Here is a 576,716-nt window from a genome sequence, read left to right as displayed (position 1 = left end):
TTGGGGATTTAAGCCGTCTCTCTTGAGAGCTTTTTTTGTGGCAGAATCTACCACTCTGTTCCCTGGACCTCCCACTTAACCAGAGAACTTCAAAGAAATCTAATGACAATATTTTCCCACTTTATAAACCCTCAAAATCCAGGTCATCAATTCCATTATCCTTGCGTACGCTGGTTTTGAGACTGAAACTCCTCGCTCGTGCAATTTTTTCTGCTTTATTCCTTTTCACTCTCCATGCTCACACATTATAAACCTTTTCATTATTTCGAAACCCAGAATTCTCTTTCAAATCAATCAAAGTAATCGTGGAGCATTTGGTTCCGACAGCTAGAGTGATTAATGAGAGCATCTGTCCGCGATTGTGTTCCATGATGTACGGTGTCAGACAAAGCAGGAATATTTCTGTGGGGTTCCTTCACATTTTCGGTTTCAGAACTACGCTCCTTTTATAACAGCTCTACACAAAATTTTTATGCAGTATATTTATTCGTTTACTTAGTCTTCAATCATCATTACGAATCCGTCTGTATCTCTTCCATAAAACGCTTCATTGTCCAATCTTTGGTTGACTGTTTTCGCGCTAACTAGTGTTTCGGATGTATTATTTGGCAAACAATGAGCCATAATCCTTCGCCTAATTTGGGAAGCAATATTAATAGTCGAAGGATTAAGTAATTATAATATAAATTTCTGTTATCGCCTCAGCTCTATATGGAAATGATGCCATTTTCAAATTTTAACCAATTTTAGCAAATTTCCGCGGAAGAAATTCTGTGGAAAAGTACAATGTAGTCTAACAGGTAACAGTAGCAACAGTCTCAAACTGGTATTTGGAAAGAACCACGGACATTGGAGGAGTTGATAGTAGTTATATCTATTTTCATTGCTGGAAAACTAATTGAACTCATTTACTATATTCGATTCCTCTTTTCACGACACAATGCGATTTCCAAGCATTCTCATTTCAGTACTGCGATAAGCATAGTGTAAAACAGTCTGATGGGTGAAGTGAATTCTTTCCCGTAAAATGCCCCGAGTGTGGGTATTAGATCTGCGTGTTCGATCTGATGGCGAACGAAGGGGCGGGTGCGCACCCGGTCATTCCCCCGCCTCTCCTGTGGGGGCGGGGGAGAGAGAGAGAGAGGACGAGTGGGTGGGTCTCCTTGTCATTTTGTGGGCACTCCTCCCTCCCTCTCTCCTTCTCCCCGGTTGATCCCCCTTCCCCTCTCTCGCACACTCTTCATCATTCCATCCTCTCTTCCCCCCAGGGTTATTAATCTCGCATCCCCACCTACAACACACCCCCCCATTCGCCCAACAAGGACAACAGATTGGCGTGTTGCCTCGACCATTGGTCCGCCCTATGGTTCAGGGAACCCGATTTCGACTTCAAGAAGGGGAAACGTTTCATTCAGTGGCACTCCTCAATGAACGGCACATTAAGGCCATGCGTATGAAAGTATTCTATGAATTTTCCACCATCGGTATAATTATTTTCGAAATATACTACTGCAGCGTATCGAGCACACAAGAAAAACTTATCGTTTCGCTGTTTCGTGAACATTGCCGTCGACGGAAACAAAAGAAAAACGTTTTCGTGAGCGTTAAGATCGAAAGTAAAAATTACAGTTGCATTTTATTAGTGGGTTCATATCAGACTCAGTACCAATTATGTATCCAATATCGAGCATCCTGATTTCAATGCTCACTTAATTGACTAATGTAAGCATTTTTTAAAAAGACTTTTGTGGACTATCACTCTTTCAGATCATGGGTCGTTGCTGACGATTCCTATCAGGTGTTATTACTACCTACCAAGCTTGCAGGTGATGATGCAATAGGCTTCTGCAGTACTTGTATATTATTTTTTCACTAGCATCTGTTTATTTCAGTCGAACAGTACGCTGTTTAACCCGCGTTGACATAACACTAGATCACGCTTCCATACTTCCGCTTCTCAAAATACACTGGATCAATGTAACGACCTCAAACCTGCGCATGCGTGTTGAGGCAGAATGTTACTTCCACATGCAACAAGGGGTGCTTCTGAAGGTCATTTTGTCTGTAGTCTACAAGCATGTGTGCATTGGTTTTCAGATTACCCTCGTATTTACAGTATAAATATGTAGACAAATAATGGCAGATAAATTGTATTGCATACGTTCTTAGAAAAAGTGATAATTGAAGATTATTAAGGAAGCCAAGTGTTTTTCAAAAATTAGATCATGCAGCTGAGTCAGGGCCTATCATTAGACCGGGGTCTCTTCCGATGTCCTGCTTCTCCTGCTAAACCCGTTAAGGATTGCATTACAAATATCGTACAATCTCTCAATAAGTGTCACACGATCAGATGGGAGTTACTGACTGATATCATGCTGAGGCGTTACCTTCTCTTCCGTGAAAGAGATAGCCATTCAGGATGCAGTGTTCTGTTGTCAATTGTGTGATAGAGGCTTCTTACCTCCGTAAACTCCAGACAGAAGAGGATAGCGCTAATCCGTCCGGTTTAACAGGAAACAATTTATAATTTTCCTTACGTGCGCCAGGATGTATTCCGCTGATTTATAGCTTTTCTTCCAATGAAATCATTAAACCCTGAGTCATGACGTGCGGAAATGTTAACTGCGCCCAGCTCTGCCTCTCCTTTGCCAATAAATCGCTTTTTTCCTTGCCTGCAATCTCTACGTGTCCAGAAATCCACATGAAGAATAATTCAATTTTCTTCTTACGAAGACAGATTGGAGAGGATTGTATCCCCTTGGGGAAATGGATGAGGGTGGAGAAAAGTCAGAGATCAACTGGAGGGCACTGCGGAAATTAGTGGCGATAAGGAAGGATTGTTGCTTGCGTTTCATCTCTGACAGAGCTGTCTATATTAGGCAAGCTTCCGCTGTGTATTTATTACAGAGCGGGCTGAGCTCCACGACGATAATTCCGTGGCGGATGAAAAATAAAACTGCGGCTTAAGTTGCATCAGCCAGCGATCTACGTGTGTATGCACGGATACAAGATTTGAGGATAGAAATATTTTTAAAGGCTAATGGTACCTGATTATTAAGGGTTGAAGATTACTTGTATCTTAGTAATCCAAACAGAAAGGCCGGCTTTAGTACTAAGCTAGACAAGTAGCTCTGATATCTTACGGGATACAAGCCCGGTAGAATAAAAAGCTCTGCTTTACGCTACCTGAGGTATTGTACCCCTTGTCCTTTTCAAGATAAATTCTAAACAGCGCCGCTTAAGAATAATTTTACACGAAAATTGGATTTTTGTTTTTAAGATTTGCAGACTTCCTTCACGTGCGAAAATGATAGTGGTAACGACTCACTTAGTTAGAGTTACACTATCAGTATTTATCAACCCTAAGAGTTGTTCTCTTCTTCCACTCTCTTTCCTTCCTCTTCTCTCCTCAACCTGTCCCTTCGTACAGTCATCTCTCGTCGAATTCATACATGCTTAGTAGTAGTTTATGTGGGAGGTGACCGACAGCTAAGGTCATTTAAACAAATAGGGATGGATGGGAGAGTAAAATGGGAGATAAACCTGGCGTCGGCATTAGCCTACTCTTATTGAAAAGCGCCGAGGTGTCCGCAGTTTAACGTCCCATCCGACGGACGTCTCACTCAAAGTGCTCTCCCTCAAGTAGGGGTTGGATACCACTGAAAAATATTTGCTGTCTCCAGGATTTGAACCCGGGCGTTCTCATTGGGAAGCCTGCACGTTAGCCACCGCACCATTCCGATCCCCATTATACACGCATTTCTCATATTCCGCCTCGCTCCACAGCGGTGGTTCATAGGGTACCACAAAAGCTGAAGGCTCGCCCGTCTAAAATCAATTACTATAGTTGTTGCCCCTTTGGAGAGAGGACGCTTAAGTGCTCCTTAAGTTCCTTTACGCTTTATTTTACGCTAGATAGCGGGGCAATTGACCGAAATTCGGCTAAAAGAGATTCCGGGACAACAACAAGTTAGGGGAATGGAAACGGGATCGGAGAAAAGATATATAAAAGAGGAAGTTGGATGTGGGATTGGAGAAGGGAAGTGGGAAGGGTATGACGGGGGAGGTGAGGGAACAAGGGGGGGGGTGAGGGACGGTCCTTTCGGGGTAATTGGATAAACGCCTTGGTGCGTGCGGAATGGAGACGAGAACAGGAACATCCCTTGTCATTCTCTCCCTTAATTTCCTTCTTCAATGGGCTCGCGAGATGGTAGAAGAAGGAGCAGGACGATGAGAGGATAGGGGGGAATGGGGAACGGGCGAAAACAGGGACGGATTGAGAGAGAACGTGTTCCTTGGTTCCTTGTCATCAACATCATTACTAGATTTCCATTTCCAATCCGCAGCTCCCTGATTATCCTCCGAGGGGCAGCTGTTCAATTCTAAAATGATTGCAATTCAAGTCCAAAAGAAATAGCTTCGTTTCGGGCGAGCAACAGAACGTAGACGCGGTTTTATGCAAACGAGGAAATCCATCAAACGCGCAACTTTTAAAAGGGAAGAGGAGAATTAATAGAAAAATAGACTTGTAATTTCCACTGATATTTTATTAATACGACCTGGGTCTCGACGCATTGGGCCATCTTCAGGTGAATGGCTCAAGAATGAATAGCTCAAGGAGTCGGAATTAGGGTCTTAGTAATAATATTTCATAGTAAACTAAAGTAGAAAATAAAGTTTTTCGCCTATTCCTTTTCCAATGCGGAAAATTCTCACAAAGTAAATCCTGCAACTGTGCGAGTTGTGAAAAGTGTTTCTAAAAATGTTTTTTGAGCGAAAGCATTTTAAGAAAATGTAATAATAAAAACAGCTATGCACGTTAACGTTGTTCATTTAGATTAGGTAAATATGCATACGCGCTTAATCAGGCTATGCATGACTTGAAACCATTTTCAGTTAAACCACCGGTTTTTAAAAATACTTAAACAATAACTTAAGTTGCCTCCTTTGCCATAGAAATAATTAATTTTTCAATTAAATACACACTCCGAGGATCTTTTCAAAATAATTTTAATACTTATTACAAAAACTTGAACGGAAATTAAATAAGAGTAATTTTCATTTGCTTATATTTTATCCTCGCTTATAAATAATTTTGCAAAACATGAGTTAAGCTTTCATGTGCATTTTTATTGCCTTTCTGCCACACTTAAAGCTATAGGGAAGTTCTTATAAAAAATTGAAAAGAGGTTAATCTGTTCTTACGAACGATAATAAGTAGATTACTTCTAGATTAAGTGATATCTATGGTAGAAGAAGTCGAGATGCGTTCTCATGTTGTTTTTTTTTAAATTTTGATCTGCCTGCCATAAATAATACAGAGAAGTCAAGGTAAGGTGCTAGATATATTTAATTGAACTTTTATTGAATAATTAACTCTTAATAATTGTACATGGAAATCCAATTGAAATCAAGTGCAAGACGTTAAGAACTTCTTTGAGAGATAGTTGAGGCCGACAATTTATGGAATTCCACTTTAATTCGTACGGAAGAATGATCAAATCATGTCTTAGGTTATTATACTTTACAATGATGGATAAATTTCCCTTATAAATATAATCAATGTATTGAAACCTTACCAATTAATAGATCACACGTTTCTTTAGGTTCAAAAATGTTTTTGGGATCTATAACGGCCAGAAATTAAGCTCAATGAAGTGATTCAGTCCACTTATGTTTTCATTTGTCGAAAATGAACCGAAACACTATCGTAGAAATAGTATTTTGCAATTAAATTTGGCTGTAGCATACATGAACACTTTGTTTAAAAACCGGAAATACTGAGGAGGCGTAGATTCGTCTTTAAGTTAAAAAACTCATTGTAAAACTTACACTGGCAATCGCAGGTCGTTCGAAATATGTTCTTCTCAGATCAAAAGTGTACCTATCTTGTGATGGTCACGATGGGGGACATGACCCCAGTGTCAAAATATATAGCACTACCAATTGAAACATTGTGAAACACTCAACATGATGGCTTGCTATTCAAACATACTTTAATAAAACATAACTTTTGAATCTTATCAGATCCATCATCTCATCATTTATTTTATTTGAAATCTTCGAAGAGGGAAATCGAAACTGAATAGTAAAATGCGAACCTAAATATTTCTAAAAAAAATGACAGAAATTTCAGGAACTAAAAATTAAAATTCAAGCTGCATAATATTAACATAGGGACAATAAGAAGAGTCGTTGAGGAATGTCATAACATTCTCGTAGAAAAAAAAATAATTAATCGCCAGTCATAAAGGCAAAATACAGAAGAAAATTTTAAACAGAGGTTCAGTATTGTGAATTTTATAATAAAACTCAATTCATCACCTAAACATAAACGGTGATAGCTGATGCATCCGTGGAATATTCCACATATTGGTATGCTCCGATCGTGTCTGGGAATAATCACGTGTTATATTCCTCAGAGGCTTCCTCCTGCTCGTCCCGCATTCATTCATCTGCCTGAATAGTTGTAGTCAGGTTTAGCAAGTAATTCTTTATGTTTCTCACCTGCCTTAATGCCGTCCACATACATATTCTCTTCCCTCTTATTCCTCGCTTACCCAATGATTCACCCTTTGGCCAGAACCTCCAGCATTTTACAACCTGCCGATTTCTCCTCCATCCACTTTTCTGCCTTTTACGAATTTCCCTGAAGTAATCACATCTAAAGTTACCCTATATAAAACGTTTTCGTCACTTTTGATCTCTGCCCAACTTATTTTCTTCATACTACTATATACCTACAGCTCTACATCCTAAGTTCATCCTATTGAACCCATATGCTCGATATTAAGATATTTCAATAATTTTTCTCAAACCTTCTTGCCTTGCCCACGAGTCAGCAATTCTCTCCTCTTTTCCTTTTGCGTCAACCTATTTCTTTTCCTAATGTTAACACTGGCATTACCCCAAATTACTATTACTATTACTTCAAATACTGTTGTAATATGTGAGCTTTTTCCCCATATTTAGTTCTTTTCTTTCTTATTCATTTTTTAACCTAGTTTTTTCGATAATTCGAGAATCTCATTACTTTCATAATCACATGGTTTTTCAGAATCTCATACCCCTCAAATTGCTCTTGTAAAGGACCAAAAATAAATGAAATTTCTTGGATGCATAATTATTTGCTGATCATTCGCACAACTAACCACTTTTATCCCAATCATGAGCTTAAACCCATAATATTTTCTCAGTAGATTAGCTAAAAAACATCCTAAACATGCTCTGTCAAACACCTTTTCTAAATCTCCAAAGCGTAAAAAACATCCTGACAACATTTCACCTTATTTTCTATAATTTATTTCGTGTAAAGGCCTCCAGTGTACCCCTACCTTTATAAGGCCCAAATTATATTTCGCAAAGTCACCCCTTTCACCTCATATGCAAAATGCTAATTACTTCCATTATTAGGTAACATTTTATTAATGATTCTCAGCAATAAATTTGCCATGTGTAATTGAAAAAATGGCCTGAGAAAAAAATTCGTTTAATCAAATTTCTACCTCATGCATTTTTACCTATAAGCCAATAAAATATTGTTATCACGATTTTCTTCAAAGCTCTGCAGTTAAATTTAGGAAATATCATCTATTCCTCCCTGCGACTCTATTGCTCATCTTTATCCCCAGCAGCGCCTTTTCTATCAAGCTATCCAATATTTCTAGGAAAAACCTAACTGGCCTAAAATCTTCCCTATAGATATTGAAGAAGTAGATTAAGTTAAATTATCTCCGGGTGGAGAAAAACTTGAATAAATGCCTGCCCCCAACCGCCCCTTCCCTCTCTTCCTTCCTCAAATGATGAGGCGGAGTCGAAACCGGATTCTCAGGCAATAATGTCCCCTTAATCGGCAGTCATTTGTCACCTGCGAAATAAAACAATGGCCGACGGGGACGAGTGGAAGTTTCGGGGTCGTGTAAGGCGATCCCTCAAAACGAAGAGCCGAGGGGGGGGGGAGGGTGAAGTTCCTTCCTTCAAGGACGACGACAAGAAGGATAGCAAGACAGGAGGAAGGGAATTATTATGAAGGCTCCCGTGGAATGATGTTGGTGACGGCGGGCAGAAAATTGAAGGAGATGACAAATGGGTAACCAGGGAGTTATACACATGGTATTTATTGATTATAGACGAAGCATTTCGGTATCGTTGAGGATGGCTTCCATTGGATTTAGTGAAAAGAAACGGTTGTAATTATTATAATCCTCCATCAAGTGTTCTCTCTTCGATCACAATTAATTTAGCTCATTTTATGTCCATTAAATGAAGAACACAATGTATTTTTCCACTGTTATTCAAGAACAGTGGAAAAATTCACTGTTTTCTTCATTTAATGAACATGAACGTCCACCAAGTAGAGCCAGGCGCAATCGAATACCCATTTTAGGTTTTATATAAACCTACTTATTCAAACACAAAATTAAATTTTACAGCTGTCTATCACGACCGTGTCCAACGACCGCAAACTTGCCATTGGCTATTACCCAGGAATTATTTCTGGTCAACAATTGCAACTTAAAAAAGCAGTGCAATGTGTCAGAACTCAATTAATGCCCAAGAAAGTGATTGACGTGGGGCGTAGGTGCGGGAAGTGCAATGCACAAACTTCCCTCGAAACCTCGCCCATCTGAATGCCTTAAGCACTGCATGTGACTACATGGAGTTGATAATGTCCGGTGAAATGGCCATGGCTAACTCCAGGAATAATTGTAGTTATTGTGGGAAGTGACAGACGAATGAGATCATTTTCATCATCGGGGATAGGTGGGTAATTTTTTAGTGGTAGGATTTTCAGGGGATGGGTGAAGGGTGGAGAGAAATCTGGCGTCGGCATTAGCCATCTCTTAACGAAAGGCGCTTTTTTTAAACATTTTATCTTCCCATCCGACGGACGAAGTGTTACACTTTGAAGTGCTTTCCACATGACTCAAGAAGGAAGGAATTGGATTCCCGAGAAATATTTTGCCGTCCTCAGGATCGAAACTCGAACCCTTGGTATAGGAACCCAGTTAATTAGCCACGACAACAATGGAATCGGCTATGGTCAACTCTATGTAACAGTCATATTTGTCTATAATGTTTATAATGAGCCCTTATATGTTAAATGAAATCCCAAAGAGTATTTTTCAGTTTGCCACCAGGAAAACAGCAAGACGGTTGTTAACCCTAAAACATCTTGGTCCTTCACGGGAAGTAAAATAGACCCAATGGAATCTCAAGAAAGTAGATAAAATGATGGATCATCGCCCTGAACCAACTTTCAGCATCAACTAATAATTCATAGGGTTCATTTTGGCTCCCTTTATTCGTCGCAATATTTTCCTAAGGATCCATTTATATGGTGCGCAGTTCATGATTTTTCCGAGATGAAACAATGAGCCCTAGTAATAAACTTTTAATGAGGCGTGTATATTACATCGAGAGCTAATTTGTGAATAATTTACTCATCTGGAATTAATTAATGGTTGAACTATAAAATTTCACATTACCCGTTAAGTCGTAAAGCGACTGAGCTGTTATGTATGAAAGACCTCTTGGGCATGAAATAAAAGCTGGCGGAATATGAGGACACCTATCTTTAATATGGCCGCAATAATTCATTGACAGTAAATAAAAACAAAAAAATAATTATATAACTGCGTAAAAAACATTCAATCTAAATAAGGAGTAAAATAAACTTGATTACCAAAACAATATTCACTACAAAGATGATTACATATAATAATAATAATATTAATTATAATAATAATAAAACCTTTTCATTGGGACGAGATTGTGAGTAGATAGTCCCTTCTTTTACCTAAACCCTGAATTTAAATATATGTACGCTCAACTAGGCATGCCGTAAATAAATAATAATTTCTTTAAAAATAATCTTTTTCTACAGTTATGATACGTGTATGGGGAAATATATTCCTCAAATATGACTACGTATTGTCAGCCAAAGGGCTACAATACTTACTTACCAATTGCAGAAACAGTGCAATAATTATGGAATGAGAATTAGTCAAGAGAAAACGTAGATAATGAGATTCTGAAGAATTAAGAAAACTAAGACAATCATTAAAATTTGGGAGGCCGCACTATTTTTAATTTTTAAAACAGTTTACCTATCTGGGAAATTATTTGGATGAGGATGGGCGGAGTAGTGAGGACATTGAAAGATAGATCGCGTTAGGTAAAAATAGCGATTAAAAAGATGCCGGAGTTAATCAAAGGCAACTAAAGTAAAGGTGTAAAAAAAAGATTGGTGAAAACTTTGATGTGGAGCGTAGTTTATGCATGGCTCGGAAACTTGATCATTGAGGCAAGAGGAAAAGCGTAGGTTGGAATGTTTCGAGATATGGGTGAGAAAAAGTATAGAAAAATAAAATGGAAAGAAAGGATATCCCACGACGAAATGTTAGAATTGATATGGGGGAGAAAAATGGCTGTTGAGAGAAATTTATGAAGGTAGGAGAAGTGGATCCAGGAGATACTAAGCGACAACGGGATGCTGAAGACGTTAATACAGGTGAGAACTTCGGGAAAGCTAGGGAGAGTGAAGATTAAAAGAGGAATTTTAATGAAGATAAAGAGGGTAGAACTATTCCAGTCCTCAAGAATAAATTGTTGAAATCTAGGGTTTAAATGATATTTTATGTTATGTTTGACATGGTTTACGAGGACATTAACGTGTAGTACCAGGGTTGATCAAAAATCTACCCTAAGCCGGTAGACTGCAAATATAAATGACAACGTAAAACACAGCTCCTAAAAATAGATCGAATTTAAATTTCCGTTGCCCTTAAATATTTCATAAAATTCAATTGAAAAAAATCATTTTTGTTTAAAAATTCAGTTGATTGTTGAAATATTTACTTAAAGTTATCCTTCCTGATTGTCCACTCTTATTTTAAAATTTAATGTCTTTGTTGGTTATCTAAGTATATAGCGTACAGACAAACTTTTTATTTGATTGAGAAACCTTAAAATGTTTCCAAATAAACTGCGGGAGATGCCGCAACAGTAACTTTTAACGGAGTAATCCCAGTCAAGGCGAATGATTTTTACACTCTGAAATTGTTGCCTTAAAATGTTTGCTAAAAATATGAGCTTTCTTTGGTTGGATTAGTAGATATAAGATGTATACCGTTGTTCGGCCAGTTTCGGAATTTTTGCCACTCTAGGTATCGTGCTGAACCAAGAGCTACTCTACTTTTCGGTAGTGCCAAATGTACCCACTATTTGGAAGCCCTTTTCTAATAGTGAGTATTTTGACTGCTAACCTTGTGGTCCCGGTTTGAAAACATGACTGATTACTCTAGATTTTACCAACCAAATACCCAAGTAGCAGAACATTCTGGGTACTAAAACCTTCTGGGAAACCGCAGGTGGCACACGGAAAAGTCTACATTCCTGTACAACATGTTTGCCACACCATAAGTTGTTTTCTTAGCATGAAGTATCCTCTCACCTGTCAAAATCAACCGTTTTGAATACAGTGATTGTGGTGGCTATACTCTAAGACAATTTATTTCTAAAGCTATATCTATTTTATTTTGTATTCCCTCCACACATTTTCCCCTCGCTCTTCCACTTTCACCTAATCGATCGACATAGGAACACGAATACTAACGGTGACCTCGGTCGTGGTGCCCTTCAAATGATCGCAACTGTGTAAATACACCATAAAAAAAAGGATCACTTTCAAGGGGATGGAAGAGGATAGAATTTGAAGCGTCAGAGTGACTTCACCGTTTCGCCGCAGTGGGTATGCCAACCTTTTCACGCCAGGCGTTCAGTCGAAATCTCGCCTTTAATGGTTTTGAGACATATGGGAGCACTCGTCGCTGTAAACGATGTCAATATTGACCGAAAGCTCTCTCTAGATAGACTGTGTTTATCCGTTCAGGGACTACCTGAAAAGCTCGTTTAAAATCAGCAAAGGGGCAACGCTTTTCTCTGCTCGGAACATACGCCCTCTCTCAACTCCTGGCCGCGTTGGACGCACTGGAATAGTTATTTTAACGCAGCCCGAGCCCAACCATTACTGGGTAGGATTAACACTAAACAAGGGGACAGATAAAATTGAATACGTGACTGCTCAGCTAGTTTTGAATACCGAGGAAGAAGTTGATGGATAGAGAGATTTGAGAGTTTCTATTTTTAATATACTTAACTTTACATTACCCTTTATGATATTCGGCACCCTTTACACCGTGGATTTTTTTTCATTCGTACACTTTTGGCGGAGTGCAATTTATTTGATTATATAATGAAATAAATTGCAAATATCCGCGAGTTCAAAATAAAAATTTATCCAAACAAATATCACACCATCTTAACGTTCTTTGGCAAATAACAGAATGCTTGCATTTTTGTAAATTATTTAAAAATTGGATAATTTTAACTATAGACTGATAAAAACTTCATTACAACTGGCGAAGAAGAGTTTAAACATGCAAAAACTCATCCACTTGCTTGGCTTATTTAATTTTTACCTTTTCGCACGCCTCAGGTGGTCCGTGCGTCCCAGGGATTCCGATAATCCACTCTCGGTTGGCTATCAGGTTTCCCTGGGGCCGAATCACCAGATTTCCATAGCATCCATGTCCGTTGCGGATCAGACTTAGGGTAATGTAGAGAACTCTTCATAAACGTGAAACTGAATTATAAAGTACGGTGGACCTTGCAAGCGACGCCATATTCGGCCACATTTTTGTCATAATACATATTTTTTAACCCGACATCTGGGACACAAGTTGATCTCAATTACATTTGACGTACCACATATTATTACAGAATCAGAAACTGGCACGACGCAAATAATATTGATCTAATCTCCGGCCAACTGTAACTTAACGCGTTAAATTGATCGTAATTTTGTATACAGAGAATCCGTTAGGTAAACGTCTACTTTACGTACACTCAATTTTTTCTTTGCATGTTGACCGATTATTTAACTAGAGTACTCAATTTTGGGAGCGCTCGAAAACTCTGAAAGAATACTTTTGTGTCCGCAGGATGCCTGTGACATGTTTCGTGCCTTATCATCCCGCGAGAAAGGCGCCAAACCTTCGCCCATCTCTCCGCCCCCATTCAACCCCTGCTGGGCGCTGAATCAACAGCAACGGCGAGAATTACCTCCGTGGCGATTCCATCGCTTTCCCTCTCGGACCGGAGAACAAACAACCGCTTTCGTGAGAGTTGTGAGGCCAGCGAACGCATGAATACGTGTGCTTCAAACACCTTAACTGCCAAGTTTGCCCCTTCAATATCTCGGCGCTCCTCAGTTTTCACCACGAATGCGAGACATTGTTTGCGATCACGTGAGTTGATACTCGTACTGTTAGCGATGGCAACTCTAGATACCACTTTGAAATTTAATTCGTTTATCGTCATTCGTAATCAGAGTCCTATTTGTTCGCTACATGGGTGATCTGTCTGTCAAAATAATATTTTATGTAGATTCAGTCAAAATATCTCCGCCTTTTTTTATTCATAAATTTGCATCATTACCTTTTGAACTCTCGTCGATATATATTTAATGTTATGGCAATTTAAGATAAAAAATATGAATGTAGCCTGGTATTTGTTTCTCGATTATTTTGTATTATCTGCGGTTTGCGAACCACTTTATCATTGGGAACAATCGGGAATAAACAGTGAATGTACAGAAATGCAGTAGCGGCTCCTTTAAGAGCGGCCGTGAAAATATTAGTAATAATGTTGATGCTCGGAGGCGAGTGAATAATCAGGGTTTCGTGAGGATTGCAAGGAAAACTACTAAGTGAGATGAGGGCCGTGGGGATCATTGGTATAACATCCCATCGGACGTACCACACTGCCCACGAAGTGTCGCACCGGGGTATAAAAATAATCTGATACATCAACTTCATATCCGCCATCTAATTGGAATCGTATCCAGACGCGGGGTGCACGAACAATGGCATGGAAAAACGTTCAATTTTTCAAAATACGGACTCCACACTTGCCGACCTTCCCTCGATGTTATATATCGATGTTTTCTGGATGTTCCTTTCGATGTTCCTCTCCATATTTCTCTCAGTGCTCTCCCTCAATACTCTATCGATACTCTCGATATCATCTCGGTACTCTCCCTCTTTTTCTTTTGATATTAGTGATATTGATAGGCCTTATTTCAACATCTCGATGTTCCCACGTGAGGTTCCTTCTCGATGGTCAATGCTGATGTTTCATCTCGAATATTCCACTCGAACTTCTCTTTCGATGCTCTCTCACGATGTTTCCTCCCGATGTACTCTCGCGATATCCCCACTTGATGTTTAATCTCAAATTTCTCTTTCAATGTAATCTCTCGATACTGTTTCTGAACTCGTCTTCGGGGTTTCAGACTGACTCCAATGCTAGGGTTAGGCGAAATAAATCTCTTTTCCTAATTTCCCGTCCTGCACCATTCATACCGTCGGCGAAACGTGATTTCATCCGTTTCAGCCCGGCAGTTTCATGAAACATAGTGATGAGGCGATTAGAGCGAAGCTCCTTACCAATTCATTATCCTTGCATGCGTGATGCAGAGCACGTCTATACTTGGCAAGACGAATTATGGCTTCTGTTGACTTCGATTCATCGAACTTGGGGTAGATGAGTAAAATGTAGGTGAATATAATCCACAGTAATTGAGTCGTAAATCAAGTTATATTTTAATCCAGAGAAGAATGCTGTTAAAATATGATATTTATAAATGATTTCAAGCATAGGAACGTCGTCATATCAGTAGATCTAGTCCTGAGGTGCAGTTCCGGAAACTTTACCATGCTGAGTTAATGCAGGAGAGATTATCTCCTTGTAATTCAGGGAGTTCACCATAAGTGAATAGCTGAACATATGTCCTTATTCTTTATATGGTGTTGGGTTTTCGCATAAACGTTATCAATTAAGTCATTACATTTTCTCAAATGGAAAAATCACAATTTTTAATGCGAAAATATCCCAGACTTCAAAATTTAATTGCAATAATTTCATGATTCGCTTAATCAATAGTTTTCGCCCAACCGATCCACTTCCTCTTTTTCCTTATTTATTTTATAGTTTTATATCACATAGCACTGCGACGGATCTATAGGTATTTTTTAAAGCCAAACAATATTTCCAAAATATATTTAATTAAACAATTTTAGAGTTCATTATAAAAATACTGACAAAAACAGATGGAGAACAATATTTGATTTAATCCATTCTTCTGCTCGAGAAATATAGTAATTCCCATCTAATGACGGACACGTACTATACCGATAAAGAAAAGTAAACTACTTGATATTTGGTCTCTATGAAGTAATAGGAAAATTTTTCAACTTTTATATTGAGTCTACTTTTTTTCGAAAGTGATATTTGAACGACAAGGCCAGCAAAAAAAACAGGAGGCAATGGAAATGTGGTGAGACGATTAAATGAATTTAATATGTATGAGCAAGGTAACAAATGGAGATGTACCTCGAAGAGTGGGCAAGAAGAGAAGCCTATGAAAAAAACTTTCAAGAAGAAGATAAATATTGATTGGACATATCCTGAGGAACTATAGGTTAATGCTGAGCATAATTGAGGGAAACATCGAGTGGATGGAAAAGAGCAGATAAAGGAAAATGTCGGTGCAGGTAGCTATGAGAAAATGAAGGGCAATGACAGAGTAGAGAATAGTTTGAAAAGCTGATTTAACAAATCCATTAAATCGATGTAACCGATGCCCATAGTTGAAATAGTTGAATACAAATAGTATTTGACGTCTCTCTCCGTAAAATAGGTGTTTGTGTATGCGGTAACCTCCTCGTCCGATGAAAATCTCTGTCCTCCAAGTGAAACTTTAAGGTTAGGAAACAGGAAAAAGTCGCTGAGAGCCAGATCTGGTGAATGCGGTGAGTGATTAGCCAATTCAAAGCGCAATTCATTGAAGTTAGCCATGGCAACCGCCGAAGCGGGTGCGTTGCCTAGTTGGACTGTCAGCTGAAAAAATTTTCTCGTTTTCCTAAGGAAGATATTAGTGTAAAAGCCACCAGGGCTGTGATAACTACATTACAATATAACGACATTGTGTCAATATGTTTTCTTATCCATCAGATCGATACAAATAATTTAAGGCGATCGATATATTGAGGATCAATAATTACAATTGATGTGGCAATAGGGTTGATATGGAGAATTACTTTTTTTGCGGATAAATATGGACGATATTGTCGATATGAACATCTGGTATATATGTCGATATACATTTGCAGAAATTAATGACACATAGTTTCATTATAACACCTCGATTACAATTTAATGCAGTGATTTGATATTTTAAAATCGCCTCTATGAAAACTGGCCTCTATCCAGCTATGGCTTGAATCTGGGTGAGGTGAGAGAGAAGGGAAGAAAGTGGGGAGAGAAGAATATAATTAAATTGACGTGAGGAAGCGAGGAATGGAGTAGTAGGGGTGACGTCGATACCCTTCCATTTGCAAGGAACTGCAGGCAAGAGTAGGGGTGGTGCACGAGGACATTTAGTGGGGAGGAGGAGGACAGCAGAAGGGGGAGTGGCGGTAAGGACAAGGAGAAAATAGCTAATGCCCCTGTCGTTCGCCAACTGCAACTGTACCGCCGTCTTTCCACAGGGCCGATGAAATTGAGATGCTCCCCTTTTGTATGGAGGTAGAATGCCTTCTTTGGCTTTCCTAGTGCTCAATCGGCACGGCCGCTTGATAATGCAGAGAGTTTGAGTGCGACAGGGATGTATACTGACGCCTCTTACTTTCAGGGATTGTATAGATAACAGAAACACAGCAATTCCACAATTAATATTAATTGATGGATATGGTTGTTCTTCTGTAAAGCATCATTAGCCGAAGATACAACGAAAGTCAAGGTATAAATACACTTCAAAAAGAAGGGGTTGGTAGAAGAGTGGGAAGGGTTTGAAGGAGTAACGCGTTTGGGTGAAGGGGGAGGGCGGTTGTTGTGAAGCTATCAGGGGCTTGTGCGCACTGCTTAGTCGATGGAGATGGGTGGGGTAATGGGAAGCATATCCTCCTCGTTGCCCACCTTTGGGCAGAATTAAATACCTTAGACAAGGTCAAATACTTGTGTATTGTATTGATATCAAACTTTCCATGGGGTACGAGCTCGTACTCGAATTGAAAAAAAAATATTCAGGACACCATGTATTAGATTAAAAATCTAGAAATTCTTTTTCTTATATTTACATAAAATTCCTTCATTTGCAAAATCAAGTTACCAACCAAAATAATCCGACAGGTGAATGGCATCAAATAAATCACTTTAACTATTCGTGATAACAACGAATAAATCATTGCTTTGGGACATACGTGAAGCAGGTTTGCGTGCAGAAAACACGCTGTTAGGCATATCAGAGATTTATCTATGGTAGAAAACAGAATTTCCCTCTTTACTTGATGAAAATATCAATGCCAACGCCAATAGTCCGGAAATTAACTGCGTGAAAAGTGCTTTTCCTCCGGGTTGAGCCATCACTTGTTTTCTGATTACTTTCATACTAAGCAACGATATACGGGACCTAATTTTCACATTTATATTGATTTTAATTCATCATATTCCAGCATTCATGTATTTAATCAGCATCTGTTATCAACATAAACAATTAAACAAATATTTTGTCATTTTCGCCTCAAGAATAGAAAGAATAAAATTTTATAGGTCTAGTTAACTTATACACGTAAAAGCCAATGTAAAATAATCATTAAATAACCATAATTGTAATTATGATTCTGGTTTATTCTGCAGGAATAATAGCATTGTTTCTGACGTGACGTTCACGACTACTATTGGCATTTTCTTCATTATCATCACCATGAGAGGTTAACAACACAAGGCTGGGTTTGTAACAATTCCACCAGGTATTCTGATAGATTCACACTTGCCAATTCCCCACAATACCGACGTCTACCAATACTTGGCTATTTTTCAACGTGCAGGACGTTTTATAGAATATCCGGATGTTAGTATTTTAAAATATACTTAATCTTGTGCCTAAAACCAATTACAAAGTAACTAATTCCTAGAACTACGGGAGATACCGAGACAGTTACTTTAAAGAAGCCATTATCTAATGCACAAGGAAGTGCATGCATTTTAAAATATAAAAATCATAAGCCTAGACCGGGACTCGAATCAGGATTTCTCCAATTCTGGGTATGTATTTTAACCATTTAAGCTCTCGAGACGTCTAGGGTAAGAAATTACAAGATATTTTAAATAAGTCAAACAAGCAAAGAAAGATAATTTTTCTCAGTGCCGAAATAATTTCAATATAACCTCAATCCTCACAGATTCTTCAATCTGTTCATCAGTAATATTCATTTTCTGATGTTTATTTTCCCATATCTCTGAGGTACTTATATTAATAATGATAAATGCAATATTTGTAAAAAGTTTTTTTTAAGGCCAGAGGCACAGATGCAAGCGAGTGAGACTGATCTATTGCAACTTGTGCTATCGGATTTGGAAGGGTAAAACAGAAAAACTTAATGCACCAAAAGTCTTCTTTGACAAAAGAAAACCGAAAATCGCCTCCAATCCAAAGCAAATTTTCCACCATTTTCATTTTATAAGGAAAAGTTCCTGTTTTGCTTTGCTTTTTTAAGAAGCCACTGGAATCCGGTGAGCTGGATGTCCCTTCCAGCCGCGCCGCACTCTAACTAAAATGTCATCCTGCACACTGAGACAATGCTGGGGCTCTTGGTCGAGGGAATCTAATCAGCGTTCACTGGAGAAAAAAATGAGTTTGTCACCCTTGGTCCGCCCTACGTGAGTCAGGAAACTTTTTTCCCCTCTCTCGGCAGAGCGCTAACAACAGAGCATAACAACAAACTTGCTTGACTCCTTCGTTCTCGGCTTCGGAAGAAAAGTCTGCTTTGATTCTTTCCCTGCATGCTCATTACTCGAGTTGGCGCCTACTTACAGATAGACAGAGGTGAACCCTATTTACAAGGATATTTAAACCTTTCATAAAAATCAAAGGCTACACAATTAATTTTTTTAGGAGGAATTAATTTATATCCTACGGAAGAAAAATAATCTATTTAGGTTTTACATCTAATTACGCTTTGTACATCATTAACTAAGCGAATGTAAATTATATAAATTCAAAGCATTGTTCACTCGAGTAAGTCTGCACTATAATTTTAACAAGAAACTGTTGTGGAGTTTCTAACTTCTTCCTGACAGTTTACACCCTGAAAAGAATCCAAAACTGCAAACTCGTCTTACTCATTAAACTTTTTTTCAGATATTATTAGAGATCTGACATTCCAATTTTCCAAAATAAGATACTGCTTATATCTTTTATGAGAGCATTAATTTAAGCTGCGTAAAATAACGGAAAATATGGCTATTACCTTTGTAACAGAAAAGTTTGTAAACGTTTATTCATGTTTTCTACTCGAGGGAAGGGCATTAAGAAGTATTCCTTAAATGGGAACTCGTAGATTGTATTTATCTGCATTTGCGTGCCAACGCGTACTCCTAGTGATACAGGGTGCAAGTTAAATCTCGAAGACTGCAACTAAACTTATATATAAATCCGGGAAACAAATACTTTAACAGTATCTGGTAATTGTTTTGCGAGTACGATATATTTCGCATTTTGCTTTTTTCATTTTACATCTATATTTGACTAAAAAGCCTCTATATGATTTTAGAAATTAAAGTTGATATTATTTGATTATATAACATAACCAACCTAATGAAAACCGTAGCAATTTCGTTATTTTTTATGAAATTTGTTAACTTAGAAATTAATGATTTCTCACCAAATATTATCTCACGCCAAACAGCATTTATCAATGGGGCATGAAAAACAGAAATATAAATCTTCTTGCACACAACAAAGGCCCAGAAACTTCATCAGCTGGCGGCATTCCAATCGTTTACAATTTTTACTTCCAGTATGATAATAGAGTGACATGCCCAAGGGACGGCCAGAAGATTGCAGGATTGGGCATTATACTGCAGATAAGGCATAGGTAAGTAGAGTCAAATCAATACAATAGTAATACAATGACTCAGGTGAATACGATTTAGAGGGAGCAAAATAACACAGTACTAGTACTGTTGTACATGTCAAAATCCAGTGATTTAGAAGAGGAAGGATGTAAAAGAAGTATACGAACAACCGAAAGGTATCCTAGGAGCATTAAAAGAGTAGATGAGACAAACCGTGAGGGGAGAGTGGAAACCTGTGGTCGGAGAGGTCCGTGAGAGAAACAGTGAGGCAGACCGGATTTAGGAAAATGAAACGCCGTAGAAGAAAGACTTTCCGAACGAGAAAAACTGTTGAGACAAACGCACCATTTGAGCAATATTTAAGAGAATAGATGCACAAGATGCAGAAAGACATAGAGGAGTAGGTCAAGGTATCAAATTGGATAAACCCTTGTCAAAACGAGATAAAACAACCAAGTTAAGCAATCATTGTAAGAGCTAGTCCGGCGCAGATATATAAAGCGATCACAACCTGGTGGTCATGGAGAGCCAACTGCAATGCAAGAAGATTAAGAAAGTGACACCAGGTGGAACAAAAAAGATACTGGTGGGAAAGCAAGCAATAAAAAATTCACCGCGACCATTGATAGAAATATCGAAGGAATAAATGAACCTAGAACAGAAAGGCCATGGAAAAAATATTACTTCGCGAGAAGTAAATGCTGTTGTGATGCAAATGATGCTGTGGATCAAAAAACTGGGGAATGCATGAATAATATTAGCATCAACTAAAAGAAAATTGAAATCTTTTTGAATGAAAGCTGATGGCGGTTAACGCACAATGAATTAGTTATGACAATAATAGATGAGCAAATTGAAGGCAGGATCTCGCGAGGAAGACCAAAAGACCCACAAGACAAGTACATAGAACAACTTAAGGAGGGCGTAAAGTAGTGAAGCTATCAGGGAGTGAGATAATTAACTCTAAATGGAGAAGAATGGAGGGCTGCAGTACACCAGTGTTAGAATTGATATACTTACATTGGTGATGATTATGATACAAGTACATGCATAACCCGACAATGGGCATTATTGCAAATAATATGCAACTTTAACTTGAGAAATTTGTTCAAAAATAAGATATTACACGAGTTCTATTGGAACATTCACTCCACGCCGATGGAATTTCGTATCAAATCACATTTCTCGAAAAACGTACCGGAACTATTTCTTCTAACTTTTTTGCCATACGAAGGTAATAAAAATCAATTTATTACTCAAGAAACAGAAAGAAAGTGGTAGAGTATATAGAAAAATTAAATTTTACCATTGAAAAGACGCTCAAGTTCCTATATTTTCCATCTAGTATTAATACGCGTACTTTTTTATTTTCTATACATAATATCCCGCAAGTCACGCAAAGAGAGCGTTGGGGGGGGGGGGGGGTGATTGGTAGGTCATCAGCCATAGTTCACGACTATTTGGTAATGCAAGCGCATCAGAGCGGAGTAGGTTCTTTAAAACGCTGTTTTTTCAAACTTAGTTGTGTGTGTGTGTAATCTTTGAAACACTAGTTTCGGAATAACTTAAAAGCCGATGGAAAAATGAGGATGCGTTGTTTTGCAATACCATGAAAATATAATGCAAAATCTATTGTATCAAATTGAAGGAAATTGCAAATGAATGTAGGAATGACTCGTTCTTAAATGCCATACTCTCGCTAACAACAACAGACCAAAGTAAGAGCCATAGAAACAATTCAGTAGATTTTCATAAAATAGGTAGCTATATTTGGCTAAATTATTTCATTTTTTCACTCTTGCAGACATTGAAGGAATAGATTAAAAAGGGTTCGACTCGCATTTTGAGAACCACAACTGAAGTAAATACAAATTAAGTATTAACATTTATTCCCATTGCTAAAATTAATTTAAGCGCTGGGTATGAAAAAAGTCATTCAACAATAGATTTGAGATTTTTTAAAATGTGGATCTGAAGATAGAAAAGGTGAAATGGAGAGAAAGAAAATAAATGAAGAAGTGCTAGGTATGGCGATAGAGGTGAGGATTACTGTCAGAGACCCAAAAGAGGATGTATATGTAAAGCGTTTTGATTGGCGATGGGGTGTTACAAATTGTGATTAAAGAAAGAAATTTAGCCAAGCGAGAAAAGGCTATTAAGCAGGTTGGTCAGAATGAAGGGAGGTAGAAAATATACGAAATCGAAAATGAGTTGATTTTAGTGACTGGTTTTTTTCTTCTTGGTGAGGCTTAGAAACCAGGCGATGTTCAATCTGAGTACGCACACACTTACCTTAAACCGTATTTTGGCATTTTTATCCATCATATATGGTAATGCTACCATTTTCCAGGCCAAAAATCCACGCATAATTCCAGATTTTTTATTTTAGTCTTTGGAAACCTGAGGAACATTTGATGAAAATGCTAGTAGTCCACCTCGTACATTCACATTTTGGGGAGTATTATTTGTCGGCCTTGGATAGCGTCTTCGCTATTACATGCAGATAGAATCACGCTGAGTTCACTGATAATTGAATTGATTAATCCCTATGGCATATGAAGACCTAGTGTTTCTTTCCACTTCTAAAGATACAGGATTTTAATAATACATATGCGAGTATCAGCTGTTTTTCCGCGATTTTACGCGTCAGCTGATGTCAGCCCATTACGATGGCCATACGATATTACTCTAAGGAATCGCCACTAAACCTGTTTGGAACTCCAAGTTTGACAAATGGCTTGACAAAGGTAAAACAACGCCGTGGTCAATAAGGCAGATTGCTATCCTTTGCGGGGCAACCTCTTTACTCTTTGTCTCGGTGCATACATTTATCATCTTTGGTGCATCTGACGTAACTCACACAAACTCGTTTTTTTCATTCTGTTAGAGAAACGGACCGGATGTTGACGGCCAGATTCCACGGTTATGGTAAGGAGAGAGGCATGGGGCAGATGCCAGGGGAAAATATTCAAAACCTCCTCAAAAGATGGAGTTAGTAGAATTTCATATGAAAAATCATATCGTTGCCAACGAATTATTTAATGCGCACCAGTCTTATCCGTTGTTTTGATCTAATATCAATCAGAGATTAATAACGGTATTCTCATTGGCATGGGCATACATGTATTATGACATCTCAATGGTAATGAGGGTGATACATAATTATTAAATCGCACATCGGGGTGCATCTGCAAACCGGTTATAGTATTTTCCCAATTATAACCATGTAAATGGAGCATCCCAAGAGAGAGCCCGCTATGCCTCGTGCAGTTAAGGCCGACTCTGCGCTCGCGTTGCCTCAGGAGAGGACGAAGGGGCATCGCCGTACAGCATCAACTGGCGACAGGACGTCGTCGTCTGGAATTGTGTCTCCTGAGGACCTTCGTCGTGTGTTCGGGAGAGGGGAGTCGGCGCCAGCGTCGGCTTCCCCGATCCCGTGGACGGCGAAACCAAAGGAGACCGCTGGCAACGTACCTGCCACAAAAACAGATCCAGCACCAACGGTGACACAGGATAGCTCCAGCGGCCCTTTTCAGGACCAAACTGGAGTTGACGACCAGCAAGGTCGCAAGACCGCCAAGAGGAAGAAGGAAGCGAGAAAAACGGTGCTGCCGGTTTCCTCGCAACCAACTTCGTCTTCGGCGCTCCCAGGTGATGAGGAGGGAGCTGCCCGAGCCCTGGACTCGGGCGACGGTTTTACCGTCGTCGGCTCAAAGAAAAAGAAGAAGAAGACGTCAACCCCTACGGACGACGCCATCCCGAGGCCTGCTGCCACCGAAGGAGCACCAACGGTGACAAAAAGGAAGACGCCTCCCATTGTGCTGTATGGCGTCACGGACGTCCAGGGGCTCATCGAGCGACTGGAAAAGGAACTCGGGGACGAGTTTGGATTGGAGGTCAGGCGATCTTCCATCCGACTCGTCACCGAGACCATTGAGGGTCACCGAAAGGCGACTGCGGTACTGGATTCCTTGAGGATCCAATACCACACTCAGCCCATCGAGAGAATTCCCGGGGTGAAGCTTTTCATCAAGGGCGTATCTCGGTGGGTCAGCGATGACAAGGTGACTGCGGCCCTTCAGTCACTTGGCTACGTCGTCAGAAGCCTTCGTCGCCTGACGGTCATGGAGGCTGGGAAACCGGTCCCCATTGATCGCCTCGTGGCGAATGTCGTGAGGACGCCGAGAGCAGTGCAGCCAAGGGACATCCGAAAGCTGCACTACTGCTTCGTCACGGTGGAACAGTGCCGTGGGGGAGGTGGCCCGTTGCAGTGCAATAACTGCATGCGCTTCGGGCACATTTCCCTTGCATGTCGCTGCGCCACCAGGTGCCTTCGGTGTGCTGGAGCCCATCGAGTGGAGGAGTGCTCCAGGGGGAGGACTGACGCAGCCATCTGCGCAAACTGCGGAGGTGACCACGCTGCTGTTGCTCGACGCTGTCCTGTGGTGATGGAGGCCTTCCGCCGCCACAAGGAAAACGGCGACGCGAAAAGAAAGGTTGCTCCGGCTGCTGGGAAGCCGGCGAAGAAACCTGTGCCGGCAAGGGCTGCAGCGAAGAAAGTGGAGGGGGGAAAATCCTTCGCCACGATCTTAAAAGGCCCTTCTCAGGACCAAATGGAGATAGACACGGCGACAAACGCCCGGTACCAGATCTCTTCCCCTCCCCCGAGCACAGAGAGGACCGAGGACTTGTCAACCTCGGCCCCGAAAGTCAAAGGGGAAGTCCTTCCGGGGACAATGGAGAAGGAGAGTACGGCAGAGGACCGGGGAACGTCGACGCCAGCAGGCGCCGCCAAGCCTGTGCCCTCTAAGTCTTCCAAAAAGAAGAAGAAGAACTCCCTTCTAGCTCCTGCGGAGAAGAAGGAGGAAGCTGCAGCGGAAAAGCCAGCCAAAACACCGCCGACCGACGCACCCCCGGACCAGGCAAGGACGGCCCTTGTCAGGACCAACGCTCCCCGTGATCCAGAGATTGCTTCCGCGGCTGTCGCTCCCGTCGCCTCCATTGCTCTGCAGGAGGACCAGGAGCTTTGGGTGACGGTTGCGACGATCTCCAAGACTCTGAGGCGGTACATCAGCAGCAAGCAAGGGCTCCTGCTCCTCTCACTCCTGGAGGAACTGGCGAGCGCAAGATCGGTTTCTTCACCCAGTCATGGGTAGAGACCCTCTAGTGCTCGTCCAGTGGAACGCCAACGGCATTCTTCGCCGTCGTGAAGAACTTCGGGCGTTCCTCCAGGACAAGAATGCTGCCGTTGCAGCCATCAATGAGACGCATCTCCGTCCGTCCGACGCATGGAGACTCCCCGGCTGGACCATCTTCAGGTCTGATCGGGAACTTCAGCGCCAGGGTGGTCGAACATCAGGAGGTGCGGCCATCCTCGTCCGGAATAACATTGAACACCGAGCGTGCCGAATGATCACTCATCGGAACGCGGAGGCTGTCTCGGTGGACGTCCGGACGCGGGGAGGATGGCTCCGGATATCTTCCCTATACTTCCCGCCAGGGAAGCCCTGGGACCCGGATCTCATCCTGGACCTACTAGGAAACGGCAGCCCGGCCATCATTCTGGGAGACCTCAACGCCAAGCACCCCACCTGGAATTCAAGGTCTCTCAACACGAGAGGACAAGCCCTCCGCGAGCTTGCAGACGACGAGGGACTAACGGTGATTGGCCCGGCGACGGCGACGCACCAGCTTGGAGACGTCCTTGACATTGCAATCTCACGTGGTGTCCGGACGTCTCTCAGTATGCACTCGTGTGTTGAACTGTCGTCGGATCATAACCCGACCATCCTGCTGCTGGGGACCAGAGTTCCAGTGATTCCAGCCAGATCTCAACTTGACCTTCGTGCCGCGGACTGGAAGACCTTCCGAGGGCTCATCGCTGGTAAGCTGCCGAGGGAACTGACTCCACCAACATCGGAGGAGATGGCAGACCAAATGGTCGGTCATCTCACTGCTACCATCACCGCTGCCATTGAGGCTGCGATTCCTAGAAGGGAGAGGCGCTCGTACTACTTGCGTGTGCCGCTTCCTCCCCCGGTTCGCGGACTCATCACGCGCCGGAATAACATCCGCAGGCGCTGGCAGCGGTACAGGACCGACGACCTTCGGCAGCAGCTACATGCGCTTGACCGGGAAGTCCGCTGCGCCCTCCAGGAAGTCCGCTCGGACAACTGGGAGGCGCACCTACGGGAAGATCTCTTGCGGGAGGATGGCGCGGAGGACATGGAAGAGATCTGGAAGATCTGCAGGAAGCTGCGAGGAAGCCAGCGACTGGACCCCATCGTATTCTGCGGTGATGAGGTGGCGACATCTCCCGGGGCGAAGGCAGAAATGCTTGCAACCTATCTCGAGGGCACCTTCAGTCCTAACCCCGGGAACGCGGATTCGGCGGCCATCGAGGAGGAGATCGCGGTGTCGGAGGAAGCGGTGAATGCTGCCCCTGAAGATGCAAAGGCTGCTCCCCAGTTCCGGAAGGAGGACGTTCTGGGCAAGATACGCTGCTTACGCAAGAGGAAAGCCCCGGGAAATGACGATATACCCAATATCGTCATCCGGGAACTTCCGAATGCAGCGGTGGCGTACCTGACCAGCATCTACAACGGCTGCGTCAGGATTTCCTATTTCCCGACCACTTGGAAGAGAGCGAGGATCATATGTCTCCCGAAGACGTCGAGGACGGAGGTGGGACCCGGAGACTTCCGGCCCATTTCTCTACTCGACGGATTCGGGAAGATGTACGAGAGACTTCTGCTGGAGCCGATAGTAGGTTTCGTCCGAGAGGCTGACATCCTCCCGGATGAGCAGTTCGGCTTCCGCGAGCGGCATTCCACGGTCCATCAGCTGGTGAGAACCACGGACTTCATCACGGACGCCTTCAACAGGAAGATGTCGGTGGCAGGCGCATTTTTCGACGTCAGCAAGGCGTTTGACCGCGTCTGGCACCAGGCACTGCTGTTGAAGATGCGGAGACTCCACTTCCCGACGTGGATCATCGAGGTGATCCGCTCCTACCTAAGAGACAGGACCTTCGTCGTTTCCTGGTCTGACTCGTTCTCTGGGGTGCACCGGATCTCCGCTGGTGTCCCCCAGGGTTCGGTTCTCGGGCCAGTATTATTCAACATCTTCTCCCATGACATTCCCAGGAGTCATGGGAGGCACGAGGTCCTGTCACTATACGCGGACGACGCGGCGCTCCTGTGCAGCTCCCGGCGAATATCTTTCGCCGTGGAGAGGCTGCAGATCGTCGTCGACGAGCTACTTTCGTGGTATCGTCGCTGGCGGTTTGCAGTCAATGCCGGGAAAACGAAGGCAATCGTCTTCCATACCGGCAGAGGAGCGCCGACAGAAGAGGAGCTGTCGGTGAATGGAGTCACCCTTCCGTGGGAATCCGAGGTTCTCTACCTCGGAGTGCTGATGGACCGGAAACTCCTTTGGAACGCCCAAGCGCGACGTGTCCGAGGGAAGGCCTTCGCGGCGCTTAACCGGCTTCGGCCGATTATTCGTCCGGGGGTCCTGAGCTCGGAAACGAAGCGTCGACTGTACCGAGCGTGCGTGTTGCCTGTCATCACGTACGCAGCGCCGGTATGGTCAGGAGTGCCGAAGTCTACCCTCGCTCTCATCCAAGTGGTGCAGAACTCTGCGCTACGGTGCATCTTGGGATGCGGGCGCTACGCCCGCGTGGAAGAGATGCACCAGGACGGGAACATGGAACCTCTGAACGTCCTTCTTCCGGAGCTGTCTCGAAGATTCTTCGAGAGGGCTGCGGATTCAGACGTCGCCACCATCCGACGCCTCGGAGAGATCCAGGTTTCAACGTGGGACCGCTATAAGCGCCCCATTGCGAGCATGGATCGCCAAGATGCCCTCCCAGCGAAGAAGAGGCCCAGGCTTCAGTAGCAGGGATCGCCAGAACGCCGTGACAACGCAGAAGACGACGCCCTGCCTTAGAAGCCTAGGCGGCTGGAAAGGCAACACAGTGGAGCCCCGACCGGAGTAACGGGGGTCCGTCCACGAGAATTAACCATGTAAACATCACCTCTGACGTGTTCGGATGTTATCCTCCGTCGTCTTGATCATATAATAAGGTTTTATGGAATTCCTACAACCGAAAGATTTTTCCAAAAAGTTTTAGGACTGAGTCCATCAAAAGTAAGGCATTGCCTCTCACTAAAAATCCTTATAATTAGCACTATTGTGCATCCACACGTCGCTTTCATCGGGTTTTCAACCCCTAATAAGCCTTCTGAAAGACAAATCTCCGCCCCCTTGCGTTAATTTGCTACAGTGGCTACGTGGAACTCAGATGCGTGCTCTTGCCCTAGCCAGTCCCGGCTGTGGCGTCACCTTCATCATCCCGGGATTCGAATGGAATTTCCATCTCTCCCACCTCCTTCCCTCTTGCCACCGCGTGGCCTCTTCTCCATCGTCCTTCGGGCTTGACCTTCACGCCGTCCTCACCGAGAGGGATTGCGGGGTTCCAAACCAGCGCCCCGAGAGATCTTCCGACGGTACTAGGAGGAGCGCCTGCGTTCATCCTCCTGGGAGTTAGCCTTCCTCGGAGAGTAAGTTGGAGCTGAATGTTCGGGAATTTTCTTTCTTCATGAGCTACGGTGCTCTGTCTGTGAGGGCGCTATTGGCACGGAACAAAGGGAGGGGGATGGGCGACGTCGAAGCACTTCTGTTCCCGATTTTCCCGAAGAAAAGATTTGTAGAGCGTTATCATAAGCAGTTCAAGTGGTATTCATATATTATTCGAGAAAGTTCATGTGGAAATGTGTGGCGAAGAGCATTCCATTTCGAAAAAAATTATCTATGTATATATTTATATAAATATATGTGCATGTATATATGTATGTATACATTATTATTAGGTAATCTACCGGTTAAGGTAGGTTGTTGGATGGAGATAATTAATAATTAAATAATTTGGGACCCCTAGCAAAACACAACATCCTACTCTACATCAGGTCCCTTTTCATCGCAAAGTACTTCCTTCCTCCCTTCATCCCGTCCCACATCCCTATCCCGTTCCTTCCCTTCCCACGTTTGCCTAACATTCTCCCCTCAATTACAGTCTTCAACATCCCGCTGCCGGTCAAAACTCCCTTCATCCACTTTTCCTGCCTCCATAGGATTTCTCCCAACAAACCCCTATCTTCGCCCACCAAACCAAGTACGAGGGTCATCCGGAAAGTAGTACCCGTTCGTGAAATAAAGACACAAAAGTAAATACTAACAAACATAAAAAATTTTATTTGAAAGAGGATACTTTAAACTACTTCTCAACATAATCTCCAAGCAAATTAAGGCATTTGTCATAACGTGTGACAAGTTTCTGTATTCCTGCTGCATAGTCCTTCGCCGCCAGCTCATTGAGATACGCGAGGGACCCATCTTGCACAAATTTTTGCATAATGCAGATGGTGTTTAACAATTTCATGAACAATTGTTCGAGAAACATTGGGAAAATGCTCACAGATGTCATCAATTGTGACGCGCCGATCGTTCCTCACGAATTCGTCAACTGAGCTCACCAGTTGGTCTGTAATGACAGACGGTCTCTCCGAATGCTCATCGTCGTGTGTGTTCCCCCTCCCCATGTTGAAGTTGCGACACCACCGCCGAACAGACGACTCGTCCATTACCTTGTCTCCATACACCTCCTTTAATTGGCGATGAATATCACATGGGCGAACGTTTCTTGCATTGAGGAATTTAATCACTGCCCTCACTTAACAACTGGCGGCGTTCTCAATTTTTTTAAACATTGTAAACAATCACAGAAACAACACAGGCAATGCTAGCGTCACGCAACTTGGCTCAGAGAAGGCAGACAAGCCACTGAAGCTATCTGACCTCGTCCAGCGGCTACTCGCGTCGTCAGCACTTCATGCGGCACGAACGGGTACTACTTTCCGGATGACCCTCGTACTTCCTCGTTTGTTTTCTTCTCTGTCCATTTCACCTTCTCCATTCTTCTCCACACCCACATTTCAAAAGCCTCCAATCTGCGTCTATCCTCCTGCTCCAATGACTATGTTTCCTCGCCGTACATAGCTACGCACCAATAACAAAGTTCTTACGAGTCTTTTCTTAATATCCTTACTCAACGTCCCTGTCATCAACTTCCTATTCCATGTGCAAGCCTCTTTGCCTAGCGCACATTGGTCCACAACACTACCGAGATACGTAAACTGTTCTACCTGCTCTAGTTTTTGCCCTCCTATTTTAATCTTTAGCTTAGCCTTTTTATTTCTAGAAAATCGCATAACCTTTGTTTTATTTGTATTGATTCTCATCCCATACCTTTCGCTTCACATTTCCAATTCACTAAGCAATGCCTGCAACCCCTTGGCTGACTGACAAACTAAAGATTGGTCATCAGCAAACCTAACTGATTTTACGAATTCCCCGCCCACTTTCATTCCTACCTCGAGTTCTTACCATGCCTCTTTGATCATTTCCTCTGCATAAAGGTTGAACAGCAACGGTGATAATGGGCAACCCTGCCTTACACCCCTTCCTAGCACTGCCCATCCTGACTCCCGTTTCCCACCCGCACCTGAGCAGTCTGTAGACATGTACAGGTTGCGGATTAGCCTCCTTTTCCTCCAATCTATTCCTATTTTCTGCAATATACTCATTAGTTTTCCCAATTCACTCTATCGAACGCTTTTCCGAAATCTACGAAACAGGCAAATACCTCCTGGTTGTATTCTATATTTCTCTCGATTAATAATCTCATTACTGCGATGGCATCTATATACTATATAAATTTTTCGGGTGCTAGATCTTCCTGGGAAGCCATAACCGGCACAGGGAAAGGAACTGGCCCCCCTACGCTGATGTGTGAATTTCACCCGCCGTCAGGTTTAGTGCTGGGTGAACGATGCTATCACCTACCAAACCGACTTTCGAGTTCATTAGTGTTTATGGTTTATATATATATATATATATATATATATATATATATATATATATATATATATATATATATATGTGTGTGTGTGTGTGTGTGTATTTGTATATATATATATATATATAAATCGATGATGGAGAAGCACTCACGAGAACAATATAACATTTGGACGGCACCATACTCACATTTCCAGAATTTTAAATTTTCTGAAATGTGAGTATCCTTTTACGAGTTCTCTACATATATTTTGGCGTTCTATAAATAGTCATAACAGGGCTCTAGGAAAACTAGAGGCCAAGTCCGAAAACAATGATGTACATGTAAAAATAATAAGACATAGCTAGAGAAGAGTTGAAGCTCTCCTGTTCGAAACATACAGTGGGCCCATCTTTTGCTGAAATCGCTTCCATTCAAAGGAATGAGTACACGAGCGAGATGTCTCCAATAGGGAGCAAGAAGGCAAACGAAACGCACACTGTAGTAATAACCCCTGGGGAAGGAGTGGAGGAAGAAACAAGTGACGACACGAAGATGAAGGTACTAAAAATATTAAACCCCAAAAAACATGGTATTAAAATCAAAGGAATCACCAGGACGAAGAACAAAGCTATGAAAATTGAGCCCGAAAACGAAGATATCGAAGAGAAACTGAATAATTGCAAAAGATTTGCCGATAATAACCTACTGGTAAGGAAACCAGTTAAGGTTCTCCCTAGAATGGCATTATATGCGGTTAAATCAAGCGTAACACCCGAGGATCTTGAGGAAGCTTTGAGGAACCAAAATGACCTATCTGCAGGTAGCCACGTGAAAGCATTGTTTAAATTTTGGAAAAGAGATGGACAAACAGCAAACTGGGTGATCGAGGTAGACCCCTAGCATTAGCAGAAAGAAGTTGTTAAATAGAGAAAGGGCTTTCATTGAGTTTAGCTCAAATAGAGTGAAGGACTTTATTGTAGCAACGAGGTGCTTCAAGTGCCAAAAGTTCGGGCACACTGCCAAAAAGTGCTATGCAGACCAGGATGTTTGTGACCATTGCTCCGAAAACCATGATTCCAGGAAAGGCGATTCTGTAGAAAAAGCACCCTGCTGTATGAATTGCAAGAAAGCAGACATAAAAAATTGTAGCCACAAAGCCAATGACAAGAAATGCCCTTGTCTAAAGAAGGCACTAGAACGTATCATAGAGCTGATCGATTATGGGGACTAAAAACCACATTATAAAAATAGGGCAAATCAACCTTCAACGGGCAAAGTTTAATACTAATGAATTAAGAAAAATAGTAATGGATCTTGGGCTAGATATTATATAGACGCAGAAACCATATGTGTACAGCAACAGTCATGAAAGAAAATGGAAAATCCCGGGATTCAGAGTGCAAACGCGCATTACACCAGCTAATGCCAAAGAAAAATTTTTTGCAAGCATCATGGTCTTCAACAAAAATTATGATTTCTTGAGTTTTGAGCACTGCACAACAAATCACTTCGCAGCTGCAGAAATTCGGGCTGATAGGAAACCATTGATATTGATTTCCGGATATATGCCAACATCGGAGGACATCCAAGAATGCATCACAGAATTAAAGGGACTGATACAAAAATTCAAAAATAAAAGGATACCAGTCGCAATTGACTCTAACGCAAAGAGCGAAGTATGGTGTAGTAAGGAAACCAATAACCGAGGCAGGGCATTTGAGGACTTAATAGCTTCCGAGGATCTGTATATAATAAACGAACCGCGGCAACCGTGCAAGTTTATTTCGACAATAGGCTGCTCAAATATAGACCTAACCATCAGTAACTCAGCATTAATACGAGACGTGTACAGATGGGAGATTCATGCTGAACTATCCATCAGCGATCACAGATTAGTCACATACCAGATTGGCACCACTACAGACAATGAACGCTGTCATCAAAGAAGATTTAATATCGGTGCAGCAAACTTGAGAAAATTTATGGAGACATTATCAAAGAACACTTGGTACAAATGTGAATTGTTGCCATGGGATCCAAGCAATAACAACATCGATGCTCCAGTTAGATCACTTACGGAGGCGTTGCAAGGTTCCACTCAGGCCTCGATCCCTCTGACCAGAACACGACGAAACGTAACAGTGTGGTGGAATGAGAAACTTCATAAGCTTAAGATAAATTGTAGAAACCTACGGAGAACTTACCAGAAAAGCATTAATCACGAAGAACGTACCATCAACAAAAGAAGATACTTTGAGGCAAAGGAGAAATTTGAACAACAAGTGCAAAAAAGCAAGGAAAAAAGCTGGGAGAAATTCTCGAGGTCAAACATTGAGGAAAACCCCTGGGGGGTTAAGGTATAAAATCGCGAGGGGAAAATTTAAAATCCTACCAACATACTCAGCTAAGACCAACGCCAGAGGGGAGCTTCTATTCCTGGACGAAACCATTTCCAACATCATCAACACGCTAGTACCAGATGACACAGCAGAAAATGAAACTGAAGAGCAAAAAGTAATTAGGCGTGAGGCTCACCTCTCTCGTCTGCAAAGTATGGAGATAGATATCACCGATGAGTAAGTTAAAACCGCGATTAAAGAGATGAAAATGAAAAAGGCCCCAGGTTTAATGGCATAAACGCTGAATTGATCAAAGCAGCCGAGCCGGTTATCCTCAAATATTTAACTAGATTGCTACAGGACTGTTGCAGAAACAAGTACTTCCCTGCGGCATGGAAAAAGGGTGTCCTATGCACCATCTTGAAATCCAAGGAAAAATACCCCTCTGATGCTAAGGCATGCAGACCCATAACACTACTACCCGAAATGGGGAAAATGTTCGAAAGAATCATCAAAATGAAAATTGAAGAAGCAGTTGGTGAGGAGGATCTACTCCACATAAGCCAATTTGGAAGAGGCGGATCCACCGCAGCCGCGGCAAAAAAACTGCTGCAAGAAATCAAAAATCGTAAATATAAGTATAAGGTGGCCCTTATTCATAGATTACGACGCAGCATTCGATTCATTATGGTGGCCCCATTGCATAAACCAGCTCAAAGGTTATAAAATCCCGGGACCAATAGTAGAACTTATTAAAAACTATTTCTTGAATAGAACCACCAAAATACAACTAAATAATTTGGAAGTTGAGAAGAACATTGAAAAAGGGGCAACACAGGGATCCATACTCGGTCCTTTTCTTCGAAACATCTCCATGAACGATTTACTGAATCAGCCCCTTCCTGGAAACTCCAGATGGAAAACCTACGCTGATGACGTTGTGATCACAATGCCTACAAAATCCAGGAGAGAAATAGAAAAACTCGCAAAAGAATGTTGCCATTTGGTGGAGTCATGGAGTACGAAAGTGAAATTAAAAATTTCTGTGAATAAGACTAAGTACGTCGTATTCGGGAAAAAATTGTCACGAAACCCAATTATAAAAATCTATGGTCAAAACATCAAAAGATCCTCCACATTCAGATACCTGAGCATTAAATTCGACGAGAGACTAACATTCCATGAGCACGCAAATTACGCAGCAGGCAAGGTCAATAAATTATTTTACTGCTTAAGAAGGCTGTGCAGAAACAGATTTGGCATCACCACAAATAGCTTAAGAACTATATACAACGGAGTCACCATCCCAATATTGGCATACGGCTGTGAGGTGTGGGGCGAGAGACTCAATTACAGCAGAATCCGGAGAAAACTGGAAGAGGCTCAAAGATCTTGCCTAATTGCAATATCCGGGAGCTACAATACGGTCTGTAATGAAGCTCTACAAATAATAACTGGGATACAGCCGATAACGTTCTCAATAGAGGAAAGAAGAAACAAGGCACGGATGAAGCAGATGGAAGGGGCTACTCTAGGAGATGTAGCTTTGTCTCCAACTGAGAAATGGAGCAGGAACAGGAATTTTATAAGAGCGTATTTCCTGGATATGTGGGAACGGGAATGGAAAACCTTAGAAAAGGGGAAAACAACCAGAAAATTTTTATCTAGCGTGAAGGAAAGAATGAAGATCAACTTTAAAACTTTCAAAGGTATTACGCAAATTTTAACGGGCCACGGGGAGTTTAGATCATACCTCAAGAAAGTAGGGAAAAAAAGGAGGGGACGTGTGAATGTAAGAGTCCTTGATTGCCCAATTCATGCCAAAGAAAGCCGCGAACTGGAATCTATCCTCGGATATTTGCATAACGTCCAAAAAATATGGGAATATCTACACGAGGGACCGATTAGGAAAATATTGGAAAGATTTATCAACAAGAGATAAAGTAAGAACGGGGAGAGTAACGGAAAGGAATAGCATGTAACTCATATTTTGTATTTTGTAAAATTAACGAAATTGTATTGGGGGTTTAAATATAAGGCACCCCAAAAAAACTGAAATTGAAACAATAAATTGCCCGATCCTGCTCGAACGGGCCCAATTATTATTATTGTGCCGTCCAAATGTTATGTACATATATGGTATGCTTGATTCGGTCCTAATTCTGCATCTAAATTGTGGTAGAATTATGACAGCAACCTTAAGTACATGCAACACACATTACACATGAGTATTGTAAAATTGCCTATCGGTATTGTGACAGGGGCTATCCGTCCCATAGCCCCGAATGATTTACATGATTAATATTGATACGAGGGCGTACACCATGCATAAAGAAAGCTATAGAACAAATTTAGTTTGCATGCATTGAGATACAATATTTCGGCACCATAACGTGTGATTTCCACGACTAACTCCTTTCTTTTTCAAGTTCAACCGCAGATTTCGGTTTGGAAAATCTAATATTTGCACAAGCTTGTTCCCTTACCACAGACTACTAATATAATGTGACTTAATGGTAGGTATATGACCTAAGTAGATATTTTATTCAATATGATAAGTTCAATATGTATGAATTTATTGTATCGATGTAGCAGCGTCGATAAAATTCGTCGATGAAATCATTGAGTCAATTGAGGGCATGACGATTTGGACAGCGCGTTCGAAGGCATGGACGATCTACAAGGTGTCATTCACAGAGAAACGAAAAGCATCTACATGACAACATTGGAGGCAATTTTTATTTGGCACATTAAGAATTCTTACGAAGGCTTATCAATGTCCCAAGGAATTGTTTTCCATTGAAACAAGATGTTATGAGAGGGTAGAGAAGAGATAGACGACGAGGAACGCCCTGGCGGGCCGTCAACAACGCAGTACGACGAAAATGTGCAGAAAGTAAGAGGCATGCTCTATTTCGATCGACGCGTGTCAGAATATTAGCAGAAGAGAGACATCTTTTGAAAACAACTGTGTATTGCATTCCTACAGAAAAAAGCTGAAAATATAAACTGTGTATAAAATTTACGAGATAAAGTGGCAGGAAATTAGATATATTTCAGATGTTGCTACAATGGTTCAAAATTTTATGAATACATTCCTTGAGCGTTAACACTCTTTCACCTCCGGATTTTCTACGACTCAAAGGCACCCTTGTAAGCAGATTCCGGAAGGTCATTTAGAGGGCGCGTGTAAGCTTTTTGAACGGCACGTAGGGTCCCTAGGTGGCGCCTTTTGAGGGGAGATTTCACTTTTGGGAATATAAAATAGTCTCCTGGTGCCAATTTGAGACTGTAAGGTCTTTGCAAGCAGAAACTCGACTCTGTTTTTGGTCGTCTGTCAAGGGCTTCGGAACGAGTTGAGCGCAGATCTTTCGCATCGCCAAATTTTCAGCAATAATGGTGTGCACTGTTATCTTGTCAATGCCAATACGATCTTTAATCATGCCCAAACTTAGCCGACGGTCTGAATTCAGCACTTCACACACCCGTTATCGTCAGTTCCTTCACACTCTCTCGGCCATCTTTGAAGAGCTTGAGCCACTTAAAAAGTGCAAATAGTGACATTTTTTAATCCTTAAACACTTAGCAAATCATGCTCAAGGTATTCATACCCAATTTCTCCAGTCCAACAAAAAATTTAATGCCGCTGTTCAGTCGTTTGCTGCATTTTGTACTTGTACCGAGTCCCTCGGCAGGGGCCCACTAAACACACGATATAGCCTGAAAGCTCGCAGGTGATTGGCGCTTGGTGCGTGTTGAAGGTGACACCCTCCAACACCGAGCCTGTACGGTGCGAATGCGCTGCGACGTCAAGAAAAAATTGTTCTCAATACCTTTTATAAAATCCTTGTAGTTTCATTGTATACGAAATATCTTAAGTTAAAAAACTATTATAACCAATTTTCTTGGATTAAGGCGGCCGAAATTGCGCAGAATGTTCTGCAATTTATCCGGAAAGTCCCCACTTTAAATTCCTGGTAATGCCTTTCATCTACATGTAAGTAAATATATGTTGTGCGGAATAGAATGGTTTGAGGCGTCACTTTGTGAAAGTGATTCATATCGGACAAGAAAATGTTTTGTTCTTCCACATATATTGATACACAAATATAAGTGGAAGAACTAAGTATTTTCTTTTTCGACAAGTTGTGCTTTTTTTTGAACACTTGAATAACTTGAGATGCTAAATAATGGCTAGAGGGAGAAACCAATAGCTCCACTCAACCTAAATTGTGAAATAAAATGTCTAATATTGCAAATAGGCTCATATTTTACCCATCAAAATCAATCATCTGGTAAATTAATGATGGATAAATAGAATGGAATGAAAAAGTTAAATAAGATAAACTACAAGAATGAACATAATATGTTATGCCTTGGGTGGAGGAATAACACACGCAGGAAGGATTCGAACACAAGCCTTACCATCGGATAAATTGGAGAAAAGTTTACTCCATCATTTTTGTCTAGAGTAAATCGGGACATATTCCCATAAAACATTAAGTTTGAAAAAAATATACTTAATTTTGTTTTTTATAAATTGAATATCAATTCGGCACGTAAAATACTTAGAATAAATTCGATGTTTAAAGAACTCTAAGAAAAGTTTAAGTCTTTCTGCCATGATCAATCACATAAAAATAATACAATTGCAAACTACTTCAAGTTGAAGATTAGGTTATGGTCTGAAATATCGCAAGTGTTCCAAACATCGGACAGCTTCTTGGTTGAGCCATAAGTAAAAACATATGCAAAATATGATTCCACCAGATTCAAATTCCACCTTAATATTCAAACGTAAATTCCTCTAAATAAGCGCTAAATATGGTGTATTTCCTTAAACCCCAGATTTATAACATCCATGTATATGACCTTTCTATATAGATTCAGAATCATCAAGAAATCGCAAACGAGTACTCCCACTTTCAGTTATTCGTCTATTTTATGGGAGGGACATATAATCAAACAGCTGTATGTAAAACTGGATAAATGATTGACACTTCTGTTGAGAGCTAAGCCGACACTCCCTCTGGCTCACCAAAATTTTTAATAATCCAGCTTCACCATTTTAACAAATTATCTTTCACTGAAATTTGAATAGAAATAAAAATGTAGTAGAGCTTTGTTTATTGCTGATTTACATTGTTTTGTTGCGATGGCTGAATATTTTAACAACTTTTACTCAAATGTTTAACAGATTTGAAAAAATATTTGCGAAAGATCAATTGGCGCTTAGTAAATAAAGGAAAAAAATAGTGATGAAAAAATTGCCACTGTTAAAAGTCAACCTATAGGAAATTGACGGTCTGACATTTACGTAAAAAGAAAATATTACAGCGTTTGTGTATACTGTCCTAAAACAGAAATATAAATACCGGGAAATACACAAAGACCTACTAAAATGCATATTACAACACGTAGTACGTAGGGCGAATCACATAAACCTGTCTGCAGTAGTGATATTGTGGAAATGGAGGGATAAATCACCCTTAAAGTTAGTCTAGTACACCTCTCATGGAATTTTTGTTCTCTGGCATCACATCAAGAATTATTCTTAAATGACAATATGAAAAAATTCTGGTTCGCTTCCTCACCCTATATATCTTTCCAGACTTTTGCAATGAAACCTCCAAATGTTTCACTCTGACAGATAAACACGTAGAACTAATAAATATATCTGGACACATGTCAAAATATGATAAAGTCCCCTTTAAAAACTGCAATTCCCTGTACCTCATTATACTCCAATATTCCACACATTCTTAAACACGATCTTGTTTCCGATGAAGAAAAATATTCGATTAATCTTTCTTTCCATTTTTAAATTTTCTCCCGAGCGAATTCATGCTAGAAACCTTATCTCCACTTCCGCAATTCTGGACCCTTCTTTCTAGACTTTCTCTTCTGTTCCATTTTCGACTACTCTCTTCGTCTCTTCCAATTCGTAGTTTACTTACGTACTTTACTTAGTTTACTGAGACCTACCTCACGAGTCGCTTGACCTTTCATCCCATGTTATCCGTATCCTTCACCACCTTATAATCCTAACGAGTTTAGGTAAACATTTGATCCAACCCCTATTACCAAAATGTACTAATTTATAAAGGATATTCTTTGTATCTACTCTTAAAATAACATACGCTACTACCCACACCAAAATCCTATTCTTACGTAATGTAAGTGCATATTAAAACTTATTTTATATCCACAACCTTCAGTATAACAGCTCGAACCCATGCTGAGCGCACTATATAAATGCTAATCCTGATCGTTAGATCCCAAATTTTTCTCCGTTCGCTCAATAGAGATTTCCATTTCATTTCCTTTTCCAAAATCTTCAGTTACTTCCGTCACTTAATATTTCAAAGGCGGTAAATAGCCTATTTACATTATAATCTTTGACCCTTAAAATTCTTTTTTGGCATCCCAAACAGATTTATTGAATCAGCGATCAAAGATTTCACACCAAAAGTTCTCAACGCTACATTCTGCATCACTAAACCTAAAAGACCTCTAATGTCACAATCTACGCACCAAAGGGATTAAAATATGAAATATTCAAACATAAAATAGGACCGTTCTGTTAAAATAAAAACTTTTTGGTGAAATTACCCTTGGAATTAATGAATGTGGGAAAAAGAAGACTGAAGATTTAAAAGCTACTGTCAAAAGACGATCGAAATGACTAAATATTAATATATTTTCTTTATTTCTATCCAGACATATAATGCAACCATATTATATAGAATATTAGCTAAATGCAAACGGTGACCTTTAACGTCCGGTCTTATTAAATTGAAAACAGGAGGAAGCTCCCAGAGCGTAAATAATTGGCGCACTCGTGTTCAAGCATGGTGGGAAGCTCTAGCTAGAGTGATTTTCCAGGAAATTAATTCTGTACCAGGAAATTAATCCCGCAGAATACAACTTGATGGATGTTGTAAGTTTATTTTCTTGCGTATGATCCTTGACTTGCGTGGAATTGACTGCTGGCGCGGGAATAATTTCCGGAAATTCGCTCAACAAAATCTCCCCACTCTTCATTGATCACAATCAATACAAGAAGATAATGTGTGAATAAGAAGAATGAATATTAATAGAAGCCTTTATACGAGAGAAAAATAAAACATAATAAACTAAGTCTCGCCAACAACAAAGCCAGTGCTTCGCTTCGATATCAATGCATAGGTCTGCAATTTGGCAATTAAGTAAACTTTTTATCAGAATGGGCTAAACACATTAGCACGAAAACATCCTGGAAACACATAAACCTGCACCACATCTTCTCTTAGTCTGCATTCCCCAATCCTAGATGTTCAAATTTAACCTTGATAACTGTAAGCCGAAGCACGAGGAAGTGCATGTCAATGCATGAAATCCAAAGAACATATTAGGAACTCAAATAAAATGATCAATACATGGATACTTTAAAAAATATTTATATTAATGATCATTAAATCGTTGGTAAATGTAGAATAGTTCTGGGTTAGGAAGTCATCAAATATTGCTTTAGTTATGGGAATCACCACAGTCAAGAAATTTCAGTTATAACACTTGAAAAATGAAATGTATCATATAACTGATTTATATTTATTAAAACATGCCAACTAAAAGTGTCCACATATATCCTGTGCAATACACCACTTAATTCGGTTTCTATTTTGTTTTTTTATGCAAGTAAACCACATTACCTCTGGCAAGAAAAGAAAAAAGTATTTCTTTATATGCTCGAATGTTGACCTCCTCCTTTTGTTTATTCTTATATTCATAAAGGTATTTGTCCATTCCTCTGACTTATTACCTTTAAAACGAAATTACATTCCAACAATGCCTTTTCTCTTTCTTGTACTTATTATATAACGTCCAAACTGAGGTCATCTTTTGCTCTCTTCTTTACATAGTCCATTTGTTTTGTTGATTAATGAATTATGATAGTTGCGCTTAATTTAAATAGCAAAAACAGAGTAAACAAAACATTACCATGAGCCATAATATATAATTAATATATATAATTAAGTCCCTTTTGCTCCTCAAACAAGATTTAAGAAAAAAATTATACTATATCTCACCATGAAAATATTAATATTTTTCAAATTATCACTTTAAAAAAACATTAATCAAAAGTATAAAATATATTATACACTATATACTTTTCACAATATTATTTTAGTTTATTAATGTTGTTTATATTGTAACTTAATTGTTTCAATAATATTTTAAGTAACAATACTTGCACTGTATGTTGAACTGTGTGGATTAATCGAGCGGTAACCTTCCAAATAGGAGACATAATTTTGCTTATGATATTTTTTGCCATTTCGACTACTTACACTGGAATTTCGTTGAGACGCATCGCGATGCAGGATAATTGCAGTTTTCAATGCGATATTTGGGAAATCATTACGACAAATAATATTTTTTAATGGTAGTTCTGTTAACCGTGCCTTGGAGGGCAATTGGTACCATGGTGGAGAAAACAGAAAGATAATTATTGACAGAAGAAAGATTGATTCATAGTCATTAAGAGAAATTAATACAAAGTTCAAGATCCACGTTGAAACTTAAACAGTTACAAGAAATTTCAATGTTTTTATTGGCATTAGGTATTCATCAAATGTTTGGAAGAGGATTTATTACTTTTACTATGAAACCTTATGTTAACAACAGAAGATTACTTTTTTACAGCCCAAGTGTTGGGAAAGCTGGATTTTGGATTTGCAACACCCTTAAGATGGATTTGTACGCCATGTTTCAATGAGAATAAAAATACCCACCCATTAGTGGATTATACGATTTTTGGTGAAAATCATTTCATTTATAAGTAGTGTATCAATTAGAGCAAAGATAACTGCTAGGGTCGGTAAGAAAGAGGATTGAAGAAATTCATATAGCACTGCAAAAATAATAGAAATAATATTGAGCAATCAGATGGTATTCCAGGGGAGTACCAATTGCCAAGAATTTACTCGACTTGTCTATTTATGGCAGTGGGCAACAACTCCTTGGTCAAACACCCATCCGGTAATTCATAGTGTGGTGCTTAAAGCCATTGGATTGGAGGAGGAAGTCAGGAACTTTTTCATTATTAAAGTATAAGACATTTGAATGCCATAAGTTTTACTTCTCCTTCCTCTTGATATCGTTGCCAGGTATATTGCGTATTTCTTACACATCGAAATTCCTCACCGCCCAAAATCTTGTGGTGCTTCTGAATAAAACCCACAGAATCTTCCCAGCAAACTTGCTGGTAAGATTGTTACTGTGGGCTTTATTCACCTACACCCCCAGCGAAAGGATAAAAGCACTTAGGGTTGGCAGTAGTATCATAAAAGGGAGAAGTCAGCTAAACTGTATTATAGGAGTGTGTGAACCTGGAAATAACGTTGTCGCAATATTTTTTTATATCTTTTATACAAGTATAGGGAATATTGTACGGGAAGCCTAAATGAGCAACGTCATAGGTGACATTGGACTTATTACATTTTATTTATCATCATTAAATGCAATCATATTCCATCAATCATGTACCTTGACATTGAAACTGAAAGACAGATAATGCTCTTACACGTTTATATCTAAAATCGTCATTTCTCTGGCAGGAAAACGCCATTAAATTCCACGGAATAATGGAGAAAGAGTTTAATAAGCCCCATATTTCCCCAGTTTTGAATTCAGAGAGTGTAATTTATACCCTGGTTGATTAAATAGGAAATCGAAAATAAACTTTATAGATTTTTTAAATAACTATGATGGTTCCAAAGAAATTGCGGGAGATGCCGCAACAGTAACTTTTAACGGAGTCATCCACTAATGTGCATTAACTATGATGGTGATGATATTAACCTGAAATTTGAATAACGATAAGCATTAAAGTTGAAATATCCTTATTTCTATCACCGAATATTAAATAAATACCAATTTAGTATTTTCCATTTATTTCACGGGTTGTAACAAAACTTTCAATCGATGTAACGTTCTGTATTAATTACTTTTAAAGTAATTCATAAATGATAGAATAATCTGCGCATTTTAAATATTTACTGGTTGAAGCAAGAATACAAGAATACGAGTAATAGTAATATGTGTAATGATGCTTCAATCTCGTCGGCAATCGGGGAACCCTGAGCCGATCGGCGCCGCAGCCTCCGACTAAGTCAACGCCGGGGCACACCTCTTCCAGAAAACAAACGTTATGCGTCAAAATATTTGAAGAGTTTCTTCTGAGCTCTTTTATTTTATACGTTATGCGGAATAAATTCGAAATAAATTGAAATAAATTTCCAATTCCGCTCTAAAAACTTAAATAGCACTTAAAAAAGGTAAATATTTATTGAAACTCTGAATACACTGAATGGCTGGAATAGGTTTAACCTCTTACATTATGATTCTTAAGACAAACAATCTCGTATAATTATGGTAAAACGAAAGTTGTGAGATACAAAATCAGAGTGTAAGCACTGTAGCGGAGAAGTTTCGGCCAATATACCAAAGGAAGGAAAAATATAAAATAATACAGCTTTTAAATCTATCGAAATGTTTAACATTGCCTCATGAACGCCTTGGGTGTGCATGGGAGGGCTTTTAAAAGACGTGAGGTGGGAAGATTCATGCCTCACTCAGAAGCAACTCTGGCGCACAAGCCGTCACTCTCGGAGGGTGAGGAGTGGGGTGGGGAATTCGGGCAGCGCGTCCCACGTGATTGTATGTCACCTCGTCTCACAACAAACAGAGATGGGATGACGATATCCCACGCCCTCGAGTAAAAACCCTTCCGCCACCCTCCAGTCTCCTACCTCTCCTCCTCCACGCCGCTGCCGCCAAATACGATCTCAGCAGGAGCGTGATGTCCGAACTTTTGAAGGAGACGTATCGAACTTCATCGGAAACAGCCTCATTAGGTGAGAGTGTCATTGATGTGCCCAGTTTGAAAACTTTTGACGAATTCATTCATGCGCTATCATCTTCATGTTATGCAGGGGAGCGCTGAAAATATAATGAAAATGCAGTCGCTGTGCTTTTACTTTAAAAAAGACAGGATAAGTGGATACAGGAGGTAATGAGACGCTAAATATTGAAATAAAGGGGAAAATATTGGGAAAGTGAGTAAGGTAGTGGAAGAAAGATAATAAGTATTTTAGATGGAATTAAGGGAAGTGGAAAATATACATAGCTAAAGTAAACGTTATTGTAATACATAGTATTTGGTTTGAGAATATTTTGTTTCCTAGAATTTATGGAATACAAGTACAGAAATGAGTACTACTAGGGTCCATCAAAAACATAACACAACCTGGTAGGCTAAGTGGATAACTTATGTTTCTAATGAAACTAGGTTTCATTTAAAATTTCCAAAGTGATATCCGTAAAGAGTGTCACTATCGTCTTTAGTTCTTCATTGATTTCTTTTACATAAAATACAGAACCTGAAAACCAAATAAATAGGATCTAGGCGCAGAACAAGATTGACTGCCTCTTTTGTCTTTTCACCGTAAAACAATACTAATACTTCACTTTCAAAAGTAGGAGGTGAATCTTCGGAGATGTACGTTTGAACGTATGAACCTATAATTTTGTCTCCAAAGTTCAGAAAAACGTTTATACTGATATTGTGCACGACACATTAATTTCTTTCAGGAAGAACTTGGTTTTATTCCTTATCAGCTATTGATTTCATAAATTAGGCCACAAAAATTGATTAAAACGTGAGAAATTGCATCTTATTAGCTTTTTAGTATGCTCTAATTCCGTCACGCTATGGTCGATTTCACTCAATTAAAAATTATACAACATCTATAGACATTAGAATGAGGTATTAATTATTTCCAAATATGTGATGAAATATGGCTAGTAAACCATGTATTGATGATGAGCTGACAAATTCGTTGCGTATAACAAACACATCTTTGAGGAAAGAATCATACCACAAACATTAACCAAAGTGTCCACAGTAGGATTGGCTTTAATCCCGCTGTTTTCGAGGCTGCCAGCCATTAACACCGATGAAAGTCAGCCGGCCTATTTGAAACAAACACATTCAATCCAGCCTATTAAAAGGAAACATGCCTGGGGCAATATGAACATTTAGGCTCTCGGACTGGATTAATCCAGAATTAGTAATAAATATTAGCCTAGCAAAACATTTCAGATGAACAAATAACTTGTTCATTAATTAAAGTATAAGATCTTCTCAAGCCTCAGTAAGTCATTGTCATCAAGCCCTCTAGAACGATCCATATATGAGGAAGTAAATAATGAGCTATCATAGTCTTCAGATTAATCTGACGCAGAAAAATCAGTCTGACTAAAATATCCCCAATCAATCGATCTCTTTCTCGTCTTTATCTTCCCAACAGTCTCTTTTATTTCCCTTATTCCACTCCAAGCTGACATATCATAAATCTCCACTGTACGTTTATCTTCTCTACTCAAAGAACAACTATCGTAGCCATTCATAAGTTTCATGTGTACATTTTAACTTATCGCTTATCTACGCTTTACTTGTGGTCACTACAGTAAATTCGTTCCAAATTGATTTATTGATAATTTTTACCTCCCCAACCCAATTAATCCTGATACACGCACTACCACGCCCAATTTTGTTTAAATATAATAATTTTTCACTTAATTATTCATACATTCCTTTTGTGTCCCGACCTAAAACTGCCAAATATAATCAGTTAACATCGGTTAATGTGGAAAAAACAACAATTTAGGGAAAAACTGACCCTATCATATTTACCACTCGGTAAGGTGACTAATGCTTACATAAGAGTATACTCGTAGTCAACTTCAATGAAAAAGTTAGATTTCTCTTCACAACTCTCCTACACTCCACCACAGACTCATTCGCGATAACTGTGATTTGCGTTTTATAAGAAACCAAAGAAATAAAATAGAATACTTCTTTTTTTTACTATCAAATGTATAATTATTATAATACAAACATACTCATAGAACTAACTAGAAATAATTTTTGTGTTTTCGTTTAAAAAAATCATTCCATAGATGAGTTTGGTTTACACCATACAGTCTCGGTTCTATTGAATGGCTTGATTGCCAAAAATGTCGTAATCCGCAACAGGAAGGGGGCTTCTCGATGACTTTACCCTGGACGATCTATAAACCGCGAGGAGATATTGATAGGTTCGTGGCGCTCGGTAAAGGGTTAATTGATTGCGTTTCCACGTGTACGCGTGGCAAAATTATTCCCTCGACTCCCACTTTCTCCACAGGATGCATCTTCCTGACAATGTTCCCGAAGCCGTGACTTCCTCCTCCGGTAATCCCGTTCACCCTCGTCCGCAAATAATTCCTGAGGAAACCGCAGCGTCCACCTCCTGTGCCAGCCTCTCTCTCTCCCTCCTTCACAAGCCCTTTCCGTTGTTCCCTCTCACGCGGCCGATCGTCGCCACCGCAGCCGATCGATTACTGTCAAGCGTGATTGGAATTGACGGTGAGATGGCCTCTCCACACACACTCCTCCGCAACTCACCCCTCTCCTTCCGGGAAGACACGAGCCGTATCCATAGAGACGAGAGAGAGAATCAACAAGTGATGGTAACAAACACAATCGTGTGTCTATTTTTGAAGTATCATATTTATACATGCGGAGTATCCACCGTTCTCGTCTTTGTTTTATTTGTCCACGGTAGTTCTTTCAGGGTCTACCGCCATCTAACTCCGTACCTTAACCTTCCCTACGTTGGTGGACTGTTTCCCTAGATGTAGTTATTAAGCATCTTATGAATTACCCATAAAAGTTTCCCGAGGTCAATTGTACCATGCTAAAAAAATGGACACGGCATTTTAAATGAAGACAAAAAGCGATTAATTTGCAAGGAACACGCGTGAAAAAACCGAGTAATTTTTTACGGAGAAAATAAATGAAATAATCCTTGAGAAAGATGAGAAAAAGATTTTATTCATGCAAGACCAAAAATTGTGCCCAGCACTAATCGCAAACTCAAAATTCGCATCAGAACGACATGCCTTATCCGCCGTACCGTAATGTATCTTGCCAGAAATTTTGACCCAAGTAAAAACCGAATTATGTAAGTGCTTACAACTAAAATTTTATTTCATTTTATTATTAATATTTCATGTAATATAAAACAACATGAATCATTTTCCAAAAAAAGTGATAGACGGAAACAATAGACCAATACTTAATCAAATTTAATAAAGCTGAAAAGTTGGAGCTTTTTTCCTCGTTTTAAGTTCTTATCAAAAGTTTTATGTAGGAAATATAATATTACGCTCTTATGGAAATAAAACAATATTATATGGTAATCAAGTGGCTACAGCGCTGTTTCTTACTTTGTACTATTCAATTCTGCGTGACATGTCTTGTTGTACTGGACGCCTGTAGTATAAATGGTTGTGGTTCATTTTTATTCCCTATTTAGTATAAAAAATTAATAATTCATTGGGTGATTAACCATTGTTTTGAATTAAGCCTTCCTCCAGCAGTTATAGAAATTTGCAAGTTATTTGATAGATTTTCACTAAATATTTTTTCCTTTCGCCTTCGTCTACCATATCCTCCCTTATCACCTACCCTTCCCACCTGGTGCTTTACACCCTCTGCCACGCACGTTTTTGGTATTTATGTCCATGTTACTAACAGGCCCTGGTTCGATTCCTGGGGACGCCTGTGGGAATCTTCAGCTTCAAATGACCTATGTGATTTTTTCTGGTACCAGATATTCCTGGGAACTTAGATGCGGCACATGGAAAGGAAAGGCCGCCCTGATTTTTACAGGCCTAGCATTAGGTGAGCTCGCCTCGTCTTACAGACCGATTTCCGGACTGACAACTACGGTTGGTGTTTATATTAAATATTACGTTCTTTTCTTCGTGTCTTCTGCCTGGCTTCATGATGCCTAGAAAGATTACTCTCTTCCTCCCTCTAATCCGCTTGCCCAACGTTATCCCTGCTATCACGGCCTTCAACACACTATTACCTTTCAATATTTCCTCGAGTTTACTTAGTCTACACTTTTTGGATTTCCCCCTGCAACTGAGTGTTTTTACCCAACATATTTATCACTTCAACAGTTTTCTTCCTCTATGTTCCACTTATTTTCTTCATCATCTTCCACACCCACATCCCTAGGCTTATCCTAATAATGCGAAGGGAATCTAACCGTCTCAGTACCCATCGAAACCTCTAATTTACCTAAATATTTAGAGAATCCCGCCATCCTCTCTGCATACTTATCCATAGCAAAATTCCCTCACGACTCGCCTACTGCGCTGCCCCAGAAACCCAGATCTCTTCCGAACATTAGCTCAACTATTTTTGCAGAATTCCGACATGTTTTTTCTGTCGCCACTCTGCCAACTTTGCATTCGTGAGGGAGGTTGTATGGATCGATTCGCCGAGCATAGGGCACACCTATACCAACAAGAGCCCACGTGAGCTAAATCGCAATGAAGATTTCCCGCGAATGACGACGGGAAGAACTGTTTCTCGGAATGGCTCAGTACGCTGCAACGTGACTTCGACGTGCCAACGGACTCGTTCAGAGACAACCTAAACGGCTCGAGATATCATCGCACTTAAACGAAAGCGCGTGTGACGTGACGTCCGGCGAGATCGTGCTTTGTATTCTCTCAGGGGTGCTAAGCGCGTAAACATCGACAGGCATCCCGTGAACGCGTCCCTTTAGTGGAAGTTAATGAAAGAGGAAATGCGCGATTTGAATTCAAAAAATTTTCCGCGCCGACTTTAGTAATCGTCAAAGAAAATGAATGATTTGGGTTTTCTCTCCTCGATTTAGAATATCAAATATTCCTGTCTCGGGAATAGACGTTACTTTAATCCACCAGAACGTCACCAGAAGGCAATTAAGAGTTATTTTTTATGTGGAAACGTTTTATGGCGAATGTGAAGAAGATAAGAAGCATACATAGAGACATTGTTTCATGATTTAGGAATGCAAATTTTTTTGTTCCTCCAAAAGACTTTCTATGACACTGAAGACCTTAGCTATGAAACTGAAGGAATTATAATGGCCCCAGACCACAAAGATAAAATAAGGGAGATAGATTCCAGTACAGATAGGTACAAATACTCATTTTTTCCCCGAACAATCAGAAATCATTATAGTAAGAAACCGAAGTCAACTTAGAAATATTAAAAACATTGAATTTACAAGTCGAAACAAAATTAAACATCGCAAAGATGTTAGGTATTCTTTCAGGTGCATGCGTATGTAAGTTGTAGTTTGAGTGTTTGCATGTGTGTGGGGTGTAAGTGTTCTTGCATGAATGTATGCCATGTTTTTTTTGTGGATATATGAATTTGTGGTTTTTGCCTGCGGTTTTTTTTATTTTCTAAATTATGGATGGTGTCCTAACACCCACCGCCACTCGCCCTCGCGGCGGCTTGCGGGGTATTAAGTAGATGTAGAAATTTAAAATCTAAATGTTTAATTTTTATAAAAATTGCGGGGCATGTAATCGAGCAATTTCAAAGCATATGACATACATATCGGCAATGCAAAAAAAAATTATCCACGTCTCTGTTAAAAATACGGACAAACGTAGATACATTTTTTTGTTTGAGTTTATATTTATGTCGTATTTGCGTTGAAAATCAAATCTGAGAGCAATATAAAATATAGCAGTGGTCAAAGCAATAACTGAAGATCACGGAAACAGAAACATTTCTGGCATTTCAATGGAATTCCAGAACATGATTACATTTGTAAGTTTTGAGTTTTTTCAGAAAAGCCTGGAGTTGAAAGATTCTCGGGCTTTCGTATTTTGTTATTTGGCGAGAAAAATGAACTTCGACCGAAGAAGGAAAATAATTAGTTGGTAAAATACTCAAGCATAAGTACATACTCTAAGATGTAAAATCGGTCGACTCCGATCCCTACTTGAGGTGCTTTGAGGAGAGTGCTGTAAGTGAGTACGCCGTCCGTCGGATGGCACGTTAAACTGCGGCGGACCTCTCGGTGTCTTTCGATAAGAGTAGGCTAATACCGCCGCCGGGTTTCTCACCTCCTTTCCCATCTATCCCTCATTGCACAAGTGAATTCAATTGTCGGTCGCTTCCCCTAAAGCTACTACTACTACGACAAAATCAGTTGACTTCGATGGCAGTCGGGCTGGCATCCACGACTACTAATCTAGATGTCGAGGGTTTGATTCTTGCTCAAGGTGGCCTTCCTTCCTGGAAGATTTTGGATGTTTCTTTTGCCCTTGCTATTTTATTCCGTTCAATATTCCGAAACGAAGGCCATCTTTGAGGATTTCCCATTTATTTTTTAGCACGAGAGCCAACTGCTTGCGACAAACAAGCACGGAAGTAAGAAAGGAATTCGTTAAAAGAAAAATCTGGAGCACGACTCTCTGTGGAAGACGGACGTGGGATAATACCCACCGCAGGAAAGAGAAGGAAAACAATCGAATGGTCGTATTAATGTCATTATGATGGAATGGAAGAACCGAGTGAAATTCGTATACGTATATTATGCGTATACAGTATTGTGCACTTGCCTGAAATCTCAAGTGGCATTATTAAGTTGTTTTACGTCAATACTACATTGATGATTGTTGAAATTTTGAAAGGTCGACACGCCCACCTTTTCCGAAAACAGGATTCCAATCCAAGCGAGAAAGTTCCGAAATGCCTCCCACGGTGCCACACACGCCTCGTAAATCCGGCGATATAAACAAAAACATTCCAGCAACTGAGCCGAACGCATCCTCGGTAAATATTTTTCCCCAGATTCCGTCGCGACTCGACTCGATCAACTTCACCCGTTCCCGCATCTGGAATTTGGAATGCGATTCACTTTATCTTGATCAGATTCTCATGAATTTATAACGGTTTTGGAAACAGGGTGCAGTAGAAGAGAGGGATGAAAAAAAAGTGGTGGCCAAAGCCGTCAATATGGACCCTATTGGATGGATAAAAAATTTAAAAAATAATTTAAAATATGATATGACACCGGATATGTTGGTTGAGTGTGTTTAGTTCAGTGCGTGCAGGTCTACAGGTGGACAATATTATATTTAAGAAAAATTTTCTGCCCCTATTAGTCGCCTCCTTTACGGTGGACCTACGCTTTCCATAGCAAACAAGGACCTGGGGCAGGATCATAGTTTCTTTAGTTTTGAATTATCGTAGGAGATGTTTATGTTAGTAACGGGAATTTGTCATTTATAAAGATTTATTTGTTATTCTTTATCAATTTTATCCCCTTTGAAGTGGCGCCAATTGGATATTATACAATTATGCCAACGCTTTTTCAGTCCTCGAAATACTTCTGGAACTATCTTTGGTATAGCTTTTAGCTCTATCAGCGATACGTTTTTAATCTCATCTATGCTTGTAAAACGATGGCCCTTTAAGGGTAATTTTATTTAAGGCAACAGAAAACAGTCACATGGTGCAATATCTGGCAAATATGGAGGTAAGGACATCATTACAGTGTTGCTTTTGGCCAAAAATTCACGAACAAGCCGTTCAGTGAGGCGATGAAGCCTCATCGTGGTACAAAAGCTATTAACTGTTTCATCAGGGGCGTTTTTTTATATTGCTCCACGTAAACGACGTTGAACTTGTAAGCAGCTCCCATAATCCTTCGACCTTGTGGCAAGACTCATGGCGTACGAAGTAGTACGAGAAATTACAAAATTCCCGTTACTTTTTTAACAAATTTCGCATATGCTATGATTCACCAGCTTTTTATTGGTAACTTGATTGACGATCACGCCGCTTGCAGCCCGGCTCAAATGGTTTGTGGAAATCATGCCATGTGTCACAAATAATAGAGGTAGAATGTGCATTAGCAAACAAAAATGATGCTAAGTCAAGCGCGTTATGAAAATCGATAATCTGGCGACTTTTTACTCGATGAGATAAGAACGTAACGTGCCACTTGGAACGTTTGCGAAACAAAGAATGTAGGCGGTACATCATAAAAGTATCAAGCAAATACATTTAACGTAGATAAACAGTTTAACCCTTAGGAATAAGGAGGTGATCTGAGTGACCGACTTTGAATTTGACGTTTGGTTAACGGTTACTTCTGACACAAATTGGATCAGTGTGCTTAGCAATCTTAAAACTATTTTTACTTGCAAGTTAAAATAAAATATAGCAAGCGTTAAAAATTTTGGTTTTTTCCCGGCGAAGTTTTGAGTAAAATGGTAGAGATTAGGCCAAATCTTATCATAACACGCATCCTTTGAAAAATAAAAAAAGCCGCTGGAAAACAATCAAGAGTAATTTTTTCCCTGGATATGTTTCTTGGCTATTGTAAAAAAAATAGTAAGCTTCCAATAGAGTTCCATGCAGCGGGATTAATGCTCTATGCAGTAAGAATACAAATATTTTTGTTCCTCCGAAAGGTAAAATCTAAATGTTAAATTTTTTCAATAACTTTGGGGCATGCAATCGAGCGATTTCAAAGCATTTGGCATGGCCTATTCTAATAAAAATAATTATAAACGCATATTTTGAAAAATACGGACATATGCAGATACATATTTTGTATGAGTTTATATTTATGTGGTCTTCACCCTATCAATCAAATCTAAGAACAACATGAAATATAGCGTTGGTCAAAGCAGTATTTAAAGAAGCACTCAAAATTTATTTAAAAAATTTCATCAACTCTAACGGAAATTCAGAGGTATAAATTGAGGCAAGCTTAAACAATGAAATTGTACAGAGAAAACTACTATTTATGGAAATTCAATTGAAGTTTATCAGAATGAAATGCTATTCTCTTCTTACTGTTCTAAAATTTTTAATTTAACTAATATTTTATATTGACCTTATTTAATTGTATGAATTTGTGATACATAATTGCGAATATACTTTCCTAATGCATAAACTAATATCGCAAAGTCATCACATCATGCATCTGTTAAATAGTGTAAAGTAAAAACATTGGAGATTAGCTACCTACCAATGGTACCACTCGTGTATTCATTAAATATATAAATTTAGACGCTCAAATTAATTCACATATTTCTTCAAAATAAAATGCGGCAATATTACTTTGTCAACTCAAGGATTGGTAAAATATAAGAACAGATATGATTGCATTTCACACGCCTTGAAATTATTTTTATCACGGAATGAGATTTCTCTGCGTCAGTGTCAACGCAATTCAAATTATTTATTAAAAATATACCGAATATGATTAATTGGTTCACTGAATGTTTTAACTTTGGAATTAATTTAAGATTTTAGTTTAGATCTCATATTTTATTCTCAGGATCACCAATGAGAGGATGGAGGGCAGAGAAAATTACTATTTAGGGAATGATCAGTTTGGGTCAGAATGGGAAGGTGGAAGCATGTTGCCATCGATTTGCGTCTTCTTGCGTGAATTTAAAGTCTTCCGCGAAGTTTTGATGGAACCCCCCCAACTTAATCAGTAAAATACAGTATGTAATATACAAAAAACTAAGTATTTCTGACCTGGGTTTCGATTAATGCATTACCATTTTGGTCATTTTTTATGATTTCAAAAATACCTGTACATGTATATTATTCAAGTAGTAATATTTAGGGCAGGCGACCGACAGCTGAGGTCATTTGCGCCATAGGGGATGGACAGGAAAGGATGAAGGGTGGAGAGAAACCCGGCGTCGGCATTAGCCTACTCCTTACGAAAGGCGCCAAGGGGTCAACAGCTTAACGTCCCATCCGCTGGACGGCGTACTCACTCAAAGTATCCTCCACAAAGCACCTCAAGTAGGGATTGAGATACCTCTGAAAATATTCAACACTGCCGGGATTTGAACCCGCGCCCTCAGAGTGGGAAGCCAGTACGTTAGCCCCCGCACCATCTCGATCCCCATATTATTCAATAATGGGGAAATAATTATTTTTGTGCATGCGTTACACATTTTTTACTACATGCTTGTTGCGAATTTCGCTCACGCGCTTGTTTGACTGATCTGGGGCACAAACGAGAGAGGCTTGCTGAGGGCCGATTCAACTGACCCCTAACAGGTTCAGATGAAGAAGGAAGCATCTACCCCTTCTCCTGGACTGGGTGGGAGGAGCAGCCAGAGGGCGTAATCGGATGTGTGGTGGGATTCGAGAAGTTATTGCGGTCGGCGAGAGGCGGCCACCTCGTGGAATTTCTCGGATAGTGGTAGGGCGGAAGCACGCGGTAGGGGGTTTAAGAAAAGTAATTTGGTTGGAACCGTAACGAATGGTGAGGTTTTAGCATCATCACTCTCGAGCACCCCCCATAAAGCAGATTGTTGGAATGTATTTAGGTAAATAATGCTCCAACATCCAATCATGCTACCGCACTCGTAACCGTAAGAAAAAACGATCTCCTAACATTCTCTTGAGTTTTTTTTTAATAGGCACGCTTCCTTTACCTGTTTGCCATTGAGTTTTTCTACATCGCTACGTAATTTACCTTAACATTATTTTTACTCAAGCATTACTCACATGAAATTAGAATGTCTTTTCCAGAATAAATTCTTATCGCATTACTGAGGGAAATCCGAAAACGGCAGAGGAAGTGGTTGGAGGGAATATTGAAAGGTAGAGGAATGTTGAGACCCATCATAGAAAGGAGGACGCTGGGTAAGCGGGTCCAAGGAAGGAAAAGATTAGGGCCTACATAGCATCAAAGTATGCGGAATTAACGAAAACATCAGGTAAGAAATAATGGAGAGCAAAGAAAGAGGAAATTCTCGAAATACTCTGAAGCAAATAGTCAATAGATACCTTTCGAACACTGCCTTGAAATAATTGAATAACTTCAATTGATCTAGGGGTCATTCGATCATAATGAAATCCTGTTGTCCATAATGTCTTATTTTCTTAGTTTCCTTTAATTTTCCTCGTCCGATTTAGTATATTAGAATGAAATAGCATTCTTACAGCCTATTTATATTCTCATTGCACCATACTCAAATGATTGGGAAAAAGAATCAGGGGAAACATTTGCTTCCATTTCAAAAATTAGAAAGGAAGTGCATACTTTCCGGCAAACTTTCTTCTAACCTTCATTTTACTTTTACTTAATTTACGTTTCTACTGGAACAGACTCCCAGTCATAAATTTGATTCAGGGTGAATTAGAGAGACTAGTGACTTAAAACTTTTAAAAAATCTCTAACTGAAAAAAGCAATTCTCTATGAAATAAAATTTTTTTATTCACCTTACATCACGTTACTGGGCTCTGAAGTCTTCAATTCTATATTGTTTGGGTTTCAATTCAACCACGTCACGCCTGAATCTTCTCATCTTATTCAAGGTACTAGGGCGCGCTAAGAGGATTTCCCCGGACTGGCATCCAGGCACTTCCAGCCCATGCTGACTCCTTTCTCCATTAAGTATTAGCAGAAGGAATTAGAGGGAAAGGGGTGAGAGAATTCAGCGAAAGGGTATTGACGGAAAGCGAGGGAGAGGGCGAGAGAGAGAGAGAGAGTACGGGAGGTGTTCAGCTCACGGGGACTACGAGAAAGTCTTAGAAGCAGTACAAACCACAACTCTACCGAGCGGTCGAATGACCCCTTGGCCTCGCAGGAGCTGAAGGGGAGGAGATATGTATTCCTCGGTGGGAAATTCCGGCTCGACCTGGGTTGAGAGATTGACCCTGCAGAGAAGCACCTCTTGATTTCCCCCGCCGAGACAAATAATGTCATCGGCTGACGCATTCCACGAGCAATGGGCATCTAGCTAGCTTTGCAAACGGCCACCAGTCTTCTCTTGTTAAAACTCCGTTCTATATTCTCCCGGAAGTAAAGCTACAAGAGAAGTAATCAAACAAAAGTAACAATTATATAAATATGTACCTACATCCTGAAATAAGTGCCACCATAATGAATTTGAATACGATAAATCTGTTTTTTATATTTAAACGTTTTTACTTATTATATGAATATATTATTTGACTAGTGGTATTAAGGATGATATCAAGTCACAATAATCAACCTGAAGTTTGATCTGATATTTGAGGACGTCTTATACTACGCATGAACGTATGAAATGCACACTTTGAGGGTAAGGGAGCCAGGTCCTCTCTCTCTCTCTGTCCGGCCTGCTGTTTCCCAGGAAGAACTGGTTCTCAAAAATCACAAATCTAGGAAACAGATTGAGATGCTCATAGGCAAGGTCAATATACCGAGGCTTTATCAGTAGGGCATCTTCTTGACCATTGTCGAATACTTCACAGACTAGACACATGAATTAAGGAGTTACAATATTGCCTGATGTCAGCATTCTCTTTCCATGATGTAAATACCCTTACCCTATTACTTTAAATTGCTCTCTTTTACCCTGATTCGTACGGTAGGTGTCAATTAACCCCTCCTTTTCTTTCTAATTTGGTTCTATTTCTGTATTAACTCCAGCGCAGAGAGAGTTTTAATTTCTTCCATTATTGTACTGACACAAATATTATGAATATGCTCATCAAAGTTGAGATTCCACATGGATTGAATATACGACATCATTACATCCAAGAAATTGCGTATCTCAGCATCGTGAAAAGAAGAGAAAATCTTCATCATCTGCTAAAGGCACAGCCTTATCGTTGCAACCATTTGTCTCTCCCCATTGCCGTTCTTTTCAGTTCATTGCATGCTGTTACTCTCGCAGTACTTTTCATAGAAACTATAAATTTCTTTCTTGGCCTTCCTCTTCCTTTTTTTTCTATTATTTTCCCCTGTATTATGTTTTCCAGGAAGTGGATATGTCTGATAACATGTCCAGCAAATTTAATTTTCCCTTTCTTCAACTCCTTAGTTAAATTCCTTTCCTCTTTAATTTACCTCAGTACTTATACGTTGCATTTCTTGTCCGTCCATCTTGTTCTAGTCATTCTTCTCCAAATCCGCATTTACTTTGCTTTCAACAGAGCTCTTTTCTAATGTCTAAGTTTCGCATCCATATAATAATGTACTCCAAACAAATGTTTTTGCAAGATATTTTCTAATTTCATGCGTTTGTTTCCTAAAATATGTTCTTTATTTTCGTATGCCTCCGTCACCAAGGCTATTCTTCTTTTCACTGCAGGAGTGCATCTGTTGTCTCGCGTAATTACACTACCAAGATAGTACTCTTCTACTCGGCTTAACATTGATTCCCCTATCATTAAATTTAAGAGAACCCTGACCTGTTCATTGTTGCCTTTCGGTCATTTTTAAGCAACCTTCTCTGACTCAGGGACGACCCTCGTCTTTAAATTGTGTTCCTACTCTTTAATAACAGCCTATCTTCCTTGGTTAATACCGCAAGGCTTATCGTTTGAAAAGGCGAGCGCGTATAGCATATAGCTGCAATTAATTCCGTCATGAGGAATAATAACACCTTTGCGACGAGATTAAGCGGAAAGGCTGTGGGAAGGAGGAGAGAGTGTTTGCCCTTATCTTGGCTAAGCGCGATGGTCGTGCCGCGGCAACGTGTCCCTCCCCCACCGCCGATCAGGGTCGATAGGATTTTTAAGGTTGACCTCTAAACGGGAGACCTCCGAGGGCTAATACGACTCCAAAAATTCCCCTCTCTCCTCATCTTGGAAAATCTAACATTTTGAACAATCATCCTAAAGAACCATGCGTACATCGCACAAAAATACAGAGAGAGACATACATATTCTGAACAGGGATGAAGGGGGAAAAAATGTACCGAAATATTTCAGATAATATCGATACGAGAAGGTGAAGGTTAATGGACGAGATGCTGCCAGGTGGTAAGGTTTTCACGGCATGAACAGAAAGAAGAATGTTTGGTAGGTGAGCGTGAGAGGGTGAGAGAAAAATGGGAGGAATTTTGAACGACATGGAGTGGGGTAGGTGTGAAGAAATGAAGACAAAAATATTACAGAGACAAAGCAAAGGATCCACCAGCGCCGTCTTCAGTGGGTTGTCTGATAGTTCCGAGCAGAAGACCACTCCGATTTCGAATGCTTCTTGGAGACCGTCAAAAACCTAATTTCAGTAATGACGAACGATTATCATGACCTGAACTAAAGAATTGAGGCCCTTTGATCATTAACTTATTTTGTACCTGCTGGCTTTAATCTACGGATGTATAAATCGGGGTTTTTAAACGGTTATGGGAGGAAGTGTTACGTAAGTCATGACATATCATGTGAAAATGAGGTTAATTAGTAGCTGAGGATGAGAGAAAGAACTGTGATCACTTAAGGAGAGCATTTTTATTCCTGAAAAATTTGAAATGTCCTAATAAACCATCCTTAGGGGCTAGATGGTAGAAGAGACTCCATAGTCTCACTCTCGCCCCCAAATAAACACGACTATATATCTACCTATTTATCTTGTGCCTTTGTCCTGTGAATGCAGAAGTAATTGTAATTTTCATGTCAAATCAACGTGTGTGCGATCTCTTTAGGAGGTGTTTGGAAATGAGTAATCTCCGTAATCCGCACCACCTCGTGCTCCATAATCATTATCCTGAAATGTCTCCTGACTTCTCCAGGTAATACGTTATGCATCTAACACAATTCACTGACCATAGTTGTTAGCGGAAGTTTAACTAATTTTGTAAAACAGGCTGCACAAAGTTTGGATTGTGCAAAATGAGTCTTTTGTGATTTCTCTTGAAACTGTCACGCTAATTTGAAGAGAAAACTCCCCAGAGAAGTTTCCAAAGATCTCAGATTAGTTATAAAGCTTCAGTTTACACTTTCAAAACTTTGTCCGGTCTAATTGCCGGGACTGGAGCTAAAACTGAGCCTCCAATTACATGAAGCACTTGTCGGATAGCTAATTTAGAGAAAAATAATTGATAGGACTACCCTTTGGAAATATTACGCCACTTCCACCAATACACGGTTTGCATACATCACAGACATGAATTTTTCATTTTGAGATCTCCCATGCTGGAAAACAAAGTCTGAAGATTGCACAGGAGAGTAAAATAAGGAATTGTCTGGCAATAAAATGCTTTTTATTGAATTGATATCTTTTAACTGTCATCACATTCATACAATACCTTCACAAATAAAGCGTCCGAAACTCCTATCCGACTATAAAAAAGTAAATACTAAGTTTATGACTTATTCTTCTGGTATATTATGATGATTCGGTGAGTCAAAACGAGCAGCCATTTAAGTTTTTCTAAACGGGAAAGTTAACTAATTTTAATCGAATGAGAACGTAGTCCACCAAGCCTGAATCTGTGAACTGAAAAAGGAGACTGCTGATGGTATGTCGACGAAGGCAGAAAAATTGAACAGATCAGTTATTGCGAGGCAGTGGGACGTTAAATAACACACCATTTCATCTCGACTGCAAATACAAGGGGAAATTCTGTCGAAGTTATTTATGACTTGAACGTATCATCATGTAACAGGATTCGATTCTGTTGGATTCAGAGGCTTCCAGAAAAAGGGATTTTTCAAGCTTAAGTAGCTGATGCCGATCATTTTCGTGCTAACTGCACAATATCATGGAATGCCATGTATATACTTACCTATGAATAAAGACTATAATAAAGTATTGATTGGTGAAACGCGGAAAATATGATGGAATGTAAATAGGAGAAACACGTAGAGCAGATTGTAATGGAGAAATTGTACAAATCTACGGAAATATTAGCAATAATTTCTAGAATGTAGATATTAACCAGGGCATTGGGTGTGCAATTTCAACCCGGTATCATCTAATCTTCCGTGCATTTAAATTGTCTTTGTTTGACCACAGAGTTGCGAAAAAATCATGGAAACCTTTTGCACTTTAAAGTTGAAAATCTGAGGGCCTTGGCCAAATGTTCCAACCACTCTCTTTAAACGCCAGATTTGAACGCCACCTAGTTGTCTAACCTACATTTTTGACCCCGTTAATCTTTGAAATTTATGATCATCCTTTGAAAAAAACCGCTTAGAAACCACCACTTGAAATTTTTACTTCCACGGGAGGATATATGGGCTACAGGTACATCTCCCGAAGGGAGAAACCTATACTTGAGGCTGGAAAAAACATTTTCTTCTTTATTTTCTGTTCTATTCTTTTCGCAAATGAAACCATAATCCCAGACAAGTTGTGTAATTCAATCCAAAGAAAAAAATCGGTTCCAGCAGATGGAACTATATAAATTGACTACACGAGTGACATCTTCTTAGTAAACGAAGAGCTTGTGTCTTTATAACCGATAAAATTTAAAAAGAACAAAACCAAAAAGTAACGTTTTCATTGTGATCAAAGAAGAATCTCTTTAATGTGAATATGCTGCAGTGCAATGAGCGTTTTGAACACGGAGAAGAGATTTTTTAAGTCTGACATGATAATTAAAGAGAGAGGAGATCAAGAAATAATATAAAGGGTCTAGGATGTGTATTACCAAAATACGGAACCGAGAATTGCATATGCATTTCCGCTAATAAACATAAATATAAGAAATATTACTCAACACTACAAAGACAATCAAGGAAGTTAAAATCATAAAATATGAAGGCATTGACAATGGAAAGCATACATGGAATGAATGAAGAATTTCGCACGCAGAATAACACGGGACAAGAATTACACGTTGTGCTTTTCTCGATATTTCTTAAAATATCTCTCCCATATTCGTATTTGACTATTTCAATGTACCTTTCTGCGAATAGTGACACTTTGAACTTTTCTATTGGTCTGAAAAATATATAATTCAGAGGCTATGGTCATTTCTCTAGCATCGAGTTTTTTTTGGGAAAGAAAATCCCTGGCGTCTAGTAAGACCGCATTCATGAGAATGATTTACTGAGAATATGAATGGATTTTGCGTGTTTGTGATATGAAACGCGATGAAAGGATGCGGTGAATCCTTCGGTGAAAATCCTGAATATGCCTAGTATCGACCGGAAGTCTACACTGCATGCCAAACGAGGTCCCTTACCATAAGGGACGTGCGCCTTAGGGAACCGTTCTCTCCCTTTGTGATAATTGAGCAGCAAAAAGGATTTTGTTGTCCCATACCAGAAGAACACTTGTCGAGAAACCCTCTCACAAAACAAATTAATTCTCCTCTTGGTTTGACTAAAATGAATCGATATGTAGGGAGGTTTGAGGGAGATTTGCCGGAGATATATTCTATCAAGAGAGGGATAAACCGGAGGTTTCCATTTTACGACACTCGTTGGAAGACATCCCCGTTAAAAATCCAAATGAGAATAATTTTAGTCTTAGGAAAGACACTCATCTATATATTCGATGCCTTCAGGGTAAATTTTATCGAAAATCATTACCACTGAATTAAAGATAACAATGTACCTTTCCACTGAATTATACTCGGTACAACCAGTTTCGATACATCAGCGTCATCCTCAGGTACCTTGGCAACTGAGGATAACGGTATATTACATTGGTATTTTTACTTCAGAGACATTCATCCATGATAACTCGTCTTCCCACTCTTCCTACGAAAGGCTAAGTCAGAGTAATGGTAAATCTTTTCGGTTCAATTTTTACACCATAAACTGAATGGCATCATAACTGAATTCGTGAAGTACGAGGTCATTTTGAACACCATCCAATGGAGCATTTTCAGGTAGAACGCTTTCAAACTTAGAAGAGGCAATATTCAGTAGAAAGAAACTAGATCACTTTAATAAAGTACCAGTTAATCGAAATATATATATATATATATATATATATATATATATATATATATATATATATATATATATATATCTTCAAAAACGAAAAAGGACACTCATGAATATGTTTGACATTCCGACGGGCGGGCAGTCATCTTCACAATCTTTAGACGATAGCCTGCCCGTCGAAATTTCGAACACATTTATTTTGCCTTATTTAACCAGTAAAGAAAATTTGAGGTAATGTATATGTGAAACTACCGAAGAACAATGAAAGTTAAATGGGTAATAAAAGAAGAAATACTTCGAAAAGTAAATGAAGAAAGAGTTTCACTAAAAGAAGAGAATTTAATTGGGGACTTCCTGAGATACGATAGCTTACTGGCAACCATAACTGAGGGAAACACGGAGGGGATGATTTACGGACAAGGAAGTACGATAAATACGTAGGGAATGAAAATTTTGGTGCAAGGAGCTACGAGGCAATGGAGCATTTAGCGGGAAACAGGATGGTTTTGGTAAGTACCTTAAACCAGTCCTCGGATTGATAACTCACTATAGCGATAAAACTCTTGTAGATACAAAACTCGGCAACGAAATCGTTTTAGTTTCATGCGTGTCGGCATTATTATTGGCCAAAGCAATTTTGGTTTATGGCACCATGTCTTTCATTATTTGTTCATCCACAATTTTGCAGCATTCGTCTATTTTTTTAGATGGGCTTTAATCAACCGATCATTCAGCATGTCATTCCGGAGGGCTGGTTTAGCTTCATATGATCAGCTACATACTTCATGCATGGAAATATTTTCTCACCTGCATGACTCGTATTTTCTTCCTGATCTCATTTTAAAATGTATAACCCATGAGGTTAATTGCCCACATCTCAGCAGCCGACATTTCCGGAAGGGTACCATTGTCCCTTTGATTTTACAGGTTCCCGCACTACTGAAGTGGGCTGTTAATCTTTCTGATAGCCGGAATTAAATCACGACGATAAAAATTCCTCGTTTAGCACTGGTTTTATGTATTATACGTCCGCATGTACCAAAAATTCCCCATTCTATGTGCTTTAAAGTAAATGAGTAATGCATTCTGTTCCGTCCACATCGATTTAATTTTATTTCTCTCAAGTCCGATTTCCTTTTAAATCAAAGAATAATGTGCAGCAAAAAAAATTGCTTGTTTTTCTTATATGGAAGATATTTTTCAGGAATGGCTCTTCGATCATTACTTCAAATAAATTGTATTGAATGTGTAGATATGTGTAGGCATCACATTAATCCATGTGACTTCACGATCCTTCCATTAATTTATTATATAGGCATAAACCGCCGAACACAAGTGTATGCGGCGTTTGAAAGTTACCCGCATGCTTTGTAACGTTGGCTGGTGTGCAGATTTACACTTAACTAACGAACGCGCAAGTAATCATCACTTAAAACGTATGCTCTTAGGGAACTAATTAAACTGCGATATTAAGGGACTTTAGGGGTTGAGTTGAGAACGCACAAAATTGATACGCCCACCAAGCCCTTGACTTTGATGCATAGCTCTTTGAGTTCGCGAGATGAGGTACATTCATTATTCAGGCCAAGCATTGAGCAACATGGAGCAAAGTAAGTAAAATTTAAGACAACATCCGCCTCCTCTAGGTGCCATGCAATTCCTTCATGCATGCCCCTGAGAATTGAGTGGCAAGCGTGAAATGGATTAAGGGTGGACGTGCACATGCTGTCCTCGTTGTTCAGATAAAGACAGAAGATACACAGCACAGATTTGGAGTTCGCGTTTCCTGACAATGGTTGATATTTTCAATGTTCATCCTTGCCCCGTTTTGGAAATTCGGATACAAGCGACGAGTGACGAGAATCCCGGAAAAATCGAGTAACTGGACTTGATTGGTCACTTTCCCAAACATACTCCACGCTAAATAATCACAATAATAAAATTTATTCGCACAAAGCTCTACATCTCAGATATAAGTTAAGTCATTAAGCATGCAAACACTAAAATTGACAGTCATAGGAAGTACTCTTACAAATACACATGGAAATCTGGTTTCATTGTGCCACAAATTCCCGTACACCGTAGAAACATTTACTGAGTAGTAAGACCATTATTTTACTGTTAAAAACAGAAAAGCTCATGGGATTTTTAGGTCTGTACGATATACAATTTAAAACCTATAATCATAGGATCCATTGAAATATTTTTCATAAGGACGTGTGGAGCATGCATGTCCCTTTGCTGACTGCTACCAAAACTTAGTATTCTGGAATTTTATAAAACTATTCCTGCAGTTTTAGCTTCACATGTATCAAAATAGTCATTCTGGACACACAAGCACAGGTAAAATAAACATTATTTTTCAAATGGAGGATATGAGCTCGAGATTCATGAGCATTCAACCAAAAAACGTTATTTTGAATTTTAAATATAATCGCAGCTTGGAGTTTGATCCAATGGTTAGTAAGCTAGATATCAAAGCGACAGGACATTTATATATACAGATATAAACTTTCTGGCGGGATAAGAGAGAGAGTTGAAAGAGGATACATTAGAAGTATGTACAACCCAGTAATGATGTAAATTCATATAAACACCGAATAATATAGTGAAGTCAACCGGAGAAATATTTTTCTCATCAAACTCATGAAAAACGTGTTATTGAATTTGATGGGTGTTTTATATTGTATTTCTGATATAGATTAGTCTACATTTAGGTTCAGATAATTCTCCTGAGACCATTCTCATCATTGCTAATCAGCAAAGGTGGCCAGATTCAGTACCCATAAGTTACCATTGGGAGGAGTCGCAAGAATAGATTTCATATCAAAAGCGTACGAAACAGGCTTGCGACCCCGTTGCATCAGAACGAAATTAGAAATATCGAGTTGAATGTTGATGTTTAACAGTTCAATGTGCTCATTGAGAGTTAAAAGATAGAAGATGCTGAAGAGTGCGAACTTAACGGTTGAAACCCATACGATCAACATACTGCAATCAAACTGTTATGAAACTGTTATCAAATTGTACGCATAGACTGATAAAAAAACTTCATCAGGAAAAATAATCGAAAACACAGCCTAATTTCCACACTGTTATGGTCACCACGGTTCCGTCGTCAAATTGAACGTGTTCAATTTGGATAAGCAGGATATTAAGGCTTTACATGCACAAAACACCGAGTTAAGAGAGAAAATGGGCGGATTAAATAATAGAAACGATGCAGGGTGGTTTATAGAATGGTGGGAAGGTAAAGTCAGGAGAGATACGACCGTGATTTGTGTATAAACTGTAAAAATGAATAATACTTAAATGACTCTCGTAAAAAAACTCTTTTCATTCAAATAAACGAAATAAGTTTTATACGATTAAAAAAATATTTTTTAATTCCCCAGGTAGATGTTTTTTTATAAAAGAATTGTTTATTTGGAAGTAACTTAGAGTCGTAAACATTTTTTTCAATAATTGCATTCCGTTATTTTCTATAGTTTTACCAATTTATTTAGAAATCTCTGATCAATCACTGTTCTAACGTTTCCGAGACATGTATGCTTGGGAAAAGTGACATAGTATTGAGGGAGACAATATTTCCTATTTACTTTCAAGTCAGTTCTTTTTCAAATTTTTGGTGATGTAGACATAAACTATCGTTATTTCAGGATGATCAAAGCGGAAGGAAATTTTCCCATGAATGGGTTAGGTTCATTCAACATGCATTTAGTTTTACCGTCCATTAGTTTACGGTAGCATTGCATTGTTTCGTCAATCAATGGGGCAGATGAATTTAGGGGTCTTTTCGCACCTAGTCATCGCTATCTGATTTAAGGTCCCTAAAACATAACTTCTTGCAATTTTCTCAATCCTATAGCACTTCCAATGCATTATTACTATAAAGATACGCGTATTGACGAGGAGAGGTTTAAGAAAATGAAGCAGGTGCGTAAATGAGCATCATTTAAGCATAGACGCACCTGTGCCAGCACGTAACCAGAATCTTTATCAACGCTGAAGCACCGTCGCTTGAGTAAGCACATATATGGTACATCTACCTACATTCTTAAACCTAATGCGAGGCCAGGGGGATTCTACTTTCCTTCCGGAGGGAACTAGGGAGTGCTCCTTGAAAATTTTATTTGCCTAGGGTCAGCATTTCTCATTCCTAACGGGATGGAAAGGAGAGGAAAAAGCGGAATCTGCCCATATTATATTAGGAGGCAAAATAAATCGTGAAAATTTATTTTTCTGGCGGAATTTCCCTCGGGAATGCGAAAAAAACTATGAAGTTCTATAAAATGGTCCATGGAGGCTTATATACTCCCTTTAACAAAACGCACCAATTTGCTCCTTCGCTTACTAAGGAGAGATTCCGAAAACAGAATTAATAGTTACGGCAAACATATTCTGAGTATCGTTCTTCCGTGATCACAAAATCTCAAATCACATTATTCATTTATCTTACTTATTCTGTCATTTAAATTCATCCCTAATCGTGCCAGAAGGATTTGGTTGGCTGATCTTAGGCTAAACCTCCTCCTCCTTAGATTATGCTAGTGATCGGTGTTTGAAAAATATGACACTCTTTGAAATGAGTGGATGACTTGAATGAACGGTTTCACAAGTAGAGAAAAGGAACACATTCAGAAGCTTTCTCTCCGGCCATGGGGTCGGTGGTGCTGCCAAGTGTCTAAAGGAAATGGTGGTTATGTTGATAAGTAACAGCAGTTTCACCTTCTAATGTAAGTGTTGTTATAATCGGTAATATACAGGTTCAAGTTGATTTTCGATGGACTCAAGCTACCAAACAGTCACAACCTATTATCCAATCCTATCCTAGTCGACACTCACAACCTATTATCCAACAGACAACACGGATTCAGAAAGGTGAAATCATGTGAAACTTAGTTGGGATTGTTTATACACGACGTTCTACGATTGGGGGAAAGAAACAAACAAGTTGATGCGATATTCTTGGATTTCATAAAGACCTTTGATAAAGTCCCACACGCTAAATTGAACACGAGTTTCAATGGCATGGAATAAACGACGAAGTAATAGACTGGATTCGGAACTTCCTTACTGACCGCAAACAAAGGGTTGGCAAACAAAGGGTTGGCAAACAAAGGGTTGGCAAACAAAGGGTTGGCAAACAAAGGATGGCTCAAGCTCTAATTACGTGAAAGTAACATCATACCAACAGGATAGCGTCATAGAACCACTACTATTTCTTATATAAATTAAATACAGATGTTACTTGTATATCACCACTAAAATAAAAAGCAGCATAAGACGATTTGACGACGAAACTAATCTGCAGGGAAATAGCGAATGATGCAGATCGTGAGCCACAAAAAAACTGACTCAAACAATATTCAAAAACGATGTGAAGAATGGGGGCTTGAATTTAATACGAAAAAATGTACCGTCATTCTTGAACAGTAGAAAACACAATCGAACTTTTCTAACTTACCCACTCGGAAGTGTTTGGATGAGCGTTGAGGACGAAGTAAAATACCTGGGGGTCACCATTGCATCGGGTCTTTCTTGGGGAAAACAAATACGCACGATTTGTGGAGGGGCGCGAAAAAAAGCTTGCATTCGTCAAAATTATAGTCGGGAGGAGTAGCGACGAAAAAGTCAAGGAAACGTACTATTTATCTTCAGTAAGGCCTCGCATTGATTATGCGGCGAGGGTTTGGGATCCAATTCAGAAAACATTAATCACGGAATTGAATATGGTACAGAGAAAGCCTTACAAGTTCGAGAAAACTCGTACCAAAGGGCGCAAAGCGTCACACATTTAATACAGAATCTGGGGTGGGAACTTTTAGATATGCGAAGACTCAGGGCTAGATTAAACTTATTACAAAGATATAAAATGTGTGGTTTTGCATCCGACGTTGGAGATATAATCAGGCTCCCTAATAACATTTGGCAGGGCCGACAATTATCACAAAATTAGAGAGTTAAGATTGTCAAACTGAAAGATTCAAGTATTGGTTTTTCCCGCGCACTATTTATGACAACAAAAAAATGGGGAAGGAAGGAAGAAAATAATAGGTGCGCGATGTCAAAAATAAAGTTACGCAATATGAAATACTCACAAAACACTCTCCAAGTCTGGCATACCAACGCCCCCCACCTTGCACCCTGTGCTAGGTGGGTGTAGATGAATTTTGATAAAGTCTCTTGTATTTCTAAATTGTCCGTCCGGAACGTATACTTTACTAACGGGTAAGAAGTGTCTGAATTGCATGTATGCCCCTGCCCTTTTTTAATGTCTTTTCTTGCCCTCTTTGTGTTGGCAAAATAAGGGAATAGTTGTTGTGTAGGAATAGTTGCCAACCGATGTAATACTCCTGAGTATGTAGGCAAGTTACATGGCTGGTATTCGGTGGCCCACTTTCCACGCGGTTTTTGGTGGATTGTGGGGTGCCAGGTTCATGAAAAAATAGGGGAAATATATGTATAATTGCTGGTGACTTACCAGCCCCTGCCACATACCCCTGCGATGCCTTGCGAGGTATTATCTAGATGTAGATGTGGAACAGTACAGCGACAATTTCCTTACCTCTCCCAACAAAACACAACCCAAAATCCAACACTATATTAATCCCCTTTTCAATTCCGCATACTTCCTTTTTCCCCTCATTCATTCCAACATCCCTATCCTATTCCTACCCCTTCCGGGATTTCCTAACGTTCTCGCCTTTATCTTTAGTCTTCAACACCTAATTACCTGATGTAATTAGAAATACAACAATGTCAAAGTGTAATAATTCGCCTTGACCGAGATTCGAACCCGGATTCCTCGATGCCCGGCCGAATGCTTTAGTCAGTTAAGCAACCGAGGCATCCTCTTACACACCGATGGTTTGGGGGATTGATAAGGAACAAGAAGGTGTGACAACATACTCTACTCGTACATACAATGCCACCGGTATTCTTACTCTTGTGCACCACAGTACACAAGGTTAAAAGCCAACGTTTTAAGCACAAAGGTGTTTACCTAAGGCATCAATCAAACTGTTAGCTTAAATTCGTAAAAATCATCCGCAAATATTTTTTACACTTTGAAACTTTTGCATTTTAATGCATATTAGCGGATGACTCCGTTATTAGTTACTGTCGTGGCATTGCCCGACGTTCTTTGAATCTGGTAATATTTGTTTATCAAAAAATAAGAGATCTTAGGCCTTTTGCGCAACACCTTGATATTTAATGAGTTTCAAAGGTTCTTTGATCATTTTTCAGAGTAGCCCCACTTTTTTAATAATATAGGGACTCCCTGGATACGTCCATAATAGTCGGTTGGTTTCGTTTTTTCATTTTATATCCTTAAATTTATCTATTTAAAAGCCTTGTCCTCTGAGACCGTTCAATACGTCTTACTATGAAATTTGAACGAGTTATATTTTAAAGGCTGATTGTTCGTTTGTTTCCAGCCAAAATCTACCTATAAGTGTAGATTACCTTTAATAATAATAGTCTTTAAAAGTAACGAATCTTTAGTTTGATTACTTTCCGTTTGTCCTTAGAGTTGAATGGCGACTATACAATGTCAGCTTTCAGTAAATTTGACGCTACCAAATCGTGGATGATAGAAATAAGCCATTATTTATCTTTTTTTACCATTAGTTTGTCACTAATAAAATAAAGTTGATAAGAAGCGGAATTCCAGTCAAAGCAAAATAAATATCAATTTGCATGCATAATTCATGTGTCGAGAGAGATTCCCTTATTCGAACGAGATCGAAATTTAAAATAACACAGCTTTAGGAAGTTTCTTTTTTGAAAAAATATGGAGAGGATGACTAAACAGATATCTTTCCATTCCAGGATTGCAAAATTTGAGTCACACGAATATGACTACATTTTTTTTTCTAAACATATTGAGAAAACTCAATTTTAGTCTATACAATTCGATGACATCATTCCTAACAATTATCTGGTATTGGTTTGAATCAGAAATTAGAACTGGGTTGGTTCGCAATTAATGCGCCATTATATAGATGGGGCAATTTACAGTGACGATTTACACTACTAAGGTTAATTAAAAATTATAAAAAGGAATGATTAAAAATAAAAAATCATTACTTTGAGGTGCTTGGGGCACTGTCTGAGATTATAGGACTAACTATTTTAATGCAATTCGAAAACCTTATTCTCTCAACCAGCAATGATTTGCTATACGTACATGACACCGAGATATTCTTCAGAATTTGAAAGCTGATTCAAAGTTAAATAAAATCGAGGGGAAAAATCACAATTCTGATATGTTGAGAGTTGCAAATAAATAAAGATGGATTAAAACGAATTAATACGGAGTGTATACCAATCAAGTGGAGGTTTAGTGTACTTCTTGGGAGAAAGGTCGGTACACAAATTTCTAAGGGAAAACAGAATGATATTATTAATACAACGCAACATTTTCAGAGTGTACAAATCATTCGCCTTGACCGGGATTCGGACCCGGATCCCTCGATGCCCAGCCGAGTGTTTTAGCCAGTAAAGCTATCAAAGGGATGTTTTCATTTAAAAGAAAATGAGAATTGAAATGATGAGGATTAATAATAGTTTGACACTGCAACGGGAATATCTTGTCCGAAAGCAATAACTACTGATTTTACTAATTCTTGGTAATTGGGAAAGGATTCGCTCAATAATTTTTCTAACCCAGAACTATGTGACCGTTTTCACCCTCCTATGCATAATAAACAAATTTACGTTATACATGAAATTTTCTTGTTTATATATGACAATTATCCCTATGAATGAATATTTCTTCCACATGATTACTTGAAATTTGATAAAAATATTCTTCACTTTCTTTCAAAACAAAATATCTTCGCAAGAAATAAAACTACTAGGTCAATTACCGTGGTTTAGCCTGTAGCTGCGCAATTAAGTCCCAGTCCAAGGGGCAACATCACGTCAAGTCAATTCGGTATTCAAGTGGATGACGTAGATTGAGGAATGAGGACCAGCGGAGATGGACTCACGTCTCCTTAGATAAGATAATAGACACCGCCGTGTAAACGCGTCACTTTGTCTCCCCTCCTCAATAAAAGATATAAACTTAACAAAGAGATGAGGCACTTTGTCTTTCTCCTCTTCTCTCTCTCTCTTTATCTCTCTGCCCACTTAACTCCTCGCTGGACCAAAGAGTCTTTTAAGGACTGAAAGATTTTATTAAGACGGAGAGAGATTCTGTAGTCAATTTAATTGCGAGAGAGCCACATTGGGAGTAAGGAAGTAAGGAGTAATTTACAATACTGATCCAAGATTTTTATCTATTTCGAATGGTACTCTCAAGGTCACTTTTCAAAAGGCATCTACTTCATATTACCCGCTACTTCGACGAAAAAGCATTCAAGCTAAAGGAAATTTTCTCCAAATAGAAAGAATCCGAGAATGTCTTGCCGCTATAAAAAAGTAAGGGTCACTGGTTAAGAACCCTATCCTGAAAGTTATAGGCTTCCTATGAAGAATTTACGCCATAGATACTTCTGGTAAAAATGTTAGTTTCTTACATAGAAGATACACAATACTAGAGCGATCATTGGTTTTTCAATAGCTTAGGGAAATATAACCTAAGATTAGCTGTATTATATAGTAACACCAATCTATTCTATTTTCTAGGGTTCTACATCTTCATATACATAGTACCCCGCGAGCCGCCGCAAGGGCGTGTAGCGGGGGGTGTGAGGTCACCACCCGCAAATAGGAATACAACCACATGCAAAATCAACACATACATGCAAAACTATGCCCACAGTGGCATATACATTCATACAAAAATCCTTTCATTATGTGCTAAGAGCATTACGTTGCATGATTTCTGAACCAAGTTAGTAAAACTTTGAAAAATGATCGCAGAGTCAAATACTTCATTTCCAGTGCCGTCAAAAATAATAGCTCATTTATAAACCTTCAAATTATTAGTCATAGTAAAAATTGATGACATAGGTATTACAATTATAATCATTCAGGAAATTTAACGTTCGTTCTTGAGATAAAATCCGACCGCTACTCCTCGACGAAAGTAGTAGATAGATTCCCCCATTCGATACCCCTCATAGCAGCCAGCTACCACGTTACGTGGAACTGCAGCAGTCACTTCAGCTCCATCCAAGATTAAATCGAAGGATGTCAGACGAAGTGGAATGATGATAGGTGGGTTGCGAGGGGTGAAGGAAGAGGACCATTATTCTTTGGAAGGGCGACTGTGACTGTGGTGGATGTGGGGGCCGAATTCCCTCGGGGTCAGGGGGGAAGATGTTCTGGGGAATGGAAGTCTGTGCCCAATGGATGGGTGGAAGGAATTGCGTGGAAGAGATCGAGTGGGTCGGAGTGTGCGAGTCGGAGAGAGAACGGAGCGAAATGCTCCGAAACCTTTTGCAGATCCTCCCCCTCGCGAAAACATCCGGTCCAGATTCGCGTAAAAGACCAACGTCATGGCTTGTTGATATCTCCCTCTCGTCCAACCTCACTCCCACACTCATCTATCATTCAGAAAACCCACGCAGTGACTCGACGGGACGAATCGGAGAAAATTGATTGTGAAAACTAACCTCTCTCATATGTGATGGTCCGTCACCCATTCCAAATACGCTAAGGTGAAATGAAGTGAAGGATTAATAAGCACAGCACCACCCTTCACTGCTGGGATGGAAATATTAGTATCTTAAAGGAGAACATTTTAGTAACTTGTTTTCTAATTTTTCTTCATTCCTTTAATCCCAATTTCTTGTACGTCTCTTACTGGCGCTTCCGAGTTAATATTGAGTCGAAGAGATCATCGTTTTACCATCGTACTACAATCCAAGTTTCTCCAACAATTTAGCGCTTTTTTTCCATCAACGAGTTGAAACCTGTTTTCATCTCCAGTTTTACCTATTGACTTGCTCACATGCATCATTTTAATATCCATAACTCATTATCAACAGAAGGCCCTTTCTGATACTTTCATTTTTTCGGAATCCGAATTAATTTTTCTATCGTTTCGATTTTTTCTGCTATCCTACTTTCTCTTCACGTGAACATTTTGAAAGCATGTTAACATGCTCAGACTCAAGTTTTGTCATTTTTAAATACTGTGAGAGTTTGAAAATTCTCATTTTCAATTTGCTATGTCGGTTTCATTTGTAAAAATTATTCAAAGGCCCACGCGTGTAAATACTTTGCTAAGAGGACAATTGCCGAATAGAAACATATCATGCAAGGGCACATCTAGAATGAAAAATTAATCCATAGTGGTAAAGTAGTGAAAGACGTCAATGTTAATATGGTTTTAGTTAAGAAATAGAAAAAAATTGACATAAAATACCCAGAGGAAGATTCGATTTCTTCTACAAAAGGTAGTGCCTTTCCTCTTCCAATGTATATACTATATTTTTCCAACTAGCTATAAAATGCCATGGGTCTAATAAAGAAAAGATAGTAACAACGTTTCACTAGATAATTTTTATAGTACGACCAGATTTATACTTATCTAGTGGAAAAGAGTTACTATATTTTCTTTATCATGTTCAAATCCAACCACATCACGCCTGAAACTACTCAATACTTGGGTCTGTTACATCTTCCAATAAAAAGGAAACATTGTCGATCCCTATGCAGCATAGCATCATCATTTCTTATTGGAAGGTTTTATATTCGCTGAATTCGTTTTCATCTCCCGTTTAATATCATCATTTAGCGGAATGGTCATCGTAAACATTTATATTCTTCAGTTAACTCTTTCACCGGTATGGACGATAATAATGTCAAAAAGTCAGTAGGTCAATGATTACTTTCCCTGTTTTCCAATTCTATGGTGATTTTATTGCGCTAAAAACTAATAAAATAAAATAGTACGACCGAGTACTATTTTTTCCCCTGAGAACAGCTACTTTTTTATTCTAAAAGCAACGCTTTCCGGGCGAGTCCGCGAGGAGCCTTGCGACAAGCCCAGGGATGAAATAATATTTTATATTCCCTCCATTCCCACCCGCTCTTTCCATCCTATTCTCTCCAGCCCGGATATTTTAAATTCATCGTCTCTTCCCTGCTCTTCCCCCATATTCCCCGTACAACTGCCCCCTCGAGAGAGAAAGTGAGAGAATGGGAGAAAAGAACAGCGATGGCGACAAAAAAGGCGGAGAAGAGTTTATATTCAAACGAATTCCCGCAGCGTGTAATATTTGATCCATCCGGTACGAGATGTCGCTCGTGTGATCATGTGTCCTCCAGGATCCCAAATTAATTCATCCGGATAAAATGTTAATAAGGAGATATTTGTGCAAAGTAAGTTCTAACCCATCCCATCTAACCCATCGGTAGAATAAAAGGAAAAATTTTTGTTTACCCGAGGTTTGACTGGTTAGCCTTAGATGTTCCTTTCAGCAGACCAATCCGTTAGGTTTCCTCCCCACACCACTATTTACATAAAGTTTTACTCCATGGAAATTTTAAAACTTCCGTTTAATATAAAAAAAGCACAAAGCACCATCCGTCATTGTAACGTTTTGATATATATATCTCCAGGATACTCCTTCCGTGTAATAAATTATGGGTTTTTGTGATTGAATATATTAAAGGGGAAATATGCAGATGAAATGGGTACAGGGAAGAGGTTAAATTTCGCAGAAGTTTGACAACACATTTTTATATATCCCCCATAATTGGCTGGTGGTAGGAGAGATTGTAAAAAATGAGAAATCAAACACTGCGATAAGTGAAAAAATGAAACTCGTTACTACTATTCGATTTATTTAAGTCTATGACGAAAAGATACACGCGCGAATATTGATACGGATTAAAATTTACACCTCCCTATTGCTTTGTTGTGAAACCATTATGTACTTTATTTCAGGCTTAGGGAAAATCTTAAGAGTGTCAAAATAAATCTTAGATAAAAATCTAAACTAAACTGCCTTGACAATTTATTGATACTCAAGCTAATATATACGTGACGTGTCATTATTAAAATAATCGTAAGCAAAGCTGTCACCGAAAAAGGCGGCGGATAAAATCCATTGACTCTTCATGTACATATTTTCTAGTTGGGATTTTAAATTAATAATCGGTTCGTTTTCATGCATGCATTGAGGCATCTTAGGCGAACGCGAAGCACCTCACCATCAGGGAAACTGTGTCCAGCATTGGTGAGTGCCAGAAATTTGCTTCGAAACTAGCATTTTTCCTCCTATTCTGCCAAATTGGCTGGCCGACTAATTAAATGAAACAGCCTTCTCCCGAGCCCTCTGTATTTTACCAACGCCGCTGATTTAACTTAGCGATGTCTTTAACTTTTAAATGCGCAACTTCCTGTTTTGTCTTGCTCAATTGTATGGTCATTTCCTCTCATGCAGACCCTATCCCGGAGAATTCACAGAAAAGAAATGCTTTGAAATCTAGTTAGAATTAAAAATTCAACTTCGTACAGAATTATGAAAGAGATGAACTATTTCTTTATTTATTCGAATGAATTGACCTCATTCGTCATGAGTAAAAATGAGCGTGCTATGGCGACTCAATTTTAGTCTAATTTTTAGGCTTCGTGTTCGCGAAAGCCATGGAAAGTGTGGTTAATCCAAGAGAGGGAAAACTTCAAGCTCGTTTGAAGAAATGTTTCCAAATTATTAATGGTCTTTTTGAAAATACCTATACATAGTTTCCTTCAGTTCCAATTGTAAATATAACCTTTTAACCTCCTTTTTATCAACGGAATGGGCTGAAACAGAGATATAACTCTGGAATTGAGTATCCCAAAAATTTTAATTGCCCCAATTTTAGTCCAGCAAAGGAAGTTAACTTCTCCGTGCATGACTTGAATCACGAAATAGACGAAGATAATTCAAAGAGAACCTAGGGCGGTTCATTCACTGTTTAGTGGTGGGACATCGGTCGCTCCTCTTCCCAACGGGTTTTTTTTCTTTGCCCTTGGGGCAGAGAGAACGCCTGGATGTTCCATGCATGCGGCAAATTCTTTTGCTGGCCTGGATTCAACCTCCTCATTTGCTAGCACTCTCTCTACGCCTCTCTCGTCTTCACTTCTACCTTGCGCTTGCTCGGAGCGAGCTCCTGGAAGTGTCTGGGTACCCGCCTCCATTTACGTAATTGAATCAGTAAGGACCTTCATTCAGCCTATCCCATTAACCAGTGTACTATCTAGTGATGGAAAATCTCCCTACGTATTTGAAGGTTTTCTTACGTGAGCATCATTTGAACCTTTCGGTAATTAGATATATGGATCCCGCCGTGAAAATTTTTAAGTATTGCAAATAAAAAATAGTATTTTTTCCATATTTAATACTTTACCCAAACTATCCAAGGAAAAGAGTTATTTACTCTGTGGAAATACAAAGCGAAAGGACCTCATGGTATCCTAAGAAAACTACAGCTCTCATGTAACTCTCATCTTGATATTTAAGCGTAAAATACCCGGAATAACATCCGCGATAAAACAAAAATTAGGTATCACAGCAACCATTTCCCAAATACTATGAGTTCGGTCACTAAATTTAACGATACACACAGATAGTCCATGGTGGTACTGAAAAACTGTAATTCAGCTAAATTAATTAGCAACCAAGCAATTTCAACAACTTTACTGCGGTAATAAGGTAGCAATAATTTATATTTAACTTGAAAACTACGCGGTAAAGACGAAATCGATTGCTTGCTGTGGTACCGCACAAATTAAATCAATTGTCCACAATCTATCTGATTACAATTAATCAAGTAACACCTGAGTCAACAACATATGAAAAGAATAACATAGCGCGCATATATCTACGGACGTTCAAGCAAATTTTTCCCTGCTAAGTCGGCGGGACCTTCATCTTTTCCTGCCTCTCGAATCGTAAGCAATAATAACAGACCTCCCTGCTCCCTTGGACCATCTCCCCTCGGGCTACTCGCGAATTATAACGGACGTCGCGAATCAAGAAGCTCGATGAAGGGCCTGCTGCTCTTTTCAGCTCGTTGAAAGCTGAAACTGTGGTCGAATGAAACCCGTCAGTCTTAAGTGGACCAGAGCACGCAGAAGGCGACCACGATACAATACCCAGCGTGAGACACGCACCGGCCGACCGAGTGAAGGGAAAGGGAGGCAGAAGAGGCGGACTTCGGACACTTTTGTGAACCAATTACGGCGGAGGCTTGGCGGGGAGGAAGTGGGAGAGAGGGTCCACTACAATGAGGGAGAGAGTGAATCAATCCGGGGCACGCACCGAAGACAGCCACCTCTTGAGGAGGGTTCCCGGAAGAGACTCCCTCTCGTCGTGAGCCACACCAGCTGCGGCTGGAGAGCGGAGGACAGCCGCATTCAGAAGTGAGGACACCCGGCGTGAAGCCTGGTTCACTCTTTCAGAAACGAAACGACGCGCATGCTGTTTAATCATTTGCTTTCCGAACAGCTAGCTGCCGCCTCTCCGCATAGGGTGCTCCTTCCGAAGATGACACTATTGCCCAGCTAGTAACCCTGGTGGACAGAATTACGGCCTGCTACGCCAAAGTTCAGGATTTTGAATCGGGCCTAGAGCATGGTTAATGCATGAAAAGATCCTTTGGCACTAACTAAATTCGCTCTTGCGAAATATACATTTTTTATTTGATTCTCGCACTGCGGTGACCAGATATCGGACCTTTATCTTGCAAACACGTCCTTCAAAATAAGTCCAAGAATATCGATGTTGGTATCTCTATTTTTGTCTGCAGGTTTTTACTATTTTTTAACTGACTAAGAAGTTGTATTTACTTGTCTTAAATGCTCGAGTAAGTTTATAACAACTTGTAATAATAATTTAATAATATTAACGGCAATAATATTCAAGCCTTCCGAAAATACGCCATGATTACCCAGTATATTTGATAAAGCATTATATGAAAGCCTTGTAGTAGTCAGTACCAATGTTAAAACAACAGAGCAATTGGATTAGAAAACAGCGCATGGCATACAATATTAGAGGTGTTGGCGGTAAAAGCAAACTAGAGAAGTGGATATTAGTACACTCTACAACTACGAGAGCTACTAATGTTATTGCTACAAAACCATGGAGCCTTTCATATTTTATTCCATATTTGACGCTGGAAGCGATCGTTAATGATGCATTGGATAACTGAATTAGAAAACGAAGAAGTCCATATTTGAGATGGGAAGGAAGAGGGAATGTGGAATACTGCACACTGATTGGTATCTCATCCAGACGCAGTGAATTTATTAGAAACAAAGGAGAATGAAAAATAAAAGGTGAGGGTAACCACGGGACAAGCTTAAGAAAAAAGTGCAAGCCCGTAAGATAGATGGTTATGATGGCTACCTCCCTCACGTTAGGGTGAGTACTCGGTAGCCTCCGAGGGCAAATACGCTTGGCGTGAGCGTCTTCGGCAATCCGAGTGGAGCAGAGCGCGCACCATTCCTGATTGCGGTTGAATCCCCACCAAATGGGAGGCTCATTTGGAGGCGGGTTGGGTTTCCAGGTAAACAATTACTGCAAGAGATGCGTCTGGTCACGTCCTGAATAAAAGATTAAAGAGATTCTAAGAGCTCTTAGTACGGGAAGGAACAATGCTAGGATCGGTCCCAGAGGAGAAAAAAGTACTTTGAATATATATCGGAGGCCTCTTAGGAGAGTGCTCCGAGGTAGACAGCGATAGCCTTTTGATAGACATTCCCGGCGCTAAAGTTCTAATGACATCGTTGCTCTCCCCAAATGACTCACTTATCGTGGTTAACCAGTCTATTCTTGGAGGCAGGATTTCAACTATTGGATCATAGATTAACCCCTTGGGTACAACATCTGCGAGGTCAAACATGCTAGCCTATTTAGGAAATGCTATTTGTGCGCGTCGAGAAATACTTACCTAAGTCGAGTAACATTACTTTGGCGACCTTTTTTCGGGACAATTAGGGAAAACAGACTTGCTGACGTATTGGGGCCACGTTTTAAGCATGATTACCAAGTATCAATCCTACTCATAATGCTACTTATTCATGCTCACATTTACGGGATAGTATTGTACTTAAGTCTCTAATATGAGGAATCTAATAAAAATTGCGCTTTTCAGATAAAGGACAATGCCACCTTCATCACTGCAAGCGAGTCAATCGATATGGGTTGAACCCCAGGCTCAAAGTTTTATCGCTTAAGGAAATAAACCGCCATGAAGCATTCGGTTTTTATGTCGAGGCATTTAGTCCAAAATTCTATACTATATTCAATAATAAAAACATCAAAGTTTTGGCATGATTAGTATATATCCCGAAGGGTATATTGTCCAAATACCACTTCATAATATGGGGCATTCATCTGACTAGAAAAATGGGCTAAATTTGTATGGAATTCAACATAAACAAAGACACAAAATACAATACAACATTAGACCTTCAACCCGGGATTTTTAATTCAATCTTAAAGAGACGCAATGAGTAATACCAAGATTTAAGTGGAATTATTCTGATAAATTCAGAATCTCAAGAAAAATCACTCATTTCAACCCTACATAAAGTTTTCTTAGGTCTTCCACCGGGTCAGGGGTTCCAAATTGACCGACATTTCGATGCCCAACTCGTGCCAAAACGACCAAACGTCGGCCAATATGGAACCCCTGACCCGGTGGAAGACCCGAGAAAACTTTATGAAGCAAATACGCCGGGAAAGCATCAGATCTTACTAATTTCAACCCTCGTTTTTTCTCGAGTTGAATGCTACGTGTTGATTGGTCGGCGCAGGCGTTACTCTGCCGCCAACGGTACCGGAATTTGGAGGGACAATAAGATAACAGAAATAGCCCAACAGTTAACTAATTCCAAAGAAACTGCGGGAGATGCCGCAACAGTAACTTTTAACGGAGTCATCCGCTAATGTGCATTTCAATGCAACAATTTCAGAGCGTAAAAATCATTCGCCTTGACTGGGACTCGAACCCAGATCCCTCAATATCCGGTCGAGTGCTTTAGCCACTTAAGCTACCGAGGCGTCCTCTTAAACTCTGAAATTTTGGGGCTTTTAAAGGAACTAAATGTTATGACGAAATACCGTACATACAATGTCACATGCATTCGTAGTCGTGCGCGAGGCGCCACTGTCCACGAGGTTAAAGCCAACTTTAAACACGTATGGTGTTTTCCCTTTGACAAATTCCAAAGAAACTGCGGGAGATGCCGCAACAGTAACTTTTAACGGAGTCATCCGCTAATGTGCATTTCAATGCAACAATTTCAGAGCGTAAAAATCATTCGCCTTGACTGGGACTCGAACCCAGATCCCTCAATATCCGGTCGAGTGCTTTAGCCACTTAAGCTACCGAGGCGTCCTCTTAAACTCTGAAATTTTGGGGCTTTTAAAGGAACTAGATGTTATGACGAAATACCGTACATACAATGTCACATGCATTCGTAGTCGTGCGCGAGGCGCCACTGTCCACGAGGTTAAAGCCAACTTTAAACACGTATGGTGTTTTCCCTTTGACAAATTCCAAAGAAACTGCGGGAGATGCCGCAACAGTAACTTTTAACGGAGTCATCCGCAAATTGTTGCATTGAAATGCACATTAGCGGATGACTCCGTTAAAAGTTACTGTTGCGGCATCTCCCGCAGTTTCTTTGGAATTTGTCAAAGGGAAAACACCATACGTGTTTAAAGTTGGCTTTAACCTCGTGGACAGTGGCGCCTCGCGCACGACTACGAATGCATGTGACATTGTATGTACGGTATTTCGTCATAACATCTAGTTCCTTTAAAAGCCCCAAAATTTCAGAGTTTAAGAGGACGCCTCGGTAGCTTAAGTGGCTAAAGCACTCGACCGGATATTGAGGGATCTGGGTTCGAGTCCCAGTCAAGGCGAATGATTTTTACGCTCTGAAATTGTTGCATTGAAATGCACATTAGCGGATGACTCCGTTAAAAGTTACTGTTGCGGCATCTCCCGCAGTTTCTTTGGAATTTGTCAAAGGGAAAACACCATACGTGTTTAAAGTTGGCTTTAACCTCGTGGACAGTGGCGCCTCGCGCACGACTACGAATGCATGTGACATTGTATGCACGGTATTTCGTCATAACATCTAGTTCCTTTAAAAGCCCCAAAATTTCAGAGTTTAAGAGGACGCCTCGGTAGCTTAAGTGGCTAAAGCACTCGACCGGATATTGAGGGATCTGGGTTCGAGTCCCAGTCAAGGCGAATGATTTTTACGCTCTGAAATTGTTGCATTGAAATGCACATTAGCGGATGACTCCGTTAAAAGTTACTGTTGCGGCATCTCCCGCAGTTTCTTTGGAATTTGTCAAAGGGAAAACACCATACGTGTTTAAAGTTGGCTTTAACCTCGTGGACAGTGGCGCCTCGCGCACGACTACGAATGCATGTGACATTGTATGCACGGTATTTCGTCATAACATCTAGTTCCTTTAAAAGCCCCAAAATTTCAGAGTTTAAGAGGACGCCTCGGTAGCTTAAGTGGCTAAAGCACTCGACCGGATATTGAGGGATCTGGGTTCGAGTCCCAGTCAAGGCGAATGATTTTTACGCTCTGAAATTGTTGCAACAGTTAACTACCTAGCGTGAGGATAATTTGCCCTTACGAGATATCCCTAATCTTAAGGCGAGCAAAATTCACTCATTCAGGCTGAATGGGGTATATTTCATTACCCTTCCCTGCCTGCGACTTTACATCAAGTTTCGTATTCCTGAAAACCACTCACTAACTCAAAACCTGGCCTTCATCACTCAAAGGCATCATCCGAAAATGAGCCAAGGACTCTTCATCAGGCTTTTAAACGGTCTACCCAAGAAGATACTACGTCACCGAAGAATCTTATAGCATATATTTGTTTCGGCAGCATGTGATGAATTGGCTGGAAATATTATAAAATTAAGAGCCTCGCAAGAAAGTCCAAAAATCACGAGTGCATAGAATTGCATGACATATAAGGCAAGGCTATTGCGGCGTACCAAAGAATGAGCACTATTAGCGAAAAAAATGAGAGATAAAGTCAGCCAGATTTCGGATATTAGGATTAATGGATTAAATGAAACATCAATAAAAATTAATTTTTAATTGCTTTACCTGTGTGCTATTCAGCATCACGTTAGGTAGAGAGCAAAGCTCAAATTTTGGAAACCACGCGCTCTAAGTTCGTCTGAGGTCAACAAACATTTTCCCCATTCATATCTCACGAAAATGGGTCTAACCCTCCCACGTCCGAGGTCATCCTGAGCAAAAGCATAACACTGCCAAAAGAAGTCAAAGGCGTCCTTCCATCGTGGGTGGCCGAGTAGAGAGCGGATACACCCCCAACCGTGCGAAATAAACGAATGAATGCATGGTGGAAAAATGAGACCCGGCGGCATTCCGACGTAATATTCATTACAATGCGTGAGGGCCTCCTCCTTAACAGCTGTGGCGAAAGGATGACTTGGCAATGAAGCAATTATCATTCCCATCACGCCCGGCGTAGGGCGGAGAATTGATTGTAAAAAGAGAAGATTGATGAGCGTTCGAACCTTCGACGGCGTCTCTTTGAAGGCGCACTTCCGAAAGCCGGCGATTCCGATCCATAGCTGGGCACACACACTTGGCGGAGAACGACATCGATGAATCAGAACACCGGACATAGCGTTGAACGGTACGACCTTGCGGTCAACAAAGCCCAAGCTTGTTGATCCAACAGCTCAAAAATCTTCGATCGGGAAGTGAAAAATGTTCCTAAAGAACAGGTGCGCTCGAAGAGAAAGACGTTCCTTAAACCGGGGCGGAAAGGAGAGCTTTAAAGTTTAACGCCAGCGAAAATGCGAACACAAAATCGGTCGCTTAGTGAATTCTAATGGTCGATAATGGTTGAAAGTCAGTAACTCAATGAAATTCTAAGCTCGAATAATCGACCCAATCTTCATAATACTACGCGTTGTGACGCGACGTGCAATGCTAGTAGGACAGAATGCGTTCGTGGAATCTCGTGAGAAATGTTATAAACTATATATCTGTAGTTCACTGGAATATTCTTGACAAATGAATGAAGATGTGACTAAAGGGTAGACGTTGTAGGCATAAGTACTTTTACGTTAAGCCGCTATCTTCTTAATATATTCTTCGTCATTTTAAGGGGATATCATGAAAGTATTTTCCCATTAAATAAATCTACCAAGTTTGCCCAGAGCAATTCACCTTGAATACTAAACACAGTTAAATATCTGTAAAAATCATAATTAAAGCCCTTCTGAACGATACACGATGGTATTTGACTGTCTGCTCCCTTGACGTGAGAATACAAAAACAATATGGCGTTCTTTCCATCGCTGCGCGTGGATTAAAAAAATGCCTTATCTAAAGAATTACGCGGCCTCTGAGATAATTTTAAATATGTTGGAATGGTGAATATAATTAGTACAAGATATGAATGGTATTCAATGCAATAAGAGGATTCGAATGGTTAAAATCAATTACGGTTTGACTCTATTTTGAAATCGAAAATCGCCGAATCACAACCACAATCTCTAAGTGCTATCCAAAGACACCTTGGAGGGGAGTTTATTCTAGCCAAACATTTGTCACAAACAAGGATTGGTAATTGGGATACTGGGCAAAAAACTGTTGCCTTAATCGATGGATCAAAACGATTGTCACAATAAACCAATAAACGCTGGGGAACTTTTAAGAAAACGTGCAATGCGAACTTCTAGAAATACTTTAGTCTATGATGTCTGATCTAATTCACTGCTCCAGTATAAGGATTGAAATTTAGTAATGCCTCTGAGAGTGATATTTATATCCATTAATACATAATCATGGCTTCGGAAATGCATTCATAGATTGCACCACATTACAAAATATACTACATAATCTGTCAAGTTAATGTAAGATGAAAATATCCCTCCCGCAATTTCAACCACCAAAGTAAAACAGAACAATGGTGCTAACACGACCGAATGGTAATGAAATAATCCAGACATTTTTCCATTTGATTCATACCCTATCTTTCTGCCCTCTCTCTCGACCAGCCATGACGCATCCCATCCCTTCTCCGTATTCTTGCTCCTTCCAAGCATGGCGCCAGAAATGCATTGTCCCACGCTCTTTTGGTGAATTAAATACTTAATTACACCGGTATAAACCACAATAATCAACCCTATGGTTGGTTTCATAGGTGAGGTGTAGCTCACCCAATAACAAGCTTAACAATGTGTGAAACTTACACATTCATGGTGGAGGGGTATAGTTTCTTTTCCTGTGCCACCTGTAGCTTTCCAGGAAGATCTGACACCAGAAAGTCACACAGATTTGTTTAAGACGAGGTTTCATTTAGAATCAAACCCTGGTTCCGCGTTAAAGCTCAGTTCTCTTACCAATGAGCTATCACGCCACCTAATACCACCAATATCTAGAATATGCTTTACATTCCTAATATCCAATAAATGACCGATTTTTTTTAAATACCCAAATGAATAGATATGTAAATAGCATTTTTCTTTAAAAAGTAGGTTATTTCTTGATTTAAAGAGCTTACGGAAGGCGAGAACATAATAAAATGATCTTTTGAAGTTATTATCTATAACGACTGTGTCTTGAAACCACTCTACAGGGTTGATTACATAAGATTTTAAATTGCCTCTTCCAGGCCAAATCGAGGAGATACCCATATAATTAGATCGACACGCAGTGTCCTGTAAAACTTGATTTAACGAATTGATTACGGAGTGTCGAAACATACCCGTCGAACGAAATTGACGGCTGTTCGTGTTTAGTGCTGTAGAGGTACTCATGTAGTTCTCACCTGAGACAAATCGAGCTTACATTTATTATGATGAATTTTAAATAACGTTTCACATTTGTTAAAAGAATATTTTGAGTCTTCTTCTAGTCGTGTCTCATGAAGATTAAATTTGTGTTTCACCTCATTCCATATAAAGTCTAAAGTTCATATTAAAAAACTGGATGCACAGGCTTTTTCTATCCGTCAACCGTTATTTTTTTGCTTATTTCAACGATTTCATGTTCTCACCGACAGCAGTCTTGGTCCGGACGTTCCTGGAATAGGCCATGGGGTGGAGGATGGCCCAGTAGCGGTCCACGGAAACGGCGACCAGGCAGAAGATGGAGATGGTGCACAGCACCACGAGGAGACATACCGCCAAGAGGCAAGCGTAAAGACCGCTTGGGAGGCCAACGGAAGCCAGCACGGCCACCGGAATGCCCAAGAGTCCCACCTGGACGAAAAAAAGAGATAATTATTTAGATAAAAAAATTAGACAAATTATTATTAAATATTTTATTTAAAATATTTAATAATAATAGTATATTATTAATAATAGAATATTTATTATATTAATAAATTATTATTAAACAAAATTAGATCACCATCTTCGAGCAAAATACATTTTTAAAATTATTGAAATCATCATATGTAAGAAGACAATAATAATGGCTTAGGGCAAAAATAATAAGTATACATTAGCATGGTGTTATTACCAATTCAAAATTGTTCATTTCACAAATGCGTCAGCCTGAAATTATTACCGGCAAAATAGCCCCGATTCGATGACCAGTTGACTCTTCCAATGATAGTTAGCAGCAGCTAGAAAGAGTGAGACTTGAGTTTTAGCTAACATACCAAAGACTAATATGTACGTCAAATAAACTAATTATGCTACCTTAGCAAGATGCATAAGTAATTATTGAAGCCTGACGCTAATCCGTAATTCATCTCTTGGAAAAATTAATGCCAAGTTCTCCACTCCTACATTTATTGAAAAACAATCGCTTGAATAATCAAAACATTTTTCAAATATCAACATTTATTCATCAGCAGTAAAACAGATTTTAGCAAACAAAATTTCAACCATAAACAGAACTGAACACTGAAATGTTTTACCATACTCGCTCACTACTGAAAGACAAAGTTCAATTTCTAAAATGGATAGCAATGCGAAGACCGAAGAGAGTAATGGAATGCCTACGTGTATTTATCAGGCACATCGTACCTTTATCACCACTGAGTCCCCATTTTCATTTATGGATCACTGATCTATTTTTGCATTGATGTCTGACTGTACGATCAAACGATAAAAAAGGGAAAGAAACCAAGTAGGATGGACATGCATCTACCTTATTAGAAAAATGGCACTTCTTCTTGCTTCGCTCTGGCTTTTTTATCGACAAAGTTTATGAAGTGTACATATCCTAATATTATTAGTGATGCTTGCTGCACCTGATGGCCTTGAACACTTCATCTCTGGGAGTGCTGCCAACTCTCAACAGTGAGGGCACAGGAAAGAACTTCAGTGAACTCTGCTTATGACAAAAAAAATTGAAATTTTTTTTAAACCTCGTTGCAAACCCCCAACAAAGTTTTGAAAATACTTATCGATATTTTTGTAGCAAATAAAAGTAAATTATCGTAATTTGAAGAATAATTCAATTTGCTGAAATATTATTCGCGTTAAAGTATGAGGTGATAAATATATTCCCCCCTCCATCTTACTTAATACCCACAGAATCAAATGATTTTAATAATTTTAACCTACACAGTAATTATTAATAGAAATGGCTGGGAAACGGAAAAGCTGTGAAAACTACGCGGAAATTGTCTGCGTGATTCATAAGCAGATTCTCTCTTTTTATCACTCGAGCAGTGCTGGGCATGCACATTTCTGGTGTTATTATTTTAACATCTCAAATCCTCAATGTACTGAATATTGGAGCGAAAAGAAATAACGCTCACACGACAAAGAAATGTGAACACGTCTGAGTTTTTATAATGCCATTGCTTAAATGCAGAGAAAAAATGAAAAACCACAAGCATCATTTCTGAAACTGAATCATTTTCATCAACTGAAACTTATTAATATGATAGGGTAAAATAAATAATTTATAATTAGGGTAAATAATTTAATTGCCATTTGATTCGAAGAAATGACGAGAACAGAAATTTAAAACAGGAATCTATGAGATACACATGCATTCATCATTGCAGCCAATTTTTTCCCCTTTTCTATGGTATTACAACCTACATGGCCAGGTGATTGATCATAAAATCACCGTACATCGGTTTATAATCAGGCGAGGAACATTAAGAAATAACAATGACCCATATTCCGATGTGATTAAAGGCTTGCAGAATGTCAGTATTTGTGAAATTGTTAGTCGTGTTTTTAATTTATGATAGGTTCTAACTATATCAGTGTTACGAAATGTTATATCACTCCTGTCCTTAGTGTGCGCATGCGTACCCAAATTGAATTGCCTATGGACGTGTTCACCTTTAACTCATATTTTTGTCAGCGTAGAAATGACACTAATCATTACCTTCGCGACGAGATCTGAAACGTATCAAATGTCAGGTGTCCTTTGCTGATTGATGATGGGCATCCTTTCCTTAATCCAGCATCGATATTTGAGAGGGGAGGAGGTCGAAATAAAAAAAAATCACTTGTCAGCATCAAATAAAATTGAAGACGCCATCTTCAAATGTCCATATTCTCTTGTCTTATTACCCTACCTGTTTCTAAATGCCATGTACAAGTACATCTACATGTACTTGTAGTACACGTACTGTGTAGCTTTTCCACCCTAGAAAGCGATTACAGAGGAGTCAATTTCAAAATATGATACGAGACATTATAAGATACTTAACTTACAGACACTTTCCGCTTAATGAGCCTGCTATTTCTTTAACCCACCCACCTCTCAATGTTCCCGTGCTCTTTGTTTCATCTTTCGTTTGAAGGGCCACACACAGTTCAGAATTTTCTAGTTCTCCCTTCTCCTTAATATTAAATTACCCTTTGAAATACAAGGGCGTAAGTCTTAATTATATACGATGTCTCATTTCCATGTCTCCCTTTGCCGCGGGGATTATTCATCATCGTTCACACTCAAAGGCTATTTTTTCTATCCATCCCAAGGGTACGTCTGGACATCCCGGTGCTCGCAAAGACCATTCCCTCGTGATCCCATTCCAACCCTGCGAACTCGAAACATCACGTATTTAAAGCAATGTCACACGCGATAAACACAGGTACTGAAACCGAGGTGAGGGTTTTCTCAAGAGTTAAACTATCCCCATACAGGAGTTAATAAATTTTAGATATTCAAAAGAGAACGATAACGTTTGAATTCCGTTCCAAAACAATTATTAACTTAACAGGCAATCTACGTTTATCATCTGAGCAGACTAATCCCCTTGATACATGAAGAAGCAAGGCAAGACAGACTGGTAGATAGGTACAAGATACCAGAGTTTCAATGCAACAATTCCAGAGCGTAAAAATCATTCACCTTGACCGGGATTCAAACCCGATACCAGAGTTTGTTTGCTACTCCGAGAGAATTATTAATGGTCCCAAATAACTTTGGTAGCCATGGATATAATGAGAGAAATAAGAAAAACAAGACACTTTCAATGACAGATAACAAGCACTCGTTTTTCCCTATTGAAAAATGGAGTATCTTTAAGAGTGTTGGCAGAAGCGGCGTAGCGAAAGGATTGAGAGAAAGAGAGGGCGTGTGAAAGAATTAACGTGGACGATCGAAGAATCTTTGGCAAAAGGTGAGGAGAACGGAGAGGAGATCTTGAGAAGAATCAACCGTTGAGATGTTACCTGTTTACAGATTTACACCATAAGCCTAAACAAACTACAGTTTGAGCACAAAATTGACAAAACGTGCTTTTCAGAATCCCCTTAACTCTCCCGTCCGCACGAGAAAATATCGAATTAGTAGGAAATTCCTGCACGTGACGCTTGATGCAAATTTGAAAAAAAATTACACTTTATCCATGGTGCTTACGATGACATTCAAATGAAATGCGCATTAATTTGCATTTGATTACCCTGAGCAAAAGGAGCGGTCGAGCGATTAAAAAAAATGTTTTTATGACCGAAGTCCTATCAACGTCCACCAACATGTAAGTATCTCAGTCAAAATTTCAGCATTAATTCATTTTTTATAAAAACTAAGCTGCAGTCTTTCAGCATAACATAGTCTTAAATATGAAATAAAGAAAACACCATTCCTTTCCAATTCGTGAAATCAACCAAACGGCGAATTGCTTGACCCCAATAATCATGTTCGGATCTGTTAAAAATGAATAAGTTTGAAATGAAATGAAAAAGTAACTTTAATAAAGTTACTAAGTTTGCATATAATTTCACAATTTCCATATGGTATCTTTTGCGATGAATTTAGATCATAACATTGGGTAAAGATGGTAAGGACCACGTGAGTCATCGATTAAGTTTCCGTATTTCGAAAGCTCCTTACCCATTTTTAAGGCTGATCGGTTTTCACTGTAACTTTACTAAAAAGTCGTGGTATAAAAAAATAATGTGTACACAAGATCAAATTTTTTTCTGTGGCTTCTTACTGTTGATCGATGGTGAAGAGCATTTGAATATTCGAATGCCCATTATTGTCATTCTAATCTTCTCTAAGGGCAATATTTTAGCATAGGACGATCGAGTCGGGGGTGGGGGGGGCGCCCGCTACCTGCAATGTTGGGTCGCCTTCCTTACCTTTCACAGTCTCCTTGGGGAGGAGAGCGTTTTGTGTTGCATATTCATGTGATGGTGGAGTTTCGCCTTCTTGCTTGTCATGTTCTGGCTTGCGCGTTGTTGGATGGCTTTCGTGCTGCATCCTGGGGTGCAGTTGTTTGTTGGTTTATGGTATATGTGTTTGCATGAGTGTTGGATGAAGGGATATTTACATGAGTGTGTGCGCCGCTGTGGGTGTAGTTTTCCATGTTGTTGATTTTGCATGTGGTATTGTTCCTATTGACGGGTGGTGACCTAACACCCCCCACCACACGCCCTTGCGGCGGCTTGCGGGGTATTACGTAGATGTAGATTTAGATTGGTCAGATATTTTTATTTATTCGTGGGTACCTAATTAGTTCGCTTATTGTATACGATTGAGTAAACGGTTTAGTAAATGTGACCATAAAATTATCGAAGGATTGGTGCGACGAATATTTGAAATCAGAGTCGTATTTAAGAGTTGTGGTATTCCAGCGACTAAAGGGCTCTGCTAATGGCAAGATGCTCTGGGTTCAATGCCGGACATCTCTGATCACCCTTAGCTTCAACCAAGCCGTGGGATTTTTTCGGGTACCAAATCTCCCTGGAAATCCACAGGTGGCAACGGGAAATGAAGTGACCCGCCTAACCTGAGGTGCGAATTAGAAACTCCGTTGGGCTTAGTACTCGAAGAGCTCTACTCTCACCTAACAAACCGGCCTTCGGCTTGATAAATATGGCGGTGGGAATTTGCATTTTAAACAGTTCAACGGACTGAGGACAAGGGCTTAAAGATGACTAAAAAATAGGATCTTTAAGGTCTTCCGAAGAATTTGGGCCCATACTTCGAAGAATACAGATATACACTTGCTCTGCGGGCAGAGAAAACGTTGTTGGGCACTAAGACTAAGGCACAATCATGCTGACAGAAAGAAGGTAGTACTTTTTAAATTAATCAGAGGAATAAGTAAGAGGATTCAATCTTAGGAATAATCGACACAATTTGAATTGGATGGAAGAGAGAAGAAAGATTTGTGAGGTAGGGACAGACTGCGGAAGGACACGATGGCAAATTATCACTATCAAAAGATTGATCATAACAAATCATCAAATTAATTCCTTGGTTCTTTCTTTCCAAATATACAGAACTTCTTTTAATCAAGAGTTTTAGTAGGTTCTTTATTTTACTAAAACTGTAAAGCTATATTGAGGTACCTTGAAATTCAATCTCAAAGGGGATCGAGATGGTGCGGGCTTCCCACTGGCTTCCCACCCAAAGGGCCCTGGTTCATATCCCGGTGGTGTTGAATATTTTTCAAAGTTATCTCGATCCCTACTTGAGGTGCTTTGTGGAGAGCACTTTGAGTGAGTACGCCGTCCGTCGGATGGGACGTTAAGCTGCGGACCCCTATGCGCCTTTCGTAAAGAGTAGGCTAATGCCGACGCCGGATTTCTCTCCACCCTTCATCCTTTCCTGTCCATCCATCCCCTATGGCGCAAATGACCTCAGCTGTCGGTCGCCTCCCCAAAATACTACTACTACTACTCAAATATTTTTTTTATATTCATGTTCTTTTTTAAATGTATTATCTGAGTTATGCTTTTTCTAGTTATTGATTATTTCATTAACTAATATTCCATGCAACAAAAAATACTAGTATTATTAAAATAATTTATACGAAGGAGCTTGCATGTTTGAATATAACTTTACAGATTTGGACCTATTCTTTCGTTTTGTTTTCTTAAGTTACATATTAGTACTTAATCTTCATTCATCGCTTATGCTTTACGCACTTTCATACTTGCGTTTTGTTCAGATTATTTCGTAACTATAAAGGATGCTTCGAAATATTTGTTTTAAACCTTTTTCTTGATAAAATTTGAAAGGTTACTTTCCTTACGATGGAGCATTTTCACGATCTGGTCAAAGGTCAATGGCTATTGGTCGAAGCTTGACTGGAGAGTGCTAAAAAAACTACGAAAATTGCCTCGACAGCAAATTTAACGAAGTCACTCGCTGTTTTGCATCGAAATGTGAGCATTTCGGAGCAAAAAAAGTCATTCATCTTGATAGGAATTCGAACTCGGATCCCCTCGATTATCGGCCATGCGGTTTTTCTAGTTAAGCTACCGCAGCATCCCCTTGCGCCACACGAATTTCTTATAATCGACATTGACATCGACATTAATACCCCGAAATCCACTAAAAAGATGTGTGGCAGGGGGTGCAAGCACCAGGCGTTAAGGATACGTGACAAGGGTGGATATGGGAGAGGAAGTGAAAAAGGGGAAAATATTCAGTAAAAAAACTATAAAATAACGTGCAAATTTGTACGTATACATGCTGGAAGATTTAACTCACAGCAAGAGGTAATTCGCCCAATAAATTAGTCATTTGTAATGCAAAAAAAGCAAATAAAAATAAACCACATCCATTTATACAACAGACCTCCACCACACAAGACAGTTCACGTTGAATTGAAAAGTAAGAAGGGAACAATCTACCGATGTGGTAATTACTAGTCCAGCAGAATTATGCTGCTGATAATTTATTTCAAATGGATAAATGCATCGATTCTTTTGACGCTTGATAAGGATTAAGCGATAAAAAATAAAATTCAATTTTCACTTGTTCCATTGTGATACATTAAATTGCTCGGAAAAATACTATAAAATTTAACATTTTGTTTTTCTTTAATTCGAATAGCCCAGTACTACTGGTAAAATATTATCAACAAATGAACGCTTTTCTATTATCTAGTTCATTTTTAACTCTTACCATTGGTATCGAAACAAAATCGCTGGGGAATCATCGCAGTGAGTCGTTCGGGATCGTTCTCACGTGCTGGGAAACTCACGCGCCAAAGCGGTAAAGTTACCCTGACCTCAATGACCGCAGGGTGGACTCGAGGGCACACGGAAATAAAGGGGAAGGGGATATGATTACTATATGCCACCATCTGAAGCATACAGTTTGGCTGAGACAGAGTGGGAGAGCGCATGTCGATGCGGACGAATGCTACTGGTGACAGAAGGGTGGAGTAAGAAGAAGCAGAAGAGGGGAGTGAGAGAGTGGGCATATAGAGCGAGAATTGACCCTAGATGGGGTGGCAGTTGTGAATGGTTCATCTTAGGGGAAGCGGATCAAGCAGGGGTGAAAAGAGAGAGAGAGAGACGGGAGGGGTGGAGGGGTGGTGGGACAGGTAAGGGTTTAACTAGGTCAGGGCGGTAGATCGGTCGCCTAGGGGAAGGGTCAATTGCGACGATTGGTAAAGGTAAATAAAAGAGGGCAACGTGAATCGAAAGGACTGTAAGAGGGGTTGGAAAAGGCAGCAGCGGAAGCGACAACGAGACTCCTGAGCGACGGTGTGGTGCAGAAGGAAAACATTAGGATTGGGAATACTTATTTTCTGTGGCGCGGTAGGATAAGGAAATAAGATAATAGTTCATGTTTTCACTTATCCAGTTCTAACTGATTCCATAAGAACTCTAATTTTTTCAGGGCGTAAATGCAGGATTTCGCGAATACAAGTTCCAATTTGTCATGTAAGCTTTAAAAAGTGTAAATACAAAATGAACGTACCTAAGGCCGTGAAAACGAAATAGCCGAGACCATAAACAGGATTGGCACTAGGTTCAAACCTAGTGCCAATCAAGTTTATGGTCTCGGCTAATTCTTTTTACTTTAAAACGTGGTTCTGACCTTCCCACAGAAATGAGTGGTGACTCATTTCCTTCCTTGGACGCAAGGAGGGATCTCTCACGGATTGAGAGACATTTTGAGAATTCCCCGACCCTTCTAAATAAAGAATATCTAATGAAAGTATTTAAAGTTCATTTTGCAACATTTTAATTCATAAGAATCTCAAATGACGTTTTCAGTCTAGGAAATAAATGGCTTCCTATAGTAGAAATATGTTGAACAGAGAAATGAAGGTGCTGAACTATGTAGGGCAAGGATGAAACAATTTGGTTTTTTATAGACAGTACAGTGAACAATTTTTAATGCAATAGGATGAGCGTGGGCCAAAGACTTTTAATATTTGGGCACGGAGAATGGAGGAAGTAATTTGGAAAGAGACGGAAACCGAAGCCAAGGTTTTCAATATGGTGGGTGATGAAAGGAACTTGATCGAGGAAATCCAAAAAGATGCAGAAAACTTGGATGGAGGGTGTATTGACAGTTAGTAGGTCGTTAAAGGGCGTGATGGAAGGGAAAATGTTCGGTAAACTGAGCAGAGGAAAGGAACGAGTAGGCTTTCAAGATAGCATGACAGCAAGTTAAGTTAACGAAGGAATGAAGAAAGAAATAGTGCAGGGAAAGTAAGAAATTCTCTTGAGGGTAATTGTCGTTATGAACCATAAAATAAATTAAAAGAGGAACTTTCATGAGCGAACTACATACAAACAACCACGAGGGCGTAATTTAAAGAGTTCTTGGTGAACAGCCATGAATATAATTATTACAGATTATTACCAAAAGTTTTTTATCATATGGATCCGTAGATTTTATTTTCTCTTATTTCGAATGATGGCTATTGTTTATATATCCCGTTGTTATGTATTGCGCAAAGTAAAAAGAATGCCTGCATAAACGTATGCTTGACAGTCACAATTCCTTACCTCATCGGGCGGTCTTGCGTAGCAATGTAATTCCATAAAACTGCGGAAGGTGTCGCGACAGTAACTCTTAACGGAGTTATCCGCTAAATTTATATCACAATACAACGATTTCAGAGTGTAAAAATCATCCCGGCCAAGGCATATGATTTTCGCTCTGTGAAATTGTTGCACTGTAATACCAATATAATAAAAACCACAAAATCATAAACAAAGTAATCAACCCGAAGGTCGGTTTCGTAGGTGTCCGTCGAGTTCACCCATTAGTAAGCCCAATGGCGTGTAAAATTCACATATCAGGGTTTGGGGGCCTGTTCCTTTCGCTATGCCGTCTATGTTTTACCAGAAAGAACTGATATCCGAAGCTTCACACAGCGCGGGTGAAGCCGACACTGTGAAGATCAGAGACCCTTGCTCGAGCCCTCTGGTCAGTAGTCCATCGCTCTACCCTTGGACTATCTCGTCCCCTACCAATGTTAGACTGGAATAAAAAATAAAATTCCTCTTATTACGCTAAACTAACAATAGTCATAATTATGTTGCAGTTTAAGCCGTGTATTTAATTCTCATCCTACCAGTGGTTTCCATTTCAGACATTGCAGTAATTACGCAACTCTCTCTACTCGTTGACTACAATTTTTAACAGAAGAAAAACCCAAGATATTTCTTGCGTCTAGATCAATTCAGAAATTAGAGCCTCACGAAATTAAGGAGCATATTAACTCTTGAGAAATAGCAACTCACCCTATTTTTTCCCTGTACTATTTTGCCATCATTTCACTCCATGAACCCAAGTTGATTAAAAATATCCCGAACGTGATTTCCTCATGTCGGTTCCCAAGTTAGCGTGACACGCAATTATTTTAAGGCACGATACAAAGTTGCACCATGAGAATTTTTGCCGTAATAGATATGGAAAAGATATCGTGCCACCCCATACAGCCAACCTACCTGGCCTGGTGTACGAAATAGGGATGTGGATACGGGGAGAGGAGCAAAGAGGGTGGTGTGGAAGGGATTAAGGGGGTTAGGAGTGACAGAGGGGCGAGCGAGGGAGTGAGGGTGTGGGGTGACCGTCCCTGGGGGTGTAGGGTGGGAGGCGGGGTCGGAAGCAACACGAGTCAAGTGAGATAGAGTCGACGGGAGCGCTAATGAATGACTCTCGGCCGCTTCAAGTGATGGCAACAAATGATCCCTCCCGACGCGTTATTTTTTTTCTCGGCCCCAATATCGCCTCGGCACCCGAGCAAGTTAGTCAGCCACTCCCTGAAAGTTCTTCACCTCCCTGCGGCGCTCCACGAGCTACCCCGCGGGCGACCGCCGCATTTTTTTCTGGAAGTCCACTTACCGCACGAGAACTGCGATCGATTCCGTCAAAAAGTTCGACACGGGCAGGGATATGCGATTGCACTGACAGTACACAGTACCGATTTCTTCTAAAGGAGAGGTTACGTTCATCCTGAATGGCCATTTCGATATCCGTCACGTGCTTTTTGTACTTATTTCTACTCATTCTGCAAATTTGCTCAGTTCAGCAGAAGCGGAGCTTACTTGTTTCGTGCAGTTCCTTAATGTATATGCCATGGAGAGTCATAAATCATCACACTTTATGGTTTTCACTGAACTTAAGTCGCTGAAAAAAATTTGAAACTTACGCCCAAGGACTATAAAAATAGATCATAATTATGATGTCCACAGTTATTGCAACGATTAAGAGCATTTTTTTGAAATTTTGAAAAATATTTAAGCGTACAAAATCTAAATTTAATTTCAACCTACGCGGTGACATCCCGAGAATGGAGAGTATTTCATCTAAATTTAATTTCTTTCCTAATAAATGCCCAATTTCTGTCCTTCGTTATTTAATATGCCTTGCTTTATTCAATTTTAGCTTATTGTTTAATCATTTGTGGAGGTTCTTATATTATTATTACAAACGTGTACTTAGTCTTCAAAAAATAATTGTTAGAGCAATAATTTTCAATCAGAGATATAAGCTATCTTACCATTATTTCTGGAGCTAAGACCGTTACCTACAATATATTTGCATGTTTGCATATATATATATATATACACATATATTTGATGAAGTGTTCTCAGGTCTTCCTCCGGGTCAGGGGTTCCATATTGGCCGACGCTTCGATGCTCGACTCTTGCATCATCCACAGGGTAGGTGTATATATATATATATATATATATATATATATATATATATATATATATATATATATATATATATATTCGGGGTCACGGTAATCCGGGGGGTAGAGCGTTGGACTACTGATCGGAGGGGCCCGGGTTCAATTCCCGGGCAAGGCACTCTGGGCACCTGCAGCTCCACCCAAGCTACGTGATTTTTCGGGTGACAGATCTTCCTGGGAAACCATAACCGGCACAGGGAAAGGAACTGGCCCCCCTACCCTGATGTGTGAATTTCACACGCCGTATAGGGTTTAGTACTGGGTGATCTCTACCGTCACCTACTAAACCGACCTTCGGGTTAAATTACTGAGTTTATGGTTCACATTGGCCCTAGGTCTTTCTCTATATTTTATTAAAGTGCATACACGCCCTTTACTCTCTTTTCACTACTCTCCTTTCCTTCTGAAAAATAATACGAAAAAAGAGTGAAGTTCAATTACCTAATCTCCTTTTACTATATTAAGTTGATCTATTTTTATAAGAGTCCAAAATATTTAATTGGTTTCCAGAAGACGTCATAAGGATAAATGCTTTTTTATATTTATTGGCTTGGTTACGTCGAATCTCAGAGGTGGTAGTCATGAAATCTACGCCATGGAAGAATGAACAAAGTTGGGATATAAACAAACTACACTGCATAGAATTTCCATCAGTGATGGCATATCATTGTTGTTTAATTTTACGTGTATCGGCAGAGATTTTAGTGTGCTTGTTCATCTAATCCCCGATGACTGGAGGAAGGCTTATGTAATACCAAATTTTAAGGGTGGGACCAATAGCAGTGTAGAGAACTATCGCCCCATTAGCCTAACGTCTGTAGCCTGTAAACTAATGGAGAAGAAGGTCGCAAAATATCTACGTGACCACTGGGAGGATAAGGACTGGCTATTTAAATACCAACATGGCTTTCGCAAAGGGTACTCATGCGAAACCCAACTACTTGGACTCTGCCAGGATATATCAGACTGCTTAGACAAAGGTAAAGAAATAGATGCAGTTATACTCGACTTCTCAAAAGCCTTCGACAGGGTTCCCCATGACAGATTGTTAGTAAAAATTTGAAAACTAAATATTGATAAAAGAGTACTACTATGGACGAAGGCCTTCCTACAAGATAGAACCCAGCAGGTTCGTGTTGGACACAAAATTTCAGAAGAAACCCGCGTCACATCCGGAGTACCTCAGGGTAGCGTGCTTGGTCCTCCTCTGTTTCTTTGTTACGTGAATGACCTTGCTGAATGTGTCAATTCCAAAGTACGATTGTTCGCTGATGACTGTATACTCTATAGGGAAATCAGCAGCAGCAGTGATCGCGACGTTCTGCAGGGTGACATAGATAACGTGACTAATTGGATCAAAATCAACAAAATGGAGATAAACATTGCAAAAACTATCCATATCTCATTCTCCAAAAGGAAGGCAGGTGAGGGAAGGGTATATAAAATAATAGGAGAAACGATAGTAACAAAAGATAATTGTAAATATCTAGGGGTACACCTAAGTAAAGACTTAGGGTAGGGACTTCACAAAGATTATGTGTTAGGCAAGGCCTTTAAATCGCTTCACTGGGTCATGCGGAGCCTCAAAGGAAGCACTAAATCAACTAAAGAATTGGCCTACAAAACAATTGTAAGGCCTATTGTCGAATATGCGACCACAGTATGGGATCCCTTTGAAATAGGGCATGTGAAAAAATTAGAAGCAGTGCAAAGGAAGGCTGCCAGGTACGTTTTAGGGCGACATAGGCAGACTGACAGTGTAAGCGACATGCTAGGTTCACTAGGATGGGGGTCACTAAAGAACAGACGGAAGGTGAATAGACTGTGTGCCATTTTGAAAATATTGAAAGCTGACGGAGGCTGGAAAGAACTGAACGAGAGTGTAAATAAGCCATGTTATCTCGGCAGGAATGATCACCCGCTTAAAATCAAATACATGCCCCAAAAGACAAACACCGCCAAGTTTTCGTTCCTTAATATGGGAATCAAAGAGTGGAACCAGCTGCCTGATGAACTCTTTAAGCCCTTACCCAAAAGCATTAAGTCATTTAGGCGTGAATGTAAAAGGTATACATGATGGGATTGTTCAATGCAATACGGCAGAAGGTGTATGGCTGTATCACAACATATTGTTTTTTCTTATTTTGTAAGTCTACTATATGACTAAATGACACTATGATATGTTTTAAGACTGACTACTGCATAGTTTATAGCTCTTGTTATATCATGTCATTGCCACCCGGCTTATCGCCTAACAGCAATGTATCCTAAATAAATAAATAAATCTAATTCCTAGGTACGAAATCTTATGTGCGACGATATGCCTTGCCGCTTTTTAGGCGGCTTTTTTTTCAGAGGTCGCCTAATTGGGCTTATAATCTGTGTCACATTTATTATTTCCTGTTACTTCCTGGAACACCAATCTAGTGTCGTTATATTTGCCCTTTTTTCTTATTTATATGGTTTAGGATTATAATACATTATTTGGTCTTTTATGTTCGTCATATCGACCAATTTTATTAATTTTAGTGTATATCATAGCGCTATTTGTAATTTCTGTTAAATAAAGTAATTTTTACTCTTTCTCAGTAAAACGTCAAACAGTTTTTCTGTGTTTATTTTTTGATATATTTTCTCATTTTTTTCCCATGGAAGAAGTGGAAAAGCTAGTCTTAGTGTCTTCCTTTCGGTACTATTTAGTTTATCATTCAGGGATCTATTTACTAGCCCCAGCCACGCAGGTTTTACGCATGTTAATACTGGTCTTACAACTGTTGAGTATGTCAATACTTTTATTTCTTGAGGGGTGGCGTTTTTCCTGAGAATTGGTGCCAATTGACATCTTAATAGGGCCGCCTTATCTCAGATCTGTTTTATATGTTTTTTTGAAATTCAGTCTATCGTCTTTGACTACTCCTAAATATGTTATGCTGCTCCTCCATTCAATTGGCTGTTGTTTTATCCTGATGCATTCGCAAGTTCTCGTTATTTTTGGATGGGTGAATAATATGGCTTTGGTTTTGTATGTGTTTATGTGAATTCTTCATTTCTTATACCATTTTATTATTTCATCCCATGCCTCTTGCGCTCTCTCTTTTACCGAGTAAATGTTTTTCCCTTTAACAAGGATTGCGGCATGGTCCGCGTAGAGGGCAATTATACTTCGCCAGTCGTTACTGTTTATTGGAAAGTCTGCTGTGTGTGTGTGTGTGTATATATATATATATATATATATAATATATATATATATATATATATATATATATATATAAAAGAAGTGGGCCAAGTATGGACCCTTGTGGGACGCCAACTTTGGCAATTGCACTGCTGCTTTTTTCATCTCCCCATTTTACCTCGAATGTTCCACCGTCTAAGTAAGACTTCGTTCACTTAATTGCCCAACTAGGGAATTACCATTTCTCCATCTTGTATATTAGGCCCCCATGCCAGACCGTTCTTGCGGAATTACGTCAAGTTCTGCGTGTCGCCTGATATGCGGTGCAACTATCCTTTCTAAAAGCTTACCCAGGCTAGAGAGGAGGGATATTGGTCTCAGATTTTCCTCTTTTATTTTTTTCCCCCTTTTTTGGGGATACATTTAATCAATGCCTCCTTCCATTTTTTGGATAATATCCCACGGAGATTGACACGTTAAAAACGTTAACTAAATATTCACCGGCCGCTTCCGGAAGTCTTTTTAATAACTTCTGATGAATAATATGTAAGTTGATTGATTTGCACAATATAAGGAATCTGCACGTAATCACACACATCTCTGGTGGTCGGAGGGAAAGAGAAAGATAGGGAGTTTAGAGTTAAGAGCTCACTTCACTCGATGCCGCGTAAAATTCACGCATTCATGGTATTAGTAGTAGTAGTATTTAGGGGAGGCGACCGACAGCTGAGGTCATTTGCGCCATAGGGGATGGACAGAAAAGGATGAAGGATGGAGAGAAACCCGGCGTCGGCATTAGCCTACTCTTTACGAAAGGCGCCAAGGGGTCCGCAGCTTAATGTCCCATCCGACGGACGGCGTACTCACTCAAAGTGCCCTCCACAAAGCACCTCAAGTAGGGATCGAGATACCTCTGAAATATATTCAACACCGCCGGGATTTGAACCCAGGCTCTCTCTGGGTGGGAAGCCAGTACGTTAGCCCCCACACCATCTCGATCCCCACATTCATGGTTTATTCGTTTCTGTGTACCATCTACAACTTCCTGAAAACCAAAAAAAAACAACCGTCTTGGGTGAAGGCTGAGGATTTCCAGAATCATCCGGTATTGAATACGGGCCTTCTGGTCAGTAGCTAGATGCTCCACTGCCAGACGACCACCCCCTGTTATTTTTTTATAAAAACAAGTATGAACGCTAAAAAAAACTAGGCTCTTAATTAAGGCCTATTTTTTTTATTCCGAATTATCAATTATTTCGAGTCAAAAGAATTATTTCCAATGGAATGAGAGGACGAGATTTCTTTCCGCCCACAAGAAGCAAAATGGAGGAAATCCTGACGTCAAATGTGTAAGAGAAAGCTTCGTGCGTCTCTTTGAGAACACCGCTTCGGGTTAGCGGAAATCGAACGTTTGAAATAAGGATACTATGCAAATGAGGTAAATTCAAGGAAATGACGAAGTAAATTTGTTTAAAAATATTCTCAGACTCTAATGGATTACGGAGGTCACTTCTTCGAAAATTTCGAGTTTTCCGATTCCTCGCACTCTCAGAGACCAATATTGCTGACGTGAATTTACAACTTCGTCCAGATTTTGTTATTTATTTTATTATATATTCCAGTTTTCTCTGTGCATTTCATTTTAGCAGTTATTATTAACAATTTTCCTTCAAACAAATATAATCCCCACAATCATCCTAATGCAGTAGAAAGGACCATCTCCCAAGCAGCATATTTCGTACCGTATTTTAGCGCAAAATAACATAATTAGAAACATTAAAAATGTATTTATTGTTGATCAATTTTCTTCAATGACAATTTTTCTGTATTTTCCTTTAAAATGCAATTTTTATGGTGGTGTATTGGGTAAACTTCGGTTTAAAGAAAAAAATAAAGCAACAAATCTTAAATAAACCTATTCTCTGAAGCTCAAGGTGTTCGCATTACCCAGCGAAATAGCTACCTAAGTGCAAAGAAGAAAACGATTGGACATTGCTTCCTTTGCTCGGAAAAAATCTTTTTCACTCGAAACCAGCGGAGGGAAACATTAAAAGCAGAATAGTAGGTTTGAAATAGGACTGCGCTATACTTTTTTAAAAATAATTTCCACCATTTTTCCCTGTTATTAATCCTTTCTGCTAGGCCTCGCGGTTAAGATGTCATGCCTTCAAAGCAAACATTTGTACCACACAAACGCTAGTGAAAGAGAATGCAAGTAAACCACAGTGCTTTCTTTATTTCAGAGTCACAAAAACTATTGCTCGAAATTGAAATCACTCGACCCTTTAATTTATAATGGCTTAAAATTTTGATTTCAGACGTAGTAATGAGATAAGGGAAGGATTCACAGTTTTAAAGGATTCAGTATATGAAAACACAAATTCGAACTTCAGTAAAACTAGAACGTTGAATTCATAAAAAAATTAGCTAAAATTCCGATACGATTAATATAAGATGAACTCAGTTTCAATATTTGATGAAAAACTCTTCTCTTGACCACAGTACTAAATTTTGGGTTCCAAATTCAGAGAAATCCAGAGATTTTCGATTGAAAGGTTTATCCCCAGGAACACAAAAGTAAAAAGTCCATGTTAAAAAACGTTGAAAAATGTTATCTTTAAGGAAAATATTGTAAATGTATGTTCAATGCTATAGATACAATAAAAAGGAGGTAAAGTTGAACTGTTTAGGGATATTGCGCATATTTTTTGATGGGACACCACCATTATGTGCCATGGGGATGTACCAAACTTTACATGAGACAAAGCCGTAAATCAACTTGTATTATTGCACGGTGGCTAGTAAATATAATTAAAGAATCATTGGAAGTGTCATATGTATTGAATAGAATGGAATAATTCAAGACTTATCAATAGTGGCCTTAAATTCAGAATGTGCTCTAACGTTCAAAGAAGATATAATAAGTTTGTGAAACTAATTCCCATAGATGAAGATTTAGAGTGATGCACTAGGCTAATCATGCATAATAAAATATTTAATGGAGTCCACTTAGCCTCGAAGTAAATCAGTAAGAGTAATACTCTTTGAGGTAGACAATCGTTTCAAATCTTATGCCGAGGAGGAAAAGAATGAACGTTAGGAAGAAGTAGCGTAACGGCATAACGGCGTAACTTTTTAAAGCAAATGATAGAAAATAAGGTGCCATTAGCTGCGTTAAAGGTTATGAAAGGAATTAGGGATAAAATACTAAAAAAGAGGAAAACTGATGAGATGCTGGTAGAAATGGTAGCGAGAAAGAGGCGCGTCAAAAAACTCTTGGCATTTAAGGCAGCTTGGTATAAAAGAGGTGGGGCGGAAAATATAAAGTGGCATAAAAGTATACAGGAATAATGCGAGGCAGAAGAATATGAAACTCAAAAATATAAATTATTAATACTCTCTCCATTTTTCCTGAACTTTCTTATGCCCCGTATATGATTTTGGAACACTATCACAACCAAACACAATTTGATACAGACCCTGAAATATTCACTTCCCCTTGCAATTAGTACCTGATTCGAGCATCCGTAATCGAATGTTTTTGAATAACTGTGAAAACGGGTTAAGAAGCGAATGCGTACCGGTACTGACTCGTAACTGGTCGTAATACCATGAATGAAATATCAAAAAGAACCGACGTGCAATACGACTGATTTCTACGTATGTAAGCCTTCGTTGACTCAGCTACAACGGTTGCAACCCAGAAACTAGCTCAAGAAATATTTGAGAATCAAATAAAATGTAAACGATTGAGACTTTATGTAGTTGTTAACGATTTTGGCTGAATATTAATTTTGGCTAAATGGAAATATTATTTCTTGGGAGATTTTCAAGTTCAAGTGGAGATGGTACGCTTCCATCCCATTCAAGGGTATCTTGTTTCGAAAAAAAAAAGAATATATGTGGGCTAATGTTAATTTTTGTTTGCCTATTGCTGAATATTGACGCTTATTGTAATCCTTCCAAAAAATAATAAATTTCTGTATTAATTACATAAGCAACAAATGCATAAACTTTGCACTTCACTTGTTTCAACGATTCAGTCGAGCTCACTTTGAATGTAGAATTGCATAGCGTTACTGCGGTCGTGAAACAACGAATGGTTCAAATGCCATTATCATGAAACTATTAACTGCCACAACCTTAGAGAGTGGGGCCGGGGGAATGTCTCGCAAACCCTTAGCGCGTGGGTGATTGTGACTCACTAGGGATTTCCATAAACCCGGGTGGAGGAGTGTTTTTGAATATTTTCTGTCATTATTTATTCAAAACCTCCTTTTTCTCACATTATCTGTACCCCCCATACCACAAGTATTGGCGTAACACTTTTTACTCTAAATTGTACTTTAGTGGATCCAAAAAAACCTCTGAGTATGGGTCATACTCATATGAGATCAAAAAGATACGTATAACCTTTTCTGTAAAGAAAGCTGAAAATCATGTCGAACTTGAAAGAAAAATCGCACTAATTTAGGGTAAGAAACTTACTATTGCAACTACTAGAATAGATAATTTCATACATTTTGGGGGCAGCAGGCATTCAAACCTAGTGCTGGACATATGTTGAATTTTATCGAAGCTAAAATTATTCCCTAAGGAAGGGTCATGACGCTCATGGCACCGGTTCTTGGATCCGCGAATGTAAGGATAATGACGGCACTTAATCGTCACGGGTATGGCAAGAGTGTAAAATTCTACCCTCCAAGTAGACTTAAATACGAGTCACCTCCGATATGCAAACACCGCTTGAGAACAATATGGATCGAGGGCATAAGATGAGGAAATTTGATCATGAAGCCGACCACCCACGTTCAATTGTGGGAATGGATAAATCCCGGGGATCAAAATCGCTTCTGAGAGCGCAACAGCCATGTTTTTTTTGGGCTTCCTATCTTTAAATAATAGAAGGAATCCTCTCCACCGGTTGGTCCCAAAGAAATCGAACCGCCGACGCAGTGACATTTCTCCCACAGTCTTTTCGGGGTTCAAGAGATTTTCTTCCGCGACAAGACCCGATCGATGCTTCCCTGGAGACGACTCTTGGCCGAATTTCGAAGGGAATTTACGAGTTTCCTCCTACGGATGAAGAGGAGATCCAAATCCAGACTGAAATTGAATGCAATATTCACGAGGGAGAGGGAGGAGAATAAGAGAGAATCATGCGAATGCATTCACAGCCCGTCAGATTGATGCCGGCCATCATCAAATTCGTCATCCCAAAGGCGGTCTTTAACTTCTTCTAATCACAAGACCGAGGAGAAGGTTTAGTTTTTCGGCTAAAATCTCCCTCGAAAATTCTCCTAATATCCCCATAAAAATTCTTCTTCCCTCGATTTTCTAAATTCTGGTTTAGCATGTATGGATTTAATCTAGCAGTTTCTTTTGATTTCATTTCCTTAAATGGCTTTTCTATCTCAGTGAAATATTCCTGGTTCTAAACTATCCCTAATGGGATTTATTACAAACTCACTGGCCCATTATTTTTACCATAAAGTTGTGTACGTATGCATGTATTCTTTACCTCTGGGTATTCTATTCACCTCATCATAACCTCTTCTTCTTCTATTTATATTTAACCCATCTAGAGCTTGGAAGGAGCTCATCCAATATCAAGCGCAGAATGCAATTTATATGCTTATGAAAATGTGAATATTTAAACTAACAATGGATTTTAAGATCTCAAATAAAATTATTTCATCATCATTGGTATTTCAATCTTAGGATTAGTTTACTTAAGATCTCCTTTAATCTCTATTCAGGGTTAAGTCCCTCATCCCCACTGAGAGCTTTTGTGTTTAGCGTTCATCTTAATTTGTCTAACGCACTAGTCTCTTGGGTTTCACACCAAAATACCTTGCATGTTATGAAATTGCCAATAGAATAGGCAATATGTCTTATAAAGAGCCACATTATCAGTGTGAAGTTATTAATCAGAAAGATAAATCGCTAGTTGTCTCACTTGTATTTATACATAATTCGCCGTAGTGCATCACATATAGATAGATAGATATTCGTCTTTATTTTGAGGCGAGATTGAGACTCTGGAGTCTCTTCTACCACCTAACCTCTATATACTCATTGTTAATAAGAATATAAAATAAATATGTAAAAAATGAAACATTGAATGTAAAAATAGAGACAGGGAATAGCCGAGCAATTACAGGCCTATTTCACTCATATCCCCAGGGAAGTGTCATTGGACCTCTTCTATTCCTTATTTACGTCAACGAAATTAACTCCGTAGTTAAAAGTAAAATACATTTATTTGCCGATGACGCATCGTTTTACCGAGATATGCGTAGTCCCGAGGTCCGACTAGCTTCTGTAGAAGATTGTAGGAGTGTTGATTTAAGATTCCATTTTTCCATCAAACGATAAGGTATCAGATTAATGTTGTCCGGCTGCGCTAGGGGGAAATGTAGTTTGCATCAGACGTCAGGTGCGTAATCATCTCCTGCCTCACACCCTCGCGGTAGCTTGCAATGAAATATCAATGTCTATACATAAGCTCTAATGGTGCAAACAGAATTACCTTTCTCACATCCGAACAGTCCCTACAATGTTTTGCATAGCGCTCCGATTTTTCCATGACCCCGTAAACTCTTCGTATCCTCGCACTGTTCTTCCACTATGTTTTCTCTCTCTCCTATTACTTTCTTGCCTTAGCTTATTGTCTCTTTGTACTGTCTTCCCCCCAATTCTACGCTCTCGTTCTTCCACTTTTTCTTAGTTTCCTAATCATTTTTCTCTGTATCTTTGCTATTATTTCGTCTATTTCTTTCTTTTATTAGTATGAGATATTCCCACCGTCCATCTTAATCCACCCCTATTCTCCTTTCCCTCTCCTTCCCTTTATTATTGCACGGGAATTTGTCAAATGCCTCCTGATACTCCTTTATTTGCTTCATCTATGTCTTCTACTCTTAATTTTTGTATGCATCTTTCATTTTTCAGTTAGTCAAACTAAACATTACGCTCCATGAACTCTTCCCATAAGTGCAAGACAACAAAAACAAGTTAAGAATGAATGAAAAACTTGCTGAGCGCTTTTTATTCTTCTGGAATCCGAGTCATTTTGCAATCACAACCTTCGCACCAGATTCCTCCAATATTACTCCAAAACGCCCCCTTGACGAACGTCCTTTTAAAAAACTCTCGACCCACCATCTCCTCCTTCCAGAGGAAACGGAATTATTCAATAGAGAGAGAAATAGAGAAATGACGAGGAGTCAGTCAGAGAGGGGTAGAATTCCAAAGAAATCTGAACCCTCGGGGGAATGGACTCAGTAAAAAATGAATTCATTTGAAAAAACGCTAGATAAAAGAAGGTGGGAACAGAAAGAAATTAAATTGTGAGATATTCAGCCATTTCTGATTGAACGGTTATGAGATAAGGAGATGGGCGTGGCGGGGAGGGTGCTTGGTCCGTTGGGTTAATTTTTGATTGTGAAAGGGGAGAGCGGTGCTTGCTGGAGTGATTGCCACTTTCCATCCCTTCTCAGGGCAATGTAATCCATCTCCGGCGACACACGTCAGAAGGGGATCATATTTTTTCTCGAAATTTCACGCGTCATCTCCCTCTCTTGATACCATTCCATCCCTTCCTCTTCTCTCTTAAGAAATACGGTAGGTGTTGATCTTCCAGGGTTGACGGAGGCCGAAGTTAGGCGAAACTAAAAGGTGGCCTTTCATCTCTAACAAGGGTTTGCCACAAGAAGCGGGGCTGGCGGGTAGACGGGACTTGGCAATTATAACCAGGGACGCTTGGCTGCTAAGGTTTTGCGATAAGTTTCCGATTCAATTTAAAATCAAATTAAGGAGTAAAATATCATCTTTACCCAAACAAAGAACATATTTTAGAAAATTACCAGACGTCAGTTGCAGTATATTGCAATTTTCGCTCCAAAAAAGAGAATTCTTAAAGATCGTCTTTAACATCTATACCATTAACAATAATTATTTTTTAAATTTTGACTGCAGTATACGTGAAAAACTTCACAGCGAGAGTGGATAATAACGTAATTAAAATAAAATCACGATGGTATGTCCATATTTCAATTACCTCGCTTAATTCAAGCTCTATTTTTGCGGTGAGAAATTTATGGCATCGTAATTTCTTAATAAAGAATAATATGATTGATAAAAATCAATTATGTAAATGGGCTACAAGGTAATTAATCTATTCGGCTGAAACGATTTGATTGAATTTAGAAATTAATGCCGCTTAAAATTTCCGAATGAATACGTTTATCAGTCCGATGGTGAAATAAAACGAGCAATCCTTTTCCTGCCAAGTATAATTTCCACAAAGAGATGTCTCTGGCGATTTGGGAGTGGAGAGTAATTTGAAATGGGTGTACGTTAAGGGGAAGAGAAGGGGATGTGCATGGGGAGTGAGGGGGAGAGAGAGAGGAGTAGGAGGAAAAGGAAGACATGGGTGAGTAGGGAGGGGAAGAGGTGGAGAGTAGGAAGAGAGGAAGAGGAGATAAATTGGGGTGATGTCGGCCGACCTTGGCCCGTCGTGGACAGAGATGGGCGTGGAGAGAGAGTCCGAGAGAATTCCCAATACCCGACCCCTCCCATATTATATTAAATATAAAAGAAGCACTGGGTGCGAAGATATGGAAATACGAAATGTTTTCCCACGAGAACATAGCGGACGAGACTAGAGTATTAACGATCCTACGAACACTATCGTAGATTAAACGTTACAGTGTAATTTCACAAATGTGGAAGTAAATGCCCGGGTTCATAATTTCTCGAGTGAGTAGCGTCATTAAGGTAATGATGAGACATAACCTGCAAATCATTTCCGTTGCTTGAGGATGTGAAGTATATAGTAGGTACCTGGGACTGCTAAATGAAGCATCAATGCGACTAAATGCGACTATCTAAATGAAATTATTGACTTTGTAATTCCACTCACTTCATTTAGACCTAAATAAATTTAGTTCTAAATGAAGTCAATAATTTCGTTTCATTTCAATATGTTATGTAAATTCCATTAAGTTACGCCGGAGACGACAAATTGTAAACGTAAATCAACAATTTTCATGAAGTTAACATAAATATACAATTTGTACCTCACTTTTGGTTACAACTTATTTATAAATGTACAGCGAGATAGAACCGCTACTTATTTATATCTGTCACGTAAATGGCATCAAATCGTTGATTTTTCCTACTTAGGTATTTTTGTTACGAAATCTATTTGAATATTTATCTGCAGATCAATTACACTAGCTGATATATTGTAAATCTATTATTACTTAAGCCTACCACTTAATTCATCTGCAATGTCTTTTGAAATGATTTACATAATTTTTCAATTTGAAACAAAGCAGCGGTATTTGATCTGGCAATTCAGCTGAACGCTAGGAAACCATTTATTTCCACAAATTTGGAGGTTGAAGTTGAAAAAAACAGGTAAAAGGCGTCCAATAACGATTTAAACATTTACAAAAGATGACCTTTAACTATGTTAAAGTCTATGCGCATACATTTATGAGAGTTCAACCTTTTAGCATAGCAGGCAACTTCCTGGGCAACTTCCTTCCATAGAAATCTCATCCTTAAGTCTCAGTCACAGGTATACGTAAACAGAGGTTTCTCCGTCACGTACCTTCAAATAAGATTTGTAGCATAAAATGTTATCATCATTGCTATTCAGCTTATTTAATGTGGCTTTATGATGGTCTTCAAAAGCCGTTGCGAGTTGAGTTTTGCGTGCAATTTCTCATCACTTAAACGGCCGCGTCACTACCATTAGACACTTTTGCAGCCGCCTCACTAAGAAAAAGGACTCCTATATTTTGTCTTGCTCCTAATCTTCGATCGATTAGGAATTTGCGACCTTACCAGACGCAATTATCATTGCCCATTCCACTTTACCTCTGGGGATTATCGGAACTCCCAAAGCATCCCACCCCGCCGAACGGGATTGCTAACGAAACGGGTTACATTTCCCTATTTATATTGTTTAATTCCATAATTCAGTCAGTTTCCTTTTAATCACTCATCGGAATTCGAATGTATGTACACTGAGAATGATCCAAATGAGGTTAAATGGGGATGCGGGAATGCTAACCCCACCGCACCTCCAGGACCCTCCCGCTGTATTTGAAGGGACCCTTCGGGACCCTGTAGATCTGTATTGGAGGGGAAAATCGTAGAGATTTCTTGTAGGATATAAAAATAAATGAGAGAACTAAATAAAATGCCATTCAATCCTGCATTGCGACAGCGGATGCTCCTGCGGTATCCATGTGTGGAATGCCGTGGCCCTGAGAATCCTCCGCCCGTTTCCCGAGGACGACACCTTAGCACTGAGTGGTCGCTCCCTCATCCGGCGGGTTAGGACTGTCTGTCTGATAAGACGGCATTGAAATCAGGCGCTTACCTTAGACTCGAAAGAAAATAATATGTTTTATTATATTCAAAATTTAAATTGATACTAAAAAATTATACCTCCTTGCCCCACGTATTTATTTTCTCCCTCGTGGAAAAATATTAGAGGAAATGAAATTGATTATTTGCTAATGATTAATATTTTTTTAAATTACAATTTATGACATTTCACTACTGCTAATCCCATTACTATTTTCATGCAAAAATGAATTCATTAACGGAATAGGTTTCGTTACAGAGTGAAAAAAATCTTCAGCTCTGATGATCATTTCGTTTCGCGCATACGGGGCTCGTTATAGAGTAAAACCATCAGGTTTTTGTCCTGATGATGTTGCTATGTAACAAAACTGATTCGTGTATTAAATAGATCTTTACATGAAAACGCAAATATTTACTTTATCTTATTATAATTGGGACTAAATTTCACAAAATAGGGCCAGAAAGATATTTAAAATATTTGTTGATAAATATTTTAAATACATAAATGTATTACATTTAAAGATAATGAGCCATGCAATGGTCAAGTCTATTGTAAAAAAATCGTCATTTACCTTTAAAATACGCACAACAATTCACCCTATCCACCTATTTTCCTAATCTCGGATTAAAAAAACTCTTCTTACGCCTACACATTGATTACGGATGTTTTCAAATACGAATTTCAGAAGGATTACATTTTTTTCCAGTATCCTTCGCCTGTGAAAAAAGTTGGTATCAACTTTGACTATGTTCTTGGTTTCTCAAAAGCAAATATCCACTATGGATTTTTTCTAGACCTTATCCATCGCTTAAATACTTATCGCCAATTTATCATCTAAAATTATGATATGCTGGTGTATTTAAATTAATCTTAATTTCTAATCTTTGTCTATTACGCCCTTTTGTCCTATAAGATATGGTGAGACTAGTCCTCTCCTAGCACAAAGCAGTAGTCGGCGGCAAATCCTAATTCGTTCTCCTCAACGATCTCATCGTAACGGCCATCAACGAGTTTTGAACTCCGGCTGCAGCGAATATGGATGCGGGGTATACCAAAAAGTGGGTAAAATAACAATATCTGCTGGGTCACCTGAAGCAAATTTAAACCGACCACTCCAATAAGCTTGCCGTGCAAATGGAAGCTGGCTTGGTGGTTTTAAATCGCCACCGACAGGGAAAATCAAACGATTTCTGGCTGCAATACGCTGGTCGAAGGCCGTGACCCCGCCTGTTTGTCCCGCGCGACCTCAGTGCAAGGGGTTATTTAACTGGCGGTATGGTATGGCATTTGGTCACCTTAATGTATCTATCAGGATGATATAATAATACTTGACCGGGATTTCAGAGGATAACAAAGTTTAACTTTAAGGAATTAACAAAGAGTAAGACTTGGAGGAGTGATAACAAGTGTAATTCATTATCATTATGAATAAATTCCCCAACGATAACTATAGTTACTACCCAACCTATGTGGATGTGATTTTACAAAGTTTAAATTCACCTTGGGTACGATATTGGTAAATACTTCTCGTTGAATTTAAGGAAAGATACCGCAGAAAAATTTTGGTTTCACAAAAGTGCTTGACACAACTTACGCATAAATACTCAAGGATCATTCCGAAAATTTCATTTATATTTACAGCGTGTGTGGAACATAGTAAATTATTATATACTGAAACGGTAAATTACCCATTAATAGTATGCAATATGAATCCTTAGTGAATAAATACTTATCAACTTTCCTCAAATAGCTTTCACGGCGTTTGCTCTATGGGCATGCGAATTTATAACCAGGTTCTAGGCTTTAAAATATTTTTTTAAATTTAGTCTTTACCTAGAAACATCTCTCACTATTTTTTGCCATTCATCTTTAAGCTTCCATATTTTTCTACTCTTGGCACACTTGCACGTTATTTCATACCAGTCCTAATATTCCGGTAACTATTATGAAAAACGACTATTTCAGTGATAAATCAAAAAGAAAAAGGTTTAAAAAATCAAAATATCAAACTAAGAAATATGAAGAGGTACATAATACCAGCATGTTAAAACCAAGAGAGTTGTAGGAAATTAAGTATGCTTGCCCAAATTTGATTTCACGACCTTAGAGATGATCTGAATAATCTGAAATTTCGTTTGAAATCAAAAGAGGGATTGAGGAAAGTTCGTTGAGAAACACCTACGTAACTTTAACATGCTACATTTTATGATGCTTAAAAAGGCACCAAATGAATAAAGTCAGAATAGCTTAGCAGGACCTATGATGATCAAACAATTTGATACATGACGGTTCCTTTTTAATTCTGATGTCCTTTTTCACGTGATTTTTATTTTGCAATGTAAAATGATTCCGTCAATTCGAAATTTTAACTTTGGAATTTGTGAAGATAAAATATATATAATGTATGTGGTGTTAGCACTAGTGGACAAAAATAAAAACACAGAAACATTAAAAAAAGAAAAGAAACGTATTCCTTGAGTTCCTTCCCTCCCCTTCCTTAAGAAAGGTGGCTTTCCATCGCAAATTCGAAAACGCGTGAGTTTCTTTTCTTTTTTACGTGTTTCTGTGTTTTTATTTTTGTTCGCTAGTGCTAACAGCATATACATTATTATTCACATCCGTGATTCTTTCAAATTAGTTGTATATATATGTAAACTTTATATATATATATATATATATACTCATATATACAGAAACATATATAAGGAAAAGGGATAGGAACACGTATAAAGGACGAACACAATAGAGGTGGGGAAGGCGGAATCGAACGGATCACAAGAGTAAAAATATTTCCTCAACCGGGACTCGAACACCGGATCTTTCCACTTGCCGGGCGGATGCTCTTAACCACTTGAGCTATCGAGGATATGTAATTTACCCTGAGATCCGTGGGTCTTATATGTCGCCAAGCGCCCCGATTCTTTAGCCACTAACCACTGTCCTTTCCTCTTGTGTATTGTCTATTTCTCCTTTGGTGGGTGAAACAGCCCCCTGACGCCATCTCTTGGCTAAAGAATCGGGGCGCTTGGCGACATATAAGACCCACGGATCTCAGGGTAAATTACATATCCTCGATAGCTCAAGTGGTTAAGAGCATCCGCCCGGCAAGTGGAAAGATCCGGTGTTCGAGTCCCGGTTGAGGAAATATTTTTACTCTTGTGATCCGTTCGATTCCGCCTTCCCCACCTCTATTGTGTTCGTCCTTTATACGTGTTCCTATCCCTTTTCCTTATATATGTTTCTGTATATATGAGTATTTATTCGCCGTTTGGCGGGATTTCTTGTTTGAATGTGTATTTGGCCAATGTGGCTCATCTCTTTCTTCTGGCTATGCGTGCCACGAAACGCACTGTTCTTTTCCTGTATGATGTTGTATGAATTCTAACCACTGTCCTTTCCTCTTGTGTATTGTCTATTTCTCCTTTGGTGGGTGAAACAGCCCCCTGACGCCATCTCTTGGCTAAAGAATCGGGGCGCTTGGCGACATATAAGACCCACGGATCTCAGGGTAAATTACATATCCTCGATAGCTCAAGTGGTTAAGAGCATCCGCCCGGCAAGTGGAAAGATCCGGTGTTCGAGTCCCGGTTGAGGAAATATTTTTACTCTTGTGATCCGTTCGATTCCGCCTTCCCCACCTCTATTGTGTTCGTCCTTTATACGTGTTCCTATCCCTTTTCCTTATATATGTTTCTGTATATATGAGTATTTATTCGCCGTTTGGCGGGATTTCTTGTTTGAATGTATATATATATATATATATATATATATATATATATATATATATATATATATATATATATACACACACATATATATATATATATATATATATATATATATATATATATATATGCATATAAATCCAAATTAATTACTTGAATGAGTGGCTGACCAGTAATCTTTACGCCTAAAAGATTGAGTGAACCAACCCTGCTTCCACTTTTCTCGGACCTCTCCAAAATTTAATTTAATTTTTATTAGTACCACGAGTTTCCGAGAGATACTGGCTTGCTTAACGCACGAGAGCCAAGGTTGCCTCTCTTGGCGGGCCACATCGAATCACAGGCGTATGCCAGAGTGCTGCATCAAACCATTTTAGGAAATCTTTTGATTAAAATAGTAGGAGTGACCGCATGGTTTCAATCTCTCCCAATGCCCTCCCCCTTCTTCTCCCATACCACCATTACGTCCCCATAACTGATGACAACTATTCTTAAACAGCACTGATGACCTGCGAAGTGGCTGGTTCTCCACAAAAACACATCACCACTGTTACTCCACGGCTTTATGGAAATGTAACAGAGTTCCAAAATTCACGAAATCCTGAAAATCAGAACGATGTACAAGGGCGCGCAAAGCTTAGTTGGGAGCAATAAACTTTAATGATCATAAAAGCGTCAGTCCGCTACCCTAGTTACCAAAACTGTAGCATTCACTGATTCCTACGTGATGATTTATGCGGAGAAGAATTCCACACCTAGGTTTTCATGTAGCCGCCTAAAACACTGCGATAAATGAGTCAATGTTTGTGCTTCGTTGACACAATTTTCTAGCAATTAGAGTTTTTGCCCAAAACTAGACTCTATTCTTGGAAAAAAGAGTAGCAGTTCAAATCCCTCCATAATAATGCTTTAGCAGAAGATAAAATGACTTCAAAAATGATTAACGAAATACATGTACCTTAAACGATTTAATATACAAAAAAATGATGCAAGAATTGAATATATCGGTCATGAATACTTACTCATACTTTTCATCGTGTTCATAATTGACTATAAAAAAAACTGGTGTCGGTTTGAAAAAATTATTTCTCTAATATGAGTGTACTGATTTTGGTTAAGAAAGAAAGATGGTCGAATATTTCTTTTGGGTCCCCCCACAGTCTTTAAATGTAGAATGCGAAGGAAATCAGGAAATTGAAGGAGGAAGTGATCGAAGAGTATAATCATTGGTAAACTTAGTAAGTGAATGATGTTTGACTCCGCTTGAGGAAAATTGATTGCATTAAAGTAAAACCAAAGGATAACGATTGATTAGCCCTCATCGCCTTGTGGGGAATACGGTAATGATTATTAATCAATAATAAACAATATATAAACTGAACTATCACAAGAAAAACCTGGAATGAAATGGAAATGTAAATGACGTCAGAATTCTATGTCAATAGTTGAGTAGAAGCCGAAAGGAAAGGGAACTTCGATCCACCCACAAATAAAGCATTGGAATATCGTTTAAAGTATTACATTGCTACAGATTTCCAACAATTTGAAATTCACAACAATATAATACAAAAAATATAGAGGAACATGATATTCCTGAAAGATTAAACTATTAATTTTACATCTTTTTCTTATACCAGAGGGATTTTTAAATTAAAACATCAAGAGATGACTCTGGAATGTAATCCAAAAAAGGAATGCCTTAAGCTCTGCATGAAGGAGAACTTGCAATATTAAATAAAGCGAAATAAGAAGGCCAGCCCACCACTCATTGAGAGTGGCTACACTTAGGCAAAAAAATCACGCAAAATACAAAACAATTATAAACACGAATGCGGAAAAACCCTTTGGGTAAGTATTTATGGGCTGGATTTGAGTGCAGTCATTCTCATCTAATACAAAAACATTGTATTAGGGTGTGCATTAACAGAAACGATAAAAAATTAGTCTCAACAGACTGTAGAAAAAATAATAATTTTCAAAAAAGGGATATCGAATGCCACAAACAAAATTACAATATGAAGTACTCTGCATTGTCGGGTTTCACCGCGTCGTTGTTTGATTCAGACAACAGTTTCGCCGAAGTTGCATTCTTTATTTGTGCCAGCGGAAAAGAAATATCTCCTAAAAGCATTGCAGCAAAATGGCTATCGGAACGACATGGTCCTTAAAAGGACCGCCAGGGAAGAAAGGCGAAGACGGGATTGGGACAAGTCCATCAAGCAGACGGAACCGGACCCAAACGCATACGCTACTATTCCCTACGTATCCGGAACATCCGAGAAGATAGCCAGAGTCCTAAAAGAACATGACGTGGTGACAAGATTTAACTGCACCAAGAAAATAGCCGACGCTCTCCCTGGACCGAAAGACTTATATGAAGGGGTATACCAAGTACCCTGTTCATGTGGGAAAGCCTACATCGGGGAAACATGCCGCTCATTGAAAGTTCGGATAAAGGAACACCTCCGGGCAACCACAAAAATGCAATTTCACCTGTCGGCCATTTCAGAACACCAATGGAGTGAACCCGGTCACGAGATTTCATTCCAAAAAGCAAACATCATAGCCAAGGAGAGTAGATACTCCAGCATTGCTGAGGATATTCAACGGCATGGTGACCATGGGTTACTATCCCAAAAAATGGAGAAGAATGACCATCGTCATGCTACCGAAAGCGGGAAAGGACCACAAGAAGGCAGACAATTATAGACCCATAAGCCTAACAAGTAACCTAGGCAAGTGGTTTGAGCGGATCCTAGTGAGAAGAATGACCACCTCCTTCGAAAGCAAGGGTATCCTGCCGCAGCACCAGCACGGTTTCCGCCCTGGAAGGTCCACCATCGATCCCCTTGCACTTCTTACCACGGAAGCTTCGGAGGCAATTAACCAGAGGAAGCACGTGGCGGCCCTCTTTCTGGATATAGAAAGGGCCTTTGACCACGTCTGGCACAGAGGGCTTTTGTACAAGCTATCGCAGATGCCAGGGATCTCGCCATCCCTGATCCAACTGATCAACTCTTTTCTTTCAGATCGAATTGCCAGGGTCAAAGTTGGCCAATCTACTTCCACCCCGTTCCACCCAACAGCTGGTGTGCCCCAAGGCACTGTATTGTCTCCCCTGCTCTTCTCGGCATACTGCTGGGACATGCCATCGGATACGGCACAACGGCGAACAATCACCACAGCTCAATATGCAGACGACACCGCTATCTGGACGACAGCCGGAAACCAAGGAAGGGCGGTGGCCTGCTTGCAAAAACAGGCCAGGCTTCTAGAAGATTGGTTCCAAAAATGGAGATTGAGACCGAACCCAAACAAGTCCACCTTTCTCATTTTCAAAAGTTACCAGGACCACAGGATGCGCGGGCTGCCACAACCCTCAATTGAGCTTTGGCAGCACCGGATCCAACCATCTGTTTCTGTAAAATATCTAGGGGTCACCCTAGATAAACATCTAACATTTAACACACACATACAAGACGTGTGGGCGAGATGCAGCCGTCGAAGTGGCCTCTTGCGGGCGGTTCGGGCAAGGGGTAAAGGGGTCTCAATCGAGTGTGGCTTGATCCTGTACAGGGCCTTTATACGCCCTGTCATGGAGTACGCCGCACTCGCGATCTTACCTTATAATAACAGCCTCAACGTCTGGGCCGCCCTGGAGAGGAGGATACTGAGGCAGCTGCACCTTCTGCCACCCATGTCTCCCAGCTCAGAAATCCACAAAATAGCTAATACTGAACCTCTCCTTCACAGGTTATGCCGCCTTCGGGCACGGACTGCAAACAGAATGGCCATGTACAATCCTGACCTACTGGAAGACATTCTGCAGTGCACCCCTTCTGTGCTATGGAAACGCCCCATACAGAAACTTCTCTCGCCAGCATGCATCATCCGACAGCAACTTCGTCTGTACTACCCGGAGGCAGAACTTCCACCTCAACGGAGACTCCTGCCGGTTCCGGTTACGCTACGCCCCAGCGAAGACTACCCCCTCTTCGAGAAGAAGACTCGAAGAAAGAAAAAGAACAAAGATGTGGACCCTCAAGCTCTTTCACAACAAGTGCCAGTGATATGATACGTGCATCTAAAACTAAGACTATAAGACAATTATTGTTATACTTTGTTATTGTCATTAGACAATTATTGTTATTGTTGTTCACACTTCTTCTTGTAATCTGTCCTTCTGGCGGCCTGCGGAGGGTTTTTCGGGTTTCCCCTTCGCCTCGGGCGAATGCCAGGCCTATGCTACCCCGAAGAAAAGAGTTCCGGATTTTGTGTTTTTTTCTTTTCTGCAACCGCTGATCAAAGACATTTTCCCTAGCGGTTCTAGTCCCTGAAGAGGCATGTGCCTATAACAGGGCTTCCTTGTTAGTTGTACTGTTACCTATATTATCTGTTATATTATTGTTATTACTGATTATTGTTACTGTTTTGTACAACTACTTGGATAAATAAACAACTTTTGAACTTGAACTTGAACCGAGTCCCTCATCTTCGACCTGAAGACGCCGAATGCAACTTCGGCGAAACTGTTGTCTGAATCAAACAACGACGCGGTGAAACCCGACAATGCAGAGTACTTCAAACCACCGCCGCGAAAACCTACGCAGCTAAAACTACAATATATTTAAATAGGAAAAGGATAAGAATACAATGGGTTGCAGACAAGATGATTAGAAATATGGTCGATAAAAGGAAATGGGGTTAATACTATGAAATGGAAGGAAATTAACACAAAAGTGGGTAGAAGGAAGTAGAAAGAGTTGTACATTAAACTCGGGCGGGAAACTAACAAAGCGAAGAAGTGTGGTGCACGATTCAGTGGAAGACTATAGAAACTTTGCAAAGGAAGGTTGAAATCCATGCGCTGAGCAGGGTTAAAGCACGGTAAACAGGAAAACTCTAAACAAAATTTAAGAACGGCAGAAAAATTACTAATTACACCAGTAAAGATTAGAGACAAATGGAAAGATAGCATGGAAGATCTATATGGTAAAGTTATTAGGCCAGCAAGTTTAGACCTCCGAGATATATGTAGAGAATATGACGTAAATGACGATAGCTAAGGGTCAGGCATACTTGTCTGCTAGATAAAAAGTTCATAATGGGAATCGATATCTCATAAAGCCGTGTGGATAGATAAAATTCCCACGGAACTACTCAAAGGTTTAGCAGAACGTGGGAGGTAGATTTTCTATGAACTAATACGTAGCATTAACGAGGGAGGAATTCGACCGGAAGACTTTGTGATACGAGTATTAATTCCATTCCAAAAAAGGTAAAGACTACCTTATGTGAAGACTATGGAACAATAAGTGTGATTTTTTGTATAGCCAGAGTGGTATTTAGGATCTTAAACGAAAGGACGAAGAGGTGGGAAAATGATTCCTTAGGGAATTATCAGTTTGGGCACAGGAAGGGGAGACCTGCGATTCCATAGTAGTAATGAGGCAGAGAGACTATTATAGAGAGAGCTATAGAATGCAATCAGGATGTATTGGTTTGTTTCGTAGATTTTGAGAAGGCGTTCCATAAAGTTAATTGGGTAGTATTAATGAATTTATTGCAGAAAAAATAAGTAGATTAGATAGAACCGCGACTATCCGCAATCCGTACCTGTCTGAGATTGCTCAGTTTCGAGTGGCGGATTGATATTCTAGATGGGTAATGTTAGAAAGAGGGTTAAGACAGTGTTAGAAATAGAAATGTCCACTATCTCCTATATTTGTCAAAGCATATAGAGGATATGTCAATAAAAGATGGAAAGAACTGAAGTATGGAATGAAAATCGATAGATAATTCATTATGTGAGTTAGACCTGCAGATGAACGAGACAGAGTCTTTTGATGAGAAGTAGGATTTTGAAGACTGATTTTGGGGAGAACGTTTAGCAACCGAGGAAGGGGTAGGAAATTGTTACATAGGTTGAACATAATTAATGGTGGAAGCATGCAGAATCGAAGATGGGCAATTGTAGCGTCAAATGTCATGTGCATGTCATGTGCTTTATTAGGAGAGGCAAAAAATCAATTATAGTATCTATATCCGGTCTGTGACCATTCAAAACTCACCTTAAACGGTAGAATCCAGATGGTAGAATCCCAAATAAGACCAGGTTATTTAAAAGATGATTTATGGAACTAACTGAGCATGCTGAAGCAAATTTAAATTCAGAAATACCATGGTATCATTTTACATTAAACCCCTTTAGATCAGAAATAACTAATTAAATTGCAACTAACACAGCTACATACGAAAAATATTTAAGCAAATAACACTTTTTTGGACAAGCTTCCATTCAACCATCCATCCATTTAATCCATAATTCAACACCCGAGTTGATTCAATTAATGGGTAACCGAGATTAGAAATTCTTTAAAATTATTCCCACAAATGATGAACTTTTCCGATACACGTACTTCATTTAAATAGGTAACGTATCCATATCAGTCTGAATATAATTTTCCGCAACAAAATATAGTATTTAAGGAAAAATTTAAGTATGCACACAAATAGATAGATGAGATGAATTGCAAACATTTGAAGCGAAAACAGATTTACACTTAAATTCCTCTTCATATTTTTTTCAAATAAAATAAAATCTATATTGTGAGCATTACTCTTCCCTTTATCCTCCCTTTATATTCATATTTAATCACTTTCAAACAGAACATAGCAGAATTATTTCAAAATATGTGCTTTAATAAATTCCTTAAATTTTATAAAATAGTTATTGGTCTATTCAATCATTTTAACCACTGATAATATTTATCCGTCAAATGATCAGTAACATTCATATTAGCGGTACACCAAAGGGAGGTGGGAGGTTCAAAACTCATACTGCGTCATTTCAATTCAGAGGTGGATCGTAAAAAAACAGTCGATCATGACTCCCAAGTTCAATTGAAATCATTACCATAAAAAAGAACCATAATTGTTGGTGTATAGTGAATGAGCGATAATATTTATGATTTATCGCATTTTACATTAGTAAAGCACAGTAATAACTTTCATTGTTATTGCAGCATTTCATGAAATAATACCACTTTAACGGTCCTGTTGAATACAATTCAAATTCGTTTTTTTCCAGATATTTCATGATTAAGTAAAATAATAACGACATGTACATGACAGGAAAAGATGATACGTGCTATAAGAATTTATCTGATTTTTGGGAGTTTGGTGGGGAGTAGTGAAAACTTTTATTGGTATGTGTTCATAGAGGTTTGTGAGGTAGAAACTTCGGTTCATATTCTTTCTTCTCCCTCACGTGGTGACTCCGAGTGATAAAACGCATTATTCTTTCCTTTAACACCTACTTTAAGAGCTCAAGTGGAATCTCTTTCCCGAGAGAACTAAAGAAGAAAATCGCATGATTAACAGGACCAGATTGAGAGTAACTACGAGAGACTATTCTTGTGAAGAGCTAGAGAATATTTTTAATAACCCACTTCGCTACGGCCAGAAATAAAATTTTTCGGAAAAGCGATTTTACTGGTTGTTGTATTGCTGTGATATCATTGACTGCGTTGCTTTACTCGGTGTACCCGTTGCTTGGGCTGATTTAATTCGTATTCAGTTATTTTTCCCTGTTACTATAGGTGTTGTCATCGATATTTTCACCGTCCCCGTTTGTGACGGCTCGTGATTACTCACAGAATAGGAGAATATACGGCACCTCACTTGGACAAAAAAATTGCCACCTCATCCACCAGAATTGTTGTCACTGCACCCATTTGCGTCAAATCGATAGTTTTGCAGCAAAAGTATGAATTGGTGAGTCAGCGAAACTTTTTTTTTCTTGCCGTCCCGCACTGTACCTGCAAAGCTGATGGATAAATGTGACGTGTCCTCGCTGAGGGATCAAGCTGGCGTCCTTCGAAATCGTCCAACCGATTGGCCTCCTCCCTCCAATCAATAAGGTGTGGATCCGTCATCCATCGCGGATGTCACTTGACGAGGAACGAATAGAGAGCAAACGACCAACAGAAACCATATTGGGCTTACACGGCTCTCTGCACACAACACACGAGTAAATGCGGCACGAAAAGCCATGGATCGAAAATGATCGAATGGTCCGCTTTGATGTCTATAGCGAGGCCACGGTTGAACACCCTCTAACAAATTCGAGTGCCGCGCTAGATCACACCAATGAACTTTATGAAGGATGCACACTCTCGCGTACTAATTGATGGTCTTCTTTATATCACGTGGGAACGGAAACTATCAAAAGTCAAATTTTGTATATTCTTAATTAAATGAAGGTACATAAACAGAATTTGTATGCTATCGGGGAGGAATTCTCGCGAAAACAGCCTCTACCCGATTGTGGCATACATATTCCAGAGAGTTTGGTTTATAGAAAGACGCATAGCCTAGGTTTAGTTTGTGAATGTACAAGAGAACCACCAGGATTTGAGACCGGCACCATAGGAAACTAGGCGAACCCTTTTCGCACTAGATTATCACGCTATTTTGATATGTTGGAAAGAAAACAAAATTTTAGAAAAAAATCTACAGAATGTATAAATACATTGGACGATATAACCCGGTGGAGGACCTGAGAGGAATTTACGCATATAAATACAATATTAAAATACTATCAGCATTAACATGGTATTCTGCAAGCCACCGATTGGGTGAATGGAATGGGATGATAAAGCCATACACCATTGTAATATGTTACTAGTGCGTTGGTGACTAAAGGAGAAGTCATTTAATTCAAGGGGTGGAAATAATTATATTAACAGCTGTAAAGATACAATAAAAGCACGACGAGGAGCAAACCTTTTGCCATTTTTTTCTACAATAATGTGGACATGAAGGTTTGCTTCAGCCCTGTAATCATAAAATCCGTTTATCTTGCCTAATTTCTGAATTTAAGGCGCGCATTGCACGAGATGCGAGTGTGCGGTTGCAAAAGACTTTAAGATTTTCCTCATACCTCCCCTCAGCTCCCTTCTGGCCGTAGCTCAGCGTTTCTCCGGGCTTCTTCCCCCGACCCCCACCTTTCATCCCTTCCGAGAGGAGAAACGAGCTGTCACTCAACGCCTAGTGTTTGTTGACGTGTTGGAGAGGCGAAAGGGAACACGAGAAGTGTGTTATAGAGTTGCCGATGTCCTCCGGGGAAATGACCGAAAGACATAATCTGCAGGCACACGCATCGCGATTAAATAAATGAAAGTGTAAGGGAAGCAAACAAGTAAGACAGTCAACCTTGAAAAAATACATTGCATTATTACATAGAGCCTTAAGCAAAAGAATTTTTCTTCAACGGGATTACGCGTATAACGTGGTCAGTGAATTCCTATTTAAGAAATAGTCTCGTAACTTGAAGGCGGTTACAGCTAAGTTGGCGATTTGAAATCTCTTCCGATATCTTTTGCATGTATTTTATATTTTTTGTGGAGGGGATCAATTTTAATACTTTTCTTCTATTCAATAAATAGATAAATAATAAAGACATATATATAAATAATGAAGATAAATATATATATTTATTATAAATATATATATTTATCTGTATATAATATAATATATATATATATATAATATAATATATATTATATTATAAATATAAATATACTTTAGATAAATTCTGCGCATATTTTTAGTAGTGGTTCGGCTGCGCAGTGGTTCGGCTGGACATTTACGAAAAAGATTTCCTTGGCGTGAAAGGGAAAGATGTAAGCTCATGAAACAAACTACAAAATGCAGGGATGTAGACACAGTTTTGTTATTTTCATTCGCTCAAGAGAACACGAGGGAACCGCCAAGGGAACACGAGGAGCGTGCCTTAATTAATCGTTATGTCACTAAAGCAACTTCTTTTGCTTAAAGTTTCACGGCGGTCTAAGAAACGGGCTGTCAATGCGATGCGCATTTGTCAACATGGTCGGGGGGGTGTGCTCACTGTGGTATTTTTTTACTCAAGAGAATTGTAACAATCTGTTATACATATACACAATGCCGTAAAATCAGGGTCTTATTCGTAAGCTTGCTCATCTCAACACTAATCGCAAACTTCACCTGCATAGCTTCCAAATCGAACTAAAACTTGAAACAATGCGAAACTGGCAAATGAACCGAAACACATTGGATTCCATTTAAATCGGGCAAGTTGCATTGAAGTTATGAAGCCTTGGAAATATCAACTACGCGGTATCTTTTATCTATCTCAACTGCATTTAGCGTTTGCTCTTCCTCCCCCTCCCCACGCAACCGCCCCCAAAGTTTGCCAATGCAACAAAGGTTGGCATAAACGTCGCATCTCAAAGGCAAGGGGCTCGCAAGGGAAGCAGATCCTTCTTTCTCTCGTCCCCCTTGAAAAGGTAAACTCCTCTCACTCCCCCTACTCTCACAAGTGCGAGCGCTGAAAGGGATGAGGGAGTCAACTCGTCTTATCTTGTGACTTGCAGTGAGGGCACACAATTCGAACCCGGCCGACCGTCTGGGGGGGGGGGGAATTAAAATTAATGAATCACCGTTGAGCCCCCGTGAACAAACAGAACCCACGCGAAAGCCAATCTACGGAGTGAGTCCAGGCCCCTTGAATCACACCTACTCAGTCCCCCTGGGACTCGGGAAAGAAACAAAGCACAGCATTTCAGGAGAAATAAATCCCCCATCAACATCGCCCCTTCCAGCACGTCTGGGAGAAAAGGCGTAAATACGCGGCAAAGGAACTGGTATTGACTCTGATATCACATTTTTCCGGAGTGCAATCCTATGTAATTCGTTTCCACTGAAATAAACGTCATACTAAGATTATCCTGTAGGCGTTTGCTGCTTCCAGTGCTTACTACGGAGCGTGTATCGTTTCATCCGGCCAAAATTATTCCAAGTTACGTTTGGCTGAATCATTGAACACCTAAAAGATTGGTTGAGAATAAAAAAATATTCAATATTACATCTACATGCATCTACATTACGGCTAGTCTCCAACAGCATACGAAATCTATTTAGCAAAGGCGATTTTTAAGGTGCTGAATGACCGTGGGTGTCGATGCAATACAAAGAGTGACACTAATACTTACGATCATCACTCACACTTTAAAATCCTCTGAATGAAAAATATAAAAGATAAAACGAAAGATTTATTTTGGAAGTAACTAATTTTAAGTAAATTGAGAAAATATATCTTTCCCCCTCGAAAGATGCAATGGTGAACGGCGTAGCAAGGTGGAAATCCTTCAAAATGAGTAGGAAAGAAAATATCTTGCTCTTGCACGCAATGCAAAATTGTTTTTTGACCGGTTACGATATAGAGTATCGACCAAGATAATATAAATCCGATCGTGCCTGACGAGATGATAATACTCTGTACCGATACTTGAAACTGGTTGCAAATAAATTTATATTGTGTGGAATAGAAAACTATATTCTTTCCCACTATTCCTCGGAATAATTATGTCGAAATACCTTAATTCCCATCTTGACCGCGGGGGTCCTCAATTTGTTCACGTCGTCCATGGGAATGGCTTGGGTACTGATGAATGGAGACATTGTCTGTTCTTGATTTGCTATTACGCCAAAAATAACGAAAAAAGACGATTGAGATACCAATCCGGCCACACATTTCGCGGTAAAGAGCCTCGATTAAAGACCTGAACGTCGACGATCAGAGAGCTCTTCATCCTATTAACCCTCGCTCATTAATTAACCGCAGTCAAGGACACGGATCTAACCGCCATCAACGGGAGAGCTGGGACATTGCAGTGGATTTAGGCGAAACGAGAAGATTAGTGAGGGGGGAGGGAGCCACGAGGAGGGGATGTGTGGGTGGATTTCCTCGGGAACCAACGGAGGACTGCTCGAGGGGACGGGATTCAATCCCGGGAAGAGGGCGGAGGTCACCGCACCGATGCCCTCCATCTCTCCGTAGCGATGCCCTCCGAGGGAGAATCCCGCGTGGGTTGCAATAAAAGGAGGCGAATTGTCCCTTCCCACGCGGCCGGACACGAGCTCAAACGTGACGACCAGGACCGCGTGCTACCAAAGTCAATACGCCCCCTGATGAACGAAAGGAAATCCGGCAAAATTATCCTTCCCGCCTCCGGACTCGGACTGTCTCTCTAATCTCGCGGCCTCCTCCACGACGGCGTAACCTAATTGTAATGCGATTTCCAGAACTGAAACTTTAGGGTCCAAACGCCGTTCTGTTTAGGCACGTGCATAGAAAGTTTTCATGACCACTGCCCACCAAACGGTATGTTTGATCTTTGGCCAGTGGATTTCATGCAATCCCCACGTAGGATACATCACATCATCCCTCGAAGCTTTAAAAATGGTAGGTCTTAAGCTAAACTACATTCGCTTCTTGTTACTTCTAAAACTTCCAGCACTTTGGCATTTTCCATTGCAGATCTCGTTTAGAGTCCTGTTTTTCTTCTATTCTCACCAGACAGTTGAGATTAGTGAATTCACGGTCCTCGGAATAGTAAATAGAAATCCTTTGTTGTCAATTTTATTATTTCTGACATATGGCATTCAAAAATAAAGGGAAGAAATGCCCCAACCTTAAGAGCAAGTCTAGCCAGTCATCCTGACGATACCTAAAGATCAAAAAATTGCATAGGAATTTCCGCAACCGCACTTTTATTTGGAAGCCGTCTCGCTGCATTCTCATGTTTCTTGCGTCAAAGTTATGGTGCGCACAATGCATAGTGGATCATTGAGGAATAAAATGTTATTATATTCGCGGCAAAACTAGCATTATTTTAGCTCCCTGATGGATGCATTTTTGATCAAATGGAAAGCATATCTCTATTTTGTAGTCCGTCATTCATTCAAGGCACTCTTTTTAAAGGCAGATTATGAACGATTCTTAGACTGCCATATACATATCACAATATTCGTAACTTCTGTAAGAATTCATACCGTACAAAAAGCATATACTCTCTTCCTACGTCTAACCCGCTTATCCAGTATCATCTCTTCTATTGCGGTCTTGGACTTCCCACCGCCTTTCAATCTTCCCCACACCCAATTTCTGAATTTTTTCGGGTTTACCCTAGCATCTTCCTATCTTCGCTCAATATATTTAAAAACTCAGCGTTTGTGTTCCTATCGGTAAAATTTATTTTCTCCATTTTATATTAAATATACACCACCCTTTAATGAATTTTCATTCCACAAAAAATATCGCTTTCCTGAAGGAAATATTGAGTTTAAAGCATATTTACTGCAAGTGGAAATGAATCTTAGGGAAAGAAGGAAAATTCTGGTAATCTTTCAACTATTTAAATTATTGAATTGGAGATAGAATGTCTCCGAAAAGAATTGAAGAAGAGTTTTTGTATTTTTAGGTGTCAGATTGTCTTATTAGACGACGCTAAGGAATGTAGGCGTGTTAAGTTTGTGTCCATTCCAAACTTAACTTAAAGAGTAGACTTCCAAAAAATAATTATTTTATCAAATGTGCAAGTCAAAAAATGACGTTTATAGCATGGAAAATGTTTCACGAGATGACATTTCTTGCCTAACACAGGCTAAAATCCGTTGTCTTAAGGATAAAATGAACGAATCTTCAGTTAATTTTCCTACGCATCAAATATACGGTTGCAAAGTAAGAAAAATGTCCGAACATAATCCCCTGTAGCTCATATCTTAAGCAACATTGACCCCCTGCATTTCCCAAGGCATTCATTCCCACTTTTCATTCATATTTCGCGCACATATATACCATTCATTCACATTTCGTGCACCCAATTCCGAATAGGGTTACGCAATAGTCGTTATATTGAAGCATTTTAACGGTTTTTTCATCCCTACGTAATAAAAAATAAAAACTCGCTCATTGATATATTGATTTTATACCATGGCATAACCGACTGCAAACATAGCAGTTCGTTTCTTTCTCAAAATAAAACCCCAGACAAGCCTAAGACATTATATGGCCAACCATAAAAATAGCGCTTCCAAAACTCACCAAATATATTTGCTGTCCCCTTATTTTAAACATTGTAAGTTTCCCGATCAATTCACAACTGATATTTAACAAAAATTAGCAATTTTCATTTAATTTTTTTATTAAGTCCATAGGAAATAGTTGAACTTAGTTCACGAAGTGATAGAACAGACTACTGAGAGCTAATATTTAATTCTAATGACTAGACAATAAATACTGTTTCCCTTACAGAAAATGATCAAATCAGTATGGTTATGGGGATTAAACCTTATCCCGAATTTAAAATACCCCAGTTCACGAAGATGCATGCGTTTCATTGAGATTTGTTTCATGATTGGTCACAAAAAAACCACTGTGTTCGATCCGGCAACTTAGCAGTACGAAAAATACATGGATATCTTAATCTAAATTGATTGTTTACAATATGAAATTGTTATTCCGATGTGATTTTTTTATAAACGCCATGAATTCAATTGATCCCTTTGCCGGAAAATGTTGGCAACATTGTACACCAGTAGATTAACTGAGTCGTCCTTTCTCACTCTGACCTTCTCCTTCCCACCCATCTTCTTCCCCACGCACATTTGCCGTTCGTTTTTTTCTGCCCATCTGTCGATGGAGGCAAGAACACAACGCTCGTGGAAACTTTTGCAGACATTCCAGGCATACTGGAGCAGCAAAGGACGCATGATCTTAGAAGAAGATTAGAAGTTAGAAGTGAGGAAGAAAATCCTCCGGGCGCATTACGATATCTTACATATTCTCTCACGTAACTTAATTACTAAGATAGCAATGTCTTTGCTGGCAAATGACTGATGTTTTACGCGAAAAATGTTTGCGATCCTGTTCAATTCCTTACCTCCATGCATATGTCCACAGTGACCTATAACATAGCATTGGTATTAAAAACACAAGATGTTTTTAATCTCAGTTTTTATTTTAATTAATTTAAGCGTTACAACGTTTGTGATAGTTGGTTCTAACTGTGGAGTACCCTTCAGAAAAAAAGAAAAGTAGAACCGGCAATTCTTATGAAGGAAACACCCTGCAGCCAAATCTATAGGACAAATACTTAGTGCCTCTTTATCGTACTGAACGTAATTTTTTAACTCAACTTCAAAGGGGACACCTGATTCAGATTTAGTGAACTGAATGCAAAAATATTAAAAATTATTTGATAGAAAAAAATAATATACACCGGGTTGTATTCAGAGTGTGTAACGGCTAAAGCCCTGGACTCTTATTAGATTCGAAATTTATTTTCAAAAACCAAGGATTTATCCGATAGGAGGTTGGGATTGTACGACACATTATAAAAATATTTGGCTAGAAATAAGAACCATCAAATTTCACTGAAACTCCAAAATATCTGCAATTTTCGACAAAGTTCCTTCCCCTTTGATTTTTAACTAATTAGCTAGATTTTTAGAATTTCTCATTTCAATAAACATCACTATAATAGAATACGGCAATATTTAGCACTACGGCTTTCGGAATAGTATAAAATGATTTGTGGTAAATAAAGCTAATGAAAGTATGTTCAACTACAACTAGATGAAGATACTCCTGAAAAAGTGGAAGCTGCCCAACTTGGGAATTGGAGAAACAAGACAGAGACAGTTGAGAAACGAGTGAGAAGAAGGGAGATTTCATGAGGGATAAGATTGCTAGTATGCCTAAATTGATAACATTTTCTTGGCATTAGATATAGAGCGTTTAATGGAAAACTGATGACAGAAATTGACCAGGATGTAAAGAGAACGCAGCAAGAGCTACATACTCGGCAAGAGTTCAATTTCCCTCACCGAATAGATATTTAACAAATGTTTTTGGCCGAACAAGATTTTCTAGTTTTTTACTTCTATATTTCGAGTTATATTCCATTTCTCATCTGGAACTTGATGCCGTATCTCAACAAAACTCTTCGTTTGACCCTGCATCCTCATCGCCTCTACCGCATCCCCGTCATCAATTGTCCGCTGGTCTGAGCTTTATTTCGATCGAGTTCACTCGTATTAAGGAAAGTATTTCATCACGTCCCGCTGTCGAATCTCCTGAGTCCAACCGGAGGACACCAAAATCGGATTCGAGCCAGATGCCCGGACGCTGTGGCTGCGGCGATGAGTACTCGACACCCAACTCCCCCCTTTGCTCTTAAGGGGTGGTGTGGAAACTTTTGGCCTCGATGATGACCTCCTCCCAACACCCTCCCCCCCCCAATCGTCGACGGGGGAAAACTTTCGGTCGGTCTCCTTCCCGTCGCGGTTCCTCCAACAACGCAAGGTGACGCCAAAGGGGAAAAACTTTTCGGGAAATGAAAAAGGTCACGTACCAAAGAGGAAGGGGTGAAAGGGAGGACGAGTAGAGAAGGTAAAGGGGGGGGGGTGGCAGCGAAAGAAAGGGAGGGGAAGGGTTTGGGCCCTAGGGACGTATTTTAACCGCAAGAGTGAAGCACCCGTCCTCGCAAGGGCCCGTGCATCACCCTCGAGCATCCGTCATGTGGTTTCACGGAAAAATAATTTTTTTTGGTAATCTTTACGTAATAATGGCCCTCGAGCCAACCATGAAGCAAGTTTCGTCATATGAGAAGACGCCAAAAAAATGTGAGCCTTAGAAATCCTCCTCCCCGATACAAAGATGTATGACGCACCTCTTCAAATTTAAAGCAATTGATTTAATGTGAATTGCAAGGTGTTCTTAATTGCCAATTTTTTTGGTAATCTACTGGTTAAGGTAGGTTTTTATGGACACAACTACGGAACAAATATCTTGGTTCTCCTAGCAAAACACAACTCAACACCCAATTCTACAACAAGCCCCTCTTCATTTCTGTATACTTCCTTCCTCCCTTCATTCCGACCAACATCCATATCCTGCCCCTTCCTCCCTTAACTAACATTCCCCCTTCTATTACACTCTTCAACATTCCACTGCCAATCAATATGCTTTTCATCCATATATCCTGTCTCCTTATGATTTCTCCCAGTAATTCCCTCTCCCCACCCACCACACTCCGCACCTCCTCATTTGTTTTCGTTTCTGTTCTCTTCACCATCTCCACACCCACATTTCAAAAGCTCAATTTTCATCTGTAAAAACATAACTGTATTTTGGAATAACTGATTTGTAAAATTAGAATAACAAGGATCTGTGGAAGATTTTTCCTGGTTTTCTGGTAATATCAAAGTCAAAATTCATGAATCGATTTCCAAAACAAATGCACAGCGTACTGCAAGAGAATAAATAAACAAGCTTTAAAGTCCATATGAAATCTGAATTGTCAAACCAACATTGCGTTATCCACAATGCGATGAAAAGGACTCGCATTGCCCTTTATTAGGAATGTGCACGATAACTGCCTTTATCAAAGGCAATTGGAATTACCATTCTAAATTTTCATGGCAGATATTTCGTTTTTTCGATAAACCAGCGAACTTTGAACCTACTTGATAATACTTAAAGAGATATGCCACTAAAATGTAATAAAGTCACTTTCCTTATTGAAATCAATATAATAAGGATTGGCAAATATATAGCGAAGATATAAGTCAACGATAATCGAGTTGCTTGGTTATTTTTGGCAGGGTCGCTACGGGGGCTGAGAATTACCACGCATTATTTGAAGCATTCAAAACCAAATTATATAAATTTCCAAAAATTTGATCCATGATATGGTTTGAAAGAACATTATTTTATGATTATATTGATAAATACCTGGAGAATATATTCTATGCGAGGAAACGGACCCCACCGTAATATATTTTGTGAAATCAACGAAGGTTTTCTTCAACCTTAAAAATAAAATTTCACAATTTTAAGCCGGAAACCTTTGATTTATTTGCTTTGATATATATTATATATATATATATATATATATATATATATATATATATATATATATATATATATATATATATATATATATGCTTACGTAGACGTAACACGGAAGTGCCGAATAGTACAATACACAGTAACACACAATATAGAAACAAAAAAAAAGAACACTCACACGTATTTTCTTGATATTTCGACGGAAACAATCCGTCTTCCTCTGAAGATATAGAAGTAATCATTATCAAGTAATCACATTACTTCTATATCTTCAGAGGAAGACGGATTGTTTCCGTCGAAATATCAAGAAAATACGTGTGTGTTCTTTTTTTTTGTTTCTATATTGTGTGTTACTGTGTATTGTACTATATATATATATATATATATATATATATATATATATATATATATATATATATATATATATATATCCATACATATTATGTAAATGTGTATATATATATATATATTATATTATATGTGCCTATATATATATTATTTTGTATATGTATATTAATTTATTTATATCTTCGAAAAGGAACGCTCTTCAGAAATGACAAAAGTACATGTGTACGTCAATTTTGAATTTCCGCGGGTTACTTATATTTAACTTTCGATTTTTTCGATAGAGCAAAACGTCTGACTGATGTAAATAAAAGCTCCATCCTCATGACCCTCATTTGAACATAAGCCTGAAGGCAGCCAAGGAAGCTCAAAATTGGCAAAAATTGTTGTGTGCGGAAATACGAAGAGACATGCCTTTGATTTGTGAAAAATCTTTTAGATGGAATATTGTTTGGAAGGGTATGATTCATATTTTGGTAAACATTTTTTGCCGTTACAAGAAACAAAAATGCAAAATGTATACGCTGAGTTATAATACCTCAAGAGCATAAATTTACGCAATAGTTATCAATAATAACTGGTTTAGCGGCCGCAAACGGCATACAATGTCATCACCCTGTTGCAATCGAAAGGAAAAGACAACAAAAGAAAAACAACCTATCCATTAATCTGTGTACCAGCCAACTTCATCACTATGGGAAAATTTACGAAATTTCAAAGAATTAGATAAAAAAACTCCTTCCACACTGATTAAGATCCACCGAAATATTTACATTAAAGTGATTATTTCTCTTTTGGGCGTTTTCCGCATTATTACATTGGGTGTGTCGCATTTTTTGGTGATGAGAGCAGACAGCAAAATTGCAAGTCATAGGTAATTATTTCCTAAAGTTAATTCAGAGCGATTTTCTTGGAAAAAAAACATCGTCTTTCCTCGTTTCTTCGATGGGACGCGCGTGAGGTCGGTATTTCAGTCGTGAACCACGGCATTACCGCGTGCCCCGAAGTAAGCGACGTGGAACTGTCGCCTGATGGGGAGGGATGTCGTTAGAGAGGCACAGGGCTAAGAGGGAGATGAGCTCGAAAGGGAATGTTGAGCTACCCTTTGCCGCGTAAAGAGATTCGCGGCGGGGAAGGAAATGGGGGGGAAGGAAATGGGGGGGAAGGGGGTTGGGAGAGAGATGGACGCGAAGGCGCAATTTCCGACGAACGCCCTCGCCACGCACGGAGGCCGACGCAGAGGAGTGGAGAGCGATCGCGGGCGGGGAGACGGGGGCGAATCCAATTCAATTAGCTGGAGAGAAAGACATACACCATCGCGAGCGGGAAACGGGACGGACACAATGCCCCCCCGACATTAGAAGAAGCAATAAAAGGCGTGCGTCCATGCATGAGGCGGGTTTAATGTCATCGCTGCAGTGGGGCTTGCAGCGCAATACCCACCACCTCCCTCCAAACAGACGACGGAGCGCTGATGACACTCAGGTCTTGGGCAAATTATAAGAGAGCGGCGTCGGATGATAATCACGAATCGATGAAAGGAATGGAAACTGCAGGTTAAAGAAAGGCGAGTATGATAAAGGGCTCATCCCATAACGAATTCGGCACGCATATTCCATCGCATGAAATATTTCATCTTCTCTCTAAAAGACTAAAACAATATTCCCTGGAGCAATTAACAGGATAATAAATTACGAAAATATTTTGGCCTCATGATCATAGTTTTTGTAAATGGCAATGTTTGGTGTACAAGAAGAGCATATAATCACCCAGAGTCCTCCATTGTGTAATTTAAAATCCATCGGCATTCATCGTCAATTTATTGAGACAAGCAGCGATGGTGTAATGGAATTGAATTATGTGCATTCGTGGGTGCGACCGTTGAAATAAGGCCGAATGTCGCGTGACAAACACAAGTCTTGGCCACGGACCAGCCCGTTTTTCCAGCGGGCTACACATACCACATCAAAAGCGTTCTCAGCGACCATGGAACCATATCGTCGACGTCGTAAAAATGTATACGTGCCACTTCAGGGAGTGTGAGTTAAGCAGTGCCAGAAGTTTCAACTTCCTGATATTAGTAGTTTGTCGGAACAAATAGGAGACTTTAGAAGAAAGAAACCTCGTAGAATACAATGCGAATACTAATGCGCTTCTTGGATTTTGTGAGGGTGTTCGACCGAGTGGACAATATTGATGGAAACAACACAGAATATATGAGTAGACTGGAGGATTAGGAGCCTTATTTGAAGCATGTATATCAATAAGAAGGCACAGGAAGCAAGGGGAAAATTGGGATGACTAGTTCGCAGTGCGTGATATAGTACGCAGTGTGATAGGTTTGCTCTTTTTCGCTGATACTTTTAAACATGCGAGCAGAGGAAATGTTAGGGGTAGCATGGAAATAGCTGGAACCGGAAATGAAAAAGGGTGGGTGGTGAGGTGGTAAGGTCAGCTGGTGAATTCTATGGTTTTCGGCTCAATATAAACCCGCCGTTTTTAATAAAATTCAAATTGGTATTTTTTTATTTTTCACAAAGCCAGTTAGGTTTGCAGTTGATCAAAGAATAATGAGTCAGACAGCCAAGGAATTTTACGATCGTAGTTATTGTTAGCGCTTTACGGGAGCAGCGTTAGAGGATGGGTATAATTAATCATAATAAGACGAAAAAATGAGATCCTCAAAAAGTATAAAATCTAAGCTAACCAATAAAGTATTCAGGAAAAAATAGAGGATATGAAGTAATTCATATATTTTGGCGGTATTTTAGAGAAAAATGGGCAAAGTAATGAGTGCATAAGGAGAAAAATTGCGTTAGTGAAAGGATCGTTTACTAGCGGAGAATCACTAACAATTAGGTGAGTGAAGATGTAAATGAAAGTTTAATAAGGACCTGAAATACGGTGTTAAGCGCTTTATGGATAAAAAAAAGCTGGTCTTTGAGGAAAGAGGATAAGCGTAGATTGATGGTTTCTGAGGCGTGGGTGCAGAGAACATTGGAGAAAATAGGTTGGTCATAAAAGATAAACTCTGAAGTTTTAAAGACAGTGGACAAAGGAAAGAATAAGATAGAAGAAGTTCATTGAAATTGAAAAATTATGTGCTGGGCATAGAATCATGTCAGTGAAATGGAAGAGCATGATGGAAGGGAAAATAATGGTGGGTAGGCAGGTTAGAAGCAGGAGGGCTTTTTAGACGACATGAAGACAAGCAGAAGTTACGGATAACTGAAGAAGGAAATAACGTAGTATTCTAAAAGAAAGTTCTCATAGAAATGTAGAAGATTTAGAAGTTTAAGGGACCGTTCAAAACCTGTTTTAATACTAGTAGCATTGATTTGAATTGACAAACAAGCCGGTTGATTCGCGTCTTTAACGCTCGATTTGATAAGCCGAATCTCGCAGGTCAATTTTCATGCATGGGTTTTGCCATAACTGTGAAAATCTCCACTCATCGGGGAAACCAAGTTACCAGCAAAAACAGACCAAGAGCAGTATGGTGCTCTTAATATGACGAGCGCAAAAAAGTACAGAAAGGGCGTGTGTTATTCTGTTGAACTAAATTTAGAGAGAAAATGTACATAACAGTTATGATCGAAGCTCGATCTAGTGCTGAATTGAAGAGCTAACTATCGATTATGTAGTAATGTGTGTTTAAGCCGATAAGGCCTTAGGCATTGACGACACTATTAATGGAATAAAAAGATCTTTCACAAAATATATTTTATTATGTGTTATTATTTAAATTCCCCGGTTTCTTGGCGTTTAAACTCTTTAAACTGAAAATTTTTTAAAATTATTATATCTATGTTTGCACAAATTCGACCCTTCATATGCAAGTTACCTAAGAAAAAGGTAATAAGGTAATAACAGATGTTATTACCTTTTTTTTGTAAATATCATGGGTCACTCGGACTACTAAGAGACCTGCATTTCAAATTTTCCATTTTTTACTTCTGCGTAACCGAATGGTCTTGTTAAACTTTAAGATTAATATTTTTATTAAATTCCTGGTTATTTGGCGTCTACATTTACGTATTTAGGGCCTAAGGTACATCAATTGTGAAAGCTTTTGCAATTGAAACACCACAATAGTTTCCAAAAATATGAGCCTTTGAGATATTACTACCACGCTTGTTTGGTTTTAGCATTGTGGAATTCGTTAATATTTTTTCCATGCGAAATATTAACTTTGTATTTTTTCAAACTGGTAGATAACCGTTTGGAAATGTTGAAAGTTTGTTTCGTAAAAGTAAAAAAAATATACTAAGTTGCTTTTATTATTGATAATTTGTTATTTCCTGGCAGTCATGCCTGATTAAATTGTATTGAAGAATATCTACAGATTAATGGACACTCGCCCTAGTTTCATGTTTTCCAGAATGACTCGGTTCGTTCATTTCATTGTTTACTCCGATAAAAGGAATATGATGGCTGTTTTCAGATGATTTCCATCAATTGCTAAAAATCCACTTTAACGTACTATGAGTTGCTTGCATTCCTCCACCCAGGATATTTTTTTTTAATGTTTACGGGTAAATTAATCCCCACGAGTTCATATAACCGAATTGCATAGTCATAATTACCAACAATATTTGACGCTAAAGGCATTTCTGACAAAAATAAAAGAGAAAGAGACATTTCCATTACATCAATTTCATAAGATGTTTCATGACAAGTAAACACTCGTCTCTCACAACGCGGCAGTTTGCATTAAATCTAATAGACAGCTATAGTGTTACGACGATTATTAGGAGTTTATTTCGCAAAACTACAGTTATACTATTGCTATCTGTTCGAATTACTTGCGTCGGTACTCGAGGAGTAAACGAATATATACACAGTGAGTAAATGTGATAAAAAGAAACGTTTTTGTCAAATTTACAGGTTGATTCCAAAATATAACAAATAAGAGAGGTTACGCATTTTGTCAATTCCAGCCATGCTATCGCAATTGGGCTCTATTGATCGCAATCAAGTAATCGCGATACCGAATTCGGGAAATCAATACCACCAGATGCTATATACTTCGTATGTAATACAGCGAGAAGCGATGTACGTATAAATCTTGAATGCTGGAATAAGCCCAAAAATATAATGAGAAGGAAATTGGATGAGAACAGTTGGATGCGTTTTAATTCCGTATCACGATATTCAATAAACCTCTCGTCAGTTTCTCCGCTTGGCGCAACTTCCCGTGCTGTTAATTATTATTGAAAAATTAAAGGACATGAATCCACAAACACATCTAATCATTTAACATACGCTACGCTTTGAAAATGAGTGTTATATTTATAAATAAACTGTAATTACAGTGCAAAGCAGGGTAATGCAATGGGTATGAATCCATTTAAAAAAGTGTTATTTTGGTTAAAAAAAATGATACTCTTTGGTTTTTCCATGAGAACAAATTTACATTTCCAGTCCGGATGGAACTTACGAAGCCGAACTGCGCGGACCTCTTGCGAAGTTTAAAAATCAGCGTCATGTGTTCAAAACATATCTCCCACCGGGTTAAGGAAGGAGTAAAAACTAAAAATTGATTTTGAGACGTTCTACAACTATATATATTTCAAATCAATGACATTTTATCAATGAACATTTTAATTATTTCACATGGGGTGACTCCGTTTTAATTGGTTTTCCGCAGAATTCTTTCAAGGATTCTGACATATTGATTTACCCTGCCAACGGCCATTTCTTTTTCGATGAAATCGTTCATTTCTTCGAATTGAATCAGCATTCTTATAACTTTTCATTTAAGGATGAAATATTCTATGAAAAGCACAAGGAAAATGATTACCAAGTGGTTTATCGATTGCCTATTCAATTAAAGTTTCTATTTAGAACCTTTTATACATATTACTGGAGGAAAATTCACTCATTTTCAGGAAATTCGATCGAATATCAGGTATCTAGATACCTGTGAGAAAGGGTCTTCCACCTGGCCAGTTCCTCCATCGATGACGCCAACGTTTCGGAAAACGACCCTGGATAAATAAACACCAGAGTTTAACAATCGTAGAATTAAAGGAAATATTTGTAACTATTCATTGCATCGAAGGACTGCATCCAAATTAATAGAAGGGAAATGGACTGCCAGTCAGTCGAATACGAGAAATAATTTTTCCCTGGCACAAATCGTGACGACAATTTGGACATCATCACGTCTAACTGTTCCATTTAGTCCCTTATATAAAATTATACCTGGTACTATAAATCACCAACTACCCTAATGCATGATAAACCACCTCTCCCTGCCACACTCCCTCGTAGCAGCTTTCTGGGTATTATTGGCTTGAGTATAGGTGAATGTATAATTAACCTTATTTCTGGTAATGAGTATTCCAACTCAGTAATGGCTTTTCTCTAATCTCGGAAGACGGTATTTTCTCAATCCTTTGGAATTTATTTCTTCCGTTTTATAAATATTTACATTTATTTGCAAGACACTATTTCCATACTTCGTCTATAGCCTAGAGGTTGCAGTCAACAAAGACTACATTCCCTTGGCTGACTGTAAGATTTCAAAAATTCTCGGTAATCTTTGCAATTGGTACCGCATAAATGTTGCTCATTAAATAATATATATCTATGATAACCCTACAAACGATAAAAACAGGCACAAATATTGTCCTATAAGTTGAATTATTTCTTCAATAAACTCTTTCTTTAGGCACAGCATAAATACTATTTTTGATATCTTTCTTCCAAAAAATAATAAAATACATGAGTCAAAATAGAACAATTTCAGACGTTTTACATTATCTCATGTATCCTTTGTTTTATTTAACAACCCATCCACAAATATAAAAGAATTTTCTCACGACAGCTATTAAAATATCCCTTCATGAAGCAATCGTGGTTACAAATTAAATATTTTCGGGTATACGTTAATACTTCGTCATTGAGAGAGAAAAACATATTTCATACTAGCTGTACATCATCGTTGTGTTTGAAATATCAGCAATTTCTTGACGCTATTTTTACCGCTTTTTGATTAAAAACTGTACAGTAAGGACAAAATCCGATAATATTAATTATGAACAGAAAGTGAATGAGAACTCATTAATAAAAGGACCCATTTTATCACCATGACTCCAAACCAAATTTGCTTTTGCAGCATAACCCTCACAAATCCTGATTACTGTGAAAATCAGAGTATATTTTCGTGAGAGTGTGGGTGATCCATAACTAAGTAATTAGGGAGTTAGAATGAGCTTTGCACCTTCCGCCGTGTCAAAAGGGTATTTAGTTAAGCTCTCCAAGGATGGTTATCGAAACCTGACATTTTGCATGAAAATGACAAATATACCTTCAATGAGAAGCTAAAATGTTTATCAATCAGGGTTGGAAACGTACAGTTATCTTAAATAACGCGTGCTTTTTGAGTAGTGCTGAAAATACAGCAATCAGTTCAGTTAAATTGTCATTCAGTTAATGGGCAAAAAAATTATCGACTTTTAAGCGTTGGGTTTATCGATTAAGGGAGAACAGCAAAGTGGACATAACCAAAAAGGTAGATGGATAAGTACCGATTGCCGGTAAATTAAAAGCTAGTGCATACGTAATGGATAGGGTGAATTTAGCTATTAAGGATAAAGGAGTTTCATTTGAGAGGAGTTTCATTCCCCCAGGCGTACGGGGATCGTATTTATATTTGCTGGATAAAGAAAGTTGTTCAGTTAAAATTGACAAAACACATTAATCTTGAAAATCACCGGCTTTTATAATGCCACCTTTGATGAAATTTGAGTTTTTATTAGTATTCCTATTGTCAGTTTTCGGTCCGGAGATGGATGTTACCGATAAGCTTCTAACTCCGCCTCAAGTTCTCACAACCCATGCCTACCTACTCATATCTTCTCTCATTTATCTTCATATGTCTCCTGTTCAATTTGCTATAGATGCCACTTCAATTTTTTATTGTTAGAAAAAATTTAGCGCGGCTGTTGTGGTTGAGAAGTCGACGGTTTTTTGGCTATTTTCAAAGATACTTCTTTTATATTCTTTTCACGTATCACACCTCCTAGCAAAAGGTGAAAACATTGCATGTTTGTCAAAAGAGACCCCAGGGTCTTGCGAACGATGTTTCTGAAAATAAATAACATTTTCGGCAGCATTTAGAGTAAAATAATATTCGAAGCAGCCATGAAAGAGGCTTTTGTATCAAATTCACCTTAACACCATAATAATTTGCAAATTTAAATACTGCCTGAACCGGCGTGAGACGTTATTTAATGCTAGTAGTAGTGGTAGTTATAGGGTGGCGACCGACAGCTGAGGTCAATGACACCATAAGGGATGGATAGGAAAAGAGGAAGGGTAGAGAGAAACCTGGCGTTAGCATTAGCCTACTCTTAAAGAAAGGCGCCAAAGGGTCCGCAGCTTAACGTCCCATCCGACGGACGGCGTACTCACTCAAAGTGCCCTCCTCAAAGCACCTCAAGTAGAAATCGGGATACCACTGAAAAATAACCGCCATTCCCCGGATTCGAACCCGGGTTCTCTGGGTAAGAAGCCAATACTATTTTGATGCTTTCAGATAAGTGATCGTTTACGAAGAGTCTCACATAACAGAGGAAGGAAGAAGAGGATCAAGGAGGAGAGACATTGCGTCGATAGGAGAGAAAGGATCCATGGCTTTATTTTTTTCTTCAACCTGGATTGGATGTGAAAACACTGTCCCCTCTTCGGACACATTGGCCCAGGGATAAATAGTCGTAGGCTTACTTTGGTTATTATAAAATTGAAGAAGAAACACAAAGAATGTTATAGAAAAAACAATCTAGGATTGTGAAAGTTTCAAGTTGAAATTTTCAAGAGTTATGGGCCAATTTTAATTAAAAAAGGATAAGAAATGAGGAGCAGAGCGCCCAAGCATGTTTCATGATAGTTTCTTTGTGAAACAATACCCAATGAGAAGAAATCCTGCCAACTTACTTCAGGGCTGACGATATACGATAGAAATAAATGACGGACATCATTGCGTCCCACAGTTCACCGACAATGTATCACGGCCCATTAATTACGGAGCAAACTTTTTCGGATGGAATAACTTTGATTTAATCTCCACAAGACTGTAACCACCATTCTTTGGATAACTTCGCCAAAATTTTAGAAAATGTCCTTTACAGTACCTACCGTTTAAACAAATCTTTTATTTTGAATTTTTAAACGCCAATGGCAATGAGAAAAACATCGAATGTGCACGTTTCAAGGAAATAAGACCTCAATCATGCATTCATCTCGCTTCAATGCTATCAATGGTCGCCATATCGCGCCACGGGAAATGGGAACACTATAAAGGTTGGTATCCCATTAACTCCCATCGAAAACGGACAGTCATAAAAAAAGGTTTAGAGCACAAACATTTGTGCATATAGAAAGATACTCGTGAACAATTGCTAATAATAATGTTCAATATCGATTTGATATTAACTTCATAGCGTCTCTGGCATGTAGAAAATGTTATCGATCAGGTGTGTTGAACGTTAAGTACGGTGAGATTCGTACGTTAAATTGGCCTCGGCTGTGATAACAGTGTGTAATAAACCCACTTGTGCTTCTAACATAATTACCAAGTGAGAATTTGAATGCAGCTGAAAATTCTCTAATAACATGTTTAAATAGATTCCACGACGAGGAAAGCCAGTAATTTAGCCACTCTAACAATATGATATTTTTCTATTTATGTAAATTTCGTAGTTAATTTTAAAATATCCATTGCGTTTATTTTCCTTTGATACATTTTAACTTTGAGAGCAGTGTTCACCGAGGAAAAGCGAATGGAAGGAAATATTCTTTTTGAAAGTAACTATTTATTTTAAAAACACTAAACATTTGCGTGCCAAGAGTTTAATAAAATTTCGTCAAGAAACATTGGTTTAAATATTACTCGTAGTATGTTGTAATGGAAACTGTTCCCTTCATGAGAAATTTCTGACACTTTTTCATGAATAAAAAAAGCAATTCCTACTGGCATCGAAAAAGATATTTAGGTCACCTTCTTTGAGGAATCGGAAAAAATTAAAATCCTCCTTCGCGATCCTCTTCGAAAACAGGCAATTCATAACACGCCAGGCAATTTCTCTCGATCCGGATCTAAGCGTGTGTAGCCGATAGAGTTGAGAGAACCCCATTTGCCCTTTGCTCTTCCTCAACCATTCTGCGGTCTGACTTGATGGATTGCACCCCATCCGGAGGTCGCGCCATTCGGTGCTAAAGAGGACGAACCGCCACGAACACCACAGGCATATTTAACGAAGAGGCGGCGCTTAGGTGTTGATAGAAAACTCGGCTGCGTCCTGTGAACGTATTCGTGTGAACGGAGGAGGAGAGAGGGAGGGATAGAGCGAGAAAAATAAAAGACGAGCAGAACTCGCAGGATCAGCGATTGTGGAAGGAGGTAGAGAGATCGATTTCGTTAAATTACGCCTTTCGGGGCGCGCCCTTCTCTTGTTTCTTTTCCTCTCTCTCTCTCCTGGGGGAAGCGAGCTTTCCTCTCCGTCCCATTCATCGCCAATCCATCGCCCAACCCTCAGCACGTCCATCTTAAGGTCACGGAACACGCTCGCAGCGCGGAATCACTAACTCGACCGACGCGCATCCGATGAAGCGTAAACCAAACGCTTTTCGGGAGCACGTCAAGGGGTGGACTGGGAGGAGCAGCCTCCCACCTCCAAAGCTCCCCTGGCCCGCGGAATTTGCGGTCTCCAGAATCCAAATGTGGGAAAGGTTTTTGACATGATAAGGTCAAATTTAAAATTTGTGAGCAGGATTATGGAATGTATGGCGCACGTCTATTGGATACATGAAAAACTTTCATAATTTTGTCATTTAAGAGGATGTTGAAGTGTGAGTGATAATCATTAAATGTTAGTGTTATTCCAATGGTGCATCCATATCCAAGATTATTTAGTACCTTGAAATAATAAAAAAAAAACATTTCAGAGGTCTGCTATGCAGCTTACCATTAAAATTCTTTGAAAATCATAATGATACATTTTCCGTTAAGCTAAAATAAAAATAATTGTAAATTGAAAGCAAAGGGAGTGGCATACTAAATTGATATAAAATAAATCCGTGTAAAATGGTCGCGGATGCTACATGTTCATATTGGTAGTTATTGAAGGACCTATTCTCATTCGGAAACATTTACACATTTACTTACGCATGCTAGTTCAGCTTTATCCAAAAACTTAAAATTAAGTCAACCCTATCCGGATTATCGTCCAGCATTTCACTTCGGTCGCCTCTGCTGATGCACCAAATAAGTTCTATCATTCTATCAACATAATACTTTGCAAAATATCGATAGGATGTGGGGCAGGGGGTGATTACATACCCAGCACCTATTTCTATTTTTTTCCTTTTCATATTTCCTGTATTCTTTGGATTTCTCCCAGCAATCCTCTCTCACCATGCCCAGAACTTCATTAAATGATTAATTATTTATGTTTGAGGAAGGAAAAGTGGTCTTCAAAAGACTCATATTTATAATACAATATGTCTAAGTCTAATCCCTCAAATGTCTAGTCTAATACATTCAATGTTATTAACCCGGTATTTGTTAACTAGACAAGAGTGTGAACATTCTCGTGTATCATGATAAATATACGAAAATAATAGACATCAAGGCGTCCTTTAAAATACTTCAATGTCATTTAAATAAATATTGTTCAATAATTATTAACAGTAAAAGTTCACACACAACATAATGCACATTAAACGTACTATGAGAGATATCACTGATGACATTAGTATTTGATTGCAACCTTGAGTCAAGTGTCCATTGAAAGCAAACCATTTCATGTCGACACTGCATAAGAAATAACGATCGGTTATCTGGGATTTGTCCTTTTTAAAGTAAATTTGCCGTAGTCGTAATAAAATAAAATCCGATAAATATTCTACTACCTTTAAATAAACTATTCTTAAAATTTTATCTGAAATTTAAAACGTTAAAAAAATTACTGTTGATTCTAACTTAAATAAACATTTTGTAGAAATTACTTTTTAAAATCTCGTCCCATGCTTCTATGGCTTTGCATATGTATATGGTATTAAATTTAAGTGAAGGTACAGCAAAATTTTAAATGTATCTTAACTCCAAAGTGTTACTTCAATTGAAAGGAATAAAATACAATACGACACTGTGGCGACTACCGTAATTGATGTAGTAACACCGGAAAGAAATATCGTAAACCCTCCGACTTAAAATAGGCTCGAAAAATAATTCGAGTTTCCAAATGGATCCTTTCTTTTCGTTCTATAACACTCCTGATTGCTCTGTGGGTGAAAAATGACGCTTTTATTTCTTTATCAAAGTATGAGAAGACTAGCTTTGGTCCATGACAAAACTTTAACCCTCATTACCACAACACCGCTCAGTTTCTCTTTCGCTTCAATGATATCAGTTCCACTTTAAATTTTTCCGCAGATCGGCATTCATTTCGTTTGCTCTTTAAATTGACGCCAGATGCAAAAACAAACTATTGATATTCCCTATACAACCCCGTGAATCAACTGCTAAAACTTATCGGAATGGAAGGCCAGATGGAATAAGGACGCCAATATATTCGGCCTGCGTCGCACCTCCACAAGCGAAAGGCAAAGGATTGAAAGGATTATGGGTCCGTAGTTACGCTGTGATTGAGATCTTGAATGACCTCCTATACCCATCAAGCTGTTTAGATCCATATCGGTACCCGGGTTATAAAATAGCCCACTAATACTTATCTACGGCCTAGACAATCAAGAGTGAGAAGATTATAGAACTATCAATTGCTTAAGATGAATCCTTTGGTTCTGATACCTCTCATGTACTAGCAAGTAAAAACATGTATTCCATTGTTTATGAATGCCAATTGAAGTGCTTTGATTCAAATAAATTTTTAATTAAGTCCCTACGATTGAAAAAATTGGACAAACAAATAATGCGACACATTGAAATGTGCAAACTGGGAAATACCAATTTCATTTTTCCTTCATTCTTCATGCACAAAACTCCAAGAATTTTAAGACCACTACAGTTTGAAAAATAATGGGTTACGGACACAACAATGAAATCTTAAAAAACAAAAGTGTCATTTAACGAATAAATCTGTCAATTAAGTATTTCTATGGCAGGAAAGAATATTGTAGGAAGCGAAAACAACTAAGGGGAATGAACTTAGATTTGCACGTGAATCACAGATACGATAGAGTTATCGAAAAAAAACGTTTTTCCACCATATTATAGTGTTTTTTTATAAAAATGAATCCCAGCCATTGACCAGAGGGTCCCCACTTCAGGACCTGATTATGCCTATGGATATTAATCATGTAATAAAAACTTGTGGGATTAATTGAGTGCCGGGACTTTCTCTGAAACTGCACACAAAACAAGAAAAGAACTATGCCAAATTCATGATCCTTAACTTATTACCTGAAGATTTCTAGACATAGCTATCAAAAAAACCCTTAGGACTAAAGGCTGTGGTACGTTTTAGAGGATGGAATAGTGAGTAAATTATATGCGGAGAAATGTACGCATTAGAGTACTCCAGTGGCACACTTGGGGCTATGGAAAGTCATTAATCGAGATAAGAGACATCGCAAGACGACGATGGAACCTCTCAAGAAACCGAATTAGTAGGTCATACGAGTGTGGCTCTTGCTAGAGGTCATTCCTTCAAAACTTACACATTTTTACTAGAAGTAGTAGCCAATTGCTCTTCGTATATGAAAATTCAAAGTATTCTATCATGATAAATCATAAATAAAATAAAAATGTTAGATTAGATAAAGCCAAAATATTAAATGTTAGATAAAGCCAAAAATAAGGGTCAAGGTTTAATAAAGGAATGAAGCAAGGGGATAAGAAGGTATTCCGAAAGAAAAAAGCACCCTTGATATAATTAAAAGTTGACGGATAAAATGTCTTCTAAAAAAGATAACAAAATTAAATGCCAGTTCTGTGGTTGCAAAATGCAACCAAAACATAAGGAAATGGAAGAGGATTTGAGGTCAAAGTAATATGCTGTATTAGAGTTACCGTCGTTAGCTCTACGGAAGTCAGCATAGGAAAAATAATAAAAAATGGAAACGAAAAGGTGAAATGCTAGACAATTTAACGTCAAAGGATGATGTTGAATAATTTTTCAAGTGCTTAAGGACGAGGAAAGAACATTGGGATAAAATATCGGTCTTTTAATTGCGACTGTATCTATTAAGTTTGGTCACTTACATGGATTGCGACGAGGGCTATGACAGGTCTAAAAATCTAACAATAGATTATTGGTAAAAAAAACCGGTACGGAAATTAAGGCCAATAAGTCAATAGGAACAAATATTTATCCTATAGAGGTCCTCAGTTATGTAGGATAAAATGGAAGTAGTTTCTTTGAAATATGTTATTGCATTTATCAGAAAGCAAGTCGACCGAAAGACTTGGTAGGCCAATTTTGAGCGAAAATGCACGATGCGCAGATAATGGAACCACAGTTTATTGCACATACGCAATGCGTCAAACATCATGAAGTGAAATAACGGTTAAAGTGAACACGTAAGTGAAACCCATTTTAGGCATAGAAAGAGGGAAACACAATATCATAGAGGCAGGGAGAATATTAAAATGAGTAAATGTGGGAAATAGAACCTTTGTTCACTTCGTGGATTCAGAGATGGCGTTCAACAGAAAATTGTCCTCCAGGTTCATGAAGTTATTTCAGAATATAGGTGGAGACAGAAGGGATAGGAGTCTTGTCCTGTATGCCTCAAACTTCAGAAGTGAGGTATCAGATACAGGAGAGTTGGTAAAATCAGTGGTAGGCTGGAAAGGGACATGGGGTTCTCCTCTAGAGTAGAAAAAGCGATGATTAGGTTAGATTTACGGATGATGAACCTTGATTAATTCAATCCGCCAAGAGATTGCAGCTATTGTAAAGCTCATAACAGGGTCATTGAGATATTTATTCGGTGCTGCTAAACCAGAGGATAGTGAAAATAATAAGGATCTTTAAGAAATAGGTGAAATAGTCGTTAATGTGATAGGGTACATATAAGTGAGAACGGGACAGTTGTGTAGGAAAAAGAAACGAAATCAAAGAGTGAAATATTGATGGACGAAATTATAATAAAGACTCGGAAGATCAGTAAGTAGAGACTGCGGAAAAAATTGGTAAAAATTTTAATACAAGGAGTAGAGTTAATGAACTCGACCTTTAAAGAAGGGAGATGAGCAAAGACAAGAGGATTTTAAAAAGTCATAATGGGAAAAGAAGTCTTTTGCAAAACTTGCTGCCAATAAATCGAAGTAGGCTGAAAAGTAGAGGAGGTTTTGAGCAGTAGCGGGATGTGAAAGGCTGTGATAGGAGGGGTCAAGGTACTTAAGGGGGAAAGGGGCACTAAAAAAAGGGATTTTGGATGCCATGAAGGAGGATGAGTTATAAGAGGAATTGAAGAAGGAATCAATATACATACATGGCTAAACAATTTTAAGTACCACGGTGTCAATTAAATTTATACAATTTTACTCGTAGTATATGTAATATGCACCAAAATGTACGCGAGGGTATTTTTGAAATCTAATGATAATTTAAGATTTCAAAAACGGTAATTCATAAAAGTAATCTCTTCACATTATTGAATGGAAGTGACTCTTGCAGTAAACTTGAAACATGACTGTGTAAGGATGAATGTAGATTGAATGTGATGGGTATAGGTTACCTAGAGATATTTATGATAAAAATAGGAGAGATAGGATAAGATATGAATATTTTAAGAAAAAATAATGGTTGAAAGCAACTGTGATAGAAAAGTAAGAAGTCTGCCCCGGTGGTTCGGTCATTTTGAGAAAAATGAAAGACAGTCGAATCACTGAAGAAATATTCTAAGGTAAAATGAATGATTTGTCAGGAAGGAGCAGATCGGGAAATTCATGTGAATGTGGTCGAGAAGTCTCCTGTGACGAAGCATATTCCCACTGTCTCAAGAACAGATGATCATTTAATGAACACAAGATCACTTACGAATGGGACAGAGGTGAAAGAATTGTAGGAGCAATGAGTAGTATGGAATGAGTGCATTTGCCTCCATTCACGTTCGCACAATCCAGCCTGCAAATTGCTGGGTTGTGTGTATGTTTCTTGTTAAGTAGGTTAATTACAGGAGAAATAAATTCATTTAAATTTCTATTGAACCGATGGCAGGAATCTCAAGGGTTACTTCCTTATAGCGAAATTTTGATTAAAAATAAGTAGAATTATATTAGAGGCAAAAGAATATGAAAAAATATGGGAAAAAATTAAATACTTCGGTGTCAAACGTACCTCCGTACTATACACGCTACGCTCACACTCAAATCGGAAGAATATGAGTATACGTCTTAGAGGAAATTGGCATCATTTGGACCGGTTATAGAATAATGTGTCGATAAAATAAAGGAATAATGGTTGGAATAAAAACATGGCAACATAGGATAGCTGGACAACTAGCTACTGTTCCTCGATAGTAACACTTACCCAATGGTTCATTTTTTGATAGGTTCCCCAAGGAAAAGCACACACATTTATGTTCAACTCCAAATTAACTGTCGTTTCTTTTTAAGTTCTTTCATTCAATGTGAACAGGAATTTAACTTAACGCCTCCTCCTAAGTTACAATCGGTCGAGGGCACAATGAAACAAATAGAACACTCAAAAAATGTATTCATACTTCATGTATTTGCAACGGACAATCAAGAAATGTTATTTCGAAACAGACACGGCTATTCGCGAAGCAATGATCCAGCTCAATCGCTCTATCATGGTATTGGCCGTAAACTCCACTCACGACCGCGAAAGAAAATAAACGATCAATGGCATGGAAAAGTCGACCTCAACCCCTCCCCCCTCCTCCCGACGTGCCTTCAAATGGATCGATAAAACGATTGATGATGGACCGTAGCGCCGTGGTGCATCACTGGGTGATGCCCCCATCCCTTGCCGTCCTGCCCCTCGCATTGGTCGACCGCGACAGGGACCTGATAGCCCCAAAGGAGAAGGGGGACTTTACTCTCTCTCTCCCCACCCCTCTCACCTTCCTCTGGGGACGGACGGACGTGCGGACGGCTGAGGAGGGAGGGAGAGGCGGAGTGGGGAGGAGCAGAGGGAACGAGGCCCCCACTCCCTGTCGCCCATTCATCCTCGTCGCCGTAATCATCGCCGCCCTTTGCGAGTGCGTGCAGGTGCGAACGTGATAAGAATCCGCAAGTTAGCTGATTCAATGCTTCTGTCCTCCTAATATATATAAAGAAGCCCCGAGTGTGCTCTAGCTTTTGTGCTCCTATGGTTGAGCTCATCTAAGACTACAGAGTACCCCCCAAACCGTCGCAAGGGGGTGCTGCGGAGAAATACTGGGTCACAAGCCATTTCTGAATTCATTTAAACATTTATATTAATGTAATTATTATCATTGGTATTAGTTTTGGTTTATTCATTTAAGTTAGGTTTTGGATGGAGACCGACAACGCAATGGGGTAAGCACACATTTATTTGCCTCTCCTAGCAAGACAACATGATATCCCACCCTACAATAGAACCTTCCCCAACCCGTTTACTTCTATCCTCCCTTTATTATGTCCAAAATGCCTGCCCCATTGTTTCTACTCATTCCTTGCTTGACTAATGGCCTCCCCCTTCACAACCTTCAATTTTCTATCCCCTATATAAATGCTCTACATCCACATTTCCTGTCTCCTTATGATTTCTCCCAGCAATCCACTCTCCTCCCCCACCATACCTACCACCACTTTCCCGACTGTTTTCCTTTCTGCCCACTCCACCTATTCCATCCTTTTCCTCACCCACATTTCAAAAGCCTCCCACCTACCCTAGTGTCCTGCTGCAACGACTAACCACACAGATAAATGCCAAATGCCTATTTACATCACTGCATAATAGCAAAAGCAAACTCGGGTGTTCTGTGCCTTTTTAAAAGACGTCTTGTTTGGATTAATCGTTACTTTATGGGTTTCCATCCTAATACTTCCCTCAAACTCGTCATAGTTATTTGCTTTCCTTAGCAATGATTGACAATTCTACTTCATTTTCTGTGGCAGTTTCTCATTCCTTAATGGAATTTTGCTCTCATAGATCCGCAGTACTTGCCGTATAATCCGAATGTGGTCAGACTAGAGCGGAGACTCTCTTTTACTTATTAATGACATTTCCCCACCCCCTCCCGTATAATGAGACCGAATTCCTTTAATACTGAGCCATATATGGTATTCCCCCGATGCATTTTCCATGTGAAAATTTTAATTTAAATGTAAAACTCAAGTATTTGACCTTTCCTGAGTTCTTGAATTCGGGACCGTCTGTTTTATACTTCCTATATCACTCTTGTTTCATTCCAAAACTTGAGTTCTGTATGTTTTGGGTTTACTTCTAACCCTCATCCCAGATAAGATAAGTATTTTACTGCGATATGAGGACGACATACCTCGCTATACTTCTAGATGAGTATGACGAGCTGACAAAGATACTGGCCTTTATGTAGCAGATTATGAATGACAAGAATTTCAAGATAAATACGATTTAAATTAAGTTGTTGAGACACCAGAACGAAGGAGAAATTTTCCCTATTTAGGCAGTGAGATCTCTGGCGATAAAATATTTTAGGAGGCAGAAGGAATGGTGAAGAAGGCTTTTAAAACTTATTCCTAAACAATTACGCGTACTTTTACGCAGTTAATGGTACTAGTCTAGAAGCATTCCGTTAAAGCTCGCACACACAGTTCACTTTTACGATGACGTGACAAATTACAACGCCAGTGACATGAAGATGAGAAACGATGTGAACGAGGTACTACTAAATAAAAGTAATGGGTAGATTAGCAAATAAACAAATATTTAGGAGTCATGAGTTAAGAGATGATTATCCAATGTAAGGGAGAAACAAGAAGACGGAAGCTAGCTTGAAATGTTAGTTGAAACTACAGATCTAGACGGATGACCTGTGAAGTGACGGACTTAGGCAAAAATCATTATAAAGATGTGAAAAGTTTGTCAGGATACCTTTGGGAACTATCACAAAGCAATTCTCAGATTGACATTCCCAGATATGATGATGCAGAAGTTTCCCAGGAAAATATTCTAATTTGTATTATTACTTCTTTGCCACAATTGAATTTTCTAAAAGTCTACAATACTTCACAGATAATTTATACCTACATAATAAGTTAAGAAGTGTTGCACGAACATTACATAGCTTTCAGAGGTATCTCGATCCCTCCTTGAGTTGCTTTGTGGAGGGCACTTTGAGTGAGTACGCCGTCCGTCGGATGGGACGTTAAGCTGCGGACCCCTTGGCGCCTTTCGTAAAGAGTAGGCTAATGCCGACGCCAGGTTTCTCTCCACTCTTCATCTTTTCCTGTCCATCCCCTATGGCGCAAATGACCTCAGCTGTCGGTCGCCTCCCCTAAATACTACTACTACTACATTACGTAGCCCCGGTTGGTCGAGCAGAACGATATTTTTGGCACGGCTACGTGACCAAGTTATCCGGAAAATAGATACTCTACATGCACAGACCTCCTGGCAGTATGGGTGGAGAATCCATTCAGCTTCAATAGATGAGACAGGGAGAAAATGTTTCTACTGTTTTCCTTTTTTTATATTTATCTTGACTACAAAACGTTTGGACCAATCCTCCCGGTAGTGGAACACCGCATACGAGTTACGTCCGGCAAAGCTCCACTTAGGAGGTCTACGACATTTCAAGGAAGCCTCTATCAGTAAACGGAAGCTAACTGATAAGACTAGAGGGACTAACAGTCCAAGTTAATAGCCATTTAAATCTTCTGGATATCGTGGTTAAGCCCAGACTTACATGGCGTGAAGAAGTTGACATAACAGCGGCACGCATCCTACGGGAATTCCCTGCAATTACAAGGACACGCAGTGACTTCCTGGTGATGCCCCTTCTAGAGCCTAAGGTGAAAAAATTAGTCTCATAAGAAAAATAAATACTCTTTACAAATTGAACAATGGTAATCGAATGGGCCAAACAGCTGGCTACTAATCCCAACACCGGGTTGCCCTCCTACAATCCCATGAAGGGCGAGACGCTTGCGAGCGCTTCCCTTCTGATTACACCATAATTGTCATGAAGACATTCGTGCACAGATATGATCTTGGCGACCTCAAAAGTAAAATAAAGCGAAAAGTGAGTGCTCTGGGCTGCTTAAATTTCCATAACTTCATCAATTGGCTTAAAATGCCACAAATGCTCCAAATGGAGAATGTTAGGAAAACGAAGGAAGGGCAGTCACATGATAGGGATGTAAGACGGGTTGAAGGGTGGAAAGAAGTACACAGAGAAGTAGAAAGGCTTGATGTAGAGTAGATTGTTGGATTGTGATTTGTTAGGACTCACAAAATATTTAATTGGCAGTTTTGTCCATCCAAAACCTACCTTAACCGGTAGATTACCTTGCAAGTAAGTAAATGTGTATATACCTGAGTGTGTGTAATATATATATATATGCTTTCGTAGACGTAACACAGAAGTGCCGAATAGTACAATACACAGTAACACACAATATAGAAACACAAAAAAAGAAGAACACTCACACGTTATTTCTTGATATTTCGACGGAAACAATCCGTCTTCCTCTGAAGATATAGAAGTATATCTTCAGAGGAAGACGGATTGTTTCCGTCGAAATATCAAGAAATAACGTGTGAGTGTTCTTCTTTTTTTGTGTTTCTATATTGTGTGTTACTGTGTATTGTACTATTGTACTATATATATATATATATATATATATATATATATATATATATTATTATGTAATCTACCGGTTAAGGTAGGTTTTTGGATAAACACAGCAACTAAATAAATATTTTGTGCCTCCTAACATAACACTAAATCCAGTATCCTACTATACATCAGGTCCCTCTTCAGCTCTGAGTACTTTCTTCCTCCCTTCATCCCGTCCAACATCCCTATCCTGTTCCTTCCCTTTCCTCGCTTGCCCAACATTCTCCCCTCAATTACAGTCTTCAACATCCCGCTGCCGGTCAAATCCCCCTTCAGCCACTTTTCCTGCCTCCATAGGATTGCTCCCAACAAACCCCTCTCTTCGCCCACCATACCAAGTACTTCCTCGTTTGTTTTCTTCTCAGTCCATTTCACCTTCTCCATCCTTCTCCACACCCACATTTCAAAACCTCCAATCTACGTCTATCCTCCTGTTTCAATGACCACGTTTCCGCACCGTACATAGCTACGCTCTATATCAAAGTTTTTACGAGTCTTTTCTTAACAGCCTTACTCAACGTCCCCGTCATCAACTCCCTCCTCCTTGTGAAAGCCTCTTTGTCTAGCGCAATTCTTCTTCTTAGGTGCCTACTACTTTGACCGTGTTGGTCCAAAACACTACCGAGATACGTAAACTGTTCTACCTGCTCTAGTTTTTGCCCTCCTATTTTAATTTGTAGCTAAGCCTTTTTCTTTCTAGAGAATCGCATAACCTTTGTTTTATTAATATTGATTCTCATCCCATACCTGTCGCACTGAATTTCCAATTCACTAAGCAATGCTTGCAACCCCTTGGCTGACTGACAAACTAAAGCTTGGTCATCAGCAAACCTAACTGATTTTAGGAATTCCCGGCCCACTTTCATTCCAACCTCCAGTTCTTCCCATGCCTCTTTGATCATTTCCTCTGCATACAGGTTGAACAGCAACGGTGATAATGGGCAACCCTGCCTTACACCCCTTCCTAACACTGCCCATCTTGACTCCCCGTTTCCCAATCGTACCTGAGCAGTCTGAGACATGTACAGGTTGCGGATTAGCCTCCTTTTCTCCAATCTATTCCTATTTTCTGCAATATACTCATTAGTTTTTCCCAATTCACTATATCAAACGCTTTTTCGAAATCTACGAAACAGGCAAATACCTCCTGGTTGTGTTCTATATTCCTCTCGATTAATAATCTCATTACTGCAATGGCATCACGCGTACCTCTCCCATCCCTTAAGTAATCATTTGCCCAACTCTCTAACCTTTTGTTTATGATCCTGAGATCCAGGTATGTATATGTATATGTGTATATATGTGTGTGTGTGTGTGTATATATATATATATATATATATATATATATATATATATATATATATATATATATATATATATACATTCAAACACGAAATCCCGCCAAACGGCGAATAAATACTCATATATACAGAAACATATATAAGGAAAAGGGATAGGAACACGTATAAAGGACGAACACAATAGAGGTGGGGAAGGCGGAATCGAACGGATCACAAGAGTAAAAATATTTCCTCAACCGGGACTCGAACACCGGATCTTTCCACTTGCCGGGCGGATGCTCTTAACCACTTGAATATATATATATATATATATATATATATATATATATATATATATATATATATATATATTCACACACACACGTATATTCGAAAAGGAACGCTCTTCAGTGAAGACACAAATATATAAAAACTTTCATTGAAACATATATACACAGAAACACAAAGAAAGGACACACATTTTGTTGGCGTTTCGATGGTTTGACCGCGGAGAGGCTTGGTTCGGGTGGATGAGTGGGGAAAACGTAAGGGACGAATAGGAAATGGATAAGTGATTAAGAGGGGATGTGCAGGTGTTTATTGGATAGTTTCAGTGGCCTGAGATCAGGCAGTGAGGTTTAAATGACTGGAGCACTAAGATATGCGCTACCTCGCTGGTTCCCAACTCTATACTTCTTGAGGATTCATGAAGGATTTCAACCACCGACACAGAAAAGCAGTCATCAAAAGATTGGTCTTCGGATTGTAGAGGAGTGTGTTGGGTTGAAGGTATGAGGATTTTATTATTCAATAGACGAAACACCAACTTAGATATGTGAGGGTCCTTTCGCTGTAATTCTGTAAAAGAAAGTTTTACCAAAGTTTAAATGTATTTATATATACATATATGTACATAACAGTAAAAACAATATAATCTATATACTAACGCAGCCATTCCCGTTTTAGGGAAAAGTTCCTCGTCAGAACCAGTAAGAAATCATTGGTCACGTTTGAGTGTTCTTGAATGTTTATTTGAAAATGTATAAAATGATATATTATTTAGGCTTTTGTTGCTGCGTAGGACATTTCAGAATAAAGGGCTCGTTAAAATTTGTTTGACTTGTAGTTAAATCTTACCTTTAATGTACAGATTATCTATGAAACAAAGGAGGTCTTGTTTTGCCTTCTTTAACCCCCAGGGTTATACCAGATTATATATATATATATATATATATATATATATATATATATATATATATTGGACGCAAAACACGCCGTCTTACGTGTACTTCAGAAATATTACGGAGTGCTGAGAAGCAGACTCTGTCAAAACCCATCCGCATCTCACTCGGCAGTAATTGTATCCAAAAATGTTTTCGTATTCCATGGGTTTCAATTGCATCTACAAAAAAATTAAATGCAAGCAATGACATTCATGCACTTGGGGAAATTTTTCAGAGAAAAGAAAATCAAATCCTCGCACAATAGAGATGTCAATGCAAGCAAGCGATAGTGATATGCGTATATCACGAAGTGCATAATCTGCCCCTTCTGACATTTGAAGCAGTCGGGTTTCTTTGGCCATTCCAGGTCCCAACCTCAAGGGCAAAACTTACAGCTGTCAGCATCAAGATTGAAAAAGCGCAACGAATAGTCTCATGAGGTTTTTCATGCTTTCGCATCCATGAGAAGTACGAGTCAATGAATTGTGTCCTTCGTGGGGCCGCTCTCAAGGTTACCAGTTAGGCAATGGCCATACTCTCCAGTTATATTAGATTATACAGATGATGAGAGCAGTCGAAATATGTACGAAATATATGTGACCATTATCTTGCTTTCTCCAAATTTTTCATCTATTTTTCAAGCACGCAACACAGAGTAACAAGTAAATTATATAGTATCAACTGGACAATTTTTTATGATTATAGCGTAATGTATGAAAAACCAGGACATACTATTATTATTACGTAAAATCAATACTACTGTAAGCCATTAGTAATTTATGCACACTTGCTGCAAATTTGCATGATATATCTGTACTTTACTGGCATTAGTCTTTTGCATCAAAATATTTTCATTGAATTACGTTAAAAAAAAGTGCAATGAATCACTAAAGCCGTTTCCGAAAGGCCTCTCACAGATTTATTAACGTAAGTTGAAGTCTACCGGCTACGCTCAAGGTTTTGATGGACCCTGGGACGACCCGTTACTGTACACCTAAGCCCTAACTAAAATGACACGTTCTTTCCCTTTGAATATGACTCCAAATAGTAACAATTCAGCATCCCTACCGCTCGCTAATTAACTTCATAATTCCATTATAACTGTTTCTCATTTCATGGACACGAACGAAAAAATAAAGGCACATCATGGATTAGTACCTGTTTTATTGCTGAGGATATATGATATTTCATTTTCGATTAGGATTTAGGGACGGAATGAAAGGAGGAAGAAAATAAGAGGAACTAAAGAAAAGCTTATATTAGTGTGGGGTGCCAGATCTCTTGTTAACCGAAGTTTAGAAATATAACAGTACCTATTCTTGCAATCCATCCAAAACCTACCTTAAACGGTGGATCACCAGGTAGGAATACCCTGAACGGAATTTGAAACTATACAAAAGAGGAGGTTCATTATGGAATCATGAACATGGATTATGTGTTGGCGAAAAAGAATTAAAAAGATCCGTATGTTCAACGTACCTATTCTTTTTGCACGTCTCTTGTCATTTCTGCTTATTACTCACAAATTCATTCATGTCCCTTTTTAGAGATAATCAGGATTTTTTCCCAAAAACATTCCTCTCGTCAATTCTAACTTCGATGAGCTTCCGCCTAGAAATTGATTAAACTTTTTTTTATTATTAGTTCATCGTGTAAGGTAGGACTTGATGGACGAAAACTGGACACAGCTAAATTTTTAAGTGTCGATCAACACGACACGTGACATCCTACAATATAATAACTCTGGTTCAAGAATTCTAATAATATTTGCTCTTTCTCCGATAAGATAAATGTACACTTAGTCTAAACACTTCTAAAATTATATATTTGGCTAAAAAGACTCAACACAACACCCGAAATTACAATAAACTATTTTTCAATTCCACGTACTTTCTACCTCCCTCACTTGTCATCCAACATACCTATTATTTCCTTACCTCTATCTCGTCAGCCTATCGCTATCGCTTCAGTCTGTCTTTAAAATTCCATCACCGACCGAATCTGTGAGTATCCTATTTTTGTGTCCTTTGAATCTCACCCAACAACCCTCTCTCCTCCCGCACTATGCCTTGCAATTCTTTGTTCATTTTCCTTTACACTCATTTTACTTTATCCGTTCCTCTTAATAGCCACATAATCTCAAAAGCCTTCAATTGACGTCTATCGTCTCATTTCAAAGATTAAGTTTTCGCACCTTAAAAAACTATGCTCCTCATTAAAATGTTCACTAATTTAGTCGAATGTACCAACATTTCCTATTATTATTACCAACCATTACCAGCATCAATTAGTTTCAAGGGAAACGTCTCATACAAAAGCTGTTAATAAGCATGATGAATCCGTCCACTGGCGTGTCTAAAAAAAGGAAAAAGGTATGCCAACACCTATTCCGTCTACTTTTCATTCTTTCCAACTTCCCCTATTTCCTCCGCGGTTTCGAAAATTAACTGTCAGACGTGCCAAACCGCCGCATATCCTCGCCGTGGAGGTTTTCCTGTTTGTACGGACTCGAAATCCCTCCAAAGCTTTGAAGAGCGGAAAAAAGAAAGAAAACGCTTCCGGAGACGAAATTCGTCCCCGGCGGAGGCAGCTGGGAAAACACCAAGGTCGGCGACTGAAGTAAACAGAAAGTACCGCGGTCGATTGCGTAAAGCCGGCCGCGAATTGCACTCGTCCTCCCGAGGTATTTAGCTGCACGGAGGAACGTCAAAAATCCTCTCGACCCCTCCTCCTCCCCCCCCAACCCGGGGAGCAAAATCCCCTCCAGGTCGACCGGCAAAACCCAAACAAATCGTTCGAGAGAGGACGTTATACGCGTAGCTCTGCAGTGAGGTCACATTCTCGACCCACAGAACTTAGGATTGAACTATAACGATTCACACGAACATTTAACCTACGCCCCCGTAAAATGGGACCTTATGTCGACATGCAGATGCGATAAATTACTGCTGTGCAGCTGTCCCGAAATTAAATTATTAATTTAACGAACAAACTCGAGGATCTGGTTGGAACTGTAGCTAGCGTGCTGACTTCCCACCCAGAGGTCAAAGTTCGAATCCCGGAGGCGGTAAATATTTTCAGTGGTATCCCGATCCCTCCTTGAGGTGCTTTGTGGAGGGCACTTTGAGTGAGTACGACGTCCGTCGGATGGGACGTTAAACTGCGGACCCCTTGGCGCCTTTCGTAAAGAGTAGGCTAATGCCGACGCCGAATTTCTCTCCACCCTTCATCCTTGGTCATCCCTAATGGTGCAAATGACATCAGCTGTCGGTCGCCTCAACTAAAACTACTACTACGAACAAACTCGTTGGAGTATATTTTGCTTTCCAGTTTATGTATTAAAGACTGGACTATTCCGACAACAGTATGCTGCAGTGGACATTTTATTGGCTACCCACACCGATAACCCAGGTTCGAATTCCGGCGGTAGTGGAATTTTTCAGTGATATCCCGATCACTATAGGTACTTGGAGTTCCATGCGGAGAGCACTTCAAGTGGTATACGCTTTCAGTCGGATGGGACGTCAAATTGCGTGAATCCATTTCATAGTAGTAGCTTTTTTTAGGGGAGGCGACCGGTAACTGAGGTCATCTGTGCCATAGGGGATGGACAGGAAAGGATGAAGGGTGGAGAGCAACCCGACGTCGGCATTAGCCTACTCTTTACGAAAGGCGCCAAGGGGTCCGCAGCTTAACGTCCCATCCGACGGACGGCGTACTCACTTAAAGTGCCCTCCACAAAGCACCTCAAGGAGGGATCGAGATACCTCTGAAAAATATTCAACACCGACGGGATTTAAACCCGCGCCCTCTGGGTGGGAAGCCAGTACGTAAGCCCCCGATCCATCTCGATCCCCCCCATTTCGTCTTTTGTTATAGGATAATATAGGATAATGCCCGCACTGTGACTCTTGCATACTAACATTTCTAAAGTGATACATGGAGAGAAATGATTCAGCTTCAGTGCATTAATGAAATAATATCCGGCAAAGACCCTGTCGGCAAAAAATGTTCCTTTTGAGTTGTCGAATTTTACCGCTATCTTACTGCGCATAATCCGTACCCCGATGTAAGTGCAGCGAAGCCTGTCTAAAACAGAATATGCCTATGGTGGAACACTTCTGAAGTGTAGGAATCGTTTAATCTAAATATGATTCTTTCTTTTCAAACATAACCCTTTGAATAACGAAAACTTTAAAACGCTTACCAAGGGTATTCAATTTAGCTAGTGTTGCAGTTCAATCCTATTAAGACTGAATCAAAATTTCAATAATTTTTTTCATCCGAGCTTGTAGTTAACGTTAACGAGAAATATCGTTTTATGATCGTAAATTACGATTGTAAAACCCTTTCCATTGAGAAAAAGTGTTAGCCTAGTAGCTCTTGGGAAACATTTCATACTGGTAATGTTTGATGAAGTAACAACGCTGCAATATCCACATAAAGTATTATTTTCCACGACCGTGGTTCCTTGCACCTGACCTGAAGATGTTGTCTTGCAACGAAATCATGGTCGCCGAAAGTAAAGCTAAATGTGGAAATTACACTGTTGTTATTTCATCAAAAGGTCCCTTTAAAGTGCTTATTTTTCTCTACTTTGATGTTTGGAATATACACTTACTTAATTCAAATGAATTCAGTCACGCCTTCCATTTTTTAATTGCCCCAAGAACGTCCATTCCCCTGCTTCAATCTGCCTAAGATGGAAAACATGCAAATCGCTGAAAAACCACGTGCTCCCCTGCGATTCCGCCGCTGCTGGATTTTTACTGCATATTCTCCCTCGACCTTTTCGTCACACTGCCCAGAGATATTTGAGTCCATAGTATCCCAATCGTCATCACGTATGCTGTGGTTCAAGTGCAGCGGCTCTTGGGCTCTCATCCACTGCGGTGTACAATAATCTGCGCAGGTATATCGCCTAAGCACCCCATACCTCCACTAAGCATGGCCTAAAATTTAACTCTAGAGAGTTTGAAGTTTTGCAAAAAAGCGTAACCACCTCGTTCACTCCCTTGAACAGCCAATACAAGCTCGTAGCTTGCATAAAAACCAGATATCTCATTATCTACGTACTGTTTCTGTTTTAATTGACAAGCGAGGGAATTTTGATGAAATTTGAACTGTCTGTATGGGATGGGATAGTAACTGAGTATATACGAGAGGTAAGGAATGAGAATTAACCACCAGAAAACTAAATTAGTGAGATTCTCGAAAATTTGGAACACTTAGTTAAAAATTGAAGTAGTTGGGAATATACTGGAAAAGGAGGAACAGTTCATCTTTTTGGGCAGTATTTAAGATGAAAAGGGAATATACTAGTAGTGTGGAGATTAGAAGAACAATTGGGTTAGCTAAAAAGGTGTTTTCGAGAAGAGAATTGATGCTGGGTTAACTGAGAAAAGATATGAAAAATAGATTAGCAAGCAATAAAGTCGGAGAAAAGTGCTTTCTGGATCTGAGACCTCAGCATTCCAATCTATCATTCAATATTTAGCATATTTATATGCGGCAAGAAAACTTGGTCGTTGGAAAAAGACGATTGCGTATATTGAAGGCTTTTGAGATAACGCGGTTGCAAACACTAACGGAAAAAGTAAAATGGACGGAAACTAAAACGAATGAAGAATTAAAGGCAGGAGTGGGGAGGAGAGAGATCTGTTGGGAGAAATACAAAGGAGGCAGGAAAGGTGGATGAAGAGCATTTTCAATGGCGACGAGATGCTGAAGACTGACAGATGGGAGGACGCAAGACCTCGTACAAGCGAGGTAGGTGTAGGAATAGGATAGATATGTTGGACGAAATGAAGGGGCGTAGGAATTATCCTGAATTGAAAAGGAGTTTTAAGTGGCTAGGAGTGTCCGGTTGCGTCTTATTAGACGAGGCTGTGAAATGTAGTGATGTTCAGTTTGCGTCTATCCAAAACCTAAAATAAAACGATACTACTACTACGACGACTAACATCTACCAGTCATTAAGTACGATCCGTGACAGCAAGTCCTCGTATTCTATGCAATAAAAATAACAAGACCAGATTCAAAAAATGATGTAAGGCACACGGATAAGATGCTCTCTATCCTTGTTTGATACCTATTTGTATTAATAAACATAGTGTGAATGCACCCCATTAACCCACCTAGCCTATGGCTTGCAGACTATCACGTAGACGGACGTAGATATCAAAGTGAGCCCATGCATAAATCAGTGAGCAGCAGATAAAACCAATTTATATCTCAATTTTGATTTTCATAACATGCCCTAAACAAACGGTGAATTGTTCATTTTCCCGCTTCACTCCTTAAATGTCTCTCCATCAGCTCGCCATATGAACTCACTCCACCCAGTGAAACTGTCATCATAATCATGAAGCAAGCGTGTCATTTCATGAAGACGTACTTAGGAAACGTGGTAGAGGCGTACGAAATGATTTTGGGAAACAGTTTTCAGTTGTCTGTTTAGAGATAAATTAATCCCCTCCTCCCCAGAGGCACGTACAGGGGGGCAGGGTAACGAAGGACTTCCGTCGTGACAATTTCTCAACGGAACAATACGGGACCGGCGGCGTAAATTTGGGAGCAGGGCCTTGAATGGAACCGACTTCCTTTGAGTCTTCCTGCGCCAGCTTGTGGGCAACAGCTCTGAAAAAAATAAGCCCATTCACTCTCCATGCAATCAGCTCTAGATTGAGAGATAGGAGACGCACACCAACGAATGCCAAATCATACTAGGCGGAAAAGAAAAAGTCACCTTTCGCCTCCATACCACTCATTTCACCACAGTCCTAATCACTTAAGGACCAATATAAGGTTTTGAATGAAATATGATTGAAAGTGTGAACTGTGTAGTGTGATGTGAACAGAGTGCTGGACCACTGCCCTGAGGACCCGAGTTCGATTTCGGATGACGACTCTAGACGTCATCCGGAATCTCCCAGCTTCGGCCAAACTGTGGTTTTTACAATATCTGATCTTGCCGGAAGACCAGAGATGGAAAAAGGAATGGGTCTTGTCCCAGCACCTTTAATTTAGATTCCCAACGCCTTTGGGCTAAGTTTTAAAATTATTTTGCCTCTATCCTCATTCATCAAATTAACTTCGGATTGATTACTTTGGTGATTTTTAAGTGTAAACTTTGATCGGATATAGATTCATCAGTAATATTCAATTATTCTTAAAATAATTTAGGGATACTATCAACGGAAAAATACATTTTAAGTGATTTTTTTCATCTGCAGTCACCATCAAAAGAGATAGAGGGGACAAAAAATTAAGGAAGCGGGTTTGGGTACAGTAGGTAGAGAACAAGAAGGTCTCTTATTATTTCCATCAGAAAAATTAAGGACTCTTACAAAGAAAATATTTATTGGTGAAATCGTGAAAATATACATGTATTTTGCTAATACCTAACTTGGATATCCGATAGACACTGGATCATCCATTGATTTGCTTTGGGGTGAGTCTCCACCGAAACTTTTTTTATTGGCTAGTACGTGTAATTCCATTTATTGGAATTTTCCGATGCACATTTTTACAGCAAAAAAATATACCAATCAGATTTTTTTACTATTTTTACTGACTTGATGTGCATGTATAAAATAATTAAGTTTGCCCTGAAGTTAATTCGGAGGATAACGTGACGTGCGGGTAATCATCAAGAGGCGTGGATAAAGAAATAAGCGCCAACAAAATCTAACTAAAAATAATTACTTTCAGTTCAACGATAATGCGTTATTACTCTAACTTTTTTAAAAAAAGCTGTAAAAAATAGAGAAAATGTACCAATTATAAGTGATACATTAATTAAGTTTCATTCACCCCATTACCGAACCACCAATGAAAATGTTTCACAGATTTTCAAACTAATCTGTTTAATTTTTTTTTGTGTGTATTTTTAGGGGCAGAAAATGGTCCAAATTTTCCACGCTTGTGAAGTACTAACGAGCAAAGTTGATGGTGGCATTCAAAGAGCATGCAACGAGATTAAAGTGACTAAATTGTATCAGTTGGTGAATTGCAAATATGCATATTTTCACTCGAATCGAGGCCAGAAGTCATCAATGCACAAAGCAAATTTTCAAATCCCGTTTACTTCTTGCAATGCATATTTTCCCATATTTCACTCAAGACAGTTACTTTGGAAATATAGCCTTTGGCATCCGCAGCGATCGAGATCAACTAGACTCCGGTCTTGGATAAAATTTTCAATGGCGTTGAGACTAATTCAAAACATGCAGTCAAGGCACGAAGATCAGATGAAATCAGCTCAAAGGGAACTAGATGTCTATTTTTTTTGGAAATCGACAGAACTTTTCTCGCCTCAAAAGACTAGAAATAAACGTCTTCGTTTGAAAATAAAAAAAACGGTTGATTGAACCGGAAGTAGAAGGCAGTGACGCGAACTACTGTAAACTCCGATGAAATTCCAAAACTCGTCGAGGACGTCCCACCTCAATTGAAACAAAGTAATTTACTAAGAGGAATAATCTAAGCTCGTGTGCTTTTAGATTCTTAAAGATATATTTTTCCGTAGTCATAGACATTTTTAGGCGACTTAAACTTAGTAATAAGGAGCCAAAAGGAAAACTGATAGAACTTGAACCAGGATATTGAGGAAATCGCATTTGTGAAAAATCGCTGCTTCCGGTTAATTTCCTAGAACCAGATGAACGCCGCATGGTGTCGTGTAATGAGCGGAAGAGACGGTGTTAATTAAAGTAAAAGGAAGAAAGAATACGTCACACCAAAAGTGGTCATCTCCTTCAAAACACACTGCGAATATTTTCTTTTCGTATCGTATGCGCATGAGATCATAGCGACAAATTTGATCGCAATACCCCTAACGTTATAAGGAACTTTCATGCTTATAAAAGGAAATTGAGTGGCACGACATCAACCATTGGCTACTATTTGCACGCGTTATCAATTGCACACGGAGGTTGAGTGGGAAATAATGGCAACCAGGTTCTTCACCTTTTCGCCAACCGAGAAAATTCTTCGATTCGTTTCGCAAGAGGAAAACTACATGTATTGCAACTTCAGTGTCGCTGATTGCCGTGTAGTCCAATCCTAATCATCATTCAGGTGCAATGAGTCAGAAATATAAAAAATGATAACTCCGAAAGGTACACTTTTCTGAAGAGTGATACGAGCATTCTCGATCATTAGTTTCCCAAAACATTCCAACAGTTTTTGATTGATCGACAAGGTCGTCGTCATCATACCTAGTATCAATACAAAGATTGGTTTGAAAAAGTTACCCATCCAATTCTTATACATACTATATCTCATAATATTTTTACAACTGCATGCATTTACAATAAAACAACTGCTCTTCTCTTAGACATCTGTCGTGGTTACATGTAGGATATAGTGGAATACTAATCTAGAACAGCGATTATGGAAGTATACAAAAGGTTACTCCTCCGCAATTTATTGAATGGAAGTGGCATTGTTTTTGTTAGGATGAGCATTAATATAGATAAATACTGTGAGCATGAGATGACTGGAGCTTAGTGTTTTTGGTAAATACATGAGAAATAAGAGTGAGGAATGAGTTTGGTCATATGGAGAAAATGGATGAGGGCTGAATAATTAAGTAGATATATGTCGGAGAGGAGCAGATTGGTTTGAGAGAGAGATTGAGGGTAAGATCGAGGAAGTCATGGGTGTATGTGGTCGAAAAAACCCGCAATACGAGGAATACGAGCAATAAGAAAAAAAGCATGCACGTTAGAATTTATGAATGTGACAGAGACGAAAGAAATATTTATATAAAGGTACAAAGCCAAAGGTTCCTGAAATGACAGCGTTTAATTCTAACCGGTAGTTTTTGCACTCGTATTTCCCACGAAATCCTTTTCTCCAAATTACAAGAACAATTTAGAAAGGCAAGGTGCATTCAGGATTAATTCCTGCCAAAAGAAAACAGCGCAACGACCACTCTGACTACGAAACGGAGCAAATTCGACAAATTGATCCTGATTGAGGTGGGCAATTGTAGGACGTGCCGGGAAAATTTCCAACATTCTTGAAAATCCAGCAGTGCTCCCAGGAGGGAAAGCGTCTGGAATTTTTCATTTACTCCCAAGAAGATAACACAATTAGGTGTCTCCAGTGACTGCTAATTTTGACGATTCAACAGTTTTTTTACCTGGAACAGTTCAGGAGCAATAGGACTATAAGTAATATTATAGCTTGAATGAACAATAAGATTCTTTGCCTACGGTGCCTCATTATGGTTAAGGGGGGTATGGATTAAGGAATTTCCTCATAAGGAATAAACAGAAAACTTACTCAAAAAACTTCTGGAATTCCACTTCTTCATGACATTATTATACAGCCTGGTTTCCATCAAACTATGTTACATTCAGGTGATCGTTTCATAAAGTTTTTTAAGAAAGGTTTTCTACTGAGAAAATAAGATTTACTAAGGAGAAAATTTGATGTTTGGCTAAGCCATTTTTCCCATCACGTAAAATAAACAAGATAAACCATATTTAATTCTTACATGTAACTTTAACCATGAATTTACAGATGTACGCGATGTAAACAAGTAAGATTTTTTGTAAAAATTTAACCTTTGAGTAACAACTTCGGGCTGCATCCTATAATTATTACTAAAACTGCTTATTTTTATAGTGTGATTTAGTTGCATCGAGTGCGTGAAGTTTTTCTTTTGCCCCTTTGCTGCAACTAACTCATTTTCAGGTTCTTATTCATCAAGTAAGCAAATATGTAAAGAAAATTAGATTAGTTTTTGTACGGCTCCGAAACCTGGTCGTTGAAGCAAGAGGATAAGCGTTGATGGGAGGATTTAGATATACGGAAAGGAAAACAAACGATATGGTTCTGGGCAAGGTAGAGGGAGAGAAACGACCATTGGGAGACATTTTAAGAGGGCAGTGCAGCAGCAGTGGAGGCAGGAGATACTGAGGGACAACGGAATGCTGAATAAAGTAATAGAGAGAAGAATACTGGGAAATGGAGGTAGATGGAGGAAAAAGATAGGCATTTTGGATGGAATTAAGGGAGGTTGAAAGCATGCAGAGCTAAATAATGAGTTATTGCAGTACGTAGTATGGTTTTTCACGATATGTTGGGTTATATTATTCGTGGCTTGGGAGTACAGTAGTGCTCAGTCAAAAAACTACCCTAAATCGGTGCACTACTGATCATAAATAAATTCATTACGTAATGGATTAAAGATTTCTCGCCAAATGCTCTTTTTAACTTATATTTTTTTGACTATTCAATCACCTTCCACACAAGTATTGCTAACCTTTCTGCACGGTGTGCGCAGTTTTCTCGAATGCTATTACGTGAAATGTGGTAGTGATAAAACACCTCGGAGTGTGCGCATATTAAAGCGAAGGGAGTGAAACGAGGAAAAAAAGCAGAGTGAAATTCGTCATCCGCCCTGATTCCCCTTGATAAGGTACACATAATGGAAGAGGGCAAATGCGCACCTAATGAAAATTGGGCGACGATCTGCTAAGAACTTATTCAATGTGACATCAAAACGAAGAACTCTTCGGACCGTACAGTAATTTGTTTCCAAACCTATTTTTTAATTCATTATTGATATTTAAACTATAGCGCAGAAATTAGCTGGGTTATCTCTAATGAATAAATATCAAATAATCATATCAAAAATGTCATCAAATAAAAAATAATCAAAATGAAAGACATTAAAATCAATGAAATTAACGTCCGGTGAAACATTCTAGATATTCTTCTAAGAAAAGTTGAGAGCCGAGCATAGTTTTGTCGCATAAAATTTATTTTTCAAAAGTCTAGGTTTCATTGTAGATCAGTAGCAGCCCGAAAAATTACTATTATAATGAGTAAGACATTCTCCGTTTTTCCACCAATTTCCAGCCTTACCAATTATTATAATGATGTAGCTCCTCACGGTAGAGCTGGGAACAGAGCCTGTTATCCAAATGATGATCTTGATCTTCAGCAAAAACTAGGTCGCAAGAAAAATAATAAATTTCATGCGGAAGGACTAAGTTAAGTAATGATTTCACTTGACAGACTTGCGACTAAATTTCAAGCTTGATCCCAGAAAATCTTTCCGTTGCTTATTTTCTTTTCATCTCACTTACCCCATGAATTTCTTTCCCCACGCAGAACCGATTTCGGCGTTTAAGGTGTCTCTGTCAGTCCGACCTTGACCCTTTTCGAATAGCCCGCATAGTCAAAGCCATTTCAGATCCGTCGGACGTCATTTCCGAAAGGGGGAGGGAACAACAGGAGGAAGAAAGCAGATGTGGTCTTGACCCGTTTTCTCTTTCATCCGAATAAGGCCGAAAGTTTGGAAACCTTTACAGAATCACGGGTAGACCATCATCCGACCACGATGTCCGTGGTGATTTGACAAATGTATGTGAGACCAAAAATAACCTTTATTCCAGCATCCTGGAAGTAAAATGGACGAGGGAGCTTCGCTTTAGATATAAAAAAGGGAAAGGCTGTTTCACACCACAAATAACGGCGTAGTAATTGGATTGGTGCGGTGGCTTGAATGAGGCCGGCGATTCTGACAGAAATATTAAGCCTTTTAAGTTTCAAGCGAAAATATTTCTACTGCTGCCTGATTTTTCGTATCATAACCTTCGGCTTTAGAAACAAAATAGAGCTTACAATGGGAATTTTCGACAGCAACGTGAATTATATCACTAAGTTCATATTCACAGTTTTGTACGACAGCGAACTACTACGCCGCTGAACCAGGGTTTGGATCCCTTTAGCTCTTATAAGAATGCCGCGATTATGAAATGACATTTGGCAACATAATACACTTTGGCTACTTTGCGACAGTAGATAGTAGTTAAATTATGAAGCATAACTTACATCTTAAGCATAATATAGCTTACAAAATTACACCATGTCTTTTAAACTTCTGATTGAGCACATGACTCTGTGCACATTGATATTTTTATAACTAAAGCGTAAAAAATAAAAGGAAATGTCATCAAAATTAGACTAGTTTAGTTATCATCAACAGTAAAATTAATAAAGCTACGGTTATCATCCCTAGATCGAGAAATGTTCTCATTTATCATCTATCTACTGACCCATCGGTGTCCGTGTCTTTTCAAAACACTTCAAGTAGGACATCTTCATTGACATTGCCCTCATCATCGGATAGGAATCTAAACTGTGCTGAACCTTGACCCCTTTTCTAACGATGCTTTCCTTTATCCCTCCTCGTCTCTGCTGCCCAATAATCGTCACACGCACACATCCTTAATCAACCATGCAATATCCCAATGGACTTAAAGTGCCGTTAACACTCATGCGACATACTGTATATTAAATTTAGCATCGAGGGAAAATAATTGAAAACGCATACTTTTCAGCCACAGAAAAGAGTACCAAAAATCAATGTTAGAGAGTACGTATGCATGGTGAAGAATTTGACGAAGTATACGAGACGGCATTACGAAGGAATAAAGGAAGTAGGTACTACAGGAAGTAGCCATTGAGTTAAAATCAAGATCACTATCGGCGAGGTTAATTTTTTCTACAATGCTGAGATGGACTAGATTTTCTATTTTGTGAACAATATCATGCATGTCTTCCGACGTTACATGATAAGGTAAGGTAAGCGACATAATCGGTTTTAGCTAGCAGCCTACTTACTACAGGCATATGTATGTGTCGACTAGAAAGGTATATTGCTTGATGATCGGTGTAAATTGCACTGAAAAAATGCTTCATATACGAGGGTCATCCGGAAAGTAGTACCCGTTCGTGCCGCATGAAGTGCTGACGACGCGAGTAGCCGCTGGACGAGGTCAGATAGCTTCAGTGGCTTGTCTGCCTTCTCTGAGCCAAGTTGCGTGACGCTAGCATTGCCTGTGTTGTTTCTGTGATTGTTTACAATGTTTAAAAAAATTGAGAACGCCGCCAGTTGTGAAGTGAGGGCAGTGATTAAATTCCTCAATGCAAGAAACGTTCGCCCATGTGATATTCATCGCCAATTAAAGGAGGTGTATGGAGACAATGTAATGGACGAGTCGTCTGTTCGGCGGTGGTGTCGCAACTTCAACATGGGGAGGGGGAACACACACGACGATGAGCGTTCGGAGAGACCGTCTGTCATTACAGACCAACTGGTGAGCTCAGTTGACGAATTCGTGAGGAACGATCGGCGCGTCACAATTGATGACATCTGTGAGCATTTTCCCAATGTTTCTCGAACAATTGTTCATGAAATTGTTAAACACCATCTGCATTATGCAAAAATTTGTGCAAGATGGGTCCCTCGCGTATCTCAATGAGCTGGCGGCGAAGGACTATGCAGCAGGAATACAGAAACTTGTCACACGTTATGACAAATGCCTTAATTTGCTTGGAGATTATGTTGAGAAGTAGTTTAAAGTATCCTCTTTCAAATAAAATTTTTTATGTTTGTTAATATTTACTTTTGTGTCTTTATTTCACGAACGGGTACTACTTTCCGGATGACCCTCGTATAATCTTGTATGCTCACGCATTAAGTCAGCTACACAAAGCCCTTACGACATGACTTAGAAAATGCGCTCATTTGGAATTATCCGTTTGATCCTTAACACGCAATAATGCACTATTCCACTGTTAAAAGTGAAATTATAAATAATTATTTGCCACGGATTGAACACGTTCGCCTTCCAGAACATCTCACCTGAATTCACGCAACTAAAAGTATCCCATATATTTTTAATTCTTCATTGCCTATACATCCCATGTACATGCAAAGGTTACGACGTCGATGGAGCACCGAATGCAAGCAGTGTCGGGATCGGAGGTGGTGCAGGGCACACGAGTGCCCTCAGCAATCGCGATCCAAAGACGACCCCGAATAAGGCGCCCTTAATCTCTGCGCGCACGAGGAAATTTATTGCTCCAAGCCTTGGGTCTGAAATCGCTCCATGCTTGAAGATGGCATTCGATAGCCGCCCTCTATGCATGACACTAGACTACACATACGCATACATACAAAGCCTGATCTAACTCAAAGTAAACAACTGTCACTTGCGTCATAAAATGTTAACCATAGCTGAGCATATCAGGATGCACAAAATGGAAATTTTGCTGTGCTAGACGGTAGTTGCACATGACGCATAAGTCATTAGAAGGGTGCTAAATTAATGCGGGAACGAATTCCACTTTAATAGTAACATAAATCTCCCAGATAAAAAATGTCCTTCTCTAAATCGCCTAAATGCCAAGGAATGAATATAGGTACCCAGATGTATGAAAAATAAAACGAGTTCCAATTATGACCGAGGCAGGTCAATCTCTAACGATTCCATGGTGTGTCATGAGGTGGCATTCGATATCCTTGAAATGCAAGGACTAAAGAGATCGCACTCCCGGTTAGCTAAAACAACTAAAGAGAAATATTAAGTGTTTTTCTTTGCATGCATTAATATCTTTTAACTTATGGATCCATCCCTGGCGAATTATTATTGACGGTTACGAAGATAAATTGAAATTACTCCAGAGGATAGCTGTAGATAACTTCCTGTCAACCATCAGGCAGTAAGATTGAAGGTAAACTTGGAAAGACATTTGACTTGTATACATGACAGTGGAATTGTAAAATAAATGGCCTTCAGCCCATTAGTGTTGCAGAGAAGGAAAAAGCAAAGTAGGAATGAGATACAGTTGCGAAAAATGCTTTTAAGGAATAAAAGGTTACCAGAATAGATACTGTCGGGAAGATTAAATAACGGTGTCGTTGACCAGAATATGGAAGATTGCATTGCAAATTCTTAATGCGAGAATAGCGCGAACAAACTAAAGGAAATTCGATAGTCTCATGTATTATTATACGGCATTAAAGAGAAATTTAATTCTAATAGAACATAATTTGAACTTACGGAGTAGAACAAGCGCGAGAACATCGCACGGAAGTGGGCAGCTACGAAGTACTCGTATACCGTCTACGATGATTGAGAAAAGAACCGGCAGGATTGATTAATAAAAGCCTTTCACTTCGGAGAAAAACATATTAATTTCATTCACCTTACGTTTCCAAAGCGTGTTATCCGATTTCGAGGCGGCGTTCGAGAGGGTAAATCGAAAGTTACGAGCTCGCTAATCTAGAAAGTGACGTCACGTTACGAAGCAATAGAGTGAGCACCCTGTCCGTCTGATGGGACGTTAAACTGCGGACCTCTTGGCCCCTTTAGTTAAGAGTAGGCAAATTCCGACACCGGGTTTCCCTCCACCCTTCCTCCTTTCCTGTCCATCCCTAATGGCGCAAATGACCTCAGCTGTCGGTCGCCTTCCCTAAACACTACTACTATTTTCTCCATACATATATCCGTGTTAATGTATCCGCCAGTTGGCGGGTTTTCGGGTTAAAATTTTTGTGTATATTATGATGAGAGTTGTCCAGATGTAGCGAGGGAAGAGCTATACCTGCCACAAAATATAAGACAGGAAAGTTATAAATAGAGCCAGAAAAGATTTAGGGACGGTGGCTTCATGGCAAAGATGAGACCAACTAGTTCAGAACTAAAAAGTGAAGTTGACGTAGACGGCGATAGCCTAGATCCAGGAATACAAGATAGCGTGACAGAAAAAGCGCTAATGAAGATGAAGTCGAGCAAAGCAGTAGGGATAGATTATATTCCCGCAGATTTACCAACAAAGAGTTTGGTGAAAATTGACGAAAGGGATCTATTGAATTCATATTCAATATTTATGAACAAGGGTTTTGCCAGAATATTTTCCTCAGTCTTTGTTGATCCCCACCCCGAAAACGTGTGAAGCAACTGTATGTGAGGACTATAGGACGAAAAGTTTAATTTTACATGCAGCAAAGGAAGTTCTTAGAATCATATGTCACGTAAAATTAAGTAAAAAAAGGTTATAAAATAGTGAAAACAACTTAGTAGTTTAGAAAGGGAAGATGTACGCGTGACGCCATTTCAGTGATGAGAACACTGGTAGACAGGAACATTGAAGATAATCACCATGTTATAGCTCACCATTCGGCCGCGTATAGCGAGCAACGTTAATGGAAAAGTGCGGAATATATAAATGGACCGGAGGGTCTGGAGATTTATTCGAAACCTATAATTGAATCAAACTTCAAGGTAGCAGAGGTAGAATGAAAATCAGCAATGACTGTCGAGAGAGTGAGACAGGGTTGACCTTTATCACCAACACTATTCAAAATATATAAAGAGATGTTAAGGGTAGCCTGGGAAGGGCATGAGCTGGGAATAAACGCTGGTGGTAAGATGATCATGTCAGGTTCACAGATGATCAAACAACAGAAAGTCAAGACCGCCAAGGGATTGCAGTTATCATTAAAATGTTTTACTGAATCAATGCGTGAGATTAGGGACGAAGTTTAAACGCAAGAAAACAAAAGAAATGCAGATTCCCGAGAAGTAGAAATGATAAATTTAACATTACAGTAGTGGGGAATAAACTAAAGCCAGTAAGTCAGTGCATTCATTTGTGTTATATTTAAGAGGAAAAGGCGGGGGGAAACATAGTATTAGGATTGTTTGAAGAAGAATTGTGATAGCCAAAGAGGCTTTCGCAAAAAGAAGAGAAGTTTTGACGGGTACTTATGAATATAAGAATGAAAAAAGATAAGTAAGCATTAAAGTCGGAGCGTAGCGCTTCCGGGTCTGAGATGCGGTCATTGAAGCATGAGGATGAACGTAGATGAGGGGATTTTAAGAATGGGTGGGGCGGAGAATGACGAAGATGAATTGGACAGAGCGGAACACAAATGCTGAGTTTCTGCACGTGAAGAACGAAGATGGGAAGTAGATGAGGGGGAATTAGATAAGTGTGCAGAGGAAATGGCAGCGTAAGGTTTAACACATTAATAGAAAGAGAGCGTTGGGAAGGTGCGTAGAGGAAGGAGTGTATACGTCTTGAACGGCGCGAAAGCAGGGAAGCATTGTTTCCTTCTTAATTTCTTCATTCCGAAGAAATGAAAAAGAAAATAATTTAGATTAAGCAAAACCAAGTTCTCGCGATGCATAAAAGTACATGATCGTTGGGCACCGTCCAAACTTGCCGTTGAATAGTTATATTCCAAATAAATGAATGATTAAAAATTATAAATTAATTCATGTTAGTATATATAAAATTATATTGTATAAATATATGGATGTTTATTCATTTATACAATCTTATTCGTGCATATATATTTATTAACTATTAATGGCATTAAACCCTATTAGTTAGGTTTTGGATGGGCACACTGAATAACGCTACAATAATAACCTTCACAAAAGAAACAGCTAGAAATTCAACACCAAAATAAACACCTCCTCAATACATTTATTTGCCTCTTTAAACGAAACAGCCTCCAATCCAACACTTGAATAAACTCCCTTAATGTCTGCTGCCTTCCACCCTTCATTCCGTTCAACATGCCTACCCTATTCTCATCCCTCCCTTGTCTGCCAAATGTTCTTCCCTCCTCAATTAGGCTTTAATATTACATCGCCAATCCCATCGCCAAATGCCTGGAATTCACCTTTCCTACCACTTTTGGATTTCTCTCAACAATGCCTCACCTCCCCCACTGTGATCTTCACTTTTCGGTTTGTTATACATACTCGTATATACTAGTATAGTATAACGCTGGGGGTGCGGATGACAATCGGGGCAGCTCAGGAAGCATTAGTATAGGACAGCTTTAAAGATCACAGAACAGTCACCCTCCAATGTATCCTTTCCCCATCTATTATCGCCCCCATAACCCTCCCTCCGTATTAACATGGTTTTGACAAAAGGTAGTAGGGCTGAGTCGATTAAAAAACATTAATTGCCAGAATTGATGCATTCACTCAAAAGTCATCGAAATAGCACCCGTTGGGCGTCCACACACCCGTGTCAGCGGGTTTTTCCATACCTCGTATGCCCTAAGGAAGGCGGCGCCCAGAATGCTGCCAAGCTCCATCGTCAAGGTCTGTTGTAACGCGTCCACCGAGCCTTGGTGACATCCTTTCCGCACGGATTTGAGGGCGAGAAGAGGGAGAAGTCTGGCGGGGCTAAATTGTCTAAAATATTTGGATTCTCTCTCACACGCTCAAGCAGCTCTAGGCATATCCGCGTGCGAGTTTCCTTTTGTTCGTCCGAGAGCAGTCGCGGCACCAACTTCGCACACATCTTTCTCATGCCCATGTTTTCGCTCACAAGTCGATGGACATCACTTTTAGAGTCGTGAAGAGGGAGTAGAACTTGAGTATCCGTGAGCAGCTGGACCAGTTTAGGTATACGGGGCGGTTATATTCTTAGTAATTTGGACTAAGAAAGGAACTTCAAGAGAAAAAGAAGAATTCACAATTGAGAGATGGGGACCAATATAAAAAAATATTAACAAAAGCTTTTATGTTGAGAGTAGTAACCTCATGGCTCTGAAACCTAGACTTCAAGAAAAGGTATGAGAAACTTCTGAGATAAAAGGTTTCCTCGTCTCCTTGTAGGAGGAGGGAGAAAATGCAATTGGACATAGAAGAAGACAAACGAAGACGTGTTGGTTATAGAAAAGAGGATTTCTTTTTGGAAAATGGAATAAGACAGAAGAATTTGGATGGAAGAGGTAATGTGAGGTAATGGTAGTAATGGTAGAGGTAATGGTAGAGGTAATCAACACGGATTCAGGAAAACCCGCTCCTGCGAAACCCAATTAGGATTATTTACACATGATTTACTTTTATCTGGTGAGAGAGGTAGGCAAGTGGATGCCTTTTTCTTAGATTTTCAGAAGGCATTTGATAAGGTCCCACATGGTAAACTCATTCATAAATTAAAGGTCGCTGGTATAAACAAGGGCGCCATAAGTTGGGTTAAAGATTTTCTTTCAGAGCGGGAACAGAGGGTAGTCCTTGATGGCGCTAGTTCCGACAGCGTTCGAGTCACGTCGGGGGTACCTCAGGGAAGTGTGATCGGGCCGTTGCTTTTCTTGATTTCTGTTTACGATTTAAACCGCGAAGTGAAAAGTAAAATTAGGATGTTCGCGGATGACACGGTGATCTATCGGGAGATATCTGGGGATGAGGATCGTTTTATTCTAGAGCAGGATTTAGATTGCATTACTAAATGGTGTTCTAACTGGGGATTGACTCTAAATTATAATAAATGTTCAGTGGTAAATTTCTTTAAAAGATCAACGGGATTTGCTTACAAATTAGCTGGAGGTGACCTAGCAGTAGTTGATACGGTAAAATACCTAGGTGTCACATTCACAAAAGACTTAACTTGGGGGACTCACATACGTAAAGTCTGAGGTCAAGCATATAAAAAATTGGGATTTATTAGACGCATTGTCGGCAAAAGTGACTCGAAGGTCAAGGAACGTTGTTACCACGCTCTTGTAAGGCCTCATTTAGAATACGCATGCAGCGTGTGGGATCCGAGTGAAAAAGGTCTCATTCGGGAAATTGAGAAGGTTCAACGCCGGGCAGCCCGTTTTGTAAAAAATTCCTACGATAAAACGCAAAGCGTCACCGAAATGCTCATGGATTTGGGGTGGGAATCATTGGCTGAGAGACGATTCAATGCAAGATTGAAATTATTAAATAAATTCAGATCCGCATGTTTCAGCACCGAGGTCTCGCAAATTATTCGTACTCCTACATACATTGGTCGCTTGGATCATGCATATAAAATTCGGGAAATAGATGCCAGAACTAGCAGACTCAAGGACTCCTTCTTCCCACGGACAATACGGGATAGCAACTGCAGGGTTATAGATAGCAAAAATTCCACTTGCCACCCTCAGCGTCTAAAAAATAATTAGTTGTATTTAAAGGCATGCTCTTCCACTAACCTTATGTGTTTTGCTGTGATAACCCATTCTTTCCGAATGACATCATTCGTGTTCTGTTCATCTGTTTTAAGTTTCCCTTTCAATCCCTCGTCCCTCTCCGCGAGGGCAAATTCCTGCTACCTGCAACGTTGGGTCGCATTCCCTGCCTTTTAGAGACTCTGTGGGGGTAGAGTGTTTCGTGGTGCATTTTTATGTGGTCTTTCAATTTCTTGCTTGTTGTGTCCTGGCTTCCGTGTTGTAGGATGGCTTTCGTGCTGCATCATGGGGTGCAGTTTTTTAGTTGTTTTGCGGTATATGTGTTTGCATGAGTATTGGATGAAGGGATTTTTGCATGAGTATGTGCGCTGCTGTGGGTGTAATTTTCCGTGTTTTGTTTTTTTTTGCATGTGGTATTTTTCCTTTTTACGGTTGGTGACCTAACACCCCCCGCCACACGCCCTTGCGGCGGCTTGCGGGGTATTATGTAGATGTAGTAGATGTAGAATGGTATGTTGAAGGGTTTGATAGAGGAAGAGATAGAAGGAAGAATGTAATAAAGTGAGAAATGGTAAGAAAATAGGGAATCTGGTCGGAATTAATGGGAGTGGAAAATATTCAAGACTGAAGGAGACAAGACAGGACGAACGGATTTTATATTTGGCGAATATGCTTTAAAGATCTTTGGTGATAAGCATTGGCTTCCAGGGATACGTCCAAAACCCTTCATATATTCTATCGGCTATAAATAATAGTTGGATTTATTAATTGCTCAGTGGATTCGCTCTGGAGAGACGAAAATATTTATTCTGGAGCTTACATTCACATTAATAGAAATCAATCGAGATTAACGCTAAAAAATAAGTAATAAAATAGCCCTGCATTACATTGGTAAGCAGTATTAAAGCACTTAGGGTAGAAGGGAAAATATTACCGAACCGATCGATGTAAGGAAACATTTACCACTCGCACGATTCGCGAGACCACATCAGTAGAAAACTGAGTGTTAGACAATTTTAACATCCCTAATACATTTGGAACACCAATCACCAATCACGCTAACGACCAAACCCCCACACGCCCTTGTGGCAGATTGCATGGTAACATGTAGCAATCAAAAAAACAAGGAAACTTGTGAACGGAGAAGCAATTCAATAGAATAGTGTTTGCTTACCAGCAGGTCTGCTGCAGCAAGGGACACGATGTAATAGTTGGTCCTTCGCCTCAGCCGCCTCTCCCGTCGGAACGCGGCGAGCACCAGACCATTCCCGGCCACGGCCGCGATGGCCACCAGAACCTCGCACGTGGCATACGGAACGTTCAGCTGGTAGACGGTATCCGGGTTTGAATCCAGGAGAGCGTCCGGGAAGTCAGCAAACGTGGGGTATGGTAGAGAGGAGACGTTTGGCGAGGGGAGGGCGGTAGCCGGAGAGAGTAGCCAGGGGACTTCACCCACGGCCGTGGGCCCCGATGGAGAGGGCCCCGGCATCGCCCGAAAGGCGAGGGGTCTCCCTCGCCTTTCTTTCACCCTCGACCAAGTCAAGGAGGGACCGCCTTCCTCTTACTTCCAATGGGGCGAAAAGGGGGAAGAAGAGCGTGTCCCCTTGCCTCCCCGAAACGGAGTGGCCCCCTCGGAAAGCGAAGGTGCTTGCCTGGCCTCGGGGGCCCACAATGGGGACCGATAGAGACTTCAACGGCCGCCGATTTCACGCGGTCGCTCGGGAAAAAAGCGGCCGACGCTTGAAGCCCCTTCCCTTCTCGGAAGACCCTTTCAAACGGCGCACAATACCACAGTATCGATGCTAATCCCGTTCCTTGGGTGATTACCAAAGCCTACGGCGCTGCAAAGAGGGCGGAGGCCTTTCGAGGTAAACACAATTCCCAAATAACTGAAACATGTATATACAGACCACGGAGAAAAAGAAAGTAGTGGTTTGTGTTTATTTATCTATTTATTTACATACAAACGAAAAACGGAGGTAGGTTTTAGGCATTAAGTATTCAGTTTATTCATTTACAGTCAGGGTGAATCACCATAATTATGTAGGTAAAGGTACTCCAATCAATCGATCCATGGCACCTGTGGATTCTTCCACATAAGCAGACTCGCGCATTGGGTTTGCGGTAAGTGTGCCGCTGTCAATAGTCTGGCCTCTTTTGGTCTCTGTATTGAGTATTATCTCGTGTTGAAGTCCAATACTGAAAGTTAAAGCTCCGAGGCTGAAGTACCTACGCGTTGCCAGATATTTCATTAACCAAATGACTTCCCATTATTTGGACGTCAAATTGGAACACAAATGGAGATTCGGAAAGTGTTGAGCGGTTAAGGCACCTTAGTCGATATTCCAACTGAGAGTACCAATTACGAAATTAGAAACACTCGAGCACAAGATTTTTGTGGAAGAAGTGTACCCAGTTCACTCTATTGATGCACTAAGATTCACCCTCTCGAATCGAGCCCAGTCGCAGTGCCGATATGCACGTGAAACAGCGAAGGTGGATTCAAGTGGGCGTATTGCTACAAAGGGAAAGAAACAAAACAAATAGCCGAACGCGTAGGAAAACCCTGACCAGCTGACTCGATGCTAAACACAGTACACTTTGAATAAGAAACAACTTTAAGAACTTATACACGTCCGCGCGTTAAAGGTCTTTTCTCCTCGATTTTCCTTCATCCGCACGCGACGCACTATTCATCCAATCTGCAATGGCGATGGCGGAGGGGAGAAGCCGTAAAGGGGCTTGCATGGGCTAGAGTTCGTAGTGAGAGGTGTGGTTGACTTCCTCCTCTTTTTTTCTAACCCCTTTCCCTCCGCGAAAATCCGTCAAAAAGTGCGATCGAATGGTCACAGTACCCTTTTGTCCTTGGAATATAACACGGGCTGTTTTACGGAAGAGGGACGAGGGGAGTTTGGGATGGTGAAGTAAACAGTCTTTGGTTCCTGCTGGAGGATTTTCCTCCCGGTTTTGAAGGCGTCTGCCGCCGCTTGAGGCACACCCGATTTCGAGGGAGGTGAGGCCGCATGAATGATGAGGCAGACCGGGAGGGAAGTATTTAACTTTCGGGGAAATTAATAGCAGGATCCCCAATGAGAAACGCGGCCCACACGCACGTCCGGGCGAGTACTGAAAGACTCCTCTCCTGTCTCTTCGTCCGCTGGCGAACTAACTCCGTCCTCAGTGCGTTCAAGCCCGTCGTTCGCGGTCGACTCCTTCCCGCGAGCAGCAAGCCGCTTCTCTAGGCCGACGCGCTTCGTCGTCGAGGTCGCGACGCGTCGTCCACTCACTCTTAGGGGAAGCTCCCGCAGATACGCGTGTGAGTGAATGAGGGGGGGCAAGGGATGGCACACTCACTCTCTCACACACACACACGCACACTGCAACTGCCACCCGCCCCTCCGCGTCTCCCCATCCCCACCGTCATCCGGCGAACCCGCACTCATGCGCAGTGGGTGACGGGACAGGCATTCCTCCCAGGCGGGAGGTGGTGGGGGGACGCTCTTCCCCTTACTACACGCTACCCTTTTGCTTTCCCTCCTATTGTGTCCGCTCTCCCACCCGCCACTATTAGTCCACAGCTCCATGGGCTGGCTGACTACCCATGCCTTCATAATAAATACCTTATTTACTGTGCTGAATACATGGGGTATTTTTATGTGTTCGTCTTGCGAGATATTGATGAGTTACTTTTCGCAGAATAATAATGTTATTAAACAGAACAGCAAATATTTGGGATCATGAGAAAAAGAATTTAATTAAGGTTTGGAGAAAATCCGCCAGATTTGTTAAAAATTGTTACGAGAAGGGAGTACGGGTACGTTGGAGGAATCGCGTTGTGAACCCCTTGACTTAATGAGCAGGGAGGACCTAAGAATTTAAAAACAAATAGGGCACACCTGAGTTTTCTTGCGACACCGATCCGTTATAATGACAGGGAATTATTATGGAATTAAATAGGCAGATTCGACCTTCGAGTTAGAAGAGGAGGGATAGACAACATCATCGAGAGACAGTATTTGTTCTTCTCTCTCCCGGTAGGCAATCATCACAAAATCTTGCCCAAACACCCGAGTATATTCATTAGTAGTAGTATTTAGGGGAGGCGACTGACAGCTGAGTTCATTGGCGCCAAAGAGGATGGACAGGAATGGATGAAGGGTGGAGAGAAACCAGTAGTAGTAATAGTTTTTAGGGGAGGCGAAAAATATTCAACACCGCCAGGATTTGAACCCGCGCCCTCTGGGTGGATAGCCAGTGCGTTAGCTCCCGAACCATCTCGATCTCCCGAGTATATTAATTTGCCTACCGATGTTTAATGATTTAGTCAAATTCGCCAATCATTGCGTGATATAAATAAGTATGAATGTTTTCGATTTGTTGTTTACATGAGCATATATACGAACGATTCTTATGAATGTAAAAAGTTAGGAAAAATGGAAGGGTTTCTTCTATCTAAATACTGCCGGGTCAGAACAAAGCTGAACTCATGCTGCTCCATCTATTCATTGTTTCCGGAACACTTTCCGCGATTGCGTGCGGTGCCGCAAGTGCGTGCTGCGATTTAAATTTTGCGAGCCAAATGGTTATCAGTTGCCCAAATTCATCGGCAGTTGTGTCTAGTTCATGGCCCTGCAGTAATGATTGAAGGAAAGGTTAGATAATGGTGTCGAGACTTAGCCGCACTAATGTGCATGATGAAGAGCGGATTGACTGGCCAACCAGTATCCAGACCGATGAAATCGTTCAACAAGTGGCCCAAGAACTGCCATCTGATCGACGATTGACGATTACAGCTCCGGCTGATAAATTACCTCTTTCTGAACGCACCATTATTTACATGATCTCACGAAAAGCTCAGATATCACAAATTGTGTGTAAGGTGGGTGTGAGAATGCTTCCCGACCAACACAAAGAGCAAATAATGTCTAGTGAACGAGATGACTTGACCTTGCACCTTGGCTATTTCCTCTTGGTTGGGTGGACAATAGTTCGAAGACGAGGAACTCAAAACCGTCGGTAACTGGTTCCATTCCCAGGCAGCGAAATTTTATGCCGAGGGAATAGTGAATTAGGTTGGCAGGAAACTAAAACAGTCAATAAATATTTTTCTAGATAATATATTGTTTTTGTCCAAACCGACCAAAATAAAGGGGTTCGAGATGGTGCGGGGGCTAACTTACTGGCTTCTCACCCAGAGGGATCGGGTTCAAATCCCGGCGGTGTTGAATATTTTTCAGTGGTATCTCGATCCCTACTTGATTTGCTTTATGGAGAGCACATTGATTGAGTACGCCGTCCGAGGGATGGGACGTTAGCCTGTGGACCCCTTGGCGCCTTTCGTAAAGAGTAGGCTAATGCCGACGCCGGGTTTCTCTCCACCCTTCATCCTTTCCTGTCCATCCCCTATGGCGCAAATGACCTCAGCTGTCGGTCGCCTCCTCTAAATACTACTATTACTACCCCGACCAAAATAAAAAAATGACGCTAATTCGTAAATACATCGAAGAATTCATATGCATGCATGTATGTATGGCTGGTGTCCGCCCTTACGGTAGCTTGAAGCACTGTGTGTGTGTATAGATATATATATATATATATATATATATATATATATATATATATAGAAAAGGATGTATTGTACACGGGCCATAGTTTAGACATATTATGCCGATAATAAGAATATGGTGACGCATCTAAATATAAAAAGTTATGTAATTTTCAACATTTACAATGCTATGCACATGAGGATCAGTTAACATGCAGAAAAAAATTTGTCCTGATTTTTCTGTTATTTCTTAGCAATAATTATCACTTAAAAACGATACCCCCTCGTATGTTTTACCAAACGCTATATGGTTCAAGAATACTCACGTAATCTGTAATGGAGAAGCTTCTTCATCATCGCTGACGCTCTACGGTATCTTGACTGATCTGACAGGTCTACCGGATAAATTAGAATTCCAGCTAATGGTAGGCCATGGATCACACGGGTTATTTACGCATGAAGCACTTCGAATAATTTTTACCTCATTAATATTTTATTTTGAGAACAGAAGCATGTCCATAGGGAGCGCGCGTTTAGTTCTAAAATAACTGATACCATAATAGATTTTTTTACTTCAGTAGCTGAGTTTCGACTAAAAAAACACTCTACTGATAGTTTCAGATACACAAAAAAGTAGGGCGCTCCTCTTTGGAGGAAACAATTAAGTACAGTAGAATCTGCAATCGAATAAGCTCTTCGTTCAATACGACTATCACTAAATTGCGAATGTGCTGATAACAACAATAGCAATAAGGAAAAATTACTTGAATTAAGCTAAAAAGGAAAAAACTGACATAAATCCTTGATCTAACAACGCACTGATGGTATCATGTAAGAATTCAGCCTAACCCATTCTTGCGACCTGGGTTCGATTCCCGGGCAACGCATCATATTTTATTGCGTCAAAGAATACGAACTCGTAAAAGATGTTTTGAAATAATATGGTGACTGGTACACTTTTACGCTTTATTCTAACGAAATTGGATATTTTGAGGTTGACATATTTTAGAAATACTCGAGAGGAGCAAACAAAAATACCTGCAAATAAATTATATAAACTGAAACCTTAAACATATCACTATGGTATGTATTTTGAGTATTCTTCAAGGGGATCAGGGAATTTCGTTGATGAAAATGACGACGTTCGTGGATGGGTATGACATTTTAACTTAAATCTGGAGTTCGTAATGAATAAGATATTTGGAATAGCCTAGTGTGTCGATCATCACCGAGGAAATCTTGAAGTTTAAGACTGCAGCATCTCCTAACCTAGTAGAATGTAAAAATTCCTTATCAAACACCTTTGTATAAAATGTTATGAACAGAAAGTATTTGCTTATCAATTATTCTGTACATGTTCAGAATTCCCAAAATACCATCGGAATAAGACATTATGTGCAATATAAATATCATACATATTTTGCCTTAAGAGAAATAATTGTGTCGCTGAAGTCAATTTCAATCAGATTTACGTTTTGGCTCACTATCAATGCGTACAACTGAGCACAATATGCTCTTCATCGGTCGTTAGTATGTCAAGAATAAAAGGAAAAATTGCATCCATAAAGATTTTAAATATTTGTTTAATACTATGCACTGCTGGTGTAGTGGTATCATACTAGATTCCCATTCGTGTGACCCGGGTTCGATTCCCGGGCAGTGCAGTTATTTTATTTTTCTCTTCATTGCAAATTCAAATCAATCTCTCATTCCTAACACCTGCAGAGGAGCGACAGCCCGATTAAATTCAAATATACGCATAGAAGGTTAAGGAGAGGAGAAACACCAAACGAAAACGTCGCTGAAGAAGATGATTTGTTTGACTTTTAATACGTGAAGGAAGGGTGGTTATGGAGTGGAAAACTAGTGGATATTACGCCAATTCTCATATTTTTGGCCTACTTCCTACAACTAATCGTCTTGTTACTGTCGATTTTCTCAAGGCTAGGAGATCTCTTAACGAAAATAGGATGTGGAAAATTCCAAACGCAACAATTTAGTGGTGGGATAAGTCAAAAGAATTCCATGTGAATTAATGGAACGGAATCGCCAGGAAATGCGCAATTTTCATACACACACGAATTAAATGGTTGGGTACAAATTTAGAAACCGTGTATTCAACTCCCAGTTTCTCTGAATCAGATCCTAATTTAGTACAAATGAAGGTAACATTGGATTCAAGAGTATAAAACAAGGAAGGCAGTGAAAGAAATCAAAGGCCATTTCGTAGCATTGGTGAGGGAGGAATTGGCCAGAAGATTTCGACAGATTGGTGTTTTTTTCAATTCCAAAAAGGGGAAGTCGGCAATATATGAGATCTAAAGAACAATACGAGGTTATAAACTAGAGCTGGCGAAACAGTTTCTTGGAAGTTTTTTGGACAAAAATAGCCAAAGAAGTAGGTACATAAGAAGAATAATTGCGTTATATAAGGGCCCTTTCACAAGGAGGAGGAAATTTATGACAGCAACGTCGATTAAGAAGGTTAAGAAACAGCTCGTGAAAACTTTGATTTTGGGCGGCGCGGAAATTGTGGCATTGAAACAATATGATGGGTATAGCTTGGAGACTTTTTAAATTTAGATGTGGAGAAGGATGGAAAGGGGGAAGCGGACAGAAGGGAAAACAGTCGATGGAGTCCTAGGTATTGAGGGGGAGGAGAAAGGATTGCTGGGAGAAATCAGGAGACGCGAAAGGTGCCGATCATTTTGCTTAGTGATGGGATGTTAAAGACTGAGATAGAGATGGGAACGTAATGCAAACGAGGAAGGCGTAGGAATAATATAGGCATTGAAATGAAGGAAAAAAGTATGCTGCATTGAATAATAGCTATTGCGGTGTCTGATGTCAGGTCATGTTTTCTTAGAAGAGATAAAGAAATGTATTGCAGTATCGATGTTCAGTTTGTCTCCATTCAAAACCTACCTTAAACATTAGTATGTCAATAATAACTTTTAAAAACTATCTGGACACTATAATAATAATATAATCTATACTTAATATTATAATGATAATATAATCTATACTTTTTTATTATGGTATTGATGATTATGTAAGTTAACAAGGAAACGCGAGATTGCTTTGCGCAAAAAACGCCATCACCCAGCCCTGCAAGGAATGTCATTTCACTTATCTCGTCTTCTTAGCGAGTCTAACGTTTTCTACTATTTCCCTCCCTCTCTCTCTCTCTCTCTCTCTTGCTGGAGGGGGAAGGGGCAGAAGGACAAGTGGCATAATTTTCCTTTCCAAGCGGGAGCGCTGCCAAGTTTTCAGAGATAATTTGTCAACCAACTTGGAATGCATACATATTCATCATTCCATGCCATATCCCTCCCGAGGATGCGCTAGACTAACACATCTTTGATTTGCGAGCACTGAAAAAGAAAAACTCCGCAACGCTAGCACATTTCGTATAGGTTGACACTCATACGAAATCTTAGATTGGATTTAAGTCCTAAATTGTATCACGGTCACGTATTTATGCCCGTTTTAACTCATATTTCACAACGAGAAACCCATCGATTATTATCTAATATACGGCCTCCTTTTAAGCTGGCGATTGAACTTCCTACTTATAGACTGGAGGAATAAAAGCACAACGCCTGCGGCGTTGATAACCTACTTACCTGTATAACTCAGTGTATAGCTATAACTCAGTGCTTTTCATTAATTATCAACTGGCATGCCTCTGATTCTTCATAAGAACATACTTAAGTGACTATCGAACTGGAAGTAACATGATTAGCAGTTAATTGAGGGAAAACAGTTTCTAATAATCTTAAGTGTGCCCTCTTCAGTATTTACAAAAATACTTGGACAACAATGCTGTTCAGAAACCAGTGTCGAAGAGGATAAATTTAATGAAATTTTCGAGCCGTAGAAGTTTACCAATGCATTGCGAATGGAACATAAACACACCAAGAAGAATAAAACTTTCTTAACCATACTCCTTCACCCCCTGCCACAAGCACTCATGGTGGTTTGCAGATTAAGGTGTTGATATGGAAAATCTATGAAAATAATGTGTCCAAGAAGTCAGAATGCTTCCTAATGGTGTCTGGTTCTTATCTTTTCTCTCTTGTTCAGCTCACCGAAGTTTTTCATTCAAATCAAAAATCGTGTGATAATCTCGAAATAACCCCTGAGCGCATATTCATGTCCAGCGAGACGAAAGAAGTAGACGGGCGGGAAGGTGCCGCCTCCTCTCGTCAAATCTCAAGCGGGTCGGACCACGCTAACGGGTCCCTCGCCCGCTCACATATCTCTCTCCGAATGTGCCCCCGACGGGTGACCATCGTCTCAAATAGCTTAATGGGAGGGAATGAATTGATTTTTCAGCACGGCCTCCGTGACCTTAACGCTAGCGTTAGAACATCTTAGCGTAACGTGTCGGAGCCTTCTTTTTTTATCTCCCCTTCACCCTCCCACGTCTCACCGCCACTCTGCAGATCCTTCGCTAACTTTAAAATGCAAGCGTCAAGTCGTGAGGGTCATTTACAGCCTCTCTCCCTCTAGATCACGCGCGAAACTTACTGACGCCCTTCTTGACAGTGGGAGAAAAATTCGATCCGTAAGGCTTCCAAAGTGAGAGAATGAGATTTGAACGATCCTGGAATAAGTCACTCATGAGTGGTTGTAGTTAGCGGACGTCCAGCTTTTCCCAGGCATGCCCTCTTTTTCAGAACGTCGGGCGAATTTTGCCCTATACTTAATTCAAAAGATGTGGTAATCATACATCATTCGAAGTATTCTAGGTTTTGAGCGGTCCCCAATGGCTCTTATCTTCTGCTTATCATGAAAAATTCCTCTTGTTTGCCCAACATTATTTACTTCTTCGGTTCTTCTTAAATTCTGACTTCCTTCATGTTACCTTCAAAGCCTATTCTATTCATTCCTCCACATTGTTTATAGTTAATAACGTTATTTCTACCTGCTACCACGGCCTTCAACATCCCACTGCCTTTTAATGTTTCCTCCACCCATATTTTCTGCTATTTTCGGATTACCCCAGTAGATTCCTCTCTTCTCCCTCCATATGTTAAATTTCATAATTTATATTACATTACACACATTACATTCACAAAAGACTTAACTTGAGGGACTCACATACGTAAAGTCTGCGGTCAAGTATATTAAAAAATGGGATGTATTAGATGCATTGTCGGCAAAAGTGACTCGAAGGTCAAGGAACGTTGTTACCACGCTCTTGTAAGGCCTCATTTAGAATACGCATGCAGCGTGTGGGATCCGAGTGAAAAAGGCCTCATTCGGGAAATTGAGAAGGTTCAACGCCGGGCAGCCCGTTTTGTAAAAAATTCTTACGATAAAACGCAAAGCGTCGCCGAAATGCTCATGGATTTTGGGTGGGAATCTTTGGAAGAGAGACGATTCAATGCAAGATTGAAATTATTAAATAAATTCAGATCCGCATGTTTCAGCACCGAGGTCTCGCAAATTATTCGTACTCCTACATACATTGGTCGCTTGGATCATGCATATAAAATTCGGGAAATAGATGCCAGAACTAGCAGACTCAAGGACTCCTTCTTCCCACGGACAATACGGGATAGCAACTGCAGGGTTATAGATAGCAAAAATTCCACTTGCCACCCTCAGCGTCTAAAAATAATTAGTTCTACTTAAATCCATACTCTTTCACTAAAAAAAATGTTTTGTTTTCATAACCCATTCTTTCCGAATTACCTCATTCGTGTTCTGTTCGTCTGTTTTTAAGTCTCCCTCTCAATTTCCTCGTCCCTCTCCGCGGGGGAAATTCCTGCTACCTGCAACGTTAGGTCGCATTCCCTGCCTTTTACAGACTCTTCGGGGGGTAGAGTGTTTTGTGGTGCATGTTCATGTGGTAGTGATGTTTCACATTGTTGCTTGTTGTGTCCTGGCTTGCGTTTTGTAGGATGGCTTTCGTGTTGCATCCTGGGGTGCAGTTTTTAGTTGTTTTGCGGTATATGTGTTTGCATGAGTATTGGATGAAGGGATTTTTGCATGAGTGTGTGCGCTGCTGTGAGTGTAATTTTCCGTGTTTTTTTTGCATGTAGTATTTTTCCTTTTTACGGTTGGTGACCTAACACCCCCCACCACACGCCCTTGCGGCGGCTTGCGGGGTATTATGTAGATGTAGATGTATGTAGGAGTACGAATAATTTGCCAGACCTCGGTGCTGAAACATGCGGATCTGAATTTAATTAATAATTACAATCTTACATGAAACCGTCTCTCTTACAATGATTCCCACCCCAAATCCATGAGCATTTCGGTGACGCTTTGCGTTTTATCGTAAGAATGTTTTACAAAACGGGCTGCCCGGCGTCAATGCGTCTAATAAATCCCAATTTTTTATATGTTTGACCGCAGACTTTACGTATGTGAGTCCCCCAAGTTAAGTCTTTTGTGAATGTAACACCTAGGTATTTTACCGTATCAACTACTGCTAGGTCACCCCCAGCTAATTTGTAAGCAAATCCCGTTGATCTTTTAAAGAAATTTACCACCGAGCATTTATTAAAATTTAGTGTCGGTCCCCAATTAGAACACCATTTAGTAATGCAATCTAAATCCTGCGCTAGAATAAAACGATCCTCATCCCCAGTTATCTCCCGATAGATCACCGTGTCATCCGCGAACATCCTAATTTTACTTTTCACTTCGCGGTTCAAATCGTTAACAAAAATCAAGAAAAGTAACTGCCCGATTACACTTCCCTGAGGTACCCCCGACGTGACTTCAACGCTGTCGGAACTAGCGCCATCAAGTAATGCAAGTTTTTTCGCAAAATTAACTTATTCTACTTGCCATCAAATTTATTTGTAAAATTTTCTTTCGACAACGAAAATCATCTTCTAATATCCCCATTAATATATCCATTTTCCTTTAAATGTAAACCACTTCCCAAATACATTATCTAAATTGTACTTTTATTACCACGAAATTTCTCGAATCATGACGGTGACCTACCTCTTGGGTGACAGAGAAGTTTCCTTTTTCCAAGCATTACATAAAATAATACGCATATTCTTGGAAAATTGTTTCAACTAAGATTGTATGAATTCACGCACATTGGTGCATACTAACATCCAACAGTGCAGAGATTCGTCGTGAAAATGGTAGTCAACCTCACCAAACGAGGGTCAGGTACGCTAGCACCATGAAAACACAGGCATTTTAACAGTGTTCTTGGGAGATTTAGCATTGACTCCCTGCTAAGTCAAATCTTTTTTAATGGCGAATCTACGGAAATCCTTTGGCCATTCAATATTTTTTGCGTTTCTTGCTGTTTAGTAATAAGTATGGCAAAATAAAAACTTTGTTGCAATTTTCCACAATTAAAACTTTATTTCGACCATGGTTTCGCTACACTGTATCATCATCAGCTGAGGAAAAGTACAAGGGGAAGGAATATATATACCAAGCTACAAGGAGGGGTGGTAGGGGAAGAAAGAGCGTGGGGGAAGGGGGGGGTTCGCCATGAAGAGAAAGGCAGGAAAAACCAATGGAACCCCAGAAGTGCGGGCAGCGCACTCTTCGAGGGGGAGGAGGGGGGGGGAAATGTGTCGTCATAAAGGGCACTAAGGGAAGTTAAGTAATGGACAAAAGTGGGGAGGGGCAAGAGAGGAACTGAATGTCATTAAGGAGTTCTGTCTTCCGGTTTCTCCGTCGGATAATTTCTAAATTCTCGAGAGCGTCCAATTTCTTGCTTTTATGGAATTTGTGCAAAGGTTTAAATTCAAAGTCAGGGGAATGGTTCTTCTCCAAGAGGTGGGTCGCAAGGATGGATGTGGTGTTGCCTAACGTATAACATTTCCGATGTTCCTTGATGCGTGTGGCGAAATTTCGACCAGTCACAATTTCGCCACACGCATCAAGGAACATCGGAAATGTTATACGTTAGACAACACCACATCCATCCTTGCGACCCACCTCTTGGAGAAGAACCATTCCCCTGACTTTGAATTTAAACCTTTGCACAAATTCCATAAAAGCAAGAAATTGGACGCTCTCGAGAATTTAGAAATTATCCGACGGAGAAACCGGAAGACAGAACTCCTTAATGACATTCAGTTCCTCTCTTGCCCCTCCCCACTTTTGTCCATTACTTAACTTCCCTTAGTGCCCTTTATGACGACACCTTTCCCCCCCCCTCCTCCCCCTCGAAGAGTGCGCTGCCCGCACTTCTGGGGTTCCATTGGTTTTTCCTGCCTTTCTCTTCATGGCGAACCCCCCCCCTTCCCCCCCGCTATTTCTTCCCCTACCACCCCTCCTTGTAGCTTGGTATACATATTCCTTCCCCTTGTACTTTTCCTCACCTGATGATGATACAGTGTATCGAAATCATGGTCGAAATAAAGTTTTAATTGTGGAAAATTGCAACAAAGTTTTTATTATGTCTCGATTCCACAACATCACGCCTGACTCTTCACTTTTCGTAATAAGTATGGCTATTATGTATTTGTGTTTTCAAATGTGTGAGAATTTCATTCAATGGAAAGGCATGTGTAACGACGGACTATGTAAATGTGTATACTCATCCTATACGTCGAATATGCACTAATTCCGACTGAAAGCCCAAAAAAGAGATCTATGGGGAGACGTGGATAGTTTTAAATCTGCATCTACACTATTCTTCGCAAGGGCGTGTGGTGGGAAGTTGTAGGGCGCTAGGCATACATGCTTAACTATTAGTTCATACATGCTTGTTATCAAAGCGTACCGTATAAAGGGAGAACGAGTACTGGAATCTGTCGGTGGCAGTCTCTATTTCTCTTATTATATCCTGGTGGTCGAATCTACCAATGTAAATTGACGCTATAATGATTCCCCCAAGGTCTCAAGAAATCTCAAGGTTCTGTACCTTTGTGATTCTGCTTTTTCTGCTGTGTTTGTGAATCAAAGGTCTCCTAGTCTAATTCGTCAACCATTCTCATCACCCTTACTCTCTTCTCCTAACAAATCTAGCGGATTATTTTCTGGGGAACTTTTTCAGCACCTCAAATGTTTTCACTAATCGATTCGAATTACCTGCCGCTCATTCCGCATGTGGTCTAACTAGAGTGAAGTAACCCTTCATTCTCTCCCATCAGTGAGGCTACAGAATAAATTCAATATAAATGTGTCCAAATTGAAATTAATCGAATAAACCCTACAGGGTCAGGCTTTACCCCGTGGAAGTTTTTACATCCATCAAATAGAAGTGAGGACGTACTTTTCCACAGAATTCATTTGGTTTGCCACAACTCGTTTCACCATGATACGGCATCATCAGGTACGAATGAGTGCTAACATTATTATTATATAAATCTCTTTGCAATTAGGCAATTGTCCTGGTGGCAACGGTCAAGTCTGGTCAACGGTCACTCTTACAATCCACATACATATATACACAAGAAGAATAGATACGAGTATGAGACAAAATGCTCTCGCATACAATGACACTTTGAGATTACCAACCGCACGCACCTTTACCATCCCTTTAAGGGCTAGGGTTCATGCCACGATAAGATACATGTGATGTCTACGTAGAAATAAATGTGATGGGTGGGAGTAAGTTGGAGCTCAAACGGAATTGGTTATTTCGTGGGAAACGGTGACCTTCATTATTATTAAGTAGTCTACCTTTAAGGTAGGTTTTGGATGACCCAACTACCAAATAAATATTTTGTGACTCCTAACAAAACACAATCCAGGAACCTACTCTACATCAAGTCCTTCTTCGTAGGAAGTAAAATTGTAGTAATTCAGTGGGAGGGAAAACCAAGGGCAAATCAAATGCATTCTGTGGAAAAATACGTTCTCTTCCTTATTTGATGGAAGTAGACGCGTTTGAGTACGAAGTAGAATACGAAGAACGATTTCATAGTGAGTGAGACAGGCGAAATAATTTAACCAGAGGATGATTTTGTGCATCGTGAAGAATATTTGCGAAAGGTGCTAGGACATACGAAGAGGTTAAAATGCGTGTGACGGACGGCAGAAAGGTTTTCAGTCGTATGTGGACTATATGAGGAATGAATGTTTGTGTAAGGTATCATAAAGGCAATATAGGTTTAGAAATGCACTCCTCTCCAAATAATTCTAAAGGTGTGAAATTTGAATATGCGAGGATGAGCATAATCATCTTCATTACATGCGATGCATATGGGTTACTTAAAGAGTGCTTGTAATAAAAATGCCATAAATAGGGTAAATACCCCCAAATCCCCATTTGAAGCTCTTTTTAGTGGACCCACTGCGAGTACACTTTATGACGAATTGTGTTCTTTGAGTGAAAATCAGAATTACCAAACCGTAAGGCAGAACAAACCATATGCTACCGTCAAAGTCCAAATAATAGACTATTAAACGAAATTATTCCAACCCAGAGTTATGGCAAAACAATTACATTCATACATGCATTTAATGTGTCGCATTCTGATTTCATCGGACTTTGCATTCCGATTTTATCACGGCCATAAAATCCATAGTTGAACGCGTTCGCAATGATTTTGTTGATTTTTTCAACGCAGCGATTCAGGTTCATTAAAAATTATTATTAAAGAGTTCAAATATATAGTATTGCAAATACAAATACGATGAAAGAAGACACTTTGCTTTTCCACATGAAGTATTTTAACTAAGACCTAGGTTTCGTTGCAGTATAGCATCTTCAGGCAAAATTAGAAGTCAGTTTCATTTCTAATGTTACCTGAAGATGTTACGCTGTAACGAAACCTAGGTCGTAATAAAAATGCTCCATGTGGAAAAGCAAAGTGCTTTTTTTCTACTTGAAGGATTTCCACCATGTTACGCCTGAAACTGTGTTAAATATAAATACATAAAATTATTTAAATGTTCATTAATAACTAAAAATATGATCAAAATAAAAAATAAAGCATAAATAAATACAAATACATCGTTTGGCGACGAACTGATAACATCGATTAAGTGTACATTTTCCGCTTTCCTCATCTTCCATTCCTGAAATTGCATTGATGGAGGAGTAATTTTAAAAAAATTCCCGTGGTTGAATAAATGTTAAGCCAGGCTCTGAGCACCAGTCATTAGGTGGAGGTGAAACTGCCGCGTTGCAAGGAGGGAAGAGAGCGTGAAAGGAAGAGAGTCATGTTTCAAAAAACATTCGCATGCTTATTTGAGAGAGGTAGCCCACGTGCCTACACGCAACTATGATGCTTGCCGAAGAAAGAACGCCGGTCATTCAAAGAGATGGCATAGGACTTATGATATCAGATACGAACGGCAGAAGTGAAGTTGGTCCTAAAATCATCCTGCACTCGACGCTCAACCTCAACTTTTTTTCTCTTCGCCCTTGAAACATAGACATAGAATAACTTCGTATTTCAACGAGATGCAGGATGAATATACTGATCTTTATTATTGCGAAATTCATGCGAGACTAACGACCAGATATTACCAAATCACATTTTACATTGTGAACAGAAATTTCACTGTACCTGTATGTATTAAAAATTAGCAACAACAGTGGTTACCTACGTTCAGATGACGATAAATTAATGACTGCACAAATAGCCTATAAAAAGTGAATGCATACAGGGTATGGGGCTTAAAACTGGACAAGCACACGTTTCCTCGAATGAGATTTCCTCACCGGGTAAGCGTAACCTTCCGCAGACTTCTCCGAAGCATTATACTTGTACTTAGCCACAATATCGTAAACAGTTGATCTGGGATACGAGAAGAATCGAGCTATTTCGAAATGTAACGCCCAGCGCGAATACTCTCGAAAACAGCGGCTCTTCGACTGTACTCCCCACTTGTACGTAACATCTCGGCTATTTTGAGGTTATGACTGTTTACTAGATGCCTATAGCTTTCAAGAATGCCAATCTTGACCTCCAGTGGAACCACGATATGGCGGGAAGTTCAAATGTAAATCCAGATTTAAGCGCCGCACCCTATGTACAAAAATTACGCTCGATTCTGATTTTCCATGAAACTTACGGAAACAAGTTAGGGATCCAAAATTTTGACTAATGCTCGCTTCCCAAATTATATGGACCATAATTGCTTTTGCGATATAATATGAAGCCTAGTTTTCTCTATCTTCAGCTTCAAAGAGATAATTCCACTGAAATGATATTTTTGCAAAAATTTGCGATTTGTACAAATAATAAATGAAAACTACTTAATCCTATATTTTCAACAGGCATAGTTAGAATAGACTAAAAACAGAATTTGTCATGCGTTTGTATAAAATCTGAAAAAGAATGAGTACAAAACCACATGCAACTTTGATGTGAAAAATGCAGTATTACAAGATGAGTGCTAAAAAAATAAAAAAGAAGGAAGTATTAATTAAATAGAAAAATAAAAAAAAAGAATCAAATGATAAGGAAATTAGGAATTTGCCAAAAAATTGACCAAACTTTGGGATAATGTTCTTTTAAGGATGAAAAAATATTATGCACATGTGGGTTTGGATATAGTTACTTACCAAAATAATGAGGTGATTATTTTGCTTGGATCGATAGAGAACTACTCTATATCCAAGTAAATTTAGTCACTCTTGCTGAGGCATCCTAACTGAGATGTACACAGGAAATTAATTGTTGTTAAGATGTCAATCAAATCTTTATGTCTAAAAAAATTTGTTCTTTGCATAAAAGTTTCAAGTGTATAAATACTTCAAGACCAAAAAAGCATATTGGGGGGAAATAATAGTTTGGGAAAAAAGGAAAAGATATAAGTAAACAATAAATGTAATTCATACTAGTTATGAACATGAACTCGGCCACATGAATTAGCCATACATTTCATTTGGTTGGCAAATCATTTTTTGCTCTTTCTCATGTAAATTTCTTACTGTTTAAGCATTAACAGTGGCAGGGATGGATTTATTCGGGCACACTAATCGATTACTAAGGTTATTTAATGCCTCTTACAACTCGATACTTCCATAAGGAAGCTATGAAACTGGAAGCAGAGCATATTATCATTACTGATATAACATTAAAGCTAAGTGGTGACTTATAACTGTAAATATTTATTTATTCAAAGATTATATCAAACAGGTTTTTCATACATTTTCATGGAGTATAATTCCTGCTAATTTTATTTATAATGATGTCGACACAGTGAAATTTATGCCAACAACCTTGAAGTTGAAATAGCTTTCTAGTTGTTTCCTCATCACCTTGTCAGTCTAATATTTGATCTGTGAGAACATCTGTACATATCTCATAATACAAAAATTATTAATTATAAAAATTTTTCTACTTTCAAAATTATTGTACATTCTTCTCCATCCACCTGAGATGTAGTCTTATTTTCAATTTCTGTAATATATATTATCAGCCTTGAATAAGAAAGAAAATTACTACTGCAAGGAGGGGTATTGATCTTACTGACCAAAAAGTCTCAACCAATAAGAGACATGATGTTGGGATAATTTTGCAAGGAATTCAGAGTTGGCAGAATAAGTGGTTTGAGAGAAGATTACTGAGAGGAAACATTCTGTTGCAGACAGTGATTGAGGGGAGAATGTTGGGAATGTAAGGTACAAAGAGGAAAAGAATAGACTTTTTGGCTTAAACAAATGGTGATAGAAAGTATACAGAGCTGAAAAATGAGATATATATATCTATCATGGGGTTAAGGGATATTTTGTGTCATGTTGGTCAGTGCTCAGGAGCACAGTAGTGCATTGTCAAGATCCAGCAGAAGTCTACCCTAACCATGTAGATTACTGTTAATTAAATTGTTGATAGGTGTTAAACATGAAAATTCCATCTGCACAACTTGAATAATTTTTTGGCACATGTGTCATTGCTATTAATGATGCCTATGACATTAAGCAGAAGCTGAAGCTAGATTCATATTTAAAAGTACTATATTTCAAAAGAGCCATTGCTCACGTATTAAGTAGGGAATAGGGATTTTAGTAATAAGCATTTGCTTCACAGAGGCAAAACAAATATACTCAAGTGTAATTTCTAGTATCTCTGATCCATGCAACTTATCCAATATTAATTAAATAAGGAAGGTTACTTGCAGTATTCATGTTTAAGCATGAAAATCTGACAAATATCATAAGGGTCCTTGTGAATTTCTGTCAGTGTGATTCAAGGTTTTTCTTTGCCTTATATTGACCTCCCTCTGAACCTTAAGTGGTTTTATAGAAAAACTGGATATCCTACTATGTAATGTAACTGACTATCACCCAAGGTCTCCATTAGAGACTTCAATTGCAACATATCCATCGATAATAAAGGCCAAAAAGATGAGTTGTCTCTATTAGCCTCCTGTAACATTAAATCCTTGGTAAACACTACCACAAGAGTTATTGCTAAATCTAAAACTGTAATGGACGATAACTGCTCATATAAAGTAAATACTGTTATTTTTCAACCAGTATGAAGACTATGCAATTTTGTCAATTTTAAATGTGAATGAGGATACTAAACCTTCAAATATTCCGACTATATTTAAGAGGCCATGGAGTAGTTTAAATGTTAGCCATATGCAATATCTGCAGAGCCAAGAGAACTGGAAGTCATTGAAAGAAGATAACTCCCTGAATGTTAATTTTGACCAGCTCAATAGTTTTTTCCTATTGCAATTTAGTCAGCCATCCCCCTAGAATCATATAAACACCATAAACCCATGAAATAATGCTGGGTTAATCCATAAATCAGACACATCTAAGGTATTAAGAACTATGTCTTTTAAAAACAATGTCCCCCAAAGATAATGTATTAAATCATGAATATTTCACTTTAAAAAATCAGTACCCAAACATTATTAAGATATTTAAGAAAGATTTAATGATAAGCTAATCAAAAATACAATGAGGTGTAGTGACCAGCCATTTTCAGTGCTGATAATAGGAAACCAGTAGATCTAATAAATCTGGTTAATGAATTTAATAGCTACTTTTTACAGATCTGCCAGTAATTAATACATATATCTGTACCTTGTGAAAGCAGTACCTCCTCTGCTGTAAATTAAAAGTAAAATTTCCTCATGCCATGCTGTATATGCTAGACCTTAGTTCATACATTTCCAAGGTAGGTAAGACAACATCATTTGATAAAAATTGTATCTCAGTAAAATTAATTCATCATCGTTGTAGTCTTTCAACTCCTGTAATATCTCTTATAAATCAGAGTCTCAGAGTTAGTGTTTATCCTGATGCCCTCAAAGTGTTGCAGATTATGTATATCAAGCTACCGGCACAAAGGTGAGAGAAACAAAGAAGAAAATTATCAACCAATATCAATTATCCCACAACTAGGAAAAATATATGATTATGAGTCCTGCAAAGAATTGACTTCCTTGATGTTAATAACCTGCTATCTGCAAAGAAATTTGGCGTTTCTATAGCAAGGTGCACTGAGCAGGCAATCTTCAATGAATTGTTTAATGACATATTGTGCCATATGACATAATGTCGGAGCAAAAAGTAATGGGAGTATTTTTTTCCAAAAGCATTTGATATGGTTGAACATGTAAAAATTTTATCAAAATGTCATTTAATGTGAATTAAAAGTCTAGCTTAGGCTGAGATTGTACCTTAAAAGTTGGAAATAATGTTAGCCATCCAGAAAAATGGGAATATATTCATTTCTTCACCACTAAGTGTTGTTAAAAGCATTTCGAAAGGATCATGGTCGGGACAAATTCTCTTCTAAATACATGCACATTAATGATCTCCCGATTAAATTGCAGGTACACCCTCACAATAACTGTGCCATATTAATGAGTGTGATGTTGTACAATAATCATTACAAGATGTCACTGCATCGGATGAATCTATTATTCAAGACATGGACATATTGTGTAACAGAAATAGTCTAATCCTTAACAATACAAAAATGCATCTTATCATATTCTCTGCAAGAAATTGTACACTTGATTTAATTCCTTCCTATTTTATGGAAAATAACTGCAATATTGTAAAGACATATTTTTGGGCTAACATTTTGACAAAAAACTAAAATAGGATATGCGCATCGCTCACATCTATAAAAATAAAACTCAGTGTAATATCTTCTTTCTATTATCAAACTGTGTTAGTATAAATATTTCACAACAACTATGCTACAGGCTACCTTTTTCAAATATAGGCCATGTTAAGTTTCTTATGCCATAACTGAGGAGTGGTCGTTCCAGTGGGTAGAGGATTAGACCACTGACCGGAGACCCTAGGTTCAATTCCTGGGAATACCTCTCTAAACACCCTCATCTTCACTCAAGTTGTATGATTTTTTGGGTACCAGATCTTTCTAGAGAAACTAAAGGTGGCACATAGAAGGGAGCCATAATATGATAATTTTACAGGCCATTGGGGTTAGTACAAGATGAGCCCTACCCTCACCTAACAAACCAACAGTGGGTTGATATTTGCCTTTGAGTTTTTCCTTATGGTATTACAATTTAAGGAGGTGGATCCACAAACAAGTTGGACAAAACATTTGTCAGCCAAAAGAAAATGGTTAAGTCTATGCAAAATAAACCTTGTAGAGCACATTGCAGACCACTTTTAAAAGTCTTGCAATATTAATTACCCCTGTGTGCGTATTTATAATTCAGTAATATTTGTCTTTTTCCTTCAAATAATACATGTTTATGAGACCAGGAAATGCATAGTATCAGCTAATATGACAATGATATTCACAGGACCTCACTCAATGTGCATCAAATCACATTATTAGTTAACTAAATGTTCACTCTCTCACTAATTTAAAAAAAAAGTTTTAATGTACATGAATAATCAATGTTATTAGACTGTTCTCTACTTCATCAATTCATGTTAATGCTTAATTATATATTTTCAATTTGAATTTCCTGCCATATCATAGTTCCACTGGCGGTCGCGATTGGCGTTTTTGAAAGCTATAGTTATCTAGTAAACAGTCATAACCTCAAAAAGGCTGAGATGTTACATACAGGTGTGGAGTACCATCGAGGAGCCACTATTATCAAAAGCATTTCTGCTGGGGGTTCACCTAGTTAAATAGTTCGATTCATGGGGTAGCCCAGATCAACTGTTTATAATATTGTGGCTAAGTATAATGCTTCGGAGAAGTCTGGGGAAGGTTTCGCTAACCCAGCAAGGGTTTGGCTAATCAATGCCAGAGGTCAAAACTCAAAAAGACATAGGTGTCATCCTTGACTCTTAACTTTTCTTTTGCAAGCATATCAAAAGTATTTCCTTTTCGGCTGTCACTAGTGGGTTCAACTTTTCAAAATGAGGAAGTATTTAATTCTTCTGCTCTCCACACTTTTTTATCTATTTCTTCCTCTACAATTTGCCACCATCATTTACATTCCCGCAACTTTCCTAAAGAATTTATCAGGTCTTCCCTTGGCATGTCCACCTTTACTAATCTTCATACTATGAATAATATGAAGATTATTCATAAAAGTCACCATCATGGTACTTATTAATCATCTGAACCACTCTTCCCTCATCACGTATCTGTTTGCATGACACAGTTGAATAATCTCTTTCATTTTATCACCTCTCAATAACAAAATGTACGTTAATATTAATACTTAATTCAACCTATGAAGCAATGATGAACCGCTTTCCTGACTTGGACCCATTTTAAACACATCATGCTATCCATTCCCTTCTGGGAATTAATGAATAAAAGAAGAGAAATTTTAGAAAAAGTGACTGAAAGGCAGAAAATCTCAGGGTTTTCATGACCAGACATAATAATTAGGGGACCGAGACGGTGCGGTGCCTATCGTACTGGCTTCTCACCCAGAGGGCCCGGGTTCAAATCCCGGCCGTATTGAATATTTTTCAGTGGTATCTCGATCCCTACTTGATTTGCTTCATGGAGAGCACTTTGAGGGAGTGCGCCGTCCGACGGATGGGACGTTAGCCTGCGGACCCCTTGGCGCCTTTCTTAAAGAGTAGGCTAATGCCGACGCCGGGTTTCTCTCCACCCTTCATCTTTTCCTGTCCATCCTCCATGGCGCAAATTTTTTCATTTATTTATTTATTCAGTATCAGTCCGAAAACAGCACATTTTGGCCTTTACTTCGAACTATTAACAACGATAACAATGGTCACATTTACAAACACCCAAGCCCTAGGTGGAGGAAAACTCACCCAGGCGGGAATCGAACCCGCGACCCTTGGAATGGCAGACGACGACGTTACCCCGCCGCCACCGGGGTCGGCATGACCTCAGCTGTCGGTCGCCTCACCTAAATATTACTACTAATTATACTACATTATAATTAGGGTAAACTGAATTCAATTTTCTTTAAAGAAAAAAGCAGAACTACTCTAATTTAAATTGGAGTAGTTCTGCTTTTGATGATGCTTATAAAAATAAATGATATCACTATTTAAATTTTATATTTTTAATGACTAGTTGTTTCAGGTGTGTAAATTCATTGCACACCTTCAATCTGTGGTAAGTAACCAGTACAGGTTACGACGGCACGCCGTCGTCACCTGGAGAACGCCACCACTAGGAAGGCAATATGTCGTCAGGCGTTGGCTCACACCCTCCTGGTCTGCCCTCTCCCGCAATGGGACTATCTCACGTCTGACGTTACTGCTGCCTGTCACTAGAATCCCCTCCTCGCCACTCTGACGGTTCCTTATGGGTGATGTTCTCACAGGGGCGGAGGTAGGGGTTGCAGATACGGCTGGGCTATCCTCCGATACGTAACTGCTGGAGACAGGGATGAGGTTTGCCTTCTTATCTCCCCTCCATTGCCGTAGGGTTAACTTTTCCCCACTGTTGCGTGAGACAATCTTCCAATCCTCCTGTTTCCGGAATGGCACCTCTCCCCATCAAAGGATCGGACTCCGGGCGGCCTCTCGATCACCCCGCCGCATGTTGCATTCGGACGAATCCGTGAGGCCCCATTGGCATGGCAAGTTTTCGCAACCCCACCCAGAGTCAGGCCCTTCTGCGGAAGAGCAACCTTCCCGTCAACCTTAGACCGAAGCTCAATCACGATACCCTCCAACGAAGCGATACGGGCTCTTAGAGCCACGCTCTAGGGAGTAAGTTTATTCAATGAAAGTTATAAATTAAATAAATAAAAAAATTCTTTAGGATTAACGAAGGCTACTTTATCGCGGAAATAGATGTCACTGACCTGCTCAACTAACAAAAAACAAGTCCACTACCAATTTTAGATAATCATTCAAGAACCCCCCCCCCTTTCCCACGACATGTGACTAATTATGGCTTGCCTGTTGAATTAAGGATGCTTTTAAATTGATATTGACAACATCTGCAACAATATTAAATTAGTAAAGCACTGCTCTGAGATTTTATTTTCGATCGGCAATAACCCAAGCCTTTAATACGAGGGTCATCCGGAAAGTAGTACCCGTTCGTGCCGCATGAAGTGCTGACGACGCGAGTAGCCGCTGGACGAGGTCAGATAGCTTCAGTGGCTTGTCTGCCTTCTCTGAGCCAAGTTGCGTGACGCTAGCATTGCCTGTGTTGTTTCTGTGATTGTTTACAATGTTTAAAAAAATTGAGAACGCCGCCAGTTGTGAAGTGAGGGCAGTGATTAAATTCCTCAATGCAAGAAACGTTCGCCCATGTGATATTCATCGCCAATTAAAGGAGGTGTATGGAGACAATGTAATGGACGAGTCGTCTGTTCGGCGGTGGTGTCGCAACTTCAACATGGGGAGGGGGAACACACACGACGATGAGCGTTCGGAGAGACCGTCTGTCATTACAGACCAACTGGTGAGCTCAGTTGACGAATTCGTGAGGAACGATCGGCGCGTCACAATTGATGACATCTGTGAGCATTTTCCCAATGTTTCTCGAACAATTGTTCATGAAATTGTTAAACACCATCTGCATTATGCAAAAATTTGTGCAAGATGGGTCCCTCGCAAGCTTACAGATGAGCACAAAACCAAGCGTATGGCTGCAGCACTGACGTTTTTGGGACGTTATTCTGATGAAGGAGACTCTTTCTTGACTCGCATAATTACTGGTGACGAAACATGGGTTTGTTATGCATCACCTGAGAGTAAACGACAGTCAATGGAGTGGCATCATGCTCATTCACCAAACAAACCAAAAAAATTCAAGACAGTTCTGTCCACCAGGAAACTCATGGCAACCATTTTCTGGGATCGACGAGGTGTATTGCTTATTGATTTTATGGCCCGTGGAGACACTATTAATGCCAATGCGTATTGTGAAACATTAAAGAAATTACGGCGGGCAATACAAAATCGGCGGCGAGGTCTATTGTCTACTGGTGTCATTCTCGTTCATGACAATGCCAGGCCTCATGCAGCTGGGATAACACAAAAACTTTTGCAGCAATTCAAATGGGAAACTTTCGACCATCCACCGTATAGCCCGGACTTGGCCCCTTCAGATTTTCATCTCTTTACAAAGCTTAAAGACTTTTTGGCAGGAAAAAGATTTGACAGCGATGAAGAACTTAAAGAAGGAGTGACCCTGTATCTCAATGAGCTGGCGGCGAAGGACTATGCAGCAGGAATACAGAAACTTGTCACACGTTATGACAAATGCCTTAATTTGCTTGGAGATTATGTTGAGAAGTAGTTTAAAGTATCCTCTTTCAAATAAAATTTTTTATGTTTGTTAATATTTACTTTTGTGTCTTTATTTCACGAACGGGTACTACTTTCCGGATGACCCTCGTACTTCTCTATTTATGTTCCGTATATGTCATAATGAGTCAAACAAATGAGTAATGCAGAGGCTTTGACGTTTAAATTTAGGGCTACTGCGGTTATTTCAAAGGTTTTTATTTATCTTTTCTGCCAGTATTCTTCCTTTTCGAGTATTAGCTTCAGTAGATGGGAATCAGATTAGACATAATATTCTCTGGAACATTCTTTAATTCAGCCTGCTGCTATTCCTTTCTTGTCAATCCAGTCAATGAGTCTCAATTCTATTTCCTTACCCGTCTACCTTGCCTTTCCTTTTTGAGTCGGTCACTGCACTTCATAACTATATTATGGTGAGTCCGCATCCGCTCTCGGGAACCTGTGCAAATTGATCACGCTGTTCCTAAATCTTTGTTGAACCACAAAATGATAAAAATGATATCTTTCAGAGTAACCCAGAATTTTTCATGTATACTTACGTCTTTTGGGGTGGCTAAACTAAGTTTTGCTGATAGATAACCTCTGTCTCACTCAGAATTCAATTGCTTTCTCCCCGCGGTCATTCCACCTACCTAAACCGTAATAGCCTACCTCATAACCATCTTTACCTTCGCCTGCTCTTGCATCCTAATCCCCCATCACTATAAAATGCTTCCCTCCAGGAACATCCACGATTACATCCTCTAACTGATCGTATCAACTTCTCCCTCCTTATGATTCCTTGGTGACATGCATACTTGAACAATGACCGAGTTCGTCGGTTCTGCTTTTAAGTTACCAGGGTAAAATTCTATCCGTTGCTTGCTCTTTGTTGACTATGATCCTACCTACTTTTTCATTCAATATTTTGGCAACCCCTCGTCAGCTCTCGTCCCCTCCGGTGTTAATTACTCTATCACTATTACTCCAATAATCCCCGCTATCCTTCCATCTCACCTCGAAAATGCGTAGTCATAAATCACAAAAATGGAATGCGTAGACTCGAATAAATGCCTAGGCATTACGCTCACTCATGACCTCTCCTCGATGAAACGCAAATGGGGAATATGTGGACTATCTAACAAAAAGTTGGATTAATTAGAATGTGCTGCAGGTATATGGGATCTTCACGAAGTTGGATTAATTGCCAAATTGGATCGCCTGCAGCGTAGAAGAGCTAGATACGTAAAATGTTGTTACGATAAACTTACGGGGATCGAGATGGTGCGGGGGCTAACGTACTGGCTTCCCACCCTGAGGGCGCGGGTTCAAATCCCGGCGGTGTTGAATATTTTCAGAGGTATCTCGATCCCTACTTGAGGTGCTTTGTGGAGAGCACTTTGAGTGAGTACGCCGTCCGTCGGATGGGACGTTAAACTGCGGACCTCTTGGCGCCTTTCGTAAATAGTAGGCTAATGCCGACGCCGGGTTTCTCTCCACCCTTCATCCTTTCCTATCCATCCCCTATGGCGCAAATGACCTTAGCTGTCGGTCGCCTCCCCTCAAAACTACTACTACCGATAAACTTACTAGCGTATCCAACCTATTAGAGCAGCTAGGCTGGAAATCACTCACGGAGCAAAGGTTAAATTATAGATAAAATCTCTTGCATAAATTGGAAGGAGGTCTCTTTGGCAGTGATGTATAAATGTATTCTTACCCTCACCGGAATGCGGTAGGAGAGATCAATTGTAGAATAGACGGATTGAAGATTTAATTTTTTCCACGAACGGTAAGGGATCAGAATAACATTGCCCGACCGCAGTGCCATTTCTGAATATTACTCCCTGGTCCGTACCAGATTTCCAAAACCGGGTTGGGAAACAGAGAGCTAACCCTCCGGGATCCCTTTCCCTCACTTGCGGGCCTCCAGGCGCAGGCCGGATGGTATGGCCTTACGCAGACAGTACATCCATTAGACTATTTGGCAGTATCCCTTTCTTTCTTAATAGGGGATAGTTTTCGGGTTGTCTCCCCGCCTTTTTAGTCGCCTCCTACGACAGGCAGGGATACTGCGGGAGAATTCTCAATCCCCTTACCCGCATAAGGGTATGGGGGCTGAGACCAACCAAAGAGATGATAGAGTCACCGCGAAAGAGGAATTGAATGCTACCCAAGGATATCCCAGTGCACTGCACAGTCCGTCGGATGGCACGCAGATGACTCATCGCACTTCCGAGGCGGGATTGGCAATGCTGCTTCACCTGCGCCACAACCCTCCCTCCCCCTCTCCTCTGACCCTCCATCCAACCCACCCTCCCCGTTATGTGCAAGTTGCCCTTTCCCTTATGAAATGAAATCAAAGAAAACTAAGGGAATATTCAGGTTCATACTGCCTACAGAGGAATAGTAGTTGCCAACAAATTTAATTTACCGAGATCCTGATGAAATTTTCCTTACAACAATTTTTCGCCAATTTAATTGGAACTTGCAAATTATTTTCTGGGCTAACAATGAGACCCAAGTGTGGGTTTACTTAATGGTCATACGACGGCTCGTTTAATGACGCAAGCGCATTTATGGAGGGGTACGCAAATGCATTGTCGGCTGGTGGTCTTTGAAGCAGCTGTACGTAAACTCGGCACTCAAGCTTTCGGCGAGGAAGGGAGCAGCGGTTAACTGCAGGACTCCAGTTCGCTCCAGTGCAAAGCCCTGCCAAGATACGCGAAATGCGTACTTTCGAAATTGAAAGGGGCCAACGATTCCCTCCTTTTCCATCGTCCCAATTCGATTTCACTCGCTTGTGCGAAGCCTCCCCCATACCCTCCACCGCCCTCCCCCCAAAGTCCCCCCCGCCTTCCCCCAAAGTCCGCCCTTACTTGCCGGCCGGCATTTGGTCTCGCCAGTCCGCTTTTAGAGCCGGGATGAGGCAGGCGATCGAAGCGGATGGCCTCATCGCCATCCCCGGAGTTCGTGGAGCCCACGAGGGCATATGGTCGAGCTACTCGGGAGAAGACCAAGCAGTCGAAATCACGGGAAGCTCTGTGCCCTTGGTGAGTGGCGATTTCGTACAAGCCCACGTGCAAACATACAGTGGTAGATTAGGCTTCTTCGTAAACGTGTTCTGTGCATCAAATTTCCTATTGCCTATTTCGATTATCTAGATCTTAGGGCAACTTTCCATAATTGACGGTTGCATATTGGTACGTATGTAGTCTGCCTACAAAAATTATTTTGAAATGTGCTTTCTCTTGCAGGCACACTTAGCAAAGGGTTGACGGTTAAGCTGATCTTCAGCGGGGCTCAATTGCCGTTGGTTATTGGCGTCTGGGAATGGTGTGGTTGGAAACGTACTGGCTTCCACTCCGAAGGTCTTAGTTTAAATCCTAGAGGTAAAAGGCATTTTCAGTGGTGTCTCAATCCCTAGGATGAAGCTGCTTCGTGGACATCACTTTGAGTACACCGTCCGTCGTTTGTGACGTAAAACTGCAGACTCCATGGCGCCTTTCGTTAAGGGTGGAGTACTGCCGAAGTCTGGTTTCCGTCCTCCCTTCCTCCTTTCTCATCCACACCAAATGGCCCTAATGACCTTGGATTTTGGACATCTCCTAAAATGACAAATATTGTCGAGCCTCGGCAATACTGAGGTTGCAATCACGACCGCGGTAGCTTCCAATTCTTGTGTGCCCATACATTGAAATTTCGATTTGCGACGTATAATTCTTCGTCATTGTAGATGATCCACCAATTTATACTATGGTCTACCCCAGGCTTTGTATGGTATTCGAAATTGGGAAGGGCTTAACATTCGAACGCTTGTCAAGTGGATAAAAATTCAACCTGAATTTCGTAGTTCATTCCTACGTACGAGACTGTGGGACCATAATTACTATCGCACTCGCCATCCAAGCACGGAGGCTGTGCGCAAAGTTTTCTACAACCAAATAGGCCCTTATTTTTAAGAAATTTAAATTTTCCTACAATTTTTCCTGTCAAATATATACTTGCCATAAGTCTTGACCATTAATAATATCCATATCTTTCATCCAAATAGCAATCTTCACTCATATTCAACTAGAAATCATATGATATATGTGATTGTATTGCTTGTCTTTGCATTTCTGGGTTTTCCATCCCTGTTGGTTGTCCTTTGGTGATGACAGTTTTGCTAGCCATCCTGACTGCATCTTCAGGTCGAAGGTATTTTGCAAAGCTTTCTTGTCCAAGACCACGAAATATCAACATGGTCGATGGATATCCATTAAACAGAATGTGGAAAAGGGCTACCCAATCAGAGTGCAGTACTTGACTACCAGCCCTAAATGAAAACTGTCATCAGTAAAAGACAACCATTTAATCAATTGGGCAGGATAGTTTCTAAAAATACTTTAGTTTCACTTTGTAGGAAATACTTTGGGCATGGGCCACCTCTCACTTGGCCACAATGAGGAGACTTCATAAAATCCCCTTCCTGTCCCAGGCGGGCATCATAGTCTCCCATTACACTTGCTCACTCTCTGCCACTTCCCACGCCCGCACCTTCCAGCTCTTCATTCCCTGCATTCCTCCATTTTGCCTTTTTGCCTACTTCACTTTCTTGTGTTCCTGGTAGCCTTCCTTCTCTGGACTGGGGCATCAGTGGAGCCCTCTGGAGGCATTCTATTCATACCTGTGGAGGGAGGACAAGGAGTAAATGTTGGAGTGAAGGTTGATTTAGCCGTTCCAGTGGGTCAATGGAATTACTGGATGTGTGCTCCACATATTCCAGGAGGGCTTGAATGAGTTTCACCATCTCTTGCCATAGATATATATCTTAGTAATTGATCCGAAGGAATATTGTGAAAGACGACTGATTGTACAGCTCGCGATGAACTCTTAGCCAGAGTGAAACTCTAGAATCCAGTGAATGGGAACATTCGAATCCTATCTCTTTCCTATGATATAGATTTCCTCAATTTATGAATACCACATAATATTTCTATTAAATTTCAGATTTCTCCAAATATATCGACCAGGATTTTTTTCCGGGGACCACGTAATAGTATGTAAAATTTTAATTTTCTAGACTACTATGTCGCATCATTCCATTAGGAATATTAATGTAACACTTATATCAAATGTTTGGAGCAAGATACTTGGCAAGGAAAGATCCAGGCAGATAAGTTGCTCATTCGTATCTCTTTTCATGTACTTAAGTTAAAATTTATTGTAAGTGAAGATAATTACTCATAGTCAGTTATCTATGTTGTTAAAAACTGATGCCATATAGTTATGATCTGGTAAAAAATTTGTAAATTATAACAATCATTACATAATATTAATTTTTTTAGAAAATGTTCGTCTTCTTAGTTATGAGCCAAACAACATGACTTCAGCGAAGGAGATCAGGTTGGTGTGTTAGCTACTGTATTGGCCTCCAATGATTAAGGCCTGGGTTCGAATCACAGTGGTGGAATAACTTTTCTAGATATCCTGATCCCTACTTCGATGCCATATGCTATAATGGAGTAGTCAATCCATCAAATGGAGCATTTAATTGTGCGACCTCTTGGCGTCTTTGCTTTTAGTAAGACTAGTTCTGACAACTGTGTCTGCTCCCCATTCCCATTCCCAGATTGATGTCCTAGGGTATTTATTCAAGCACAAAGGAGAATATTCATGAACTTCTACCCCTAGTATTAGTCATGGAGATGAACCTACCCTGTGATACTTATGTTTGCTTTTCTCAAACGATCAATGAGGCTTCAAATAAAATATTTCTATCAGGTCTGAGATGTATCACATCCAGTTTGCCCATCTGTGCAATTTAGTTTTTTTTCACCAGAACTCTTGTCAGCCCAAATATATGTACTATGTGATAGCTTGTGCCATAGTTTGTACCATTCCACCATCCTTTTATTACTGTGTACAGAGTATTTTCACATTATTATGCCATCTTCAGCTACATGTGAGTACTTGTGAACAAATGTGCCTTGTACTACAGGAATACAAATATAGATTCAAGCACAAAATATAACTGGGAGAAGTGCAGTACTTCATTGTGATTTTTATATGTATTTGGTAGTCATCTTGTAAAGATTTTCTGGAAATAATATTAATGAACAAATCATCATTTATTATTACATTATTATCATGCAAATAAGTTTACGAAAAAAATCAATTTTCTCTGCAAGTAAATCAATCAAATCATGAAATGAAATATTTCAGATATTTCCATCAGGACTGAGATGCATGACATCGTGTTCCTATCTGTTCAAGTTATGCAGCTTCTTTTTTACCAGAACTCGGTCAGCTCAAATGTAAGTGATGGCTTGCGCCATGGTTTGTACCATTCCACCATCCTTTTATTACTATGTACATAGTATTTTCACATTATTATGCCATCTTCAGGTACATGTGAGCACATGTGAACAAATGTGCCTACTACAACAGGAATGCAAACATAGATTCACACAAAAAATGTAACTGGGAGAAGTGCAGTACTCCATTATACTTGTGTAAGTATTTGGTAGTCATCTTGGGAAAGTTTTTGTGGGAATAATTTTAACGAACAAATCATAGACTGTGAGTAAATCAAAATTAAACGAATTGACATAATGCTACATTTCATAGTGACTTAATTGAAAATAGTGTTACTGACAATGTAAACAGAATGTAGTTGTTTCCTAAATTACTTTCAAATAGGTATTGTACAATTAAGAGGAAAAAATTCAAAACTCTCTAATCATACCATCATATCAATCTGCATTGGAAAATCTTACTTTTCTTACTTAAATTAGTCTTATTTGTATCTTAACCAAATTCATTTAATCATCTGCCATCCAGTTCTGATGTGATGCACAGAATAAGTAAAAGCAATAATAGTTCAACCACCCAGATCCACAAATAGGAGATTTTTAACCAAATTTTCCTAGTTTGGTAACTTATTGTTGAATTTTTTTTTGTTGCATTAACCCTAAAACTGTTCATGTGATTGATGATTATTTTTTTAATCACAAACCCCCAATGCTGCCACCTCTCCCATTTTACATTTCTAAATTTGTACTTCCTATCTAGAAATAAGCTTGATGGACCTCAACTCTTACCCGAATCCTAGAATGGACTCCACTCTGGAAGAAACTGTTGCTTGATGTCTGCAACATCTCCTATTAATCATCAGCATAACTCTGGTGTCACCATTTGGGTGCTCTCAACTGAAAGAAGACACGCTATGATGCGTGCTTGACCACATGTGGTCTGCTGAGGCAGAGGAGGAGAGAGAGAAGAGAGCAAGATTCAGACTGCAAGTAGTGACGTAAGCTTTTTAAATCTTTATACATTTCATCCCTTCCGTGAACTTTTGGAGAAATTGACTTAAAGACCTTTGCAGTGCTTCTACAAGAAATGAGCATTGTATGTAGTTAGTGGCATGTTTCAAACCAAAGAGGACTATTTGTTATTCAATAAATTGAATCAATTTCATTTTATTATTCAAAGTTTGATTGAGTTTTCTTTTTCTTTCTCAAATGAATCTTCCTATCGAAGAAAAACTTTTCCAAATCAATCTCATATTTCCCTTTAACTGGTTGGATGTGAGTCATCTAATGTGCTTTGTGAAATGAAGCTTTCTTTGAACCTTGGTATAATTTTAAATTAGAACCCAGGTATGGTACTGTCTTTGTCATTTAATTTATTTTCAAAATCACAATGAACCTTATGTTGATTGTGGGATTGTGGTTAAAATGTTTTCTCTCCAATGAGTTAAAGGATGGTTGGGGCACTTGTTCTAAGGAATAAAGGACCTGGTTAGGGTGAGATATTTTTTGAAAAAGGTTAAAATAATCTGAGTACATATTACATCCAATGGCCTTCATGGACCCATAGTAATGATGTGAAGATTGTCTCTGGTTTTCCTTAGTTCTGGCCTTTTGAATTTTCACTTCCATGAGCTGATGGGCATCCTCTGTCAATATTCTTATTTGTATGATTTTTGTGGCTTCCATGATGAGTTCAAGTTAGTGAACTCTGAATAGCCATTAATTTTGCCTCTCCAAATTACATGTTGAGCAAAGGCCACTCTGTGCATATTATGCAATCACTAACAAAGAGAATTGCTTATTTTTTCAATGTCTCTTTGGTGTTATTGCAAGTGACAGTTGAATTCTGTATTAATGGGCAATGTAAGACTTGCTACATTAACTTTTCACCTTGCGAATGCCTCCTGGGATGTTTTTAATAATAAAATTCTTTGGATCAATTGAAAAACTGCTTTCAGACCAGGTAGACCAAAGCAGGGGATAACCAAGGACAACTAATTCATCATTTCCCAGACATTGCCTAACCCTATGTTACTGCAATTAACAACTGGAACTCATGTTACCTTAACAAAATTTGTTGTCTCAGGCGCAGCTTTATGGAATTTACATAACACATTGAAATGAAATGAAATAATTTTCTTTGTAATTCCACACACTTTATTTAAAGAAAACACGATCCAGGTTTCCACATTGAACGTCATTATCAGGTGGTCCTCATAGAAGCAAACTTGGTATATATACCTTCCGATCAAAGGAGAGGGGTTGGTCAGAGGAAGAGGTTAGAGGGGTACAAAGGTTACAGTGTAGCTGGGAAGAAGAGTTAAATCTTTTTGACTTGGAAGAGTGGTAGGTCTAGGAGTGGGAGGGGTACAAAATTTCATTGGCAAGTTCATCTTTGCAACAGACACATTTCAAAATTTCTAACTGCTCCAAAGCATTGAGCCTTTGGCCTTTATTTTCAAAATGAATAATTGTCACAAATTCACTTTTGTGGTCACTTTCGATGAGGTGCTTTGCAAAGAGGGATGTTATTTTCTTATTTTTTACACGTTTGATGTTCTTTAATTCTTTCTTTAAATGTACTTCATTACGTTCTGAGCACTTTAACTCATGCACTCCACTCCTCTCGTTTTTGGGGACTTTGTCTTTAGTGTGAGAGATCAGGTTCTTAAGGCATGAACCACTGCAAAAGGCACATTTAATTTTTTCTTTAAGAAAACTTTTAATTACTTCTTGAGAAATAGTCCCTAGATATAGTATTCTTCGCCATTTGGTAGTGGGATCTTTTAAATGTTTGGTGTTGTAAATGTGGCTTAAGGCTATTTTTGTAAGTTTATTCCAGTAAAGTTTATTAATTAGATCTTCTGAATAACCAGTTTACTGCTAACGTTTTAATTACATTAAGTTCCTTTTTTACATTGAATTTTGACATAGGGATGGCGGTTAAACGGTGGACAATTGCATGAAATGCCGAAAGCTTTTGGGTGAAGCAATGCCTTGAAGAGGAATTAATTGGTCTGTATACATTTTCTTCCTAAAAATGGAATTGTAACCAGTCTTTGTCTTTACAAATGGATAGGTCGAGGAAATTCAGGGAACCTTTTTCCTCTTTTTCACACGTGAATTGTACATTAGAATTGATAAAATTCAGATGTGCTAGAAACTGATCTTAGTTGCCTATCAGAACCTGTCCACACACACAACACACATCTGTAGTCTACATATCTAAGTCAACAAAATACATTATTAATAAGAGGTGAGCTGAGGAGAAAAAAACTTTTTCAAAATTGTCCATATGAATATTGGCAAGGAGTGGGGACAAGGACGAACCCATGGCTAAACCATTGAGTTGTTTGAAATATGTACCATTAATATATTCTCGTCATATTTTCCGAGAAATTCGGTTCACCTGCTGCAGAATTTCACTGAAAGGTAATCTATTATGAACAAGATGTTTTGTCTTTCAAGTGATTTTTCCTGGAACTGCATGTCTGCATTGAAAGCAATGATTAATTATAGCTTGCTTGTATTGAAATTTCACTGATATTAACAAACTCCACTCTTATTGACATATATGCAGACTTGCCTGGAGTGAAAATTATTATACTTATCTGAGTTTAGAGAATTATTCAATCTTACTTATCCAAAGGGATCATTGAGTTGCAAATCAGTTAGGTATTTATACCTTAATACTCAGGTTCTCATGGACCCATGGATTGCGACTCCAAATGGGGCTTTGAAGGGTTTTATTTGGGATTGCCAGCTGAAATACACTAAAAATAATGATTGTTAAGCAATTTGGATTTCAATCTGCATCATGGTTTGAATAATATCATACTTTAAAACATTCGATCAAACCCATTTAGACAATCTCAATTGCAAATTTTCTGTCACTTCTGAGAGGGAAAAGATTACTTTGTTACTCCTAACAATACTCGCCTGGGATATATCCAACAAAAGTGTTGTTAAATGTTTTAGCACTGAAGTGTTGTTTTATTTTAGTAGCTTAGGGACTGAGGGGCATGACCCGAGTTACTTTAGTATAAGGCTGAAAAGGAGGTTGGAGCCTTATTATGGGACTTTGGAGGGACCAAATGGGATGCTGTTGGCAGGGCACCTTCTCTCTGCCACCAGTAATTTTGCTCCATTCCTTCCATTTTTCCCTTCTATTGCATTTCCTGTCTTTTCTAAGCCCTTCATCACCACAATTCGAGAGAACATTGGTGATAGACAGTGGGTTGGTGCTGTTTGGTGGCACATCAATTGGAGTACTGCAAAGAATATGATCTTGTTATTTTCATAGCAACTCTTTGGCAGAGAAAGTTTTGACTATAGATTTCTAATATCCTTGTTGGGATTTATGAAGATAATTTCTCTGGACAACCTTGTGATCCTAAATACTGGTGAATTCCCACTAGGTATGTAGATTTACCCCTATTTGATGTAATCCAATCTTTAATATGAAACATGTAAATAAAGATTTTTTCCATCTAATTGAGTAGCAATGACATGTTTTAATAAATATTCAACAGGCAGCCATTAATTTTTTAACTGCCAGAAACCAGCTGAACCAATAGATCAAATGAACGGAAAGGTAGGTATGCGTTCGTGGTTGAAAATATGAACTTAAGCTGATGAAATCGTGATTCAGTATTAAATTTTTCAAGCTGGAAAAATAGTAAACAAACACAAATGAGTTTATTGCAATAAAATAACTGTAGTGAAGAATTTGTAATTGTGTCCCATCAAAATGATCCTTTAAGACCCATGAAACCCAAAGAGCCTTGATCACTTGCTCATATGTAGATGGCTTACTTTCATTTTATCTTTATTTCAAATTTTTCTTCCAATTAACAGTTGCCAGGTATAAAGGTTAATTTCTTCATTACTTCAAAAGGCTTTTTATCTTCTCTTTTTTCCACCTTAGTTTCTCGAAGTCCAAATTGTTAATCTTCAAACTTGATAATTGAATCAGAATGGGGAGAAGCAATGAAATATGTAGCATTGATTACATTTTGAAGTAATCTAGCATTATCCACTCCTAATTTGTCATTTTTCGTTTTGGCAAACAAGTTCCAAAAAATTCCCATTAAATTACAGTGAAAATACTTCCATTGAAAGAAGATACTATCTAGTTCTGAAATTGTCAAGGTAAATCTGGTCCAATAAATTATTGTTCATTAACAGTTTTGACCAAGTTGCCCCCTTCATAATCCTTGTTTTGATGTCAGATTCCACACAAATCAAACCTAATGATCGATTATAATCTTTTTATTAAATTCCTTGGTATCTTATTTTCATTTGATTGCTACATTTTATGGTTCTTTAACATAGGTCTAATAATAAGAATTATTTTATTAATATACCGGTAAAGGTAGGTTTGTGATGAAAACAAGCTACCAAACAGTACAGTACCAACTTTCTTGCCACACCTCTCATAACTAATCAACATTCAATACTACAATTCTTCATATTATCAATACCTCCATATTCCATTGTCTAATATGCCTCTACTATTACTAACCTTCCTCGCCTAACATTCTCCCCTTTATTACAATTTTCAGCACATTATTGCTAATCAAAAAGGTCTGCAACCACCTTTCCTGCCAGATTATTCCCAGCAATCCCATCTCTCTCATGATTCACAGTACTTCCTAGTTAGTGGGCTAATAATATGCAGTTGGAAAATTCATTAAATCTAATATTCATTATGCCTTTCCATCTAAGAAAATGAATTTTTATTAGGTTTTTCATATGAATCTCATTGATAGGTAAACATGAATAATTTAAAACTGACATACTATGCGACATGCATAATAGTTTGTAAAGTTAATTTCCTGCTTCAATTGGAAGCATACATAGTAATTTTTCCACGTCATGGTGTAAGAGAGTAAAATTTCCATCAACATTCCATGAAGACAAAATTTTTGGTGAACATTTAAAAAAACAATTTGAAAGCAAATTGGTTGAAAGCCAATGAAACTTGATTGGAGATGAGGTTATATTATCCTGAAACATCGGGGACATGCATTTTGCCAAACCCAAAAATTCTTCGGAAACAGTTTTCTTTACTCCTTCGTTAAAGATGAAATTAAGACTTATTTAGTTTGACACCTATGTATTCTATAATTTTGAAATTAATAAAGGTTTCGAATATATTCTTGCATTAATGATTCTTATGAATTATTAAAATGTTAACGACCTTGACAGCAGTAATAAAGAGCTTGTGAGAGTGGCAATCAGTGCAGTGAATAGAATGGCAGAAGTGGATTGCACCATTGACACCATGATGAGATCAAGTTCTTGAGGAATTTTTGGAAAATGCTATTGTTAACTAACATTTACGGCTTTCTGGATCAAACTTAACTCTTCCATATTTCACATCTGGCCGATTTCATTGAAATAAAAAACTACAAATATTACTGAAAAGAACTAGGAGGAGATAAAACCAGTTAGGGTTACTGCCCCATTTTTAATTTGAGCAATATATAATATTTAATTCCCTAATATTTAAATACATTACGAAGTAATCGCAAGGGTGGGTCATATATTAATCGTGCCCCAAGTTCGAACGAATCTCATGAAGCATGCAATGGGATCCCACAATGTATTGCAAATATTAATATTGCAAATCCCACAATGAATTTTATATGACCTTGTAACAATTGAATTTCGAAATTACATATAGGTGTGTCTAGTGGGAAAAGGATGTACTAGGATGTGTTGGTATTTCAGGAGGTTTTTGGCGTCTCTAGTGGGAAAAGGATGTATTAGGATGTGCAGGTATCTGTGGAGGTTTCAACTACTGAAGGCATGCGCCATCTGTTGGCTGGATCCTCAACCAATCCGTTAATTAATTTTTTTTTCATTAATTTTCAGTAATGTGTCACCAGAGATTTTGACGGTAGGTTCAGGATGCCGCAGGAGATCAGGAAAACAATTAAATATTGAATATTTTTGTGAGAAGGGCTGCCATTTTTTCCGGCGCCCCGCCGCCCGGCCGGAAAAAATGGCAGCCCTTCTCACAAAAATATTCAATATTTAATTGTTTTCCCGATCTCCTGCGGCATCCTGAACCTACCGTCAAAATCTCTGGTGACAATTTTGTGCATATTAGTGAATCGAAAATATTTTGCAAAAAAAAAAATTTCGGCTCCAAAAGTAAACCGAAGAAGCATGTCCGATAGTCTTGTCTCCGCATTCCGCCTCTTATCCCCCGGGCTACCGGGTTTCTTGTTAATCGTGTGTTCGGAACTATATTATCTTCTGCAAAACTACGGACTTAGCCATTTTTTTCGCAAAATCGACTCGATGAAATCAGCAAGGCTCTCCCCTGCCGAATCCGAGGCATCTGCCTGCCTCGACGCCTCTCTCGTCGGGCGAGCGGCTCTGGACTTAGAATATTTTTCGCTGGGTGGACTCGGGACTTGAAAATATTTTTTTCGGGGAGGCTTAGCACCTCACCTTGGGCCTCACGGTAATTCGAGACGGCTCGTGAGCGGTTGGCCGTCGATGGAGCACCTCTTTTTTGAAGAGTGAGCCGGTTGTTGGAAAACATTCGATACCATACTTTTTCGCTTGTGATAGACCAATTAACTCTATTAATGGACTTCGTTCAGTTCGGTGCATGACGTAGTTTCTGACCCTGTGCGAAAATGTAGCGCATATGTTTATCGTGTTCACGAGTTACACCTTAAAAACGGAAGAAGAATTGTTCTGAGTGCACGCAAAGTTATTATGCAGGATAGGATAAAATTACTTTAGAATAATTCGACAACATTTTAGGCTACCAACCGTACGGATTAAGGCATATTTTCATATTTAACATATGCTACACATAATGCATATTTGTTTATATAAAGTAAAGCTTCTAAACTTTTTCATGCTGATAGTTAATTGAAATACCACCCATTTCACGCTTTTTTGGCTTTATAACAATGAATTCGATAATGTTTCAAATTGACATTTCCAGGAAATACCGATATTCCATTCGAGTTAAACTATATAACCATTTATAATTTTGCTTAAATTCATGATAAAATTGAATAACCCACATTTCCATATGACAGAGGTTGTAAATTAATTTAGACTACCATTTTTTTTGGAGATTATTAGAATGTAGTCCTACCCAGTTGTTTGTACTGTAGGAACACAAAATCGACATTTTCATTAAGTTTTAACCTCATTAAAAAGATTTGTTCGTTTAATTCCAGTATTTCTATTTTTTAATTGTTAAGCAGCTTAGTAAGGCAAAATTAGTCATTCAAAAGTTACACAAAGAGAAAGATATAAAAATTAGACAACATTCATTATTGTTTCTTTCATTTTTATTACTCTTACATTAGTTGAGATACATCTGTATTATAAATTGTATCAGTGTTCAAACAAATCGTAACAAAAACATTTTACTGAAATTCCCTCATGGCCACTGTCCACAAAGTTTGCAGTGCTGGAGTAGTAGTCTATTCAGAGACATTCATCATTTAAGGCTGACAACCATATGAAGTGCACTCAAATGCTGATGGCTCTGTCCATCTTGGCACCAGCAATTACATCTTTGTTCCTTCTTTCCTTCGGTGAGAAAAGCTTGATCAACCTTGATTCCCATGGCTCCTCCTCTGCTCTCCTATCATAAGCATCCAATGGAAGACCTGAAGGAAACAATTGAAATAGGATTATAAATTTGAAGTTAATGTGTTTTTTTTTAACTACTTTTGGATGTTTTAAGCAAAAATGTAAATACTTGTGTGTTCAAAAGGGCTAAAGAAATATTTACTGGTTTAAAATTGAAAGAATGGTTCCCTTTAAAAATAAAAAAATTGAAACTTTCACTTGAAATTATACATATAACCACATTTAAATATCAGAGATTTTGAGTTTTAAATAAAATGGAAATGAATTTTATACAAATGGTACTTAAGTGGAACAGATTCACTTCATCCATAGCAATTTATTGAATTCACAACTGCTGCTACTTCACTCCATTTCAACATTTTATTAATTCATCTAGAAGACTAATGAATGGGTAGAACACCATTAAATGAATATATCTGTGATAAACAATGGTTATGGATAGCTCAATGAAATGAATAACTTCGGCTCATCACTCATGAATAACATTTAGGGAATTTTAACCTAAAATCCATTAATATGTTTGTGTATGTTGCTTAAATGAATATTTTAAAAGCATTCATATTTAAAAGATTTCAAAATGTGTTTAAATATTGTCATATTAATGAGGAAATTATAAGATTAAGTTAAAATAGCAATGTAATCTTTTCTTCCAAGAAAAGTGAGATGAGGTACAATGGAACATGGAACAACATATTTTACTGAATCAAATATTTTTATTTAATATAAAATCACCTCTGCTAATAATTAAGTTAACAATATGTTTTTACACACTTATTGATAAATTCAAAACATTTCTGAAGGAGCTCTAGCCACTGCTTCACCTCCCCATCCAACCTCAAAACAAGTATCTCTCAACCACATGAACAGTTCAGGGGTCAAGGCAACTAAGAAAAAATTCCACAACTAGTTATGGAATTATAAAATTTTGGCTTAAAAATCTCCCCATTTGTGGATCTGTGTGAATGAACTATTGTTACTTTTACTGTACATGACATCAGAACTGGATAGAAAAATGAAATTGGTCAAGGTAAAAAAAAAGAAAATTAAGTAAGAAAAAAAGATTGTTATAGTAGGTATGACTAGAACGTTTTGAATTTTTTTCTCCAAATTGTTCAGTACCAATATAACAGTAATTTACAATTAAAACTTTTTAATTCTAGAAACAACTACATGCTGACTACATTGCTTGCCATACTATTTTCAATTACTATGAAATGAAACTATGAAAATTCATTAAATTTTGATGTACTCGCAGAGAAAATTGACTGAATAGTAGACTTATTATCATGATAATAATTTAATGATAAAAGATGATTTGTGCATAAAAATTATTTCCACAAAATTTTTCCCAAGATGACTACCAAATACATAAATAAGCACAAAAAGTACTGCACTTCTCCCAGTTATATTTTGTGCTTGAATGTATTCGTATTCCTGTTATACTAGGCACATTTATTCAAATGTACTCATGTACCTGAAGTTGGCATAATAATGTGAAAATGCTTTGTACACTAGCTACCACACCAACCCGATCTCCTTTGCTGAAGTCATGTTATTTGGCTAGTAACTAAGAATGCAAAACTTTTCTAAAAAATTTTATATTATTTAATGATTGTTATAAGTTACAAATTTTTTACCAGATGATAACTATGTTGCATAAAGTTTTTAACAACATATATAACTGACTATGAGTAATTATCTTCACTTACAATAAATTTTAACTTAAGTACATGAAAAGAGATACGAATGAGCAACTTATCTGCCTGGATCTTTCCTTGCCAAGTATCTTGCTCCAAACATTTGATATAAGTGTTACATTAATATTCCTAATGGAATGATGCGACATAGTAGTCTAGAAAATTAAAATTTTACATACTATTACGTGGTCCCCGGAAAAAAATCCTGGTCGATATATTTGGAGAAATCTGAAATTTAATAGAAATATTATGTGGTATTCATAAATTGAGGAAATCTATATCATAGGAAAGAGATATGATTCGAATGTTCCCATTCACTGGATTCTAGAGTTTCACTCTGGCTAAGAGTTCATCGCGAGCTGTACAATCAGTCGTCTTTCAAAATATTCCTTCGGATCAATTACTAAGATATATATCTATGGCAAGAGATGGTGAAACTCATTCAAGCCCTCCTGGAATATGTGGAGCACACATCCAGTAATTCCATTGACCCACTGGAACGGCTAAATCAACCTTCACTCCAACATTCACTCCTTGTCCTCCCTCCACAGGTATGAATAGAATGCTTCCAGAGGGCTCCACTGATGCCCCAGTCCAGAGAAGGAAGGCTACCAGGAACACAAGAAAGTGAAGTAGGCAAAAAGGCAAAATGGAGGAATGCAGGGAATGAAGAGCTGGAAGGTGCGGGCGTGGGAAGTGGCAGAGAGTGAGCAAGTGTAATGGGAGACTAAGATGCCCGCCTGGGACAGGAAGGGGATTTTATGAAGTCTCCTCATTGTGGCCAAGTGAGAGGTGGCCCATGCCCAAAGTATTTCCTACAAATTGAAACTAAAGTATTTTTAGAAACTATCCTGCCCAATTGATTAAATGGTTGTCTTTTACTGATGACAGTTTTCATTTAGGGCTGGTAGTCAAGTACTGCACTCTGATTAGATAGCCCTTTTCCACATAATGTTTAATGGATATCCATTGACCATGTTGATATTTTGTGGTCTTGAACTAGAAAGCTCTGCAAAATACCATCGACCCAAAGATGCAGTCAGGGTGGCTAGCAAAACTGTCATCACCAAAAGACAACCAACAGGGATGAGGAACCCGGAAATGCAAAGACAAGCATTACAATTATTATATTACAATCATATGTACCATATGATTTCTAGTTGAATATGAGTGAAGATTGCTATTTGCATGAAAGATATGGATATTATGGATGATAAAGACATATGGCAAGCATATATTACACAGAAGGAATGGTAAGAAAATTTAAATTTTTTGAATAAGGGCCTATATGGTTGTAGAAAACTTTGTATAACCTGCAAACAGATGATCCCCAGAACTCTATTCCATACGAGTCCTCTAGAGAAAAAAGTAAAATGATCCACTAGTTTTAATACTTCCAGAGACTTATGCAGGATCCAAATAGTGTGCATCAAAGTATGCAGTTCAGAACATTATTAACATCAACATTCCAAGCACCAGTTTATTAAACATGCGGACCTAAAACCTTGGTATTGAATGTGCAAATAATTTTTTCTTGTTGAGATTGAAATCAATATTCTCTTGCAATATTGCATGATTATATGCAAGGACCTTTGTCTTTTCGCAAAACTGGTAGATAAGTATGCTGAGACTTTAATAGTTACACCTGGAATGAAAATGTTAAAAATTTACTTAGTTGAGTAATCTTAAGTGGAATAAATTATTTTTCTGTTGACATTTTGTCAACATTCATTTTATAAGAAGGAACTAGGCAAAAATTGGCATATTAATAATTAATCCATCTCGCAAAAGGTGATTCTTATCGAAATAACTTCAATACAAAGAAAAGATGAAAGAATGATAAGAGCAACTTTAACATGACACTTTCACATAATTTATAATAGTGTACATTTTCATTAGTTTTCATAATGATGTATTCATCTTGTACAGATATTGATCAAGCTCTTGACACAAAATTTACTAAATTACTGGGGAAAAATACTTTTGTTACATTAAGGTGTGGAATTAAAGCTAATTCTGAATTTACATAAATTATTTTAATTTGGTTTAACTTAACTCTTTTAAAAATATATTACACACAAACTAAGTAGGGGGTGTGGTTGTCCAATTGGTAGTGTGTTGGTTTATTGCCCTGGGGACCTGGATCTGATTCCGAGTGATGCCTCTGAGACCCTCTGCCCTTCATCCATGCTGAGGGAATTTTCAGGTAACAAATCTTCCTGGGAAACCACAAAGTGGCCCCAGAAAAGGAACTGGCCCCCATTATTACCCTGTTGATTAGTGAATGTCAAATAAAATTCAGCTTATTACTAGGCAAGGTACATCAAAGCAAACCTGCAAGTTTATAAATGTTGAATAAAATGAAAATAACATCCCAGCCAGTATAAGATTAGTATGTACTATGGTTTCATCAAAATCCATAATACTTCAAATCAAATTAGAAAACAATTTGAAAAACCTAAACCAGCCAAATGATTAAACAAGAGTAACCACAGTGATCAGCACAAAGTTTGATTTTTATAAATATGAGAGTGCAGCTCACCTCACAAAGGCCCAAAGTGTGTGGGATTAAAAAGTTTGACAATACCTCACACCTAGTTGCAAAGATGTTTTTGGGCATCATACCAAAATGAAGGAATGGAGATGAAGCAGTTCATTTCCTTGGGATGCCTCTGGTTGCATGTTGATTACCCTAAGAATAATAGAATTACAGTGGAACTGGGAATTTTCCAAAGTCACCAAGAATCAGGCCTGCCCTTCAGAGTTAACTGAATTATCTAATCCCTTGGCTACCACACCTCCCAGAAGAAATCATTGCATAGTAAATTTCCATCATAACATTGTGTTAATTTAATGATGAAATTCGAAAAAATGACTTTTTTCAATAAAGAATAACATATGAGCCATCCTGCATCATTGGGATGATTACAAATTGGGCTTCTTTGGTTACTTTTTGGATTGTTTTTCCAAAAATGTGATGATTTCAACATGGGCTGACAGAAAAAGCACACTTCTACATGACCCCACACTACAATACACACTTCTGTTCCACATTCATTCTACCTCCCTTCATTCCACCAAACATCTCTAGTATATTCCCCCAGTCACCTGTCTTGACTAATGTTCTCCCTTTTAATATACACATTATCAGGCTCGATTGTGTGGAAACTTATTTTTGAATGAAGGGAGAATGATGTATTTCCCAAAAACCTCAAATTTCCTGCATCTAATTTCATCACAAAGGCATCATCTTAAGGTACCCAAGGATTACTTATGAATTCACATTGAAACTAGTTGACGCAAATGTAAAGTTTTGTGGAAAATGCAGAGTAACCTTTCATTCTCAGGTCTTTTACAGTATCAATGTTGACACCATTTCTACTTGCTAAGGCAAAATGTAAATAATTATTCTTCGTGCTTATAATACTTGGGAAGCAAGTGAAAATAGTAGGCAAATAATCTCAGTAGAGCCAGAGCAACCTTGGGTTATTAGATTTTACCCATATTTTCTCCTCTCGACATGAGTTGGACATTTTTTCAGGCGATTTTCATGCAATAGACCTGAAATGAAATGACAAGGGAAGCTTAGCAGGTTTCAGCCCAGGAATGACCTCATTTGAAGCGTATCTGTAGAGAAAGGAATTTCAAAATATTCTTTTAAGGCTGACAAATTTAAGGGATTGGTGGCTAATTTCACCGAGCCCCAACGCGCCAGGATGACTCCTAAAAAGGATTCCTGGAAAATACACATAATTATGTACATATCAATCGTTCGAAAACTCTACGATAGATTTGAGTGCACAGCCTCCGTGCTTGGATGCCGAGCGCGATAGTAATTATGGTCCCACCGTCTCGTACGTAGGAATGAACTACGAAATTCAGGTTGAATTTTTATCCACTTGACAAGCGTTCAAATCTTAAGCCCCTACCAATTTCGAATACCATGCCATGCCTGGGGTAGACCATATTATAAATTGTGGGGCGTCTACAATGACGAATAATTAGACGTCAAAAATCGAAATTTCAATGTGTGTGCACACAAGAATTGGAAGCTACTGCAGTCATGATTGCAACCTCATTATTGCCGGGGATCGACAATATTTGTAATTTAGGGGAGGTGCCCGATAGCCGAGGTCATTGGCGCCATTAGGGGTGGATGAGAAAGGAGGAATGGAGGAGGAAAACCTGACTTCGGCAGTACTCCACTCTTAACGAAAGGCGCCGAGGGGTCCGCAGTTTTACGTCCCAAACGACGGACGGTGTACTCACTCAAAGTGCTCTCCACAAAACACCATCCTAGAAATCGAGACACCACTGGAAAATACCTGCCACCTCTAGGATTTAAACTAGGGCCTTCACAGTGGGAAGCCAGTACGTTACACACCGCAACATCCCGATCCCAGATTAATACATTACCAGATGCTAATAGCCAACGACAATCGAGTCCCACTGAAGATCTGCTTTACCGCATACTTCAACTCATTGCTCAGTGTATGCATATACGGATACCAGCAAAAGAAATCACATATCGAAATAATTTTTGTAGGCCGACTACATACGTACCAACATGCAGCCGTAAATTTTGGAAAGTTGCCCTAAGATCTAGATAATCGAAACCTGGCAATAGGAAACTTGATGCACAGAACACGTTTACGAAGAAGCCTAATCTACCACTGTATGTTTGCACGTGGGCTTGTACGAAATCGCCACTCACCAATGGTACAGAGCTTCCCGTGATTTCGACTGCTTGGTCTTCTCCCGAGTAGCTCGACCATATGCCCTCGTGGGCTCCACGAACTCCGGGGATGGCGATGATGCCATCCGCTTCGATCGCCTGCCTCATCCCGGCTCTAAAAGCGAACTGGCGAGACCAAATGCCGGCCGGCAAGTAAGGGGAGGACTTTGGGGCGAGGGTGGGGGAGTCTATGGGGGAGGCTTCGCACAAGAGAGAGTGAAATCGAACTGGGACGATGGAAAAGGAGGGAATCGTTAGCCCCTTTCAATTCCGAAAGTGCGCATTTCGCGTATCTTGACAGGGCTTTGCACTGGAGCGCTGCTCCCTTCCTCGCCGAAAGCTTGAGTGCCGAGTTTACGTACAGCTGCTTCAAAGACCACCAGCCTACAATGCATTGCGTGCCCCTCCAGAAATGCGCTTGCGTCATTAAACGAGCCGTCGTATGACCATTAAGTAAACCCACACTTGGGTCTCATTGTTAGCCCAGAAAATAATTTGCAAGTTCCAATTAAATTGGCGAAAAATTGTTGTAAGGAAAATTTCATCAGGATCTCGGTAAATTAAATTTGTTGGCAACTACTATTCCTCAGTAGGCAGTATGAACCTGAATATTCCTTTAGTTTTCTTTGATTTCATTGCATAAGGGAAAGGGCAACTTGCACATAACGGGGAGGGTGGGTTGGATGGAGGGTCAGAGGAGAGGGGGAGGGTTGAGGCACAGGTGAAGCAGCATTGCCAATCCCGCCTCGGAAGTGCGATGAGTCATCGGCGTGCCATCCGACGGACTGTGCAGTGTACTAGGATATCCTTAGGTGGCATTCAATTCCTCTTTCGCGGTGACTCTTCTTCATCATGAAGAAGTGTCGCGGTGAATCATCTCTTTGGTTGGTCTCAGTCCCCCTACCCTTATGCGGGTAAAGGGATTGAGAATTCTCCCGCAGTATCCCTGCCTGTCGTAGGAGGCGACTAAAGAGGCGGGGAGACTACCCGAAAACTAGCCCCTAGTAAGAAAGGGATACTGCCGAATAGTCTAATGGATGTACTGTCTGCGTAAGGCCATACCATCCGGCCTGCGCCTGGAGTCCCGCAAGTGAGGGAAAGGGATCCCGGAGGGTTAGCTTTCTGTTTCCCAACCCGGTTTTGGAAATCTGGTATGGACCAGGGAGTAATATTCCTCTTCGGCCCTAGATTTTGTAAAAACGGGTGTCCGAGGACTATCCACTCCCAGTCAATTGGCATTCCTCATGTTAATATATTTTGAAAGAACATTGGAAGTGGGACCTCTTTCTTCCGAAATTCTTTCACTTGGTCCTCGAAAGTCATCACTTCAAAAACCGAGCATAACGTTTCTGAACATTCCAATATATGGTACGAACGGGATGACAAAAATCGTGCTTTGCCCATTACAATGCAATCGAAGTCAGAATTCCCAGTGTATTATACAAGTACAAATGAGAGCATACTGTTCTGAATGTGAGAGCGTAGAGACCATTATGCTCTCACATGCCCTTTGCCCAATTATTTCATTTAATCTGTTTAATAGTGTTAAGGTACCCACCTCTCGAATATCCCTACAGGTTTATCACCTTTTATAATATTGAGAAGGTCTACATTTATCCTGCGGTGGAGGGAATACTTTGTTTATCATTAAAGTCGTGATTTTTTACCTAAGAGGCACCCAGCCATCTTGAAGGCTGTCGGCGCATACTTTGCAGCCTGTGAGCAAGAATTACGTAAGCCTTAATGCTAGTATTGACGAAGTAATGGCACCGCGGTCGGGCAATGTTATTCTGATCCCTTATCGTTCGTGGAAATAATTACATCTCCAATCCATCCATTCTACAATTGATCTCTCCTACCGTATTCCGATGGGGGTAATAATAAATTTCTACATCACTGCTTAAGAGATCTCCATCCAATTTATGCAAAAGATTTGATCTATAATTTAACCTTTGCTCCGTGAGTGATTTCCAGCCTAGCTGCTCTAATAGGTTGGATACGCTACTAAGTTTATCTTAAGAACGTTTTACATATCTAGCTCTTCTACGCTGCAGGCGATCCAATTTGGCAATTAATCCAACTTTGTGAGGATCCCATATACATGCAGCACATTCTAATAAATCCAACTTTTTTGTTAGATAGTCCACGTATTCCCCATATGTGTTTCACCTAGGAGAGGTCATGAGTGAGCGTAACGCCTAGGCATTTAATCGAGTCTACGCATTCCATTTTTGTGATTTATGACTACACATTTTCGAGGTGAGATGGAAGGATAGCAGGGATTATTGGAGTAATATTGATAGAGTAATTAACACCAGAGGGGACGAGAGCTGACAAGGGGTTGCCAAAATATTGAATGAAAAAGTAGGTAGGATCATAGTCAACAAAGAGCAATCAACGGATAGAATTTTACCCAGGTAAATCAAAAGAAGAAACAACGAACTCCGTTATTGTTCAGGTATGCATGTCACCAAGCAATCATAAGAAGGGAGACGTCGATAGGGTATACGATCTGTTAGAGGATATAATCGCGGATGTTCCTGGAGGGAAGCATTTTATAGTGATGGGGGATCAGGATGCAACAGTGGGCGAAGGAAAGGATGGTTATGAGGTAGGATTTTACGGTTTAGGTAGGTGGAATGACTGCGGGGAGAAAGCAATTGAATTCTGAGTGAGACAGGGGTTAGTCATCAGCAAAACTTAGTTAGACACCCCAAAAGACGCAAGTATACATGGTAGATGCTGGGTTACTCTTAAAGGTATCAGTCAGATCATTTTGTGGTTCGACAAAGATTTAGGAACAGCGTGATCAATTTGCACTGGTTCCCGAGAGCGGATGTGGACTCATCACAATATACCTGTAGTTGTTATAAAGTGCAGTGACCGACTCAAAAAGAAAAGGCAAGGTAGGTGGGTCAGGAAATGGAATTGAGACACATTAACTGGATTGACAAGAAAGGAATATCAGCATGCTGAATTAAAGAATGTTCTAGAGAATATTATATCTAATCTGATGCCCGTCTACTGAAGCTAATACTCGAAAAGGAAGAATAGTGACAGAAAAGATAAATAAAAATCTTTGAAATAACCCCAGTAGCACTACATTTAAACTTCAAAGCCTCTGCATTACTCATTTGTTTGACTCATTATGACATAAACGGAACATAAAAAGAGAACGATTAAAGGTTTGGGTTATTGTTGATCGGAAATAAAATCTCAGAGCAGCACATTAATAATTTAAAATTCATGCAGATGTTGTCGATATCAATTTAGAAGTATCTTTAATTCAACAGGGTAGCCATCATTAGTCACCCGTTGTCGGAAGGGGGGATACTTGAAAGATTATCTTAAATAGGTAATGGACTTGTTTTTTGTTAGCTAAGCAGGTCAGTGACATCAACTTGTGCATTAAAGTGCCTTCGTTAAGCCTAAAGAAATTTTTTGTAATTAATTTATAACTTTCATTCTTTTAACCTACCCCCTAGTGCATTTAACGGTTAAGGAACCCTCTCAACAGTTTTGGTGTTCATTACACGTCTGAGGCCATCATCTAATCAGTGAATTTGCTGATGTAACTTAACTCTAACTAACTTTACCAAAACTCCGATAGTTCACCACAAACACTCAGCCAAATTTTAAGAAAAAAATGCTCTAGTTTAGAAGATATTGTTGAGTACTCTCTGATTTTTGGTGTGAATGGACGACGCTGGTGACAAATAGTGGGCCTTGGATCATAAACTAGGCCATTCGCATGGGTAAGCAAATGCCTGCAGGTCTTGTGAATAGTGTTTATGTCAATTTGCAAGAAAAAAATGTTCTAGTTTAGGAGATATGGCCTCAAAAGGTTTTCCTTTCCCTATATTAGACGACTTACCGCTTGGGCTAACTTAAGTTTAGTTATCCTTCTAGGGCCGTACATCATATGCTACGTCATTAATGTCAGCGTTGCCATTGGTAGTGATTACAGGGGGTATTTCTGAGTATATTATGTCCAATATAGTGAGATAAATGTAATAGTTTAGGAGATTTACTTTGTGCAAAAACGTGCATGTTGGTATGAATGAAAAATTCATAGCATCCTCGGTCGTTAAGTAGTCGTGGGCTAGCTCCCCGTGAGTTAAGTACATTTCATTATCATTACGTAATTTTTTTGTGGGCTCAACATTATTTGGGTGATGCTTCATATACGATGCCACAGAGAATTTTAGTTTCCATCTCTTTCCCCATTGCGGAATGAACCCACCAGGATTACGAATTAAATTTGTTTGTAGAAAGAAACGTATTAAAATAATTATTTTATTAATTATGATACATACCTGATTCTTTTTTCCTAGACAACTGTCGAGATACAACTGTTTTTGCCGACTCTTCATAGTGTTGCGAAAATGCGACACAGAATTATCATAATATAAATTTGTAACGTAGGTAACAACCGCCATAGTAGGGTGATGCTTCTTAATTTGCGATGTAGCAGTTTCCCGTGCTTTCAGCATTTCTCTGATTGAGCTAAATGATTGTTGCTTTGCTGTAACCTCCTCCCCAGACAAACTCTTCTCCACAACTTCTACCTGTGAAACACAATGCAACTCCATAAGCTCTTCGGTAGTCAGCTCCTCCACAAGCTAATCGATATTATTGTTATCCACCTCGAGTCCCTGGAACTAGGCCAAGGACAAAATCTCATCGACAAAGTCCCAATATCTGCTATCTCAAATCCCTTACAGTCAATTTCGTCAATACTCTCCAGCTAATTTTCAATCATGCTGAAATGATATTTCCTAATCACTTTCACATTGAGATTGTTCCTTTCAGTCCCCTCATCACAATGCTCGAAGTGCTTCAGTGTACAGCTTCTTAAAGTTAGAAATAACCTACTGGTCCATAGGCTGGAGTAATGGAGTGGCTTAGATGGTTTCTGGCTCAACTTAGTGGAAGTTCATGTTCATTGAATGAAGAACACAATGTGTTTTTCCACAGCTCTCTCTTTTGGTAGTACTAGTTCCAACGCTTCGGCATCATCATCATGCATCTTAAGATGAGCCTAAGCGTTGAAACTAGTAGTACCAAAATAAAGAACAGTGGAAAAATACATTGTGTTCTTCATTTAATAATAATGGCAAGGTGTTGGGGGGAAGATACTAGACATTGATGAATTTAAATTCCTCAAGGTCGGGAAGGGCAGGAAGATGATCAAGAGCATTGTCCATAAAAAGTAAGAAGGCTCATGGAGTTTCTGAATGGTGGACAAACATGGATTTAATATTCAAATCACCACTTGCATTGGCACAAAATAACAGCGTGAGAGTGTCTTTCATTGGCTTGTTGCTGGAAATGCATTCCCTTCTGCGGAAATATAAATTTGTTTCAGCATCTTTTTCCAGAAGAGACCCATCTGTTCACAATTAGAAACCTGTTGCACCAGGTAACCCTCAGAATCTATGAGCTATTTGAGGTCGCTGATGAAGTCCTCCACGGCCTTTGAGTCGAAGCTCACTGCTTCACCACGACTCCCAATGCTGTAAATACCGGTTCTTCTCTTAAACTTCTCAAACCACCCATGGTATCCCTTAAATACTTCCTTTTTGTCCTTGGATGATCCTGGCATTTTCTTAATGAGGTCAGAAAAACTCTTTCACCTTACCACAAATCATGTTCTCATTAATAGCATCGTCTTGAAATTGTTTATCCATATGATAAGCAACCTTTCAATATCATTCTGAATACATAACCATTGCTTAGATATTCTTGTCACAACCTTTGAAGCATCCTTCCCCTTTATTTCTTCCTTGTTCTTCAGGATATTACAAATCTTTGATGTCAACTGATTGTATGCGCATCATAGATCAGCTATGGTGACACCTCGTTCTTGTTTTCAATGATTTCACTTTTCATTTCATCCGTTACTTTCATTCTCTTTAGATTGTCTCCTAGCTGCTTTTTCTTTGGGGACATTTAAAAACTATTCCTAAAATATTATTACACTGTACACAAAAAGTCACAAGTAGCATGCCTGAACACAAGTTTGGACAAATCTGCTATCACTACCAACACTTCAATGCTAGTGGCACTTAAGCTAAACAAGCGTAATAGTCAGTGCAATCACTCCAGGAATCCACCTCTTCTCATCACTCAGTATGTGAAATGCTGCCCACTAAGCGAGTCATTCTTTGGCACAATATTTTTACTTGTTATGCAAATCACTCGCTATCTTAGGTGCTCGTTAAACACAGTTCCATGGTATCATGTGAATACTTCATTTTTCCACATTTGGTAAAAATTTCAATGTCCTTCAATGTCAACAGACAACTTATTGGATTTACGTAGTGACACTCACAAACTGAGGCTTCTCCTAGCTTGTCTCAATTGTTACATACAATTTTAAGGCTATTAAATTATGAATCTGGGACCATATTGCATATGGTCAGTAGAATAACAGGTTTAAAACATGAGCCATAGATCACAGGAAGATTAAACAGAACAATGGCAAATGATCATTGGTAGCTATACAAAATAAATGGTCACTTTAACATCAATCTTATGTGACTTTTTCAAAGAAATACACACAAATATGAACAATTCCTTAGAAGTTCTTAAAAAAGCTATTCATGCTCATGTCTGATATAGCAGAATCTCATTTTCAAGAGTTCAAGTTTTCAGTGATTTTTCACAATTTATTTTGTAGTCCAACCAAATATCCATATCAACGTGATATTTAGTTAAAGCAATAGGGTTTTACAGCCCTCAATGCCACATAACTCTAAAATTGTGTATTCCATTCAGCCAGAGGTAAAAAGGGTAGACAACTAAAACTATTCCACCTGCTCACTGAAAAAAAATTATCAAGGAAATAAATAAGGGATAGTATAAAAAGAAATACCAAAGTTACAATCTATTGTTTAATGAACCATGAATTTCAAATTAATATGAAGAAGTCTTGTTTCCAACGCATTATTATGTACATCCAATATTTCACAATGAAACCATCTGATACATAAATTACTTCACCTTAAGAGTAGGAGTGCAATGAGTTTCATTATGACTTCCGTTACACAATATACATCAATGCTTTTGCTAGGTTGCCATCAATGAGATGACATCAAGTGAGCATCAAAGACATGGCCACAGGTTCCAGCTCAAGCAAAAAAAAACACCCTGCCTTGCATTCAACATATGCACAGAATGTCACAACTACACTAACGTAACAAAAAATGGGAACTGGATCTAAACATTTAAATTATCACCGTCTTTAATAACTATTCAACACTTGCAATCTTACGCTCATCCTCAACACTTACAAAGAACATCGAATCAACATTCACTCTCTTACTACCTACCTATCATTCAACCACCTACCTAAATTATGCCTAATTATTCTAGATATATGTACACCAACAGTGCAGGTATGATTTAAGTGAGTGGTGGCAATGGAGCTAGATTAAAGTAATGAGACATGTCAGGGGTTGCATTAATTAAGCTTGATTTCCAGTAATTATTGAATATGATTGCAATTTAGGATCACAAGAAGTTTTACAATTACTAAATGTGAAACATTTCACACAACTGCATTCTAAGCCATCAAGTTTTAGGTGTTAGCACAGGAGAAATTTCCAGCATTAAATCCAATATACACGTATTTGTTGTGCATTGGAGTTAAAACACTGCAGTCATAAGCGCTGAAAAAGGGATGAAAAAACTCAAATGACAATGATTTGCACGTGCTCAAACATAAATGGAGTACTTAAATACAAATACATTTATTAGGGAGTATGTTTTCATCAGTAATAATAGGGATCACAGCTTCATTTAGTGACAGGAAACATTGGTAAAATTTTCTTGGTCTCCCTTTCATCCTCAACCAATGGCAAGAAAAGATTGAAGACCAATCCCACCAACATATTTTTATTTCAGATGTGCAGGTTAACTGACACAATGCAAACAATGAGCTGAAACACCTTGCTTGCTTTCTGATCTCATTAAATGCAATGCATGAAGGCTAAGTATTCGCTTATATCACTTAGCTGGCCACCAGGAAACTCTGGGCACATCAGACATCAGATGATTTGTCAATTCATTAAGGTTTCACATAAAATCTTCACATGTCAACATACTTTAGCAGAGAGACCCCCAAACTTCTCGTGCCCATCTCCTTGTCATTTATCCAAATGGAGTTTCACTCGGTGCATCACGTTCACTGCGACGCATCTGTTACCTAATATTATTTCTACAGTAAACCAGTGTCAAAAATTTGTCGACAAGTTTCTCACTCCAAATGAAATAAATATGCTGCTCATTTCTCCAAGATTTGCATTATCAGGTTATTTTTTTTTTTAAGCGTAATTAAAAACCTGCACACAGGAAATCAAACTTGTAACATAATATTGGATATTTCGATGGTTTTGAGTCATTAAAAAAAAAAATTATTACTTTTCAGAAGTAATTTAAATAAAAGCTAAAAAAAAAATTAGATCAAAAAATAAGAACAAGTTTTCAGTCTCTCCAAAGTTTCCTTAGTCCCACTAATTCTTCTAACTTATTGCCTGAGCTGTTCCATTCACTGTCTTTGAGGTGAGAACGTCATTCTCATATACCATCACAGTTTCTTTCCCATTCTCAAAGACCCTGGGGAAAAAGAAAAAAAAGAAAGTTTTAGAACACTAAAGGAGCAGAAGAGAAAATTCATTTACACTGTTTATACACAACTCTCATTACTCAATACAATTAATATTTATATCCTACAAGAACCCAAGACATGCCTAAGTATATAAAAGCAGGTTTATTAAGTAAAATGAGGACGCAGATCCATAACCATAGCATCCTCCCATGACATATCTTGATTGCAACTTTTATTCAAGAATGTTTGTTGGTAGAAATGATAGAATTTCACAGCTTAAAAAGACTTTGCCTTGGGATGGAGTCAAACCCACCAGGGATTTGTTTACTTTGTCAGGAAAATTTGTAATTATGTGACACATTGTATTATTTTAGAGTAGTTTTTTTAATGATTCCATGGGGATAGTGAAACGTCTAATAGTGAACAGGCAATACACTTCCCTCTTTGCAAATGTTTTCTACTGATCAAAGGATGAAAGAAACTATGTTTCTCTAGTCTACATGAAATTCATCACTGGTTCAATGGGGACACATTTTTTTTATTTTTATTGAATTGTTATATCTCAATTTTATTGCACATCAACCAAAGTAATTTGAAATGTAGAAAGAAAACACTACACCTAGATGAATGACTGGTACATACTTCATGGCTACTTTCTCATTAAAAAATATACTAATAAAATGAGGTAAAAACCCATTATTATGAAACTCCTTTGAATGAAACTTTGTTCTTGCAAAGCTAAGTCATTCGTTCCAGAGAAAATGGTATCCCGAATGCATGGCATGTGTTTAGTTCTATGAAATACAAAAATTACAAGCAGTAGTTGAAACCCTAAATGAGTAGAAAATTTTCAACAATTCCGGCTTTCAAGCTCCTTCAAAAACTCCTTTTGCAATCGCAATTGGAAGATTGGCTACCCTTGCAAATACATGGGCTTAAAAAAAGTACTCCTGAATTGCCAAGATATTGTCAAGGGTTATTAATGAAGAGTGCTGTACGTGCTAAAATATGCCATGCTTTTCAGTAGTTTTGTCTGTAGTTGGACATTGACTGCTATCTCAAATACATTACAGAGATTCTCTTCAAACAACGAACTAAGAGCTGGAGAAGACATACTTTGCAGGCCTTAAGGAATCTAACTTTCGAGATGCAATCAAGACATTGGGACATCATTGGACCAAGTGCATTACTGTACAGGGACACTACATTGAAAAATAAAAATGTTTCACTGAGGTAAGTTATTTATTTCTATTCAATTTCGAGTACTTTTCAAATAATGGCCATAAAACTCAGAAAAAATGTAAAGAAAATTAAAATGTATTCATCACAAACATTATACTCCTGTAAGGCAATTCGTGATTGAAAAAAAAAATAATTGAAAAGTCTACCCACAAAGTTTACGCAGATTATGCAGAGACATTGGCATATCATTAGCTTATGTTTTATATATGTATTTGTCCAGTGATAATTGCACATCTTTTTTTACTTTACAGCATGTGAAGAAATTACTTGTGGTCCAGGTCCCTTAGTAAAATGCTCACGAGTTTGTCTAGCATCTCAAAACCCACAAGTACTTTCTCTATAATATGAAAGTATTTTATCATTTTTGGTTTGAAATCATCTTTATTTCTCAAGCGCTTTGCATCAAATTATAACAATTCAACAAAATAATTTATTTTGACACGCAGCTTTCATTTCCACATGCTCATTGATTACATTACGCTCTTATTCACTCCATATCTCATACCTTAGTTTTCATCACTGATCCTGATGCTAAATGAATTCAATAGGCAAGTTGGGATAATTGCATTATTTGTAAGGGATCAACAAACTGAAGCAATATAAGAAGAAATGAATAATCCTTAAAGGAGACTGCTGAAAATTAACATCATTCATCTCAAAAAATGAAGTACTTTCATTTTGCAGTCTCCTAACCACCCTTACATATGTTTGGCTTACATACATATACATATGTATACAGAATGGATAATTTAAACTTTGTGTCATTTCATCAAACAAACTGTCACATTTCCTTTGAATTTATTTATACTTATATAATTTGAAATGCCAATTTTATAGGATACAGATTATCTGGAATATTATAGTAACATTTGCTTCTCATCAAAAATAGAATTTAAGTAAATGTATCAACATTTTAGGAAGAAAAATTTAATTTATTAATGCAATTTACCTTTCCATGTTTTCTGAATTCTTTAACATTTCTCAGATATTGGTTATTGAATTCCTATGCAGACAAATTATTTGGTGCTCAAGAAAATCCCAATTACTATTAGAGTAGACTTTTAGTGAAATAAAGCCTGGTTAAAATTGGACAAGATATAACCCACTAATAACATTTTGGCAAGGAGTGTGAAACTGGAATACAAAATGGTTCATATCAATAGGAGGAGGAATCACTGAGCACCATCACAGTATCTTAAAGCTTTATTTCCCATAACCCTTGACAGAAAAGTAGCCCACATTCTGCAGTACTTTTTATATTTCTGTGTATTACTTTTAATTTTTTGCTAACAGCATTCAAAATTTTGATTGTAACTTGATTTCAGCTGCTTATGCCTCCACTACCTCCAGCCATGCACGCAAAAGAGAACTCACTTTTTGGTCATAATTTTCTTCCCTCCGACGAAGCGAGTGGAGGTGGAAGTCCTCTTGACGGCACCGCTGGCTGAGGGTCGCCCGCCTGGAGTAGAGAATCCCGAGTGGTACGACGAGAAAGATGTGAATGACCCGTTGGTGGCAAACAAATCGTCAATGGCACCAAAACCAAAGCCAAACGAGTTGAGGAAGGGAGACATCAGACTATTCTGAGGATGTGAATAACGATTGTTGGCACCACCACCTCTCCTACCTGTGGAAACAAAATGAAGAAATGTACATTTTTCTCAAAGACATATTGGTGAAAAATATTTTTATACTAAAATCCCCTAATTTTCTCTTTGCCCTGTGTACAGAAGGACTTTTCTCCCTTCTTCTAACTATAATTCAAAGTCTAATACCGCAAGTCTCAATAAAAATAATTGCAGAGAATAATTATAACATTAACAGATGTGCATGTGAAATTTTAAGGGAAGCAGGTTAAAACTCTGACCAGAGTGACCAGACCAGGAGTACAGAATGCAGCTCCGGGGCAAATGATTCTCAATCAATTATGGCCAGCCAAAAGCCTGGCCTGACAACACTTAATGATTAAATAAATGAGAACACATCAGACAATGATGACTTATAAGAATTTTTATTCGCCAAGGTTTCAGTAAAAATTGTCTCTAGGGCAATATCAGATAATTTAACTAGGATACCTTTCCCACTTGAAAAAGAAATTCAAATTTCAACTGTCTTCTACTTATTCAACGACTGCTGTAGGATCATATTCTAGCAAAAAATATGTGCTTCACATTTAATGCCCTAATAAAATCATTCCTGAAGTGATTCACTTACCTGTCTGAAAGAGATCAGGGAACCCCATGTCCGATCCAAAGAATTCCCTAAACACATCTTCTGGGTCGCGGAATGTGAACCCGGGGAATGCCCCGCCAAAGATGTCATTGGGGTCGTCAGAGAATAAGTCATGGTGGTGCCTGCCACCAGGGCGCCTGCCCGCTCCGACTCCAGCCAGACCCTCCTTTCCATACTGGTCATATACTTTGCGCTTCTTTTCTGTGGAGGGATGAGAGGAAGAGATGGGGCAAACATGAGAAGTGTATAATGGCATTAAATTTCATCAACAGGGAAAGAAGGGAGGTCCCGTCTAATGAATTTTAACTAAACTTTTGAAAAATTACTTTAAAATGTCTCTATATTTCAGAAAAAAACATTTATCAGATCTACTAACTTGAACACATAATGAATGAACATATTAAAATGAACATTTAATAATATAACATTATTTTCAAGGGTCAGAAATGAATTTTTTTTCTCCACATTAGCCAACAAAGCCTCCAAACAATTTTATCCAAATATCGTAAACAGTGAGATAAAAATAGTTTTTGACATGATATGGAATGCCAGCAAAATAAAATGAGTCAAGCCCTCAAGCTTTTGTTTGTAATTTTAGTAGCGTAGGTATTAAGAAGGGCCATTAAACACCTAGATTTATAAAAAGCACATTAATGAAGGACAAGGTTCGACCATGAAGTTTCCACCACAATGCTCGAACAAGGGATGGGAAATCAAAACAAAACCATGCAGAATTATCATAATGTTAAAGAGAAACTCAACCACATGAAAAATTAACCACACCAGAACTTTTAAAGCTAATTTCTGTTGAAAGTAAACCATTATTAGAAAAAAACATTTCACTTATAAAAGAAAAACAGCAATGCAGATTTGGGTTAATCCGAAAAATATTCACTATTTTCAGTGGAATACAGAAAGTATGTAAAGGGTATCACACTCATCATGCTGGGAATAGGCTGTGATGTTATGGAACTGCCATTCAACTCTCCAATATTTGAAAGAGGAAATAGTACATGGCAATTTAAATAAATTAAAAAAATATATATAACCAGTTGTCACAAAACTATTTTCATTCTGGCAATATGTCTACGCAATATACGGAAAGATACATCACTGCCAACTCCTAACATGTCAAGGGCATGAGAAAGCTAGGCAAATTTAAGAGAGATTGCCAGCTTGAAAACCTCAAGCCTACCCAACAACTGCTTGCTGCCTTCTCGGTGGCCTAAAAATCTTACAATAAACATATTCATACAGGCATTCCATTTCATTTTACTGTAAACCAGTCGAAATCCAAAGCTTAAAAGGAATTCCCATGCAACCTTTATGTGATTGTTGAGAGGCCAAGTTTATAATGATTTCTTTCAACAAAAATTCTTAACAATTAGGAGCTTATGAGAGGCAAAAAAATGTGTTTAATGGCAATCCAAACAAGAAAAAAAATTTGTGAGTTCTTTTCAATGCAGATCTTGACTTCAGCCCAATTCCCCCTCGTCCATTTTCACGGCAGCAAAAACAAATAACTACTGTAAAGCAAGAGTGAGAAACACGAGGAATGATTAGTTGGGAGCAGCAGTGAGCAACGGGGGATGGGGCAAGCAGTTCCAGTCAGTTGGTCACACACCCTTTGCACAGAGGGTGCTGCGAGAGGGATTGTGTGGGGAGAGATCCTCAGAAGAGAGGCAGGCGGGGAGAGGAGTGAGGGATGTCAACAGTAAATCCTCCATTTAATGCCATGTCTCATTTGTGCATCATTACAAGTGAATGTATTGATTCTTACAATTCATCAGTTATTCTTCAGCTAACTTTTATGCATGGAAAGTGAAATATAATCACCCTTTCAGTACCATAAGTTTTTCCCCTTTAGAGAACACCACCACAAGAATCGCATGTTCTTGTTTTAGAAAACAGACAGAAAACCATTTGGCAGATTATTTTTTATGATAAAAATATAAGAATTCATTTAAATGCATTAAGAAATTTGGCAATATAGATCCTGTATTCTTTGTGTCAGTACTTTTTCATTTTATCCGCCCTTGCATTGATTAATTTGAATATTACATTGTTGGAACTTTGGAAATCCATACCAAAGAGAATTATATATCACTGTTTGGCACTAAAAGCATTATGGAAATTAGGCTAAAACGATATGATATTAAAAAGATGTCAGTCTGAAAGAATGATAACACCATTTTGAACCGATTCTGCAGTATTACTCCATTTAGTAACAGGGAAGCAGGATGGCATAAACAAGGATTTACTGTTAATTTTTCCCTGGAGGAAAACCTGAAGTCATGGATGAATGAGGAGGGGAAGGTGTGTGGACTGTTAGGGGAATGGGAATGTGTCAGGGTTCTCTATGGGTCTATACCAAAGAAGCGGTGAAAGGGAGACTCGAAGAAAAAACTGCGGAATGAAGGAAATCCACGGGGAGAACGTCCCCCAGAGCCTGATCCAGTGCTGAATCCACTTCCAAATGTGCCACCTCCCCGAAGACGCTGATCGTATATGCGCCGCTTGGATTCTGTGGGCGTTGGTTCCAGGGTTTTCGAGAGTGGGGGGTGAGAAGGGGGAAGGAAGGGATATTGCAATTTATAAACAACATATTCATACAACACAATAACGGACACTGCAATGTGAGACATGGGTCCTGCAGAGTGTATCTTTATTCTTTTTCATTTCAGGTCAATGGGCCTAGTTCAATTTTTTCTACTTCCAAATCTAAAGATTCTACAATCACAGAAATGAGGGATGTTGGTTATGCAGTGTTCACGTCACCATTTTTTCATCATGAGGGAACTTTACTTAGCAATCACATGGTTGAGATATTATCTAATGTTGGCTGAAACGAATAAACTATACAGCCAAAGTTACAATTCACAGCAGATATTTTCTAACTACTGTTGCAGCAGCACGGATAGAACTTTTTGGAGGCAATATGGCAAAGGAGTACCTAGTAACCCGCCAGCTAAGAGCTGATTTGACAGTGTCTGAAATTACATTATTAAGCCAAAGCAAGAAAAAAAGGTTTACAAAATGTGAGTATATGTCATTAATTGTTGTCCATTTATTGACAGCCACACAAACATATTCTGGAGAGTAAGCATTACTGGCAGATAAACTCATTTGCTATTTCACCACCCAAATCATTCAAAACTCTCGTCATGACTGCAGTCAGTAAAATAAAATAAAAATGTTTACCATCTGTGAAATATTATAAGAGACAAGACTTCAGCATATAACTTTAAAATGAATGTGCCACTTAAACTAAAGCAAATCAATAATGGTGGAGCGATTCTTACCATCTGAAAGAACTTCATAAGCTTCAGAGATTTCTTTAAACCTCTTGTTGGCTTCATCTTGGTTATCTGGATTCTTGTCTGGATGCCATTTCAAAGCTAATTTCCTGTAACTGAAAGCAAGAACATAATTTGCTTCAGACACATTATCAAGGTACATAACAACCCTCAATAAAAAATATACACAACTAATAAAACTACATTCCTTCAAGTGAAAACCTTAGATAACTTCGGCACATAAGCATAACACACCCTATTCACTCAGACTTGGCAATGGACCTGAGGAATTCAAAATTATTGCACCAATTGATCATATTCAATAATTATTTCTTGAAAATTTTACAGACATTTGTAAAATTTCACATTTCCCAGGCTTCACTCATATTACACCATCATCAGGTCAAAGTATACAGAAATATTGTCATTTAATTGTCATTTAGGCCCGTGAAATATGGGCCAACATTAGGGGACAACAAATTTAATATAATGACATAATATAAACTTAACATAATTACAAATGAGGTTCATTTTCATCTTATACAACATATAATGAATGCATTCACAGGATATATCAGACAGGGCAACTAGAACCAGGTGTGAGAACCGAAGAATTAAAATTAAAAATTTAATAAAAGGATATTGGAAACATATCACTGCCTTGATTAGGTGAATCTAAAACACTTTTAAGAATTCCCCAAGTCACTTGCCTAGAATTACTATAAATAACTACCATAATATGAACTTCAAAACAGTACCAAGTAAAGTGCCTCTTTAAGCTAGGATGCCTTGGATACTTAATATTTTTACATAAGACAAGGGCTTGCTGAACGCTATGAACAACACAACATCCCAAAGAATTCAGCACCATCAGTGAGAATGTTATAATTTCGAGCAAAAATTCTTCAATACTAATGGGATGTTTGCCATATCTTAACCTATGTGACACAGTACAAACGGAATAGCGTCAATAGGTAACTTACGCTTTCTTTATTTCGGCCGTAGAAACCCCACGAGGAACTTCTAGAACTTTGTAGTAGTCGAGGACCACAGTTGTGGCTGAACCGCTTCCTCCTCGGCTTCCCCTGGACCGGTGACCACTCCCGTCCATTTTCACTTGAAACTAACCTATTTGCAATAGCTTCCGCTCCAACTTAAACCACGAAATCAATGATCGTGAACCCTGAAAAGAATGAGTACAATATTTAGTGATACAGCATAGCCGCGGGTAATTAAAACAAAATCACAAAAGCTATATCTTAGTAGAATTATAAGTAGGGCTTCCGGTGTTATCTCAAGCATGACTTGGAGAAAACTTAAAACAGTAAGTTATATTTTTATTCCACAAAAATATTTGCACAAAACGAACACACTATCGGTCATTATGTATATAGAGAGGCAAGTCATAATTCTATATATTCAAATGCATATCGACTGAGAAATTCCAACGATCCATTCTTACAATTAGATTTTGTTTACAAAAAGAAAAGTCACGAAATATACACCTACACTTGCTGTAAAATTTGCTGACTCAGAAACCAAATTTAAAGCTCTATATGATGTTAATTGTAATAAATACTGCAAGGCTGTTTTCCCTTGATCTTCAAACTAAGTACTAAACAAAATAAATTCCAGCTGTAATTTAGTCATGCACGTCCTAAACTACCATAAGACGATCGGCCCGCCATCTACACAAAAAACGTTGCTAACGAAAAGCATTACGGTGACTAGAGCAGACGAACTGAACATTTTTATAATAAACCATAGAGAAGAGAATAATTTTATGCTAATTTGCTATTTTAAACGAAAAATTGATGTTTACACGATAACTATCTAGAACACCATCTGGTACAGCCCCACAGTCCTATTTTCATTACATGAAGAGGGAAACGACGATTGCATTGTAGCCTTCTTTAGCGTATTTCCAGGCAATCGAGTAATTTACAGAGTAATACGAAGTCCTGAATTAATTCCATAACTTGACGGAGTTGGACAACAGTTCTTGGTTGGCACCCAGATTCCTCAAATATTCGTGCCTTATCTTTATTCACGGCCAATAAATACAGATATTATATAAGAATTGAATTGAAAGCTATATCAAGTCAATCCTAAATTAACGACAGCGCAGGTCTCAAAATACGAGCATGTCAATGCTTGGTATTTTAAGCAGTACCTTTCCAACGTCAAAAACGAAAATTTGCCTTTCCAAGGTGGAGAAAACAAGCCGGCTGGTAAAAAAATTGTGGGGTCACAAGCTACTTCATTGACCCAAAGGTCAATACCATCCAAGGCGAGGGCGTTTTCTCCATGAAATGTCCCGCAAAACAAAATAATGACTGATACAGGCATATACACTTCGATGTTACCTGTATACTTCGATATTAAAATAGTATGCCGTAAAAGGATAGTAGCAAGGTGTCGCTGGGGGTTTTGTTTGAAATGAATCGAAACAATTCCTGAAAGGGACAGTAGCAAATATAGAGAACCTCTATGGGTGCGGAAGGCATCATCATATTTAAAGAAATGTCATTTTAAAACTTTTTTTCCAAGGAATAAGGCTGAAAATAATAAGAAATTTGAAACTAATCGCACTCACTTTGAGACAGAAACACATCATACGGCAGACATTACGAGGTATTCGGCATATAAGTAATATTTATTTTGAACTATATTAAAGTCCAAAAATGTTCTCCAAGAGAGTGCATGGTCCCCCCTCCATTATATTCGCCCTTGGCGAGAAAAACCGTGGAGTTAAGACAGTAGTAGTAAGAGTTAAGACCCGTTCAAGCATGGCATTGCCATAGGCTCTCACACAGGCAGTCGAACGATTCGTGCAATTGTACCCAACGACTTCAAGTTACTTAATATCTTAATAGAGATTGTTTCCAATGCTTAAAAACCCATTCCTTCAGGAGATGGTCACATAAAACTCTCTGGTAAGGACTACGCACAAAACTCTCCCCTGCGACCAATCAGGTCCTGTCTGCTCTCCAGGGCATCGTCTCCCATCCGAGGAGACGCGTCACTTTCATGAAAAATTGAACAACCAAGCTTACCGACGCTCAGATGGCTACGGCGGATGACTCGCTTTAATTTTTTTCTCTTGCGGTAAACGGAGTGGTGGAAAGCCTTTCTCTGTGGGAGGTGGATAATTTACAGCCTTTTGTTCCTTCTTTTCGGAGTCGGCTTTCGGGGAGGGAAAGGGCGAATCCAGAGAGGGAGAGAGAAAACCACGGAGCATTCGAGAGGAATCTTCCGTCTTCCAGCGCGAAAATGGGGGAGAGATCACGATAACCACGGAGTGAGAGGGTGGGTGATTCAGTAGAGGCGCTAAATATGGATTTAAACGGAGGTGGGAGGGTTGGAGAGTTTATTGTTCCCCGTCCCCCTGACCGTCACAAACAGACGCACGAGGCCTGCGTGCATCCGTTAAGAAGGGGGCGCCCACGCTATTGTCCAACCACGCATCAAGTACTGGACAAAGTATGCAGTACGTGCGCGGACGCGAGCTGTATAAGATCGCTAGAATCACGGAGTTGATTCGGCTTGGAATGAAGAGGGCGGCCCATCAATTTGGGATTACGATCGGGAAAGGGTTCCAGGCGAAGGAGGGCAGATCGCTTCACAGATTTTAACCGCAACGCCCCGACGCGCCACTATTGCACCGGCAATTCCGCTTCTTGATTAGGCATTGGTGAATTCAAAAAGATAAAAATAAAAGGGGTTGGAATTGGTGGAAAATTTGAATTGCTCGCGACTACCGTGGGTTGTCAAAATTTGTTGGCTAAACAACTGTTAAAATATCCAGGCTGGCCATTAATCAAGAATATTCGAGCGGTGAAATTTTGAAAGCCTGGATTAATACCTACACCGATAATTAATTCGAAGATCATCAGCTATATAATGAGAACAAACATGATAAAACAATCTGTTTTCAACCACGTCTTCCCTACAGCTCATAACAAATGGAGCTAACTGACAAATCTACAACTACTGGAAAATCAAATTAGTTCAGCATTAATCATTACTACGCATTCTCATTGTCATTCATGGTAGAGTGCTATATTCAGTTGGTGGGCAATTTTTCCAGTCGGAGAAATAAATTTAAACTTGAAATATTTCAACACAAAAGATAAGGAATAACTGATCGAAGCACTTTTCCACTTGATAAAATCTTTTGAATTACGACCGGGTTTCGATGTATTACATCATTATCAGGTCTACATCGAAATATCGCAGGTAATACATCGAAACCCGGTCGTAAAATAAAAGATTTTATCAAGTGGAAAAATGCTTCGATCAGTTATTCATTATGTTCGACTTCCACCACATCACGCCTGAAGCTACTCAATGTGTACAAAAGATAAGGGATCAGAATAACGTTGTCCAACCGTGCTAGAGGGAAAAATTATTTTGTGACCAAAATAGTTTGGCTTGTATCCACCCCCTGCTACTCACCCTAGCGGTGGCTACCAAGCTTACCATAAATGCATGTAAACCTGACGTCTGATGAACAATAAAAGCAAATAAAGGTAAATTCGAAGAGTATATTTAGTTGCTGCCATTCTAGCATATGGTAATTTACGAGTGTATCTCCTTTAAATATGGTAAGCAGATGAAAAGCATTCACAACATATCGATAACAAAGGATATCCGGTTCTGCTTACTCTTAAATAATACGCAATTACTACTAATTGAATCATCCAACCTTTTTACTGCCGAGTTGCAATCCGGTAGCCGAGAATGGTTAAACTAGTATAATTTCTCATGCAACAATGCGCATCGCAAATCAATGGTACATACAATTAACCGGAGACGCCATGCATGTTAGGCCAAAGGAGGATTCCGAGTGGAGACATCCATTAGCTACAAATGTTGGAGCGAAAAAACTCTCTCCAGCCAATCATTCATATCTACGGGAAGGCAAAACCTACCAAAATATCTTCGAACAAGCATCAAAATGTTGCGACCAGATGTTCGGGTAATATTTCCCCGAACACCCGATACGTGGTGGTTTTTCTCCAATGAGGGATAACACGCCTCCGAAGAACTGACGTCAATAGGCTGCGGAAAACCTCGTGCAGAGACAAGGGCTGAGCATGAGGACATGCATGGGAGTAAACATTGCACGCGCCATGAGCATGACAGCACCGTGGCGTGACAGAAGACGGGTCTAACCTACTCTCAGCATAGTGCAGCTCCAAGGCAAGTCGCGAAAATCATCATCGCAGCTCAAAATGGGTAAATGATTTCGCCATGATATAAATGCTTACGGATATTCACAAACAACGATACTTATTTATCAAAAATTCAAAACCGTAGGATAGATTATACTTTAAGCAATAACAACAATCCTATTCTCCAAGCGGACCTATTTATTCGAGAATTTCCTGAAGACTTGCGGACTGCGAATGATTGAGGCGTTTTAAAAACACAATGTCAAGTAGAGAGAATGGTTGAGAGACCGGCCGGATGAAAAAGAAAAGAGCAAATGGTTTATCAGGAAGGGATAAAGTACAAAGGACATGGCTGTTTGGAGTGACGGAGACTTTGAAGACAAAGAATATTAGAAGTCAGAGCAGAAGAAACAAAAGATGAAAAATATTAGGGGTGATAACTCCAGCGGCAAAAGGAATGATATCAGTTATGATTATAAGATATCAAATCAATATCTAGGACGAATGCCAAGATGGAATTTCAGAAAGCGTTACGAGAATCCAAATGGAAAAGATAATAGAAAAATTTGAAAGTGGTTGTACGTCAGAGGGTCAGGGAAATAAGACAACAGTTAATTCGATAAACGATAAAGGTAAAAACGATAAAGGCAAAAGAGTAACCAGCAGTTTAGAAAGGGCTAACTTATTAAATCCCTTCTTTCAAAACGTCTTCACCAATGTATCACCGAATGTCTCCGATAGCCTACCAAATATTTCCGTCCACCAATTCCCAAAATTAATATATCATAAAATGGAATAGAGCGTTTGCTGAAAAATATTAAGCCTAACGATTCCTCTGGACTGGATCTAACACCAACAAGTATATTTCAGGAATTAGAGTCGGAAATTTAACCGTGATTATAGTAGTAGTAGTTTTGAGGGGAGGCGACCGACAGCTGAGGTCATTTGCGCCATAGGGGATGGATAGGAAAGGATAAAGGGTGGAGAGAAACCCGGCGTCGGCATTAGCCTACTCTTAACGAAAGGCGCCAAGGGGTCCGCAGCTTAACGTCCCATCCGACGGACGGCGTACTCACTCAAAGTGCCCTCCACAAAGCACCTCAAGCAGGGATCGAGATACCTCTGAAAAATATTCAACACCGCCGGGATTTGAACCCGGGCCCTCTGGGTGGGAAGCCAGTACGCTAGCCCCCGCACCATCTCGATCCCCGACCGTGATTATTAATCATATTTTAAAAATGGCTATTAGATCACAAGGTTCCCAGTGATCGGAAAACGGCTAATGTAACACTAATATTTAAAAAAAAAAAAAAAAAAAAAAAAACGGAGACAAGGAAGAAACAAGCAATTGCAGACTCTTTCCCTCACGTCTATTTCATGCAAGGTCATAGAACATATATTTTCTAGTTCGATCGCGAGATACCTCGATATTCGGGAGTGATTGATGGAAAATCAGCACGGTTTCCGAAAGGATAGATCCTGCGAGAAACAACTGGCGCTTAGTGTTCATGATATCATTATTTCGGGAGAGAGCAATATTCCAGTGGACGCAGTTTTTCTGGATTTTAAGACAGCTTTAGACAAAGTACCTTATAGTTAACTACTCACAAAGCTAGAAGCATATGGGTTGGATAAAAGACTTTTTGAATGGTCGGGTTGTACCAAGAGTTATCATAGGCGGAGTTAGCTGAAGTTCAGTGGAAATCACTCCAGGTGCTCTCCAGGAAAGAGTTATCGGAATTCTTTTATTCCTACTTTACGTAAACGACATTGACTCAGTAGTGACAACTAAGATATAATAATTTGCCGACGATGCAGTGGTTTACAGAGATATTTGTAATCCAAAGAACACAGAAGATTTATCAGATGACCTAAATGGCATGCAACGTGGGCGCGACACTTGGTAATTAGAACTTGAACGTAAAAAAATGCCCAGATTTAGCATTGTCGTTGAAAATGCATTATTACCTCCATCGTACTAACGTAAGCGAGTTTATGTCAATGAAATTACAGAGATTAGGTACAGAACAGATACATTTAAGATTTAATTTTTTCCACTAACGATAGCGATCAGATTAACAATGTCCGACCGCGGCAGGGGGGGAAATGCTCGGCTCAAAATTAGCCTGACATGTATTCACCCCCTGGATTAAATGCTTAGGCGTAACCCTCACTCACGACCTCTCCTGGGTGAAATATATACGGGGAATATGTGGACAAGCTAACAAAAATTAGGATTTATTGCAGGAGTACCGGGTAAATGTGATGAAAAGGTTAAAGAGAAATGTATTATTTCGCTGTTAAGGCCTCATTTAGAATATGCAGCTAGTACATGGGATCCTTATGAAGTTAAATTGATTGTCGAATTGGATCGCGTGCAGAGTGAGGAGCTAGATTTGCAAAATGTCGTTTATACAATCTCAGTAGCGTAACCAAAATATTAGATGAGCTAGGCTAGGAATCACTCACGTAGCGAAGGTTTAATTACAGATTAAATGTCTTGCATAAATTAGAAGAATGCCTCTCAGGCAATGATGTTAAAAATGAATTAGTACCCACTTAGTACTACGGTAGGAGATACAGGTAAAATGTATTGCTCCCCGTAAAATGAGGGAGATTAAGGGTAGAACAGACAGATTGAAGATGTCATTTTTTCCACAAACGATAGGGGATCTTAATAACATTGTCCGACCGCGGTCGTGTTCGGGTAACAATTATTCTAGTGTGTATTCACCACCTGCTACATACCCTAGCGGTGGCTTGCAGGTTAAATAAATAAACAAAATATATAATAAATTGCAGCAGGCAAACCTACCCTTCCGTAATCAAAATTGTGGTTAAAGCATGACAAATCTTATCGCCGTTGCAGTTCCAGAAGTTCTTTCGCTCAATAAATGGTTAGTAGAAAACGGTTTATTCTGAAAGGGTGTCAAAAAATCATCAATACTTCAGTTTCAATCGACCATGCGTCTCAGAGTGCAGCTATAAAAAGATAAATGGCTAGGTCCAAGGGTGAAAAACGCAACGCGGAGTTCTTTTTACCGTTGGACTATGGCTGGGATTTAAGGATTCATGTAATGAACACGCATTTTAACGATATGGCCTCCTCTCTTGTGGCTGAATATTACATATAAGCCCGGAGGCAATGAAAATTTAAAAGCGCCCTAAGTCGAAGGTGGGAATCAAAGCGCGTTCCTTCAACGAGAAAGGACAAGGACCTCGAACGCAGCCATTATTGTGCTTCGGAGCGGAAAGAAAAGAAAACTTAATTACACTTAATAAGTAGGCGGATTTTCAGCGACTAGTTTGATCGGACTTCGGTATCATGGCAGAAAATGAGAGGTAATTAAATCGACCGGCAAAAGATGAAGCGAGAATCAGAATCGACGGCGAAAATAGAATATCCTGTCACCAGGGAAAACAAAAAACAGGATCCCCATCCCAATAAACTCGTTTCCCTTAGCAACGAGATTTAAGTGTTTTTGGAAGCGTTCCGAAAATTATCTTGAGCTAGGAACCTCCCGTTTAAGCCATTTGGGTTATTGGAGATTCGACCGAAGCACCACGGCCGTACGAGATTATCATGCGATAGGCTATGAAATAGGAAAATTGGTTTAATTGAAAGAGATTCATCATGATGGGGGCTGTTGTTTCTTAAGTACGATGAGCATATAACAATTAAAATAAATTGTATAAAATGTTTTACTATCTGGTGGTCTGCCTTTATTTTATTTAAGGTTTGGATGAACAAAAACTTACCTTACATCGCTTTCCCTCGACTAACAAGATATTCTAACACCCTTTAACTATGAAGAACCCTTCTTCAATTTCACATTCATACTACATCTTTTTATTCCCTCCAACATGCATATCCTTGTCCTTCCCCTACCTCGCTTGTCTAACGTTATTCCATCTATCACAGTCTTAGACATCCAATCGACAATATACATACATGTACATATATATATATATATATGTATATATATATATATATATATATATATATATATATATATATATATATATATATATATATATATATAATTATATATATAAAGTCGGGTGACGGTAGTCCAGTGGGTAGAGCGTTGGACTGACCGGAGGGTCCCGACGAGGTAGGTTTTTGGATGGACACAACTACCAAACAAATATTTTATTACTCCTAACAAAACACAAAATCCATCAACCTACTCTATATCAGGTCCCTCTTCATCTCTGAGTACTTTCTTCTTCCCTTCATCCCGTCCAACATCCCTATCCTATTCCTTCCCTTTCCTCTTTTGCCCAACATCCTACCCTCTATCACAGTCTTCAACATCCCACAGCCGGTCAACACCCACTTCATCCACTTTTCCTGCCTCCATAGGATTGCTCCCAACGAACCCCTCTCTTCGCCCACCATACCAAGTAATTCCTCATTTGTTTTCTTCTCTGTCCATTTCACCTTATCCATTCTTCTCCAAACCCACATTTCAAAAGCCTCCAATCTACGTCTATCCTCCTGCTTCAATGACCACGTTTCCGCGCCGTACATAGCTACGCTCCATACCAAAGTTTTTACGAGTCTTTTCTTAACATCCTTACTCAAAGTCCCTGTCACCAACTCCCTCCTCCTTGTGAAAGCCTGTTTGCCTAGCGCAATTCTTCTCCTTACGTCCCTACTACTTTGACCGTGTTGGTCCAAAACACTACCGAGATACGTAAACTGTTCTACCTGCTTTAGTTTTTACCCTCCTATTTTAATGTTAAGCTTGGCTTTTTCTTTCTAGAAAATCGCATAACCTTTGTTATATATATATATATATATATATATATAGATATATATATATATATATCCCTCCCCGGACTACAACCTTGACGTGGTGGAAGGGCTTGTGCGTTCCGATGACCCCTAGAGCTGTACTGGCGGGAGTAATAAAAATTGCTCCTGGTAGGGTCACCCATGCCAGATAGGTCGAAGGTTAGGAGCCAGACGAAAGGTAGTCCACGCAGCGTCTGTTCCTCAGTGAGGCGGCTGCAATGGCGTCTGACCCCAGTGGGGCGGCCAGTAAGTGATGGTGTCACGTTAAAAACACTATTGAGGAAGGCAACGGGAAACCACCTCAATTATCATTCCCAAGAACAATGTGATGGACAATAGAGATATTTTGAGTCCTGGCAACCACGGGGCTCGGCCCAATCGGCCGTGTGTCGTGCCCGGCAGCGGGGGAGGCAAGGCTTCCGCGGTCGTCATCCCACGAAACCCTTGCAAGGGAAAACCAGCAGCAGCAGGACAGAAGACGCAGGAGAAGAAGACCAAATTAGTTAGAATAGGAACGTGGAATGTTAGGACAATGATGAGGACGGGGAAATTGGAGAATGTTAAGCGAGAGATGGAAAGGGGAAATATAGATATTTTAGGTCTATGCGAGGTGAGATGGAAAGATAGCGGGGATTACTGGAGTGATAAGTATAGAATAATATACAGCGGTGGGGACGAGAGCCAACGAGGGGTCGCCATAGTATTAAATGAAGAGGTAGGAAGAAGCGTAGTCAACATAGAGCAGGTAACGGATAGAATACTACTAGTGGAGATAAAAGCAGAACTGACGAACTTAGTTATTATCCAGGTATACATGCCACCGAGCAACCATAAGGAAGAAGAGGTCGATAGGATATACGATCAGTTAGAGGACATGATTGCATGTGTTCCTGCAGGGAAACATTTGATAGTGATGGGGGATTGGAATGCGACAGTAGGCGAAGGAAGAGATGGTGATGAGGTGGGGGACTACGGTTTAGGCACGAGGAATGACCGCGGGGAGAAAGCAGTTGAGTTCTGCAGGAGACAGGGGTTAGTTATCACCAACACTTGGTTCAGACACCACAAAAGACGCAGGTATACATGGAAAATGCCAGGTGACTCGGGAAGATATCAGCTAGATTATATCCTGGTTAGACACAGGTTTAGGAACAGTGTGATAAATTCCCACAGCTTCCCGGGAGCGGATGCGGACTCAGACCACAATTTAGTTGTTATGAAATGTTGCGTACGTTTTAAAAAGATAAGGCAGGGGCGGCGAGTTAGAAAATGGAATGTAGAAGCATTAAATGGGTTGAAAAGAAAGGAATACAAACAGGCGGTAGAGAAAATCATGGAGGACGGTAAAGAGCTAAGTACTATTGAAGAAAAATGGGAATGTATCAAAAAAGGGTTGTCTAAAGCGGCAAAAGACACTATTGGAACCGTTAACGCTAAAAGGACTCGTAAACCATGGATCACGGATGAGATGATTACAAAAATGGATGAGCGGCGAAAATGGAAGAATATAAATACAGAATTAGGCAAAATGAAGTACAAAGAATTGAACAATAAATTGAGGCGGGCAACAAATAAAGCAAAGGAAGCATGGTGGAAGACGCAGTGCGAGAATATGGAAAGTCTGCAGAGGAAGGGGGAAATCGGTGCGCTTTACAGCATAGTTAAATCTTTATCGGGAAGTAAGAAAGGGAGATCAACGATAGCAGTTAGAGATAAGGCCGGTAAGGTAATAGTTGACGCAGGAAAGATCCAAGAGAGATGGAAGGAATATGTAGAAGACCTGTATAGTAAAGAGCTTAGACCAACAAAGTTAGACATTGAAAAGGAACATGACGTAGAGGAAGATAGCTTAGGTCCAGGCATACTAGACAATGAGATAGAAAGGGCATTAAGGGAGATGAAACTAAATAAGGCCGTGGGGGTAGATAACATTCCCGTGGAACTTTTGAAATGCTTGGGAAAATGTGGGAGGAAGAGGCTATATGGGCTGATCCGTAGTATTTATGAGGAGGGAATCTGGCCGGAAGACTTTGTGAGATCAGTTTTAGTTCCTATTCCGAAAAAGGTAAAGGCCACGTCATGTGAGGACTATAGGACAATTAGTTTGATATCCCACGCAGCTAAGGTTGTTCTCAGGATCATAAACAAAAGGATAGAGAGTAGGGCAAATGATTACTTAGGGGATGATCAGTTTGGGTTTAGGAAGGGGAGAGGTACGCGTGATGCCATTGCAGTAATGAGATTATTAATCGAGAGGAATATAGAACACAACCAGGAGGTATTTGCCTGTTTCGTAGATTTCGAAAAAGCGTTTGATAGAGTAAATTGGGAAAAACTAATGAGTATATTGCAGAAAATAGGAATAGATTGGAGGGAAAGGAGGCTAATCCGCAATCTGTACATGTCTCAGACTGCCCAGGTGAGGGTGGGAAACGGGGAGTCAGGATGGGCAGTGTTAGGAAGGGGTGTAAGGCAGGGTTGCCCATTATCACCGTTGCTGTTCAACCTGTACGCAGAAGAAATGATCAAAGAGGCATGGGAAGAACTCGAGGTAGGAATGAAAGTGGGCGGGGAAGTCGTAAAATCAGTTAGGTTTGCTGATGACCAAGCTTTAGTTTGTCAGTCAGGCAAGGGGCTGCAAGCATTGCTTAGTGAATTGGAAATTCAGTGCGACAGGTATGGGATGAGAATCAATATTAATAAAACAAAGGTTATGCGATTTTCTAGAAAGAAAAAGGCCAAGCTTAACATTAAAATAGGAGGGCAAAAGCTAGAGCAGGTAGAACAGTTTACGTATCTCGGTAGTGTTTTGGACCAACACGGTCAAAGTAGTAGGGACGTAAGGAGAAGAATTGCGCTAGGCAAAGAGGCTTTCACAAGGAGGAGGGAGTTGATGACAGGGACTTTGAGTAAGGATGTTAAGAAAAGACTCGTAAAAACTTTGATATGGAGCGTAGCTATGTACGGAGCGGAAACGTGGTCATTGAAGCAGGAGGATAGACGTAGATTGGAGGCTTTTGAAATGTGGGTGTGGAGAAGAATGGAGAAGGTGAAATGGACAGAGAAGAAAACAAATGAGGAAGTACTTGGTATGGTGGGCGAAGAGAGGGGTTTGTTGGGAGCAATCCTATGGAGGCAGGAAAAGTGGATGAAGGGGGTGTTGACCGGCAGTGGGATGTTGAAGACTGTGATAGAGGGTAGAATGTTGGGCAAAAGAGGAAAGGGAAGGAACAGGATAGGGTTGTTGGACGGGATGAAGGGAGGAAGGAAGTATTCAGAGATGAAGAGGGACCTGATATAGAGTAGGATGATTGATTTTTTGTTTTGTTAGGAGTAATAAAATATTTGTTTGGTAGTTGTGTCAGTCCAAAAACCTACCTTAACCGGTAGATTACTTAAAAAAAAATATATATATATATATAATGTATAACACTTAGCACTAGTGGACACAGACAAAAACACAGAAACACACAAAAAAAGAGACTCACTATTTTTCGAATTTTCGGTGGTCGTTGCCACCTTTATCAAGGAGGAGAGGGACAGAACTGAAGGGAATACGAGGGCTGGAGCGATGGATGGAAGGGGAAGGTGGGGAGGGAATTCCGAAGGGACGGGTTTGGAGGGGCAGCGTTAGAAGGGTGGGGAAAATGTAGAAGGTGATGGGGGTGGAAGGGGGATGAAAATATAATTAGAACAGGGTAATTAGTGCCTAATATTGATTCCTGGCCAGTTCCAGGACTCCAAAAGCCAGATGAAGGATTGCTCTAGTGTTTTCAGTTTCAGAGGAGGATCAGAGGGTGGGAGGGATGCTATGATTGATACACTATAGCATTTATCAAAGGGAGTGTTGTGTTCGGAGGCGTGTTTGGGGATAGGGAGCATGTCAATGAAGGAAGAGTTTTTGCATGAGGCTCGGTGGTTGTTGATTCTGATATTGAGGGGTGTGGTGGTTTGCCCAATATAATAGGCAGGGCAAAGTGCCAACTTTGCCCTGCCTATTATATTGGGCAAACCACCACACCCCTCAATATCAGAATCAACAACCACCGAGCCTCATGCAAAAACTCTTCCTTCATTGACATGCTCCCTATCCCCAAACACGCCTCCGAACACAACACTCCCTTTGATAAATGCTATAGTGTATCAATCATAGCATCCCTCCCACCCTCTGATCCTCCTCTGAAACTGAAAACACTAGAGCAATCCTTCATCTGGCTTTTGGAGTCCTGGAACTGGCCAGGAATCAATATTAGGCACTAATTACCCTGTTCTAATTATATTTTCATCCCCCTTCCACCCCCATCACCTTCTACATTTTCCCCACCCTTCTAACGCTGCCCCTCCAAACCCGTCCCTTCGGAATTCCCTCCCCACCTTCCCCTTCCATCCATCGCTCCAGCCCTCGTATTCCCTTCAGTTCTGTCCCTCTCCTCCTTGATAAAGGTGGCAACGACCACCGAAAATTCGAAAAATAGTGAGTCTCTTTTTTTGTGTGTTTCTGTGTTTTTGTCTGTGTCCACTAGTGCTAAGTGTTATACATTATTATTCACGTCCGTGAGTCTTTCAAAAAGTGTTATATATATATATATATATATATATATATATATATATATATATATATATATATATATATGCATTACTTCTATATCTTCAGAGGAAGACGGATTGTTTCCGTCGAAATATCAAGAAATAACGTGTGAGTGTTCTTCTTTTTTTGTGTTTCTATATTGTGTGTTACTGTGTATTGTACTATTCGGCACTTCCGTGTTACGTCTACGAAAGCATATATATATATATACACACACACACACACACACAAACATAAGTGTGTATGTTTATACATTAACACATAAAAGCAGACATGTAAGGTCAGGGACCCACTCGACTGACGATAAAAGGTTTCGCCCGGATACATCAGGGTGACGCACGCGCTGGGGATGACCAAAAAGAGAGGAGACGGCGGCATGGATGGACCCGCGGAGATGCGCATGAATTAGAGAGGGGGATGAGGAGAAGAGGTGTTGTGTACGCGGCGGGAGGAGAATAAATTGACAGGCTCCGATTGGAGTAAACTTTGAAAAGAGGAAATTTATAGACGAACGAAATTAAAAAAAACGAAAACAAATCCCTTCCCGCAAATATGGGAGCGTGGACAGTTAAGAGAGGAGGAAAAAAATTGCAGAATGGAGGGGAGAGATGGGACGATCACTCTCCCGGGCCTGGGTGGGAGGACACCTGGGGGGGGGAGTGGGAGTGGAGCGTGGGAGGGTGCGAGAGACCGAAAGGGCGGGAGACTGGTCGAGCCGGCCGTGGATGACGAAGACACGCACTACCAGTGGAGGATGCCCACCTGTGGATCCAAGAGGGAGAGGTTCTGTGGATCTTGAACGTTGGATCCGGGTTTTCAAAACTGTTCCAATGGCCCGCGTCAGCGAAATAGTGTGCCCATTGTCGGAAATGTCCCAAAATTCTCGCAAAATCTACGTGATGTTTTCCCTTTTCAGTTTATAACGCGTGGTTTTTGGCGTTACTTGACGGAAGCGATTCAATGCATAGGTAGCGAAATATTTTCTATGGAAAATGGTGCAGGTGGTTTGGGAATACTAAGTGTTTTCGTTTAGCCGTTTTAACATTTTGTTTTAGATGGATTCAGATGCATATAACAAAACATTTGACGAGAATATCCTCGTATATGCTATTAATTGGCAGGTCTTCGGAGAGCTGTGACATGCATTTCGTCAATGCAAACGATTTTACAGTTTAAGAGGAAACTTCCAGAATTTTCACAATCGGCACTTGAAATATGCAGTCTATACATATTTCGCAACAGGGAAAGGATCTGTCCCCCCTGTGTGAATTTCACACGCCGCATGGGTTTTGTATTGGACGAACTCTACCATCATCCATTCTTCCATCTACCAAACCGACCTTTCGGTTGATTACTGTGTTTCTGGCTCATATATATTTCGCAAACGTTCTTCAAATGCTATCGCTTTTCTTCGAAATCAAAATACACCCTATAAAATTATCCCACATATCACCAGCTCATCAAAATAACGTGCACTTATTCCTTAGAATATCTTTCAACGAAAATATGAGGCGAAATTATTACCTGTGATTAAATCGAATGCACTGCGTGAACGATAGCAATATCATGATGGAGCAATGTTTTTCGTTTTTTTCCGTTTTTTTTCACTACATTTTACGCTGTACTAAACGTTCTGCATCTCCACATCAAAACTATACCTAGTGAAAAATAACTCGATATGATCACATTCGGGGGTATTAAATATCAACATTCACCGTATTTTTATACATTGGATAAAGCATATTAATCGTAGGCTATAGCTGAAATAACTTAACACAATTAACATTAACAACGAAAGAGGCCCTGAATATACATCTATCGCTAGCATTTCATTCTGGGGATATAAAAGCTTGCACAACTGCGAATGATTCGCTAATACTTCTCCTATTGTTATATACACCATTTATTACCCTACAGTATGCATATATCCCTGGACCCGCCGTTTTTCGCCCTTTCTATTTTTGCTAAATTTCGGCTCTCGTATTCTATAAATATTAGATTGCTATGTCTTCTATTTTTTCCCATAAGGTTTTTATTAAACTTAAGATTGCCAAAAATAATCTACTTCATTTTGTGATGAAATTATAGATACATATATAACTAGTGGTGACGTTGAGCTTAAAGCTTTATCATCATAAATAAGTGTCAATGGGCATTACTGTATAAAACTGATATCGGGCATACTAGTTTTTTCTTAACTACAATGTTTCCCTTAATATGTGTCTATTTAAGTCGATTGAAATGAGTGAACTTCTGTTGATTACTTGGCCTCGATTAATTACTTTAAAGATAGTTTTTTAACTCAATAATTAGGAACTGATGCCCTAATGTTGCATAAAACATTAAATCGTTATCATGGAGCGGTGTCTTGAATCCCATAAATGAAGATATCAGGGAAGTGATGACACATTACGAAAGCCGAGAGTACCACTCTTCAGGAAAACATGTCAAAGGTCGAAAAAAAGGTAATTTAGCAAGACTGACCTAATACACATGCCTATGGAATATGCTTGATGATAAGGCACAAAAAACCCACAATAATCTGCCACAAACATCCGGTTCTCAATTGATGACATTAGTGGATCAATGAATATTTTTATGGACGTGGTTCTTGATCCCTGATTTTTATTCTCACCCCTTGGCGTGCGTCACGTAATTGATATCTGTTTTAAGTATCGGAGCACGATGTTGCAAACTTTTCTATCTTCTGACTTACGGGCGATATCCTACAAGGGTCGCTCACGAATTTACGGTAATGGACTAACTCTTTCCATGCGCCACCTACGGTTCCCTTAAGATTTCTGAATCTCCGCAAAACAAAGCTTGGGTTTACTCACAATCAGACGTTCCAAAGCTAGGGTACGTATTTCAGACCCGGGACCGATGCTCTACGCACTATTCTACGCACTACGCATCCGGTAAATGCAATGGTATTATAAATACTCTTTGGGTCTCGCGAAAGATTTCTTGATTTCTACCATGTGGTGGTTAACCGAGAAGATGGTGCTAATATACTGCGAAAACGGAAAAAATTACCAGTCAAAATGTCATGAGCATAATTTAAAACTAATGAAGAATAAAGACGGCATTGCCCACTCATTTATTTAAAACAAACTGCCTAGGCGGCGTAATCATCATTAGGCGCACAGCTCACATAAAGCCTAACACTGGGTATGAACATTAAGCTCATGAGCAGTCCTCCGGGTCGAAGAGTCAATCTCATTTATAAGGATGGCGGTTATTACGAGATATAGGATGTTGCAAGCGATGAAACAAGAGTTGCTTGGATAGTATGCACGTCCTAAGGAATATAGTACAGATAAAACGATAGCCGTAGAGCAGAGCTCCTCAAGGGCATAACAAGCATATCCGTACGCCAGATGAACGAGCGGAAACTGAACTATAACACCAAGGAATAAGATCTATCATTGTATTTCCTCTCCATAGAATGTCGCATTCCCTGACTCCTACTTCCTTCCTTGTCTATTTCCACATTCTTGGCGATAGCACACACTCTTGATGGAGACCCACATTGATTTTGGTATGAAATTCATAACTTGTGTAAGTCATTATAATTTTCATCACCTCTGAACAAGTTTATATCTGGCAGTGTGTGCGAGTTAGAGAGAGGGAGAGAAAGCGTAAAATGTAAGCCGAATTAGCCGAATGTACCATGAACAACGAGACGACTGGAAGTTAACATTCGGGCGAGCCAATAGTTGTTTTAATTCGCTTGTTTCCCTTCAGATAAGGGGCGTCCAACAAGCGGTCCGCATACGACCCAGGAAGGCCATGAATGAGATCCAAAAAGTTTTAAACCAACCTTACTAAAAAAACAAATTTTGTCTTCCACATGTTCAACAGCTATTTCCGCGGAAGAAGTACGCAAAAATTAAAGTTGTAACCATAATAACTGATGAGAATCTTGAAAACCCACTATAAATTTCAACTACTTCCACCGAACAAGATGGCGGAGTGATGAGAGTTTCTCGAATGAGTCTCAAATAGCCCATTGCTTTTATGCTGCTCCCTTGCCTTTTTTATTTTTATAGTAAGTATATTTCGGCTAAACAATGAGATTTTTTTATTTAGGTAGGCATATTCTCTTAATCGTAATCGCAAATATACTCGTACACCACAATCAGATATGGTATCAACATTTCACATAAAAAATTTACTTTTCACGATTCCACTTATGTCACAGCCGATATTACGAAAATTATCCACGGACCCTCTCTCGCTCATTTTCTATTGTTAATGCTTGGATTTTGAGTATGGTCAAAGGGCAATTCTTCTTCGGCCAAAGTGGTCCAGGAAATCCATTAGTTAGGGGAAACCCCTCGGCTTTAGATGGACCACATGCCTAGGCAAGAAATGTGGCCGTGGACTCGGGAGGGAGGGTGGGGGTGATCGAGAGTGAAACGCGGTCGTATGCATTCCTCCTTCTCCTGTATTCCACATTCCCCCTGACGTCACAAGGACATGGGCGGCACCGGTGGCGGAATGACTCACGGTGACCAAGGGGGGGGGCAGAGATTGAAAGGCGATTGAGGATGAGGGGGTGAGGGGTTCGAGATCGGGAGAGAGGGAAAATTGGAGGGGAGGCGAGGCGTGTGGGAGGAAGGATTCTCTAAAGGAGCGAGGGGGGGGACGGGTTAAGTGATCAGGGGGTGGGTGGGTGTAAACGGTGGAGGAAAGGAAAAAGAAAGACCCAGCAGGCGAGAGGAGAAAGGATCGAGCACACCGCACGTTTCACACCACTCGGCGTCCAACACCTTGGAACGGAACGCCTCTTGACGTTCCGTTCCGTCGTTTCGCATAGACCTCCCTATTACGCTATGACGCATTGACCCACTGTGGATTGGAGAGAGGTGAGAATTATCCTCCCATCCCATTCAAACTATCTGAGGATTTTGAACTTGGTCGGCGACTAAATTGCTTTCACGAACGCAGCTTTAATTTAAAAGGCTAGGGAAGTAATTCGACCAAAAATAAAGCTCACTCCACTGAGACCACAAGCCATTTCTTTAGTTTCAAAGAAAAATGTAGACGTTGTATTTAACAGTCACGATTCGCATTCGTGATAGAATTTTCACTCTCACTTGGTAGACTACCGTTTAAAACAGGTTTTGGATGGAGACAAACTAAATATACTTCATTTCTTAATCTCCCATGATAAGACATAATCGGACATTTCATACTACAATAAACCATTCTTCAATTTTGCACACTTCCTTCCTCTTTCCATTTCGTCAAACTTGTTCGTCCTTTTCCTCCGTCGCTGGCCCAACGTTCCTCCCCTCTTTAACAGCCCTCAACATCCCATCCCCAATTAAAATGCTCCGAATTCACCTTACCTGACTCCTTTGGGTTTCTCCCGACAATCCCCTCCTCTGCTCCACCGTGCCTCCGCGTCGACTACTCTCCCCTTTCGTATCAACATTTATACTCATTTAAAATAAACTGATCATGTTTTAACTCGCAACTACTCCCGCTGACGTAATACTGCAGTCAAATCGATGACACTTGTACCAAATTACATGACAAATACAAATTAAGCTGAAAATACGTCTATTATTATTAGGTAGTCCACCGTTTTAGATAGGCGTTGGATGGATGCAAACTCAACACCGACACACATCTTATTGTTTGTGACAAAACCAGCGCCATCTGTTTCCTCTTCGAACAAAGTTTGGAAAGCGAGAAGTTATAGAATGACTTCTATCGCCAGAAAATCATTTGGGTTTTGAAAATTTTCTTTGGCTAATAATTCTACCTCTTTTGTTACAAAACTTGCTGATGATTTTACAAGATTAATCATTACTCCATCTCTGAACGACACTAGCAATGCTAGACATAAAAATGGTAATCATGTTTCAAGAAAGACGCATTATCTGCGCTGTAATCTTAATCCAACATCGATGAAAATTTACGGAATAATAGTCTTCTGGTCTGGACGTGATGTAGTGCAAGGAAACCACGTCACCGCAAATTATTATTTTTTCCACACTATACACGCGTTTATCAGGAAGGGAGGTGAAATTAATACTATTTTGTTGATACGATCAATTGACTCGATGAATTTTTTTTTTCATTTTCATCGCTCCCTCTTCCCCTCCCCCTCCGGCCCCCTTTTTCGAAATCACTTCCGTGCTGCGGAGGCGGAAATGCCGGAAGTTTCAAAACCGATTGAAGATGAGGACGTGGAAGCGTGGACAGAGGGAAATCGAAACCTCCGCCTCGCGCGGATAAATAGGCCACAGCGTCCTATTTCTTCTATGAGGATTGATATTTCCGCGCCCAATTATGGCAGCTGTCGGCGAGGGGGGGACAGAGAATGAAGGGAGATAGAAAGGAAGGGGGGAGGAGGGGTTGTGGGCGAAGTGACGAATGGGGTTGCAGTGACTCGGGGAGGTAGAATGGGCAGGATGAGAAAAGGAGAGACATGTCGGGAATGACTGCCCTTGAATGTGACATTCTAAGTCATTGAAGGGGACAAGGTCGATCGAGACAGCAGCCTGTAATATTCCTCCCTCATATAAAACCTTTTCGAAAAAAAACGAACCTTTTCATCTGTCCACCATCCGGAGGCCGATGGTTAGAGCTTGACTACGCGATGTTCTAGGGATGTATATTCTTTTCATTGACATTAGCTGATTCAATTTAAAATTCATCACATAATTTTCAGTGGTACGTTTATAATACCCAGGAGAACACAGTAAGGAGAGAGCAAATTGAGAGAAGGGGACATATGAGAGACAAGGATTAAAGCGAAGCCGAGGCTGACTTGATTATCTAAAATAATGTCAACACTCGGCTCATTAGAACAAGAGATCCGTTTGTGGGTGCTACGCGGGCTGCTACCACTTGCTCGTCGGGAGACGACTCTCGGCAAACATCATTGAGGGACGATGATAGTGGAAGAACAGATGTGGAAGGATGGGCGGCAGCATCATTGGCAAACCCATTTTGAAAAGACTCGTGAGAAAAAAAGAAAACATCCCTCCCCGGCAGTCACCGCAGAAGGGATGACCTCCGCAGGCGATTCAACTGCGCAGTTGAACATCGAAAAATAAATACAACAATCAAGCAGCGGTGGGGAAACTTTCAAATAGGTTGACTTGGGAAATAAATCGAAACACGCGGATCGTACGTCGGCCCCTTGATGCGACTGGTACGTATTGACGAGGATGACGGGTGAATTAAAAGTGACGCATTTTCTTAGGGTGATTTAGGTACACTGAGCAGAATGAGAGCAGGAAAATAGGTAACAACACGAAGCAAAACCTGAGGGCTCAATTATTTCATATTATTTGTCACTTTCACCTTATCACTCGTTGATTCAGCAATTAGGAATTGGTTTTTCACGGTTCATGAAAAATATTAAGCAATGGCGAGTACTTCTATAATATTTTTATACAACATTTACGCCTTTTGCTTTATACCTTTCTTCCTCAAACCCTGAAAAACTTTCTATTTCAGTTGTTTTATTTTACTTCTTCTCTTTCCACCACTAATCCGGATACTCAACGACATTCCTTACATAACAAACTTTTAACAGCATAGAAACTCTTGCAATATTCCCTCCGTTCAAGTTTCTCTGTCTCCTTCAGGATTTCCTCGACAACTTGTTCTATTCCTCTTACTAGAGACTCTACTACTTATTTGGTTGTCTTCTCATTTCTTCATTCTCTTCATCCGTCGTCGTACCCTTCATCCTCCACATAACATCTCTCAACTCATTATAATGCCTCAAAGACGAAATCTTAGAACCACTAAACGCTATTCTCCACATCAGAGGCACCTATGATATTTTATTTGGGCATATTCACGAAGAATTTCTGTCATTTCTGTCTTTTCTTCACTCCTTTGCTAGGACAATGTTTCTTCTAAATAATATTTTACCCATTTTCGACGAAAACCAGCTTTAATTAAGCATGCGCGTTCCTTTTTAAACATGGTTTATGGATAAATTTCAATTATCTAATAATGGATTATAATAGATTGAATATCGAACGCATATTAATGGTACATTGGTATAATTTCCTTGAGTGAATAGCAAATAATAAAATGTTTAACAAAACGAGCACATATTCATTCATCTGCTTAATAAATAATAAAGTTTAATAAAGTTCAACCTATCATTGTAAAATTACTGCTTTCAGCACATAATAATCGCCATATTAAAAAGGAAATGTGTAATATGAGCAAAAATTAAGTATTTCAAAGTGGCTCGCCTGATTGAATAAAATACGAAGCGATTGGAATGTGGGAAAGGAAAATCGATACCACCAGTTCTTTACTCCCCCAAAAAATCCATGCACTTTGAGGGCGATCTTACGGAAAGGGGATTTTAATTTCCGTCGAACAGTTACTTCACCGACAAATTTTCAACGACTCATTTTCGTTAGTCCGAATGTGAGACGGAGTAGCCCTCACAAATGATACAGATGAAATATTCCTCCAATTATTGTTCTATACATAAATACAATATTAAAATGAAAATAAAAGAATTTCACCCTTACATACTTACTCTTATCTACATGATCTTGTGTACTCTAAGAATATTTCCACCTGCAATTTCCTGCAGTCTCATTTCTTCAATTAAATCATGCCATCTCCCTATGCAAACCGTCTCCTAGGATATCTCTCACGCGCCTACCGAATATAATCGCCAACATTTTGTTTGCAATATTATTATTGTTTTGATGGGTATTCTACCGCTTGAGGTAGGTTGGGGATGGACATCGACAGAAGAACGCTAAAACAATATAGTTCTTTGCCCCTCCTGACAAAACAGAACCTGACATCCGAAACTATAATAAACCCTTATTCAATTCCACATACTTCCTACCTCCCTCCATTTCGTCCAACATCACTATCCTTTTCCTACCTCTTCCTCGCCTGTCTTAAGTCCTCACTTCTACCATTGTCTTAAGCATTCTATCGCCAAATGAGAATGCTCTGCATCCATTTTTCCTGTCTTATTTGGACTTATCCCAACAGCCCTCTCTTCTCTCCCACAATGCCTAGTACTCTTGTTTTCCTTTCCGTCCATTTCATCTTTTCCATTATTCTCCTCACCCACATCTAAAAAGCCTCCAATCCATTCTTGTCCTCTTTGATTCAACGATCATATTTCCTTACCGTATGACACCACGCTCCGTATCGAAGTTTTCTCAGGGCTTTTCGTAACATCCTTACTCAACGTCCCTGTCATCAATTCCCTTCTTCTCGTCTTATGACCCTACTACTTCGTCAACTTTGCCCCCAGAACACTTCTGAGATAGGTGAATTCCTCCACCTGCTCTAGTTTATGACCTATTTTAATGTTTAACTAAGCTATTCCTCATTAACCGCGTAAGGTTTGTTTTGTGTACAAAGATTCTCATCCCATACCTATCACATTGATCCTATAATGCACTCAGGATTGCTTGTAATCTCTTGGCTGACTGACAAACTAAATACCTGTATATATCATCCGCAAACCTCACTTTATTAATTCCCCACCGACTTATATTCGTACGTTTACATTATAGCTCTAATAATTTCAATACGAGTTTGTGGAACGTTTGTTGGTAGTCTCCGACGCATAAATTCTGTGGATCTTGCAAAAACAAACTGCTAACTAGTAACCTCCAAGAACACCATCTCCACAAACGGTCAATTGTTGGCGCTGCTCCTTCCATCGATCATAATAGACTCCTTGACGTAATGAAGACGCGGACTTCAGAGCTACTGCCTGTTTCTGTCATGTCAAAAAACGTTGATCGTAATCCCGGCCAGACCGGTGGTTGGCGGAGAGGCCGGTCAACCCTGAAGATCGCGGATTTGAATCTCAAGTGAAAGGTTTGGGTGCTGGATCATACTGATGTTTTTTTCTGAATTTCGCCGAAGAAGCAAACAAGAATCGCTCAGTTTTTTAAGCGTGCAAACAAACCGAATGTTGTATTTTATCAGCAATTCTATCACCAAAGCAATAGGCGAGTCCAAATGCACATGATTGCAAACTATATGAATTCAGAGTGAGAGTAGAGATTCCTGCGCACCAAAAGAGAATTTGCATGGTTCCCATCGCGTACGAGATACGAATGTTTGCGTAGCGTTTTTTATGTGTATAATCGGGCAAGAAACCATCCGACAAAAGTTTGGATCAAAATGTGAATTAACTTTGAGAGACCCATTTCGGATCACCAACAAAAGCTATTCCGCTCATTATCTGATGATGGAATTCAATTTAAATTATTACAACAATAGTTTTTTTTCCTAAATTTAGAGAAAAACGGTTGGAATGGGAAGGGTTATGAAAGCGACTTCGTTTATTTATCCCTTAAAAACCGTTCGAATCAACGGAAAGTGAATCAAATTCAATTCGAGGGCGAAATTGCTGCATTGTAACGAACATTTAGTTATTTACTCCGTTAAAAGTTACTGTCGCGGCATCTCCCGCAATTTCTCGCAATTTGAGAAGTATCTCATTAGCATGTGTATAAGTGATGCCATGTAATTATAGAGTGTCACTCAAATCCAGACATATTCTCGGCCCGAGGTGCTGACAAGCGTCGAAGAAACACCTCATAATGCTCGAGAAGGAATATACCTCCCAACTACACTACACCCGCCGTTCCCCAAGGGGACATGCACAGTGAACGACAGAGGAAGAAGAGTAAAAACAAGAAAAAAATGTCTTATTGAAGATATAAATATAAACGGAAACGGGAGTTTAGGGAGCTCATTGTTTCTTTTTTTAAATAGCTTGCAAACACGTAAGTGCCAAAAAATAGCGTCGCGGTATTTTAAAAGAGTCGCCAACATAGAAACTAGTATTCACAAATTCTCTGAGAGGACTCCAAAAATAGATAAGTCGCGATGGATGCAAGGTCAGAGTTTAAAATGGTTGACGGGAAGGGGTTGAAATGTGTTCACAATGTAAGCGGACTAAGGATGCTCTGCGGATTACAAGGAGCGAGCGAGGTTTAGATTAGAAGCGGAGAGATGGTTCAACACTTCAAAGAGCTTACAAAGGTGAGAAAAAGACGGAACTGAAGGGAAAGTACAACGGTTATAGAACAAATCGTAGCTCGGTCATGGGTACAACAGAATGAGAAACTTATCCGTGATCGTGTACAACCATTTGAGCAAACCGTGTCAGGAAGCAGAACACACGTAACCGCTAATCATAGAATTTTTGTAGGCCTTCGTCTCTTCACGTCCCTTCGTTCTAAACATCCGCCATGGATACGTTAAAATAAAATAATTAAAAATATAAACGAGGCATTCTGGTAGACAGCTCGACAACACCTTTCGTCCAAAAACTCGATTCCTATCTTGAGTGTGCGTTTTGCGAGCTCGATAGAGTTCCAGACCCATAGTACTCGTAAACCACATTATTCGTTATGTCGATAGGACACAAGAGGTCATATGACACATGGAGGACAAATAAGGGTATAAATAGGCTTTATAAATAGTACTAATTTTAATTTCCATAATAAGCGTTCGTATGAATACGCTCGTAACTTGAAGAGCCGACACGACAGACACACCTACCATTTTGTTTTTGAAAAACGAATGAATGAATAAAGACGCCAAGTATGCCGGTGTCGTAAATACATCTGTGATAGGTATGCCGATCAATGTCATCGAATAGACTTCCATCCCATAGGTAGCAAAGAGATTCAGACTGAACGCGGCGGCGACCTTCAAGTGCCGGGCGAATGTCCGGTCTCGCTCATTGCCGTCCCATCCATTGCCCACATTTGTACCTAGCGAGGGAGTTTAGTTGGCAGCGGAAATTTTCATCTCTGTCCGATTACAATCTCTATTTATGAGGAGAACCTTCAAGTGCGGTAAATCGCCAGCTGAAGGAAACGCAAATAGCCCGGCCACTTCACTGTCTCCTTCGAGGGAGACAATGTACTTCACCGGATGTAGCGATTCGAACACCTCCCGGGATAATGTGAAGCCGTTACGTGGCGTCGTGACACTCGATACATCATATTTTTTTAGTGTGCAAAAAATCGACCCTCACATTAATCAACATGCGAATGTAAGCGGAGATTTTCAACGGAATGCAAAAAATGTAGGTTAATCAAATAACCTCAAGTCAATTAATTCGAGATACTGGGAAAATTTCATGAATGTATCTATTTCCATGTAAAACTATACATTTGAAGTTTTTATAACGGGAATTTCCAAACTAAATTCCCATAATGTAACCTTCAAAAAGTACGCACAAGATTAGCTTCCATGGACGATTCTCGTAAACAGTAAAAAAATAATTTTTCATGCATGAAGGAAAACCCCAGTTTAAAAAAAAGAATATTTAATAAATTATTTTCATGCAATGCCAGAAATATACCTACACACGTATATGCCTCCCCAGGTTATCTAAGGAGATATATGTATGTATATGTTATAAGTCTTAATGCTCTTCTCGTGGTCAAGCGGAAAATGGCGGCTTGACTCGAATACGCTCTGCGATTGTCAATGCATTCTTCATTTCGTAGTAAAAACGATCCATTGATTATTAGCTGCCATATAACTATTGCGAATTTTACACAGTTTAAATAACCCATAAGGCATATGTTTTAAGGGTAATTACATGAGTTCATAAAATAATATCATGATTAAATAAATAATAATATCATGCAAATGATTTTTTTCGAGCAATACACATTCATTCCTTCCCAAACAATAAGAGGCTTCCTTTGCAAAAGCAAGTCAATTTATATGATATTTCATCAATTTTAACGTATTTTATTAATCGCATTACAGGAATACAGGTAAGGAGTTACATTACGAATGCAATATCATTTTCACACTCACACATATTATGGAAGAGAATTTATATTCCCATGGCCCCGCGTAGCCAAGTCCAAACCACACCTTAACCTTATGTCGCGCTTATAATAACGATAAAGATTACGCGCGTGTTATGGAGATTCGTACACACGCCCCAGGCATGCCTCCGTAAGTGCACCGATGTCTCCTTCACCGTCGCAAGCTCCGCACGCTGGCGGATGACATACACCTCCAAGCACTTACGCGCGAAAAAGACATACGAGTAATAAACAAAATACGAGGGTCATCCGGAAAGTAGTACCCGTTCGTGCCGCATGAAGTGCTGACGACGCGAGTAGCCGCTGGACGAGGTCAGATAGCTTCAGTGGCTTGTCTGCCTTCTCTGAGCCAAGTTGCGTGACGCTAGCATTGCCTGTGTTGTTTCTGTGATTGTTTACAATGTTTAAAAAAATTGAGAACGCCGCCAGTTGTGAAGTGAGGGCAGTGATTAAATTCCTCAATGCAAGAAACGTTCGCCCATGTGATATTCATCGCCAATTAAAGGAGGTGTATGGAGACAATGTAATGGACGAGTCGTCTGTTCGGCGGTGGTGTCGCAACTTCAACATGGGGAGGGGGAACACACACGACGATGAGCGTTCGGAGAGACCGTCTGTCATTACAGACCAACTGGTGAGCTCAGTTGACGAATTCGTGAGGAACGATCGGCGCGTCACAATTGATGACATCTGTGAGCATTTTCCCAATGTTTCTCGAACAATTGTTCATGAAATTGTTAAACACCATCTGCATTATGCAAAAATTTGTGCAAGATGGGTCCCTCGCGTATCTCAATGAGCTGGCGGCGAAGGACTATGCAGCAGGAATACAGAAACTTGTCACACGTTATGACAAATGCCTTAATTTGCTTGGAGATTATGTTGAGAAGTAGTTTAAAGTATCCTCTTTCAAATAAAATTTTTTATGTTTGTTAATATTTACTTTTGTGTCTTTATTTCACGAACGGGTACTACTTTCCGGATGACCCTCGTAAATTTGTCGGCCTTAAAATCTATCCATGAGAAGTCGGAACTCCAGCACGGCGTGCAACCGCTGCATACCCACATAGCTTCAGACTGTCCGTGGTACCCTAAAGAAGAGCACCACGAACATTTCACTCGAGATGAGATAGCCAAACTAGTGAAATCCTTTCAATTTTATACGCTCGAATGGCAATCGCCACGTACAACGCTAGAAAGGAGGACTGATGATGAACGCCGAGTCATGTTCTCTCCCAACATTCTTCCTCCTGAGGTAATAACCGTAGCTTCACACACGGGAACATCGTGATCAATTTCCCCACATTTACCTTGTAGCAATAATCCCTGCACTCGTGCGTACGTTGCTTTAACAGTGGGAGATATTCACCTGATATCGACGAGTCAAGGGAATTCTCATACTTATCGTGGCTCTCACGTGAATTTACGTGAACTTAACGTGAATTTGCCAACTTTTTTTGCTCGCATCCTGTATATCTACAATAATTAATATATTGGTTATATATTTCGTCTGCAGATCATTACGGATATTGATTTATGACATTCGAGATATGATACACTCGGACGTTAGGGCTCAAATTGTCAGTTCCACTCATGACATATAATATTCATTTGACGTTAACAGGCCTGACATAGCTATAAATATTAACCGTCAAATTTTATTTACAAGTGATAAAATAAAATATAAATCCGGGTACAATTTTCCTTATTTAATTTTTAATTGCTCAACTTGTGCGAAAAACGACGCCATTTTCGGCCGGTAGTGAAATATTGCACAAGTGCAACTCTTCCACATGCAGTACCTGCAAAACCAAATCTGGTTGAGGCATCAATATAGACAGGATAAATCAATCTATTTAATCATCAGTTATTATTAACATCATTAATATATTTACTGATTAAATTTAACGTTTCCTGGGTGATAATATAGGGGCCAACTAGAGCCTACGTTAAAAGCCCCAATTTATGGAAGAATTAGCCAAAAAGGATGAAATTGAAGCCCATTTTTCAATATCTCAGTCGATAAAACGTATTTCAGGGAACCCTTACGATTGAAATTTTCAGAATCGGATATGTTAGCGACCCTGAGTTTAGAGCAAACTAAGTGACAACACAGAAATACAGGGGGGGTCGAACATAAATGATGTGGAAACGCGTGGGACACATTTTGTCAGGCTCTTAAAAAAATTTTTCCTAAGGTCCCCGCAAACAAAAGCTCGGCGGACGAGGTCAGCAAGGATGAGAGTGGGAGACCACTTACCCCTCAAAACAAACATTTTGCCTACGAACGGCGGTCTACGCACGGTCAGCCGGCGACCAGGGCTTGGCAGATTTTCCCAGTCCATGAAATACACCTGGCATGTCCCCAGTCCTGTTAGCCATCCTTGTATTTTTGCATTCAAATCTTGACGTACGCAAAATGTCGTCACATCCTCGATTTGCCTCGCCGTTATTTTGAGTTTCTCCATGTACTACTCCTGAGCACACCGCTTTCCACACAGCTTTCACAATATCGAGCAAAACAAACAGGAGGGAATATTTCTACCTACTCCATTTGTTCCTCAAGTGAAGTCACTGCCCAAGCGGAACATAAGGTGCGTGGCTGGGAGGGCATTACGCGAACCAAGCGAGTAGTGCACCCCACACATTGTCCTCGCGTGGATCGTCCACTTCATGAGTGCATTTGCCCATCTGAAAGCGCATGTTCTACTCGACCACAAATTTGCGTCGGCCTCCGCTTCGGCCAACTCGACTTACTTAACCGAATTGATTTAATTACAAAAAAAAACTCCAGACGGAATTTTACAGCCAAAAAGGCAGTTCCGACTTTTGAGGTGGTATAAGCAGTAACGCATTGCGCTGCTAATAGCGAAGGATATTTGGTTGCCTATCTCATATTGGATCTAACTGAACGAGCCCCGAATAAAAATAGCTTTTGTGAAACTTTTTGCTGGAAGATGTAGCAGTGAAATAGTGAAGGATAATGCTATTTCTTGCATTCCAAACCATACGCTGAATATGCTGCGAGAGTTTGGAAGTCATCCCAAAAAACAATGATACGATATGATGCTAGTACTCGTACATGGGATACTCATGAAGTTGGATTGATCACCTAATTGAATTGCGAGATGCTTAGAGGAGCTACATATGTAGATAATGTTGTTATGATGAAATGAGTCGCGTATCAAGATTATTAAAGGAACCAGGATGGGAATCACTCTCGGAGTGAAGGCTAAACAAGAGATTAAATGTTTGGCAAAATTGGAAGGAAGTCAATTTAGGGATGATGCTGGGAATTATTAGATCAATCGTATTACGGTAGAGGATTCATGGCAATAAAGATAGGGAGATTCGATGTTCAACAGGTATAAGTATTTAAGACGCCATTTTTTCGCAGAAAACAACAAGGGATCAAAAAAGATATCAGCTCATCTCTTTAATCTAGAGAAACATTTCACACCGGTATACCTTCGTGCATGTACCTGCAGTCATCACTATATATATTATATTTGAATTATTATGTTCACACACAAAAACACGCACACACACACAAACATATAAACTTGGACAACAACAACCATGCTGGTCCAAAACACTTCCGAGACACATAAACTGCTCTACCTGCTCTATTTTTTCCCCTCCTATTTTAATGTTTAGCTTAGCCTTTTTCTTTCGTAAAAATCGCATAACATTTGTTTTATATATATTGATTCTCATCCCGTATCTATCGCACTGAATTTTCAATTCACTCATAAATGATTGCAAACCCTTGGCTGACTGACAAACTAAAGCTTGGTCATCAGCAAACCTAACTGATTTTACGAATTCCCCGCCCACTTTCATTCCTACCTCTAGTTCTTCCCATGCCTCTTTAATCATTTCCTCTGCATACAGGTTGAACAGCAACGGTGATAATGGGCAACCCTGCCTTACACCTCTTCCTAACACTGCCCAACCGGACTCCCCGTTCCCCACTCGCACCTGAGCAGTCTGAAACATATACAGGTTGCTGACTAGCCTCCAGTTCCTGAAATCTATTCCTAGTTTCTACAGTATATTCATTAGTTCATCAACTCTATCAAACGTCTTTTGGAAATCTACAAAACAGGCAAAACCGTCCTAATTGTACATGGTGTGATGAAAAAAAGGGAGGACTGATTTTATAACTTGTTTATTTCGACAACTCAATCAAACTTGTCGCCCTCAGAGTACATGCCTTGGCTGACGACACACCTTTGCCAACATTTCTTCCAGCTCTCGAAGCCTGCGTGGTAAGCCGCCTAGGGATCCTCTTCAGGTCCGCCGTACAATTAGTTTTAATGTTCGCAATAGAGTCAAATCGGCGCCCTTTCAAGGGTGATTTTAACTTTGGAAAAAAATGTCTGATGGAGCCACGTCTGGAGAGTAGGCTGCGGGATCACGGAAGTTCCTGTTTTGATGAAGAACTGTCGCGATCAGCGCCGTGTGAGCCAGCGCGTTACCTATCAAAATGTCTGCCCAAATTGTCTGACAGGATCTAAAACTAATGTTCACTTCCACGGCTACCTCCCAAACAATTTAAAGGCAATTTGCCCGCACCAAATCGTTCACCAATTTGACATGGCTGGGGTCTATCGAAGTGGAAGACCACGAATCTTCATCGGTCGAGGTTCTGCCCGATTTAAAAAGACTACCACTCAAAACACTGGCTTCGACTTTGAGCTTCATTAATAAAGTCTTGCTGAATCATTCCAAATATCTCCGGAGCACTTTTGCCAAGTTTGAAACAAAATTTCACTCACACACGCTGTTCCTCTACCTCCTTCATTGCTGCCGTTGCACGCGGCGACGAACAGGTTAAGACACGCACCGCTGCTGCTTCGAAATGATTCGGCGTAAAAACAAACGCAACATCTCTCGTTTTAGCCGTCAAATGTGTCGCTAGATGGCGCACTGTGTCTCGTTTCGATCCGTTGAACGGTTTGCGCAGAATAAAATTAGTCAGGTATTTTTTTTATCACACTTATTGTATCACACATTTAGTGATCTCATTACTGCAACGGCATCCCGCGTGCCTCTCCCCTTCCTCAACTCAAGCTGATCATCCCCTAATCATTTACCTCGCTCTCCAATCTTTTGTTGATGATCCTGAGAACCATTTTAGCTGCATGGGAAATCGCACTTATTGTTCTGTAGTCCTCACATGATGTAACCTTCATCTTTTTCGGAAGAGGAACTAACACTGATCTCACAGTATTACGGCTAGATTCCTTCATCATAGATGCTACGAATCAGTCCATTTAGTCCCTTCCTACCACATTTTCCTAAACCTTTTAGTAGTATATATAAATTGTGTGCATATAGGTCCGTGGTTCAAGTCGACGAGTTCACGCAGAGGTTCAGAATCACTATCCAAGAGAGCAACACTCTGGGACATCTACCCCCCCTTGTACACGCGCTCACACCACAAAACCTCCCTCCCTCCGGCGAGGCGGCCGAGTGCACCGCCTTATTCAGCGTCGCGGCACGGGACAGGACTCGTGGCACCGTCCTTGTACACGCGTGCACGTCCACTCGTCCGACGCACGGGAATGGCAAAAGTCTCGGGATGCGGGGGTTAACACGAGCGCACCGCGAGCAAAACACCGAAAGGGGAAACATGTGACGCGCGAGGACGCGAGTTCATCGATAAATTTGGTTCAACTGTGAACTGAGGAATGCGGTTAGGAATTCTATGGGTTAGGAACGCCTATAATCAAACTGCCGAATATGGAGCACTTACTCATCGAGGCGAATCCAAACTCTTAAACCTTCTAAGCATATTCGTGAAGAAAAAGAAAAAAAGAGAGGGATAGTGATGAAAAAAATACGTTGGTCTGTCCCATTGGGACATTTTATTCGATGTAGAAAACACGATTTTAGAAAACAGTCCGGAAGTAATCATATTTTGATTGGATAGTTTCGCTTCCGAAAGTTTATGATATTATATCTTGGAGGAAAAACCGATCCCTAAGGTTCACTTTTGATGGTGCGTGTATAACCACATTGCCTGGGATATGCCGATGAAGATTTTATATTGATTTTTACTATCAAGGGTTTCACGCGAAAATTTTTTTTAACAACCGGTCTAATTAAGATTCATTTCCGACTAGTTTTAGCAAAACATTCCCAGTGACCTATTCGTAGTTTGCGAGTTCCGCCGAGCTAAGGAGTGCGGTGATCACTTTTCCGGATGCGCACTTTGAAGAACTTTGGCGGTTAGTTTTAGGAATTAAAACCACCCTTCCAAAAGGCCTGCACAATTCGTGGGAAAATAAAGACTGAAATAACATCGAACAGTGCTGGATTGTTACTTTTCGATTCAATTTTGATTCGATTTAAACAACAGCTAATCCCCGTTGAGTAATCAAATTCGCCAATAACAATTGTGAAGTTACCCAAGTTGTTTGCCATAAACTTTTATAAAAAATTTAGGCAATCTACGAGGAAATTTCTTTATTGGAAGACGCCTGCGGTCACTTATGCATTACATGGTACCCTGCAAGCCACCGCTAGGGTGAATGACAGGGGATGAGTACACACCAGACTACTTTTGACCCGAATATTGCTACCCCTACCGCGTTCGGACAATGTACGAGTAATTCTGTTCCCTTATCGTTCGTGGAAAAAATGGCATCTTAAATCTATCTGTTCTACACTTAATCTCTCTACTTCATTGACATGATCTCTCTTACCGAGTACGATGGGGGCAATAATATATTTTCAACATCATTGCTAAAGAGACATTCTTCTAATTTACGCAAGAGATTTTATCTGTGATTTAACCTTCGCTCCGTGAATGATTCCCAGCCTAGCTGTTCTAATATTTAGGATACGCAACTAGGTTTATCATAACAGCGTTTTACAAATCTACCTCCTCCACGCTGCACACGAATCAATTTGGCAATCAATCCAACTTCATGAGGATCCCATATACTATCAGTGCATGCCAAATGAGGCCTAACGAGCGAAAGATAACATTCATCCTTAGCCTTTTCATCACATTTACCCAGTACTCTTCAAATAAATCGTCATTTCTGTTATCTTGTTCACATATTCCCCGTATATGTTTCATTCAGGAAAGTTCGTGAGTAAGAGTGACGCCTCAGTATTTAACCGAGTCTACACTTTCTCTTTCAGTATTCCTGATGCAGTAATGGAATTATTTGCACTGATTATTTTTTATTGGTACCAAGTCTTTTCGTTGACCCAGATCCACCAGATTCAGTACGTTACCTATTATTTATTGTCCATTTTGCAGTTTCACTACCTTACCGGATCACGCGATTTTAGTTAACGAACAGCGATTTTAGTGAATTATCACTACAGACAACTGATATATTACACTATAAACCTTATCTCCATTGCATGACGTGAAAATTCGGAAATCTTGAATCTTTGCCAAGGGTATAGGATGTGTTCCATCTATATATTAATGTATTTATTATAAAAAATTCTAATAAAATGGTTCTTTTTATTCCTTTCTTCAAACTTAAAATGGTCTCATTCTAACGATTAAAACCACTCACCTAGACTTTCAAAAATAAACCCAAATATCTCTGCTTATTCTCAAGATTTAGAAAAACGGCTCACCCTATTCTTACAGTGTGCGCTGAGGCGAAAGTAAAACGAGTCTCCAAGCTAGGATTTCAACACTAGCACTTGATTCAAATCGTGCACACAAATCGCACCAAAAACACCAGAAATCCACCTAGTGAACGAAAATTATCAGACGAAGAGACTTGGAAGTCCTTGAATTTTGATTAAAAAACTGTGTATGTAATTCAAGGTATAAAGATACAGATACAAAATTGCCGGAAAACGATCAGTTAATTCACAGCCAACTTCGTACATAGGGTTAAGAGTAAAAACATAGGCAGTACCGTACAGTCACAGTATGTAACATCATGTTAAATATATAATACAGTAATACCGCGATCGTCAAAATTATATCAAAGTAATCTTGTTAAAAATAATTAGTGACGCAAGAAACATCCGTCACCCATATTTCCGTCGAATAAAATAATTGATATCGATTTCTGAGACGTGTCTACATGGTAATGAATTTCACTGACGTTTAGGAGCTCCTCGAATTGAAGATTTGTTATCCGTGAGCGAAAGCGAGCATACAGAGACAATTATTAAACAAATTGATCGGAAAAAATTAGGGGTCCCCATGCTGTTTCGGCAACGTTTCGGATATGAAAAGTTATGCCACTGCATCCGGGAGAGTGTATATTTCGGTTTATATTAATTGAACTCGGGATATATTGGCTGCAGCGCGACTCATTCACGCAAATCTGTGCCCTTTCGAACAATATGAAGTGCCCGAGATTAAAGTCGCAATCGTATATAATTGTATACGCCATTTTAATCTGCCGCTGCCCCTTAACTTATGGTTTGATTTTACTTAACTTTATTTTTTCCTCGACAGATTCCACCATTATGGCGTTGTAATAATTTCCCACCCCACACTTAGTTTTTTTTGTACCACTCGCAATTCTCTCCAGCGATTAACAAGAGAGACACGAGTGTATAGGGGATTAATAGACCACCAAATATTTACGTCGCTATATCGCGAGGAAGGCGGAAACCACTAACTACATCATCACTCTTCGTTAATGTCCACAATTCAGTGAAACAACGCTTGAACAGAAGTTTGGTCTTTAAAGAAAATTAGCCTAGTGCAAGCCTCTGCGCGCCCAGGGGAGTGTGAATTTAAATTCGAGACACGTTCTACTTCCCATTAATTTTGTGACCGGGCTAACATAAAATATGTTCCAATAACTCAATTAATTTAAGGAATAACAACTTCTAACGCCCCACAGCGTCACGCTCAACGGATCCACAAATACTGAATACTCGTATTTCATCTAGATGATAGATAACAATTTAAAGAAATTTCCCGATTGATAATATTTTTACTAAAATTTGAGCAATACGATACTGAAAAAGTAGATATATGTACGTACGTATGTATATACATATATATATATATATATATATATATATATATATATATATATATATATATATATATATATATAAATACGTGTATATGCCCCTTAACTTATGGGAGAATATATATATATATATATATAATTATTTATATATTTATTTATCTATTATGGTTTATATATATATATATATATATATATATATATATATATATATATATATATACAAACCATAAACACAGTTATCAACCCGAAGGTTGGTTTGGTAGGTGATGGTAGGGTTCACCCTGTACTGAGCCCAACGGCGTGTGAAATTCACACATCAGGGTAGGCGGGGCAGTTCCTTTCCCAGTGCCGGTTATGGTTTCCCAGGAAAATCTGGTCCACGAAAAATCACATAGAATGGTAGGAGCTGCAGGTGCCCAGAGAGGCTTGCCCGGGAGTGGAACCCGGGCCCTACGGTCAGTAGTCCAACGCTCTACCCCCTGGACTACCGCGGCCTGCGTATAGTATATATCTAAGGAATATTGAACCGTGTGGCCTCATCAATACCGCCAGCAGAGCAGCTAGCAAGGGAGGTCGGCCAACAACTATTATCGCTTGCGTCACGAATAATAGTTTTTATAAGAGAGGATTTTTTTTCGGAACAGAGAATGAGTTAAACAGAAACATGGGGTAAGCTATAGGCTACTTTTGACAAAAGGCGCCGAGGGCGTCACAAAATTTCGACCCATGCGATGGACGGAGTACTGGCACACGAAGTACCTTCTCCGCAAAGTGACTAAGAAAAAATTAGGAAACCACTGAATAGAAATCGACCTTAAATTCGACCTCGAGACTTCAAGATGGCAAACTGGTACTTCTATCCAGACACCAACCCCGTACCCGGACGGGATTCTACGGGGGAAAAGGGTGAAAATGATGAGAGTGAAAAATTATCAATTCGGCGTGGCGACTCCTGCGCGTGATTAATCTAAATGTGTCTTGATCCTGTTCCTCCTGTCCCGAAGGAGGGCATGATCCAGTGGAGGAGGGAGCTATTAACTCTTAAGTGGCGTCGACTTTGACGCCTTCCTGACATCCGTTGTCCACTTCGAAGTGGGACTTCGACCCTTCTCCCCACTTGCCTTGGCCAAACGAGTCACTCGAGTGTAACGAATGACCTCCTCCGCGGCTGTCAGGAAACATTTTCGAAAAGAATGAATCCCGACTCGAATGGTCTCCCTGAGTGAGATAATGGCCTCGCCTGCTCCCTCGGACACTGCCGCGAGACATTAGCTACAAGGGAGGCAAAAAAATAATGGAATTCTCCCTCACTTAGGGAAGTTTCCGGATATTAAATATCCCGTCGGGAAGTTTGCCGGAATTGCTTACCCGAATGGCTTGGTAAATAATTGCCGCTAATGTGGGGCAACCATGAATTAACAAGCATCATCACGCAGAACACCACCTTCGCGGTGGCTTCTTAATCCTAATGACGCTCAGTGAAATTACACAGAACGTCACGGGATCAAATAAACGTACATACTGATGTTCGTAGAACTTAAGGGTGAAAATTCCTAGTAATCGAATTCATCCAAATTGCAACGACTCCGACGATCAGAAGCAACGACCCTAGACTCATTTCGGTGAGAGAGAATAATTTTATCGGATTTCGACCGTATGTAACGCTACACCTGTGGCACAATCCTTTTAACGGGAAGAGTAAGCAACACGCGGGAATAAAAACTTGCAATTTATATCCTTCTTAATACCCGCCTACACTCCCCAGTTCATCCCTTCGACCCACACTGTTTCAACAAGGGGCGAAATGGATTTAATTACTCGTGAAATTTCAAGGATTGGTATCATTTTAATATTACTGCATTCACTCTTCGACCATTTATTTGTTCCCACCTATAGTACTTTCATGAGACTACAACCCTAGAGGTTCCCTCGAGGCATTTATTTTTCTCAGCGTTACCACCGAAACCGTTTTTCATCGAGTCTTACTCGATGGAGAAATCTGCGGGATTCCATATCTTGCTCTTTGTGCTTGGAGTGAAACTTATTATATTTACATTCATTGTCTATTTCCGGCCTTCGACAATAAATCTTACAATTATTGCTATAATTACTCCACAAGGTTCGGACAGTGTGCGAGGTAAGGGATAACAGGTCAAGAACTATCACTGCAACTGGCAATTATTAGCGCTGAGGCAAAATCAAAAGGTAATTAATAAAATTGTATTATGCAATTAGCGATAAATATAGCTATTAACTTTGCTGTCGGGTAGTTCAAATTGTCATACGTAATCTTTTATACTGTGGTGCTCATAATTTGTGGGCGGGAAAAAGGATCCTCAGATCGCTCTGTTCTGCAGTCAATTTCTCGCAGTGGTCTTGACTACAAGGTAGCGTTAAAACCAGCCCACGTACTTTATACCCACCGATCTCCCGTCTACTCACTCTAGGATGGAATCAAAAAGAGAGGAAGAATGCAAAAAGTGAAGACCCGTCTCGTATCCAACCGGCCATAGAAAAGACCGCGTGTCCCACCGAATGTTTCAGACTTTAAAAATATAACTCTCCCCTTTCCCTTTGTCGGTTGGGTTCGGCCCACGTGCTTACATGCCCCTGGGAGAGTATCGCGGATTTCCTCATCGTCTTCCCCTCTCTCGGCATTCCGCATGAAAGGGAAGAAGACCAGCTTTGAATCTTTTGGGATCCTCCGACCCCCAACTTGACCACCCACGCCCAAGAGAGCGGGTCGACCGCGCGAGATTGCGTGGGGCAACGAAATTTCTTCCCACGCTCAAGACGAAAGCCAATGTTGAACGACCCATAGAAGCAATATAGTAGCCTCTTGACACGAAAGCTGGGATCAGCATACCCTTAACTTAGCGAAAATCCATCTCCAAGGGAATGTGATAAAATTCTATTATCAAATGGCGAAACATACGAATTTATCTTTCAGCGCAACGGAAAAATCAACAAATATATTTCATACATAAATATATATATATATATATATATATATATATATATATATATATATATATATATATACTGGGACATTACTGGGACATCAAAATAACGAAGAGGAATAATTCTTAAAAACGCTAAAGGAAATGGACGAATCACCGAGGTGAAGCATTCAAATATATCTTTTAAACGTGAATTTGAAACTTGGAACCCTTCCGCACAGGGTAATTTCATTCTTTGAGCAATCCCAGATCATCTCAAATTGAACATGCATAGCAAATAAAACGTTTCCATCTCGTCCGACTTCAGAGAAATATAAGAGTATAAGACACAAACAGATGGGGAAAACGACGAGCCATGTGGCAATTCGCAAAGCACGAAAATATCCAAGAATACAATGAAGGATGGAAGATGGAAACAGCGCATCGTATTTATACGCTAATAATATAATATTTACGCGTCGTATTAATACTTTTGTAACCAAGGTTTATCTCTATTTTGGCTAACTTAGTAGGGGAAAGTCTGAAGAATCAATGGTTGAAATAAAATTTCTCTAACCTTTTGTTTACATTTTGCCCTCTTCTGTCCTTTCATCCGCTCTATTGGAATCGACATATCCAACAACGGTCATTTACCCTAACAATGCGCGCTATACATAACTCTGCGCAACAATGTGATTCGTCGATCCACTTAAAAAGAAGCTGAAAGGGTTTATTTAATTAGCATCGCCATAATAAGTCGTCAAATGACGTGAGACCGTAACTTTTGTTTGCCAAAGGGGTACGGTTTAACGAGAGGGAAAGTTCCGTTCGGGAATTGAAAGGTCTGTCACGCTCGAAGGGTCACGTTAAAACCGTTAGAGGGATTATTCCTTTGTAAAATGTGTTCCTCGTTCATCAAGCTCATGTTCCGGAATGGAGGAGACGACCACGCCCCTGAATCCCACCCCTCCTCGCCCCTAAGAAGCCCGCCCCCCGCCACTCCAATCGGAAGGGGCGAGACAGGGGTCCGAAAAGTCATTCGTAGAGATGCATTTTGAATACAGAACGGCAAAGAAAGGTGGGCGGTGATCTTTCCAGTGCAATCAAGCGGCAGGACCTTTTTGTTTGAATCTCTGTTCGCTCATATCAAAGGCTCACAAACGGTCTATAGAAGGAAGAGCTTCTACACTTCGAATTACTTCACTTTCGACCAATGAAATAGATATTACCAGTAACAACCCTCAACGTTAAGGATACAACGAGATTATTACGACCCAGTCAAGCCATGATTATGGACGTTGTCAAATTATTTACCTCTAAATTGATTGAAGGAATATTCGCCGATGTTAGAAAAAAATGAATAACAAAACGTATGACACTATTCAAAGAGATTTTTGCAAATTTAACCGAAAAATTACCGTATTAACGAGAATATATTCGGCACTAGTAAATCAATGCGTATTAAAATAACTAATTAGATCGAAATCAGGGAAAAGATACATTCCACATTAAAATTTGCTTCGTTTTCACTCATTTTGGAGGTCACAGATTGTCATGTGTTGATTTCATTTCAGTTTAAGGGAATACAAAAACGCTACAGGAAAATTTTAATCGGTAGGCACGGTTCAGTCTCATTTGCTAACATCTTCAATCCGAAATTGGGTGGAGCAAAAAATGGTCCATGCCGTATCATTATTACTTCGAAGTTAACCGCTTGGGTAGATTTTGGATGGATTCAAACTTATCACCCCTACATTTCATTATCACACCTAACAAATCACCCCCCGACATTTCCGCTTTAATAAATCCCTCTTCATCTCTGTATACTTCCTTCCTCCTTCCATCCCGTCCAACATTCCAATCCTATCCCCCCTCCTTATTCGTTCTCAACATTCTCCCCTCCATAACGGTCTTCAACATCCAACTGCCAATCAAAGTGCTTTGCATCCATTTCTCCTGACTCCTTATGATTTCTCCCAACAATTCCCTCTGCTTCCCATCATGCTTAGCCTTTCCTCATTTGTTTTCCTTTCCGTACATTTTACATTTTCGATCCTTCTCCACAACCAAATTCCAAAAGCCACCAATCTACACCTATCTTCTACTATCATTGACCAAGTTTCCGCGCCGCACAAAGTCACGGTCAATATCAAAATAATATCGTAAGTCGGCAATAATTATCAACCATCCACATTTTTTTTACTTGAAACTATAAGCATAAACAATATTTCGCAACCACTGCCAAAATGTTAACGGAATAACAAGCCCCAAGGATTCATTAACCGGTCAGCTCTGTTTACAGGACAAATAGGCGATCACAAAAAATGTATACCTGCGCCTGGAGACCAATTTGCGTGGCCGCGGCCAGGACCTCGGAAATTCGTGTTCGTGCGTCAACACGAGGAAACGAAATTCCATCTAGGTCGCCTTCCCGACTCCAAATTGGAAGTTTTGTTTGTCGGGAGAGGAAGCCGGAGGAAAATGATGGGAGCGAGCAAAGGGTGGGAGGGGGAAGCGATGACGGCGATCCTTTCGCAATCAACGTGGGGAGTGACGTGATTCAGCGGGAAAGGGGTTTCTCTGCACTCGAGGGCACCTCACAGGCAAAATGGGCGGTAGGGGATGGGCACCCAACGCCACCCGGGCACCGGCGCTCGGATGGAAGGACGAACCCTCTCCGTGAATTGACTTGTGAAGAGGGGCGGTGCTGTCGGGTGATGAGAGACTCCCATTGTTACCTCCCCGCGAGGAAGAGGGGTGAAAAGGGGTAGGGAAAGAGAGAAAGGGAGGGGAGTTGCGTGGGAGAAAAGGTGAGTGAGGGGTGGATGGGGGGAGGGGGAAGGACGCGTTGTCAGCGAATGTAATGAAGGCGATCCGCAGCCCTTTTTCCACGAGCGTCGAGGTTTTTCTGTGATAAATTGTGTCGTATGCACACACTTTATGCATGGGAGTTCACCCTTGGCATGGTTCAGACTGAACCTTTGTTTGTCCTGGAACAAGACTTTTCGGTCCTTCGTTGCGTTGTGATTTTATATCGTCGAGTTCAACGATAAGCAAAACCTTATATGGATAAAATTATTGTATTATTTAGTATTAATCAGAAATCAGCTTTTTTGGCTTTGAGATCAGACTCTAAATACATGCATGCATGCAAGTGGAAGAAAACCAAATCCGGGGAATCGAACCCGCGACCTCTGGTTTCGCAGGCTGAGACCGTACCCCTCCGCCATCGAGGCCACGAAAAATTTCTTTTTACATTTTTCAACCAAATTTTCGACTTAATGCTGTCCACTTCTAAAAAAACGAAACCTAGGTGAGGATATCTAAGGACTTTTCGTTCGCTGAACTGAGTTTGCTGCATACTTAAGAACAAGTACGAAAAGGTGACGCCTAAAAGTAAACAAAGCCTTAAAATCGCATTGACTTTCGAACGGAGCTTGCTTCAACTAAACGTTTGTCCTGAAAATAAACGTAAACAGGAATACTCATTGAAACAGTTAACACCTGCAATGCATCGGCTTGTGCTCACATCAATTTCAATGATGTACTGATTACCAGAACTATAGTACATCGACAATCGTGAGTTTTAGCTAGAGGTTATTAGAATATATGAACAATATTCTTTTTTCTTACATACACTATTTCCCTCCTCACTTGCTTCCAATTACCAATCAAAACGATTCAAGCCTTAATTACCACTACGCAATAATAACACTTAATTCGCTCGTGCCTCAAGTGAAACCTCACTGCATTGGGCAAGCGAACGAATGGAAAATTCAGTGGAATCATTGATTATTAATGAAAATTTTCGAGAAGTTTTTTTGACAGAATATGGAAAAGTTAAGCTACCAATGCGAATGATGTCCTTCGAGTTACAACATTTCTTCGTGAAAGAATAATCCAGAATTCATAATTCTCGTTTGTATTCCCTACAATTGTCCTTCCTATTCCTTGTCTTCGTTTGAAATCGGATACTATATATATATATATATATATATATATATATATATATATATATATATATATATATATATATATATATATAAACAATTCATGCGAATTGTTTACTTGACATTGCTCTCCGCATTTTTACTTGGATTGCCTTGGGCAAAATAATTATTTTTCAAACCAGGGAATCATTAATAATTATAGATATAATAAAAACAAGTGCTTTTGGGGAAATTCTCATGAAACTTACATTTTTCTATGTCGCAATCAGGCATTAGATTTCAATATTCCTAGAGCAGAAAGAGGCTGGTAAAGAGTTCGAAGACAAGGGAGTCGGAGCGTGCCATTGACATATTAAGGGAGAAATCATAGTCGAAAAAGGTTTAAAAGAACCTCGACGTTCATGCTGAAATGAAAACGAAGCCCCGTTCGAGATGAAGACAATTCTATTCAAAAACATATAACCACTAGATATCTTTTTGGATAACGTATTACTAAAATATTGTACCAATCTAGGAATTTATATATAAAAATAATATTATTATAAATATTATAATATATATTATAAATAATATACACTTTTGTCATAGGAGCATATCAACATGTAACATATCAACGATGAGAAAAGAGACAAACGATAAAATACGAGGGTCATCCGGAAAGTAGTACCCGTTCGTGCCGCATGAAGTGCTGACGACGCGAGTAGCCGCTGGACGAGGTCAGATAGCTTCAGTGGCTTGTCTGCCTTCTCTGAGCCAAGTTGCGTGACGCTAGCATTGCCTGTGTTGTTTCTGTGATTGTTTACAATGTTTAAAAAAATTGAGAACGCCGCCAGTTGTGAAGTGAGGGCAGTGATTAAATTCCTCAATGCAAGAAACGTTCGCCCATGTGATATTCATCGCCAATTAAAGGAGGTGTATGGAGACAATGTAATGGACGAGTCGTCTGTTCGGCGGTGGTGTCGCAACTTCAACATGGGGAGGGGGAACACACACGACGATGAGCGTTCGGGGAGACCGTCTGTCATTACAGACCAACTGGTGAGCTCAGTTGACGAATTCGTGAGGAACGATCGGCGCGTCACAATTGATGACATCTGTGAGCATTTTCCCAATGTTTCTCGAACAATTGTTCATGAAATTGTTAAACACCATCTGCATTATGCAAAAATTTGTGCAAGATGGGTCCCTCGCGTATCTCAATGAGCTGGCGGCGAAGGACTATGCAGCAGGAATACAGAAACTTGTCACACGTTATGACAAATGCCTTAATTTGCTTGGAGATTATGTTGAGAAGTAGTTTAAAGTATCCTCTTTCAAATAAAATTTTTTATGTTTGTTAATATTTACTTTTGTCTTTATTTCACGAACGGGTACTACTTTCCGGATGACCCTCGTAAAATCAAAACTCACAAGACTGAATGAACGGGGTAGATACTTTCAAAATGTATTCCTACAATTTTATGTCAATTGCCTGCTTTAAGAGCTCCCGCCGAGAGAAATAGATAACTTGTTCAGCAATCGTGAAACAAAGAGGCCAACATTTTGTTCAAGACAGAGAATGAAAATTACTCTTCATGAATATCAAGGGAGCCCTTCATAATGTCTCAGATAATGCATTTCTTTGTTAAAAAATGTTTTAAGTAAACTTAGGAAAATAATGCCTCCAGTTTTGTAGGAATAATTCAAAATTAAAAATATAATATACAGCTTAATTCCAAAGAAACTGCGGGAGATGCCGCAACAGTAACTTTTAACGGAGTCATCCGCTAATGTGCATTTCAATGCAACAATTTCAGAGCGTAAAAATCATTCGCCTTGACTGGGACTCGAACCCAGATCCCTCAATATCCGGTCGAGTGCTTTAGCCACTTAAGCTACCGAGGCGTCCTTTTAAACTCTGAAATTTTGGGGCTTTTAAAGGAACTAGATGTTATGACGAAATACCGTACATACAATGTCACATGTATTCGTAGTCGTGCGCGAGGCGCCACTGTCCACGAGGTTAAAGCCAACTTTAAACACGTATGGTGTTTTCCCTTTGACAAATTCCAAAGAAACTGCGGGAGATGCCGCAACAGTAACTTTTAACGGAGTCATCCGCTAATGTGCATTTCAATGCAACAATTTCAGAGCGTAAAAATCATTCGCCTTGACTGGGACTCGAACCCAGATCCCTCAATATCCGGTCGAGTGCTTTAGCCACTTAAGCTACCGAGGCGTCCTTTTAAACTCTGAAATTTTGGGGCTTTTAAAGGAACTAGATGTTATGACGAAATACCGTACATACAATGTCACATGTATTCGTAGTCGTGCGCGAGGCGCCACTGTCCACGAGGTTAAAGCCAACTTTAAACACGTATGGTGTTTTCCCTTTGACAAATTCCAAAGAAACTGCGGGAGATGCCGCAACAGTAACTTTTAACGGAGTCATCCGCTAATGTGCATTTCAATGCAACAATTTCAGAGCGTAAAAATCATTCGCCTTGACTGGGACTCGAACCCAGATCCCTCAATATCCGGTCGAGTGCTTTAGCCACTTAAGCTACCGAGGCGTCCTTTTAAACTCTGAAATTTTGGGGCTTTTAAAGGAACTAGATGTTATGACGAAATACCGTACATACAATGTCACATGTATTTGAGGGATCTGGGTTCGAGTCCCAGTCAAGGCGAATGATTTTTACGCTCTGAAATTGTTGCATTGAAATGCACATTAGCGGATGACTCCGTTAAAAGTTACTGTTGCGGCATCTCCCGCAGTTTCTTTGGAATTTGTCAAAGGGAAAACACCATACGTGTTTAAAGTTGGCTTTAACCTCGTGGACAGTGGCGCCTCGCGCACGACTACGAATACATGTGACATTGTATGTACGGTATTTCGTCATAACATCTAGTTCCTTTAAAAGCCCCAAAATTTCAGAGTTTAAAAGGACGCCTCGGTAGCTTAAGTGGCTAAAGCACTCGACCGGATATTGAGGGATCTGGGTTCGAGTCCCAGTCAAGGCGAATGATTTTTACGCTCTGAAATTGTTGCATTGAAATGCACATTAGCGGATGACTCCGTTAAAAGTTACTGTTGCGGCATCTCCCGCAGTTTCTTTGGAATTTGTCAAAGGGAAAACACCATACGTGTTTAAAGTTGGCTTTAACCTCGTGGACAGTGGCGCCTCGCGCACGACTACGAATACATGTGACATTGTATGTACGGTATTTCGTCATAACATCTAGTTCCTTTAAAAGCCCCAAAATTTCAGAGTTTAAAAGGACGCCTCGGTAGCTTAAGTGGCTAAAGCACTCGACCGGATATTGAGGGATCTGGGTTCGAGTCCCAGTCAAGGCGAATGATTTTTACGCTCTGAAATTGTTGCATTGAAATGCACATTAGCGGATGACTCCGTTAAAAGTTACTGTTGCGGCATCTCCCGCAGTTTCTTTGGAATTTGTCAAAGGGAAAACACCATACGTGTTTAAAGTTGGCTTTAACCTCGTGGACAGTGGCGCCTCGCGCACGACTACGAATACATGTGACATTGTATGTACGGTATTTCGTCATAACATCTAGTTCCTTTAAAAGCCCCAAAATTTCAGAGTTTAAAAGGACGCCTCGGTAGCTTAAGTGGCTAAAGCACTCGACCGGATATTGAGGGATCTGGGTTCGAGTCCCAGTCAAGGCGAATGATTTTTACGCTCTGAAATTGTTGCATTGGAATAATATACAGCTGTTTACCAGATATTCAAGATTGGTTCCGGAATAAGATATAATCAACGACCACCGACACTCTTTTCCCACCGGAAAACAACCAATCGAGACAAAAGGGCGTAGGAAAATCATGAATAAAAATCTGGAAATTTAAAACCCTGATGTTTTAGTGTGATTTTTATCCCCTGACTAATCCCAACCTAACACTCTTATCTTTCACTTATTAATTTTATTATCTTGAGAGAAATTTTGGAATCCCCCGGATTAATACACGAATATACTATTCTTGTATTGTCCAATTCATTACGGTAATTTGAATGACATTTTTAAAGAATTCTAGGATGATTTTGATATCGGTCTGACACCTACTCATATTTCATTTTTGCCGCTCTCTAATTGACGACGAGCCTTGTAGAAACCATACCATCATCGACGCAAGGATCGATTAGAAAGGTTCTTCGACTCACATCGCGCCCACAAGGGGCGGCTGGCTAGGCACGGGGAGGCATTTGTCCGATGTGGGCGGGACGAGGTTCGAGGGCAGTCCCGTCCCCGAGGAGGGCATGGTCCTCCAATCAGAGTCAGTGACCGGAGGGCGTGAATCACGACTCCTTCGTCGGGGCAGAAACACTCCCTCTGAGGGAACGAGGCCCCTCCACCCTCCTTCCCTCTCTATCTTCCCTCATCCTCCAATACAATCTAATAGGGCCGCAACCGCTCCTTCCCTCCCCCTAAACACCGCGGCGGCGGCGGCCCACCTTGAACTTCGACGCATCTCCTTAAAGGCGAGACGTTCGACTCGCGGAAGTGAGTCGGGCGACTGGCTCGTCGTCGCCGGTAATCAATTCCTTTTTACGCCTAAATTCGACGCGGGGGCAATAATGAGGGTGCAGGGATGAAGGGTGAGTGGGAGCGGGTAGATTCGCATTGCGGGGGGTGGGGTGAACTCAAAGAGGGAGGGGATTGTGGGGGGGTTGGGGAAGAAAGTGCATGATGAAGGAGGGTACAAGACGATGAGCAGTAACGGAGAAATATTGCATAAAAAAGTCAATGCAGCGAGAATTACATGTACCATACCGAATGATCTCTTAACACCTGGGACTCGCATAGAATATACTTCACATTAAGTAATACAATTAATTGTCGCATTGTTGAGTTGGACAACGAATTAACTAGGAAACAAAACGTTATTACAAATAACCAACATTGTTTTCTGTCGCTGCATATGGAGACCGTTTTCCACTTAAAATTTAATTTGGCGATTAATACAAGTACGTGATGGAATTATTGTGTGGTTGATAAAAATATTAATTATAATTTCAACAGCCTATGCAAATGACATTGCTAATGTGGAGAATTTCACAAAAACTACTTGCGAAATCAGTGCTTTTGCTGAACTGGCATAAGTAGAGTTAAATGAGGTCCCTATTTTGATGGTCATGCCTATGCAAAAATTCAGCCAATCGATATTTACTCGGAGACCCTGGTGGAACGAGTTTATTCTTTTTTTCATTTTATCTTTTATCAGGAACACTTTAGTGGCAAATTTTAGGCAAAGAAAATCACAAATCAAAGGGAATCTGACCTACTATAATGGCCTTTCTCCTCAAAATTCGTGACCTGAAGAAATTTAAATCAAAGAAAAAAGCTCTGATAATGTATCTAGAAATCTATCAAAACCAATTTTTAAAAAGTTACTTCCCATGTAATTTAAATATTCGCACGCTTATTGATAGTTATTTTCTGATGGACGATTCGCAAAATACCTATAAATCGACTGGTCAATAGGACGGGAACAACCGACAGCTGATGTGGCTAGCACCAACATGAACACGTGGATGATTAGGGATGGAATTGGATGCCCGGGGGAGGAGGAAGTAGATGGGGACAGGAGGGTGGGAATACATATAGACAGAAATCCGGCGCCGGCATTATCCCAATGTCAAGGAAAGACGCCAAGGATTCACAAAATTATAACGTCCCATCCGACGGACGGCGTATTGCACACAAACTGCATTCTACACTACATCCGAATAGGACACGGTACCAAGGAAAAAATTTTCGTTCATGCAGGGTTTTATAACCCGTGCTTTCGGTATCGGATTGTCACTAAGCAATTGTCCCAAATATCTTCCTTATCCTATTGCAGTTCTCCACATTCTCGTACTTTCCAACGATGGCTGCGTTCCGAAATTACAGCCGGAGCCACCACCCACCTTCCCCTCCGGATTGCTGGAAAATATCGAGGAGGCGCGGAGGAGGGGGGCATGTGATTGGAGGGGGTGGAGTAGTGGGACGAGAGTCTGGAAGAGGTAGGCGGAAGTGGACTCATAAAAAGGGTGAAAGGGAGAGGGGAGTTTTTGTTTGCGTGGGACTCTACGCCCTCGCGTTCCGTCGCTCGATTGGGACAGGTGTGAATGGACGGGGGGAAGGGGAGAGGGATGGTTTGGAACGGGACGAGGAGTGTGCGTGGAGTGCGTGGTTGTCTTGGAGACAGGATCGAGCCAAGCCGTGCGCCCCCCCCCCTACGTCACTCATCATCGCCCGGTGTGGTGCTCGTAAATGGAAATGTGTCGATCGAAATAAACACCTCGTCAGAATGGTGCGACGGGTTGCAGCCGGGTCTTGCGATTTCCTTTCACTTTTTCCTGTCATTTTTGCATCGAAAGAAGTTAAGTACCGCGCAAATATCGCAATAAAGGGCGTTTGCAAGGAGAAGAGGAAAACTAAGTGTAGATATTCTGAGGTAAGATAGTTCACTAAATACCATAATTGAAGGGATCATGGACGGGAATAATTACAGAGGAACGTGAAGTATGAACTACGAGAAGCGGTTGATGGGAAGTGTCGGTGCAAGGAGCTGCGAAGGAATGGATAGATTGGCAGGGAACAGGATTTAGATTGGGGAGGTGCTTCAAACCAATTCTCGGATTGATAACCCGCGGTGATTATGATCGCAATATGAGAACTGGAGGAGTTCAGTCCCTTCTCTAACTGAAACGGGCCTTTCTTTGTGTTGAGATAAAACCGAAGAGACTTTCATCGACTCAACTAAATTCAAGTGCGTCCAATCAATGTCTATTTCAGGCAGGGAAATTATTTTTCCGGCATTATTAGCTTTTCGTGAATCGTATAATTCATCAAACTCGTGGGCCCTTTCATTGATAAAGAATAGGAAAATATCTGCTTTCTTGGAATACACAAATGCTTATTAAAATATAAAAATTACTGAAGAATGCTTTTTCTGTGTCCCTAATGTCTTTGAAAGAACCCATTGTTATATTTTGAATTTACGTAAGTTACTGTCGTTAAAGAAACATGAAAACATCAGAATGAGCAGCCTTTATTTTAAAAAACGGCACTGTTGACTCACTGGAAAAAGAAGATTTGAATTTGAATAGACACTTAAGTAAGATGATTTATTTTGTTTCCCTGGAAGACAGCGGAAATATAATGACATGTAAGCATTATCTATGAGTCAACTGGAAGAAAGGTTGCTAATATTTTTAAGTCCTGGCGGTTATGGTGAAGTGACTGCGCCCGTTTATGTACTTCCGACAACTTTCCGCAAGCTTTTCCTTCTCAACTCAAGCAGTGGGTGTTAAGTGAACAAATTCAATTTTTTTAAATGTATGTGTTTACCGCTGCTGTTGAAAATAATTATCCTAAACGGATTGTGGCGGAAACATGTTTGTAGACCAATTTTTGACACTTGAAAATGAAAAAATGTGAAGATTTTAAAAAGATGCGTGGAAAACAAAATTTCAAATTTAGATAACTCACACCTATGGCCAGAGCTCTCAATTGTTGCATGGCTAACAGCTCTTAACAAAGCACTTCCTTCCAATTACTAGAAAAGCAATGAAATATTACTTCAACACTGAGGAAAAAAATTATTCTTTCGTTGATAAATACTATTTCTTCAAAGTTTTGCACGCTATGAGTCTTTAAAGGGGGAGGGATAAAAAAAGCTGCACGAATTTTCCCTCCTGCATCCCTGCTTAGCAAACTCTCACAATAATTTTTTGACCACGAAAATTTGAAAAATGCACCAAAGTAAACCTATTATAAGAGAAAATCCTCAAAAATCCTTTTTATTCATTCTGAAAATTTGGCCAAATGATCTCCCAAGGACACTTACTAGACTGCCAAAACCAGATAACTGAACTCTTGCGGGAAGCAACTCCGTGATTTAAAACAAATCTTATATTCTACGCTTTCGTCGAAACTATGAAGTACCCAAGTGTTGAAAAGAAACGCACATGTTTTGACTGGAAATTAATACAACTGCAAGCATAAAAATTACCATTCCACCAAAATAAAACCGGCATTCATCAATAAATAAATTGATCTCGAATGATAATAAAATATGATCCGCTGATTACGATTCAGTACGCATGCTAGCCGGCCTTCGGTATCGAATCTCCCGAGGGAGGGTACCGACCGGACGCCGGCACGGGAACAAAGGGACGCACGGGGCGCCAAGGAGAGAGAGGGCGTGGGCACTAGAGGCTCTAACTTCAAAGGTGAAACGAGGATTCCGGAATCCGAAATGCCTACGGTAAACAGGGCATAAATCCGCCTCCAGTTGATACGGAGGCTGGAGCGAGGCAGCACACACTCACACACACAAGCGCGTAACACGACCGCCTCGAAGGACGCGAGAGATGGGAGACGAAAGAAAAGAATTAAAAAAAGTCCGGAAGGGGAGATAGAAGAACTGCCCACTCGTCCGGGAGTATTTTAACGGAACATCACCCGATTCGGGTACAATGCAAGGAGGTGTGTTCACGCAGGGGGGGGGGGGAGGGTAACAGGGTGGAGGAAGTCGTGCTTCGTCACTAGAGGGGAGAAGGAAGGGGGGGGGGTTGGTTTCGCTTGTTTACCGATCGACGTGGGGAAAACGGAGTGAAAAATAATCCGCACGCGAGTTCAAAAGGATTGCACGGAACAATCAGAGACTGTTCTGGTTTACGACCCCCCGATCAAGCGGATTAAGAATGAAAAAAAGGCTATAAAAGCCCTTCAATTCAGTGAGTAAAAGGCGAGACAAAGAGACTGCCAAATATCCCGCGGCGTTGAAAACTTCAACAGTAAAGAGGTTAAAAGTCCGTTATAACCCTTAATCAAATGCATACAGATTAACAATGTATTAACATTTTCAACGCAGAGATGAAATAAAAAATTTCATTTGTATTTATAATAAAAATAAAATTAGTACACCTTGAGTGCATGGATGAACCATGCATGGTCACCTAGATTAATTAACAAAAGAACGGAAATAACCTAAAAATGATGATGTTCCGAAAATAACAGTGATATCCCTTTCCTGCCTGGCAACACACCATTAATTTAATTGCGACCTTTTCCGTTAGTTTTATTTGGATATCTAAGCAATAAATAATTAATGTTCTCACTTCCTCCGAACACAAAAGTTACGTCGTTTTTAATGATGCTCCGAATACCAGATGAGATAATTATGTAAACAGTTTCCTTCGTTGGGGTTTTCACCAGGTACGCGTTTTCGCCTGGTATGCCTCTCGCGGATGAGATATTTAATGAACATCAATGGACACTTCAACGTTTATAGAGTACAAAAATGATGCTCTATGATATATCAACGTCGAAAACATATTGAAATATTTTATCGCGGATTCGACTCAAAAAGGCCACAGTTGGAGAAGAATTTTCTGCAACTAAATATATGGTTCAATAAGGTCTTAGGCAAATTTCGAAGAAACAGAAGATCTCAGTAATTGCATTAACTCTTTAAAAAAACTTTCATTAGCGCTTGCTACAGGGAATTCCCAGGAGTCGCTTCGACGCCGGCTTAGGGCGGAAACAAATGTAGTAAAATCGCGTAAGGGCATTTCCATAGGCTCCAAGAGGTTCTCTGTGTTAACGTTGGATGGCTGCAGGCTACTATGTACATTTGGAACAATCTTAGAGGTGACCAAATTCTGGTTTCACGGCGTATGGCTAAAACCAGCTTAATTAGGTCGTAGCATAATGTAATACCATTTTTCCCCAACGCCATTGGTTTCGAATACTTCAAGACATGATTACCGTTAGGTGTGTTTGAGCACACGACTCTAACTATACTCTTTTCGGGCAGAGAGGAAAATACTATCACTATGTAGATTATCGATGCCACCATGATAACCCGTGAGGCAAAAGAATCGCGAAAAATCTAACGAAATCCCGGCCATCCTTAATTCGAGGAAGAATTAATTCATTTCTCAGGTAATGAAAATCCAGAGGATCTTATGTTGGTTAGCCCGAGTGCCTAAGCATCCCTTTAACTTCCCGGCCGCCGCCCACACGACACGGAGGGAGAGCGGCCGCCCGTCGCTCTAAAACAATCAAAGAGGGTCCGAGAGGGCGGAGAGCGAAGTGAAGGCGAGGGAATGTGGGGGCGCCCACGAGGCCTTGACGCCGTCCGTGGAGAACGTGCCGTGTCTGGAGAAGCCAAACTCTCCCGGATGCAACAGCAAACTCCCTCTCAATTTCACCACAATCTTGAAATTTTCCTTCTCCTGGCTCGAGTCTCATTTCTTTCACTCTCACTCGCAAGACTATCGGGTTCTTCATCGTAAGTAGCCCAGCGATTATAGGGTGGCTCACGAGTCACCTGACTTAAGTAAGCAGACATGGCACTCACCTAACCTGAGGGCGATGGACGAGACTACTGGCGAAACGTCCGGCAGATTACAGTAATTTAACTCGTGGAATACTCGGAATACTAGGTAAAATAACCCATAATATGAACAATCCAGATCATAACTTTCACACCCCTTAATGCTACCAAATCAATGTATTTCTTCGTCTTTCTCGCATTTCCAATATTATATCAGTCCCTGCAATGCACTACTGACCATGATATCAATCGATCCCTACTTGATAGGCTTTGTGGAGAGCACCTAAAATAAGTACGCCGGATGGGGCGTTAAGCTGTGGACCCCTTGGCGCCTTTCGTTGAGAGTAGGTTAATGCCGACGCCGGGTTTCTGTCCACCCACCCTAAAACTACAACTACGACATCGATTTAAGGTGTGTATTTTTCCCACGAACGATAACGTATTATAATAATTGTATTCGACCTCGACAGGGGGGAAACGGTCGCTATCATTTTTCATCGGAAGCAGCCTAGTGCGTTGTCATTATCTCGTCTAGCTTTAGTAGCCGTCCATCTCGGTACTAATATCACCTCTCGTATGGGTAAAGAAGTACACATGAATTAGATATTTTAGTACATGTAATCTTAGTTATCATGCTTTACTTTCTTTGAATTGTTTTACTTTTAAATAAAAACTTAATTTTTGATGTTGCATACATGTCACCCTCTGCCACACGCCCCAACGGCAGCTTGCTGAGTGCCGTTTGGAAAATGATATATCTGCTACACAAAATTTTATTTCTACCTTCGAATTTTCAAAATCTTCTCTCCGCCCAGTTCCATCTCTTCTTCCTTCGTTATACGTACGTAGCTTCTTCTGGAAATTCTTCTGGTTTCTCGTTAATTGCGCCTTCTTATTCCGTCGAATTTCGCTTCACATTAATTCCGACAAGAATTTATTGTTTATCAAGACCATAGTACTACAGGAGGGATAAATGTTTTCCGATCAATTTACCTGTTTCCATCTTCTTAATCAAAGATTTAATTGCCTATTTGCGCCTTCTCAGTGATAAGAAATACAAGAGTCACAGTTAATTTATATCGTACTTAGGTTTTACAGATTTTTCCCGGAAATAACCTGGGCTTTGCTGCACATGGAGTGAAAGTTTCTGAGACTTAACTCTACAGAAAATAGCAATCCCAGTGTAGGTGGACGAGTGGGTGGGTGGGTGGGTTGGAGAGGGGTGAAAGAATGTGGGAGCAGATAGGGTGGGTCACTACCCGGTAAAAACCTAAGGTTCACAGGCATGCTGTCCTTCAGGCACGGGAGACTTGGAATACCACAGACAGCCAATCAGATACCGGTAAAAGTTACCCACAAAACTATAGGTAATTACGTAGGTAGTTTCAGGCGTAGAACCGTAATGTAATCAAGCCCGCCTCGCGCGAAATGGTCCAAACGTCAACATGGCGGTCGCGCGCGTTCGTGACTGAACATACCACTGGTGAAGAAGCCGACAAGGAACTTCTTCACAGGAAAGGCTTTGCTCGAAAACGCGAAAAGCGCGTGAGGACGAATTGTTCTTATTTGTGCCGTGTGGAAGTCTCTGGCGATGGAATTATCACGAAAACTTCCACGGGGCGGGAGTACTTGCAGTGAGCGACCGCCATGTTACGGGGATCTCGAAAATATTTCGCATGTCTAATATATATAAATAAAAAAAAAAATATATATATATATACATATTTTTTATACACACACACACACACACACACATATATATATATATATATATATATATATATATATATATATATATATATATATTCAGAATACGCGTTTGTATGCTAGCCTAGAGTTTATCTCCGGCGCAGAGTTAACTCTCGCGTAAATAACCAAAGGTCGTGTGTGCACCTACACTTCTTTCTTTTGTTTCCGTGTGTGCCACTACACGTAAGCTCCGTCCCCACGTTTGGTGCCAAATTTTATAGCGGCCATTGGAGAATATATCCCATTTTAGTTTCTTATTTGCCAAGGTCGCCAAACCTCGCCAATTCTTTTGTTAAGCCGTTTTCATTTTTTTTCCTCCGAGCGGTGACCCGCACGTGGCTGTCTTCGACGCACGCCGAGGCTCTTTGATGTTGCTCGAACATAGAACTTTCCAACCGCAAAATCCGTGCATCCTACGCACGAGCGCCCCCGAAACGCGTCTACGTACGTACGTGATCACATCTCAAGTGAGTGGTGGGCGTCGCGCACTTGGGAGGAGCAGGAGAGGGGGAATTCTTTACGTTCCCTTTCAAGGGAACAGAGAGGAGGAGATCACACTCCTTCGACGAGACGAAAACGTTCGATGTTCTATTTTTCATTTTTTTAAATTTTATTTTTCCAACGAAAGACGACAAGCCATGGGAGGGAAGGGCTTATAAGGTCCCCCCATAAATGGGACGACTCGATTACGCTGACAATGACCTCGCCAACACACTCTTTAAGAAGCCCCTTCCGTTCCGGCGAGAGACCATGGTTACCGTTTGGATATAATTTACGGGTGTACTTGATGATGTCAAACGGAGGAAATTTCGATTTACATTTAAAATGCTCTTCTGGAAACTGGGCTTTGCGGCAATAAACAATGATCACATGAATCGTCCCTTCTTTCCAGCATGGGATCGGCGAGACGTGGGCATCATTAATGAGCCCAAGGTCATGTTCCGGAGTTCACTCTTCAGAAGAATCCACTTTATTTTCCTACCAAAAGAATTGTGGACACAGAAAGAAGTGGATAGGAACGAAGTAAATAAATAAAGTTGTAAGTGTGTGTGTGCGTATATATATATAGAAATATATATATATAGAAATATATATATATAGAAATATATATATATAGAAATATATATATATAGAAATATATATATATATATATATATATATATATATATATATATATATATATATATATATATATTGGGTCGCGGTAGTCCAGTGGGTAGAGCGTTGGACTACTGACCGGAGGGTCCCGGGTTCGATTCCCTGGCAAGGCACTCTGGCCACCTGCAACTCCATCCAAGCTAAAGTGATTTTTCGGGTACCAGGTCTTCCTGGGAAACCATAACCGGCAGAGGGAAAGGAACTGGCCCCCCTACCCTGATGTGCGAATTTTCACACGCCATATAGGGCTTAGTACTAGGTGATCTCTATATCATCATCACCTACTAAACCGACCTTCGGGTTGATTACTGTGTTAATAGTTTATATGTATATATATATGTATATATATATACATATAATAAACATATATATACATATACGTATATATATATGTTTATATGTATATATATATGTATATATATATATATGTATATATATATGTATATATATATGTATATATATATATGTATATATATATGTATATATATATGTATATATATATATGTATATATATATATATATATATATATATATATATATGTATAAAGACGTTAAACGTCAGAGGGGGTCACCTCCTGAAATCAATCCACTAATGCCTGTTGTGTTCCTAAGTCCTTTCTTTTAACGAACGAACTATTGGGCGGACATGTCGTCATCATCTCGGGGATCATGAGAAACGAAGAACGGACACCAAGAGCCCGTGAACAGCGCTGTCGACTGTAGCTCTAGCATTCTCCAAAACAAATCCAGCATGGTGAAGGAAAAGAGATTGGATATTTATAAATAAAGACGAACCTAAATTAAGACTATACATACCGACGTGCCCATGAATTTCGCTGACAAATTTAAAGTTCAAGTTTTATTCTGTTTTCACTAAGCTTAAGTGAATAGCGTCGGAAATATTATTTTAGGATTTACCACAGGTAAGTTAGTTGCAATAACGATGCTTTTCATTAACAATAACTATTATCGTCTCCAAGTTTACGTCAATTATGACTCTGAAATTATTTGAATTTGTATCAAAGCTGCGCTCCTAATTTAAAAAAATAAATAAAAGAAGTCCTAGTGGCGAAGTTTAAGGCTCGTCTTCAAGAATACTCTTGTAAATGAACGGGTAGGAAAAAGAGTAGCGAACACTTTAGAATACGGCCTTATAACTTAAGAAACTACGATGTTTTACAACTAAGAAAAGGGCTCTCCCGGCATTTCGTTGATCGAAAATCACTTAGATTTCGAAGAACGAAATAATCTCCTGCCAAAAGACAATATCTTCCGTTTAATGCACCAGCAATTATTGCCGGCGAAACTTTGACGGTGCATGACAATACCCCCAATGAAACTAAATGGGCCGATCGAAGTTCAGCTCTCGGATCGGAGTCGGTCGATACATTTGTGCGACGCTATCAACAATCACATCAATAAGTGATGGATGACAAAACGCTGATCCAAGCCAGTAGATGGGGGCCGCGCACGACTCACACGAATCCTTCTGGATCGTAAAGTGGAGAGAACTCCACCCACTCCTTGTTCAGCTCCTTTTTCTTTATGCTTGGCGCTCAACGGCGGACACCAAAATTTAACGCCTAGAACAACTGCCGGTCGCGCGTGGCGCTGCGAGTGGACGACAGACCCTTTCCTTGTGCCCACAGAAGCGTGGAACGCTAACTGGTGGAAGGCTTCGCGCTAACGGCGGCCGCAATTATAACGTGGAAAACCGTGAGTCATTAGTTCTGGGGTGTGGAAAAGACCATGGACCCAGGGAAAGAAGGAAAGGGTGCCCAAAGTTCAACGACAGGACTGATTGGGTTAGCTGGATTGACCACAGTGCGCTGTGACAGTCATTTCGGCACCTCCCCTTCCCCATACCTCGGACAGAGAAATCTCTTGTCTTGAAAAAGTCTTGGTAAGGCAATGTATCCTTCCCCAAACTTGTACCTAAACCTCACTGCCGTACCCCAAACAAATGAAAAAACCACACAATATTTATTAGTAGTGTTACCAAAATATTTGGATGTGTCTACAACATTAACCATTTACCATTACAATTAAATATGCAAACAAATAATTCAATGTATTATGGTCACAATTGTGGGTTGTCAATCTGAGGATTGCATTATAGCAGATTTATAAACTGTCCTGTTACTCCCCCAATCTATTCCTTCCCACACAGATCCTTAAATAGACATTTGTTCTCCTAGATTATTCGAGGACTTCCTCTATAATTCCTCCCCTTTTTTACTTCAACTTTGAACTTGAGTAAACTTTCGTGACTCCGCTTTCCATGCGTCTTAAATGTCCTCCGAGCTTCTCCCATCCAACATTCCCTATTTGCCCACTCTTCGAAGCCTTCTTCATTAGTTACCCCATCTAGCCATTTGTTTTTCGTAATTCTTCTGTAGCACCACATTTCCATCTCCTTCAATCTAAATAAAATCTGTTCCTATCGTCCAAGTGTCACATCCGTGGAAAACTATAGACTCCATAATTATGTACCCACGAATCGCGTGCTTATGACAATTCTTCTCTTCCGAACGCCTACTACATTGGAAACTCCGAAATGGAATGTGTAGACTCAGTTAAATATCTAAGCGTTACCCTCACTCACGATCTCTCCTGGTTGAAACATATACGTGGGATATGTGGCCAAGCTAACAAAAAATTAGGATTTATTAGAAGAGTACAAGGTAAAAGTGATGAAAATGTCAAAGAGAAATGTTATCTGTCGTTGGTTAGGCCTCATTTAGAATATGCTGCAAGCGTATGGGATCCTCACGAAGCTGGATTGATTGCCGAATTGAATGGCGTGTAGAGGAGCTAGATTTGTAAAACGTTGTTGTGGTAAACTTAGTAGCATATTCAAAATATAGGAGGAGCTAGGGTGAAAATCACTCACGGAGAAGAGGTTAAATTACAGACTAAATCTCTTGCATAAATTAGAAGAATGTCTCTCTGGCAATAATGTTGAAAATGTATTATTACACCCATCGTACTACGGCCGGAGAGATCATGTTAATAAAATTAGAGAGATTAAGTGTAGAACATATAGATTTAAGATATGATTTTTTCCACAAACGATAGGGGATCATAATAAATTTGTTCGACCGCGGTAGAATCATGTTCGGGTAAAATTATTCTTGTGTGTATTCATACCCTAGCGGTGGCTTGCAGGATATATAAATAAACAAATAAAATAATCCTACTTACTGTGAATGGTTGTTTTTCTGACAGAAAGCCTTATTCGCCATACATTTTCTACATGCTACAACCCTCTTTCGACTACCGTGGTAGGTGTAATTCCTGCTGTTCTTAAAAAGGACTAAGATTACGCATAAAAGTCGCGGTACATAAAAAATGATGTTTATTCCATCATATTTATAGCCTGTTTGAAAGGTAAATTCCATCCAAAAATTCCAACGAACGGCCGAATACTTAAGGGTCGACCTCCACGACGGACACAATTCCGCCTCTTTATGTTCAACCTCAGCCGCACACCCCGTTATTTTCGCACCTAGTCTGGAGGGACGGTTCGAAGCCTTCGCCCCCAGCGCCCGTTTTTTCGAACAATAATTTATGACTGGAGAAAATTCCGAAACCATAACTACGTGGACACATTCCTTCCGTGGATGTGGGGGCAAACTTCAGTTTCGGGCGTAGGGGAAACTTCAGCATTGGGAGAGGAATTTTTGTGTGCACATTGGCGTTCTAGAAGGGAGAAGAAAGCGTTTCGTGAGGGGAAAAGGTCAAGGGCAGGATAAATGAGAGCAAATAAGTTTTATTGAGAAGGGGTCAGGTAGAATAAGAAATTGGGATGCTATTTCTCAACTCAAGTCTCCTCCTGCATCAGTTGTGTACGCCATTACTTTTTTCCCCTGACTTCTTTCAATTAACTTCCCTCTTTTCTATGGGATGGTTCTCTATATATCATCTTCATTACCATCTGGCCGAAGGTCTGTCAACTTGAAGGAAAATATCATTATAAACATATCCTCCACGTAAGTTTTTCTTAGATCCCCTAACTTGGATCCTTACAAAGTTGCGACAGTGAGTACTATTTTGGATCAATCTAAGGAAAGAGCGTTCGACTTTCCTTGGCATTCAACGCTTTTTTTCCAATATAAGCAGTAGCTGTCCCTGCTTTCATGGCGGTGACAGCGACGTAGTAGAGATATACTGAGTGCGAATATGTCGAGGTTGCTAGCCTTGCAATTTTTCTAAAGTAAAAAGGCAGCTCCAGATCGCTTTAATTTTATCCATTTTGGATTCCCACATCATCCTCCCCCTCCCATGCCCAGATTGGCGAAATGACGAGAAACCTGCCTGCAGCTTCTTTATTTACAAATGGCCTCACAGGTGTTTTATGGCACGTGGGAAGCACAGTTACAACATAAGAGGAGAAATATCCCATTTGCATTAATATCTGCGCAGGCCGTTCCCGGAGACCCACGCGCGGGAGTGTAGGTGTTGTGACCGGATCTTGGGTCAACCCATAGGAGGGAGGCTGCCCAAACTGAATTCACGGAATGGGAATGGCGGCCCCAGAATTCACATCGGGCAAACACGAACGGTCGAGCAAGGTCGTTCCTGCGTCCATCAATTATTAATGGGCGTTGAACGACCGAGCATGTCTAGGATTCCACGAATAGGTAACTAATATTGACCACATTGAATTGTCAGTATATTAAAGAATTATCACTCGCTCATGTGTAAAATATTATCTCAATCAATCAATCAGGGTCAATTAAGCATAAAATCTCGGTTCTCAATGCTCGATGTAGACCTGTGTATCCCGGGATTAGTCCGCTGAGGCCATTTCATATCCCCTCATATCATTCCATCGTCAGGATCCGAGGTTTGCCGAGATGCTAGAAATCAATCCGAGGTTTCATTTGTAGCATCCCTCCAATCTACATGTTGTCCCCTGCCAATCCTTTCATTCGGTTCTACTAAATAAAAAACTATTTTCATTGAAGGACAATTATTTCCATTTACAATATTTAGACAAAAATTTGTAATACACGTGAAACAGAAATGACGCTTAGTTTTTAGCAACATATTTTTTATCTATTAGAGGTTCCAATATGTGATACCCGGTGACTTGTTTGGACCACCTTTTGGTCTACTTATTACCCATATTACATCTTGATCCGTAAAGTTAGTAAATTTCAAAATGAATTTATTATCTCAGGGTTATAATATAGCATAAGTAACTGAAAACTTGAAAACACTTTAATTATCTTTGAGAATTGAGGAAATGTTTTGTTCTTTTAAAGAGATAACTTAGTGATTACAAAGAATAACAAAATGTAAACCATTACAAGTATGTTAGAGTACAATGCTGTGAAGTTCATTCGTGTTGGCGGCACGTTTGAGTGCAAAAACTGAGCGGTATGTTTCAGTGTTTGAGTAACTACAACATATATCATTCAAGAATAACCATCCGCGGATTGCTTTGGCGCATATTCCAATGAACATGCTTTCCCTTCTCATTCCAATATTTTGACCAACTTTTCATTCCCTTGCTGTTCTCTACGTTTCCTATTTCTACCTACCTGTTCTTTGCAGCCAATGCCTGGGCATTCTTATAAATCTTCCTTGCACGTTTCCTTCATCAATGAATGAAACTTCAGTAAACTATCATGCCTCAGGTTTCCCCCTATTTCTCTATCCCTTCCTTACCTTCTTTAGTTACCCTCCGAGGGTGCCACTCTACGACTATGCCCATCTAGTTGCCACGCTAAGAAGTTCTATGTCCTCAAATTTAGAATCCGACATAATCTTTGTCGTCAAAGCACTTCTCAAACGTAATTGCCAATATTAAAAACTTAAGCGTTCAAGAATTTCCATCACTTGGGCGACGACGACGGTGAAGGAGCCCACAACTGATCGCTAAAGACTATTATGAACTAATAGGGAACCCTACCAAGTCACCTGAAAACCTAGGGTGGGGCATTGGAGGCAGAAGATTACTTTGGTGCGAGATGTAACCTAACCAAGAGGCACAGATATTCAAACCAGTAACAATGAAACCGTACGTAATCGTGTCGCATGACGAAACCACAATCATCTTTCTATGGTGTCCTAATCCACGCATCTACTCTTAGGGTATAATGTTGACGAAGACGAAAAGAATGAGAGACGTCAAAGGACGACAAGGGGAATGAAAATACTTCTTGAGAGGACAAATCAAGAGAAATTTAAGAAAGAGTGAGTTGCGTGGAGATCGGGAGGAGTTGCTGTCATGACTATCTTCGGATTTATAACTAATGATGATGATGAAAAATGCTGTGCCTTGGAATAGCACGGATTGATCCAAAGGAAAAATCCCCATCAATATGAATGAATACCTGTACATAGTAAGAATTAAGACACTTTCAGAAAGTGTTCAAATATTAAAGTCGGGCCCCAGTGGTTATCATGCCTTTAATAATTAAGACGAATAAGACGAAAAGGTGAAGTACACAATCATAGTTGCAATGAATGAAAAGCAGCTATATTGGTACTGCCATGTAAGCCGAATGAACGAGAACAAAACATCACTAAGGGAACAGGTAGCCAGGAAGAGGAGATGACGTCCAAAGAAGGAATGGGAGAACAACAGGGGAAGAAAAATGGCAAGAGGAAGATTACGTGCCAGAGAATGTGCGTAGCGCCGTACCCAAAGCCAAAAGTACTCGCATATCCAGAACAACATTTGAGTTTGGATCACGTTTTGGTGTGAAAATACTGGCCAATTGATGGATTGCAAAAGGATGGTAATACTTCATCAATTCCATTCAGTGCCTTCATTTACATCCTGCTTCTTTGGAGGAAATGGTGAATGACTCCGATGACCGCCGATATCATGAGGCGGCAGTCTCAATCCGCACTTAGCGACGATTTGACCCAATCAGATCAGCAGCTCAAGCACGGGTCAACTCCAAGGTCTCCCGTTCAGATTCCGTGTCGGCTAGATTATGATTGGTCTTTATCGAATGCTACTTACGAATACTATGCCTCTCACATCCGAAACTCAGCACTATAACTAGCATAAACCACTTGCTTTGCACAAGTCCGTAATTTGCCATCGAACGACAAGACCCACATCATCTTCACGAGACTTAATTAAGTAATGATTTTATCTTTTTGGGTCGTCGGTTTGTCTGTGGGATAAATTTTCTTAGACCAAATCCGAATTGAACTATTCCGTTACACACTGTTCTAATGCCGCATACGTTTCCGACTCCTACACAATAAATCTCTTTTATAAATTATAACGAGGTTTCTTCAGCGATGACGCCGAAAATGGACCTCCGTAGGAAAGATCATGCAAGTGAGACCAAAAAGAAGAATTTCAGAACCTAAAACGACGCCTTCGCGAACCTTTTAAGTGTAATTTTTCCCGAGAACAATACGAGACCACGGCAAACGACAGGGAAAGTGGAGAACAAAACATGATTTAAAAAAATTCACGTAGGCTAGTATATGTGTACAGAAATTGTTTTATTTAACCCTTATTTTATTGCTCTTCTTATTACTCGCTGTTTGTCTCACATGCGCAGAGAAGTACCTGTATTTTTCACTTAGTACTTCAGGTAGCTGCAGTTATTATCACCTCCATTAATGGAAATGCTTTACATATGCATTGATAACTATTAATTTAGCAAAATTTATCCTCCAAGTCACGGGTCTGAGTGCATTCAAGCTATGGCACAATTTTAGTAGTGTTTCAGGGTACCACGTGGAAACACTGCATGCAGATTGCGGTTCGGAGAGCATTAATTGATTATAATATACCAGGTTACTTTGAATTTGAAAAAATAACTGTCGATCTCGACGAGATTCCCTCACTTAGTGTCAAAATGCACGAACATGTTGCAATATTGCTCGCACGCACACCCGGCACGCCTTCGTCGAGCGTGACGCGGAGCCAGCCGCTCGAGCGTCGTGCAGGAGACGGGGCAGCGGAGGAGAGGGGTCGTCTCCCGCCTCGGAGCACGGGAAAGCACGCGTGACGTGGGTTTCGCGCGAGGACTGTTGCGGGCACGGGTGGGGGGGGGAGGGGAGAGAAGACAAAAGTGGGCGTGGGATATGGGCATGTGCGGATGGGGGCGGTTGGGGGGGGGAGAGGTTGGAGGGAGAGTCGAGAGGGCAAGAGAGAGAGAGAGAGAGAGAGAAAGAAACTCCACACCCACCCACTCTCTCCGTAAAGGGAGAAGGGGGTTTGCAGGGGGGAGGGGAGTGAGGACAACCCATGTAAGGGGTGTAGGGAGGGGGGGCACGCCCACGCATTGGCGATCCGGGAGATCGCCCTCGACCGGCGAGAAAGCAAGCACGGTCCCCACTGCTCCTGCCGCCGCCCACCCGTCGGCACACACTGGGATTCGAACCGGATCGAAGCGAGAGAAACGCTCTCCGTCACGGGGAGATTGAAACACGCCCTCCGTCCTTCCCTCTAACAATCCGCGATCACGACAAAATAAGACATATGGATTTGGCGAGTACATTGCTTCTCCACTCACGGTGTTCTTTTCTATGACGAATGATAAGGACAGCACTACAATTTGACGGTAACATATAGCATCTCTAGGGCCGGTTAAAAGTTTTCCTTTTTGCCTATGCTAATCCAAATGAATGAATAATATCAAATTCCATCTCTACCTCGGAGTTAATTCTTAAAAAATTAAGTTATTAAGACCTCTTTTCTTCAAGGGTGGAATTATTCCTCACGCGTCCCACTAAGGACTGCTGACGACGATGTGACTGCTACGACGACCACATTCAAGTGGACCAAGAAAAATATCTGGATGTGAACGACGTTTTATCACTTTTTCGTGAATTGATTGTGTAAAAAATAAGAGAATTTTATCTCTTTTATCCGTATTATGGTCCGAGTCTCACACCAGCAACTCAATTCTGCCAAATTTGAATGAGAAAAATGGAACGCTGATCCACGGAAATTCATCCGTTTTAAAATTTCCTCACGGGTTTTAATAGCAATAATAACAATCCACTTAAGTATGCATTAATACGTATATATAAATATATTTATACATATAAATATAATTATATATATATATATATATATATATATATATATATATATATATATATATATATATATATATATATATATATATATATATATATATATATGTTTCTGTATATATGAGTATTTATTCGCCGTTTGGCGGGATTTCGTGTTTGAATGTATATATATATATATATATATATATATATATATATATATATATATATATATATATATATATATAAAATTTAGAAAAATAATTCTTGAAAAAAATAATTTGATTTCGATGATAATTACATTTTATGTATATTTACGTTAATTAATACGCAACCTCTATTTTTCAATCATAAATTACATCAAATTTAAGATCATATTATTTAAAAATTGATCACGACTGATATTTATAAAATAATTGAGCTCAAAAAGCAACGAATACATCACATTCATTAAAATTTACATTGAATGGATGGTGTTTCCCTACTTCACCCCTGCTGTCACACACTACAAGGACGTCTGACTGGACACCACATCGATAGCTCGTCACTTTCTCTTCGGCCTGTTCCAACTAACAATAAGACGCACCGAAGGAACACATGATGGTTTCGATACCATTACAAGTGCACTGAGATTCAATGAAAAAAACGACGGAGCTTATAACACCGTCTGTACTACACATAGAATGCGATGTGAAAATCAAGCCATAGACCGGATGAACGATTGCAAAATTTTCGTTCCTTATTGCGTGCAGCTTTGTAAAGTTTTTTTATTTCTTACAATAAGTCGAGTTCTCAAAGTTCATTTCAATGTATTCTACCTATTCTAAGGCAGATTTTGGACGATCCCTGACTATTTACTTCCAAGTATCGTGGGAACATTCTCCTTCTTAGTCCTTCATTATTTCTTTCTTCACATCTTCGTGCTTTCTTCACAACTTCTGCGTGTTTTCATGCTGTCTAAAAACCCTACTCTCTTCCATCCGCCACTCTTACCCAATGTTCTCCTTCAAACACGGCCTTCATCATACCAACACCTTGCAACATTTCCTCCTTCCACTTTTTCGGATTTCCTTCAGTAACTTCCTCTCTTCACCCATCCTGTTCGAAACCTCAGCATTTGTCTTTCTCCCAGGTCAACTTTGCCACAAACCATTGGCCTAAAAAACATCTCGCCTAAATTGCACCTCACGACAATCAACACAGTCTTTAAGTGACGTCACGCTCAAAGCGCCAAATGAGGGCGTGTTTAAGAAAAACGATGGTTTGGGCAACCTTAGTTTTCCCGGAACCTTGATCCCGAATGGCCCAACAGTTTGAGTACATCATCGTCATGAGGTGAAGCTCCTTATTTTCAAGATGAACGAATTCCACATTGACAAGCCCGTAACGAGATCACACAAAAATTCTTTTGGGGGAAAACTGCGAATAACGATGTTCCGCGCATACGTTCCACGCCTTTCGACTCCGACACGGAATGATGACTCAACCAGGACTACCTCTAGGACCAGTTTTTGGCGTGAAATACGGCTGACCTCGACGGGCGCCGTGGAATGGGAACGAAAAATTCTTAAAGAATCACAGAGGCATAATCCAATACCTGCCATTTTAACCTCCTCTAGCTCACATCCTCGGATACAGATTGTAGTTTTAAGTCGAGGAACGTCTGAAATGAATTTGGCAACGAGCCCTGAGAGGTGTCTCACGTTTAAAGGGGACCCTCCCTCCCCGTAATGATAAATTTCATTTCCTCGTCGTTAAGTTTCAACAAAATGTTACAAAATAAAAGGAGACGGACCATTGAGTCCTGGGATGAACACGTATCATAATCGCTTCTGCCGCAATAACATTATTATCCAACCATTTCCTTCGGAGGAACATCCTCGCAAGTAGTTAAGAGCTACCTGGGCAACTTCCTGCTTCGTCGAAGGGGCTCGCCGAAGGATTCCAGAACCGAGACGCTATTTTCATGCGCTGTCGCTAATTTCCTAACTTGTTATCACTCGAAGAAACTCTTAAAAAGAACTAGAATAGACATCTTGTTTCTCCAAGGTCATGCAGCGCGGGAGACAAATACTATACTGCTCGGGCAAAAGCTCCTAAAAGACAAATAAAAGGAGTCGATGTCGAGTTTTGGCTCACCCACAAAATGAGAAATTTAGGGATGACACTGAAATATTAAACAAACTAAAAAGTCATTTTCAACGTAGATAAGAACTAACTCATTCGCATGACAGCACGATTCGTGCGAAATCACGATGACAAAGCAAATAGCATGGTTTCTTTCGACAATCTGGAGTGGTACACATCCGAATGACTGAATAACGACATTATTATAATTACAGCAAAAGTATTGACGGAATATGTGCAGTCGAATTAAATGTACTTCGAGAGTAACGATCCGAATCTATATCTCTAGAGTAACATATCGAAAGTGAACTCAATAAACAGTGCTTTCACGTTCGTGGAACCAGGATTTTCACGGCAAACCACAGGTAAGAAGGTCGAAGAAAAAATATCCGAGGTTTAATTCCAAAGGTCAAGCTGTTGAAAAAATCTGAAGATTTAATTTTTAATTTAAAATATAATTTTATTTCACTCACGCTTTCCTATATTTTCCTGCGATCATATACCAGTGATTATACACTTCATTTCATCACGCATGCATTCAAAATACTCGAGCAATTCCGCTTCTTTTCTGCTAATGTATTCTTAAAATAGGTTATATTCAGACAATTAGATTCGTTCATAAGACAATGGTTTTTTAAATATTTTGTTTTACAGAATTATAATTTTAAAATTTTATTCTATAATCTTAGGTGAGACGTTTTACAGTTTAAACATGGATCTTTGCGAGAATTTTGTACTAAATTTTCAAGACCTACTTTGGAATCTGAGTATTTGCGCCACGCATGCCAAATATTAACTTAACTTCGAAAGATTTTCGGTCCTTTATAGAAGTAGGATGTGTATGCCGGACTATAAAGGACTGTGGCATTGATTTTTGAGTTTATCTTTTTATCCTTTACTCTCAAAGAGCAGTTATTTTTTTCTCGGTGGGACTTGTATCGGGGCATCATATGTACTGTCTATTCTAATTTATAAACTCGACTTGGTTTTCTGTAATGCACTCGTATTTTCTCCATTAGATCCTTGAGCCGTACACGGTTCGTTACCAGCACTCTTTGATTGACCTCTTCGACGTGCTCAGATAAATTTGTGAATTAACCTTCAAGCCGTAGCATGGGCGCATGGCAGGGGGGTTCAAGGCACCAGTTATCACATTTTCTTACATCAAAGACGAAAGTATGGAGTGGGAAGAGAGAGAGGTGAAGGATTTTGGACGTAGATACATACCTTTACGTTCGTTGACACACCCACACGAATAGTCGAACACCGAAATTTTCAAACATGGACGCACCTGCGAATGAAGTAAGAAAATATAAATTAGTGATTTTGCGAAGATATTTGTAAAAACAAAGGAAACAAGTTTATGGCTAAATCATTTTCAACAAAGGAATCATAAACGATACACATTTTGCAATAATCCCTTACCTTCTGAACTAATTGTGATATGTACATTCCCTTCGGAGAAATTTTCTCCGAATGGAGTCACTCCTTTGAATATAAAATTCACAAATGATTTTAGATTCAATTTTGCCTCAGATTAAGACACAAAAGTTACTCCTTTTCCGTCTCATAATTATTAAAGCTTCTTTCCTGAGTGAAAATATATTCTCCAAAATATGGCATGCATATATAGTTTTCAAGAGCCGTTCAGAGACTTGTCTATTTTTATAAATATATGCGTAAATATAATTTGTCAAATGAAAAAAATTGAATTGAATCGCTTTCCTCACGCTAATTTTCTTATTTTAATTTTTTTTAATTTCAGGTCACTGACCGTGGCGCGATCATCGTTATTAAGTCACAAATTATGGGTTTAGGAAATGGACCAAGGCGACAAAATCGAATCAAAAGTTCGCCTACCATTGGAGAGGGAAGACATCATCTCGATCTAATTTAGTAATATGTCTCTAGAAATGAGCACACTGAAGATAGACGAGGCAGCTCTTTTGCCCGTGCACCTGGGATTTCCCCAGGGGCCCAGAAAATCTGCCGCTTGGTTATTAGGGTTGTCTTAAGGCCTCCATCGAAGAGAATGGAAATGATACATACGACTAAATTACTATACCACGCCATAATTATTTAGCTTTCGTCTCTGGATCACTGTATTTTTAATGGTCCCAGGAACGAAGCACAACTACACTCCAAATCCCTGCCTAACCCGACACAAAGTACCATAAACCATTTTTCAGCTCCTCATGCTTCCTGCTTACGATGCAGTCAACATTCTCTGTCTTAATTACCCAGCATTCTCCTAAGCAAAGTCGCCAACGCCCCATTGCCTCCCAAAATCTCCTACATCCACTTTTCCTGCCTTCTAAGAATTTCTGCCACCAACATTCTCTCTTCTCCAACCATGACTGTGCAGGACTTCACCGCTCATCTCCCTTTCCGTCGATTTGACTTTTTCCATCCCTCTCAGAACACAAATCCCAAGAGCCACCAATCTACGCCAGCTCTCCTGCCATTAGAGACTCTCAAAGGAAAACGCATCGATGTGGCGATTAAACCGCAACCTTCCACGCCCACTGATGACAACTGGGAGGAAGAGGGCCAATTGCCACGAACAGATGAAACGATGTACGCAGGTCTTCCCTCATTCGACCCTCGAATAACGGCGGATCCAATCAACACTGAAGAGCACGTCTTCTTTCTTCCGATGGAAGGCGAGCGGGAGAGAATGCGGCGGACATAGGAGTGGGTAGAGAATTAATTAGATGAAATGATGTCGCACGGCGACGAATTGCGCCCACGAACTGTGCCGGCCGAAAGAGACCATCCCGCTGACGTGTTCCCAACGAACGGGTAGTGACGATGCACGAAGAACGAATGAAACTTTTTAAAATATGAAATGAATGTGCGGGGCCGCTTTGAATAAAATGGCATTCATCACACATGCTGAGCACCGCACAACGTGATGCGAAAGCATAACTAAAGGAGGGCCGTTTATTTCTCACCAACGGGGCCAATTGTATAATGCGCAGCAAACGCCCATTTGATGACGGTTTAATTAAGAAAGCAGATGAAGTTCAAAGGACATTCCTGCTTGATTGGTCGGAGACAATTGTGATAGCAAAATAGTTGCCACCGTAAGCAGTACGAAAACTAGCTTCTCAGATCTGGAAGAAGTCGATATAGTGCGTACAACCTTCAGAGTATAATCAGGACAACGAAACCTTTGATATAAGAGGGCGAGATTGGATATATTATATCAAAGTCCGAAAATCTAAGGTTTGAATCCCTTTGCATATGCGAATGACCTGTTACGTCACACTAAATGCGCTTTGGCGAAAATTTTAAGGGTATTTATTTCGATACTTCTCGATCTTTTCGTTTCGTGGGAATAGGTATTAATTAATTGATGACAAGTTCCCCTCTTCACGGTTCGAGGAGTGGCTGAGTGTTCGCGGTAGAAATGTAGACAGTAGACGCCATTTCACTTGACCCATTTCAACGGTAAGTTCCTTAACAGACAAACGACCTGAACTTCTCCAGCTCTCAGAAAAAATCATGATATGTGGATCTTCCCACACGTTTCAACGCAATTCTCGATTGGCACGTAACGTTTTTCATACTAATGGGTCTTTCGCCCCAGTTATGAATCCTTCGTAATTAGAATTCACAATTTTTTTCGGATTACTGGCTTACGTGGGGAAAGAAGTGACTTCCGTCATCGAGGAGATTTATGAGAATTTATTTCAAATGCAAATATTTTTGCGTAACGAAGGCTAGCATTTTGCACAGGGTACGGAAAATTCACCCTCCGTGGGCTAAAACACTTTCTACAAGCATTCTACAGCAATGCACGAAACGGAAATTCACCTAAGAAAGTAATCACTTGTTCGCTCCTTTTTTCCACACGGTGCGCAGTAATTCCCGACGTTACACTTTCAAAATCCAAACTTGAACCAATGGGAAATCGCTCGACAGCCGCACCGAGGTTTTATTAATGGTGGATAACCAAAACGGGGAGTACGCCTGCTTGCGAGTAGAAAGCTGTTCCGATGGTGTGCACGCATACACCATCTGGCCAGGAGAGCAGCAGGACGAGAGAGAATGTGACCTGTCGTCGAGGTAGGGACCATGCGAGAGACCCTTGGCGAACAGTCGGGAAGAATGAAACGGAATGCACACCCTGTTTATGGTTAAGTCCCCCAGGTTTTTCTTCGCATCGTCTCAGCCCGTCCCTAGCTGCCGCAGCGGATGAAAGATACGTACACATTAAAACACACAATTTATCCCATCTCTCACAGATATATCCCACAGCTCTCAGAAGCATTGAATCATTTCCATTGTCCAGCCAGTGCGTCCAACTAGGTGTGATACTCGGCGTTTTTCCGGAATGATAGGGCCGGTTACCCGTATTTCTGAAAGCCTTTTCCCAAAGGGTGAATAAACTTCTCATTCCACATATAATCGTGCATCGCAGCTTTATCCCCAAACAAGGGCGTCAACAGAAGATTGAGGGGCACATCATTCATGAAGCCAGCTCGTCTTTTCCTCAGCATGCCGTACCAAATAAATTAAATACCATAATTACACGTGTATTTTTGCCAACACGTAACTTAAACATTCCCAACCTTAGATGATGAATAATGGAAAGCATTGCATGATTGCGCAATTGACTCACTCCCGACATTAACTTTGCAAATAAAACAGGAAATAACCAGCCTATGCGTAGGTAATCCCGCATCATTGAATATCTTGTCACGACGCCTCAAATATCTCTAGCGGAGCTTTTACGCATGGAATCTATACTCCGATATTTGCGTATTTTTGAGCGTCACAAAGATATCCGTCATAGGCAGAGAAACATTAGCCAATCAGAAGAACAGCTAAATACACCATTTCAAAAGTAAGGGACAGCGTTATGACTGTTTGATTTGAATTCCAGTAAAATCAAACTTTAAAAGTCAACAATCCTGGATTTTTGAGTTAACTGACCTAATTTTTTTCCTCTCGGAGCACTCGTGGACTCTTTTTTCTTCGTTATTCACCAGTCATGGTTTCTCCACGAGTTCTCAGAATAAAGGCGACAAAACGAGGCTAAGGGAGGAGACCCCCGCCCAATATGCAGTATGGAATACTTTTACCTCCTCTGTTCTACTTGTACCTGTTCCCTCCTTTAACGGAACCGACAACTGTTTTAGCTGCCCTCATCCCCATTAACACTGCTCCGTCGATTGCTACAAATGAAGATCGAAATAAGTACTTCGTCATCAGTTCTTAGCGAGATCCGGTGATAGGTTTCATTACCGTCGCTTCATTCACTCCGCTCCCTCCCCCCCTGTACCGTCGTGGCCTCCTGCAGTCTTCTTGGATCATTCTCGATCACGTCTTCTGAGAAGTGCTATGTGCATTATTCCATTCTTTTCCTCATATTTTTAGTTTTTTTTCTACCTTTCCTCCTGCATCTGCTTTCTCTTATGTTCCTCGGGAGAAGGCTGCATGATCATGCATCTCTCATTCCTACCGGTGGATTCCTTAAGACTTAATTCCTCACGCATTCACTCCCCGCCCCCCTTATTCCTTCTCGGATCCTCTTCATTAGAGTGATTGGCTTCGTCCAATCCTAACCTTCAACCTCCTTCAACGCGTTTCCATCACTTTTTCAATATCCTCTATCGCCCCTGTCGCTGTTGGCTGCCCACGCCTCGCCCCCACTCGCGAATAGTGGTTTGAAAGCACGATTCTCGGGCTCTCGGTGTTTCATTTTATTTTAAGTCGTGTCCGTACTCTCCCTACTTTGATTCTCCTCTTCCTATACTATGCATTAAAAAGCGGAGTCGATAAAATTGCGATAGAAAAATTATCCACACCTTTTGAACATTTCGATTCAGCTGAGATTATTGTGACAAAATTTCGAAACAGAGACTATATGAATGAAACATTATGATGGTGAAATTGAACTTTGAAAATGCCTTATTATCCGAGAGGAAGGGTACGATAATCAGCAATCTTGTTTGCGATATAACTATTCCGCTTGCGAATTCAACATTTCAGAACTGTAAAATCAACAATGCGCAATGATGACCTCAATGTTTCGACATCTGCCACTGGTTGATTTTTTCGGTGCTAAGATATTGGCATTCATATTTTATGGGCAAATTATTATCTTGGATAACATTTGGGGCCGGGAATCAACTGCCCATCGAAGGTTCGATCTATCCTAAAGGAGGATTCGATTTGAGAAATGATTTTCGGGAAGAATGTCGATCGAACTGGACCGAACGCCAAGTTTCCCTACCCATCCCATCCATCCTGGGTCTCGTACTCTTCCTCCCTTTTTCTTCCATAAGTGCTTCATCCCACGTGTCTGTCTAGTCACCCATAAGGATTTCCAGGGCTGTACGAGGATGGGAACGCCTTCTAGTCTATTCTGAAGGACCAGTATTGAAATGTGAGTAGCATCATCGCACTATGAAATGCGCATCGTGCACCATGAAATTTTGGTGTGGAGCACGGAACTGTTATAACACCTCCGTGTGTTTAAAACTGCGCCATTTTTAGTTTGTCGACAACAGTGATTTTAAACCTATTGTGCGACGACCACTCATTCCCCAGTAAACGCTTCGACAACAAAAGTCAGGAGTTATCCTTTGGACAAATTTCGAAACTACTTACCATAGAATTCTACAAGAAGGTCAATCAATCGGGAGTTAAAAAAAAGCCGATATGGTAAAATTAACAGTTAACTCCACATTGCTAACACACTCCAAAATATCGGTGGAGATGAGTGATCATCATTACGTCGAGAATCATATTAATTTTATCATGCATTCCTCCTCCCTTCCCCGTAGCTCCTAAAAGATTTTTCGGGTGTATTTTAAACGCCGTTTTGAGAACTCGCCCCCGACTGGCGCCAATGTCGATGGTGCACATCCGCCCATCCTCTCCTCTCGATGGGGACGTGAGAGACGTCGTGGGATACACACCGTCCCGCCGACGACACCTGCAGTGATTTACCTCGCCTCCTCCCCGTCCTCTCCCTCCACCTATCTCCCCTTCTCCCATCGAGAAGAGCCCCCGTCTGTCGTCTCGGAGTCGCGTCTTCGTCCCACCCACGACCCGCCCACCTTAGTGAGACTACTCTCCCTCTTCACACCCACTTACTACTCCTCTCCCACTCTTTCCTACCTATCTCTCTCTCTCGAGGGAAAGAGAGAGGCGCAGGTACACCACCACTACCCTCCCACCATCCACGCACTATGGCGGCAATGCGCATGGGAAAGCGGGGAGGTGGGGGGAAGGAGGAAAGAGAGGTGGGGACCGGGATATGGAGGGAGTGGGGAGGAGGTTGAGACTTGAGTCTTGGATCACCCTCTATATTTAAAACGCCGCGCATTCACCCACTCTCTTTCGCCCTCTCCCCCTCCGCCCCTCCCCCCCTGGGGAACCGACACCACCGCACCGACAAGGATGGCCCCGCAGCGCCGTGCCGTGTCGGGTGGATGCGGCACCACCACCGCGACGGCTGGAGGTGAGTTTCTTTCCGATGACCCGTGGAAAATCGCTTATGTCTATGGAGCGTTTGTGAGGTTCTCCATCCTTGCGTCGCATAGAAGTTACCGGCTACTGTTTTTGGTTATTCATTGTGGACGCCCCAGTCAAGAGGTGGAGTCGCCAGCCGCAGCCGTGTGCGCTGAGCCATTTGGAGGGGTCAAACCCACCAATGGCAGCGGTCAATTTAGAGACAACTAACGACGGTTGTTGGGTGTGCGGTATTGCATGCGTTGCTTAGGCGTAAAAGTAAATGTTAAGATTGTTAATTTCATAAATTGATGTAATTAAAATTAATAATTTACAAATATTTATTTTTTTATTCTAATCGCTTGCTATTTTTTTTCATGCATGTTACAACTCATGGCAGTTTTGCGGTGGAGACTGAAGTAGTATTTAGCTGCTATTCTAAGACTTTAGGACTTTTTCATGACTGAAAGACATGGGAAAGGTCCACAAACGATAATTTCCTCAAGTAAGGAATGCGTTGCTGTAAAAAAAATACAAGGATTCTGTTGGCTGATAGCCTGGCCCGGAAGTTAATGACTTTTTCATGAAAAATAAACGAATGAATTAAAAAAAAATAAATGTTTTCCTAAAATATCACATGTGGCATTGAATTTATTTCAAGTCAGACAAAAAATATATTAGCAAAGTGGTGGGAGTTAGTTTGAGAAAAGAAACCAATTCCTGAAGTGACAAAATGCATTATGGAAACAATCACTAATCGGAGAAGTAGACACAAATACTTATTACGTATATTGTGCGCAAAGATTTACGCGAAACTTCCACTGGTGTCCAACGCATTGTGAGTCCTGCTCCAGAGGCTACGATGGGTACAATTTCGACTGAAATTCGGGCATGGGTTACCAAAATATAATCTCTACTCTCAGAAATCCTTGGTTCGATATGACATTGGGGTGCAAGTTTAGATTCAAAAGAATTTACAGACAATTTGCACCCATCAATAACTTTCAACTGCCCCTATTTTTTTACTACAACTCAGTAAAACCACTCGTTAGGGTTCATGTTGACGCAGAAGGAAGTTGATACCATAGCAGTGTCCGCACTGACGTGGAGAGATAATTTAAATGCTACGTGGTAACAGTGATAGCTGGGGGAAGTCTACGGTAGCTTAATGTTCTCACCAGTGTCAATCTTGTACGTTCGTGAGAGGAATAATTTTTTGTTGGGCTCAAAAATGAACTTTAACTCAAACAATAATACCATAAAAAATTGCAATCACTGAACCAATAATTGAACAGGTACTCCGAAAATATTTGCCTTCCTTTCTCATTCTCTCCCTGTATTTTTTTCTCCTACGATTATTTCACCCTTTTCGAGGATTAGCTTCGGAAGATGATGGCCGGGAGGTGGATGAGAACGCTTACACTCATGATTGATGGATTGCCCGCATGGCACTTCCCCCACTTTTTGTTAAGGCGAAGAGGGGTGAGTTCCCTCCCCGGAGTGCGTGAACGGAAGACCTGAGACAATTTTGCCCATTTTTACGGCTGCATCGCGTGCCGGACGAATCAGCTTTTTATCTCACCAGCACCGGGAGAGAGACAGCGAGGAACACATGCTCCTCCGAGGGGATCTCAACGCAGCGAACAGAAAAAGGTCTCGCTCCTCCCACTTCAATTCCATGGTTTTCAGAAAATGAAAACGGAACGGAGCGAACTTTATCGTGCCCCTGGGCAGTTCCCCTGCAGCAAGGTGAAAAAAGAAAACAAATCCAATTTGACGTCGAGGAGACCATAATACAAACACTTATCGGAGATGAAAACATGAAATGAAAATTAGTACCATTGACCCTTATGGTACACAAAAATACGATGGTGTCCGATGGAAATGTCTGAACGCCGGCAAACATTACATGAGGGCGAGAGATGAAATGATTGTAGACACAAATAATCGTGTTGCGCAACCCGAAATTTCAACTAAGAGTACAAACTAACACAAATAATCGAACCAAACGTGGGGGATCGAGATGGTGCGGGGGCTAGCGTACTAGCTTCCCACCCAGAAGGCCCGGGTTCAAATCCCGGCGGTGTTGAATATTTTTCAGAGGTATCCCTACTTGAGGTGCTTTGTGGAGGGCACTTTGAGTGAATACGCCGTCCGTCGGATGGGACGTTAAGCTGCGGACCCCTTGGCGCCTTTCGTTAAGAGTAGGCTAATGCCGACGCCGGGTTTCTCCCCACCCTTTATCCTTTCCTATCCATCCCCTAAGGCGCAAATGACCTCAGCTGTCGGTCGCCTCCCCTCAAAACTACTACTACTACTCGAACCAAACGTTGGTTTGACAAGCGGAGGAAGAGAGATCACCTCTTGCCCTATGTGGTGTGAAATTCACACGGCAGAGTATGAGCGGGAGGGTCGGTTCTTTTCCCTGAGCCACCAGGGAAACTTGGGACCCAAATCTCACAGTTTCGGTTCAACTCCGTGTTCAGAGGTGGTGCCACCAGAATTTGAACTCGAGCCATTCAAATCAGCAGTCAATTAAATGTAAAATTCTCTAAATAAATTCAAAACGAGACAGAACTGGTTTCCGTTTCGTCCTACGTCCACAGAAAATGCCTTTCGTACTCCAAACTGAAAATATAATCAAATTAGTAATCATGAGAAGAAAAACATAATTGCGAGCGTACACACTCAGGCAATGAATTAGACTTGCTAATATACTCCGCAATGGAAGGGGGAAAATGAGGGACCTGGAAAGGGGTTGGGACGATACGGATGATGGCCACCACACTCCTTCCCTCTCACCCGCATCATCCCTTTCCCTTTCGATCCTTCCCACGACCTGACCTGGTGCGTGCCTATGAGCGAGGGATACTTCCAGCCCGCAGCATCCTGAATTGGTCGGGATTATGCAGGCACCACCAGTTTCAAACGGCTTCCCCCGGGTGGCAATCGTAATGCAAGGAATTAATGAAGTTCTCACCAGTTCAAACTGTTTCTTAAACACCATTATGTGTTAATGTTTATCACAAAAGCGAATCTTTACGGAGAGAGTTAACTTTTTTCCGGCGATTAAAATTTATTTAGTGCGCTCTTGCTGAAAAATTAAAGAAAAACTCATATTTTTTTGAAAGAGACAAAGCTCATTATATTAAAATATTAAAAAACCCATTGAGCTTAATGCTACGAAATAATTGACTTTTTATTTCGAATTTGTTTATGCCAATTGTATATTACGAAACAAATGGGAAAAATATCTGATATTTCTTTTATGATGAAAGACTTCAAATTTTCTCACGGGATAGGGTAAGCAAATATCCGACAAAAGACTTCCACGATAACAAACAAAAAAACCCGATTAGAATATCAATCAAGATTGAAAATATTTTCGGATTAGCATGAATATCAAAATGGATGCAGTATTAATTCGGATATAGGAAGCGTGATGTGCAACGAGGAGACATACCATTCAATACACAAGGGTGTAATTAAGTAAGGGGAACGGATGAATTTGTTGATGGCGATAAAGACTTTAAATGAAGTCGTCTTGTCCGTGGTGTAATATATATGATTAAAACCCCACATGTAAACAGATGCGTAAACATTTGCAAGAGTCTGTTTTATCCACGCCATACGTTATCCACTTGTGACGCCACCACACCTCAATCACTATCCGTTCATATTTTAGATTTAAAAATAAATATATACATTTATTCGCGCAAATGAAAAAAAAACAAATCCGATATTTTATAGCCATTGCAGCGAGATCACAAATTTGATTTCTGCCAACTACGTGGGGATTTATAAAGTGTGGTAAAACCTGTTTTTGTTGGAGTCACTTTCGAGAGCTCCACTCGTTTTTTCACACATAATAAACTGCATTTTACTCGACTAATGGATGCAAAAATAATGCAACATGCAATATCGTGCAATGAAACCCAGAATTTTAAAATGCGACGCAATTAATTTAGGCGACAGCAGACTGAAGTACGATCCCTTATTTATTCTTTGTACAGCATAAATAGAACATTACATGGCATTTGTGTCTTTCTCACCTTGAATGATTACTGTCTTCTCGGTTTTAAGGCTCGATGTATCATTTTCACACATATTGCAGTATTTGTGGGACATGAGCAATTTTTTAGGACACCTAACTTACAGAGCAGTAGCCCGACATACCTTTAAGAACAGGAGAAGAAAAGAATGATGAAAAACTTAGAGAAAATGTTCCCAAATTTCAAATTTTGTGATTAGATTACTAAGCAAAATTTTTCAGAGTCATTGGTGAGTTCAGCGGCACGGCCAGTCATAAATCAACAGCAGGATATCATGCAAAAAGGGAAGACAATTTGACCGCCAATATTTCTAGAGACCCCTAATAGCTCGTTCGCAAATACAACCATTCCACCCTTTGTGGGATAAGAACTTGTAGAGAGTAGCTCTCAAAGAGATAAATCGGTTATAGAATTACACGAGACACGCGATTCTAAAAAGGTTGTCGACCCGCTGGAGGAAATCGAAAAAAAGAGAACGACCTTTTCTCGTATAAAGTATTTATTCGGGGAACGAGGGTGGGATGGTTCTGATATCATACACATTTTATAAAACATAGGTTTTATAGTTTCCCCTTTGGCAGTTTTTAATAGCTTTAGGGCCCATTAAAGTTTCTTAAAGGAGTGCCTAAAATGCTACCGTGATTTTTCCGGCGGAAGCTCTTTATGAAAACCATGATTTAGAGGGCTTGAGCAAAATTTCTATGCAAAATATGGCCGTACGCCGTTAAAATACGCTATTATCAAGATATATATCTACAGCTAAAAACGATATTTTCCCTCGAGTGTTATGCTACTTAATATGTATTGAAGAACATACTATTTTACCAAATTTTCTGATTCTATAGGGTTACTTTCACCGATGGGGATTTTTTTCGTCGGCAGATAGGGCGACGTCCACATTATGCAACGAAAAAGAGAAATCTGGTCGAATGCCGTAATTCTATGTTTGCGGATATTAAACGTACCACATGTTAATGGCTATGTTACACGACCATAAATAATCATGCAAGACTTTGGCCTCAATATCGCCCAAATGAAGAACTCTATCTATCAACTATATTAAATACACATACAAGACCAATTTCGGGAAAAACCGAGGTACACTGTGCTCACCCTCCTCCTTTAAGAATATTTCTACCATTTATGTGTAAGTGAGGGAGGAGTATCACCACTTAAAAATTCTATCGTATAAGTGGGTTTTACTTATTTAAAAGCCATTTCAACATCCCAATATGACCACTATGGAAAATACTCGAGTCACACCCGAAATTGCGCGAAGTAAGCACGGTATAAAATACCAGAAATCGCACCAACGTCGGCCAAACTCCCCCTGGGGTGGGACATCAGCCTCGGCGGATGCGCAGAGAATGAGTTATGACACCGAGGCATATTATGCCACGTTAAAGGATGGGGAAGATAAGGAGAGACGTGGAACTCTTTCACTCTCTATCTGCAACATCCGGGAGAACAACCCCACACCAGAATACGACAACCCGTTTGTCGCACAACCCGAATGTCACGGGTCTGAATATTTTATCACAGCAGGAGAAAAAGTGGCATTGGAAAAAAGAACCGACATGAATTATGGGCGTGTACACTGGATATCGGGGATAGAAAATATAAAAAAACCCTTACTTCATTCCTTCCGAGAGGAAGGAATGAAGTAAGGGTTTTTTCGTGTTCTTGATAACTGACTGTCGACGGTCGTCGCGAAGAGAATTTGGCAATGGAAGGGAATCGGCTCGAATTTTTGACAACCACAACTATTCCGAAAAATATAAGGTTGAAAATTATCCTGATAAAGTAAACGTTCTTTAACGAGGAATATATTTCTGCTCAGAATTTCTCTTGCGTATAATTTATGAAAACTCTTATAGAGTTTCGTTTTTATTGAAAGTTCCCTCCACCTTAAGAAGCCAACTGGAACGTCGGCGAAACGTTATAAAAATATAATAGTAAACCCAATTTCGCAGAAACCTTTACAAAAAATTACTTCAACAATCTTTTAATGAGACACCGTGCCATTTTATACATTACCGTCAATAAATAGTTCCTGTGACATGCAACGTCTAAACTTTATCAACGAATTTCAGGTTGGCATTAATGCAAGCACTGCGTTCATCGTCTGTCTCAATAGATGAAGTTATAAAATACCATAAACACAGCAATTAACCCGAGGGTCGGTTTGGTAGGTAATGGCACAGTTCACCCAATACTAAGCCCAATGGCGCGTGAAATTCACACAACGGAGAAGGGGAGAAAGAGCCTTCACCTGTGCCGCTTATAGTTTCCTAGTACAGTCTGGTACCCGAAAAATCCCACAGCTCGGGCGAAGCAGAAGGCGCCCAGAGAGGGGGGTGCCTTGGAAAAAGTTATATCGCATCGTAAACTCAAAAATATTTTATTGCTAACAAAGGATGGCTAACTGAAAAAATATCAACTGAGCATTTTGAAAATGAATGAAATTCGACAGGATGATGTTACTGAAGTTCTTTTTGTTACATAGTGTTCCCATTTTAGTTCCACCCACGCTCGCTATAATAACTACCACATCACCCACACCTCAGACATAACAGGAAAAGGAATTAGAGCGTAATATAGAAAATTAAAAGTAATTCGAAGTGCAATTCAAATATATATCATTATATATAAATTTGGCACGAAATTCCCCTCGTGAGCAGTCTTATGTACAGAGAGAAAATAAAACTGCTAAATCATCTACTTAAAACAGAAAGGTTGATTATTTTGAATTAAATAAAAAACATTTTTTCCGAGAACACACACTTATGAAACTAGCAATTCATTTTCCGGACGTGAACATGAATAACGATTTTTCTATGAAACGAATGAATCATATAAAAATTCTAAAGAACTAGTGGAGTGAGGTAAGTCACCGTTAGTATAACTTAGCAATACAGTAACTCCGCTAATAATTACCGTCACGCGTCCTCTCTCAGCCAATTAATAAGCAAGCCTTCACTCAGCATCAAAGAAAAAGTTTTAATATGCGATGCAGTGTGCTGTTTAAAAGATACGAAGGACACGCATTCCACGCTTAATATGAAAGATTTCCGCTCCCTCAAATGGATTTGGTGTCGTTTCAGTCGGTAAAAACCATTCGTTTGGTCCCGTACTGAACTTCGTAACGAAAATCTATTCAAATGAACTTTATCGGCGACACACTTTTACGATTGCATTAATAATATTGGAACGTTTAAAAGAACAATTGTGGCAGCAATTTGAAAAATGAATGATATATTTCGAATTCATATGCACATAAATAAATATATACATACGTATATATATATATATATATATATATATATATAAGAATATGTATATATATATATATATATATATAGATATATATATATACTCACACATTTAAACACGAAAACTCGCCACATGGCGAACACATATTCGTTCACTATAAGGAAAAGGGATAGGACCACCCACACATATAGTATATATTATTTGTTTCCGTTTCATTCTACAAGAGCTGGCGTCAGACAGATTTCACTCTGCAGTATAGACAACTGTTATAGGTGGGAGGCATCTAATGATGCACCTTAAGTCAGCCATTTGAGGAGGATGCATCTAAGTCAGGAAGAGAAACACACGTACAAGGGGAATATTAGTTAAAGATATGACAGTTCCCTCCCTAAGCTCCCTTGGCACCCATCCACAAGTGACACGCACGTAATTTTCTTCCTCTTTGAAGATTCTCAGAGAAATGGTAGCGTGGGAAGTGAACTTGTTCATATCTGGAAACGTGCAGATATTGCAAAGGGTTTAATGATTTAAATGTGCGGGAGAACTCCTCTCTGAAGAAATATTTGCGAAAACTCGGGACTCGGCTTATTCCAACGGGACCGTTGCGTGTTATGATTTTAATCCTTAATTAAGACGACCGGACTCAACCTAATGGGGGAGCTCACGTACGGAAGCATTGGACGAGCAAGAGTTCGAGGAAGAGAAAGAACTTTTGCAACTCTTTCAATGAGAGGCCAACACTGTCGTAAGAGAACGCCCCAAATCGTAAATTTCCATAAATTATTTCAATGGAGAAGAACGCGGGAAGGACCAGTATTCTTGTTACCATTTGTTGAATCTACGGAATACCCCGCAAGGACGTAATGCGAAAATTGTTGGGAAAACAACCTTTCATTAAAGAATATTAATACATGTACATACAGATACATAATTAACATACTAGTTCATGTTAGTTTGGAATTAGGAGCACCGTAGTGTGTAGCTCCAGGATCAATTAAAAAAACCTACCCTAAGCCGGTAGCCTATTATTAATTAATTGAAAAAACACGTATAAAAATTAAATACATTCACACCTACCTGCAATGATTAATGCGCTCTAGTAAATTTACAATTTTTATTTTTGAATCTAGAATGTACCCGTGATTACGCCTGATTTTGTTATGCGTCAGTAGAGTGCACTTAAAATTACAAGTCCTGAAGGATTGATTAAAATGACATTTATGTCCTATTACGGTGGAAACTCCTTCAATACACGTAGATCTAGCTTTCCATCAAACAACAAAGTCCGCCCATTCGACGTCCTTCAAAGCCCACTTTCGGCGCTCCTTCAGAGAGGAGGGTCGAGGGAAGGATATCTCTTTCGAGCCGAGAGCGGCAATTTGCTCGTGAATATTCCACAACGAAGCATGTGCATGCGGAAAATGGACATTTCGCGTAGTGCGTTTCGCTGTCATTTCCCTCGCCGATGAAATCGACAGCACTTTCGCACGGATTCAACCGGATGAGAGGGGGGAGGATGATTGGTGGGGGGAGGGGAAGGGAGTATCGGCTGCGAAATGCGGGAGGTGGGCACTTCCCAAGGCCACGAGGTTCGCGAACTTTATCTTTTCGTATTTGTATATTTTTTGCGAACTGCTCGAGTGTGTATGCAGAGGGGAGGGTGAGGAATACCCTGGGGGAATGGGGCTGACTTAAATGATGAGCGGATGAGAAAAAGAGAAGATTAGTCGAGCGAGGAACATTCGCTCTCGTTTAGAAGAGGGGGAGCTCTTTTGAAGAAGTGATCCCTCCTCGAACGGATCGCGAGAGAATCCTTAAAAAAATTCGTGTTCACCGAAGTGGTCTTCAGACTCAACCATCGTGACCTTCGAACCATGATGGTTGGGTTGATATACGATACCTTGTCATTCACCTGGGATTCGTTTCTCAAATTTGCAAGTAACTCACTAATATCCGTAGTTTACTAGTTCAGGACGTCCTCATGAGAATATATTGTCCCAGCGCTAATCGCGTATACTTCTCTGAGTAGACGTGGTCTATAATTCTTAATGTAATCTTATAACCGTACTCAGATAACTTGTAAACTAATATGCAGCTCTGAGAAATGAATGCTGACCTCCTCAACGACTTAAATCACGCATTAATAATAATGGGGGGCTATTTCCTTTCCCCGTACTCATAAAATCAAGCAAACTTGAGTTTGGTTGGGGGTTTCCAGAGGCATTATTCGGATTTGAAACTGAGGCATTACCCGAGCACTTTAATCCACAAGGCCACCGCGCTATAAAAATTTAGATAAGTATCTCTGAACAACACGGCCGTAGTGAGGGAAGGAAGTTTCTATGGCGACGGAGGATGTGGTCTCCATGACGACGGACACGCCTGACGTGGCGGCGCGGGAAATCGCAATGGAAAAAGGTAACGGAGCATTGAAGCGCGGTGAGTTTACACTTTTTAGAAGTTCACTTTCAGGAGTCAATACTGTAAGGAAAAAAAATGATGGGAAACCGGTCGAGGGATGTCGATTTTGATTGATACTCAAGCAAAAAATAAAACAATGACAATGAATTCATCAAACGCCTAAGAAGCAAATCATTGTTTGTGACACCATACAGGTAGGAAGAAATGACTGTTTTTCTGTTCTTTTTGCAACGAAATTAGATAACTTACCGCCACAGTTAAAAACCCGAGAACTCGGCGTGGGAAGGAAGAACACTTAAAGACACTCCTGACTCCCTCCTTTCCTGGCTAACCCCCAGAGTTCGTATTCCGCGTCGGATCGGCCGACGACATTGAAAATGAAAACGGATTTTGTTTCCAGCCGACGAAATATTTTTCAGCCATGCTTTTAAGGCAATCCACTCAATTCCAGGAAATAAAAGAACCTTTCTACACATAAACCACTTGGTCGTCAATTATTTCTGGATTTAACACTTGATTTCGTTCGGTCAGCGATAATTCATTAATGGAAAGGTTGGAGGAATTAGTTTCGTTTAATTTATTCCTCCCACAACAATTGGGATTCACAATTGGGGATCGAAAAAACGTTTATGTGACTGCGGCTTAAATTTATTCATTCAACTAACTTCCGGGTTCAACTAACTATAACTAAAAGCGAAATAGAGTTTATATTTTCAGATAGATAGTAAACCAAAATGAAAGAGTCCGGCGAATTAATTTTGGTTTCGGCTTCAGATCACAAAATGACGTTTCCTAGGCAACCTATATAGTAGCGGTTTAGGCTCAGGAGCAAAATCCGTGGCGGACTGTAGGATCAATGCAGCAAGGCGGTAATTCTAACTGTTACGGTTGATGAAAAGATAAATAAGGTGAACTTTAAGAAAAGAGAGCGCCGAGGAGTATGGAGCGAAATGTCACGAGCCGTAATTGGAAATCAAAACCATTCGACCCATGATAAACTTTCCGTCTTCGCTAATCTCCTTTCTCTTCCGCCGCTGCGTATCAACAATAGCGAATGAAATGAGAGCCATATCAGAAACAGAATCCGTCCGTTTCCCTGAATTTCACATCAAGGAGGGAAATTAGACAGTTTAATAGCCTAATAGGTCGAGGCTACTGACTAGAACCCAGAGTGATTCCTTTAAATTATCCAAACGATTTGATTACATCGTTTTTAGAACGTGGTTAACTGAATGATTGCTAATAGACATGAACTTCCCCAATTATCCTGAATATGTGAACAGCACATTACCCTAGGGTCCTTTAAGAAACCTTTATCTGTTAATGAACCACATAAAAAATATTATCTGAGCTGGCGGGTATTAGAAAAATTGCGGTAAATATGCAAATTACGTTGATCGCTTGAATTATGGACGGGTGTCAGCGCTAAAACTTCCATCACACCCGAGATGAGACCGAAACGATATCATGTCTTTCGATTCGGTTAACGACCCTATTATCTACATATGTACCTCTCTCCAAGTGTCCCCAGGCATGCAGATGATGGTCGTACTCCCCGGTCAAGGCGGCGGCTCACGGTTAGGGACACCGACCGCTTGTGCGGTGCGACGATCGTCGAATACGAGTGAGTCGCTCGGGAGAGACGCCCCGAGCACTGCGGATTGCGAAGAGGAAGTTGGGGCGGGAAATAGTAGCGTTGTTAAAGGGGAGAAAAACCATGGAGCGACAAACGAGGAAGTCGCTCAGTTCGGAGAAGGAAGCTAGGGGGGATGGGTGGAGGGAGGTGAATGATGGGTTGGGGGGGAGTAGGGAGAAACCCTAAAATCGCGGTCGTAAAACGATAGTGGACCCCAAAAAAAAAGGGTCCTCACAGTTACAAGGGAAGGACGAACCAAAAAAAAATCTTGCTGCAAACACCGGCCACATGTCGCGTAAACAAATGCAGAAGGCAATATGCGCTTCAGGAATTACGCACCAAAATAAAACGGCCTCCCTCAGCATATGAAATAAGGCAAAATGAGCATCAACGGAGACTATCACTCAGGTAATCAAATATCAATGAATTCATTCGGTCTACCATTTTTTGATTGCAATTTCATCTCTTCTAATGTTGACTAAACATGTAAATCAGAAATTTAATACATTAAATGTCAAGTAACAGACTTCCAGTGATCGTCGGACGACATAATAGAACATTTTCGCAATATCTACTCGTATTTTGATCCGCATCTGTGGAAATTTCCCTTCTTTATCTTATCTAACCCACCAAACCCCTAATTTCCCGACGGCTTTCGGTCTATCTAACCATAAGATTCCATACTTTCTGAAAATGAAAGTGCATTTATGAAATAGTTCCACCTCACCTAGCACCCGACACGCTTTCTAACCTTTCTTCATCGGTCGCCACACGACCTCCGTAATCATATTGTTTTTGTTTCTACCTCAGCTTGAGTCACCCAACGATTTACGTTTTCATTTTATTTCCCCATTGGTGAACTCGAGCGACTACACGTAATACTAGGGAATTCTCAATCCCTCCATACGATGTCCCTGAAAGTAAATAATCGATTCTAGTTGTTGTTGTCAGCAAATTAATGCACATTCACCTTACACGTTGACCAAGAAATAATCGGCAATAAGCACAACATGCAAGAAACATAGAATCTACCATTGTGACCGAGAGGGCGACCGAGTCGTTTCTGGTGACTAAGTGTCATATTCCGTTTACGAAAATATCGGTTTCAGAGCATACTTAATGAAATCCGACGAATGGTCGGGTCTTCGATAAAATTGTAAGGATTGAGTCAGGATTAGAATGACATGATTGAAGGATAATAAATATATTGGGTCTAAAGATTAAATTGCAACAAATGGAATTCAGCATGGCCCTCCCAGAACAAGCTCTGTATTTATGGATGACGTATACTTCAGGGATTTAAAAACAATATATATATATATATATATATATATATACATATGTAAATATATATGTACGTGTATATATTATATATATATATATATATATATATATATATATATATATATATATATATATAATACAAATAGAATAGAATAGCAACATTCAAAAGGACGAGGCCTTGAAGAAGGCCTCTGAGAGGGCCGAAAGCTCGAACAATTTACCGTTTGAGTGTCCTTTTAAATGTTGCTATTCTATTTGTGTTATATTGTGTCAGCCCATTATTGTGCCGCTCCTGTGAGTTTTTCCGTACAATCGTTATATATATATATATAAATAAAAGTATATATATATATATATATATATATATATATATATATATATATATATATATATATATATATACTTTTTTATGCGTGAGTGTGTGTATATATATCTAATCCCAAAAACAGAAGATTTTTAAATTGGCATTTCTTGATAGGGGTCCCCAGTCCACATAAAGCCACCAATTATGTTATTTCGTTTTCATATCTCCTAAGAGGTTTCAGGCAGTATAGTACGGAACTTTTCATCGGTGCATTTGGTTTAAAACGAAAACACATAATTAATAGTTTGAATAACGACTGTAATTCCATATTTACTGCTGCAGTTCTTCAAAGGAACCCGTATCTCACATGCGTAATTGCTTAAGTGTTCTAAACGGTAAACACTGTAATTGGATTCGTCATCACTTCGTTCGTGCTTGGGATTGCTCTCAACAGGACCTACAAATCCCATGGCCTCGGGTCGTAGCGTGTTTTCAAATGAAACTCCATATAATCAACAAAAACACACAGGCGTTAAATTTACGTCATTAGACACTATTAGAGCCTCTCATATTTGTTCAACAAGAGGAAATTGCCATTATTTTTATCGGCAATAGAAAGGTTTCATGGAGACTTCAGAAACTAATTGGTATGCGAGTTCTGATAATGCGTTATTTAAAAATATCTTACGTGATTATTTTAATGGGAAGTCAGTACCAGTAAAAATGTTTTTATTTCTTCACTAACCATAAATAATTACGTTAAATTGAAATTTTTTATATGTTTTCAGGAAATATTTTACCATATTTTTAAACAACTTATTTCTTAATTATGTGAAAAATTCAAACGTACCCTTCTTATGATAAATATGCTCAGTTTATTTGAAACTCTTTAACTGATTTTGTTAATGTTTCCTCTTGTAGCGATCCCATCGAACCTCACCCTTTTGCAATGATCAGACCCAAGTAGCTCCACGAATGACCAACCATCGTCTCCTCTAATGCTATGTTTTCTACAACGTTTGTAATAGTGTTTAAAAATCTCAAGCTGTTTAATATTTCGTATGTATGTTATTGCGGAATATTTTTACTACTCGCAGGATAGTCTTTGAAAATGATTGCATTACGCTTATCCCAATAAAAATAATATCTCATTAATTACTCTATTTTCCTCCGGTGAACCCTGGGTTAAACTTCCCATCTGTAATGCGCCTAAGTATGAGAGAGAAGTGATGACCTCCACAGTAAATTTAACCGCTATTTAATTGATCTTCAAAGACAAAATGAGTTTGTCGACTCCTCTTTTCCCATCACCAAGCAATCAACCCTAATGACGTCGATTCACAGAAATTTAAGAGGCTATGAGTTCAATGGTTCGAACGCCAAATGCGGCAGACCTCAAGGTAACAACACCCCCTTCTTGGAACAGATGGCTCACTCCTAGTCCCAGAGGCATTTTATAGCTCCCCGAAATTCTCCGTACTCTTTTGAATGATCACAGGAGATACACTGACATGTTAATTGGCACGTGGAGTTACAATAGCCTGCTCCTAAAAGGCCAGTGAGACGAGATAAATGCTTGCTTAGTGAGTAAGGGTTGTTTTCAAACGCACATCACAGAAAACAACACAAAAACTATAACATATATGGTTAACTTTCAGCTCTCTTTTTATCAATCGATAATGAGATACGTCACAGACAAATTATGGAAGTCTTTGATTGGTCCTTTAATTTTTTAAAATAAGGTGGTCGGATGACTCCGCATTCAGAATTCGTGAACAAATTATTTGTTTAATCAGGAAAATAACAAACAATGAGACTTTGTGCATCCAGGGCGACGCAGTCGCCGCTAATTCTATTAAAAATTCAAAGAATCTATTCGCTAGCTCCTAGATTGACATATGTTGCTTATTATTTACAACAATTTAAATGCTGAGAAATTTAGAGGTGAATTTGGCTTAATTTGATGGCATAAATGCTGAAAATCCTAAACGAAACATGCACCGACATGCAACAATGTTTTTGTTTTTAAATAAAGAAAATCTACAAGATTTGTATTAGAATCCTCTTCTCGCCTGAAAATAACGTTTTCGTTGTCTTTTTGCTCTCTCAAATCACCATGACGACGAGATTGAGTTTCGGAATACTTAATATTCGTTACGAAAAGTACGCCTTCTTTCCATGAAATAATATACCATCTGAACCATGCCTAATGGTGTTGCGTGGCGGGGGACTCTGGTGTCATGAAGTTCTACCATCCAGAAAATCGTACCAAGTGCACCTTTAGAGACTGGGTAGTCCAAGGACAGCAAAAGCCAGGATTTGAACCCAAGGCCCTCCGGTCGGTGACCGAAAACTATACACTGAGCCCTCAGCAGCCCTTTGGATCTGCAAAGGTCCTTGAAATGTCAAAATTCATGTTCTTTTGTGACTTATGAGTATATCGAGGGACCGGCGTTGAGAGACATACGTCGGGGATAAGGGGTAATCGGTGCTGGAACTTATACGATCCTCCAAAAAGGACCTCAAAATATAAAGTGACATTTATGGTGCTGGTCATAAGCAATTAGAAATAAGTTTTGAGTGGTTCCTGAAAACGATTCACATATCTTCTTGGAATTCAATGGCACTCACTCAAAATGCAGACAACTGACGAGCTTTGACTTCCTTCACTTCTCTCTCACACCCACTATACCAATTCAATAAATATAAAAATTGCCTTCCACTGAAATCAGTTTTTTCCAGGCGTGTCCCAATTTTCGCCAGTCGGACTCCCCAATGATCCCTGTTCCAACAAATCCCTTCCCGATGCAATTCCCTCACCGATAGACGTCCTTCCCATGACCTCTTCTCCCCACGCAGCACTTCAACCTCCCTCTTATAGCGCCACCTCTCTACTATTGACTAATCTATCCACTTCGTTCCTTTTCCTCACCCAGTCCTGTTAGATTGTTATGCCAATAAAATTACATTACTACCCTTATTGATTGACTTTATTTATGGAACCCAATGTGAAGGCCTAAATTTCTGTTTTTGATGAGTCAAAAAATAAATTCTTATTACTCTCTACCCTCATTTACTATTTCCAAAAATCCTATTCTGTTCCTCCCTCTTGTTCACCTACCCAAAATTACCCCCTGCCTCTGTCTTCAACATCCCACGCTCTCCCATCTATCGCCTGCATCCACTTTATGACTTTCTCTGAATTCCAAACAACTGTCTCTCTTTTCCTCCGGCCATATCTAACACGTCTTCTTCAAATTCCAGTTTATTTTCCCCATGTCCACACTTTAAAAGTCTCCATCTCCGCTCATCCCCTTCTCTCATTGATGGGGCCTCGGAAACACACAACGCTCCCCATATACGGAAATCATTACTTCAAACCTCCACTTAAGAATACGGGCAATATGCTTATTCATCCCTTCTTCAAATGCGCTCACAGCTAGGGTCATTTTCATCCAAAATACTGCCCAAATACAGGATCTGTCCTTGCGACTCTTAATTTAAGTCATCCTGCTTAGATGCTTAACTTCGTCCCCATACTCCTTAGTGGGAATCTCATTGTTTTCGTTTTGTTATTACATATATCCGCCCATGCATCTCCCACTAATGCTGCAATGTACTCCACGCGCTCAATACCTCGTCTGAATTGCTACATAAACTTGATCTATGTAACCCTGGCATGAGCAACCAATCATTACCTTTTTCACAAACGACCTTCACATACCTTCTCTTACCATTTCCTCCCTTTATTAGTCAAAAAGTACGGCAAATAATGGAAACGCTGTGTTTTTTTCTGCCAGAAACGGCCTACGTAAACCGAACGATTCCGTATAAAAAACCATGCTACAATAGGAATGGTTGGTAGGTCAACAATAATTATCAACCCTGTATCGTAACATTTCCATATAGATCCTGTCCACATTAAACTCAGATGTGGGGTGCAGAATGAACGAGAGTCATATGAGGCCATTGGCTACCTAACCAGTGGGTCGCATTCTGTTATACGCAAAAATGGTGCCAAAGGTTGGATAAGTGGGAGATTCCACGGACGAAGGCCGAGAGATTCATTGAGGCTTGAGGAGGAACCCGATGTTTGCGCCTTGTCGGACGAGCGAAAACGGAAGAGCTCTCAACGATTGCTACTACTGTCCTACTCTTCGAGGAGAGGGCGCTAATTAAAGGTAATGGAGAGAGTTCAAGGGAGAGTCACAGGAAATGGCATGAAAAGAATAAACATTTGGTGGCATATTGGAAAACCAAGAAGGTTGTGTTTGAAACCGGAGGAAATAATTCCTGTTAGTTTGCTGAGGAGACGTGAGTTACGAACGATTTGAGATTATAAAAAAGTTAACCGCTGGAAACAAGGTCTCATAGTCTTTCAGATTGATTTTTCCTCACCGGGTATACTGTTGCCACTTATTAATTTAATTTCTATTCACCTGTACACTGGGTTGTCTATTCGGTTTATACAAAACCTCCCAGGAACTCTCGACATTGGAAGAGAAAAAGAATGTCTAAAATTCTTATACAAGCATTAGAGATGCAATGGAGTTATTTCAAAGAAAACAGTGTGATTTTTGAGTAATGGACACAGGAGATTACAACATTTAGTTGAAATAAGTTGCATGGTTTGTAGATATAATGGTAGATTTCGACCAACACATTAGTTTTGAATACTTTGGTCAATAATCTCAGACGATGCAGATATGCCTTACCATTATGTTTCGACGAAATTCATTACACATAGTAACCGTATACAAATACAGAGGGCATATGTATAGTGGGTGAATATATAAAATGGGTATATGTTTAATGGGTATATATGTATACAGAGTAAATGTGCATAGTGGGTATATGTCGTTCTCTACACACATTTTTACTAAAACAATAAACAGGAAACTCGATGAAAAAGCCATACACTCCACATACTGTCTACTCATTCGATGGCCTGCTTCGTTATCTGTAACATGTTCTCTTCTTGAGTGGAAAGGCTAGGATGCGGATTGAGTTATACCTTCGTTTCAAGTAGTAAAATGCATACGACGTCGGAATATAAGTGTGAAAGGTTTTATGAAAGTAGGACAGAGTGGAGAGCTAAACATTTTGAGAGTGAGATAGAAAGGGAAGATGCAGATCACCTTCGTGACCGAAAAAATTAATAATTATATTCATCCCACATGTCAACCCACCCACGGAACTAAGGGCCGGGACAAACCGTTCGGCTTCATCGGGGAATTCAGAGCGCAATCGCCAGAAATGCCGGGGCGGGAACTGCGTGGGAACACCCAACCGGTGATACCACCTCTGCGGTGAAAGGATTGATCCACAAAGTAAAAAGTGTGTACACGTGCTCAATACTGTACTCTCGCCGGGAAAAAAATAACAACACGCGGACCCCCATCGACCCAGTTAGATCGAGAATGTCGCGACGAGACTTCGCAAAAATAAGGTGGAGAGGTAGAATGATCATCACGCCCATTCTCGGAAAAGCAAGCGGTTGATGTCGATTTTTTAAGTGTCTCTGAAAGCATTGATAACCAACCTCATAAATGTAGATGGTCTAGCGACCTTCTTAAGTGAAACAGTTACTTAAATTGTAGGCGGGACTAAGCCCTTAACCAATATACTCGACGTCCCATTAAGTTGACCTTTGAATAGAAAACAGCATTATTTTGAAACAGTAAAATGGATTTTGCAATGAAATAAAAAAAATGCTTAACACGTTTGACTGTCGATGATTGTTCACGGAGAGTATTTTGCAAGTTTATTCAGCCTGTTCACGATAAAAAAAAGAAACGAACGGTGACTCAGCAGCGTGCCTAGATTATCAGATCAGAGAGAATAGGTTGGGAATCGCTCACGGAACGAAGGATAACTTACGGAATAAATACTTTGCATATATTGGAAGCAGGTCTCTTGACCGATGATGTTGAAAAAGGACTATCTACCCCACCGCGCTATGGTAGGGGAGATCATAAAAGTAAGATAAGAAAGATCAAGTGAAGAATCCAAATATCCAAGGCTTCAATTTTTCCTGAAAAGATAAAGGATCAGAGTAACTGCAAAAAGCCGCGCTACGAGAGGAAAAGCATTGTTTTTCATTCCAAGTAACTAATGTTTTCATTATTTCATCTAGCACTCACTGTGTTGTCCTTATAGCTACTAGAGAATCGTCTCTACTTTGACCACAGGGGTATGGCTGTAATTAACATAATTTCTTTTTGCAGGAATTATTTTTCGTTTTTATTGCAAAATAGCACTCTAAAAAAAGCTTGATATTTGAAGTTTCACGTCTGGTGTTGAATCAACCCCTGCAACACACCACCTGGGGTGGCTAGTGGTGTACCATGTCGATGCAGAAGAAGTAAGAAGGAATGAGTTTCAATACCCTGAAGCAAACAAGATTTCTGTTAGGGAGGGTGAATTAGACGTCGACAACGACATAGGTGATGGGTGTTAAGAAGGTTCCAACTCACGTCGGTAATCTACCTCTAGCCTGTGATGAAATTTCCACCCTGAGCGCCGTGTGCCACGGACAGCTGGTGTCGCTCATCTGAGCAAACTTTTGAAATGCCATGAGCAGACGGTGAGGGTGCAGAGAGATCGGGAGGGACTTCTCCTTCCCCACAACCCACACCCCACAACTCCAAACACGCACTCGGAACAGTCGAGAGTAGAGATGGGCACTCGCGATTCGATTCTCTGGGAAATCGACTATTTTCAAACGAAATTGAATTGATTACAACAGATTCATCCGATCTCTACGAAACCGATTCAATAAGGGTGCATTAAGGGTTCAAAGGATTCATTAAGCACACAAGCTTAATAATAATAAGACGCTTCTCCCGAGAGGGGGAAAATATACATGTACTCGTATACACATAAGATGTATACCCTACTTTCAGACAAGAAGGACTTTCACGGCGGAGTTAAAATTTTCACAGATTGTTCAGATCGTGTGCAAACTAAAAACAAAAAAAATTGAAAATTCCACGCATGTGTCCCGAGTTCAACGCCAGAAGAGTAAATGCATGGAGCGTAAATGAACACAAACATTCTGGAGATTGAGTAAAACCATCTCGACGGGATCGGTTGCGCGTGATATTAATCGATCTTATGGTACAATCTTCTGGGTAGATCGATTCAAGCATACGACCTCGACCGATCCCACGGAATCGAATCTTTGCCATGAATCGCCCTCGCAAGTCGGGAGTGCCAAACCAACGTTCACGCCCCTTCTCTCCACGAGGCCCAAAAAACTTCCCACGCTCCCCTCCACTCGTCCCGAGTCCATTTCTCGGCCGAAGCCCATCAAGGTTCTGGGGAAATAATTTTGGAAGCGGGGAAACGAGGGGTGGTAGGGTAGAGGGAGGAGGAGGGATATATGCAGGGTGTTTCCTAACAACACCGGCAAACTTCAAGGACGTGTTCGGGAGATCGGGCCGAGTCGGAAATGTCCTGAGATCTATTCTCGTCGGTCGTACCGGTTATAAGCATTAAGACGGTACGTGTATGACTGTTACATCGACTACGTTACTCACCTGCATCGCACGGGGTTTAAAGTTCGCATCTCTGGAGAATGGTGGTATTTGACCACAGACCGTCTTCAACACATACGCAAGAAGGTGCAACACCTGCCGCAAACATGAATTGCATCTTTCCCAAAGAGACAGGAGTACTAAGTACATTAAACTGATCAGTAAAAAAAACGATTTAATTTACGTAACAAATATTGTTTGTGGATGTAAAAGCCTTCCAATTAGAATAATAATGCGACTTAATGGCCATGTCCCGAAGAAACGTTTCGACTTCAGCCGATATCCCACACGTTTCCTTTACGGACTCAGCAATGATCACAGTTATCAACCTCAACGTCTGTTTGATAGGTAAAAGTAGAACTCTGGTAGTACTGAGCCGCGTATGAAATTCATACTCAGGGTAGGACCAGTTCCTTTCCCTGTACTGCTTATGGTTTACCAGGAAGATCTGGAATCCGAAAATTCACACAGCTTGGGTGGAGCTTATGATGCCCGGGAATCAAACCCGGGCCGTCAAGTCAGTAGTCCCACGCTCTACCCCTGGACTAAAGCGTTAATTTTTTTGTCTTAACGGTCAAATATATCATATGACAAAAGAAACAGAATTTGGACCGAAAATAGAGGCAGTATGAGAATGGTATCATAAAGAGTCCATCACTGCACGGCGAAATGCCAATATTCTATTCCTTGGTCACTTTTCAGATGAGATTCGAAGAGGGAAGGTACATAAAGTGACCACAGACATCGAGTACACTCACTATTCTTACCGATTATTAGCCATGAGAAACTAATGTCGTCTACCCTTCCTACACTCCATAAACTCCTATTAAAATCTCTCCTTTTCCTCCGAGGTGGTGCAAAAAACTTAGCAACTCGATAAGGAATCTTCATGACGGCTAAAAACACAAACTGCAAAGGGAATATTGAAATGAATTTAAAAAATTAAGGTGTGGAAAGGAAAAAAATTCCAGATAACACTGGCAGATTGAACCATCATGATCATATAAGAAAACAAACACCACCTCCAAAAAATTCAAGTACTTGTTCTTTCCTCGCACAATACAAAATCATAATAAAACTAAATACAAGCACCCCCACCTTTTTCACTCAAAAGTTAAAATTTAAAGCTTCTCTCGAACACAAAATTTATCACATGATATAGATAAGCATGAGTAAAATGCCAGTGCACTTATGTTTATGTATACGTTCATTTTTATGGAAAGTTCATAGTTCGGCACAAGTGTATAGGAATTAGGTTCGTGCAATGGCTTGCATACTGGCTTTCAGCCCCGGGAACCCGATTTTAAATCCAGGCGGAGACAGTATTTTTCAGACGTTTCCCGATCCCTTAACGGTTAACTTGTGGAGAGCATTTCAAGTAGATACGCGTACGCCGTCCGTCGAATGGAAAGTTTAGCTGTTGACCCTTTAGCGTTTGGCGTTTAAGGGTACACTTATGCCGACACTCGGTACCACTCCATTCGTCCCGCATTCCTTTTATACTCTGCCTCCACAAAATTGCACGCCTATCCCTAATGGCTCAAACGACCTTAGCTGCGGATCGACACCCCTAATAACTAAAACTTATGCATAAAGGGATGGTTCCCCAGCCATACGCTCTTGCTTACGGCATACGGCTTGTGTTGACGCAGAAGAATGGAGAGGGAGGAATGAGAGTGTCTGAGATGGAAAGAGAGATGGTGGGGGGAGATTTTCGACGAGGGGGCGGGGGAAGGTAATGGCGAAATTATGAGAAAGGGAGGTGGGGCGCCCACGGGCGAGAAAGGAGCGAGAAGGAGGGGAATTGGGGAAAAGGTGGGCGGATTCGAGGCGGGATGGTTTTTGAGATAGGGAGCCAGAAATAGACGCGCGCGAAATGGAGTTTAAGTCCCCGGGAGGGGTTACGGGGCGTTCGAACTCGACCGTTTGGTACCCAACACCCTGTGACAAGAGACCAGTCCACATAACAATTTCAATGGCGCACCAGGCTATCGCGGGATTTAACAAGCTAGACGAGCACAATTAAAATAAAATAATAAATGTGCTTAAATGAGAACGGCAATAAAGACTATAAAAATATTCGATGAAGGCAAATGTGCAATAATATTTTGGCTATTTAATCAAACAGCGACAGCAGTAGGAATTAGGTAGATGTGCTAATATTTTTAAGACACATTATTAAGGGTAGACATGCACACATGCTTGAGATTCGGGCAGAATCGAAAACGAATCCTGTGTGATTGTCACATTAATGAGACGTGCGTGATTGAAAAAGTATTCAAGTCAACGAAAATATAAGAGTGATACAAATAAATTTGCAATAAAAATCCATTAAACATTTAACAAAACGGGTATTATTATAATTCAATCAACAATAATTTCACGTTTTCAACTAAAAAAATTGGTCATGAGCTCGCACACTGCCACGGGAATGATCATTTCGCATTATTACTTAATTTTCATCAAAGACAAAAAACACTGATGGACAAAATAATGCATTCTCCGTGGATGTCATTCGAAGTAAAAACCTTTAGATTAGACGGGAAGAGAACTCACCCCAGAGAGCCTGTGGCCATCGATAATGACTCTCAGCAGTGCAGCTCGGCTCACTTACTATACTGCCGGTTAGTTTTCATACACGCATTAATTACTATTCAGTTCTATGTTATTATATACCACTCTCTAATTGCCCATGCACCACTACAAAGCTCTCAAATTCATCCTCATCCATTTCAATTTTTCTGCTATTGCCTATCGAAAGTTTGTTTTCTTTCCCTTTAATTTCATTGATTTCACCGATATCCACGGGCTCACAGGCATCTTCAAAGATGGTAAGAGCAGGCGACTGAGTGTTGACGAAATAATTAGTATCTAATAACAGCAACACGTACTGTGATAATCAACATTAAGATAAATACAGGCATCTAAGAAGGTGAGGGAAGTCAAAAAAAAGTATCAGATAGAATATCCCATTAGGTTAGGTCGAGTGACGAGGGAAGCTGTGGCAATCCATTGTGAAGTCACTCCTTCCTCTTCAATCCTCCACGACACTGGGCCAGGCTAACATCGTTCAACGTCCAAATTTATCTTGTTTACAGCTTCGTCGTCACAACAGCGAACAATTTCCACGTAAATAATTTTGGAATTTTCGGAACGATGGCAACAATATACAACCGATAATGTTCACACTTGTTTCCCATTTAATTCCCACTCATTTAATTGAGATTTTCATAAAAGTATGCAAATAAAATATTCGCATATATCTCAACAGCAAAATGCCTGACGCCTTATAGGTTGCATTTAATTAACGAAATCCACACAAGGGGTTAAAATGACCACACGGATACGGAGGTAAGTAAATGCCGCCGAACTTTTATCTTCTTGTGCCATGTCTAGAGCACGGTACAGTTTAATAAGTAACTACTTGAAAATGCCGATTTAACAAGGGAAGGTATTGCTAAGTTAATTACAGTGATTATAAAAGACAAGTAGTATTTATTTTAAATTTTATAATATATTTATGTGTGCGAATAAATATATACATATACATAAATACATACACATTATTTTATATGTATATATCTATAATTACCTATATATATATATATATATATATATATATATATATATATATATATATATATATATATATATATATATATCAATATATCATTATTGTGCCGCTCGTGTGAGTTTTTCCGTACCATCGTTACATATATTATATATATATACATATATATATATATATATATATATATATATATATATATATATATATATATATATATTACACATTTTCTGCGTACTGATATAGACTACATTAATCGAAAAGGTAGAAATGGTAACGGCAAGGAATCAATCGAAATATGAAAAAAGAATGACTACCTATCATAATAATTCATAAATTTATTTTTCCCGTGCTTATGCATACATACAATATACCTAGAGGGAAACATGCAGAGACCTCGTAAATACGATTATAATTGCAGTAAATGTTAGTTGATGCCTGAATTTTGGAAACTCAATAAGAAATGACACTGGGAAATATATTTATATCTGTAATTATCAACGAGTTCGCTGAAGAAATATTTGCCAACTCCTACACATAAATAACAAAAGAAGACAATTTTTTTCCAAGTAAATACCGGTTTCTCCGTCGATCAGCCCGTTTTAATCTGGCCATAATAATTGTGAAATTACGTAAAATACAAAAATGTGTCGTGGCTAATTTTAGAAGATAATTTAATCCCACCACCGAATAAATATCTTTCAATAAGAAAATAACTAAATTCTGTGCAAAGGCGTGGTTCTTACGTCGTTGGTTTTAATTCATATGAGTTAACATTTGGAAAATCTTGAGAAAGCCCAAGAGACTGACATTTTATTCCACAGAACCTACTTCCTGAAGATCTAAAAACAGAAGTTTGGTATAAAAAATGCCTTCCGTCAAAGCCCAAGAAAAAAATAGCCACCACACACAACTTACAAAGTTATCAATTCAAAGGATAAGGGAAAGAGAGAGAAAGTTTAGATAGTGAAGTCCGCTATCACAATAAATCTGGGGGAGAGATATACCGCGTAAGCGAACCCGAACGAGCAGCGGACTTTCAACCCTTTCCGCCGCATGAGAAAAAAGATTTCTGCTTACTCATGCGTGCGCGTAAAGGACTCCCAATTAAAAAGATCCTATCTACGTACGCAATTAGCTACGCGACATTAACGAGTAAAAAAGGGGAACTCAAAATTTAAATTGGATGGACATTCTAAACATCAGTGCCCGTGGTGAGCTTGCCAAAATTCTTACTTTTTCGTATTGCTCCAAGATGTGCGATGATCACCCGCAATAATGGCCAATGCCAGAACCCGGGGAAACTTATTCAAAACCAGAGGTTTTGGTATGACCTTTACTCTAATGAAAGCCACGAAGAATCAAATTATGTCACCAAGACTGAGAGGTGCGGTAGTCCAGTCGGTGGTTCCACTACTGTCACGAAATCAAATTCGGGCGACACCTCTGGGTACCATCAGTTTCCCTCAAGGTATGTGATTTTTCTTATGCCACACTTCCCGAGTGACCGCAGGCATCGCAGGGAAAGGAAATATTCTAATGTTTGAATGTGTGAATTGCCCTCAATATCGGGAGAATATTATTATTAAGCAATCCATTGGTTATACATTATTATCTCCCAAATTACACGAACCTTCGGGTCGATTACGAGTTTGTTTGTACATTTTATCGCCAATTTATTATTATTCTAACGCTTAAGGTAGGTTTTGAATAGGACAAAGGCTAAACATCCCTACATTTTCAAACCTCGCCTAACAGGACAAAACCTGACATCCAACATTACAATAAACCCTTCTTCAATTCCCCATAGTCTGCCTCCCTTCCTTTCCGTCCATCGTATTACTCTTTTCCTCTCCCTACATAGTTTGTCAGTATTTCTCCCCTTAATCACGGTCTTCAGCACTCCTTCGCCAATCAAAATGCTCTGTATCCATCTTCCCTGCCACCTTTCGATTCCTCCCAACAATCTTCTCTCCTTTCGTGCTTAGTGCTACATTGAATTCCCTTTCCGTCCACTGCACCTTTTCCATCCATCCCCACATCTACATCTCCAAAGCCTCCAATAATGCCTACCGTCTTGGTTCAACGACTGTTTCCGCACCGTACAAAACAATACTCCACATCAAAGCTTTTGCTCATCTCTTCTCAACATCCTTTATCAACATCCATGCCCTCCTCCTTGGAAGCTTCCTTGTCTTACGCTATTATTCCAAGGATGCCCCTACTACTTTGATCAACATGATCCAAGACACATCGAAGATTGGCAACTTGTTCCACCTGATCTTATTGTTTCCCTCCTATTTTAAAGTTTAGCTTAGCCTTCCTCCTCCTGGATAATCTCATAAAACTTGGATTCAATTCTATTGATTTTCATCCCATACCTATCACATTAATTTTTAATGCGTTCATCAATGATTGCAACAATTTGGCTGACTGATTTATTAAGTTTGAATATCCACACACTACGACTATTATCACCAAAATTACTAACAGTCCGAAAAAAATCTCACAAGCGTGGGAAACCAGAAATGCATACTGCCGCAGCGATCTCCCTCCAAGCGAGAAGGGCTACACTCTAATGCAGTAGGTATCATGATTGACATAAACCACTGTTGGCCTCGACAAAACACTTTATATCATGGATGTGTCTTTTTGAAGATAATCCCTCAATCTATTCGCATGTGAGGGTATATTTTGTATGTAATTGTAGTTGGATTTATGTACCAAATAAAAGTTGATCCAGTCGACTTATACTAACGCTATTGTTTTTACAACTGAACTCCTTTATCTTTATTTACGATGCCCCCAACATTTCACCTTTACAATTTTTCTTGTAATGTACCCCTGCTCTCCGATTTCTGGTACACTTGCTTCCGAAGATTGCTCCAGATCTGCAATGGTCAATACGGGAAAATCACACATTTATTTATACAGTATAATGCAACATTTTTGTTTACAATTTATTAGATGAGGTTACCGTAAAACGACTCCAAAGGCATTGTTCAAACGTGGTTTTCCCTCGCTCAGTTGGATCTCAAGGTCGCACATGGCCAAGCGGCGGTTTGACAGGGTCTTGTGACTGAAGCGAACCGGTCCCATTATTTTTAAAATCTACTTAAGTTGCAGTGCAATGCTATTTTATATCTGGTCCAACCATTGGCATCGATGATGTATCATCCGTAAATGGACACCTAGGGCTCATCTGAGATTCTGTGATCTGAAATTTCGCAACTTTCGTTTCCTTTTTTTTTCTAAGACACTTGGACGAAGCACATGAGCAAGGCTTACATGCGCGGAACGTGAATCAACGCGTGGAAGATGGGAAAGGCTTGCGATGGAGGGGGGAGCAAAAGGGCAAGGGGTGGATGACGATGATGAAGAGGTTAAATTTGAAGTGAAGAAACCACTTTGCTGCAGGTCAAAGTCCTACTGGAGCACGAGTGATGAAATTAACAAATTTGACCACGAGTCCGAATAATACAATCTGAAAATATAATCCAAAATTCAACAAGTGCAACATTTTGACCAAGATGGCGTATTTACATAAATCCAATGCACCAAGATTGAGGCAAAGAACAGAGATGTGGTAAAATTCATGGAAACATCAAACATGCAAACTGATGCATAAAATACTAGGATATGTGTCCACATTCACACAAACATAATATTCACATACATATGCTCACGTGTTTGAACGCCCATTTAATTTGCAAGGTACATTAAAACGTGCATATTAATAAATTTCCTTGGTAGTCACAATGTGGAATATTTTATTTAAAAAAGTGTTGAGAGTTGTCAGGCCCTTAATTTCTGGCGGCAATTGATTCCGTAAGTTAGTAGGCGTGACAATGAAGAATATGGGTCCAGCAATTATACAATGTGTGTGTCACTTCTAGTATGAATAGTCCTATTAGATATATGTATACGAAGAAGAAAAGTTACGGCCAGAATTGACGTGCAAATTTGTTTTGTATCAAACACCCCTCTGCTCTTCCGGCTTCTCGCGAGGGGATTCTCCCTTCGCGTCGACACACTTTGGGCTAGGCATTGGAGAGCTGGAATCCCTCCAGGACCCGGAGCGATTTCTGATTGACTCCGCCATTTCCAGGCCAAACAGGAAGTGAATATGCCACGCTGTTGAAATGAACACCTGGCATGAGCAATTGCATTGAATATTGGGTAAACTTATATTTGAATCCATTTCCACTCAGAACTTATAATTCAACAGCTCGGTTTCAACATAACATCATCATGGTGAAGTGCAAAGTTTACGCTGAAACAGGGTTGATAAATAAAATTTTGATGGAAATTGATGAAAATTTAATTTTTCCCAAAATTCCTATCTCTCCTAAGTTAAGGCCCTAAGTTTTTCGATATTAATTGCAATGTAATTTACCATTTCATGCACGAGCTACATTTATCTGGCATTCACCTGCTAGTGTTTGGCGAAACAGAACAAGTTTAGGTGAGCACACCAGTCTGCATGAAATTATTTACTTTTCACGAATGAAACGGAGAGACCATGGAGAGCCATGTCCGTCATGCTTCGAGTTTCCGTGTCAACAGTGGGTGAATGGAACCCGCGTAGTGACATACGGTTTTGCCTGAAAACAGAGAGCTTGGCCCAACGACCATTCTCTCACCAACTCAACGCCCCCCCCCCCCCTTCATCAGAGACAGTGGGCAGACCTCGTCATCCAGGAGGAGTGCTGCCATCTGATGAGAGGGCAGCCTCCCCACAGCGTAAATGAATTACGCGTGGGAAGAAGCAAAGGATGAGGAACGGAGATATACAATGGACCCCACACGATCCTCCGCGGGAACCACGACGCGCGTCTCCGAAAGAAAGAGGAGAGGACGTAATACCCTGAATATTAGGAATTTGAACCTAAATTATATGCCGGACCATGGAAGGACACGCCTCGGCTACGTCAGAAGTCACTCAACACCACCAAACTCAATCTTTGGAGCGGACATACCTATTGGGAACATTAGTGCGCGCAATGCTTAGCAATGAAAGTTAATCGCCAGATGTCTCTCTCGCTCTCACATTATGTGTGTGCTGCTCACGCGAAAGTATTCCAACGACGTTAATCAACTCAACGGTTGATTATTTTCATAGATTAAGTTGGATATAATGTCAAACTATGACTTAAGGCCTGCGAAAGTCCCAATTATGGGGCAACAGGAGAGAATTTTTTCCGCAGCCCATTTTTTTCGACGAAGTTCTAATAGCCAGAAAATAGGACTGTTGGGATTGTATTAATGATAAATAATAATAATGGGCCTCGAGTAGAAACAGAGAGCAAAAAGTCCTTCACTAGAACCGTAATTTATCTTTGGAACAAACAGTTTCCCAGCGGTCTCATCCAAAGACACCCATTATTACACGACAAACATCGGTGGTTCATATATCTTTCGAACAACTCTAGAAGTCTCTAAATTTATGTCATGTTTTTTTCTATTTTTTACCAAAGGAACCCTCAATATACCAAGCAAAAATTATTCTTTTAACTTGTTTTAACCAAGTCCCTCATTCCATTGTAAGTTTATTCCTCGCTATATATGGAGCTGACACAATACACTTCCCTATCAAAAATCACCAAATAAATTACAATTACAAAACTTATAATGCATGTTGTTTTGTAATAAGTATACATGTTTTGCTGCGAGAACCATGCAATCGAATAATCTCTGTCACGATTTTATTCTCTGGAGAAACTCCCCCAACACATTTTATGATCATTAAGTGACATTTGGCGATGAGGAAATTTATTCGATGATTTATTTGTAAAAAAAAATAAGTGAAGATACATAAAATGATTATAAATAACTGAAACCATCAAAATTGCCTATACATTTAATTATTTTTTCAATAATATATCTTAATAAATGTTTACTGTCGAAATAACTTTTCTAGGCAACTGCCTAAGTTTTAAGGAATGTAAATATAAAAAAATTAATTGAGTATTACGAGGGTCATCCGGAAAGTAGTACCCGTTCGTGCCGCATGAAGTGCTGACGACGCGAGTAGCCGCTGGACGAGGTCAGATAGCTTCAGTGGCTTGTCTGCCTTCTCTGAGCCAAGTTGCGTGACGCTAGAATTGCCTGTGTTGTTTCTGTGATTGTTTACAATGTTTAAAAAAATTGAGAACGCCGCCAGTTGTGAAGTGAGGGCAGTGATTAAATTCCTCAATGCAAGAAACGTTCGCCCATGTGATATTCATCGCCAATTAAAGGAGGTGTATGGAGACAATGTAATGGACGAGTCGTCTGTTCGGCGGTGGTGTCGCAACTTCAACATGGGGAGGGGGAACACACACGACGATGAGCGTTCGGAGAGACCGTCTGTCATTACAGACCAACTGGTGAGCTCAGTTGACGAATTCGTGAGGAACGATCGGCGCGTCACAATTGATGACATCTGTGAGCATTTTCCCAATGTTTCTCGAACAATTGTTCATGAAATTGTTAAACACCATCTGCATTATGCAAAAATTTGTGCAAGATGGGTCCCTCGCGTATCTCAATGAGCTGGCGGCGAAGGACTATGCAGCAGGAATACAGAAACTTGTCACACGTTATGACAAATGCCTTAATTTGCTTGGAGATTATGTTGAGAAGTAGTTTAAAGTATCCTCTTTCAAATAAAATTTTTTATGTTTGTTAATATTTACTTTTGTGTCTTTATTTCACGAACGGGTACTACTTTCCGGATGACCCTCGTATTATTGAGTACTCAAGAAATGAGTTATGTGATACATATAATCCGTGTAAACGTGCGTTTATGTATACTTAAATTAATAAATAAATAAATATACATGAATCAGAGAGTTGCTATAGCATAAGTATGTTAAGCGTTAGTTACTCTAAATGTACTTGTATCTAAGTGATTACCAAAGCATAAAGAGAGATCCTCATCGCAAATATTAAGTGGCATCATTCTCGGAACGATAAAATTTCACCGAAATCGCTTTTAATTACACACCATTTTTTCTAAAAATTTGAAATTCATAGGGCCATACAGAATTACGAGTATTTACGGCGGTCAGCTCACCATGAACGCGGCTTATCGATATGGGATCGCGAACATTTCTCGGGATAAGTGGTCATTTACGTCTTGCGGACCACCCAATTTTTTACAGTACCTTCATCCATTTTCAACTTTCAGCATTTTATGAAGCGAGTACTTTTTAAATGCATAAAATTTATGGCATTTAAAAACACGGAATACGAACCTCGTGTTCAGTGTTCTTGATATTATGATAATTCAGAAATCCATGAGGCACTACACATATAGTATTGGTAAGGAATTTTAGGTATTAAAATTAAGGCGCCGTAATCTTTCAAACGAAAAAATACGGGAGAAATTGATAAAATGGAAAATACTATAAACATAGGTCAAAACTCATAGGCATGCGCTAATAATATCTTATTAAAGAAAAAGGATTGATCTGGAAACGGGCATTGAACCTGGATCCCCATAAGGGAGCGCCTGCCAGCTTCACTACCGAGTCATGGCCTATACTACGGAAATCCGCATAGTGGGTTGAGCAAATAATGCATCGCCGATCTCTTTTACAATACAAATAAATAAACAAATACTTAAGCCACCTTCGAGAAGATCAAAGTAATGATTTCCCACAAATGAGCATATCGTGCTTCACCAACCAAGTTCAAAGGAGAGGAACGGTATCCGGCATGAGCTTGTTCCCATAAATCTCAGAGCAGAGGGTCGCTGGAGTTAGGGGTCCCGTTGGTGGTGTAACTGGCTAGCCTGCCCGCGGCCAGGTTCAAAGCAAAGATCAGGGTTCAAATTACCATGGTCAAACCCAAAGAGCCTTTCTATTCTTGGGTCTCTGAATTTCCTCGCATTAAGTTCCGCAACAGATTGAGCGCTGAACAGTTAGCGACTTTAATATAAAACTGGTCACGGGAAAGAGTTACTGAATAATCGCATAAATAAGCATTAAATACTAGTGAGAAGCCATCCCAACGCTAGAAAATTCACACCAGACAACTATCCCTTTGATTCACACTTTATAATTTCATGCAAATGTCATAAATACCGAACCGATTTTTGAATGATTACTTCGAAACTTTTAATACAAAAGAGTATTTCAAAATTGTACAATTTAATTTCCTTATATGTGAAACTTCATGTTTTTGAGGGGCCTTGAAGTTAAGACCGATCGTTAAACTAGATTTTTTCCCGGAGTTATCTTCAAGAGAGTAACATGTAAAGAGAAAGTCAGGCATTTAGCCGTTTAAACTCCCTCTCGATTTTCACAAGAAGAAGATGTCTCCCAGAATGATTTACGTGCATTTATAAGTATAAGTTGATAAATATATTTATTACACACGAAATTTAAAGTAATATGATAGACAGTACATAAAAATAGCATGGAATCTTAATGATTTTAATGACTGCAAATCTATCGATTGCTTTCCGCGCAAAATTATTATTTCATTATACAAAACTAATTCGAAAAAATATCAGCTCGATTTCCATGATTGCTTCACTACAGTATATGTAAACGAGAGGGTCAACGTGATAAACAATGCCAATCACCTTAAAGTTATAACCACCAGTTCAAATTCGTCCTTTGTTACCGCGTTACCATATACGTCTCGTACTTATATAAGTGACTTGATGACTGGTCAAACATATCATTTTCTTAGATTCCCTGAGGACCCTACCCCCGATGGCTAAAAATCTACAATAAATTGCCCTCGCTCTAATTCCCCCTAGTTTTAAATAGACTATGCGTGACGTAAAACAAATAAGACCAGAATAAGGATGAGGAACTAAGTTTATTCGAATTTGGCGCCAATCAGGACAACTCTTGCAAAGAAAAAATGAAGACTAAGTATAAATTTTCCGTGATGTAAAACAAAGAAATATTTCGGAACAATGAAAATTATTCGGGATCATTTCATCTCACGTGCTGAAATAAATTCAGGAAAAAAATCCAGAAGATAGACCCGCAGTATACAACACTCACATTGAGCGTGATTAAAAAAAAGTTGCCACATAAACTGTTCAGTTATAATTATCCGCGCTAAAAATTTTTTCCAGTCTGAAAACTTCCGTTCCCGGACGTCCTGTAAATTAGTTTTCTCTTTTTTTATTTGGGGTCCCATCAAGTAAAAGCCGTCACGGTAGCGAAGTCACGGGAGGGAACATGCGTACTGGATATTAATGCTCTCCCCGATTTGGATCCGTCGCCTACTCGCCCAGGACATCACCTTGGCTACCGTTCGCCCGCCCACCCCAGGGGGATGAATTCTACCGTCCGCCTCATTGACAGCTACAAATGGCGGGAAGGCCCATTCCCTCCGTTAAAGGGCCGCAGGGGAGAGCGACCGACCGATCGCCTTCCCTCTCCTTCACCCTGCTGGAGTTGGAGAGGTGGAGAGAAAGGATGGTCGGAGAGGGACAAGGAGACAGCTGGGGTGAGGGAAAGGAATGTTTTCAAAGCCAGGGTTGCTACTGATTTTCTTATTCCCATTTCTGGTTTTCCCAAAGAAATCGCCATCTTTTCCCCGATATTTCTCTTGAGTTCATAATAATAACAATAATATTTTATTGATGCTATGACTTGGTAGATCAAGTTATATCTGAACGGTCATATCTTTTGCACCATTGAAATAAAAACAAGCCTCTAAGATTTCTTCAGCAGACTATAAAAGCATTTTTCATTTAGTAAATTCCAAAGCTCTACCTTAAAAGTGGAAAACCTGAACATTATTTTTTTTATTTCCGCAGGCAAATGGTTCAAGAATTCGGATCCTGCATAACTTGGCAGTCACGGAGCCTGATTAGCCACTTTTCGTGAATCATGCACATCTACATCTTACACCACAAGCCTCCGCTAGAGAGTGTGCAGGGGGCGCTAAATCGGCCGTTGTAGAGTACTACCTTGATCAAAAATTTCCCGGAATTTATTCAGAAAATTAAAAATACAAGTTTATTCATCTAAATCTATATTGTCCCCTTCAAAGTAATCCCCATCGACTGCAACACACTTATGCCAGCGCTTGATCCAATCCTCGAAACATTTTTTATATTCGGTGTTCGGTATGTCCATCAGTGCTTCCTGCGATTTTTCCATTACTTCCTCTCGGCTGCTAAAACGCGTTCCCCGTAATGGTTTTTTAACTCGATTGAACAGAAAGAAGTCACAGGGAGCCAAATCAGGTGAATTCGGTGGCTGTTGGATGGTATTTGTTGCATTTTTCGTCAAAAAATTACGAATAATGATAGCACTGTGCGACGGTGCGTTATCATGGTGCAAAATCCACGAGTTTTCTGCCCACATTTCTGGTCTCTTTCGGCGAATTGCTTCACGCAAACGTCTCATAACGCCCAAATAATACTCTTTGTTTACTGTCTGGCCTTCTGGCAAAAATTCATGATGCACTACACCGTTGTAATCCATGAAAACCGTCAGCATTGCCTTCTTTTTTGACTGAAAACGACGTGGTTTTTTTGGTCTCGGCTCATTTGGTGAACGCCATTCACTTGCCTGATGTCTGGATTGCGTGTCGTACTCATAAACCCACGTCTCGTCTCCAGTAATGATCCTTTTGATGAATGTGGGATCGGATTCAGCCTCGCAAATCATGTCTTTTGCGACGTCAACACGGTCTCTTTTTTGCATGAAATTGAGGTCTTTTGCTGCTACACGACGGAAACCCAAATCATTAACCACAATGTCTTGGGCGGATCCATAGGCAATGTTCAAGTCCTCCGCTATTTCTCTGATGGTTAATTTGCGGTTATTGACCAACATTTCTTTTACTTTATCAATTTTTTCACCGACTTTCGATGTCGATGGTCTGCCACTGCGTTCATCATCTTCGATTGACTCACGACCACTTCTGAACCGCTCGTGCCACTGGTAAACGACCGTTTTTTTTAGAGAATCGTTGCCGAAACACTTTTCCAACATTTCCAACGTCCGTGCGCCACTAAATCCGTTTTTTACGCAAAATTTAATACAAGTTCGTTGTTGCAAATTTAAATCCATTTCTGAAATTGTAAAAAATCGCCAACACACACAGAGATAGATGTACTCTTGGCTACGTAACTTTTGCAAATGTCAAGTTATGACACTAAGATTTAAAGGGAATATCAACAACAGATGTACCAATTTAACAAAAAAAACAGAACTCAAATCGGAACGATGGGAGCGCCACACGGTGGTTATTCCGGGAACTTTTTGATCAAGGTAGTATTTGAACGACTGATGATTAATGGCGTTCGCGACGCTCGTATTACCTTACATTGGGTCTCCTTTAGTCGTGGTCGTGCATTGCGCAAAGGAAGAATGATTCATTCATATCGATTGGTTCGGCAGTCAATTTTTCTCGTAACTTCTCTCTGTGATTGAGAATACTAATCTTTCACAGCGGTAAAAGTATTCCCTAAGTGCCTACCTAAAACTTAAATGAATTTGATTCACGATCATCTTTCATCGCGGCACATCTAACAAATATCACCGCAATCGGTCCTCATCTATAATTCTGTCTTGTGCCATAGTCTGTCCACGCGGTGGCTCATGTCAAATGCGAGTTGATCTTACAACTAAAAGGATCATGGCTGTTCCTATCGGGGATTTTCGATTCTCATATCGTCTTCCCGACTCTTCTCAGCCCTCTATCGACTTTTTCTGAGCTTTTGAGGAGAATGAGCACTTCCCGACTTTTTCTCGATTTTCCGACAGACTGAACATTCTGGAAAGGATACTTCGTTGAGAAAAAACTTTCAAATTATTTCATCGAGGATCCCATTATATTCGCTTATCCGGTTAAATTCGATCGGGTGGAACAACGTCGACTGCAATAACTAAAATAAAAATATAGATACACGTTTCGGGAATGCTTGATTTCCATTATGAAGAAATTAACATTAAACTCTTAACTGATACGAGTTGACACAGCAAGGTTTCGAAGAATATTTGTCCGATCTGATAATCGACTCGCCGAACAAAAGTATTCTTTGCATACAAAGTGCGCCTGTCCAAAACTAGAAGTCCGTCAGCCAAGAATTGACCTAATACGTACGTTTGATCTGAAACGGGCAGCCAAATTGGGCATTACATCGACTTATTAACGAGGCAAGACGAAAATAAAAATTTAAGGTATTTGAGGTCAAAGAAACTCAGTCAGGAGGGACTCGAAACAGTGACCACTGAATTAGCGTAACACCTTCGCCACGTAGGCAGGCAATGAGGAGGACACAAAGGAAACAAATGACTTCCAGGCAAAGATCTACTAGGTTTACACGAGAAACCTTAAGGAGCACGCTCAAATCCCATATCTACGGCGAAGAAAACCAACCTTTCCGGCTTAATCCCGTTGTCTGTATGCAAGATTAATTTCTAATCCGGCCAATTTCCCTCGGAGAAAAATCCATTCCTGCCCGCCGCGGCATCAACGGCAAGGCGCCAAATTTAAGACAACTATCACATTCATAGTGCTAGTTTTATATAGGTCATGGGGGGAGGGGAGCTTAAGAGGAAGGGTGTGGAAGAAGGGGCGGAGGGAGAAGGGATATAGCGATCGAAGAGTGGAGCGACTAAAACAACAAGGGGGAAGAAGTGGTGTAGGAGATAGCCGCCTATATTTGTTGGGTCGAGATTTAACTCCTTCAGACCCCCCCCCTTTCCATCGCATCCCTCGAAAAAGAATGAGGAAGGGAGTTGCGGTCGGCGGGTTTACGTGCCGGTATGGCACAAGTGCGATTAGTGGCGAGCGGGAAGTGGGAGGTGGAAGCACAAATAGCCATAAACACCGTTGGGTTCTAGTATCTAACGGTCAATTTTATGGGAGTTACATCACCAAATTCCATCCCTTCGAACTGTTCCAGGGACTTAGTATTGCACACAGCTTTTTACACGTAAAACGAAATAAATATGTAATGACTTTGGTGAGAAATGTCTCAAATATTTTCAATTGGCAATGAATTTAAATGCCTAGTAGTGATAAATGTTCCTTCATGGGTGCGGACATCATAAACATCAGAACGATCACCACACTTTGATTCAAGAATCCCCCCAAATTCGTTCACATCCATCCATCCATCCATGCCACGCGTATAATAAGTGGAAATTGGCGTATTAAATCGTGACTTTAATTAGAAAAATACACAGAAGTGTTAAACTAGCATATGATTCAAATGGATTTAGTCGTTGTTCTCGCTAATTTGTATCCATGTGAGGCAAAGTTCACCACCTGTGTCATCTCTTCGAAGGGAGAATTAGGCTTACATATACGTGTAATGATTGAGGACACAATGTCATACCCTAATAATGTATCAACAAAATTTTTTGTGGCAATTAATTACTCTGCTTCGACGAAAATTTATAAGCACGATAAATTCATTTCACCTAGATTTCGTAACACAGAAAACACAAAATAATGTTTACCCACATATTGTTACGCCGGAGTTAGCTTTCCGGCCATTTATTATGAAACAGAGATGTTCAGTTAAAAATTAATCCGGAGATATGACATTTGAAATACTGGCAATTTTAACATAAAATATAGTAACTGAATCCATTTTGTGGTAATTATAATTATTTTTAAGGAGTTACAAAATGAGAATATACGCGGACGGAATATTAAAACAATATTATGAACTACTTCTCTATAAAAGAAGAATGAAAACCTCAGGTTCAAATTTACTTAACCCTTTAATTTCTTAGATTTCAAAAGGTTCACCTCATGGTATGGGACACGATCAATTTTACATATTGTATCATGAATCTCTTTCCTCAGATGATCATCTCATTCTCTAAAGGGTGTGAGATCAAATAAAGACCACCCCCCTGTAATTGCTATTATCGCAATTTGTCAAGGTCGAAAGACAAAATGCACTTCAAAACTAGTGCGGCCAGATTTGACAAAAAGTGGTTGATAGAACACGAGGTGTCAGTAGTACTATCAAAAATTGGACGAGATAATTTACAGAGAAATTGTAGAACATCCGAGTCTACACCTTACAAACATTTACAAGGGATATCAGATGTTGATCGACATCAATTTATTAAAAACATCAAGCTGGCCTAGGGTTGGCCACAAGCGATAAATAAAGGAAAGATTCTACAATTGATATATACCACAGTTCATTCATTCCCCTCATCCGCGGGTGGAAAAAAAAGGATTAAAATTCGATCACTACCATTTACTCTTCTATGAACAGTGGTAAATTTTCTCTCTATGAAGTGCTACACAGCTCATAGCCGCAAGCAGACGAAATATCGCAGCATGAACAATTCACGGTAAACACCTTTCTAAACGGACTGCCTCATATGTTTTCTTTACAAATTCCGAACTTCCCAGCGTACTTATTCAAAATTCAACGCAGACATAGGAGATAAACAGCCATAGAATGTGCCAAGGAGACCGACCACATTCGAAAAGATGAAAAAATGGGGTGGGATGATATTCTGGACTGAAGATCGGAGAGTCAATTTTGGGCGAGGGGAGAATTCGAGAGAGGGGGAAAGGAGAGGCATGGCGGAGAGGGATCGGGAGAGACAGGAAGCGGTCGGTGAGTGATTGGGAGTGCGAATATCTCTCGGAGCCGATGAAAAGGAAGGAGAGTGGGAAGGATACGGGGATGCGGCCAGAGAGACGGGAGGGAAGACGAGGGGGGCGGGCACGGCGTTTCTCCGACACGCTGGCTCGCGTTACCCGACTCTCCCCATTCCCGCCTGACTCCTCCCCGTTACCCCCCTCCCCCACCACCCAACATACAGGAGGAGGTCCTTGACTCGCCACACGCGCTCCGAGGACGACAGACGTTTTCCTCTTTTTGTCAAACAAATTATCGCTGAGAGCGACAGGGACGCTGAGAGGTACATATCGAATTGACAGCGGAAGGTGGCGGCACGCGATCCATTCGGGAGGCGTTCAGACAGTCGAGGGTCAACCACGCCGCATCCGCAAGTGACGGGGGACGTTGAAACCTTCCATGGGTTATACACATCATACTGATATGAAAATATGATATACTTAAAGAAGCTAGGGCTCGAGAGAGGGTTTGTAGGGAAAATAAACGAAAATGTAAGAATGAGGTGCGACTCCACTTTAGTTAGGCCTCGTCTGGAATAAGAGTGCATGCTATTTGTGACCCATGGGAGAAAATGTTTACCAAAAAATTGCAAAATGTTAAGAGAAAATCAAACACAGTTAAAAAAATGCAATGAGGATACATTCGAATATCGAATGACTGCAGCCTTCAAATCTTACCTGCCCTATTCTACTCTTTTACGATTTGACAGTACTTTCGGCCTTACATCCCGCCGCTTACTTGGCCTCAAGACGCTTCAATCAGGGTCGGCTGGGTAGTTCAATTTCTCCCTTTTAGTTTTAGGCTTTCGGAAAACAATGCGAACTTATATCACCTTAACCATGGGACGTGGAAGTCTAGTGTGTCAAGAAGTACGACAGACGTAATTGTTCACTACCTAGTGTGAAAGAAGTTTTTGGTAACTACCAGCATTTCATGTCAATGGGAGTCGAAGGGATGCCTGAACAAGGTAATGCGAGGGAGAATTCTGGGAAAGCAAGACAGAGGGAGGGAATGAGTAATCATTTTGAATGGAAAAAAGGGAGATTATGCCAAGATTAAGGACGAATTATTGTAATATGACGTTCTAGGAAACGTGTACATTGATTCAAGCTAATTATGACTTAGGAGTGCAGTAGTAGCCTAGTGCCAGGGTCTATAAAATACCTACTCTCCGCCGGTAGAGTACGACTGCTAATAAATACCTTTCATGTAATGTGCATAACCTCAAATTTCTCATACTAAACACCCACAGTGTGGGTGCAACCCCTACCACAAACCCCGCCGGTCACTTGCAGGGAATGATGTAAATCATTGCTTCAGTTTTGCCCCGTACCTTTCACCCTTTTCCTTACTGGTAATATGGTCTAATTTTACGACGGAACCATAGAGAGCCACACTCCACACACGAATGCGTACATGCTTCATTTCTTTACTCGTAAACGTATCTATCTTCCCCACCTATCCCCTCCGGTGTAAATGATTCTGCATCTTCCGCTGTCCTCAGCCTGATGCCCTCTGTGATTCCGCCGTTCTTGTACTGTTCTTCCCCTGAAGTGCGTGAAAGATTCCACTTTTGAATAAAAGTGCACACGAGCCAAATCGCACGAGGGCGGAAGGGCGCAGCTTCTAATTTCCATTTTCGCACTCAAAAGAACACCGAGGCAAAATGCTCACCAGAACGAAAGCGCTTGAAGGAAGAGTGGGCAAGTAAGAAAGGAAGGCTGAAAAAATTAACTCGAAATAAATGCTCAGTGAGACGAAAACTACCCGCACTTGACACATTTAGCGAAACCGGGAACGCGAAATGAGGTCGTTTAAGTACCATTAAGCAAAAAGAAGTATTCACAATCTCATTTAAACGCGAAACGAATTGGGACTGTAAATCAAGAAATTAAAAGCACTCAAAGTTGCATTTACGTCTCTCACTCCCAACTCCGGATCCTCGGCCGCACGAATTTCCCACACCACTCGTTCTGAGTGGTGTGGGAAAGCCCATTCCCGGGATTTTGACGTGAGAGACGAATGTTTTTTTAATTCCCCCTTTCAGAGAATTAGTTGGATGAATGCGGTCGAAAAATCTGAGCAAACGATTGAATGAATTTTTCCTTGGAAACCAAAAAATGTATTCCAACTGACTAACTGTCAGACGGAATTGAAATATTTCCTTAATTGAATTCCGTGGATCAACAAAATTCAAAAGTTTAAATAGATCAACCGTTCCATTGCACGCTTCTCTTAATATTCATGGAAAGGGTTGGCTGGTTTTGAGCTCGATGGAGCGAAAAAGTGATTAATTTCAGAGCAATCATTCATTAACTAGAAGGAAATTTATAAACTTACACATTCAGGAATCCCTGGCCTTATCCAAGCAGCCAATTACTCAGACGTATCTGGAAATAAAATGAAAAATATTACTTTAAAGCACAATGATAAAAGTTAAAACAGTATTATTACATATCTATACGACATGGCTTTCTGCCATTGAATTTAGAAACAATCAATGAATCAAAGCAATTTATCCAATAGTGCAGAAGGATACAAAATGGAGAAGTTAATACAATAGGTTTAAAGCCAATGTGCACGTATGAAGATGTTTATAAAGACCCAAAAACTTCCTCGTCAAAAAAAATTACGTGAATCACCGAAATCTCTCCACAAATACAACAAAAACACGAAACATTAATATTATAACTCTTCTGTAAAGCATATTCTTCAAGAAACTTGTGTCGTAAAGAAATCTTCCATGGCGAGCGCGAATTCTCGGGCCCAAAATGGAGAAATCTTGATGACAAATGTCGCTGCCGCGCATCTACAGAGGCATAACTAACAAGAGGATGTTAAGACGAGTCTCTAGGTCTAGCTAATGGATAAACGAAAAGACAGATGAAAAGGAGAGAAACCGCATAAGTGTTGGGTCTAGAATGAAAAATATGAATAAAGAGTCCCTCAGTTCGCATCCATTTTTCAAGTTGCTCCGGACCAAAGCGCTCCAACAAAAACTTTCAGTCAAGACTTCATCGCATCACATTTGGCAAATTAGCCATTCATATGCATTAGGCACATGGCCCAATGGTGACGTAGCCAGTCAAGTAATCTCCCACTGACTGTTTCCAGATGTTCCCCTCGTGTTAAAAGTTCCTTTCTCTCTGCTTCGAAAACGCCCGCGAATAGGGGAACACTTAATTCAAACTTCATATTCTTCAATTCCAATCGGCTGACTCTTAACTTTTGACTCGCACTGTATATAGAACGAACCTGATATGATATTATGACTTGGGGAAGTCGTTCACAGATAAGGACAGAATCCACTATCGGAAAACGTCCAGATCTCCATGGTAATCGAGCTATCGAACCAAGTTATGTTTTCCAATAGCCTCTCAAGTACTTTCCCATGAACATATTGTATTCGGAGCGTCATAAATGGGCGGATGTCTGGGGAAGATGACGCACGCACGACTCCAGGAAATCCCATCAACGATAAAGGTTTTGGCCTCATATCCGAACGCTTCGTAAATATCGGACCGTTTCCACGGTGAAGTATAGGCGCAAAACAAAGTTTTCAAAGAGCAAACAGGGGAAACTCATACGGAGAAGAGAAGGGAATACTCCAGATAATTCTAAGAAAACTAGCCAAGCAAATATGTTGGGAGAATTCTCTCCACCCCTCGTCACTATGTTTTTCACAAAATGGGGAGAGAGTTATCTCAGTGGATATGGCGCAGGGTTACCGAACGGAGGTCCAAGAATCGGTTCCGGGTAACGCCCCCGGGCACCTTCGCATTCAGCATCAAGCACCCTGTCAAGTGATTTCCCATTGACTGTTTCCAGATACTCATCCGTATTAAAAGTTTCTTCCTATGCTCTTCGGAAACGCCGGGGAATTGGGAACACTTAAATTCAAATCAGAACAGAGTTCTTGCATACCGGATATTTCTGGGTAGTATCAGGCGGCGCAAGAAAAGAGCCCGCTCCTCCTTTACAGTAACCCCCCTTGACTTGCGGGGTTTTCACACAGAATTGGGCCTACTGACAGGTGAGCTCAACCCTAACGTATTAGAACAACCTTCAGAGGGATTAATATTTTTAGTGTAAAATGGACTCGTCACACCCTCTTTCCAGGTAATTATATTTTTTTAGTGACTTCGTGAGTTAAGATTAACTAACATACATGTTTTTTAAAAATGCTGGAAACATCTAAAAAAACAGAGGAATTTGGAATACAATCCGGATGTGTTTGTTTTGGAGATTTCAAGAATACAGGTACGTTTAGCAGAGTGGCTTGGGTAGAAATAATGAATTTATGTATAGCCGAAAATAGGAGTAGATTGGCGAAAAGAGGAGATGTCATACAGCCAGTAACGTTTGCAAATAATCAAGGTTTAGTTTGCCTCTCAGCCAAGGGGTTGCAAGCATTTCTGAACGCATTGGAAAATAAATATTATACGAAAAAATAGCTATGGGTTGAGATTCAATGTAAACAAAATAAAGGCGATGTAATTTTCCAGAAAGGTGGAAGCTAAGGTATACATTTAAAAATGCGTTAATAAACTAGAGCAGGTGGAACACCTAACATGCCTATCTTGGAAGTATTCTGGACCAAAATGTTCACAGTAGTAGGGACATAAGAAGTAGAATTTCGCTATGCAAAGACGTTTTCACAAGGAGGGAATTGATAACAGAGAACAAAAGTAAGGGATGTTAAAAAATGGTTCGTCAAAACTTTTATATGGAGCGTGGTTTTGTACGGCGCGGAAACGTGGTAGTTGAAGTAATACAATATTTGTTGATTGGAGTCTTTTGAAATGTGGGAGTGAATAAGGATGGAAAAGGTGAAATGGACAGAAAGGAAAACAAATGAGGAAGCACTACGCATGGTGTAGGCGGAAGAGGGTTTGTTGGGAGAAATCATAAGGAGAAAGGAAAGATGGATGCTGAGTGTTATGATTAGCGTTGGGATGCTGAAGACTATTAGAGGAAGGAACGTTAGACAGGCGAGGAAGAGGTAATGTTAGGCATGTTGAGGGAGGAAGGAAGTATGCGGAATTGAAGAGGGGCTAATTGTAATGCCGAATGTGAGGTTTTGTTAGAAGAGTCAAGGAAATGCAACGTAGTTTATGGAAAACCTACCTTAAACGGTAAAATGAAAATTTTAATTATCTATAAAATAACTATCGTCAAAGTTCAATATCATTAATAAAAATGGTAATTTCACTAGTTCAAAGAGAGAAAAATTATTAGTACTTAAATGTTTTTGCTGTTGTTTGTTTGAAGTTTTTTCATGGAGTCAAAATTTTCTTGAGGACCACCGGTTGGTGAACGCTGGCCTAGATGACTCGCAAACGTGAAATGATTCCTTAGTTATTGCGGTGGAGCCCTGGGGGAAATATTTCGGTCCACCATACATTAGGGACCCACGAGAATGGGCATGCATACCTAATATTCGGCAGGGAGTCATCAGAAAATTTTGAACAGACCGACATCCACCATTGCTCTGTAAAATTGCAGTATCCTCATGGATACCGTCCTTCGACTTCGGGTGGGTGGAGAGGGGGTAATCGTCCCATTAAAAATAAAACAATTTTCACAAATGGAGGAGACACCAAAGAGATGATAATCTTTCTCTCTCTCTCTCTCTCTCTTGCTCGTCCTCTCTCGCAAAAAAACGAAGGCGAATAACAGAGACCGCTCCAAACCCGAGCCGAGTTACGGGGGGGAAAGTTAATAAAACAGAAAAAATCTGGAGGAGATTTCATCTAAAAAAGGAGCTAATGGGTTGCTTCGTTGCTTCCCACTCTTTAAGATGACTACGAGGAAAGCGATGAGTTGACGGAAGAATGGGGTGGAGGATGAGATTGAGTAATCGCCACCGTCCGGAAATAATCCCTCCTCCGCCAACCCGTTTCGGGACCACGGAGTGCCGAAATGAAAACGTTGTTTGCGGCAAACGATTACTCTCTCGCTTATTCTACTTGTTACTCATTACCATCTCAATTAATATGCCCACGTAAATATACCAAGGATGATAATGCTAGAGGTGCGATGCCGAAAATGAAAAACTAACCAATTTACGCACGACGGGCAGATAAGGGAAAACTGATTATGCGGAAATGCTCCACGTATCCTTAAAAAAATGTAAACGCAACGAATGACTCAAAGAGGTAGATGAACATTAAGGCCACTCAGCATCCAAGAACCGGATTGAAATATAAAATTTCCACTGGGGATAGTCACTGATCACAGTCCTCGATCATCCCAACCACACGAAATTGGGAGTGAATTTAAAATTTCCATTGGCGAGTATACTAAAGGTTCTTCGATCAAGGGGCATAGCAATTATAACAATTTTATCATCCGGAATGAGGCCTACGAAATTATACGACTTCAATACGAGGAAATATGCATATTCAGGCATAACAATGCAACCAAATACCTCAATTCAAAATAAGAATAAAGCGGCGGCAGAGCGGTTTTATGTCAGGTCTTGTAGGAGAACTCCCAATCCGAGAACAAGCACTCTTAAATTTTCACACCACAGTGCCACTCTGGGCCACTGAAAAGCAATTCGCGCATCTAAAATATCAATAGTGATAGACCTTCTTTCAAATCTACTGCAGACGTTTGAAAGGGAGAAAGTACAAATGGATCTCAAGATGTTTATCTTAAGATTAGATTCTATGCTCACTTTATTTATCCGCCAAGGCAAAAAAGCATTCAAAATGGAAACATGTCAGATGATATTTCAAGCATGATAACATCATTTAATCATGTAAATCTCTTCGCGTAACCCCACCACCTTCAAAGGAACTCCCTCCCCATTGTGAACTGAATAAGAGTCAACAGAAGAAGAGGCTGTCTTTCGTGGGGACAGTGACCTGTTTTTAATTTGAATGGGAGATCGAAAACAACACACAAATGTATGCATAAAAAAAAGGCCGGAGACACTCGGCCAGAATAACAGTCCGTGGCCCGGTTGCTCGGGAGCGGAGGGAGGTTTGGACGCGTCGTGAAAAGGAATAGGTCGCCGGGTTAAACAAGGAGTCGAGGGGGGGGGGTTGTGTGTGGAGGGCAGGGGTTTCCGAGAGAACAGATCAGATAGAGCGGAGAGAAAACGGGAGAGGAGGTTGCGAAAATATGTCCTCCCCCTACTCTTCGCGAGCCAATGCCACCGTCCTCAAGAGCGGATTCCGACGCCTTACTTAACAACCCGCCCTTCTAAAAAGGGAATGGATGGGGAAAAAGGGACGGAGCAGTTGGTCCGTGAGGAAACGGGGTGGCATGGGCGAGGGAGGGGAAGCTGGTGGACCGAGTTCGATGTAGTGAGACACAAGAATTCTTTAGGGAAATTCCTTCCTTTTCCTCATTATGCATGTGTACTCATACATGTTATTTTACACGCCTTTCCCATTGGGACGATAACTGCAAAAAAAAACCGATTTTCAGTAAAGGGACAAATTTCAATCACAATTTATTCCGTATGGTCCAATCCGTTCTCCTCGTGTTACAACCATTTGTTTTGTAAAGCGCTCTGCTCGCGAGACTTCATAACACTTCTCTTCTCAAATTCGACCGAATTCATGTTTATCCGCGTATCTGTCCCTCGCAACGGACTTCTCTCTCTTGCAATTTTCCTCTTGATTAACTGGAAAATTGCAAGAGTAGTCATCTATGCTCGAATTCTGTATTTCCTAAATATAATATGATTTCCCCATTACTATTGAATCACATTACCTTATTATTGAACAGACGGCGGAAATATTGACTGGATTAGGCTTGGTTTGATGTTTGCTGGAAACCACCCGCTAAAAAATGTCAACTTCGAAATATTTGCTAGAGTTTATTTTACTCTACCTTATTCGTAAGATTAAAAAAATGTTTGTTTCGAATCCAAGTTTCTCCCAATTTCGTTTCCTTCTTTTAGATGCTGGTTTTAGAGCTGTTCTCCCCTGACTAAATTCTCCGTTGATTAAGGTTACAATTTCTCCCAGAGGTATTTATGGCAACAATGTTAACTCCTATTTCAGTTAAACAAGACGGCTTGATTTAGAAATGGAACTCTCTATACATGTGTTCTAATTTGTTTTACTACCCCCATAAATTTCGAAATCCTTCTTTCCTCTCATACTCCGTGATAAACAATAGGCAATATCACACACGAAAATCAGTAGGGACTTCATAAAACCTCTTAAAAGGGGGGGATCTATTTTCATCTGCCAAAGTCATGTTAAATTTTCAAAAAAATATCACAAATTTAGGGTCTTAATGGTACCATGCAATAGACAATCTGGCAACAGCGGATATGCAAACGGCGCGTCAGTCATACGAAAAATATTCATTTTTAATTTAATTGAAGACAAAAACATTCCCCAAGAAGAAGCCATGCCCCAACCCCTCGAATCCGCCGTCAACGAAAACTCATATTTCCCGAAAATAAAACTCCACGGAACACAAATTACAATAATTTAAAATAGATGACCTAAAATCGCCATCGTGACGGCTATCAGGGTAAAGGGTGTGGCAGCATTATTTGCTGATTTGAATTGGAAAATCATTAAAAATCAGCAAGTTATGCTGCCGCACCCTGTTTGCTGTCGATATATGTAAATGTATGGACACATCTATTTTGTATCATAATGTTGGAGTGATATTTGAAATAATGTGAAAGTGAAATAAATGATGATGATGATGAAGGTCCCTAAAGCTTTCCCACTTCAAAGAATTTTCCTCCAACCTGAAAAACCTTACCCATCGGGTCACGGTCAAAGCAAACGATGTAAACGCCAAGTGCGAGTATAAATATCTCCCACTTTGACGTCTTTCACACCCGACGTAATGCGTTTGTCTTCGACTCTTTTGAAAGTCAAAATGTTAGGGGGCATGTGAATCGACCCAAGGACCCGTCCGTCGCCTGGGACGGTACCACGAGGGAAAAGTTGGAACGGACCGAATCACTGAAGAAGGTCCTTCTCGCGGACGAAAGGCAACACGCGGCGTTGTGAAAGAGGAGCGGAAAGGAGACCGAAGGCACAACATTTATTTCGGGAACAAAGCGGCTGTCCACCGCGGGAGAAGGAAAATATTTGTGCAATGAAGAAGAAAGAATTGGAACGAGACGTAAAATATAAAACAGATGGAATCAAATTAAGTCACTCAGTAAAAGTCCAATACTTGGGTGCAACACTTGTGTCATTTTATTGGATTCAATTTGGATTCACCGAGAACACACACAACAGAAAAATATGCGGGTAAGCCTTCCAAGAAACGAATTTTCATTAGGAGGGTTGTATGAATATGTAACGAAAAAATTAGAGATAGGTGTTACTCCGCTAGAGTTAGGCACAATTGGGAATACGCGTCATGTATTTAGGATCCATGGGAGAAAACATTAATTACGGTATTGGAAAAGGTTCAGAGAAAATCCATCATATTTGTTAAAGATCCCTACGAGAAGGAAGTAAGCGCGGTGGGTATGTTGGAGGGATTAGATTAAGAAGCCCTTGATCCACGAAGAGAGCGGACAATATTAAGACTTCTAGTAAAATACAGGACAGCCGAGTTTTCTTGCGACACCGAGAGAATTCTTATGGCACGATATTGTATTGCCTGATTTGACCACAGATATAAAACACACGGTACATAATCACAACAAAATTGACCCCAAAAACCCGAATGTTTTCATTTGAGCAAAAGAATTTAATGATTTCGTAAAAGTGCGTATACATGGGTGGTCTGAAAAGTTTCTAAATCAGAAAATTTCAGAAAAAATGTCTTGTATCTTTGTTAGGTCGGAAACTTTTCAGACCACTTTCCCTTGTCTGAAAAGTTTCTAAATCAGAAAATTTCAGAAAAAATGTCTTGTATCTTTGTTAGGTCGGAAACTTTTCAGACCACCCTCGCATGTGTACATGTTAACGTTTCCATGGGATTTTAAAAAGAGTTCAAGTACACCATTCTTACTAAACGTACCATGGAACACTTCTTCGGTTGATGAGTAGATCAAAATTAAAATTTGCAGATGCAGCCAATTTATTAAAGGATCGCAAATTTGATCAAGCAACAAATTAATTTTTTCGAGGTCAACACATCTAAAAAAAACTTCTGGTAGCAGGATATTACATTGTCTTTATTGTAACGACACACCAAATCATTACTGCAACATGTTTATCAGTGCGTAAAATATTTAAAATAATGCATACTACTCAAAATGCATAATGTTAAGTACCTGAAAAATAATAGCACAACATCGTGCGGGTGTTTTTAAGAGCTCCCTATATGAGTAACTGAAGAAAACACATCCTTCATTTATCTTCGGGTCAGAGTTTTAATCTCGCCATTTAGTCTGTAATGCTGCGGAGATGAAAACCTTAATCTAAAAGCCCTCTCAACACTCACTCAGCTTTTCTTAATAGATATAAAGGTCTCTTGATCTTAATTGACTTGATGATTTCTGAATTTCAAGCTTATTCGTTTCCGTATAGCGTTTATGGGATTGGCCCCAACAATCAAAACCTTGAATTCGGGAAAACGTCCAGGAAACGCACCAAAAACTATACCCTTATTTTTTTTATGAAGGAAAGAGCCATCCATCCGAATTCTCGCACTTGGCAACCGTGTGCACGTATATCTTACGTGACGGGACACCTGTTGTCAACCTTGCCCTCCCGACTGGGAGAGGCTGGGCACGTTTTGGCTCCAGAGTCTCTCCCCTCAAGGCTTCGCTCTCGCCCAAATCACACCCTGCTGACACTTCCCCGGTCTAAACTTCTCTAGGACAATGCCACATGGATGATGGCCTCCAGGACCGCTATGCCACCTCCCTTGAGCCTCGGGACGGGGAATTTATTTCAGGATAAAATTATTTATATAAACGAGCAGAAAGCGCCACTGCTGTTGAGACGGGAGCCACTGGGAACACGCAGTTTAAAGGTACGACTTAAGCCACTTCATCAACACAAATCAAATGAGTTGATCACCGAAACAGAAAGAACAATTTTCTCCCGTAGTCTACTAGTATAGGCAGGGTGGGACCACAGCGAGAACAGATCGCTATTAGAAAACATTTTTCCCTCGCACGATTCGTGACTGACAACACCACGTGCGGTAATTCGCACCGCCCGAAAATAAAACGGAACACAAATTACGAATTAAATTAACGCCTAACGGCTGGTGATCTAGCACCCCGCTGCCATACGCCCTACAGATGACTTGTACTGTAAGATGTAGATGTAGGATTTGTTGTGAGTTATTTTAGCACTAAATTATTTCCTAACATCATCACATGGGACAAAAAAATAACTCGGGAACCCCACTTAAAAAGCCAGTAGTTGAGTACATTCATGAAACATGCACGAATCGGCCAACATCGCCCCATAATAACACTTGCATGTATAACTTAAACACAAAAGATGGCTTCCGCTCGTCCTTCAAGTTACCCAATCACGTGGGAGTGTTTCGTTCAAGCTGAACAATAAACAGAGCTAAAACATGGATATATTAGGGGAAACTATATAAGTACTATATAAGGGAAACTATATAAGTAAGTATATACAATACTTGTATTCCCTGATCCACCAACGGAAAGAGAAGGGCTTCATAATTTGTTGAACCTAATAAACGTACGCCAATGCTTTGTTCGATATAAAATCTCGGTAACGACTTTTGTCTCAGGTATGCTCTAAGTTCGGTCCTTGCATTAAATATAAGCTGCTCTTTCAATTACAACGTCCTTATACCCGTCCCATTCCGATCAGAAAATCGCAAGAATCCGAAGGGTAAAATACTTGGGATGAAACGTCTCTAAAATTCCCCCCTTCTAACCTCCATTTGTTTTATTCGAATGTTTACCATTTTAAAAGCGCCGATTGAAACAAAGGCAAAAATTCTTTCTTTATCCTTCGCGCTTCCAAACATCCTTGATGGAGAATCTAAAAAACCATTCGGACGGAGGGCAAAGATCCTCTCAGTCGGTTGATAAGGGATTGTACTGGGGAGAGAATGTCAGGGGATTTACTTTCGGAATATGATTGGGAAAATGAGAATCGTTACTTTTTCTTAATATTCATCGTGCGATGATTACATTGAAAAAAAAAACAGATGAAATTAAGAATAAAAATGACATGACGAGCCCAAACCATGGTCGATACATGAGATGGTGTAAATATTAACTAGCGTGGGTTTCATGAAGAATACTTTACCCCCTTTGTGCCTCAAGATAAACTTCGGAGATCACCAAATTGTAACAGAAGCAAGTCCTGGTCATCGGGTCAGCATGGAGAGGGGAGATGGTTCGTGGAAAGGCAAAAAGGAGGGTGGTGTGTATGAGAGTCCAGGGGGGATCGCGGCGGCGGTGGGGGAACATGTGAGCATGGATGCAGGGCAAAAGGAGGCGGGCGGGTACAACGGCCTTTCCTTCCGGGGGTGCGGAACACACTCCGCTATTTTTTACCACCCTACCACACCCACCCGCTGGGCTTCTTTTCCCTCTCGACAGAAGTGTGAAAACGAGAGGGAGAGAGAGAGAATGGAAGGGAGTTATAAAGGCCGTCTTAAAATATCCATGAAGGAAGTGTGCTTTGGGGAGGCGAGAGCAGGGTCGGTGGAGAGGGGGGGGGGTAAATGACTCCTGACATGCTTACACACACAAGACCCCAGGTCCGACGTTTGTTCCCCTGAGGGGGCGTGGGGCCAAACCCTAAAAGCTGCGTCCCTTCCGCCAGACAAGGGAGGGACGGAGGGTTCGGAATGGAGGCTGTGAGGGGGGGGCACGTAAACACTAGAATGCAAGAGACGACGGCGAAGAGAAACGGAACGGAGAGTTGCCTTCGAAAACACGAGAGCATAGACCCTCGAATCAACCCCTGACACTCGCAATTTCTCTATTTACTTTCCCACGTTCTCACACGAACCCAATTTCTGAATGATGTTTGCAATCCAGATATTTCCTCATCAAGATATTTGATCCCTGATTTTCAATCCAAACCAAAATAATGAGACAGAGGGTAGGCTTTTTAGATGATGATAGGGAGCTCACCTAATACGAAGTCTCAAGTGTTGAACAAAATTCATAAACATACGTGTACAGGGAAGGGGTGAAGCAGTTCTTTTCCCATTTCCACATTCAATAGAAAGCTACTCTACTCCTCGTATGTTCGCCTCAATGCGAGGTCCCTTGGATAATGGGTTCTGGTTCCTCAGCCCCGATCTGGGGTGTTCTGTATCGCAGAATAGTTTTTTTCTATCTCTAGTCTGGAAAACAGGTGGAGAGAAGGCCTACTTGGAAGACGAGGTCGCTACGATTATACGGCCGAAACCAGAAGCGTCGAAAAGACTAGGCCCAAACTAGAACCATTATATATTACGTAAATTTTCTTACAACTCGTCAAATGGATCCAAGTTTCTTCAAGGGGGCTCCAAAAATCTTCCAAACTTGTTCGCTCCATGATAAGTTTTGTTGCGAGAGTACGCGAAGTCACCTCATTTTTTTCCCTAACGAACAATCGCAATCACTTCATTTCTTTATAGTAAAAGGTTTCTAGAACGGCAAGGAACTATAATTGACACGACACAAAGGGGAAATTACAATAAGCGTATCAGAGAGTAAAATTTGTCAAAATATTAATGAATTGACGGGAGTGACTGTTCGGAGGTCAATTAGTTCGTTCGATCACTCGCTAATAGTTACACTTTCGTTAAATTGCGTTTCACTGATCTGACCCCTAATCAATTTCTGACGCTCTCTGTTAAAACAAAACGAAAGTTTGAATTTATCTTCAAGATATCGAAAAATCTGAACGATATTATGGGCCTTAAGAAAACGGTAAGTGGAAGATAGAAATGGGGAATACTGTTATCAATTTCTTAACCTTAAGAAGTCGAGTGCTAATTTTTTTAAATGGAAGGGATTTTATCGATTTTCGTGGAAACGCTATGATTGGTAAACACATTTCTTTCATTCCGTATTGTTCCCTTTGGACGGCACGACGTTCGGGAACGAAGTCACTGTCACGAGGCGATGAAAACTTATCCGAGCTTATTGCGAAAGGAGGAGTCATCGGCGCGAAGATTGCGACATAAGTAAGCTGCTATTAAGGAGCCTGCATCTGTACTCGAAAGGGTAAAGCGAATAAAAAGCGCGCCGCTGTCCTCGGGTTATCTCCCTGACATTTAAAAACCAAACGGCCATCTCAGTAAACGTATTTAAAAAAACAGGGACAGCATCTTTGCATGTTTCGCACTTCATGTTATTCCCCATTGGCCAGGCATGAAAACCTTCAATTGTTACACCAAGGACGTGAGAATTATTGCTTAAATAAAAAAGAGAAAGAGAGAGAGAAAGGGGAGATCCGCTCCATTTTTATTCCTTTAAATACTCGCAAGCAAAACAAACTGTAATGTTGCATTATACGATGGATTTAACATAAAAGTGAACTTTAGTTTTGAGGTACGCGGTTTAGTATTGCAAGGTGACCGGAAAATGTGGCATGACCCAATTACCGCGATGCGAATCCAAATCAAAACGACACGACGCCTTTAAAAACCAATGAAATATCCGAGCCGGAATCCATAAGTACGGAGTGGTAGCTTCTCAGACATAAATAAAGGTCAAAGCCTGTAAAGAAGTAACCTTCACTAAATATAGTAAATATATTCACTCAATCCATTAAAGTGGAAATGGGATGTTTCGGTTTTTGAAGAGAAATGCGATTGCATAAGAATATTTATACCGAAAAAACCATGTGTAAAAATGGGTCGAGGCAAGGAATTTTTCCAATGCTTAAGAATTGGTATTATATATATATATATATATATATATATATATATATATATACACATATATATATGCTTCCAATAATTCATTATGTATTCGACACACATGATTAAAACAAAATTTGCACATTTTACTTCTCACACCTATTAAATGAGACGAAATAAATACATAAATAAATGTTTTTTATATAATGCCAATATATATATATATATATATAATTATATATATATATATATATATATATATATGTAATATATGTATGTATACGTACATATATACATATACATTTTCACATTTATATATAAACCATATGTTTACGGTTTATATATATATATATAAACATATTTCCTTATTTATACATACATGTGGGTCTCGGTAGTTCAAGGGTAGTTGGATTACTGATCGGAGGGTCTGGGTTCGATTCTGGGGGAAGCCTCTCTGGGCACCTGTGTGCCCAGAGAGGCTTCCCCCAAGTAAGGTATGTGATTTTTCGGGTACCAGATCTTCCTAGAGAAGGAACTGGCCCCCCTACCCTGATGTGTGCTTTTCACACGCCGTCGGGCTTAGTACTGGGTGAACTCTACCATCACCTACCAAACCAGCCTTCGGGTTGACTACTGTGTTTATCGATACATACTATATATCCATACTGTATATCCAAACACGAAAATTCATTCAAACGAATAGAGATTTAAGGAAAAGGGAATGGAAGACAAACATATAAAAGACGAACATAGGAATGGTGGGGAGTGGGGAAGGTGAAGTATCTGTGTTCATCTTTTATATTTGTTCCTATCCCCTTGTATATTCATATATGCTACTGTTTTTAAACCACTAGAATCATACTGTACGTTTTCATGGCACATGAAAGTTTAGTTTTGAATTATGATCAGGTAGAAAAGTCTCTCAAAACAGTTACGAGCGCTCATTAATAGGGAAGCGGGAGTTAAATAATGGGTCTGCAGCACATCAAAAGTTTATAAATAAAAAAATTCGCCATCAAGGGCACTCCAAAATAGCGTCGGGCCTTTAACGTGGGGAAAATTTATATTTTTTTCTCAAGCAACTCCGAAAGTACTAATCGTTCTTCCACTCAGTAAGACCTAAACCATTACCAGTTTGATGATCTACTTCGCTCCGCCATTACAGCAGCTCACCATTTCCGTGAAGGAGAAAAATATCAACGAAGTGAGGGGAACAACCGAGGACAAAATACTGTGTAAGAAACAAAGAGAGACGGAAACGGGGACTTTACCAAGCGGTTAGCTACGGGGGAGCGAAAAAGGATGAAGAAATGCCAGCGAATTTTCCGACGCAGAAAAAAACAGCTCCAAATTTAAACCACCGGCTAAGAACCAATTTCCCGGTATCAAACTGCAATTTCTTTCGAATTAGAGACCCGAGGAGGAAGTCTGGAAGCGGATATATTACGGAGACTTGAAATGGGGTTGTTATAGGGAAAAATGGGGGTTGGTGGAGGAATCCCGCCAACATCTCGGGTCCCCTATGGAAGCGGCACGAGGAAGGATGCGGATACAAACAAAATACTGTCGCGCTGCGAGCAGAGGAGAGGCGATGACAAAAACGGGACCACGGGAGAGGGTGGGGTTGTGCGACGATGATGAGGCGGCAGGGACGTCTCCCAGCGGTGGATGGGGGGAGGAAAGGGGAGCAGGGGGAGGTTTCGGACACTGGAGAGAGGGTGGACTTGGAAAGGGATGAGGAGGGAGAGATGGAGACGGAAGGACTTGGCAGAAGCAGGAAATACATACACTCCCTTAAATTTCGCAGCTGACTCATTCTCTTTCAGAATCAAGACACGATCGTTTATTTGAATTTTATAACGGATAGGCAGTACTTTTTCTGGCTGGGTCGTTAGATTTAACATTACCGAAATGATGAGGAATATACCCCACCAAAGATAATATAATGAACGATCAAAAAGAGTGTCAATAGAATGTTAAGTGCGATATCGTATTCACTTCGAATCTCCAATCTTAGTCGGTACTCAACAAGAGCACGTCCATCCCCATGGGCTGTAAAGGCTTCCGTCTAGAAACATTTGAATTGCATGAACGCTTCCCGCCGTGTAGAACCCTAGTAACACGTTACATCGAATGGTCCTCAGCAAAAAAATCTGGTTATGAGTTATCACCACACATCCAAAAAGTCGAAGGCATGGTCATTCTCGAGAGATGTTTCTTGGTACACACGAGCCACGCAGGTGGGATACCCAAAGCAACATCCCAGAATTTTTAATGATGAATTTCATTACAACACGATGAGAATTTGGAATGGCTTTTACTTGCACCTTCAAAATCCTCTGATTTTTTTCGTCGCCCCTGATTCATTTGACATGAATTTTCTAACATAATATTTTCAACCAATATTTTTTATTATACGTAATCATTAAAAATATTAAATGAAGGGCGAGGAATAAAAATATATCTCATTTCGCAGAAGTTTATGCTGTCACTGTTGAGCCTAATCAATTTAAAATGTATTTTTTTAAGGTAAGATAATTTAGCAAGCCATTATTTAAAAATTTGATATCGTCTTTCATCCTTGAATTTCTCAGTTGTATAAATAATAATAAGTGGAATTAATGTATCAAATATGCCATAGTTTTTTGAAAGTTCTTGTTAGCCTGTACCTCGGAAAAAGAATTTTATCCGTGGAAATGATGACAAGAAATAAATTTTAACGAAATGAAAAAGAAGAAAATTTTAACGATATCAAAAAGAAATTCCAAAGAAAATTCTCAAATTTTAGCGGTTAAAATCGTTGGAGGCGAGGGCAAGCGAAAAATAAAACGATAAAGGAGGATTCCGACCTACTGAGCTATAAAAAAACATATTCGCCTAAAAGACACACGTCGTCGAATCGACCCAGGCCAGTGTCTCAATCCGTCTCCTTTAACTTGCGAGCGTTTGGGAGGATGAGCGCCATAAATTTATTCCGGATTGCTGATTCCTAAAACCAGGCCAACCGTTTGAATAGCTTCGAACAAACCAGTTAATGTTTTACTGGACGTCCCAACAAATAACGCCACAGCGAGAATAGCTCCAAAGTTACGATTACCCTCACCATTATCTACAAATTAAGCATCAAATGGCCACAGAAACCCCACGGGACAAAACATGTGGATAGACGAAAAAATTCACTGCTTAGGCTCTTAAAAATATATTAAAGATTCGCGAGTCCAGTTTATTATGCATTCGGATATAGGTCACCTACTAGGAGCAAAAAATAATGAAGCGGGCGAATAAAATAATAAAATTTAAGCCACCCACACATATTTTTGGCTTATTTTTCAGTTCATACAGTGACCTGTTTTTCGCTCGACTTAGCGAGTCCACTTCTCGGACAGGCGGCGGTTGGCAAAGGAGAAGGAAAGAAAGGAGAATGAAAATGGAGGAAAGGAAAAGAAGGAGAAAAACGAGAGGTAAGAATAGTGCAGAAAGAGAGTCTAAGCGAAAACTGTGTATCCTATAAGTGGTAATAACAGTAATACCCATCCTCCATTTCTGTCTCAGTAAATCACATTCAAGTCACAGGCGGGTGGTGGAGGCGATGTAAACGATAATGGGAACTTTATTCAAATAGGGTTTTCCGAATTTTCCCCACCCTTCTCTCCGAGTCCAAATGGCTGTGATAATAGTTATCCACCTCCAGGGATCGATTTTGGGGTCAAGGCAAATAAATCCTACTGACCAACAGTCAATTAGGCGATAAACATCCCGCCGAAAGACATGTGTCCTGATAACCCTCTTTCTCGGGAGGTTTGGGCTCGAAAGAGGTCAAATGGTTACTTAAAAATAAACGCTGTTTTAGTATAAACATATCTGTACGTATGCTGGAATTGCTGTCACCATCGAGAAAACATTTTATTCTAGCATTTAATCAAATTCGGACTTTTGACTCAGAAAAATATACGGGGACCGAGGGCCAATCCTGAGATCTTGAATTCGAGCGCAAAATCGGTTGTTGGTTCGCTAATGCGGAGGGTCTTGGCCCACTGTCCATTTCTTATCCTTTTGAATGGATTTTAAAATGATTTTACGTCCTTCAACCCTAGTTTGGGAATCACAAGCGACGTAACGTCTGAAGCAGCGTAAACCTTCTTCAATGAAAAGAGACTATGATATTGATACTTTTTATGCCATTAGGGTATTTCAACGTACCGGTCCAGCTCAGAGCTGGTTTTGCCATTCCCAGCTGTAGTTGGCACCGATGCCGTGATCCCTGAGGTGTGATATTTATATGATTTATGATGTGATATTCATATAATTTATATGACATTATGTTTTATGTCCCCAAGTTGGCGGCAATCTCCTCGAATTTTACATATTCTTTTGTTGAGTATAAAACTTATCTCAGATAATATAAATTGAATCAAAACTAATTTTTCGCTCCGTCCTTCTCATTAACGAATGGAATTAAAGATATCATGCCAGGCCAAAAATAAACTGCTAAGATGAATGGATATTGTTGGTATATGAAGATTTGATGGGATTGAGAGACTGGCATGGAGAAGGATAGTTTGAAGAGTTGCTAAATATCAATCCTCGGATTTGGTAACCCTCCATGATTGAATTATACACACACACGACATATATGACGTAAGGGCATGTTTATGCGTACGCTTTATCTACACATATGCATACATATATATAATATACATTATACGTTACATAATTAACAAACGTACGCTTACGGGGAAATTCCGAACAGCAAATACATTTCTTTTAAATTCTTTTATACGCAATAGAAGTCTGTTATGAAAAAATAATAAACAGCTCATACGATAAGGTTAGATGATGGACGAGTTAACTCAGTCTGGGCAATAACAATATGCTGATCAACGGTTCTTTGTCAAGCTGAAATTCATGTGGTCACAACGTATGTATTCCCATCTATTGTTTTTCCTTGCAGCGAATCATGGCTATCAGTTATCGAGCGACTAAATAAAGAACCGAGGAAAGACTAAATTCCCACTGTTTTATCATTTAAAAAATACATGCATTCGCGGAAACCCGCGTTGTAAACAAAGACAGAAAACAGGCACACCAATCTCCCCATATGACACTGATGACATTGTTCCCTTGCGACTCTTGTCGCTCTAGAGGAAGCCCGCTGGTTTTCGTTTTGTTATGGTTCAGGAACGTGCGAGGACTGGCCAGTCGCTTCAACATAAGGAATCGTTCCATTCTCACGGTGAAGAGATCCAAGCGCCCCTTTTTCCCCCGCAGCGCGGTTTCCTAGATGTCCTACGAATCCTCGGCGTAAATTACTTTTCGTTGTGAAGCGCTCTGGATGCAAAGAGCGGAGACGTCCATTTAAACTTTCCATGAATAAATGAATTCATAAATAAATAAGCACGAATTACCCCCGGGTGACATGACCCGGGAGGTTTCCACTGTACAGGGGAAAAGTCCGACAAATGCGAGGCGGCAGCCGCAGTAAAAAAAAATGACTAATGCCGCGAGAAGAAATGACATAACGGTTCTCCGGTGAATGAAAGTGGGAGTTCATAGTTGGGAGGAAGGGGTGAAGGGAGAGAGATTGGGAGAGATGCGTACAATGGAGAAGGAGAGAAGAATCTGTGTGGGGAAGAATGCATGAGGGAGGTTGGGCGATATAATGGTGGGCAGCCACCTCCTTATCGAGAGAAGAAGGGGATCCGGGACACAAAAAACCGCGACGACAAAGGAAAAACGAGTGCCAATCCCACTCGGGTCGGAAGAAGAGGGAACGGAGTTTTTTGAAGATCCCAGATGGGCTCGATTCGGACAAAGGGAAAGATATCCCAAATATCGGAGACGAAAGGACACAGCATTAACAGTTGTGGCGAATTCTTTCCTGATTCTCTCCCGTTCTTCTTCCCTTGCCCCACTACCTCCGCCTCTGCTCCCCTCGCGATTATTTCCCACTACAAAGATTGTGTGGTTTCTCATCACCACCACCCCCCCATTCCCCCTCGCCAATTGGGGGTCGGAGTCTCTTTTGAGTCTTTTTTCTCGCTCATTCTGAAGATGTATCGCGCTGGCCCGAGTTCTGAACGCGTAGGAACGAGTCCGTCGCTACGATGTTCTTTTTTTCCCTGGAACTCCTTAACATCCGCGTTCGCGAATTTCTCGACCGGCTGCACGAATGCTCGCTCCTTTTGTGAGATGAGAAGATGGGTCACTCGATGGTAAACGGAAAAGGAAATTATTGAAATGAGGAAGAAGGCAATCTGTGCACATTTCTCTACAGTATGTATACGGTAGGCACTCGCAATACTCACTCCCCTTCGGCACTTGAATAAACCCTATATTCGTACTCAATTTAATATTGCGAGCGAAGTAAGGTGCCTTGCAGATGTATTTGACGTGAACTGAGAAACTGAAATCATTCACCAGCTAACAACGAAGTCAACAGCAATGAGGCCAATGCCAAACTAACCGATTTATTCATTTATCTTTCGATCCGAAGATTGATTAATAGATTCCAAACGCACGTTCCTCCCCATCCAATGGAATTCTCTTCAAACGTGATGGTTTCTTAGTCTTACATACTTCTTAATTTGGTCTTTCCTCTCGCTCCTTGTAGGTTTTCGTTCCTATGAAGAGGAAATAGGTCACGTTGGGCACACGCGGCAAGTTTTTTGGATCCCTGAGACACTATTAGACAAATGGAAAGGTTGAGTACATCCGAGTTTTCTTAGGACACTGAGTGAGTTATTATGGTACCAAATTACATTGATAGATTTGACCATCAAGATAGAATTAACTAACAGAGACAGCCACTGCCACAGGCAGATTCAAATATTCTTTCTTAACTCGCACGATATGCAATCGTAATAAAATTAAACCCAGAACCAGAATATACATACTCAAAGAAAAACGATTAACTTTTAGCCAATAATTACTTGATGAATATAGGCATGTTTATTAATGAACAAATATTCGTTAGCGTATGGCCATAGTCCCTGCCACACGTCCTTTCGGCGAAGTGAGCCGTGTTGTGTAGGCGTAGAAATTCTTTGTGTTGAGGTTCCCTCATGCCTCGATTCCTTCTCGTCCGAGCGGTGTCCCATGTGGCATTTCCCATTCCAATCTTCTCCACACTCCGCTTCTCAACTTACTCGTCAATTTGATCTTCGGCACGTCCACCTACATCACCGGATTTTGAAGGCTCACCGTTTTACTCCGCTCTACTTTCTCCAATGGTCCATGCTCCTGTTCCGTGGAGCCACACTCAACACAACTGTTTTGACGTAGGCACTTGTTTATAACGATCTTCTTTGAGAACAGTAGCCGGCTTTCCATCATAAATGCCCTCTTATCTCAAGCTATTCTCTGTGCTTAGCGTCCATAAACTAACCAATAAAAATACGCTAAAAATAGTCCAAAATCAAACGCCTTCTCGCCCCATGGTGTGAGAAGAAAAAAGAAGTTTTAACCCGAAAACCTGAATATAGAGAAAGGGACACGGGGGAAGATTTTAGGGGGTTGGATAGCGCCGTGACGAAGGTGAACAATCGTCCCCTGTCCTGGATCGGATGTTACGACGCCAAAAGGTTATTTGCAAGGCGGTCATTTGGCCGACGCCTTGTAATTTTGGACGAAGCACAATGGGTGACGAGTTCCCACGGCGCCTTCCTAAAAATACCCCCGGGTCCTCCTTCCTCTCTCCAATGCAGGAACGCTTATGAAAGGAGGATGATCTCGGGCGAAAGGCGAGGGAGAATAGAAGCAGGATCCTTCCGACACCCTCATTTCATCTGCCTCGTCAGCCGTCTCGCCTCCTATCCGGTGAATCACTGGAAGGGATCTGGGATGCTAAGGTGAGAGGAGAACGGTCGCTCGCGCATGCATTTCACGACCGCACGATACTTCAACGCGATGGTGAGATACTTCAAAAACCGTCGCCTATCTATGGCAGTGTGTACACTAAAGCGAGGTTAAAAAACTACCGCGTGATCCCTGTTTTTTCAGATTAAAAAGAAGTTATCGCACATTTTATAGAATGGCGTTCCAACGGGCAACGCCGTATACCTTCAAGAGAGAGTGGTTGAAGAAAGAAGCCGATATGTAAGCTTGGACATGCCATGAGAGCCGAGAACGTCTCCACCAACCGCCACGTCGTTTATCATTGATTATTATGTTCGGTTCGCAATTCGCACAATAAGCCTAGATAAACCTAAGCAAGAAGATCATAGGAATTCAAGTTTAGAGACAATTATTTTCCACTTCTTGCACGAGACTATATATGCAACACTGCCCCTCTTGGCAGTGAGGACAATCTACGGTATAATGGGTTCGAGACGATACATATTTTGGAATAAGCCAAATTTGAAACATATACACGATAAGTGCAATATTCCCCGCACTTTCATCGCATACTTTCTTGGCAATTTGAATTTTTCCATAATCCTCGCTTTTCCCGATTGGTTGACAAGCCCTCAGTGGTATGCATGTATCGAAACCTTGATCGGTCGAATGACAGATATCTGGATTTTAGAATACGGTCTACCAATGAAATAGTTGCGAATGATCTCCGCGACGGAAAACTTTTTTGATTCGTTCAGAAAATATTATCACACTGTAGTTTTTTAACGTATTGAGAAAAAATTTACCACAACGTTATAGTGCCGAATAATGGCAATACTAATTTTGCACTGCTACTCCGTATCTCAGTTTCGGCTGGCAGTTGAAAATCAATTGTTAGCCGGTATCAGTATTTTTAGCCTTACGTCATTTATCACTTTCCACAACGAGGCTACACAATACACCTTGGATATCCCTAGCATTGATATTTGCATAAAACCTATCGGAAATTCTTTATTGGAAATAAATCCCGACCAGGAAATGCTACGAGGAAACAAGATTGTGTTTCCATGGAAACAGTGCCTTCATCCTTACCGATTTATACCTTTCTAAGCACATTCACGAGAAGCATTTGTTCATGCGACCCCGGAACCTCCGTGGCCACACTGCCATCCACACGGTGTGGATGCAAAGAGATTTCGTAATGATTCGTTGGAGGGAATCATTAATCGCAGAAATGCACGCGTACTTGATAATTGCGATGTCACAAGAATGCATTCGCCCCATGAATCACATCCTCAATGAGAGCGAAACTTGAACTCGCCAAGAAATCAAATTACCGAGGAATGTTTCAAACGCGTGATATTTGTCGAAACCTGTCGCATCGACCGAAGAAACTATTTAAACGACGACCTTCGGAATTATCATCGGCCGCTAAAAAAATGCTTTCCTTCGAAGAAACTGGAAATATTTACGAGAGGATCAATGCACGAGGTCAGCTGCATAATGATAACTAATATATATCTCTTTAAAGGCATAACTGTCGGGAGGAAATCGGAAACAAAAATGGCACCAGGAATAATGGTCCGCTTGCAGCCGGAGAGCTAAGCGGTCGAAGAGTCATCGAAGAGTCACGAGGATTTTCATACGAACGATTTATGCGCCGATCGTGAATCAATGATCTGGTTACGGTTCTGTGATATAAACCTGTTTGAAGGCACTTGTTACGAAACGAAATTATCAGCTGTCTCCGAAGAATAGTGGGCATAGAACACAACGGAAAATGAAGGGATACCAAATAAAATAAAGTCGACGTCGAATGTAGTACCTAAATTGCCTCATTCATTTGATATAAGGGATTTGGAATTTTGAGAATCGACTTGGGATAAGAATAAAAGTGAGTTACAAAAAAACCGCAAGGGCGTTTGGTGGGGGGTATTACGGTACCAGACATACATGCACAAATATATGCTCATACATGATAAATTCAAATAGACCTTATCAGCTGCTCGTCTCGCTTGCTTGGAGAAGTATTTTTTTACTCAGTTACCGTTAAGTACGTAAGCTTTTATAAACATTATTTCAGCAATTAAATTTCCACATTAACTCATTTCCAAAATATCAAATGGAGCAACGTACTTGGACACACGTTTGCAAAAGAATAGATATTACGCGGAAGAGTAGATTATTCCTTTCAACATTACGGATTTACACAACTTCAAAGAAGTGAAACGATTTAGAGTGTTTTAAGTTTAAAACATCCATCAGTGATTACTGTCTTCCGTAGTATTCAAAACTACTATCTTTCGATGTTACGTGCCTAACTTGGAATCACACATGCAACATACCCTAGCGGTGGCTTTTAGCTTACCATTTGTACATATGTCGGACTTGTATGATATTGCGAAAGGGTGTCAACAGAGACAGTTCAAACGCTATTTTCAGCGAAATTCTAGACGGCAGTAAATTCAAGCATTTTCAAAACACTTTGTAACGGTTGATTTTATGAGAATTACCATTCGAGTAATGTGAAATATCATAACCCCCATTTTTTCAAGCGTACACAAAAACATTTCAACTCTCGTAATTCTGCAAGGAAATGAACAAGCAAGATGCTCAATCCATTCTAAAAATGCCTTTCAAAATAAGTACCCTCATCGTCAAAGTGTATTTCAAGTAGATGTGTGTATACCATCTGATAGAATCTACTCATGTCCACAGAACTCGTCAAGAGCGTGTGCATATTGAACGCCGCAGTTGGGTTGAGGAATAGGGAGGAGGTCGAGGATGGGAACACTAAAACGAACGAGAATAAAAAACATAATTTACGAAATAAAAACGCGCCACGTGGAATTAGCTTGGCTGGAATATATTTGACGTCTCCAAAAGACCTCACGGAACATAAACACCGCCTACCAAAAGAGAGAAACTTTTAAAAGCAATTATGCACGAATTCCCTACCGAATCCATAAAGTCGCCGACAGTGAAAAAGGTAGGGTAGATTTCAGCTGGTAATATCGCGGAGGAAAGTATATTTTTCAACTACTCGTGGAGACATTACTTAACGACCAGTCGGAGATTATAATTATCTGAGCTCAAGACCGGATCTGACTCCGTAGTGCTGGTAACAACCGTATTTCGACAATAATTTTTAGGACGCAGTCGTCTTACTGACCAGTCTGATAAATGTCACCATATCTAATAATTGCCGGCATGTCATTAACGATGGCTATTAAATGAGGTTACCTCTTTGACCACCAAAATAGGTAATGTGCCTCGAAATGAAGTTCAGGTTAACCGGTGGTATTCTAAGAAATGGCCATTCCGTTTTAATGATTTTGCCGCACTAAGATTCTCGAGAGAAAAATAATAAAGAAAAAATGAGAAAAGGCTAGATATAGACAGAGACCAAATATTCATACCCACTCAGTTTCAGATTAATACCCATGTTTTTAAAGCGTAATCAAGAGAATGAAAAACACGTCGCAAAGGTCGAGTAGGAGCGATGGATAAAATATTCGTCTTTCTTATGAGGTGAGAATGAGACTATGGAGTCTCTTCTACCACCTAGCCCCTATGGACAGATGTGTCCTATTAAGCGATTTTTTCCATGGAATCTCCAAACACAACACCCTTCATCCACCTACCTGAACTAGGATTACCGCTCGCCACTCAAGTTGTGGAAAATTCGACTTAGGAAATATGTAATCGAAGAAATTTCGATACGCAGGGCTCTCGCTGAGAGCGAAAAAGCGAAAGAAAGCGCAAAGAGTTAACATTCGGTTATTTATTCGGTTCTTCCGGTTGGTTAAATTCAGTGCATTCTTTCGGTTTTTGTTTACGTCAAAAAATGCTATCTTCTGGGGGCCACAGCAGCAATGGAGGATGCATCACACCTGTGTGTGATTTCAACGCGAAGCCATGCTACTCTTTTCAGTTGAGTTTTCGCGCAAAAGTACGGCGGATTCGCCCTCTCGGGTCCACGGTTTCACCCCCCCAAACCCCACCAGCCCCGCTCCCCATGCTGAAACATGCCATCAGTCCAATCTCTTTCTCCCCTACCTCCCCCCCCTTCCCCGCAGACATATCGCAATTACGCCCGCGCTTCCTTCCGCCGGCCTGAAGGGGAGTGTGGGGAGTGCGAGGGGGAGAGACGTCCGTTTCCCAACTCACTTTTCCCACGCCACAATTGCCACTGCGCCTTTGCATTTTCGGACGTTTTCGTGCCTTCGCCGGGGTATTCTTAGAATCGACGCTTCCAATTCATTTATAGACGCGCGCGGAAAAAAATACACAAGAGTATACAAGGGTTTCCGACTCCCAAGAGCCCCTCCCATTTCGGTAACGGAGGTTATCATCCATCATAATTTTCTTATCCTCCACCTCCTCTTCCTATTCCCCTCCCTCCACCTTCACTGCTTCTTCGGTAATTTTCTGTCCAGGACTTTTTTTTTGAGAAAAACGATGAAGACTTCTTTGGTTATTTTGTTTTCGGAAGTTCACCCGTTCTAAATCGTATGGGCAAAGTTGTTCGCACTCGGCATTGCTCAAATCAGACGTATTCTAATAAGCAGCAGCTTGTTTTTTTGTAAATTTCGTCTAGTTTAATGAAAGTAGTAGCTGTTCCTGCTGATAACTGATTAGGCAGTTAATATGAAAATTCTTAGGCGTGCATCAATGGATAAAGTTACTCCTGCATGTTGATCTACGCACAGACTTTTTTTTTAATGTAGTTAAGCCTTAATCTGGGATGTGGGCCACAAGTCTGACTAAACTAAACTGTCCCTTAAAACTTCTCCTGTGGTTTGTTCAATTTTCCGAGGTAATTGCTTGGCCAAAAATGCCTTCACCAGTCGCTAGCTTTATATTATGACTACTTCTTCAAAACATTACTCAAAAATTTTGCATTACCGTGGCTTGCATATAAAACTCCGTTTCATGCTAAAAAGATATACTACATAAAATGCCATTAGTCGTCCGAAATATGTCATTTTAATATTCGCATGTAATTTTGCGTACATAAAACGCTAAATATTTCACTATTCAAGGGAAAAAAGAAATAACAACACGAAACGAAAAATGAAGTGGGTGGGGATAATTTATAAGAAACTTCTTCAAATCCTCAGGAAAAGTGGGAGAACACTCACGAATATAAACGCCCATGAAGCCCCGGTGCATTGCTAAAAATGAGGGGGAGGTAAGCATGAAATAACAAATACTGTTGGAAAATAGGTTACTAACCTATAAGTAGGTAGACGGAGAATGTAATATGGGAAAATGGGATGGAGCGTAGGGAAGTGGCAGAGAGGAAGAGGCAGGAGAAAGATTGAGAGGACTATAATGGGAAATCGTATTAAAACAAATAAAAATAAGAAAGGGATTCCTTATCTTTCCCAAACACTTCAGGCCGAAAGGGCCAGTTAGGGGCCATCAAAGACCATTTCCGGGCTCGTCGAAATAAGTGCATCAGGGAGGGCAAAAGGGGAGAGGAAGGAAAACTCGAGCACCGGGCCACTTCCCCACGCCCGAACGCATTAATTGGTTCGGAGGGCCTCCGATGGGGTCCGTCGGTCCGGGGCAAATAATCTACCCCCGAGCACATCTCCCCCACTAATTATTAGAAACGGCAACTTCCTTGCAGAAATGGGCTCTGATGGGGGTAAGAAACGTCTTCCTCGGCAAACGAGGATGATTATTGAGAAAATTGGGAGAGTATCAAAAACGGGACATTGGATCGGAGTGGTTAGAATATAAATACTTTCAACTGAGTCTATGGCGTGAGACCACATCAATTGTTACATTAGAAGTCAATCAAGCACGCTGGCGAAGATGGTTAATTGATTGAATTTCGATCCGCTACATGCAATTAACAAAATTAGTCTCTTATTTGGAAAATGTACAATGATATTAATAATACAAAAGATGGCATTTAATTGTCAAAATTATAAACTAATTGAAAAAAAAACAACTAATCAATTCAGGTGGGACCTCGCGATTTCCAAGCAGTGTAGTCAATAACGATTCTTGGGACATTTCAGCCCATTTTCAATTTTGTTTACTCACCTGTTCGTGCTTCAAATTTGTAGGAAGAGAATTTCAACGCTTAAATGTAAGGGAGGACAAAGAGAATGAGCTGTAGCGTCTTCCAAAATGCTCTTTCCTCCCAGCCAAAAAAATGAAATCTTGAATGAAAATGTACGTGCACTCCCGGGTTTGAAGAGCGTTCTTCATAAGCACCAACGCCATATTTTAAGATATTCAGTTCATTTGGAATTTAAGATGAGCAGGACCTTTTTGAATTCGCAATTTTCATTTAGCTGTCTAAGCGACCTCAATCATTCAAAACGCCTTGTCGTAAAATATAGATTTAACAGCTTACACAACATGATTAGGGGCAAAATGACGATATCAGAAGACGAAATGACAAATGAAAACATGCATAAGAACTATAACCAAGACAAGCACCGACTTGGAGCGAAGGGTATGATTCAAAGATTCCTCTTGATTCATTACTAACTACAAAGCCTGAACTGGTATTTCGCGATTAACTGGGCTCTATCCATAATCGCTTACCAGGCCAACTTATGGAAATATACCTATAGTAACAAAGGCAGAGTACCTCTTGATCCTCGCATCTCTCGGAATAGCAGGATATCCTTTTCGCAGTATGCATTCAGCTCTTTCAATTTTAAGCTCTTCAGAGAGTATAAGGAGAGGAAGGAAAGTGGAGAGAGACAATTGGGTTTGAATAAGCACACACTCGACGATGAGGGAAAATGAAATCCTGCGTCCGGCAATCCTGCCACCCTCACTCGATTTTTCCTAGCTGGGTAATTAAAGGAAGCTACCGTACCTACCATCTATGCTCAGTCTCGATCGTCAGAGTAACGAAGCCAAAAGGTCCAAAAGAGATTGATTGCTTTAGTTTGCAACAACCCAATGCAATTCCCTAACTACGTCTCAATCATTATCAGCACTGTTCTTTTTCCATCGACGTCTTCTGAACTAAGTGTTGATGCAGTCCCACCCTTGACCTTCCTCTTATTTCTAGCTATGTCTAAGTTCCATTCTCGGAATTTATCCAGTGGATTCCTCTCTTTTTCTTGTCGGCGCCTTCCACGGGCTTCCACCCCACTACGGAATTGTTCATTACTCACTTTGCCTGCACATTTTGTTCATCGTTACCCCTTTTCCACCATTTCCAACGCAACAAAACGGATAAGTGCGCATAATCAATCTCTTCCGGCGATTTATTCCCATTCACCACTATAATTTCCGAATCTCTCGCAAAGTTATTCAGCGTGAAACTTTCAGCTTGCACGCGGAGTTCAACTCCGGCAGATAGCAGCTCCCACGGCAGCTCAATGCACTTTACTGATAGCGGGCTTCTTCTCCTTGATGGATGATTTCTGACACCACTCGCTCCCGTTCGGATAATGCAGGCAATCAGAGAATAAGAAGGGAAAGGATCCAAGTTTGAGTTCAAAACTCAGCATTAAAATCAAAGCTGATTCACTTGGGATCATTATTGGGATCCACTGCTTCGTGTCTAACTCAAAAGACTATATAATAGCGAGCACTTTTTATGCGACAAAACAATCCTATAGCCAATATACCAAAAATAAATTTTATTATACCTAAGAAAAAAATCACCGGGAATGTATCTATTTGTGTGTGGCCTTCAACATCCCCAAGAGTGAAGTTTTTCGATGTTTATTGGAAACTATATAAAAATAAATAATAAGCGTATCTATACATATATGTATAAAATATCTTATTTTTGCCACTCCTTTTCCCAGACATTTTTACAACCAATTACTTAAGCCAACATACTAGCGAGAAAGAGTATCTATATCAAAAATTAGTTTTAAAATTCAATTAATGTAACTGAAACCCTCCTCGACTCAGTTGACGGCGTATCGCAGCGCGATGTGCACAATATTTAAACATCCGGTCAAAGGTAATCGCAGGCACCGAATTCTGGGGGCGCCACGTTACAAACGCTCGCGTGGGCTTTGCAATGGCCATCTCGCGGCGAAGCTCCGAAAATCGCCAAGGTAAAAAGAAGAAGCCCTCCGTACCCCCTGCGTTTATAGTTAGATAGTTTCAATTTCACACGATTGCAGGGGCTTACTCTGTGATTGCGGAGCGAGGAGGGATGGGGACGAAAAGGGAGGGGAACGGGCTAACCGTCGGGGCAGAGCGGCACAGCGGGCGATAGGCGGCCGGGTCTATTTCCAGCAAGAGACCGTTCTATCTTTAGGGCGCTTATAAGGGCTCCAAACGTTGTTTGGGGGGAATGGAGGGAGCAGGAAGAGGGGCGGCGGGGCTTAAAGAAGGGGGCGGAAGGAACTGACTAAGAGAGAGCGAGAGATAAAGGAAGCTGGGACATTATAGGATCTTACGACTGACTCCGCGAGCGTTAAAACGTTCGAACTAACAGGACCCTAAGATTGTGTGTACCGAGAGAGGAGTGATAAGAAAGAAAAACTGAAATTTTCTCCACGACCCCAGGTCATTAAAAACGTCTCATGATGTGTTAATCACTGCATCAGACCATTATCGAAATTTAAGTATCATTTGATAAAACGCAATAAAACTTCGTGAATTTCCTACGTAGGTATATAACATTATATGTTCGTGACAAAGATTTCGTCATCCAGTGTCACTGTCGGGTATCAGAAGTGTTTTATTATTATTACGAGTAGTCTACCGGTCAAAGGAGTTTTTTTCTATTTATGCAGAGACTAAGCACTGCTGCTCTTTCTAAGCCTCGCCCAACACGATTCTAAATGCTCTAACTCCGTGCTTTATAATAAACCATTCTTTAAGTGCACATAATCCCTACCTTCCTTCATTCCTCTCAACAGCCCTATTCTTTTCCTTTATCTACCTCACCACTTAACATTCTCCCCAATCTATTGGAATCTTCGACATTCCTTCGTCACTCAAAATATCCTGCACCCATTTCCTTGCTTTTTTTTAGAATTTCTCCCAAGTGCACTAACTTATCCTCCATCATGCCTATTACTTCTTCATTTGTTTTTCTTTCCGCGCATTTTATTTTTTCCATTCTTCTCCTCGTTTACATCTCAAAATCTTTCAATCTAAGCATCTCTTTTTGCATTAGATATCAAGTTTCCGAGTTGCAAAAAACTAAGCACCCACCATACTGACATTTTCAACAGGCTCTTATTTACAACTTTATTTCCGGAGTCATCAACTCTTTCTTCGGTAAAAAAAAACTTATTTACCCAGCACATTCACTCCATCAACGTTTTTCAAACTTTACTCACTTTCTTCCCAAACACTTCCTAAATAAGAGAACTATTGTCCATAATATAGTTCACCCCCCCCCCTAAACTTTATGTTTACCTTAGCCTTCTTATTATTGAAACCTCTTTACCTTCTCTTTTCATTTAATTTCATTCCATACCAATCACACTGATTCCGCAATATCCCCAGCAATGATTGCAACGAAAAGGGCGTATATTTACATTCAGTGGATCGAGAAGCTTAAGTAGGATGGAGGTGAATCGGAGAATGATTTAATACGCTCAAGAATGATCAAGGAAAAGCTTTCTCTGGGATATGGTCCATTTGTGGTCCGTTTTTCGCCAGGGGGTGGTTTAATATAATAATATCGATGTTACGATTGACGCCACGACCTTTCGAGATATTCTGAAAATGACGCAATTGATTTTTACAATGAAATTTCGAGGATACGACAGAGGAATTTCTACTTTCAAAGAAAATATATATCTTTAATAAAGCGTTGATAAAATTATCAGCAATCTCTTTGATTCAATGTCGATTATTACATTTCGTCTCGGCAGCAAGAATTCAAAACGTAGGAAACATCTGAAAGAGGGAAAATGTTTCACCGTTTCTAAAATGCCAACTTACGTGACACCCCCGACTCTGACCCGATACCGATATCGACAGTAATCACACAGATACCGATATCAACATGCTAACGCCAAATAATCTCGAAGTCCAGTGGAGGCCATAAGGAAGAGATAAGAGAAGCTGAGTTCGGATCGTCTGGCGGTGTATGCCAAAGCAGAAGATGAATGAGGGATGGTTAAGAGAAGCTCCCTGCTCCCAATTCTCCGAGCCTACAAGTGTGAACGGGTCATACTGGAGGCAGGGAAGGGCGAGGTTGAGTGATTTGAGAATTACAAAGAAGGAATAAAAAAAACAGAAGAACACAAATTACCTCCTGGCTAGTCCCTTATTATTTGCCAAGCTATTCGAAATTCTATCTCAATTCTTCACCGAACGAAATTAATGTCAATAAATTGCTCATGGTATTACGGTTATGGTTTGGTCTCGTGATAGCAGTGGTTAACAGGGGAGGCGACCAACAGCTGTGGTCATTAATGCCATAAGTTCGCCTAATTGGCAGGCAATTTCCTAGAAGTAAAATTTTCATGGAATGGGGGTAGGGTGAAGGGAAACCCGGCGTCGTCATTAGCCTACTCTTTAATGACGGACATTAGGGAGTCACACATTTTTTTCACAAAATCTAACGGATGGCTTAATCGATTTGAAATGCTCTCCACCCATGGCAACCAAATAGGGATCGAAGCACCTTAGAAAACATTCCACCACCGGGAATCAAACTCGGGCCCTCAGGGTGGGAAGTCAGTACACGGAACACATCACCAACCCGATCTGCCTCACCTCAAAGTTACTTCCGGTCCTGGTTCACTCATTAGCTCTTTAATTAATCGTTATGAAGGCGTAAAAATATACTAATCCCATCAATATGGCCATTCTGATGGTACTTAGAAACGAGTCGTCAAGAAACCTCAGCTTATCATTGGCTACTATTCGTTATGTCGATCAAGGGGGTGGGGTGACACTGCAACCTTGTTCATAACAACTTTACACTAAACTAGCTGCTTTACGTTGCACTCGATCTGGTTCCAAAATTAACCCTGACTCATGATTATTCCATACACCCGCAACATATTCTTGGTGGGGCCGTAAATACAACAAATGAAACCTCTGACAAAAATTGACAGCAGGTCTGTAATATGACGATGCGAAAAATGTACTACAGTCCCCGTCCTACTGCGGGAGAGACCATGAAAACAGAATTGAAGAGATAAAATGCCCAGTAGAGAGATTTGAAATATCCTTTTTCTCGCGAACGATAACGAATGGCATGAAATATTGCATTCATGGTCATATGGCATTAAACATTGTTTTCCATATTTTATGCCATATAGCCTAGCTTTTAACCATTATTTTGTTCAGTTAATAATTCTTTATAACTCTCACCAGCAGCTCGCCTGGACGAAAACTTAGCACAGCAATACCTTTAAGATGTGGGTGTACTCATTTCTATCATTTAAATTATTTTAAAGCTCCATTATTAATTAACTCGGGAGAACAATTTTGACTTGAGACGGAGCACGCCTGGTATAGAATCACCCCCTACCACTCACCCTAACAGTGGCTTGCAGCGTACAATGTCGGTGTAGATGTAAAGAAGCGAAGATGCCTGAGACCCCGTTACACAGAGTAGAATTCCTTAGGCTTTAAGACGCATGAACCTCAAACGTGGATACGGTAAACTCTTTAAGGCCGACGGTTAATGACAACACTCAAAGGGGAACGCGGAATGCCTGGTTCTTTTATGACCGAGATGATGTTCTACTAAGAAAATTAGGACCCCATCTGCGGCAGCAAAAGACGCGTTTAAGAAAATAAGGGATCTAAAGAACTGACGATTAGACCTTTGGCCACACGGTTGAAAGTCAAAAAAACGATACATAACCGTAACAGAATCGGAAGTAACCACTCCTGCTTTCTTAATTCGATGAACAAAATTTAAAACTTTGCCCTAACACACCCAATATTGCATGATGTAGTAAATAATGTGGGTGAATGCGTGTGTCCATGTATGAGTAACAAAAATATTAAAAAGTTACGCATGTGTGCTTATTAATGCTTAAAAGCATGGTGCCACAACATTATCACCCAAAAGCTCTTGTGAGGTATTTTGTAGACGTAGAAAATAACACTTAGTAATGTCTTGATGAGTCATCCGTGACTGCGAAGTTGGGAACTTCGTGCAATATATTAAGGGATTTTTTTTACTCCTAAAGGAATGCTGGGGATCAAATTGGAGACGGGTTGAAAATGGGAGCGTAAAAATTTCGGGAGAAGAGTAAATATCTGGATGTTATTCAGGTGGGAAGGGGTGGGCGATATATGAATTTGACAAAATTAGCGAGGAGGGCCACGCGAGGGATTTTCCACACATTTCCGGATCCGAATTCTCCGATTATATCTGATTTCGGCCCTCTCCTGATTTGTTTTGAATCTCAGCAGAGGCGCGGATAGTATAAAATGGTCGAATTCCTCCGGGTCCACAGTCGCTTACTCAAAATATCAATGACACATTGGGCAAGCGACTAAATCGTTCTCCAGGATTGAGGAAAGAGTAGAGGGCCAATGAAAACTTTATCGGCAGGTCCATCATTCCCTTCCTCATTCCTTTCACAGCCGTCGAGGGAAACATATCTTCGGGCCATACAAACACCGGTATTCATTTCCTAGTTAATGGTATGATTATACAACCGAGGACGTCTAGAAAGTTTTGAGATTATCATAATAACAACATGATTTGATGCATGATTTTTAACCGTATAAAGCATTGCTAGTAGCATTTGAATTCATTTAACTTAAAAAATATAAAAATCAACAGTGGTACGCCGTATGATTAATTACAAAACATCCATTCTTAATGTAATAAGCTCTTATGGAGCCGTGAGTAGGTATTTAAAGAACTCTGGAAAGGTTGTTCGTTTCTTTGCTGGACCGCTGAGAGACGACAAATTCCGAATCTGGACCCATTCCACCGAAAATAGCCTCGCAACCCTCCTGCTTTATGGCGAAATTCCGTTATGGTAAGCCGACTACTGAAACGACGGCCGGTCATAAGCGGGCGTGATCCCGATGGAATGACGACTCGCAAATATTTCCCTTGGATTAAATCACCAACTACCCCTTCCATCCGCGTCCCTTAACTTTAATCCATCCCAATCGATGTGACAGGAAAGTAACAGAGAGGGAGGGAGGGAGAGAGACACGATTGGGGAGGGGAGAATGGGGGGGGGGTGATTTAAAAATACTTCCTGGAATCATCATCATCGCCACCATCTCGATCATCGTCTCCGTCTGTCCTTTGAATGGCGTGCGCGAGGAGGCGCTGCTGGCGCTCGTGGCGCAATCGTAAGACGTTGCCCCGTCTCGTCCGAAGGGGGGGGGCGGAGGGGGGGACCGAGTACAAAAAATAAACACGGGAGATAATAATAATCTTGGCCGCTGAATGTATCATAACGAGTGCGTGCCCCTCTGGACGATGCTGGGGACTCTCCCGCGTAGAGAGAGAGAGAGAGAAGGAAGGGACACAGGAATGGACACCTAGGAGAAATCTCTTTCTCTCCTCCTCCACTCTACTCTCCATAATACCCCCGGTGATATCTCCAAGGCCGCCCGAAGATTCCCAGCGAAGGGGATTCTCCTTCCGTGGCGTTGCCAGAAGAGTCTTTGATTGTAGGTACCGTGAGGGAAAAACGTTTGGCCAGCGTCTCAGGGAAGAGTTCTCAGGATGAAATGAATCAGTATTTAACCGCCCCTCAAGCTAATGGTCGACTTCAAAGGTAAAATCTGGTTACACCCGATTGTTTCTGGTCATTGTTATTCTTTTATCACTATAAAAATTTTGAGCTCGCCGGCGATGCCTACTCTAAAAAAATAGATTTTCACGTTTTGTTCGTGTGGGGACAACCCATTCCAAGGTGGATGTTTGCTCAAATACGAGTAATAATAACCCATCACACTAGCCTTTTTACCTTCGAAGAATTATTCACACTTCAGTAAGCCACTCCTCATCACACGTACCATGCCAAGACACGTCGTACTTGTTCTCATCACGGTGAAATATTAACTAATATTCGCCTAAATCTTCATCGTTCTCCAATTTATTTATCATTAACCTTAATTAACTCGTTATTATCATGGCCATCTGTCGTCCACTTCAGATGGGTACCCAAATAAATCTGTTTCTTCGTTTTTTCCCTACGGAATGCATTTAGGGGTAGGGCGCCTCTTCTACTACGGTTTGGTCTTCGTTATTTTTCACCTGACCATAGTTTTCCCCTGGTTTTACGTCCGTCCTTTACATCTTCACATTAATACTCTTGTCTAGGATACTAGATATTATCGATTTACATAAAAGGTTCAAATGGCCAGGGACTATTTAGTCAAAATGATGTTGATTCGTGCAATCAGGAGTGAATTGTGAAGTAAAATCCGATTCCTCCGGTCAAGTTCAAGGCATCTCTCTTCCTTCCCCTAAAAGAGCAGACACAAAGGTACATAGAAAATGGCTTAGCTTAGAGAAAGAATCAGTGAAAACCAAAACAGAGTATGAATAGTGAGGCGTGAATATTCTAGATGTTATGAAGGAGGACACGTCTTCGCGAAGGAATCTCGGAATACGTCCAGCCCCGTCAGCGACTCGAAGGCGGGCAGTCATAGGTGAGGGCGAAGATGACCGCGAACCAATGAAGAAGGCGAAATACGTGTATTTAAAAGTATGGCGATCAGTCGCTCCCTGTGTAACACCGACGGTCTCCCACGAAGATGGATGTAGAAACCGCACCGCTTTTATTTTAGTCGGAGTTCCCTTTCCCCCTCTCTTAAAATATGAATTCTCTGCAGGAGTAGAATTCCCCTCAAATAACAAAATACACTCCTTGAAAATACGTAATCAAGTTTTAATTGAGAATGCCTAGGAAAAATTTGACATGATTCCAATTCATATTAAGGATAGAATTGAATACGTGAAACCTCGTGCTTTAAGGATAACACGGAGAGTAATCGGTACTAGTTCCTGGAATCGAACTGGAATACCTCGGAACAGAAACTGCCATTGACGGTAAATAGAACACGTCACTAATTACTCGTATATAAGTAAACATGTACAGGAACTTCCTCAATACGTAATTACTAACTCATCAATAGATTTAAGCACTCAGATTAAAGAGCATGGCCGCATGAGTCTGCATAGGAATAAACTCTTCCAGGTTAGCATTCAGGAAGTACTCGTCCGAATCCTTCTAAATTTGAACCTCCCGAGTGCACCTTTACAAATCGTTTTGGACGTCACTCAATAATATTTCTCTTGGCCTCAAACCATGAAGTTTTTTAATAAACAATAATGACGCCTACCGCTTAAGAATACACCAAAAAGCATTGCGGACGCACACTGCAAATCCCCGAGAGGATGACGATTTCCACACGTGGAGGGCGTTATGAAAGCGGAGGGTGAGGGGGGGACAGGAGAGGGAGGTGGGCATAGGAGGGGAGGAGGTGAGACTTGGAGATGAAGAGGTGGAGAAAGGCGTGTTACGACATGAGGATTATAATTCCACCCGCGGAACAGGAAACAAAAGGGTTGAGCGATGCCTGGAGGGGGGTGGGGGAGGGAGCGAGGTCCAGGAGGATGAATATGATTATTATTATTATTTCCATGGGAACGAGCCCGACGGGGGAGCGGGTAAGAGGGAAGAAGATTTTTAAAAAGAAATTGAGGTACGTCTTTAAGCGCTCGGGAACAGAATCTTCCCGCGTGCGACTAAGGCAGAGTGGAACTATTGTGACCGATGAGGAAATTGAGGAAAAAGAGTATAAATGGGCAATTTTTTGGCAGAGAAAGTTCCAATTTTAAATTAAGTTTCAATCTCTGGTTATTATTTCTCATCTAAACTGAAGAATATTAAATTATTTCCCAGGGCGCCAGACGCTATGGCGGGTTAACGGGTCTTTCACTCTGTAAGGTAATAAAGTCGGACTACGACAAGTACGGTTAGATCAAGATGCACGGTGTAACTCTTATATTTTAACACTAAACAAAGTTATATCATGAAGATACGGTGAGTATTTAGTTCAGATTATGTACAAGATAAGCAACCTACAGAGTTAAGTGGAAAAAGAAGAATGCGAATAAGACCAATTGTAGATAGAATAATGGACGTGGACAGTAAGAGAAGTTTTGAGGAGTTAAGCAGGTATGGGAGGAGAGAATTAACATACACCCTCATTCGCAGACTAATTTTTACGATTTCTGGGGTATTGACTGTAAAAATAAGACTAATTTTATATGGACAAATAGTTTGATCAGCAATATTTTCACATGTATGTGTGAGAATATTCAAATGATCACATTTTTTCGTGCATTTAGTCTACGTGGAACCTTTACCACTATGGTGTGTGGCAGGGGATGATTACACATCAAGCATGGAACATCAAATATTAAGTTTTTATAAAATGTTAGTTACGATAATTATATATATATATATATATATATATATATATATATATATAATGAGGGAGGAATGTCGAAGAAATAAAAAAGCCAGTTGAACCATTGGAACGGCAGATTTAAATTCCTAGTCGACTTAATTTTTCCAATTCATCTTCGTTTATGATGCTTACCCTTCTTCAACGACCAAATTTTGTAATCATGCAGTAACGTTTGATGTTGTAAATATTGTGAATCATTGTCAACTGACCTTAACCTAGTTAAAGGTCACGAGTAACTCCGCCCAGTCTCAGAGTTACAATTGCATCATTAACTAGATTGTTTCCGAATTTCCTACAATAGGAAGCATAAATTATTATGAATGATGCCACTTTTACAAAAAAAGGCAGAGAAGATATTGTATTATTTCACGGGGCTAATGTTACACAGCGAGAAAATTTGTATCTATTAAATTCCACTTATCACAGACTGAAGCAAAAATTTGAGCGCAATATTTCATTAACTTTTTCCTCCAAAGCGCAGCTATTTGGTTCACAGTAAATGAGGCGATGGTGGAAAAAAAGAGATGATACGTTTCAGACAAATAAAATCTGGATTCATCAAGTCAAAATGTGAAGATACAAAAATGTCCCGTGATTAAAAGATTGCAATATGTCATGTTATCAGAAGAATAATAGAGCCGAGTGCTCCGTAGGTACACATAACGCATTAATGTAGGAATTTCAATCCTTCCGAGAAAGCATCGTGATATCCTTTCCCAGGAAATAAATTTCAGATTAGCAACCCGACAGGCAGATGAGGCACCGATAATTTTTCGAACATAACAAAATTGAAAGGTCGTTGCAAAATCCGGGAATATGACAGAGTAAAACTCGTGATTTCCTAGGAATAGGAGATGCTGTGTAGCCATCAGTTTGGCGCAGAGGCCCCATAAAAACAAAAATCACAAGGCTCGAATCTCAAAGACTGGTTTTTTTATTCGAGCATTAACCTACATTTAGAAATCATTTTAGTTTTTTTTCGTGAGGATCCATTCTATATAATTCATAATAAATGATATGGAGGAGCTTAACCTGTTGAAGGGATGCTTTCGTGAGGTCATTACTCACATCTAAGTAATGGTCTTCAAAGTGTGATTATATCAAAATATAATTATTTTTTTCAAAAATGAGGCCCATTTTGTGTATTTACGTCGCAGCTTAACCTTTATGAGGAATGATGAATTAGTCCGAGGGCAGACACGATAAAGAATAGGACCCATCACTATTAATACTAGTTCGGATGATATTCTATTACCATTTCAGCCTTCCAATCACCCAGTCTAAAGGGAAGGATGCGGCAAAAAGACAACACTGCACATAAGAGAAAACGGAAAAGGGCTTCAAAACAAATAAACCTATCTAGTTCAAGTACAGCGGAAGCTCTAAAGAGATTAAGTACGAAAACAAGTCAGCAGATCGCTACCGAATGATATTTTTTCCCTTTCTTTTTGGCAAAACACGAAATTCACGAAATCCGGGTTGCGTCATGAGCAAAAAAATTATAAGAGAACACTTAATGAGCATTTGATTCACGGCAAACGAGAGAGAGAGGAAAAAAATTATATGCGAAAAAATAGGGCGCCATGTTCACCGTGTCGGGAACCGCGTCACGCGCGCGACGAAAGAAACAAAACAAGGCGAGGGGCGCGAAAAGGACTAAGACGTTAGGAGGACAAATCGGGAGGGGCGAGAGGGATTCCGGACTCCATTTGCTAAGATGATGACAAGGTTGAAGGGAAGAATGAAAGGCGTCAACAAAAAGGTGAAGGCGGAATTAAGGAGACGACGGAGGAGAGACAGCGCGTGCGCTGATCCCAAGTGGGACGGCAGAAACAATGCCCCCGTTACCAAGGCATCAGGGTGGCGTGGAGGGAGAATGCGGGGAAGGGGGCGGTGAGAGAGAGATGAGAGGGTTGTCCAGGAGGCTTTAACGCCCGATTGTTGCGGTCCGGCCACTAAAAACACAGCCCATTGTCCACTGTCAGCAGCGATGGGGGCCGTCAAAAGCGCATTAGGGTTGAAGGGGTGGGTGGTGGATGAGAGAACGGCCGGCCCTTCAAATTTGTCGGGAAACGCTCCGGTCCGGGCGCATGCAGAGTGTGGTGGAGGGGAGTAAGGGGGGGGGAGGAATGAATAAAGATGACTACTGCGGTCGACGCATTTTTCTGTTCTCGTCTCGTTCATTTTCCCGAGGCTGGACGAGGGCGTGTCGGAAGGACGGGGGTAGTTCACTGTAATTCAAAGAGCTCAAGGGCAAGAGTGATGACCGGGACACAAATGAGAGACCCATAAACAACACGCACTGCGCTCATTCGGGACAAGTCACGCACCTGGACTGGACCAACACGATGATACGTTAGTCAAAGGGACCGTACCTATGTACGTATTCCTTTTGAACGCAAGGTACCTTCAGGGAACGCTCGCATTCACTGAGTCAAACAATATGCATGAATTAAGCATTATTTTAAAACAATTGCCCATTGGTGAACCGTGTATTTGCAGGTCACTGTACAAATTAACTTTCTGGGAGATTTCTCAAAAGTAACTAAAAAACGCTCGCATTTGCATGTCATTCAAACACTCACTGTGGAGAAGGCTCACAGGACAGCATTTTGAGCGCTAACGCAAACTAGGAGTAAACTGATAATTCATTGGAATGGTTACAAAGTGGAATATTTACGTTATATTATTGATCTGTAAACCCCCTCCAAGCGTCAAGCAGGGATATTAAACTAAAATAATCGTTAGAAGAACTTGAAATATTGAAATCACAAGTTTCTAACTTTGCCACCACGACTGAATCTTTAAAATAGCGGCGCGAAAAATCTCCCCGTTTAAAAAATCGACCGTGAATTGGCAAGGTGAAACGGACACCACTATGTCATCCCAAAAACCCGATTCCACAATTCATAGCGTTCTGAGAGCCTTGCGGATTTGTTTTCGTGGCTGAAAAGCTAAGATCACAAAGGAGCGGATCGGATTGATGACTAGGGAAATGATGGACCAAGGCATTTCCGGGAAGAAAGGTTTTACTATTGCATTCTGTAAGCTTTTTACTGATAATCATTGGCGGCGACTCTTTTCCTCCTTCTTCTTCGCTTTCTCATCATTATCGCTTCTATGACAGTCTTCCGCATCCAATTGCCCCCAGTATCTCCCGCATCCACTTGCCCTGTCTTCGCCGAATGTCACCCAATAATCCCTCAGAATCACTGATCTTATAAGGCAACAACTGTCCACAATTTTCTGTGAAGAGATTATCACTGCTTGTTTCCGTAAGACGAAAATAACTTAACTTTGTGGATAGATAACTTAACTTTATGGATAAGGTAACTTTATGAATAGATATTAATAAATCATCAATAAAACATGATATATTAATTATTTGAAATTGACTTCACTGCATGGTCAATCGAATTTGCTCTCATTATTTGAAAGAGAAATAAATAAAATACTAAAGAATTAAAAACTAATAAAAGTACTAAATTCAATACTTATGTCCTCAAAAATTATTTAAATGGCAGATGAAGCTTAAGGAGGCCACAAAGGAACGAACACTGTCAGAGCCTATTTTGACCAAATATAATTCATAGGTGCAGATTATATAGGTGAATTGTCTACAACTTCAAATTCCCCTACCAGTGATAATTGGGCGTTAAAATGCCAATGCGTAGTATAATTTTTTTAAGAAACCCTACAAAACTGCAGCAAAAATTTATTTTCAATGAATACGTTTGCCGGGTAGTATTCAAGCCAATTTCTTGTTAAAGCCACCTAAAGATTTTATTCGGCTAAGTAAAGTCTCCAGCAAGTCGGTGAACTATCTCTCACCCATTCCGTACTCAAACATTTAACCACACACATCAACTTTTCTTCTTAAGAGGCATGGCGATAACGAGGACATTTCCGGGGGAGTTTTTCATGCTACACGTGACCGGTTTGAAGATATGGAATTATCATTGCTTCGGGAATTCTTTGGAAGAATGCATCGTGGCCTGGGGGAGGAGAGAACATTTCAGCGAGAAGAGGGGAGGGAGCACATAAGGGGGGATAGGAAAAACGGGAGGGCAACGAGATAACACGTCGCCAGACACACGGAAGATCGGCGGTGGCCGATGGAAAAACTAGACGGCTGTTGCAGCGGGAAACATTTTGTGAGGCGAAGTTTACATCCATAAATTAAGGAAAAGGAAACTATGATAAAAATCCTGACGGAGAAAGCAAAACGACGTTCACGAAAATTAAAAAGACTATCTCCTCGCGAGCACCAAAGTAAATCTACGGTCAAGGAACCCATAAGTGAATGCGCGCGTCATTCGCATTTGGCAAGAAGTTAATTACACTTAGGTGTACGAGTGAGTATCTCAAACTGCAGAACTTTATGTAAACCCAACTAATGAGAGGATTAAGTCAGTGTTTTTCTTCAGACTAGTGGTTCTACCCTCGGGAGGGTAGTCAAGATCTATCTTATGCCCTAGATTTTAAATTCTGGGGTCTTCGGTTCGAAAATACATTTCGCCAACACAGAATATACATATGTATACTACCTTGATCAAAAATTTCCCGGAATTTATTCAGAAAATTAAAAATACAAGTTTACTATATTCATCTAAATCTATATTGTCCCCTTCAAAGTAATCCCCATCGACTGCAACACACTTATGCCAGCGCTTGATCCAATCCTCGAAACATTTTTTATATTCGGTTTTCGGTATGTCCATCAGTGCTTCCTGCGATTTTTCCATTACTTCCTCTCGGCTGCTAAAACGCGTTCCCCGTAATGGTTTTTTAACTCGATTGAACAGAAAGAAGTCACAGGGAGCCAAATCAGGTGAATTCGGTGGCTGTTGGATGGTATTTGTTGCATTTTTCGTCAAAAAATTACGAATAATGATAGCACTGTGCGACGGTGCGTTATCATGGTGCAAAATCCACGAGTTTTCTGCCCACATTTCTGGTCTCTTTCGGCGAATTGCTTCACGCAAACGTCTCATAACGCCCAAATAATACTCTTTGTTTACTGTCTGGCCTTCTGGCAAAAATTCATGATGCACTACACCGTTGTAATCCATGAAAACCGTCAGCATTGCCTTCTTTTTTGACTGAAAACGACGTGGTTTTTTTGGTCTCGGCTCATTTGGTGAACGCCATTCACTTGCCTGATGTCTGGATTGCGTGTCGTACTCATAAACCCACGTCTCGTCTCCAGTAATGATCCTTTTGATGAATGTGGGATCGGATTCAGCCTCGCAAATCATGTCTTTTGCGACGTCAACACGGTCTCTTTTTTGCATGAAATTGAGGTCTTTTGGCATGCTACACGACGGAAACCCAAATCATTAACCACAATGTCTTGGGCGGATCCATAGGCAATGTTCAAGTCCTCCGCTATTTCTCTGATGGTTAATTTGCGGTTATTGACCAACATTTCTTTTACTTTATCAATTTTTTCACCGACTTTCGATGTCGATGGTCTGCCACTGCGTTCATCATCTTCGATTGACTCACGACCACTTCTGAACCGCTCGTGCCACTGGTAAACGACCGTTTTTTTTAGAGAATCGTTGCCGAAACACTTTTCCAACATTTCCAACGTCCCTGCGCCACTAAATCCGTTTTTTACGCAAAATTTAATACAAGTTCGTTGTTGCAAATTTAAATCCATTTCTGAAATTGTAAAAAATCGCCAACACACACAGAGATAGATGTACTCTTGGCTACGTAACTTTTGCAAATGTCAAGTTATGACACTAAGATTTAAAGGGAATATCAACAACAGATGTACCAATTTAACAAAAAACAGAACTCAAATCGGAACGATGGGAGCGCCACACGGTGGTTATTCCGGGAACTTTTTGATCAAGGTAGTATTCGCTACTTGTGCAGGACGGATACGGTCGCAAACAATACGTGAACACATTCGCGGAAATCGCAATTATCTGGGAGTACAAGTAAATACCGTGCACGATAGTGTCACTGTTTAGAATTGCTTCCACTAAAAGGCAAAGTAACGGCTGCATTTCATGCTATAACTACATAATGTTCCACCATAAAAAATAATCTATTTCCGTACCAAGTAGCAAGCTTGGTCATTTCAACGGTTTTTGTCATTTCTGCCATAAATGCAGGGGCAGAGAAAGTGGGCGGAGGAAATATTGAAAGGTAGTGGGATGTTGAAGGCAGTGCTGGAAGGGAGAATGTTGGGTATACTGATTAAATAATACGATTTTTAGACAAAATTAAGGCAGGTGGAAGTTACGAAGAAATGAAGGATATAACGTTTTGCATAAACAAGAGGCGGTTCTCGTGATGAATAAAACTGAATAGTCCATAGGGATCATTCAAGACCTTGAATGGATAAATTACGTCGAATGATTCATAGATGCAGTGCATTATTTTGTCTGACATTCTCTGCTCACAGAAAAAGAGATACTTGAAAGTATCTAGCACAAATTATAGCATCAGATTTTACGCTTACCTGTCCCTGGTTCTTCCTCAGGAAAGTTTCCTGACTTATGTAAAAAAATTCTTTTCTGAGAGAATAATTAAAAGTTGCTGGTAAAGTTCGGATTGTGGCCGTTTGCTTGATAATATTTTTAAAAAGATTAAAACTAAATTTAGAGTACGGTCCCAGCGCTATCAGAAGCACGAAAAACAGGACGATAGCAAAGCATGAACCAGTCGCTCGCCCACTTCAGTTGGCAGTGGATTCTTTGAATGAAATGTAATAGCAAGGGCCTCGACATTGGCCATTTTATAAAAATTGCGTCAATGCAAAACAGAAAATGGATAACGGGATCTTTTAAAATGCAGGAATTCTCGATAATTTCAAGTTTAGAGCATCCTTCTCTGCTTGTTAATAATTAACAGCTAAATATTTTGAACGCATCTCATCTAGTATTTAGCCGAGTTTACTACACTTACCCAATAACTTGAAAAACAGTCGACATACCCAACGGCGCTCAGAATTTGAGGGATAAAACAGGCGAATAACTAATGTTTCAAGCTGTGAGATCGAAAGAGCGATTGGAGTTAAACCATTTAAGAAAGACACTTCCCGTTGATGTACACGCCATTTATTGTATCTGATTTCCTCAACTAAAAGTCTAATTTAATCCTTAAGTAGTTTTAATATGTCATATTTATAGCAGGAGGAATTTCTATTCTCTTGCGAAACAAGAGCGGAAATTGGTTTTGCATAACTGCAGTTGTCTACAACACAATAGAATCTATAATCACGGTATCATGACGCAATCCATAAAAGAAAATATTACTGGTCCAACCTCCAAAGACCAAAAAAATACGATTCCGTGTCAGCATCGTAATTATCAACATCAAAACTCAATTACCAAGTGAGGAAATATTTGTCAGTGTGCGAATGAATTAGAGAGTCACTGAAAATTTGTCGTTGTTGACACAACGGTCAGCCATTGAAAATTTTAACATTGATACCAAATGTTTAACCCATAAAATGATGAAAGCATGAGGTTGTTTACATACCTATGCAACGTTGTTTGATCCCAAACTTTCACATTCACGAGCACTTCTCCGTAAAAGTCTTTAAATCACTAGTCTGTCATCTAACTTCCCTCAAGAAAGAGGAAAAATTCTAAAATCTCAGAGGAAACACTCACATTCATCCACTTCTACATGATACACCGCAAGCCTACACAAGGCAGGTGTGTGGCGGTGGGTGTTAGGTCACCAGCCATGCATGCGTAATCCCAATCATTACACCTAGTATACACAAATATTAGTTTTATCATGCACTGAAACGAAGTTAATCACACGAAAGAAGGAATCACACTTGCATGAAACCAAATTCAATAACAAGATGCGTGTATTCAAATCATGAGGGAGAACTGTTAAAATGATGGGTCTATTAAATTAAAAAATATGCAGGACATCAACAAAATATATGTATACAATGCCAATTCTAATTACATCCTACTCGATTGCTGCGAAATCTATTTGGATCTCTAATGGTACGAGGAAAAAACATTTTAAATCAATGCCTTTTACTATTTATCTCCGTGATTTTACGTTTCATTGATTCTTTCCGCGTCCAAAAGACAGAACATGGCCTTCCCAACTGTAAAGGTTAAGAAATGTTTAGTTCCCTGATCTATTCTGCATTCTATCCGAGGTCGCTTATTAAATAATAGTCCGCATCACATAAGAACAAAAGGATGAGAAATCAATTCACATCACTCCACTTCCAACAAACGGCGAGGTGATTCTTCACTCTCACTGCAAGTCTTTCCTTTGATATTTATTAGACAGCGGTAATTTGGGCCCGAGATAAATTACTCTCGACGGCGGAGAAGTCAAATTTCTTAGCGAAGGCGAAAACTTGACTCGAAATCTAACATTCACAGGGTTCCAATAATTATGGAATGCAATCCAAAGGCTTACAGAGCTTAAAGTACCTTTCGGACGTTTGAATGTGTCACCATTGTAATTAGTATCAAAGACGGGGAAACACATTGAATGACCGCTGAAGTTATTTTGGCGAAGGAGAATGAATAATCCGTAAAGAAGGCAAGTTCCATCTTTTCTTCATACATGGTACCCTGCAAGCCACCGCTAAGGTGTGTGGCAGGGGTTGATTTCACACCAGGCATGCAACATCAAGCTTGGCTTGATCGCTACATAAATACGCGAAATGATTCAAATGATTGAAATTGTGTTAGCAACAGCTATAAGCACTGCGGCATATGAGTACAAAATACTTCTCTACGCATACGAGACGATCAGCTAGGAACTGGAAGTAACTATCTCTCACATAAACGCATGCAGTAACGCTCTTCTTCGAGTTTGGGGACAGTAGTTGTCGGATGCGTCAATCTACCGGGAAACATCAACGCACGACGGAGTTGCCATTTCTCAAGAGCCGGAGATAGGAATACCTGCCCACTCTAGCGGGGGGACTGTTTCGGAACTGAAAATCTGTCCACAACTTGTCGAGGAAAACACGTCCGCCGAGAAAAAAGTGGGACGGTTCTCTTTCTCATCTGGTGAAACCGCTATAAACTAATCAGCTAGTAGGTAAGGAATGAGTAAGGAGAGAAATGAGGATTCGACGAGGGTGGGAGGAGAAAGGAGGGAGACGCATGAAGCTAGGCCATGGGGATCCCTCCTTATGCTATGAAATTGAGGCTACTGAAATAATTCGAAACTTAGAACACCATGAAGCTTAAGCCTGGGCCATAGGCCTTTGATGGAAACTTTTCCTTTATTTTATTTTCCTTCACTCAGTGAGCATGGATCTATCCAAACTAGCCTTCACAACCGGTTTGGGAAACATATCATTATGTGGGTTAATGCCACCGGCGATAGACTAGACTTGGATAAAGAAATTAAAAAAAATTCACGCTCACGGAATGAAAAATAGTCGCCGAGGAGGAGGAATTCTTCAAACTAATCGCACGGATGCCATTCTTGAATCAGTAAAGAAGACCCTTCGGAGCTAATGGAACTGCTTTGAAGAAGAGAGGACTCGGGTAGCAAAGAGCGCGGAAATTGTGGCTTTGACAAATATCGATAAGCACACGGTGCTAATTTGGACTTATTTACTATGCGGAGCTGGCACTCTTTTTTAGGGAGCATATGGGACACTTGGGGCCGCCCGTCAGGGTCACAGTAGCACTCGGTCGTCGACCCTAGATATGCCAATCTCGTGATACGGGGAAAGAAGTTTCTCAGGTGGTTCAGCAAAATTAAAGCGGACAGGAGTTCACCGTCTTTAAAATTCAAGCACACTCCTCAGCCGTTATGTATTTGAATTTTTGCATTTTCATGAATGCACTATATGGTTATTGTCTTTAAAATTTATACAATACATTAACTAATGCAAGCTTTAATTTAGAATATCTTCTCAGGGCGGTTTTTTAAAATTTTAGACAACCATTAAAGAAGGAAATTTCTGGGTGCTTTCATCATAGTTTAACCAACATACCAATTTGTTACTTTCATGCACGGAGGACCAACCGGATACAACGGCATGCCGTGATATTTTTGAGGTGTAGTAAAAAATTCCGCATTACCTGAAAAATAGAAAAACAGATTCAATACTTGTCAACGGAAGGAAATTCATCTTAGAAATATCAGGTTGTTGTTGAAACATTAATATCATAGATGTTTTCTTTGTTCTGATCATCCTTTGCCAAAACGGTAATCTATGATTTTATTCGCCAATTGCATTAATTGATTTCAACCTTCGGCCTTTTTAATGTGCGCATGAGGTCCATGAAGAGTCATAAATTGTTTGAGGGACAGCTTTATCCTCCGTTACGTTGACGGAAAACATTCGAGATTTCAAAACCATGAATGTACGAATGACTAGCAAAACCGCACACACATATGATTGTTCATATGGAGCATTGGCGTTTGGTACATCAGTCACTGTACTTTCTTGTGCTCTATGGAACGACCCTTATTAACAATATCAAAACCATAAAATGGATGAACATCAACAAAAAGTCCCTAATATTATTTTTAAGAGTAGATTAATCCTATTAAATGTGTAGTTTTTGCGGGTAAATGAAATAATCGGGCATTTATCAAGGTATTAAATTCTATCAACATACTTATTAAACCAAAAAAAAATATTTTCTTTTTTTATCCTCACCTATACTGTATTCTATTAAGATTAATCAAATGATTTACTGTGAATATGCCCTAAGGGGAATGCACTCTCACTGAAATTTTCTTCTCTACCATTATTAGCTAAATCGATTTTTATTGAAACACAGGTATCACACACTACAGGTCTCTGCCCAGATAAGCATGGAAAATTATGGTAGTAAGCCACCAGTAAAAAGGAGAACCCACAAAAAATAAAGATAAATGATACTATACATCAAACGGAAAAGTCAAACCATACCAGTTAATTATTTTCAATTCTAGAAGGCAATAACGCAACGCGAACCATGGTTTTGTTTTATCTCCCTGCTAATATGGTTTCGCATTACTTGCAGGGGAAAATATTTCTTTTACATCTATTTCCTCGACGAGAATTCCCACAACGGCTGTGGGAATAGGAGGTGCAACGCGCTCCCGAGCTACCACTTCCGAAATACTCTTCAATTTCCTCTTAATTCTCCTCATTTAGGGGTCACGAACGTACAACATTAAATCTCGTAATACTTCAAGTCTTGAAACGTGATTACTAGACGGAAGTCTTCTTACAATTAGATCCATGAATCCGAAATTAGGGAAAAATTATTTCCCCTTTTTGAACGGGCTGTAACAAGCTGGAAATGGTTATATATGAGATAAAGTAAAATTAGGCATGACGCCCGTTGATTCCTTAGCCAAAAGAACTGATCTCGAACCAAAATATATTCAAAAGACACAGGCCTTTCGATTATCATCAACGATAACAAATGCCATATATCGGATATCTACTTAGCGAGATATAATCCTCCAAATTTGGGGATTTTTTATCATTTTCCCTTGATTCTGTAGCGTTTGTCCTCAGTTTTCAAGCACTTCCAATGCCTTTAGTTTCACACCTCACATGCATCATAGTACCCAGAAAGCGAGGCTCGTGATTTTGCTCTACATAGCAATTCCTTTGAAGAGAAAATAAATTTATTTTCTCTTTAAATTTTTATTAAGGATGTTTAACCATCTAAATTAAAATACATGAACGATAACAGGTTTATGATACGGGCAAGTGAAAATTCCTCGAATCCTTAGTAAGTGGAGTCAACCCTCAGAAATGTATCATCGTAATTGGGGGAAATCACGCACGATAACTTTCAACGGAAGACAAACTTCTGCCGAACTCATCAGCGAGGTTCCAAACGGTCCGCGTGCGACACGGTCACAAATGAAATTCGTCACCGCTGAGACCTTAACCGCGACACTTGAGGAGTTTCCAAAACGGATTACAGTTCACGTCATCAACCTAGGTCCAATGGAAATCCTTTCACCATCGACAACAACTCCGTCGTCACCAGTAGTTGCTTAGCGACGCCGTTCGAATATTCTGTCACCACTAACACCGATATCACTCCCAACTGGGCGCTAACATCTTTATATCGCACCACCTCCTGCTCGAGCGCTCCATTAACCGTGTTCCACGTGGATTTCATCATCTGGCTTCTTATATAGACAGAGCTCTACTATCATCACGGGAGGCGATGCGTTTTAACAGGTTTTCCCAGCTTCTTAACGTGATTATTCCGTTCCATCGCAGGTCAGGTGAGTGGACACGTCACGCATTTTAAAAAGGGAAACGTTTTCCCCGGAGAAGTGACTGGAGAAGCTGGCTCATTATCAAGCGTGTCGAAACACGAGAGCGATCGCGTTGCGAAAGCTCGGTCGGCCCGTTACGGGTCGCGTTCCATTCACGCGCGCTAAATGCGCGCGTGCCCAATGACGCCGAGGAAGAAAGAGCACAGTTCCCCATGGCGGTGAAGCGACTTCCAACGTGCGATATTCAACCTTCGATCACTACACAGTCGCGTATTACTGTCGATCAATCGCGGAACTGTCGTGAGCCTCACAGCGAGCGGCATTGGACTTCCTTTTTGAAGATATTTTACAGTGAATTTTTCTCTGAACATAGGCATCTCAGATATGCAGCGAAGTTTTGAAAAATGAAGAAAATAGGTTGTCACTTATGACAAGAGGTAGATCATGGGTAAACAAATACTAGAAATCTCTTAAAAACTGAGGAATTAAAAAAATGTTAATAACTGAGTTACGAATTTCCATATGAAAGAATTACACACAGTGACGTGCATTTGATTTCAATTAGAAATTTTTTTCAAATATATGATCTGAAACATTGGATTGCTTTCACACTACAAGAAAAATATTACCTTTTTTTGGACTTTATGTATATCTGATTGTGGAAGCAAGCCTTAACGCTGAGAACAATGCACGTGATTATACATAATTTGCGTTACATTACTTAGTATTTGTATCTTTTTTACAAATCGTTGTTTGGTAGCATGATCTTGGACCTGCCCTTATCAGTTCTTCGATGCTGGAGATAGATCCTCACACTGATTTGTTGTGTGCATTGTCCCCTTTCGAACTCTTTGGGGGCACGCAGATTAGAATTCTTCCGCAGGAGACAAATTCCGATTGAAAAAAATTCGGCGACGCCTTGCGCCCCTTGACCTTTCTCGAGAAGAGAGAAAGACACAACACGACCTCGGAATAGGTCCCGGGCGATCGGGTGACTCGATCCGAACGGAGACGAGGGATCCAGGAGGAGGCACTATTTGGGCCGCGGTGATTCACGCCGAGACGGGGGGAGTGGGGGAGACCGCTTGTGTGTTTCCGAGCCCTCGCGTTCATGTGCTCCACGGATCTCCACGAGAGAGAGAGGGAGAAAGAGACTTTAGAGTGTCCCCGTGGCAAACGAACTGCTTAGGTGCGCTCGACCGACGGGGAAAGGATGAGGAGCAGAGAGGGGTTAGAAGAGCAGGTGCTGCCGTGACAAACTCCGACCAACCCACCCTCACGGTGCTGATGGAGTTGATTGCCACAGCCCCGCAGGCTAGGGTGACTAACAGACGAAAATAAACAAAAAAACCGAATCCAACAGAGCGACGACATGAGCCGTAAACGAGTTCACTGACCCCAAACAAAAACATTTCCCTGAGAGTTCTGACCTCCCGCCCCCACCACACCTCCCTCAAACAGAATACGGACGCTTACCCACCACAATGTGATATTAACATGACCGTCACATTGATTTAATGGCAATATTCATTGTTGAAATCGAAAATTTTCCCAATGCTCGCACGTTTTATACTTATTAATGTATGTGTGATGCAATGTGGTTTCACCTCAAGGTGATATTTTGACAAGATTTATCTTCGGAATCGATGAGTTTTGAGAACATTATCGGTTTATACTGAAAGAAAATTTATTTCAAAATTGTTGATTTCATTATATTACACCGATCATTCGTTTTCCAACGGTTAAACATGAAACGAAGGCCTATTAATTATCACCCCGTTCTTTAAAATTTCAGCAGAATTGAATGATTTGCTCTCACTACATTTAATGAGTCTAGAGGCAGGACAGCTGGATAAAATCTATTACTGAAGGAGTTATAAAATTTCGTAGAGAGAGGTGTAGCGACACAAAAATTCCCGCACTCCGCACAAGAAATAAGGGTTCTTGGCTCTAGTATCCACTTAGAAATGAAAAATGAAAAGCCATGTCGGAGAATTCAGGAAAGCATTAGTTCCGAGACATTGAATAATTAACGACTAAAGAAGAAGAAGATATATTTATCCACTGTTCATGATCCTCAAGTTCGCAGATAATAAACAATACGTAAAATTGACAACTTAGGTAAATTGCAGAGGACTTTTCCACGCTAAAACATACAAGATGTACATCTCATGATGGCGCAAAGAAACGAACGGGTTTATTACTCCCAGATGTTAATGGAACATTTGACGTTTTATTTATTTAAGTTTTCATATGATAAATAACGGGTGGTCGGATCTACTCGGTTGGTAGCACACTGATAGCACAGGCTGATGAAACCTCGAGTTTTAATCCCGAAACGTTCGTATTTTTCAGTAATATTTATTTTCTGTCTTCCACTTACGGAGCTCAGTCCATCGTCCATTGGAAGGGGACGTCGAACTTTCTGGCCAATGACTACAATAACAGCAGAGATAAAAACGTAACTCAAGCCATAAAAAAATACACTTTCAATAAATTTGGAGAGATTATCCTATCATGGAGATAAAACAGGAATATCTCCTCTGATAAAAATAACTGGGTTCAGTTTTGAGAAAGAAGGTACATAATTAGGTATAAAGCTTAAAGATGACTTTATTATTTCAGAACTTGCTTTCTAACAAAAAAGAGATGAGCTAAAACTGCTGAGTTTCAGTTCTCATAAAATATGTGAAAAATATTCAGCAGTGCCCTGAAAAATGTTCAGCAGTGAAAGACCACGTTGCAGTGAAAATAAACTCTAACCAAAATTCTCACATCCTCGGAAACGCAGAAGGAAAATTATGATTACCAACCCAAAGGTTAATTTAATAGGTGTGGGTGAAGTTCATTTCGTAATAAGCCCTAGGAAAGTGGAAATCGCACATCATATTTGTTCCTTTCACAGTGCCATCTACGTTTCTCATGAAGTCTGGCACCTGAATGATCACACACTTCGGGTGTGTCCTAAGTTCCCAGAAGCGTCCCTCAGGATCAAACCTTGAACCCTACGATCAGCAATTGAACGCTATCCTCACAAGACCATCAGCAAGACAAATTATCCAAGACTAATTCCACCATACTTCAAGAAAATGGGCCTCAGTCTCCAATCTCACAGAATCACGTCAGCCTTTATGGTGATGGGTATCAGATTTCATCCAATTGTTAGCTAGAGAAGGGAAGCTAATATCTCTCTGGAAGGGATGGGCGAACGAATGAGAAAGTCGGTGATAGAACTACCACATGTTTCCGCCCTCGGAGATCAGCATAGCAGATAAAAAGCGTCGAGTATCATTTGAATAATTACAGCGCTCGGAGGCGGTCGGTATGGGCGAATCCCATTGGAAGCATGTCCCCTATTTTAATGGCTGTGAATCTCCCACGCGTTCAAGTGTTTCCGTGAACCAATGCCGACACTGCGAAAGGTCGTGTAAAAAAAAACAAAATGCGACTTCCGACTCTCCCACACAATCGAGAGTGTGAGCGATCATTCGGAGCAGCGGCGCGAAAACTCCAGCCGACCGCGCCCCAGTTTTTTCCGAACGTTTTTTCCTTCCAATTAAGGTCACGGGTACCCCCAAATTACGCACTGGGCGTTCCTCCTTATACCCGCTGTGCCGTCCGACACCACACTCCCTCAAGAGGAGCGACCCCTGCGCACCCTCTCCGTTTTCGCTAGTCAGGGGCCCCTCAAGAATCCGTAATGGGGACTCATATCTTCTGAAAGTGTCAAGGAAACCAGGCCTTTCGACGAAATGAACAAATAAGAAAATTACATTCCCATGTCGGGGAGACGTAGCCTTAGAATTGTAAATGATCTTCTGCGACACTCGAGACAGTTCTCAGACAGACGAATATTAAAAATACCTTCCCGTGAAACAATTATAGATACAGACAGTGGCTTAATTCATTAATGCAAAACAGTCATTACATAAAATCGCATTAAATTACCTAAATTCATCCAAAAACGTAGGTAAATGGTCCTCTACGACGGAGTTATGTTTTCACTCGGCATAATATTCCTTCCTGAGCCGGGAAAAAAATTCAAATTTTGCCAAATGCATCAATTTTTATTTTATTTATTGGGCAGCAGGTAGCAGGCAGCTTTAAGCCCGAGGCATGAAAATGAATGGGGATTCCTCCGTTCAATACTAAATTAGAAAAACTTGATTGAACAATTATTCGATCTCTTATTACATCAAGAAATTCGGTTGTAGGCCAAAGAGTTTCCGTACTTCATAACAAAGTTCCTCCGCGGCTCACTGCTGGGCGGTGAGCAGTGGTTTCAGGGGAATGCATGCATAGGGGCAGAAATAATGAGAGGAAAGGCAGCGAGACGGGCAGGATCGGAAGGCATTATTACGGAGGGGCATGCCCCTCTCGGTAGGGCCCTTGCGAGACGACCGACGAAAGAGGTCACATCCTAAGGGCCATTTAGGTTCCCAGCTACCCAGGACGCAAACTACAGGTGAATATTTCCACATGAAAAATAAGCAAATTTCCTGAATTTGCAAACATCAGCCCCTATTCTGCTCCGCCATCTGCATCATATGGTATTTCTCCCATGAAATTATGAACTTATTTTAAATGAACTCATCCTCACAGAAGATATGAAGATTTCCTCAAAATTCGGAAAAATTTAAGGATGAGTAGGCTAGTATTGTCTGCAGTGGTTGATTCAGAAAACGTTCTGATAAATGAAATACATGTATTATGTTGTCTTTTTGTGCTGATAGTATTGGTGCAGATTTTTGATTCAAGTATGCTAGAGTAAGGTATGCATCTCGTTAACTCTCCAAAATATTTATTTTATCGGAAAGAAAATTGTGAGAATAATGAAAATAATATCAAACAGTCTTAAATATTTCATCCACAACAATATCTGGAAGGTAAAGAGACAACTCCTAAAAACAGCTATAAAAATAATTATAGAACCGAAGACTGGTTTTAAAGTAATATTCGGTGCCCATCATAGGTTTTTTCCATTATTGGTAGATTTAAAAATATCCCCGATGAATATTACCCATCTCTTTTTCTTAGCAGTGTTTTCCGAAGCCTACTCTCTTCACTCAATCTTATCTTAACTTCACATTTTCGATAGCCACTGAATCCTTCAACCAAATATGGATCCGTTTCCACATGGAAAGAAGCCGAAGAAAATTAGCTCGGATGGGTCCTGTGGAAATGAAGCGGGGTCCTCTTGAATGTTCTTACAGGAAGTCACCGGCATCAAACCTTTACATATTCAAACGGAAAGGGAGGAGGGGGAGAGAGACAGGATGAAAGCGTACCGCACGACCAATGCCCACTTTCTAGGCTCCTCTGCGGATGACCTCTATTGGGCCGAGGGCGCGGAGATTGGTCGGCCTTAACGCAATCCCTGAATGCTCTGAGTTACGGACCGAAGGTAATTTCCTTCTGCCACCGAATTAAAAACCATTAGATTCAAACAAGTAGCCACAAAAACCCCGTATCATTTTACTGAGGACACCTTCTTGGGACGACCTACATTGGTTGTACAATAAAAGTATTAATACATCTATCTTTCGATCTAGCCCTTTATTTCAATACTGAGCATTCTTTAATACTCTCTTCTTCTCTAGGAATACAAGATTCCAAATACTATGGAATTAAGTGAGACTAAGTAACCTACCATAATCAAAAATAATTCTTTTTAAATCCGATAAATTGTCACATATTTGATGAAGATGTCTTTCGGAAGCTTTCAATTACGCATATGAGTATTTCCTAAATGTGACGCGTCACTAGTGACTTCAATTTGATATCGCAATCACTGATTCAAATCAACTGCCCGTGAATGGACGAAAACAAACAGAACGGTTGGACCCGGTTAAATAAGCACTGTCAATCATGATGTCTGTCACATCACTAAAAAGAGAATCTAATTGGGAAGAGAAGGCGGGGACTATGGAAGGTGAATGGGGAGAGGAAGACTGCATCCGGGGGTTAATACACAGGGAGAAAAAGAGCCATCTTCCAGAGTGTAGAAGAGAGAGACCTCTCCTTCACCACTATTGCGCGAGTCAACGCCTTGGAAAACTACTGCGTCACATCGTGGTGGACGACTTCAGTTGGAAATACTAGTATCTAAAACTCAATTCACACGAAAGGAATAAATCTCCGCAAGAATGTTTTGAATCAAAATAGGATCTGCATAAGATTTTTTTCGGCGAGCATCCTAAAGGGTTTGAGACGATTGGTCGAAGGTTAGGTTTTTCGGTGGCTATCTTTCGCAGCTTTGGCCATCTCAGCCCGACCCCACACACCGCCTCATCCTTTCACGGTGGTCATGGTGATGATGAGGAAACGTTGAAAATACGGGAGCGAATCACGCGGAAATTCCATCGAGGCCACGACGACGGGCGGGTGACGCTGGAAATTCCTACAGGCCTTACCCTCCTTCCCTCCCGGCCCCGTCGGGAGAGCGCCGAGGACGGATCTGCAAACAGCGAGACGCACCGGTGAAAAGGAGGAAGACGACCCGACGCTCACGTCAAAACAACCTCCGCTGCGAGAAGCAGCGGCCCTCTTCGCGAATCTTCTCGTCCCCTTCTCGAACAAAATCGAGCGCGTATGTTACGTCACCGTCGTGGATCAGGACACCGAGATTTCGATTGTTCTGCAGCATCCCGCACGCAATTCATACCACGCCATGGACACGACGACTTTCCGGGGACACGAAAACCGTCGAAGGCGCTCTATTTATTATTTTTCGTTTACAACCCTTTATCTCTTACTAAACCAGAGTACCCCGGAGGGTGTCGACTAGACAATTTTAGCGGCGGTTGAAACAACCAGTGAGAAAATATCCCACCCAGAGAAAATAACTTGGGCCAACAACCATGGAGTGTTTGCATTTTTAAGAAAACGCTAAACGAATTTCTGTTGCATTTCTTCCGCGGTGAACAGAATCGAAGACGAAAGGAAATACAGAACGAAGTTTATCCCGCCCCCAACAGCTGTCGAGCAGAAATAATTAGAATGCAAATATTAATGGTGGCGACAATTTATTTAGATTATTAAAAGAGATCGTTGAATTGCATCACGATTAAGTTTTCATTTGAACTTTTTAAGTGCCTTCCCTATAAAATAATCGCTCTTTGCCAGTGCGTTATCATTTAACAGGCTTCGCATACGAGTATAGCAACGACCCCTGCCAGACCTCCAAGCGACGGCTTGCGGAAAAGTGTTTAACTGCTTTTTATTTATATATTAAATAAGGACTCACTTTTGGTTTCAATTCAATATCCATGTATTAGTTGTGTACCAATATTGTATTCAACAAAGAAACCATCGTAAGCTATTTCCTATTATCAAAAGACAAATATCGCAAGGGTAAATATTAGCAGATTGATCGCGATTAACCCAATAAATTTATTAATCTGCCCCTTTTGAGTAGCACGTTAGAATTTTCTCTCATGGCAGAATTTGTTACTTAATGACTTTCTGCTCTCCCTTAAATATTCGCAAGAATTATTACACCAAGAGAATGAATAATGTAGCTGTGTTGGCGAACCTTGTTCCGACCGAACTAACTGAAGGAAGAATCGGGACGCAACCCGTTCGCGTAACTTCGGAGACTTCCGGTATTGTGAAATTCCTCCCTGAATAAATCGCAGGGCGACCACTTTCACAGCCTTGCATGAGACCGTCGACATTAGTGAGTGTTCGAAGAAGTCGTTGGTATCTAGGCGAAGGCGTGATTCAAGTTCTGCGTATGAGAGAAGGGTGGCTACCACGCCTGTCGATAACGCGAGTCCTCGTGACAGCTCGCTCGACCCCGCGTCACATCTCCCGTCACGGCGTGCGTCACATATTGTCCGGGTGGACCAGAGAGTTTGTTTACGCGCCAGCCATCCGTGAAATAATGTTCGAGATTACGCAGCAGCACTTCGTCGCCGAGTACGCTGACCGACGAGGATGACAATATTGCATCATGAAAATTATCGTCAAAATTTTGCAGCTATATGACCTTCTCAGACGCAATAATGGCCCTGCATGTATCAAGGGAAAGATTAAAAGAAAAATTGCACGGTCAATATAAACTACCAGAAAGTAAAAAAACGAGAAAACTAATCTTTAAATTTAAATGGTTTTGCGATTGAAAAAATAACAAATTACGTCATGAACAATATATGAGCTTACTACTGTCTGCGTTATTATCCCTGGAACAGTAACGCTATTTTATTCACCCTATTCTGGTAAGGATGGGTGACAATTTTCAAAAATTCGCATATCCCACCCATTATGATTATGAGAGTCCGATGGGGGCTCATTTTTTTCGTTTTTTAATGTAGACTCACGGGACAGATTGATTGACGTGAATTATGGAAAGGTCCCGAGTCTCAAACGTAAGCCGTTTTCGTTTTGCACGAGATTTCATCCCCCTCTAGGATGTTTTTTTTCACCCCCGTTACCGTTCTAGGATTATAAATCGTCATTTTATCCTTAATATATCAATCATCAACAAAATGTTACATTTGAAATACGCTTCTTCAGAATTAAAATAAATAAATTATCGACGAAATCGGATCAGACCGGGCTCGTGGGATAAATCGCAATACTACAAGTTAAATCTTCGAAAAAGAAAGGCGCATATTTCCACATGAAATATGCGCCTTTCCTTCGAAAGTTAAAAGCACTTCCGACTTAGAGGCCTTTTTTTCGAATTTAACGGAATATTTTTTCTCCGGTGCCACTGAAGTAAGGGATGCAATGCCCCCTTTAAGAAACATCACAAAGTAAGTCTGATATACATCTTTAAAAGATGTATATCGATTAAATTAAGCATCTAACCGTTGAGAGCATGCTCCATGAAAATTTAAGAAACTCCGGTTGCTGTCTCCAGCACGCAACATATGAACGTGTATGCAATCACCGAAATTCCGTGGAAAATTCACGGTTGAATTTCTCTACATTTTCCGTGTCTTCGACGCGTGCTTAGACATTGTTGACAACAGCTTCGCTGTTTGGAACACTAGCGAAACTGCCGCAACGTACGCGGTGAAGATCCGAAAAACGGAGAGAAATTCTACTGATAAACGCCACGCACACCTAACAACCAAAAAAATTCACTATTCTCGGCAACGATGCAGAAAACATAAAGTACATACCAAATGTTCAGGAAAGTGACACCACAACAACTCGATTCACCACCCAGGCACCATGAACCACACCAGCGCGAAGACAAGATCGATTCCTGTGAACAATTTGTGTGCGTCGACATTCAACTAGAACGAGGCACCGAATGAATTTCTCTCAAGCAAATGGCGCACCATGTAAAGCAAACAAAGACCCCTATCGGAATGAATGTCGTTAAGCGACCGAAATGATTCACGAAATATTTCAACCTCGGGCGTTGCGTCAGCATTTCCCATCAGAGGGAAACGAACATATTTACGTAGTACGTGATGATCCGCTTATTCCAAATCGGAGACAAAATGACGTAGCGAGTTAGTGGCACTAGGGCTGAGAAACGTTTCACGAACCTTTTGATGAAAAATTCAAGTCGTTCCCTAAAATGTTCTTTCTAATCCCCTTGGTGATAATATGCCGAACGTGTTAGAGGCAGGGACGTGGTGGTTTCCACCCGAAGGTAGTACAAAAACCTGTCCTCAAATCATGAGGCATAGGAAGAAAATGATCCAACGACAGCATTTGGAATTCAAAAAACAGGCAATGGTGGAACTGCCACTGGGGTAAACTGTACACAGTGCCTACAAATTGATTTTATCCAAACACAAACCGGAGAAAATTTTTGTAAAAAAAATTGTCAGCTCTGGGGAAGATTCCGGCATTGATAAGTTTGCGAATTTATAATACTCACAAAATTAATAATGAGAATGTAAATTGTTTTCATCAATTAACGTAAACATGCGAAAGACAATTTCAGCTGTAGTGACGTAAAAATATAATGGCATGCTCCGGCGAGTTAATTCGTGCCACGTTTTCCAAACGCCTCTTTTTCCGATATTCAATCTTCAAGTTCATAAATCAGCAGTCGCATAATTTCTCTCTTAAAAAAACCTTCATGTTGTTGTTTCCCAACGTAGGAAGCGTCAGTCCTTTTTTTCACTAGCGTAAATACATCCTCCGAGTACATGAAAGACGAATTATGCACGCCAATTACTCGAGTATACTATACGTTTCTTAAGTGTCAGTCAAAGAGCTCGACACTAATGGGGCAATCCTTACAAATCTTTAAACCAGCACATCAATTCTTCTTCCTTCTTCCTCGTCGGCAAAAAATAAATGACGGATCAGTCGCTCGCCGAAGACTGAGCCTCGAGAAAAACGATTAAGCCAAATGCTTCCACAGATTCATCGTCATCCCGAAAGGAAAGTGAGTAAACATCGAATATATATGTATCCTTCAGATGGCTTTGCACAGGACGGTCCTCTATCCTCCCTCCGCCTCGATCGATCATACGACCGGAAAAGGGGAATGGGCCTCATACTGTATCCTGAGGGACCCCTTTTCCCTCTGGGAGGAAGGAGACGAGACAGCCCGAACAGATGGTGACTCCGGAGGGAAAACGCTACTTCTTAACAACCACCGGACCGTAATAGGAGGAAATTCGAGGACTCTCAAATGAGGACTCACAACGAAAACATTCCCACGGTTTACGATCTTCGATATGAATGAGAACTACGGACACTTCAAAAAGCAAGAGAGGAAACAACGTGGATTCCGAAAGCTTTATGCCGAAGACGGCTGATTAATTGAAGGTGGTCGCATCGAAAAGTGAGAAGGCACACATAAAAGAGGATAAAGAAGGAGAATTCACTCCGGCAAACTATTGCGTGAATACGAAGTGAATCAAAAATGAAATGGATACACTTTTAGATGAAATGAACCCTTGGAAAGTGCAATCGGAAGGAAACAGAAAAAAACACAACGCATGATCGAGGAGGAAGAGAAATATTTAGAGAAAAAGCGAAGTACGTGAGGAAAATAACTCACGAGTGATTAAAATTAATTGGGCAATTAAGGGTGCAGTGCAGCACTTTAACCAGTCTTCGGGTTAAAAAGTAATGGCGACGGTGGGAATGAAAGAATGAAGCACACGCAAATCTTCCGAATGCTAAGTAATGAACAATAACAGACACTGTGAGAGGTGAGGTTATCGGAGTGAATGTTCTGACACCTGCTTCTCCAAGAAAAAGTCAGTCGGGAGGGCGGGTGGTGATTAAACGAGACAGGTGCATGGGAAAAGCCTCCGAAGGAAGGATTGGGGGGAGGACTCATCGCCCGACCGGAAAGGGCGGAGGAAGGAAAAAAACATCGCTCTAAAGCGAGACTGTAGAGGCCCATCGGTCGACCTTTTGAAACCGCAGCAGGGTATATGACGCAGCAGGGACCACCGAAAAGGCCCGAAACTCGGAGCAAACAAGCACGCTATTTGGAGGATAGTTGTTAAAGCAATAAATATCATAAATCCTCAATGACGTGTTGAAGAGGAATACGATTACGGTGGAAGGCTTACACATGGGTACCGCGGCGAGAGGTATGACGAATTTTTATGGCACCGTTATTACACCGATGGTCTCGTATAAAATGAGCCGACAGTGATCGACAAAGATTCAGTGCTTCACGAAATGAATGTGTTGTAAAAGACAGCGGACCATGTTTTCCATTTGATGGATATAGAGCAATGGAGGGCTTCGGAACGAGAAAAACTATCGTAGATTTCATCATTAGGATTAGAAACACTGAAAACATCCACCAATTCCAGATTTAAAGTCTATTCATTTTCCCCAATTCCACCCAATGAGCAAGGAGACTTGGCGACAGTAATAAAAGCAGATGCGGGTAATAATGGATGAAATAAATCGCCATAAAACTTACTTACACCAAGTATAATGGGTACCACCCAGAAGAATGAACAATAAACATATTTAATAACGCGCCCCCATATCAGTAAAATTATCAAATAGCACACAGGCCTATTGCATTACACCTAATATATGATTTTTAAAACGATATTTTCTATATTATCTTTTTCTATCATTTTGCGATGACCGCATTGAATTGCTTACCTCACAACACCGAAATAATAGCACACTCTTATACCTTCGAAGTACGTGTTCGATATTAGTTTATAACTTCTTCTTTTGTGATATAGTTTTTGGTTTTTTACTTTCTCACTTATTTTTATGTATTCAATTGATAAATAAAAATAATCCGTTTCATCTTTCAGCATCTCATTTCTTTCCCAGGCAACTACCAATGCGACGATTAACGCTCTTGAGAAAACTAAACGTTCAGGCTAATACACTTGTACACTGTAATCGTAATGTTCAACAGGGTGTCATTCACCGACATGAATTTATCGCCTTATCTGGGACTACGAGTAGCTCTTAACAATTTGTTTCATCGTCCAACGGAAAACTTAGAGTATACCATATATAAACGATTAACTTTAAATTATGCATAATTACACCTATGTTACGAATAGTAAACAGATATATGTACGATATATTCCTATTTAAGCGAGTATTTTTTTCCTTTAAGAAAGTTACAGAACTTTCATTAATAACTGCAACATGCTATTACAAAACCTATATTTTCTTTAGTGAATGCCATATGCTATGAATTTTAAAATATAATATGCTGGAATGCCCAGGTTAAATACAAATTAAGATCCTAAGCATAAGAAATTACCATTTGAATAATGACAGATTTGTTGGGTCCAAAACTACACGGGTGGATGGGAATGTCTTATACAATAGTAAACCTGCATTTCCACTTCTTACGTAATAACTTCGTTTTTTTTGGCAGTAGTACACCGGGTGTCGGTAATTTTTCACAAACCATTTTCCCAAGTCTTATCTTTAGAGCCTTCCTTACGGTATCTATCATCAAATCTCACATCTTTGTAAAAGCTTCTTTACATAACGTAATTCTTCTTTAGATGTCCTGAGTACATTGAATTTAATGCAATTTGGTCATTTAAGTGAAAGTGTGCAAAGGCACAACAGATACTTACACTTGATACCTGTGTATAAGTTTACTTAAATCATAAATTGCGATGGAATACCAAGGAGTTTCGAAAAATCTTGATTTTTATCAAACCACTTTGGCCATCTCCTAAAACACTTCCCAAATAGGTGAACTGATTGACGGCGTAGAACCTTGTACACAAATAATGGCCTTAAGGTTGAGCAAACGTAGTAGAAAGATAGAGGGATCAAAATTCCAAAGTCGAGGAAAGGAACGTCAAAAAATAAAAGTTAGTTTGAAGGAGTATTAGTGGATGAGAGAGAAAAACCGAGAAGATGGAAAGAAGGGACAGCGACGTCTCATGCTTCTCGAGAACAGTCCTTTCCTTACCGCCCATCCCATTCCAACTACGGCCAACGAGGAGTCGGGGGGAGTGGCAGCAAGCGAGAGGCCGAGGTTGGGGACCCAACCCTCTCTGGTGCTCTTCCCCCGGAAACGCTGCCGCACCATGGTTCTGAGAAACGAAGCTTGTTTAGGGCGAAACTATGAGAATAATGCGAAGGGCTTGGGAGTCCAATTAACTCGTGCTGTGCCCCAACGCCTATTTCTAGGACAGACTGAAAAAATAAACCAATTCCGAATCAACCAACCACGTTAAGTACCAGGGTTGGTTCAGGGTAGAGCTCACCACCAAATAATTCTCATGGGGAGTATATAATTCAAGGAGATATAGGTGGGCTAACAATTTCTTGCCAATCGGAGAATCACAAAGCTTCAATCCCAGAGAGGGAAAAACTGTAAACTTATCCGGCATCTGAACCAGAAACCCATTGATCAGTAGCCGAACGCTCAGCCTGGGGGTGAGCGTTCGGCTACTGATCCTGGGGATGTAGTAGAACAAGTAAATATCACTGCGCCAGAATTTAAGGCACTCGACGGGATGATAAGGCTACAGATTACTAAATCGTTTGGGTTTCCCCTGGTAACAATGATAATAAATCATCACTTAAAATGATAATAACACTTGGAGATACTTCCAAGACCGTTCGAGTATTTCGTAAAGTGTTATGAACTTTAATGGATTATATCCGCACGTGTAAATATTGCCCCACAATGCAGCTATGCATCATAGGGGAATTCTTATGAGAACGAAATCAAAGGACCGAGGATCCATGTAATTAATTCACCATTGGTTAGGTTATCAATTTCAGACAATATTGGAATGAGATGCTCTAGCGAAAATATTAAATCGACCCGACCCATGCCTCCTCCTAAAGCGTCCGTAACTTAATCTACATATTATTCATTTAAACTTGGGAGCCAAAAAGTTGAGGGAAATCACGAGAGTGAGATTTTGGAGAAGAAATTATTGATAAATGAATTAATCCATTGTAACCCGAAGTGTACTTTCACAAAACAGATATATTTCACTTCTCATACAATCAAATTCAACACGATCGAATACCAAATAAAAAGAAGAATGATTCTCCTAGCATTTCCTCGCAAGATCCGTCTTTTTAAGGGATACAATCTGGTGAAATATGATATCTGCATTCAACAAGAGATTTTCAACTTGGACAGATTCCGCGACGCTCGGATTCCACCTTTCTAGGTTTTTACTTCATACAACAGCCACCAAAGACAAGTTAACGCTTATGTGATTTCTATAGAACATTCTCAGCCTGAGTAAAAACTTAAAAAAAGTTCGAATATCTTGCGTTACATGCTCAAAGCATCCACGGGAGAACGATGCCTGGTGAGTGCGAGTAGGAGAATTTAAGGCCGTCTTATTTCTATCGAGATACCCGCCTGCCACTTATATAAAGACGCATTTCCCTGCCCCCTTTGGCGACGGCGACTGTCGTGAACGAAATGAGAATAAAATAAGAAATATTTTGTTTCCGATTCGATCTGTGGGAGTGCCTATACTGGAGGTCAGTGACCAAATGCAGTGGAGGGGATTTAAGTGGAGAAAATCCGTTTTCGCTTTTCGGATAGTGGAAAATAAATCGAGATTTGATTTTCCCACAAGGCGAACGGTGAATTTTTTTTTTAAAGGTTTGAAGAATTTCGAAAAAAAGAACGAGAGGGCATTAAAATACTCATTTTCATAATTTGAATTCCGAGTTCCCTTTTGTAGCTCAAGGCATTCGTTCTCCCAAATTTATCACGCTAATTTAAGAAATGCTGCTTCTAATTATATTAGCCAAGCGAAAAATATAGACTTAGGTACGGAAGAGCTCATGGAACTTTACATGATGGCCGCGTTGTTCGCAAACTTTAATAGCTCCAAAGAGAAATTAAATGCACAAAGAGCATCACGAAATAATTAAATCTGTATTAACTAATATCGAAACATTAAACATCAAATTTAACACAGGAGTTAATGAATTGATGTTTTGCTTTGAGCATGGGAAATTTTAGCGAAATGACTCAGCTCTTAGTTACAGCAGGAGTCTTAGAAGGTTCAAGAGTATGCACGACTTTTCACGTTTTAATTACCCTGTTAGCCCTTTCAAATTGCACGACTGATTTTTGAATTTCACTTATAATTCCAACCAAAAAGGAGGAGATAGTCGAATTTAAAATCCAAAACTGAGCTGGATTATTTCACCTTCATATATTCATCACATAAACTGATGAACGTTGAGGATATCTAAATAATCAACACACTGGAGATTTATTTGTTTTCGAAGTATCGCATAAGTGATATTTTTATGATTTCATCCTTCATCAAAACAGAACTACCCCGAATTTACATACATTAGCGGCTACGAGCAACCTACAAGCCAGCAATATGGGCATTACTTTAAAATACTTGAGCATGGGCGCGCGATTTCGTTCCAGTAGCCATTGAAATTACACAAGCGCATTAACAGTCAAAATGTAGAGTTGCTACCTTGTTGAAAACGTGTTTCTACCACATTCCTCCTAACCAAGTGTGCCGATTTTCGCTGCTTTCACACGCCTTTGAAGTGCGATAATAATACTTGATATAACTGACAAAATAATTACTGCCTTAAAGGTATACGCCCCTACACCATTCGGTGACAGAAAAACAAATTTGAAAAAGGATAATTTTTTAGGCACTTCATTTCATCTTAAACCAAAAACTACGATTTCCGCATCTACAGACTTCAAGAAAACCGGCGAAGGAGAGATAAAAACCTTGATATTGGCTGTTTTTTCAACGAATGAACTTGGAAAACTTGAAAGGAAAAATTCGGGGGAGAAGATTTTAAAAACGCAAAAAATTATGAAGACATCGGCGATGAAAATGAGGGAGGGAGCAGTAGGAAAATAAATTGTAAGCGGGGAAGGAAGGAGTTGAAAATATGGTCGGAATAAGAAATGGGGTCTTCACTCGAAGGGAGAAGGGCATTTTGAGGAGGAGTAAGAGGGCGGGGTGTTGAGGAAAGGAGGGGATGGTGGATGCAAAACACGCGGGGGTGTGACGCAAGAGGATTGGGGGGGGAGGGTAAGTCATTACACAGATCTCCATGAGGAGAGAACACAACACAGCAACGGGGGCGAGACCAAAATAATGCGAGATGAACGACGCTTAAAGAGTGCGCGTTGCCACATCAAAAAGGGGACGGCCGCGAAACAAGTGCCGAACGGAAAAGAAAAAAGCGTATAAAAGATTCTTGCACTCCCTTCCCCCAACACTCCGTTCCGAGCACGCCTTTCCCAAACACGCAAAACGGCCGACTACCCGCTACTTAACACTTGAAAGAGCTTCCGTGGCAACAATCAGCCTGGTTGGATTCGTTCGTCTGCTTACATTGGCCTGAGCAACTGATCACCTAGAAGAAGAGAAGAATTATCAATGCGCATGCGTCCGTGCCTAGTCTCTGTAAACCAGGGGCCCTTCCAAGCACTTATCTCCAACCAAAACACCGAAGGTATTTAAAAACGTTCTGACTATCAAAATTATTAGAGGAATTAGGCCGGGAATAACTCATGGAGCGAAGGTTAAATTACAGATTAAATCTCTTGCATTAATTGGAAGGATAACTCTGTAGTAATTGTTGAAAATGTGTCTTCAGAATCATCGTATTACGGTAGGCGAGATCAAATTAATAACATTAGAGAGATTGAGTGTAGAACAGGTAGATTTAGGTCATTTTTTCTACGATCGATAAGGGAACAAAATGACGTGGTTCGACCTTGCGAAGGGGGGAAAGTATTTTGGGTTAAAATTAGTGTGTTGCGTGATCACCCCCTGCCACACACCCTGTGGCTAGGAGGGCACGGAAAAACTAAACTAGAGCTAACTATTGCAGACGCATATTACGGACATGAAACAGTACGAGATTTATGATTACTCTCCTTTTGAATGGATAACATCTTATTACTGTCCTAAATTTTCAGTCACTATGAAAAGATGAAGGTGCATTCACTTAAATTCAGGAGTGTTAATTGGATGCTATATTATTGGGCGTTCAAACGCTATCAGTTAATTTAGCATGCAGGCTCATCTAGAACAAAATACTTGGGACGAGTATATCATCGTAACTTTAAAAGGATACAAAGATACGTGGAAATATTCTCTACAAATTTATCCCGTTGGCGCTCGCCCCAAACGCAATAAATTCGGACGCTCTCGTTTTAAACGCCGCAAGCCGACGTCGTTAGCGCGCCAGCGTGTGTCTTGTGTGTGTGTGTCTGAGTGCGTGCATGTGTGTGCGGTTTTACGTGTTGCCTTGGCATCCCCAAGCGACTGCCGGTGAAAGAAGAGAGTCGTATAAATCGCAAATCGTTCCGTGCTTTCTTCCCCCTCACCCCCGTATCCTCTAGGCTTTGATTGATTTACGTGTCCTTTCGACCACCCCCTACCCTCGGCCAAAATGTCAAACTGCCTACACGGGATCCACGCCCATAGTACGCACATCCAACACCATGGCGACGATGAAACTGGGTCCTGTGTATTCCGAGGGGATACGGGATTCCGCACCCTTCAATGTGCCCATCAATCGGAAAATAATCCCGAGATATTTAACGTTTATAGGACACGCGGGAAAAAACTTGGCCGGACCTAAGAAAATCTAATTAACAAGGGCTTCGCCGTTAGTGCAGCATAACCTCGCCAAAACTAGCTGAGGTGGGGGCAAATTTTACTCGGAGTATTGAGATCTTGTGTCCGTCCCCAAAGACATAATATTTAGGATTAAAAATCCCTCAATAGTGGTCCACTAACGTTCCCGTGGCTCGTTTTAAATACCGAAATGATGAAATAGACAATATCAGTTAAGATTAAAACTAATGTAGACAAATTTAAGCCCCTTATTAAGCACAAAACTGATCTGCACGTAAAAAATAATTGACAAAAATGCTCAATGAATCACAGCTCATTTCCTTTGCCGCAATTCCAGTTACAGAGAGATCTAAGGAAATCTTAAGTACTTCGAAAACTCTTACACTGCAAGGGGTATGCGTATCACCCTTGATCCCTCTACGCCGTGCCCTGCAACACTCTCAGGAGGCTAGGGGTGCTAGGTCACTACACTTCGGTAACTCAAGAAATAACAGAATTCGGGTTTAGTAGGTTCATCGGCCGTGGAGTTTTTCTCTGCTTTTATTGTGATGCCAATTCGATCGAGGAAAGAAAGAGCTTCACAATATATTGGCGCAGCAGTCTATTTCCTTTATTTTATCGCGATTGTCCAATCTGACGATAGAATGAGAGACCTAAATGATTTCCTCGGAGCCATTAAGTTGAATCGAATGCCCTAAAACAGCTTAAAGCCTTAGCCCCGCCCTCTCCATTCGTGCTTCAAGAGACCTCTCTTCCTGTTTCTCCATTAACTGCGATACGCTCACTTTCCTATTGTAACATTTCTTCACAAACTTAAATACCTTTTTTTTGCACCTTTTCTATCTCCATAATCAAATCCTCCAAAGGCTCCCACATGATTTGCTCGTATTCCGTGTGGCCTCTATTAGCAAAGAAACACCTATCCCTCACTTTCTCCTTACATTTTTCTATAATACGCTGAATTAATCCATGTTTCTTTTAGATGGTTCCACAAGTCTTCCTAACCTGCTCGCTCCAATATAAGTTTATGGTGAGGTTGAATTTCAAGTATCTTGAATTTGCCAAATATTGCATTTCCCAAATCTTTCCTATTTCTTTTTTCCTAAATTGGCATTATTGAATATTATTTTAAGTTTAAACCCTGGAGCCTATGTGGTCCCAGATTCAAGTTCCTGTTGATGCCTTTGGAAAACCCCATGTAATAATCCAAGCAGTCCGATTGCCAGCACACTAAAGCTATATGGGAAACCGCATTGTGGCCCAGGAAAAGAAACGGGACCCCATTATATTAATGTGTAAATTTCTCTACTCAAGATTCACATAGGGATTAGCTCTCTCTCATCTATGAAAACCTATCTTCGGAGAGGATAAATGCGGACGGATGGATAATCTCCGTGTGAATTTCAAATCGTTGAATATCGAGGGCCTACCTGAAATCCTTATCATCTTCAAAATAAAAATAAAAGCCGTCGCCTTGAGCTGACCTCTTGGCTGGCGTAATGACCTCCAAATTACAACGCATGATGACTGGGGTAAACAAGCGCCGCCGTCTTCAATCATCTAGTGATCCAGATGGAGCCACAGATTTCGAGATTTAGATTACGAGTCTAGGGCCCTTTTGAATCAATTGCTTATTTACATTACATGCTTCCCTCTAAACCACCACCAGGGAAGGGTCAGTGGCAGAGGGTGACTTCACAAGAGGCATGCAACATCAACGTTAATTGTGGCTTAGTCGGTTTTATAATTCAAATTTAACGCTAAATAATTCGAATAATGGAAATAATTCTATACTATGTTCCATCTAAGCGTTAAATACTTCTCTACACGCGAGATGAGCAGCTAGTAAGAATAACAATCAAATAAGGGAATGAGAATATCGCGTCTCGACTAAAATTCCCGAACGAATGGACCGGCGCAGTGCTGTCAATCCCACCCGAAGCCTCCGCCTCGCCCTCGCCAGTTGATGCAACGGGCGCCCCGCGAAAAACACGGGAGTCAGTGACGTCAATGCAGGTACCAAAATAAGGTCCTCGCAGCCAGAAAGTGTGAATGAGTGATGGAGTCCGGTCGCCGAGCACTTGATCCTCTGGATACACCGCCACCGCGGTGCAGCAGCGAGCCAAGGGAGAAAGAGGGAGGGGGAGATGAAACAATGCCGGGGACGAGTGGAGCCAGCGCCGGGGAATAAGAATGGGTCACCGCCAAGCTGAATGCCACCTCAGTACATTTTCCTTGCGTGCTGCCTTTAAGTCTCGCCATTAACGCAGCATTTTTGTTTCGCTCAGCACACGGGCGCCCAAATGTTTGCGGTGCAGGCGGAGGATACGTACGTGCGATATGCCCACGTTTACTTCGAAAGAAAAAGCAATGATTTCGCCCGAGCCTACCGTCTCATTTTCTTGCTTCGTATTTTCTTCGAGAGCGCCCCAATACCCGCTGCCAGAGCTAAGCGGATTTGGTAATCGAGAGGAACTAAGTTTGGATCGGGTGGAGAAATAATGAGTATGCCACGGCAGAAATGCCGTAATAATAATTTGACTATTGAGACTTCCATTCGTAATCAAGTATCAAGAAGATATGTGGGTTGTAGCTCAGCGGTAGAGCGGCTACAGATGGAGAGGTCCCGGTTCAAATCCGGGTGTCTCATTTCCATTTGTAATTAATTTTTCTATAAGGTCTAGTATTAAAATTGAAAAATGACAACCACCTCATTTTATCGATAGAATCTTTCAGAATAAGTTGTCACTAACTCAAACCGTTTCACACATGAAAGTGCAACGATAGATACCAACAATGTGTTTCCTGGAAACCAATTGCTTTCAAATGGGATCAAAATTCGAGAGGATCAACAGTATGATTCAATGGGCTGCGGAAAAAATAATTGTTTTCCACATGAGGAAGAGAAACATTCGTCAAGCCAGTTTCTTTCGCAAACAGGAGTTAAACATACGTCTATGAAGCAGAAAATGAAGTTCGACAAATGTAAAATGCTTTTTGTCTGGTAAGCAGGGCTTCGACATTGATTGCATATCTGCAGCAGCCCAAAACCATGCAAGCCGCAGCATGCGGGTAGCGGGGGTAGATCGGCAACCGACTAGTTATGTTCAAATAGGAATACGCGTATAAAAGCGGGTATATCTACGTTTGAAATTTGGATATTTAAAGACAAATATAGCAATGAAATCCCTTTCACAGATATCATTTTACACACATCGCGGATAGCGGTAGACGATAAGGAAATTCCTTCAGGTATACTTCGTAATCAGTTATTTTCACTAGAATGATAATGATTAACATTCGCTGAAAATATACTACAATTTTTATTATAAAATAGTACTATAGAATTGCAGGGCGGGCTGTTTTCAACTTACCCTGCGACGGGTGAATGGCGGGCGAAGGAGAATGGCGGTTGTGATATCGAGGTAAGCACGGGTGGCAATACCTTAAACGACTGGATCACCTATAATTCCACGACTCAACAATGCAACAAACAACTTGGGTCTGGAGGAGGTTTTCCAAAGTCCTAGGTCCGAACTGAACTGGACCTTTCGGTCAATAGCCCGAGTATTCTACGTACTAGGCTACCAGGCTAGGCTAGGATTGCCCGGTAACGGTTAAAAGAAAGCAGACAAGGAACTGGAAAAAATGGAAGCGCTATCATTTCCCATCTCAGGAGACGGTCCACCCTGTTCGTCCCGAGACAATGAAAGGACGTCGTTCGTGTGGGTGGTCCGCCTTTCGATAAGAGAAGGCGAGAAGAGGAGAGTGCACACACATCTCGCCTAGTCCGTTACTCCCTTATCTCCGAAACACATTTCCGAGTCGTAAAAGATGTCCGTTACGCGGATGTCCGAGCCCAACTGGGAATTTGACCTCACGCGACGAAAGTGTCATTAAAACGAGGAAAAGTGTGTGATATTATAATGCACATCTCATAACAATCACCCACGCAGCGGCCAGTAGGGCAATACAAGAATGCAGATAAATTCATGGATCAGGTGATTTTTTCCCGTTCCGGGTTTTGCTTCATCTATCAAACCACGTGTTTTAGATACGCATGACATTTTATGTAACCACAATGAACGGAGACCACTTTAGTAAGGGGTTAAACAGAGATGGGCACAAAAATAATTAAAAAAAAACATTTGACAACCGTGTATATGCGGGGTACACCATTCTCTCTTACAAATATGTTTGTTTTCCTGAACTTGCCATATTGGATTTGATTGAAACATAAGAGAAACGATCTCGATGACCGAACCTGAAGCGCGGTTCCTGAAACATTTCAACTTGGATTTTCGATAATCACCGTTAATGTTTACGAAATACCGTTCCAACAACGCGGCATCTTAGTCAGCCGGAGAATAAATGGCGATAAGGAAACACAGGAACAAATAGCATCTATGAAGCGAGGAAATAGACAGCGAAGCGTACTATATTGGCACTACATTGCCTCCAGAGCGCATTTCAATCGTAAATCGTGTTCACTGCCCATGGGCCGTCAAAAAGCAAAGGAATTTAGAAAAACTAACCTAAAAAGGGTGCTCCATATGCTCATGTGATTCGAACATTGGTGATAATCGTAAAAATCAAGTTGGTGACAAGATATTGATCTTATACACGTACCCAAGAGATACATTCCTCCACTAATAAATGTTTAAAATCGTCTCCATCACCTAAAATATTCATTTCGTCCTGTTTCCGAACGTTTTACCATTATTTAAATAGTTGGCTCAACTTAAACATCTCATCAGTACTTCGGCAGAGTTGAAGAAACATAACACGAGTATATTAGCGAATTTGAAGTTCTTGCTCCACACACTTGTCAAATCGTCGAGCCCATTGTTGAGCTCGTCCAATTACGAAATTAAATCAATAATTCCGATTTATTCCAGGAGCAATATCACCAAATCGGACGTCATGATTGATACATTATCTGCACCTTGATTTCTGATGTCTTTCATTTTGTATAAAACTAACACACCTTTTAGATGAAAAATTACCCCGGTTTTATTCAAGCACGCATGTCAGTTAGGGATTACGAGTACAGTAGAGTGTAGCGTCAGGGTTCTTTAAAAACCTATCCTAGGCTGGTAGACTACTGATAATAATAGTCATAGTCAAATTAATGATGAAGGCTCTACGACCCTGCTGAATTGAAAAGAAAGAGAAGCAATTCCGTAGCAATAGTTACGACCAAGGTATATCTTTGCTTTTAACCATTTGTTTAGTCTTACTTTATGTACTCTCCAGGTGTTCTTAGTGACGCCTGTCCCCAACGGTGCCCTATGATTCATTCAAGACTCATCTTATCAAGTTCACCAAGGCCACAAACTACTAAAATTTACTTAAAACCCTTGATCGAGGCGGGATTCGATCTGGGAATCTATGGGTTATCAGGCGGGCGCGTGAACCGTTTAAACAACCCATACAGATTGAGTCAATTTGCAATTATCGTCAACCTTAAAAGAATCTTTCTCAATTTTTCTCCCTTTGGAGCTAAAAGACACCATTCGAAGCAATTTCACTACATACGGCACATCATGGAGATGAGTATTCGAGAGCGCAAGTGATGAGCAGTGCGAGAGGGAATTAAAAAAAATAGGCAGCCAACTCTCTGACGCGAAACACCATTATTATTAAACGCCCCACTCCCATCACAGCCTCCTTTTAAGTGGAACACAAGACGCATCCACTCCAGGAGACTTTCCATTTTAGCAAGCGGGGAGAAGCGAACACTTAGAAGCCGAAATGAACTCCCCCTCAGCACCCTGACAACTCCCCTCCATCCGAAAGGCGATGACGGAGAGAGAGAGAAAATCGGAAAAAATGCGCGAAATGCCGAATAGTTGGAAAGAGGGAGGCTTCATTTCGTCCATAGGACTCTCGTATCCCTTTCCGCGCCTTCCGAGCTCATCTTGAATAGCGGGCCGCATGACGTCGCTAGGGGGAGGGGTAGGGGGGGTCAAGGATATCGCTCACAGGCAACAAGGATTTGTGCACGTCCATGGCTCTTAGAGAAAATTATGAAGAAGAATGAAAATCGCCTGATGGACGACTGGTTGAGGAACGATAGTAAGAAGTGTTTCATGAAGAATGAATATTCAATACAGTATAGAAGTACGAAAGGTGCTAGGATGGTTTTGCCGCGTTGAGTGAGTGGATTAAAGTCGAACTGGCAGAACAGAAGATATGAGAGTAAATGGTGAGCAAGGAAGGAGAGAGTAATCGGTGAATATAATGGAAGAGACATCAAAGAAACAATTTATAAAGGTCAGAGACGAAAGAAGAATCCAAGAGAAGAGTAGTATGGAAGAATTCAGGGTCCTTTTAGCTTAATGAATAAATACATATGGTTTTCACTTTTCCAATATACTTTAATTGCAGTCTTCAAAAAAGTATCGAAGTTGCTATTTATCAACATAATTCGATGCTTCAATAAAGTATGGAAGTTAGTATCGACGTTACTAAGTAATTTTCAGGTACATACAAACATCTACGTCCACTCAATACTCCGCATGCCGATACCATTCCGAGTGGTAGATGATGCTAGGGCACTAGCCATACATGCAGAATTATTAGTTTCTACGTTCACTTGAATGCACCACAGCTAATATGCAAGGACACATGAGCATATTCGCACATAGATATCCGCGCCGCGAGAAGACTCAGGTGTCGTGGGCCTTTCTAAAAGTCTTGCCTGCTCTCGTCGTCAATTATGAGGCCCCTGACCTGTTTCTACCAAGCTGCCTGTCAAACTCTCTTCTCGTAAAATTTTTGCAAACCTAGCGGATGTTTTCTGAAACTTCACAAATTCCTTCGTTGACGTTTTATCCCATGGATCACAGATGATTGTCGCATACTTCAAATATGGCCCACCCAAATCATAGTAGCACCTCTCTCTTACTTTTTCAACACAATTTTCCATTGCACGTCTAATAAAACCTACATAGTTTCTTCAAGGCTGACCCGGAGATTCTTCTGCATATGCACATTTCAGCAGTCGACTACATTTAGGAAGCTATGCTGAATGGGGGAGGTGAGGGAACTGTTAGGGCGGAGGGGAAAAAAGGGGGGAGGAATGAGTAGTGAGGAAAAAGGAGCGAAGGTTTTTGGGAAAGGAATCTTGATTTCTAATTAAAAAGGGCGGGGCGAGGGAAGGATTTATGGGTGCGTAGACAGTTATGGTCATTTTACGAACGCATATTTGTACGAGATGTACTTGAAGATTGCGTAATAACTTCGGAACTGGTCATACGATGTAATATAGGTATGGCAGAAAAATACAAACCTAAGTTATTTATTCATAATTGATTTCCACAAAATAGAGGCTTCCACAGTATCCGAGGCTCTTTTTACTTCGCTCGCCCCGAAAGGAAATGCCAATAATGGTAAGTACTTATATCTGTACGTACCTACATACGTATATGACACGAAATCATTTACAACAGACCTAAGTTCATGAGGATTCCTCCGTGAGGAATGGAGGAGGAAGAAAAAAACAATTCAACCACACCAACGGAGAAGCCACGAGGCCTTGCGGGAAGTGATTTAAGAAGATAAGTTTATTTACCGGACACTCTTCATCCTCCTGTCCCCAATGAAAGATTAACCGCGACAGATTGGCTCATGAGAACAGGCGGGTCCTGATACGCACCCGTCTCGTAGATTAATTGTTAGGGTCCTTCCATTTCCCTTCACAGATTTCCCCCTGGTACGTGAAGCTTGTGGATGAAAGCCAATCATTTGAGTCTAATTCTGTAATACAAGTAATAAATTTATCGCCGCGTTACACTGGTAAGACGAGATCTCAGCGTGTGGGGAAGAAGGGAAATCGATTTTCAAACATATCGATATGAAGATTAATTTTTCTCTCTCACAGCTCGTGATTACAGCAGTGGGAAACATAATAGCGATATAATTTGAACTTCCCGAAGGTGACCAGATATGTACATCTGCACAACACCCCGCAAGCCAAGGCAAAGTACTCAAGCGGAGGCATGCAGGCATGGGCAGGGGGCATTTGGGGCACCGAACATACTTGCACAAATATTATTTCATGCTTAAATTTGAATATGTATTAGCTCATATAAAAAATACTATTATTACACATGCACGCCAAAATACATCATTCAATAATTGACTAAACCATTACATGTTTGATTTTAAATAAATATATTCGGATGCTTGGGTTCGGTTTTGCTCTGTTTGCGTATCGTGAGAGGTAAGAACGTGTATTTGAATCTATTAGTGATGGTATCTACCTCTCTTATATTATTCCGGTGTTCGAATCTACAGGGTTCGTCCGGAAAATAAGTGTACTGATTTTTTCCCGCCGCTCCAGGGGCGCCCAGAACCGCTCTGACGGGCTGCGATTGGAGGGGGGTATGTTGGCAAGCGACGCTGAAAAAGGCAGTTGGCTCTGAGCTGTGGTGTAGTGAGGAGCTCTGTTAACGCGAACCTCCACGCTTCGACCCACGTCACGGAACGCGATGCCGAAGTTTTTGGAGCAGCGTTATTCCATCAAATTTGCGGTAAAGCTTGGGAAATCGTCTACCGAAACTGTCGGTATGATTAACCAGGCTTACGGGGAGTCAGCCATGTCCAGAAACATGATCTTTCGGTGGCACAAGATGTTCGTGGAGGGCAGAGAAGAGGTCGACGACGAGTCTTCGAGAGGTTCCCGATGATGCCTTCGCGGGAGCGTTCCAGGAATGGGAACGCCGCTGGAACAAGTGTATCGACTCACAAGGGTCCTATTTTGAGGAATATTAGCTTAAGATATGTAAAAGTGTAATAATTTTTTTTTCCTGAGCTCAGTACACTTATTTTCCGGACGAACCCTGTACTAATACAATTTAGTGCCGCAATAAGTCCCCCGGTATCGTAAGATAACAAGAGTGTCCAGTATCTTTCTTTAAGTCTTAAGCCTTCCTCATTCGTCAGTCAATACGCTCACAATCTAATGCCTTCAAGTGACCTGTCACACTAACTCTCTTCTTCTGGTGACAATTTTTAGAACATCTGACGGGACGAAAACGGACATCACCTGCCAAACGTGGTGACTCTATGGGCAATGATTTAGATGTAGTAGCTAGGGGAATAAATTATTCGGCTTCGCTGCCACGAGTATTTTAATTTAATTCAAGGGAGTCAATCTGTAGTGCATGAAAGAGGGGGAGAGATCACGTCATCTCCGGGTTCCCCTCCTAAGGGGATTCAAAGGAGATGGGGGAAGGGGAAGTGCCGGAGGCGTGGTCCAACAAGCAGTAACATTTAAACTAAACAACGACCGCCGCCGTACTGCGTCGCAAAGCATAGTCCGACGGACCACCCTCATAGATCACTGGTCACCCCCCATCCCTCCTTCCGTCCTTCCCCCTCCCCGCCCCCACGACCCTCTTCCCCTCTCCTCACCGCAAAAGACTCCCTCATTCTCGCTCCTTCTTGCGTTATTTTTTTTCCTTCTTCTAACGAATGGTTTCCTGTTCCGCACGAGTAACCCGTGCACGTTTCCCAGTCACGAAGGCGATTGCAATTCGGGGAATGTTTTTGGGGGACTCGGGTCGGGAATATTTGGGAACGAAGTCAAGAACGACGTCAAGGACGGTGGTGGGTCGTCTCGAGCAAAACATTTGAAAAATGAAGGTCTCTTCTTCGAACATCAACAGATGTGTGGGATTGAGGAGTGATTTAAGGGAGCCGACATAATTTTTCGTATTAGTATTTCTGCCTATAAAGTGGTGAGCATACGGTTAATACATTTAGTTATTTTAATACGGTTAGTACTTTATTTTGTCGAGTGAGTCCGGGGAAATGCTGACGCAACATACTTGTATTAAATATAAACTGCCATATTTCACGATTAATTTTGCCATGGATTATCTCATACTAAAATTGAGTGAGGTTGAATGAAGAGTTCACGTGAAAATAGAACACGTTGATGAGACGTGTAATTACTGTCATAGTAAATATGGACAAAACTTCATTAATTCGAACGAATTACAGGGTGCGGCAACATAACTTCCATTTTTATAAAGCAAAACCCCTGTAAAAAAGGAAGTTATGTTGCCACACCCGGTATTATCTTATACTTTTAGTGTAAATCGCAGCCATCGGACGCTACTTATTAACGGAAGGTACAACAAAGTAGAAGTTTATTCGAAGTTTATACCACGATAAAATTCAAAGAAAATATACATTTTTTAACAAAAAACTCTTATTATATGATTTAATTTGGCTACATTACTGCATTATTTGGCGAGTTTTCTTCGTGGATGTGATATAAAAAGTAAAACATTGCCATCCAGAGGACTGCTTACATACCTGTAGATCCTCAGACCTTCCTTTAAATTTCCATCTCGAAGTACACCCACACAATACGTATTAAGGAAACCAGGCATGAATATATAGATATAAGTTCATAAATTCCTTTTAATATATATATATATATATATATATATATATATATATATATATATATATATATATATATATATATATTGTTTCCCATATGCAATATCACTCGTGCATACACGCACATGCCCAAATACTAATTGCAATAATTGGGGTTCGAGTAAAAAAATTCAATTTATGTTTTTTTAAGTAAATACATTCGATTGCGCAAACGTACATTTTAATACCCGCGGGCATAGCTTTAGGTTTAAGTTATTTTTTTTACTGACCCCTTAAAAGGACCTTCCGACAATCCGAAGGTAAACGTGACACCCACAGAAATCAGATTCCTTCTAACGACTCGCGGGCGAGGAAATTCCTGAGCCATGCACGCTAATCCCCCGCGATTAACAAAAGCACTTAATAGCATAGGCAGGTTCGAATACAGACAGACAATTACTCTTCGTTACTAGATTAAAATTCAAGGAATTTCATTCCTGAATATACGCCAAAAATATAACATGAGGAATTTTGACATTCGCACCCGATCGAAGTGCAGAAAGATTATTACAGTTCCATTAGGGATAATCAATGAATGACACAAAATGAAGTAGAGCGACGTTCGAGAAAATATTCCCTAAACTCAGACCTACTGCTCTTAATTTTACTTCTTCTACATAGGACCAGCGGTAAGGTGTTTAGCATGGTGTGATTCAACACCAGGCATGCAAATACAACAAAGGAAGTCTTGCTAAAATGCTGGTTACTAATAAATATGAGAAATATTACAAATAATGAAGATAATTTCAACTACTGGTACATGCACCACAGCATCTAAATGTGAAATACTTTTAGAAGTATGCGAGACGAGTTGCTATTAACAGGAAGAACAATACAGTGTTAGATAAACACCCTTTTCATTAAAATAATAGAATGCTTTTCTCAAATCTGAAATATATAAATTCTTTCATCATGCTTAGCAGTATTTTTCGTACAACCACCACTTTCCGGCGTATTCAGGCCTATCCGGACACCCTTCTGAGTGTGTCGTGAGATTAGGGACAGGCAAAATGAAAGAAGTCGTGCAGTTTCATACCCCAGTGCTCATCCGTCTAAACGCAAGAACTCCTTTTACCCACTCCCCTCCTCCTCCCGCCCATCGTCGGTGGGAAACAAATGAGTGAGCGGACCGGGGAGGTTTAGAATGGGGTGGGAGTGTGGCAGGTGTGCCGGAGACGGTGGCGGGGGCGAGGGGGGGGGGGAGGGGGGCGGAGAAGGAGAGCAACTTGAAAGACGGGAAGCAGTGCCATTTTTCGTTTCACGAATTTTCTACTCCTTCTAGTCAGTCGGTTAGTCATGAAAGATAATATGCTTTTCGGGTTTATAACGGGAAATGCAGAGGTCCAGAACCAAAAGGTTCTCCACAGCAGCTGAGGAGGCGTAATAACTCATTTTCTGCAAACCCAGGCTGATTTTCTCGGCTCCCATCAACGTGAGTTCTCGAGTCTTCATTGAGACGTCGTCCATCATGAGAAACCGGAGTTCAAACATTATTGTATTACTTTCCTGCCTACCTTAATAGATCACGAGTTTCAATTTTTTAAAGTTTATTTCAAAATTTTCTTTGACCTCCCGTTGGTTTACATGATATTCAATGCGTGTTAAGCACCTAAGTTTTGTCATGCCGCAGAAGCGTGGTGTGTTCAAATTAATTTTGTAAGACATTATCGGTGAATTCCTTCAATAATAATAAGAATACGAGTATAATCAACAGATTCAGGTGAGATGTAGGACAAATTCATCATGAGAAAAACAATAAGCATGCCTTTCAACCAAATCTCGTGTATTAGGGTTCGTTTTACGCAATCGTGGAACTTTGGACAAAATATTCTTGCTCTCGCGAGTCTTTGGCATTAAGGAATAAATAATGGCAATCCCAAAGAAAATGGCAGAAAATTAAGTAAACAATATCTATTGGGTAGGATTAACCAGAACAAAGGCATTTGGCGGAAGGAGACTATGAAGAAATATGAGATAGCATGTTCAATTTAAAAGAAAAGAAGAAATCTTATGGGGACGAGAGATGGAAACTTGGGCATCTCCAGTCGACGAACTATAATTCAGATAGAATTGCAGCAATAAAAAATAAGATATCGTTTCAAATTTGCGACGAAAACTTCTCTTAGAGTTAATAGTGAAATCACTGATTATAGAAACACTGTTGAGTTCCACTAAACGACAAAATTTAAAATTTCCATTCGTCTTACTATTCATCCTACAAAAACAAATATACGGCAAAAGGAAGTGAAAGAAGCATATAAGTAATTACTTGTGCCGATGGATTCCTTCTCACTTTGGACATCATGTAAAAAATGAAGAAGGGAAAGAAGGGTCCTTCCGAAAACGAGAATGAGACGAGGGAAACAAAAGACCTTGAGGAGCGAAGGATGACAAAAATCCAATATTACGTCGGCACTGAAGAGGCTTCGACGTTATTTTTACAGTGAGTTAGAAAAACGAGGCTTTTGCAAAACTTTCCCCACTCCGTAAACGTTCTCCCGAAGAAAGGCACCACTAAGAGCAAAAGAGAGAAATTTTTCCTCTCTCTTCAATAAATTAATACGTAATTCGATCAGCACCCATTTACACCGTGCATGAACGATTTCACGATTGAGAAAACGACGAGATCGGCATCGCATTACATGAATAATAACTTGAAAACGTGTTTAATATCGGGGCACGATCGCGTGAAAACGGCATCCCAAACTCGATTCGAAGGTGAACTAAATTAAAGTAGAGCAAAAAGAAACAACTAATAAACGCGGTATGTAAATAATTTATGAGTTCACTCGGGAAAACTACGGTTTGGGATTACGAAACTCTTGAAAACAAAATTATTCCGGTGAAGAATTTTTTTCGTCGACAAGTCGGTGCGTAGATTTCCTACGACTAAAAAGCAGCAATAGGCTCACAAGACGGTCGGTCGTTCATGCATCATTCATCCGCTCTCTCATGAGTACGACTGTGTTTTCTTACCCTGGCTGGCACTTATCTATAAAACTGACACAACCATTTACCTCGGGGAGCTTTAATCATCTCGCCTCATAAATAATCGAGACAGAATTTGAATACATACCTCGACAAATGACGTAGAAAGGACAGTAAAAGTCGAAAGAAGGTCACATCGCATCAAACAATACAGCACAACAACTCCGAACTCACCTGAAAAGATAGAAGAGAAAACGTTCAATACGTGGTGCCATTTCACACTCAAATTAACAAAAAAAATCAAGTATAAATTATGTATGGACTAAATTTAGGTACTAATATTCAAAATATTATCATAATAACCTTTCCCTCTTGCCATTGTATCCTGACTAAAATTTTAACTCAAGGAACATAATGTGATTTTAAAAGATATGGAGGAAAAAAGGGACGCGAATTCTTTAAGTCATTAATAATTACTGGAAAATAGGTCAAACGTCCGAATGGCACGCACTGGCGGATAAAATATTCCACCGTAAAGAAAAGCACCACTCTTAGAAACGCTCCGTGAAAAAAAAACACAAAATGCCAAAAAGAACATTCCCTGCACGTTTCTCAGAGATTTAAGTGGATATTTTTTCCCGTCTCCTCACCATTCAAATACCCTTCCTTCCCCTCATTCCATACTCTTTCCACCTGGTGCTTGCACACCATGCCACACACCTTTTTGGTGATCTTGCGGTTTTTTTAGGTGTAAACTATATTCCTCGCAATGCAGGTTCGAACTGTGACGCAGTGATTCCCCGTCAGCCAAGCTGATAACGATGCGCTGAATGAATACTGCGTTCAAAACTTATGTCACGTCCGGAGGAAACGTAAAAAAACAAAGATATATCGGTGATTTATTACGGTTAATTCGATAACGTGTAATTTATTAGACAGCATTAGGTTAGGAGAAGGACGAAATTTAAGAAGTATCCCAATAAATTAAATTAAATTTAACATTTATGTTTGAAGGAGACCCATCACGTAATATTAACTATCGAACAACACAAGAATCCACTGTTTCTATGAGGGATGCGAACCCGAGACCTTTGGTTGAACAAGTCGGGTGCCTGCTATAGACTCGTCCGTCCGTCCAGGTAATTTTACATAGCGAGGAGTCAAATTGGCTCCCAACCGAAAATAGCTGCCATTGGTTTTTCCCAATGACCCAGATGCGGATATAATTCCATGAAAATTACGGAGCGGGGGCGGAAGTAAGGGTCAAATACTTCTGACCCTTGGAGACCATCGTATCCCTTCCCGCTCTTGTGGCGGACCGATGTGGCTCTTATTACGCTTTCCGCAAAGAACCATGTCAAGACGGCCCACACCAGAAAATGACTGTGGGAGCGAGGTGAGATGGGCTTATGTTTTTTGAGAAGACGGAAAGGACGAGCGATGGGATGGGAAAAGATTGAAAAAATGCTCTCGCGTGAGGCAAGTGTGCGTCACCCACAACAGGCTACGGTAAACCCTTTGACCAAGTCCAAAAAAAATGGGATACGACATATCCACTCTGATGAAGATAATCCCATCGACTCGAAAGTTCCTCGACGATCGATACACGTACAGATCGAATTTCACAAACCCTGGTGCGGGCGAAAGGGAAAGGCCAAACCCTAACTGACCATTCGACGGGTCGGACGCGACCCCAAACGTCACTTCTCCACTCAGTAAACATAAAGCTGATAATGATTAAAAAATCAGTGGTTGAGGGGAATGAGACAAGGAGACGGAAAAAGCAAGAGAGCGGTGGAGTTGACATTCGTGGAATTATGAGAAACAAGACGAAAAGGAACGAGGAAAGTAAGGAAGAAGGGAAAATAACAAACTAATCACTCATGGAGAATTGGGTTGCATGAAGGATTGTAGATGAAAGCAGTTAAAATGAATAGAACCTCAAAAACCGAGGTATAGATCAAACGAGTGGACAAAGGAGTGGGTTGCGTAGATTTTTACGGGAGGATATATATACGAAAATATATAAAGCGGACAGTCGACTTAAGCTTCGGAAGAATTGGGAGCATAATTTTTCCCTCTACAAGACCATTACGAGCATCACCAGTCCACGAATTCATACATTATATATCAAGATAGATTATGACCGCTAAATGAGAACCACCATCTCACATGCTTTTCCTTTGCATAATTAATAACGAACGCGAATCTAAACAGACTTTAACAGAACTGTGTGGATTTCACGTGGTTGTTGACACGACGGAAATTTGAACAAAATATTATAAAATGTTAAACGAGATTCACAGTTAAACTTAATGAGAGAAACAAAGGAGAAACAGGAGTGGCTTCACGACGCACTTAGAATGAAATATATTCAGAAGAAGCGTTTAAACGTTAGCTCATTTAATGTGCGCAAGACAGTAGAATACATATTTAACAAACAGATGAATCAAAAGATATTAAGAAAAAGTAGAGCGTTACGACATTTCCAAAAGTTTTAGTACATTTGGTATTTGCGCGTATGCCGATGGGTACGCATTATTGTGATAGGGGAAATAAGGCGGCGGTAATAACAAGAAAAATAGCGAGGGCTAATGCGTAGTAAGGGCCGAGGGCTGTGCAGGGGTCGAAATAAAAAAAATGGGGGGAGAGAGTGGGTTTGGGAAGAAAATGGGACGTGGTGATTCGAAGCCAGCGGAGCGTGGAAGAAGGGTTGGAAAGGAAGAAGGGTGGGCATACGGATAAGAACGGATATTTTTTTACATAAAGACGAGAGTAAGGCCTGACAGATGGGAGTGGGAGGGGATGGATGGGGTAAGGGAGGAAGAGGGAGGCCTATGGAAATGGGAAAAATGGTTGACTGAATGGGGAGCGGCGAAGGGTAGGAATAAACTTACGGTCAGGGCCCAGAGTAAAAAGGAAGATGGACGATAAAAATCATTCAAGAAAAGCCGAGAACGCCGACTTGGAAGTTTCATTCTCCGTTTGGCGTCCTGGGGAAACGTTATCCCTTGAGGCCATACGCTGACGTCTAGTTGGAAGAGAGAACTGGGAAGGTGATCCAAGGATCTTATGGCAATCGTTTGAAAGCTTACCGCACCGCCACGTGAATGTTTTACAGATGAAACAAGCAGATATGAAGGGGAGAAAGTTTAATCACACGAAGGAGACGGCGTTACCCAAGCCACCTTTCCAAGAGAATGTATTACTCTCCTTCTTTACGGAAGCGTGAAGTTCCAGTGCCTACCTCAAGACAAAAACTACTTGAAGGCTTACAGCTTTGACCAGCTTGTTAATCCAGTTGGTCAGGGTACGTTTCAGATTACATACCTACCTCCACTGAGCGGGAGATTGGAGATTGTTTCGAGTAACGTGGACGGTACAGAATTTCGCGATCGAGAGGAGCCATTTCAATACAAGAAAGACAATAATATGTTATAGTGCATTTACGAGGCCTTATGGATACCTCACTTTTGTGGATAACTCGGGGAATTTGTCACAGGCGCCACCATTATCAGGTTATTATTTAGTTCAGATCAAGCAGACATCCTACGTTATCTGCAACCTACGTCGCACGCATTAAATTCCAAGCCGTTCCATCATTTCTGTTTATCTTCAGCTATTTGCCAACGGATCATCAAAACCTGGAGGAAACATACAATTCTGAATGTTTTATCGCTTTCATGTTTTCACCTAGGCGTTTTACAGGTCGATTCTTCATATAAATGTACAAGTAAATGTAGTTTCGCTATAATTTTAAACTTTCAATTATGTTTATCACTAAGAAAAAAAAGATGTTGAGTCAGTTCTATTTGATCATCAAAGGAACAAGCATTAGTTTCTGCTTCTCAATAATGACATGTTCTCTGGACTAACTATTCACGTGGCTGGACAGTGTCCGTTCGAGAATCGGTCCATAGTTTTCGATAATTTACGGAGTACTCCCTATTGATGGCATACGGCCCTTTGCTGAAAGTGGTAAAATGATCAACATCCTAATGAATGTTTCGGCGGCCGAAAGCTATGTAAAAGTCAACAAGCTTCGTAAAAAGTTAGCTCAAATTGTGTTCCGAGGGGCCACATCATAATTTTGAAACTCGCTATTTTCCAAACTTATTCGGCACCAACTCAATCACTGTCATCGCTGCAAGGCTTAAGAAGACTACTGAAAATATGGAACGGAATGTTTAAAAGTAAAAATACGCCCGGAACAAATGAAAAAGACATAAATGTACAAACGATTTGCTGATCCCATTGAAATTCCCCAGGATAAGGAAGGCATTCTGTTATCAGTCAGGAAACTGGCCGTTTCGATTATCTTCAAGTAAAAGAAACCATATTTTTCTTATATTCAAGAAGATTTTCCTAGCCTAGCAACTGTGGTATCTCGTGGGTTAACTGACCATTTTTGAAGGTAATTTAAAAAACGTCATTCATAAATATTTTAGAAGAATGTTTCATCACACAAAGTGTGATTTCTAACGCAATTTTTAAGATTAGGGCGTAATAACAGAGTAAACTAGCGCTGGATATATTAATCAATTGTACATTAATTCCGTAAATATTAATTCACAATTGCATTCAAACGTTTCCGCACTGTTGTTGTGCTTTCTCTTGGAAAAAATCACCGAACATGTTCCCAAAATGATTTTTCATTAACGTTTCGCGGCTTTTTAAGCACCTAATGCTTTTACCACGAACCGCGAGGCCTTTCTGCCTTGAAAATAGGATTTCGCTACCGCAGCGAATGTAGGAGAGGGGCTTCGACAAGGTGTTTTCCCAGCCCCACCCCTCCCAGTGTTCCATATCTGAATATTCCTTTGGCCAATCCCGGCGTGCTACCTTCTCCACGTTTCCGCCACACGACCGCAACCTTGGAGCGGGGCAATCACCACGCGTTTCGAAATGCGCACGACAAGAGACGAACGGCGCGAGCAATCTCTTCCCTTCGACTACAACCGACTAACCGGGAATCACTCAGGGTCGAATTTGGAGTCCATTCGACAAAACATCACCGGGGAGACTCGAAAACACGGCCCCGCGAAATCCCTCAACACTGTATCGCCGAAAGACAAGGTCACTAACAAAGAAGTTCTTCTCTTCTGTGCTCGGCATTTCCATCGCACGACTGTGACACACGTATGGCATCCAACGATTTTATGTGGTGGTCATCATCCAATTTATTCGACGACCCCTCGACCCTTAGTGATTCCTATCCTTTTCTTCAGACCTCTCGTAACGGGAAAAGAGAGCCTTTCCTCACGCAAGTCGATGGTAATAAGAATGGAAGACGAGAAATGAAAAAAATAGAAAAGTTCGACCAAAAACAAAAGGTTAAAAACAGATACCTCGACGCGCCATGGTCTAATGCTGTGGATGTAAAACTGCTGCGAATGCCGAGATAGTCAAGAAAGAATTTCCGCTGATATCGCTAATGATACGTCCGTCACAAAAAACAAAGTTGGCATGAAAATAAGCACAACTAGGACGGTTCAATTATTCTAACACTGAGTTGAAATGGACCTTCCTCTTAAGATGGATTTTGAACGATCTCAAACAGCTTGCCTCAGAGAATATTGATCCGAATATGCCCTGTAGTTGCACCTGTTTGAAGTTTTACACTCCTATCATTTTCTGTCACTCATTTAAAAGTTATTAAGCAACGAATATGCAGGAGCTCAATAATTAGAAAGACAAAAAAGCATACCGTTAAGTTAATTTTCTTTGTAGAGTGACAGATGTTAAATGGCCGAAGATCTCCGAAATTAATGCGAAAACGAATGAAGAATATACAAATAGAAATTTAACTCAAGACGCGCCAAAATATCTCGGTGGTCGTATACGCTCACGGACGAGGATGCATTCGAAAACAGATTCTATAAGTCACTCACTATCTTCTACATTTCGAAGTACTTAACAAACAAAATTAAAATCTAAACCATGTTGCATCTAGCACAGAAAATCTAAAAGCTTTTTCTTATTCAAATGCAAGAAAGACTCTTAAATTACTACCAGACACTTGATTCCTGAAGTACTGTTGACCGTTGGCGTAGCATTATGTATTCCTATTTTGTGCTTTCTTTATACTCGTACACCTCCACTGAGGTTTTCCTAATTAGATACTTCACTAACTAAACATGTTGCTGAGCATGATCTATGCAAATACCGATGTTGCTAAAACGATGTTCAACTTTCGCGGAAAAAATTATTCTATCATGGAGAAAAATTCTCATAAAATGCGATGATGTTAATAATGATCATGTCAGGATAATAAAGGGAGTCAGCTCCTTACCCCGGACCACCATTTGATTTCTCACGAAGTTCTAGTAATCATAAAATTGCACCAAATGGATTTCATACGGTTTGCCCTGAGGCGTCACCCAGGATTTGAAACAGAGACAATTTGGTCAGTTGCCGAATGCTTTACTCAAACCACTTGTAAAACGTATTGAAGGGGGAATAATCTGAATAAACAAGTCGAGGGGAAGACATTTCCCATTGGTTGGACCGCTTATTTATTATACCTCTCATTATTCAACCAACTCAGACATATTTAACATATAAATTAAACTAAATAAATAAAGTAGCCTCCACCAATGCAAGACGTATTTAAATTACATTTTTAGTACGCAGACAAAACTTCAGAAATCCATCACTGAAAAATCTTCCATTTCATCGAATGGCGATTGATGCAAACTCTATCTAAAGACATTCTACGGAGCTTACATTTTGTATAAAAAAAGACAATATCGAGTAAAATGAGCATTAAAATTGTAAAAACAGAAGGGAAAATACACGGTAGGGGATTCAAAGAACTGCTGGGCTATTCACCAGCAACAGGAAATACTAAAAGGCCGAATGGGGCAACATCACCGAAATATCTCACGGGTGTTTACCGACAAAAGGTTTTGACTACTATTTTCCGATTTCCAGCCCCTCATTGTCTCGGTACAAAAAACATTGTCCTGGACTTCACGCAGCACTGACATTAATGTCTATTTATGCGCACCTCTGCCAGCGACCAACCTGACCCCAGCGAAAGAGAACTCAAAAAAGGGATAAGGTTCCGAACGATCTTTAGACCGAAACGATTACGCAATACCAATTTATACAATATGTGCGTGCGTATGCGTGGGTGTGTGTATATATAAGTATGATGTGTGTATATATATGTATATATATATATATATGTATATATATATGTATATATATATATATATATATATGTGTATATATATATATATATATATATATATATATATATATATATATATATATATATATTATTCATTCAAATGGATATAAATTTAAGGCTAAGGGATAGGAACAGGTATAAAACAAAACACAGGATAGATGGGGAAGGCGACATCGAGCTGAGCACAAGGGCAAAAATATTTCCTTGACCGTGTTCCTATCCCCTTTCGTTATATCTATATCCATGTGAATGAATATTTGTTCGCCATTTGGCGAGTTTTTCGTTTTTGAACTTATACATTGATAATAATAATAATAATAAACATGTTCAAACAATATTATGTTTTTTATATGTATATACGTATACATACGGGTGTATATATATGTATGTATATAAATATGTATATATTAGTTATATATACATATATAACTAATAGTAATGAACATGTATATTATTATTATCAATTGATAAAGTTTATCGTTAATTTCATTAGCAATAATTTCTTAGTTACTATTGGCTTGGGGATTAACAACTCCTTTAAAACTTACCAACCAATAGGCCACATTTCTTTCTTAAATACACCGAGGGCCCACTTTCATAATTACTCATTACATCCAATCGCTGGTTAAAGTTTGGCGTCTGACTGACGAGACGCAAGGTGAAGGTAAGGTAGGTGAAGGTAACCAGGGGTCCGATTTTATGTACTCATAAAATTCAATCTGCTATCATCTTCTCGTTGACGTACTAACCGTGGTTATACAGTCTTTAAGCATTTTAACGGTCGGTTTGGACTTAGCCATACATTTTTAAACCGTTTCTTTTCTTTAACTTTAGTTAAAATTAGAGTTAAGTTAAACAATACATTATAAAACCGGGCATAAGTACTCCGTGTCTATCCAGCCTATAGAATTTGAATGTTATTTCATCATCTGAGTTTGCTAACAGTGTCATCATGAATGAGCAATGTGTGATTGAACTTGCATCAAGAATATCTTAATTATTCCAAATAGGCTTTCGTTTACGTAACACGATCAGATTCGAAACACTTACTTTGAAACACACATTAACAGAGGGGCCGAAAGGAAATCCCAAAAAAAAAGTCGAGAATTTGAACAGAAATCCTTCGTTTATCAGCCGAGATTTGAATTGATAGAACAGTAAAAATAAGAAGCGAGAGTTGTTTTTGCCTAGACCCGGGATCTCACCCAATATATTTGGAATTTGGAGCATTCCCATTTGACTTCGATGGCTTCCCCCTAATTTCATATCAAAGGGGCTGAGTGCGGATGAGATGCCTCTTCCACGAGTCAGTAACTACAGTCCTTTCATCGGAAGCCAAGACTTTTGTTTTGAAAGGTGCTTTCCCAATGCCGTCCTAAGGAATAGACCTCGAGATGTTTAGAAACGGATTTTGAAAAACGTAAATAGTGGATTCTTCAGAGCATGGTCGAAGTCCTCCCTCCTTGCCAAGCCGTTTTAAATAGAAAAATGGTCTCCTTCTGAGGTCGCCATTTTATAATGACAATCATCTGTAACTCAAAATTAAAAGAACAAGTCGGTTGGCCATGACCGACGATAGGAATCCTTGGTATTGGCGCTGATTTTGTGGGCAAACTCACTCATTGGGAGTCAACAATATCTCTTTCCGGTCACTGGAGACCCAGTGCTTGGTTGAGGTCACGGCTAATTCAGCGCCCTGAAGAATGAGAAGTTGCTTCGTTTCGTGAAGCGGAAATCAACGACTTGGCTCTCAGTGACTCTCCCTTCCCGAGTCACGAATGTCCGAACGACCGCGTGACGTTGAGGTGCGACGAACTTAGGGGAAGGGAAATTTGACTGCCGATAAGAGCGGTTTATTGAAACATTATTCCATAGCACAACGGTCCCGAATTCAGAAAAATAAAACTGTATGCAATACCAATAATAATAACAGGTTGCCTTACACAATTATTATGTTATTTTATGATAAACAACACTAATGCATCATGGCTGGTAGACTACAGTGTGACCATGCCCCCCCTGAACTTGAAAAAAATAAGAAATTTAAGAGATCTGGCTTTAAAAATAGGCCCTCCACTTATATTTAGAGTCCTCTTTGTAGAGCGTGCATCCTCCAGGACAAGATTTCTGTCTTCGTACATGACTGATGACCTGACATGGCCCAACACAAGCCGCCGTGGGAGCCTGCAGGGGAAGAAGTAGATGGCGTCTAAGAGGTGCTCCCAGACTGGTACGGTTTCGAACAAGAGACGCTTAACTAGAAGAGCCTACCGCAGGAACTTATTCAAGTACGGCCAAACGAGGACGCTTGTATTTACTCCTCATCAGTGATTTAGAAACATTACAAAATAGTAGTACATCAGAGTGTGTGCGTGTGTCCCCAGTACTGTTGAGAAAGACGTATGCAATAAGCGCTAGATGGAGGAGGAGGCCATGGAGAGAGTGAGAGAGAAGGGTTCATCTTCGGCTGAACGTCCGAGTGCACGGAGGGATTGGAGTCACGACACTACAAAGCGATCCAGGCCTGTTTTGTTTTCATTTATTTCCGAGTCCACGCACACACCCCACCCCTTCACCCACCGGCGTCCCATTGTTGTGGGATTCGAGCGAGGGGGTGTGGAGGGCAATCACGAAGGGCAACGGCCAAGGGAAGCTGTTTGGGTGCCGGGGAAAAAGAGGGCGGATGAGTCGACGGGGTCACTAGGGAGGGGGCGAGAGAAAAGGAGACTCCCAGTGCCGTCGTGTGCGTAGGGGCGTCTTCCCTCGGGGAGAGTAGGCGAGTGTGAGTGTCTCTGGGAGAGAGGAAGGGTGGCGAGGCGTGTTGCGGGGAAGGGAAAATAGAAAATTGGGAGTAGGGGATGGTGGGAAGGGAGGGGCGAATGGAGGGCGCGCCCATCGGGGGAGTCGAGGCGTGACCGTCGACGGGCACGACCCGCTAGGGAGGACTCCCGTGCCCACGTCCCGCCCCCGCACCCGACCCCACGCCCGTTCCGGCGTCTACATCAAAGTGGTACCCTTCAAGGCCCGACCGCTAGGGTGTGCGCCGAGATATCATGTGGAAACTGGGGAACTACATTACTAACACCAACTGGCTGATAAACTTTAAGAGCCTTTACCCATACACCTAAAATAATTCGGAAGAAAGTTTAAGCATGAATGTGATAAATTAACGTTTTGAGTGTCTCGGAAATCCAATTGTAGAAAGTGAATTCGAGAACAAAACTTGATACTTCTTCAACTAATATTACTATTTGTCTAATTGTATTTAAGTAATAAAGGTTTTAATGGTTTAAAATTATGCAAGAGGTTTAATTTATAAATCTTACCAACTTGCTGCTTTATAGTTATTTCATGCTATTAATTATTTCTTGCCATCTTCACCCGACTTATTTCACAGTCGCAATGCAACTCAATAAATAAGTAAAATGCAAAATATGGAAATAACTTTTACAAACAGCTTTACATGCACTGTACAGTATCTATCCATTCAGCATCACGCTGGGTATTATTAAGTGTGGGATCGCATCTAAACATGCGGTGTAGCAGGAGTACAGAAAGCACCTGTTAATTTTGGGAATGTCACACTTGTTAATCAAACGCTTATTGTTAATAAAAATCGCCTAGCAAAAAGCGTGTATTTTTAATAAGCATACTATTGGAAATCTATTAATTTGTTAAGGTTAAATTAACCTTTAATATTATTTTAATCTCGAATAGATAAAGAAAAACAAACGAAGGAGTTATAGGAATGGCCGGAAGGGCAAAAGGATGTTGGGAGGAATTCAAAAAAAGGTATGTAAAAATGGACACAGGGCATAGTGATAACGGAAAATTGAAAAATGATGGAGGGGAGAATATTGGGTAAGCAAGGCATAGTCGGGAATAGGATAGCCATGCTGGACTGAGAAGTATGTGCGGTCGAAGGATGGTTCATCAGAAACGCTCGAGTATTTACGTAGTGCTAGGAAAGGCGTGTAAGAGTGCTTTCGGCCCGGGAAATGTAGAATAACTCCAAATGACCCCTCAAGAAAAAATTCTATGAATCCTATTGCGTTGTCGTTAATTTACTTAACCCTTATTCATATTTTTTCATGCTACTAGCAGTTCGTCTCGCATGGCTGGAGAAGTATTTTAGATACCGCAGGCAATGTAAAGTTTGCTCAAATTATCCAGAATATTTATGGGTAACCAACAATTTAACAACAATTGACTTTGCTGTCGCATGCCTAAAGTGTAATCAACAGCTGACAAACTCTCTAGTGGTGGCTCGCAGGGTACTAAATAAAATTTTAAAAATACGGTCATTTTATCAAATACTGGTGGAAACAATTACTGGTCGCAGCTCAACAGCGTCACGTGACTGACATACATTTCAAAACCTCTCCCTCGGGTTCAATTTATTCATCCATTGCAAGCAATTAACCCTATTTCTGTTACAACCCTGCATGGCAACTTGTAGATAAATACGCCGTCATTGGCGAATTTATTTGTCTCATATTGACCACTTACGTTAAAAAAACCAATGAGGACTCGCATAACAATTAGAATACCCGATGACTCTATTTATAGAAATTTACTGACTGGATAAGCATCCACAAAGCTATTTGTCTTTAACAAAGCTATGAAGTCTGACGGAAGAGTACCTTAAAAAGGTGGCCCTTCAGAATTTTACGACTTGACTAAGATCAAGTTAGATCGACAAAACCTAAACGTACAGAGTAAACGAACGTCACGCGTAAAAAACCTTTCTGACTTTACCGAGAAGATGGGAGCTGCAGGGAACGCCGCTTGAATAGAGGCACGTGTAACGGCCACACATCCATCTCGGAGCTGCTGTTGCATCAATACGGCTATGGGCGATGCAGTGCAAGGAGGAAAAGAGACCAACATATCTCGATCCGCACCGATTTTTACTCGCGAAGTACTGCATGCGAGCCAAAAGAAACGGATAAGGAAAATAGATATAAAAGGAAATGGATATGAAAATATAGATATTATTTCTAATCATTGCCTTAAACCATTTCTTTCAAGATATGTTCAAGATTTTTCACTCATAGATTTATTAAGCGGAATCTACAACGTGCCAACTACCCAAAACATCGGGGAAGATCTACATATACTGACAAGTAGAGTCAACGGAAACCTGTGTGCGGACTGTGTTTACGACACGGTTCCTTTTTCATCTTCGAACACCTTTAAATTACATTGAAGACGTTGAAATGAGTGAAACCCGAATTCGCTTCTAAGTCATGCACCGAGGAAGAAATAAGAAATGGGGAAGGAACATCTTCGAAGTAAGATCAAGTCCAGGGGAAGAGAAACGGAGAGTAAAGAAGCGAAATCAGGACCCCGCAACGTCCCACCATCTCAACAGCCCTGTTTCACTCAGCGAAGCTCGCAACCTTGTCCGCATTCAGGCCTCGCATTAATTACAGATAACGGAGCGTGGGAATTAAGTGAAGAGGGTACACACGCACCGGTTCGAGGCGCCTTTATCACTCCACACTCGGGCGGAATCGAAATAAAAAGTCCTTCTTCCTCTCTCTCTCTTACTTTTTTTCTAAACCCGTGGGATCGAGAGAGGTGAAGGGGTGGAAGTGAGCAGGGGCAGCTCACCCCGGCAAGTGGAGGAGGGGGCGCTGGTCTGATGGGATGGATTGAGAGAGAGAGGGAGGGAGTCGTTGTCCACGAAGGAGAAATATCGAGGAGGGGTGTGAGTATGGGGGAGGGTGGGGGAGTAGGGGAGAAGGGGGATCTGGGCTGAGAGCAGGAGCAGGCCGTAAAGCGCGCCATCACATCACTCCTCTCGGTCAATTCTTTCCTTTTGCAGGCTTGGCCTCCCCCAAGGACACTCGAGGAGCGGCCTTCTCTAGATCCAAGACACGAGGCAGGAGTGAGACGGGGAGAATTAAGATCAACACAATGAGAACTGTGAAAGTCTCACTTTCAGTAGTTTATAGAGTTGGCTATCACTGCAGGAAAAGGTAGGGCGCTGACTACGATAATCAACTAGTAAATGAAGTTCTGATATCTCATCTCGTACGCATGGATACCTAAAATTCACCGCTAATGTATATGATAATAGGTTATTTCAAAACGGGCATTCACCATCAATATGGAATTTTTCGTAAGTGTTAACTGCTAATGAAAGAGTTTAAAAAAATTATGAAATTAATTTTTTTCAGTTGCTCCCATGGACTAAGATATGTACGCTTAAAATACCCTCTAAGCATGAGAGAATAGTTTTAGTAAGGAGAACAATAAAATAAGACTTGGATAAAATTACAACCAACCACAGGGGTTCTTGGCATAAAAATGTAATTTCCACACCAAAGACACTCGAAGTTTTTCTGATATCTTATCTTCCGTGGGAAAATGACATTTTAATCCTGTAGTTTCTACATTTAATCTCCCTAATCTTATTTTCATCATCTCTTCTCAAACATCACGATGTGGGTACTAATGCATCGCAAATGAGTCGCGCTTTCAATTTATGCAAGAGATTTAATCTGTTATTTCAACCTTCACCTTGGCCTTTAATCGGTAATTCCATGATTGCGGGAGTGATTCCGCGGCTAATTCCTCTAAATATCTAGATATGCTACTAACGAGAACTTTATCTACACATCGCTGACAAATCTTGCTCCTTTGAGCTGCATTTAATTCGGCAATCAATTAGACTTTATTAGGAATCCATGTATTAGAAGCATATTCTATTTGAGGGTAAATAGGAGTGAATAGGGTGGTTTCAAGGAGTGAGGGAGAGATTATGAGCCATGGAATATCAAAAGAATGATGGCGGTGGACCTTGGAAGGGAGGAAGAGGAAAGATATTCATTCAAGAGGAGACTGAAGAAAAAGTCGAGCAAGTGGATTTTTGGGACATAAAGACGCAGGGAAAACCTCAACATGCTCGCCTTGAGCCTCAGAAAACATTGAGGCACGAAAAAAAATGATCAGAAGAGGTACACTCAAAGTTCCGGAATGAACTCCTAAGATAACATAAAAAAAACCTTTCGGGAGTATTAGCCAAATGGTTAAGAATGCCACTGTCCTTGATATAGAGTCGGTCTCCGATTCCAGTTAATTTCTTTTGGCGGAACAACGACAGTATCAGGCAGTCCAATAAATTTGCATATACACCGCTTTCGATATTCTCAAAAAATGTGCCCCGCACGTATATCTAAAATAATTCAAATGACGTTGACCATGATATCTAAAATACATACCTTACGGTAGCTAATTGAGATATACTTGTACATCTCTAGGCATAAGAGGGTAGCTGTTAGTTAGAAAGTCAATAAACTAAGGCTAGTTGAAATAATAACAACGTAAGTACTACGCTATAAATAATGAAAAAAGAGAAATACCCATTTTATCCCTATCGCAATCGCTCACAGTTATCCTGATTCCTTAATACTTGTGGGAAAAACGACATCTTAAATCCATCTGTTCTACACTTGGCCTAAGTAATTTTACTAACATGATCCCTCCAACCGTAGTACGACAGCGCTAAGAAAACATGTCCAACATTCTACCTATCTACATGGTACCCTGCATGTAACCGCTAGGGTGTGTGGAAAGGGTATACACCCTTAAAATATACACATCAGACATGCAAAATAAAAAATTAAGAATTTATTAATTTTTATTGACAACATATCGCTAACGAGTTCTGATTCTTTTTGCTGAATTTTAATGCCAATGCCAAGAGGGAATTTTGTAAAGCATTCAGCGAATTCAAAAGGAAAAAAATTAGTGGATAACTTGAAAGAGAATCCAAAAGCATTTTGGTCGTAAGTCAGAGAGGTTCAGTGAAAATATAGAGGTTGCAGTTTCTCGCATTTTTTCGACTGTGATTCGAAGATAAAAGAATACATCGTACCGTCCATACTTTCGGAGGCAGGCGGAATCGAATCCGGGACTCTTTTCCCCGACCGATTCACCACCGCTTCGCTGCGCAGGCGGCATTTCCTTTCTCTTCCCGTCAAAGGATCTTTTTGAGCGAGATTAGAGCTCGGCAGACTTTTCAAGGGTTCGGACATCAAAAGAAAGTGTGTCGCGTCTTCTGGTGAGAGGCTGCCAAATCGCCTTGGCACCTGAACTCCCAACCAAAACAACCGCTCGTGAAAGAAAGAACGAAAACTGTCACAATCCCCGACAACCTCAACCCGCCTCCGGGGGGTGCTCCCGAGATCCTGGCGCGTAATCGGATGCTGCACCAGGGGATCTCAGGAAAAAAATGAAACGGGTCGAATCATCCTCTACACCCTCGTCATCGTCGTTAAAAATACAAAGGGAACCAAAAGTGATGTTTCAGCCCGAGGTTGCGTATTAAGGCGACCCGACGTGAGGGGGTGATTCGAGGGAGGATGATTTCATTTCCTATGCTTATTCGACTACGCATCACGCTCTTTGCACTGTTTACGGGAACGGGGCGGTGTGGCCAATGAGATCACATCCGAGACTGGGAGAGGAGAGAAGGGATTGCGGCCTCCGCGCACGATCCCGAGGTCAGTCGACTCATACACCGCCTTCGTTATTAAATAAAGTATGGAAAGGAGGATGCTGACCAAGTTAACAAGTGCTCATTTGCCGGAAAATCCAAGGTAAGGATTTTCAGAATCCAAGGTCAGGTAATCCATTTTTTTTTAACTAAAACGAGGTCTTTCAATTCAATTGCTATTCATTGCACAGCTCCGTAAACCGAAAATGAAATGTTACAATCCATTGAAAACTTGAAGCTTCAATATAGCACCGGGCAAACCCCGTTAAAGGCGGTTGCCTCTTCGGGGCGTGCCTCAGTCGTTCTGACGCATTATCAAATTTACGAGGCTCGGCCCTTGGGAAAAATGTATGCGATGAAGCTGGCGCTGTTATTATTTTATTTTTATTCCAGAATTCTATCCGCCAATATTGAGGGGGAAATCCGGCTACGTCCCACAATGAACGTTGAAGGACGTTAATTTGATGCTGTAGCCGGGTTTATTTGCAACACTTTTAACGCATTTCGTAATACTATTAACCAACAAAAGTATATATACAAGTATTTACGTACGAAAAATAGTAAATACGGAAAGTTTAAAACAGCTATACACCATTAAGTTCTGACGTGTGTTTTTATTTCGTCGTCGAGACGAAATATTTTCACACAGTCGTATATTCAACAGATTCCATGAAATAAACGAATTAATTTCCTTAAAGTAAGATATTCTTTACACCGACAACTGGACGGACTAGAAGAGGAAATAAATCTGGCAGCGAAATTACGCTTTTGCTATAAGAGTCCCAATAAAGCTTTGATCATTAGGTATATCACTCGTGCGCGAAAATATGACAAAGAAAGGCTTTTGACGCTGTAATAACGAGCTCATAAAAGCAAATTTTTTCTACTATCCGAGAGGCCTTGACAGTGACTGTAAAATTAGGAAGAAATCAATGCTTTCCTTCAGATCCAACCTCCAAAGAATGATGATCTTTTTTTTCAATTAACTTTCTGGCAAGCAGTCCTCAATTGCATCTCAAAGGATCCTCAAATGACTAGCTCTCCCCCACGTCCCTCATAGAAAGGCACCGAAAGAAGGGAGGGGGGTCCACGGGCGGGGACAGGAATAGGGTGGGAGTGAAGAAGGAAGGGCGGGAGAGTGTTTCCCTTGAGGGAAGAGATGTGAATTCAAAAACCCCGAAGGAGACGAGAGGAGGAGGGGTGATGGGGAGGGGGGAGAGAGGGAGCGGTTTCCTGAGCGGGGGAGGGAGAGGGACGTAATAATGGGAGTGGGTGGGAGACCGGGGGACCAAAAAGAGACACACTGAAGGAAGGGCAGGTATAAGGCCAAGGGCAAGCGACAGCGGAAGCGTGACGGGGACATTGACGAGAAAAGACACTTCGGCCCGAGTCACCGCTCTCCTGTCTCCTCCCCTTCCACCGGGGCGTCGTTGGTCGGGGCCCCACTAAAACTCCCGAAGACGAGGCGAAAGAGGAAGGGGAGGGAGGCTCTCTCCCAATCATTGTTTCTGCAACAGTGACTCGCCGTGCTCACGGGCGATCGATGACGACGATGGAGGGGCAAGATCCGCTTCATTATCGCCGGCGTATTCTTTTCCGAGGCGGAAAAGACCCCTTCCCACCCACCGGGTCACGAGAGACCTGTAAAGCTCGAAGACGAAGTTGGGCAGGAAAGGAATTTTTAATGCATCCGCCCGTATGAAACAAACTGTGCGTCACTCTGTGAATAAATGTAAAGAGAAGTATGATACAATGGACGATGAACATGCCGGTACTTGACGACAGCCGACATAGGACACCCATGACCTTTTAAACTGATATTTGAGTTGAATTGCTTTCAAGAAGATAAAGTTTTAACATCCTTCGGGGAGCGAAAAATTCACGGTATCAAACACCATCCATATTAATTACTGATTCGGAAATGATCTTTGGAAAATGGTGGAGGAGCCCAAAGAAACGACATGCCTCTTGGGTATCGGGAACGAATAGGGTTTTACCCTTGTAACCCCAACTAAACCAATGCATGTCTTGTGCGATTAAGGATTGCCGCAGCACCATTTCAACCTGCGATTCTAGCACAGAGAACGATAACCACATGCAAATAAATGGGAAGGGCGTTTACGTTTAATATTTAGCTCGAAAGCGTCGATGAACTGTACTTTGACGGACGGAATAAACTATAGATGCACACCCAGATAGCAGCCACCAAGAAATTAGCGGAGCAAACCGATAGGTCCAGGAAGCGTAGAAATGGTCGATATTTCAGGAGAAAATAATAAGTAAGACATGAAGCAGATAAACGAGAATCTTGGGGAATGTTTTTTCACCGAAATTAGGATTTTAAAAAACAACAAGAATTAAAAGGTGGCAAAGTGTGTGTTGATGAATGAGAGAGAGTTAAGTGGGATGGAAAATTAAGAACCGATGACACGCAACGCACCCAAAACTTTTCGCTTCTCCTCCTCTCTGACACAAACACAAAATAGGTGAAGACACCAAGGAGCGCAGAAGAGATGAGAGGAAAAGCCGCGGTCAAATAAATCATCAAAAATTGAGAATAATTCCCAGCCATCAGCATTTCCTGGTACTAATTATATTTCATTGCGTTATTATTTTAAATCAGTTTTTAAGGATAGACCATTACCAGTGTGTTTATTGTATAAGTAAAAGTATCTCCATTACGTCTTATTTGAAATGGAAATGTTTAACAACACATCTGCAGCGGGTAAGGACTAGGTCATGTCTTTTATGAGTTACCTGCATCGCCATTAGAATTAAATACAAATATTTTAAATTGACTCTGTCTCGAAGGATATGGTATCTTTCCGGCGTATGAAGTACACTAAGTCTTCTCAAATTTTCCACCAGTCAGCTACAACGTCGGGAGGAATGGCAGCCTTCAAATCGTTAGCAGCGATATACTTGGAACTGGTGTGATTTGGAAAATAATACATTGTCTATGCCCCGCTTGTATTTATTTTCTGCTCGTTTTCTAAGCAGCATTACAGTACAATCAAACAGTAAACATTTTCAGTGGTTTATACAATAAACTTAACTTATGTTCAATGAAAACCACTTCGCGTAAAATATTGTCATTAGACAATTTACACGTATTTCAGGGAAAGATTGTAGGGTTTTGCCATAGGTTAGATCCAAATGGTAATCAGTGAGACATTTAAGCATTTAAACGAGAGTTTAAAGAGTACATACTTTGGATTTCAGAAGCACTGGCTGGCATTATGAAAATATGTATTTTTTGTAAATTTCAACAGGGTTGGGTCAGAAGTTAAGAACTTAAAACAATAAATTCACAAACATACTATGACGTGTAAATATATATATATATATATATATATATATATATATATATATATATATATATATATATATATATATGTATATGTATATATATATATATATATATAAATGTATGCACTGGTATTTGATTCTCTTGTAACTATTCCCGGGTCAGTAAACACGTTGCGCTTTTTTTACTCTTCTTAAAACACCGATACTCTTTTAAACACCACGCATTCCAGGAATGGACTCCCACTAACCCTTTCCGAGACGACTCCACCGGTAGTAAAAAATCCACGCCGTCTGACGTTAAGTATGACGAGGGTGGGAGAGGAGACCATGGAAAGGGATAAGGGTATATATTTTAAAAGTCGAGTGACGGATGCAAGGGTAGGACGAACTCCCGCGCTGCAAAGGGGGGACCTGAGGAATCCTAGACGCCATGTGTGTCCTCTCCCCAGGAAAGGAGAGCGAGAGGAATAAATATAAACCATTTAAAGACTCCCGGCCCGACGCGTAGCTGCCGATGCAGGAACGAAGAGGGCAGAGCAGATGGGGCATTCCGGGGGACGGCGCTCTTCCAACGTTTATTGCTTCCTCGTCGGAAAGCAACGTCACGAAAAAAAGAATAATGTAAAAAATTGACTCATTCTGCGGTAAAAAAAATAACCCCGATATTTCTTCAGAAAGTACACATTTTGTCAATTTTCTCAACGGTGTCTGTTCGCGTGCGAGTGCGCAACACCCCGTATGCCGTCGCAAGGGCGTGTGGCGGTGGGTGTTGGAAAAAACAGTTTTCAATGCATAAATATTCGGTAACACACATGCACACCAACGCACATGCGCTACATATACGCACAAACACACGTGAGCACACACACACACACACCGGCGCATATGTATGTATGAAACGGCATTTAACGAATGTAGGCAAGAGGAGATTATGAAAACCTGTCTCAGTTATTACGAGAGTAGAGACTAAACCTATCCGAAGCACGAAGAAAACAAATTGCGCTTCAAGTACAATCTTAGGGTGATAAGTGCGACACAAATGTCACAAAAAAACCTCTGTTAATCAATTCACCCAAAATTTGTCCGCAAAAGCCAAAAATATCGCCCGACGCGAACTGGTAACAATAGTTAGGGGTGCGAACCCCCGTAAAGTCAAGTGATTTTTTGACATCGGATTTCCACAATGCAGAGTATGTATGTGGTATTTCCCCTCATTTTTCTATGATAAGTTATCGTTGAACGTTACGGCACAATGAATGGCAGTGAGCGCAGTTTGCTGCAGTCGTGCGTTTGCAGTCCTTCACCTCGCAGTGAATGAAGTCATCCGTCTTCCATTACGATCTGCGGACATCCTCAAAGTTTGATCAACTTACAATCGAAAACAGACGAACATACAGTTACTTAACGTTACTTTTATTGGTATTTATTTGGAAAGCCTTGTTGACTCATCGTCTGATTCGATAACGACCGAAGATGGCAAGATTGTTGTTTCAAATCAATGAAAGCGTTTAAATGTCAGTGATCTACGCCGAAAACATATGTAGCCAGTCTTGACATCAAATATAGGTAATATCATTCTCGCACATTTTCGCACACAAAAATAAGGGAAAGAAGGATATCGTTCTTTCATTGCGGTAATGAGATTAGGCACGAAATTCCAACGATTTCAATTTGAAATTTCTTTGTCAAAACATAGTGACCAAACAGTATTTTTTCAGTATTAAAAAATTGGGAAGTGTGGCCAATTATGTACGTTTCATTCAGATTAAGTGATCGAGAATACCCGAAATAAGAGTCATCCACTTAAATCTCAAAAACATGCGATCGCCCAAAAGTTGGCGTCCTTTTAATCTGCACGACTTTGTCGGGAGAAAAGCGAGAGTAAGGTTTCGCGGACGGAAGGGCTAAATATGGATAATATCGGCGCGCCTGGGTTCGAAGGACGAGGAGGCGATTATGACGACGCAAATGGCGGGTGCCACTGTGGCGATTGAGAAGGGTGGAAGGGGAAGGAGGCTGGAAAGAGGACACAGAGCCTCCTAGTTAAAGAGCTCTTCTGAATGGGTAAACATTGAAAGTGTTTCCACGTTTTCCCTCCAATTATGCTCCATGTTCATTTTCACGGGAAAAAAATCACCTGTAACGGAAATTGAATTCGCGGACCTTTTGCCTTCCGTAACAGCGTCTGTAACCGCCACACTTATAACGACGCGACTCATCGAGTGCAAACAATTGCCTCGATACCAACTCCACCCATAACGGAAGGAAAAGTTTAATACCTAGTTTCGTATGAACTGCAGCCGCATTACCATAGAATTTAGATGTCTTCACAGAATGGGGGTTTTAAGCTTTCGTCCAGGGGGGTGGTAGGGGGCGAGCGAAATGTCCTTCATACACTCTGGCCGGATGTCTTTCCCTAGATTCAATGAATCACAGATATCACGGCGAATAAATAACAAAAATGCTTTTATTTTGCAGGACGACACAGGGAGCGAATTACGACCCTATTTCCTACCCTAACTCCCAACTAAACGGGGTTCGTCAAAAAAAAAGGATTTCCTTTAAATTGTCCCAATACTTTACAAATGAGTCGACTACCCCTTATTCTGAGTGCAAAAATTCCTTTATTTTTCTTACCCCAGATAAATTCCACAAAAACAGGTTGCTGAAAACATAGTAACTCCTACAGAGCCATCTTTGCGATTGGAAGCTTTTGCAAAAACATGATTTGATCAGATCTCCATGATTAGCGAAATAACATTATTCTATGAAGTACAGGGCTATTTATAGTAATGATGTCGCATGCGACCGAGAAAAAATCCAATTTCAGTTCTTTGTGAAAAAACCTTCATTGCGGATATATTTCATCACAGAATGAGTAAGTGAAAAAAGTCTGAAGTGAAACCTCTTTCCATTAGCTTATTGAACCCCTTTATTATCTATAGGTCTCCCATTGTTAACGCGTGAGTGTGAATAGAGAAAAAAATATAAGTCGGGGTCATAGTATGACCCATAACTTTTCACTGAGGTGAAGACATGCATGAGGACGTGTCCAATGGCAATAAAAGCAAGGAAGTTGAGCCCAAGGAGAGAGGGAAGAAGAGGAAACTGGTGAGCTGTGGCAGGTGAGGTTGGGTTTCTTCGGAAGAGGGGATTATAGGAGGATTTTTCGAAGGTCACCCCACTCAAGGGGAGGACGAGGGCTTGGCGCCATCGCTGGGACATTGAAAGAGAGGTCATGGGAGGTCACAGGCGGGGGACAGATGGCAACGGTGAAGGTGAGGGAGAATTATTGGAATGGGTGCCGTGGGAATTGATCCCTATCTCTAATTCCGACAAAAATTCAATGCTCTAGGTCAGTGGTAGAGAAAAAGTGTAGTTGGCTGCAATTCTCATGTTGGAAAACCCATGTAGATTAAAATATATGTATTCTCGTACGTCGAATACCGATGCACCATAAAACTAAGAATATCGATCGCCAATCGATAATGACTTCTTCCATTCAAGAATGTAAAGGCTCGCCCTTCCGGAAAAACTTCAACAATACTATAGTTAAACTTGAGGGTAATTTAACGCGATACTTGTTTAGTTTCAAATGACGTCTTTGAGATATTCCTTCCTACGCCCAAGGATATCGATTTTCATAATCCTAGCAATACCTGAATTCTAATAATACCCGTATCATCTACCAAATTATTATAAACTTAAAAAATAAAATGAAAAGGAGTAACCAATAATATACGATAAAAGTTATCCTAAATAAATAACAGGGATAAATGCTTTTTAAATTCCCAGAAAGTTACTGTTTGCATTACTGAAAAGTTTTTGATTCATTATCCGCACAATTGATAAGATAATATTTTGAAATTCAATTCTCAAAAAAGAAGCAACAGCTCACTTCTCGGAACAACAATTTTGCCCCGAGAGAAAAATATTACGTAAGTCTTGCGGGGATAAATACCTTTTTATAAAAAAACTTGAATGTGAGCAGAGAAGAATGGGGGGTTTTACAATGGTTGGAAGCCAGAAGGTGTAACCTAGACCCCAAAGGAGGAAAATAAATTCCCTTCACATGAAATCTAGAATGTATACACAACTCATAATTAAAACTGGTGAAAAAACAAGTGACATTGAATACAAATGTTAGGCTTGTTAAATCAAGGAGACGAGAATTTACATGAAGACTGGACCTTGGCGCACTTAGTACACCATTTCTTTGTTGGTGTGATTAAAGCAGAGATATGTTTCTGAAGGTGTTAGAGCTTATCAGATCGGTTTGCTTGGGAGTTTTTAGTTCGCATGTGAATAAATACAGCATATTTTAAGCAGCATACACAACGCGACCTAATATTTTTATGTTAGCATTGAAGGAAATGGGTCACACGATGTAGAACAGACGGGTCTCTCACGCGCCTTGTAAAATATCTTCCGATTTTAAGGAAGCGTGAGGGAGAGTGGAATGGAGGGAAAATGGGAAAACAATTCACCGTGGAGCTGTGAGGCCGAACGAGGGGGCGATTACGGGTGCGGAGGAAGGAGGCGATGAGAAAGGGAGCGATTGACGGCGATGGTGTCAAGAAGACGAGCGAGATTGAAGGCGAGCATTTAAGGCGGATTCGGGGGCGATTTGAAAAAAAAACAAAAATTGGGGGAAAGAAAAGCGATATTTATTATCTGCTGTAAAAGGCCTTTCACTTGTTCTTCACTTCTCGGGGGGATGGAGGGGGAGAGCCCATTAAAAAGATGGAGACAGGGGAGTGGGTAGGAAGACCTCAGTCGCTCAGTTTCGCTTTCCTCGGGAAATCAACCTCCAACGCACAGGGCGTGACCGCATACACATGCTCTAAGACCGGTTTCTTCTTCAATTCCTCTTATTTTCGAGCGGTTGACGCCACAAAAGGAAGAGTGATTTCAAAGAGGTTCGTTTACCAAAATATCGATTGTTTTCTACGTCACCAAGCCTACACATCGCAGCAAAATATCCTTTAGGTTCGCAGTAAGGCATTATTATTACTATGTAATATTTACAGCAGGTAATTCACTCCACTTCATATGCCCTATAGTGTATACAGACTTCAAAGAAATCCGAGAATATCTTTAAATTAAATCTAAGTTGTTAATCCAGTTTGAGACATACGACATTGAAGTGATATTTTTCTTCTTACTGAAATACTTGTACGGCACTTTCGCAGAGCAATACCTTGTACATGAACCCAATTGGAAGGTCCACTTTTCCGTATATCACACCGATTCTAATAAGAGTTCAACATCGATTATGTCCTGGTTCGATATTTGGATGCAGTTGCGGCCGCCCTACTCAACGTGAGTTTCTGTCACTGGCGCCCAAGTGACTACTACGATATAATCTTTCCAATCGTCCAAGTAAACGTCATAAACCGCATGATATATCTGGTTTCGATTCAATAATAATCGATTGGTATGTGCCACTTAAAAGCGAACCTGGAGATTTAAGACACTGATCGATGGAATATTTCTAAGAGAGGAACATTGCTTCTTCTACACCTCGAACAAGGCGAGAACTAAATTCTCGTGAGTATATATGCCGACAAACACACGTAAGAAAGAAAAAAAACAACCGGGAGAGAATTTTAACACGGGTCAGGAAGTCCCACGGTTCACTTTCCACTGCTCACGCGGCACAAAAGGCCCTTCCCTCCCTCCCTTCACTTCTCTCCATCTTTCCAATTCCACCTTACATAACGCCTCGTGGCCATTCTTAATCAATACATCAACGACACTCTCTATCTCTCTCTCCTCTCCAAAAGTATCCTAATCTGCGTCACAGCATTGCATAATGCGATGAGGGACGTTACGGGTGGATGATGTTGGTCAATGAAATCAAATTGGCTATTCCCAGCCACGGCGAGCCCTCAATGTGCTCTGCGTTACTCTTTTATGCCAGAGAAGACGAGCAATCGGAAGTTGACATATAGTATAGCGTGTGGAAACGAAAAATCTTAAGCCGTGAGACGAAGAGAATGCGTCAGACGACAAGAGAAAGGTTTACCCATTTCAATTCAAGATGGTCTCTCATGAATTCAAAAAGAATGAAAGCAAGTCACTAAAGTTTAATGAATAATAAGGTTTCGTGAGTTCACTATCTCTTGCTGTCAAGGGCGATGGGTTCACATAAATATTTACACTGTTATCGGTAATCTACGGGTAAAGGTAGGTTTTGGATGGACACGAGCTAGCAAACGGCACAGCGAAAATTTCATTGCCTCTCTTAACGAAACAAAACCCAAAACCTTTCACTACAATAAGCCCCTCTTCAACTCCGGCTACTTTCTTCCTCCATTGATTCCGTCCAACATCCCTATCCTATTCCTAACCCTTCCTCGCTTGCCTAACATTCTCCCCTCTATCACAGTCTTCAGCTGCCAATCAGTATGTTTCGCATCCATCTTTACTGTCTCCTTTGCATTACTCTCGATAATCCCCTCTCCTCCCCCACCCTACCTACCACTTCCTCATTCGTTATCCTTTCTATCTGTTTCGCATGTTCCATCCTTCTGCACACCCACATTTAAAAAGCCTTCATTCTATTCCTATCATCCTGCTTCAAAGACTACGTTTCGGCGCCGTACAAAACTACGCTCCGTATCAAGTTTTAAACAAGCCTTTTCTTAACATCCTTAAAAAAAACCTCTCGAAGTCTCAAAAAGCATTTGAAGAGAAAATGAAATAAGATTTTAAAGAACCGAAAGGAAACACTTTAATAGCCTGTTCCGAAGGAGGATTTGGCAAATGAGGACGCGTTCCATCGAAATTAAAAGCGAGGAGAAGCGATTCAAATCGGTGCCCATTACTTAAACCATCAGGGCGCCCAAAATCGGTGAAATATCCGGAAATCCGGGGGAAAATTTTCGCCGTCATTAGGAGGAGAGATCGGTGCGGAGAGAAGCATTTACATCAGCGCAACAAAAGCCATTCCAGGTTGTGAATGGCCGCATCGTCAGAGCGTAATTAAGTCCACTGCATCCAAGTGCTTTGCCGAGGATAATATGGAGGAGAAAGAGCTACAATAAATTTCACTTGTCTCGAGTGGCGCATTAAAACTGCTAACTGCGTCCTAACAGAGCTTTCCACTGTAATGGGATGGTTATTCGAAATGATAAGTAGTCGAATTGTGGTTTTGGATAGTTGCATTGATAAAATTAGAATTTTAAAGATATTCGTCCGTCATCATCAAGAGTATATATCAGTTGCCCCAAACTTTGTTCATATGTTTTTGAAACTAATTCCTATTGTTTGGCATTATAGAAAATATTCCTTCATGTCTTCGTTTCCTAAATATTATCAATTGAGAATGACCAATTTAGAATGGAATCTTGGTAAATGGATATTTTTAAAAGATATATAGTTCATCTGATAAAGTTTACATATCTACCGTAATAACATAGAAAATAACGACACACATTAGTATTGAAAATATGATAAATTATTCAAAGGCCATCGATGTAGTTTATGTAATAAAAGGCAAATATTCTTCGAGTAGTTCAAACTTAGTGGCACTGTTATCGCCATAGCAACTGGCAGCCTAGCTCAAAGCAGCTAACCGCATCGTAAACTGACTTTTGACTTCATTGTAAATGAATATACAAATATATAACGAACATTTGTGCATATAAAAAGTAGAAATACAGTAAAAAATCACGCCGAAGATGGTATTTTACACGATAATAACTGCCGTCATGATGTTCAGTTTTTGGTTCCATATAGGCCTGGTGCTTCATGCTAATGACACCAAGTCCGCCATCATCACTAACCCACACTCTGGCATCGGAGGACGAATGCTCGTCCAGTTGCACCACAGACCCTTCCCCGAATAAAATGAATCCTCCCCGTGAATTAGGATTCCAATTTATGAATGCGTCCCAAGCAATTTAGAAAATGAGCCGGACATCCGTCTCGCCTACCTCTTCGGAACATTCGGAAAGGATCCAAAACCGAGTGGGGGCTGATAACTGCCACGAGAACGGAAAGGGTGTGGTTGGGGAGGATTGATAAAATAGGAAGATGGGGGGGAAGGGGTTGAGTGAGGCAGGATGGAGGGTGTGAAACAGCCCGGAATTAACTGCGGGACGTCTGGAGAGGGATGCGATTGGGCGAAGGGGGAAGGGATTTTGCCTGCAATCCCACATCCACGAAACAAATCAATATTTTTGCGTCCCTTGTAACTCTAACGACTTAGCTACTAAAACATGGAACAGTAGGAGTTCCTTTACCAGCCTACAGTACAGCTCTACGGTAGGAGAGATCATGAAAGTAATACCATAGATATAAAACGTAAAGCCGACACGTTTAAAATGTCATTTTCCCCACGGGATAGTGATAGCCGAAGATTACGGTCAATAAACAATTTTTTGGGCTAAATGGCCTAGTTTGCATTCTTTATTTAATAATTCACTTTAAATTAAATATTTTTTCGCAAAACCTTAAGAGCAGTTTTTCTCGCATTCGTGAATAAATATCTTAAACTTAGTCACACCATAATTGAAGCTGCGGTAGAAGTTATTTTTATCATTTGAAAATATTTTACTCACCCATTAACTTTCATTTAAATCTGAATTTGTTAGCCTAGAGTGGAATCACCTCATACTACGCATGATATCGATGGCTTATAGAGTAACATTTAGGCGTGGATGTACAAACATTTAAAAAAAGTTCTAGTGTAAACGACAGGTTGAAGTGAACATGATGTTCACTTCAATCCATTCATCCTTGGATAAGAAAATCCATTTCCACAATACTGTAAAAAGTAAATACAACGAAGCTCATTTCTTGAAATCTTAGCACTCTTTCCTCTTTCTTTTTATCATCCACTTAAGAATTTCAATATGATGACTTCTTCCGACACACACGCATTTCATGCCTCCGCTTTGTGCCATATTTACAGCTCTCACCATGCTTCTTATTTCAGTGCCACCATCATACAAGAGTGAATGAGCTGCAGAAATCCAGTAACCGCAACGAGAAGAATTACTCATAAGATCTTACAGAGATTAGCTTTCAAATAAATGTCCATTCCATGAGAAGGCACTTCTCTCGATTGCCGAATCAAGTTTTTGAAATGAATCACAAAACGATACAATCCTCCAAAAATGCCAATAAAATTAGACAGATTAAGTATAGAATAGATTTAATGCATTTTTTTCCACGAACGATAAGGGATCAGAATTACATTGTCCATCCCCTGCAACACACCCTAGCGGTGGCTTTGCACAGAGTACTAAAATACAATAAGCAGGGTGCCCTTCACGGAATATAGTAAGAGTATCTCGTATTCCGGATGACTTTCTTTTAAGAAATAAGTAATAATCGATTGCTCTTCCTAATTCACGACAAGACTTTCTACCGCAAGGATTTTGTCTCGATTCTCATCCGGGAAATTACCGATGTCTCTCCATTCGTTTAAAACTCATCACAATTCTTTTCCACCGCATACACAAACAGTGGCGGGATGGAAGAGGGGAGCGATCCGAAAAAGTCATCTCTGCGTGTGGATCGTCTCCACCAGCCCTCTTTTTCTATCTCGGTGATTGCACATTCTCCTTCAGCGGGTGAGATACTTAGAATGACCACATTGCTCCTATCAGTGCCATCTCTTGGGTCGACGAGATAGTTCAGACACCTGCCTCGTAAAATCTCCACTTGAATTCCAACGAAGAGAAAGATCTCCCGCTGGGAAGTGTTTGTGTAGGGCATGCAGCCAATTTGAATAATATCCGCATTCTCCGAGTCGTGAGGCGCCTTGCTAATCTTTTTTTTCGGCCCTCGATTATTACCCTCGTTTGAGTCAATAAACACGGTTATCAACCCGAAGATTGGTTAGATAGGTGAGGGTAAAAGTCACCTAGTACTAACCCTAGCAGCAAGTGTTATTCACAAATCAGGGTAGGGGGGACGGTTCCTTTCCCTGTGCTGCACTACTAGGTCGTACTTTTTACTCAAATTAACAGGCAAATGGCCTTACTGCTGCACGTAAAACTCCGAATAATTTCTCGTCAACAAAAATTACACCACGATATAACATTAATAATATGAATATTTTCTAGCCCGGGCAGTGTCTCCGTGTCGACAATATAGTAACACGCTCGACATATGTGTTTTCTGCAGTGCAATGTTTTTTTTACACCTGAATGAAATTTTAGTGCGTCTAGTGCTCGGGGGAAAGAGAGAATATCGAAAATATATGGCGCCGACTCTTTTATTTCATATAGTTCAACAGATGCTGGGTGAATTACAGGTTTATATATGCATATAATAGGAGAAGCTTATAAGCCTCCAACGACCAGAACCTGCACCGCAGTTTGGGACTAATTAAAGATCAAAACTGGGGCGATCGGAGCAGTCGTGGTTGCGCCCTAATGGCGCCACAGTGCTTCAGTACGCTTTTATCATGTGCTCCTAATAAACGAAGCCAATACCTGAGAGGAAACGGAGAACTGGACAGGAGAGGAAGACGGGAAAGGAGAAGTGAGTGGGAAATGAGAAAGGTGGAAAGGAGAAGGGAATAGGAAAACGAGGAGGTAGGCCGACACGGGTCCAGCCAAGGGCGCTTTCGTCCCTTTGCGTGCGTCACCACAGACGTCACGACCGATCGGAATAGCACCACCTGCTGGGACGGCGCCAAGGGCCCTCCTTCCCGTCCCCCTCTCCTTCCCATCCGCCCATTCCCCCACCCCTACCCTCCCAATTGCCACATCTGTGAATATTCCCCGCAGTTTTGTGCATTCCTTATCGTTCGCGCATTATATAACAAAGCAGTGCATTCGGGAATATTCATGCATCAGGGAATGCTATGCGTCCTGGTAAGGTGCATACCCAATGCCAGGACTGCATCGCACTTGGAAGCGGGTTAATTTAATAAATTAAGAGAGAGCTGTTCGAGCACTTTACTCGCTCCGTCCATCGCTCGGTTTGAGATCTCGTTAGGCATTCGTCTTCGACGTTAATTTTTCCAAAAATAATTGAATAATAAAATTAATTTGTTGATTTATTCGCGCGGGCTGACTCGGGAGCTTAGTCGTCGTTTAGGCTCCCCGGTCTAAATTAAGCCCGCCCCCTCCAATAAAAGCCGCGCGTCTCCGTCAACTGCCCACACCCGAGAGTAAATCCCAGGGGGAGAGAGAGCCGCCAACAAACCGAAATGCGCCCGAAACATGGGGAGGGATGGGAAGGAGATCGGCGCGGTGGGGGGGGGGGCAGAAGGTGAGCCGACCACGAGGCATCGCACCGCTCTAGACGGTCGAAAGTCAAAAGCCGGAAGTCTTCCTCGGTCACCCCCTCCTTCCAACCTTGAGGGAGTGCCACAAGGGGAAGGAGGGTGTTGGGATCAGGACAAGGTCCAATCCTGGGGTGGAACTTCCTCGTGGACCCAGCCCTTCGACGGCGCCGGGTCCTCTTCGTCACGTTTTGCCCATATTTGTCTTGGTTCCCTCTCGCAAGGACGCAAGTCTTCTCCAAGGAGAATTGAAAGCGAAGGGAATCGGAAGTGTAGCATGGCTTTCAGGCCATAGGAATACGGCAGCCGAATGAAGCTATTAATCGACATCGCATCGGGTACGTTGCGCGGCCTCCGGTCGACGATAGATGGACCAGATTAAATCATTACAAAAAAATAACTGAATCAAGATAATCCATATTTACAAAAAGAGGTAGTCCAATGAATAGAAGGAGTTGGGTTAGAGACCAAAGGGTCTGGGTCGGAAGACACTGGGCGCCCTCAGCTTAACTTAAGCTGTGTGATTATTCGGGGGTACTAGGGATCTAAAGGTGGCTCATAGAAAAGAATTTGGGCCCCTTATTACTAAGGTTAATGAGTGTATTTCATACGCCGTTGGTGGCAGTGTTAGGCTAGCACTCAAACCAACCTTCGGGTTGATTACAGTGTTGGCCATATTTATAAAACATTTAGTTAGTCACCAGCACCGAAGGATTGCCATCTATGGGGGTATCCTTGACAACAGACAACACCAGGCGCTAATTATGGAAAATATGGGAGCACGTAGTCATAGGATTAAGTAATACATTTTCACGATTGGCAATAGGCTAGTTTTCATCTGACATAAGTAACAGCGAAAAATATTGCCACTGACAAGTGCCCAATATTAATTCAATGATCTAATCTTAAGATTTTCCATAAAACTTTAGATAAAACATCAGTCAACTAATTGATGTCACAAAACTACTAAAAGGCAATAGTCACAGAGAACGACAGTAGTTCCCCAAAATCTTCGGATAAAAATGTGAAAATATATGGTAATCTACTGTAGCAGCAACAATAGAAAACATTATTTATTTTGACGACCGCGATAATGCGAATCTACAAATTTCAAATCAATTGCAGCCCATGGAGAGATGGTAATAGTGCTTTCTAGTACTTGGTCTGCCTATAAACTGCCGGCGCAGAGTGCCAGAGACATTTGGCCTTTTAAAATTTCTTGAACTGACTGAAAATAATTTAGTGAAATTATGAGAAATAAATTAAAATGACAAGCAATTTAACATTTAACCTTCATCACAAACCAGAGCTTCCCTTTGGGAATTATTTGGGCTCGTTGCCAGAGATATGTCTTGGAAGAAATAACGTTTCCCTTCAAGCCTCGCGCGAGAACCGCATTGCCATGTGGTTATGTCCTACCTTCACCTTCTTTTGTAACATAAAAGTGTTCTTCATTACCATTCAGGGATTCCTTAATACTGTTTCGCATTAAATTATTTACTTCTTAGCCGTTTCCAGACAAAACTAGATAACTATCGGTTTCGTTTCCAAGATTTGGGAGTAGGCAAGCCTCAAGTATTAAATAGTTACAAATATTTGTGCGTTTTCTGAGTCATTTTCACTAACGTTTATTGTGCAAGAAGGCATTTTTATCATTTTCTTTTCCCAACAATATTAATGCTTAAAAAATTGGAACTCTGGGAATAATATGTACGCATATTGTAACGCAATTCATTTATTTGTTAGGTTCCTGAACTCAGGTTTGCCAGAAAATGACGGAGCCAATTAGAATTGACCCTTTATCGACAACGACAATAGATACGGTTTCCGAGGAACATCAGAGAGAATTTTTTGATTGTTGGAAGGACCACCCCTCTCGGATCATGTGAAACGAAATAATCCACTTGTTTTCCAAAAGCGAGACGACACTCAATCCACGGAAGGAGAAGAATATATCTATATTTTTTTCGCCCAGCCCGGTCGCAAGAGTAACCAGCTGCTTTCACGCACAGTCCCTTCCTCACACACACATATTCAAGAGGATGACGTCATTAACTGCCGTAAATTCACTGGCCATACCGTCACCCTTACATTCCGGAACCGAAAAAAATAACGACGGGATGGTTAAGCAGAAGCGACGGGGTAAGAGCAAGAAAAGACTCCCACACGGATCCCTTTCTCTCTCGTTTCCGTCTCCGAAGAGTTGACCGAGCCTTTGCGTCGATCCAAATAAAAGATCCAGTTAATTTTTTTAATTTTTATGAAGATTGATGACAAAAAGGATTGAAGGGAATTATAGAGAAGTGCCAGAAGAATTTACGAAGATGAAACCATAAACCCCGTCACTGAGATAAAGAATCACTCGTCGTCAATAAGTTAAAGTCGAAACCACTATCTTTTAACTCAATTCATGTCCGAAATATGAAGGTCGTAAGTGTTGTAAAAGAAATGTCCGCCGATTAATTCATTTATTGTCCGTGAAATGTACGACCTTGCTCATCTTTTCTATCACTTAACTTGGCAAGCAATGAAAAATATTACACATGATATGTTCAGTAAGAGGGGTGAACCATCACTGAGCACAATTTCTACTTTTTAAATGCATTTTTTTTAACATTTACGCCGTTTTCACGGAAAGTCCCTTGATGAAGTAATTCCTGATAAGATTTTCTGGATGCAGCATATTCGCAGAATTCAGTAACTCAATTAAGAATCGGAGAGATCACATTGGCAAGAGAAAGGTGCCCAAGGGTGAGGGAATCTATTATGATCGAATTCTGGGGGCATAATTGCTACTACCAACCGATCTTTAATTCACTAAAAAAACCAATTAAATTACTAATGACAGTGATTCTATCGAATATACTGGCTCCTCCTGAAATTAAAAACACCGCAAAAAAAGCTACCCTATCTCTTTCCGTTATTTCGAAACATTTCAAATTAATGGTGGATAAATCATATAATTAAGCTTCTTAAGAAATAAGATATACTACTCGTACATCATAATTGAACAAACTTTAATTTACCGAATTAATTCGATCTCCGGTCTGGCACCAAAAAATACGTCTTATAAATCTTTGCTGCAATAGTAATCATCACGCAACTACGCATAATTTATCATTCGAAATCGAGGAATTTCGACAATGAAAACCTGCAGTTAGGATTTTTTCTTTACCAGAAACATATCGATAAGTATGACGAAGGAAATATCAGTTTATGAACGAACAGCACTGAGCTTAATCTCCGACCTATTGCCGCGGTTAGCCTGTGTTTTACACTCGACTTGTTTCTTCGGCCGCGTAAGATTGAAAACAACAACCGCAAATCTCGAGTTGACTCATTGCTAAATTGAGAACCCCCACCAAAATGCAACAGTTAGTCTCTATGCATTAGCTTTATCAGAGGGATGGAGAGTCAGAGAAAGAGGCAAACTTTCTTTTCCCGGATAGTTCTATTTCTAAATGCACATCTAATGGTCTCGCAATCTCACGAAAACCACTGTAAACCCTCATCAGAAAGAAAATATGAAACGTTTCCATATAGTCCATTGTTGGACATCACCTCGATCTCAAACACTGAATTAAAAGGTTACTTCAAAACCAAATAGTCTTAAGCGGTTACGTACTCGAGCTTAACCAAATACCAAACAAAACCTTTCGCAGTTAAAGGCACATTTTTAATGAATTAGGAACGCAGGTTCTCGTCGAGTCGCTATGATGTTTGCATTTTGGTACCTGCTGCGTATTGAGTAGAATATGAAAATTATGAATATACTATCTCTGCCGGAAACCATTCATTATGACATGTGTACATTTTTACAGTAGGCAATATGGGAAAGAAAGATAAAAGCAAATTGGGTATAAATTAAACTCTTCACAAAAGATAGCTACCTGAAGTCTCTTTCATTGGGCCAAATTGGCTAACAAGGGAGTGACCAACAAACTACAGGTCAGAGTATATATTTTTATAATAATAATTTTTCCTCCTAATTTTATACCTAATTAAACGACTCCTTAGACATTATCCCTAACTTTGTAAGACCTGATGGTTCATTCGAGTAACACTAATGTCCTCTTGACTGGATATAAATTTACCTGTCGCAATGAAATATCACCGTTCAACCACGCCAGCGGAAACCGATTTTCAAGGGTCACGACTGCAAAGTTTTTATTTAATGATTGGATACTTTCTGCGCCTAATCCATTGGTTGACTTTTCAAAGGCTATCACATCACCACAGATTTGGGAACTATCGGTTGTCCACACAGAAAACAAATACGAGGTGTCAAGAATTGAATTAATTGGATTGAATTGATTCACGATTCGCACGAAAAACTACATATTCGGTTTCCAAGGAGGGATTGCCGACATAGAAGATCGCTGTCGCTACAGATCACGATGGGTAAGCCTCAAAACCGAAATCAAGACATCACCTCTTTGAGACGGCCGCTGTGCCACAGCAAGTGCTTGCGTGTATACGCTATTGACATTGAAGATTTCGTCGTACATGCCCGCCCTTCATCGCACTCGTAGACTTTTTCTCTAAAAAGGCCGGAAAGAAAAAAAATGTAAAGAAGCCCTTAGCATTCGTTTCACCTATCTATTGGACGGCGACGAGAAGAATGCCCTCACTCTTGACAAGATTAAAAGCTTCGCTTCGAAATTCGGTTGACGGCAGATAAATTTACTCCACCGAAACGAATCCAGTCCAGGCGGCCGAAACTCGTGGCACCCTCCCATCCCTCAGGGGGGTTTGTTGGGTGATGGGATTCGGAGGAGACACTGCAACCCGGAGGGGGGTGGGCGCGGAGGGGGGGTGCGTCGGATATATCGCTTTGGCAACGGAGTGCACTTCTCCGTAGGGGAGGCCACTCACGCGTCAAATATTTTCACCGAGATCCAGGGGGAGGGGGAGGGAGGGAGGGAAGGGAGAAAGGGAGAGAGATATGGCCGTGACCCAAAAAATATCGAAATGCTGTATAAACACACACACAAACACACACCGAGCTATTCCTTGGCCAACGGAACGAGAGGGAGGATGAGTAATTATCGCCTGCGCCGAGGAGAGAGAAGGGAAGAGAGATGGATGGATTTAAGGGGGATTATCTTGCGAGGGTAAACTTAAATAACCTCCGAATTTTCGGGATCAGCTGCAGAGTGCGATATATCTTTTTGATCGCCAACTGAGGGCCTAGACAGCGCACTGGTTTTTAACAGCACAAGCCCCTTCAAACAATTGGCAATGAGAAAATACAGTATTTCCCTAAGAAAAAATATCGAACGAGAAAAATAATCACAGAATGCAAACTGAACATCGACTTTCGTTTCTCTCCATATCGACGAATACACTCGGCTTATTGGAAACAGCGACAAAATGATGCACATATAGTATAAATCAAGACATGAATTCCATGGTCAAGAGTTAACTGCCATATTCGAATTGAATAATGCTATTACTGCCATTTGTATCGATGAAATAATTATGCACAAAAGAGCACTAATGAGAGCAGTGAATTAATTCATTAAAAAAAGTGATTTTTTCATTTGGAGCATTACATACTCGTACGTCACGTTAAATGGGCCACCGCATAGACGTGCACGCGTACTTACGCGCATACACACACAAGGTGGATAATGACGAATACGGTATGCGTGAAGACGACAATGCAAACAATGCCAGGATGGCACCACATTCCTTCAATGTCTTAAGCAAACAATGGGGGGAGAGCCCTTCTGGAGGTCTGTCTCGATCGCCGAGGAGGAGGAATTGAACCACGGGTTGGACTGAGGAAATACGGGTCAGGGACGCGCGCGCGCGGATGTGCAAATACCGCGGAAGGATGTCGGCCGGGAAGCAGCGGAACGAAGAGCACGGACGGCGCGCGGCGCCTGCTCTGTCACGCGGAGATAATCCGGCTGAATCAGAGCAACAAAGCTCGGGGAGCGAAATTCGGCCCGCGGGGAGGACCTACGGTAAACGGCATCCAATTCCTGGGAAGGAAGACGCGTTTCGCAAGGTCATCAGGTAATAACTTCAACGAACGAGAATGGCCCGAGAACGTCACGAGCCATTGCGAGAGTCGAGCATCGAAATTTACATCACTGCATAATGGTAACCTCGAACGAAGTGGATATGAAAACTTCAAGCTTCGGATTGCCTCCCGCCAACTAGGAGAGACGACAGAGAGAAGTTATTAGGGAAACCAAAGAACCAATCGCCGCGCGGAATCATCTTTTTCCCTCGCCTTCCCTTCGATCGTCTTCTTCCCCCGATTCGGGGGCACAACAGTAGGAAAGACACATTACGACACATCAATCTAATAATTACTATAGTGACTGGTTATCTAATACCCCCTGCAACACGCGCTCGAGGCAGTTTGCAGGGCATCGTGTAAATGCAGGTCCAGTCTAGTGGTAGTGCTATCAGGGGTGACGCGGTTTAGAAGCAAACGCGACCTATCTAAAGGTCACATATAGGGGGCTGGTGCATGTATGGTCACCTGAGAATGCATGCTGATATTGATACGCATTGATGACAAAATTGAACCCCAGCATCCGAATATGTTTACTTACAGCAAAATATTTAATAATTTAGTCAATTAGTGCATGGTGTATGCAGGCGTGGCTGTTTGTAAATGATCGATTGTATATGAGCTAAAATGTATTCAAATACACGTAAGAACTAAAATTTCTGCCTTATACATATGTCTGGTGCCCTACACCCCCGCCACACATAATTGCGTAGGCTTGTGGGGTACGTGGTAGGTATTATTCTGCAAGGATTATTAACTAATTTTTGGTGATTTGGAAGCATTTCAAAGTAATGCCAAGGAGAACTGCTCTCCTATTAACATTGAATTCGTCAGTAAGCTGATCATACATTAAGAACTGGAGACGCCGAATCTCAGGTTATTTCTGCAAACCCTCTTTAAGTATTGGAATCCATTCATCTTTCGGAACAGCCGAAGGTGAGGTGTGAAATAAAAATCGAATGTCCTAGTTTAATAATCTTCGTAGTACCACCACCCGTTCCTTTCACGATATTGATAAAACTGCAGGAACGATACGGTAAGAAGTTGGAACTTACTCGTTGAGAAACGAACTGACTCCAGACTGCTTAAAGCATGGAAAAAGAAAATTGGGCCGGAAAACATCGATTGAGACATAAAAAAGAGGCTTCCCTTTGAGTAAGAGTAGAATGTAAGCGATTACGACGGAATAAACAAATTGTGAAGAAAAATATGAGATGAATGGATGGCTGTAGCCAACCAGAACTTTTAAAATTCAATGATAATGATGCTTTCTTAAACTTTTACCCTGGGAAATAAATATGGAAAGGAAAAAAAAGTAACGAAATTTTATATTCCCGGCGTAAAAAATTCTGTGGATGTCAACAACGCCCTCACTCAACAACTTTGAAGGCCAGAGCTTTAATAGGATGGTGAGCAAACTGAAAATGACATAGATCTGGGGCAAACAATTTGAAGCATTCCAAATCCGTCGAAAGATTCGCTACCATAGAGTATACACATTATGTCCCATATCATTTCGAAGGAGAAAAACACTAGCCCACAGACAGCTTTTTTTACCGCAAGAAAATGATGGGCATTAGAGAACTAAAATTTAATTGGATTTCCAAGCAACGGAATTAAAAGTTGTAAGCATAAAAATCGAGATATAAATGCTTATTTTAATTGATGAACAATATATTATTTAGATATATCCCGCGCACCCTTGAAATAACAGGTTCAGAACAAGTCACCCCCATCCAACGCAAAAGGAGTGGAACAGGTTCGCTTAAATTAATCTAACCAGCTTCCAATAATTCAGTATGCATCCGACACAAATAATAAAAACAAAATTTGCACATTTTACTTCTCACACCTTATAAAATGAGACAAAATAAATAAATAAATAAATTAATCAATAAATAAATAAATAAATAAATAAATATATATATATATATATATATATATATATATATATATATATATATATATATACTACCTTGATCAAAAATTTCCCGGAATTTATTCAGAAAATTAAAAATACAAGTTTATTCATCTAAATCTATATTGTCCCCTTCAAAGTAATCCCCATCGACTGCAACACACTTATGCCAGCGCTTGATCCAATCCTCGAAACATTTTTTATATTCGGTTTTCGGTATGTCCATCAGTGCTTCCTGCGATTTTTCCATTACTTCCTCTCGGCTGCTAAAACGCGTTCCCCGTAATGGTTTTTTAACTCGATTGAACAGAAAGAAGTCACAGGGAGCCAAATCAGGTGAATTCGGTGGCTGTTGGATGGTATTTGTTGCATTTTTCGTCAAAAAATTACGAATAATGATAGCACTGTGCGACGGTGCGTTATCATGGTGCAAAATCCACGAGTTTTCTGCCCACATTTCTGGTCTCTTTCGGCGAATTGCTTCACGCAAACGTCTCATAACGCCCAAATAATACTCTTTGTTTACTGTCTGGCCTTCTGGCAAAAATTCATGATGTACTACACCGTTGTAATCCATGAAAACCGTCAGCATTGCCTTCTTTTTTGACTGAAAACGACGTGGTTTTTTTGGTCTCGGCTCATTTGGTGAACGCCATTCACTTGCCTGATGTCTGGATTGCGTGTCGTACTCATAAACCCACGTCTCGTCTCCAGTAATGATCCTTTTGATGAATGTGGGATCGGATTCAGCCTCGCAAATCATGTCTTTTGCGACGTCAACACGGTCTCTTTTTTGCATGAAATTGAGGTCTTTTGGCACCAACTTTGCTGCTACACGACGGAAACCCAAATCATTAACCACAATGTCTTGGGCGGATCCATAGGCAATGTTCAAGTCCTCCGCTATTTCTCTGATGGTTAATTTGCGGTTATTGACCAACATTTCTTTTACTTTATCAATTTTTTCACCGACTTTCGATGTCGATGGTCTGCCACTGCGTTCATCATCTTCGATTGACTCACGACCACTTCTGAACCGCTCGTGCCACTGGTAAACGACCGTTTTTTTTAGAGAATCGTTGCCGAAACACTTTTCCAACATTTCCAACGTCCGTGCGCCACTAAATCCGTTTTTTACGCAAAATTTAATACAAGTTCGTTGTTGCAAATTTAAATCCATTTCTGCAATTGTAAAAAATCGCCAACACACACAGAGATAGATGTACTCTTGGCTACGTAACTTTTGCAAATGTCAAGTTATGACACTAAGATTTAAAGGGAATATCAACAACAGATGTACCAATTTAACAAAAAAAACAGAACTCAAATCGGAACGATGGGAGCGCCACACGGTGGTTATTCCGGGAACTTTTTGATCAAGGTAGTATATATATATATATATATATATATATATATAATTTTGTCGAAGTAACACGAAAGTGTTGAATAAAAAACTTGGACAGGAACGAACAATATAAGAACAAATAAAGAGAACACTCACAAGTTATTTCTTTTTTTCGGGCGGATTTCTTCTGAGGAATACGGGGCTTAACTCCGTAAAGTATTATATATTTATATTTATCAAGTTTCAACAGACTATTATGCATTCAAAATTCGATGCATTAATCGAATATTTCCGATTTTTCCTACGTCCCCCGAAGACTGGGACGATTTATCTTCACCTAGAGTTAACTCCATTTCTATTTCTATCTCGATTAGGAGACGAAATCTGATAGCCTCAAGTCCTAACGACGCACGTGATATTGTTGCCAAAACATTAATTCATGATGATAGTCTGAAGAGGACGTGTTCTAAAAAAAATAAAGACATTCTGGAAGTTTTGGCAATAAAAGTGCTTCACATCTACAGCTGAAATAGAACGGTGGGCGCGAAGGGAGAACGGATGGATAGAAAATTAACGAGACTGACAAGGAAGACCTGCCGTAGCTTAGTATGTACTCCGACATTGGGACACTGAAAAGAGGGTCCGAGGTTAAAAAGGTACCGGTGGAAAACCACGTCAAATAACCTTCAAATAATCCAGAAACCGGAACTTCTTGGGTACAACTGCAAGCAGCACAAGTGCCCGTCCATTATTGCCGTGAGCGTCCAAAATTAACGCTGCGAAAGGTTTCAGCGCGAGGTCTACAATCCCAATCATGCCGACCTTCGGACCCAAAGGGCTGGATGGTTGACGAAGAAAGTAAAGGTTCCTCCCGGCGGCGTGAGCAATTCGAAGATCAAACGAGAGAGAATGGAGCAGGAGAGGGTGGGAGGGTAAATGGAAGGGGAACCGAATAAGAGTGAGGCAACAAACCAAATAAACCCTCCCACCCGGTCACCTGCATGCTCGTCTCCTCCCCCGCCTCTTCGCAGAGGAGACAGAGAGAGGGAGTTGAGGATGGTGTGGGTTAAATTTTCGGGGGCCCCCAGGGAGTTCTATTTCGGGGGAGGCGGCAATGACTCCCCCTCCCTTCCGACGTCACGATGCTCTCCCGCTCCGGTGAATGCGCGGCTTAAGGGTCCGTATCGCTGCGTTGGGGGGTATCGTATCCGAACTTCGATCTAAGTTTGAAGGGAAGGTTACTCTTCTAGCGTAGGATATGTTTTGGGTGGAATCATGAAAACTCGCAGCGCCAACGGATCTGCACGGATTCGTCCGAATGCAACAAGCGGAAGAGCGATTGAGAAGGTGACCGGTGTCCGGTCTCGCAACGAGCAAGAGGCGCCAATCCGTAACTCAAAGATGGGAGGGATGTCTCACACAGCAATGGTAGGAGTAAACGCTGCGGCGAGAGATGGGAAATGAGAAGGCAAACCTCATCCCCGTCTCCAACAGACATTAGGTGGTATCAAAATATAGCCCTCTGGTATCTGGGGCCCCTTCTCACGCTCCTGTGACAGCACAACCGGGAAGAAACCGTCAAAGGGGAAAGGGGGGAATTGCGGAAAGAGGCTGACTACGAGGTTGTGAGGCCAGCTCCTGACGACCAGGTGCATTCCGAGTGGTGGCGCTTTCCAGGTGACGAAGGTGGTTGGAGAGGTGGTTGCGGGCACTAAGTGCTCCGGGCTGCCATTCATGGCTCAATTTAGGCGTCAACGATGTCATGGACCACGGATCCCAGGAGATTCTGCAATCTTTCAGGGAATTGAACTCTAAAGTGGAGCGGGAGGGTGGCGTCGAGGGGGTTGAGGTGAAACTCGCGAGTTGTAGCCTTGTCCCGAGGATTGGTCGTAGATCTGTGTTTTCAAATCCAGGGTAAGGCATTAATCAGAGACTCATTTCCGAAAGGATATCGGGGCATCTTTCGTTGAAATTCAACCGGAAATCCGATCTGTAGGAACCCTTTGCACCGCTCTGGTGTTCCTACAAGTCTGAGGCCGCTGGTTGCGTAACGGGGAAGATATTCGCGCACTGTAGGTATTTTTTAGATTGGAGTGTAGGTCAACGTGTAGGTCAAATTGGGGGCCCCAAAGTCCCCATTACTACATAAATAAACTTTAAATGAGGGGAGAGTCGGTGTTAGATATTAATACAACAGGTCATTTAATGTTAATCATATTGTTTGGAAAATTTTAAAAAGGGATTCGATAATAATAATAAAATTATCCTAGCAAAATAATCAAGCCATCGTAATTTCTTTATTTTCAATGTAGTCTCCTCATTGAAAGCACAGGCGCATATATAATTATTGGAGATGAAAGCTGGTCATCCACTGGAATTACCGACAGAGAATTTTACCAAAACCCTTTCCGTTTACAGGAAGGACAGAGAAAACAGAATCGGGGGCGGTTCCTTTATCACAGTTGAGAATGATTGCGGCAGCACGGCTTAGATAATTCCAGATAATGGTTTGGTGTTCAATTAAAATATCTAAATCCAAAATAACCTATATATGCGCATTTTACAGACCAACATTCGACAGAATTAATGTAATACTAGAACTAGACAAGAAAATCGGAAGTTTCTCTTTCCAAAACAATGAACAAGACATAATAAGGGGGTATTTCAACACCGCATGTGTAGATTGAAGTTCATACGCATGTTTTCAAAACAAGGGATAAAGACAGAGATATCTGCCAGTCGCTATTACATTCTATTACGTTCAACTCCATGAATCACCTTGTTACTTCACCAGTTAGGGGGAAAACATTTTTGATCAGTCAGCAATGGATTTACGCGAGAAGGTTTTGAATATAGAATATATTTAAAAAATTAGCGGCCACAGATCAGAAAAGGCCAAGATTTCTCTTCATGGGTTAAGTTCTCTCTTAAGAGTTAAGAAGCTTAAAATATTCATATACTTGTTTAAGAACGGGCAAATAATGACTTAAAAGCCTACAGAGTTCGTTTGTAAAATTAAAAAAAGACAGTAAACACCGAAATACTGAGGATACGTGGAATCACTTCCCTGGCATCACGTGATTGGTAGTCAACAAGTTCAAGCCAACTACATTTATAAAAGATAACACAGAGACTAAATGATTCAAACGCGGAAGTTAGAAAATCGTTTCGACATCAAAGGCTACGTTACGCTAAAATGAAAAATTTAAGGAAAGATATCTTCAGTGACGAACTGAATGAGATAATTTAAAAACATACAAACCTAGGACGAATGCCAAGAAGGAATTTCGAGGAGCGCTAAGTGAATATAAAAAGAAATGATTAACTGAAAAATTGAAAGAGAATCCGAAAGCATTTTGGTCGTATGTCAGAGAGTTTCAGGGAAATAGTCTGTAGTTAATTCACTCCACAAAGATAAAGGGTAGAAATCTGTTTGGAAAAGGCCGATTTATTAAATCCCTTCTTTCTAAGCGTTTTCACCAATTTATCCCCGCATGTCCCCGATAACCTGCCGAATAATTTTCGCTAAATGATGCCGAAAACAGACATTTCAAATAATGGAATGCCAATTTTTCTGAAAAACATTAACCATTACAAATGTCGTGCAAAAACCTTGGGAATCACTCACGGAGTGAAGTTAAATAACAGATTCAATTTTTTGCATAAATTGGAAGGAAGTCTCTTAAGCAATGAAGTAGAAAATCTATTATAGCCCAATCGTAAAACGGTAAGATATATCATTCCAATTAAGTTGAAGAAATAAAGTGTAGAATACAGAGATTTACGATGAGATGCCAATACTCCCATGAACAAAAAGGGATCAGAATAACTCAAAATCAGACCACTTTGGGTGGGGAATTTTTCCATATTTTATTTCCAGTAGCCCAGTATGTTTTCATTGTTTCATCTAGCCGTGTGAGGCCCCTTGAGCAAGTCGACAAAAGGGTGAGATGGTGTCCAAAAATACAACTCCTTCGAAATACACCCACCCGTGAACGCTCATAACCACTTGAGTAACAACGAAAGGTTTACACAATTTAGATGATAAGAGTATAATGTTGGTATAAATGGGAATATAAATTTTATGAACATGTTGATTTAATTAGCCTACATAATTTGTCTATCTTCAGACGTCGAAATGGTGACGACGCGTATCAATTCATTTATAACTGAACATTAAGACTTTCAGGTAAATTATCGCACGAATAATTGTGCATGCACATGATTACTATTAGGTTGCATTAACATTATTTTATCATGCACAACACTTGTTGAAATATCTCGATTGTTTATTTTGAATTACTGATTGGAAATTCCTGAAGTATCGTTATCATTGGTATCACTGCATACATATATCGCCCGTCTCGCACGTAACCCAGAAATATTTCACGGAGAAATCCTTGATGTGGAGCACACTTTTTTGTATGGACTTCAGCCAATCCTAAAATTAACCAGAATTCGGAAACAGCATATATTTGGACGGGGTTCATGGTTTCAGGGACGATGACATCTCTTGGCTTTAAGCTTAGCGGTGGCTTGCAGGATACCATGCATGTAGTATGTATGGCTGTACTCGTATTTGAGCTAAACAGAGAGATTTGAATTATGAATTTCAAAAAATATCAATCGGTGAATGCATAAGCAAGAAGAAAACTAGACACGAATCAACAACTTCAAATAAATATTAATATCCAAATTCAAAACATATCGATTAAATCTTGATGCCAGATAATTATCATTTTCCTGGCGAAGCATCGCAGTCGAAGGTTGATGCATTAAAATGCCATTAGTGGAGTAGTATCGGGTGTTATTTCTGATTTGCATAACACATTCAAATTACTACTACCAAAATAGATAAGCCTACTAGCGAAGCGAATTAAGAGGGAGAGCAAAGTATAGGAATATTATTTTAATATTTAATATACTCAAATTATCTGAGAGAAGCAGGAAAATTTTCTATGTGGATTTTTTGAAGTTGGATAATGCGTAATCATGAAGCTTAACCGGTAATGAGACCCTGAAAAGAATCATCAGAAGCATTCTTCAAACATGTCAGAGTTTCACTTGAATGAAAGATTTCAAAGGGCTTAAGGATAACTAGCAAACGAACAGAAAGAACAAAAGTAGCCTTTTTGGAGTGGAAGGCTCGACTGTTAATGAAAATTGTTTATTTTAAAGGTCAAAGGCTCCCTCTGAAAAAAAATCAAAAAGGGCTTTCTTAAAGATTTCTGCGGAGGGCAGAATAATATGTGAAGGAAATAAAAATTCAATATGAAGGAATTAATTCATATTCAAATACGTTTTCTGAAGTCGCTATTTCACTTCATTTGCCAAGACGAGGGCTAGAAGTCCTTTGGAAGTTACTTACTTGTGTTTACAATCGAAACGGATTTACAGTCTAAGCCTGAATATTGATCAGAGATTACATTGAAATTTCACATACTTTCATCATAAATAAAACAATAAAGTAAGGATATCCTGGAACCTCTCGTGGTGAGGAAACAACTTGCTAATGTCGGATATCTGCACAACATCCTCGGCTCCAATTCGGAGGTTCTTAGAAAAAAATGTAGTGTGACTATACTAGAGACCACAGATAATTTCAATTTTTAAACACAGGAGAATTTGTTCCATTATATAATTTGAAATAATTAAATCAACGAAAGAATTTTTTTTTAAATTGAAAAAAAACTTAGAAAAGAGATGAGAGGCAGCAATTAGGAAGAAATAACCGATTTAAGGCGAGCATTCCTTTACCCTACCAGCAGATTCTTACAGCATGATCGTGGACAAGTAATTACGTGACGAAAAAATACAGGCTTTTATGGACATAGACTAAGGTGAAAACGTCACAATATTTCTGAGGATGCGGTCAAGAGTCATAACTACAGCGACAAATAATAATTGTTATAGACGGTTTTTGTCTGGGACCCATAAAAGCGATCAATTTGACGGAGAACTGAGATAGGACCAAATCGTTTCCTAGAAGGTGGTTAAGCGCGTATTTCTCGCTGGAATGGAGGCACGTCACATCGGGCAATAGCACCATATACTTCGCTCCGCCATTATTTCACCAGCAACGATGATGGCAGCGGGGCAGAGAGCAGTAAAAATACCATCCGCGCTTCCACAAAAAGATACACGTATCGCTTCCGAGGTTGCATTTATGGTGCTTCCACAGTACTCATTTTCGACGAAAAAAATGTCAACGCTCGAGTTAAAAACATAAACATAATAGCCGCATCTTTAAAGAATGTAATTAAAAATCAAATTCAATTAAAAACCACACCATACATGAATAATTTCAAAATAGTCCTCATATTTCAACACACAGTTTCTTAATAAATTTTTACGAAGGAATTCCATTTCTTTTGACATGCATCACTAAAATCTTCCAAACATGCCGCCATATTTTGTAGTCGCTGGCTATTCCAAAAAGTAATAAAATGTTTTTCGCATGAAGGCAAACTTTAAATTTATGCAATTACGAGAAATGGGTACACGATAATGGGTGGTGAATAAGGTAATGATTTGATTACCCAAAAAGGTAATTGGCTGGCTGTACTTAACTGCACGTGGTAATTTCACCGCTAATTTTCATTAACCTTGATGGAAATGTGTAAATCAACTCTTTTCCCTCAGGTTGAAGGAGGTCACTTATGAATACTCGAAAAAAATTGCAAATATTACGTAACGAATGCTGTTTTTTCAGTCGTGCTCATACTATTGTTTCCTCGTATAGTGAGTGAGATACTCCACCTTTAGAAAATGCGAATGTTTTTCTTAGGTGTTTTTTAATCACGGGCATCTATTCGGTTTCTCCATAGTATTGCGGTAATAGGGGCACTATCTTTCGTGGCAAGAGGAAATTGTAAAATCGACCTTGAAAGATTTTTTTTTTTAACTTTGACTACGCCCAATATTATCTATTACTCCACGGAAAATTTTTACAGCTCCAAGTTCTAGGTAGGAAAATAAATTATTTCCCGACCCATTCTTTTCCCATAAAACACGTCAATTTGCCCTATCCACTTGACAAAAGGGCCGTGAAGTGTTCACACATATGGACTCTACCCACACCTCTCGCGCTACATCAATCTTCTGATATTTCGGGGCTCCTTTAAAGTCACCCCCTAACTATGTGAAAAAAAAACCAAAGCTATGATAGTTTCTATGAACAGGACAGGACCCCCTTAACATTAAATGATAGGGGAATCAAGGATAAGCCAAGTAGAAGAGTTCTACTACATTAGGAGAGTATCTACAAGAGACAACAGATGTACCTCTGCAATCAAAAGAAGGATGGCCTTGGCTAAGCAGGCATTTGGAAATAAAAAGGAAAGAATTAAGAAACAAAATCATGAAATTTGAAATTAGAAAAGACTTTGCGAAAACGTTTAATTTGAATACATTATTCTATGGATGTGAAACTTGGACTTTGGGAAAGATGGAAAAGGCTCGGTTGGAAGCAATGTAAATGTCGATTTGGAGAAGGATAACAAGAACAAAATGGACGGACAAGAAAAGCAACAGAAGTATTGAGAGAAATTAAATAAAAAAGGAATATAATAAAAGAGAAGGAGAAAAGAAAAATTAAATTTATTGAGCGTGTTCACAGGCATAACAACTTCCCGGAAAATATAATGGAGGGGAAAATAATAGGAAAAAAAGGCAGAGGAAGGCCAAAAAAGAAATGTATAGATGATATAAAAAGTACTATGAGAGTAACAACATACAAGGAACAGAAAATAACGACAATGGAGAAAGAGCAATGGGCGCAACGACAAGACTCCACCTTTAGAAAATGTGAATGTGTGTCTTTTAGCTGCTTTTTAATCACGGGCATCTATTCGGTTTCTCAATAGTATTGTGGTAATAGGGGTATTATCTTTCATGGCAGAGTCGGTCTATTTGGGCATTGTGTTACTCGTGATCTTCACTTTCAGCGCCGTTGTCTAATTTTATCTTATATTTTTAGATGACCCACGGAATACTTGACTTAATATACATTTCAACCTCTTGCCTGCTGTTGTATTTTTGGCTTTCTTCCTGGTGAAGACATCTTTCTCATCAAGCGATAGGAGACATCCTCTATTGGAGAAATCTGATCAGATGACATTTCCTGTTGGGTCTATTGGTCATCCATTATAAATGCCATAATCCACTCGTAAAACACCAATTGCACTTTAAAAAAAAACAATTCACGTTAATATCCGCGAATGAGCTTAGCCCGCGAAAGACCTCTGCTAATTAATAGTTGCACTTTCAACATCAACACTCGTGACCATCTTCAAAATGTACGTTTTACCTTCGTGGGTCTTTCAGCAGGAACCCTTTTTATGATATACTGATATCGGAATATCTTGCGAGAGTAGTTTGCAACTATTTGGAAGTTGTTCTCATGCGTGATGCGCTAAAATCCATACGGTCACATTTTCGACGTTCCGATAAATCTTGTTTCCCGTCCTATCTCTGCGAATTTCTCATCAATTTCGCATTGGATACTTGTGAAATTCGTCTCTCTCTTTCCTCGATGAAGCTCTCGTGTTATCCGCCCTCCATCTCAATCTCATCCTGCGTGGAAATAAAAATATCCGTGTTCGCCCACCCAAAATACCTCTTTTCTCTCCTTGTATTTCCCCATTAAACCTTACTCCCCCAGAAAACCTGACACAATGAATCCGACCGGCCCATAGCCTTTGAATTCAATTCGTATAATTTAATTCTTAAGTGTAAATATTTATAAAAGGCATTACCTTTGGTTGTCCACTTCGGAAATCCTTTAAACGTTGTGAAAATTCTGCGGGTGACTTTTTGTCTCAAATAGTATTTTATGATTGCCGGAACCTTGTGGGCAAAAAATGATGGCATTTGGAACGGAATCGCACCCCCCCCCCCTCCATCCTGAGTAGTTATTTCGCATGCTTTAAGGCTCTAATGCGGTGGCTCTACCCTCACCAATCAAAACCAAACTTTACGCTGATTACAGAGACAGGAAAAAGGTAAGAGGTCTTTGGAATGCAATACGACACGCGTCAGTTGTGTGCGGGCCGTTACAGCCTGGATCGCTGCTAGACTGAATCCCTGTTTGAGGGTCGCGTCACAAATTCAGATTGCCACTTTCGATGAAGCAATGATATGCGATAAAATGTTGTGTTAAACTCGGGAAATCGGGTTCGGAGATCATGATCATGGTTAAGGATTCTTATGGAGATAGAGAATTGTCCCAAGTGATGGCTTTCTGCCGGCACAGGAAGTTCTGGGAGGGTAACGAGGAGGTTCACGGTGAGAAATGCCCTGGATATCCATCAAAAACACAGTGTGATAAAAATGTTCAAAAAGTGAAACACATGCTTAATTCTGATTGACCCCAAAATGTCAAGATTTTAGCAGAGTTCAATATTCAGAATACAACAGCCCATTGCATTATTACATAAGATGAAGCCATGAGAAAGGTGTGCCAAGATGGTCCCCAGATTGCTGTCGGAAGACTGCTTGTGGGACAGTCGTGCCTTTGACCTCTTGGACCACTGTGAAAGTGACCCGAATTTTTTATAATAGGTGGTTCCTGGTGACGGAGCATGGGCCTTAGAGTACGACCCAAGTACAACCCCTTTGAGTACCATTTTGGACCAGTGGATTATGTCAAAGAGGCCTTGACGAGGTGCCTGCACGAGATTCCCGTCGACGCCGTCCAGGAAGGGTACCAGAAGCGTGGCAGAGACTCTGACATCGGTGTGTTGATGCACAAGGGTGCATTTTTGAAGAGTTTTAGTAATGTGCACTTTGATTAAAGTTTTCCCATAATTCATTCCACTTTTTTATGAGGCAGACCATGTATTAATGCCTTAGCATTTCGCAATAAACCCTCACTTTGGATTTCGAAAAGCTCGACCGCGAGTCCGAAAAACCTTAATTCTAAACCTAATACAATACTGATGGAGTGTAGAGTTGAAGATAGAAGTAATTTCGTTTAATTAGATTTTCATTTAGATAGGTGCCTTATAATTAAATAGGAGAACGATTAGTTCTATCTGGTGCTAGAACATCGGGAATAGGAGGAGTGTGGGTAAAAATTTTACGAACTCGCGTGAGAGAAAATGGAAGAATATGACGCCGCGTCACGACCCGAATATCTTTTTCAATCTGATAATACTTGCACGTCTTCATCTCTGCAAGCATTTGGAGCGGGTAGAACTCCCCTCTCTTTCTTCTCCTTCCAACCACCATTGTGCGAAATTTCGCGCATTTCTAAATTTCCCCACTTTTACGGCTATCGCGCTATGAGCAGATGGGCCGAATGACGGGGACAATTTCACGATCGAATTCAACCATAACTTCAAAAATTAATCCTCCATTAAATGATGTCCAGTCGAACGGATCGGGATTTTTTTTCTCATGATGCGGGTGGGAAGCTGAAAGGAAAAAAATGCGATTCGTCTCTCCATTTTCGTGCCCCAAATGCCCTGAGAGCGTCCTCGCTGAGCCGATCGAAGGGACCTGAGGGCTGGTACGCAATCCCTAGAGCCGACAGACTTTTCTTATGCGAGCGAACGCGTTTGCGTCAGACTGCTAAATGTTTTTTTCTTGGTCGAGGCCTCGCTTGATTTACAGCGGGATGATCTTCGGTAGGTATCGCCCCCCAAGGGGAGGTTAGAAAAAAAATACGCTTTGTAAGTTCCTGCATCAAGACCAGGCCCATGTCTCAGGCCGCCCCCTAGACGGAACTTCAGCCCTACCATCTTTGATATGGTTTCCCAACTAGGAGAAGCCGTCACACGAGAATTGACGGGTGAGAGGGGCAAGCAATTAATTACAGCGGAGGCGGTTGTTATGCTATCTATGAGTCAATCAACTTTTCGACCCCCATTACCTCTATGGCTTCCATTATCCTGCCGTCTATTATGAAACTTTCTCATCAATATACATATATAGAGCGAAGAGACATCCACATCCGTCGTGATACGGTCCCCGGATCAAAGAGCATGTCGATGATAAAAGTGGGTACGTGACAGAGAAGTTTCTTCCACCCTTCTTATGCTAGCGTCCTTAGATAGGTTGGAATGGAATAAATCTCCTCCCCTGTTGAAAAGAATAATTGGGCTGGGTACAAGGAAAGTCGGCCAAGAAAATTAAAATGTCACGTCCTCCTGATTGTAATGCGAAGCGAGACGGGCATAAGTCAGTATTGTGACGGTATCTGACAAGGACAACGAAACTAGGATAAGGAATGCATGAATTAATTTGATTTTCTGGCGAGTATCCAAGCATTGCTCACGGATCATAACTGCATTTTTTTAAATCTAGGATTTATTTTGCAAAATTCAAGGAAATAAAATTTCAATGCCAGTTTGAGGACCTACTTTAAAATATGTCCACTCGAATTGTTTCGTAAAAATCGCGTGTGTTTTAGCCGAACGGAAAATCTTGTTTCCCGGGATGCAGGCCGTCCCCTTGACGACTTAAATATTCACCCTCCTTTGCTTTACCTCTTAACTGAACCTTTAATAAGAGTAAGGAGCTTGTGAGAGTGAGGAGAGGAATATTTTTTACCATAAATGTTATCATTCAGGCAGTTGCATGAGGATATACATGTTTTAGGCATTGGTTCTTGTAGGGATAAATGGTGGTGATTGTACATATACTTTTGATAACGTGACTGTATTTGATTGTTTTAATCTGAATGCGCGGCCAGAAATTGTGGCACCAAAGTCTCCATTCGAATATGTTTTTCCGCGCAACGAGATATGTTTAATTTATATTTTGCGGGTTGACGTGCAAATAATTGAAGCCCAAGCGGAAAAGTTTATCACCTCCCAGGTTTGGATATGATTCCACGAAAAACACTACCTACCCCTATTCTAACAACACCTTAGTGCAGGCGAAACATCACGTTGACCGCCAGCAAAAACATCCTCCAAGCGAACATCTTAAACGCACCACTGAATGTTACGCAAAGGCTCGCTACGCCAGTGTTCATTCCCTGGGCCTTTTACTCCCACCTACTCTATCTCTGTAGAGAGGCACGCAGATACATTCACGCGTAGGCACGCAACACGAGTTCCTTGACTTCGCCGTAATGCGAAGATCAGCGGACGCAGGCGATTGCACTGCCAGGGGTCGCGTGGGAAGGGGGGGGGAGGAGGAGGAGGTGGGGAAGGGCGCAGCGATCGGTCTTGGAAGGCTGACAGAGCGTGACTTTAACTCCCTAGCTAGTAGCTTTCACACACACAGACACCGAATTTATTTTTTCCTACACCGGAAAGCGACAGGATTCGGATCTCACTTATTCTCAGAAGGGCGGTCACATTCAATCGCGATTGCTGTAAAGAAGACATACACCCCGTCGCATCGTCATTGCGCAATTATGGCGACGCATCGGCGAAAAAATTCGCGAAAATACGATACAGAGCGGTGGATTTAGAAGTTTTTTTTCTGCGAGCGGGAGATCCGGAGCGCGATGCGCTTTGGCGGAAATTACCTATCCAGCAGACAGGAAGAGAGGAACACCGACGGACGTGGAGAGAAGTAGAGAGTCTCCTAATATAAGGTGCAACATATTAACCCTCGGGAACAATGAGACGCGATCTCGAGACTAATCTCGAGCTCCGAGAGCTCGCACGCCATCCTAAAGAGGCTGATATACGTCCCCGTGATATAATTACACTCCCATTTAAAATAAATATATGGACGTCTGTTTCTTTTCCACGCGATATCTTAAACACTAGATGTAGATATCCAGAGGAATTTTTCACTTGCAAATTACATCAGATCCACAAAGATTGTTCCCTGCGAAACTACTCTACGCACTTACCGAGGCTTACATTTATGAACTTGTCAGAGTTTGGACCATTTTTCGGTCGTTATTACTAATGGCGAAACATTTCCCGAATCTCACGCGACGAGACGAGAAATATAAGTACTACTGCGGTGGTGGAAGTCATAAAAACTTTGAAGTGATGAACGGTGGTTATAAAGTCACAAGGTATGAGAAAAAGCGTATCTTCAGTCATTAAAAAATGGCGAATAGTCATATTTTACTGGGTGTGGGTGGAGAGGAAATACCGCCCGCTCCTGCTTGGGAAAAAAACTTAAAAAGTGACGAATTTCCGTCAATTTATTTTTTTTATTTTCGGCTCGTTCTAGGTGGTTGATTGAATTAAAACGAATCTCAGCCATCTGAAATTAAAAAATTACAATCGGTGGGGGTAATAATTTGACATTTAATTGTGTCCAATCACTTTATATATTCATCTAAATGGGGTGCGTGGATATTCATAAATTCAATTTTAACCACCACTTCGGTTGATGGAAGCAGAAGAAAAGACCTTCAGGGTAATCTTTCGCTAATCAAAACGAAAGCGCCACAAATTTAACCACATTAAGGGATGAATATTATGTCATCACATACGAGAAAGGCGTGAGAGTGAAGGCGACCTGTTGAGCACTTGGATGCTCATCCATGAACCTATAACCTCACAATCAAACGAATTACTGATGAATGAAAAATAAGGATGATATTTTTATTTAGTACACGCTATCAAGATAAACATCAGAAAGAGACATGAAAGATTTCATCCACTGAAAAATGAATTCGTACTGTTGAATTGAATCTTATTTGTGCAATGATGACTAACAAAACATAATTATGAAATATGAGAGACAAATGAATTAAAAATGATAATGCGGCTTATCCTTTTGTGTCATTGTTCCTCATGCTTCTTGAACTAGGTTAGGCCAAGGTACGCGCCCCTTTTCTTATTCATGCGAAGGATTCTTGTTTCGACATAGGATTGATGGCCTTCATCTAAATTCATCACCACTTCGTCGCCAACTCCAAACAGATTCAGACGCTGCAAGATAATAGCAAAACACTGCTGTAGAGGTAAGTCGCTATGCTCAGCACGCAGCCCAAACGGAGTGAAAAAAAATTCTAGAGAAAAAAATACATAAGATAAGTCTCTTAGACCAACATCTAATCTAATCTTCAGTCAAACTCGAGTGAAATTGTAACAACTGAAGTGGGCCAAAAGAATTAGAACATTTTTCAGTCCATCTTCTAAAGAGCGAAAAATTGTATTGGGAATTAACAAACTGCCAGTATTCACGATTCATTCATGATTTTAAAAGTGATTTCGGAGAGAAATTTGTAAATCTTCAACGTCTGATTCAACGTTAGGTTACATCGAATCGGGGGAAAAAAGTTCATCGGCCAGAAATGTAACCTACGCCATCTAGCGTACAACTTAATATATCATGTGACTTTACCCACGCTTAAAAACACCGTGGACAGAAGTTGGGGAAAGCTGAAAAGATAACACACCTAGACGAACACGAGGATGATGTATCTTGCACGGGAACGTTAGAAAACCATTGTATTCTAATCCCGTGCCTCTCTGTTACCGCTGCTCTACGATTTGAAGGACTACACAAGGATCTCCGTGACATTTCGATGAATGGGCACGGTCCTAGATCCTAGAGCACTTTAACCTCGCTTACCCAGCACATCTCCAGTATATGTTGCCACACACCCAAACAGCATCCCTCTCGCATGCGACGTCGCATCGAGGAGTCGGGCCCAATCGAACGGAAACCAATTAGAGCGCTCACGAAACCCTGGACGAATCTTTTATTTAACGTTCATCTCCTTTCCCAGCCTGGCGATAGGAGAATTAAATAAAAAAGCTTCGTGGGAGATATAACATGAAGACTGGGGGAAACGAACGAGTCTGCGGAGGATAAAAAGCGAAAGGCTCTGGCGTGAGAGGGGGAGAGAGAAAGAGAGAGATAAGTCGGAAACTAAGCCGTCCAAACGTCGGGGAGTTTCAAGGGTGCGACGCTCGCAATCTCGGGACTCGATGGGAACGGAGAGAAACGAAAAGAGAGTGAAAAATCAGACTTCTCTGGAGTGGGAAGGACGGCGAAGGCAAAAAAAAACCAAATCCGGAATAGTGATTGAAAGGAATGATTTGTGCTTCCCACACAACAAATAAATTTGGCCCCACGGTTTCAACGTTTTTGCCTCATTCTCAAGTAAATGCTTCACGTCAAGGCTCCTGCGCAGGGCTAGTATTCATATTTGAACTCTAAATGTTCAACAAAGGAATTAGAATACAATCTTGGCATTTATTGATACACTTATTGCGGGGTATTTAGAAAATTCCGTATTCTCTTGAGCGATACCAATATTTTCATCAACCATTAGTAGTATCTACACGATTAAGCATTCAATTATCAATCTATTATGGGTAGTATGAGTTTTAACATCAATTTTTACTTATAACTCCTGATGATTTGGACATTTAATATGCAATGTCATGCAATCATCGAACATCGGAAAACCTTTTCATGAATCTAGAACTGGCACGTAAGGGCAATCAAACCTATATGGATCGTCTTTATTCTCAGCCTGGATACAAAATTCATCCACCAAGACCGATTTTCTTATCACAACGCCTAAAAAACAGACCCACAGGGAACCACAGAGTACCCGAAATCAAAAGCCATTTCAATAAAGTACCAGAAATTCCTAAAAAAATAAACTCGAATGGATGAAAAACTGTTGACATGGTGAGAGAGATACAAATAGGGGGAGAGAGTTGGGAGATCTTGTGAAAGCGAAACCTAAATGCTTAAAAAAAAGAGCCAAGGATACTTGGGAGGGATTTGCGATTTGGGATCGTGACGAAGGCGGGACCAACGTGGGGAGGTTGGGAATAAAAGGGATGAGGTTTGGGGGAGGGGATTGTGGCTTCTGCGGGAGTAGATGTGGGATGGGGGAATGGAGGTGCAGAGGGCAATTTCTAGCACGCTACACATCTTTGGCTGGAGATAGAGACGACATGGCGTGCAGTCCCAGGAGACGAGAAACTTTCGACACCACGGGAGAGGTGGGAGATTCGGGGGAGCGCGTTACACTGCTCTAGTTACGCCAAACGGCGGCGCCAAGTGACCTCCGTGGAGATTCCCGACCCCCCCCCCCCCCAACATCCTTTCTCCTAGATCCAGGTTAAATAACTACATGTAATTTTCTTGTTCTCGTTCGCGGCCATTGTACTTCTCGGATTCTACAGCGGCTCCGCGGAGACCAATTATACTTTTCGCGGCGCCCCTCCCCTCATCGAAGGGCAAATATAGATAGACTTAAAAAGAGCCCAACACTTGACGACAGATTCGCAACTCTGGCTTTGCTTAGAAGATCAAATAAAATTGAAAATTCACCAAGAGACAGGTACACTGAAAAGGACAGACAGCATTAGGGAGTGGGGAGAGAAAGGAGATTTTATGAAAGTGAAAACTAAAATCCTTGTTTATATTTCCAAAAGTAAAGACGTCACCAGGGAGGTGAAAACTCTTTCATGTAAGGCTGTGATACGCCTGATTATCGCATCCACGTGGAAACGGGTCTAGAATGGGTGGTAAACCCAAAACCGAATTACGGCGTTACTTCTCTTTGGAAATTAGCAACAACCAGCGCAACCAGATATTTTTGAAGCAGCCGAAGGAAATGCCAACGGCTTCGTCAAGGGCCTGGCAGGGAAATACATTTCCAGTAGGGCCTACCTCTATTCTATGGAAACGAAATTTGTCAACCAGTAGGGAAGCAAAAATTTGAGTCATTTTTTCGACAAAATTTACATTATACAAAACAATTGCAAAAGAAAGGATATGAAAGGCAAGGCAGAAACAAACTCTAAATTCAAGAACAACGAACATAATACTCGTAGAGAGCCTGGAAATAAAATAATAACCCCACGGCAGTTTAATCACACGATCGCGAAATCCGATGAGATGGAATTTCACGCACAGCTAAAATAAAACTGTTAAGAAAAGAAGTAAATTTCGTTTTCGATCGTCCAAAAGGTTCGTGGCCTTCACATCGAGCGCTTACGTAGCAGGTTGTAAATAACCAGCTACGACACGATAAAATTTTCCTCTAACTTGGGAAAAAAATATGAATCCTTGTGGGTACCCGGCCGGCCGAAATTGGAGCGCGATCCCGATACGGAAATCGATCAGTCGAAAACGAAACTTAGGGTCAACTGAGGCATCGCATTAGAATTAAATTCAGGAACGGAGGAGATTCGACTGGCATTCTACCTTTCAAAACGATCGATTTATTTTGGCCTATTTTCCCAAATTATAAGCCAATCTCCAGCAGAGTACGCTGAAATTATACAGCACTGTGGTTTTTTCTTAACCATGAGTGGTGTTTACAGTACGTGAAAACGATGTCAAGTTCCTGCGATTCTCCAGCGGAAAAAAACATTTTTTTTCTCACGGTGTTACGTTCACTGCCACGCAAAAGATCTTCGATTTCACAAATCGATTATCAACAACTAGGATTGTAGAGTCAATTTCGCGAACGTTCTTGGTGTTGGGCATTACTTTCTTTTCTCATTTATTCAGCAGAGTAATCTCCGACAAGGGATCGATTAGTTTCAAAGATATCGATTTCGGGCGCATCCGTAATTAGGACTTCAAATCTTACATGTCAGGAATTCCACCGACTCGGTCATTTAGACCACCTTAATTACGTAGAGAGCTTCGGAGTGGAAAAAAGGGCTTCGCCAGTTACAACAACAGGATATCGTTTTCACCGGGACATTACCGTAATCTAGTAATTAACGATAAGATCGTTTGACGTTCCTAAACTCAGTTCTTGTCGACCCCTTATCGCATGAAATTCAATTTTCAGGACTATCAAATAGAATCTTTGAGGAAAACGACGTAAATTTGATTACCGGAGAGAGTGAGGAGGAGGAAATACAGTGCATTTCGAAACGCCGACAGGACTCGATTTAACGCTGCAGGCATCCCGATTGATGTCGATAGAGCAAGTAATTTAGCTGAGTGGAAATGTCGTCGCCAGGGCGACATCAAAAGCGACCGGATGCGAAGGAGGAAAGGAAGGCTGTGACTGGAAGTGGAGTGGCTTTTCCGCATGCCGACCATGGAGAATCTTGCGTCTTTACGCTGCTGACATTTATTTCCGTACCGCAAAAGCCAAATCATAGAAGTACACGCCGACCGGATATCCGGCGGACAAATATAAATTGTGTCTTAGGTGCACATACCAAAGGATATTACAGAGATGAGACATCAATGAACCATTGGAGATTTCTGAAAATACTTCGAGGAAAAAATTAAGCCATATTCCTGAATACACAATTACAAAGATCACTTTGAACGAATACCACGAGCGAGTACAATTTGCCATGGATGAACTTCGGAAAACGCGTGAAATTACCAATAGCCGGTTATGTTTTCTTCTTCCAAGTATTCCTTGGTCTTACACCTATTCCTCCTTTCAGTCAGTGTCGATTCATGTATTTATAAGTTATTCGACAGGTGCCTTAATTTCCTGTCACTCGTCACATGCATCCGTACCGATAAATATGTTTAGCGCCTATTGCGTATGTCATTTATATCCCTCTAACTATTATCTCACTAATTTTTCCAATTTTAACGTGATTTGCTAGTTCCGAACGCATAAAAAAGACCTCACTCATTCGAGTTCTCCAAGGAAACACCCCTGCTATTGCCTGTAAACCAGCGCCCAAGATCGTCAAGGAATTAGGATTGTTATTAGATCACGTGTGGAATCGGTTGTTCCCGGTTTCGACTCGAGTTCCGGGTGTTCTCTTTAGGTATTTCGAATCACAATTAGCGTAGAAGGAAAGAATGCGAGAAAAATGGCAATGACCGAACATCCTCGTGATATTTATAATCTCAGGACTTCAAAATATCGTTAGTCAATATCCGAAAGATCTCTTACGATGGGGATCGGGATGGGTGCGATGGCTATCGTACTGGCTTCCCACCCAGAGGGCTCGGGTTCAAATCCTGGCGGTGGTGAATATTTTTCAAAGGTATCTCGATTCCTACTTGAGGTGCTTTGTGGAGGGCACTTTGAGTGAGCACGCCCTCCGTCGGATGGGACGTTAAGCACCGGACCCCTTGGCGCCTTTCGTTAAGAGTAGGCTAATTCAGACGCCGGGTTTCTCTCCACTCTTCATCCTTTCCTGTCCATCCCCTATGGCGCAAATGACCTCAACAGTCGGTCGCCTCCCCTAAATACTACTACTACTCCCTTACGATGCAATGCATCGAATGGTATCGATGCGAAGTTTCGCCATTTCTCGAAAGCCCATGCGAGCATTGTAAATTATTGATCAGGAGGGCTATTACGCGAAGAGGGAGCGATCAGGTGGAAGGGGCGGGTGGTGTTCAAGCAGACGGGGCATAGGCGCAAGGGACACGGGTGAGGGAGAAGAGAGAGACGACGAGCGCCAAAGCAAACACAAACAGCGAAATCGCACGCTTCCCATCCCAACGGACGACCTTGGAGAGCCGAAAATGTCGAGCGTGCGCGCGTGTGTATATTTGCCTCCATAATCCCTCCCCTCTCCTCGTCCAAATTAACCCATAAAAATCAAAACTACACGCTAATTTCGCACCGCTGTGTTATTGCCGGAAGCATCGTGGAGTCAAGGGCAAGAGGGAATCTTTTCTTGCAGAGCATAAGAGACTAGGTGCCCGTGACTTGATCTGGGACATACATCAAAAGCCAATCCGAATTGAACTCGATCGGGAAGAATTGACGCGATGAAAGATCAGTGGAGGTAAGAAAGCAAACAAATCAATGACACGGAAAAAATTTCGTGTCATTGATTGAAATGCTAGGCTACCAAGTGGGACGAACTGGCGTGATCTCCACCATTGCTGTTTAAATTAGAGACAGGTTTACTTGTGCCTGATCGGTACAATGATATTTTGCTCCACTTTATTAATCTCTTCGATCGATTTATTTCCAAAGCTTACAAAGATACGTTCAAATGCCTGGTGCGCTGGTGTTGAACACGGTAGTGTCCGTGGCAACCGCTGTCATGAGCGTGTTCGTTCAGTTAATACACTGCTTTACTCGCATTTCCATTACACAGCATAAAATGAAATATGTTAACTCGCATGTTCGTAAGTCGTACGATATCATATTGCGATCGTAGTAAGTACGAACACCAGAGCACCTAGTTCCATTTCTTCAAGGCTGCAACCATAGACACGACTGCTGCAATTTCAGCAAAAAAATAATAGCCCACTCATCTCGATGACCAGGAGCTTTCAGCGGTAGGTATATTGTGGGGTGTAACTATGGCACACTTCTAAGGAAAACATGCTAATACTATGAAGAGTTCCCCCACAACCTAAAGACCTGAAGATGTTCGTTACTTCAAACCCATTATTGCACATGATATGGATTAGAAATACTGCTTTGATTTTTCCATTGAGATCGACCGTGATCTCAAAAAGTAAACCTAACTTAATTTACTACACAATCCTTACAATGCCTTAGCAATGAAAAGTTTACATGATGAACATGTATAACCGGAATACATTAATAATACTATTTTTCCACCAGTGCAGATCCTACGACCATACAGGTGTTTAATATTTTACATACTCATTCGTACCTTGCATACTGAATTGATAGCGCTACATGTTACTTTGAGAAATAATTACTTTAATATCACATCCAGATGCATCCCTAATGGCTATCCCTTCATTCAACATCCATTTTCCTCTAAAATAAAGTAATCCAATGACATACTATATTTTTACGTTCCTCTTCAACTCCCGGCGTCGTACAACCGAAATAGATTCACTTCGTCCTTCAATGTCCAGAGCACTTGGGGCTGCTGTGCGCTCATAAGCGAGGGAGCGCATATAAAAACGCTGATTACGTGAAGAAGCAAGTTCAAGCCAGCGGTGGAATTGGAGGACAAAGGATGCACAGAGCAATGAATTTATTCTCTGGCACAGTCTCAGCTTCTGTCATCTATAAGGGATGATATTTTCACCCAAGCACCCCCATTGAATGTAGACACTCATTATGTGACGCACATGCGAAGTTTACGGAAATTTTCAAACCCGTTACATCTTTCCTACAGAGGATACAGACTTTCCCGAAGTTCGATTTACAGACCCCAATGAATGCAGAGCTTTGAAGAAAATTTTCAAACCATTGGCTTTGACCTGGAAAATAAAACACCTCGGCATAACTGAGCTTGTTTCGGCAAAGTGAAAATCAGTGTACCACTGCGCGTTATATTTACAATTGAATTTAACGTTCCACGTCAACTCCCGACAAAAATCTTTCTTTCACATTGCAGTCTGAAGCGTCTAAGGCTTTCACACCCTTTCCCGGCAGGCATGTTCGCGTTGCAAAGACTTTTCCTGCAATCTTACAAGACGTTTTCCTAGTAAAAAAAATTTAATTATTAAACGGAAAGTGGAAAGAGGTGAAGGTGCTACGTCGGCAAGCCGATTCGAAATGCATTCCTTTACCTCAAAAGATAAATGTTTTGTCATTTCTCTTCTCGACGTGACTTAATTAAATGACTTCGGTTCCGGCAACCATTCACTTGTGACATTACTCATATCTCTTTCGTATCAAGCCTTGGAGGGGATGAATCAAAATAATACGACGATGAATAATCCTTCAACTAACATGGGTACATCAGCATCCTTGCCGAGAGGGACAATATCAAAGGTGACTGCCACATCGTAAAGTTGACAAATTAACACATTCCAGTCTTAGGTTCATTCCTTCACGTTTTTTCCCTCACTCATATACGAACTACTTTATCGGATTTCAGCGGAGCTTTGCCCTGCTTTTGTTTGTAGAAAGTCGAAGGGAGTCGGTGAAAGACGGACAAGACCACAGCAGAAAGGACGGAATAGTTCACCGTCTGGCTTTGTAAAGTTTACCCATCTCAAAACACTTCTCCCACCTTGGTATAAATGAGACCTCAAACACACCGATTTCACGTCCGCCTACCTTTATTTCAGTCGGCGAGATACGTGGATCGTGTGCTTAAGTCGAGCCCCCCTCCCCCACGTTCAAGGAGGTTTTGAATAGAGTATTCCTTGCCACCAACGGGAAATATACTTAAGAATGGGCTTCATTTTATTTTAGGGAGAGGAACGATCACATAGGCGTTGTTTCTCAGAAGCACAAAGGCTACGATGTCATAAAACAATCCGCTGAACACTGCTCCCTGGACAGAAGAACTGGAGAATGCAGAGGTTAACGCCGGTTACACCAACAATTTCCAGCCTAGGACAACTTAAATCCAAACAATATAATTTAAAAAATATTAATATATTCGTATCCTCGTATTCGTCGATCAACTCGGGTACTCCAAATTTGTAATTCTTAAATCAAAATCATGATCACTCGTTTTTTTGTCCACTTTAAAGGAAATATATACCTTATAAAGAAATACGTGAATTACATCACCTCTCTTCACACATCCCATTATGTACGATGCCATTCTTGATGTGAAGAGTGACTTGGTTTGGTATTAAAAACAAGAACATTTTTCAACAAACTATATCATTTTTTGACATAATCCACCCAAACGTTCTACCCATTTTTCCCAACGTTTCTTCGAATTTGCTAACTCTTCACAGAAATGGATTTCTTCCAGGCGTCTCTAGCAGGCCTTCAAAACAATCGCTCAAGCTTACTATGACATCTCATTGGATCCATTAGACCAGTAACGACATTGGTTCACGTAATTTTTCCATCCAAAAAGAAGAACTAAATCGGATGTCGAATTTAAATTTACCCATTTCAGACTGACACACGCCACGCTTGCATTTAAACTACTTTCAAACAATTCAGCACCTTTGGAATAACAAGTAACACAAGAATAATCAACATTAGGGAATATACGTCATGGCTATATACAAAAGTGACCCCAATGGCATACATTGATATGCGAACAAGGTTTACCATCAAACACTCCTCGTATCTTTAATTTTTTGGATATCTAGATGATTTTTGATAAAATACTCGCAGGGTGAATAGAGGATTTGACATTTAATTCAGAAAGGTACATGTCAATCCCAGGCCGGGTGACTGTTTTGAGTTCCAAATATCACCTCGCTTCATTACGTGGGGAATTGCGGCAAAATTACGATAGGGGAATCTCCCAAACACTCACAAAGCGTGGAGTAAATTATGTAAACACGAAAAGAAAACTGCAGTCTCTTCGAGCTGCTAGAATTTTTTTTAACACACCAATAAGAGGCTGGTCATTCGAATAATGGGGACAATTGTTCATAGAAGGATATGATTTTAATATAAACAATGAAAGACAGTCTGAAAGTCAATGCAGAAAGTAAAATGCAAACATTAGCTGGCATGAAGTTTCGCTGGACGTGATATGAGCCCTGTTGAAAGAGAAATCATTTATCACACCAACTAACTAACGAAATTCGATGGATTTTTGGCGCTTATCATAGGATTAAGGTGAAAAATTGAGGATCAAGAGCCTGCGATGAATAAATCCACTGGAAACCTTTATGGACGCCACTCTCAGATTTGAGGGAGGAACGGGTGCTTGATAGATCCAGGGCACGAACGAGAAGGAAACTCGAGCGAACTAAAAAAAACACTCCAGTGCCAAATCCCACGAACGTGCTCGAAGCGCGTTGTCCTCGCCCTATGGTATTTACAAATCCTTATGAGCCTTGCAAAGTTAATAGAGGACGCTTTGAGTGCACGGGAATCCCTCTTTAGAAAAGAAAAGAAGATGGATTTTTTTCTCCCTCCCACCGAGGACCAAAGGGAAAAATGTAAAAAAAAATCACTTGGCGCCACACACAAGTGGCTTATGAAAGGGACGACGACGTGGGTTCAAGAAGAAGCCTCCATCGGTGCCGAGAGGGTCTGGAAAGGAGAAACGAAGTGAACCAAGGGAGGGATGGAGATGAAAAAGGGAAGGAAGAGTGGAACGGAGGGTGAGATAGGGTAAGGGAGGGAGAAGAAGAAAGGGAAAGGATCGGTAACGGGGGGTCGGGAAATATTTAAGCGTAGTGGCGCGAAGGGGGAGGACTCTTAGTTTACAGGAGATGTCAGAGCTCGATGCGGAGGTAGGGTTGTCTCGAAGAGAAAATAAGACGAAGCGAGAGAAGAATGAACAGCGAATGCAGAGAACGTGGGGAGATTATTTGGAGAGATCTTTAGTCTGCACACTTTGGTGAGATTTCCGAAATCGACGTATTTGCATATAAATTTACATATAAAATCAAAATCCATGTGTGTTTATCTACACAGCATCGGGTCGGCAAGAGATCCGTGGTTCAAGTCCCGGTCAAGGAAATAATATGTGTGAGTGTATGTATATATATATTTATTTATATATAAATTTAAAAAATATATTATATATATATGTATATATTTATATATAAATTTTAAAAAATGTATATTATATATATATTTATATATAAATAAATAAAATATACATATATATAAACCACAAACAAAGTAATCAACCTGAGGGTCGGTTTGGCAGGTGATTGTAGAATACACACACACATTCATAATCGATGTCAAATGCAGTGAGATTGTTGGAAATTTGTCATGCGCGTTCCACTCCATGAATCGCGAGTCTCGCATAAAACACAACAAAAACGTCTTTTAGAAATGGATAGAAATAAGAATGCAGCCCCATAAAAAATGCAACCCCACCAAGGTCACAAAAATCTTATGAGTAAACACAGAATTCAATTGTTAATAATATTTCAAATCGAACAAAATCGGCAGCTATTTAGAAGAAACCGTTTTCGCATCCAGATGCCATCCACTCCCAAAAATCGTTTTTTATGGCCCAACAGATCTTTATTCCGTTTCGTTACACAGCTCGATTGCAAGTTTCAGGGCGACATAGCAATGTGCAGTTTGCTCAGGCCTTTTCTTGTGCCAACTCTCTGCGACACTATGTCCGGCATGCCGCCGCACGGGCTTGTGGAGGTAAAGGATCAAAAGGATCCCATAAAGAAACACAAAGAAAACCAATAACCTAACAGATAGCTCATAAAATTTCAGTTTAAAATCAGTCTTATACCGTTTCACGTGTAGCGAGGAAAAATTTCACCTTACTATGGGCGAAAATTAAAAAAATAAGTACACCGTGGGAGCAATAATTATAAATTTAACTCAAACCAGTAAAATTCCATCAGCATCTTGCGATTGAGAATTTCTCTTCCTTAGGAACAGAATAGATATGTTGTGAAAGACTGCGCACCATTTAATCTTCCATCAATGACGGATGCAACAAAGCCCGCGTCTTGTGAATAACTCAACCTTAAGTATTTCCTGAGCCGAAAGAGAAAATGTGTACGTTTTGTGAACACAGAGGTTACTTAGCGGAGTTTAGACATCATTATAAATCAAGTATCAAAAACAAATGTGCTTTCAACAGGGAAAACACCTCCGAAGGCATCGGGGATATCTGAACCTTTTCATACCCATAAATCCTCGATCTTAATGCTGTCAACCATTGTACGATAACTCTAAATTCACACGCTCGACCCTCCATTGTTTTATTGATGAACATGAATCGATGTGTTTTATAAACCTCATGGGATTCTCGCAATCACCTTCAAGTACCACGAAAATTTCCTTTCAGATTCGAACCTTATACAGACTTACAGAAAGCATTGTTTATGCAATGCTCCACGTCCGCCTATGCAAGAAGGCATGAGCAAAGAGTTTGATAAAGAAAAAAATAATAAACGTTTTATCACTTCCGGTATGTCTAAGATTTCCTCTCTGGCTATCCACGCCTGAAGGTGTAGGGGGGGTTCCTATTGTTTCCAAATCCTTTCTCTTTTGAAATGTGTCACTACCACAAGTTCGCTCACGTCAATCCAATTCGATTGGAAATGATTTCAAAAGCGCGACCGACATATTCCATCCGATAAGCCTGCATTCTTACTTCCCCACGGCCATCGTCGGAGGAACTCGGTTATAATGCATGGATACTGCATTGCGCCTCATGAAAGCATACGTCTTTTGTAATTCTTAAAAATTATTTTTACGCAAAGCTGAAGTGTTTGAAGTTTTTGTAAACGTTTTTTAGAAGTTAACATGCATAGTCCAGTCAAGTCACGATAAAGAAACATTCGCTAATATACGTTTATACGTGTATACAGGTACACTATGTTTCGATGACAAGTCAGGATCTAAATTCCCTGATTTATTGATTCACATTTTACATGGTTGTGTGGCAAAATAAAATATAGCCGTTGGAACCATTTCAGTCAGCATACATCGATTCCGAATGTGCGACAAGTTGCGTTATAGCCACGTCAGAGTGATTTCCTTGTCTCTGGTCCTGTTCCAAATCTTGTAGTTGTCAGTCTAGCCAATTTCTTTGACCGAGAATGACCTATGAATGTCCTTACAGCAAATAAAAGCCAATACAGTAACTCAGGGAGGATATCAGTTAGGCTGAAAAACAATATTTTCCAAACGATGAATGAATGAACGGCAAATGAATACATTAAGATTACCCCAAGCACAGTTATCTAGCCAAAGACTCCTTTGATTCAAGAAGGTAGAGCTCATCTCACATTAAACAATACTGCGCGTGAAATTCATGCGCTTAGAGGATGGAGCCAGTGCATTTCCCTGTCCCCTGCTACTTCCCAGGAACACTTCTAATGCAAGAAAAATCACGTCATTTGGACGAAGCCGAGACCAGAGAAGTCACCCGGATTTGAACTCGCGCCCTTCCGTCAGTCCCCGCATTCTCCAACCACTAGGCTATCCCATCCACACCATAGCTACTTACTAGTCGTGGATGTATTGGGGTAGGTGTAGTGTGGCTGGCGACCCACTGCCACACACACGGCGGGGTAGTGTAGGGATGTAAATAAAAAGATACAAACGTATCCGTATGAGTCATGTTTCAACTATTTGATTTGGGTCGGTGACTGGGACGTAAATACTCCCTATCTTAAAATACGGGACAAGGCACGAATGAATTCCACCAACTTCAGTCTCACCACTCGGATAAAAAAACCTCGAACATTCATAGTGGATTTCAATGCAACAATTTCAGAGTTTAAAATTAATTGGCCTTGACCAAACGGACGACTCCGTCAAAAGTTACTCTTGCGGCATCTCCCACAGTTTCTTTGGAATCCATAGTGGAGTTTAGAATTGTTTTTTTTGTTCGGTAACTATCACCACATCGTCTTAGGACATAAAGTTTTAATTCTTGAGTTTGAAACGACTATTAGTTGTTGCTGTTCCAAAAGGAAACAATACTTAACAATTACAAAAATTATTTCGAAACGGTGTATGAATGAATGGCAAATATAAAATACATTCGGCAGAAACATAAGTACTCAATCTTAATTTGAATTATAAGAGTATATCTTATTTAATGGAGTCTAGAGAAAGTGGAGCTCATGGAGCTAACTTAGGAGTTTTAAGTGCAAGGGCAAACTTATGCGTGATAATGTAAGTCGCCCCAACCTCTAGAAAAGGAAATGAATATTCACGCCTCAGTGAGGAGCCGAATGGTTTAGGGTGAGCAAGTTTATGCCCGGCGTCACGGGCACACTTCGGAACCTTAGCGACGCAAAGAGAACAAGGAGGCTTCAGAGTGCCGCAAACATCGAAAAGCCATGGGGGCACGGCGCAACGGCTGCAGGGCGACGAAGGCACGCCCCTAAAACCCCCTCCCACCCCCACTCCTCCACCCAAACGCCAATACCCCCTGGGGTGGAAGGCGTCGAACCCAGAAGGGAAAAAAAATAAATAAACAAGGAGGGATCGGTCGATAGCGCCTGCTAACCACTCGGTAAGAGGAGGAGGTGGAGAGTTTAGGGCCGTGGGGGGAGAGAGAGAGATAGAGAGGGGAAGGGAGGGGTTGAGGAGGAAGTGCGGATGTGCACGTTGAAAAGAGGGGAGGCTGGTATGGACCCACCAGCACAAGGCAAACAGGGACTCAGACAGAGTAACCTGCTCCAAACTTGTTCGCCGTTATCCACCGATGGAAATTTAGGATACCGAAAACCCTTCGAGAGAACTTTTTACCAGAATATCGGGAAAAAACATCTAAATCTTTCGAGGTGTTGAAAAATACACACGAAGGTGAATGGGAAACACAGGCAGGAATAAAGAAACTTATGTAAACCACGACTTCACGTTAACACATAAATTCCTCCCTTCATGGTGGACATATGTAGATTTGCGTTCTCACTGCAAAAAGGGCACGCAATCCCATGTTTGGCTTACCATCAAATATATTTCTGACGTCGTCTATATGTATTAGGTTAAATACACAAAGAAAAAAACATAAATCAAAAGACATAATTTTAAGTGACCGCGCAGATTTTCTCCGTTCCTAACGCTAAATGCAATTTTTCTAAATGAATAGATAGTACCTTTAAACAATCGGTCGGTGTGATTCAAGTTGTACTAATAAAAAATGAGAATTTTAAGAGTATTTATGACATTACTTTGCCGGTTAAACGTGTAATGACGAATTTTCCACCACCCATCGTGGCGGCACCCCTGGCAACAAGTGAAGAATTGAGAAAAATGGCGAAGAAAGAAGAGTCGAGCATTAATTCGGATTCTCCGGGGATATAGGTTAAGGGGAAGAGGAAACGAATGGTCGTTAGCAAATGAGCGGCCATCTGGCGGGTGGGAGCATATTAGCAAGCGAGGTGGGCAGGGGTGTGCGAGACAGGAGGACGGCATGTGAACTCACATGACCGAGGGGTCACGGGGAGGCGTGCCAAGATGGAGAGAGGGGACAGTTCGCCTCCCCCTTCTCGCTAAACAAAGGGCAGGCGGTGGAGGGGGAGTATTAAGGCGAACTCCTTGACCCCTTACGTCTGGGAGGGAGTGATCGCATACACGCTTGCACCCAAAGCCCTTCCATGAACCCTTCCGACGGATGACATAAGTCCGGAATCAAGTCGCCAGACAATAGCGTTGACAGAATATCCCTTGTTCCGACAGGAATCTGTAATAAACACGGGTAACAATTGCTAAGAGCGTATTTCGTAAAACGGTTCCACGAAACTTTTTCCATAGTTGTTTACCATGATAGGCCATTCATATTACCATATTTTAATTAAATATTTAAAACGGATTTACTCCATCATGATTGATGGAAAAATAAATAAAAAAGTGGCAGAATAAGCTCATGGTAGTTTTTGAAAATAATTAAGTTATCGCCGAAATAAAATATGAATTCACAAAATAAAAGATTAATGATCTGGTCGTAATACCAAAAAATATCGAAATAATTTCTAATAAACTGCGGAAGATACCGCGATAGTAACTTTTTAACGGAGTCATCCACTAAATATGGATTTAAATGGAACAATTTCAGGGTGTAAAATTCATTATCCTTCCGCCGGGATTCGAAATCGGATCCCTCGATGTCCGGCCGAGTTCTTTAGCCAGTTCAGCTACCGACGCGTGTTATTGCGCTTCGAATCCGAAATATCGGAATGTTAGAGAACGCCTCGGTGGCTTAACTGGCAAAAGCACTCGGCCGGACTTCGAGGGATTCGAGTTCGAATCCCGACCAAAAAGAATGTTTTCTACACTCTGAAATTGTTGCATTGCAATAAAAATACAAATTAAAAAATAACAAAAAGTAAAATACAAAGCAATCAACGATTACAATCAAAATATGCGCACTTTTCTATGTAAGCTAGGAGTATAATGTCGGCTTCTCGGACATCAACTAGTGCTGCGTTGGCCTCAATTGGTATTCTAGGAATGGGCGGGTAATCAAAAGAGGCAAATGATGAAACTGGCTCAAGGGAATACTTATGTCATTCTTTGAACCTCCTTGGCGTGAAAATATAAAATTTGAGTCTTCCCGGCATAATTTTGTGAAATTAATCGCCATATCTCTGGTTCTTTAACAAATACTAAATTGGAAATTGCTCACTTAGTATATATATATATATATATATATATATATATATATATATATATATATATATATATATATATATATATATATATATATATATATATATATAATTAGACTAAATTACGTAAGGGGGTCTAAGTGCATTTTTCCTAGAGATTGTAATCAATCATTGAACAAATAATTACACTTAAGTCTTTGAGTTTAATTTTATGAGGAAATTTGTTAACTGCAACTCAATCTATTCATTCGTATTTCAAGCTAATTCCCTCACCGCCTCATTTCTCAGTCCACTAACATCTTTCTTAATTAGCTCTTTTCTCACTTATCATGTAATTGATCCTTCTACTTTCATTCTAGTCTATTTTCTGTTCATAATTAATTAATTATCAGGATAATTATTTTCCACTACCTCAGAAACAATTTACCTCTAAAAATAAGAGTGAGAAGCTTGGAGGCAGCGAAGGAAGCAATAGGAATGGTTTCTAGAAGGAGCCATTTGTCATGTGGCGTTTTTTTTTAGGGGCAATAGAGATAACCCCTGAATAATTTGACATTCAACACTTTTTCCCGTCATATGATATCATTAGGGTTCCTGGTAAGGGAAATGGGTGGTAGTATAAATCATCTCATTAAAAAAGATGACTACTCTAAAAAAATGAATATTTAAAAAACATTGCGTGGAAATGATATTGAAGCACTAGAGTTTTACACCTGATTCAATTGTTTATCAGTAATTAAGTACCATTTCAAATATTTATGACACAAGTTAAAACTTTCCGGGTGATATTTTTCATATTTTCATTGACGCATGACAAGTTGGAGTCAGTTAAATATGGAGTCCAATTGAGAGAATAGGTTCAATACGTCTCATGATCGTCGGTAATGACTTGGGGTCTTAAATAAATGAAGACAGCGTCGAGAACCCTTGGGTACCACATTCCTTCAGTTTCATAACATTTCCCTGTAGTCACGGTCACGTTTATCCCTGTCACGGGAGTTTTTCGATGATTCATTAAAACCGCATGATGTGCAAATAGTGAAAGAATCAAAAATAAAAGAAATATTAAACCTTTCACAAATTGAGACCAGTGTGGCAAGATTGATGTTTTCTTTTTCGGGGGAGTGGCGTCACGGGTTACTCGAATACATGACCGTGACATCTAGAGTTACTCGAAGGAATGACTGCGACGCAACGAGTTACTCCGAATCCTGCTTCACGTTGGTCCACAAGCTTCGGCTGTACGAGGGCGTTTTCAATTTATTTTTAACCCTCCGAGGGGAATGGTGATGACAAAAGAGCATCGAAGGTGGGTAGTGAGTGGTCGTCGCGATAATTGGCCTAGGTCACGGGGAGGGAAAGGGATGCCGTTGGAAACCATGGGCTCCCAGCGCTGCTGCCCTCCTACCCGCGGGAAGGCGCCGTGTCATTTCGAGTGGATATCCGCGCATACTCGTACGGCGAGCCGGCCCCGCGGTGCACGGTCACGTATCGCTGACCCCTCGGTTGGCAGGGAGGAGGAAGGGAGATGATGTCTACCGCTTGGGTGTCCGGCATATAGCAAGGGGGCGGAAAGGGGGAGGAATGAGGAGGATATGGCGGGCGGGTGGAGGGAAGGAGAGGTTCCCAGCGCAGAAATTGAACGTCTTCATCTCCCTCCGGATCGCCGAACCGTGTCGCGAAGGGAACGAACGAAAGGTTTGCGGACGCTAACGGAATTCATAATAACCCGTAAAGCGGACACGACACGCTGCCGTGGGTAATGACAAGCAGAAGAGAAAACAAAAAAAATTTCCGTAGAAAAATCCAAAGTCGCTAAATCTTGTGGTGCTTGCGGAAAATTTCCATCGAATCCGATTCCTAATGTTTGTTAAAGCGACGTCGTAACTGATGACCAAGAAAAACACAAATTGTTTACCAGGGAGAGCCTAAATTTCTTTTCCCTTAGCTCCGAAAATATAGTAACGACTCGCGTCTGAATCGGAAACAATTGGAATTTTAAAGAAAAAGTTTCGGGAGAATAAGAACAAAAAATTACTTTCAAACTACAAAAAATTCGAAGGAAATAATATATTTCAGGCATCAATTTACACGGAGGAGCCAGATAATATCGATTTAAAACGCACGTCAATTCACAGGCATTGTTTTATCCCTAGCACGTGATCTTTTTATTTTGAAAAAAAAAATTTCGATTCTTTATTTTATTTGTTTATTTATTAAATCAATGGCAGTGAAATATTAAGAGAAAATACTTAATGTGCTGAGGATGACATGCCCATTGCCGAACGAAAGCGTTCTAATCATATCTTGCAGTATATTTGAAAAAATCGTCATTTTATAGCAGTGTCATTGGTAAATCTAGGTTAATTATTTCATCATCCATAATTGCATGAATAAAATAGACAAATATGTATTTTCCAATGCGCCAAAAGGCTTTCCTTGGGAACAGTGATTGTCTGCCTAACATGTAAAACTTAGCTCAAAAAGAAAACTCTTCTATGGGTCTAAAATAGAGAACATATTGGCAATTATCATTTACCCGAACCATTTAACGTATCCCAGTTTCTTTACACGTCGTTAGCCATGGTTGAAAATCCTAACGTTTTCCTTCTGTATATTTATTTGCGCGTCCTCAATTTCGCAGAACGGGAAAGCCGAGGGCATCGCGGAAACGTATCGAGCTTTCCCAATGGGATGTGGAAAAGAAATCAATACCATACGTTGTGGAATTAGATGTCGGTAGGCCGTTGACTTGACGTTTGCAGTAATCATCGATCAAATACCCCAAGTGATACCGACCTAGCATAGAAAAATGTTGAAAATCATTACAACGACACTTCATTCGCGAAAGAAAATCCGTTTGAAAAAAAAACACTATGCGTGAACATGAATGCGGCATCTTTTACGGCTGCCGTATATTTATATATATATATATATATATATATATATATATATATATATATATATATATATATATATATATATATATACACACATATATACAATACATATATATTTTATATATATATATATATATATATATATATATGCATATATATATAAATGTATATACATGTATATATTATACATATATATATATATATATATATATATATATATCTGAAAATCCATTCCATCTACTTAACAGGGTACAGGGTACAATACATATATATTATATATATATATATATATATATATATATATATATATATATATATATATATATATATATGCATATATATATAAATGTATATACATGTATATATTATACATATATATATATATATATATATATATATATATATATATGCATATATATATAAATGTATATACATGTATATATTATACATATATATATATATATATATATATATATATATATATATCTGAAAATCCATTCCATCTACTTAACAGGGTTCTCCTTTCGCACGTGAGGGCCGGAACACCGGCAAAAACCAGATATATTTTCCGCTCTTATAATAAACCTAACGGGGGGAAAAAGACGTGTCATTGTGGAATAACTTTTGAAATAGAATCACCCATAATTTTTTAGAAAATACTTACTTTTAAGAATGTTCATAAAGAATATTTCAAGCATTTTTTTATGATCTATCAACGGAAGAGATAGTTAGATACATGCGATGAATGAATAAGAGTGTGAGCATCAATCAAAAGGCTTGACTGAAAGTGGAACTGCCATCTTGTCGTTGTTATGTGAACGCTAAAAAGAACGCCGCGCACTCAGCGCGGGAAGAGGAAATCTCGCTCGCCGTGTGAACTGTCACTACAAAAAAAAACACGATTCTTCTCGCTTCCGTGGGATTTAAGGATTGGTTCTGCGTCTCGAGAGACGCTCCAAGAAAATTTCTCGGATGAGTGACAAATATGCTTACGGTGGACGAGTATGAGCGCCAAAAAGCAAATACGATAACGGACACTTTACTGGCGCGGATAAGTCGGGCGCCATCCCCCTCCCCTCGTTCATCTGTCGCCGCGGGTGCATTCGCTGATGGCCAACACCACGCCGGATGGAAAACAACAAAGAATCTGATTTGGCCGGAGTTCGCAGCTCTCCACCATTACTCTCCTGCTGGACACTTCACCTAGCCTAGAACTTAAATATGTTACTAAAGACAGTTTTATGACTCCCGTTGCTGCGGCAACTTTGGATAAGGAGGCTCGACGAAATCGGGATATTGCATTTGCACTGTATTGGACCAAAACACGTGGTAAAAAAGATTATTTTTTGGTGAAAATACTTAAATAGTTTATTGGCCAATTACACCCTTTGGTGGTAAATAATTAATATTTCATGGGCCAAATTAGGAATTATTAAATGGCAATGTAAACAAATGGACGTCAAAAAACTGATTGGATGATTCGACGGTTGCCAATTGCTAAACAGAGTTTCCATCCGATAACTGAAATTGCAATATCCAATGCTTTCCACGAAAATAGACATTCCCCATCACAACAGTAATCAACCCAAAAGTTGACTTTAATAGAGGAGCAAAGAGCTCACCATTTTTCAAATCTTATGGAGAGTGAAATTCAAAAATTCAAGAGAAGAGGGCTAGTTTCTTCATATACTATATACCACCATTAAGTTTCCAAATTACCTCCTTTTTTAAGATCTACAACACTAAAGTTAGGTTTTACGTGGACACAAACTAACTACGGCTATATTTTTAAGCCTAGCATAATAGGACACAACCTTATTCCGTACACTATGACGTATAAACCTTCCTAATCCTTATTTCGACATCCCTCAATTCCGTCCAACATGGCTATTCTTTTTTTCCCCTTACCTCAACTACGTAACGTCCTCTCCTCTATCACAATCTACGATGTTCCATCACAATTTATAACACCGTGCATTAACTTTTCTTGTCACCTTTGAATTTCTCCCAGTAACGCTCTATTCTTCCCTACCATTCCTAGTACTTTTACGTGTAATTGCTTTCCCTTCTATTTTATTTTCTCCGTTCTCCTGAACCCCATCTCAGAAGTCTCCGATCATTATACCCATGTCGTCTTGGCTCGGCGACCAAGTATCCCCGCCGTAATAAGCTACACCCTAAAGTTTTCGCTAGTATTTTCCTAACATTCCTTAATCCACGTCCTCATCAACTCCTTTGATCAAAGTTTGTATCAAAACCTCCTTGAGAAAGCTTCCTGGCCAAACACAATTCATATTCTACCATTTTGATCATCTTGGTCCGGAACAATTTCCAGATGGGTCAACTGCTCCACCTGTTTTATATTATACCCTACAATTTTAACCTTTAACTGAACCTCCCTCTTTCTCGAAAGCCTTTGTATTTTACGTTGATTCTCATCCTAAACCTATTACTCTGCTTTTCTATGGCGCCCAGGAATAACTGTAAACTTTTGCTGACAGCTTTGATCATCCGCGAATCTAGATATTTTTATGAAGCCTTCACTTAAAAGCTCTCGTAGTTAACAAATAAATGAAGTATAGGATAAGGTTGCCAAAAATGTCCGGAGATACCACGAAACCCCCGGTCGGTAGCCGAATGCCCCTCTCACAATATTCTAGCACGCCATCCCAATTACATACTACCTGTCAGACAAACATACACGACCTTTATTTAATGTTTCGCAAGTAGCCCGAAGATCTCCCCGTACGAATCCCTACTTTATTAATGAGACGATACGCAAAAAACGCATACAACTTTTATTCCTCCGCGTGAGAGAGGAAGAATTCATACTTAGCATACTCCGCAGAGCTCGATATTTTTAAAAAAAGGAGGACGGAATGGAAAAACCAATAATTAAATACAGAGGGGGCGAGTTGGAATTGAAAGAAAAAAGTTATGGAGAAGGGGGCGCACGGGGAACGTACATCCTTCGCCGCAATTGAAAAAAGGAAGCTACTAGGTTATTATGCCTCACACGAGCAGGTCTTGAAAAAAAGAGAACTGTCTTCACATACAGGCAGAAATAGGCGAAGCGTCTTCTTCTTCTTAAAAGGACGTACGTGCGCGTATTCGTCTTTAAAAGGGGCGTCTTGGTCTCGAACAATCTCTCTCTCTCTCTCCCCTCCCCTGAGAGGAAGAAAACCAGTGTCGCAACTCAAAACGAAGGCAAGAGCAACAGCGGGAGAGAGCAAGAGAGAGGAGAGCGACCCTTTTCGTCCTCGTCGTGAAGTGCACGAGTGGCGTAAAACAAACGAGAATCTATGAGCGCATCAAATGTGTCATGCGTCCAGGTGGAGAAGATACATGCACGCACACTCAAAACATAACATCCGTTGCCACGGTCGCTCGCAAAAGAGTCCATCTCATTTAAGGGCCTAAGGCATGGCAGGAGGGGAAGGACATTGTATAGGTAGCATTTGTTTATAATAATAATAATTATTATTATTATTGGTATTCTGCCGTTTTGGATGGACATAGACTACACAAAGTCACAACGATAAATTTCTTCTCCTCTCCAAACAAAACACAACCCTTACGCCTTTCTTTTCGCCCCGGTTGATGTTTCTACATTCCATGTCCTCGGCCGTCTGCCCTGTTTTATCCCCCTCAATCCCTAACGTTAGTCTTCATTAGTTCTAAATGATGATCTGAATCCGCATTTACTCCCGGGAATGCGCGCAAATTAATCACGCTGTTCCTAAACCTAGGCTTAACCCGAATATGTTCTAACTGATATCTCTCTTAATCCCCGGTCATTTTAAATATATGACGACGATATTGTGCTTTTTAAACCAAGCGTTCGTTATGATTAAACCCCGTTTCCTGAAGACCTATATTCCTTTCTCCCCCTCGTCATTCCTCGTTCCTAAACCGTAGTCCTCTACTTCACAACCATCTATACCTTCACATACCGTTACGTTTCAATTCCCAATTACCACCGAAGGTTTTCTTCGAGGAACACTCAAAATGATGTCTTCTAACTGACCATATGCCCTATTGACTTGTTATTTCTATGATTTCTTGGTGGATTTGCTGCTTCAGCTTTTACAAGTATTTTATCACTCGCCTGTTCTACGTTTACTACGCTTCTCCCTACCTTTTTGTTGAATAATATTGCCACCCTTTGCAAGGCCTCTTTCCTTTCGCAATATATTACTCAATAACAATCCCTTCAGCAATCCTCAAAATTCTTCCATCTCACCTCGCACTACCCTAACATTTCTATATGGTCCTCTCTCCATCTCATGTTTTATATTTTCTATTTTCCCAATCCCCTGCATGTCCTAGCATTCCAATTCCTTCTTCTAAATTATTCGGGCCGTGTATCATTTTTAATATGTCCACTTTAATTCATACAAAACCCAATAATGGGCAATGGGCCACGATATTACAGCCACAGTATTACGGCCTTCGGAGTCATTACCAATTACGAGGTTTGGCTCTATTGTTTTTTTATTAAATCAAAACGGCCTTAGCAGTGCAAAATCCCATAGCTTTTTAATTCATGATTTTTCATTGGCAGGCCGGAAATTTAAACGCGGTAGTTTATTATTTAGTAGAGGAATCGTAAACAAATGATACATTTGCAGCAAAATTAGAATGAAAATGTAATCCCTAATTACTATCGACTGTGAATATTTTGGCAGCGACATTTTTCTAATAATTACTGCATAAGATTTTTATGTATGGCTTTTATTTGCGTACTTTTCTTTTACACAGAGTGTTAATCGCGTAAACATTACACGGTGCACAGAGGTGTACTACTTTGCGCAGATGGCAACCAATTCAGGAAGCAATACAGTATTAAGAAGGTAAAAATCTTGGGTACATCGTAGGCCATAATCAAATATGGGAAGGAGAGGAACATAGATTGGGGATGGTAAATGCAGCCCTAACTTCGGGAGACGAAGGTTGAGAATGCAAGAACTAATTAAAATAAGAAAGAGATATCGCTGGGATGAGAATTCAGCTTAGAGCAATTGCAAAATTGGTTGAGAGTGGACGGGTGGATAAATATTTAAGATGGTATTTTAGGATTATCATTTTCTAGAGAGTCAGACCTTGAGTTTTGAAAAGTTGATTAATTTAAACCAATTCCATCAATCCTCACGCCGCATGAAGACATTAAGAACACACGGGTCACTTACATTGGGGAGACCAAAGTACTAACTTCAGTTTTAACTAGCCCAAGGTTGATAGTGCTATCGACCGACGATGGCACCATTTTCGAAAGCAGTAAAAGTGGACTCCAAGATAGCGGAAGATAATTCGAAAGAAAAAAAAAGAGACAAGAGATGTCTGTTATCTACAGCATAGGGCGAGGAAGAAAGGGAGTTTGGACTGAACGAAGCATGTGTCACATTTCTAATCTTAACAGGGCTGCAAATGAGTTCGTTTCTTATTCATCGTCATGTCTGATCAATAAAATATGACTATTACGAGGGAAATTTCGGATTGTTTGATCATCCCGTGAAAGATGCCAGACCAAGTGGAAAAAAAGATCAGGTTAAGGTGCAAACACAAAAAAATAATGCAAAATATCTCGTAAAACCATCAAACGACAGGATTTTTTAGTCTTAAGCGACTTCTCATAATCGTGAATCTGAAAGACATTTAACGATATTTATTTAAAGATGTCGTGTGCCTTAGTAAGTAAGAACGATGATGATACGACAAGTGATCGGTTCTGGCTCATATAAGTCGTTCTAACGTTTGGGAGTTGTCCGCTTCCACAACCCTGCCACTAAAATGGTCAAATTGATTAGTTTGTCGATTCATTTAACGGTTGAGTGTCACGAAATTATGGAAGAGGGATATTAAACCATGGCATAATGCAAAAAATTCGCATTTCACGAAGACCTGAATTCTGAAAATTTCTTGAACGAAATCACGAGGATGAGAGTCGCTACCACATCGGACAATTGGGTAGGAAATTCAAGAGTGTAGTTCCAATTAATATGTTATTCCTTCGCCATCCGTTGGAAGGCCTAGATGATTATCTTAAACTAAACTCTGAACCAGAGTGACTCCATAGGACGACGATGCTTGATGCTAGTTTAAAAAAATATGAGCCGAAGAGGTATAGAATTCAAATAGAAAAGTCCATAATAAACTCCGTCTCAAACGTGTTATCTAATTCTGATGCAATAATTCACAAAAATTTACCAATATTTTAAAAATTAACTTCTTAAACGTTTGACTTAAAGCATGCACACAATAAAAAAATCTAATAATTACATCACGGGAATTTCCAAAATAGAAGAAAGCCATGACTCATAAATTTGCAAACAAAAACATGTGTAAATACTTGAACATGGGAAGCAACTTTTATAGAGAAACATGGCCTATGAAGACATATAACGACCGCAGATTTGGGATTTCTGGGATATGATGGGTAGGGAGGAGGGTGGCAATAATAAACTGAAAGGAAGGATGCAAAAACGCAATAATGCGAGGTACGGTGGAAAGAAAGTTGACGAGAAAAATTGTAAGAAGACGGGAAATAATTGGTTGGAGGAAAGTATAAGAAGCAGAGAATTACCGAAGACTTTTATTCGAGATAGAATGCCAGGTAATCGGTGATAATAAGGAGAGAGAATAAGGATATCGGACTTAGAAATATAGGAGCTGCACGAGACTGACCAAAAAAATGGCATAAGAAAGACGCTTAGAAATCACTAGGAAATTATAATTTTAAAAACATCTAACGAATAGAACCGATGTAATGAACGAGGAATCGACAATGCATGAAGAAAATGACTGAATGAGAAATACGTGGAGTGTGATCGTGCAGTCGGGATAAATCCATTCGGTGAACTCCTTCACGGCACTTGGGATTCAATCATACGATCGGGTTAAATTTACGAAACAATTAAGTTCCAATCACGAACAAAATATCTCAAGTTACGTCTCAATCATAATTTCGTGAGATAAATAACGGAGGTGGCTTCCCGGCGTCTTCCTCGATAGTGTTCTTAAGTTGACAAAATCACTTTCCAAGGCCACATCTCTGAGGCCAGACACTTTTGCAAAACTGTAGGTATGGTATGCGATGTCGTGAGAGGAATAGATTGAGTACATTTGAACGACATGGAGGCAAGAAATATGACGGGTTGCGATTTATTTCAGTAAAACGGAGACAGAATTGTGTTGAGAGCTGTGCGTTAGACCAGTCTTATGCGTAACTGCAAAAGATGCTATTGTTCGTATCCTTCAGAAATCTACCTTTACATGTAAACTACCATCAACACCTCAGAGTAAGGATTCAAAAAATCACGATTATTAGCAATTGGAAAAAAATTGAAGATAAGTTCTACTGCAAAACACGCAGACAGAATTAGCGCAAGCATCTGGATGAAAACGATATTACTAACAATCTAAACAATGTCCATAGCAGGCATATTTTGTGGATACCGGAATAACCAATTTATTACAATTTCGCTCGTTTCTACATCCGCTCTAGTCCTCAACTCGAATCAAGACGATTTCTATTTGAATGCCCGATTATCAGATTGAAATATCAACAGGCGACGGCGGCGAAAGACTGCTCCAAAGCAGGATGCATAATGGAGCGGGAGGCGAGAGAAACGAGCGCCTGTTCGACAACCGATGGCCACCAAGGATTGGTTCTTCGAACGCGGCATGATGAGCGGATCCCATTCTGCCGAGATCGTTCACAAATGCGACGTAATGGATTTTTCCCAGAACGGCACTTGCGGGAGAGGGGCAATTGCGCCAGTAGACCCATTACATTACAACGATCCATAGTGACCACTTTGTCGAAGATTTCCCCGAAACATGCACGAGACTGCCCCCCTTCCTCCCGTTCCGTCCGTGACTGCGCCCAAGAGGGAGGGAGAGAGAGAGAGAGAGCCCTTCGCCTTCCACCCGCTCACCCGTCGCTCTTTAAAAACTACTCCAGCGGCCGTGACCCACTAAAAGGGAATAAAATATCAAGCCGGAGGCGACGATACCAATGCACACACACACTTCGGGGCAGACATGGCTAACGCGACACCACGCCCGCCTATGTTACACAAACATATCACAGACGAGTTAACCGCCTCTTAACTATCGGGCTAATAAGAATCATTCGAGTATAACGCCGACACAGAGGAGAGAGATAATGCTAGCCTCACACTATATTGACAGGCGATAGATGTTATTGAATGAAGTAAGAAAAATTAAACTTCGAACAGAGGGATTTGGAGGAACGTGTATTCCCTCCATTAATGCGAGAAAAACATGAACTGGAAACATCACATAAGACAACTGGAACTCCCCGAAAGTGAAAACAGCATGGAGCACCTACTTACTCAAATTTCTAATGGTTAGTGACCTAGCTCTAACGCTCACATCCTCTCGTGGCTGAATGTAGGGTACGATGCAGTTGCAGGTAATTTATTATGAAAAAAGGCAAACTGTACTATTGTTTTTTTATTATTTTAGCAATCAACTAGAACTTAACATGACAACACAATGCATCAGCCATTGCAATCACCCGATTTTGCACCAACATAAGGTTCTAGATTTATCTAAATGATCTATTACTGATGTTTTCAATTTAAACATTTTAGATATTGGTAGGACGATACGATTAAGTAATTTTAATTAATCATCATGATATTTTTACAATAGAGACGCCATACTTGAAGTTCCTTTAAAGTTGGGCGAAGAATGAAGACAGTGGAATATGCTTCAAAGACGAAGAAATCTTGAAAATGACCGGCTATATATTCCCGAGTGCAATCATCTGCCGTACATTTAGGGCTTAGGTGGTAGAAGAGACTCCATAGTCTTAATCTCGCCCCAAAATAAACTGTGTATTTACAAAGTGATCCGTACATGAGGAAGGCCAAGGACGAATTGTGTGAAAGGACTAATTAGTCTTTAAAATAAAAATAAGAACATAGAAACGACACATTAGCGAAGAGGAAAGATAATGAATGCCAAGAACTTGATCCACCCAATATGTTGATGGACAACTATTCATTGGGGTACACGGTCAAAACGTTTACATACATGAGCGACCTTTGGAGAAATTACGATAAAGGTCAGAAGTGAAATTACGAGAGAGGTCGTAAGATAAATTACATCGTTTAACAAGTCGGGAGGGGAAAAATGGTCACATTAAAAACCGGGGGGCTAGCCTGAGACGTCCATTTCAAACCTGCGCAAGGACTGATGGGGTGCTGCTATGATAATCCACCGCCAGGATCCTGCAGGGCCGGGGCCAGGCCGCAGCAGAACAGAAGAACATTCAGAGGGCGGAGTATCCGAGGGGAAAAAAAGTCAGGCGCAGTAAAGGGATGAAAGGATGGAGTGGAGGGAAGACGAATAAGAGAAAGAGCAGGCCTCCAGAAAGGAAGCACACATGGCTGTGAGAGAAATCGACTCGAGTCAGACGCAAACACACGCCACAATCGTTCCCCCATGCACACACGCATCCCTACTTTACGTTAAAGGAGATCCTAACGTCTTACCCTCCCTCTCTCCTTCAATTTTTGAGGCCCCAATGGAAGGGGCTGCAGGGGCCTCGAATATGCCTTGTGCAGCAATGTGCGCGCGTGCGTCGGCATCGGAAGGGGAGAAGAAAGACGACGATGGGAAGATAAAGAGATACGACTTCGGCGAGGCTCGTAAGGGAACGAAGGGCTGCTGGTGGGTGGGTCACCGAGCCAAAGAGGGTCGGTCATCATGCTGTCCGGTCCGGCAGGGAAGAAGCGTGTGACGACCATCTCGGAAGAGCCTTTCATCTCCCCTCTCCAGCTGTGACAGTTTTAATCGATAATAGCCGTGAAATTTAGGTCAAGTTCAGTGGAATGTTGTAAACGGTTCATCTCTCCACGAAACTTCGAGGCAAAGGTATTTAAAAGATTAGTAAAAACAAATGCCGAGTTTGTTTCTATAACCAAACTGAGTACCTGGGTATTGATCTCACGAAATGGATTGCATATACGACCAAAATCCCATTACTAGCCAAAATTCTCCGTAGAGGTGATATTTTATTGCATCACCCAGGCCAAGACGAACGTGGCGGTGCAGTTCCAGGGAACAGAATGGAAAAATTTCCTGCTTTTAGAAAACATTACTGAGATACTGCGTCATATTGGTATTTTTGCTTAACATTTAAAGAGCATTCGACAAGACAAGGAATCAACTGATATATTTAAGGACGCGGCTACGATTAGTGGAAGATAGCGTTGGCGTGTAACGTTTACTGAGCAAGAGGAAAGCAGAGATGAGCATTAAATCAGTATCCTTCCACATACACGCCAAATCAATTTTCAAAATTACGGCATCACATTTCGTTGGTAGCACTAAAAAGCATTCCTTCGCCATTGGCCACCTCAAATTAAGAAGCTCATCGAATGCACTAAAGATAAACGGTTCAGGCGTTGATGTCATTTTAAATGAACGGCTAAGTAAGCTTGACTATTTTTAGGGCAAACTTCAACTGCATCACATGTAATGTTACATTACGCAGACACTATCATCACTACCCACCTTACCCAGAGCGGCAAAGAGAGTAACATAACACTGCCCACTGTAATTTCAGAGAAAAACGCACAGCCTAAGAAAGTTGGAGAAGAATGGCTTAGATGGTACTTAAACTGCGTAGGCTATTTTCCACCATAAAACCAAACACAAGCAGAGGTTAATGCAATTTAGTGTCATTTTCAAGGCAGGAATCACGTCAGGTGCCGGAAAAATCGATGGTGATCTGTTCATTGGGACGCTACCCCGCGATAAATCCAGAATTGACACCTTATACCACATCCCGGCTGCCATTCCTGGAATCCTCGTGCAAGCAAGCATAACATCCAGCAGCTCCCTGGAAGGATCTGAGCCTTTGCACAGCTGGAGCTTTTTTAAAAGGGGAGTAGGACGTGGTGGTCTTCTTCCCCTCATATTCCACCCCTTACGACCCCTTCCTTCCTCGCCCTCTTCCCACTATCATCCTCCCACCTCTCCCCCTTCGCCCGCAGCTCAATCCCCCACGCCACCCATCCCGGTCTCCGCGGAAGGGTTTGTCCGGAGCGAGTTTTCCATACAAGGAGGGTGTGACAGTGGGTGGGGAGGTAAGAGGGGGAGAGAATGCCCTGGAGGGGCGGGTGTGGGCGACGGAGGGGGGGGGCGGGAGGAGGAGACTGTGGTCCAAAAGGGGAGTTGTTGTTGTGGGGGAGGTAGAGAGGCGGGAGGTGGAGGCGGTGTGGAAAGACCAGAGATGGGGGAGAGAAGGGTGTGGGAGCGCATTCCAACGCTCTGCCCGCGGGGAGACCCTCCCCCCCTTCGATGAGTGGTGCTTGAGGGGCGAACGACTTCTGGGAGGTCATTTGTACCGCTCGGAAGTGATGGGCACGGGGGAGGGAGGATGTGGGAATAAGGTGCGGGTGACCGGGTCCGAGCGTGAAAAAAGGAAGGACTCGGACGAAGATGTACACAATATGAATCCAACACCATCATAACCGGTTATTACCAATCCGATGATTGGTTTAGAGCAACCCTCCGGTTACCTGTCAATCTTTTCATTTCTCCCTCGTCCCTTGCGCTGACATCTTCCGCCACCTACTTCTATTCGTAATTCATCCTCGGCTAATTCTTCCCTATACGTTTCCTTCAATTATGCTCTTCAGTAAAACATCATGTCACAGGAAGCGTTCCATTAGCTTCTTGAGAGTACCCTCCACAGGCTTCTCCTAATTCACACGCTCGTCGAAGCAATTCTTCATTTGTTACTCTATACTACTTACTACTTCATAAGTGTATCATTCTCGGGTATAGCTACCTCCCCATCGTTTCTAATCCTGTTTTTCTCTGTCGTCCTATCGCCAACGCGTCACAGAAAACTAAATATCATTTAGCATTTTTGTGGGAATGGTTCCCTTTCACGTAGATTACCATTGTTTAATAATGGTAGCTTTTTCGATCTAATACAAACCACCTTCTCCTCCATTTTCATTATACTTCCTGATATTCCCTCTTCGTTCCCCACTCGCGCCTGAGCAGTCTGAGACATGCATAGGCTGCGGATTAGCCTCCTGTCTCTCCAATCTATTCCTCTTTTTTGCTATACACTCATTAGTTTTTCCTGATTCACTCGATTAAACACCTTTTCGAAATATACGAAACAGGCAAATAAGTCATGATTGTATTCTATATTCCTCTCGATTAGTGATATCATTATATCATTATATCATTATTGCAATAGAATCCCACGTGCCGCTCGTCGCAACGTGAAGGTCGTCGTTGGTATGTATATATATATATATATATATATATATATATATATATATATATATATATATATATATATATATTAGTATGTAAGTACATACACGAACACAAACGCACCTAATGAAAAACCTCCCAGAACAGCAGGCGCCATGATTAATGGTATTTGATAAGAAAGGAAGAACGAAACGTGCAAAGGAGATATAAAAAAAGGTGCTGGTTTCGTCACCGCGCATTCGAAACACGAAGTGTGGCCGGAAAGGGCAGAAGTGACGAAGAAAAGTCAACGCGGCCGTAATATCCAAGATTTAAGAGGGCGACTCAATCAAAAGGACGTTTCGCACGAGGCTGAAATCAACGAGGCGATCGTAAACGAGAATAAGGCAAAGAGAGACAGAGAGGCGACTGGTTCCAGGGTGAAGGGGCAGCAGGATTGTGCAACAGCCCGGAATCAGTCCCCCCTTGACCCTTCGCTGGTCAGTAATATGGCTGGATGTTTCCAAAGGGACCGCAGTGCAATTATTATTAGCGTTGAATGGATTGTCAACAAGGGAGCGAGTCGACGACAGCTCAACCCTACCGCCTTCAAGCGGCTGGGCAACACAAATAAATAGCGAGGTCAGAAGTCGTCGCTTGGACGAGACCGGTGTCTTAAATTCCTCTCATGGCATCCTTCCCTTATCCTGCGGGACGCAACCATCAAAATAGAATATCGCTAAGAGCGCGGCCGAGTTACGCCTTATGCTTCTGGACCGAACAGATTTTAAGTAATTATCTCGCTTTAAATCTCATACAATAACGTAAAAGCGATGAATTGCGAGGAATATTTCAGGAAGAAATAAAAAGCGGATACTGTACATTAGCCTACTTTCATAAGCTGTTTCGAGAAAATTTAACCTGTTCATATCCAAAGACATGCCAAAGGCTAAATTTGTTTGCGAGAACGTACATAGATTTTCTGCGAAATAGATTGATAATTACATCAAAATTCATTTCTGATCTTACAACAGGTATCTTCCCTTTGTTAGAACTACGTAAGTTCTAATTTGGTCCTGTTTCAAAATTACATGCAGTTCCCCTAAATTCATACGAAAAAATCAAATTACTGCATACTTCCTCAAATGGGGTTAAGTCCTGTTGGCTGTTGAAATGAGCCTTAAATTACGACCTGTGAATACGATACTCGTGGTAAATCTCTGAATTCATCTAAAATCCACCTCGAACGTCACACTACTCTTTAACGATTAAAGTTTGCCAGCATAGTGACACGAGAACAAACGCATTAACTCAAGGACAGACAATAATAATAGTCCAGATGACGGTCACTCAAAATCTTTCACCGCATGAGGCAGATGAGAGGTGAACACATGGAATGTATAATGCCAGAGCTGGACGGCTGTGTAAACATTGGTGGACAAATATAAACGCAACAACGCCAAATACGATAGGTGACGAGGAGATATGACAGTCGTAGCATGAATTAGATTAGATAAACAGGTTAATAGGTTGCCCGTTAATTACGTCACACACACAGACAAGCATGCTGCAACGAAGAGGGAGGGAAAATGTAGTGAACTTGCGAATAAGGATCTAGACGGGTATTCATGTTAAGTGATAAAATCCCACGCAGAGTACTATTCCACATGGCTTTTTACCCAGTAAAAATGGTAAGAAAGTGCGATGTGACGACGTACTTACTTCGGAAAAGTGTTTCCACACGTGATGTGATGGTGTGACCAATGAGAAAATGGGAAATGATGGCTACATATTGAGAAAAACGAATCGTGTGACTCAACTCACTCATTCTTTCTAATTACTCACTCGTTCGAAAATGACGTGTATCCTTAAATGACGCAATGCCCCGTGGAATTGCTTATATTCCAGGAAAATAATTCCCAATTCCAATAACCTAAATAGATCTTCCAACTGTGCGCGCGGGGGTGGAGCCAATCAGATAACATGCTTGGCGGTCGTGAGTCGACCGTATTCGAAGTGCACGCGTTGAAACACGAGCGATCAATACCAAGGGGGCCAAAATTGCGGACCGACGTAGTCTGCTGTCACCGGCACCGTCATTGAGCTACTGGCATACGGACGAAACTGGTAAGCAATGCAAGGGTGAGGCTCAGCGATTGAACGAAAATAATTTGCTTAGCGCAAGATGTGGCAATTTAAGATACTCAATTTTAAAAATGTTCAAGTTTAACAATCAACATCATACGTCATTATCACTTGTTTCAAAGAGAGAGAGGCTACAGATGCACCGTCCACATACAGGGGTGTTCACAAATTTTGTGAATACAAATTTTGGTTTTTAAGGAAAAAATTTTTTAATCAGAGAAGCAAAAGCTATGCGTCGAAGAATTTCGTCACGAGGGATGCAGTATCAGCAACAAAAACGGAAGAATAAATGAAATTTTAGAATTATAGCCAAAGCAAAGAATGAATTTTACATTGAAATGCCTTCTGTTAGATTCACTCTGACAGTCAAATCTGGAAAAAGGGATAATTTTACCAACACGTACATCTAAAGCATTAGATTCTACATGGTGGTGAGATAGAGAAAATGACACAGGTGGAAAAAGTATATTGCAGGAATGTGATATGTATCGACGAAGGAAAATAATGAAGAGCAATTTACCTGACGGAATACTAAGAATTTTTAGTAGGCTAACGAATATGTTCTAGGAATGGCGGAAGAATAATGGAGTCAAATGAAAGGCAAAAGGAAAGAAAGAATCATTACGACCTCCGTGGAAAAATCTTCAAAGAGGGAAGTGTAGAAAAATAACTGGAGAGGAATATCTCGGATGAGATATATGAAACAAATGACGGAAACCGAAACGGAGAAAAATGTAGAAGTAACGAGGTTACCAGAGAGCGAGAGAAGGAAGTTGAACTAAGCTGCCTCAGAAGATTCTTAGGATTAATGACTGCCACTGCTGTTTCTCTGGAGCACAAATCGAGTGACGCATCTCTGGGGCATCCCTATTGTTAGGACATCCCAGGAACCTTGAGAAAACAGTACCCCTGTTGACCCTCAAGAGTTGGATCAACTAATATTTTAGCAGAAAATCTACAATGGAACGGATGATAGGGTTGCCGATATTTCCATAACTCGCCATATTAACAACACTCCTATGCTACAACTTGAAATTATCGTACGTATCCGCGGAAAATTATGTCTCGATAATCTAGCAATTATTCTTTTTGTATTTGCTATGCACCCAACAAAATTCGCACACTCTAATGACTGCGTTTCCAGTCATCCATTCCGTACATGTAAAGCTATTTTTCATGGATTGAAAGTCTTGTTCCAGAATAATAGTCCATAAGGTATAAAAAACGCGGCATGGCTGCACTTGAAGAGCCTTAATCGGATGGAAGGGAAACATGAGGCGTAGGCAGTGTTTCATAGACTGGGAGAAAACATTTTTAAAAACATGGACTACAAGATTTCAGATCGCTGTAAAAATACACGTTTTCTATTTTCGAAGAGCAAGAAACGAGAGAAATCAAATAATTTTATCATCAATCCTACGACAGTCTCAGCCGATCTACTCGGTACATGCAACCGTATATCAAATAAAATTATATTTTTTTTATTTCAGAGGGCAGAAAAAAATTCGCTTCTGAAAAACGATTGCTTCGCGATAATGTCGCTATATTAATGTCGGTTACTACCATTAGTAATGGAAGTAATAATCGATGATTTCCACAAGAAAATACTTGGAAGAGTATCGAGTTTAAGTTCAAGTTCAAAGGAGGGTATATTGCCAGATTATTGGTTCTTAAATCACACATCCATTGAGTAGTTACGTTTATCTTATTCAAGTAATACCTGATATACGCCGTAGCCTCTACGGGTCGTGACATTTTTAAATTCAATATAGAAAAGTGTGGTTAGCAACAACATATTTCTAATATAGGCATCTGCCTAGCACTGTCTTGGATATTTACCCGAGGATAGCGAGAAACCGGAAAAAACCGTACCCAGACTGGGATATCAAGTTTATCCTCTCTAACACTACAAATACTTGGTTGATAAGCCTACAGCCAATCACCTCCTTGGGAGAAAACTAACTCTATAATCTCAGACTATCTGCAGCGGGGGAAAAAAATTTGGATGAAGTATTTGCAAGAAAAACACTTGAATTATTTTTTTTTCTGATTTGAGGCTTTTCGTCCATTGCGGCCTTAATTATCGACACATGGTTATTTTGAAGGATTGATTTCGGCGCAAATTTAAAATAAAACAGTAAAATGAAAAAAAGGTAGCAGTCAAATTTACGTCCGTCGTGCAAACAAACTCGTTCATGCGTAACGAGCACATGGGAGATGTATCAGGAAAACAAATCTCCACGCGACGACACGATGGGAAAAATTTCCATTATTGAAGTGACGAGAGTGTGGCCACTTTAAAACAAAACAGAAACAAAATTCACTCTCCCAGCAGCTAGTTAACTGATGGGCATCAAGAGAGAGAGAGAGGCAGGGGGGGGGGGGTGCGGTAGTACTCATTCGTGCCCCGAGTATGGGTGCTGGGAAAAAAGAGAAGCGAGAAAAAAAATTGCGAGGTGTGACATTTGCCTATGGTGCACGAGGGATGATAAATCGAAACACAGAAGGGAGAGGTTTTTTTTCTCTTCACGATGCACGCGCCGCACTAAGCGAACGTCGGCCGTAAAGAGGGAGCGAGATGCGGGAAGGGAGGGAGGCAATATGCATGCATATTCATACGCCATAAACATCCATACGCCTGATCGATCCGAGTGAAATAGTTCCGATCGGGAAAGCGTTGCTGTTCGAACGGCCCGATCATCGTGCGGCGATGGGGCCGGCCGTTACGGGAAACGCCGTCGCAATCCGGCACTCACGACGTTAGAATTATAAACGACCGATCACGAGAGGCGAGACTAGCAGACTGCAATAAATAACTCCCCCGCGCTCGATAATACGGACCGCAACCGGCTGATGGGGAAAATGAATAGAAGCAGGCAAAGCATGAAGGAAGCCCATTAGCAGGTGGGCGTCACTAGAGAATGCCTAAACGGGGACTCATATAACATAGAGCTGTAACTGCATGTTAAACTCGATGGGAATGGTTGGAGGGGGGGGAGAAACTAGGTTATCTGCGAAGAGATAGACTCGGCGACAGCGGTCAACTGCGAAGGGGAATCACGTGAGACTCATACAGAAGCAATTAGCACAGACTGGTAGATTTACGTGAAAGCTGAACTCTTTATCACTGTCACCATAGTCCACTAATGATTATTTGATGCATTAATTATCGAATTAGTGAGCATATGTAAGTAGTCTAGCTCCATTTTTACAGTCAGAAATGGGAGAAGTGGATGCATGACTAATAAAGCTATTAGACTGTCGATTTCAGAGCATGCAAAGGTCCGCTGTCATTTCCAAGCTGACATTAAGATTTGGAGATACATGTCGTAGCGAGCGTCATGCTTGAATGGGATAGGTTTTTTTTGGTTCGTTTTTAGCTTTTTTTGTTGGAAAATGATACGTGACTGATGTCCCTGGATGACACCAACAGATATACAAAAGAACAAGAAGATATTACACGACCTCGAAATTCGTATCGCACGCTAAACTTGTGATCAGGCAATGATGGGGGTAGGTATTCCTTAACAGATCTTAATTATTTGCTAATGAAGAAAAAGGGTTTTCCATAGGTTTATAACATTGGAGAAAGACATCTTAGGACAATGAATTCCAAGTAAATATGCATATATCACAGGAATTTGATCGAACGAATGACATTGAAAAATTCTGACTTCCTGATTGCCTAGTCTATCACAATCAACGGCTGTAAATGTCACGAATCACTTCGGAAGCCAGATTCCAGAACAATCTTGTGTGCCCTCTTCTATTCCCACTTGGATAAAATCAAAAATACTTCTCGGACGAAAGCAATTTTCCCGTGAGCTGGTAAAACTTGAAGTGACCCGAGTGTTGGAGTTAATCAGCATGTGTATGCTGGAAATTGGGAGAATTATAAAGGAAACCCTAAAATATTATTAAATTTCATTTCACACAAATTCTTTGGCTAGACATGGAATTACAGGAATTATATCATTCAGAATTAATTACCAGATTACCTAACGATATTCCATCGGCACACCAGGTTCTAAATTGTATTTATAATTTTACCTTTCCCAGGTAAAAATACCTAAGTGAAATCATGAATCGATTCATTTTGGACTTTTTTTTCACGATTAGGACTCGAAGGCCACGCGCAAATTCATATCGTGAATTCATAAGGAAATCCTAAGGCGTTACAACTATATGAAAAATTGGCTCGAAGGCTTATTTACCCAAGAACGCCGAGGAATGTGTGTACAATGTGTAATAAGAAGTTATCAAGCAAGCAAGCACTAGGAGTTTCGATAGTGTGAGGATTTACCAAGATCCGCTGTTATCTCTGGGGAAGATTTTTTTAACGATAAAACGAACCGCAGGAACTTAAAATAACTCCTGAAGGTAAGAATAATTGTAAACGTTTGCAATGGCTATCACTTGCACCATTACAACTGATGACATTGAAAATGCCCAAAATTAAACTTATTCCCTTTTGTTATACACCGGAGATCCTATTACGAGCAAAAAGTAAAAACAAAAATTCAGCCTGATGTCAGGAGGAAGCGATATCCCCTGATACGACTCACGACATCGATCACGCACTTTTTAACCATCAAGACGAAAATTATCAGGGCATTCAGGGCAACGAGATAGCATTACCTCGCATGGTAATGGGACAGTCGACTCCGGAACGAAAATAGGAAAACCCAAAAAATAAATAATTTTCCGAATATTATCTCCGAGAGCTAAAAAGAATGGATTGAAGGAAAGATAAGATTTGCCTGAAAATTAACCACACGCATTAAACATTTTTGCTTTGGGGCCCTGTAATTCAGGACTTGTGACGTGATGCTTATATTACATAGAAAGAAATCGTCAGTCTACTAGTTGAAATCATAAATGTTTAAAGTTTCATCAACAGTAAAGTGGAAAGCGTCCTTTGAGAGGGGGGGGCTGGTTAGCGACACTAGGGCGCCTGGAAACCGATTTAAAAAACAATGGCGGATGAGAACCGAGAAAAAGTGTCATATTTCAGTACGCCGAGATGATAATCTGGAAATCTCTCAGAGGCAATTTCGCCTCAAAGTGTCATGTACTAAACAGTCTGCGAAAATGGCAATAGGAGAGCGTAACCATGATTTCCTTCCTTATGAAGCTGGCAATGTTTAGCTACTGGGACTCCTAAGTGACGGAACCACAAGCAGACCTTTTCTCCTACAACAGCGAGAACTCACCAGCGCTTTCCACTCGTTTAAATCAGCATCTTTCGCGTTTAATTGGGAGTAAGTTAACATTAATCCACCCAAAACATGTGCAGGTGAATTGGGTTCGAAGTACATCATGTGTTCACTTCGAAAGCATACACTTCATACATCAATACCTATCCTAGAAGCCACCGTTATGGTGCGTGACAGGGAGTAATTATTAACACCAGGCATACCACATTTTTTTCTTAATTTTTGGTCACAATATTTTTCTAAAATAATTTGAACAACGTAGACAATGAAAACTACTGGCATTCATGGGAGCTTAAGTACGATATACTTCTCAACGCACAAGAGACGAGCAGTAAGAAACAAGAAGAACAACTAAATTAAGGTTAGATGAAGTATGGAGAGGGGGACTTCAACATGTCTCTACCCAAACCGGAATATGGGACATTTGGAAGGAGCATTTGCAAGAAAGATCGATCCCTAAACGTTTACACTACTGTTTACACTTAGGTGCTTCTGATAGCGACGCTACCAACCGGCCTTCGATATCTAGCCAAAGCGCTGTTGCCATATTTGCGCCGCCATGCACGTCGTCGGCCATGGTTAAAACTATGGTAAAAGTTTAATTTTGGAGCACTCGGTAATCGAACAAAATGGAAAACTTAATAGATGTTGAGACATTTCCTCAAATCGCAAGCGTGTGCATCCAAAGTCGCAGTCAACAAAACATGTTTAATACGGAAATAAAAGGAACCAAGTACATAGGTGAACGGAAATGGACAAAGTTAACGCTGTGCCAATTGCAATAAAACAATGAAGGTAACAAATTCCTTTTTCAAGTTTGAAACAGTAGTATTGTAGCTGCAAACAACAAATAACCTGATTAATTTCCATGAAAGGAAAGTGAGACCGTATTAGTGACTTCACTTTGAATATACATATACCCATTGACATAAACAATAATTTCATTGAGATATGGACATTAAAAATACTAACTACACAAAATTTGATAACTGAGCGCATTCATACAAAGTCGATAAACATTCAGAACAAGAGAAACTATTGGTACTTACACAGAGTACTCACTCGCAAGGCGTCACAATAAAGATAATGACGTGCATTTCGAATGTGTTAAACAGAGTGGTAACCATGGTAACGCTTCCTCTACTACCAACGACATAAACACACAAGCGCTGCCACCTTTACCGCTGATTTCTTAATTTCATTATTTTCACAGCCGTTCCAACAGAGAGGGTCTGGAAATCGTTTTGTCAAAACTTTAGCAAGGAGGGTAATATCGAGATATATGCCAAAATAACGACTAAAAGCTATATAAGATAACGTGGTTGGAGATGAATGCAAATAAGGACGGAATGAGGAAATTAATCGAGAAATTAGTAATATAGTCAATCTCCCACCATGGGTCGGGATAAACTTTACACCATTGCCATTAATTTATCAACATACACAGAAGTGCGAATATTCCAACAGATGATTCTCATTGAAGACCTTGACACGTATACTGCCCCAAAGATTCGAAACTCCAGTTGAAAAATCCATAAATATGAGCTTGATTGCTCTAGCACGTTCTACGAGGCAACGTTCGGTTTTTCACCAAGCTGCACAATTTACAAATATTATGTAATCACAAAGCTCCTCTGCCATATAGAATGTAATATTGAGACGACCTGAATTTTGTACATGAACTAGAATATTAATTATTTAATTATTTTGTATCAATTGTAGCTTACTCAGATTTCTATATTATATAGAAATGTATATATATATATATATATATATATATATATATATATATATATATATATATATATATATATATATATATATATACACACACGCATATCCCTATGTGTGTGCACAACACAATACCCAGGTGACCGAAGAAAATAATTCGTTCATTTTCTCTTTCAAATGTAACTACCCCACAAATCCTCTTACACAACAGAACAATGGAAAATAACTCGTATATGAGACGGCTGTCGCCAAGATACAGTTAACAATCCGTCGCGTGGACGATGACGATTCTCCATTGAGGCTGTTTGGCCCTCGGCCAGACGACCCCGACCGACAGAGATCGAACCATCGCCCGCCGCCACCCACTCCACCGAGACCTCCGTCGCTTCGCCTCCTTGACGAAGACGGAGGGATCACATTCTAATGAGCGCTATTGCGTGGAGACGGAAGGGAATGCGCAAAATTAGCGCAAACGCTCCAGTAGGGGTATTTTCTTCCGGAATACGCAATTAAATAATATCCACAAACGAATGACACGCATCAAGTCTTCTCGGGTTTTCCAATTGGCTAGGTGTATCGATTACAACGTTTCGAAGGCTAACTCTACATCCACATCTACTTAATATCCTGCAAGCTACCGCGAGGGCGTGAGGCGTGGGGTGTTAGGGTACCAACCGTAATTAAGAAAAAAACCGCATGCAAAAGCCAAAAATGTATACAACCCACAAACAATACATGGAATTCATTCATGCAAAAACCCTTACGACCCACACACATGCAAACACACAAACTACACAAGCAAGACAAGTGAATCAACTCAGTTATATGTATTGCTCCGAGTACTGTCCAATTGCTAATAACAGTTATTAGCACACAAGTATCTGCACTTTGTTCCCAAAAGCCTTACACCACACCATGCTTCCAATAATTCACGATAGTTGAATTACAAGGGAGCAACATCAGTCCCAACAAAAAATACCGATGTTTTCTTACCGGCAGGGTGTTTCATTAAGGTAGAACGCTGAGTTACAGAACGGATGGCTCGAGATCGATTCCGTGCACCCCAAGATCGATCGATTGATCTTCTGAGTACCACAAGCTGTTTGATTCCCTAGGAATGCATTATTATATTACTATTTATTTCAATCATTTATTTAACCACCTGCGAGCCACCTATTTGATGTCTGGCAGGGATATGCGGCAAAGGGACAGGGAATGGCCCCCCGTCCTATTAGGTGCTCCCTACTCACACTTAAAAAACCTACCTACGCCTTGATTACTGTGGTTGGTACTCACAGACATGCAAGGACTTTTTGTAATTTCAAAATGATTGAAAAACGAGAAAAATATTTTATGATCCATCCTAGTTCGTTAAAAAAACTCTACAGTTCATTTTTTTCATTTCTCTACAATTGCCAAAACAGACGGTTTACTTTGTATGCGCCACTATGAATTTAATTATGACATTAATTATTGTTCCATTTTAGGAGCCTTTCCGGCCAGGTTTTTGTTGAAATGTATGAACGATAAAAAAAGTAATTTTCCTTAACCTTTTTCGCCGATCTCACATTTGCAAGTTTCAGGTTAACCCTTTCTCGTGCACAGAGCACCACTTTTGGCATCTTCAGGGCACTCTTCCGAGCCAGGAAATAAGCCCCGGCGGCATCTCCTTTGATTGCTCAGGTCAGAATTTTGTGAAGCAGCCGGAGAGAGAGAGAGAGCGAAATCTAAATTGAAATCGTGAGCGGACTCCATTCCCTCGCAGTGTAACCTGGACACGACCCCAAAGTAAAAAAAAATTCCCCCGTCGCCTATTCGTCAAAATTAATGCCCTCCCTCCATTCCCGACGCCATCCTCTTCGGAAATTGAATCCAAAAAAATTCTTAAACTTTAGTTCCTAGGGAGATAATTGTGGACTCATTGTTCCGACACACACGCGAAAGAAAAATCCTTCCTCATTCTCCCACTACTGCCTCCTTCCTAATATAATGAAAGGGAAGAAGGGAGGGAGGGGTGGAGAGATGTCATGCGGGAGAAGGATTACGACGTTTCCCAATCGCTCGTCAGACCATTGCTCCTACGCGCTAACGTGTCGACCGTCGAGGAGGATACTTTCCTAATCCAGGCCCTTTCCCCATCACACACAAAAACACCTCTCCACGCCCTCTCCCTCGCCTGTGCCATTCTGTTCCCACGGAATAGTCGGCGCATAACAAGTAGAAGATTTGCGAAGGGGCCACCTCGAGAGGGCTTACATGCAGTGCGTCAATGCTGCCATCGGAAGATATACAGGGTTCGTCCGGAAAATAAGTGTACTGACTCCTGGGCTGGGCGCGCCGCTCCAGGCGCGCCCATCACCGCTCTGACGGGCTGCGATTGGAGGGGGCTATGTTGGCAAGCGACGCTGAAAAAGGCAGTCGGCTCTGAGCTGTGGTGTAGTGAGGAGCTCTGTTAACGCGAACCTCCACGCTTCGACCCACGTCACGGAACGCGATGCCGAAGTTTTTGGAGCAGCGTTATTCCATCAAATTTGCGGTAAAGCTTGGGAAATCGTCTACCGAAACTGCCGGTATGATTAACCAGGCTTACGGGGAGTCAGCCATGTCCAGAAACATGATCTTTCGGTGGCACAAGATGTTCGTGGAGGGCAGAGAAGAGGTCGACGACGAGTCTTCGAGAGGTTCCCGATGATGCCTTCGCGGGAGCGTTCCAGGAATGGGAACGCCGCTGGAACAAGTGTATCGACTCACAAGGGTCCTATTTTGAGGAATATTAGCTTAAGATATGTAAAAGTGTAATAATTTTTTTTCCTGAGCTCAGTACACTTATTTTCCGGACGAACCCTGTATGTAGGAATACACCACAACCGACCTGTCGGGCGTTCCCGCGAGGCCAAGAGACTGCATCACGGAAGCAAAGCCCGCAAGGATGTTGACAGATGTTCGTGATGATAGCCCAGACAGCAGGTTAAGTGATAACAATAGGTGCTGAAACATGTCCTCAATTCTCCATCATCGACACCAACACATATTGCCCCTAGAGGGCGGGGCAAGGGGATCTAAGGACAGTAATGCCGGAGATATGTTAGAACAAAAGTTGCCCTCGGCTCGTCGCATGATCGTGGAACGCTTGATCGGAAACTGAATCCTCGAACCAAACTCTCCCTCTTTTGTCACATTCGTGTGCCAAAATCCTCGATGTCACAAGAGAATTCGCGAGGTTTCTATTTTGACATATAATTCCAATCAATTCATAAAAAAAGATATTTACATTGCCCCGCTTCATCGAAAAATAAAATATTGAGCGTATGACTAGTCATTTTTAATGAGAAAGAAATATCCATTAAACAATGCACTCATTGTCGTAGTTACGGTAAATGAGTCACAAGATTAGTCATTGGTTTCAGAAACAATCAAACGAATATCTCGGCGGTGACGGATAGAAATCAAATCGTGGATATGGGGAACACGCCATTTTTTTGGGGCGAGTTATAAAAAAAAGAGAATATATTCCTGAAACGCCTGCAGTAATGCCATTAAAGTTGCTTCCTCCTTGGAGCCAAGGAGTGGCTTCATGACTCGGAGAAGTGAGTCACGCTGGATTCATTATTACACGTTTACTTATCGTCACGGATTTCAGCAGAAGAGGTCTTGCGTTCTAGAACGATCGGAGGAGCAAGTCTTTCTCAGGAAACATCCACTTGACTAAATGCAGACGATTGGCTCGAGAAGGGGGGGAAATTTTTATTCCTCGCCAGATAAATCATCAGTTTCCAAGTGCCCAATAATTTACAGACGAAAAGCTACCACCCCAATAATGGTTTTAATGGATAAGGGTAGAGCTTCAAATAGTAGTAGAACCTCGAAGAAAACCAACAGCGGGTGCAATTCCTGCATTTTATCAATACAGCGCAGTTCTTCTTCCAGTGTCATCCGCAGTTCCCAAGAAACAAATGATTTTCACGCAATAGTGTAACATTGAATTCGGACGGCACTGTACATGTGCATTTCCCAAAATTTGAACACATTAACTAGAACATGAACCTTAAAGTTCTACAAACTACATTATACCGCCACAGAGAAAATAATCTTATTTGATATATACGTATACACACTGAAATTCACAAAAATCACACAGCTTGGGTGGAGCGGAGGATGCCCAGAGGGCTGAAGGTGCGGGAATCGAACCCGGGCCTTCCGGTTAGTCAACAACCTTGGACTACTGCGACCCAGTATATATATATACATATATATATATATATATATATATATATATATATATATATATATATACATATATATATATACATATGCATATATGTATAAATTATATATATATACACACATATTCATGTATATACATATATATACACACACACACACATTATATTTACGTGTGTCCATCCAAAAACCTATCTTAACCGGTAGATTACCTTATAATAATAATACACACACATACATACACAAAATATCACACTCCTCAACCATATAAAAGGAGGGAGGCCAAAAATTGTTATCCGTTTCGTATTATTTTTCCTGCGTTCCTCCAACTTATCCTTTCCTCAAGTTATCAGAAGTATCGCAATGTTTTCATCAATTTTATAGAATACGCCTGTATTATAAAAAACATGATGCATGCATATATGCATTTAAACACACCCACATAAAAACACATGACTTTCAAATTAGGTTACTGAAGAGATATACACTTCACCATTTGTTTTGGACTTGTACTCCAATTACCGCTAAGGTACGGTTACATTTGCATGAATGCATGGATATATTTGTATTCGCAGAGGTTCCATCCGTCTCGTTTTTTGAGTCTTAAACCCACCCACTGCCGCGTAATACCCTAGAGTTGGTTGCGAGCTTCACTCATGATGATGGGAAACAAAAAAATAGTCGCTTCAAAACAAATCTAAAATATTCAGCATGCATAGTATATAAATAGCATATACATGTATGTTCCGATGACCTCCACCCGGTAGCAGTGTAATACAAGTTGGTCGATACAATACGTTGCCTAGCAGACAAGAACCGTTCCGTGTAAGGGCACGTATTTGCCCACAATTTAGGATACGCAGGAGCCCCAATTTCTCGAAAATTACAACCCTGTCGCTCGATGCGAATTTAATTTCCGACATTGCCCCACTTTCGAGATCGTCCCACTCAATTCCCTCCTACCTTCCTCTCCCGTCTCCTTCACTCCTTCCTCCACATTATGGATTTCGTCATCATCAATTTGCGCTCTCAAATTTCGGTGATGAGAATACAAAAAAAAGGCCTTCGGCTCTCATACGTTAATTAAATGTATTTAAAAAATGAAAATAATAAAAAGGGAATGCCTGACTGGAAAAATTCTGGAAAAGATCTCCTTCATAATGTGGAAAATTTGTCCAATAATTTCATAAGAGTAAAGTACGTAATCTGTTTTTCTCAATCGTGCGACGAAGATGATCAATTTAAGATATCCCGTTATGATGCAGCATTTTTTGTGTAGCCAGTCTTCACGTCATCAGTTATTTTATATCTTTACTGTTGATAAAGTAATTGATAGCAAATATCGGTCAGATCTATGGAGTGAGCGAATGCAAAGGGTTGGGAACACCTGCGGGGTAACACAGCTTATTCGCTTAGGGTCAGTTATTTTTGGGAAATTTAAGTGTGGGGAAATCGAAGGTCGAACGGGAAAAGAAACCAAAACCCGGACTCCTTTGTAACCTCTGGTATATCAAAATTGTTTTTGTGTCGCAAGGCACAGAGCTAACTTTAGTCTACATTCGACCACTGGGATAAAATAATAAACACTCGCATCGTCACACATATATTCAAGAACTTGTTCTCCCCATCCCGTTAAGATACGAAATCATAACCAAAGCGATCTCAAGGGCACGTATATATATTACCTTAAAGACTAAAAGTCAATGATTTAGTCAAATATATTTATACGTACATACATGCAAAATACATAAATTCTACAACATATTTACATAATAATGCATGATGTATATAGGAATACATGTGAGTGCATGTGGTCAAGTGTTTTTGTTTATTGGCCAGCATGTACTCAAATGCATGTGTGCACTTATATTTGTGCCCGTATGGTGCCCCAACTCGCCCACCGCCCCAGCTTCGCACCTATGCGGTACCTTGAGGAGTATTGTATAAACGTAGAATAGCTTTGAACCCTAACCCCACCCACAAGAAAATTAAGCCAGTCTTATTAATTCGTAATGTTTATATTTTTTGCAGTTAATCCGTCGAAGAGAGAAGGTACTCTTCATTGTTTAGTTCCCATAATTAACATCACCTAATTCGCGCTCCACAAGCCCGGTCACATTTCATACACCCACGTCCAGTCTGAAAAGAAACAATAGCCATGGCAAGAATGTCCCATTTCAACGTGCGGGAAATTTTACCATATTCAAACTAAATTTAGCAACATATTTTTTCCATCGACACACGCACTACTTACTTCGGCTATGTCCTCATCCCACTCGTGGAGGACATCCCTCTGAACCGATCGAGAGCATTAATCACGACGACATTTACGACCTCGTTTGAGGATGCTTGAGGAACGTTCGCCATCGAGTTAACGAATAGAATACATACCTGAATTAAAACGTTTGAACAGCGCAGCACGTGACTTCGGTAAAAAATAACATCTACATCGGCTCCAAAAAAAATATTTCACGCGTGTAAATGCGACGTGACACCACCAATGGAAGGGGGCGGGTACACGAACAGCGAATGGGGAATGATTACATGAATTGAACTCAAACCGCAATTACACGAAGGAGCATGCTCGCAGAGGAATTGGAAGATCCGTCGCCACGCACACCCATACTCACGCGCGGACTTCGGCACTGGCGTGAGAACAAAAAACCGGACCGACGGAGAGGGCGAGAGAGGGAGAGAAAGAGAGGGGAGGCTGAGAGCGAGAACGGCTTAATTATGGAGAGATAGTGGGCTAGGGAGTGGGAGATGCTGACCTTCCGGTGCCACCCGCGGGCGAACGGTGAGCCGGTGAGGCCGAAGGTGGGGTAGACGACGAAGGAAAGGGAAAGGGCCCACAGACAATATTAAGAGGCCACCACACCCAACCCCTCCCCCCTCCCAGAAGAGTTAATTACCTACATCACACAAAAAATCACGCTTTCCCGAGTAAGGAATTAACTATTTCAACCACATATGCATAATGGATAAATTAAGTTTTCAGAAGTTCTTCCCAATGATGAAAGCATCAACACTCGTCAGTTTCCAAACTAATTTCTTATGTAAACCGAGGATGGTTCCCCGACGCACAGCGCCACATGACGAAATATTTATGTTCGAAAACACGGTCGTTCTGCATAAAATATCATCTCGTGAACTTGAGGGTTCAGAGGTCAAACTCGAGCGATGATTCTCGGCTAAAATCTCGGGCCGGCTAAAGAGGTATTAACGGTATTAATTTAATTGCCCCTAATGAACTCTTTGGTAAAGCACAAGGGGCGGAGGGGGAAGAAACGACGCCCATACCTTCGGAGTGAGAGTTTCATACGACGGCGGAAATTTTTCAAGCTCTATTTTGTATTTAAGAACCCGTGCTTCCCGGTCACTTTGTCCACACTGTGACCGTCTTCGGCAAAGCTTAACGCATTTCGTATGTACCTACATCCGGTTGTCGAGCTATACATTTTAAATTTGACACGTAAATTGCGCGCAACTTCGACCACATCTGAACGATAATATAGTAAAATGCGCAATTTTTTGTTTTAAGGAATTTTTTTTGAGCTCGATTCGTCCAATTTTAGACCCTCGAGATGAGTGCTGGATTCAATGAACACTTTCTTTCTTAAAATTATTATCTTGGTGTGCTACGGTCTTGAGACTTGAAATATAATGCGGTCAAAAGACAAAATATTCTCATTCTGATCACGTTCTTGCGCAAACCGATCGAATTATTGAATAAATCCTTTGCATACGAGATTAAAAAAAGAAATATTCGGCTTTCTGATAAGCGTAATCATGCATAATGCTTCACCTTGACTGTTTACTCCTGAAATAATTTATGTTTACACAAAACATATCAATAAAGGATACCTTGATAATGTATCGGTTTCCAGTTTAATTCATCAAGTATATTTCTTGTGTATTTTCGGTTGATATAAATGTTTTTAAAGCATTACACTGTTTTTACTTTCTATATTCCTTTCATATTTTCCTTCATTTTCAAGACGCTATGCACTAATTCTCTACTCATTTTCAGTACATTAATGGAACTAAACACTCCACAGCGACTTGCGGTGCAATATGCGAACAGAGATAAGATGTAGAACAGATACCCGTTAAATCGGCGTTAACGTCAGATTAAAGACATCACGCTTCTCAATAAGTTGCAACACACCTGCCAGCAATCGGGTAATAATCCAGAACTTCAGATTGTGTTCAACAAACAGAGCAGTGATCGACCCCAGCAACAGAGTGTTGGAGAAGCTAGCGAAACACCGTCCGTTGGATCGGACGTTAAACTTTTGTGTACTCTTGGCGCTTATCGTTAACAGTGCGCTAATTGCGACGCAGGGTTTCTCTCCACCCAAACCTCCATTCCATGAAACCCTACCCCTACCAAATTACCCACCTATCCCTGCTGGTGCTATTGGCTTTAGTTGTCGGTCCACTCCCCTAATAACAACGACAAAGGCACAAAAACAACGCTGTCAACTTTCCATAACAGTGAATTACCGTGAAATAAGTTCAATCTCTTTGTTCGATACAGACAGACTATAACTCTGCATGGATAAGTATAGCCAAGGGTATCGGCATACACTGCCGAGCAGTACAAGTACAATAGACATTTTCTTTGTGTGTAGTACATGGGCGATTCAACTACTAAGATCACTTTCGTAGAAGATATCTGACGATTGACGTGAATATGCAACGCCTAAATGAAAACTCTCGAGAGAAATCACCAAAATTAAAACAGCTGCGTTTCAAGCGGCACAACACACTCGACGAGAATAACGGACCTAGTGGACGGATGGGCGTATAAGTAAAGATCGAACTCAAAAAAAAACCAGAACCGACAACTGCGGGAGAGAGAGGGAGATGACGTTAGGCGCACGTGCGGGAACCGAAGGTCCTCCTCCCTCGCCGAATACCTTCCCTGGGAGGTCGGACGAGTTCAACATTGAACCAACCACAACGCATCCCGACAATTGACTCCATTCAAGGGGCGTCCATGACCACGGTGATGTGAGCACAATAACAACTGTAATTTCTGAACCATCGGAAAGAAGCATTCCCCCCGACACTATGGGTACATAGGCAAATGCATATCAGAATCACTATGGCAAAGCTGCCTTTTTTATTCGGGCAGAATAGAAACAAGGAGACGTCCTTAATGCAGAATAAATTTGATAATCAGTACGACAAGCATTATGCACACAACAATTCACTTTACGGTTCAGTTTAATTAAAATATTAAATGGACTATTTATAATAATTTATTTAAATAATCACGCTCCAAATTCATTATGCATTCCTATGTTTAGGCATTCCATTTTCAAGTGCTGTTTTCAGCATGTCAATTAATTGAAGTCTCCTTGCATTTAGCAACCCCGTGGTGGGTAAAACAAGGCTCTAAGAGAAAGTAAAGGTAATACACGACTAAGTAAGGAAAAGTAATGAGGGTACTATACTTTTTAAAAATCCTAATGAAGAAAAAACCATGCAAACGAAATTACCAAGGGAGACAGGAAGAGAAGAGGAAAGATTATTTCCCGACGCCATCAATGCCCGGAGCAAACCAATTGGATAGAAAAACACAGTAGAGTTATTACCCTTGTCTTCATCACGGTTTAGGGAGCAGGTTCATGCCGGTTGATACTTTAAATTTCATTGCAATTTAATTTTCTTTTTTTTAACATTGTTGCTACAGGTGTGGAAAATGTAATGTGCTCTTCACATCGAAATTTTTTGCGAGCGCCGTGGTAGGAATGATATTGTGGCAAAAAACGTCGTACCAATCCAGACCAATTCGCTTCATGCTCTCCCTCCACCATTTAGTCATCCACCTTACATTCAAGCTGACGGTTAATTCATGGGTGCTAACTTTGCCACATTCGAAGACCCACTGAGCGTGAATGAGCGGCGTGTTTAGTAGAGGGGAGATTACATGCACAATCGACGACGCTCGTGTTCCCTTCAGGAACTAGTTGGGAGGAGGGAACGTTCGTGCCATCAAAGGCACATTCAGCATCACAGGGCCTCCACGCATTACGGACGCTCCGTAAAGGGGAAGAGGAGCAGCAGCCAGTCAAGTCAGACCCCCAGTTGATTCACCCCCCCTCCCCTTTCCTCCCTACCCAGGCAGTTTGGACGTCGCCGGGCAAAAGGCCTAATGAATGGTCTGTGGGATGGGGAAGGGGAAAGGGAGGGGAGTGGCACGGACAGACGGAGGATGGGAGGGGATATGTTCGAGCGCGTGATCATATCCACATTGAAAAAAAAAATCTCCCCTCCTTCCTATTTCGTAAAAACCGTTACTAATAAACAAAAGGTGCCAGTCGCTCTCCCCTCACACCTTCCTCGCAAGTCGACGACGAAACCGAACGCGAAAATGTCGGTGGGCGACGAAGGGTTGCCGCTGAACGCGAATGACAATACTGACGCCGCACCGCGAAGGACGGAAAAGAAAGGGAACACGACATAGGGGCATGGCATGTGGTACACAGTCGGGAAGTATAACACGTTTCTTTTAATTACCGTACGTTCGAACCACGCACGTGCGGAAGATGATTTTATAACAATTACTGCAACGCTCACATACATGTATTTAAAACAATAAAATAAAATAAACCATTTCGATAAAATAAATCATTTCGATTCAATGAATCCTCAAAAAAAAGTCACGAAAGGCCTGAGGTAGAATCAAACCAAAGTTAGTGGAAATGAGGAAATAAGGAGAGCAGAAACGAAATTAGTACCGGACGAATAGGAGAAGGAATTAGCAAGTGCTCAAGGCATAAGTTAGCAAATTAATGAATGCATGGCATCACTTTACAGTTTCAACAAATGTTCCTCATGGTAACTTAACTAATCCAGGCCAAATTATTGCTTCAACCAGGAGTCATACGTAATTCAATCATTCAGATTTGATTATATCGCAGGGAAAACGTTGAAAATTCAAATGATCTATTTATAAGTGTGTGTGTGTATATATATATATATATATATATATATATATATATATATATATATATATATATAGGGAAAACGTTGAAAATTCAAATGATCTATTTATAAGTGTGTGTATATATATATATATATATATATATATATATATATATATATATATATATATATATATATATATATATATATATATATATATATATATATATATATATATATATATATATATATATAGGGAAAACGTTGAAAATTCAAATGATCTATTTATAAGTGTGTGTGTATATATATATATATATATATATATATATATATATATATATATATATATATATATATATATATATATTGATTATATCGCAGGGAAAACGTTGAAAATTCAAATGATCTATTTATAAGTGTGTGTGTATATATATATATATATATATATATATATATATATATATATATATATATATATATATATACACACACTTATAAATAGATCATTTGAATTTTCAACGTTTTCCCTGCGATATAATCAATATATATATATATATATATATATATATATATATATATATATATATATATATATATATATATATATATACACACACTTATAAATAGATCATTTGAATTTTCAACGTTTTCCCTGCGATATAATCAATATATATATATATATATCCTCAGCAGCCATTGTTTCCCTTTTGAGTTCAAACGGCGTTTTTCCTGTATCGCCCATACAAACCAACACGACATTCGATGTTACAGATTTTACTGCACAGTTTGTATTATCAAAGTCATCACGTGATACAAATTTTCTTCGACATTATTGGTTAATCGCAAAGAAAGAGGTCCAAGTCTTGCCGTTATCTGGTATCTTCCAGGAGTACTGATTTTTTACATGAAACTAACCACTACAGAGCACTTCAATTGACTACGCTGTCCGTCCGATGGGACGTTAAACTGTGGATCCCAAGGCATCTATGGTAAGGAGTAAAATAACGCCAACACCGGGTTTCTCTTCACCCTTCCTCCATTCCCTGAGCATCCTAACCCATACCAAATTGCCCACCTACCCCTTAAGTCGCTAATGACCTTATCTGTCGGTCACTTCCCCAAATAACTAAGTAACTTATATAAAACCCTACATGGCACAACATATGTATTACTTATGTGCATTATTTTTATTGCCTAGATATGTGGGTCGCATATTTAATGCCTTAATCTCATTGTATTTTTTTCCACTAATAATACGTGAAAAAATATGTGTATGTGCCATCTCATGCGTCATGATGGCCTGCGATAGTGAATTTATCTATCTCCGCCCACCAGTAAGTGGAGGCAGACTTTTCGTGTCTCCTTGTCCTCTCGACACTGATCCATCGCGTGCGGGTAACGAACTCAGCCACGAGGCAGCAGAGGCACGGGGAGACGAACAGAGGGATGGGACGGATAGACAGGCATTCACACCTCTCGACCGTCACACGCACTATGGCGGAACGCCACTGCGACACAAAACGCTCCGAGAGCTCGCTGCTCCCCTTTATCCATCCGCCCGCACGCCCGCTCGGTGGGAAAACGTGTCAAACCACTCGCGAGCACATAACACCACCGCCGGACTCTATTTATATATTCTCCCGTCTATATCACCGGAATGATTTCCGAATTGAACCAGATGGTGCACGTGAGGGTGTGAAACTGAATTATTGCACAGCGAAATTGAACAATAAACACTCCGTGGAAGTATCTAGTGTTCAATTTAATAGCGATAATGTTGTCCTTCCACAATTTCACGACGGAGTCAATCAACTTAAATAAATGTTCCGGTACCGCACGCAATGCGAAACCGTCAATTGAACTTTAATATACATATTTATACGGAAACTTAATGTATGTGTGTATATACATACTCGTACATATATATATATATATATATATATATATATATATATATATATATATTCATATATATATATATATTCATATATATATTTATAAAAATATATATAGAAATAGTGGGTCGCGGTAGTCCAGTGGGTAGAGCGTTGGACTGCTGACCGGAGGGTCCCGGGTTTGATTCCCGGCCAAGGCACTCTGGGCACCTGCAGCTCCACTCATGCTATGTGATTTTTCGGGTACCAGGCCTTCCTGGGAAACCATAACCGGCACAGGGAAAGGAACAGGCCCCCCTACCCTGATGTGTGAATTTTCACACGCCGTATAGGGCTTAGTACTGGGTGATATCTACCATCACCTACTAAACCGACATATATATTATAACCGACATATTATATATATATATATATATATATATATATATATATATATAATCCTAATACATATTTATGACATGACAGAGAATAAATATTTTCTATAGATTTGTAAATGAAATTAATGTTCTCCTTTGAATAGTGTTTATTATTACACATTTTGACTCATGGAACAGAAAAGCAGATATCACAGGCTACTTTCATTTACCTACATATTATGTGGATTGGAGGAAATGACAGAAAGTGCCATTACGTGAATACTGCCTTGGGGTAACCTTTATGTCAAACCCGTTCATCCATCAAGTTATCGTAAATAAAAGCACGGAATTGACGCTTATGTAATTTGTTTGCGGTAAATTCCATTTCGTTGCAACGTCGTTTCAGTGAGACGATATCGAAATCGGCAAATTTCGCGCGTTATTTGGTGAGGGATAAACAAGCAATAAAGACGCAAATCCGGACACTCATACCACTAGAAATCAATGCAAAAGTCATACTTCGGTAGGCAAATGTGTATGCAAACACAACTGGAAACCGGCTATCCGCAACGAAAGTGATCGATCAAGAAATAAGAAATACATCTATAAAATGATCGATCATCAAATAATAATTTCCAATTTATTTTAACGAAAACTATACCAGTGTGATGATCGTAAAAAAATACATATGGCAATGCTAACGGTTTACAAAAACCACTACCTACGTAAAATGGCAAGGAATATACGGCACTTCGAAATTCATCTTGAATGGAATTTATAAACATTTGGAGAAAAAAGAGGACTTAGGCAGGTTAATAAATGAACCCTAAGGCAATTCGGAATGTATATTTTGCGGAAACACGGGTAATCGTTCTGCAAACGAGCGTCTCTCTCCCAGAATTATGGTAGGTCACAACCGGCGCAGAGCATTTACGAAGAGCGTTCATTCAATTCCCATGCCTCCACTAGATTCCACACCCATCCTTCGACTCTCCCCCGGCCGTACCTTCACCCCCTCATCCCTCACCCCGCCTAGGACAGCCGCAGCCCAGCGGCTATCTCGAGAAATGTCGATAAACATCTGGAAACGCAGGGCGGATCGGTCTCAGCTGGTCGGAATTAACGGGTCACCCCACGCATAGAACATCCGTCTCCTGAAGATGGACGTCCTACCGAAAATCATCGACATCCACGCAGCGACACATCCGAAGAATACGTATTTCACAATTCGATACATCACTTCACCATTCGATGCACGAAAACGTATCGAAGATTCCGTATCGACCTTTGTTTTACAAAACCCTCGACTCATGGTTAACTTTACCAGCCGTTATTTCTGAAATTTTTGCAATTTAAAATAATACTCAACACGCTCAGTTTCCTTTACCTCTGCAAACAATACATGCGGGAAACCTAATTGATATCAAGCACACACATTATTATAGCGGGGTTAAACGTTCACGGAATATCACAGAATGGCAGCACATGATGTAACTTACTTGTAGCTAATTACTTTGTGATCACAGTGCAATATTAAGGAGTATTTGGTTCATCACCAGCATTAACACGGATTAAAAATTTCACATGAGTTCCACCCATCACCTTCGTTTACTTGCCAACTGCTAGATCCCTTACGACCAACGGCGCTGAATACATAGGCTAAGGACAATCATCGCTAATCAAACGTGCGTTCATTAAAACATACGCATTGAAAGATATTTACATTATATCAAATCTCGGAACAAGATCAACCATAGATGGTAAACCTGGGGTAAACATTAGATACGACATGTTTTAAATTATTACTGAGTGATAATCATTGATGGGATGGACTCCTACATCGTCCAACTCTTTGACCCTCACTTGTATAAAAGCATGGACTGAATTCAGACGAAATAACTCTGACATTCCCCACAAAATGTATTTAGTGTGCTTTTGTCGCGCAACGCCATCATCACATGCCGAAACCCGGCCCGCGAATACATGAATTATGTGAAAAATCACCACGACTTTGGTTATTTACAGGTAGTTGCTGTAGTTGCTACTCCACTTATAACCACTAGCAGATTCCACATAAACAAATATCAAGGACTTGAACAATTGAGTTTTAGCTTTGAAACACGGGCCCCAGGTGTTTGTGCCTCAGTTCAGCTTGAATGTATTCGGCAAGCTACGTCTGATATAACTTGTCTCATTAAATTCACGGACTGGCTCCGAGTCCTTCCTTCCAAGGCGCAGTCTTATTGAGGGGGAGAGATATCTCTCTCTCCCCCCCCTCGCCGGTGAGCCCGATTCTGAAGGACCGCCGACGGCTGTGTAAGGACCAGGTGTGCGGTCACTCGGCAACGTTGCAATGAGACTCCCTACTCTAATATTCTTAACCACCCTGATCGACAAGAAAACCTTATGAGCAAACACGCAAATACAAGCTACGACGAATGCTTTGTAGTATACCTTCTACCAAACACAACCGATACACGTAACGTTTCAACGACGCACCTCCTCTTGAACACTGGTCGACCTTTGAGATTCAGCTGACATCAATGCACTCGCATGCTATATTAACGCACATTTTTGCGCGAAATAATTTGAAGGCTGACATTCAAAGCGTCGAATGAAGCACAAGATCGTATTGGATGGAGCATTCGGGAACGTTTCGAAGAGAAAGCAGCACACACCTAGAGTTCGATTAAATACTCCGTTCGCCAAATATGAGCAGCTGAGCCTAACGAATACACTCTTATTAATAAGTTGCACATTCGCACGATACACAAAAAATTGAGATGTTGCCTTTTCAATAAGTCCCAAACATTTGTATTTAATCATCCTGCTTCCTCGACTTCAATTGCAAATGTTGAAACAATGGCTGATTAACGAGGCACATATTTCTGTTCATGAATTGAAATAGTAAGTAGCTCATCGACTTTATCGAAGAGTGTGCGAGGTTTTCAGGACAGTGAGGAAGCAAACAAAAACTAGGCAGGTGATAGGGGAAAACAAAAGTTCATCTACCTTGAATTTTGCTCGTTTAAGCGCAGTAATAGCCATCTAAAAATGACAGTTACAGGGTTAATTGAGCATCGCGAGTGGAGTGAAACCTAAAAACAGGCTTGTCATGGGGAAAAAGTCATACACTTTATCCATAAAACACAGAGGAAAACTTTGAAATCGAAAAGTATTCACACAAAGACTCTGTCTCATTGTTCATGAATAAGAACGGTTAAATTTGAAAACACAGTAATCAACCAGAAGGTCGGTTTAGTAGGTGATGGCAGAGATCACCCAGTACTAGCCCTATACAGTGCCTTGCCCGGTAATCGAACCCGGGACCCTCCGGTCAGCAGTCCAACGCTCTACCCACTGGACTACCGCGACCCACACACATATATATATATATATATATATATATATATATATATATATATATATATATATATATATATATATATATATTCAAATAAAGTAGGTAATGATAGCTAAAGATAAACGCACTACGGTTATTAAGAGGGATATACTTCTCTACGCATAAGAGAGGAGCTATTAGCCACTACAACATGGACAATACTCAAGACTATATGAGGTTATGATATGCATCTAAATATTTTAATCGTACAGAAACATATCTCAAAAGTTCTAGGATACACCACGGGGGCCTGGAGATATTAAAACATGAGATGGAGCAAATGGAGAGTTCCCGGGCATCACGGGTGAGTTGGCAACCCTACTCCAGACTCAAAGTCACTTTCGCGGAATTCCACGCCCACCGACCGAGTGCAGGTTACCTAACGAAAGCGAGCCGCTGTCCGGAGACGCCGGGGTGGCGTAATAATAAAAGTGGTTCAGCGGCAGTGCAACAATGAGAGAAAAACGAGGACCGCGCGCGGATGGAGAGAGCGAGAGAGAGAGATAGGAGTGAAAGTTGGTAGTTGCTCCGGGCCACACGGAGGCGTCTCTCTCTCTCTATGGGACAGCAGAAGGGAGAGAGACGAGCCACGCGCCACATAGCCGTGGACCGAAGACGAGGTCGAGCGAGCGGGATAGGCCAAGCGAGGCAGGCAGCAGCTGATCGGTAGGAGATGCATAATGGCCTTGGGGTGGACCGCCGCCCACTCCCCCTATAAAAAGCTTCCCTCTCTCTCTTTCCCCTCAATCCCTACGTCCACGCCGCCGCCTTATCTCAAGCCTTCAGCAGAGGGGGGAGAGCGGTGTAGACTCACGAGGGGGAGGACCGACTTTGGCTGTACCATTCTTTCTCCGCCGCCGCTTTGGGTGGGTATGTCCCAGTGAACATTCAAGGGCCCAAGGGGTGCGAGTGGATGAAAAAAATCTCCTCTCCTTCTATCCCATTCCACCAACTCCCTCCCCATCGTTCGCCATTCATATACGAGGGGCACCCACAGCCTTTAAGCACGAAAAAAGGCGTCCAACTAACCAGTGCTGGACACATGGTTAAGGAAAAAGGTCTTTCATATTTACTCCGTTCTTTCCCCCACTAGAACACCCCCTTCCTTTGCCCCATGAGAAATGGTGGCCGATGAAGTGGAGCTCGCTGGCCTAAAGAACAGGTTTATGGCGTAGAAAAAATGAATAAATATCTTAAGTTGCTTAACGCACGAGTACTATTTTCTTCGAATACCAATTTTGCTGTCACCGCCCTCGTCAGCACACGAATTTCGGTACGCCAACATATGATACAACACCGGTTTTACAACAAGTTTTTCTATTCCTCTTTAATTTTTTTTACCCCGTCCTTCGTCAACGTTAAACGCGTTCGTCTTTCCAGCAACCGATCTCCACGTCAGTGTCCCGAATCTGTGAGTTTTTCGGCCACCACCAGGGTTGAAAAGATGACTTCTAATATTTACTTCTAAATTTTGCTTAATTTTTAAAAAAGAAAAATGATCCAATTGCTCACAATTCTTCCCGCAAAGACAGATTTTGAATCATTGTTTTAGATTTGTCTAGGGATAAAGTATGACTTCCAGCAATCTACAATTTCATTTCCACTATTTGTGTCATTTTTTCGTATTTTGGTGATAGGTAATATAAAATGAATAAAAGCAAGAGGACAGGCTTTCATGAAACAACGATTGAACGTAGTGCTTCCCAGACCTTTCTGAGTCAAGTGATTTGCTTGGTTGGGCCGTGGGCCTGCTTTCAGGGGTTCATGTACGTAACAGAATGTTCGAGACCCAACTATTAACTTCCCCTTCCCACCTCAGCTCACTGCTCTCCCCTCTTTCCGCTGGGAGACAGGCGCAGCTGATCGCGGAGGGTTCATGATGACGGCGTCCCCACCTACCAATCCCATACGTACATCCCGGGACACTGTTCCCTAGGAGTTCAGTCGGACTGCCCACATATCTCAACATTTGTGATTGATCACTTCTCATAACACTCTCCTATCTTTACTCGCATGATAAGCAAGCAAATTAAACTTTCCTGCACATCGCCCAAGAAAGGGTTGAACCTTAGGTCTCAAATACACCCTAATGAATCGATTTTTCTCTCAACGAACCTCAATACTTTCCATCACTGCCGTTTCGGAAAGTTAGGGTAGGTGAACGAAAATATTCCACGAATTTGCACGAGAAGGCATTTGCAATATATATGACATATCCTTTTCCCGTGAGGGCACTGTTGTTCAAGGCTAATGGATCGATAAATTACGTACATAAAAATGCGACATTTCCGTAGAAAAGCTACCAAAATCTACCAAGTACACAGAGAATTTTAATGTTGACGAATATACAGGGTGGAGCGTGAACTTCCATGAGGGAGACGACGAAAAGCTCGAATCAATCACCTCAAGTGAACACTCATTTGCTGGTAAAATAAAGAAGGGTAGGCTTATCAATACTCTGGGATTTCAATGCAAATTAGAACGACCTCCATAGCCGCAGACTCCACGCCAGACCATCCAATTCTCCATCCCCCTTTCAAATTGCGCATTATATGCATGACCATCCCCGTCCATCTTTCCTTAAGAGTATTCAAGGTTTTCCGCAGGTCACCTGAGAAATCGCGGTCGGCGAATTCAAGATCCATAATATCGGTCACATTGAAGTAAATTTTTCTCCACTGTACATCACTTTCAGCACTGCAACTGTCGCTTTTGTATCAATTGAACGATGCATGGACTCGAGTGAGACTAAACATATAAACTCACGAAAAATTAGTATTTTAAATCCATTTGTTTGCAACCACCGCTCAAGTAGTTTTCACAAGAAGCATCGCCATCGTTTATTTTCAAAATTTCTGCGACTGAACACGACCACCTCTTCAAATGTGTTTGAAAGATGCCATGACAGTCAAACGAGCGAAGAGATATAAAACCTTGAAGCGCAAATGAAACAGGTGCGAGGAAAATGAAACAGTCCGTCGTCAGAGAGCAGTCTTCGTGCAACTCGAACATCGTTCTAAACACGCGGGAGAGAGACGGAGGAGAAGAGGGGAGGCCCACGCACGAGGCCGGAGGAAGAAGAACATGGCGTCCTGCGCACCGCACGGAGAATAGGAAGACCGCAAAATAAAGCATCACGAATCACGCACGCACACAGGCGGGCGGGCGGAGGCTTCGAGGGGGGAAGAGGATGATAAGGGGGAGAAGGGGCGAGGGAAAAGGAAAGATGTTGACCCTGAGAGGTCGACTAGGAGTGAGATAGAGAGTACATGTAGGCACAGGCAAATAATGAACCAGAAGGCAAGGGCTGTCTACTCACCTTTCTTTACTTTCCCAGCATATCACCAGCAAAAGGGTTGTGCTTGCTTAGTCGGGCGCACTTTCGATTTCCCTCCACTCCTCTCGAACGCGGGAAAGTCAGTTAGTCGGACTGGATGATTCCAGAATTCTCCAAAAATCCTTCCCTTTCCTCTCGAGAATGAGCTTTTCCTCCGTGGGTGTGGTACCTGTCCCAGGGGTCAACACATACGAAGATTATGAAGTAAAAGTGGGTCCGTCTTGAACTCTGCTCGTTAATCTCAGGAGCGACCTCGGCGGTTTGGATGGAGCGATTCCGGTAGGCGGGCAGATGGCGGTGTAGCTGTCTAAACCGCCTGCTTCAAGCAACACACTTCTGTCGGACAAGGGGGGGACCAGAAGTATAGGAGGTGGTCGGCGTGCAGGGGTTGGTGGAGTTCTGTGATGGACTAGGGGTCGTAGCTTGATGCTTACTTATTGGGGTGACAGCTGAGGGAGGAGATGCAGCCGATGGCAACGGTGATCCGACGAGCGAATGATAACGGAGATCATTTTGGGAGGGAAAACTTCAACGGTCTTAAGACTCGATGTAATTGATTAAGAAACGAAGAGGGTTGTAACCTTTATGACAACTCGAAGAGAAGATTAATAACACAAAATATCACACGCCGTGGACTGTAAATATAATACAATCCCAAGTTGATTCTTGAAGAGGAAAAAGAACAAACGGACACTTTTTTCCCGCCGAAAATATCAAGATTTTTTTATCTTCGATATCTTGCGTAGACACGGGAGTTGCTGCGTTTTTTCCTCTCCTGTAACCTATACTGCCTTTCCCTAGGCAAAAAAAGCAGGGAGACAGTCCGCGGGTGCTGGCCGGTCGGAGAGACGAGTGGTATAGGTGAATATGACTTCAGGTGCAGCCTCAAAATTGAGACGGGAGAGCTTTATTCCAGGGACCGATCCCTTCACGTCTAGGAGGAAGAGAATCGGAACGTCGAAGCGAGCTGAACAGGCGGAAGAAAACAAAAGAGCACTCGCGAGGACACTCTCTTAAGTTCTTCTTCTCCCTCGCAGTGACGACGGGTCAGTCCTTTCCCCCCAAGTCGGAGCCCAGCCGCGAGCACGACGACTCGCTAAGGAACTCTGAAAGTACTCCTCAAAAATAGGCGAAGAAAGGATCGCGCAGAGTGGGATGGAACGTCCAGATCGTTACGGCGCGGCGGCTCTCGAGACCGGAGCCCTCTCCTGTGTGTTCTGCGGCTGGGACCGAATCGGGTCGGACACTCCGTCTACTCTCCTCTCTCTCCGAACGTTGGGCGCTTAGTGAAGCGATGGGACTGCGATGCTCTCCGCCCCGACCTCTCCCTGCGGCCAGGCCTGGCGCTCTCCCCTCCGCCCCCTACACGTCCTCACCCCACCATCTCGCGCCATCTCCGCACCTCCCCCATCCACTCACCGTCTCTGTGTGTCTCTCTCTCCCTCCCCCCCTTTCTATCACTTCCCCTTCTCGTCCTCGCGCTACGCCACTCCTTCCCTCTCCTCTTCTTATCCCCTCCCCGCCTTTCGTTCCGTATCGACCAACTCGAAGCGCGCGGGTTTGCCTGACTTCCTCCCCCATTTTTATCTCCCTCTCCTCCTCTCTCCCTCCTTTCTCCCCTCCCTTCTTTCCCCCTTTCCCCCCTTCGTCAAACAGATGGGGTTATGTGGAAGGAGAGGAAGGCCTCGGTGAGATGGGAGCGTCAGCGCATGCAGTGTGCGAAGAGCACGTACGCCTGGTGGCACTGCGCACCCGTGCAGCCAAGGGCTCCGGAGCGGTGGCTGCTATCGAACATGTAATGAACGAGTTAGAGACGGCAACGCTCGGGGATTCTGGTGCCAGTTACGTGGTATAAACCATTCCTTTCATCACGAAGGAGAAAAAAATGTTGTCAATGGAAGCATTAAAACCTAGGCAAGAACTATATTTTTTAAACAAATATTTGGACTGTATGGCCTCGTTCTCCAAGTTGACTCGAAACATTTTCATCCACATTCACGTCCCGACCACATCATATCCCTTTCGTGGGAGATGGAAGGTGCGAGATCTACATTATTTTTCATTTTTTTTATTTATACCGGTACACTCTGCAAGCCACCAGCAGGTTCTGTAGCAGGGGGTGAATACACACCAGAATAATTTTAACCAAAGACGACCATGCCACGGTTGAACAATGTTATTATGATCACCTATCATTAGTGGAAAAAAATGACACCTTAAATCTAACTGTTCTACACTTTATCTCTCTAATTTTATTGCCTTGATCTCTCCTATAGTAGCACGACGGAGATAATAATACATTTTCAACATCACTGCTGAAGAGACCTCTTTCCCATTCTTGCAAGAGCTTCAGTCTCTAATTTAACCCTCGCTCCGTGAGTGATTCCCAGCCTAGCTGATCTAATATTTTGGATGCGCTACTACATTTACCATAACAACGTTTTATCAATCTAGCTCCTCTACGCTGCACGCGATCCAATTCGGCAATTAATCCAACTTCGTGAGGATCCCATATACTTGCAGCGTGTTATAAATGAGGCCTAACCAACGACAGATAACATTTCTCTTTGACCTTTTCATCACATTTACCCTGTACTCTTCTAATGAATCCTAATTTTTTTAGCTTGTCCACATATTCCCCGTGTGTGTTTCACCCAGGAGAGAACGTGAATGAGGGTACCGCCTAGGTATTTAATTGAGTATACACATTCCATTTCGCTGTTCCAAATGCAGTAAGCGTTCGGGTGGGAATTGCTTTTTCCAAATATTTAGTTTATTTTTTTTAATAAAATTTACACAATACCCAGCAAGCCATCATGTGTGGCAGGGGATGTTCATCGGCACCAAGCATACACAGCACACGAAGAGCTGCGTTGACGTGCAGTAGAAGAAAGACGTAGATAACAAATACCTTGGTTTTATTATGAAATAAAAATTTCGTGTGTCAATTTATTGAAGAAAGACAATCACCATTACTATTGACATTATGCAAACAAAGAAAAAATTTGCTATCTTTAAATAAAAAAGGTTCTCGTGTATTGAGTAATATTAAAGCCAATATGAGATGAAAAGACAAAGCAAGAAATGATTCTGTGCGAAGAAATACCCGAGAAAAAGAGAACTACTTGGGGATACACGTATATCAAGAGGAAAATGAAGTGTCTGGTAGAGTGGTTGAGAAGAGAATGATTACTGAAGATGGCGGCTGAAGAAATGAGGAAGAGAACGAGAAGGAGGAACCAGAGTTGATGGAAGTAATTGAATTTGGAAGAAGGAACCACACAACCAAGGTACGGGCACAGAATCGGGAAGATTGTCAGAGAGCCATTTGGTGACCTGACCAAAGGCACACCTGCTAGTCATTTGTTATGTGAAACATTGATGGTGATAAAGTTAAGGGAAGAGTTACGGTGGGTGCTAGCTGAAAATACAGGTATCAGAGACCGGAAAAATTATCCATGTGAAGGAGGCTGGGAAATAAGCTGGTAATCGGGAGGAAGCAAAGAATGGATGAATGGAAGTTATTCGGCATGCCTCGCGCACGGCATGTTATAACATCTATAACAGAAGGGTCTGGAAAGAGTGGGTGTGTATCTCGTGGATCAATGGCGATGACAACTGCGTAGCTCCAGCATCAACCCTCCCCCCCCCCTGAGACAGCATTTGTCTACGATCAATAACACCTTTGAATTGGTCGTCCTCTCTGAAAATCCTGGCGTGCACAACTGACAAATAGGGACATGAATAACCGTTTGATTTAAACCTAGTGCAGGGAGTGTAACCATCAATGGGGATGCTGTGGAAGGTGAATGTAAGAAGGATGGGGATCTTGCGAGGCGTATGAGTGAGGTGATGAGTTTAATAAAGGGAACGACGAAGCTTTTAGATTACTAGTGATAGCAGTGCTGACGTAAAACGATGGATCGCAGGAGGTTGTGCAATCGAAATCAAGGTAGGGAGAGAAGAAAGCTATACACACCTACATGAAGACCGGACGAAAATATGAATTAAAGAGGGCACCAATAAAAGAAGAACACCCACGTGTCATAACTGCGAAAGAAAAATTCGCAAAATAAAAATAATAAAAAATTACTCAGTGAAAACATTCGCAATTTTCCTCAGACGCCATTACTTCCATAATTCTATGCCATAAAAGTTCATGACTTCCCGTCTTTCTTAATAAAAAAAATCTTTGGATATTTCCTCTAAGAGCGTTCCACAAAGGTGGTTTCCCCGTGATTTTTTAATGTCGCAATGTATTTTACCTTTAATAACGCAATGGGATACAGTCGAAATAGAATGACGTCATAGAAAAACTAAAAACTCAGCTGAAAATATTTGGGTGATACGATAGTTATTTCGATTGCCTATTTAAATTACTAAAATTTTCACAAAATTATCAGATTCCATTACGGCTTAGCGCCATGTGCCATTATAGCATCACGACTACACCAGGACTGATCCAAGACTGAAAACTGAAATTGAGTTTTCGGAGACCACCAAAAAAGAATTGATTTTGGAAAGGTATGATTATTTCCTGAGGATACATTAATCCACGGTGTTATCGAATACATAACTGAGCAAGAATGTTGGGCGCTTATTGTATTTACCTCCAAGTCATAAGCAGGAAGACAATTATGATTCCATTGGAAGGACGTGGATTTTCAACAAGTGAAATTGATAAAGATGTATGTATTTAAAAGTAATAACTTGCTTAGTGCAACATGATACATATCTACGTGACTATGGTATACTTAACATATATTATAAAACATGGCAGCATTGAGTAAATTTTTGTGAAGACTTTCGCGAAATGGTGTTGGATAACAGTATGCCTCTATTCAGTATTTTATACGCGTATAAGGCTTATAAAAACGTAACAGTTCCAATATGCGTCCATAGGTCATGCGTTTTGATAATAATTTAACTTGAATTACACCACGAATGGCAATATATTCATTACTATACGTAGAGTCGATTATTAATACCACAGCCAAAATTTAAATATAAATGACTAAAACGGCATAAGACCTCACTACATGCATCACGCGCCGATATTGGTCTTATTTACAATTATAGGTGAAAATGATTCCTTTATCGAGGAGATTATCATCCCGAATTTTGATAGTGTTTTAGGGGCTATATGTTTTAGAACAGGATATTTGATCAATTTCCAATAGCCAACTTGATTTTATCGATTATTACCAATAATCGATAATCACGTGAGCAAATTGAGTACTTTGATTGGTTAGCTTTTCAGAATTTGTTTTTCGGCGCATGCGCACTTGAATCAATTGACATGCGCATTGGAGATATGAGTACAGAAAATGGTATATCGGCATGTTTCTTCGCTTCGTGGTTATAATCTATTCCTGCGCTTCCGGATCTTCATTTACTCCTAGACTCACAAAGATGACGTATTTTAGGAACGCTATTTCCTAAGCAAAAACAGTGATAGTAGAAAATCCAGAAAGAATTTATCAGGAACGTTATTTCATGCTACTGCTCTCTTCTTTCTGATCATTTCTTTTGCCAGCTAAATTAATGATATGAAACGTGGCGAATTCAAGAAAAAATCATAAAAAAATGGTCTACGTGTATCCACAAAATGGACAGATCAGCCTCACTTCAGTTGTGAACTGATGGGCGAAAAAACTTCCTGACATCATAGGTGTGCGCAAATTTCGTCAGTTTATAGTGATTCCAACAAAACAATATTGAATAAGATGATCTGTGCTCCGGGGACTTGGGCTGTCGGGGAGCACCTTAAAAGGCTATTATTTTTCTTAACTCAGAACAAAGACGTTTATATCAAAACTCGTGGCCAATCCAAGAGATTAAATAACATCCAATCAGTCGTTATCTCCTTTCACCATGAAGATGGATGTTCTAAATGCAGCACGCGGCGTAACTTGATCTATCTTATAACATGGAGTGTATTCATTCTCTTAGAATATTGTTAAATAAATTGCAAGGGTATCTATAGGATTGTCTTAAAACATGCCTTACATTATTATGCATTACTTCACTCATTCATTCTTATTTTCCTTTTCTATTTTTCAGGCTATGTTACTCCGAAAAGATTATTCGTGTCCTTTCCTCTTTTGTTATAACTTTGTCTGAGCAAACTCGTAGATACTTTTACCCCTTTGATCATATACAATTACAGTGGTTTATCTGATATTTTAACTTTCTCTGTTCGTCTATTAGTTAGAATTTATAAGACGCATGGTGTCTTCTGAGCCAATGAGAGGCAGCCCATACGAGAGACTAAGGAAAACTCCAGTCCATTAGATACGTACGATCTTCAGTAGCTAGCCAACGTCCTAGTTGGTGAGTTACAACAAGAGGTGAGTTCCCGTTGAGTTAATATTTTGGGGTTAAGAAGAGTCTGCTTCAATTTATTGCAGCAAACAGGAACGAAGAGATTAGGAAAGTTCCCGTACAAAGAGTTGTTTTTGCGTTCGGCCTACACCCTTCCACCGACCAACACCCACCTGCCGCCCAGTTATTTTCTCATCCAGTTTTCTCTTATTATTTTCCTTTTCCGGCCTTCCTGATGTCCTTCGTGGAAGTAGGAATGTTAAATCGTAAGGTGTGTCATTTGTTTCCATCTTTCGAACAATAAATTTTAAACAGGAACAGTGAATGATGGATGTTTTGTACGATTTTCGATGGGTAAATTACTTACCACGCCGTCGAACAGCCCATGACATTCAGAAGAACATTTTCGGCACAGCATTCGGTAGGCTGTGAGAGGGATGTTGTATCTTTGAAATTCAGTCATCTACTCCTAATCGTCTGGAAGCGTTTTGAGTGGATGCATTTGAAGAAGTAAATGACTTCGTACATTTTTAGGCAGCGTTTGTCTTTTATTCTAAACAAAGACAATTGAGGAATTAGGGAACAGGGCTCATTTAATTATTGTAACTTATATTAATGATAAAAATTAATTTACTAATTGAATGTACCTTTGTGAATGGGTGAGAGTAGGATGATCGTTGGCTGAAGACGGAATATTAACGGGCGCTCCAAGGTGAAGGCGCTGGTACCATTTTAGATTCATTTTTCGGCAACCTCTTTGACAGTGGAATCAGAACATCAAGCAAATGTATCCGGATGAATGTTGGGTAAGATTCTCAGTCTGTAATTGAAAATTATTAAATGCACACGATTATTTGTTGAACTTCCGCCAAAAAATAAGGTGACTTATTTTGTGTTCATCTGAAAGACGAGGACGCTTTTGCTTAATTTACGACATTTTGAACAAAAAGGATGCACTTCACCCAGAAAAAGATTCAAGCTAAAACCATCAGGAATTTGTGTAAGGATACAAGTGGGACTATGCGGATTAGCCGTTTCACCTTTCGGAAGTATTTAAATTTAAGAAAGCGAAAAAAATATTCATAAATATTTTCATGTTAGTTGAAAATTCAAAATGTTTCCTCTCAAGTTCCTCGATCAAGACTTTTACGACCATCGTGATCTCCAGTAGTTGAAAGGGAGTGAAAAAGTTCACTATTGTTGGATGAACATTTTCTCTCGGCTATTGTACTCAAAGATAACAAAAAAATTTTCATATTTTTATTATTCCTAGCGTTGTGTAGGTATTCCCAATTCCAGAAAGAGGAAAGTTTAAGAATATGCATACTTGGTAGATTCCCGTATATCCAGGGAAATAATGGTCAGTTACGCTCTAGTGGGCAGTCTCGTGCAAAATGAAGAGAATGAAACGAAATAAGTATAAATTTTCGATTTAGAAAAGTGCGTCCCCAAATTTGTGCCCAACCATACTAAAATCCTCCGGCAACGATGTCGGAAAAGAGCATCGAGTGAGCACTGTGCGAATATCGTAAATGGGAATCATTAAGTTATTGAAGCAGTGAGAAAAAAACTGGGATAGTTCAAGAGAGCTCTGAGGAAAAGGAGCAATATGTGTTCCCTTGAGGACGATACGTCGACTTTAAATTCAAGTTGGAGGGTTTGTGCCAATTATCTCAGGTTTATTATTCAGTGGCGTTCCAGGCAGCTTGGTGAAAGCCGAAGAAATTTATCGTTATAAAGCCCGAAGTTGTAGTGAGAGAGAGATTGGTGAATCGACTATCTAAGTTGGATGAACAAATGAGGGAGACGCTATCGCGGAAAATGCCAATTTCAAAGAAATGGCATTGTTAAAGCCCCACTCTGACCTCGTATTGAGAACCGGTAGGTCAGAGGAGAAAACATATTTTGCTACCGTTAGCGGACTCGGTAATTCCTCTGGGGATAGAAATTGACGCATCTTGTCGTAAGCAGAAAACAAATATGCCCTAGTCACGTATGAAAAAACGTCTCCAGCCTGATAACCAAATTGTTAGTGATTGATATTGAGGAAACATGAAACAATTGGAAAATGCGGAAAAGTTGTTATACGAGCTACAAGAATAAATGCTGAAGAAGTAATTAATCCCTGCATAAACTTCCCACGGAAGATAGAAAGAGAGAGAGAGTAGAGGAGCTAGGACAGTCAACGGAGACAATATCACCAATATACTCTCGTAGTAGATCGAAAGAGAGGAAGAAGGAAAGAACCCCTCTGAGAAAGAGCATTAAGGCAGGTAGGACAGGTATACCTCGGACCGCTCGTTCCTGAGTGATTTTCATTACGACCCCCAAACTCCTGCAAGTTTTTCCACTCTCAATAGGCTGTGGGAGGTAGCAGGAATAAAGGATATTAGGGGCACGCACATTATTGGTTGGAATATCAGATTTTACACACTTCGCAAAAACCAATTTGGTATAGATTTCACAGGACATCTAATGACGCACTTTTATCGACGAGACACGTCAAAGCAATTTGAATAGATTAAAAAAATACAATAAAGGATATCAGTTTTTGCTGACGGTAATAGAGGTTTTTTTTCCAAATTACACTTGCAAAATTCCTCAACAGAGTAACACTGCAGGGGATGTCATAGACACTCGCAGTATTTTGAAGGTAAGAAAACCTTTGAAAGTGGATAGTGAAAACAGAATTGAATATGTACTCGTAAATCGTAAATTAACAGATTCCTCAAAAATATACGACTTTACACCACTAATAATCCGGAAGTGATAGTTGTAGGGGTGGTGAAGCGGTTTAACAGGAATTTGAAAGGAAAAATGTACAAATATTCAACTAAGAAAAACACTTTCAATTACATGGAAATGGTTGAAAAACTTTTGAGTACAAGGACAGAAGTGCACTCGGCCACTGGATTACATCCTTCGAAGGTGAGTATATCCAATGCTTTCTCAGTGATCAAGCGTTTATCTTAATCTCAGAAGAAGTTGAAAGTGATATTTTTAGTCAACAACAACGTTTTTAACAACATGGATAAGTTTTTACTAAGGGTTATTGTCCTAATCATCCAAAGGAGGTTTTCAATGTGAAAACTATTGCTAAAAGTTACTCGATTTTCACATACGATTAGAAAAGTTGAATATTGAACCCATCAAAGTATATTTTTCCGGAGAGAAACTGTCCAGAAGTCGAGTATCGCAGAGTACGGGATTTGAAAGAAAACGGATATTTGGAAAGATAAAGATACGGAATCCCTTGTTATATGGGAAGGGTATGAGAGCGATTTTAACACAAGGGTATCAGCCTCCGCCTTCAGAAGACTAAACGGAGACGATGAATTTGACGTTACCATTCTGTGTTATTCCGGAGAGATAGGTGCTACGGAGCGAATTCCCATTCAACTCTGCCACAGAGAATGCCCCATTTGGTCACTTGATTATGGATTATTGGTAATAGTCGATAAAAACAGGATGGTGACAGGGAAATGATTCATAAGCTTTTCCAAAACCCTCACTCATCTACTATTTTTGATTCTGGATTGAAGTGCACAATTCTCATTCAGAATCTTATTCCAGCATTAATGCAATGTTAAGAAAAGTGAATGAGAACGCCCACGAATATTCCTCCTCTCCTTTCACCTTATTGACCTGCTGTTATTTTTATGGAAATAGAAATCAACCATGGGGTTGAAATGTGGAGAAATGCTTGACCTCGAATACGCAATGCAATGGCGACGGCGGTGGTAAGGGGGTTGAGGGGTGAAGGGGAAGAGGAGCGGGTTTTAGGGAGGGAGAGCCGGTCGTCTGGGGAGGCTGTCACCGCCTGTCGTCGCCCGGGACGTGACTTTCGGTTGGAGTCTTCTTCGTTCGATGCAGGGGCCCAGTAGTTGGAGGGCTTCTTCCACATGATTATTGGGAGAAGGGAGGGAGAGCATTGAGCGGAGGACACGCTCATCCCTCGCCCCTCTGCGCTTGTACGCCTTCCTCGTGGATTCGGGCGATGCAACGGGTGACGCAATGATTTTTAATGCGATTTCAGAGTGTGGTTGGATGCGCAAGAAACTTTTGATCTCGTTCCTTCTGCTATTCTTGCGTCGATATGACTATGCATGGAGGTATTCCGGTGGATCATGTCATTTCGGAAGCCTCATTTAATCGTGTAGGACGAAAATGGCACTCCTTCTCTCTCAGTGGCGACATTTTGTGACATAACGTCAAAACAAAATTTGATTAGAACATTTTTCTTCTGAAACACAGGAGACCCCTTTCTTCTCTCTATCTTGTTGACGAAAGGCTTTGCAATAATTTTCTGTTTCATCAACCAAGGAATAAGACAAGCCTATACTAGTCCCAAAGGGAAATATTGCAAATAGCGACGCCTAAAGCAGAAATTTTAGTAGGACGGCAACTTGGCTCCAAATGCCGCTTTCTTGATCAGAAACGTATTCCGAAGTTCCGGAAAATCAAGTATTTTCTGATTTTCATCCTGATTGACTGTTTTATCAGATAATGCCCTATTTTCGTCATGAGAACAGTAATTTATGGAAATGAAAACAAACAGATGTGCATGAAAGTCTTCCGTCTGGGTTGAAGAATTGAGACACCGCTGAGGTAAACATGCTTTTGGGAACCGCTGCATTATTGTGATCAATATCGCTGTCTCCGAAAAAACAAATGCATGGCGCGGTTACCTCTACGAAAGCGATTATGATGTTCGAGAGCAGTAGTAGATGAAGGTGGAAACTATTCGTTTTAGCCTTTACTAAACAATTTATTTGGAATAATTGTTATTAACAGTTGCTTACTAGTCAAGGTCGTTGTTTGATGGCCTCGGAGATTAATCAGTGTAAAAGTTCTCAGCTCCACCTAACACGGTCCTGAGTATCTTAAAACGATACACTACAGTCAACCATTCTTCAACTGCACACACCCACACTTCTTCGTTTGCTTCCCTTTTTCACTATTTCCGTCTTCCCCCGCATGCACACCTCAAAAGTCTCCAATATACGCTTATCCTATTGTCTCAAATTCAGAGCCATTACAAAACTGAGCTCTACATCGATGTTTTCACCATTCTTCTCTTTACATCTTTAATTAATATCATTGCAGGGGGTTGCACCACCTTGTTAATATCTTCTTTGAACCAAATAAATTCTTATTTCACTGCTCGCACTTCTCTTATCTCACCTTCGTATTAAAAATTCTAAAAAGACGATGTTTTACCTGGTCTATTTTACGCTCACTCAACTTCAATGTTTAACTAAGTTTTGCTATTGTTTGACAGCGTCTTTACCTATTTTTTTCTAATGATTGGTTCTTATCTCATACCTGCTCCTGTGATGCGCTCAATAATGATGAAATCTTTTTACTTACTGGCTAATCAATAAGTACTTGAACATCCCCGAAACTGATTTAATCAGCTCCCACCTGCTTTTATTCCTACATACTGTTATTAAATTCCTTTCTCATCACTCCTCCCAAACATGTGTTGAAAAAAATGGTTGATTATAAAAAGTCAGTCTTATACCTATTCCTATCACTTCCTATTTGGATTCACCATTACTACTCGCTCCCGTGAGATTTAAGGCAGAGGCGTATAAAGGTTCTGCATAAATCGTTTATTCCTTCTATCTACTCTTATCTTTTCCAATAAGATAAATAAGTATACCAAATTCACTCTGTCGAACTCTCCTCGATGTCTAAGTAAGAAAGAACTACATCCGGTATACATCCTATTTCTTTTCATCAGCGACCTCAATATTGCTTATGGCACCACGCGGATCCTTCGCCTTTCTAAATCTAAAGTGATCTTTGACGTATTCATTCCAGTCATGCCGGTCAAATAAATCCAGTAAGATGAAAAGTATCCAATGCTTTTGGAAAAGTGAAATAACTATATAAGGCATGCAAGGCAAGATGCGCCAACAAATAACTGAAGGAGCATCATGTATATATTCATTGAGCATTGTGCGAATGGAGACATGCATCACCTGAATAACTCAAATTAATTCACGAAAATATATTTGATAGCATTCTGTAGATGCGTACAGGAAGGAACATTTTTTTTGGCCTTATTTGTCATATTTATTTTTATTTAATTACTGGTACACGTTTCCAAAACAATTATTAGAGTAACTGCTAAGTTTATTTTTGCCTTTTTAGCGACTCATTTTGTTTCAGTGCAGCAACAGATGCTGATATTTACATGACAAATACATTTTTCTTTCTACGTTGTGATTTGAGGATGGGCAGAGTTGCAAACTATGCGCCTAATCCCGTTTGAAATCGCCATCTGGAAATTAAATCAACGACCATAAAGTAGGGTTAGTGTCCAGAAGCCGAGCGTAGAGGGGAGGGAAGGAACTAACGTCGCTGTTAAGGGTCTTCGACCCGACGCCTCTGGTTCATTCTCCGGCGCCGATCGCGAGTGGCGTTTGCCCTGAACCTATTAATTACGGTGGCTTGGTTTATCGGCAAGGCCTTAATTGACGTTCAGAGCTTCCAAACAAACGGGAGAGACGTATTCTCCCGGGTGATTTTCTCTGATAATACGGGCGAGAGATCTCACCATTCCGCAATAATAAGAAGACACTGCAAAAAAATTAGACAGTGGTATCTCGAGGAACGTGATTGTTATTGTCTTGTAAGGACTTCAAGCCTCCGGGAACAGGATTCTTAACGTTTACAGAAATATGTGTTCAACCAGGGAAGAGATTGCGTCTCCTAGTTAATAACCAGCGAATGATGGACAGTATGCTCAAGCCGGTTTCATGTTCATTAAGGCGGTGCAAATACATCGAGGCTTCAAAAAGAGAGATAAGGTTTTTTCATAAAATATCAGCTTAATGTGTATCCATACCATTAAAAACTATTATGAAATAAAAGAATTCCTTTCAGAATGAGGGCTCCCCAATATATAAAAGTTACATGAACCTGACAGGGAAAACACCCTTCATTGATCGGACCCATCCAATGACCTAATTTCTGTAGATAACGAGTCCCCAGACAGCGAAAAGTCGCAGAATTTTGAAGGCGACGGAAATGGGAAAGTTACAGAAGAATGGATGGAATGAATGGGGGATGGGGGAGTTAATGAAGAAAGATGTCCCCCAAGGAAAGGAAATGAAGAAAGAAGATGAGCATATCATCGGAAACTATTTTATTTGTATTTCAGCCGAAATGAATGGTGACCGGCGCATTCCGTAAGTAGTTTGATACAACGAAAAAGCAACGTTATTCTGTAAATGCCAACCATAGCCTTTGCGACAATACATATAATCTTTTTTTCACTAAAATGTCTTATAACAAAACTTTCTTATGACCGAGGGAATCACGACACCAAATAGTATTGGTTGATTCGACCAACGAGAAATAAGAGATATGACCAAGGTCTGTTAAGTATTGTTTTTTTCTCGCACGGTACTCAATATTTAAAAAAAATTAGTGCAAGAACTCGAATATATTTACTTAAAGACAAACATTTAATGATTTAGTAAATTATTACATGATTTATACAGGTATGCATTCGCTTATGTGCGAGTGTCTCTGTGCATGAGCAATTATATATTCAAATGCATTTATAAATTAATAGTTGTGCATGCATGGTTGTTGCCATGCCACCCCCTACCACACGCCTTTGCTGTTGCTTGGTGGGTATTGTATAGATGCAGATAATTTTGACGTGTTTATCATAACATTGCAGTGCTCCTTCGCTTAACTCGGTTTATTGCTAAAACTCAGTATACTTTCCAAAGGTCGTACAGGGTTCGTCCGGAAAATAAGTGTACTGAGCTCAGGAAAAAAAATTTATTACACTTTTACATATCTTAAGCTAATATTCCTCAAAATAGGACCCTTGTGAGTCGATACACTTGTTCCAGCGGCGTTCCCATTCCTGGAACGCTCCCGCGAAGGCATCATCGGGAACCTCTCGAAGACTCGTCGTCGACCTCTTCTCTGCCCTCCACGAACATCTTGTGCCACCGAAAGATCATGTTTCTGGACATGGCTGACTCCCCGTAAGCCTGGTTAATCATACCGACAGTTTCGGTAGACGATTTCCCAAGCTTTACCGCAAATTTGATGGAATAACGCTGCTCCAAAAACTTCGGCATCGCGTTCCGTGACGTGGGTCGAGCGTGGAGGTTCGCGTTAACAGAGCTCCTCACTACACCACAGCTCAGAGCCGACTGCCTTTTTCAGCGTCGCTTGCCAACATAGCCCCCTCCAATCGCAGCCCGTCAGAGCGGTGCTGGGCGCGCCTGGAGCGGCGCGCCCAGCCCAGGAGTCAGTACACTTATTTTCCGGACGAACCCTGTATATACTTTCTGCCGTTTTAACGAAAAATAACATCACTCTTACCATCCATGTATCTCATATTTATTAAAAAATACTCCAATTTTATGCTCACCCATCGATTTTTTTCTAAATAATGTTCTATGCAATATAAAAAAATCTAACGGAAATTAATTACAAAAATGCTTACCACATTCTATTATTACCATTCCCGGAAAATTGTCAGTATTCAAACGAAACGGATTTCTTTCTCCAAAACGATTTAACTACACACTTACCCGAGTTTGTTTTGAAACAGCTAGAAATTTTAATGCATGGGTTGTTTTTCTGAGGGGTGACATAATTATGTTCCATTATTGTAGGACCCGGATAGCTTACGGGATCATCGTAAACAGCATTTATAATATGTCTAAGAAAACGAACGCGTACGCCTGCTCTTTAGCCGGGCTGGAATGAATGTATGACCATATGAACTTACAACGAGGAAGAGATAGTTAAACTATTAAGACGATTTTCAGTTCATGCTTCCGAACCGTAACAATTGAGCGTGTCAGAAATTCCTGTAATCTGATACGTTCTGTATATTCAACGAAGACGAATGATTTATTAACTTCTCTGCTCGATGTAGATGGGAGAAAGATATGATGAGACTGAATTTTCCGTACATCCTCTCAAAGATGTAATCAACGTTCCAACACGCCATATCGTAATTACGAGAGAATGAAAATTGAAAAATATATATGATTAAAAATCTCCGTCAACAAGGCATGGTTTTTAATTAAAAAGGAAATGCGAGAGTGAGGGATTTTGATTGCGCTGAAATTGACTAGACGAACATGTTGCGTAGTTTCCTACGGAATTTAACCATTCGAATTTCATGTTGTTTGCAAAAAAAAAGGACTCCCTCCATCGAAGGAGCTCGATTTCGAGGGATCGCGGCATGATATATCACGATGTGCTCTATTCAGCCAAATTGGATTTCGCCGTAAAAATATTTACGCTAAGCATATCAAATCTGACATCCAGTTAGAATTAACATCCATAACATGGGCATCGGAGCTCCTTCACTCAATTAAAATATCTTGCAACTAATAACACACCTTATAAAAAAAAGTTCCGCCCCGTTTATAATTTAATCTGCTCCATGGAGAATACTGAAAATTGTAGATTCTTCCGCCCGATAATTATCGACTGATCAACGGAATTTGTAGATATTAATTCCCTTTCTCTGCAGTTTTTCATTTTCTACGGCAATAATGCATTGAGAGATTTCATCTACGTACTTATGCATCAAAGGTGATTTCGCCAGCTAATGGGAAATAATATGGCTGCATCCAGCTAAGAGAGAGAGAGAGACACGACAGCAACTGTCACTCAAAATTCAATAATAAGGGATTGCCAAAGTGCCACATTAGCTCTAAAAAATAATCTAATAAAAATGGAACATTCATTAAATGATGAATAATAAATATACAGTAGTAAAATAAAAAATATTTTTATATTGTATTATAACTGAAAAAATGCTACCGCTCAATATATATCTTCATCATGAGTTACAATTCATTCAGAGCATTGCTCTGCAGCAGCTTTCCAAACTATCATCTTCCCTGGAAACCCCTTCATTCCATCATACTCCTCACACTGATATTTACCATTGATTCCTGCTCGAAGTTGATCCCAGGACTTCCTCTAAAATTCTTCCGCTCAATGTACCCTTCAATAATGATCCTTAGTAAACATTGTGCCTCAGTATATGCTCAGCTAGTTTTCCACTTCTTCTTGTGAGTGCCTTCCATAGACATCTCACATCACACGCTCTTCGAAATACTTCTTCATGTGTTTTTCTGTCTATGCATTTAATTTTCATCATTAATCTGCAGCACCACGTTCCGATTATCTCTAACTTTATATCCTCTGCCGATAGTACACGTCTCACAGCCAGTAAAATAAAAGGGACGCTACATGTAAGCTTTAATGAATTGACTCTTTTAATGAATCGATGTCCATGCTAATACTATTTGCACTCAGTTGTTGTTTCTCCTGACATAAAACTTTCTTCGTCATCCTTATTCTGCCAACTAAATCCATCTTACTTTTCCCATCGCTAGTGATCCCGTTGCCTAGAAATACTCTTCATCGAGTGTGTTTATCCTTGATCTTACTTGAAGATTATCTTCCCTACTTCGACTGCAGAACATTCTCGTCTTATTAATTTTGCACATCTTGAGATTTTACTTTACTTGCCAGTTCTCCATATTGAATAGAATCCATGTAAGGTATTCTTTTTGAAAATTATGAAACAAGCACATTTGAGTCAAATTAAGATCATAGGACGTACCGTCCATTCATTAATTATAAAAGTTACATAAAACTTGCTAGGAAAACACCTAACTGGTAACGGTTAATCTGATGATGACGCCTAAGCAGAGAATCTGGCGCTGTGTAGTTTATAATACATAAATTGACAACCCAACCTCCGAGCTCGATTGATTTAATGTATACTCAGGAATGCATAGTTTACGGTTTAAGACTTCACCAATCCATCCTAAATCACATACTGGGTGGCAGCTCATTTTCTAGATTAGCCCTTCAGAGGATTTACCTACTTTTCTCCTGAGTTTTTGGAATCTCAATAGGTACTCTTCCGTGTGAATCATGCCTCATCACGTTTCGTGCCACTGGTATGACTGAAGTCGATCCCGTTAAAATTTTGGTATTGGCCAGGGCTTCCCCGCGCCGTGGCTTCCGCTAATCTGGGGCTTTTACCCATTAACTGAGCAATTATCGATTTATAATAAACTCGGGAAACATTCGATGCGGGACGCTTAAAATTATTTCGGAGCGTTAAATATTTTTCAGGGAATGGTATCAAACACACTGCGTTTTTACACAAAACATCATGTCTGAAATCTGGATCGTAAAAAAATAAATTTTGTACGAAATAACCACGGTTCCGTTCCGCCGGAATACAAGTTTGCATTGATTTAAGTCCTCTCAAAAAGGTCTTCAATGCTGTATAAAACTGTCAAAATCGCATTATGTATGTACTGTGGGCAAGTAAGAAGTGCAGCACCATTTATTACGAATACTCGTAATATCGTTACCGAATTACAAGGGTTTGCAGACTGCGTTGTGAATTTTAGAAACGGGACCCTGTTTTCAAATCCAAAAGGAAAACCCTTCACGTCAGAAAATCCATATTCTCACACCACAATTCCAATTACTTGAAAAAAACCCACCATTTCCTAGTTTAATTTTTCAAGCAATCGAGTCATTTCCAACTGAGCGGTCACCACGGACATAAGATTAAAAGAATTATCCATTTTACCCAAATGATTCATATTTGAAAGACAATATGAACGAGGGGATAAGTCCAGGGGAGATAAATTCGCGCCAATAACAACCTCAATTGGATCCACGTGGCGCAGTCCTGGGACGGCTCTCATCGACGAGGAACCGAGGCACGAGCGCTCGCGATCTATCTCACGGCCAGTTGAAAACCAGATGGCCACGGCGAGGGGTAGAAGAAAATAATCAAAGGAATAACTAAGTGCACCGAGGGATAATGTTCCACGGCGGCGGCTCGGAAATAAATAGTCTCACGCTGAACGGACAAGAGGATCGGAGCTCACTCCTTATGGGTGGAGGGAAAAGAAGAGAGAGGTGGAGGAGGGATGGGAGATGAATTGGGAGGTGGGCGGTCCAGATTCTGCGGTCGGAGGTGATTGAGCGCCCCAGTTCGCCCGGCGAGTCTCGAGCGGTACCATTGAGAGCACTTCTGAATAACCGAACACCGGTGGCGAGCACACCGGTCCCCGCCTCCTCCCTTCTTTCCATCCCCCCACTCTTTCTTTCCTCCCATCTTCACCCCTTCTCCCTCTTTGCCCCAGTAGATATAGCTCTTAGTGATAATGGTCATGGACGAACAGATACAGCGTCACGAGATTTGCAGCATTCGTGAAATTTAATAAGAGCGTTAAGGACGATGTTCTCTTATGCTAGTCGGACCGCGTTTGCAATATGTTGCTAGTACGAGTTGCTCGTACATATGTATATGGGATACCCGTAGAGTCAGTCTGATTGCCGAAAGACATCATAAGCGGCGAAGAGGAGCTAAATTTGTAAAATATTGGGGCATACAAAATCACAGCCGAAGGCTGGTTTGATTGGCGAGGGCAAAGCTCACCAAACACTGAGCTCAACTGCGAGTGAAATTCACACGGCTTGGGTCTAGCTGGTGGCGGCTCAGAGCTCGACCTACTGGACTACCTCGTCCTCCCGAAATTTTTTAATGAAAACGTATTAGCGTATTTTGATTATTAGGGTAACTTGGATGGGAATCACTCACGGAACAAGATTAGCTTACAGAATAAATCTTTTGAATAAATTTTAAGCAGGTCTCCGTAGCGATGTATTATTAGACCCGTCGTACTACCGTAGGAGAGATCGTGAAAATGAAATTATAGAAATCAAAAATAGGACCGGCAGATATAAGACGTAATTTTCGCCATACATTGTAAGAGATTATAATAAATGTTAACGACCGCGCTACGGGAAAAATCATTTTTAAATTAGAGTATCCTAGAATGTCGTCGTTGTTTATCTAACTCTTATTTTATTGTTCTTAACGTTACTACCAGGCCGTCTCACATGGATATATTGATATATTTTGCAGTTAGCTAAGGTGGTGCATGTAGCCGTTGTCAACATTATTTCCATTATTTGAAATGTTATCTATTTTTATTGATAAATAAAATTGGAGCAAAAATTAATACTGAATTAGCATACCTGGTATAGAACATCTCCCTGCCAGACACACTCGCGGTGGCTAGCTGGGTACAATATAGATGATTATTGAAAATTCGAGAGTATGAAAGCATGAAGATTAGACGCACGAGTTTAAACCACCGGATATATGCGAATTCCATGGAATTTAATGCAGGGAATGATTGAGTTCTTCCCTGTATTACATCGCTCTCTAAAAAGTACCGGATTATTGGGAATTGGTGTTCCTCTCGGAATTGAATTGATATGCATTGAGTTGTTAATGAGTGCATTACAGAAGATGAGAGGAGATTGGAGGAATAGATGATTTATCCGCAACTGGTATTTGCCTCATACCACTAAAGCACGAGTGGTGGAAGGAGAGTTAGCACATGAGTGATAGGGATAGGGGTAAAAGTAGTTCTCCAATATAATCTGTGCTTTTTTATGCATGCGTGAGGGAATTGGTGACAGACGTTTGGGAAGAACTGACGAGGGGAATGTAAGTCGGTGGTTATTTCATAAAACCTTTTCAGTTTGCGGATGATCAAGCTCCAGCCAGCCAGCCAGTGGGTTACAATCATTGATGAGCGCATAAGAAAAGCAGTGTAATAGGTATGGGAAGAGAAACAATGTAAACAAAACAGAGATTATGAGGTCCTCGAGATAGAAGTGAGCTTAGTTAAACGGTATATTAGGAGAGCAAAAACTAGACCAGGTGGAACAGTTTACCGATCACGGAAGTGTTTTAAGCCTAAATGGTCGAAGTAGTACCGTCATACGGAGAAGAATTGCCTTTGGCAAGGAAGCTTTCACGAGGAGGAGGAAATTGATGAGAGCGGCATGGAGTAAGGATGTTAAGAAAACGTTCTTCGAAGCTTTAATATGGAGCGTGGATTCATGCGACGCGGAAACAAGGTCTTTTAAACAAGGCGATAAGCGTAGATTTGAGGCTTTTAAAATGTGGATGTAGTGAAAGACGGAAGAGGTAAACTGGACGGAAAGGAAAATAAAGAAATACTATTAAGTTCTGTGGGGGAGGAGATATCCAAAGAAGGCAGGAAAGGTGCATGGAGAGAAAGTTGGATTGGCGATGGGATGTTGAAAATTGTGATAGATGGGAGGCAGACAGAAGGAGGAAGAAGGCATGTTGGACATAATGAAGTATGACTGAATAAGTGTACATTATAGTGTCGGGTGTCAGGTTTTGTTTTCCTAGGAGAACCTAAGGAATATATTGTGTTCGTCCTGTGTCCATCCAAACCCTACCGTAAACTGTAGACTGCCTAATAGAAATAACATTAATACATTCAAATGCCTCATATCACAGAAGGTTTTCGTGACGTGATTTTACGCTCTGAAACTGTTGCATAGAATTGTCACCTTATAAAGTCATAGCACTCAAGTAGTCCACGTCCTCTTCGTTTTAGTTGATACTCGATCACGAGTTTGGGACAAAATATTTGGCGAATATTGGAACCTTTAATCTACTTTTCCAGAAACAAAAATTTAGTCGCCCTCATTTTTTGAATAAAATATGAAGCCTCTATCATGATCGTAGTCAATCGATAAGACACTCAATCTCGAGATTCATTTCTTTTGAGAGACGTTGTTGGAAGAGGAGTAATTATAAAAATATTTAAAAAACTGGAATAGAATTATCCGCTTCAAATGAAACACCAATAATACATGATTTTAATGTTTGTTAAGATTTTGTCACGTAATTTGTCGAGTTATTTGCAACACAGATTCTATCAGCTGTTGCAGAATGTTTCCACTACCTGAAAGTGGAAGGCAAAGTTAAACGTTAAAATAGAGGAGCACAAACTAGAGCAGATTGAACAGTTCAGCTATGTTGGCAGTGTTAGGTAAGGATAATTGGAAAATAATCAATGAAAATTTTATATGAAGCATGGTTTGTACGGCGCGAACACTTCATCGTTGGAGCAAGATACTTGGCAAAAAGTTTGATCCCTTTCATGAGGTACAGAGAGCAAACGAGACGAAGAAGTGCTATGCTTGGTGGGGATGGAGAGGCAATTTTTGTGTGAAATCTAAAGGAGGCAAGAAGGTGGATAAAGAGCATGCGATTAGCGATGGACGGTTAAACAGTGAGATGTGGAAGGGAGAACGTTATGCAAGCGAGGTAAGGGGAGGAAAAGGATGATGGGAATGCTAAATGGAATGAAGAGAAGTAGAAAGCATGCGTAATTGAAGGGTTTAATACAAAACTAACTCGTGCCATGCAAATAATACAATACAAAACTTGGACGTAGCTAATATATCTTGCGACGTCTAGTCAATGTCTATCCAAAACCTACCATTAACGGTATAGTAAATCATAATAATAATTTTTGATGAATATGAGTTTTCGACAATATGAGTAATTATACAGAGGCAAATTAAAAAGGTTTTTTATTGTTTTCTCGTAGACCTTTGTGTTTGAAGACCATTCTGAGAGGTGCAGTGCATAGGAGCAACGAATATAAGCATTAGCTATATAATTAGATGAAGATATTCTAACTTTAAACCCTGTAATGATTGCAAATAGGTAACGGATAGTCATTGGCTGCTTTATTCTTAACTCCCTTCTAGTGTTTTCTTCCATAGAAGATCTGTTTGAAAATCAATGGCTCCATTTGAAACAGCTGCTCCCGCGGCTTAGATGGGAAGATACCACGGGAATGGGAGATTGCATCTCCACTTAAAAGAAAATGCTCTCCTCTCGACGCCCATCCATAAATTCAAATCTTCAAACAGAAGAGGGCTCGAAACGCAACAACAGGAACACTTGTACGTAAAACTCGACTTCTCCAACGTAAATGTCCTCCTGCTGACATTACCATGCATCGAGACTTCAATGCTCTCGACTCTCAAATTTTTTATCCCTCCGAGCACTTCTTCTTCGATTTCTATTTCACCCACGGGACGAAAAAAAGTGAATGCCGACGTGATAGTCGACAAAGTCGAAGAAGAGCTCGGCATTTATGACGCTCGCAACCGGACGCTTGGGAGTATTATAGACTTCATCAACATTTCGACCGCTGAAGTTTCAGACGATGAAGTCATTTCCGCCCCGGATGTGCAGACGAAGCCCATCGTTTTCACAAGTTCGAGAAATATTTTACAGAGGCGCAGAATTCTTGGACTCGTGCTCTCCATCCTCGTCCGCGAAAACACACACGCGCTGATGAAGCCCCTTCTTTCTTCGCAAACTAAGCGCTCTGCCAATCAGAAAGTCTCGCATTGAAATTATTCAGCATTTCACGCAGGTAGAAATCCCAAAAAATGGGCTGAATTCTTCCCCAGTTGCGTACTTTCATGGATTCCAGAAATTCAGCTCGATATGCTGTTTATTGGCAATTTTAACGAAAGCAAGCGCAACAAAAATTATCAGTAATGCCATGAAAAATCAATTAGGTTCCGAAGTTGAAAAAAATATTTGTTAAATTGAGTCGTCAAATTAAGTAACGCATCAGGATAAGGGTATACACAATGCAAATGATTACAGACTAATGAGAAATGCTTATTCAATGAGAAGCGTCTCACGAAAGAAGTGAAAAGAAGAAGGAATAGCATTATCGAGTATGTATGTAAGTGTACGCGCAGTTGTGTTCATGAGTAACTATATATTCATATGAATATGAAAGCTCATCTTTATGCATAAATAGCTGGTGTCCTAACAACCCCCTTGTGGATATATGGGCTAGGGTTTGTATGGATGTACATAATACATCCTGGGGTGCGATAGCCTGGTGGCGGCAGTTGTTGAGGAAAACGTGGGTGGGAAGAACCGGGATGGGAGGATGACCCGGGATGGGATACACCGAACAAATAATAGCACGAATCAGGGAGAAATAATATGCAGCTGCAGAACAGCCGCTAAGGATGCTAACGAAAGATTCGATATAACACTGACATTTTAAAAATTCTTAGAAATCAAACTCATAGACTTTCGCGAATAAGTATGATGAATGCCATACCCAACTTATTAAGATTATCGAAAATTATTTTGTTCAGTCTACTTTGAAATGTTAATTCACATTTAATAAAAAATGGCTGCCAGATTTTCTAATCGCCGGACCCACAGTTACAAAATGGCCATCAATTTCATTTCAATTGAAGGAATAAAATTAAGTATACCATTAATTTTCCATTTTTTCCAGAGGATCCTTGGAATAATATAGTATTTTGCCAATTTTTTTGAGGATTATAATACAATGAATTTAAAGAAGCGTTGGTGTGGTTCAAATTTATTTCTCTCTAACGACATGTGTCAGGAGATATGATAGGAATGGTGGGCGCAAAGACCATCTCGGGCTCTGGAGATCGCTTTGCGTTACCATAAGTGCACAACAATCCACCAGTCTCGTATTTAACCTCGAAAACAGGTTACCTTAGAGTGCATCTTTCTCCGATTATTAATTTACAGTGCAGTGGGTTAAAGGTACCGTTTTTCTCTAGAAACCTCCTACCTGCCTTATTAGTGAGGAAATGTTTGATTATCATGTCTAATTGTAAATTATCGTCAATGTTAGGTTATGATCAGCTCTGCATATATCTCGGTTTCAGCACGTCCGTTTGCTTCTATAGGTAGTAGTTTTTCAAGAACTATAAGTGATATCGTATGGTCTAATCTTTGGTATATTATATTCATATCTATGAAGGTGGTCAAAAAGCCAAAGAAATTGACCGAGTTCATCAAATCCAAATATCGTGGAAACCTCAGAACTAGGTTGCAATTGTTCATCAGGTGACTAGGGGACATATAACGAAAGCCTAAGACTTATTTTTTATATTTACCCCTTTATAAAAACATCAAAAAGTGAGCTAATATTTATATTTAAAAGTGCTATTGCACCCTTGATTACAATGGTAATTATGCGATTATTTTTTTATCATATAGCGTTGATGGTTCATTGAGTATATTATATGCGAAAAATTAATTTCAAATTTGAAACGATAGCTTTCATTTTATATGAAATTATATCAATGTACGAAAACATTGTCACAATAAGCTTAATTACAGCTAATAAAACATTTTATTCGTCGTTATTGTGGTATTTTTCCATTTCAAGCGATTATTTTTAGCAAAATTCCACAAAAAACCATGGAAATGAATTAACTACAAATTTAGTTTCAATACTTAAGAATTGAGAAATTCCATTGATTATTCAGCTCTACCAGATGAGTTGTGAACATGTAAATTCTATCATAGAGTAAAGCCAGCCTCCTCCCTTAAAACTCCCGTCTATTTCTCCTTTTATTACTCCCCTTCTTAACCCCTCCCCTCTACTATACGAAAGTGTTTATATGGCCATACCTAATTTAACTCGTGATGATGGTAAATCACTGAAACCCTGCTTGGGGTTTATTTCTATGGTTTATGTAATAGTTTCAATAAATTACTAGGCTACATATGCCTATAGAATTTTCCCATGTTCTAAAACATTTGGTGCATCTGCATACCACACAGTTAAGTCCGTCCTCTTTCCTGGGTTTATTATAGTTTATTATCTGAGAACACAACTTGCCACACAAAACACTAGGGCTTTTAGATCCAATGTGTAACTTTCAATAACGGGAGTGGAAAACCGCTTAAGGGTAAAGAAGACATTTTCATACATGTAAATTGAAAATCCAGTTCTCTAAATATTTACGCTAATTTAAAGATGACTATGGTATTCAGTAGATAATTTTATGATATTGGGGACAGTTCATATTCAAAAGTAGTGCTGGGCATATACTAAATACTAATTTTTAAATGAATTAAAGCCGAAAATATTTTGCAAGATGGGGAAGGGGGGACGCCACCTTAGGTCCGCCACTGGGTGTGATACATCTAATCCTCACCTAGGGTCCCTAACTCACCCTGATGAGCATGGAGGCTGGGTACGTATAATACTCCCAAAAACAAAGCTACTGACCTCACACTGGGTAAAGATGCTTTATTATAATGGAAACAGGGAGGACAGAAGAGAGAGGGAGAGAGAGGAAGATTTCCTTGAAATAACCAGAAAATTATTTCCATCGTTGTAGAATTGCCATGAATCGACTCGAAGAGGGGATTTGTCGAGGTTTTGTGGCGAGCAGCCATCAATTCCTGTGCCTGTACAAGAATGACTCCCTCGCGCCTTAAAAAGCACGACGCACGTAGACGGGGAGAGAGAGAGCACACCGATCGTCCGTCAAAACAAGGATGAGTGAGAAGGCTTGAAGAGGGGGGCTGCGGGGAGGGGTAGAGTTCTCCGGTCGACGGACAAGGACGGACGTAGGGGGAGGGATGAGTGATGGCCTCCATTGCCCCAGCCGGCCCTAATGATATTGTGATTGAAAAGATCCCTTAACCCACAAACTGCACTTTCAACATCGCCAGCGACGTGCTTCCGCTTCCAGCCACACTTATAGGCGATTGGCGGGATTGACGGCTGGGGGTCTCTCACTTACCCCTCAACATCCCTCCCCATCCGCCGCACTGAATAGATGGCGACGGGGTGTACATTGAAGAGGATTGGAAAGTCTCAATGTGATGATTACACCAATCATTCAGAAAACGGTGAGTACAGAGTTGAAAATATAGTTGGTTAGCTTTCCAATTACATTTCGTTGCTCGTGACTAAATTCGTAATTGCTAGTGAATAAGATTCCTGGAATATATATATATATATATATATATATATATATATATATATATATATATATATATATATATATACATATTTGTATATATATTTGTATATATATAAATGTATATATAATATATATATATATATCTATACATATATATATTATATTATATATATATATATATATATATACATATATATTACTACTAAATTCTCAAGGATGTGAATTATAAAATATACGAAGATGTGAGATGGCACACAAGATTGGTGGGGAAGGTGAAAGGGCGCTGATCACAAGCAGAAAAGTTTCCTTGACCGGTAATTGAACCAAATACCTTCGAATTACCTAATTCAACTATCAGTTATCGAATTCAACTATCAGTTATCGAATTCAACTATCAACTACCAAGCCAACTATCGAGAAAACGCAATTACCACTGAAGTCCGATACATCTTTATACATCTGTATTCATTACGTGTAATTATATATAGGCAACTTAAGAATCCTAATGCATCACAAAGTTCCGCTAAATGTGATCATTAACAAGATAAGGCGTACAATAGAAAAATAAATACAAATATTTAAATTGCTCTATACAAGGTTTGCATAAAAAGTATCGGGAACAGTTTTTTCCTGACGTGACTGTACGTTGCAACGTATAGGCTCAGTGGTGGGGGATCTGACCTTTGACACTCCAAGTGCCAATTGCTTACAACCGTTCGTTCAGGCTAGATCGCGTTTTTAGTGAACCCCTGTTGAGTGACTCGGCGCAAGCCCAAAATGCAGCGAACGATTGAATAATACGTCATCAAATTTTGTGTTGGACAGGGGAAATCGGGTGCGGAGACTTGGGCGAGATTTGACAAGTATTCAAGTATGTAAGCATGTCACAAACTGCAGTTTTTAAGTGGCACAAGCTCTTCAAAGGTGGCCGAGAGAGAGCGGAGGACGAGACCCGCGCTGGACGGCCGTCGACGTCATGAACAGACGGCAACGTGCAACGTGTGTGTGCTTCAGTCCTTCGTGCACGAAGCGCTGAATTCATCCCGCCGGTTGAGTGCGCATGATCCAAGATCGTATTGGCGTTGATAACATGACAGTGCACACCATTATCACTGATAATTCGGCTAAGCGAAAGATCTGCGCCAAGCTCGCTCGACCTGAAGGTCTTGACGGACGACCAAAAGCAGAGTCGAGTGTCTGCTTGCGAAGATCTTCTGCAACGAGTTGCAGAAGACCCTGACCCTTTGGACAGCGTAATCACGGGAGACAGAAGTTGGATATTCGCATACGACCCGGAAAAAAGTGGCAAAGTTCCGAATGACACGCAGCGGCATCACCTCTTCCAGAAAAGGTTCCAATGAGCCAATCCAGAGGGAATGCCAGGCTTTTTACCTAGAAGTACCAAAAAGACTGAAGAAAAAGGTCAGTCGGATGAGGCCAGACATCGCCGAAAATTGAAAATTACATCACGAAAATGCACCCTGCCACAGCTGCTCCAAGGCAGCCGACTACCTGAGGAAAAAATGTCAACGCGACGATTCCCCAACCCCCTAACAGACCCGGCTTGGCACCAACACACTATTTCCTATTCCCAATAGTTAAATCCTCCCTCAAGGGACTTTTAAGTGTCGTCAAAGAAAGTTGTACGCTTACCCTTAAAGACCTTTCGGAATCTGCCTACCAGGGAGCCTTTGAGTCGTGAAATAGCCGCCGGCAAAATTCCATTGACGCTCAAGGGATGTAATTCGAAGAATTTTGGGATATTATAGCACTGGCTGTAGTAAATCTATTTTTCCAAAACATTTCCCGATACTTTTTATGCAAACCTTGTAGATATTTAGAAATCACATGTATTTTAATGGTGGTCAGGGAAAAGTAATTTCAAACCGCAATGAGAAATGAACTTGACTAGAAAGACGAGTTTAATTTTTATTCTATGTGAATAACAATGTAATAATATTGATTCATCGGAAAAAGAAAATACCTGAAGGAAAGATTTTAGAAAATTATTCCTACTTTCATCGCATGTATTCAAATTAGAAAATACTGCGAGAGATGCCGCTGCTGTAACTTAACTAACGGAGCCATCCGCTAAGTTGCATTACAACGCGACAATTGCAAAGTGTTGAAAATATTCACCTTGACCGGGATTCAAACCCGAATTCCTCTATCCAAGTCGAGTGATTTTTCCAATCAACTTACGAGGCATCCTCTTATACTTTGATTAAAAAAAATACTTTTATCGTTTGCTTAATGGGCGAAAGAGCTCGGTCGGATATCGAGGCACCCATGCTCGAATCTCGGTATATGCAAATGATTTTTACATTTTGAAGTT

General features: G+C 40.3%; 1 protein-coding gene and 1 non-coding gene across 3 annotated transcripts; one reads left to right on the top strand and one right to left on the bottom strand.

Moving 5' to 3' along the window:
- The first annotated feature begins 182,658 nt into the window (after positions 1-182,658).
- Positions 182,659-182,729, top strand: TRNAG-CCC (transfer RNA glycine (anticodon CCC)). The gene has a single exon. It is a non-coding gene; the product is annotated as a tRNA-Gly (tRNA).
- Positions 182,730-229,842: 47,113 nt separating this feature from the next.
- mrj (DnaJ heat shock protein family (Hsp40) member B6 mrj) lies at positions 229,843-549,657 on the bottom strand. Of its 2 annotated transcripts, XM_071590950.1 has the most exons (9): positions 548,354-549,657; positions 354,455-354,504; positions 307,215-307,278; positions 239,325-239,524; positions 238,348-238,457; positions 237,417-237,569; positions 235,028-235,246; positions 234,188-234,440; positions 229,843-231,579 (listed from the first exon to the last, which is right to left on the bottom strand). In XM_071590950.1, the coding sequence occupies exons 4-9, from the start codon at positions 239,450-239,452 to the stop codon at positions 231,486-231,488; spliced, it is 957 nt and encodes a 318-aa protein (XP_071447051.1). In that variant the 5' UTR covers positions 239,453-239,524; positions 307,215-307,278; positions 354,455-354,504; positions 548,354-549,657; the 3' UTR covers positions 229,843-231,485. The 2 variants fall into 2 exon arrangements, with proteins under 2 accessions (XP_071447051.1, XP_071447052.1); XM_071590951.1 differs by lacking the exon at positions 237,417-237,569.
- Between the last annotated feature and the right edge of the window lie 27,059 nt (positions 549,658-576,716).

The sequence above is a fragment of the Hetaerina americana genome, unplaced genomic scaffold (assembly GCF_022747635.1).
Source record: "Hetaerina americana unplaced genomic scaffold, ioHetAmer1.1.p SCAF_4, whole genome shotgun sequence".
Classification (NCBI taxonomy): domain Eukaryota; kingdom Metazoa; phylum Arthropoda; class Insecta; order Odonata; family Calopterygidae; genus Hetaerina; species Hetaerina americana.
Note: the sequence above shows the minus strand (reverse complement) of the source record. Positions and strands in the feature narration are given on the sequence as shown.

What these genes read in the sequence shown, in the direction of transcription:
- mrj (XM_071590950.1), bottom strand. Translation starts at nt 239,452, where the DNA reads ATGGACGGGAGTGGTCACCGGTCCAGGGGAAGCCGAGGAGGAAGCGGT. An exon ending in ACGGCCGAAATAAAGAAAGC is followed by an intron (nt 238,458 to 239,324) that starts GTAAGTTACCTA and finishes TCTTGCTTTCAG; the next exon opens with TTACAGGAAATTAGCTTTGA. An exon ending in TCCCTTTCACCGCTTCTTTG is followed by an intron (nt 235,247 to 237,416) that starts GTATAGACCCAT and finishes ATCCCTCCACAG; the next exon opens with AAAAGAAGCGCAAAGTATAT.